The sequence below is a fragment of the Denticeps clupeoides genome, chromosome 17 (assembly GCF_900700375.1).
Source record: "Denticeps clupeoides chromosome 17, fDenClu1.1, whole genome shotgun sequence".
Classification (NCBI taxonomy): Eukaryota; Metazoa; Chordata; class Actinopteri; order Clupeiformes; family Denticipitidae; genus Denticeps; species Denticeps clupeoides.
The window spans coordinates 3219591-3783078 of record NC_041723.1 but is presented as its reverse complement, the minus strand read 5'-3'; the positions used below and the strand labels follow the sequence as shown (position 1 = coordinate 3783078).

Sequence of the window (563488 nt, the reverse complement as noted above, 5' to 3'; positions counted from 1 at the left end):
TGGTATATATAGTAATAACCTTGCCTCTTATCTAGTCCTGTTTGTTGTACCAGGACGTGTGGAATGCTTTACCAAACTTTCTAACGATCTAAAATAAACCAAACCCTACAATTATGATTATGGTACAATTATGAATTTTCCTGGAACTTTGTGTATTGTGACTGTTAATGAAAGATCCATTTAAGCACCATCCACTGGTTTTGTTCGCAGATTCGCAATGACCGGGGACAATAAAGACTGCAGCACCATGGACAGTAGCAGAACCAGACAAAAAGGCGGAGACCGGTCTACCTTCCCTGGCCTTCTTCTTGCGCACCAGCGTCCCGCCCAGTCTGCCCAGGAACGACTCGTCCTTCTTCGCCCTGCCCGGAGCCGCGGACATGCCGACCGCCAGCCGCAGCTTCTGCTCCCTTCTCCCGGGCGGGAGCCGCCGAGATGCGCCACAGCGCCCATCGACGGTGGGATGTCGGGGTGGGATTTAACCCAGAAGCTGCGGGCTTGTTCGAATGGAACGCGGTGGTTCTGTGGAAAGGGGCGTGGCCTGTTTGGAAGCCCCGCCCACCCAGGACCCGGATTCCCAGTTCTGTTCCTGGAGACGTTTATTACAGGCTAGTAATTGACGTGAAGGATTCAAATCCCTGTAGGTTGGTGCAACAGAAACCCTTTCATTTCAAAACTGTGTGTAGGATTAAGAAATAAATAAACAAACGATTTAATACATTGTATATTATTACAGTGGGTCTGTTTTATTAACATCTTTTTTCACCCTAATCATTGCTCATATCATAAACTGTATAAAAAAAGCTTCAGAAGTAATTAAGTCATTTATGCAGGCAGCCAGTCATATTCTGCATTCTCTCAGTAGTCACTGCATGTAAAATGACAGTATGTACAGTGATAAACACAGGAAGCATTCCACAACACGCACCATAATAGAAAAGGTCTCCAAACTGCCATATTTTTGCTTTGAAATGCTCAGAAAAATCATTAGTTATCATCATTATGAACAGAGACATGGTCCTTTATTTTATTATTTATTCATTGTTACAAATCAGTGACATTATAAAAAAAAAAAAAAAAAAAAGACAGTATGAAAGGTATAAAATCCAGAATCATGTACACATTTTTCATCAGTTCTTGTCTTGAGCTGCAACTGTTGACAGAAACACACATAAGTATGGGTCATGGTTCAATTCATTTCCGTTGAGTGTATAGTGAGTGCGGCAGGTCGCTACCTGCTGTCTGCAGCAGTCCCCACCGTCCCTGCAGTCGTTTCCGCTCTCTCTCTAGCACACGAGCATCCTCAGGTATGAGGGTCCCCGTGGGTCCCAGAGCAGAGGTAGGTTCCCCCATCAGGGAGGCGGCTGTGGCCCTCAGGGTGTCCTCCTCGCAGCCCTGAGACGGAAAAAACGTGCGGTTGTCAAGAACTCTGCGCCGCTACAGGCGGCCAGCAGTTATTATGGGTGCGGCCATCGGCCCCACCTGCATCAGTGTTAGCATGCGTCCTTGTGCCACGCCCTGCAGCAGGCTGGTGAGCTGTGCCCACGCTGCCACATCCACACCGCTGCCCTCAGCCAGTGCCACCAAGACCAGTCCTGGACTGTACTGATATGCCAGTGGCAGGACCAGGCCCAGGACTGCATGAACAAACCCACAGCGTCCAGCAGGGCCCTGAGAAACCAGACAGAATTACACAAAAATACTAGAAGAAAGCCAGGTCGGTTTCTTTTGGCTCCAAAAAAAGTCTCAGAATATGAGCAAGGATTTCTCCAGAAAGCTGAAATATTTAAACATCTCATATTATATTTATATAAAAAAAGACTTCAGACCTACTTTCTTCAGACACACTGGGAGATAGTAGAGGGATTTCTGGCCCTCTGGCTCTTTACTGCAGAACTGAACCAAAAATACCCGCCTGGGGGAAGGAGAGAGGAAAAAAAAAAAAAAAAAAAAAACACAAAAAGTTTCATTTTTAAATAAATAAATGTCTCAGAGTCCTCATGTCCACACAGTGAGAGAGAAGACTGAAGGAACAGTTGAATACAGACCCATCCCCTGAGTCCGCCGGCGGCTCCGCGTCTCCCACAAGAACGAGCAGAACTCTGAAAACCAGATCCCATGCATTGACACGAATGCAGCCACAGACATAACGCTACGATGAAACTGACCGATGTACAAGTTGTGTACCGATGGGCAGTGGAGGATAAGGCGTGACGGAGAGCAAAGGTCGCGGCCAGGGACACATCTGAAACCACAGCCAGGCCGTTGCGTACCTAAAGAAAGGTCACCGCAGTTTTTTTTTTTCCAGCCTGTTTCAGCCTCCCCCAGCATTATTAACCACATGACTAATCCATACGAGCAGAACAGACACAAATCCAAGCAAAAACGCTGAGAAGACGCCTTACTTTTCTTCCCGTCTTTATTCAAGGACTTTTTTTCTCCCTCTTTTAAACCTTTGCCATTGAGTTCGCTTACCAGGGACAAAACTGAGCGTTATTATTGTAAATAGTAAATGGGATGTTTGTTACTGATGAACTCACCTCTTTTTTCTCAACTTTGTCTAACAGCGAGAGAACGTTTGTGAGACACTGCAGAATCTTCTCATCCTTTACATCTTTAGCAAGCTGGTCCCTGAAGATAATACAAAAAAAAAAAAAAACATAAACAATACCGCACATCACTTTTTCCACATTTTGTAATGTTACAGACTTATTCAGATTACGGATGATGTGGGCCATTGTGCTCATTGGGACCTTCAGATCAACAGAAGGCTTCCTCAGGTTTGTGCCTCAGAAGTCTACAGAAAATTCCTTTGACCTCATGCTTGGTTTGTGCTCCAACGTGAACGGTTAACTGTGGGACCTTATATAGACATGGGTGTGCCTTTCCAAAACAGTTTTTTCCACAGGTGGACACCATCTAAGCTGCAGAAACATCTCAAGGATGATCAGGGGTAACAAGAGGCATCTGAGCTCAGTTTTGAGCTTCATGGCAAAGGCTGTGAATAGTTGTACCTGTGCATTCGGAGTTTTTTATTTTTACTAAATTAAATGAATAGTAAAGAAAACGTTATGGGGTTTTGTGTGTAGAATTCTAAGGGGCAAAAAAATATTGAATCCATTTTGGAATAAGGCTGTAACATAAAAAAAGTGATGTGCCGTGAATATAAAATGGGGACAATGTATGGATAAAAGACAGATTTCTACCGGAGTTCCTCGGATATTGCAGCTGATGCCGGTGAAGTTTCCTCGAGACGTTGGCAGCCTTGCGGAACAGAGGACCGCACACCGGGAAGGAACGCTACTGCTGTCCTCACCGCAGGAGCCGGACGGGACAGGGGCTCAGGCCAGACCAGATCCTCGGGTTTATCTTCAGCCTCCCCTTCCTCCCGCTTCTCCCCTCCATCCTCTCCACCCTCCGACCTGCAGCGTTTGGTGCTGGGCTCTCTGACTGGAACCACAGCTATGAAAGCGCAGGTTCTCGCGTTACTCCCATCTACTGAGCATGGGTTTCTATAGTGGACACCTGTATGCCATTTCAGGAGCAGATATGGGTATTACGAAATTGCACCTGTGTGTCTGAAGCAGGACCAGTATTGATGGTGAGCCGCCCTCACATTCTGAATAGACTCCAGAGCACTGCAGACAGATTTTATGGATTTTAAAATATCCTGTTGCATGGACACAATCATGTAGTTATTTAACACAAAAAGGTATTATGTCCTTAAGCATTGGCAAATTTCACGAGAATTTCGATTTTTCTGAAAATAATGAGGGTTATTGGGTTCTACGATAGTGTGTGCTTCCCTCTAGTGGTCAGAAATGGGATTAGAAGCCTGGAACTGTTAACCTGAGAGCACCTCAGACATGGACGGTCCAACCCGCTCATTTCAGGGGTAGGATCTCCTAGAAGTGTCTGCACGGTCTGGCACACTGACTGAGGAAGTGACGTCAAGTTGTACCCACCCTAATAACATTGAAAACACACACAAACAGGTACATCGTCATTACAAAAGAAAAAAGTAGATTTAACATTTTTTAACATTACCAGAGCTCACCTCTAGGACAGCACACAGCTTTCCACCTGCCAGAGACATCAGGAGGTGTGTGAGATGAGCGAAGACATCTGGAGTGGCACACATGTGACCCTTGAAGCAAGAACCAGTAGATCATTTTTGGTATCGCACAGTGAAGGGACACCAAGTTACACAATTCAAATCCTAGAGGTGAAGATGGGGGTCAGACCTCTGGGTCGCCAATAGCCGAGTCAAAGCCTGCTGAGACGAAGACCAGGTCAGGGCTGAACTGAAACAGCAGAAATGAGATCAACGTCAGTGTGAGGACGAGGCTTTCAAATTCTCGGACTGTGGTGTGTTAACCAGACCTCGTAAGCCACAGGCAGCAGGACATGGAAGAAGGCAGAGAGGTAATCACTGTTGTTCATTCCCACCTATCAAAAAAAAAAAAATGAACAACTTCAGCCTATACCTTCCTAGAGTCTACAACGTCACAGTAACGGTAGAATCCTCTACCTTATTCCATGGCAGGTTGATGTTGAAGCCAAGTCCCTTCCCTTTCCCAACAGTGTCATAGTCAGATTCCTGGAGATTAGGCCAGAAGCTCTGGTGCTCATAGCGGTGCCAGGAGAAATACAGAACGCTGAAGGAAAAGGTATGAAGACTTAATTAAACCTCTTAAACGTGGACATGGAAGTTCTACAAGAAATGCACGCACCTCGGGTCCTCCTCAAAACAATACTGCACGCCCTGCCCATGATGGATGTCCCAGTCCACTATCAACACCCTACAGACAAGAACGACTGATCAGTGTCCCCAGAAATGGCTTCTTTAAAAGTATGGCAGGCATGGAAATGTAGTCTTCTCACCGTTTAACATCATAGTGCTTCTTGGCATAGAGAGCGGCGATGGCGACGTTGTTGAAAACACAGAAACCATTCGCAGCACTCCGCTGGCTATGGTGTCCTGGGGGGCTTTTTTTTTAAATATGAGCAATAAAATGTAACACACAGCTGCCTAAATCATATATCAACAACGATTATCTATTAACACTGAGAACATTTCTAAAAGACCTTAAACATGAAGTGTATATTTCCAGAACACTCACCGGACCAAAGCCATTCCATTCCTCACCTTCCCAGTCATCACACTATCCACCAACTGGAGCGTGGCTCCAATTGCTAGCGTGGCACAGTGGTAGATGTTCTGCAGTCAGGTGATAAGCAGAGAAAGGTTCAAGTTCAGCAAAGCGGCAGGTCGCAGATATTTCATCTTGAAATGTTTACACTGTTTCAGCATCAATGAGATTTCCCAGGACGCGCCGTTTCAGTGTCTGTGGCTTTAAATGCTAATGAGGAGGAGAGAGGCGGGATGAGGAGGAGAGCGGTCTATTGAAGTTGAGGGGGCATTTGCAGAAATGGCATCATCAACACCATTCACAAACCATTTACATTTACAGCATGTAGCAGACACCCTTATCCAGAGCGACTTACGATCAGTAGTTACAGGGAACAGTCCCCCCCCTGGAGCAACTTAGGGTTAAGTGTCTTGCTTAGGGACACAATGGTAGTAATCAAGATTTGAACCCGGGTCTTCTGGTTCATAGGCGAGTATGTTACCAACTAGACTACTACCACCTCAATGTTGACATTTTTCCAGAATTTTCTTTATTAACCCACTGGTTCCTTATTTAAAAAAAATACATTTTACATCCGATCACTGAGCCACTGCAATGCTTTGCATGTTTGGAGGTCATGATGATAGATGGAGATTATGTTTTGGGGGAGGGCTGTTCTCTGGGTGGAAAAAGCATGGTCAATGGCACAAATTCCAGGTCGGACCTTTAAACACACAACAGTTGTTGATATTATCAACACTGCAAGCCAACCACTAGGGGGCGTCCGAGAACTACAGTTTGAGAACACAGGCACTAAAGCTCTCACCGGATGGAAGTACACGTCGCCGTACTGCTGCGTGAACTTCATCAGACCTTCCAGGTCCATGTGGGGCGTCTGCTTCACCGCCTCCAGATACTCCTCACTGTTTAACACGGCAGCAGTGAGCGAGTGGAAGTGGCGGCCGAGGCGGATAATACGCGTGAGGAACTTGCCTGTGCACCAGCAGGACGTCCTCGTCGGTGGCCCCGCGGACAGGCAGCGCCACACAGCGGGCGGCCAGGCCCCGGGCCTTCAGGGCGGCATAGCTGACCGTGAGGCGCTCAGGCACCTCGACTTTACAGGCCGGACTGAGACACAGAGAGACCGACGGACGGGCGTGAGCTGGGGCGGAAACGGGTGGCGGCGTGTGCTTCACCACGGGTTCGTGGGAACTTACTCCACCCAGAGGAGCTTGTATCGGGTCATCTCCTCGTCATAAACCAGCGCCGTCCTTGCTGCCATGGTTATTATTAATCAGTAAAAACTCTATAAAAAAAACATGCGTTGACAAATTAAACGTATCGTGAACCAATCACGATTCAACGATACAGAACCAGGAAGTCGATACATTTTCTGAACCAGTCGAGCATGATCGAGGTCATGGTGTTGAATTAAAAAAATACCTCTTACAATCAGTCAGTCAGTCAGTCAACTTCTTCAAGACATTAATAACAAAGAGACGAGATTTGGCTGTTCAGCTTGGCGTCTGTTCCGTGGCTCCGTTACCGTGCAGGGGGCGGACATTTTGTTTGGTCATGTGACTTCAGGTGACTTGTGATTGGCGGATTTGATTACACTGATATGAGATTTTGATCTGTTAAACATTTAACTAATGCTTATATTTTGATTTGGACAGGTGCAGAATCCATTATTCCATTACACATATTTTATGTTTACAAACATAATATTTGGTTATGTTTGCAATATTTGCATTTTGGTTCCACTTGAATACTTGCAGTATTTGCCATACAGTTGTCTATAGCATTTCACTGCATATCATACTGTGTATGACTGTACGTGACAAATAAAATTCTATTTTATTTTTACATGGGATTACACAGATTATTACATTGTTGGAAGGATCTAAACTGGATCTCCAAAGTTAAATAATGCTGTATAACATTACACAGCATGTCAAGGTTTAAGACTGTTTGAATGTAAAGTGCATGGTAACAGAGAATAAACATGCAGTCAGTTTCAATTGTATTTTTAATATTCATAATCTGAAACCATTTAATTTGCAACAAATATTTTACAGTATTTAAGATGTATCTGTCCCACAAAGGTCTTCACATAAAGACCCTGTATTTAAGCGAACCACAGGGACACTGCTTGGTCATTTATACAGCACATACAATGCATTGTCAAAGTAATTTTCCTCCAGATGTTCCAAGATCAAAAAATTTTCTTAAAAAAAAAAAAACATTAAAAACAACATGCTTAATACTAAAAAAAAGTAGGAAATTTCCTGAACAATACAGATTCTGCAGTTGTCTTGTTGACTTTTTGTCCTTATAGACGTACAACAGGTGTGTATATAGTTAGTTGAGCCATGTTGTGTTAAGCTGTGTCTGGTTCTTGATGCTGGTGTCCATCTTTAGCACCTCTCGGATGGCCATGGTTGCGTAGGTGGAGGGGGGAAGAGAGAACTCCATCTTCAAAGCTCTGTACTTTCCCTCTGAGAAGAGAGACCGGTCATTATTGATGACGTCCTTCAACACCTCGCTTTAAATTGGTAACATTACTGACCTTTGAGAAAGACGGGAGCAGGTTTGCCCTCCAGTTTCTCGACGTCTGTGTGGACCAGCGGGACTCGGGGGTCATTGTAGTGAATCAGCTGCCTTTACACACCACAGGAGTGAAAAATGAAGTGTGGTGAGACCTTCACAAACTCAAACCACCTGCCATCCAGGGCAGAGTCTGTGGAAATGACCTACCAGCTGACGTCTTGTGGACGAATGAGGACGCGGCGATAAGCTCCGGCGAGGGAGTAGTCACGAACTTTGTGTCTCATATTATCAATGTCCAGGTTATCTGCACTCAGCAGCTCTCTGTAGACCTTTCCCACTGTGCCGGCAGAAATGAAGATGTTTTATCTTGTGGACTAGCGCTGATGTGACTGAGAAACCGGTCCTTCTAAAGTGACTCACCATGGTGTGTGGGGTAAATCACGTCAAAGCCAGGAAGGGGCATCACCACGTCATGGATGGAGTGATTCTCTGCCTCCTCAGCATTGAGAACATGGGCAGTGCCTGGTTGAAAGAGTGGCTGTGTCAATAATGGCACTATGATGAAATCATTCTTGATGTTGCTATCAAGATGCAGGGTAGACCTGAAACTCTTGGAATGTCTTGGAATCATTGGCCGAAAGCTTTTACATTTTTTGGTGGTAAATTGAAATAAAATAGTTCTGAACTGGTGGCAGTAGCCTAGTGGGTAAGACACTTGCCTATGAACCAGGAGACTACAAAAATCACTGGTTCAAACCTCACTTACTACCATCGAGTCTCTGAACAACACACTTATCCCTGCAGTTACGTGTCTCAAGGGGGACATATTTGACTAATTGGTATCAGTTTGTGGACATCAATGGTGATTCGTCTTAGTAAAGTGGGAGTTTGGTGTTCCGCAAAGTTCCGTCTTAGGTCTGTTGCTATTTTCCTTACATATGTCATGTCACTCGTAAACACAGTATTAACTTTCACTGCTATGTTGATGACACAAAGTTGTATGCATCAGCAATGCCAGAGGCAGCAGCTAAACAGTATCGAATTGTCTGAAGGACATTAGACAGTGGATGCTAAAATAAATGGATGCAAAGAATGCTAAAATAATCTCAATGCACAATGCAGAAAAGTTGGTCCACACCTCTATTACATTAAAGTTAGACAACTGCAACACATTACTGTCTGGATGTTCTAGTAGGTGCATGAGTAAACTCCAGCTAGTTCAGAATGCCATAAGACCATAGACCTAGTTCAGAATGCCATAAGACCATATCACCCCAGTCTTGCGTTCACTACGCTGGCCTCCCATCAAATTAAGGAACGACTACAAAATTCTTCTCTTGACCTATATAGCATTTAATGGTCTCACCCGCAGTACCTGAGTGAACTTCCAGGTATTTACAATGCACCACGCCCCCTGCATTCCCAGCAAAATGTACCCAACTGAATACCCATCTCTTCACTCTGGCATTGTTAAGCATGCTGTGAATTATTAAATACACCTTAATACACAGTCATCTAGTCAAGCATGGACAGTGTTCAATTCAGCTTAGTTAGGCTGTCCTAGTTAGGGACACTGTTGCACAAATGGACTTCTATAACCACACATTTCTGTACCAGTTGTACAATGCCGCCACCTGCCGCTGTTTCTGTTTGTAATTGAAGGCACTGAATCAAACGCCCAGACCATCTCCAGAGTCCAATGATGAGAACAGCAGAGGGATCCTGGGAATGAGCTTCTGACAAGACAACCCAGCATCTACCAGAGGGTTACCATAGTCACCACCACATTATAGTGTAGACCATGATACTGGACTAAAACCTACTCTGCACTGTCCAGTACCTCCAAACATGGACAGATGCTGCATACTGCATTTTCCTACCACTGACACCCATTACAGGCACACTCTACCCTGGAAGGGTGTCCCTCTCAGTTTCACTCCCTCCCGAGGCTTCTTTATTTGTTAGTGGAGTTTTCTCTTGTGTAAAAATAGGGTCAAGTGTGGGGGGTGTCAACTGTATGGCCTGTCAAAGCCCATTGAGACATACTGAATGTGATTTTGGGCTATATAAGAAATAAATGTTGTTGTTGTTGACTGTCCCTGTAACTACCGAAGTCACTCTGGATAAGAGCGTCTACTAAATGCCCTAAACGTAAAATGAACTTCACATTCATGTCTGTATATGGTTAAGTTCACTTTGACGGACAAACACTCACCCCCTTTGAGCACCAGGTCACCCTCTACAGCCTTGAGGCCAAAAGCCTCCACACGTTTGCTAACCATGGTGTTCCATACGTAACTCTGATAGCTGTGGATGTACATCAAGCGGTTGTTGCGTGGGATCTGTGCAAAATAATTCAACTATTATCCTTTCTAGAAAGAGTCTGTGTGATAATTCTTTTAAATAATTAATGACATGAATTACAATTCATAATACATGTAAATTATAACAATCAGTGATCACCATTCCGAAGGCTGTAATTATGTTTTTCTTGCCATACTTGGCAAGGCCACGCAGCAGCTGTCCCTCCACACAGCGTTTGACCGGCAGCTTCTTCAGAGCGGCTTCAGGGTCCTGACTCTGGGCCCACTCCTCACGGCATCGCACCAGGTAGCCCTTCTCCGCTAACATGTATAAAACAGCCCGGGCTCCATTTCACGGCACAGCAAATAAATCACAATCACCATCGTCAATAGAACGTTACCAGTTTACCTCCTGGCCGTGGTTTCAGAATAAGGTCCATAACTTCTTCCCAGTCATTCTGAAGGATGGCCCTTGCGGTCAAAACAGAAAAAAAATGTCACCAACGTAGCATTCGAAATGCCGTCCTAAGCCGCAGGTCTCTGTACACAGTGTTCTACATTCCCACCTGCCAACCTGGTACGTGGGCACAGCTGTGGTGCCAAAGCGCTGCATGCCATAGTAGTTGATGAATCCAGTGTCCCTGAGGGAGGTCATCGCCTGCTGGACCTGCTCATCGGAGCCGGTGATGTTCCTTCATGTTCATACACACAATGCTAAATATGTCACACATTGCTGAATTACACACAGTTTTGGCCAGATATGCATGACAAGAACCTATTGCAATTTAAAAATTAAGATTTTCATTAATATGTTAAACACAGCCAGCTGGAATGCAGACGGCCTTTGTCATTTCTGACCTGAGGACCACGGTGAAGTGGTTTCCCTGAAGCTCGCCCAGCTTCAACGGGTGCTTCTTGTAAGAGAAGTTCCCCAACTTGAAGTTCATGAGGCACTTGTTGAGGTGAGCCATCCTCTCTGCGCTGATCCTACAGACATTTTATGCAGCAGAAGCAGGAAATGAGCAAGGAAAATGTGGAAAGGACAAGTTCTCACCACAACTCACTTTAGCACGGCAATCTCCTGTACCGTGATGGCCCGCTTGTCTTTAGTACCCATGTAGGAGAACACGTTAGGTCTCACCCTGTCGAGTTTGGTAAAAGGAGAAGAGTGATTGTCACATGTGATACACAGCAGCACAGCACACGGTGCAAACAGTGAAATTTGTCCTCTGCATTTAACCCATCACCCTGAGTGAGCAGTGGGCAGCCATGACAGGCGCCCGGGGAGCAGTGTGTGGGGACGGTGCTTTTGCTCAGTGGCACCTCAGTGGCACCTTGGCGGATCGGGATTCGAACCGGCAACCTTCTGATTACGGGGCCGCTTCCTTAACCGCTAGGCCACCACTGCCACTTAGTAAGATCTACAGGCAGAGAGTAGATGGGTGCTTACGAACATCTCCACAGCCTACCTGAGAAATTTGGAGAGGACGTTAATGGCATCCATTGTGTCCTTGTTCTCTTTGTAGAGCACGCAGTGGCAGAAGCTGCCACGGTTCTTTGGCCACGAGTGTTTCCTGGGGGCTGAGAAGAAATTGGGATGATTTCAACAATGAAGCGTGAAAATAGACAAATAGAGCTCCCCAAAACCTAGATTATTTTTCCGCGTAGGGAAGAAATTTTGTACGAATCTCCTAAAACAACCCAATTAGCATTATACACTTTCAAATTATGTTTATTAGAAAATATATACTCTTCACCATCCTGGACTCCACTAAATTCTCAGATGTTTCCTAGAACCCCTAACTTACACCCGAGAAGTTTTCAAGCCACAGCTTTTTACAGAATCCCTCATTCCATCAACCCCCTCTTCTGGAGGGGAAATGGTCTTACCTGGCGGAGGCCGAACCTCTGTCCACCCAGAAAGGAGCAGAAGGACGACAAAAGAGCGTTACTAAGCACCGTGACGGACAAGACAAACCTGACGTAAGGGGCACAGGTTTGCATGCAGGGCAAGTGGAAGTGGTGGGGGGGTGGCGGTCCTGAAACTTTTCTGTGCAGTAGGCCTGTGACAGGACGACCTACTCTACCCTGTGGGTTCAAGGAGGACGAGAAGCTGCAGTGCAACCGAGCCTCATGAAAGCACGACACACACCAGGGGCTGGTAAACTCTCGGCCGAAGTTGACCGCTCCCTTTTTTTTGGCTCAAAGGGCGCAACTTAAAGACTGACCATAGAAGAAGACAAAGCAGACCCCTTGGAGAAGACAGGAAATCCCCAGAAGGTTTATAATGGTTTTCATGGAAAAAAGCCGAGGACTGAGGGACGTCTAGACACACAGAAAGGTTCAGATTGTGGTGCCCTTGTTTCTAACAGTCGTTTTAATGCATGCATAAATAAAATCAGTTGCAGATGCACCCATGCCAGAGGGCACAAGAACGGCACCAGGAGGATTTTCCCATGCAATGATTAGTGAAGAAGCCAAACAGAGACACGAATTGTGAGACGTCATGCAAAAGAAAGGTCTGCGGGTTACAAAATGGTTTAAATCATGCAAAAAAAAAAAAAAAGTGGTTGTGTGTGCATGTCTATTAAAAAAACAAAAACAAACAAAAAAAAAAACATATATGGACCCTACCAAAATTCAAAGGAGTGCCAGCAACAGAATGAGGCTCATTTGAATTTGGCAGTACCGAGCTACTGCTCTTCTCAGTACCTGCCAGGGCTTTCTTTCCCGCAGCATGGTACGCCACAATGAATTTGCGACCCTCTCGTTCCTCAGTTTTGGTCTCCAGCCCAGGAAACAGGGTCTTCACTTCTCTGTGGAGTAACGTGCGGTTCTCCTTGGTGTCCTCGGCGACCTCTATAGCTACGGTGTCCTCCTTGTTCTTGAAGAGCTGCAGCGCCTCCAGCTGCTCTTTTTGTTCCTGCGTCAGCACTTGAGACTTTGTGGGCTGCTCATCTGGGGGAACCTCCTGTCAGATAAAGCAAAATATCCACACGGTTCTTACTCATTTTTACAAACACTTTCTCTGAAATTTCTGTGCAAATGTGAAAAAAAAAAAAAACACACACACACACCACAGAATCAATGTTAAACTTAACGTGACGCGAGCAAGCCAGTAAGATACGAGACCTGCGCTAGTTTTAAACGTTGAAGTTGTGAAACTAGAAAGATGTTTCTGCCGCAGTCTTATGGGAACTACGCACTGTGACAGTCAGATTTCAATTACTTTTCCTGAACTTTATATGTTTATTTAATATTCCAAAACTTTTCAAGGCCTGGAAAAAAATTCTCTTTCCAAATTAAATGACTGTAGGAACCCTGAATCTACATCTTAACTTAAACGACAATGTTCCTGTCGTTTAAGTTAAAAATGGTCCTTTAAATAAAAATGGTGCGGCGAGGCAGCTCCCCCACCTCAGCTTCCACTGGAACTGATAAGTCATCGAGTTGAAGAATCTTTCCTTCTTTGTTGATTTCGTGCACCACAAAGTCCGAGTACCTGAACAGAAAAATGCCACAATGACTTCCTACATTTCACCACACTGGATCTTGCCATCCTCGCACCCACCCAAATTTATTACCAACCTTTCCTTTAGGATCCCCGAGAAGCCCTCGTGGTCGCTAACAAACTTCAAGATCCCGACGTCCTGCTCAGTGAGGCCGTGCTTCATCATTTCAGCAAAGGTCTCCCCATCGCATTCCGCCACTGTGTCTTCCTCCTCCTCCTGCTCTTCCTCCAGCAGCTTCTCTTCATCGTCTCCCTCGTTGGTACATTCATTCCCAACATCCCTGCCTTGCACTCGGGGTCTTTTATTGGCGTGCTTGGGCTCCTCGTCTGGACAAGCCCGCTTTTCTCCGCCGGAGACGGCCACCGACACAGGCCCTGGCTCTTCCATCAGACACCACCTTAACACCAGAGGAACAGCAAGTGATTCTCGTGTCGGGAAATTTGATCCGATCATAAAGAGGGAGAAACTTTTTCTCCACACATCTCCTTACCAAGACACACTGGAGCAAAACAATAACGGGCTGTGTGTCTTCTTGAAAGTACCCGAGTGGCCACAGAGTGACGGGGCCGCGAATGGAGCCCCCTGATGCACAAAAGAAATTACAACCCTACGAATAAACAAAAGATAAATTAGAGTCAGGACCACTACACACAAATATAACAAAGCAACAGGGGCAGCATTACATTTACAGCATTTACCAGACGCCCTTATCCAGAGCGACAGTCAGTAGTTACAGGGACAGTCCCCCCCTTGGAGCAATTTAGGGTTAAGTGTCTTGCTCAGGGACACACTGCTAGTAAGCGAGATTTGAACCTGGGTCTTCTGGTTCACATGCGAGTGTGTTACCCACTAGGCTACTACCACCATGAGCAGCGGAGATGCCGAGCGTTGTGCTACCGGTGCAGAATTTGCTGATTACGGCATCGGCTTCGCTTTCTCGCCGCAGATAAACAAAGAAGCACCTCAGCGACTGTTAGATATTTACCTGGCGCCCAGACGCCTCGTCAGGCACGACATGCGACAACACGCGACAACATGCGCGAAGGAGTCGAAACCTTATGCTTCCGGGTTAATCGAGCGCTCAACACCCCTCGGCAGAGATTTGTTGCGATAAGCTCTGACACTCAACTCGACGCGCACGTCAACGTTTAACACATGGATGCGGGTTGGAGTTGAGTTCGTCTCCAAACGAGCGTGAACGTTGCATTTTAGCTCAGAAGCGAACCACTGCAGGCTTTTACTCTGACGACTTCCGGGTGGCGGTGCCCCCGTGTGGGCGGGGCTTATCGGCCTGTCAAACTGAAGCCGGAAGGTTTTTCGTAGCCAAGATGCTAACTGGGTCGGACGCCCGGACGATGGCGCCGAGTCGGGCGACCGACTGAAATACTAGACCGCAAAAATGCGGCGCTACTTCCGCGTGCTGTCGCTGTGCGTGGCCCTGGCCTTCTTTTCGGCGCTCTACGCGTTCGGCCAACTTGCGTCGTCCCTGGAGGCCCGGACAGCCGGTCGGCCTGACAGCGGCCAGGAGATCAGCGCGAATCCCGGCGAAGGGCGGCGGTTGCGGCGGCGGCGGCAGCAGCGGCGGCCCGGCGGGTAGGTTCGGGTTTCTTGCGTGAAGTTTAAGATTCGCCATGTCGCCCCGGTCCCTGCTGCTTTCTGCTGTCCGTGTACCCGAGGAGGTTTTTTTAAGAGCCCACGTTGCACGTTTCTATTTAGACACGAGAAATACAACCTTAATAACTTTATTTGAGTTCAAGCGTCTTAAGTGTCTTGCTCATGGACACGGTGGTAGTAAGTGGGGTTTGAACCTGGGGCTTGTGGTTCATAGGTGAGTGAGTGAGTGAGTGAGTACCTACTAGGTACGTCAAACACTGACAGGCTCTTTACCACTTCTTTCCTGTATTTTCTTTATGAAACAGTGACGTGATGCGTGTAGAGAAAGAGACTCAGAGCTGCAATATGGTACATTGTTCTCCATCTGTGGACATTTTGCTTGTAGGAGATCACTCATTATTGCACAGAGTTGGGAGACGCCCATTTCTTCTGGCAGGTCTCTGCATGACAGCGAATTTTTTGCACACAGTTCCACACAAAAACCTTCAGTTACTTTCACTACTGCTTAAAACTTTTGCACAGATACAAGTCCTCCATTCAGGGCCACCCTGTGGCCCGTGGGCGAGATGGAGTAGAGCCACTTGTCACGTTCCAGTGAGTGCAAGAGAAAAGAGAGGAAAAGAAGGATTTAAGGCCACCCTTTGCACCTTGGCCATACATTTATCACAGACTGCTAGATTAGGCCTGTGGTGGGTTGCACAGATAAAGCTTGCACGATTAACACTTCATTCTATGTTGGTGTGCACGTGGCATGGGTTTGTATAAAGGTCAAATTACAACAATAGTAAAAAAAAAAAAAAAAAAACAATTCCTCATTTTTTGTGTTATGGCCTTGCTTGTCGCGCGTGCGGAAATTCATGTCCGTTTTATTTGGAGCATGTTTTCTTTGTCCTGTCAGGTGTGAGAACTCAGTGTCTGTTGCATTCTGGGATCCCTATTGGAGACTCTCCCCTGATGTTTGTGGAGTGAACTGCTTTATGGGATCTGCGCGTAGGTAGGCTTGGCTTGTGTGGTTTAGGGACACCTGTGAAGTTCTTTAGTATTATAAGGGTGTCTTATTACTTCTGATTTAGATTTTATTTTTATTTTTTTAAAACCCTTTCCCCCCTCAAAGGTACAGTGTAAACCTGTGGATGAAGTGGCTTCTCGTCCCTGTCTGTCAGTGTCATTTTTTTTTTTTTTTTAACCATACACTCTGATATTTTATCAACTGGATTTGTGTGCAGGGATGATGAAGCCCAGAAGGTCCATCAGCTTGAGCCAGTGCACCTCGCTGTGGTGGCCTGTGGCGCCAGATTGGAGGAGACCCTGACCATGCTGAAGTCCGCCGTCCTCTTCAGCAGCAAAGCACTGAACTTCCACATCTTCACAGAAGACCACCTGCACGGAGACTTTCAAAAGGCTGTGAGCACCATGCTGGGCTTTCGAATCACACCATACATTTATTTGTTTGGTCTGGCAGAGTGCGTCCATGCAGTTTACTGACTCACGTGCAGTTCAGGAGGGAAATGGCTTTCCCTTTCTATGTCCCCCTCTGCATCAGTAGGTGGCGATATGCCCCCTTTCCGTTTGTTAGAATTGCCAGTGAACCCGGTGGCTTTACAAATTAGATACACACTTGTCCCTTTAAAGCTCAATCTCATTTCATGATTACCCTTCTGTTGACGTGAATTATACCTATTTTTTCCAACCAATATGTAAATATGTTATGGTCACTGCCCTGTCTAATAATAACACTGCGTACGCCAAGAGGTGATACTGAGTTCCTGCAGCATTAAATATGACCTCATTCACACCTTATAGGAGAGATAACGCTGTCCTGTATTCTATTTTTAAACCCCTTTTTTAGCTGAACTCCTGGCCAGCCGTCCACAGGCACAAGTTCAACTACACCACGTACCCCATTACTTTTCCCAACGAGAATTCCAACGAGTGGAAAAAGCTCTTCAAGCCCTGTGCATCCCAGCGGCTCTTCCTGCCCGTGAGTCCAGGTCCCTTATCCTGCATTAATATAACCAACAGCAAAAGAAATTATGAATATTCCAACTGATGGGCTTTTTCCGTCTTCTCAGCTCATCCTAAACCAGGTGGACTCTCTTCTGTACGTGGACACCGACATCCTGTTCCTGCAGCCAGTAGAGGAGATCTGGAACTTTCTCTCGCGGTTCAACTCCAGCCATTTGGCAGCCATGGCGCCGGAGCACGAGGAGCCCCGCATCGCGTGGTACAATCGCTTTGCCCGCCACCCGTACTACGGAAAGACTGGCGTCAACTCCGGGGTCATGCTCATGAACATGACGCGCATCAGGGCCACGTACTTTAAGGTACCGTGTCAAATCGAGGTTCATTACATCTGAAATGATTCCAAATATATTATTACAAAAAAATTACAGAATTGCATTGGGGTTAAGCTGTAGAACTGTTTACAAGCAGTGGTTAAATACGAAGTCAGATTTGTGCCAAAACGTTTCTAATATCAAACAAAAATAAGATGTTCAAATGTAAAATAAGAGGTTGGAATTTTTCATTTTCACTTGTGAGATTTTCAATTTCACTGCCAATGAGGTGAAGCCCCGCCCACACGAGAGATCTGTGCCAGAACTGCAAGGAATCCTCAGGCAGCGTAAACGTAAAGGCTGCTGGGAAAAAAAATAAAATGTATTCTTTGTCTTACCAGCTCTTACCTGAGGAGGTCAGTGTTGTAATGATCTTGAGTCAGCAGGTCCTTATTTCCTCACTGGGGGAAATGTTTCATCATGTATTCAACTCAAACAGGGGGGCGAAACAATATTTATTTTAGACATGTCGTCCCAGTGACGTCAGCCACGCGTCCAGCAGCATGCAAATGAGCCTCGGCCACATTCATTCCATCTGCTGCCCTCCAAGCTGAGCAGAGGAGTGCAGGAACAACTCCTAACAAACACTGTTTTTTTTTTTTTCTGTTTCGTTGGTCTGAACAGAACGATATGACCTCAATTCCTCTATCATGGGAAGACCTTCTGATGCCTCTGCTCCAAAAGTATAAACTGAACATTACCTGGGCCGATCAGGATCTTCTAAACATCATATTCCACCACAACCCAGGTAATGGTCCACCCAACTGTCATTCCAAATGTGCACGTGAAGCTGTAAATCATCTGAGACATTCTGGCCGGGGGCATTTATATGATGAAGGCCGTATGTTCTCCTCAGAGCGCCTGTACGTGTTCCCCTGCCAGTGGAACTACCGTCCCGACCACTGCATCTACGGCAGCAACTGCGCCGCCGCCGAGGAGCACGGGGTCTTCATCCTCCATGGCAACCGGGGTGTTTACCACGACGACAAGCAGCCAGTCTTCCGAGCCATCTACGAAGCCATACAGAAGGTGAGGGCCCCACACGCCTCCGGTCAGAGCTGCACGGGCTTTTCGGCCGGCACGGACTTGAGCCATCTGGAGTCGCTGTAGGGCCAGCTTGACAAAGGTGAACGTGGGACTGATGATTCTGGTCCCCGCTCCGGCATCAATCCAGATAAACTCTCGCTCTGAGGCTTACTGTGGCCATTAAATCACAAGGGAGGAGAATCGATCGGATCCACGTATGCCGTAAGAGTAAAAAATACCCAAGCAGCCTCAATGAATCAAGAAGGTTGAAGGAAACCTACGATGTTTTCCCAGAGGTAACGTGGATGGAGTAACTCCCTTCCTACTGTGTGTTCTCTGTTTTATGAAGTCATTATTAAGCATTCAGAATTAGAAGTATAAAAAAAACATGAAAAAACATAATCTCTGCAATGCACCTTTTATACAAGGTATACAACATTTCTCAACATTTCAAATAGACATTGACTTCATATTTCAGTGCAATCAGTGTAACTACGGCATGATAAGATAGGAGTTCCATTTGGTGTCGATAAAGTATCTATCTATTGTTTGATCAGCAGTACTCAATCAATCTCATAATCTGCACATCGCGATGCAGACGTAGAAGTTTCTGCATCGATGCAGTGCAGAACATAGTCGATTATATCATGAATTTTCTATTGGTGGTACTGACATATTTGAAAACATAATGTGAAGTAATGTAGAAAAAATGATGGGTAGCATTGAGAGATCAATTGAATCGAATTGCTGACATGATAATAAAAATCGAATCAAATCGTTTTGATTTGATTTGTACCTCTACTCAGTATATTGCTGGATATTTGTCTATGACCCCCCCCCCAATCATAGGAAAATATAATGTACCAAGTATTAAGCATTTATTAAGTTTAAACTTAATGTTGACTAATGCACATTGCATGGAATAGTTTAGTTTCTCCCGTCTGCACCAAATCAGTGGTGTTGCACTATGACTGACGTCTTTCATTACCGCGTCTACGACCGGCCCATTTCTTTAATGACGTTTCAGGCTCTATAAATCATTATCTGCTCCTCTCCTGTCCTTGGTAACATCATCAGACCTCTCCACCCCATTGCTTTTCCGTCTGAGGTAAAGTTTGTATCCGTCCCGTTTAAATGGGCGAATCAATAGGCCTGTTAACTTTCATGTCAGCTCCTCATCACTCATCATCACCCTGCCCACAACACCTGTCACTCTCGCCCGCCAGCGGTCCAGTTCTGCTCCGTCGTGTGCCACTGTTTACCGTCACTTAACGGCGAGCGGAGATGTTTGTGTGGCCGCTGTGTCCGTGGCCGGCCTCATTCGGGAGAAGGCCATGCTGCTCTTTAGTCGCCCGGAGGACCAGCCAGAAAATTCCGAATTTCTCGGCTGCCTCTCCGTCCCTTTGAGCGAAGGCGAGGTCCCAGGCCAATTTGCAGGATCCCCGGCCGTCCCAGTGTCCAGACCGCGGTGGTGGCTGGTAATAAAAGTCCTCGCCATTACGCAGCCCAGCCCCGCGGAGGGGCTGTAAAGTTTTTAGTGCCGAGACTGCGGGAGGCAGCGCGACCGACGCACCATCTTCCACATTAAAATCGATAGGAGACAGTAAATGGTGTTTTATTGCTGCTCCGGTGTGTGTGTAATAAAGAGAGTGCACTTTTAGTGACCTCATGCCCGTCCAAAACGAGGAGTCAAATGAGGCTCCATAAAGAAAGTCATTTCTCCTTATTTACAATGCGGGCGGTAAAAGCAGACGCATTCTTCTGAATGCCGAAGCCGGTCGGTGGTCGGGCGGAGATGTACCGGTGGGTCGGAAGCTGGGCTACGTTACAGACATCGTGAGGGCATCCTTACGTACGTAACGTGACCTAGATTCCTACCCAGATTCTCGACGCCGGTCCATGAAACCAGCTGGGTTCCCGCCGGTCAGGGAATTGCTGGAATATCTGGGAATCATGGGGGCATATAGTGCAGCAGCCAAAGCGTGATGCGTATTCACGCGTCTTTTGTTCTCAGCGAGTGGTTTGGTTTCACTCAAAATGTGCAACTTCCTAGAGCGCCAAAAAACCTTTGTGAAGTCTGTGTCGACGTGTGTCCTTACACTCGCTAACTTACCACGCATTCCCGGCAAGGGAAAATTTCAAGATGTTTAAGGTCTTAAACATGCAGGTAGAGGATGCCAGGGATGGAGATGAGTTCAACATGCCATGCTGCCGAAACAGTGACTTAAATGCAGCTTTGAATTCTGTAACCCCTATTAAATGCCCTTTTCTGCTCAGCACCCAAATGCTATATTGGCCATTTTTTTATGTGGGAGGTCATGGAAATTCTGCTTTTTGGTCAGGGAAAGTCATGGGAACCCTGCACTTATTAGCACATAATAAACAACTTTAGGCTATAAAACCTCTTTCTTCTGGAGCTTCCTTGGCCACGTTTCTGCTTCTCTCCATCGGCCTCAGACTGAGGATTCATCCTCTGCTAACCATCCAGTTAATTAATAAAAAAAAAATTCTTTCACTTAATTCATGTTAGATCTGTAAAAATGGCTTTACAAATATTGACTGATTGATTAAGAGACTAATGTTCATGAGCAGCCTCAAAAAAGAATCAACAGATTAGAAAAACCCCACCAAACCACGGTAATAATCAGAAGTGATTGGTGGAGGTCCTCAGTCATTCTTTTCTCCATCTCCTTCTCAATGGATGATACATCCCCAAAACCACACCAAGGCCAAAACTCTGAAATTGATTGCACTTTAATCAAAGTTTTTACTAACAATTTGCCATGATCTGGGTCAAGGTGACGAAACAAGGTGTTTGGGTCTGATATTGCATGGTTTTTGAGTAATTGATTGTCTCACTGCAGTACTCGTTCGGAGGAGACCCTCTGAGGGACCTTCTTCACCCCCTGGAGGCGAATCTGCAGAGGCCGTCCAACACCTACTGCGGGAGGGTCGCTCACCTCTTCACCAAGCGCCTCCGCTGGAGCATCGGCAACCTGCCTCACAGACAGACTCCAGCCGGAGGGTGAAATCATCCTCTCCGTTCTCCTGTGGAGGACGGGCGCTCGGATGGGAACGTGGTGTCTCCTCCGGAACCCATGCGCGCTTTTACATAAATTTGAGGGGTGAAGTGCAAGAAATCCCTCTGCAGTGTTGTAGGCGATTTAGAACTGGGGTTCAGACTGGACCAAAAAAAAAACGTGACAATCAGTCTCTGTTGGGTGCTTCCGTGTTGCCTTCGATGCGGGTTCTTAAGGCGGCACATGGTCTGAATTGAACTGGTCTAGTTCCAGTGCTCTGTTTACATTAAACGTTGTGGAACTGGTGCTTCGCTTGTCACGTGAAGGCACGTAGCTCGAATGTACCGACAAGGTGGTGCTACTTACGTACATGCTGGATAAGGAGAAGAAAGAGCGTAAGCATTCTTAGCGTGAGGATGTTTAGTTTCCTGTTGAATTCCGTAAGCAGTGAGTGGTTTTCTGCTTTTAAAGGGCTTTGCAGGGTTTTTATTGGGATGTCGATGTAAAATAATGTCCCATTGTACTAAGGTTTTAGGGGAATAAAAAGAGAACGATACAGCTGAATATTAATTACCTAAAGAAAAAGGGAAGAAAGCCTGGGTTCTGTTTTAAATGGTTAATCAATTATAAAATAATTGAATTATAAGCTACTGGTCGTCTTCCTGTGCCCAGGTAGCTTCGGCTGAATAGAACCTTTATCATTATTGACCCTCTGGGGATTTTTAATAATTCTTAATTTGGTCAATAGATCAATAAGGGTAGTACAATGTTTGGTTGTTTTCGTTCTTACACAATATCTAAAATTAAAGAAATGTTTATATTTAAACAAATATAATGACAATGTGAATGCATTTTGATATGAATTAATGAAAAGCGCCGTGTTAATCATTCTGTGGTACCCAGTGAATGGTATGTTGTATTTATGTTCTAATCTCATAATTGATTGTATAATTATTTTATGTTATAAATGTGAAAACATAGTCAAGTCTGAAATTGTATTTTTTTTTTCTTTCCCCTTCGTTCCTCGATCTCCATGCATTGACCAGCCACACTCTCGGCCTCTATATGAAATATGCAGTATGTATTTTTTTTATAATAAATCTGAGAACCGCTGAGTATTGATCCGAGGGCTCCATTGACGGGCCGTAATAATTGGGCCGGCGCTGCTAGTGGAAGCTCCTCGGGGCCCCGAGCTGCAGCCTCATTTCGCCTGTCCAACTTGCCCTTAAACTGGGACCCGGCAGCGAACGGTAAATCATGATGCATTGTTTTCCTGATGAGACACAAATAGCCATTAACGTGGTCTGGTGTGCAGAATGGAGAATCTATGGCCAGGGACGAGCCGTGTGATCCTCCAGGTGGTTGTTAGCACCGGGGCGCCAGGCTGTGAATTATTAATGCCGTCTACCTGTTGTCTGGTCGGCAAGAAGCTTGGGGCGTGAGTGAGAGAAAGTGAAAGTGACTTGATTGTTACTGTGATGCACTGCAGCACTGCACACGGTGACACAACGAAGTGTGTCCTCTGTATTTAACCATAACCCGTGGTGAGCAGCCATGACAGGCGCCCGGGGAGCAGTGTGTGGGGACGGTGCTTTGCTCAGTGGCACCTTGGTGAGAGGGAGCGTCCGATTTAATATGGTCAAAGAGTGGCTGTGTGGAGGCAGATCCAGGACGGACCCTGATTTTAACAGGATGTGGAGACAGGAAGTGTCCAACTTCTGCTTCTGTTGCAGAGGAACATGAAAGAACATAAAATCTAATGCAAAAAAAAAGGCAACTGCATTTGCTACTGCATTCATTAGTTTGTTTGTTTGCTGTTTGGTCATTCAAGGCTGCAATCGTAATAATCAGAACAATTCCCTGTAATGGTTTCCTACTCCAGCAGCATTTTGCAGCATCTGTTTGTGAGTCTCGATCAGCATCTTGATGATTTCTGTCCTACCGTTTGCATCCAGACAGAAATACTGACAAATACTCTGTGAAAAATTTTAGAGACACAATACGACCGTGAAAGCATCACCTTAAGCCTTAAGGTCTGTGCATTGAAAATCATATATCAAACACTTTTAACAAAATACATTTAAGGAGAAAGCTGTAAACGTGCAAATACACAGCTGTGGAGTTATATCTGTGAACATGTTTTCTGTTCACAGACGGTACCTTGATGGTTCAGGATTTGAACCCGCAACTCTTTGATTGCGCTAGTAATCCGCTAGGCCACCACTACTCCATCTGTCACAGACTGAGTGGAAAAAGGTTGGTTGGCAGATCGGTCATTGTCCTCTGGTCTTGAATCGAATTCTGCCTTTTATTGTTCAAACACTTGGGGACACAAGGGGACATGGGGACATGGGCATGGCTTTAGTTCTTCAGTGGACACGCCCCCAGAGTTACAGTTTTTTTTTAAACACTTTAAATTTAAATACTTATTTATTTGTAGATTTGTTAAAATTAGTCTGAATGAGGATTCCTTTCAGCTTTACATTTTCCCTTTTACACATGTCCAGATCGAACGTAAATGTTCACGTCATATCACACGTTCTTTGTCTGAGCCCATTGTTTTCCATCTGTTTGTTTAATATGAAGAAAAGATGCAAGATTTTTCACCAGCAATTGTTTTGTCACGTCTATAGGCAATATTACCAGACAGAAGGGCTGCACAAGGGCGCGTGCCAGATCTGAGCCGACGGGGAGAAAGAAGATATAAAACGTCCAAGTTCGACTCATTTCAGAGATTAATAATAAAAAATCACGCACACACACACACACATTTATTTGTGTGTGTGTGTGTGTATATATATATATGTGTGTGTGTGTGTGTGTATTATTTCTATTATTCGTCTGTGGTGGTTCTTCCGGTCCTGCCTTCCCTCAGTAACCATGTGGAGACCACAAGGCCACACGTGCACGACTGAGCACGCGCGGAAACACGCGAACGAGAGTGAAACGCAGGCGGCCACCAGGAACCAGGATCACTTAAAGCTCTCGGGGCTGCTAACCTTGCCAGATGGATGCGTTCCAGGGTCCAGGCCTGTTTTGCCTGCCGAAGCGCGACCACTGAGGCCTCATTCTGTTTCATTACGCCAGACACTGGCCCATGAGTTATTCATGCAAAGGCCGCACTTCCTGCCTCGCGCGCCGCGCCGCTTTTAAACCGGGGCATAAATTAATGCCCCGACGGGGGGTAAATGGCCTAACCTGCTGATAGGGAGCGGCCCAGTAAGTAACGGATAGGTGCGCTCCGAGGAAAGGTGATGCCGGAGAGGGCTTTTAAGCGGCTTTTGCATAGATAGACAACACCGCGCACCCTCCCTGCTCGTTGCCGTGATGGAGGGTCCTTATTAAACAGCACCATACAACAGCAGCAACTTGCAGCGTCAGGCCGGGGAAAGCTTCGTTTAGGGGGTTTACGGCTGGCGGCATGGATGAAGGTGCCAAGCCCCGTCACTCCAAGCTGCTGGAACGCAGACAGATATCAGAACGTCCCCCCGCAGAGAGAGAACCTCCCTTTACTCCAGCAAACAGGGGCGTCTGACAGAGACAGAGGTGCTTGGTGGCGAGCCGTTGGTCCTCCTGTCACTTTTTTTCTTCTTCTTCCTTGAGCATGAGCGTGGGATGGCACATGGGAGGGGAAATGTGTTTTTTCTCCGTCTCACTCGCGTTCGCTCGCAGGAGTAAAGCGCTCGTTTTCGACGGGAATCGCGTTTGATCAATAATACATTTACGCCAAGCGCCGCCAGGACAGGTGCAGTTGTGCTGATGCGTCAAGACTTAACACAATTAGTAGCGTTTTACTGGCGCGCAGTCCCCGGCGCGGCCCGTACCCTCCCGCGGATCTGCCACGGCGAGCAGGCCAGTAATTGGAACGAACACGCGGAGATGTGAGCACAAGCGCATCTCGCGCCGTGCCAGGATTCGTGCGACGCGAACAAAGCACGAGCGATACCCCGTTTCAGGTTCCCAGTTTTTCACCGAGGGTTTGGGTCTGACTGACTTGTTTACGTGTTCGCCCAATCGCTCAGTCCTGTAGTCTGGGACTCGTGCACCTGTAGTGCGGGGTGGGTGTTAAAATAGGGCCGGGGTTTGATGCAGAGGCAAGGAATCAACCCACAAACTGGCCATAAACCGTCGATCACTGATCACTGATTTATAAGATTAGCCTACATTTCTTCTGTTTAATATAATCTTAATAATAGGAATAACAGCGATATGTAAACTCTGCTGAGCTTGTTTTCTTGCCAAGATCACCTGACTAGTCCTTAGTTCAGTTGCACCAGTGCTGAAAAATATTCTTTTTTTTATATGTAGGTCATTGGAGGCAATATGAATATGAAAGTCTAATGCCAATGACCTGGGCTGGATGGGTGCGGGGCAAACCTCTTGCTTTTTTACTTTTGTAACCTAGGTCTACACCACCACACCGTGAAAACATCACCGGCGGTAGCGTTAGTTCATGAAGCAACTGAACGGGTTGGAAGCTGCCTTTGTTCCAACAGTGAGGTATGATTTAGATTAATGACGCTTTGTCCAATGGCCTTCCGTGTGGATCAGTGTCATGACAAATAATTCATGCGGTGGCGGCCACTGGGATCGTGGGGGTCCCCTTCCCAGGGTTATTTGGTCATAAAAACCCCATCCCATCGCATATCAACTCCGGCCCATGGGCTCATTGCCTCAGTATGCCATTTGGTCTATGATAGCCGAGCATATTTCACTGGCATATGAATTTCAGCAAAACAACAAGACAAGGCACCCTCTGACTTTTATTGCTCGCTTGTAGCAAATGTCAGGCTGATTCATCATACAAAATGCCCGAGTAATACTGTCTGTATTACCCCTCATAAAGCAGGGCATCAGTCACTTTCCACTGACCTTTTTTAACTTATGAAGTGGCCGCTCAGCGCACCAACACGTTGCCTGGAGCCTCGCGCCGTTGGGCGCGATCGATGGCGTCCTCAAACTGTTGCCAGAGGGCACGGCGGCTCTTCGTTGCGCTTCCTTTTTGAAAACGTTTGCATCGGCGCTAGATAAAAGTCCCCGGCGCCATCGTCTGAGATTTAAGGTGATTTGGCTTCTGGTGGTCGAGGACGAACAGGTGGCTGGTAGACAAACAGCCCTCAGCTAGAGTCAGAACTACTGAAAACGTAGTAAAAAAAAAATAAAAATACAATCCAGTCAGTACGTATGCAAATTTCCGAGTGCACTCTGAAGTGATAAAGGCGGTTTTTGGTTTTTAATGTGTTGTGTGAGTGTTTGTGTTTAGTTTTTTTTTTTATTCTTGCAAAAGTGAAAGTGCTTTCTGAATGTTTGTGTGCTTCTGGCCTGCTTGGCTCTGTATGCCGGCGTGCTGATGCCAAACAGGGACAGCTTGAAGATTTGGCTAATGGGAACAGTGTGTGTGTGTGTGTGTGTGTGTGACAGTGTGTGCAAGAGAGACATCAAAAGACGGATAGAATAGAGGGTGGAAAATGCAATTTTTAGGTCCGGAAAGAGGGAGAGCAGCTCTGAACGCAACGGTCCTAACCGTTTTACGGCAAGACAGCGTTTTCCCCCCATCAGCCTCCCTGGATCCCTCTCCGGGTCCTTCACCTCTCCCCTGCAGGCGGTTCCTAATTAAACAATCGTTCCTTCTCCGGGGCGGCGCTCTACGGTTGCCTCATTGACTATCCATTTGGCCGAACCCGCGTTTGAAGCACTTTAATTGTTTTTTTTCCGGTCGGATCTGACAGCTGCCTTGCCCATGATGGATTGAGCCGAGGAGCCATCGTGGTCAAATGAGAACCTCTGGAATGCACGAGCAAGCAAGTATGTCAGCAGCAAGGAAGCATCTTGTCCGACTCATGAGGCATCTCACCTGGATGAGCTGTGGACAGAGTGTCCTTCAGAAAATGGGACACTGTTCAGCCTACCCTGATACGGTACAATGTATAACCCACAGCGAATGAGGGATCCTGCAAAATAATTACTGTGTAAATATGGATGCTAATACTAATAAATACGATTTCAACAGCAATAGTTATTTAGAGACTTCTGTTAAAAAAGAAAAATGTTATATTGTGTCAGTAGCTGTCCTATGAATATGATTACTTTTTATTGCATATTATGTGATTACCGATGTTTTACCAAAGACTGGATGTAAAATGAATTGCTTTTGTGTGATTACTGTTTCTCAGAAGTCCTGAAAAATTCAAGGGCACACCAGGCCCAATTTCCGGCCCTAATAAAATCCTCTCACAGCGCCGTCATCATTTATGCATGCTTGGAGGACTAAGTGCATGTCATTACCGAGCGTTCCAATAAACAGAATGACTTTTTCACTCTGTGCCGTCTCTGGCCCGCGGTTTATTTTTTCCCTGTCTCCTTTCAGGAAAGGTGCAAAATGAGACTAACAGTGAAGAAATAAAAAAAAGAAAAAAACGGATCCACAATTGATTGTGTTGTACCGCTGGATAATAGTGGGTTGACCTTTCCAACCAGCTGCACAATGAGCTTCCTGGAGAAAGCGAGCTTGCTCTGGGTTGCACAGGTACTCTGGCGGCTCAGCCCAGCTCTGCTTGGGCTCCTCGGGGTCCCATGAGGACTCCACGCAGCCCATCTGCAGCAGACCCCCCAGGACCCGTCTCCGTGGTGAAGTGAACGCAGAGCATCCAGCTCCAGTCTGCTGCCAGGTTTGGGCGCCAGGTTTGGGGTCTGGAGGGTCTGCACATGCCAATCCAAACTGGGGATTTTCAGTTATGAATGGCAAGCAGATAGAATGATGGATAAATAGATAGATGGGCTCACTTTCTTAATCAAATGAATTTGCGGAAATTTCTGCATTTCTGACATGTCGTCATTTCTTATTCATGGCAAGGGCATTACCTCACGCCCCGGCGTCATGCATGGCTCCACAAAACAATTCTTGGGTTCATGAAGTGACATTCTTTAATCACATCAGTCAGAATCCCATACTCCTGCTGGAGACGGATGAGGAGGGCAACCGAGCATCGACTTCGCTCCGAGCCAGAACGGAGGGGAAAAAATTTGCAATTGACAAAAACTTTGACAAACGAGCCGCACTTCCATCGATTCACTTTAAGAGAAAGGCTGTTAAATGTGAAGGGCAATTAAAATCAGAAAAGGTTTTGGCATCACGAACAAACAGATGCTGAGCTTTACTTCCCCGTCATCGTCACCCAGTTTCTGTACAGCAACAGCAGGATATTAGCAATTGATTAATTAAGTGCATCAAAATAACATGCTGTGCAACAAAAAAAATATGTTAAGCACACCATGCATGGGTACTAATTAACTAATTGAATTGATTGACTTGATTTAACCTGCCTGCTTTACAGACAAGTGAAATCCCCAGGAGGAACTAATTATTTGTGAAGTACAGTGACCTCAGTGTCACACTGCTATGAGATCGGCATGGTGACCAATGTGACAGATTTGGCCAACTTGGCACATTTTTCAGCCTTCTACACTCACAACTAGTGTCATTGTGAAGCTCAGCACACGGTGACACAACGGAATGTGTCCTCTGCTTTTAACCATCACTCTTGGTGAGCAGTGGGCAGCCATGACAGGCGCCCGGGGAGCAGTGTGTGGGGACGGTGCTTTGCTCAGTGGCACCTTGGTGGATCAGGAATCGAACCTTGCAATTACGGGTCTGTTACCCTGCTACCCTGATAGTGAGGGACATTGGTAGTGATCAGAAGACTGGTTGTGATTTTCTTAGAAAGTCTTAAATATGACCTATTATTATTATTTTATCATTCGTTCTACAGTCATGGTCAATCCTATGTGATGGCTTGATAAAAAGTTACCGTGACAAGGCCATCAAAAAATATTCTGCTTATATTGATGATTCTTGAAAAAACAATCCATTCTCATCGATTATCTGTAGATGCTTAAAGTTGTTTAACTGCAGGGTGTGATCCGTTCAGGAGATTGTCACAGGAGTATGTCACAGTCCCCGAAAGCCCTTCCCAGAGACTGAATTCCATCTTGGAGCTTTTTTTTTTCTTCTTTGGTGCACTGTTGGTGGGGAATTGAGCGAATTGAATGTAAAAGTGCCTGCGAGGGACACATGGAAGAAAATCTATGCATAGCAGGCAGACTTAATCAGATCAGGAGTCAAGTTAGACCTCGGGGTCCTGAAGCATTGACTGTTCCCATGGCGATAAAGATCTTCCGAGTTAATTGAAATCTGGTCGATGGTGATGGACAGTCTTTAAGCTTCCTTCAGAGCTGATGTAAGATCAATGCAACGGGAACACATTGCGCTGAATAGCTTTCAGTGTCACCTGCAGTTTAGGAACGCTTTTATCATTAAAGCAAGTTATCAAATTGTGTAGCGCAGCAACTTTGGGTTTGTTGACTTGTATGTAGAAGATGAGAGAGCAAGCTGTATAAAAATATTCTCAAATTCCCACTTACTACCACTGTGCCCCTTTCTTATCAAGGTCTACTGTCCTGGAAGTTAAAATTCAGATGCATGGCTTCCAGAAGTATCTCTGAATGATGATGGTCCTTTTCATGCAAACCCGACACTTAATTTTTAAGCCAATTGTGTGATAAGTCACATTGTTAATGGTTCTGCACAGTTGCTTGTGTTCATGAGAAATCTGAAACAGTTTCTATTACTTTTATGCTATCATAGAAGCAGTGGTTATGATTTCAATGATGGCCTAGTGGCAACTGCCATGTTCACCCACCCAAGAATGCTAACAGCAGGTCTTCTCAGACTTCTGAAATCTTTTCTACTCAGAAACTCAAAAATCTACACGAAAAAATTGAAAATGTGCACATGGCCTCAATGCACCAGCTGCACACAGAATGGTAAGAACAAAATAATGCTAGACAAGTCCCAGGTTCAAACCCCACTTACTACCATTCTGTCCCTGAGCAAGACATTTAACCCCGAGTGCCTCCAGGGGGACTGTCCCTGTCACTACTAATTGTAAGTCGCTCTGGATAAGGTCATCTGGTAAACGCTGTAAATGTAATGCTAGCAACAGTTCTTCTTGCTATAAATGTAAATGTAATGCTAGTGTCTTCTATTTGAATTTTCTGTATGTGTTTCTAATGCTATATGTTTGTTTAATATTGTTTTGGATGTATTATTTCTTTACATAAGGTATATAATTTCAACATTTGTTTGCCATGTATATGTAGGAGCAGCGGCTGGAAGGAAATAAACCCAACTGGAGAGTTTGCCCCGTGAACCAGACTGCGGGTCATTATTCCCCCACAGACACCAGAACCCAGGACAAAACACAATACCAATGCAGAGTAAAGTTTTGACCCAGTTACATTAGCAACAGTTCATAGCTGCTTATATAAGGCTCAGACATGAGATTGAACTCAATGAAGTTATGTGTATGAACACTAGTACTGCCTTGGTCACAATGCAATTAGACATATTAGCTAATTATTGTAATTACCTACATGAACTTTTTGTAGTATTGGTTTTTTTAAAGTGACCTTTGTACTAAAGAAATATTCTTGCCATGAACAGTTTTACAGAGTAATCATTAACATATTTCCATTTTATGATCATCATCTTTTAGGGTTTCAATACAATTATGATTATATAATTGTATTGATCTCTGTGTTATGGATTTTATCAGTCAATTATCAGTAATAGTCACTTCAAATTCAGCTGAACGTGTGCCCAAAGATGACATGATTGATGCTCAAATTTAAGTTTCCAGAGGCTTTGGGATCGTTAATGGGACAATTTTCCACTAATCAATGGTGTTTCATTTCATCCACAAAGAAATTTTTTTATTTCATTGGACTTCACATCTTGAGGCATCGTTACTAATTTTTAATTGTCCTGTGATATCACAGACATCAGAGCTGACATTATCGCTATCTGATTTTGGTCAGTTTATGTGCCAACATACCTCATTAATTTTATTCAGTTCTTTAATTGAAGATGTAACCCTATGCACTGTGCACTTCTCAAAATGAATGATGTCCACTTGCTGTTCCTCCAGAAGTGATGAGATGATCTCCCTTCCACAGCAACTGCTATATCATCATAGCTGATACATAAACTGCACAGCTCTCAGCTCCCATTGTATGATGGGAAGTTCACGTCTTGAAGATAAATTATGTTAAAAAAGACGGTTACTGCCTAGTTTAGCTGTGGGGAACTTTTCTTTCAGCTCATCAGCGACCCCTTTATCTTATCAGGGTCTTTGGACCTGATGGATAGCTCTTGATTTCCTATGCATGGTCTAATCTTGGGCTCTAATTGCATTTTTGCAGAAAAAAAACGCAATTACAAGTGCATGCGAGACCAGGAAGAGTATTAAACAGTTTGCACAATTATTTGTGTGAATTGCAGTTCATTAAGTGAACAAGGCAATGTATTTTACTGTGTGACTTTTGTGACATTCTTAAAAGGGGTTTATTAATGAAGTGCTAATGCCCCTTCAGCCACCCCATTACAAAGTTCTTATGGGAAAAAAAGTTTAGCTCTCCACATCTCCATTCAGAGCATGGCCCATATTTCTGACACACTGATAGCAAGCATACAATATTCAGTACCCTCAAGCTGTTATTGTGAACTTCAAACTGTGTCTCACGCTCGATCTAAAGCATTCATTAACATAGTCCCAAAATTAAAATACTGCAGGCACTTATGAATATAAATGAAAAATGCATGGTGTGACCACCATTTTTCTGGTGTGCAGTCACAGGGCATCCTAAAACCCCTTACTTTGGTCAAGTGAAGCACACTGGTCACCATCTTTTCCTTGTGGCAGGAGGAGAGGTCGCACTGCTGGAAAAAAAAACACAAACCCTAACCCTGGTAGACATTTTGGGGTGAGAATCGTGGCCATGGTTTGGTTTCAGATAACTTGTCTTTGTCTATCTACACCTCACTAAAGTAAAATAACTTCAATTCATTTTTACAATTCATGTAGTATGTTACTTTGCTAGTGTTCATATAATTAATTTGCAATATATTTTGACAATTTTGCATGGGCTGTGGTGGCCTAGCAAGTAATCAAAGGGACTCGTAATTGGAGGTTGCGGGTTCGAATCCTGAACTACCAAGGTGTCAAGAGTACCAAGAGTTCCCCTTCAGCAAGGTCCCGGCGCCAAGGTACACTGCCCACTGGGCACCTTTCACATTTCTTTATTTGCACTGCGTGCTGTGCTGCAGTGTTTCACAATCACTTCATATACATTTTCATATACAGTACAGTAAGACACCAAAAAAGAATGATTTTGTTGTTAGTTTTGTTTTTATTGGCATTACGATGCCCTTGATCGCTATATAGGTTTCATCTTAGGTAAGTTTCATCTCAGCACAGAAGGGGCTTTATGCTGTCATCCATCTGCAGCGATGTCTCCTCTAATCCCCCTTAAATAGCAGTTGTTGCACCCCATAAGTGTACTGTATGAAATATTTACCACGGTGATACTGGCAGGATGTGTGTGTGCTGTAAAAAAAAAAAAAGACTTTAATAGTGCAAAATGCAAGACCCTTGCAACTGTTCAAACAGATGTGCCATAAAAAAACAGGAAAAAAAATCACGTCAGCTTTGTTCAAACATGAAATGCACAATTTGACCTGTGCTCTCCAGAAACAAATATTTGTACAAAAGAGAACTGAACTCATGCTTGCAAAAAAAAAAAAAAAAAACACATCCACTATTGAAATAGATGCTTGCATGAATCAAACCGGATTCGCCTTGACCAGCATTTAATGATTTACAACATTTATCTTTCTGTCAGTCCCTGACCGCTTTATCTCGATTTGGTATTTTAAAACACGATAAAAAAAGGCTTCGTTCATGACTGAGAGCAGCAGAAACGGTTGCAAACGTCAGAAGGAGAATACAGTTAATTTAGCAGATAATAGCTGTTAATTAATAGTAATAATGTCATATTCCATTTGACAAGTAGACAAACCCAGACATATTCCTCAGACTCTCACCTAAAGCTGCAGCTTCTTAATGGTGCCGCCTCCTGAGAAATCTCCTGGTAACACTTGCCGTTTCCCTTCGTGACATTTCATTAGGTGTACCAGAAAGAAATAGTCGCGGCGATATTAGCTTTTGTTCCACTCCATTGTTGCCATATAACGCAGCCCTTGTGTTTCCCTAACAGCCGCCCTTGAGAAATCTACTTTGTCCGCACTCTTCCTGCAATTTACGATGCATTTTCCCTTTTGACATCCCAATGAGCTCGGCGAAGAGTATCCAGCTTTGTTCCAGCGCTGAAATCTCCGCTGGGGGGGCTTGCTGAATACTGGCCATGTGTGAAATGGAGAGGCGACTCACTGGGGAGCACGGCGGCGGCCCTCACTGGCGTTAGTGGACTCCACACGCTGCATTAATTACAAATATGATTCAGTAATTAAGCAAATGGAAGATGAGAGAGAGATAGAGAGAGACACTGGACGCACAACACCGCTCTGTACCCAAATCAGCCATAACTTTATAACCACTGAAGGGAATAACACTGATTCTCTTGTTACAGTTGGTGGGAAGTGAAGATTTTGTCTTGGTCACCACACGGCCTACCACAAATGGTTCAGTGGAGGAAGACTGGTGAACCGATGACAGGTTCATGGGTGGCCAAGAGATCTTGTGGCAAGTGAAGGTTGCCTCGTGTTGGCTGATCCAATAGATGCCGGTTCAGATAAGAAGGTGTCAGAACACACAATGTGTTCAGCGTTATTGCTGTTTTTGCCGGAGATGCGTGTGTTTTGGTTCCGTGGTGAGAGTTCGGTTTGCTGTGTCATTTTGACATGCTCAGTAAACGAGTGTCTTCATCCCTGCCCACCAACACACTACACTACAACACAACACAGTGCATCACAGGGCCTGTGTAGCAGCAGATCGGTCAGGGTGCCCAAGCTGATCCGTGTCCACCACCCAGACCTTCTACGAGGGGCACATCAGCAACTGGACCTGTCACTTTCCTGGGCAACACATGGCACCAGGAGGCACTATGTTGAAGGCATCAAGGTAGAACCGATATCAGCGGTAATGTGAGAAATCAGCTACTTGGCCAAACACAGTGCAAGTCTGTGCATGATTGTGAAATAATATCATCCACGGACACACAAATAAATCTACTGGTTTTGTGTCTTTTGGCAAAATCTAGAATGAATCCACCAAGACTATGGAGGGCGATTGCACCACATCCCAGAAGGCCTTAACTGAGATTCAGACTACACTGAGTCAACGTCTACGGTTTTGGCTGCAAACCCAACTGCCTGGTCTCACGGTCAATAGTTTTGCCCTGAAGGACAGTGCAGTCTTGGTCATTTTTAAAACCTCTTCCTCACCTTTTGTTTCCTCCCAGAGAAGTGTGGAAGAGTAATTTTCATAACCCCGAGGTCTGCAACAAAAAAAAAACAAAAAAACATCCTGAACCTGGAAGGAAATCATTTTCATCAAGATTTTTAGCAAAACATACCAATTAAGAGAACATTCGCTCATGAATATGCATATTATCATGCACACAGAGTTATGATGGATGTAATCAAAGCAGCCTTCTCTACTTTTATTGTGTTCATTTTATTAGTGTTTTTGCTGCCCTGTACAATGAGTGGAAAATAACGACAAATCCTTAATTTAGTCCATTAGAATCTGTTAAGAACACCATTAACGAAATTAAGGGTGCAAATGGACACAGATTTTATGGCCACAGACACAGTGTGCTTTGCATAAGGGTTTAAACATTTATTTATCTTATGATTATTTTTGCCACTTTGGGCTACACTGAAGCCATTTTAAGTGCATTTCTGTCATGCTGTTAGATGACAGCAGTGTTATTAATACTCCACCAACACACACACACACACACACACACACACACACACTGGCGACTTTGTTTATTTGTATAATTGGACTTGCAAATATTGGTTAATGATCCGTGTTCTTCAAGATCCATCTTTTTAATGATTGCAATAAAGTTTGTGAAAGATTTCCTCGCCTTTCTGCTGCCTTGTGACCGCCATCCAATTAACTGCTGTGTACACAAACCGAGGCACAAATCAAGGCGGCTTCATATCATCCGCTTCATATCATCGTCTGACCTCAATCAGCATTAGCTGCCCGGTGGCATCGACTGAGTCGGCAACCGAGCTCGAGAAGCCCACGCCGGATTATTACACCGACGGCTCTATTTTAACACAGTAGGTCGAATATTCTTCTGACATAAATCGGACTTTTTTAACAGAGAACTTTATGAAGCGTTGGACGGTTCCATATTCGGCAGTGGTGGCCTGGCGTTTAAAGAAGTGGCCCCGTAATTAGAAGGTTGCCGGTTCGAATCCCGATCTGACAAGATGCCAATGAGCAAAGCACCGTCCCCACACACTGCTCCCCGGGCGTCTGTCATGGCTGCCCACTGCTCACCCAGGGTGATGGGTTAAATGCAGAGGACACATTTCGCTGTGTATCACAATCACTTCACTTTCACTTTATTTTACCAATGCAAACAACTGTTTAAATGCTCAAACTTTAATTAATGCAACTTATGATCCAGTTGTGAATTCTGTCACACCTGATACATTGGCTGAACATTGTTATTTAAAGAAGCTTAATAAATGTTATCCTTATGCTTATATTTGCCCCAATTATCCCAACATTGTCATTGTTTGATATTCACACAGTTATACATAGATGTAGATCTAATCAATTTTATTCAATTTCTATGTCAAATCTTCAATTCCAGACCAGTTTCACCTTTCTGTGTGTGTGTGTGTGTGTGTGTGTGTGAGTGTGTCATGTCCTCAGCCTTCTGCCTCTTTCACCCGTGCCCTTGCAACACCCTGCACCACTACACTATAAAAGGATCACTCTAGGGCTGGTTACTATTGTACCTTATTATTCATTTTATATAGTATATAATATATAAAAATATATTATATATATTATATTATATTGTATTTATATGTTATTCACTTTATTATATCTATGTACAGTTGTGGGAACACAAGCCTAAGAATTTCATTATGGGTAATGATGCTACGTTGTTATCTGTATATGACAATAAAACTCAAAACTGTTGTACGGTGACCCTGTATTGTGTAGTACTGTTAGGGAACATGGTTTCATATCTTTTTTTTTATTATGAGTTAATAAGACGGTTTTTGAGTCCGCATGTGTGTGTGTTCACCCTGCAATGTCTGCTGCCGCAGAGGGATTCCTCCTGCCTTGTTCTTGAAGATTGCTGGGATAGTCTCCAGCTTTCTCCTGATCCTGACATGGCTAAGCAGGTTTAGCTGAGAAGGACTGTTCTTATGTGGCTCATGATGCTGGAAACGGCAGAAATCCAGAACATGTTTACAATATTCACAGTTTTATTCCCAGACACTGAATGTTCTGAATGAGCTTGAGGTGTGTGGCTCATTTACAGCGGTGCATCAGTGCTAGAAAATAATTAAGACTCATTAAGGAAATAATTGGCCCGGTCATCATACGGTTTCCCGATCCCCTGTGTTTAGATTGAGCAAACACCACCTCCCCGAAGTCCAGGTAGGTCAAATAGTCCCATTGATTTGAAATGTAATTAACTGCTACATGTCTTGGGAACAATAACCTTAATGAGTGACATTTAGAAACCAGACAAAACCGATCGTTAAATGCACCAAAAAAGTGCTTATTAAAGAACACATTTTCTTCCTGCAATGCAGCGGCAGGTTGGGGTCAAAGTGACAAGGCCCGACTGACGGAAGTAAGTCGAACTGCAGGTCATGGAACCTAAACCTCACTCGTTAACATCAGCATCGCTTCTGGAATGATGTGAGCTCTGTGGTTTGCAAAAGACTCCAGCTTTCTGGGGATCCCGCAGAATTTTCCTTGTCCCAGTGGAGTCCCACTAACAATACCTCTGCAACTGGCTAAACTGGATAAGCAACTGTACTGACCCTGTTTTCCCAGCAGGCACTGTTCAAAAATGAAATTGGCTTTACATCCTTCCTCAGTAGAAAACTAGATTCAACCATCTTGGAGCACAAGCTCCTTATATAGTACCACATTTTCGTACTAAATGACCCTACAGAATACATATGAACATTGTTGTTCTGCGTGACCATGATCTGTACTTACTTTAAATTCGAAAAAAATAAACGTGCAAAAGGGCCCTTGATGTATTTATCATCCAATGCTGATTGTACTGGACTTTAATTAATCGATTTAATCGATTTAATCGATTTAATCGATTTAATCGTCAACCTCTAAACTAATCTGGCTGATCTTTGCAAAAGTGTACGTTTGAGTCACAGTGATTTCCCATTTTTAATTTGCCTGTAGAGTACATGTTTAATCCAATGCTGTTTGTATTGGAATTGCACTAATCAGCCTGATTAATTTATTAACCACTAAACTGCACAGCAATCTAGATAGTATTGTTTTTCCTTATATATATATATATATACACACACACACACACACACACACATATATATATACATTTTATATATATAATTTTTATATTCAATATGGCAAGCCAAACAGGAAATAAATAATATATATATTGACAGGGAACTGAATATATCGAATGAAAGTCTGAATATATGAAATGAAATCTGACGTCATGCAGTAACACTGCTAATAATTCTACCAACATTCAGCATAGGACTACTGATGAAGAGATTTTCAATATTTCCACATCAGGCGAGCTTCCCACCGCCATTCCTACATAAAACCTCCGTCTTTTAATACAGAAACGGAGGTAAGTAAACAGGGAGAAATTTCAGGGCAAACTAACTTTAACATTTTAAATCCGATCCTAGCGCTGCCCGATCCCAGCGCGCCATGCAACGTTTAGATTCAGGATCATCATAAACTCAACTCACTATAGAGCACAATCAGCCACAGGGAAGATTTTATACAAATTACAGCGCGGTTTAGCGTGTTTAATTTAAAACACAAAGGTTCTGCTAACTTTAGTGCAGATTACATTCATGTATAAAATGGAACAGAATAAACTTGTGTGTGCAGCCTGAATGTAAACATTGCATGACGCGCTGGTATATCGGATTTAAAATGCTGAAGTTAGTTTGGCCTGTAATTCCTCCCTGTTTACGGAGGTTGTAGGTAGGAATGGTGGCGGGAAGCTCGCCTGTTTCGGTCAGTGTGGATGCATGATGAATAAGTAGCTACTGTCACTGCATTAGGTCTTCCACGGTGAAACATAAAATAAATCTCTATATGCTGAATGTAGCAGTGTTACTGCAAGCATTAGCCAGAGTGTTTATTATGTCGTCGTTGCTTAAAACTGCTGCCACTGGGTTTGGTGCAGAATCACTCGTGTGAGGAACAATTCACCTGTTTAGCAAACTAACATTCTCAAAATGGCGCCAACAGCTTGGTGACGTCAGACTTTCATTCCATATATTCAGACTTCATTCCATATATTCAGACTTTCATTCCATATATTCAGACTTCATTCCATATATTCAGACTTTCATTCCATATATTCAGACTTTCATTCCATATATTCAGACTTCATTCCATATATTCAGACTTCATTCCATATATTCAGACTTTCATTCCATATATTCAAGTTTCATTCCATATATTCAGAATTCCATTCCATATATTCAGATTTTCATTCCATATATTCAAGTTTCATTCCATATATTCAGACTTTCATTCCATATATTCAAGTTTCATTCCATATATTCAGACTTTCATTCCATATATTCAAGTTTCATTCCATATATTCAGACTTTCATTCCATATATTCAGAATTTCATTCCATATATTCGGGTTTCATTCCATATATTCAGACTTCATTCCATATATTCAGACTTTCATTCCATATATTCAAGTTTCATTCCATATATTCAGAATTCCATTCCATATATTCAGACTTTCATTCCATATATTCAAGTTTCATTCCATATATTCAGAATTCCATTCCATATATTCAGACTTTCATTCCATATATTCAGACTTCATTCCATATATTCAGACTTTCATTCCATATATTCAAGTTTCATTCCATATATTCAGAATTCCATTCCATATATTCAGACTTTCATTCCATATATTCAGAATTTCATTCCATATATTCGGGTTTCATTCCATATATTCAGACTTCATTCCATATATTCAAGTTTCATTCCATATATTCAGACTTTCATTCCATATATTCAGACTTCATTCCATATATTCAAGTTTCATTCCATATATTCAGACATTCATTCCATATATTCAGGTTTCATTCCATATATTCAGACTTTCATTCCATATATTCAGGTTTCATTCAATATTCAGACTTTCATTCCATATATTTAGTTCCCTGTCAATATATATATTATTTATTTCCTGTTTGGCTTGCCATAATTCAAACAACATGTACAGTTTTATTCACTGTATTTTGGTTTTCTAGTGTTCTAGTTTTTTTCAGGGAGGAACTCCTAGTGTCTTGTGGGCCTATTCAGATTTACTTCATGGTTCTCTCTATAAGTCCCCTGTGAAATGTAAATTCCAAGAAAATTTGCTCAAGTCCCATGGTTACGCAAATTTTTTAAAAGTTTATTTTTAAGGATGATGAACCTTTGATCAGAGTGAAAGATTTCACACTGACGTGATTCCTGTCTTTCCTGTGGTGAAACCACCTGAGCTTCTTCTGTCAGAAAGAACTTCTGCCGATAATCATGTGTCCCAGGATCACAGTGTCCCCTTTAAGTGGATTTAAATGCCTGGAGCTTCCATTTTTTATCTATCAGATCCTCGATTAAAAAGAAACCAAAAACGGATAATTTACCTCCCAAGAAGCCACAAAATTCATCCTAAAGAACCTCAGCCGGATCACAAGCTCCAAAAGAACAAGTTGGTGAAGCGAGAAGAAAACGTGACGGTGGGGGGAAGCCCATCTCCTTCGCTGCTAACAGCCCTGCAGCGGGAGGGGGAGGAAATCGTCTGATCAGAGGTGTAGGAATCTCAGACGGGAAGCCGCAGCCACACAGGGGCACTAAGCCGGCACGGACACGGGACCAGGGCCGAGGCTCTCTGCTCCAGACGAAGCCAGATGCCGTCCACAGACCCTGTGGCCATGTCTGGCATCCGAGCCCTGCTCCTCTCCAGGTCTGACTAAGACGCAGGTCTAGAGCCTGGAGAGGTTTTACATCGGCATCTATTGTTCCAAAGACTCCCAAGATGAAGGAAGCAGGGAGCTGCAACCAGTTTAAAATAATATGCTTTGGATTTATGTGTAATGTGCTCGAAATACACAAATTTTTCCAATGTATTTGTTTTATTTTAGCATGTAATGCTTACTATGCCAGCTGGATGCTTCGAACAGAGCCACGTAGGATCACAAGTGGTGCATTATAACAAAGAAATTGAGAGAAGTATGAGAGAATTACAATAGTCTTTCACATGAACTTTTATTGACTGCTTCCCTTTGACCCTGTATGCTTCCATTGTGTGTAAAGGGGCTTTTGTGTTTTTTTTATATAAAAAAAAAGATCTCTAAAAAAAAGATCTCACATTTTACTGTCTTACGGTCATTTTAAAGTGATTGAACAAATTTGTGGAAATACTTTTTCTACTTATTAGTTCAGCCCTAGTGATCAGTAACACAAAAAAGCTTTCTTACAGACTGTGGACCATTGTTTTTATTTTTTTTTTTAGGGTGATGTGTCATTTTTTTGGATCCTAACAAAAAAAAAATGGAACAACTTGGAGGAATTGGAAACGGAAAGTAATTTCCGGAGCAGAATTCTCTGGAGGAGCAATTTATTCTGCTGCCAATTTATTCTCTTTGCTCTTTAGTCTGTCTTATAAATAATGTGACTGTCTTAAGACAGCTCGCTATAGTCTGCCTTCAATCTAGACTTAACTATTAATTGTCTTTGAATTTCTCTAACAAATAATGAAACAAATTGCAAAGGGAAGCAGTTAATTCCCTCCTACTGGCTGTATAAACCCGAAGACCCCAAAACATGAATGCCTTGTTGTCAAATTCGACGCTGGACGTAAGTGTAGAGAGAGACAAGAAGAGAGACAAGGGGGCAGTGGTGGCCTACCGGGTAAGGAAGCGGACCCATAATCAGGAGGTTGCCGGTTCGAATATCCAAAAGCACCGTCCCCAAAGCACACTGCTCCCCGGGCGCCTGTCATGGCTGCCCACTGCTCACCAAGGCTGATGGTTCAAAGCAGAGGACACATCTCGTTGTGTCACCGTGTGCTGTGCAGGGCTGCGTGTCACAATGACAATCACTTCACTGTGAGGACATTATCAAGTATAATAACTGGCACCCTTCCAAGGTTCAGCATGGGTTCGAGTCTTCTCGTGTTTGGTGCGGGTTTCCTTCCACACCAAGACACGCATATGAATAATAAAAAAAATATGAAAAAAAACATCCCTGCCCTGCACCCAGTGCCCCACTATGAGCTCCGGTGGCCAACGTGTATTGAGCAGCTATAGTGAGTGAGAGAGGGAAGAATGATCAGGGGTGCCAGTGTAGAAAGGTATAAAGAGCACTGTTATAATCTTTTTTATTCCCTTGTAGCAGCAGCTAGAAACAACTTTAAAACTTCTCGATATCGGGGAGTATGGGCTCCTTTCAGGTGGCGGGCAATATCGTGGCCATCAACTCCCCCAAATGAGGTGCTCGGCCGCGTCGCAAAAAAAAAAAACGGTGTTTTTCGTGCTCCTTTTAGCCCGGAGGTGCCCTCCGTAGCAAAACTGTAGCTGTTGTGCTAATGCAATTTGAAACATTTCATCATGTCTCATCATTATCCCATTTCCGGAGCCTAATAACAACATGGCAAAGTGCCGGAGCCCAAGAACAGTGATGAGATGCGGGCGGCGGATAATGCACCATTAGCATTTAGATGGTATGTTTACACCGGGTCCTGGGCGCAGTGCATGCATCTCTGTGTTGGTGCAAATTAAAAAGAGAGACTTTTTTTTTTTTTAATAATAGAGACCCGAAACATCTTGCTTTTTTATATTTTTAATGAACATTTGAAAACGGGCACCAACGTGTGACAGGAAACGGGCTGCCGGGGTGACGCGCGAACGCTGTCATATCATTTTACCCTCCAATCGAAGCCCGACGCTGTGCACTTAATGGCTGCCTGGGAGATTTGACTTTATTATGCCGGGATAAAATGCGTAGAACACACACTAATTTAATAAGTAGGCAGGACGTTAGTGTGCAGCAGTTAAGAGGAACTCTGTGGCGCTGCAGCGCGTACCACTGAATGAGAAAGTCACATCCAGTCATGAAAGTTACATTAGTCATTTCGGCTTTTATTAAGAGTTCTGCAGGTCCGGCCCACATGCCTGTTTTTATGAGAGGAAAGGCGAAATTGACTTGGACACATGCGGGCTCTGTTGGGCAGTAAAGCCACTCGGCTCTAATGAATTCCTTCCTTAGGTTCATTTCTTATACGTGTGCTATTGATGAAAAGCCATAGATCAGTGAAGACGGCCCGGGCCTGGGCATCCACTCTCATTTGTTGTGCGCCCTTTCACAGCTTCAGGGGGATTTGTGGGGGGGGCTGCACCATCTGTGCACCGCTGCAATTTTATCACAGTCATCTTTCCAAGGCTAATGCTGAGCTAATGAAACGAAATCTCCATCAAGAAATTCCAATCCGTGCTGCTTTTGCTGGGCAGGGCCTGCAAAAAGGCTTGATGGCATGATACTGGATAATGAATGCTTTGATATTTTGATGAAATCGTAATGCAAAAATCACATATCAATCACATATTTATAAATTTGATGAAATCAAAGTGGGAAAATGGCGTCTCATCTTGGAATTTGCCCCTGCCGTCAGGGAAGAAGAAATTCACTCATGGATCCAGGAATTCTCTGCATCAGTTAAATAACTTGCCAGCTGAAATATAATCATCCATGGGAGGTTCTTGCCTGTTTGCTTTGTTAAATCCAGGTGGTTTTTGGACATTGGACAATTTGGACATTGGTGGTGAAACATCCATAATTCTTGAAATAATACATAATATTAGGAAACAAAAAACGTGCACTGGCCATTCATGCTAATTAACTGAGGCTTTCAGGATTTCAGATCGACATATTCAAAAAATTGAGTCAAATTTCACCAGGAGTAGGTTATGATGGCAGTTGTCTGTCTTTACAGAACAAAATTGGACATCACGTCAGGAGAAGATATCCAAGAACAAAGCTTCATGTTCTTTTATTGGGTTCTGGCAGAAGAGACAATAGTCTCCTTTCATTAGCAGAATTTCAATGGAAACATCACTGGTCCATCACGCATTGTCCTCCAGTTGTTTGACAGTCTGTTAAAGTTCCTTTTCATTTGTGAAAGTCTGGCCAGGATTAGTCTTCGATAATGCAGTGATGGTATGAGGATGGAGGTTCCACTAATGGAGTGTCCGTGGAACATTAATGCTTCACTCCTCAAGATTAATGTTAAAATTCTGCAACTAATTATTACATAATACATCAAATACAGAATCAGACATTGATAGCATTTACTATGAATTGAAAGAATTTTATGGTATTAAAGTTGTAGCGTAGTGGAAATGACCCAGAACACCCAGGTTCAAATTCTACTTACTACCACTGTGTCCCTGAGCGAGACAGTGCGTGTCTCCAGGGGGACTGTCCCTGTACTGATTACTCTGGATAAGGGTGTCTCATAAATGCCGTAAATTTAATGAAAAGTAAAACCACCTCATAGACATACATTTAAAGGGTGCAGTTACAGGTTGATGCTGCACAGATAATCAGAAACAGGCAAAAATATCCACCCATTGCTGATTTGCAGTATTTAGACATGGGTTCTTCAACTCTGGACCACAAATCCATATCCAGGCCTTGTGCTCAATTGTCCTCGTGGTCCACAAAAGCTTCACACCTCACTCATAGGGGCCATTGTAAGGTTGAAAAATGAGCATTAACCCAACCATGGCCATTTGGTGAAGAAACCATGTTTAGATTGGTCTCGAAAAGCCACACACCATCTGTGCACTTTTTAGTTGATTTCTGTGGAAGATCCTCAAACACCATCATACTCTATGGAGCCTGCAGATCGATCCTGTTTACCTTTCACTAGGAGGAAGGGAGGAGATGTTCGCAACACTGGAGTGGAGAGTCAGTCAGATCTACAGATTCCTCTTTTATAAATTGTAAGTAAAGTTGATGCTCTGGGTGTAAAAAGTTATTGCACGCCAACAAACCTGGTTGGGTGGGTTGGTAGCTTGTTCCCCCTCTCCAAGATCCTTTATTGATTCCTGTCTATTTGTTCCTGTAAATCCATTAGCGACACTAGTAACCATGACTCCTGTTTTGCATCCTGCGTCTCTCTCTAAGTAAATTGAAGTGATTGTCACATATGATACACAGCAGCACAGCACACGGTGCACACGCTCTCTGCAGATGCAAAAGCCGCTTTTGATCTGTTACTTAAACCACTGGCTGAGGCAGGACGGGCCGCGGGGACTTGGGTTGTTTATGAAAATTCACCGGCGCTTGACGGGCCGGGGAGAGGAGGAATCTTCAGGGGGAACGCGGGAGAGGGATGGAGGAGCCGAGACGGGAAAGACAGCCGGCGTGACATTTCCGCGCCGGTGGCTCAGTAATGAAGGAGATTACGGGCGGCTCGGAGGACGGCGCACAAATGAGACAAAACACAGGAGGATCATTTAGTGGGACGACGATGGCGCTCGTCAAATAACGCCGCGGCTTCAGACAGCTGTGGCGGAATTAATATTTCATGACCACTTCCATCAAACAGCGCCGTCTCGCTCAACTTTACACCGACAAAACTGGGCATATGCTGGGACCGTAGGCGGCTTTTAATAAGCAATGTTGTGACAGCCCCCCTTGGAGGAAATGCGAGAGATGAGTACTGGAGATGCATAAAGCACCGGTGACCTGCCACGGCCGGGCGTCTGATGTTGCTTTAACTTTACCAGACGGGACGCGGCTCTCCGGAATTCCTCACGCCCCCCCCGACACCTGACGACTACTACGGGCCAGTGGTGGAAGCGGCCCCGTAATCAGAATCCCCATCCTCCAAGGTGCCACTGAGGTGTCACTGAGCAAAGCCCCGTCCCCACACACTGCTCCCCGGGCGCCTGTCATGGCCGCCCACTGCTCACCGAGGGTGATGGGTTAAATTCAGAGGATACATTTCACTTTGTGCACCGTGTGCTGTGCTGCTGTGTTTCACATGTGACAATCACTTCACTTCTTACCCCGAGCAGTCCGGCGTCCGAATACAGTGTCGGAGATGCAGGGTGTACAGACGGTACGGAGTGCCAACTGCTGTCCATTCAGTAACACAACTCGCAACGTGGACGTGCAGAAGAACATTTAATGGCTCCTGACTGAGAGCCCCCTTCTCCGCTTCGTTGCACCCGGGGGGCTCGAACCTGCGGAAATGCCGTGACAGGGTAATTCCCCCTGACAGGTCCTGTAAACGGATCCTGGATCAGAACAGCACCAGGTTGGCCACAGCGCTGGATGTCTGAAGCCCACGCCACCACCGCCATAGCTGAGAACATGAACCTGTGAACCTGTGTTCACGTGTGGGACTTTTATATTCTGCATACATTTCATTAGCGTGGCTTGCTGTGCGTCTGTCTGACAACAGCGCCGGCGTGCCGCCTGCCGCACTGCATGAATTATTAATGAGAGCTCTTCATTAGATGAAAGATTTGACCAATGCCAGCTCCAGCTGCAATTTTTGAAATGACATTTCACGTCTGAATCATGTAAGTACACTGTGTTAGGCCTGTGTCAGGGCTTCACAAGGTGCTCAGCTCATAAACCGACACTTTCCGGCACACCGACACACACAAACAAGATGAATCTGTCAATGCAAATGCATGTGAATATTATCTGCGGCATTGTTTGCACTAACCTCACATATTCCATGAATTGAAATGACAATAAATTTGCATTATATCTTCATTGATATTTCATTTTAAGATTTTTTCTTTCAATTTTGAGTGTTTTGTAAAGGTCCCCTATTCTGAATATTTCACTATGTGATTATTTAACATTCATACGAGTTCCCCGAGCCTGTTTACGGTCCTGCAGTGGCTAGAAATAGCGTGTTTTGGTCAGTCTGCTTCACCGTTCAGAGAGCTGCAGCTCAGACAGTCGGATCTGGAATTTCCCCCCTTATGACATCATAAGGGGAAAGGTTATCTTCCCTTTCTCATGCTTTGTCCGCCCACAGAATTTCCCACCCCACTCCAAAAGAAGTTACTCCACCAACAGTCACGTCTCCCAAACATGCGAAGTATTGCAGTTGCTCGGTGTGAAAGTTAGCACAAATGTGTTGTTGTTGTTGGTGAATGCTGTTGATGACATCATTTCCACTAAAGCCCTATAGGCCACTCTCCTCCTCATCCTGTCTCTCCTCCTGATCATTATCATTAAAAGGGTCACACACCAAAATGCTGCGTCCTGGAGAAATATCATTGAAGGACATAAAGACAATGTCCTTTTAAATGGTTTCATCCACCTAGACTTGTAATCAGCTAAAAGTGTTGCTTCACAATGCTGGGCAAATGTCAGTAAAATATTGATACTGGGTATTGATCATGCACAGCTGATATCTGGAATGTTTTAAACCTTACATTTACATTTACGGCATACAACGTGCTTTCAAGTTACCATTGATGAAAAGATCAATTCTGGTTCACTGAATCTTCACTCTGTTGTAGATTCTAAACAGAAGTCAGACAATAAGAAGGTTACAAGTTCATCTAAATATTCTTTAATGAGGAAGGTCTTGAGCTGTTGTTTGAAGGTGCTCAGTGACTGAGCTGTTCTGACCTCGAGGGGAAGTTCATTCCACCACAGAGAGGCTGAGATGGAGAAGAGTCTAGATGAGCGTCTTCCTTTTACGTTCAGAGATGGAGGGACCAGGCGAGCAGTACTGGAGGCTCGGAGTATACGAGGTGCAGTGCGAGGTGTAATAAGGGCTGTGAGGTAGGATGGTGCTACTCCATGTTTGGCTTTGTAGGCCAGCGTCAGTATTTTGAACCTGATGCGTGCAGCTACTGGGAGCCAGTGGAGGGAACATAGCAGAGGGGTGGTGTGGGATAATTTGGGAAGGTTGAAGATCAGTCGTGCTGCTGCATTTTGTATTAGTTGTAGAGGCCGGATGGTGCATAGTGGTAGACCAGCTAGAAGGGAGTTGCAGTAATCCAGTCTTGAGATTACTAAGGACTGAACCAGTATCTGGGTGGCCTGTGTTGACAGATAAGGGCAAATTTGTCTGATATTGTAGAGAAAGAATCTACATGAGCGGGAAAGATTGCTGATGTGAGTCGAGAAGGAGAGTTGGTTGTCTATTGTTACTCCAAGGTTGCGGGCTGTTGTAGAAGGAGACAGCCGTGAGTTGTCCAGGTAAATAGCAAGATCCTGATGTGGTGAAGAATCTGCTGGAATGAATATTAGTTCAAACCTTGGTTCATGGTAAGTAAAATCACACAAAGAAATTGAATAATGTGATATTATGATATTCTTATTCCACATGTAGCACAAGCCACATATGAAAGACATGATGGTGGAGAAGTTTAATGCTGGTGTACCAGTGGCATTGTCTTTGGAACCCCTGGCTATGGGGGGGCATTGTGTTGGCGCTGCATATTGCCTGTCTGCGATGGGCAACAGCCTTTTTTGTCAGCTTCAGCATCAAATGAATGCCCATAAGGTCTTGTCCTTTATCTGATTTAAAAAGAAGCATTCATCCCGCCTGTCTATCTGCTTCTGCTGTTGAAAGGGATCTAATACTTTCCAAATCCCTTTGTGTGTGGGATCACTTGTGTGAACAGGGGGAGGTAAAAAAAAACACACACACATTCTTGGCTGTGCGTTTTTAATATTGGAAGGCAATTTAAGGAAATGAGGGAGCCAGGCTAAGATAATCCATCCCAGAGTGCCTCCAGTGATTCCTCTGTCCGCGGCGTCAGAGAATACGGCCTGTTAGCAAACAGAGGCATTATTGGAAGTCCTATTGCCCCAGAACCTACAAAGCGGGCTAGGACATGAATCCAAATGAATTTTATTTTTAAATGTTTGAATAAGGATTTATGAATTCAGATAAACAGATCTTTGTTTTGCCATATTCCACCTCTTTTCAGTAAAAATACACAGGCTCTACTCAGCCAATCAGAATGCATAGCTTGTACTGTGGTTTAATCTTCTTTTAAGGTATAATGCATGAATAAGGTATAATGCTTTTAGTTATTGCTCCAGTATCATATAGCATCATACTGTGATTCAACATTTGTGAAATATTAGCAAATCCAGTTCATGTTATTGGTATGGATTTTTGTATTTAGTCACAGAACAGGACATTTTTCCTGGGGCAATTTGGGCTTGATACTACCACCATATTCCAAGCATTAGTGAAGTGAAGTGATTGTCACTTGTGATACACAGCAGCACAGCACACGGTGAACACAGTGAAATTTGTCCTCTGCATTTAACCCATCACCCTGAGTGAGCAGTGGGCAGCCATGACAAGCACCCGGGGAGCAGTGTGTGGGGGCGGTGCTTTGCTCAGTAGCACCTTGGCAGATTGGGATTCGAACCGGCAACCTTCTGATTACTGGGCTGCTTCCTTAAACGCTAGGCCACCACTGCCCCCTTTTTTTATTTTTAGTGAAGAATTAGGACCAAAAAGCGGAACCAGACATGTAGTGTTTGAAGATGTCTTGCGTGTCAGATTTGTTGTGTTAAAAGTCTAGGTGGAATGACAGTTGACAGATGAATGACAGTTTCTTGACCCCCACCTCCTCCTCCCTTCCAGAAGACATGCAAATTTGACTGGCTGGGGTCAGACGGCCTTATCTGACATGGCGACCAAGCAGAACGACAAAAATATCATGTTTAGTCACCTCTTCCCCAACACTTCACACGTTTCAAAAGGGAACCTCGATGAAAAATATTGGTCTGTAAGGATTTCCTGTCTGTTGGGGAGAAAATGCGACAGCTGATGGGGGATGTTATCATGCCTGACGGTGAAGGATGTCATAATCTGGGCTGCAATAAACATTTCCTGCACCTTATCTCCACCAATACAGAGACGGCCACCACGCCACAGGGAAAAGCCGACCTTCTGTTTGTCAAAAAGCCAATAAGTAGGTGACAAATATCATTCATGTCATCAGATAAAATGTACTTATGCTGGGTAACAACATGGTTTGGTGCAAGTTGTCCGGTTTCGAACCGCCTGGGTGGGGCGTGACAGTCCAATTATCGCTGTCTGATTCGAACACTGTTAGATTACTTTAAATGCCATTGAAGGCCACTTACAAGCCCGGTCTGATGTCACCACCGCTGATGCTTGACATCTTGACATTGTTTAAGGAGCTAATGAGGTTAGGGTGAGCGTTACATACACAACGCAACATGTAATTAAGTTACATGGCCCTTAATGTAGAGCTGCTTAGGTTTGGTCTCAGAGGGCTTTTATATTTCATTGAAGCACCGGGACTCAAATTATTCTTTTTGCCTCTCTGTAATTTAAATTCAAACCTGAGGTGGGTTACTTAGTTACTTGAGAGGATCCTTTGGTAGCTGCTTCTGCACTGGATGTCCAGGAATCATTCCGGTGGAGAGTAAGAGTTGTACCGTTGAAAGCTCGCCACTTTATTCAAACATGCACATGACCACGGCTCAAGAATATGTCGTTTATACATTTAATAACATCATGGTAAAAGTTGTCCCACACCCCAGACGTTGCTTATGTTGCTGGTGCAACAAACACACAATCGCTAGAGACTAGAGTCCGTTTCCACGCCGCACTCCTCTCACCATTTTTGCATCTCTCTTGCTAGTCGAAACGCATCACCTGACCGCTCATCTACCGCGCAAGTCGGTGTAAAAACCCATTGGGTTCTCCATCTGCGGCACCTGGTTCCACCTAGTGGAACATTATAGGACAAGTTTAAATAAGAGCAGTCATAATTATGACATTATTTAATCAATTCTATACCAATCTTCAGATGGCCGGATTAAAAAGATCCACGGGCTACTTTTTGCCCACCCCTTTTGTGAGTCCATATGATCAAACCATTATATCAAGGTGTCGTGGTGGACAGATGGACACATTCACATGGCTTCTCAAAAACAGGACTTTATTAAATATAACAACTTCACGCAGCAATATAGGATGAACAATCTGAGGACCCGACAAGGACAAAGCACAAAAGGCAAACATGTATACATGCCAGAACAATGCATACGATCAGGATAATTGTGAACACAAACACAACGAAACTCCAGACCGAACCGTGTCCCCTCCGGAGTCAGCTCCTGACACATTAATAAATGCGTAAGTCCCATTTAGCCTTCATGACCCTTTTAATTAAAACAAAAGTATAGCTAGGTCCCCAATACAAACATCTGACACAGCGTCCTCCACCCTATAATCCCGGAGCGCGGTTAATCTACACGCCTGCACATGGGCACACTTACTTAACCTAGATTCAAGTATGCTAAGTAGCCTGACGTTTCCATATAAGTTCTCTTATTGGATTGGAATTGTAATAATGCCTGGCAGAATGAAATTGCACTTGCACTTAGTTAAATGACTCTAATCCCATTTTGCCGTTTGGCCGCAGGACCTTCCCGTGGCACGCCCCACGAAGCGCCGCTTCGCCAGCAGTTCTGCCGCATTTACGTACTTTAACAACGGACCGTTTCGCTGGAGTAAGGCTTTGTAGTTTCTTTGGACGTGCCTCTCGGGTTGACGCGGAAAAGCAATGCACGCCAGGGGCTCACGGCCCCCGGTGAATTCATGCTAATTATTACAGTACTACAGAATCTCTCTCAGCTATGGAGCAACTGGGACTCCAGGCAGCTATGAAATATGCTCGTCTAAGAGAATTCCTTACCCCAGTGAGCCGTGGGTAGAAAAAAAATACGGTTAAAAATAGCCGGCCGGAAAAATACTAGAAGTCGTGTTTCAACACCTCCAAGGAATAGGTACACCTCTCAGGGTGTCCACGTGCAACATGACATTTCTTTTTTCCTTACCATATTTGAAGGGTTTGAAGAATGGTGTAATTTTAGCATGTTCACAGTCAGCAGCTTCTGTTCGGTCTCCTTTAACCCAGTTTAGAAACGAAACTTGCTCTCTGGGATCCATTCCTTACCCAGGGGAGAGTTCTGTACCAGTCTGAGCCTTAAATAAGTAAAGACAGAGAGAGAGAGAGAGAGAGAGAGAACCACTCAATACTTCTGCATTTCTCAATTCCAGATTGTATACATTTGACCCATCACATATATTTTTAATCTGCGATCTTCAACCATGATTGCCCAGTCAATGCTTTTATAGCCGACTGCTGTAGGCACTTTCAGCTACGGCCGTCCCACCTCAGGCTCCGTTATCTCTAATGGTGGCCAGTCGTGTGTAAAATTAAGCACCATGAATCTTCGTGTGCTCTCTGCAGTGAATAATGATCATAAAAGCTCAAGGGCGGTACAGAGGCAGAGCAGAACACGGTGCTGCAAAGTATCCCAGATAGCTCCTGTATTACTTTTTACCTGACCTGGTCCGGCCGTTGTTCGACTCCCTTGTTAAAAAAATCCCTTCTCGCAATTATTGTTGAAACTTTACAGTCTGGACGGATGGATATTAATCTATTTAGAAGACGTGACAGTATAATATGTACAATAATAACCCCATCACAGAACAGAAATCAACACTGTTGTAGCTGAACTTTTTGACGTTCTCCGGTTCCATGTTTGATGTGCATCTTCATGATGTCCTCGTTGTGTCTATTCCGGTCATTGTTTTCTACCATTTTCTGGTTGTAGATGTCAATGTGCCCCTAATATACTTGTGCAAGTGCACCTGCAGGAAGAGATCACACAACACAAAGGTCAATGTTGCTGTAGCTTGTAGAGTCTGGCAGGTCTTATTTAGTTAGTTATGCCTTTAGACAGCTACCTGGACGCGGAAGTGAGAACGAGCAGCGTCCCTCCTGGTCAACTCACTTTTATACTGGGCACGGCCCGCTCTCACTTCCGCTTCTGGGTCGCTGTCTCCCGGCTGATCTTGCTCCCTCTTGTGGGCTGGAGGTGGTACGTTGGCCGTGACATAAAGGCATAACTAACTACCAAATAACGCCCCTTTTGCAGCGACGATACTATATGTTACCCCACCTCCCTGCCAGCCAAGATGCCCTCCCATCCAACCCACGCTCCCGGACCGTCCTCAGGCCAGCTGTCTTCCTGTTCTCCTCTGGCCCGGTCCACCCCAGCCTCATCCCCTCGCCTCCTTCCCTGCTGCTCTCCACGGAGCCAGAGCTCCATCCTGCCGGGCTGTGGCGCGTCCACTGCTCCACTCCCGTTCCCACTCACCTTCTGCCTCCCTCTCACTGGCGAAGCGCCTCCGGTGATCCTCCCCAACTCTTCCAGTGTCCTCTCCCTGTACAACTTGTCCCCCCGCATGTCTGCAAGTGCATCCCAGAACTCGCACGTTGACACTTTATTGTCATTGAACTAAAGCAGGATGCTTCTTAAACAATGAAATTGTACCTCAACTCAGACCTGTCACGATCCGGTCCGAAAATGGGTTACTCCGGTCCGGGATCCGTGTCAATTATGTCAATCAGGTCAATTGTATAAAGCTGCCCTGTTCGTTTCTGTTCGCCATCAGGTCTTTAACGTTATGTTCCATGTTCACCACTGTCTACGTCTCGGATGTCTCCCCTGTCTTGTGCTTCACCAATTAAACCTCGGTTTCGTGATGTCAGGTGATTGCGTCCTTCATTCCTCGTCTTCTCGTCACTCTTCGTCCTGCCCGCATGGTCATGACAAGACCAAGGTCCCCCTCTCTCCACACAGAGGTTTTATTATAACTTTAATTTTGTGGCATCACTATGTTGCAAACATATCTCTCGTTGGTGCACCTTATCGAGACAAAACAAACACTGAAACAGACTCAGGTAAGATACTTCTTTGTATGAATATAAACATTGATAACTTTTCTGAACTTTGATGACATTTTGTGAATTCTGCAGTCGGAAAGACTTATTTAAACCCCCAAGTGCTATAAGCAAGCCTGGTATTTACCCCCCAAGCAGTAATACTCCTCGGTGTTACCAGCACAACGTGTTGGTGGGTCATGTACATGTACTGCGCCCGAGCAGCAGTGTGTTAATCCCCAAAAACCCATTTTCACTGCATTTCAGCCACGAAAGGATCTGCTGAGATCAATTAAATGATCACCTCATTAACAAGGTGAGAGTGTTTAGGAGCCATTTGGAGGATAACCTGGTGTTAAGAGGGTCTCCAAGAAAAACATCAACAGACTAATATTCTGCAAAAAGTACAGGGATTGGACTGTTGAGGACTGGGGTAAAGTCGTTTTCTCTGATGAAGCCCTTTTCCGATTGTTTGGAGAAGACGAGGTGAGCGCTACCACCAGTCCTGTCGTACCAACAGTAAAGCATCCTGAGACCATTCATGTTTGGGGCTGCTGCTCATCCAAGGGAGTGGACTCAGACATTCATAAGCCATGAATAAAGAATGATACCTAAACATCCTCCGACGGCAACTTCTCCCAACCGTCCAAGAACAGTTTGGTGAAGAGCGATGCCTTTTCCAGCATGATGGAGCATCATGCCACAAGGCCAAAGTGATAACAAAGTGCCTCTGGGAACAGAACATTTAAATTTTGGGTCCATGGCCAGGAAACGCCACGATCTTAATCCAATTGAGAACTTGTGGTCAATCCTCAAGAGGCGGGTGGACAGATTCTGACAAACTCCAAGCACTGATTATGAAGGAATGGGTCGCTACCAGTCAGCACTGCAAATATTGACTCTTTGCATAAACTTGATGTAATTGTCAATAAAAGCCTTTTATTGTAATTATACTTCAATACACCATATTAATAACTGACAAAAAGAACTAAAACCCTTCAGTGTTTTCACATTACGTTTGGCCGCGATTGTAGTATGATAAGTATGAGTATGTTTAAGTATGAAGCCTGTACAGAAATGTTTTAGTACTGTATTTTTTGAGGTAGACACCCTGGCAGCTCAGGACAAAGGACATACTACAGCAAATGCAAACAGAGTAAAGATCCCATACATATTTTTAGTTCTGTGGAGTAGTAAATACTGAATGATGTTTTGAGGTACAAGTCATGAATTTGATTCTGGTGTCTAAGATCTAAGATCTAAGGTCTAAGCAGAGGGGGCTATTTTGAATCCCATCAATAATAAAAACAGGAATGCGACACTGAATTATCGGCATGTAAAGCAGTTGAAAAGTGAAAGTCTGGTCATTGTCACATTAGAATGGGAGCTAAATAATTTATGTAAGGATTCTCACATTTCATAAATAATGAATTGTAATTAGGGCTTTAATTACGCTCTGAAATATTCACAGGTTTCAGCTTAATTGGGTTCTTGCACACTCAGCTCATATGTAATGGAAGCAACAAATGACTCGTGAAACATTTGGAGCAGATAGGGGAAAAAATACAACTGGAATGATTAAAATAACAATAAAAGCTCTTTCCAAGTCATTACCAGAATCACCACAAACACGGCAATAATCAGCTGGTGGAAATTCCGAAATTGCAGAGGAAACCATAAACAGAAGCGCAGCGATGAAGCCGAGGACCTAATCAGAGCCCTTTTGTGCGACACATTAATTACACCACATTACAATTAGAGCACAGAAAGTTCATTTTCCTTGCTGTGCGGAATGCTTTTCGCGCATTTTTTTTTTCTGTTTCATTTGCATGCAACATGCAAATCAGTGTATGTGCTGGAGTGTTTCTGCTCATCCCAGACTTGAGAAAAGAAGATACAGGTTTCCACAGGAGGAGTGAGGGCGCATGTAAAGATGCAAGTGAAGGTGGTTGGAGATGCACCGGATGAGGTAGGAACTGGATGCCATGATACTGGATACCAGCATCTTAATAAAATATCACTAGAGCATGCCATGATGTATTGGCATGTCCACCACATGCCAAGCGGTTAAGGAAGCGGCCCCGTAATCAGAAGGTTGCCAGTTCGAATCCCGATCCGCCAAGATGCCTGAGCACCGTCCCCACACACTGCTCCCGGGCGGCTGTCATGGCTGCCCACTTCTCACTAAGGGTGCTGCAGTGTTTCACAATGACAATCACTTCACTTTTACTTCCACCAAATAATTAAAATATTTATTACAATTTATATTATTTATATATACATATGTAATTACATGTACACTGAGCAAAGCACCGTCCCCACACACTGCTCCCTGGGCACATGTCATGGCTGCCCACTGCTCACTCAGGGTGATGGGTTAAATGCAGAGGACAAATTTCACTGTGTGCACCGTGTGCTGTTTATCACATGTGACAATCACTTCACATTACTTTATACATATGTAAATTTATTTATATATAAATAATATAAATTGTAATATTTTTTTAATAAAAAATAATGTTATATTATTATTAATTAAATAAAATGAAAAGATCCACGATGAGATCAGAGATCACAACATTAATTGTCACCTTGAGATGAAATGTCAGATACTGGCACCAGGGTGCTGTGTTCACAGGTACGAGGTTGAAGGCAGACTACAGTAGAATAGATCTTTCACTCTGTCTTGTATTACTGCTTAAATATCAAACAAATATCCCAGTTCCTTACCTGCTGTGGCTAGACAGGAAGCCCAGGTACAGTATATGGCATTTCGGTGTTTGTACGTGACAGATTTCAGACATTACAAAATATATATGTGCAGTGACTTCATATCATGCAATTCAACTCACTGGTCAGTTCAGCGGTGGATCTTCACCATAATGAAGGTAAACACTGTCTCCTCTTCATGTGGAAGGGGTCCATGTTGCTGTAATGCAAGCACCCAGTTTTGTGGGATAATGAGGGGAATTTGTCAGGGTTTTTTTTTTATTCTCGCTGCTCAGGGAATCCTAAAGGTTATCAGCAAACATTCATAATGCAGACCGCGGCTGCCTGCGAGAGCGCCAACGTACAGGAGTGTGAAGGGGGGGTGGGGCTGTGCACATGCTCCTATCTGTTTGACATTTCTGTCAGGATGGGAATTTTGAAGCAGCCAGATGACTCTGACAAATGCCACCGCTGTCACCGGATCACTTTTAATTACACCTGACTGTCGGTGCACAGGAGCCCCTGGAATAAACTTAATTAGCTGGTGCAGAGAGAACCCGGTGCACGTGGCATTCGGCCCGTTGGAGGGACCCAGGCCACTGTGGCTGCAGCTGAGGTGGCATTTTAATGGCCTCCGCACAGAGAGTGTGAATTAACTAACAGTAGGGGTGAAGAGGCCACGGCCACTGCATGCTCGGCACCTTTTGGCTTAAGATGCTGAGTTAATGGAAATGGTTGAATTCATGCCATTTGTCACTTTCCAGCCAGACAAAAAGTTCTCTTCTTCTCCACTTGGTGCAACTATAAACAAGAGAGGATTTGCATTTCTTGGTTTGTATTTTTACTGAAGCACGAAATTAGTGTGTGTGTGTGTGTGTATGAGCATATAAGTATTTTTGGTTAAAGCAATTTTACATTCAGCAATTTCATTTGACAAAGCTAGAGGTCAAAGAAAATCAATAATCAATCCATAATGATTTGACGTAGCTAGTTTTATCAGATTATTTAACATTTTTCTTATTTTGGTTTTTATAATTATGTTCAGAACTATCGTCCTTCTCTCGCTGTGTTGCACTGTTGTGTGAAATGTGAATATGAAAAGTCCTGTGTCTAAAAGTCTGTTATACTATTTTCTGGTAGAAAAGTAAGACAAGTTTTAGAGTCATGACTCTAAAATATATAAAATGAATATGCTGGATCCTTAAACATAATAATATGATATTTTGCTTGAAATAATTGCATTGTGTCGTATTGTCTTCTCAGCTATGTGACCGTCTCAACCACTGGTTTAATCTTCTCTCACTGAAAGTGATGATGGAGCACATAAAAGCCAGGCGGTTCACTTATAGGACAAGCTCATTGAAATGATGAAGTGCTCGATACACTTAAATGAAGTCAAATCATTCAAGCGCTGCGGGATTTTAATTAAAATTTTCTTGTGTTAATGTTTGATTAAGACTCACTGAACGAGCCAGTGTGATAAAACAGAAAATGAAAATAAGGAACGCAAAATTATACAAAATGATCTTCGCTGGTTCAGTTTCTTGAAACCATTTGGGAGCTACTATCTCACTTTGAAATGTATTGAAGCGTGGTATTTCTTTCGTTTGCATTTATTCATGAATTTGAACTGTCATAAAAATCTGTTTCAAACACATTTGAGTGTGAATTTGAAACCAATTACAACTGCACCGTTCATTTACTTTGAGTTCAGCATTTTGCAGCTAAGATTAAAAGAAATGAGAACAAATAAATAAATAATTAATAATTAAAGAAAGGAGAAATCATTTATTTTCCTTTTTTATATCCAAATGACACAAATACTACACATTCACTTGGCCACACAAAAGCCAACTACATGTTACTGGAAATAAGACCATTATAACATTGACTTAAAACAAATACATGATAAGATTTACAATCGATTTACAGTATGAAGTGAAACAAAAGGATTTGCAAAGAGCACTCTGTATGGTTGTAAGACGAAAGTTGTACAGGGCGTAGTTGATTGCTGGATTGATATGTTTGCATTGTAACCTGACGTCTACAGAGGCACTATGTAACTGTGTTCAGTTGAATGTTTTACAGTACGCCACACACCGCCCTGTGTAACCAGTTCTTTAGACTGATGCACAACGGTAAGAACTCAAGTACAAAATAAAAACTCTGATAATAAAATAAAGTAATTGCACTGTATTTAGGAAAAATGCGAATTATGTATCATGAATCATTATGAATCGCTGAGGCTTTGCGCTCATGAATCTAATTGAGAAAAACAAAAGTGGTTCAGATGAGTCCATACAATGTTGGTATTCTGCTCCTGCATGGATTATCTCAAATTGTCTACATTTAAATATTATCTCCCAGTTATTAGCCCATTCTTTAATTAGGTTTTGATGTTAATTAACAAAGTCAGTGTCTTCGCTGTAGAATAGGATTAATGAAGGTCTAATAACTGAACCCTGGGGAACCCCACTATAGACATGGGCTCATCATGACTTTTTTGTAATTTTTGTTTGTTGGCAAGACAAAGGGGAAAAATCCCTGAATACCAATCTTTTGGGCCCCTTCTCTCTTTTTGAACAGTCCCCTCTTTCTACCTGTGAAATGTATGAAATCACATACTGAGCTGGTTTCATTTATCATCTATTAACACCTTTGATGAGAAGATTTGAATGCAGTGCAAAGGAGCACTGTAAACCACTGAGGGACAGAATACTTTTACATTCATTTCAAATATTCAAGAGAGCAATGATTAAGTACTTGGACCTAGATGTTCTGGAATGGATCTCGACAACTGAGTTATAAAAATAAATGTACAAATGTGCAGAATGTCGCACACAACTAAAATACAGTACACACACCGTACTATAATATAAAAGTTTTTGAGACGATGGTGAACAGTGCAGGAAGAAACCAAAAGAAAAAGTCAAAATATGATATGACACTGTTGATTCCCTTGTTTACAAAATGCTATTCTGGTTACAAAGTGTGAAAAATATGTTTTTTTTTTCTCTCTCTCTCTCTCTCTCCTCATAAAAATGCCACATTGAACGAGGCAAAGTAGATTATACCACGCGGGTACAGGGTTTGTTAGATCCACAGTCTTCATACAGTGGTGACGGACAGGAAGGCGTTGTGGACTTTGGCTCCCTCCGGAGCCTTGGCTCCGTGAGTCATCAGCTCCTGAATTGTCATCCAGTTGTCCAGGATCTTCTTATTGCGCTTCTTCATCATCTTGCGCTGGCTGAGCTCGATGATGCTGACCTCCTTCCGGGCGCCCTCGCCCCCGCTCTGGGGGTTCTCCCTCAGGCTCTCCAGCCGGCTGCGCTGCATGAACTCCCTGCGCCGGCGCTGCTCCTTGGCGCGCAGCAGCTGCCGCTTGCGCTCCTCCTTGCTCCAGTAGCGGCCCATCTTCATCTCGCTCATGGCGTCGTCGTCCGTGGTCATGCCGCCGCTGCGCTCCTCCTTGATCTTGAGGGCCCGCTCCCGCAGCAGGCGGTCCCTTACTGGCCGCTTGGTGATGTAGCGCGTGCCGTCGCTGCGCACCTTCACCTTCCACTCCAGCTTGGGCTCGGCCGGGGGCGGAGTCGGCTGCGGCTCTCGGCACATGCTGAGCAGACTGAGCTGGCTCTGGGCGTATTCCACCGCCGAGCGCTGCTGGATCAGGTGCATGTAGCTCTGGTAGTGACGGGCGTGGGCGGGTATGTTGGCGCGGCCGGACGAGAGGTAGGGGATGCGCGAGGGCCGGACGGTCAGGCCACCTTCGTCCTCGGGGGGCGGAGTCTGCTCGGACTCGGACGGGTTGCTGTGGTCCGGGCTGCCGCTGGGGGCCCGGCGCACCGGGCACGAGGAGGCGGAGGGCGATGGCGAGGCGCGGCCCAGGCCAAAGCGCAGGTTCCTCTGGTTGGTCGCGCCCACCATTCTCTGCATGGAGTGGTCGGGGGAGCGGTCCATGGCCAGCGGCGTACTGCGCGAGCTCTCCGCCGTGTTGTAGGCGCTGGAACTGTCCTTGTCGGACTTCTCCGGCTGCTCGCTGATGTCGACCAGCTTGCCCGTGGGCCCACCGCCGTTGACGAGGCTGTGGCCATGCGGCCGCCGGGGGCCGCCGAGCTCGTGCTCCCTGCCCGCAGACTTGCGCTTGCGCAGGTGATGCGCCTGCATGATGTTCTGGCACTCCAGCTCGATGCTGCGCAGCTCCTCGTTCAGCATGCGCAGCTCGCGCTCCACCCCGCCCTGCTCCGTCAGGCTGCACTCGATGGTGCTGCTGCGGCTGTAGAACAGGTCGTATTCCCCGCTGTTGCGGATCTGGCACTTCAGCTCCAGAAGCTGCTGGAAGCGGTCCCCCTCGGGGCCAACTTCCCCTTCCTGCCCCTCCGCCGGGTGCCTGGCCACGCCCGGGCCTTCGCCAGACTCTCGTCGATCGAGCAAGCACTGCGACAGTCTCTTCTGTATGAGCGCCAGCATCTCCTGCTGCCCGCTGGTGCCGGGCCGTTCGGGGGTGCTGAAAGAGCAGGACGGCATGTCCGTGGCGACGTCGCCGATGATGTCGCCCTCCGGTCTCTTCCTCGTCTGCGGGGACAGAGGGGATTAGAGTTGTGAGGGGCAACAAATCCCACATCCACCGGGGTTTCTGTCAAAGCGGCTCCCCTACTTCCAATACTCTACATCTCAGGAACTGCAGCATGCTAATGCCTTCACACAAATTAGAATTTAAGATTGGGAGTGGATGGGATTTAAAGTGATTATGACTCTCTACAATGCATATTTAGTCCTCCAACTGTGTTACATTATACAAAAGGGGGAATATGCTGATTTCTGCACCTGACTTGTATTTTCATTTTGTGCGTGCAAATTTGAAACTTAGACACGGTGACAAGTAAATTTTCTATGTGCATGAGTGACACTTCTCCACTCCTGTTTTGACACGGGGTGAAACCAGGAGTCATTGGCCAACAGGAAACGACACCATCATGCACCCAACCTGCCAAAAGCTTCTCTGTGCTCATGTGGCGAGCAATCAAACAAACGAAATCAACTTTTCATGCGAAAGGGGAAAAAAAGGAACCAAAGTGCAACACTCTGTTAGAAAGTTCACAAGACGTGATGCCATATTTCTGTTCACCTCCTGCTCCAGGGCAGCTGCTCTCTCAAGTTCTTCCTCCTCCTTTCGCTGCTCCTCCAGCATCTCCAACTTCAGCTCCTCCAGGAAAGCACTGTGCTCATCATCCAGCCAGGCCTCTTCCAGCTGGGGAAAGCAAGCATTTTACTAAAGCAACATTTTTTTAAATTTATTTAAAAACCAATAAACGCCAGTAAAGTGTTTTACTGCCGGCCATCACATGGCGTGACCCTACAGGGTGAAGTTTGTAGCGGGTACGGACCAGCGCGGTTGCGGTTCTGACCTTGTTCTTTAATCTCTCACATCGGCTCCTTGTCAGGACGCCTCAAACAAAGCATAATCCATATTTATAGATTCAGATTTACTACTGGATGTGTGCTTAATTACGTGGAGAGTCCATTACAGCCCGGGTCCCGCCTGCACTCCGTGGCTTCTGCATAAGACCACGCAGCGGGGCCCGGGGCGTGAACTCACTCTGGATTATCATGCTATTAGTTTTTATGGGTGAACGTCAGAAGTCAATTACACCGGCGCTGCATAAAAATAAAACATGATGAGGCGCTAATGTGCTCGCCGTCAACCTGCCAAGCGGGTGGAGCACGTCTTTCAGGCCGGAAGTGTTTGTGCCGAGAGCTCTAAATCCCCACACTCATGTTTTATGAAAAGTCATTTTAGATTGAGTGCGGAGATGGATAACAGCCATTGGCGGCAACGGCAGGTGTGAAAAACTGTATTTATGCCTTTTCTTTGTGCGTCTGTGTGTTGCACACGTGTGGTCATGCTCCGGGTGGAGTGTGCATATCTATGAATGCGCGCATGATGCTGTTTAAAAATCACCTGCATCTCAGGCCTGGCAACCAACAGCACAAAGTTCCTGCAGTTATCACTGGAGAGGGCAGCCACCGCCTCTTCTCTGTCCTGGATGTCCTGCCCGTTGATCTGAAGGCAAAGACAGACAGAGGTGGTCCTATAATCTTATATTTTTTCATGTTGAGAGAGTAGCAACAACCCACCACCTTGTGCATACCGATTTAAACAAAACATTTACTGAAGTTAAAAGGTCTGTACATTTACATTTGCAGCATTTACCAGACGCCCTTATCCAGAGCGACTTACAATCAGTAGTTACCGGGACAGTCCCCCCCTGGAGACACTCAGGGTTAAATGTCTTGCTCAGGGACACAATGGTAGTAAGTGGGATTTTAACCTGGGTCTTCTGGTTCATAGGCGAGTGTGTTACCCACTAGGCTATACTCTGAGCCTCCAATACTGCTCGCCTGGTCCCCTCATCGCTAAAGGTAAAAGGAAGACATTCATCTAGACTCTTCTCCGTCTTGGCCCCTGAACAGCTCAGTCACTGATCACCTTCAAACGGCAGCTCAAGACCTTCCTTTTTATAGAATATTTAGATTAACTTGTAACCTTCTTATTGTCTAACGTATGTACAGAATCTACAACAAGAGTGAATAAAAAGATTGTATTCATAGTTGGGGTCCTAGTGAACCAGAACTGATCACTTCATCCATGGTAACTTGGAAGCTGTAAATGCTGTAAACGTCTGATTAATGCTGTAAATGAAGGCACGTTGTTAGTCGCTCTGGATAAGGGCGTCTGCCAAATGCCTTAAATGTAAATGTACACTGAATACATTTGGGGTATATTTTCCTGTTAAACTCCTATTAAGCACCTCACTCTCTACAATTGCTTAATCCAGTTGTGGCTACTGGAGCCCAGGACATTTGGCGGATAGGCCAACCCCGCCTATCATATAACCTATACAGTGTCCGTTTATCCGTTATCCGTTACGTCTCTCACACCCTTACTAGAGATCGTAAGAGACAGGGCGGAGCTTGCGACATATTCACGAGGTTTCTTCCTTTTTAACAGATTTTTTTTAATAAAAACATCATCAATGTTCATCTGTAATGCGCTGCGTGGGTAGACACGCCCTCCTACCCGGGATACAGATAACTGACAGCAGTCCTTTCATGCTGTGACATCAGTCAACACGTCCCATTTACATTTACATTTACAGCATTTATCAGACGCCCTTATCCAGAGCGACTTACAATCAGTAGTGACAGGGACAGTCCCCCCCTGGAGACACTCAGGGTTAAGCGTCTTGCTCAGGGACACAATGGTAGTAAGTGGGGTTTGAACCTGGGTCTTCTGGTTCATAGGCAAGTGTGTTACCCGCTAGGCTACTACCACCCTATTATGGTACAACACCCTACTACTACAGACAATGGTTGGTCCCATGCAGAGCGCTGTAAATGTCTCTTTACATCGCGAGATACGGGCCGCACGCAGGAACTCCTTCACACGAGCGTTCACTCGCCTGCTTCCTGAGGTAAGTGCCTGCACTCAATTATGCACTTTACAGCGGAGGAAAGCGGCATTGATTATATGGGGGTGGTGGGGTGGGGTGGGGTGGGGCAGGGCGTCCAGCGAGCCCGCGCTCGTGAAAGCTTCCTGGCAACACACGTGCATCCAGCGACACAATTAACTGGCCGCTGACAGGCGGCGTTCATCTTTCTCGGGGCAGAGTAATGGGGCTGTCAGCAGGGGATAATAGTGGTGGGGACGGGACGGCCGGCGGACCCGCGCCGTTCCAATCAGCCACAAACCACGCGTGCCTGCAGACAATTAGGCCGCCGCTGCAAATGATCTCCCGGAGCCAAGCGGCGCTCACTGACCAGGCTCACCCGCCATCAGCGCGCGGGACCCTCGCTTTCGTCTCCAGGTCCCTTTGAACGTTTTCACACGCAACCGAATATAATCACCTTCCACCTCGGGGTGCCACTTAATGTCTTCAAACGCATTAAGGAGGCCTTAGGAAGACTTTGGCGCCTTTTAGTATTGCAGCACTTGCATTCTACACAGCCCTTGGGTGCAATACAGTGTAGTTTTTCCCCTTTCACCACGTGCACGATCATTAAAACCGACACTAAAACGCAAATTATGAGAATTTTTCATGAGAGTCCCTTTGACAGTCCCACAGACAGTCTAAAGATGATCAGGCTGCGGGACGAAGTAATGCTGACCAATGAATACTGTGTGGTGTACAGGGTGGGCCATTTATATGGATACACCTTAATCAAATGGGAATGGTTGGTGACATTGAACACATTTTATAAGTGGTCAGAAACTTGTAAATAACTCATGGCCACTATGGTCACCATCCATCTTGAAAAGTTTGCCCCCTCACATATACTAATGTGCCACAAACAGGACATTAATATCACCAATCATTCCCATTTTATTAAGGTGGATCCATATAAATGGCCCACCCTGTATATCTATATATATATGTTGTGGAGGTTATGATGCTCAACACTTTGAAATAAACCAACCTTAAAATTGGTGGGTTTTAAAATTCTTCCCGTCGAAATGTAATCACGTGCAAATCAGCGGCTGGTCTCTCGACATCTTCGTTGTTATGAAGAACACGCCCAGATCGCGGCATCTTATAAGGCCCTTCCAAAATACCCGACCGCCATCCTATTTGCCATAATAATACTTGGCAGCGTTGCACATCATGTGGTGTTTTAAAAGCATGTTGCACATAAATCCCTTTCCCAGATCTGGATGATTGTATTAAGCACGTTGTTGTCACCTGATCTTTACGGGTCCTGACATAACTTTACATGCTAATACATGTGAGGTAATGTCAGAATTCAAGTTGTCTGGACCTCGGGGAGGCGTCCGCTGCATGTAGTGCCTCTAAAATGAAGTTGTAAAAACATGCTCCACCCCCACCCTCGTGCTCCACTGATGCTGACGTTGTAAGTAAAACAGCCGGAGGGGCACTTTTGCCACATAAGAATCAGAAAGGGGACGACTTTTTTAATGTGCAACCATTAAAATGAACAGGCCAGTTTACGATGGCAGCATCACATCCCAGCCACATTAACGGGATGGCCGTAGAGCCTTCAAGTTCCTGGGGACCCACATCTGGACCATTAACACCACCAGCGCCTCTTCTTCTTAAGGACACTAAAGAAGAGCCAGCTATCCTCAACCATCCTGGTGAACTTCTACCGCTCTACAATAGAGAGCATCTAACCAGCTGTCTCACAGTGTGGTATGGGAGGTGGACTGTTGCTGAGCGTGAGGCGCTGCAGCGGGTGAAAACTGCCCAGCGCACCACAGGCACTCCACTTCCATCCATTGAGGACATCCAGAAGAATTCTTTTAGGACTCCTCCCACTCTGCCAACGGACTGTTTTCTCTCCTGCCTTCGGGCAGACGCTTTAGGTTACCCCGGGAACCAGCAGACTTAGGAACAGCTTTTTTTCCCAGAGCTCCTCTGCCCCCCCCATACACTCCTGATAACCACCGTACTATTTAATCTTGCACATTTTTGCACATAATCATTGCACTACATATCCAACTGTAAATATTATTCCTCTGCCTGTACATATCACCTTATGCATTATTTTACCTTTATCCTGCACTTGCTGCTTATTGCACTTCTGGTTAGACCTAAACTGCATTTCGTTGCCCTGTACTCGTACATGTTTAATGACAATAAAGTTGAATCTAATCTAATCAAAATCAATTTTTGATTTTTTTGGTGGATGTTTACCGCTGTCTAATGAAAGGGTTACCTGTAAAATGCGGTCCCCTTCCCGGATTCGACCGTCTCTGGCAGCAATGCTGTTCGGGCCAACCTAAGAGGGATGGAAATGTAGATGTGGGTAACACGGTATTGATCATGAACCCACAGGTACCATTTAACTGATGAAACCATGCGCAAGCCAATTAACTAAATGCAAAAAAAGATGCTCTTATTCTTCCTGGGTTCCCTAGCGTGGCTCATGACAAGGGAGCAGCTGATTGGTGCAGCCCTTACACCAGAACTTCCAGACCTCATCAGCCCCTTTGTAAACTAATGATGTTGAGTGAAGGGGCAGCGGCATCTTTCAGCAGCCAATCAATTGCTGTCCGGGGCAATTTGTTTCACTCTGGCCCATCGAGCAGATTCTCTGGAGATCTTAAGGCCTCGGCGTGTTCCATCTTCATAACCTGTAACCCTTCGCAAACTTCCACTCTCTTAAAGAGATGTGCTGCCAGGCCGCAGGAGATGGAATCGGCAGAGTTATTGAGCGACGTGACTGGAGCTATTTGTTCACTGAGGACGCCATGCACACAGGTTTCCAAAGGCCGGCCGGTTAGGCTGATTGCTGTTCACATTCAAATGATGAGAATTCAATATGGCGCCAACAGGACCTTCCCGATGTATAGCAAACTCATTAATCTCATTACCGCTGAGCTTCTTTAAAGCTCTAAATCTCCATTCATTATGGCTAATAGGCTCAAGTATTGTACTGCTATTTCTGGTTCAAATAGTGCATCTCAAGTCAAAACCATTTGATTTCTTTAAACCGTTGTACACTGTAATCAAATACAGAAACGCATATTCCAACACACTCAACTACGAAATAGCACATGTGAGATTATGCAGTACACAAATATATCTCCTGTATTGGATTCCTCAAAATAGCCTCTGCCATTGAGTTCTGGTAGTGTATGTTCATTAACATAGTCAATTCGTGGCTGAAGGCTTGAAAATTTGTTGAACAATGAAAACAAATGGATATTTTTTATGATTTAATTAATTTTTAAAAATATCTTAAGTCACCATGACATACCTTATGGGTTGATAGTATGTTGAGGGCCGAGCCATACAGTACAGTGAACACGAAATGCTACTTGTTGCCTGCGGGTCATTTAAACCATGCTGTCATGGTTTTGTCATCAGAACAGTGTGATCATTAATATGCACTTTAATACATTTCTACAACACATCGAAAGATTTAATGTTAAAATTAGGACAGGATTGAGTTTTAATATTAAACCAGGTATCCTGCAAGAGGAAGCATAAAATCTCAATCACTTGTCACAATGGAATAATTTGCGTTTGTATTGTGTGCATACATCATAATTTAAATACTGTCAAAACGCCACATTGGCACTAAAAATCTCAGCATGCGACTTGTACGCCGAGATTTAGTAATTGCACTTTAATCATAAGCTGATACAGTCCTGTCATCAGTCTGTTCTGAATGGCGTATTATTACTGGAAGGAGGAAAATAAAAATGAATTCCGGGCTGACACAAATATGACGTTTGGTTATACATTTTTAATGAAGGCCACTACCATTCCCTTTCAGTTGGGCTCTAAAATTAGCATCAGTGTCTGTTCATGGCTTTTCTGTGATTTTTTCTTTTTCATTTGTGCAAATATACCCAAACAAAAGTTTAAACACCTGATTTGTATATAATAAAAATATATATAATCATACAAGAAGCATGGCTCTAGCCTTAATTAATTTATTCCTGTTTACTCCATGGGCACTATAGATATTATATAATTTATTTTATTTCATGGGTCCTATTTAAATGTTAGTTGGTGTGTAAAAAACGTTTTAACATTTGTTATCTGTGCAGGACAGAACAACAGCACTCACCTCACTGACATAGATGGCGATGTCCTCCTCCTCATCCGTCCGGTAGCACAGCGTCAGGCCCAGCTTCTCCTGGCTGTTCAGCCGACACAGTTCCACCTCCTGCAGAAGACAGAACCACGTTCTGTGAGCAGGAACCTGAGAGCCCTATATGAGCCTTCGTGGAATGCATGTGTGTGGTGCTAGTAGAATATTACTTACTACATTTGCTTAACGTTCTGTTAGAATAAAGGCCCTTTGATCAAACTACTCTAGTATGTTTAATATTCAGTATTATATAAACAGTTATACTTATTTGGAAACATGCATATAATTATGCAAATAAATCACAGATTTATTCGGCCAGCAACCAAAAAATGAACCAATAAAATATTTATCTGCAGTCCCAATGTGGGGCTAATGTCAGGCTCAAGTTTTAGCTCATGGCAAAATGCATCGTTAAAAGTTTCTTTTTGCAGCATTACCGGATCAGAACATATAAATAAAGATCACAAAATATGTATGGCTACCCGCACAACCCAGTTAAACACTTTTCATTGATAAACCCTACAATCATACCACCACTGTTGAAAATAGGAGAGCAAGAAAGTACAAATGTCTTTAAGACTGGGTGGTGGGGCCCAGTGGCATCTGCAGGCTGGCTGGTTACACGTGTCGACGTGTCAGGGCTTAGGGCGGAAAGGAAGGAGGAAGGCAAATAAAGCTGGAACAGGGAGCCACCTGGTGCCTCTGCAGTCAAGGATGGACCCGTGTCCCCCATTCCAGCCACATCAAAGAATGATGGACCAGCTCTGGTGCACCGGTTCAGGGCCCTCTGCCGGTAATTGTGCCCTCAAGCAAGTAAGAGGAGGTAAAAAAAAAGAAGGAGAAGAGCAGACGAAAGGAGGAGAAACTACATTGTCAGATTTGTAATCTCATTTTTTATGACACACTCCAGCTGACTGGCCATCAGATGTTTAATTGAGTTCTTGCGGAAGTACAGGAACGAGGGCTCCGCTTTGTCACACCGGATCTCCGGAATGAGGTGAGAGAGAAGCCATCATCTCACAGCAGCACAGGTGAGGCTGCTGTCGCCACCGAATTACCGTAAAGCCATCAAACTGCTATGGATTCTTTAATGACTGTAGTAAATAAATATGTTAAAAATGGGATTTATCTTCAACACAGTGAGGCTGTAGAAACTTCTATTTACATTGCTGTGCAACGTACATTTTTATAAAACTTTGATTTGTTGTGGAATTCATTTGACATCACATAGTGTGTGTATGTATGTCTATACACACACACACACACACACACACACACACACACACACACACACACATACCTTTACTGGTGAAGGTTTTATCTGAGGTTTTGGAAGGTTTTATCTGAGCTAAGGCCTAGTCCAATCCAGTTAGGGGCAGTGAATTGGTATGGAATTGGACCCATAGTCGCAAAGTTGACGGTTTGAATCCTGGGCTGCCAAGGAGCCACTGAGCAAAGCACCGTCCCCACACACTGCTCACCAAGGGTGATGGGTTAAAAGCAGAGGACACAGCGTCACCGTGTGCTGTGATGACAATCCTTTCACTTTCACAGTTGGGCTTAGTTTACTGTACAGGAGTAGTACACGAGTAGCTTGCTCAAAATTGCTTTACTTGTCCTAGTCGTAACCTTGGCATGGTTAGTCTGCATGCAGAATTAATCTGAATGTTGTTCTTCCATTAACATTCATCAAGTGTGACTTGTCCAGCGTGTTACTGACAAATAAGACAATCCTTGCAAACTTTGCAAAAACACCCATATGACAGAAAACAGATGAATTTCTCATGAGAAGAATAAAATATAGTTCTCTGATCGCAGACCCATTCCTGGCGGCACAGTGAGGCAGATCCTTGATAAGCAAAGCTGGTTTCTAATCTGACTTGCAATCTCCTTCCTCTGGAGGGCTGCAACCTCCACTCCCATCTTTCATTTCCCGGGCGAGTACCCTGCCACTCGGGTGGGAGATTGTGGCAGGAGTGTGTGGATGGGGGCCGAACGGCAAATGAATGACCATCACGGCAAGATGGACGCCCTGCATTATCCAATTGGATGCTGTGATTATAATGGTGTCTATATTGCCTTTAATAAAAAAATTTAATGTAATGTAAATGTAATAAAATGAAAAACATTTGTGGTAACAGAAGTGTACTATGGGACAGTGCATGGAGGGGGACACAAGGCATAGGCCTTATGTGCTTTATGCTTATTAGCAATGATCAGCTAATTATACAAGCATGTGACCCAGTCAAATATTAATGCACAAGCATGCAGCAGTATTGTTTGCCTTCATGAGTTATAAAAGCTATGTTTTCCCATCCAGTGTGAGTTTATGGTGCAACCCCCACCACTCATGCACATTCTCTTGACGTATGTTAAGCGAAAGTGTGTTAGCGAGGAACACACTCCTCCATGCATGAAATAAAGCGAGCGCACGCATCCCTAATAGAATTAGTTAACAGAAATGAGGCATGGAGCGGCGAGCTAATATATTATATTTGCTGTGACTTAATGGCGGGCCGCTGTGACACAAGCGGCAGTACAAATCTCCAGCGAAGGATCAGGACAAGCGGCACCCGCCGGGCGGAGGCTTCAAAAACGCGTTCGGACGAAACGGCAGCGGCGAGGAAGCCCTAATTACCATGCATCAGTCAGAGGCCTGCACAGTATGCATGCTCCTCCACGGCTTGGAAATAAAGAACATTACGGCCTGCGCGCTTCTGGACGCGCTAAAATGCCGGTTTATCATGGGGTGGCGGACTCATCTGCATCTACGCAGGCTGATTTGATCTGTCAGAGTAAAAACCACAGGCCAATATAATTAGCGGACTAGCCCAGATAAACAAGTGAGTCTTTTCTCCAGACTGTGCGGCTCTATGGAAGAGCTGCATACCTCCCAACACGAACTGTGAAAATCACGTCCTTTCCATGCTACGTGTCCTTATATAAAGCTAGGGTGAGCACATTTGAGCTTGTGAAGATGAGGACACCTCAGCACACGCTTGGAGTTAGTCGTACTTGGTGTTAGTCGCAGACGGAAAAACGATCCACTAACTCATGTGGACGTGTAGTAGCTATAAAATCTATTCTACAATTCTAAAAACACAGCCAGACAGTATTGACGTTGTATCAACGTTTGGGGAGAGAGGCTTTGTCGGCTACATCTTAATTCTAAGGCTGCCCGCATGAAGATAATTCAAAAGAAGAGAAATAAACCATAAACCTCTGAAGATGCATCACAAGCAGAACAACAAGGCGGCCCCGATTCCTCTGCTCTTTCTAATGGGATCCACAAACGAGTCCTTCTTTCCTGGGATGAGAAAGATTCAGCAGATGGATGGTTCATTTTTTCCAGAATATTTGCTCGTTGGTAATGTGCAATGGTATAACTCTGGAAGGGTAAAAAGTGTAGAGCATGTGTTGGTGCACAAAAGAAAATCGGACAATTTTGGAGGTTAACAACAAAGGAGCAGCTGCCACTGAGCGTCTCCTATAAACCAGAATTCCGATTGGATTAAAAAATAAAAGCAATTCAAATATATACCAAATCTTCTCATGACAAATGACAAAGTTTACAGCCACTATTAAATAATATATGAATAATGTTATATATTAATAACACAGTTTGGTGAGATCCGGTTATTCTGATCACGTTGAAGAAGGTACGGCTGCCGTAGGAACAGAAAGGCACTTTCTGCAGAGCTGTATCTAGAACACTGACATATTGGGTTCTGACTACAACCTGTCATCTGTCACCGACGGCCCATGGGGACAGGCCCGCCGAGTCAATTATAGCGGGGTTCTCCACACTGAGGTGGGTGTCAAATGTTATTAATGGGGCACACAGGAGCCGAAACGGAGCCTTACCTCATACTCAAAGTCTTCCGTCCTCTCTGCGTTCGCCGCCATTTTGGACAGGTACTCTGTGTCTTCGTAGTATTCCTGCTCCATGGTGTGGAGCGAGTGACAACTGTCGGAATGAGAGGCAGATAAGAGAAACGTCCTTCACTTTGTCTCTTGCACATGCACATGATGCGCATAATGGACACTTGCGCACAACTGCGGTCACAGGATGTGTCTTTGTTGCTTGACTGGGAGAAGAAAGAGGCGGGGAAATAAAGGATGTGGACGATGTCATCAAACTCATTCAGCTCGTCATCACCTTCGCTCCCGTTGGGAAATCGTACAGATGTGGCCCGCGGCAGATTTAAACGATGACTTCTGTCTCGGTCGGGGACATGTTTACTGCATGTGCATGTGACAGTTGTACGGGATGCATCTCATCGGCATCGCGGGATGTTTGTCAGTGCCACCGTGCTCACTTCTGAAAATAGCCCACGAGTTCACATTTCCCGGGAAACACATAAAATCGTCCACATTGTCATTTCTCGGCGCGTGTAAATAGAACAGAAATTACCAACAGAATTTTATGGTCTGTGCAACAAAAACGGGACGCTGTTCACCATAAAAACCTCCACCTGATCGCAGGCGAAGACGTGTGCGTTTTATGAGGCCCGTTGATTACACTTGGACGTAGCTTCAGGCTAGGCGTGTACGGCGAATGAATAGCGAAGCTCGTTGCCTGATTTTATTGGGCCATTTTGGTTTTAATCATCTTGTAAACCTTCAGTTAAGGCAAATGGCCGTGCCAGGCGGCAGTGATCGTTACGGAGATGTTTCACAGGGGTGTTTCGAGGACAGTCTACTCTTAAACGCATCATAAAAAATAAAAGAAAAAAGGGTTATTTACTTTCAAAATCGAATCCCACAAGGTAAACATACCGACTGTACAAAAAAGTGGGAATATCATTGTATTGGTCTGATCTGTTTCTGAATGATTGCAGGTTATATTCTAATGACCAGGATGTTGGATTGCGGATTTTCATGACCTACATTTATACTTATGTGAAATTAATATAGCGTACTCTGAGTTTATGCATTGATAAATTAATTTTAAAGTGGATATTTGTGATGCACAGAATTTGTGATTCTGCCATTTAACCATGTACGTGGGGATGGTGCCCCACATGCTATACCCGGCACAGTTTCCAGTATTGGCAGGGGAGTCTCCTACAGCTAGTCATGTAAACAAATGTAACTAAATATTTACCAAAAATAATGTATTAGTATATTAAATTTACAGCATTTATCAGATGCCCTTATCCAGAGCGAGGGACAGGGACAGAGTTACAGGGACAGTCCCACCCCTGGAGACACTCAGGGTTAAGTGTCCTGCTCAGGGACACGATGGTAGTAAGTGGGATTTGAACCCGGGTCTTATGGTTCATAGGGGAGTGTGTTACCCACTAGGCTACTACCACCCTGTTAATGTTTATGTATAAACGTATGTAGCACCAGGTTGTCTAGATCATTTTACAAAAGGACTGAATAAATGAAAAAATTAATTATGATACTAGAGAGAATGTATTTCAGAAAACATGTGACCTGGATGAGCGAAAGTTGGAACGTTTAATTATCCGACTCACTGCGTGGTATTAATTACACACTTACTGTACTCCCACTGCCTGAGATATTATTAATGAACTTTATTGCTTCGTTATTATTGGAAAAGAAAAAGAATCCCTGCATGTCTAAATACGCCAGTGTTGGCCTCCCCCGGGCTGAAACCTACTTATTTCCTCTGCCAAATTTTTATCTTGTTTGCAGTTCGTCTCTCCGCTGAGATTCTCCGTTTGAGAACGAGCGTGAGTATATCTTAAAATAAATTAGCGACGGGGGGAGGCCGTTTCCTTTGTTGTTCTCGAGGAATCCCCAGGATGGTGCTTGAAACCCCGTTCAACTGCAAGCATCTCTTTCATGAGACTCCAACACGCTGACTCTGGCTGCTTTGTTCCGAACAGTCACCCGTAAAAAAACGTATTTTAAACGGACCTAATGAGCTGAGAACGTTGACGGGTACCTGTCTGAGAGGAGGAACGGGCAGATGTCAGGCACTGGCGGTGATGACGGCCGCAGCTTGGCCAAAGCCATGATGTGTTCGAAGGTGATCTCCGTCTGCGTGCACACGTCCACCAGCTGGACGTCCTGAGGGCCTCGCGCAACAGGGTTCCTCCGCAGAACCTGCACCACAATGGGGTCCTTGGCACTGCGGAAGGCCTCCACCGCCTCCTCATGGCTGGCTCTGGAGAGGTCCTTTCCATTCACCTTTGAGGAGAAATATAATAAATATATATATATTTAGTCTTCTACTGTTTGTTCAGCTATCCCCAAATCTGTATGCACACTCCTGTTATCAGCTAATTGACAATTAAGCATTTAAATCTGCCCCAGCGATAAGGAGGAATTATGCAGGGAATGACACCTGGCAGCCCCGAACAAGCACCAGCGCCCCATTAAAAGCTTTAAAAGCTCCCGTTGAAGGGAGATATCCCAGATAAGGCCTGTCGGTAATGTAATTTCCAGACAAAACCAAATTCCTCTATAAATAGACGGAGCTCAGAGGCCTCTCGGTCACGCAAGAGGGGCGCCGCTTTCGTCGCCGCTGAATATCTCTATATACTGAGCGCGAGCTGTTTTCAATCCCCCCCTCCGCCCTTCCTTCTGGGGACCGGTTCATTAAGAAGGGTGGAATTCAAAGGACGTCGCCGGGGAATACCCTGACACGTGACGGCCGCCGCCGACACCTCCTGACTCACCCCGCGTGTCTGATCTCGCTGTTGGATACGAGTCGGGGCCAGAAAACCGCTTTTCTTAGCGTTTATTGGGCCGCACATCTGCAACAGCAGTTCCTGCAAATGTTCCATGCACCACTAACAGCCTAAATCATTCAGGGCGGGATCCAACATGATGAAATGTTCATGTAAATTACCGCCATATTCCAAATGAAGGCGTGCAAATGGGCTGTGAGGGTACGAGTAAAAAAAAAAAAAAAAACCCGCGTCGTCATCACATTTGACGGTCAGCCGGTTTGAACGTGGTAACTGCTGACGGAGCCCGGGCCCACACGCACAGGAAGGCGCCGCATCATTTAGCCCAGAAGCCGGGCAGGTGAGAGTGGTGGAATATATTTCAGCGCGGCGCTGAAATAGAAAGATCCTCATCTCTGTTCGGAAACGGGCGAAGTCGGCACTATTTCGTGCCGAACAGAACACAGAGGGCCCTATTTACAGCGTTTCAACGGCCCTAATACATCACAAACACGATCGCCCACCACCAAGACAAACATGCAGATTATCAGATGACCATTTTAACAGGCGAATGGTAGAATATATGCATGGCATGAGAGTATTATTACAGCGCGAGCCTTTTCGATAACTTTGGTGACCTTCAGTTTCCTCTTCGCAGCCACGATCTGAAGACGTGCCTCGGGAATACAGTGGGACATAGTTTCAGACACAACACTGGCAATAAATAACCCTCGTCAGAACGGCATCGTGGGATGCGCCCCTGCTTTGCCGGAGTGACCTTTGTGCGAGTCGATGTAGCATTAATCACCCGGGAGACGAAGCAGGTGGACAGGCCGGTGGCGGGGCCGACATCGACACCGCGCCCGGCGTTGCCATGTACCTGTCATCGGCCCGAAATATCCCTCGCTTGGCAGAGGAGCCGAGGCCTGTGCATAATTGTAATTAGCTTGCCGCGCCGGCGGTGCGGAGTCGCTCGGCGCCCCTCGACCCGCGACGTTGCATCCTGGAACCGCGGGATTGGAGAGGAAGGGCGCTGCGGCCAGAGAAATGAGGAAGGCCATTGCCGCTGACAGGCTGCAAGAAAAAGATCAAGAGGAAGAATTTCGGCCGCTTCTCCGTGGCCATTCGGAATGAAAAAAGAATGGACCGCCGCCGAACAGCGGGAGGGGCTCGACTCCATTGTTTTGATGAGTGCCAGATGGACCAATTAATCCCCGTTCAGGATATGAATATTAATTGGCCACAGTGTTGTGCCGCTGCCGTGGCACCCTGTTAGCGTCCTGGTGGGCCTGCCACCATGCACCCTGTGGATGAACCGGCAGATTAGCGTCCGACCCAAATGACCGATGGGGCCGTCGACGCCGCTCCTTGCACATATTCAGCCAAAAACAAAAAAACGGAGCGGTTAATCTCCAATGCACAGAACATCCACCATCATAAAACAGTCGGTTCTGGTTCTAAAATGTAATTGGCTGAGTGTGGCAACAACTGCGAGTGCATATCAGTGCATCTGGGCTGCCCTTCTGTTGCTTTTGCTGACAGCGCACCGCCCACAGCCTACTGTAGACATTTGGAAGGAGTTGCTTGTATTGATTATTAATACGTTAAATGGCAATCGTGCCTCTGCCATAACCCAATTTTAGAAGCAATAAGGCTGTAAATGATTCAGTTGTGGGCCCTCTGCTGCTTTACTACACGGCACTGTTTACGTTTCATGATCCCACGGTACTGAATTCCTACCGAAGCTGAAGGACAGTGCAGGTCGTTACCAAGGACAACCTCTCTCCGCGATTATATGCAAATTTATGACAAACAAATCCATACAACTCTGCGGGGCAACAACATTTATGTACGAAGTTTGATGAGCTGCATACTAATTACTGCGCGTGGATATGAACCATACTTCAAACGTACTTCCTATTTCACCGCCATCTACAGGACAATGGCAGTAATGTTTAGCTATAAGGAGAATCCGCCCAAAACATGAATCAGCTCTACAATTTTGTGGCTTCTCCACGAGCACATCTGTCTGCCAAGTTCCATGGCAATCGGGCTGAATCCCGATTCACGAAACACACCGCAGCGAGCTCATTAAAACGTGCAGGAGCCGCTTCTCCTCCTCGGGAGCCCGGGCGGCCCGCGGAGATGCGACTACGCTGGGCCGCATCTGTTTGTGTTCGCGGGCCGCCACGCAACAGCTGTGGTCAAGAGCGTGTGCCACTTTCCAACAAGCCCCTCGAGACCGCCGGCAACACAGGCTCCGCCTACGCGCCGAACACTTGGCTGATGAAAGGAGACAAAAGATGGCGTCCCGTCTCCCCGGACGTAGCGGTGGGAACAGGATACGGCAGATTCCATCTGCCGGACACTTTTCCTTCAGTCTGAACGCAGCGCTGCGTCACCCGGCGGGAGGACACCGCACACCTGCGAGAAAGACGAGTCTAAGCGGGGTCATGACCTTGGACACGGAAGCAAGATCCAGGGGACCCCCATCTGCTGCCAGCTCCTTCGACGGCTCCCGCCACTCCGGCCGAGTTTTGTTCCTCACTCGAGACCGGAGGGGCGGCCATTTTCATTTGAATCCCTCTCCTCGGCACGTTCGCTTGCACCGCGCGGCTCGGGATAAAGCCTCCGAGCCTCCGCGCGTGATTGATGCGCCGGAGTAGAAGGAGACGGCGGCAGCGAGCGGCTCGTATAGGGCACTACCCTCATTACGGCATCAGATTAACCCAACTCACTGCCCGCAGTCACTCCATACATTTTAATGAAAAACGTGTCATTTGAGAATCTACGTGTGCAACCTTTAATTTGCAAAAGTGTTTGCATATTTTCAACAGAGATGTATTAATAGAACGGATGCATTCTAGCGTTTTTTTTTCTGTCCTTTTTTTACAAGCGCTTTTCAGAACGGAACCAATATAACACGCATGGCAACAGTGGCAGGCAAATGACTGAAAGGCACCTTGAGAGAAACCCATCATCTTCTGGTCAGCACTGATTAATAACTTTTTCGTTTTTTCCAGCCTGTGGTGTCAGCATTCACATTCACCGAGAAAGTCAACATGTAGAGGAGGGAGGGGCGCTCCAGATTTTCCATCTGAAAAAACACGACACGTCGACATCATAAACTCACACCAAGACCCAGAAACCCACCGACTCTGACTGTTAAAACCGATGGCTCGGACAGAAGGAAGTCACAGGGCAGACCGGGTCCACCGACCAGACACCATAGACTCGGACCCAGTGACAAGACCAGTGACAACAAGACCAGATCTCGAAAACCAGATCTGTGTTGCATTGCAAAACAATGCAGCACAGCACACGGTGACACAACGAAATGTGTCCTCCATATTTAACCATCACCCTTGGTGAGCAGTGGGCAGCCATGACAGGTGCCCAGGGAGCAGCGTGTGGGGATTCAGGGATTGGCAGGTCGGGATTCAAACCGGCAACCATCTGATTACGAGGCCGCTTTGCTTGGTCACCACTGCCCAGTAAAGCATTGCACTCTTCTCTTCACAATGGGCTCGTCCAGGATTTTAACCCAGGACTGCTCACACCCCAAGTGAGAATCATACCCCTAGACCCACAAGCCAACCTGTGCAGGTACTTTTGAAGGTGTAGGGAATCGGGAAGGGGCGGGGCCTGCACTCCGTGCCCCTGGACCAGTAGTCACGCAAAGTCTCATTTTTCAATTGAAATATTGAATTTATGTATTGAATTTATGTAACTAGTGGATCTCAAAAAGTTTCATTCCTGTTTTGTCAAAAATTCTGGACAAAAAATTTCTAAGACCATCATGAGTGAATCTTGATCCAGGATTAGCTAAACTTGCACCTACACTTATACCCACACAGATCAATCAGTAACTTGTAATTTAATTTAAAATATCTTCATTTATTTAGTCAATACTTGGTTTGTGCTAAAGCTGTGAAGGTTTCCGCTTTTTTGTTTAATCACTCTTTTCATGATAATTTTTTTAAAATGCAATGAAAACCATGCATAACGTGCTACAGCACGATTCAGTTAATGATTTTTGGATGCTCTTTATTCATTATGTCTGTTGTTGGAAGAATTTGTAGCATATAAAGAAATACAAAGAGCAACCTGTTTTTGATGCCTTTTACATGCCTTTGAGAGCCACGCTGGTCCTCTGTACAACTACACATCTCAATTGACCCATTTTGGTCCTGTTTTACCGCTTTACTCATCACAACGGGGGACTATAAATGCTTGTTCAGCGCGTCCAGTGCTGACCGGCCGGGCACATTAACAGAAATGTAAAGTTAAAGTCTTCTCTATCTGGAGCCAACCGTGCCGCGCACCCTGCGGTGTGACTGACAGCTCGGTGGATGCTCGGATGGTGCAGACAGGGACCAGCATGTAGGTCAGGGCAGACCGCCGCAGCAGGGACTGGAGGGCAGGGGTGGGGTTGAGCAGATGTGCGGTGCCCCCTGATAGAGGTGTGAAGAAGCCGGGCATGACTGTTGGGCCAGACTGACACACACACACACACACACAGACAGCGAGAGGTACATTGCATCGGCCACATTGGCCGCTCTTGTGCATTTCCCCTCTGAATGTCACGAGAAGGGACTATGAGCCCCAGGTGCCAAGTAACCACACCTGAGCACCCGGGTGTGGGCTTCAGCTGTCATTTTCATGCATAAAAACGCACACGTCCAGCCATTGGAGAAAGCATTGGCATTCAACAAGAGCAGAAACAAAAAAATTCCCAAACGGGCACGTTCCGCAATGCACAAAAGCTGAGGTTCCTATTCAGCGGGCTAAATGTCTCATTTCAATAATAAGAGTCAGCCTAAAATACGGATGGCCGTCTGGTACAGTAGCGGCGTTATGACCACATAAATCACCGGCGGACAGACGGCGACGCTTGCCAAGGCGGCCGAAACGCTCTCTGCGCTGCTCCACCGACTGAGGAGGGCAATAAAACAAAAAGGGGCCGAGCCACGGGGGAAATCTGGCACAATCCCCTACATCTCACCCGAGTGCCGGTTGGCCTTTAACCACCCGACAGCATCGCACACACAGCTCCGGGCTGCTCCTCCTCGGCAGGAAACGCTTGGTCTGCTGCAACCTGGGATTCGTTTAGTTTACTTTTCTCATCCAGAGCAAGCCACTCATTACAGGTTACGTTTTAGATCTACCTTTACAGCATTTATCCAGAGCGACTTACAGGGACAGTCCCCCCACAGGGACACAATGGTAGTAAGTGGGGTTTGAATCTGGGTCTTCAGGTTCATAGGCGAAGTGTGTTACCCACTAGGCTACTATATGTTCAGTGGTGTTGGAGTGACGCACTTTTAGATCTCATCCAATGTTAAAAACATGGATTGTCTGTCTAAATGGTTCCTTTCATTTATATCGGCCCATTTGTATTTCCCCCCAGAAACGAGCTATCGGTGCATCTGACTTGTTTTATATAGCCATACTATATATTGTAAAAACGGTCCGAATGATCATCTCTGTCTGGCTCTAAACTTAACACGTTGGATGCAATGTAGTGACTGTCAAGGTTTTTTTTTTTTAGTTGTTGAAGGGCCAACCAGCGCATCTGGTAACTGGAAACCAGGGATATGCGATATATGTGAAACGGAATTGAAGGCTGAGAACGGTTCAGGATGTCGGAGATGACACTAGTGGTACGCAGAAGCAGAGAATCCCAGGCAATCCTGAGTGTCCGCCGATCAATACAAGGTCAATCATTAGTTTACAGGATATCTGAAGTGTTTACGGCGTGTGCTACATGGTGTACGTTACGTAAAGGGACTGTATTGATTGTCTGCTTGATTGGCCCTATTTGCATGTTTCTTGGTGTTAAATCACATCAATCTTACAGAGAGTTTAATTAAACAGAAAAGGTTGGTTGCTAGTTAACTTAATAATGATGAGAGAAAGAGAAACTGTACGTTAGTAACCAAGGTAAAAATTCCAGATGGATCAGAAAGCCCTCTGGACAGAATCGATGTTCTAAACGTGAGAATTTGTCCCTTGCACACTATTGCTCGCAATGTTGCATATCCTGCATAAATTCCGACGTAGGGATTAATACGAGTCTCAGAGCGCCGCTGCTCCCTGGGGCGGCGTCCCATTTCGTCCCTTCCGGTGCCTGTGTTTCCAGGCTGCGTGGGTTCATTACTGTTGGTCATGCAGGGAATACCAAAGAGGTCTCACGTCTGCTCAAACACAGCAGTGGAGGGTTTAAACGAAACTCGGATCGGCGGACTGCGCCATTTGACCTGATGCTGTATTCCACAGTAGGCGGCGGCCCAAATGAGTCAAACAGGAGCTACTAAGCATGACTCTTTAGAGCCCAGGGGCAATGAGGAAAACTTGATCAAAGTGAAGGTGGAGGTTTCCCCTCTGGGTATGCACCCAATCGTCCATATGCTTCCAGGCTGCGTCTCCCTATTAAACATTTTATTTAAACGAACCAGCGGAGTCTTGTGTTTATGTGGTAGTTTCCACATCATTAGACCTTGAGAACATTCGATCTTAAAGTGAAAGTGAAGTAGTAGTAGCCTAGTGGGTAACCCACTCGCCTATGAACCAGAAGACCCAGGTTCAAATCCCGCTTACTACCATTGTGTCCCTGAGTAAGACACTTAACCCTAAGTTGCTCCGGGGGACTGTCCCTGTAAGTCGCTCTGGAAAAGGGCGTCTGATAAATGCTGTAAATGTAAATGTAAGTGATGGTCATTGTGAAGCACAGGACAGCAAAATGTGCTTTTAACCCTCGGTGAGCAGTGGGCAGCCGTGAAAAGGCGCCTGGGGAACAGTGTGTGGGGACGGCACTTTGCCTAGTGGCACCTCGGCGGCTCAGGATTCCGGCAATCTTCCTATTGGGGTCCATTTCCTTACCGGCTAGGCAACCACTGCAAGTATGTTGCTCTCAAAAGTTTTGCATTCAACACCTTTAACACAGTAAACACTCATTCAAAAGCCTTAAATCGTGAAAAAAAAATGTAATTGTGAAACACAGCAGCACAGCACAACGCTCTGCATTTAATCCATCACCCTTAGTGAGCAGCCATGACAAGAGAGCAGTGTGTGGGGACGCCACCTTGATCAAAGGGACCTCGGTGGCACCTTGGCGCTTCGCGTGTCACTTTCACATTTACCTGAGCCCGAGTCCCCACCCCGAGCCCCGCGTCCCAGGATGGGCTCCGGCCGCACTTCCCTGGTTAGGAGGGTGGCGTTTCATATTCGCCACAACCCACAAACACTCACAGGAGAATTAAATCTGCCCAGTGGCGTCAGTATAATGTTTCCGAAGGATTCAATTATAATGGCTGATTTAATATGGGAAGGATGATGGAAAATAGGATATTTCCAAAGTTCAGTTGCGTGGGAGGGGGGTCACTGGGATAATTAAAGGATAATGATGTACTTACATGGGCTAAAGAGATCTGGAGAGGTAAATTTAATATAGGTTGATGAACATAGATTCAATTTAAAAAGAAAACCTCAGTAGCAATAATGAACCTTATGATATACTCTACAAATGGCGTATTAATCTGCTGACAAGGAAGAACATGTTCTAGGGTAGTGGAGTGGTGCAAAAGCTGCGTTATTAAGATTATTTGCTGTGAAGAGGTAGAGAAAGTAGCCAGAGACTTTCACAAAGCCAGTTGTTCCAGAAACAAAGAAGGCGATGTGTGCGCCCGAGGCGCTACATAACCAATAAATCAAGGCTTTACCATCACCGAGATTAGAAGCTTTACTCTGCTGGGCCTAAATAAACAATCAAAGCCTCCTGGCTGAGAACACAAACCAACAAAGCCCCTTGCCTCACACTGGCCAATTACCGCAGCTGCACAGACCAGGCACAGGCTCTGATTGTTTAGATCAAATTGTTCTTCAGCTCCATATAGGCAAAAATGTGTTTGATGGACCTTCTGGTGATGGTCTGGTCAGCTGAGTTCATGCAATAATTCACCCAATCTATACCCAAACTTCCCTGTGGTGTTACAAAAAAATAAAAGTCCACCGTCAAAATAGCGTCATTTTCTTGAACACTTTGATGGCTGAAAAAAATCACCAGCAGTGTAGCTTTTGTTGGGGTCTCTATTCATAAAGTCAAGTCCAAATGGAAATTTCCCCCTCAGCAGGGGTATCGTCATCCAGTACCGTCAAGTTCTGTTTATTTTAAACTTGGCTCAAGGATGATAGTGTGGTGAGTTCAATTAGTTCGATTAAGTTCAATTTGTGCAGGAGGGGTATATGGGATGAAAGCTCTGGAGAGCAGATGCACATGAACGTCTGCAACAAAGATCATACATGGGGGGTAGTAGCCTAGTAGCCTAAGACCAGAAGACCCAGGTTCAAATCCCACTTACTACCATTGTGTCCCTGAGCAAGAGACTTACCCTTGAGTGTCTCCAGGGGGGGGACTGTCCCTGTGACTACTGACTGTAAGTCGCTCTGGATAAGGACGCTGCTCCTGCTTCTGCCTCTGCCCCCCCAAGTTCTCCTGGCACTGACCGTTTCCATCTGTCTGGCTCCAGCGACGAAAATCAAGTGACTGGCGTCCCAAACGCTGCCGCTCAGGCAGCCCGACGAACCACGGGCTCACACCGGACGTTTCAGCCCCTGATAACGTGTAATATAGGCTCATAGGCAGCGTGTTATGGTAGGGTGCTTATGACAGGCTGTGATTACATCAATTGCTCTCATGATGATAAATTGACCTGAAAGCCATAATATGCGTATTATTTTAATTCCTACATTTTCTTTAACTGATTTATCCCCTGCCTTGCCCATTGAAATGAGACAGCCCGCCTCCGATGATTGGTTTGAATGGCATTCACACCAAAACTGAACCTGGCCCAGGGTTCCAGGGTTCGCTTGGAAGCAGTCTTATACCAACTCCTCAAAAAAGTCCCCAACAGCAAAACCGGACCGCCCTGAGGAGGGTAAATGATCCAAGGTTTTTTTTTTTAAGACACTTTATTGTCCTCAAAGGGACAGGAAGGGACAGCAGTCCCTCTGAACACTGCTATTTTACTGAATCCTAACATGAATTCCCGTTCGCCTCATTTAAATGCACCCAGCACTGAGCAGTAATATTTTGTGCGCGAAGGCGGAGAGAGAAATCCCTCGGCTAATGGTGCCAAGCTGAAGCACAGCGCACAATCCTTTTATGCTCGGCAGAGGCCGATGATTTAAAAGAGGGGATCAGGGCCCGCACATTAATTTCCACTTCCTGGCACCCGGAGTGCACTGCACTGAAAGCAATTAGCATGGGATAAGCACTATTTACATAATGGCAGACGCGCGCCAGCCCACAACAAAGACATCTCGGTGGCCTCAGTCGTCTGCGTGCCTGTCACCAGTAGGAGCCGGTGCTCCTCTCATTACAGCCGGAACGCCGTCCGAGGGTGGCACGAGCACGTGGAGATTAGATGTAGCACGCGCAGACGGGGTGAGGGGTCATCCGGGAACCCCGCTGCTGCCCATTGATCGGCCCGTTAGCTGGTAATTGGGAGTCTGTTGGGGTTGGGGGTGTCAAGAGGTTTACGCATGGCACAACATGGCTCACCAAGCCTACTGATAAATGAGCACGAGACATAGAGACAGAGAGGGACAATAGAAGAAGAAATATGTACAGACTTATGAACCCTCACGGAGCGCCTATATAGACACCAGGTAGCCCAACCACCCGATACAACCAAATAACAGCACCATGTGACATGTTTCCCTGCGTATGAAGTGCTAGTGTTCACTAATGTCACATTCAAGGTTCAGCAATCAGAATGCTTGATGTAAAGTGCTGATGACCTGCATGATTGTTATATATCTCTGATAGAAAGATCACCCATTTGTAGACACTGTGTACAAGGGGTATTAGGAGGAAGGGAGGAGATGGATGCTGTGCATCATAGGAAGGGGTTTAAAGTCAAAGTGATTGTTTTTGTCACTGTGACAAAACAGCGAATGGTGACACAATGAGACGTGTCCTCTGCATTTAATGCCAGAGGAGCAGTGTGTGGGGACGGTTCTTTACTAAAGTGAACCTCAGTGGCACCTTGGCAGTTTGGTTACAAGTCTGCTTCCTTAACCACTAGGCTACCACTGCCCCCTCAGAAATGATCTAGATTTGAAGACGTATGGTGTGTGAGAGCTTATGGTGTGATCATGCCTATAGGCTCCTCCCTTTTATTAAATTAAAAAAAGTAATTCCACATCCAAAGGGGCTGGATGGTTAGTTCTTTGCCCCAATATATAAATAAGATAGCAAGCTTGTTTCCATCTGTTCTGTAAATCTGGAAAACATAAATGCTTTGACATTACCAAATGGAAAATAGGGTCCTATCAGTTTACTTTACTTTACTTTACTTTTCTTTGCAGATGTTTTTATCCAATTCTCATTCGGTTTCTATAGATTCCTATAGATTCCTATAGAACTATCTTCTATGATTACAGAGCTAAGAGCCCTGATAGGGGCCGTGTTGGCCTTTAGAGGCAGTGGTGGCCTAGCGGTTAAGGAAGCGGCCCCGTAATCAGAAGGTTGTCGGTTCGAATCCTGATCCGCCAAGGTGCCACTGAGCAAAGCACCGTCCCCACACACTGATCCCCGGGTGCCTGTCATGGCTGCCCACTGCTCACTAAGGGTGATGGGATAAATGCAGAGGACAAATTTCACTGTGTGCACTGTGTGCTGTACTGCTGTGTATCACATGTGACAATCACTTCACTTTCACTGATAAGGCCTAACTTGTCAAGAATAGAACATGCTAGGGAATTGTTAAGCGCTAGACAAAAATGTTTATTGATTTATTTTTTAAAAATATATTTATTATTTTTTAGTGTGTGCATGTGTATGTGCATGTGTTAGTGTTAGACTCGTTTGAAATACTTTTCAAACAAATGGATTTTCATATGTTTCTTAAAGGTTAGTGTTATCATGCTAACACGTGCAAAAAGCACAACAAACCCATCATAACAGCCATTAGTGAAAGTGAAGTGATTGTCACTTGTGATACACAGCAGCACAGCACACAGTGCACACAGTGAAATTTGTCCTCTGCATTTAACCCATCACCCTGAGTGAGCAGTGGGCAGCCATGACAGGCGCCCGGGGAGCAGTGTGTGGGGACGGTGCTTTGCTCAGTGGCACCTCAGTGGCTCCTTGGCGGATCGGGATTCGAACCGGCAACCTTCTGATTACGGACCCGTTTCCTTAACCACTAGGCCACCACTGCCCCGGATGAATGCAGATGAATGCAGTCCTGGATGAATGTGCTAGCTGCACCCTGAAACTTTACACACTTACAGGAGATCTAGTTGTGAAACTAGAGGTTTCTTGAGTCGGAACAAATTTTGGACCCAACGTTCAGTTTTTATTCTGCTTTCGAGAGCAAATATGTATCAGCACAATGTAATTGTTTCTACTGGAGTAGTCGGTGAGAGGATTTGACGGCACACAAACATCAAGACAACATCTCTGAGAGACTACGCTACAAATAAAACGTCACCTCACAAAAAAACAGACTGAAAAGCATCCTGAAGGACCTGTCTAGGGCCGCTGCCATCAACCGCCCAAATTACAGCCTTTGGCCTCAGGCAAAGGCCCTGATAACTCATTTGGTGCCTCTCCACTTTCCTCCCGGCTCATTTTAAGACCGTAATTCGCTGCTTGCAAAGGACCGTGAGGCGCGAAGTGTGAAGGGTGTCTGACAGCGAAATGACTCTCTCTTGATAGAGTGTCATGTTATCAGCGCACCGAACGCTGGAGCTTTTCTCGTGTCAAAAGGCAAAATTAGGGGTTTGCAGATTGAGAGCATTCTCTGCACTCTGGAATGGTCGAAATGGCGGAATTTTCGGATTTTTTCCTCCGAAGTTCCACGGCTAAAGTAAAAACCTGCAGCTGTTATGGCTCATCAATCGCCATTATTGTGAGACGCAAGACCGTTCAAGCGTAATCAGTCTTCATTTCTGCGCCCCGCTGCTCTTTCCTGCCAGGACGGGGCGCATCAAGGTGGCGTCAGGAACTCGCGCGTCGCCCCTCTTAATGGGAAACTCCAATCGCGAGCCAGCGGACAGAGCTGAGCGACGGGAAATGAGATGCGCCTCACAGGCCCGGCGAGGCGACTCCCCGCCGTGCTTAACTGGTCCTGATTACACAGCATAAACCAATAAAGCCGTCCCACAATAACAGCCGCCCCGGGCAGGGGGGCTCCGCATTAGAAATGCAGGCGCGCCGCGGCCTGACACCGCTCCCCGCTCGCACAATAACGTGCTGCGTAGCCGCGGCTTTAATATAAGATGACTGCTGATAGTCAACCCTGTGAAACGTTTTAATAAGAATTTCAGATGAGATAAGGGAGGCAAAAAAAAACCCCACACGACACAAATCCGGTCACCGACGCCAGTGAGGCTGTTTTGCAAGACAAAGGAGCAAAATGAATGTCGAGGCAGGAGACGGTATTCTCTGACCATGATATGATCCACGGACTGGTATTTCCGTATTTACATGGTAACAATGTATCCTTCCAAGATGAGGTTCCAGGTCAGATTGAAATTCTGGACACCTGCGCCACGACCAGAGAATCAGACACAGCGTCAGAGTCGGTTCTTCACCAAATAGTGGATGTTACAGGGTTGGATAGAGACCGATACTAAACCGTCTATTACTCTTTCTTGTTTGTAGGACGCTGAATATAATTTGCGATGATCGGGGAGTCTAATTGTGCAGGAAAAATCCAGGAGGTTCCAGAAGAGATGGAATCAATGCTACTGCTACCATGGTCATTGCATCATTATGTTCACCATATGTACAGTTAAGACGAAAGTTACCATGTTTTTAAAGTGAAGTGATTGTCATACACATTGTGATACACAGCAGCACAGTGAAATGTTTATTTTACATGCACACAGTGAAATGTGCCCTCTGCGTTTAAAATATATTATATTGTAACAACCACTTTCATCACTTCATTTTGCTCACCTCTCCTGGGCTGATTTTAAAAGGTTCATGGAGCAGAAAGAAATGGATGGAGGAAAAGGTTGTGATAACGTTAACTGGGATTAAAGAAAGGCGGCTGAGTGTTGTCAGAAGCCATTCAGGTGGAAGGTTGCTCCAGAGGTTCCAGACATTGAAAGTGTGACTGTGACCACTACTCCGTACCACCACTGGATCTTTCATCACTCTGCTAAATGGTCTAAATATTGTTGCAGAGTTTAAAGCCTATGATGTAGCCCATGAATAATCAATAATATTAATGGAAGCACGGTGATTAATCATGGTCCATTAATATCGGTGCTGTGCCGTGCTGTCTTTACTTTTAACGTGTTTTAAGCAACGCTGTCCAAAAAAGTTCACTTTGTTTCACCAAACTTTCATTATTTTCATTTTACTTCTTAGCTGACGCTGTGAAACTTTGGTAGTAAACAGATCCCAGGCGTGGTGCCTATTCATTTCAAAACTAGTGGTGTTTGCAAGGCCGTCACCTGTACTGAGCCACTCTCTCCCTTTTTCGGGGTTTATTTTACATGCTGTTTTTTGGGGGAAAGGTGATGAGGAGCTGTTGGCATTAACTGGGTACACAGTGCCAAGCACATAAAAGCGAAGCGGGGTGGAGCAAAGTGCAGGCTACGGCGCAGCAGCGCCATTTGGCAACAGAGCTATCTGCCTTCGTAGTTATTGTCTGCCTACAATTCAGAGATATTTTTTAAAAAGCCGCCCCAAAAGAGGACCCCAAACCGCTCAATTTCACCGCGGATGCCGAGAAGCTCTCCAGATGCGCGGTTTTCAAACGTAAAGACTTGTCAAACGAAGCAATTACCCGCGGCTTACATCTGTATTCGCGGCGTGCCAGCTGAGCGGAGGAGCTGTCATTCACACCCAGAAATGTATCTCGCTCGCCGGCTGAAGAGACTCCCAGTTAATAAGATCAACAGCACGGCGCGTAGAAAAACAACAAAAAAACGGAAAAACATGCGAAGAAGATGTCATTTAAACGAGTGGAGCAATTTGGACGTAATGAAATGCACATCAGGCGCGGTTACCATGGGTGCCGGTCGATGGCGGCGCTCATTAGGGAAAGAACTCCAGTGTCCCCGAGATTCTTAATCGTGAGTGGATGCACCCGAAGAGGATCTACGCAAACCGCTTTAACGGAGTATTGATTGCGACGCGAAGGCCCCCCCGAATCGGATTATTTCGGGTTACGGCCTGCGGTAGAGCGCCGTTGTCGGCGACGCCGGCCAGGCTCATGCATTAAACATCTGCCGTGTCAGCCGGGGGGGTCCCGGTCACCGCCTCCGCGGCGTTAATGGGCGTAATGAAGGATGGTCCCGCGCCGGGGCTCGCCCATTTATTCCTATTCTGCCGAGGGCCTGCCGAGCGCGCCGCCAATCAGCGGCCCCTCCCCCGCCCTTTTCTTTCTTTTTAATTCCCAGTCACATTTACCGCCGGACTGACTGATGGAGGTGGGTCCAGGCCCCTCCCCCCCTCTCGCCAGGCCTCGGTGTCGTGATTACAGCCTTAATCATCCAGTAAGCAATTAAAACGTCACCGCGGCCGCGGCAGGTCCTCTCGCGTGGGTAACGCTTCCAAAAACCGGAGAGGTGACGGGCGGCTGCCGTTTGCCGGGCGCCGATAAGCACTGGCGGCAATAGGCGGCCGTGCGGGGCGGCCTACTGACCGCACGGCCTCGCCGCCACGCCGGCAGGTGTTTAATTGGAGAATGGCCCTGCCAACCGTGAGGGGCAGCAGCCGTCGTCACTTCAGAAGAAGGACCCGCCTCAGACGCCCGTCTGTTGCGCCCAGCGGTCCCTCACGTGTGGGCGCAACTCGGCGGCGCCTGAAATCTTTTTGTTCTCGCCTCCTGGAAGGAGAAGAGTAATTAGATTCATTTAGACCACCGCAGCGCTTGGCGGGGGCGGCGGCGGCGGCTCCATGTGGAGCCCAACGTAACACCAGAATGGGACCAAATGGCTTCCCCCAATCGGAAAGCAGAGGGCATCCGCTCCGTATTCACCCGGTGTTTATAATTAGTGCCGGAGCAAAGCGTCGGTTGCCGCGTGATTCTCTTAAAACTGCGTTTCTTGAGCGTTGCTGGGCTGCTATGCCTGTGAGGCCATCGTATCTGCATGCTTAACCTACGGAGGGGCTCCTTGGCTTGTTTAATTAATATAGTTCGTTATTTTCCGGCAAGTCTTGCATTGGCACGTGGAAAGCCTCTCAGCCAGTCAGCATCAATATCTATTGAAACTAGTAGAAGTGAAAAGAAGGTCCAGAACTGGATTAAAGAATCATCACGGGACTTCTCAGGAGGAGTCAGGTCAAGTTGTCACTTCAAAATGACTATGCTAGTGCCAATGTTTTTTTTTTTTTTTTTTTTTTTTTAAGAACATAACAGCACTATTTCCTGTGAAACCAGGATGGAGCAAACATGGTCTGGACTGTCCATCCACGCATTTATAATTTTTTGTATAATTGGTTTGTTGTAACCGGATGGGGAAAAAAGGGAGAAATTACAGAACCAATGACGGTGACTTTTAAGTTCAATTCAAACCGTCTTCATTAAGAGTCCCATTAACAATCCTAAATGAGTGAGTAATATCGCAGCACCCATGGGGGTTTGAATTCCATGTTACTTCACTGTGGACGACACTGCAGCTAATGAGACATATTGTGTCGTGTTTGATTGGCAGCATTGACACTCCCTGTTCCCCTGTTCTGAAGACAGCAGCTCCTTTATGGAGGACAAAGTAATCGCCCCTTTATAGGGGTTTGCACAGTTCCCACAGTAGCAGAGATATCTATTTCAGTCCAAAACTAAAAATAAGAAAGAAATAAAGAGCATCTTCCCTGGAGCCGCGGAGCGTCTTAACACACAGAAATCTATTTGTTGGTAAAGTGTCGGTCGGTGGGTTGTAAGACAGGCTCATCTCCTGTTCATGGGGAACGCCAGCCCTGATGAACGTCAGCCCCTGGGCCCTGGAGGGGAAGGCGATGCCGGCCCAACCCGCGCCCCCCCGTCGCCACACTCGACCAGGAGAGATTCTGTTATTGATTATTCTGCAGAGCCTCCCTCAGCTGTCTTTGAGGGGGGAAAAAAAGTCATTTCCAGACCCAGACCTCCCCAGGTGTTAAAGCTCACAAGGATCCTTGCGGTAAAATTTGTGATAGCTGAAAAGAACAAAAATTGCCGGTTTTTAGGAAGACAGGAAGTTGTAATAAATCCATGAATATCTTAAGCTTCTCTCGTGGACCACTGTAGACTCTCACCGGTGCAGCAGAGTGTCAGACCGGCACAGGAAGTCATTTCCCAGGACTTTTTAACGGGCCGACGCCCAAGCGCTGCCAGCGTTTGACTGGCAGCCGCAGCCGGCAGAGGGGAACTGACATGAGCGATGACACCGGCGGCGTTACTGATGAGCTCCGAGACACAGAGGTGACACTAATGGACTTCCTTGCACTCCCTGCCCCACGCTCCCTCGCTCCACACACTGGCAGAGCAAATAACAACAACAGAGAAAGGGTGAGGTCAGAGTTCAGCTAGAGTCTGTCTTTCCTTTAATAATTTCTTTTAGTTATGCAAACATACATGCATATTTTTGTATTTAATGCTACTGACTGTTACCTCCATATTTGGGATCTTTCTGTCTTTGAGCAGGATTCCACACAAAAAAAATGTCAGATCCCATGCGATGGGATGCAGTCACAAATGTAGTTTCATTTTCACATCATCTCGCCTAAAGCTTACTACAGATTACAGGAATTTAAGCCTGATTTGGTGGTTGTTCTAATGGGTGGTTGTTCAGAGAGTTGAGAATTTTGGCTGTTGTCTTCAGTCGCTACTCTCTTTTATACATATATGAACCTTAAACATTTCCATAGACAATGACATTCGTGAGTATTAAATGAAAAATGTAGAAAAAAATAAAAAGCAAAGTGCATGTTTTGAATGTATCAAAGAGTGAAAGTGAAACACTGCAGCAGAGCACACGGTGCACACAACAAGATGTGTCCTCTGCTTTTGACCCATCACCCTTAGTGAGCAGTGGGCAGCCATGACAGGCGCCCGGTGTGTGCCAGTGGTGGCCCAGACCTAAGGGTGGTGGTTGAATGCACAGGACGTATTTCGCTGCGTGTATCACAATGAACAAAACGATCTCTTTCACTTTCAAGAATCGTTTGAGTTTGCTAATCTAATCTTGAGTAAATGCATCTAAAGAAATGAACATTCTGAACGACCGCAACATGAGGTCGGACAGGCAATTATACACGTTTTCACATAACAGCACAATGAACAGAATTTACTATGAAGGCGCGACTGTGCTCCAGGGCATAGCTCTGATTCGAAAGAATGAAGAATTATCTGCTGTACAGAATGTGGGACATAAGATGACAACGCATTATTCATGCTGCGAGTTTCATTAAAACTTTGTAATTAAATACGCTCAAATGCAAAGCGTCCAAAACTAACAAAGGCTGTGCGAATAGATTTTGCCATTTGAATTAATGAACTGTGCGGAGGTCGACCTCTTTTACACCCGAATGGGGAAGGAATTGGTTCCATTGGACAATAGCCGCGTGATACAGAAGGCTTTGAATGAAAGCCTTGTTATGCCGGGCTGCGGAGGCGTGTCACTGTGTCACTGCAACCAAAGCCTGGACTCCTACTTGTCAGCCCTCTCACAAGATCTGGCGGGGCGCTCTCGAGCGGCGCTCTCGTCACTGCTAATCATGGCTAATGGCGATCCTGCTGCAGTCTAGACCTTTTCAGATGCGAGCCCATGCAAATGACGGCAAGCCGGCCGCCTTTGTTGTGCCGCTTATCTGCTCCTCTCCGGCCCGCAGAGGCCAAGCTGGGAGCACGGAGGTGTGTCGCCTTCCCATCAGCCCCCTGTCAGCTGGCGTCTTATCGGAGGAGGCGCGGCGGGTGCCCGCTAACCTGGGGAGTGACACTCGGCCGCCGCTCGGCCCTTCCCTCTCCCCCCAAGAAAATAAGCTCGCCTTCATTGGCAGGAGCCCTGGAGCTTCACTGCCCGGCAGAGTGTGTGTGTGTGTGTGTGTGTGTGTGTGTGTCTGTCTTCACGGAGAGACCCCATTTTTCAGAATGTCAGCGCTGATATTGAGGGGAGATACCCTCCTGGTGGGAGCAAGGGCTTGAGATGGATGCCTGCTGTAAGAGCAGAGCTGAGCTGATAATGGTGCAATGGATCCAGTGCATTTCCCTGGATATTCTGCAGGTTGCACGACAACATGCACCACGAGCACACAAGTGGCGTCCTGTAAACACTCTTCAAAAAGGGAAGGTTAGTGCTCATTGGCATAAAGTAGCGGCAGGAGGACCTTTAGTTTCACTTTTTTGAAAACCATGACAAAAAATGAGATAAAAATATTGTACACAATGTATATTTGTTTTTGTTAACAAGAGAAGAAAGAACCGAAACTTTAACTTGTGGAGTGCCGGGCTTCATGCATGCATTTTCATATGCACTTTTATATAAATTTATGCATGATCATCTGAGCATAAATTGGCATTATTATCTAGTGAAATGGCAATTCCTTCGGCAGACATTTGAGTGAATTCTCAGTTGTAATATGAACTTTCAAAACCTTAAAATGATAAATCTGGTAGTAATACTACGAAGGGATTGGCCCACTTTTAATCATTTCAGTGTCCAATACATTAATACTAACCCTGAACCGACTAATAAATATTTTCGACTAAAGACTAGGCATAATCCACGAACAGAAAACTTAACCAAAAAGACAAAACCAACAGTAGCTGCCAACATTAACACTGCTCCACTTCATGTGGAGCAGTGGTGAAGAACAGAGAAAAAATTGGCCTCCTTGTTAAGCACCAAGACCACCACACTGATGGAAGAATTTTGGTAGAACTGTCAGTCTGGTGAGAACAAAAGCAGAGTCTGAAGGGAGGCTGTCAGAAGGAGAACCATCAGATACACGTACGGCAACTCTCAAGGCTCTCTGGTTTTCTTTTGCCAAGTGCACCAGATGACAAAGTTTTTACGGCAAAAAAAAGAAGATCATACGTAAAATATTGTCTAGAATTAGTGAGCAGAACACACCAAGCAAAACACAAAAGGATGGTAAAACAGATGCCCGAACGAGCACGTGGGTGAAACATCCTGCATGTTGCCCAGAACCGGCTGTGCAGGAACCTCCCCAGACCCACCGGTGTGGATTAAAACCAGCACTGGCGGCTTCCTGCCGCGCCGAGCTCGGAGTACGAAGGAACTGTGGCAAGACCTGACAAATGCTGCACAGCAGCCGCCTTCAGTCCAATTAATGAGGCTTCCAGAGTCGTCTCACAAAGAGCCGTACTGTCCACGGCTCTCAGATACACAGCGCGTCCACTCCAGAACAGCCATCCATCCATTCGTCCAGGTTACTGCAGCCATGTAACGTGCAGGTAAATTGTACTGTTCAGTTTTTTTCATGACTATATCCACAAATTTCTTACATGTCAATGAACATTATCTCTAGAGATTTAACTCTTCAGTTCAGCCCATAGTGCAATGCTCTCTTTATTTTTCACAAGAGGTGCTGCAAACAAATAATGAACGAGTATGTTATTTTTCTATAACTTTTACCAAAACGATGCCTAACAAGGAAATGTCAATACAATACAATGTCAATCAATATGTAGCTGGACAGACATGGGGCTTTGGTGACAGAATGCCACTTGATACGGGGCCAGTTTGGCTTCCCTCACCTCAAAATCATGGTTAAAGCCTAATTTTCTCCACATTTATGTTAACTTTTGCTCAATGGCTTTGGTTTTTGCAACGTTTGAATCTTTCTAAGACTGTAGCCACTCATCTGGCTATGCAGGGGAGCTGGGTGCTCCCCCTTTTTCCACACTTCAGAGATGCTGCTTGGACAGGTGTGGGCCAAGCGGCAAAAATATGGAAAGCAGCTCACATTTTAATTAGCGCGGCCCTTCTACAACTGTAATGAATTAATGAGGAGTCTGTCTGTCCCCCATTAAACAGAGTTAATCAGCTGAATGGCGCAGTCTGGAACGGACGTCTCTTCATGTCGCTCAGCCGCATTGTTGCATTCAACGCTCACCGTCCGGAGCCAAGCTGTTGGGGGTCCGCTGTCACCCACACGCCGAGCCATGCATTTCATTACGACACACACACAAACACACACACACACACAAAAAAAAAAAAAAACAATCCTCTAGCAGGATTTATGCACCCTAGCAAAGAAAGAGGGGGTGCAGCTGCTTTGAAATGCATAAAACGCCATTTATGTGGCGATGTGTCAACTGCTTCCCTTTTGACGGAATTTAATAATCTGTCCACCTCCATATAAAAAAGCTGGGACGTGTGTGTTAATGTGTCATTTCTCTGGCTGGACTCTATAAAAGTGGGCGGTCCCTGTATTACGCCAGGCTCCATTCATTGTGCACCTGTCCAATATTCCATTCAATAAATCCCATGAAGCTTTGGGGTGCGTGATCGCGTGATGATGTCATGAGCGCATTCCGACTGGCGAGGCCCGCCACTGCGTGAGCGGGGAGCAGACTGGAGCACGGGGGTCGCCGGTGTCGCCCCTGGCCGCTAACTCAATCCAACAAGCCACTCGCGGAGGGGAGTGAATTGAAGTAAACAGGCGTACTTGACCTTGAGTGACGCGGACGTGTCACGCCGCTGCGAGTCGGGGACGGCTGCTGTTAAGGGTCCTGACTGCGGAACACTCCAGCGTCAACACACTCCGCAACGCACTGGAGTGTTTCTGGAGCGTACGTGTGACCTATTTAAGAGTGTTTAAAGTCGGATCCCTTTAGACGCAGACTCCCTGCAGACGGGTGTGTGTGTGTGTGTCGGGGGCCGGGAGTGTGTGTGTGTGTGTGTGTGTGTGTGAGAGAGACACATGAAAGAGATGGGAAGGTGATGGTGATAAAACTCATTCTGAAGAGCCTGCAGGCCGCGGGTCGGGACAGGGGGATGCCGGGATTTGATACATGGTTGAAAAGGTCAGCACAGCTCTTATTGGGATAAGGAACAGGCACGGAAGAAAAAGGTCAATTCATCAACTGCCTCTTAAATTCTCCCGCTGGTTCCTCAGCGAGATTTAGTGGCCTGACAGCTAAAACCCATTCACTTCGTATCTGCACGTATATATTAATTGCTGTCTGTGCGATATATGATGTGAACGTGACATTGGTCATCTAAAAAAAATATTTTTTCCAAATGGATTTCCGTTCATGTAGATCAACATGGAGATCCAGAGACAGGTTCTTCCTTGATCCCAGTTACATCTGTTTCATGGAACTCACATGGAAAGAAAATGGGTGGGTTTTTCATACAGACAATTACTTAACTGAAACTGGTATTTTGTATTGATCTCTCCAATGGATTTGACTGCAATGGACCATCACAGTGACCTACACCGTGTGATTCTAAAACCAGGATCACTGACCACACAAGGCTTCTCTGCAACATACAACTGGCAATCCCTGGATGTAGTTCACGGTTCCACCTGAGCATCCCAGGGAAATCCAGTGTTGACTAGGGGAGGGGTTTTGGTTCTTCTCATATTGTCTTCTTCTTTGCTGTAGCATTTGACTAGAGGTCCTATTCTAAGGAGAGAATCTTTGTCCCACTGAACATTATTAAAAGCTGTAAAGTAATGATTAATTGATTGATTGATTGATTGATTGATTGTAAGGCCTGGTTTGACTATGTCCGTAGACAATTGGCTATTTCATGTCAACTCAAAATCTTCAATTGGAATAAAATTTCTTAAATTCACTTTGGCTCCCTCTTTATTAAAGATTTAGGTCCCCCAACACAATATCTGACACAACTGGACCACAGCTTTAGGCCTAGTTTTGAGTGGAAGCTGCCTCTGTGCAGCCCTGGATAGACATCAGTAAAGGAAGAGGGGGTGAAGGAGAGAATATACGAGGTGTGTATGAATCAGTGGGAGTATTATTATTAGACCCAGAAGGTGGAGGGGTCCGGTAAATATTCCTGGCGAGGTAGAAATAAGATGGAGTCAGCACTCTGGATCTCATTCCCCGCCGCCAGATGCACAGCAAGGAGCAGAAGTAGCTGTGAGAGACCAACCATCCATCCTGGCCCAACATGCCCTCTGACGGAGCCAGAGTCTGATTAAAAGAGAGAGCGGCCCAGGCAGGACGTTCATAATGGAGACCCGGAGATATGTGGGCACCGGCGCTGATGGCAAAACACAGCGTCCGCTCTCCACGTCGGTGGAGGATCAGGAGCGCGTATTATATTTCAGGGCAATCTCCACAGGCGGACACGAGATCAATCAAGCCTCGCGTCTTTCCCCTCCCCAACCTCCACTTTCTTTGTTCTCTCCTATCAATTCTAATGGTTGAGGACCATCGTTCAAAAAAATGTAATGGGACACAAAGATGGATGAAAGCATTTGTAGCCTGAAGTCAAGAGACGGGGCCCAGAGGCTGATGGCGGGGGGGTGGCAGTCACAATACATTCTTCAAAAAAAAGTACACACACACACACACACACATACACACACTCAATAACACCCCGCACTCTGTAACATATTCTAATGCAGCGTCTATTCCATCACCTCGCCCGACGCCTAAACAATGAGCCGCGGCCCACCCTCGATGTGAAATTCAATTTCATTTCAATTTTACTTTTACACGGCGCCCCGTACAAAAGACGGCGTCACAAAGAAGCCGAGCCTCGTCCCGTCGGCTCATCAGTCCTCATCAGCATCCTCCAGCATCTCAGAGCCGCTCTCCGTTCTGTGGAGCGACTGGAAGTGACTGCTGGGTGTTCAGGACGGCCGCGATTTCCCGCGGCGTGAAACCATGTTCCGTCCTACGGTCACCTGCTTTTCAAAAGGTCCAGCGAGCACAATCATCCCGTCGTGGGAACAATGTCCTACACCAGACCACCCCTCATTTCACATCAGCACCACAGTTGCATGTCACTTGATGTATAGTGACTCATCCACCCTGGCCAAGTACCGTTGCCCTGAGACCATTTCATGTGATCACGTCTCCCAATGGTGGCCAAGTAGCCAAGTGGGTGACACATAGAAGATCCAGGTTCAAATCCCACTTTCTACCATTGTGTCCCTGTGTATCTGTCCCTGTAACTACTGACTGTAAGTCGCTCTGGATGAGGGCGTCTGGTAAATGCTGTAAATGTAAAAATGTAAGTCAGTAGGTCTCGCTGAGGAGGAGAAGCCCAAATCCAATGTTAAAGCAACGTGACTACAAAGTCACACTATGAAATGTGCCCTCTGGATTTAACCCATCGCCTTAGTGAGCAGGAGGCAGCCATGACAGGGGCCCACTGTGTGGGGATGGTACTTTGCTCCATGGCACCATGGCGGGTTATGATTCGAACCAGCGAGCTCCTGATTACGGTTCCGTACCCGCTAGGCCACCACTGCCCACTGCTCTATTAGCTACAGAGAAAGGGACATTCAAACCGTGAGAATTGGGGGGCGGAGAGATACGGAGCCAGGAGGGGATTCTTATCCAGGACATGCCAACCACAACTTTTCACCGTATCTCACCTGGCATCGTGTCATCAACTACACCCATAGCAACTAACACACGGTGCTTTTTTTACACAGAAACTAAAATTTATTATATCTTGTTTATCTTGTAAAGTTCATTTGGACTAATGGCCATAGTTCTGTTTATTTGAACACATTCATGAACACACACACACAAATATACATTTGAACATCATTACACATTAATAGTCACGAAAAGGCATGAGAAAGGTCCTTTATGTGATTTACAGCATTTATCTACAGCATTAACGACAACAGAGTGAATAAAAAGATTGTATTCATAGTTGGGGGTCCTAGTGAACCAGAACTGATCACTTCATCGATGGGAACATGGAAGCATGTTGTAAGTGGATGAGGGCATCTGCCAAATGCCTCAAATGTAAATGTAAATGTTTATGATGTTTTCATCCAAAAAAACAGCAAGCTTTTCTATATTTCTGTAACTCCAGAGGACATCCAGAGGACAACTGGGAAAATACGACCCCTACACATGTGTGGACAGATTTTTATATAAAAGACCAGCCGGCCAATCGATCAACCAAGAACCCGCTGTGACCAGCCTCGGTAGTGGCGACGGGCGAGCTGGGCCGCCTGCTTTACCCAGGCTCGCCTCGTCCCGTTTCCGGCCTGGATCCCACGCCAACATCTGCAGCGGCGCTAATTAGCCTGCAGAAGTCACACCTCGCCGCGTCCAACTCCAACACAGACGCCGCGCCACGCCCGGCCAGGCAGGGCCCGGGGATTCTCAACGCATGACGAGCTGCGGCGTCCCCGCGCTCGGTGGCCGGTACAGTATCTGATTGGGGAGCGTCTCCGTGCGCCTCTTTTGTTCCGGAATAGACGGCTCCTGCAGAACCGGAGCGGCTCGGCTCGGGGAAACCGCTGCCCTCGCCAAACACCTGCAGCAGCACGAGCCCGAGGCTCATAAATCTCCCACCGCTCCCGGGGTCGGCCGGGATGGTGTAGGGGAGAACGCGCGCACACACACACACACACACACACACACACACAGTGGGGTTAAAACGGGCTGATTTCAGCAGCCGGAGAGGAGGGCTGCGGGGAGCGAGGGGGAAAGGATGATGGATGGAAGTGAGAAGAGGGGCGAGAGTCTGAAGGAGACGCGGCGAGGGCGCCGCAGGCGTCAGAGGTGTTTAAAAGGAGAGGAGGGGAATGGAGGGAGTGAGGAAGACACACACACACACACACACACACACACACACACCAGTGCACTGGCATTACCTGCCACTCCTTATATAAAATTCCTCCTCCTTTCGGCACCTCCGCTGCTCCGGGGCGGCATCACTTTCACTCCTCACTCCTTTCCTCTCCTCACATGACCTGTCTGTCTCTCGTAGGGACCTACTTATTCATTAGTGCCACTACGGAAATGTACTTATCGAGAGCTGGCTGGTCCCTCGCTGTCACCGCCTTTAAAGCGCACACAGCGCGGGGCAGAGCGCTTTACTCCGGCTGTACTGAGAAGGTCCTCCTCCTGCCACCCGCCACCAAGAGGCAATTAACCAAATGAACCTCCCATTCGCCTTCACTCCGTCACTGGGGACGGGGCTGAGACACCATGCCCGTGTATTAATGGAGAGAGGAGAGTTTTAAATGGCAGCTAATGAGTCCTGGTGTAGGGACGGGTGACGGACGGAGGGTGTCCGGACTCCCCGGGTGCTGGCACGATGTGACACGATGGTGGCACGATGTGACACGCACACGCTGCTGCGTCTGTCATTTACACTCTCTTGGTCAGGAAGCTGCAAAAACTCTCAGTCCTACACTGCCATAATAAGAGTTAACTCTTCCAAAGGACCGAGCACGAAAAGGGTTCCTGACAAAGCCTCTGACTCCTGGTAAAACGAGGCAGATAATGCACTCTCTCTCTCTCTCTCTCTCTCTCTCTCTCTCAGCAGCATCCAGGCTGTCGGAGGAGTTCCTACCTGTGCGATCTCGTACAGCAGTTTGTAGTGTTCCTCTCTCTTCTGCAAAGTGCACAAATTGCAGCCCATTCTAGTCGTCACGGAGACGCAGGACGGCGTCCGATTCTCCCCAGGCAGCGGAACGGACAGGGGGTCGCCCTCCAGGCTGGGGTGCCGCTTCTCATCAGTCACTCCTTGGCAGGTGTCTCTTTCCAAAATGCACAGACACAAACACACACATTCTCTCTCTCTCTCTATGTCCCTCTCTCTCGCTCTCACACACACGCACACACACACACACACACACACACACAGCAGCGCTCAGCTCCAGCTGGCTCTGACGCGCCGGTGCATCGCTGCCTCTCCTCTCCCCCTCTCTCTCCGGCTCTGTGTCGCGCACACAAGCTCGCACACACGCCTCACATGCTGCTGTTTGTTGACTCCCTCGCACACTGACACTCCCCCTTCCCAAACAGCCACACACACTGACCCCCCCCACTCCACGCATAATAATGAGCTGTGTGGGCGGGGATTGGGTGGGAGGGGCTTGTCAGGCAGTGGTAACTTATTAAGGGCTGACGGCATGTGTGTGTGTGTGTGTGTGTGTGTGGAGGACAGAGGACGGACGTAATGTATAATTTTCAAGAGCCAAGACTCAAATGAGACGAATGCAAATGCAATATTTATTCATAACCACCCGTACGGCCACTCCTCTATCCACAGAGACTAATAACCATCATTTTCTCGCAAGGACAAACCGACAAAAGCACAGAAATGAGGTGGTTGGATTAGATATGGGCTAGTGCAGTAGATGCATGCGTGATTCAACCATTTGCACAAAGACAACGGCACTTTTTCAGACTTGCAATTTATAGACGTGCATTTTCCTACTGGCTCAGTTGATGCAGTTGATCGTATGTCTGCTTATACGAAACCAAAAGCAGCAAGAAAAGGCAAAGATGTCTCAGCGGTGTGAAGAGGTCAGCTCAATGTTTGTGGTGTTCTTTTCCCACAGAGTACAGAGTACATTTATATGGATACACCTTAATAAAATGGGAATGGTTGGTGACATTGAACACATTTTATAAGTGGTCAGAAACTTGTAAATAACTAATGAAAGAATAAAGTTAAAACCAAGCACACCATTGTTTTTCTTGTGAAATTACCAATAAATCTGATGTGTCACATGACCCTCTTCCTATTTTAAAAACAAAAGTTGGATCCAAGATGACCGACTTCAAAATGGCCCCTAATCTTGAAAAGTTTGCCCCCTCACATATACTAATGTGCCACAAACAGGACGTTAATATCACCAACCATTCCCATTTTATTAAGGTGTATCCATATGAATGGCCCACCCTGTAGAATGCCTGTGATTGGCCATTCACTCTGTAGAGTGTGCGGAGAAGCTTAATGCTTTTGTTAATGTTATTTTTCATCTGTCTCTGGTGGTGGTGGAAATAAAGGAACGTTTGAAAAGTGAGCTCACTTTGCAGGTGCTTGGATAATGATGTCGTTACGATTTGGCAATCAAGATTGCGAGCAGCTTCTCTATGATAGCGGAAAAAAAAAACCCCACAATCCTCTCTCAAGCCGGGATAATTACGAGACAATGGAGCCATGGTGTGGCATTAGACACTGGAGCCCGTCGGTAAGGGGAAGCGGCGCTAACAAGCCGTAATTGTTAACAAATCGTCCCCCCGGCCGAGAGCACCCTCAGTGAGTTAAGAGTAGATGAGCGTTCATCAGCTGCCTATTGGCCATCTCCCCCAGGAGAAAATAATCCGATTTTCTGGGCTTTAATTTCACTCAAAAGCCTGGAGGCGAGCCAGAGAGACACTGGCCATCGCACAGCGTCATTTAGAGCCGACTCACACACACACACACACACAACAACAAAAAAAGCTCTACAATGTACAATATACTAAAATTATATCCACCTTCAGAAACTAGAAACCACGCGAAGCTCGAAAGCAGACGGACACTAAAGAAATCAGAGTAGAAGCTTTGCCGCAGTTGCCTGCCGATGCCGAAAACCCATGAAGTGCCATCCACTAAAGTGTCCATTTTACATCAAAGGGTCCTGTCCCAAGCCTTGAGATTTGATATTGCCTTCCAAGGACACGGCGCTGCACTCTACAAGCCAGAATTCAATTTGAGGACCTTGCCGGGGCTACGGCAGCGCTCACGGTTATCGGCATGAAAAATACTACTAGCCTCATGTATGTCCCAAGGTCGACATGCCAGGAGCCCGCTATTGTCACGCCACTTACTAAAGGTCACCGAGAAGACCCCAACCTTCTAACATAATGCAGTGACCTAAAGAGGTGGACCATATTGCCATTGGTATAATAAGCTGGCAAACGACATAACAAAAGGCTGATCCATATGAGCATCTCGATCCATTCCCCCACTCCCCTCTCCGGCAGCCATTCATCACACGGACGCCTCTTGCCTCGACAAATCAAAAAAGAAGAGCCTGTGCCGGGCCCCCACTCTCACTTAATGGGCCTGAAAGCGAGGGGTGTGGAAAAGCCATTCCTTCTCCAGTGACAGGTTTGTTTCCTTTGCCTCCTCGCCATCGCTGGTGCTCACCTGTACCTGGTCGGCGTCCAGCGAGGTGTGAAATCTCCTCAACAGTCCTCCACCGGCCCATGGGGGCTGAACGCTAACCAGCTCTGATCCAGTCTGGTCGGCCACATGAGAGTCTTGGCCGACACTTCAAAGCAAAAATGGACTTTAAATGTCACACCTAGCTCCCGTCGTGTTCCGATTTCTGCAATGGTGATTGGATTTCTTGGGAATGTTTGGTAAGGGCAAAACATAAGAGATTGACAACATCAAAAGTGTCCCACACACCAACCATCACACCTAGCAAGAAGGCACTTACACTCATATTTATTCCTTCACTTCCATCCAGAGTCAGTCCCCTTGGGACACATGGAAGGGTTCAGCCTGATAATACTGATTCAACAGAAGGATTCTTACTGGGCCGCTGGTGGACAGAAGCATCATGGACCAAGGAAGAACCCTTGGGAGGATGCAAAAATGTAATTCCAATTTTTGGATAAACACTGCACCACCTTGTCCATACAACCCTAAATATGGTTTAATAGTGAAAACAGCCAATGTTGGAAATACAATCATAATCCATATTCAATCCAATTCAATTTCCAAATATGAGGTATTCATAGAGGTGCATACAACCATATGAATGACCTTCCAGTTCTAGGTAGCCCTATAGGTTACAGATATGGAGAAAGCATTCAGAAATGTCTAGTCCTTCCTTATTTTTCATGTTTCAAACCTGCACTGTTATTGCCTTTTGAGTGTTTATTATAAAGACATCATCTGATGTTACGAACGATGCCGCCAAAATATGTCCCAGTCAGTATTAGATCTATGTGCGCAGGACACTGCTTTTTGGGGAACAAATTATGTCACACTGTGCTTTAATATTGTTGGTTTTGAACACAGGCATTCAGAAAAACAAATGAGCGTAGAGTAGCAACGATGGAATAAGGTCCAGTGCTACATCGTCCAGTAGTTGTTACATCGTCCTGAGCGTGACTTCCTCTTAATCTGAATTGCAGTTTGTCAAATATCCAGTTGTTAGGCCATTCATTTACAGGGAGGAAATCAGTTTATTATTGATCCGGACTGTCAGGGTAAATGGTAATTAAACATCCAGCGATGCAAAGGCCCATTCGTCACTGGCCTCAGATCTCGCAAAGTCGATCTCCTTCTCACTGGACCCTGTTGGTGCTGCTCCATATCTGTGAACTGAACACTACCAGGGCGGAGAAACCTGATCCATGGAGGGCCTATGTGGACAAAAGTTTTTGGAATTACCTCTCATTCGTCCAATCATAGAAGTGATCAGAACCATGGGATGAGACTTTATCAAAAGCTGACTGAAAAGAGGTCTTCAAAACCTGCACCCGCACCAGCCTTCCACACAGTGGCGGACCCCGGATTCAAACCAATGTGTGAGGCCATGAGGCTCTCGGCCACACCACTGTGTGGGCATCGAATTTCAATGGCATCTTGATATAGCAGATGCCTTAAATGTTACGAATTAAACAGACGAATGTAACAGGCACATCACAGTTGTTATAGACTAAACAACACTAACACTTACCAAGTAAAAATGAATAAAAAAAAGAACTCTGCTACATCAAAGACTGCTTTTAGATGAAACGTCTCAGGCTGGTTAATATCGGGTATTCTCTTTGCCTCTCTCCACGCGTCAAATGTGACAACAACATTAATGAGCTCCGTACAAACATGCAGCAGTCCACAGACCGTGTGTGTGTGTTTTGTGCACTAGTATTTCACAAGCTCGACAGGGTTCTGACACCACCCGCCCCTGTCCCCGGCAGGATGAAACAAAGCACACATGAGACGAGGACGGGGCGGCGTGTTCTCTGACAGCGCGTTCACCGTCGTGAAGCTGTCGTGTTGCGAGGAGCACAACTGCGAGCGGAGAAAACAGAACCAAACCAAACATGAGACAAACAGGGATCCCCCTTCCTGCATCGTTAAAAAAAAAAAAGCGGGGGTACAGTGGGGCGCAGATGAAAGCTCGGTGACGGGATGAGCGGGAAACATTTGATCAGGCAAAACTGCAAGGGTGTGCATAGACACAAAGGAAATTTCTCCAGGCCCATCCATCATCCACCTTCGTGACGTCTTATTTCAACAGCTGTGAAAATGCTTTATGACGGTTCTCCTCTGTGGTTGTATTCATGGTTCAGCCTCTCATGAACAGGAGTGCAGGTAAAATTCTCTTGCATCTTGGAAATGACTAATACACTCCTCTCTAGCCATCTTTCTTTTTTTTCCTACGCACATACGCAACAATATGCTGACTATCCAAAAAGTATAAGTGATGTGCGAGATATTTCTACATAGGAAAAAAATCTAATCGATGCTTTCTCCACACTTTCTCCACGACACCTGATCCTCACACTGAAAAATGCAAAACAGCTATAAAAAAAGCAGATGTGTGTTACCCTGTCAAATTGTTCCATCAGCCATCTCTCTGACGTGTATAGCACATTCAGCAATATCATTTTTAACTATTATTATTAAACTTGCCAAATCAACCAAACTTTTTATGTGGATAGAATAGGCCTTTTAGTCCATTCGGATGGGCCATTCAGAGGTTTGGCAGTAAAGTAGTAAAGTATCCTAACATAAACTCATATACTTCTATCCATACTCAGGCTTTGGATATAATGGCAATACGTATATAGAATACAAAAATCACAGAAGCACTTGACAAGGCGGTATTTGACAACAGAGACTACTGCAGCAGATGTATTCTAAATGTAAAAAATAACATTTGCTCAATGTGCTGGATGACCGTGTAATATTCAATTTGAAATATTATTCGTTTTGATGCTTACATGCCTGTTGCCAACAGTAGCGTGCGTCACATATTTATGTGAGAAATCCCATATGGGGCTTACCCCCGTTGCTTACTTTGACTCTGACTCTACTACTACATTTAACTAAAAAAAAAAGCATCCAAGTCATGTGACCAGTAACACAAGAACATGTGTTTTATATGTATTCTGGATACATTACTGCTATTTTTATTCAAAGCATCTTGCCCAGCCTTGTCCACAGGCCACCACACACTGCATGATGCTTCACGGACACTGATAATTCACCTTGCTGAGCAGGTAACATCTTTCCACGATTCAGCATCAGAAGACGCCGCCCGTGTCCTTTCAGCGGACAAAAGCCCCTGACTGCAGCGGATTCTGAGGAATCAAAGGAATCATATCTCACCTCTCGGTGCTTCAAAGCTACCCCACCAAACCTCCTGTGATCTCCTGGTGAAAGGCCCTCTATGAGGGGCGATGCATGTTTCCGCTGTGTGGGCCTGAGCATGGATGAAGCATGCACTTCTAGAAGATCCAGCTCCTAACATTTCATTTCACTGACTCCTGGCTGCCGCCCTGCTGCTTTCTAATACAGTTGCATTCATCTCAGTCACTTGAGCTATGATGCAAAAGAGCCCAGGGCTGGGCAGTATATTATAGACAATAAATATTAATTTCAACATCTATATCATTATGGGATATTTGTATACATTGCAAACATTCATATTTTATCAGTAGCATTTCATAAGACATAATAATGGGAACATGGTTGTGATTATCATGATGTAGCCTAAACCCTTATAATGCTGCATTAATTAGCAGCACCATAGCATTTATGAAATGTTTACCTCAACATTTTTCATCGTTATAGTGACTCGGCCCATAATTATTGTTATTTTTTAAGATCTCATTTGGTATTGGAAATAAGATCTGTACCAGATCTGTCATTTTCACACACACATTTGCCCAGTGGGACATGCAGGAACCCCAAGGAGCAAAGACTCTTTGTAAAGATTGTGTATATTTCTGTCTCGGTTGTGATTGACGTGTCTGTTTACTCATGCCATATTCATCCGATCATGCATTATTAATGACCCTACAACCCCCCCCCCCCCAAAAAGCCCTATAGAATTAAAATGAGGACAGTGCCTCTCAAAGGTTAATTTCTACTCAAAATAGAGCGAATTGTCAAGAACTGTCGGCAAACGTCCGTGCTTTCACCGTCGCTGACATGCTGCACGGCCTCGCCTCTCCAGGGTGACCGCCACGCCGACGCAGCCCCATGCCACCCCACGCCACCCGACTCGCCACCTCTTCGACACGAGCCCAGGAAAGCAGCACAGCCTCCAGCTGTCCTCTCTGCCACAGCGGCTTAAAAAGATTACACGGTCACAGTGGGAGGACATATGGCGCCTGACATGAGACCTGCAGGATCGCTCGCCATTGATGAGTTTAAGGTAAAAAATATCCTTTAAATAGCGGCCCCGGGGTGAAATGGATTTCCGCTTAGCCCACTTCTCTCCATTGTCTGCCGTAACGCCGACCTTTACGATGAAGGCTCCTGACGCCATGATGCATATTACAAAAGCAAAAGTTGGGCGTGGGGAACAGATTTGTTCCTCTCCGGGGGACCTGAGCATTTTAGGACGGGTCCCAATCAGCTACACGACAGAAAAGGAAGACATGATTTCCCTTCTGATGCCCCACTGTGCCTAACAGCGCTCCTGTCTCTGAAGAGACCCACCACAGCGAGGACTGTGATTTCACACCCATTTGGTGCCATTTCACGTTTTTTTTTTTTGGTTTTTGTAGCGTTAATAAATGGACACAGAGGCAAATGTCTCGTTTTTTGGGGTTTCCGGTGCTTCTGTTTGGTTTTCTTTGCTAAAGACTTTTAAGACAGTCCATGGCAACGCGGATGGTGAAATCGCTGCATGCGTCCTGTTCCCTCTTGGAAACAGGAGAGATTTCACGCCGCGGTTTCAGGATATCACTGGCCAAAAACGCGAGCGACGGTCACTTGCTTCTGGGGAAAAAGCCCTTATCCGGCAACATGAAGCCCCCCCGCTGACAATGAGAGACAGACAAAGCCGGCGTGAAGCTGCCGCTCGATTGATTTAACCCGCCGCAAGTGATCAATATGGTCAATAAAATCCAAATTGTGAAAGAGAGTTTTGTTTCTCCACGAGAGGAAAAACAGATCTATAGGACAATCTGCACAGAGGGCACCGGCAGCTTCATGAGACATTTAAGACTTATGCTGATATCAGCAGTGCCCTGATAGACTCGTGAACCCTCCATGTCCTGCGTCGGGTCTTTTAGGCAATTGCTTTCAGAGGCCGAGAACAAAAAAAATGTGTGCACCGCTTAAACCGCGCCCTTTCCCATTATTTGCCCACCGGCCCAATGTCATTATTGCTATCGACCAAGAAGTATGGCTGACTGGCTCGGCCGGTAAAACTCCCAAGGTCTCCTGCAGTTGAAAATCCTTACTAATATTACAGGGGTGGAAGGAGAAATATAGCACAAAAAAATTCAACCAATAAGATGATGGCTTTGGGATATGCAGAAAATCCATGAAAATACATTTTTTAAATACTTTAATTTGCACATATGTAACAATGACAACCATTACTGTCTTAATTTTACAAAATAATATGACTTTCGGCAGATTGTTGAATGAAAATGACTTCTAATCCCCCTTTCATTTTTTTTATTCTTGCATTTGTACTATTATTGGCAGGGCACATTCGTTGCTACAGTTCACCAAATTTCATTGGCATTCCAATGTTGCTTCTCTTTATACAGCCACGCCCACTCTTTTAGCTTTATGCAGTGTGTGAAGTTACTCCTTAAACATCTTGATTATTATTTTGCACTTGATTATCATTGCTTTTTGCAACAACAGCACACACCATAAAGATTTAATAATAAAAATAAAAAAAATACATTTGCATGTGGGCCTGACTCTGCTTAAGCCAGTTAAACATGATGCAGTTTTTTTTTTCTCCCAGTTTTCATTCATTTTTCCAAGGGAACAACACTACAAATGATCGCCAGTCCAATGGCCTCCCAGATTGATTTCAACAGGAGGTGCATTTCTTCCGACCTCCGGGGCAAAACCATTTTCAAACCTTGTTCAGCAGCTTGCAAAAGCAGAATTGCCTCATAAAAGTTCTCCGTTCGCGGCAGAGATTCTATAAAAGTTTGACATGTGCATTTGTTTCTTGATCTCCGGAAGAAAAAGTCGTTTTGATAATAGCATGTGGACGAACGGGCGTCATGGTAACCTTGTCCTGTTGCCCGACGCCCGTCAGCAACACACGAGGCAACAAAATCGCTGCCCATCCACGTTCATGTACCGCGTCGTTCGTGGCGAAATGGAACAGGCATGTTTTCCTTCGGCACCCTCTGCCATCGCACTGCCTCGGGATAAGCTTAAAATCTTTAACTTGTCACAACACTCCAACAAATAAGCACAGACAGATTCCCCCCTAATAACATCACCGATGGCTCGGACTTCATTTTGTTTTCCAGGAAGCAGAGATTACTCAGGTATTATCATGATAGCCGAGGGGCGGAAATCTTATTTTCAGCTGTTCTGATAAGGAAACAAAGCAAAACAATCCAAAAATTAATAAGATCCACAAAAATGTGGTACTGGTTGAGCAAATATAGTATACTGACCAAAATGAAATCACTTCTCTGCACAAAGGACAATTTAATTAAACAATTATAATATATGTATGATATAGTTCATATTATTTCATTCATATTATTTAAATGAATGATTTATAATATAATATATTTGGCCATGAAAACAGACATCAGTTTTTGACCTTGTTCCTCCGTGGTTGCTTCTCCATGTCTCCTTGTGGCATGATAAAATCTGCCTTTTCCACAAGTGGCACCTTCTGCACTAGCTTGTCTTCTACATACCGACATGAACTGATGCAAAATCGTAATACTTCCTCTTATCATTTCTGACTCTCTTTACATCAAAAGTGTCTCGTTTCTATTCATCACAGGCTGCTTCTCCTGAGCAAATTCAGAAGAGTCTGAACGAAGTCTCCTCCAGTGAAAAATATCTTCCTAAATCATCTTCCACCACTGTATGCATGTACATGTTAGATATCCTCCAAAGAGCCACGTAAGAGACCTGGTTCCTTATTAACCCTGTATATACTCCCCACAGGAATCCTCTTCTGATTCGCTCCTTAGGACAGAAAACACGGAAACAAATAAAGCGCCGTGACGGCACACTCACAAACATCCCCACCGAGACTCTCCAGGGAGGAGCATTGATTCTGCAGTTATTAGGTACACCAAATTATTGAATGTCAGATGATGAAGTGTAGGGGTGCGCCCGCATTTCCCTCCAAAGGGTTGTTCAGTCACGGTCGGCATGGCAACCACAATGTTTGACAGAGCTTATGACAATGGGGGCTCTCCGCTGAGCCTCATCTGGTGGAGAGGCGGGTGACGAGCCTCCAGAGAAGCGGTGTGATGCCACGGCCCAGGACTGCGGCTGGCTTGTATCGGCTTTGCTGCGGCGAGGAATTTATTCATGTAAATTCACAAAGAGTGACCAGCGATCCGATCGGATTACCGTAGATAAAACAAGAAGCAGGCGAATCATGGAATCAACGCAAGCACATTGCTCCCATGTTTGAGATTCTTGGCAGCCATGTGCAACTGTTTGAAAATAATTTATTGCATTGATTCATTTAAATGTGTTACATATTTATTAATAAATAACAGTGATTTACTTGTTAATTTTCACAACCACAGAAATTATATACAATGTGTGAAATCAGTTTTGGGTTTATTCCCAATGTGCTACATCTAATATAGCGCCAAGTCAGTGGTTTACAGTACAATAATGCAACAGGGGGCTGGGTTAACTACCACCTTAATAAATTCAACAATACTCAAAATAAAAAAAAATATGTCACATTAACGATAAAATCTGATATATAAAACATTCTAAAATAGCAATGTTATCAGACATACATAGAGCAGTGTCGCAAAAAAGTCAATGTAAATGTTTAGGATTAATGCCCATTTTTGACCATTTTTTCCATACAAATACAAGGTAGGTCAATGCCAAAGTTGATCATGTTAATTTTTCTTTTTTTCCTTCAAGACATGAAACCCCATTGTCTCCATGTAATGACACCATGCGTTTCACTAATGGGGCATCCGACTGAAAGATGGAGCTGCCAAGGTGAACATGGCTACCCTGGCCGTATCATCTTCTTTTCAGATGTTCAGCACGTGACCCTGAAGTCACTATTTCCTCAGGAATGGAGTTAAATGATCGCTGTTCATCAACGCCAGTGCAAAGTCCTGCAGAAGCAACATCGCAGAGGATTCATTACCATCCCACGGCCGCCAAGGGCAGCCAGGGCCTCCAATATCCGCCAATGGTGGGTAAACAACATAATGCGAGATGCAGCCGGCATTAATATCCATCCCCGTGCTGCTGCCTGTATACAAGGTCACCGCAGGTCACTATATATTTGCCCTCCGCCACAACGCACAGCTGTGGGCCGCTAAGCTCTGTGGCAACACGGTGTTAATCCAGAGGAGATAAATTAAGGCCGGTGGAAGTGGCCTTGTGGGAATGGTTTCCAGCTCATAGCACACGGCTAGATTAAACCAAAGGGGAGCAATATTCACAAATCAGACATTGGTTATGAGAGGGGGAATAATGCTATCCGTCAGCGCGGCAGTCTGGGGAGAGACTCAGGGCGCGTTCACATCTTAGTTCGTTTGCTCTGGTCCGAATCAGTCGGTGAGTGTTGAATCATTTTCCTCTTGGTTCGGTTCCCTTTCTCACAGGGAACTAAAAGGCTTCGCTTAAAATAATACGAGAACTCTGCCGATTGATCAGATGTATCACCGCAGATGGAGGGACATGGAAGTAAATTTTTTTGTGGGTCACGGCACATATTACTCTATTCACACCAGTAGACACTAACCACACCGAAGAGGAAAAAAAGTTTAGTTCATCTGAAGCGCCCTGAAGCCTGTAGAAATGTCCTTAGATGCCCAGACAAAAGTCTATTGTTGTGCCTGGCACCCTTCAACCTAGAAGTGTTCATCCTGAAGTGTCAGCGCTACAGTAAAGTAATCAATGAGCTGCTCAAAAAGCAGAATTTTACTGTCTTTACAGAAATAAGAAGATGAACCCTACATCCTCATTCTGGACTATTTCTCCCCTTGTACACAACGTTCATGTGCGCTGCATTAGTTTCATTATTCATTATTATTGCTACAGTATTATAGGATGTAATAATAAAAATATCTGAAAACTATTGTACTGCAACTGGTACATGATCACTGAGTTACAATCTATTTAATAATGCATTATTATCACAGTGTCATCAGTTTAAGTTTGTTGTTGTAATTTTTATATATCATTATATATCATTACATTATATTAAATTATGCATTATTTTATATTATATTACATTATATTGTAGTTTCTATGTATAGAAAGTACAACATAGTGAATAAAAAGATTGTATTCATAATTGAGGGGTCCTAGTGAACCAGAATTGATCGATAAATTGATTGATGGTAACATGGAAGCATGTTGTAAGTTGCTCTGGATAAAAAAAATATATATATAACATTGGTAAATTTGTACTTTTTTCAACATCGGCTTTATAGTTAAATTATTAGGATACAGTGATAGATTTTTACGGCATGTGAGAAACAAGAAAAAAAATAAAAAGGAGCAGGACACTGACAGTCTCATCAGTCTTCCACACTCTTCACAGCCAGGAGACAAACACTGCGGATTTCGGCAGCACCTGAGAGGCTCTCGCTTAATATCTGCTTGACGCCACTCAGATGGTGTGGAGATGTGCTTTCAGGGCTCGTTCCGCACGCGATTGTTATTTGCGAACACCCACCGGTTCCACTTTCCATTACTTTTAATGTGCAGGTGTACAGGCTCTGTGCGGCAGTCTCAAATTCAAGACAATTAAATGCAACAAACAACAAAACTGAAAGATATAATCAGGGCAAAGCAGTCTACGCGTCATAAGGTTGTGTATTTGTGATATGTTTTGCTAGAATTACTAGAATTTGAAATTTGACTGTCGCACATGCAATAATTCTGAGGCCACTGGAGAAAGGCTGGCAGGTAAAACGTAGCGTGAGCCTGTCAGTTCCATCCTGTAAACACGGCGAGTTCCATTAAGAGCCGTGGCATCGCAGACACGCTGCTCTCCCGGCTAATTTTAACACAGCAGGAAAGGGAGGAATATATATCATGCTGCCTCACTAACTCTGAAGGTGAAGAACGTCTGCATTTTCACGATGCATGTGGCCTGAGAGCACGATTTGAAACGCCTCTGACGGAACCAAGTTCCGGGCAAAACTATTTTTAGTGTTCCGATTCTAGCATGAACCAGTTTCGTAGCTCCAAGCCTGGATTGCACACAATCATAATTTTTTTGCTTTAACCTACACACCTCCCCCAAAACAAATCTCACCAACCTTAAATCTGCATATACTAAAAATTTGAAGAGGAATGCGTTACGCTTCTTCTGGCACAATGTTTCATGTTCCCAGCACATGTCCATCAGAAACCGTACAGTGATCTGAACATTTTACACACGGCCCTGACCTCAGCAGGCAGCAGAGCGTCTCTGTAATTCCTGTGTCCCACCACAATGGCCAACTGTCCGACTCTTTTGTCCTGTGAAGATATACGATTTGTCATTTCAGCAGCTAATTGAAGAGCGAGGGTAGAGGCAGGGGCCCAATATTTACGGCGAATATTTAATATTGATTCTGCAGGATCGGTCCATGGGTTGGATGGCTGGAATCCACTTCCAAACTGTTTAAATAGCCAAACAATATTTTAATTTTTTTTGTTACAGAATTTAACAACAAGAGAAACATCCATTAACTTCAGAGTCTGAAGTCGTAGACTCAAAAAAATCAATGATCATTCTGATCATTTCTGCCCTTAACTATGTTTCATCCAAAACATTCCCACTCTTTCCCCAGCTCTTATCGTGGATATGAACTGTGGGATGATACCTCTTGACATCAGACACTTCTCATGATTCATGTCGGCTGCTCTTTTAACAAAGAGCAGGACGGGTGGGTGGTGTTCTCAGACCTCTCCTACAGGCCCCTGCCGTAATTGCTCTTAATGGGCTTCTATTAAAGCCCAGTGAAAAGCAGCACTCTGAGCTCCGGTGCACATATCGGCAGCGGCTGACATGATCATCACTCAACGGCTCCATCGTCGCCAGCGAACCCGACGTCTGCCTAATTAGTCCCAATTTACCAATCAGGGTGCATTCTTGTGGGTTATTAACCAGGCTGGAAAAGGTGAGGCCTAAGGTCACACAGAGAATCATTAGGCTCATTAAACGACTTTAAATCATTAAAGTTGGTCCCCAGAATTGATGAGAAAAAAAGGGAAATTTATCTAACAATCTAGAATTTGTCCCAAACAAGAAAATGGCCAGATAATGTTTTACTAGTTACAGGTCTTTTTTGAATTTTTATTGCATTGTAGCTAATTGGTCTGCCACTACAATACCCACAATCACACTTGTTTTACATATTTTCACAAATCCTTCCTACAACCGTCACCGTATTTCATTATGGAAGAAATACAATTCTGACGCTAAGGTGACATTTGAAGAGTGAACATTCACACTGATGGAACATCAAGGAAGATAGTAGGTGACACCCTTGATGAACCAGTTGTGGGTTCAAATTCTGTTTATGGTGCATGTTTCTTTATACGCACTGTGTGATTCCACTGGTCACTACCGTTGCTGTTAGCAGGAACTGACCAACGTCAAGGACACGCAGTAGCAGTTCTGAATGGTGTGAGTAACCGAGTAACTAGGCACCAGTTACATAAATTATAGCCGTATATAAAGATGTAACCCATAAAGAAGGCAACGGTGAGAACTATTGCAAGCAAGCAGAGGAGAGGGGGAAAAAATCGATGGGGTGAACTCTCTACACAAGGGGGGAAAAAAGCGAAAGGAAGAAGAGACGAGAAGAAAGCAGCAGGTTCCTCCAGGCTCAGGAACCACGCTGAGCTGCAGGGTGACGAGCCGACACGCCGGCACACAATTACAGCTGAGAGTGCAGCAAACGCAGCAAAGTGGAAATAGATGAGGCAAATGATAATAGCTCAAAAAGGAGGACAGTCTCATTCCTGGCACCCTGCCTTCATTGTGTGTGTGTGTGTGTGTGTGTGTGTGTGTTTGTACAAAGAATTTCACAGGTGTCTTTTCCTGTCTTACAATTTGCATCCATCTTCCGAGCTTGTTTTTTTCTTGACAGCCGCGCTAATAAAATATTTGCCAGCGTGCAGCCTGCGAACATTAAATCGTTGCCCAAATGTGCACATCATGGTGGCTGCTTGGTGGACCAATTTTTGTCACAATGCCCCAAGTGTTATTAAGTTCATGTCAGGGTTACAGCATCAATGCTGCAGGTACAGAGATGTGAAAGGGAAGTAGGGCAAAAGTAGGGCAGACACTAGATTTTCTTTTCATGGATATCAAAATGTACGGATATTCATTCAAAACCAGAAAAAAAACGTCATTCGCTGGCCAGATCCGGTGTATGGTTCATTTTGGTCCATTACGTCCCAGCTGTGACAGGTCTCACTAGGGTTCGCACTTTCACATGGACAAATGATTTGTTTTATCCTGTTCACCTTTATATAGCATTACAATTCCTTTAGTCTTTCTTTGTCTTGTGTACAACCTGTGCAAGAAGGTTGTTTGCCTTATTTCTGGCATTCTGGGATTTTCTTCTCTTTCATTAACAGCTGCATTATTGTGTGCTTGGGCAGTGGGACAATGGTCACCATAGCATTTTAGATTTGGATTTTGAGTTAATACTTTGATTGACATTAACAATTGAAAAATGCACCTATCTAACACACTACACTGTGGCTTATTTAAATACTTTAGACGTAAGCAAACCCAATCCATCATCAGCCCAACATTATGAAATATGTTGCAAGATCCTACCAGGTTTGCAGAATCTGATGCACATATGTTGCTGCAGAACATTTGTGGTTCTTTCTGTCTCTGCTATGCATCGCTGAGTGAAGAACAGCAAGCAGAAATCAAACATTGGCTCTATGCTGGCCAAGGGTATCTGTAACCAATGCCAGCACGTTGTGTGTAATTGTGTTTGAGGGGTCACTGAGGGGTCGGCAGGGTCATTTCTCAGCCTCTGACTAACAAATGGACCAGAACTCTTTGCACTGACCAGCACGCCTCCCCAACCCAGGGTCCATTGCCCCCTGCCAATCAAAGCTACTGTAATGACAGCTCTGTATGGAATGCATCACACTCAAGATCTGCTATCGGCAGCATTTATTGTTCTTACCGACACAACAGCTGTGCCAAAGCCAAAACCCATATCTGTTTGGCTGTGCCCTCCACAACCGTGAATGCATGGACCCGCAACCTCTCACTGCATCTCTTTTCTGCATACAATCAATGCCTCGCAAAGCGTGGTAAAGCCCATAATAAATCTCCCATAAAGAGCCCATTCAGTACAGTCCCCCATGATTCGGGTTTAAATGATATTAAAGAGAACAACTGGGTCATAAAACACGACCCACAAGTCATAATTATCATCAGGGCCTCCAATAATGTAACTGCAGGTCCCTTATTTCCCCCTGTCCTCTTGTAAAGATCTCGGCAGTGGTTGAGTGGACAACAGAGAGGCCATTGCTCTTCATTGCTTGATGCATCTGTGCACTTAAACAGCAAACAGCAGACCCGCCCACCACCTACAAGACGCACTTTATTAAAGGGATCACTCGTTCATCTCATTCATTCATTACGCCCTGGTTCAGACATAAGCCAGTGCTACTAGGCTTCCGTTTCGGCTGTGCTGTATAAAACGGAACACATGGGACATGTCCACAAATGTCACATTGACTGGGTCACCCATCAGAATGGTTCAGCTAGAGATGTCTATAGCATGGATCACATTTGTCTTTACCACTGTGTACACCACTGTGTATTAGGAGGGAAACGGGGAGAGTGAATACTGGCAGGGTTTTAAATCGGACATGGAGCGTCAGTCACGCCTACAGGTTCCTCACTATTTAAACTTTGTTTAGAAAACCGGATGTCTTCTGGGATTCAGAATTAATTACGTACCAACGAATCAGCTCTCCAAGATAACGCTGACTGCTAAACTGCCCCTTCTTTTTTGCATCTGATTATTCCTGTAAAATCTACATTCTTGATGTGGTATTAACAAAACTCCCTAATGTGCTGTGCTGCAGCCACTATTTGCTCTATGAACTGACAATATAATTACAATTGATTATAAAATGAATGAAACGTTTCAGTTTCTTTACATAAACCTAATACATGACATGACAAAATCATTTTACAGCAATCTATACTAATCTAAACTATACTTTGTTGTTAAATTTACAGTTGTGTCTATTTACCATTGGACAAGCGTCCGTTGGGAAGAAAAAGACGGTCCGGCATGGTTGAGTGCGCGAGCGGGAGATGGAGGGAACCCATTCCCCCCAGCAGGCGTGTAAAAATAAGCAGTCCAATTACGGCGAGGGGAGCTTCTGCTGCGCTCATCACCCCGCCAGGCCGTATATTCAGCAGAAAGCAGGCCGCCACATGCTTCATCCCCCAGCACGCTTTATATTTAGATGCAGTCATATATTCACTCTGATAATGTGATTTGGGGGAATAGATTGGAATTCCTCACTGTCCCATACAAAGACAGATCGCTCACCGCCATGTGTGACTGTCCCTTCCCGAAATAGAAAATGGGGAAAGCTATTTAATAGTTTCCGGAAGAATCTATGGCCATGGCTGTTTCCATTACCAGTTTAACAGCCTCTAAAAGGAGGATTTATTTTGCTAAATTAGGCTCTGTAAAACATGATTGTACCACGGATCATAAAGTTAAAGTCAATAGAGGGTGCGGACCCCCACGTTGGAGGCAAATGTACCTGGGCTTCCTTCTCCCAGATCTGAAGCACAAGCCAGGCGTTGTGTGGGAGCAGCTGTTTCATGCAGAACTTTATTTTGGTCCTCCTCCATCACTACGTCCCAGCATGCCCATTTGCTCATTGGCCTATTACTTGGGAAAGGCCCAGCCATAATTGGCTATTTCACAAATATAAGGCTTGAACTAGCAGAGGGCAAAGGTCAGGCAACCAGGCTGTCACTGTCTCACAGCGTGGTCATTCATCAATTATTATCTGGCACTGGAAAAGCCTAATACGTCTCCAGACCGCAGAGCTCTGGTTCATCCATTAAAATGTGAGGTGGTCATTAGAGTCTGGCTTCAGCGAGGGAACATCCAGAGAACGAACCCACCAAAGCGAATGTTGTTCCTGCAAGCCTCAGACAAAAGAATAATGCTTAACAACATCTATACTTCTTCTTCCCCTGTCCATTATGCCATATTATTTGTATTCATAAAAAAAAAACATCTAAACATTTTATCATTTTATTATTTTGGATTTGTAACCTTTACTAAAAGCAACTTAAGTTAAACAAATATAAAAAATACTGCGTTTTATATGATAGTACACATAATGCGTATTTCAAAATTTTTATACATTGAATCCAATGCTTTTGCACAATTTCTGAGGGCATTATAAAAAAAATGCAATATAATTATTCATTCAAATGCTGTTACTGTTAAGCACAACTTACAAAATTAACACAACACAAAGATATGTGGACAGGAAATGTTTTTTTTTTTTTTTTACCTCAGTCGTGAAATTAAAAATAAATTAAAATAATCTACTGTGCAAAGAGAAAAATTGCTTTGGATTTCCTGTCGATTTCATAGTTTTGGATGCAGGATTTTAAGTGCACATTATTTATCCAGGCCTGACCAGCATTTGTTTTACTACGCATGCTGATCGAAAGTCATGCATTTGGCAGCAATTTATAATTTTTTTTATTTTTCATCTCACCAGAGCATGTTTACAGTGTGGCCACAAAGCCCCTCAACTGGCACTGGCCAACAGACTATTAAAACGTGCGGCGCATTACCAGGGCCGCTTTATCAATGTCCTGCCTGTGCTCTCGTGAGCGGTTTCATTTGTAAGAACAGCGGTGCATGGTGCCCACTGATGCAATGCTCCATTTTTATTTGTAAGGACTTATTACCACTTTAAAAGCAATGCCTGAGAATGTGGAGTTATCAGCCTGCACCCTGTACGGCTGCCCATTGTTTTATCTCGTTCTTGTTCTGCGATAAGGAACTCGGAGGGAGAATAACAGGCCTCTCCTGGCGAGATGGCTGAGCCCCTGGCGACGTGTTCAGAGCACAGCCATTTATCACTTGTGAAAGAGGCCTGCGGGCACACCACACCAATCACACCGGTGCCAGATGTTCAGCACCGCACACATGCACGTATGCACGTGCGGGTACACACACAGATAAGGGCAGCATTGTTCTGCCAAATGGCACCCTCGAACACATTCCACCGTGCCGCGGCTTCCCAGAAGCTCTGTGGGAAATGCGCATAAGACCTTCATGTGCACTGGAAGGCGAAAGCAACAACGGTTGCCACGTCAGACCACCGGGAGAAATCCCATCCGGCATGCAAAACCTGACGAGTGATAAACACTTTGTTCGGCAGCCACGACCCCACCGCCGGGGTCATGCCACACAAAGGGCTGAGAACGTAAATTGGGAAAATGCCCTCCCCTCTTATCTGCTATCAAACAGAACAGCATATCGCTCAGCCCGTCTTTAAATAATGTATTGGGGCCAATTGGTGTTCAGTGAATGTCGGGGATTGTAGGGATTTCAGGATCTGAATGTGATGCCTGATAAGGGAAATGAAACTCCAATTAATCATTAGAATGCAGGCAGTTGGGAAATGCTCCTCTTGATGAGCAGTGAACATGATTATGCAAATCACTAGATAATATTGAACATGCGCACACTTTTACATGGACAAAAATGACTGAATGGCAAAATGACTGAACGCAATCTGATCACCTGTTCATTAAAAAAGTACATGAATTTCAGAACGAGGGGAACAGCTGTGCCTTAACCGGAGAGGACTAGTCTTGGGATGGACAATCGGAGAACTAGATTTGGTAGATTCCTGCTAAATATTAAGAAATAAATAGCCATAAATAAACAGTGGTGTCATTTAATGAGGCACCACTAGATGGCGCCTAAAAATGAGCTTTCAAAGTAAAACAAGGTAAACCTTGGTTTGCAATGTCTAGAGGTTTTATTTGCATCGTATGTTTGTGGTTTTCCAAACTAGATTAAATGGATGCTACCACAAATGAATAGAAAATGCATGTTTTAAATGCATTAGTGCATTAATTATGCATAGTAAAACATTTGATTAAACCTTCACAAAAATGTCCTTCTCACTGCCTGTGGAGTCTGAATTAGAATTCATCTTAGTCTTTGAATAATTAATTAGATAATAACTTTATATGACTTTGATCTTGGTGTTTTACTTTTACGATTTGCTTCATACAATAAACAGCTTTTTATTAAGCTTTTTTATGTGTTAGTCAGAATATAACTTTCTAAAAAATTATACACATAATGTATATAGTGATACTAGCAAATATTCTTTCACCTCAGCCATTGTGCCTCACAGAATATACAATCATTATATATTTCCTGCAATTTCCGTTTATCCTTTGGTTAACGCGGTTTAAGCTATATCCTCAGGCCTAAAAACGAGGCGACAAAATAAATTTCAATTACGGCCAGGCGAAATTGGATTTCCCCGCACATTAGGAGGTGTAGGATTGTAGAGAGCCACGCTCGGGTCTCGGGACCAGCTTGTTACGCCACGTCGGCCTTAGCCCGCCGCTCGCCTTATGAAATCAATAACTCACGCTGGACAGATGTGTTTCCCCCGTTAGCAGCCACAGGGAGATGGGATTTATACAGATGATAGCATTTTGGGGGTAATTCTGCCTGTCGCATCGGCTTCCTTTTATGCTGATTGGCTCCTGAGAGCCCCACCGCTGGGGATTGGAGATGTACTGTAGCGCCAATCGATACAGCCACACAGTCAATTCATAGCATACACACACACACACACACATATATGTAATTTTTGTGTACCGTACTAATTATGTGTGGAGAGAGATTTGTGCTGTTTGCCTCCATTCCCACCTGTGGCACGTTCCTGTTGACATTAGACACACTCAAACAGTAAAAGCCTCCGGAAAAGTCGTGCGGCACGCAGCCGAAGGTGCTGTGTGCTTCTACCAGGTTCTCAGCTGCGTTACTGGACACACAGCAGAAGATAATGCCGCTGAGGTGAGGGCGTCGAGTACTGACCGCACAAATGAACCACGAGCATCTTCCTCCTCAACGGGATCACTGGACGGTTGTTAATGGGGCAGTGGTGGCCTAGCGGTTAAGGAACCGGCCCCGTAATCAGAAGGTTGCCGGTTTGAATCCCGATCCGCCAAGGTGCCACTGAGCAAAGCACCGTACCCACACACTGGGGCGTCTGTCATGGCTGCCCACTGCTCACTCAGGGTGATGGGTTAAATGCAGAGGACAAATTTCACTGTGTGCACCGTGTGCTGTGCTGCTGTGTATCACATGTGACACTTCACTTCACTTCACTTCACATAATGGTGGAACTTGTTTTACGCACCATGAACTCGGTGACCCTCACCGTCATGTGGCTCCATGAGTTGAAAAGGCCTGAAAATGGTACATGCAATATTAATACCGGGCCCGTTACTCCTCCGTTGTTACATGGCATTTTATTCCCAGCAGACTCCAGTCTGCACTTCGGATGAGCTGACTGAGAGCCATATATTAACGAATGTTCTTCGTTAAATATTGACTGCTTGCTGTAGCTGCTTTTAACGGAACTACATTTCTGTCATTACCTTGAGACAAGGCCTGGCAATAAAACAAATGAAAGTGGGGAAGCGGCCGCGCCTCCACCCCTCCGCGCCAAGCTCTGATAAAGGGCACAGGCGGCATAAATTTGCCCGTAAATGCAGGGCTGTCATGTCGAAGGTGAGGGATCGCGTCACATGTCATCCCCGAGCAGACGCTGGGAAAGGTCTAATGATGGTGACCACGTCCTCGCCCACCCGCCGCCCAGCTGCCCACGCCCACACGTCTCGCCTCCCCAGAACCCCGTCGCGCTAAACTCCCCGTCGCAGGACTCCGGGGCCGGTCCGGCGAGGAAGAGGCAGAGGGACAAAGAGGGAGGGCGGGGTGTTCATTCGAAAGAGTGGGACGTTAGAAAACCCATTTGTCACGGCCAGGCGTGCAGGCACGGCCGCGCCGGCCCACCTCTCCTGATGTATTGCCGCATCGGGCCACACCGAACACTATTCTGGGCTTCTGTCGAGCGGAACCACTGCCGCCCACACGCGCCATTCAAATGAAGGCTATTAGCAATATTAACCAGGCGGAGTCACATCCAGGCAACTGGCCATTATAAGCGAGAGGGGTGGCCGGGAGATTTGTTTGGCCTAATTTGTGTAATGCACAGTGACAAAAGGAAAGGGGCACAGCTCACAGCATTAATACGCCATCCATCATGGGCCAAACGGCCCTCTGGGTTCTAATGGGAATACCGCCGCTGTCGTCTGCACGCGGAACACAGCGCTATCGGCGTGTTTATCCAATCCGGGCCCGGTTTCACGCAGCAGAACAAGGTTAAGCTGCACAAACTTGTGCCCAGACTGGCCATTAGGTCACTTTCAGATGGAGATCACCATTCTCTAAATATCCTGTTCATTTTTACCATGGTTTTTCATAATAAGTTATGTTATTATTGGGTATATTTCATATTGTGACCTTTCGCACCCCGCGGACTCGGTGATGCTTTGAAGTGCATCCAGCGCCACAAGCTCACAGCAGACATTCAGGTGTCCAGTGAACTGGACCCAGCAAAGGAAAATCTTGCTGTAGGCCAACCGGGGACATTTACATATAGAGAATTTGCCGAATGTTTTTCTTCCATGGCGAATGTTTTTCTTCCATCTTTTGGAGTGAAGGGCCTGCTCTCGACGACCTTTTGTTACTCTTTTATGGTGTGGTCTGCCGGGAACAGATCCGGAGAACCAGCTCAGTTCTTGGATGCCCTTGGACACAGTGGAGGTGGTGAGTGACAGCAGAATGGTGGACAACATCTCCCAGCTCATGCAGGAGACCCTGACAGCACTGAGCAGTTCCTTCAGTGGCAGGCTGCGGCACCCACGGTGTGGCACGGAGAGACTCAGTTCTTTCCTGCCAACCGCTGTCAGGCTCTACAAACATACTGTACATAGACAAACAAACACACACATCCAATACACCATTTCCATTTTTCTTATGTGCAATATTTGTGTGTGTGTGTGTGTGTGTGTGTGTATATATTCCATTCTGTACAAAAGGACAGCTTCACAAATAAATGTTATATATATATATATATATACTGATATATTTTTTTTCTAGGACTATTTATTTGTTTATTTAGATGTACATTGAACTTTTATTTAGTTAGCATATTGTCTATGCTTTAATTTGTTTTCTGCTCTTATTTTATATGTAATGTAAATCTCCCATTTGTGGGACTAATAAATGATATTCTTATCTTATCTTATCTTATCTTTGGTGACTCAGAAGTTCATTTCACCACTTGTCCAGGAAAGAGAAGAGTCTAGACGAATGCTTTTCTAGTGCATTGAGAGATGGTGATACCAGTCGAGCAGTGCTGGAGGATCAGAGAGATCGAGGTGCAGAGACAGGAATGATGAGAGGTCTGAGGTGGGAGGGTGTGAAAATGTGTCATAAATGCCTATATAGTTTATTAGTGTAATGTCTGTTTAATAAATTCATATTTACTGTATGGCATCAGCTATCTACTTTAGGGAGTATTGTTGTGCCTAGGTGTATGACAGCTCTGTTCACATTCAGTTCAGATAAATATCACCATTTTGTGCACTTATGATTTAACTCAGTGTTATTTAGTAGTCACCATTCAACTCAAGGTCTATGGCCACACACACAATTTTCATTTCCAAACACAAAAACAGACATTGGACACACAGCACCAAGGGCTTTGTGCAAGTTGAAATATAAGTGTCGGTAGGGGAAAGGCCTGTTCATGCAACCAAGTCACACAAGCGGAATTTAAAGGGTAGGAAAATTCATTAACAGATTGCAATGTTGTTGGGGATTAGCAATCCCTTTATGCAGAAATGTAATTGAATAGGACACGCGCCTCTTTCTTCCCACATACACTCGAATGCGATTTGCATCCTGTTGCACGTGGTCTGAAAACTTAAACCATAATTTAATTTTCAGAAATGCCGAATGTCACATAATTATTTGTCCTTTGTTGAAGGTTGTTCCAGGCGAGTCACGTATTTAATGAACGCAAGGAAGCACAAAAAGTTCAAGAAAGCAGAAATAAATTTGGATTTTTCAATCTTTTTCAACCGATCAATATGCAGTAAAAAAAGAAATCTGTCAAGGGTTACATTCTTCTGTCCTGGATGGGAAAGTGGACAAGTCAAGGTTACATGGCAGGCATGTGATGCATCCTGTCCCGTCTGTGCGATGCCCCATATTTTACCCCTGCGACCAAGCTGCCATGCCACGTCACGTGGCTCGGCACAGATATGGACGGTGTCACAATTGTGATCGAGAACTGTCCTCGCAAATGAAGGCCAGCATTTAAGCACAGGTGGGAAGGGCCAATGGCGGCACACAAATCAATATGACAGGCATGCATGCCCATTAGCGCAGAGCAGGGTCACACAACTGGCCTCTCGCAGGTTCCAGCTAATGATGGCTTATTCCATTATGATGTGGGCTGCTGATATAAGAAATCAATACTCACACCAGCTGGGAATATCCTATTAGACCTTTACCACAAATACAACAGCCCTGAGGATCAGACTGGCAGCATTCAAATACCTTGGTTTGCAATTCAATACGATAAAACACAATGAGCTTTTAATTGTTTTTTTTTATTTAGTTCTGGAAAGTTCCAACCATCAAAAAATTACTTTATTTTTTGTTAAAACTGTTATAAAACAGTTATAGACTGCTGTTATACAGCAGTCCATAACTTGCACAAAAATGTTTTTTTGTCCCAGATTTTTTTTCATTTAGAAATCCCTCATTCATCTAAAACCTTTATCTACAGGGGTGCAGTGCTGAGGATCCCCTCAAATATCAGTTAAATGTCTATCACAATCCAAAAAAGTTCTCAAATACCGAACAATTCATAGTTCTAGTATCTGATTGCCTACGTCTGACTTGGGCAGTGGTGGCCTAGTAGGTCCGAATTCCAAGCCTCCAAGGTGCCACTGAGGTGTCACTGAGCTTGAAGTTGTGCTTCACAATGACAATCACTTCACTTGCATTTGAGTGATAAAATAAAGTGCCACGTGTCATTGTTCCCGATTTATCCAGACAGAAACAGTATTCCAATATTCCCTGTAAGAACTCATTTTCTTTCGCTCATTCTCATTGTTGACAAATTCAAAACAATTTTTTGTTTACATCATGTTACCATGACAACAAATCTCCTTACAGCTTCACGAGGCTTATCGCTTGAGCCAGTCCGGTTGGTCATGAATCCGCTGCTTCCACAGATGATCCTACCCCATTCCACACATGCCCAGGACACCAATCCACACCTTATCAAAGTGGCTCTCAGATGATGTTTCCGTCATCCAGAAATAATGACACGGGTGCCATAATAACTCAATTCCAGGGTAGTTATGATCGATACTTAATCCATTCTGCAGCGGGGAGTTTAGGAGGAGAGGCCAGGCCACCCAGTTATCTCTGCACCTCAAGGCCGGGGACATCCATTACAGAGGCGGTGTGAAAGGTGCCTGATTGGCAGCCTCTGATGGTTAATGTAGCGATAAGACCTGCCGCTATAGTCTCTGGACGCCATTGTTTCTCCAGTCACGCCTGGCACACGGTTGATTGGCTGATACGGAAAGTGACCTCACTGTGGGTTTTTAAACACATTTCCTTTTTAAGAAGAAGCGCCTGCAAAGCCTCTGGTGTCTGCATTTATTGCTTAATGAATCAATACGCCTTTTCTTCAACTTTAAATAAGGCCCTTCCTTGTCGAACCAGGCATGCGTCTGTGGCCTCCACCTGCGGCTCAGCAAGGTCGCCGCTGCTCTGTCCTGAAAAGAATAACTCATCTCCGCACAAAGAGGACAGCTACGGCCTATACAGGCCGAAGATTTACTACGGCTGTCACATGATTCCATCATGTGACCGGGAGTAACACGGAAACGAGGTAACGTGACTCCTATATATTAGGCTGGAGAGCAGCTGCCAATTGCTCAGTCATTGAATGACGCACGCCATTCGACTCGGCTCCGAAAACCCGCTCCCAGTAAGACCGTACCTGTCCTCTCTGTTCTCCCGATACCTGAACTCCTTCCTGTCAACCTGTCCTGCCCTGTCTTGTGTCTTAATACGCGAACGACAACATCAGTGTGGTGTTGCGGCTCGCGCCGTCCCCGTTCGCAGATTAACGCGGAGGAACTTACCTGCCTCCCTGCGTCCCGCCGCACTGAGGTCTCTCGTTTCCTCCTACACGTCTCTCTCGTTCTGGTCCCGGTTCGCGTGTCAGAATGACTGAGCCCGAATTACGCGCTTCACAACTCGCTGCTTTGTGCGATCGGATAGCGCGGCAGGAGAATCTTTTTGGAAGTCTGTCGCAGGAGGTTCGCTTCCTGCGGCAGCGCATTCAGGAAGTGACCGCCGCGCACCGAGACCATGAAGCGGCGAGCGTGGCGCAGAGCCCTCGCCCCCCCGCGGTTCCCGAACCCAGTTTGCCGCTCCCGGAGCGCTGGAACGGGACCGAGGGGAGCGGCGAGGTGCTCCTCACCGCTCTCTCGTTGATTTTTGAGCTACAGCCTAGCCGCTACCCCAGTGCCCGGTCCCGAATTGCCTTACTCCTAACCCGGCTCGGTGGTTCCGCCGCAGAGTGGGCGGCTGCGCGAATTAGTTCCCCCAGTTCTGCGTCCCTCTCGTATGCCGAATTCGTGGAGGAATTAAAACTCACCTTCTGTCATCCGGACGGTGTGGAAGACGTCGCGTCACAGCTTTACCATCTGCGCCAGGGTACCTCATCGGTCAGCCAGTTTACCGCCAGATTCCGGACCCTGGCTGCAAAGACTCCGCTGGGCGACCACGCCCTCCGGATGATGTACTATGAGGGACTGGCCCCACGAATTCGGGGTGAGATGGTCAGTCGGGAGATGCCAGCAACGTATGAGGCCCTCATACAACTCGCGATGCGAATTGATCGCCATCTGCTGGCTCTCCCGAAAACTGCGGACCCCACTCCGACCCTGCATCAGACCCCTCGACCGCCTCTATCACCACTTCAGCCCACAGTCACTCCTCCAGACCATAAGGGGGAACCCATGCAGCTGGGACGGACAACTCTCACGCCTGAAGAGAAGCAACGGCGTTTTCGGGAGGGTTTGTGTGCATACTGCGCTTCCCCCTCACACATCCGCCTGACCTGCCCTCTTCGTCCGGGGAGACGGGACACCCAGCAGATCAGCACGGCGCGGCCATCTAGGCCCCTTCCTCCACATCTGATGCCACCGACCTCCCGACTCACTCTCCCGGCCGTCCTGGAATGTCATCAGCGAAGCATCTCCACCACAGCCTTTGTGGACTCCGGGGCGGCTGGAAATTTCATAGACCACTCCTTCATCCGACAACATCACATTCCCCTGGAACTCCTCCCAAATCCTCTCACAATAACCTCCGTGGATGGTCATCCCATCTCCGCAGGGCCCATCATTCACCGCACGGTCCCTCTGCAACTCCGGCTGGACTCCCACGTGGAGAAAATTCAATTTCTGGTGACCAAGATAATCACCTCACCACTCCTCCTCGGGTTCCCCTGGTTGTCCCTACATGAACCCCATCTCTCCTGGTCGTCAGGCATGGTGTTGGAGTGGGGAGCGCACTGCCATCACCATTGCCTTCTGCCACAACCCTCCTCGTCTGTCTCCACGAACCCAGAACCAAGTCCTCCCGTGTTAGACAACATTCCCTCTTGTTACCATGACCTAGCCACCGTCTTCAGTTCAGCCAAAGCCGCCCAGCTGCCTCCCCATCGACCAGGCGACATGGCCATTGACCTGCTGCCAGGAACCACTCCTCCGAAAGGACATCTCTACTCCCTCTCCAAGGCAGAGCAATTGGCCATGGAGCGGTTTGTGGCAGAGGCGCTTCAAAACGGCACCATCCGACCATCGACCTCCCCGGCCGCGGCAGGGTTCTTCTTCGTGACCAAGAAGGATGGTGGCCTGCGACCATGCGTGGACTATCGGGGACTCAATAAAATCACCATCAAAAATCGAACACCGTTACCCCTCACCAACACCGCCCTGGACGCCCTCTCGGGAGCCAAATATTTCACGAAGCTGGATCTCCGGTCTGCCTACAACCTGATTCGTATCCGGGAGGGCGACGAGTGGAAAACCGCCTTCATCACCCCCACCGGTCATTTTGAATCCCTAGTAATTCCATTCGGTCTCTGCAACGCACCCGCCGTCTTCCAGCAGTTCATAAATGATACTCTCCAGGACATGCTGGGACGGTGGGTGTATGCCTACCTGGACGACGTCCTCATTTATTCACCCACTCTAGAATCCCATATTCAACACGTGAGGGCAGTACTAAAGAGATTGCTCGCCCACCGACTGTACTGTAAGCTGGAAAAATGCGCCTTCCACCAGCGCTCCACCACGTTCCTGGGTTTTACCATCTCGTCCCAGGGTGTGGCCATGGAGCCCAAGAAGCTAGAAGCAGTGGCGTCGTGGCCCCTACCCACAACGCTGAAGCAACTGCAACGGTTTCTTGGGTTTGCAAATTTCTATCGTCGCTTCATCCGTGGCTACAGTACGGTCGCAGCACCCCTCACTGCTCTCACCAAACCTTCACCAGGTCCGTTTCGCCTAACCCCGGAGGCCATTCAAGCGTTTAAATCTTTGTGTCATCATTTCACCACCGCCCCCATTCTTCAACACCCAGACCCTACCCTTCCGTTTGTTGTAGAAGTGGACGCGTCAGAGGTGGGTGCTGGCGCCGTCCTCTCTCAACGCGGTCCGGACCGGAAATTGCACCCGTGTTGCTTCTTCTCGCGGAAGTTCACGCCTGCACAGCGGCGATACGGGGTGGGGGACCGTGAGCTGCTGGCGGTCAGGTGGGCCCTCGAGGAGTGGCGGCACTGGCTGCAAGGCAGTGACACCCCCTTTCTGGTCTGGACCGATCACCAAAACCTAATCTCTATCAAAACCACCAAACAGCTCAATCCCCGCCAGGCGAGGTGGGCACTATTCTTTGAACAATTCGACTTCCAACTCTCCTACCGTCCCGGCTCCAAAAACCAGAAAGCCGATGCCCTGTCTCGTCAACACGCCCCAGACTCACCATCCTCTGACCCCGAACCCGTTCTTCCTCCTCATCGCATCCTAGGCCCTCTCCGGTGGTCCCTCGAGACGAAGGTCCGGGCAGCCCAGGCATCCGACCCTGGCCCAGACAACACCCCACCCGAGTGCATGTACGTCCCAAATACCTGCCGGCCCGATGTACTGCATTGGGGCCATTCCTCCGTCCTCTCAGGCCACCCAGGACGCCAACGGACCCTCTCCTTCATTCGCCGAGCATTCTGGTGGCCTTCAGTACGACGGGACGTACAGGCCTACGTGGATGCATGTGATGTCTGTGCCCGGGCCAAGACTCCCAACACTCCGACTGCTGGGCCCCTGCGTCCCCTTCCCATTCCTCATCGCCCCTGGACCCACCTCGCCTTGGACTTCATCACCGGCCTCCCTGAAGCTAGTGGTATGACCACCATCCTGACCATAGTGGATCGTTTCTCCAAAGCGGTCCACTTGGTCGCCCTGCCCGGCCTACCGTCCTCTGCCACAACCGCTGACCTCGTGCTTCAACACGTGGTCCGCCTCCATGGGTTCCCCCAAGACATCGTCTCTGATCGGGGACCCCAATTCGTCTCAGCTGTGTGGAAGGCGTTTTGTCGCCTTATCGGATCCACCTGCAGCCTCTCCTCTGGCTACCATCCCCAGACCAACGGTCAGGTGGAGAGGGCCAACCAACAGCTGGGACGATACCTGCGATGCTTCGCGTCCGAACACCAACGCACTTGGCCCGGGTTTCTCCTGTGGGCGGAGCTGGCCCACAACCTGCAAATCTCCTCCGCCACCGGCCATAGTCCCTTTGAGATCTGCCATGGATATCAGCCCACCATCTTCACGCACCAGGTGCCTGCAGGTGGGGTCCCCTCGGCCCGTCAGATGATCCGCGGTTGTCGAAAGGCCTGGAAATCGGCGCGGTCGGCCCTCCTCATCGCCTCCCGAAGGATGTCCACCCAGCACGATCGTCGGCACCCTCGTCGACTGCACTTCCGAGTGGGACAGAGGGTGTGGCTGTCCACCAAAGACCTACGTCTCAGGACTGAGTCACACAAACTGTCCCCTCGATACATCGGACCATTCCGGATCCTCAGTCGGATCAACCCCCTCACATACCGTCTCCAACTCCCTCCTGCCATCCGTGTCCATCCAGTCTTCCATGTCAGCAAACTCAAACCCTTTGTCCGATCCTCGCTTCATCCTCCTGCTCCGGATCCGCCACCGCCACGCATCGTCGACGGGGGACCCGCCTACACTGTGGAGCGCATCATTGCCTCTCGCCGCAGAGGTCGGGGGGTCCAGTACCTGGTGCATTGGACCGGCTATGGACCAGAAGAACGGTCTTGGATCCCGAGTCGTTTCATCCTGGACCCGTCTCTGGTGGCTGAGTACCGGCAGCGTACCGCCGCCACTCCGGGGCCGTCGGGGGTCGGCCCTGGAGGGGGGGGTACTGTCACATGATTCCATCATGTGACCGGGAGTAACACGGAAACGAGGTAACGTGACTCCTATATATTAGGCTGGAGAGCAGCTGCCAATTGCTCAGTCATTGAATGACGCACGCCATTCGACTCGGCTCCGAAAACCCGCTCCCAGTAAGACCGTACCTGTCCTCTCTGTTCTCCCGATACCTGAACTCCTTCCTGTCAACCTGTCCTGCCCTGTCTTGTGTCTTAATACGCGAACGACAACATCAGTGTGGTGTTGCGGCTCGCGCCGTCCCCGTTCGCAGATTAACGCGGAGGAACTTACCTGCCTCCCTGCGTCCCGCCGCACTGAGGTCTCTCGTTTCCTCCTACACGTCTCTCTCGTTCTGGTCCCGGTTCGCGTGTCAACGGCTGCAACTCACTGCCGATAAAGTGCCAGCGCCCTCAAGTACACACTTCATACAGCAGCGGCAAAATAAAAACCGGCTGGAGAGGACCAGCGAACAACAACCCGGGTTCCGTACAATATTCCAGAAACGCGGCATGAACCACCACAGCACGGTTATCGTCAACCATGTGCTATACGGCACAAAACTGAAGCGAGTACTCCCACAATCGCAAAATTGTCAGCAGTGACCATCTTTAGTTTGAAGTACGGCAATTTTGACTGGAGTTGAAACTGCCTTGCGATGGTGGTACTAGTAGCTACATATTTATTTTACACACAAAACTGGACTTCTCAAAAGCCGTATACGGTGAAAAAAAGCTTTATTAAAAAAAGACAAAAAATGAATCATTAGAGCTTTACAGTGGTACAGACTTGCCTGGATTTAGAACCCAGCTGAAGGTCAGGACGTGCTATCGAACCCACCACATTTGAAACCTTTGAGATTACGTGTGACTTTTTATTTTGAATTGTTAGCTTTTTACCCCCAAGTCAGCAAGATACTGCATATTGAGTACTGCAGACTTTTTTCGCTTTAATGGATTGAGGTCCACACTGTCCCAATTACAAAAATCCATTCTTTTTCTGCATCGTTTCAGAGTCTTACAGTTCTGCGTAATAATGCTTTTTGTGTGATTATTTTCCGCAACTCTATCTATGACCAGTATCATTACTAACAGTTACATCATCACAACTACAAGTTGAGCACAAGCCTATTCATGTCTGACATTTTACATCACAGAGAGAAATTTCTGCTGAAAACTGCAGTTTTTCCCCATGCAGAATTAACAGCCAACATCTATAATTGTGCGACTTATGATTAATGTTGGGCTAATTTCAATCAATTCTCCTCCTTAATCTGGCAGTTATTTATTTATGAAAATTGCTGCAGTGGTGTTATTGACAGGTCGTTAGAAGCTTATACGCTTACACCTTCTCTGCAGCCTTAGTGCAGCAACTGAGCCCAAACGCTGACTCCGATTAATTCCTCTGAAGGACCTTCTTTCATGCAAATATCATCTGACTAGCTTCTAATATATATTCCTATCCCTTCTCACGATAGGATATGGGGCCAGCCAAGACCAGCATTGAAATAAGCAGTGCTGGGGAAGGGGGGTAAAGTGCCCGATCAACTTGATTTATTATTCGGGAGCAGGATCTCTTCAATAAATAAATATGCATCTTTACTGGTGTGCTGTGATCTTATTGTGTTCATTATACTTTGTTAGCAGGAGAAAAACCAGATAAAAGAAGTCGGACAATGACAATGAGACCTTTCCGTGGGACAGGAAGGGGGAAACTGTGGCACCATATGTTGGCGGGGGCGACTGGGGTTCGTCCTCGGTCGAGTTATGGGAGGTGGGGGCTTCATGCCCACGCTGATGACACCTCCCCTGGGCTCTACGCTGGAGAGAGCTGGGGCAATCAGTGCAAAAGTCATCAAGTGGGAGGAGAGGCCAATCAAGCAGAGTATCACAGCAGGTCAACTGAGAGCGGCTCCAGCATCCAACGGACACGAGGCAGACCGCAGTGTGCCGAGGAGCGTGATGTAATTACAAACAATATTTACCAGGAGACGGCTAGACAAGATGAGCTGGGCAGGGGGTGTGGTGGGACAACATGCCAACGTGTGATGCTGGACGAATGCAAAATGAAGAACTGCAATCAGGCATGTCAACGTTAAACGAATTACAAAAAATAAATAAATAAATAAATAAATAAAGGAATAAATCAGCCATACGTTCCCAACCACAATGACAAATGGAAATGTAATTTATTTGGCTTGGAAAGCCAAAATTTAGTTCTTCTATTACTTTTTATTATTAATTCTTTGGCTTGAAAAGCCAAAAAGGATTATTGTTATTATTATTCTTTTCCTCCTACAGTTTTCATCACACCTTCTCCAAACTTCACATGTTTATCCAGCCCATAGCACAGAAGTGTGCTTGTTTTTCAGCTGTCCGCGACTCCGCCCGCATGCCACACCCCTTTTTCCAAGTGACTTTTCCAAAAGAAATAACATGGGACTTCTCTCACAACCACATTTTTTTTGCTCTAACAACCACAATTTTTTACCGTAGACACCCGAAACTCAACATACCGCATTTCCATTACCTCCTCTTTTATTCCCTTTTTCCCCAAGTGACCATGACTGCACTTTTCATCCTGTTTTTTCCTATTCACTTATAATGGGAAATTCAACCCGTCCCCAGTTGCGCACATTTCAACATTTTGATGTATTTCCCCTCATCCCCCTATCCTCCACTCCTCCTTTTCATCCCTCCATCATCACACTGAAAGCCATTCATTTTACAGAGCAACAGTGGTCACAATTTCAGCCTTCCAAGCCCCACATACTTGACCTATTCAATCAATTCAACCACATTTAACCTCTTTTCCTTTGTCACCCTATTCTCCTTTCCTAATTTTCATCCCTCCATCCTTCCATTCACCCCCATGCATTTTACAGAGGGACTATTGTCACGCTTTCAGCCTTCCAAACACCACATATTTCACATATTCACCTAATTTAACCAGTTCAACCATATTTAACCTCTTTCCCCTCATCCCCCTATCCTCCACACTTCCTTATCCTATATCCTCCCATTCAACCTGATGCATTTTACAGAACAACAGTGGTCACAGTTTGAGCATTCACAGTGTTAGCATGCTAACATGTTGATTTTGAATATGGTCCAAACGTCACAAAATTTCACATGACACATTTTAACCCTTCCAATCAATTTTTACCCTGTGCATTTTACAGAGCAAAATGCTCAAACTTTCAGTTTTATATTTAACCTATTACACAACTGTAACCAATTCACTCACAATAAACACCTTCCACTCATTCCCCATATCCTTCACTCCTCCTTTTCATTGCTCCATCCTCCCTTTGAAGCCCATTAATTTTACAGAGCAACAATTGTCACACTTTTAGTCATCCAACCAAGACAAATGACATGTCCCAGATTGTAATGCATCATGGCCACGGCCCATTAGCACTGTTGATGTTAGCATGCTAACTTGCACATTTTGAAACATGTTCCAAACATCAGCAAATTTCACATTATGTATGCTGGCATTCATGTGCATATAAAAGTAAAAATAATCTAAATTTCACTAAATTAACTAATTTAACAATGATTCCTTTCTTCCCATTTATCCTTTCTTAATCTCATCTCTTTACAATGTTTTTGCTTCAAGTTTATTCACAAATGTCCCTTTAATAGTTGCAGTTCATACATCAGTCTTAATTATGATGGGCTGAGATATCTAGCAGTCTCCAGTGGGTAAAGCGGGTAATTCTCAAGCAGCTCCTGGGAAAGTAATAATATTACAGCAGTGCATTCATCAGTATTGTCCAACACTGTCCATCATGCCCCAGTGTTCTGTCACAGGGAGTATTGTATTTGCACTTGGCTTCTCGAAACATGTCAATGAAGCTACACTGAAAATCTTCAACTATGTTCAATGCAATGGTAACTTTGGAGAAGACCTTGCACCCCCAGTCCCAGACTCAACAAAGCACACCTAGCTTCAGGATAAGAATGACAAAACCTACTCTAACAACAGACCCACCATGATGCCCCCATGCTGGATTATTTCGCCAGGATCATTATAACGAACAAACCAAAGAAAGTTAGCAGGATACTCGGCCCTTTCATTGAGATCATTGAGAGATACTAACCAGCCATTGGCTAGAATTCTAAAACTGCCTGAGAAAAAATAGGAAGCCAACATTAGTATCTACAAATCACAAATTCCACAGTAAAAATAAAAAAGAAGGACAAATGAATCATGAGCAGTCCACCAATGTCAACTTTTATTTCAAACATGCTCCAATAAAATACATCCCTGTCCGCCTGTGCCCAATTTCCCAAACGCAGTGCTCGTTCTTTCTTTTTAAACACCCAAATGCCCTCATTAATACTCCACCCTGACAAGCCAAAGTCATAAAACTCATCTGCCAAACCAGACACCCACACTGTCTCCGTCTCGGCCGAATTCATATTTAATAGCTCTGTCTAGAGCAGCGCCCCCTCACAAGATCGCTATGGTGACGGCCAGTCCACAGGTCAATGACAGGGCGTCCACCATGTCAATCCAGCACAGCAAATTTCAGAAATTATTAAAATACAAATATTACTCAATTTACCATCCATCCGACATATGAAAGTCTTCCTGCCATCGTTTTTGTACATTCTACTTAATATTCACATTATCTTACTTGTGCATTATTAACACTTACCCAGTGCTAGACTGCAATTGCAATTACAGTTAACACATTAACTTTCTGTACATATTATTACATAATTTCTACACCTTCTACTTAATATTCACATTATCTTACTGGTGCATTATTAACACTTACCCAGTGCTAGACTACAATTGCAATTACACTTAAAACATTAACTTTCTGTACATATTATTATGTAATATTCATGAAGCCTCTTTCGGCTTCAGCCTGAAATGATTAACTCTGGGTTTCATTTAATAGGATGTATAATACTGTACACTACGAAAAAAAATACAACTCACATTTACGTGAATCCTGCCAATGTGCCCTTGACATTTAAAGACTTAAATGCACTTAAATACACTGATGTGACATCTAAGGATGAGCAGGGTCACAACCCCAGGTCCATTAAAGCAGTGAGGGTACACATGATGAACTGCAAATGTCTTCTCCTTTTAGAAAGATGAGCCTTCTACTATTTTTATAAGCTGACATTTCAAATAACGTCAAAGTATTAATATTAACATGGATGCAAAATTCTGAATTGCAGCACAGCGCTTGTCTTAGTGACACTGCCCACGTCAGGCAGCCACGTCAGGGGCCACATCAATAAACATAAAGACGACCCAGTGACATTTTCATTCTGAGAAAAGTGTCATTTCCCCAAGGACACAAACATGAAAACAGCGGGTGGCAGAATTTCATGTAGCCGGTGTCAATTACGTTAACTGGCTGAAGGGAACGTGGCCGAGGGCGGCGTAACGACGGCGGAATGCCGGCCGACAGAGGCTTCGGGTCCAACCCACGGCACCTAATGAGAGAACTCATTTAGTGAGGGATTAGGGAAAGGTCACGCCACTGGGAGAAACCCTGCTCACACAGACATGGACCTAGCTGCCGTTTTCTTTTTGCCGTGGTCAGCGGACGGTGGGCGAGCTGCAGAGCTTTCCCATCGATCCCTGGGAGACAGGCGGGAGAAATGGGCCCCATCAGTGGCGCTGAAAGCGAACAAAGGCATTTGGGCCCCGGCGTGCGGGCAGAGATAAATGTCCGTCCGAGGGCTATTCGCCGGACTGATCGGCGTCCCTGACAGTCTCGTATCTCTCTCGATCCAAGAACAAGTGACACCTCTGAAGCTGGAGTTCGTTTGTCTGCACGCCGAGCGGCAGTAGGACTGCCGGTTCCTCCCCCAGGTGGCCATCCTGGAGCACAGACAGGCCTGCGGTGATGTACCTGTAGATAACCGCTGGCCAAATGTGTGAAAGTGGCCTGTGAAGTCCATCTGCTTGTTTTCATCCATTTTCCCTGCACCACACCGTTAATGACGTGTTTGATGTCTTCCGCTTTTTTTATATTTTGTCAGCCGCGTATTAGAAAACAAGAACACCTGCCAAATTCTTTGATGCGCTTGTTCCGATGGTCTTGAGCACCTCAATTTTCCCCCTCGGCTTTCTTATCGTGCACTCCGTGGGCTATTACGAGCGAGGACTGCATTACCCTCCATTACTGGGCGTGCAGTGCATTAGCACCACATGACAAATTGTCATTACGATTACAAGGGCTCAAACAAAAACACAAAATATGAGCTTTAAATATAACCTTTGCCTATAGCCACCTTATTAGTATTTTTTCCCCCTCCTCGTTGCTCAGCATGCATACATTACCACCTACCATTTAGCGGCAAGGCAATCCGACACGTCATTAAAAATTAATCCTCCACAATTAGGCCACGCATTAACCAAATCCCATGGGATCTATTTCAAAAGCACCCTTCACATCTAGACCTTTGATATTAAAAAGAAAGACTAATGGTCTGCTAAAATGGCAACTCAAATTGGGCAAGGTCGACACCAATGGAATCATTTGTAGAAGGGAGCAGAAACAAGACATCTGCCGGAGTTAAAACCAAAAAACATTTGGCCAGACTTTTGCTGGACTTCTAGATGACTGTTTTTAGCCTTTCGCAGTTGAGCAACAATAAAGGAACGTCAAGGATATCTTCACTGGCCATATATACTACATCAGGACTCACCAACCCTGGGTCCGTGGGACAGTTATCCTGCTAATTTTATCATTCCAGATTAAACCTCTCTACACCCAGGTCATGCGCAGAGTGAGGTGTGGTGGAAACATGGAGGAGATGAAGAGGTGGTAACCCCTGCACCAAAATCTTTAAAGCTTTTTGCACTTACATCCATGCCTATAGGAAACTAAATTAGTTAACCTAAATAAAAAAAACAAGATCTTTCTCTCTCTCTTATGGATAATTTTTGGAAATTATACAATATTTTAGGCCGAAATTATGTTTAAATAGACTTCTAGATAGTTCCAGGTGCACCGTGTGTTGTGCTGCAGTGTCACTTTCAAAATGCTTCTTTGTCCAGTCTCATATACTCCATTTTTACATAGTTTTCTCTGTGCTGCTATAATATATTGCTATGTACTGTATATTGTACTGTGTTGCTTAAGAGACACCAATGGCGTGAACCTATTTCTTTTGTGTGTTAACAATAAACTAGATTCTGAGGGGTCACTCATTGTGAAACATTTAAGCACACAGTAGGGACAAAATAATGGCCAAAGTCAGCAAAAATGTGCCCCATTTTTGAGGACGGATGTGTTCACAGTACAGTCAGACACAGAATATCTGTTATTATGAACCACCATGAAATGCAGTGATCGTAATTAAACAGTGAGGCGATCTGAACGTCTCTGGAGGCCATCAGCCAATGGAAAAGCTTCACCACACCTTGCTCTGCTGGAGAGATGGACATTAGTGGGACAAATGAACCAACAAAATACTGTCTACACTCAGGTTCCTGCTTTAACCCACATCTGCAGGCGTGGTCGCGTTCTGGCCATTTGGTAATGGTGCAGGTACGGCTGGTCGTGTTGAGTTATTCTGGCACAAGCAGGTCCAAACAACTGGTAACGCAGCCCACTGGTCCGTAGCCAAGTGCTCCATCAGAAACAAAAACCTACACCGTCAGCACCAACAATATCGCATCACAAATGAGATTTCTGTCAGGACGGGGAAAAAAAAAACCTAAGATGGCTCGCTTAAAAAAATCACGTAAGCAGAGCCACTGGCCACTTCCAGGTGCCTAAATCCAGCCGACCCTGCGGGCGTCTACTGTACGACGGCTCGGTGACAGCGCCTCAACGTCTTCATTTCACTGATACGTCCATCCGTCACCCGGGGGTGTCATCAGAAACGGCAGGAGGGGACGGCTTGTGATTGACGGCGTGAGTTCTATGGCCCATGCCTGTTTTTAGCCTGGATGGCATTGTACTCGCGGTAATCAGCTCCAGACTCATCGATTCACCGCAGACATTTCGGTCCATATACATCAGATAAGAAATGGCTACGGCGGCGCTCGGGTCCATATGAAGCATATGAAAAATTACGGGCCAGCAAATTGGTCCCTTTGCCTCGTGTCAGATAGCTTTTGATTTATTTGATTGCTTATTTAACCTTGATAAGGCAAGTGCACTGCTTCTTAGAACTGGGAGGACATACAGTATAATAGACTTTGCTTTGCTGCTCTTTGTAGTAGCAAGGCACCAATTTCCCTCGAATCAGCAGAACAAGCTTTTAAATGAGGTGGATCAAAACTCTGCCTGTTCCTAAGCCTTTAGGACCATGACAAAATTTACTATAACCATGCAGATGTTCAGATGCAGATGTTATGTAAGGTTTTGCTCCTCAAAAGGGGACTCTTTCATTCCAAGTTCTTTTTAAATATGACCAAAATAAACTGTATTTTTTCATGAATTGATAGGTTTTCAGTAAATATCATGATTCATGGACCTAATAAGGGACACAAAAACAGGAATTTATAGAATGAAATGAGAAAAAAAGTCAATAATTTTATGTAATGTTCCAATTAAGTTTTCAAATATTGTTGATGAAAACCCAGTAGAAGGTTATCATTTTAATCATTCCTAAATATAGTTCTAAATGATTATTAATCACTAGGAAGCACCACTAGATGAAGCTGTTTGAAGGTAGACCCACTTGAGATCTCAAACACCCATTACTGAATAGGAATTGGTCATTTCATTGGCCATTGTCAATAATTTACTCAATACATTTGACACAGAGCAGGACGTTCATCTGGATCTACATGCAGTATCTACTGTTTTCAGCTAAGACTGTCACCACTTACAGTACAATGTTAATGAGATGTTCACAAGCTACTAAACAAACACTTTTCTTTTCACGCACATGGTACATTAGCTGCACTCTGGACTCAGACGAGTCAACCCTGGCTGTGTAGCTTGGCATTTCCAGGGACACAAATCTCTGTCCGGGACTAGAGGCAGCATCTGTTTGTGCGCCAGTCCCTCACCTGACAAGTCTCAGTCCCTCAGCTATCACAGATCCACCGCACACACACACACACACACACACACAGGAACCACGGCCTTTGAAGGGAAGCCTGACACTTGCAGCTGAGATCATCAGGTATCATCCGGGGAGCCTGCTTCGTTTGTCTCTGCTGAGACACAGTAATAGCGGAGTTTTCTTTGTATAAAGCGCGCCGTCTCTTGCCATCAGCAGGACAATGCATCAAATGCAGGAAGAAGAAGCACGCAAAGAGCAGCCGCTGTATTAAGTGCACGCTGGGCATGGCAGGTCTGTTTGTGTGATATACACTCTAATTACATGCTGCACTGGCCGCCATCACGTCCATCAGTTAGCGTTATAAAACGAAAAGAAATCGCCGGGGCCGCGTTCGATCCCGTGTCCACACAGTCCAATATAATAAGGAAGCTATGACACTACAAGGTAATTTAATAAACTATGGCACCAGCACATCATTACATTTACTACAGCCCGGTCGATATTGGAATGATTGGGAAAATGTGTAGATAAATCACACGGGCAGAGGGTGTTTGTAACCGCCCACCAGTTAAATATTCTCCCTGGCAAAGCCAAACCGGACCAGTGAAACGTCTTTAGCACGAATCGCCTCGCTAACTTTACCGCGACACTGCCGGCCCATGTAAAACGCTCAATATAAAGTTTTCCTGCCCATGAAATCATGTCCTAATCACACGTGCAATCAAGCTCATAAAAGCGGGGCGGGGGACTTTGTCTCTTTCCTTCTTAATTAAGCAAGGCCTAAATTAAATAATTAGGAGAGGGTCCTGTTGTATTGCGGTGCAAATGGGGAAATTAACATTTTTGGCAATGGAACAACAAATGACATTTCAGTATTGGCAAGTGAATTAACATTGATTTAAGTTATTGCATATTGATTATTACACTGGTTACTTAGAAAACGAATTTTATATTGACCGTCTATTGAGTAAAACTCAGCAAAATGAATGTTCACATAAACTGCTGCATAAATGCATGAATTGCTGATGATTTTTGGAGATAGAAGTAGGTATGTTTTAACAAGTTACGGTCCCTCCACCCACCGTTTTCCAACCCTGGCAGAAGCATATGCTAATTTATGCCTGCCACGCCGACACCCGGCTCTTTAAACTGTTAACCCAGTGTCTGCAATCTCGCCGTGCAGGCGCAGGAAATAAAATTCAGATCAGCGCAAGCACGAAAGTAAATCACGAGAGCCTATCAATAAATGATTAGGCTTAAATGACTGGTAATGACCAAACTTTGCTGACTGTGCGCATGTTTATGGCCCCTAATGAAACCATGGACAGAAGGCTTTTTACAACACAGCAGTCATAAAATGGGCGCTTCAGATGGATCAGAACCCAGGCGCAATAGATGATGAAGCCTCTCCCAGTGCGGGAGCAGAAAAGCAAATGGACCCCTACTGTAATTTGGCTGCATGTCCATTTATGAGTCGTGGTAATTTTGGGGTACAGGGCAGGAAAGGGCCAGTTATTACACCAGAGATGGACTTTGCATTGTGGCTCAATTTCAGGCATTTTTGTGTTCCGGGGTTGCAGTACTAGCCAAATGTGAAGTCACATGCCACTCTGTCTGTCTCTTACACATGCCGGCCTGCAAAATTAACCTGTTTCTGTGGGTTTTCTGGTTAAAAGGCACGCATGTTAGAGGAATTAAATTAGCATTACTATTTCACCGGTGAAGTGGTTCTATTATGTGTGCTGAGTTTCAATCTCTGATGGAGATCTGTCCTGTGAAATGGGCTTGAATTCTCGTCAAACATTGACTTAATTTTGCATTAGATTTAAATAGCCCTTTTTTCCCTAAAGATTGTATTTTTATTTTTTACCTGTCACCTCTTTACATGTGATGGGCTCTGGCACTCTGGCAGGGGTTATTGAAAGTGAATGAGTATGTTGAGGCTTATTTGTAGCATCTACTACAACTCAGTAAAAATGGTCCTGAAACTGAATCCTGGGGTACACCACAATGGGGAAAGGTAAACTCTGCCTCTGTGTATTGATCAACATGCTGTTAAATACCTACATGCATGTTTAAAAAGAATAATGTGGCATTTCCACTCCAGGATTTAACACCTAGATTTACACTGGAAATGTCATTTAGCCTTGGGATAAAGGCATCGTTGCAGGTACTGTGGTTTCTGACTGAGTTGTTGGTGTTTAATTATTCATTGTCTACTTGCCCTCTGAGTCAAACTGCCGTCACTGAAACCACTGGTGGGCATCTGATGACTCTGCAGCACTCAGATTCAGCACTAGCACTATTCAACATGGGACGGAAAGCATGACAAAATCAGATGAAGCACCAGAGTATGTGATTATGTAGAGGTATATATATATATAAAAGTTGTACATTCTCCAGAGTGCATTGCGTTGAAGTTGGGGACCCACCCCGATGCCACACAGCCACCAGACAGATGCTTGCAGAGAGCAGCGCTGTCACTCCATCACCTGCCGCAGCTCTCAGGGATGGGTCCATGGTCACTACCTTCCATCACCCATTGTGTGAAAGTCAGCTCTTATTCCCAGGGCAGTGGCCTGTGAGTGGATCTCCTGTGGACTATGAATTATTCACCTGGCTGACGGTTCCCACAACAGAACAACAACAGGAGTCTGAAAAGAAAGGGAGAGGAGCTCTCCAGCAAGCTCAACATTATCGAGGTTCAGATTTTGAAGAATCTATAGACTGTCTACTTTGATATAAGATCAAAATCATTTAGAGCGTGAAGAGTGAAAGCGATTAGGGTCTCGGCCAATTATCGCCGAGAGAGAGCTAACACACACTCACAGAGGACGTTTAAAGAAATTAGAGATAATAACCCCTTTCATATCACACTGAGAGTAAAGTGGGTCAAAGGAAATGTTTTAGAACCACACACACTATCCAACGCAGATTCAAGGACCCTATTAAATCCATTTCATTTTCCCTGCCTAAGGTCCCATTTTTATTTCTAATCTACTGCTGCAGCAGAAACATTTACACAAGATCTGTATTGCGTTCAGTGCAGCAGAATATGTGTCAAAGCTGAACAACTAATGCAGCTGCAATGACAATGTCCATTTTCATTTCACTTTGAGGTCATTCAAGACCAGTAGACATACTCCATATCCACAGTATTTAATATGAACAGTTCATAAAGCCGGGCTGTACAGTAGTGTGGCATTTAACTAGGTTGTGAGTTTGAATCCTTGCTCTGACCTTTGTATGTGTGGAACTTGCTTTTCTCCCCATGTTGATGTGGATTTGCCCCATGAGCATGTGACCCTTCAGCATGAGTAGGTGTCCACATCCAAAGAGATTCATGCACTAATCATCTGTGAATAGTAGTTGCCTCAATCACATTGCTTTAAATTCAGGTTAGTTTAACCTGGTACCCGCCCACACATCAAAACATATTACAACGAATCAAATTTCACTGATTTCTCACAGTATGCACATTTCTTTTTCATAAACCCATAAAGATAAATACACATATTGGAAATGTGACTTTTTTTTTCATTTACACTTTATGCTAGTGATCAATGGAGTTTTTTTTTATATCTGTGATGTTCATGTCTAGTCACAGGGCCCTATGTGGAGTTGAAAAGTCGAGCTCATGTTGAAGTGGAGAAGAGTGGAAATTCTCAGCCAATGTCAACAGCCTGATAAAACCTGTACTGTTTTGTTTAGATCTGTGATATTCCTGCCATAAACAAAATTATAATAAACAAACCATATGCACACAGATGAGCTATATGGATCACTGGACCATCTCTTCTTTGCCAGGTCAACAGCGGGAAAATCAAAGGGCACATTCTCAGAAGGTTAATGAAGGGTGGCAGGGATAAACTCGTGTTCTACAGACACACAAAGAACAGATGGTCCACCCCTAATTTCCTTTATCAAGTTGAGATTGGGTTCAGGCATCAGCTGGCCCCTCGGCACATGCATCTCCAGAAACACTCACTCCCACACACACTCCAGACAGTCATGCCCAGGAGGACATTTTAGCCATCCATTCCTCAAGCAAACAGGGTCATAAAAACCCCCTCCTCACTGCCAATTATGCCAGCACCCGACATGTCCGCACCATAAAACCACAGGAGGTCCTTGTGTGCACATTGCTAGTGATGAACTGCCACTTGTTATGTGGCCCAATTTGGGGCCCTTAAAAGCAGCCTTGGTGGATGGCAACGTGTGGCACATGCTGGAAGATCTGGCGCCCTTATGGTGCCAAAAGACCCATGCGCTCTCCAGGGATCACCTGTACCAGACCTTGGCATTTTCAGGATTCATTGACAGCCGCCGGATCTAATGCACCAGCCCATGTCTTGGGGTGAACATGCATTTAAGATCAACATTTGCCTCAGATGCTGAGCTGCTTGTATTATTCATAAGATCACCTAATGTCATGGTTCTCACACCACCACCACACCCCCAGGGGGCACCAGGCTGATCCCAGAAACTGTGACACAGAAGTAGAAGAGGACGGGATCAACAAGGATTATAAAAGCTGACCGTAATCTTGAATCATTGCTCGTGGTTTACTTCCCACTGCTGCTGCTTGCCTGTCTGTGTCTTCAAACCTGTTTGCTGAACATTTGCCTGATTTCCTCTTGCTGATACCTGTTTCCTGACCAACCCTCCTGAACATCCCCCTTTGCCTAACCTGGACTCTGATCACTCCTGTCAACCGCCCCATCAGTTTCTCCAAGCCTCCTCCTCCATCTAAAACTCTACTTATGTCTGCTTCTGTACCAAATGCCCAGAACCCTGACAGTATGAGAGGGCCACCAGAGGGCGCAGCAGACAATAGTTCGGTCATGGGCACCGCAGCGTGGCTGGCTTTGCGATAGAATTTCGCACACACTCGCCAACAATAGCGAATGGAATGAGGCGGCGCTCCCCCTCACCTTCTACCAAGGCCTAAAAGAAAGCGATATGGATGGGATGGTCAACGGGGACTGGGGCCTTTACCTGGAACGCATCATCGATCGCTGTCTGTCCGAGAGGAGTCAGGAGCTCATGCACCAAGCTCATGAACACTCCATCCCCAGAGCACAGAGACACCATGCCCTCCTCCTACCCAGCACACAGAGGAATAAGCACGTGCCCCTCTCACACAATGGGAGCCCCAAAGACGGGAAGAGAAAGGGTTTTGCTTCTACTGCGACCACTTTAGCACAAACTGCCCTGAACCTGCCGGATCAGGACCTAGCCACCTGTCTCTGCATACTCGATGCGGGCAGTCATGGGTCTGGACGGTTGTCCCCAGTGATCCGGTTGTCCCCAGTGATCCGGTTGTCCCCAGTGATCCACATCGCCATGGAGGAGTGAGTACAATCGTTGCTGGCCATCGAACCACTACTCGCTGCTCTACTGAACACGTCATTTGAGTGGGGTCCTACCACCTGGTCCGGATTCGGGAAGGGGATGAGTGGAAGATGGGGTTTATCATGCCAACTCTCCAATAGTGTGGCAGCCATTCAAGCAATTGTCAACGACGTGCTGCGCTACATGCTTGACCTCTATGCTTTCGTTTATCTCATCTTCTCCCCGGATCTGGAAACCGTAGTCAGAGTTGTTCTGCAACACCTGCTATATGTGAAGCTGGAGAAGAGCGTGTTTCACCCAAAAAAAGTTGGGACAACGGTACGTGGAGCGTGGCCCGCAGGGTCACCTGGTGGCCTATCCCCCTTCCCTGTACCATGTGGGTCATCCCCGTTTTCCACATCTCACTCCTTTGCAAGGTCCTGTCTTCTCCATTGATCCTTCTTCCCTCTAGCCCCCACCCTTTTTAAATTGTTAACGTCACGCCCACTGGTTCACTGGAATCTCGATGCCCGCTGGCTTGTGCCGGGTCTAGCTAAGCCTGAATTCTGATTGTAGATCATTTTAGTAAGTCCACCAAAGACCGCTATACCTCCAAGTATGTGTTGAAGGACTCTGAGGTTGATTATGTCTGTCTAGAACCAGGACCAGGAGAAGAAGAGAAAGTTTGGACAAGGTGATGTTAATAAAGAAGATGTTCTTGTTTGCACCCCTTATGTCTTCTTCTGTGCCCAACACCCAGAACGCTGACACCTATTTACCATCGGTAGGCTGCGCATGAGTGTGTGCATTTGATGGGGACCTGAATGGTACAAACAGATGTACCAGATGTACCAGACCAAACAGAACATTAAAATATCACTGCCTGTCTTTATAATGAAATAAAAGACCAAACAAACAGCTTTTAATACTGTGAATCTAACACAACGCAGACAGAAAAAAGTACATGTTATTGACAGTAATGCACAAAATATGAGGACCACCTACCTACCTGCCCTTCAATATTTGATTATTCGCTTGTTTATTTGATTATTCACTTGATCAGCAATATTGTTTTATTAGAATAACTCAGTATATTCAAGACAATCTTGGGAAATGAAGTTGACTGGCTGCTTATGGAATTAACGTCTGGTGCCAAATATTGTTATGAATATTATTTTTTTCCAATATCTATATGAAGAAGAAGGTGGCAGTTTATATTGATTTATTCATAATAAGCTTTACTCTGAACATGTTTGTTAAATCTCTGTTTAAATACATCTCCATCTGTATATAAATGCCTACAGACTACATTAAAAGCCATAGCAGGGGGGTATCACCAATACGCTCATAAATAACATGGAGAAAAAGAATCCACAAGAAGCTGTGTCTAGTGTGATTAGCCTCAATCAGAGCAAATCCAGACACAAATACCAGCCACCAAATCAATGCCTCATCAGTAATCTGTGGATGTTTCAATGCAACTGTTGAACTTCCATCAATTTCACTGCAGAAAACTGTGAGGACGTCAGATTCTCCATAACTGTTCAAGAAATAAACCACTATTCCTGCGGTGTAACTTGCCCAATGTGAAAAGTGGTACTTTAGGGTAAGTAAATGAACATTATGGCCATTGTGTTTCAATACAATTGATATTTACAAAAAGTTAATCAGTACTGTTAGAGATTTCATTCCATTAAATGGAATATTGGTTGATACTTTAAGTACTTTTACAACATTTATATTTGGCATGCAATCACTAAATATAAAAGCAGGGCTTTCACACGCTGAATAATTTTGAATCCACTGCTACCTCTGAATATATCATAAAATGTGATCAAGCATTTATATATTTCTATAATTTACAACTTCCCAAAATAATTTTCAAAATTTCTGTTAAGGTCTTCTGCCTTTTTAACTGGCATTAGGGGGCAGTGGTGGCCTAGCGGTTAAGGAAGCGGCCCTGTAAACAGAAGGTTGCCAGTTCGAATCCCGGTCCGCCAAGGTGCCACTGAGGTGCCACTGAGCAAAGCACCGTCCCCACACACTGCCCTCCAGGTGCCTCACTCAGGGTGATGGGATAAATGCAGAGGACGAATTTCACTGTGCTGCTGTGTATCACATCACTTTACTTTACTATTGCAACAATAAAGGAGACCTGTGATTGAATCCCACCTTGGGTGCTCTTTGCATGGTGTTTGCATGTTTTCCCATGATCCTCTGTTTCCCCCATTTAGTCCAGGTTGCTCTTACAGTATAGATTCACACACATGAACAGAGGATCTGGTGTGTGTGCCCATTAAATAGTTCATCAATTTTAGGACAGATGGCCAGCGGGCGATTTTGACGTATCGTACCTCCCGCTGTACGGACACCGTGTGATAGAGGAGTTCAGTAGCCTGACACAAGGAACCTGTGGCCCGAGTGTGACGTGTTCAGAAAGCCGAGTGGTGGGTGAGGGCTGCGCTGCATCACGCCTCCCCTCCTAACAGGCAGAAGCTGCAGATCAGCCACACAGCGGAGACGCGATGCAAGCGGCGGGCTTTGAAGCCGACAGCCGATACTCCCCTTCCAGCATGCCAAGTACACAGCCTCGCTCAGGAAAAAACACGGCAACGCTTGATTTCACTTTCCTCTCAAACCGCATGAAAAACCAGACAGGAATTCTGCATCGCCGTCAGACTAATGACCCTAATAATACAAAGTTATACTATTAGAAACTGACAGTTCCACGTGCAGATTTATCACAATATCTGCTGCAGTTGTGGCCTAGTGGTTGAGGCAGATTAGAATCCAACAACTGTCAAGGTGCCACTCCCCGGGCGTGGTTCATGGCTGCCCACTGCATTGACGGCAGGACACATTTCATTATGCATGCTGAGCACACGACAAATAATCACTTGCACGTCACTTCAATTTTACGGCAGAATATGATAATCAGGGCTATTGGTCAAGGGATTTTTCAACTTGGAAAACATGACAGGTGGTGGAGTGTCTGTGAGCATCAAAAGATGACATGTTCAATGCAAAATGATGTTAAAACTACTCATATGTCAAAAAGGGCAAACTGTGAATCATTTAAGTTTTTACTGTTTTGACATTGAAGATTTTATACTATGAAATACGTGTGAGTAAATCAGATCGTTTCCTATTTTGGGTTCTTCTTTTGCTGTGATGATAGAATTTCACACTCTCGGCTTCACTCTTCAGTGGAGATGATTTTCCAACAGAACTTGAGAACTTCATCTCTGATCTTATGACGCTGCTTACGATGACGACAAAATACATTAACCCCTGGACTGCGGTATGATTTTTCCCCTATATGTGTGATTTTCCACGAATAAACAAATCTGGATGTGAAACAAAGAGAAAGGGTGCATTGGCTGGATATGAAACACTGAACCAACGCCACGCTGCCAGCGGGTGCGCTGAGCAGCAGAGAAGGCAGCTGGTGCGTGGAAGCGCTTGAGCCCGGCCTAATCACTGAGAGTGTGATCCAGTCCCACGATAATTACCAGCCCTGACCAACATGGCGGCTGGGATTTGCCAGAGTAATGAGCCATATTGGATGAGGGACTAAATTAGCCAGGAAAGAATACACTCATTAGGTTCATTCACCTTGACTTGGCCTTTGCCTGGGGATGGAGCGCTGACACCAGCACAGCAGTGGGCACTAACCCGGTGTAAAGCTGCAAATTCAGCAGGAGGAACCCGACAATACTCAATAGTCAGATATAATCAATACAATCGATTAAAGGACAATAACACTGGCCTTTTCATTGGGTCATGCAATGCTATAAAACAAAAAAATGTATCCATCATTACATCTACAGGGCGTCAATACAGACATGAGAGTGCGGTGATATTTTACACAATGCGCCATGAGAAGAAGCAATGAAAAAATAGACATAAAACTGTTGTAAAAGGAGCTGCAGGGTTTTTGCATGCAGCACTGGTACTGTCGTCTGTGTAATAAATCTTTAGCACCGTCCTTCTTCACATGCATAGTTGGTTTGCTAGAATATCGCTAGAATATCATTGTTCGTTATTGCCTTTTAATTCCATTTAAACTTGTAAATCTTCCAGCCCTTCAGTCACATGCAGTTTATTTTTTTATTGATCATGGGTAAAATACTATGTAATAATTTGTATTGGATAGGATATTTGAGGGTTTGCCATTCTGAATTACGAACACATGTCTTTTTTCCCCCAATATTACAGTTTTTGAGATGTATTAGTATATTTCTTACACCCCATAACTTTGCGTTGCCTGACAGTTGCACCATTAGCAGGGACTTCCACCACAAGTCAGAAGGTACAACAGGCCCATGTGTGCGTCGACTGGCATGCAGAGAGTGAGTGCACAGCCCCATCTGCTGGTGATAAAGCAGCAGCACCATCACCTCGCACCCTACATTCCCACATCACATGCTGCATTTTCCATTGTTGACTACACTGGAGGAGAAACCTCATTGTGCAATGAATTAATAACAATTATTCACCGTACACAGACTACATTTACATTTACAGCATTTATCAGACGCCCTTATCCAGAGCGCCTGGAGATAACCCTGGACACTATAGCAGTAAGTCTTCTTTAAGTGAAGTGATTGTCATTATAATGCAAACGGTGACACAGTGAAACGTGTCCCTTGCATTTAACCTAATTCAACCCATTAGTGAGAAGTGGGCAGCCATGGCACCCAGGGAGCAGTGTGTGGGGACGGTACCTTGCTCAGTGGCACCTCTCAGGGTTCAGGGTCCTCTCCCTTACCCGCTAGGCCACCACTGCCCCAAGTGAGGTTTGAACCTGAGACTTTGTGGCCTCCTGGTTCAACCAAGTGTCTAACCCCCCCAGAGTAAGCGGGCAAGTAAACTGGCAGTGTCAGCTGGCCCAGTACAGTCAGTAAATGGGATGTGACTCAAGGGTTCCGCTGGCCGCCTCACGCTACTGACTCAGCACGCTGCAGTGTGGCCCACACTCAGCGTGGGCACCGACACTCACCCGGCCTCCCTCCGCATACCGGATAACAATTAGAGGTCGGCGGTGTGGAGGGACACCCAGCAAGAAAAGTAGTAGCCTAGTGGATAACACACACACACAAGACCCAGGTTCAAACCCCACTTACTACCATCGTGTCCCTGAGCAAGACAATTAACCCTGAGTGTCTCCAGGGGGGGACTGTCCCTGTAACTACTGATTGTAAGACACTCTGGATAAGGGCGTCTGGTAAATGCTGTAAATGTAAAATGTAAAAAAGAAAAGGCCACACTGTAACACTCTCCTGTAGTCCTGCACTGAGCTCTGTAACTCACTCGCTGCACGAAGGCCAAAGGCAGGAAATTCGCTGGGGGGTTGCGCTTGTCTTTTCAGCCGTGTCAGGGAAGGGGGGAAACATGAAATGAAGTACGGGAAAAATTCAATCAGGGAGCTTTGTTTCGCTCCGGCGATGAACAGGCCAGCCTGTTGCTTTCTATTTCCTCCGGGGGCGAGCAGAGCGGAGTGGGGAGTGGCTGCACGTGCTGTTGCTGAAGATCTGAGGCCTGAAATGTTGCAGCCATTGTCCTCAACCTGGGGGATTTGTCTCTTCCTTGAACATGAAAACAATAGAATTCATGCATATTCATCTCCGTCTAATTATAAAGGCACAAATCAGCGTGGCGTGGCGTGGCGTGGCGTGGCGTGGCGTGGCGTGGCGCGCCGTTTCCCTTCCAAAAGTATGAAAAGCAGCTGTGGAGCATGAACAAAAGTGAAGGAAATGTCTCGAGCAGAAATTATACATTTACATTTCCTACCACATTCAGTTCAGGAAGCTGAGAGTTGGAACAGGAACCGCTACTGATCTACGGATTTCTGAAGGACTAAAGAATTGACTGTTTGGATTGTGAACTGCTGAAAGAATTTAAATTTTTTTTGGCCCGTGGAAAAGACAAAAAACATTTTTTTCAGAATTTATATTCATGACCTTTGAAACCTTTGGTTCATTTGAAATATGACAAGGCAATTACTAAAAATATAATTTTATAATTTTCAACATTAGAACTTCACCCCACAGGCACATGAAGAACAGAAAACAGACCTAAAGGAGCTTCATCAAGTGATCAGTACATGCGTGTGTGCATGAAAATGAAAGCTGAAACGGTGCAGGATGCTCCCCTGCTGCATCTAAATGGACGGCGACGAAGACCATCAAGGCACATTTTACAGGACTTATCAGACACCTTTTTCCAGAGCGATTTACAGTCAGTAGTTACAGGGACAGTCCCCCCCCTGGAGACACTCAGGGTTAAGTGTCTTGCTCAGGGACACAATGGTAGTAAGTGGGGTTTGAACCTGGGTCTTCTGGTTCATAGGCGAGTGTGTTACCCACTAGGCTACTACCACCAGCTTGGGTGTTTGTGCTCCTGAGCCTGGCACGACTACAGTCAACTTCTCTAATACCCCAGTGCAGGTGCCTTCTGCCCCACCGGCCTTCAAAGGCATTCACAGCTCTCACATCATTCAAGATCTCAATCCTGCGGTGAGTTCAGAGCTTAAAGAGCTTCTTCAAGCGTCTGCATCAAAGAGACAGTGCAGCAGAGGAGATGCTGAGTCACGGCACACCTGCCTGGGGCCGGACCAGGTTTATGGTGTTGGGGAGTCAGACCCTGGCTTTGTGGTGGACCTCATGCCATGGGGTGCCATGGGCTCGCTTTTGAGGCTGGTGTGACCCATAGCAGATGGTTAAGGACCTGGGATCAGATGTTCTTCTTTGAACTTCATGAAAATGGGCTCTGCGCATGACATCGTTTTCCTGCGTGTCATGTGACGCACGGCCCGATTAGCGTAACAGGTACCCAACATCGAGAGATTTTAGGCCATTTATTTTTTAAACGAAGTAACAATGTGCAAGTAGTAAAGTAAAGTAACAAAGTTCAAAACACAAGCCCCACCACCTTTTATGTCTAGCTAGGTCATGTAAAAGAAATTAATTAAAGAAAATGTTTTTCTGCATATTTAATGTTATACAGTTTCTCAATAAAAAAGTGGATCCTTATCATGATAATAGAGCCCATGCGCACCACATTTTTAATATGTTACAGGTTATTATGGGAAATTCCAACTCTCTGATGGTGACATGGCATAACCTGAAACATAATTGTCAGAACCTCCTCATGTTCTACACCCTCCAGATGCATTCTCTTTTTCTTATTACTGATCAGTGTAAAATATGTCATGTCCTTTAACAGTATTAATGTTTTTTGTAGCTGAAAAAAAGCCATACAATCCAATAGTGTTAGAATAATGTTAAATAACCTACTCTTAAATTATATAATACTAACACCTTCATTTGGGAATGGCTCAACAGTCAAAATGGGATTAAATAGGTTTATGTCTGCAGCAGCGATTCTCAAGCCGTTCCTCGCTTGCCGAGATTCAGTTGATCTGATCACCTAATCGGCGATGTTGGTTAACTAATAATGGACGTGAAATGGCATGAGGTGGTTTCCAGAGTTTTATATGCCTCTCTAGATACTTTATTCGCTTTATTCTTCTGGACTGTGAGATATGGATTCGGATCGCTGGCAGGGCCCAAACTGTGACATTTTCCCTGTAAACTCCCTGTGTGGCCCAAAACATCTCCCCCTATCAGAGAGAACAGAAGGGCACCTCTCATCATCCAGACCTCCCAAAGAAAACGGAGAAATGTCAGTGAGGGTCCATGGTTTTGGTGAATTGATCACACAAACACAGTCTGAGCTCGCTGAAGAACCTCACAAAGTGCCGAACAGCTCCAGGCATTTACATTTACATTTACAGCATTTACCAGATGCCCTTATCCAGAGAGACTTACAATCAGTAGTTACAGGGACAATCAGCAGACAGTGTCTTGCTCAGGGACACAATGGTAGTAAGTGGGGTTTGAACCTGGGTCTTCTGGTTCATAGTGTGTTACCCACTAGGCTATTACTACCCAGGCAGAGCACCTTCAGCAAGGCCTCAACATCATGCCACTCAAAATAAAAGGACACTTTTCCACGGACTCTCATAAATGGCTGATTTACGAGAGGCCGCGGGCAGCCGCTACTGTGGGCGGAGAGTTAGCCAAGGTCACAAATCACGGAGCAGTTGAAGCTCTTACGACCGTGGTGGCCCACCGAAATGGCTTCCTGTCCTAAAGAAACAGAAACCCTGCAGCGGCACAGCGGCTGCCAAACGCAACACGCCGACTCCTCCCTCCGTCCTCTTTTCACCGGTAATGAGTCTCCACGCGGCCCAGAGCTCCATTTTCACGTCCAGACTGATGCTGAAATAACGGCGGAGGAATGCTGTGGACGTAAGGCCACACACATCATGCGTTAGAATAACAGGGAGAAAGAAGTCTAATTTACATCTTGGAATTTCCTCGACATCGGGATTTTAAAAAAGGGAACGCAGGTATTTTTCAACACTAATTTAAAAAAAAACCTTTACAAAGTATCTTATGGTCATAATAAGTGTCTGTAGTGTACGTGTATGTAGGACAACGCCAGTTCTTCAACAGATTTTAAGGAAAAAAATTTCATATTTGAGCCAAAGTGGACAAAAAAAGATTATTTATTGTTATTTCTGAAACCCAGAATGAACAGTTTTTAAAAGGGTGGAACCCGAAGGCATGATTGACAGCTCCCACACACCCTTCTTCCTCATTCTGGACAATTTAAAGTTTAAAGTGAAGTGATTGTCACTCGCGATACACAGCAGCACAGCACACGGTGCACACAGTGAAATGTGTCCTCAGCATTTAACCCATCACCCTGAGTGAGCAGTGGGCAGCCATGACAGGTGCCCGGGTCGGGATTCGAAACACAGGGTATGATGCATGTCAGACCCACACCAACATGCAGATGAGCGGCACTTTAATTCAAGCGTCCTGATGGGTGAACTTGTGAACACGCGGGAAAGTCTGGCCTTTATTATAAAGTGATGGCGATGGCACCAGTACACACTTTTCACGTGACAGACCACGGCCTCTAGGTTTATGGGAAAGCGCAGTGAATATCATCCGTCCTCCAAGCGCTCGAACGAGAAAAGCTATCATTTGAAGAAAGCCTGTCTTCTGATTCAACTGCATCCATCTTTTGTATGGATGCTCGCGCTCTGAACAAAAAAGAAAAGGCGCTGCTCATAAATCTCATTTTCTCTTGTCACGGTGCCATCTATTCCTGTCATCTTTTTGTTTGGTGAGTGTAAACACTGCAGCCTCCACTTGTTCCCGGGTGTACAGATCGTATCTGCGTGCATGGCAGCTTCGTCTCTGTTCTCCCTCTCGGACCTCAGGAAGACGAACTCATGGAAAAATACAATCAGCTCCCTCTGATAATAAAGCACAGAGTTCCATGAACCGGCGAATAGGTTCACATGCACCTCATCCACAGAAACGGGAGGCGATCAGATAAGTTCACTGCGACACTAACACCATGCACAGCCACCCACCGTCGAAGACCCTCAACGAAACACACTCCCAAGACTTCACGCCTTGAAGGGATCATTACAATCGTGACATATCGTGCAATGTCAGGGCCAAAAAAGATGATTTAAAGTCACGTGCACACATGCCTGTGGTCTTACAGCTCTGTCTTACAGCCGGGCGCCTTCAAGCAAACAAGCTTCAATCATTTGCACTGCTGCCATTTAGACAGATAATATTTACTTCTAAAAATATTATTTAATTGTTTTATTTTTTTTTAAATGCTACATGCACAGCTGAGTAAACTAATGGAAGAATAAACAGAGCAAAAATAAAAAGCAATTAAAGGCTTGAAGATAAGGTTTAGTTTTTTTTGCTGCTGCCAATCCTTAGCTGATTCCATTAATTAAAGATGAGTCCTAATTAGTCTGTGCAAGACTCCAGACTGCGGTCCAAAGAGCACCAATCAGTGCATCATCCCCATCTCAGGTCCATCATGTCTGAGAAACATCGCAGAAAATCTCACAATTCCGCTTTTCACTACAAACCAGAACGGTCATGTCAGAGCTGTGATATCAATGCAAAGTTGTATCTGTATAGTTTGTATTTGTGACCAGCCTTGTCCATTCCTCATTTACATTTACACCATTTAACAGACGCCCTTGTCCAGAGCGACTTACAATCAGTAGTTACTGGGACAGTCCCCCTGGAGACTCCTCAAAATGCACTAACCCTTGCATCAAAACATAAAAAATTGAGTTTGAGAAAAATTGAGAAAAAACCTACAAAACTAGTCTATAAATACCATGAGAAAAAAAACAAAACGTTAACCAAACGTTAACAAAATGTTACTTACAGGACGTTGTTTTTACTCCCGGTATTTACTGTGACTGGCTGCAGGGGCTGATTCAAATGCTCCTAATAATTACCAAGGCAAAACTAATAGCTGTTTATTGGATGTTAAATGGTCCCAGAATTCCTAGCGATGGACCTGGATAACATTGGGGTGAGGATACAACAGCCCCTTAATCCCTGAGGGGACGTGGAACCCTGCACTCTGCAGTGTAATTGCAAGAGAAAGACCAGGCTGAGGACAAGAACCCCGGTAAGTGGCCAACGCACCACCTTGGAAGTTAGCCGGCGGTGAGAACACCGTCACACAAATGTTTCCTTTTGTGTTCCTTTAAAATGACCAGAGTACGTCTATTCAGAGTATGTCTATTCTGAAACGAGAGCCTGGTGACTGACACCCCGCGGCTATTCTGAACACCTCCAGACCAACAGCGGAGCATTGGGCAGGAAACACGAGACAGGCTGCACCGCGGTAAATCACACTTCACGTGGTTTCCTTAAATTACTAGTGTTACACACCGGTAATGGGATGCCTGCAATCACCAAACCCAGAAAAAAAAGACATTTTCATGAGCTTGAAGATCTTATTCGGAGTAATGCATTGCTGTCTGCTTGTGTATCTTATCGATAACCATGCCCTCTTTATGACATGGGACGTGGGCCATGGTCACAAGTGTCACATGATCATCCTGAGAATACATGAATTGCATTCTGCTGAATATCTGCAGAATATCTGAATATGTATTGGTAGTGGGCGTGGTCACCTTTGTGGAGGACCTGGACGTTGTGCTACACCTGGGCGTGTCACGTACTGACAGGAGGGGGGTTTAAATCATCCAGAATGAGGAAGTAGGGTGCGTAAGGCCTGTCAATCATGCCTACAGGCTCGGGTTTCCATGAAAGTTCAACGTACAGCTCCTCTAACCTGACCATTTACATTTTACATTTACAGCATTTATCAGACGCCCTTATCCAGAGCGACTTACAATCAGTATTACAGGGACAGTCCCCCCCTGGAGCAATTTAGGGTTAAGTGTCTTGCTCAGGGACACAATGGTAGTAAGTGGGATTCGAACCCGGGTCTTCTGGTTCATAGGCGAGTGTGTTACCCACTAGGCTACTACCACCCACAGTGAACATGCCCCACGCACCACCTCCAGTGTAGTCTAAAATCACTACGTCAGACCTCACGCTGCTTGCATGCGATACACGTGTGAACTGCAGGTGGTGGTGCTGCAGGTTCCTCAGTTAAGACTTCTGTAGCATCAGCCAAAACTTTTCACCTGTAACAAATGCATCTCGCCGAACAATAGGGAGAGCAAGAAGGAAACCCGATCCATGTGTCTCCTGGGGAGTTTCCCACCATCTAACTCATCCCTAACAAAGAGGCTGAAAAGGGAGGAATGATCCATGCAACAGTAAAAAAAAAAAAGGAAAGGGAAAGGCTGGAGGGTCAAACATGGTGACCTCTAACTCACCCCCACTATCCTGTCCTTCACCCGCAGGCCGTCTTCCCCGTCCGCCGGACCGCCGCCGCTCACATGAGACACCAAGATTCCGGACTGGCCCTGGACGAGCAGGAAAGAGAAGATCTGGGAGGACCGGCCTGCAGCCTACAGGGTGTGGAAGCATCACCTACCTGGTCCTCCTCTCCTCCAATAATCCGGAATCCCAAAATTCCACCTTTTCTGTGCAGAGGGACGGCCAGACGCTGCTGGAAACTCTGGCTGCTGGTGGGACATGTCTGCGAGTGGTGAGACCTGCCGCAGTCCTGCGGCGCTGTTCTGGACCTCCGGCGGGGCGTCAGGCGGTCCTGCGGGAAACGTGCGACGGAGGGCGGCTCCATGTCGGGTGGGTTCGGGGTTACGCGCTCGGAGGGAGAGACGACATCACATCATCAAACTTTACACAAAACTTTCCTGCGCCACGCCCACGCGCACCAGGTGTCAGAGAGAGAGGGTGGGAGAGAGAGAGAGAGAGGGAGAGAGGGAGAGAGAGAGAGTGGGAAAGGCAGAGAGAGAGAGAGGGAGAGAGAGGGTGAGAGGAAGAGAGGGAGAGAGAGAGAGTGGGAAAGGCAGAGAGAGAGAGAGAGGGAGAGAGAGGGTGAGAGGAAGAGAGGGAGAGAGGGAGACAGAGAGAGTGGGAAAGGCAGAGAGAGAAAGTGGGAGAGGCATAGAAAGAGAGAGGGAGAGAGGGAGAGAGAGAGAATCTCTGCATGACATTTAATCTTGGATGGCAGCCCGTCATCTAAAACGAAATCTCACCAAAACCAAATTAATATTCATTCCAGCAGATTCTTCACCTCATCAGGATCTTTCTATCTACCTGAACAACTCTCAGATTTCTCCTTCAACAACTACACGCAACCTTGGAGTAACTCTAGACGACCAACTCGGCTTCTCAGCAACCTTTCCTGCTCATGTAGATTCCTTCTCTACAAGATCAGACGGATCCGCCCTGATACTGGTTCAGTCCCTAGTAATCTCACGACTGGGTTACTGCAACTCCCTTCTAGGTCCACCTCTGACTGCCATACGGCGTCTACGACTAATACAGAACGCAGCCGCACCGCCCCACATTCTCCACACCGCCCCACCACTCCACTCCCTCCACTGGTTCCCAGTAGCTGCAAAATACTGATGCTGGCCTACAAAGCCAAACATGGCGTTCCACCATCCGACCTCACAGCCCTTATTATACCTCACACGGCACCTCCAGTACTGCTCGCCAGGTCCCTCCACCACTGAAGGTACGAGGAAGACACTCGTCTAGATTATTCTCTGTCTTGGTGGAATGAATTTGCCCTCGAGGTCAGAACAGCTTCAAACGGCAGCTTAACACCTTCCTCTTCAGAGAAAACTTGTAACTTTCTTATGTAAGAAACATTAAGTAGTTTCACTACTGACTAAAATGTTTGCACATTAATGTATAATAAATTTTATGTGATAATAATATTGAAAAAAAATACAGAATTTCGAAATGCAGACATTGTAGCACGAACCAGAGTGCCACCAGAGCGCAGTGATTTGTGAAAATCCACAAATTGATGAAATTTTTTAGATTAGATTAGAGTCAACTTTATTGTCATTACACATGTACAAGTACAGGGCAATGAAATGCAGTAATAAATAATCAACGTAATAATGGAGTAATATATACACGTCTTATGCAATGCCTTTACTGCCTGTATATTCACCTGACGTGGCGTCATGGCAGCATCATGGCCTCAGTCTCCAGCGGATGCATCCATCGAGCTGATTTCATTCCATTTAGGAATTTATTTACAATAACACTAATAATATAAGCGCATGTAGAATTTAGTTCTGAATAAATGCACATGTAACCCATATATCTGCATGTGGTCGGGGCTGGACACTGATCGGCCTGTGTAATAATGATGTTTCTCTAAGCTGCTCGAGGCTCATTTTCTACTGAGGCCGAGGTCACATATACAACAAGCAGCAAATTTCAAAAGACCATGATGAAGGGCTCAAGGGGCTCAATCCTGCAGAAAGTATAATCTGCTTTATCAGAGGAGGAATTGAGGAACTGTCTGTGCCGGGGGTAGTGCGGGATTTAGCCAATCAAGCGGCCCGCGTGTTCCGACCGATAAGGCGGTCGGTGAGAAATCCTCGTCTGATGAGGCTCGGGGAAGAAATGGGCCGCCAGTCGTTGGTGGCGCGTGTGAATGCACAGCTCTAGATCAGGATCTTCACGGGGCACGGATTATATCGAGTGTGGACCCCTGTTAAATCGGTTCTTTCTGAACAGAGGGCCACAGGGCCGGATCGATGTGTTTAAAGTCCTCCACCCCCACAACGAATTGCGGATTCTTTCATTTTTTAAAGGCGGTGACATTAATCTGCTCGGACACTTATCGTCGGAAGCCGGAGCCAACATCCTTGGAATATGCTTGCTGCATAAAAATCACTATTTTCAGCCTTGAAAAAATAACGTGATCCCCTTCTGGAAAGAGAACTTAATATATTGCAAGAAAAATACAGGCACATGTACAGGAAACCTAAAAGGAAAAAAAAAGACCCTCCGCAGCAATAAATCATATTGCATTATGTAGAGTATAAGTCCACACCCGTCCTGCGAAAGGCTCCAGTGTTCCTCATGCAGGAAGGGGAACTTTTTCCTGTTCTTTTCCTTTTTTGGATGTTGCTGACACTGACATATAATTATGAAAAATATGCTCATAATGTTAATTTTGTCGTGTATTATTATATGGAATGAAGTTTGATTGGTGTGTGTTTAGGGAGCTGAAGGAAAGAAAGAAACAGAGCGTAAACCAGGTGCACAAGTAAAGTCCAACCTGGCTCCAGCTGCTCCAGAACCCTCCAGGAGTTCTTCAAGAACACGGCAGCTCTCACGCATTCAATGTCTGTGCAACTCACATAAAATGGCGTATTAGTGCAGTGTTTCAGAAAGCTTTCAGGACTCTCGACGTATAGGTCTGGCTGGAAAATCAGCTGGACAGAAAAAACCCAGCGGGCCTGGTGCAGAAACTAGACACAATGCTGGGGAAAAAACTGTGGGGTGCACGACTGCTGGCATCACATCAAACATGTGCTGTGACCTAAACCTGATGATCACTGGTGGCACTTGACCTTAAATTGCTCCAAGGAGAAAAAATTTATAAAAAATCACAGCAGACATCTTGATAGGAGCATCACATGTAATGTAAAGTAGTGAAGTATTTAATGGTCAGTAATCTGAAACCTATTACTGACTTTCTGTAGCTGGGAGAGCTACTGCCATTCAAACTGTCATTTCCGTTGAGGTGGAAGAGTAGGGTCAAAGGTCGGATCAGAAATGACACGGAGACATTTTTTCAAGGTCATAGTTAACTACTGATTTATTGTAATTCACGATTCATTTAAAATCCAGCCAATGAAAGAGTCAGGTTCCCGCCACCTTCCCAGGGGTCAACAAGTCCACTGCTGACAGCCGTTACAAAGTGAACGTGATTCCCTGACCTGTCGCCCACAGAATCGGGTTCGCGTCGTAAGTCGCCAGCAAACACACACTCACTCTCTCAGACAGACATAGACACACACATAGACAAACCTTCAGACAGCTGTCTGGCAATGGTGATGACATCTGACCTTTACTGCACCTTTACTGCATAACATGACGTTAGGAGAAACACTCACTGACTGCGGGTACACGAAAGAGTGACAGTCCCTGTAAACCTCAGCGCTGATAAATCTCAGGTTAGGATGATCTACATCACAGACGTGTATGTGTGTATCTGTATCCGTGTGTGTGTGTGTGTGTGTGTGATGTGTTGACCTCTCCCACACCAGAACACACCATTCGCGTTCAGGTCATGCATCAGAAAACGTAACCTTTTCTTGTCGGTATATCATAGAAGTAAAAGGCGTTCATGCAATTTGGCAAATTCTTTCGCTGACGATTCATGGCATGGAGGAGATGGGAAAAGCACTTTGTGGTGGTTCTCGCTGAAAATGTATGAGCAATGGCTGGGGGCCAGTCACAATTAAAGGGTCCCTCTTCAAAAAAAAATGTTTTAAAAATCTTATTCTATATTTATATATATTATCAGTCCAGACATACAATATAGTTGTGGTTTTTGGCTGACTGAATGACATACAAAAACTTTTATAAATTTCATGTTGGGATCTCGAGTTGAACGTGCCTGAGGAGCTCTTAAATTGCAGCGATTTCCAACAAACCAAAAAAAAAATCAGTCACACCTCAACAAGAAGTAAACCATGATACATCTGTTATATAGATCTGATTCTTCATTTAATATATCTCAGGTGATTAAAAATCCAGAGAGTAGAAAGAGGGTGCAGGGTGCGCTCTCGCACGGTTAAGGGTGGAATGCTTTTTACTTTTCTTTTCTTTTTTACACCAGCTGGTAAAAGATGACAAAGTGTTAAACATTTCATTGAGAGCAAGAAGCCAATGAAGCATCAAATACTGCACTATAAATCTACCTAACTGTGCCAAGATAAAAAAAAATTATAATAATTAATGAACAGGGGATGAAATAAAACAGTGAATATTGACTGAATGTTTACGAAGGTCTGGCATTTGAAGCCTGTTGAGGTCCGTACCCTCTAATTTGGATTGAGTGCTACCTCAGCCTCTCCGAAAGGTGACATTACAGCAAAGGGGCGCACGTCCTGCGCTCACCATTATCCTAGTGACCAATTTCCCTCCCACCACCGGGTACATTCATCCGAACTCTGCAGACGCGCGTGCTTCAAACAGAACTGTCTGCACTGAACCTTGCTGTCCGTGACCTCGGCATTAACAGTAAAATAACACATCCACATGCACACAGGTCAATTGCTGGTACAAGATGGTGTCTATGTTACGGCACTGAAATATGCATCTTCTGAACCGAAATTATTGGATATGATTCGGTGGTATGTTAATGTGATAATAAAATAAATATTCTATAACAGAGAAATCAATAGCTTATAAATTATTGCATATATATAATATTAGCATGATATGCACTGCTATAATGTTGGTTATTTGTTTTTGTACACATGTATGGGTCTCTTTTAAATTACTGTTATTAGAGGGTGTGCTTTAATATTAAAATGATATAAAATAGGGAAAAGCCACTGATTTGCAAACTACATATAAGACAAGTTTGGACACCGCTGCACCTACCCTTCTCTGTGAATTACTTACGGCTCTTCGCCATCAGCAAGTAACTCATCAGAAAAAGACAAATGTAGAGGTTTATGTAAGGCATACTGAAAGAACTCCGTTGATGCTCCTCCAACGATATTTCATAGAGACTAAATATGGGATATCCTGGATGTTTTCGTCCTTTCTGGAATTTGATTTCTGTGTCTTTTCTCACAAGCATTTCCCAGGCTGGGGATTATGGCATTTGGCGGTCCGGCTGGAACCCACAGAGCTGTGGAAAAGTCCTCACAGGCGGCATCCTTATAGGCGAGTCCTCTCCACTTCACTGAGTGAAGAAGGGAAAGGATGGCGCTACATTCAGAGCCCCAGGCAGAAGAGTGCCGCCAGGAGCAGTGTGGTCAGGCTGAGGGATTGCGCAGCTTCGACAGTGCCACCTGCAGGTCAAAATGGGATGCTTCATCAGATAAGTGGAAGAAATTCGGTCGAGAGACAGGCTACACAATGATTGTCCATGTCTTTTTGGGGTATAGTAGTGAAACTAAATGCTAAACAAAAACTAGTGGACTTAAAACTGAACCCTGAGGCACCCCATTAGAAACAACTAATCATCTGCCTGATGCTTTTTAACTGTTAACTAGTTTAACAGCCAAGCCAAGCTCCTAATACCCCTCCTGCTTTGGGAGTAAGCATAGCTCATTTGAAAAGGACTTTTGAATTTAAATAAAAAATCACAGTCTCTGGCATTCCACAATATGACAAAAAATAAAAAAAGAAGTAAGAAAAGAATAACTGAATGCTGGAAGTCTGAAAGAACGTTTGTGTGAGACTGTTTACCCGAGATCTGTACTTGTGCCACAGCACCGTCTCCTCCTTCGGTTTGTGCGCGGACCTCTACGGTGTGGAGGCCCTTGCGCATTGGCAGATCTATGTGTTGCTTTTGGGTTATGTACAGCTCTCCCTTGGGTTGGCCTTCTGGCCTGTAGAGGACCTACGCCACAAGCAAGAACAACAAGAAACATACTTTTAGGTCATGCAGCACTATAGCTTACACGCTATTAGACATTTTTGTTGTTCATATTGTAAAAGCACTGTCTTTGATGTGGACTATTAGAGGTGTGAACCTTTAAGGGCCTCACAACTCGATTTGATTACAATTAATAATCCATCCCATAATTTTTTCTTCATTACTTAACATTATGTTTTTAAGTATGTCAGTGATGAAGGTTCACGGATGCCTGAACCAAGCGTTTTTCTTTTCTGAGTGCTCATTGGAACAAATCAAAGCATCCACATGGGCGTTCAGCACCAGCGTTTGGTTGACTGCCAATCGAACACAGCTATTCAAGATTCAAGATTCAAGACTGGTTTATTGTCAGTACAACAGTATACACAGTATACCGTGAATTGAAATAATGTTTCGCACAGACCCCCCATAGTGCAATCATAAAAGAAAAATATATATGTATATACACACTAAAGTATGTATATTAACTAAACTAAACTAACTAAAACTAAAACTTAAATACTGTACAGTTTCTCTATAAGAGAAAAGCAAAACTTTTCTGTACAATGAACAGGTTGAACAGGACATAACTGGACAACATCATGTAGGAGTCAAGACAAGACAAATATGTGCAGGAATGTGCAAAAAGAGCTATAAAGTGGAGCAAAATGCATATGCCAATAATTTCAAATGTCCATGTGGACATCCATGCACAGTACTAAGATCAGGCACCCACAGTCACTACCAGCACTACTTTTGAACTAGAGTGCCGCCGGAAAATCATCAAGCAACGTCATTATGATATAATTGATGTTCTGCACTGCATCAATGCAGAAACGTCCATGTCTGCATCGATTAGGAGATTAATTTCAACACTAGTATGTCAGTTACTAGTTTCATTTTGTTCACAACATTTTTATTTTTAAAAGTTTGGTCAAGCAAATTGCTTGGTGCTAAATTTGAGGCAAGACTCACCTTATAGTTTTCTACTTTGGACTCATTTGCCAAAGGTTGCACTTGTTCCCAGGCAATATTGACAGTCGAGCCGCTGGGGTTCAGCCTGGTGCTGATTATTTTAGGGGGTCGACTTGGAGCTGAAAAGAATTCACAAAAATGCCTTACATAGAGAACCTAGAGATCCTAATGTTAAACCGCTCTGTAACAGAATGTGATGCTCTTACGTGGTTTCTTGGTGGAGATCTCTATGCGTTTGGGTGGTCCAAGTCCGGCATTGTTGAAAGCTCGCACCTCCATCATGTAATGCGAGTTTGGCTTTAGGTTCTCTATGCGCGTCTGGTTGTCCCGGTTCGACAGCATGATGGGCATATGTTGGGACTCAGTCTCCACCTGCTTCTTCCAGTACCTCACCTGTGATGGAACAGTCAGATCCCATATGGATTATGCTAAATTACACCACAAGTAAAAAAAAAACAGGTTCATAAAGCCACAGGCATAGAAAATATTCTGAAACTGACACTGACCTGATAACCATCGACTGTGGGCTCCAGAACCGGAGCCCACGACAGAACGACCTCTGTAGCTGACAGTGGTCTGCTCTCCAAATTGATCGGGGCTTCTGATGGGACTGAGGAATAAAGAAGGGGCAAGAGACAGTGAGCGTTGTGGTTAGGACCGGCAACACAGGAATTCACCGTTCCTGTTTTTCAGACGTCTGTCTTGGGGGGCATAAAGCCAACTGCGTTGGCACAATCTGGCAGGGGTCAACCTGAATTTATGTTTTAAACTGGATTAAATGAACAAGCTATTGTCTTTACTTTACTTTACTTTACTTTACTTTACTTTACTTAGCAGATGCTTTTATCCAAAGTGACTTACAATACGAAGACACCAGCAATTCTCATTCAGTTTCTATAGATTTTGAGTTACAAAACTAAGAGCCCTGATAAGGCCTAACTTGTCAGGAATAGAACATGCTAGGGAATTGTTAAGTGTCTCATTGACCTCTCACTCTGGCATTTCCTAAAGGTTACGACCAATGGACAACCCCACAACTGTTTCAAAAACTTTCCTGAGCTCCTAAATCTTCCAACTGGGCACCACACCAAGTTTACATGCCAGGGAAATTGTGCAGACATTGCCCAGGCAACACCAGATCAATGTAAGGCATCTCATGGTCGGGACCTGCCTCGATTGTCTTCAGCCAAGTGATCGGCTTATCATTTTGTGCTCCGAAGATGAGAGGAAGCGTTTAGAACTCAAGAAATGGGCTGGAGTGGACACTCAGTGCAGTGGATTGTACATTACCACCCAGGGATTACAAGAGATCGTAATGGTAATTTAATGGTATTAGGAATGAATTTTCTTGGCAAAAATCATGGTTCATTGGTTTAATGGTTCATGGTTTAATATGAGTATTCTATGGATATTTCTTATGGGTATTTCAGTAACCAATCTGATTTGCATACCAGCTATATAAACGTCATTAATGCATCATCTCCTTCAATCCCCAAAAATACCATAGCAAGGAAACCAACTAACTAGCCAAAAACATGCTAAAAGTGACACACCTCATTACATTTTAAATCATTTTAAAGCATTGCTAATTTCAGTGGGGGAGGTGGTGTTCCATTTGTAATAAATATATACGTGTGTGTTTGTGTATGTGTGTGTTCTTACCATCCTGTGCTGAGTAAATGACAGCAGTCAGGCTGTATGGCCCTTCTCCTTTCTTGTTAAAGGCTTTGACTTTGACGTCGAACTCTGTGGATGGCGAGATTGACGAATCTTTGTGCACGTAGCGCCGGGCCTGGGGCTCTGCCACCGTCACCTTCCGCCACTCGTTTTCATTATGGGGCTTGAAAGCAACAATGTAGCCAAAATTGGGGCCGTAGTAGTACTCTGGCTGTACAGGCTGCGGATAAACGACAGAAACACAGGTGTACACCCCACACTCAGCAACATCGACTGAGCCCTCTTTAACCTGCTTCAGAAGCCGGAGGAGGGCGTGGCTCAGTAGGAAGTGCACGTCTGAGATTAAACACGGGTGTTTTCCCCCGGCAGCACACTCAGTATTTGGCCTAGATGAGGAAAATACCTCAGATTACATTTGCTAAATTCTGCAGAATGTCTAATAAAGGACGTGTTCCTTCCAATCTAATTATATGAACAGCTGCAATTTTTCCTTGTCTTTTATAATTGTACATATTTTTTGCTCCTAAACAGTCACTGGACTGCAACTCCTCTGAGATATGAAGGAAACTTGGAGAGAAAGAAAGAGCAAAAACAAACCGTCCACGTGATGGTCAGTTCCCTGCTGCTTCCCCCTCCGCCTCCAATGTCCGACGGTGCCACCACAGGAGCTAAACAAGAGCAAAAAAATGAGTAAAATTACTCTGTTGCTCTATTAATAAATGCTTCCCCAATGTTTTTAAGCATATTTGTTCATTGGTCTTATTTTTCTAAACTTTTACCTTGCAATATAATGGCCCCATTTCTAAATAGAGTGTATATAAAGTGGCTCTATAATTAAACCTGCCCTACCTGTATTCTGTATAAAAGAACTAAAAAAAGGGTTAAACCGCCGGAAGTCGTGTACTTGCCTGCCTCCAGCGTGGTGATCTTAGGGGAGGGGTCGCTGGGATCTCCAGTACCCAGGGTGTTGGTGGCAGTGACCCGGAATTCATATTCCGTCCATGGAATCAGCCCCACCACCGTGGCCGTCTCTGCGTTGCCCTCCACATTCACAGGAGCTTAAGGTCAAAGAGGATCGCAATGGAAAACGCTGTTTTAACTTTTTTTAATGTACCTATTTTATATGATGTACATTTCACAAATAGTAACTAGAGGGAATCATAGCATCAGTAAATGTGGCATCTGTGTTGAAAATAATTCCTTTCTTGTGGAAGGATCTCTGAATTTATTAAGAGGCGGTGCTTCTCACTAATCTGTACCAGGGGTGTCAGTAGTGTTTGGTTCAGTGTTCGTTCACGATGGCAAGTGTGATCTCACATGTGACAGCCTCCCTCCAGTCGTCAGTGGAGGCGGAGTCTCTGTACTGGATGCTGTATTTGGAGATGGGGCTGTGGTTGTCGGTGCCCTGACTCCAGATCAGACGTAGGGATTTGTCTCTGATCTCCTCCACACGTACGCCACCGGGGGGGGCCGGGGGGGCCTGCGGGGTCACAACAGGGGGCTGTGATCAGAGTGCCACTGTCCCCTGCATCTCACAGCGGTTCCACCAGAAAAAGACAAAGGGCCAAATGGCGTGACCTTGGTCATTGCCAAAGCCTCCTTATCTCTGTACACCCTGGAAAGCTCTGGTGTAGCGCATGCCACACGTGGGCTCCTTCCCCTCAGATTTAGGGTTGCGGCTCAGCATAATTGCATAATTAACCAAATCTAAGAGGGAAGCTCCTGAATCGTTAATCCTCTTGTATTTTCTTTGGGCTGAGCTCCGTTTTTCTTTCCAAAGCTGAGAGGGAGAAATACGGCTATTAGGAAACCGAGAATTCTCGGTAGGAGCTCAGGAAGCCGTCGGGTTACAACCAGACACAGGCTTTGTTGTGACGGTATCGGAACCCCGCGGCTTAAAAAGTTGAAAGAGGGCGAACTTTGCTTCAACTCTTAGCATGTACAGTACAGTTATGAAGATAAAACAAATAGAAAATACAACATACAACAGCCACTGTCTATAAAGTCATAATGATTATTTAAAAAGTCATTATTATTTTTGCCTTGACATCGTAGTACTATATGACTGTATAACTTTTACAAATGTATTAAAAGTTTACACGTTTGCATATTTAACCACTGGGGATGCAGGCGATTTCTTCGTGTCAGTACCTAGCCTGGGTTGCCGACCCCTAACAGGAGCAGCCGAAGACATATTCACTTATATTAACATTTATATTTTCAATACACACATATGTTATTATATATTTTAGGTATTGTTTATAGTGTACTTTTGATATATATCAAAATATATGTATTTGCTGCTCTTATCTTCTACTCTCCACTTTCTGTCAGGACTATGCCAACTTCCCACTTGTGGGACTAATAAAGGATTATTATCTTATTTTATTAATCATTTTTAATTGCAGTTTGTGTAATACCTGAGATCCCAGCAATCATTCTGGGATCATCCATTCGAACTGAGTTTCGGATGAATTGCAGTTGAACGGAGGCCCCTCAGTAAGTCGTCTCTCTAGGACTGGCCATGAAGCATCAGGGATGAAGCCTGGACCTTCTGCTGGGGATGCAGCGCACGCCTGATTTGTTTTCCCCCTCGTGAAGAGTGATGCACGACGTCTATGCCAAGAACCTGCCAGGCCTGAATTTAATGGTGTCGGATTTTTTTTATGGTTCAGGAGCCCAGTCTCCTGTGTAGCTGCTGGCATTGCAGTCTACCACGTCCCATTTGTAATCGTAAGCATCACAAGGCAAAGGCAGAAAGTCCCGTCTGTCTCATTTCGGTGCTTCACAACAAGACCTCTTCCGCTTAATCCTAGACAAGACGCATCTGAGCGCATTTCTTTCTGCCAGCTGGCTGCTGATTTCTATTTACTTCGCTATCCACAGATCCTGACCTCTGCCAAGGTTGCCGCTGTTGGACCGCGGCCACAACAGGAGGCATTTCCTGCCCACATGGTGCTGCGGCGCGGGTCGGGACGCAGACGGCTGGCTGACAGATTTAGTCCGGCCCTGACAGCCCGGCTCTGTTGACGCTGGCTGGGCGTCCACCTCGCCCCGTGCAGCCAACTGGATTTTGCTGGCCTCTCTGACCCGTCACACTTAATCAGTCCCACAGCATCACAGCGGCGTCCAAAACCAACAAGTCCCAAACCCGCAGCCTCTAACACCCGAAATATCAATCGTATTTTCAACGAGATCCTCACCCCTGACAACCAGGTCTGCAGATGCGGTGACGTTGTCCACGGGGGTCTGGGCCGTGCAGGTGTAGCGTCCGGCGTGGTTCAGCTGGGTCTTCTTAATCACGATCTCACCGCTCGATTCCCCATCCTGAACAGAATCGTGGCACAAAGGAGTGAAAAAGCTTCATTGTCACCACATGGAACGTGGTGGCTGTACGCATACATAATAGGAACATTGGGGGACAGATGGATGAAAAGACCCCCCCAATAGTGCATTTAAAAAATGTAAAAAGATTACAGACTAAATGCAAACTAAACTTATTTACCTCTAGATCTCTATACAAGAGACAGGGACAACATCAGATAAGATGCTTCAAAGTCATCATTTTAGGGAGGCTTTGGGTGTCCTTTTTCCCACCTTTAGTTACGATTTCTGGTTCCGATTCTGACTCTGCTGTGAAGGTTAATCAGAATCACGCAAGGAAGCACCACTAGGTGAGATTTTGCTGGTTTTGCCCCCTTGTGGCCTTATAAATAACACACATAAGTCATTTTTATACAATAATACTCAACACAGGAATATTTTTTATAGCTGTTCCTGCTTCTCTGTTCACACCCATGGCTACAGCTGGCTACAGATGCTCGGAGTGGAGCCTTGTTAGCTCAGCAGAAGGACCCTTTAATTGCAAGGTAATTTTGTTCCTTCTTTCAAAAGCCTCAGATGACCTCTGGAGCAACGCTAGTGTAGACAGACTCGTTCCCTATTTTTTTACCACTTCTACTGCATGAGGCCATGGAATTATGTATTATTTAGAAATTAGCTATTTTCCGCACACACGTTATTAAATGGAACATAAAGTCCTAGCTGTGAAAGTGAAACCGCCCCCCCAACACACGTTTTACAGAAGCATCGATCATTCTGTCATTTAAGTGAACTGGCACAAGTCTCAGGGATGATGGATGAGTACATTTGTCCACGTGGAACCATCGCAACATGAATTTCGTGCATAAAACTAACGAAACAAAAATCGCTTTTATGGTAGCTGTGGCAAAAGTGAGCAAAAAGTGCCCCTTGGTGGTGAAAATGAAATGGTACAACTGCATCTGATCCTGATCTCCTTTTGTTGGAACCCAATCTCCCAGCTTTTCACATTTCATCAACCAGCGTCAGCATCAGGTTTTTTTTTTTTTTTTTTTTTAAACTTGAATACTGACCATTGGGGACGGTGTAAAGAACACTGAAATCAGATTCAGGAAAAGTACAGTGCAGACGTGCAAAGTTGTGCCTAGCAGTTAAGGGAGCCGAAAGGTAATCAGAAGGTTGCCGGTTCGAATCTTGAGCCGGCAAGATGCCACTGAGCAAAGCACCGTCCCCGCACACTGCTCCCTGGGCGCCTGTCATGGCCGCCTACTGCTCACCAAGGGTGATGGTTAAAAGCAGAGGACACGTTTCGTTGTGTCACCGTGTGTTGTGCTGCAGTGTTTCACAATCACTTCACTTTCACTATTGCCTAGAAGTCCCCCCCACAGTCGTGTAACTCAAAAACCCAAAGCCAAAAGCAAGTATAATTTCTTTATAAACCTAGAATTTTTAATTGAAAGGACAAGTAACCCTAAAATAGGTGAAGGTCATTCAAAGTGGGTGAATGTATTTAGAGACCCTGATAGAGAAAAAGATTGTTCTTTCTTTCTAAAAGAAAGTTCAATATCTCTCATCATAAATGATTTTTATTTTACAAAGTATTTCCATACCACTCGCTCGTAGTGCTCGCCCTCTATGTCAATGTCGATGGTGTGGCCATCCAGTGACCAGACGAAGGTGATGTCCAGCGTGGAGTCGTGGGACGCGGCGCACTGCATACGGGCATCCTCTCCGACGGTGACGTCAGCATTGGACGGCGCCAGTGTGATCTTTGTTGCCTCTAGAGCGGAGGGAAGCAGCGGGATGTTATCCTGTACAGAGCTTGTTACGCCACTAGAGGGCAGGCAGGGGCAGGACATGGAGTAGAGCGTCGTCCAGGCCCACGGAGAGGACTTTGACACAGATTTAGATGGGGAGGGGAACAGAGACAGATATGGCAGACTTGGACTATGGATCTCCGTCTCTCGTCTCTCTCGTTTCCTCATGCAGAATTAATTAGACTGGAGCATTAATTCTCACATTACCATCCGTGCAGCCGAAGTCATTAACTTCAAGCTAGACTTGGACCCCCCTCTCCGCCGCCTTGAGCAGGATTTGGATCCAGACGCTTAGTGGTGGTCTAGCGGTTAAGGAAGCGGCCCCGTAATCAGAATGTTGCCGGTTTGAATCCCGATCCGCCAAGGTGTCACTGAGGTGCCACTGAGCAAAGCACCGTCCCCACACACTGCTCCCCGGGCGCCTGTCATGGCTGCCCACCGCTCACTCAGGGTGATGGGTTAAATGCAAATTTCACTGTGTGCACCGTGTGCTGTGCTGCTGTGTATCACATGTGACAATCACTTCACTATTTAATTATTTATTTATTTAAACGACCGGCCGCCTGTTCAACATGCGTGCAAGACGTGCAGACGCGAAACAGGAGACCCAGTGACGGTCCCCACTTAATACTAACACGGCCGGTGACATTCAGCACTCGCCAGTTGAGAAAAGACAGGTGAGAAAAAAGCTCGGGACCAGTAACCGGGAGCCGGACTCACCCGTGATGGACAGGGACCCCGTACTGTTGGCCTTTCCCAGGTCGTTCTCTGCAAAGCAGGTGTACATCCCCTCGTCCGTTTTGGTGGCGTTCACAATTTCCAGGTTCCCGCTCTCCCATATGAAGATCCTACAACCCAGAAGGCCGGTAACCTTAATTAACCATTCCGGGATATTTCGGGCAGCCAAAGCTTCAGCATGAGCCGTAAAGCCGACATTGTGTCGAGAAATCCAATAAATTATTATACTAGTTTTATGAATTAAAACTGTGCACCAACACAAAACCAACAATAAAACACAAAAATAAATAAAAGTCTATTAGTCTGGTCTATTTTACTGGTTTTGCTTTTTCAATTCGTATCTTGTGGTATTTTTAATATGTAGTGAATTTCGGCCGAATGCCTCCTCTCCTGGGCACTGCATGGTGAAATAAACCGAATGACAATCCTGAGCTGAACAGTCATGTGAAAAACATCTACAGAGTGAGCAGAGCTGAAGGTGTGTGTGTGTGTGTGTGTGTGTGTGTTGGGCGGGTACATATGTCCCTCTGCAATAAGCCGCGGCCTTTGTAAGAGGAGATTAGTGTAGCGCTGCTGCCGAGGAGGGGCTCGCACGCAGCGAGAGACTGTTCTGCCCGCGGACCTTGAGACGAGGCTTAATGTCAGGAACTGAGGTGCGGCCACCCAGCCCTGCCCCGCCCTGCCCTGCCCCTGCCACCGCGTCCTCTATTCCACAATCACAGTCCTGCTAATCGGCCTCCGGCAGCCGTATTCTAACAGGCTGTTCTCTCTGTGAAGGCAATTAATCTTTAATTGATTTGACGTTTTTGGTCTTTTTCAATAGGGTTCACTACATTGTCCTTTCTTGTCTTTTATTTTGCCTATGAGGTGTCATACAATGAGCACAGGCCATAATCAAGCAACCAGGGATCCCCTGAAAACCTGGAAAACCTGGAATCTTAGATGATGTTCTGATGCTGTATGCAATGAGTTTATTGTTCTATCGGGGATAATGTCCTACTGATCCACTGGGGAGAGGCGGTCCTGTGCCCATACCTATCCTTAAACTTTGAATGCATTCTATTGCTGTTCGATTGCACACAACAGCTGTTCTGTGTGTGTTGACCTCTGACCTGGAGGAGTTGGCGAGCAGCTCAGTGCCCTTGCTCCAGGTGAACACCGGCTTGGGAGCAGCCCTGGGTCTGCACTCGATCACCACACGCCCGTTCTTGGCCACCAAGATCTTCTTCTTCACAGGACTGAGCAGGAAGGTTGGAGCGGAAGCTGAACACAAACGGGTGGACGTTAGCGCCGGCGTGGCGGCAGATATAAAGCCTACGCACCAAAACGGCACTGAGTTCAATCGCTAATGGAGCTTAAGCCTAATAAAGCTGATTAACCCCCCCCCCCTTATTACATTATTGCAGGATACCATTTGGTCTGTAGTTGAGGTTGAGTACTGTGCAATGAGGCTATTTTATGAAATGATTCATTAATTTGTTCTTATCCTTCTTCCTTCAGAAGATTATTTGGCTTGCGTATATTCAGGATGGGATATTCCATGTGCGGACCTGTTCAGCCAATCACGGACTGCCTGTACACCAACTCACCGAAAACGCGCAGCTCGGAGTTGGCGTGGATGATCCCATGGCGGTTTTCTGCAATACACTGGTACATCCCAGAGTCATTGAAAGTCAACCTGGCGAACTTCAGCTCATGTTTGTTTTGCTGTGAGAAATAGACATCAAATATAAGTTAAGGACATAATCTAACTTTTTAACACTGGTTTAAAAACTGGTTTTGTTTTTTTTTTTATTTATTAAAAAATCTTTATTTTGACCAAGTCTTGTTTAATTGTGAAGCAAGATTTGATTTGGAAAGGATGCTAAGAAAGTTGCCCAATTTTTCTAATTAATGAATTAATTAAATACATTAATTTGTCACATCTAAATTAAGCAACATATACATAAATGGATTTTGCATTTCATTTGTGTAAATAAAAACCTAAAAAATAAACTGCATTATGCCTACCAGTTTTGTAAAAAAATTGTATTATGTACAGTAACTATAATAAAAATGTATGTAGTTGTGGAATGGAGTAGTTAAATACTTACTTTGGACCGAAAAAAATGGAAAAACTGGTGATCGGCTCACTTAAAGTATCATACTTGGTACCATCAATTAAATGATACCATCAGTTAAATTATCAGTGCAGCAATGTTTGGTGCTTGGGTGATGGTGGTGGAGGCATAAATCTGGTGATTTACATTCTGATTTGTAGTGAACCATATTTTTCCGCTGATTAATTCAAATGTTTCGCCTCCTATCCCCACAAATCTGGAGGTGTGGTTTAAGGCACAAGAGCGATGGTCATTCATATGCAGCTGGATCTCTCCCCCTTGCGCATGCCAGCAGCGGACCCCTCTGCGCCTTTTTTAACGTGTGCCAGTGGCTCTGCCTCTTACGCAACACAATTTGGTTCCGGCTCTACGAAAACCCAGAGGAATAAAAGGGCGTAGCGTTGTCTGAAACTGTGTTCTGTTTCCATGCGCTGCTTTGAATGGGTGGGGTTACCAAGGCAGACAGTGTGTGTGTGTTTGTGTGTGTGTGTGAGTGTGTGCAGAACGCTTACAGACTGGCCATTTTTCAGCCAGTGGACGTGGGGTTTGGGCTTCCCACTGGCAAGGCATGACATGGTGTAGGCGCTGCCAATGTTCTTCTCCGTGCTACTGATGTCCTCCAACCACTGAGGGGATGCTGGGAAATAGAGGACAAGGCCAAGAAGGTGAACTGTTATCATACGTCATTTACATACTTTTTCAGAGATATCATGTCAACATATCGACTGGCACATCAGAGAAGCCTCAGAGTGCACATCTACGTACAGAAATCATTTTAACAGAACAGAATCAATAGGAATCGCCAACACCCTGTGGATCTACTGACCCAATAAAAATATGAACGATGAGACAATGTGAGCAAGCGGCATAGTAAACAAACAACTTAATCTGCCCAGTGGACTCAGATAGTTACGGAATCAGAAAATCGGAATTCATTTTTGAGCCCCACCCTCCACATGGATGTTCGCTCGATGCCAGTCCTTCCCTTTGGAGTTGAGCGCCTCGCATTCATACGTCCCCTCGTCCTCATACTGGACATTTCGCAGGTGCAGCTGACCCCCCGCCAAGCTGATCTCGTGGTGCAGCGGCAAGTCTCCGTCCACCTTCCTCCACTTGATCTGAGGAATGGGGCTGTGGAGGTATTTTATTTCAGTTTTGACAATTGTGAGCCCACAAGTATCATATTTACTTTCCAAAATTGCATGCGCATAATTGTACATTTACTGTGAAGCTGGAATATCATGTTTGTTTTATTCCAGTGTGTGATATTATGAGATCTCCCAACTCACTTTCCCAACGCGAAGCACTCCAAGGTGATATTCTGCCCGACCAAGGCGTACGTTTCAGAAAACTTGACCCTGATGTCAGCCGGATACTTCTTTATTGGGCCTGATGGCAAACAATTTGGCAAGATGTGAGTCACCATTCTGACACATGCTGCCTTTGGTGGCTAATTACCCATGCACCACTGCAGCTCACGGACATGTCCCCATGAAACCGTGCAATCGACAGACTTGCTCGATCCACACTTTGCAAATTCTGGCCAAGTCTTTGATATTATCATCCCCTTGTTACAATTAAGTGGAGTGTAACGAAATACAATTCCACATAGTTACCAGTTACCATACCAACCACAACCCTAATCCTATCCGTATTTTGTTCCGGTGTATATTGGCCATGTATAGATAGAAGTGTGAATGAAAAAAGCATCTATTTTGATGTTTTGAAGAAGGAGGCACAAAATAAATAGATTGCTTGGAGGTTAATGACAGCTTCGACTGTAAAGGCAATTCTAATCGTGTTAACATGTTACGCGTTTTGCCTGCTATTTAACAAAAATGAAATTGCAAATAGAAAATATGTCGAATGGAAATGTAAATTTTAAAAATCCGATTTGATGAACATTTGATTACATGCAGCCCTTGGCCTATGCAGTTTCAGCACCATTCACCTAAACAGGGGTCTTAATATCTGCCCAGTGGCGAGACTCGCTTGTAAGGATCTTGGTGCATCTTGCACGCACATGCACAGTGATAAATGCACTATGTCGACGTTCGAAAATGAATAAGTAAAAAAGTCTAAATATAGGCCACGGCGACGCCGGCAGCTTATGCAGTCATAATGAAGCATGTGGATCAGAGAGCAGCGCAGCAGCTGTTATTCTCGCAATGCAGGGGAACAACAAAGGCCCTGAGTGTGGAAAGGCCCACCGCAGGGCGCAGAGAATGCATCTTGCACACCAAACCTTGCACACTGTCACTCACTACTTTACTTCAAATGGTTCTCGCAGATGTACAGCTGCAGTCACATGGGTGCAGTGTGATAGTTAAGTCGGTGAAAACCACAATTGTCATTGTGTTGCACAACTAGCACAGCACACGGTGCACACAACAAATGTGTCCTCTGCATTTAACCCATCACAAGTTGTGAGCAGTGGGCAGCCATGAAAGGCGCCCAGGGAGCAGTGTGTGGGGACATTACCTTGCTCAAGTGGACCTCAGTGGCACCTTGGCAGTTTGAGATTTGAACCCACAAGCCTTTGGTTATGAGTCCACTTCCTTACGCACTAGGATATCACTGCCACAATATAAATGCATTCATCTGTTTTTTCACTCGCACAGGTGTGTTTCCAGCACCACACCACGTAGAGTGAGCTGTGTGTTCTGGTGTTTCTACAAACTCAGTGACAAGGGACTGGAACGTAAACAAGGAATAATAGGCAGGATTTCTGAAGGCCCCTGGGGAACCGGGAACAGGCGCCTTCTTTCCAATTTTTTTTCCAAAAAAATAAACTTTCCAGCCTCATGCAAACTAGCAAACATCCCTGTGTTCAGACTACTGCTCTCCAAGTTCTACCCCCCAAGCAGATCCGGATCATGGCATAAGAGATAGTAGATTGTGATATGGAGATAAAGTAGAACATGTGATGGAGATAGTTAAACATGGGATGGAGAGATAGAAGAACATGGGATGGAGATAGTTAAACATGGGATGGAGAGATAGTAGAATATGGAATGGAGATATTAGAACATGGGATGGAGAGATAGTAGAGAGGTGGATGGAGAGACCGTAGATTGTGGGATGAAAGATAGTAGATTGTGGGATGAGAGATAGTAGAACATCGGATGGAGAGACCATAGTTTGTGGGATGGAGAGATAGCAGATTGTGGGATGAGAGATTGTAGAACATCGGATGAAGAGACCGTAGATTGTGGGATGGAAAAATAGTATATTTTGGGATAACAGATAGTAGAACATGGGATGGAGAAATAGTAGAACATGGGAGAGGAGATATTAGAAGATGGGATGGAGAGATAGTAGAACATGGGATGGGTTACTAACGTTCTACCAGAGGCACCAGAGGGATGAACTTGCTGAAGACGCTCTTGGCGATGGACGGGCTGGACACGAAGCAGGAATAGTTGCCACTGTCTATGGCCTCAACCTTGGAGATGTAAAGGTTTCCGGTCATCTGGGAGACGAACATGCGCTCGGTCGGAGAGATGAAGACAGGAAACTCATTGAGCATCCAGCGGAAGGACAGATCATCTTTAAAGACAAAAAAAATCACATCATATCTATCATATCTATGTACTTGCCAAATGGTAGTTGACTCCAGAAAGGCATATTTAGCGGAACAGCAATGAAACCGTAGGTCACGTGACCTCTAAAATTTTGGAACGAAAGTCCAGATATAAGCTTATGTTTATATTCCGGGGCATTACTGGAGGTGGCTTTTCATTGTTTGGAGAACAGTATATTTCTGACATTTAGGTTGAACATCAGCAGTGCTGTATGTCTCACCTGGATAGTGTGGGGGCGGGTCACACAACAGCACCGCCCCCTGCCCCTCCCTCACACGAACGGCCTCTCGCTCCTCTGTGGAGAACATGTCCAGGTCTAGCAAAAAGGAAAAAAAGTCACACAAGAGGGCAGATTAGTTCCGCTTAGTTCCCTTTTCGTGCGTAACATAGCATTTATTGAAGTGACTGTCAGTTCATATGTCTTTTCATAAATCCCCTTTTCTGCTAAAGTCCTTAAAAGTACTGAGGTAGTCAGTTACAGCTCTTCTCACTTTGTCTCAAGGACCCTCAAGAACCAACAAAAAGAACATTTCAATTCTTCAGAGGGAATCACCAGTTCAGGGAATTTCACATAATGGCTGAGTCAGTACTGCAGAAAACAGGAGAAGGGCGGCGCGACTCGTGACAGCGACGCGGTGCTGTCGCCGTGACTCACATCCAAACTGGACCAAGGCCGACCTGCTGACCACAGCGCCGAAGATGTTGGCGGCGACGCAGGAGTACGTGCCCACGTGCTTCCCCTTGTCCGGGTTGCTGATGACCAGGTTGCCTCCCACCAGGCTGAAGTGGTCGCTCTCGGTCTTGAAGTCGATGTCCCTGCCCTTCAGTCTCCACCTGGGGGGTGGAGAGGACATTCAGTCCCCAGCGGCCGAGGCGTGAAATTAAAAACGAAATCTCGTTAGTTATTTACGACTGCTAAGGAGGCGGTCCCGTTAACTCTTTTCAATGGTAATAGTTAAAATAAATATACAAATGTGTATCTGGGGGTCACAGTCAGCAGGCCGGGCTGAAAGGACTGACATTCTCTGACCTTGTGGGCTTTTACACACTGAGATGAAAGGGAATGACCCCTCCCCCTATCTTCTACACACACACACACACACACACACACACACACACACAGCATCCATAGCGGGATTGCCTTTGTCCCTTTCAGAGGGCCTTGAGATGACCTTGAGGGGAATCCAGAAAATTACTCTGAGGCCCGTGATGGAGTTAAGGTGTAAAGGAGGGCAGTGGAAGTATGGAGAGAGGTGAGATGCATTAAATGAGATGAAGAGAAGAGGCTGTGAAAAAGGGGAGGAGGTCACAGTGCCCTGGATGGATGTGTACAAGGTGAGAGGTCAGGGGAAGTAGGTCCCCAGGGAAGACGTGTGGTGTTATAACTCAGAATAAGTACCGACGTGGGTGCAGTAAAATCAGCGAGCACTAAGGTCAGAGCTACACCGTGTGGGTTGTAGGTTATAGTACAGACAGCCTATTGTAATAATCTCAATAAACCGATTCTTTCCCTTTTCAATTGACACAATACAACGATGTCATACTTCCATAAATGTGTGATCCTAATTAAACAGGCATCCTGCATTTGCAAGTGCTACAGTGCTGTGATTAATATACATATAATATTAATATAATAGTTGAACAAGTTCTTATACTGTGCATTGGTACAATAAAGTACACAGAGGATATCATTTATAAGCATACAGAATATACAGATGCATGGAGTGAATGGAGGCTTCTCGTGCTTGGATTGGAGGGAATTCAAACAGATGGTCGGATGGTCATTTTTAGCTACATTCGGTCATGTGACGCTGGGTATCTGGGCGGGGCGGGAGGGTTACCTGTATTTGGCAGGCGGGCTGGCCCGCGCCCGGCAGCTCATGACGATCTTGGCCTCCGGCGACTCCTCCGGGTAGATGGTGTCGGCGGGCTCCTCCTCAAACACCGGGCCGAAACCCGACGACTCGTCTGACGAGAGGGGACAAACAGGGACAGGGCTGTCCACAAAGCGACTTGGTGATGTACCGCCTCGCTGCGGAAGCCAAAAAAAGCGCGATTCATGCCTTTCTTTCCTCTTCGCCGGCTGAAGCAGTGAGCCTGCTCTCTATGCCTCGCGGCGGGACGTTAAAGGCGATCCAGCTCTTTTCAGAGTGAGGCTTCAATTCAGCTTGTGAAAAGCACCGACCGCTTTCGCACATTTACCTTTTTTTCTCCACAATCTGTTCGTTAAAATAACTTTTTTTTTCTGAGAACAGTAACACAGGCAGCAAACTGTCATGTTCTCCTGGTTAGCGGTGGTTATTCAGCATCGGCAAAACAGTCAATAGCTTTTATTATTGTTGTCATCATTATGGTAATATTCTCTTTTTGGGGACTGAACTCATTACTCGTGGTATTTAGTTTCATTGAACAAACACTGAAAAAAAAGGGGTAGAGACACGTGACATTTTGCCAACAAAAAAAAAAACACAATTTGCTTTAACTTTAACAAGACCAGGGCCCAAGTGCGAGCAAATGAAGAGTTATTTAGCCAACAAGAAACAAGAAGTCAGGATTCCCCTTTCAGTGCAGCGGTTCTAGAGGAACAGCATCTCTGACGTGAACCGCGTAAGGCCGGACCCTGATGGGTAAGTGCGTGAGAGCTGTGTGGACACAGGTTCGGTGTATTAGTAGGCAGTGATCTGGTGGACGTGACTGGCAAAAAAAAGTCACGCTATACTTTCCCATATTTTTAAGATATTTTATAGAATCTAAAAATCACCACTATCAATGGCCTCCTTTTTCAGCCATTTCACTCTCTGCTATCTTTACACAGTGAACCACATTACGTTTTGTACAAAATATCCTTGTTGCTGCTATTTTAGTCGTGATCGTGAAAAATGGCCAAATCTGATCACCGAGATTGAGCTGTATTTTATTACGATTATAAATCGAGTTGGTATAATCGCCAAGCCCTAGTGAAAGTGAAAGAGAAGTGATTGTTAAACACTGCAGCACAGCACACGGTGACACAACAAAATGTGTCCTCTGCTTTTAACCATCACCCTTGGTGAGCAGTGGGCAGCCATGACAGGCGACCGGGGAGCAGTGTGTGGGGACGGTGCTTTGCTCAGTGGCACCTCAGTGGCACCTCAGTGGCTCGGATCGGGATTCGAACCGGCAACCTTCTGATTACGGCGGCGCTTCAACAACCGCTAGGCCACCTCTGCCCCTAGACTGAACGGCTTCATATGTTGTCCCATTTAATGCATGTACGATCCACGTGGGGACCCACTGCACAGTTTGAGGACAGCCACACTACACATTTGATACCATGGTCCCCGCTGGCCCCCCCTGCAGTGACCCAGCATCAGACGCACTGCTGTCTGCGCTGTAAATTCATGGGATTTCAACTTCTTGCTAATTTGCCCTGATTAGCTCATCTGGGCCTTTGATTAGCGTATTTGCATTTTGGTTTTGTCAACCTGAACTTGCTCCAATCCATGATCTAAAAGACTCGCTAATGGCCCTTTCCCCATCGTGCCATAACTGAGTCATCACACCACGGCTTAGCAGCTGTCATTCGATGCTGCACCTGATCTGAATCTCACATCCCCCGCACGCCAGCACCCAAATTGACGCGTACCGACGCTGAAGTGCAGCGCCTATGCGGCTGTCTACGTCCCGACCATCACTACAGTCTGTAACGATAGCAACACGCTAGGCTAATTAACTTCGCTCATTAAAGAACACACAACGAGCAGACATCAAACGCCAGCCCTCCACGAATAGGAAATCAGCCTGAGCTGATGAATAACCAATGAGACTCGGTGTGTGTGTGTGTGTGTGTACCCCTTGTACCCCTGTGTACAAGGGGTATTAGGAGTTTAGAGAACGAAGGGAAACTGTGGGAAACGGAGGAGATGGACGCTGTGCTACATCTGGGCATGTCACGTATTGATAGTACGTGGTTTACATCGTCCAGAACTGGGGTGTGAGAAGCTCCTCCCCCTTTTTTATAACACTTCATTTATAAAATCCTGATTAAAGCTTGTTTTCTGGTTGCCAGAAATAATTACACACCATCAATAAGTGCTGGGCAGGTAGTTAGTTCCTCCCCTCCAACATACTAGAAACTAGCAGCCCTTTCCTGTTTAATGATGGCATCTCCCTCAGTGTTGCCATCATAATTCGTTACAGAAATATGAGGGTGGTGTAAGTGACAGATGGCAGAGGGTACCATTCCACCGGGCACAGAAGGCTAGTCGCCTGGAGGCCAGCCTCTCTCCCTCAGATTCCCTCCTCATTTCAGAGTCTTCGCTCTGACTGTCCCATCCATCTCTCCCCAAGTCTCAAAAGCAAATATCTGATGCTGAATGACCCCTCTGTCCACGAAGGAGGCGTGATATAAGAAGACACGGTGCGTCGTGACCCCAGTGTTGGACGATGCAGCTTCTGTTCTCCCCCCGTCACACTGTCCAATTCTCTAGATTTTACTCTTTGTTGACCCAGTGCCCTCAATTCTGGAGAAAATGCTCCATTTAGGCCTGAAACTGGTTACTTTGTGCAGTGGACATGATGGACATGATTAAAGATCCAACTTCTTGTTACCTTAGCAACAGAGATACTACAGCAACAGATACTACAGTTTAGCATATTAGACAATTTCTGGTCTAATATGCTAAATGTGTAAATGTGTGGCGGGATATGGAACTGCAGTGAGACAGAAACATCTGGGTCCAGTTTTTTACCAATCCATCCAAACAATGGTAATCGATTCCCTCCAAAAAGTATTGTGGTGGTACGCATTGGTAGCCAACACTCGCTTATGAACCAGACAACCACAAAGTCACAAGTTCAATCCCCACTTGAGTCCCCTAGCAAGACACTTAACCCTGAGTGTCTCCAGAGGGACTGTGCCTGTAACTACTTATTGTAAGTTGCTCTGAAGTGAAGTGAAGTGATTGTCACACGTGATACACAGCAGCACAGCACACGGTGCACACAGTGAAATTTGTCCTCTGCATTTAACCCATCACCCTGAGTGAGCAGTGGGCAGCCATGACAGGCGCCCGGGGAGCAGTGTGTGGGGACGGTGCATTGCTCAGTGGCACCTCAGTGGCACCTTGGCGGATCGGGATTCGAACTGGCAACCTTCTGATTCCGCTTCCTTAACCGCTAGGCCACCACTGCCACATAAATGTAAATGTGAATGTTGAGAGGAGTCGGCTGGTCAATGAACATAAAGTTGAGGACATTCCCTGTAGACCCCTGTAACAGTACTTGACCTCAGACAGACAGGAACTGTAATTTAAAGACAAAAAATAGCTGCGCTAATTTACATTTTAATACAGAAACGTCCCATTACATTGGAATCAGGAAGTAGCTATTCATCTAGCGTCTAAAAAAGACACTTTAATGAAACATAAATTATTTATAAGCTGGGTACTTCAGGTGAGCATGGCTCACAATGGTTCATTACAATGTTTACATTAAAACTTCATAGGGAGATTCAAGGCCTCCCCAACAATGTGAAAAGTGGTCCACTGGCCACTCACATTGGCACAACTGGCATACATCCCCTTGTCACTCTCGTTAAGGTACCACAAGTGCTTCTCGGTAATTGATAGTCTTTCTGATTTATATGTGATAAATTGATTGAACATGAGCATTTTTTGTTGTATTTCTAATACAATTCTTTATCTCAAATTATCTGAATTTTAAAAATGATTCACAATACATTTCTTCATTTATACAGTCAATACTCAATTAGGGTTTAAGGTTTATCCTTTAGAATTAAATAACAAAAGCATATGACAAATTGTTAACTAGTGCACCAGTATTTAGGATGATGTTCTAGCAGCTGAAGTAGAGCAGGGCACATCAGCTGCCTGTCAAAAATGCTATTTTGTGGTATTTGTGCTATATGTTGCCAAGTAAAGTAAAGTAAAGTAATAAAAATGAAGTAAGATATTTTTAACATAATTTGTCTGTAGCCCACTTTGTGAGAAAAACGATATCGTGAATTGCGTCGAATCGCAATTTGAGCTCATCATTACATCCCTATGTTGGTTTATCATTGTTTATGCAAGTTCCATATTCAGCTAGCTGCAGATCTGCTGATACCACGACCTGTGACTCTACCTAGAGGTCAGCTACTAGCCTTCTGAGAACTGCCTCGGTTTAGTTGTAACCAATCAGCTGTGAGCTGGGGTTCAGGACTCCGCCCACACACGATGGGGCCTGAAAAGAGTATTTGGTTCCTTCCGGAATACTGCTGCTGTACCTGCTAAAGTCTAATCATACCATCATTCACACGCGTATGCACACACACACGAGACTGGAAATGAGGGGGGAGAACGTGATTAATTCTTTACAGTGGAAGAGAAAAATTACACACCTTCCCCCAATTTCCCTACGCCAGCTGCATCACCTGCCACTGAGCTTTCTGGGTACAAGTAAATGAAACATAAGGTCATTAGAAAAATGAGGGTTTTCTTCTGGCTTCTTCATCAGCAGAGCAAAGTGCTTCCACTTTAATTCTGCGTTCCAAAGGTAGATGAGTTCTGTTTTGACTATGTCTATTGCCCATTTTGTTTTAAGGTGACATTTACTTGATATACAGCAAAATCTCTTTGTAAAACGATTGTCAAATGAATACATGCAAATGAGAACACTAAATGTAATGACCTGCAAAGAGTGTCCAGATATAAGAAATACAAATTTTAGTATTTTTGTTTTTATATTTTTCAGTGGAGTTTGTGTAGTGTGCTTGCTTGTCTGTTAGTAAGAAAACACAGAAACTACCCAGTTACCCAAAAAAAGAAGACAACAGTTTTATGTCTATAAAATCTACAGTTCACAGTTATACCCAGTCTTGGATAATAATGGAGGATTATTATGGAGGACTGGAGGACAGAGCATGCATTAAAATTCATATCTGCATTGCAGTTGTATGTAGACTTTTTTTTAACAATATAATTTTTTTTAACACCTGTTCTATCCAGTGCAGCTGTTAAATACGTGCAGGTTTGACAGGAACAGACGCTTTGATATTTTTTTGTCACCCCTGTCAGAGATTAAAGGCAGTTCCCTAAAAAAAGAAAGCCTCCCCTGATCCTCTTGAAGGATTTTGATGGTTTTTCTTATTTAGTGAAGATATTGACAGTAAGTCAGATGCTGCAGAATCCCCTCTGGTTTGGTAACTGTGTTTTTTGGAGCTTTCTGGAGCAAGTCTGTCATCGTGACAAGTTCCTTGTTCCTTTTAATTCTGAACTGCACGCTCTGCTGTATTTTGGGCGTGGTTGGTGATATTCTGGGCTCGACCGCGAATCTGAACAGACTTTGGCATCTCCTGACATTACCAGGAACAGTAAAGCATGGCCTGGAGGTTGCTGTCTATTTGTCCAGGTTCTGGCTCCGTCCCACTACTTACACCAACGTGCCGACACGCAGGAGAGACTTGGAACACGTCAAGGCTAGTTAACGACGTCTTCTCCGACAGAGACGCTAAGCGTGCCACGAAGGCCAGCGAAAGCGCCAACGTGCCACAGGCCGGCAGCCGAGGCTAATTAATGACGGGGACGATGTCACCGTCCGAGCAGATGCCAGCCAAGCAGCATGTCTTCAGACAATCTGGCAACCTCCCGCCACGCATGCAAAGATTCTTCAGCAGTGATTCAAATTCAGAAGACAATTCCCGCCGAGAAGCACAATTTTATTGGCCTTGTCCTCGCATTGCCGACGCCATTTGTATGCATGGCAATTACCTTCAAATCGCCGCGCAGTACACTGTAACAAATTTGGCTTATTGTTCCAGCACACCGTCGCACTAGTCAGCAGTGCTCTTGGCGGTGACGGGGAATCAGATGCATGGCGCTGCCCCATGCATCCCGAGAAAGACATGAGCTTGGACGCATGCCGTTGGCACCTGTGGAAAAGCAGGTCCGGCATGCGGGCAGCGTGGCATTCAGAAAGCCCTTTAGCTGGTTTTGCGCAGCACTACCTACCCCAGTGCTTGGCTCTGACATCCGCGCTCATGATCTGGTGCATCACTGTTGTTTTATGGAACCGTGAGAGGACGAATATGGAAACATGAGCAGAAGAATCATTTCTTATGAAAGGTTCTAATGCAAAACGTAAGAGACACTTGGACATGGCTGGAGCAATAAACTAATAGTTACTATTAGGAGATAATTTAGCAATGTGCACAAAAGCCTAATCCTATGAACCAAATTATTTAATAATGGATGAATTTACAATTTATGTTGCTGTAGGTACATAGAAAGTGGCCCTGACACACACATCTGTCAAATGAGCATGAATATTTTACACAGCTTACGTTATCATTGCCCAAAATCACTGTAAAATCTAAAATTCATGAAACGTTGCATTACTCTCGACCGAACGCGGTCTTCTGCAGCTTACGTAGGATGTTCAGTTATCCGTGAGCCAACCAGCAAAACACAATTGCATACAGAGAGAGTGGCAGAATTTGAATTCCTTTCGCTTTCACGTACCTCCGAAGATCCCTGGCATTTCAGCAAATACAGATGCAACTGCGAAGAGAAGAAAAAGGTTCAGGAATAAGTACTACTCACTGTGTGCAAATGCACAGAGAAGATTAATAAACTGTTTAAACAAATCTTGCTTTATCAAGAGCACATTTGTCACTAAATCGACTGGTTGATGATTCAGTTGTCAGAAGATGAACTTTGTGCTGGTTAAATGCCATCCACCCTCGCAGTGCCTTCTGCGTTCATGTCACCAAAATGATCTCCTTGTTGCAATAAGAACCGCTGGTTTATACCACGCAAGTGGCATTCTTATCGAAAAACAAGAATAGTTGATGCTGCAGCGTTATGTTGCATTAGTGAATGCAATATCTCATAAGAAATGAGCAGCACCGCACACGGTGACACAACGAAATGTGTCCTCTGCATTTAACCATCGCCCTTGTTGAGCAGTGGGCAGCCATGACAGGCGCCCGGGGAGCACCGCCAGGCCACCACTGCCCCACTCACAATCACTCACTGACTATCAACACCACTTAATCCTAATTAACGTGGTGGCTGCCAGTCGTAAACCGCAGTGATAAAAATTAAATCTGCGGGCAAAGTAGTTGCTAAGCAACATATAAGCATCTCTTTCAACTGAGAGATTTGCAAGTGACACATTGTTCACAGGTTATAGTTTATTATATCATTTACTACCGCCAATGAATTGATGACACCATAAAAAAGGCCAGTTTTCTATACACAAAAGACGTATTTTGTCTCTTCTATCGTATTTAAGCTGTGCCGATTGATCACTGACGCCGGATTCAGCTCAAAATCCTTTTTCATCAGTGTTTGAAGGTTGAGGAGATGGCAAAAGCCCAAATCTAAAATCTGAAAGCAGGGACGGCTATTGAATCTCGCTGGAGTCAGATAGTGCTAATACACTTTCTTTCTCTATTGCGGGGCCCGATTGGATTTAGAGATACCCCATGACTGACTCCGTCCCCGCCGCCCTCCGGTTCGTGTCCGGACTGGCTTCTTTCACGCATAATCTGAGGAGGCAGCGCTATTGACACCCTGATGCAATTAAGTGGAGCTAACAAGCTCGGCCCACGGCTGAGATAAGACACGGCGGTGCATCACACTCACGGGCTGAGGCCAGCACCAGGGAGAGGGGGAGGAGAGGCGATGCCTGGGGCCGCATGGTGCTCCGCAGCAGGTCTTACGACAGGAGTGGGTGGGACATTAGCAGGTGTGGCCGCTTTCCCTGCGAGGAAGAGACACGGACAAACAGTAAGCAACCACATTCAAATTCAAATTCAAATTTTATTTGTCACATACATAGTCATACATGGTATGATATGCAGTGAAACGCTTTAGCGACTGCTACAGACCACAGTATTGCAAATACAAATTACCAATATGCAAATATTGCAAACATAACCAAATATTACACTTTTATGTCTTTAACATTAAACATAAAATATGTGTAACAGCAAGGTATAAAGTGAAAAGGTGAAAAAATGTGTGCAATTATTATTATTGTGCAATTATTGTGCAATTATCATTATTTTATTTCTTTGTTATAAAATGCTGTTTAGGTTAGGGAAAATGTTGCATTCTGTTAAAACGATGGTTAGAAAACCATTCCTAGTTATGATCCACCTGGTTCGGAAGCGAGTTGAATCACTGAACCACTGCTCTCGGCCTGGACCTTACCACCATAAACATGAAAATGTCCATCTTATTGTTAGGAACCTGATAGGACTTTTTTCTCCGGAGTCATCTCCTCCAAATGACGAATGATTAATTCCATATGAAGGGCCAGCAAGGTCTGCTCACGTTCTCCGAAAGCACCGTGTAGCGACCAGATCACCACATTTCCACCGATTGGTTGGTTTAAGCGAGAGAGCGTCATTCCATAACCTCGCCACAACCCCACCAAGCCGCCGTGCACCGCCCAGCGCAGCGAGACACACACAGTGGGGATTTCATCTTTACACCGATGGTATCCTAGCAACAACTCCTCAATAGAGGCTGTTGCGTTCAGCCAAAGCCCTTTTTGTAAGCGCGATTAGAACTAATTCTGATTTTGGAAGGGAACCGGCGCAGTGCACCATGAACAACGGGCGGGGGGGGGCGTCGTTCGTCAGTTCATGCGGTGATATCTTCTTCACTGCGTGCAGAACCGGCACCAGCTTGGCTGACTCTAAACTATCTTAAATGGAATATTTTGGGATTGAGCCGTGTCATTAAAACGAGATTGGCGAGCGTTGCTTGCGCTCAGCATCTTAGAGGGGATTAGGGATTCTAAGCGCGTGGAGCTGGGGATAAAACACCGTTTGATGACTGAAGAGGGAGAACGCAGATGGACTCGACGGCCATGTAATAATGAGTGTTTACACGTGCTACTCCGACCGCAAATGAACGCTTTCTAAACCTCAAAAGCCATTTTTAATAAAAGACAAATTGCTTCGTTGCTGTCGGAATCGTCTTAAATGACCTCATCAAAAATATTTTGGGGACGTTCTCGGTCATTTTAGATCAATGGATGATGGGATCTTTAAATCCCGGGTTACATGAAAGGCTGCACGGTTTGTTGCACGTCGCCCCTCATCAGCAGCCAATGACAAGTCTGGGTTGTAACCGCCGACAGAGCGCGCGGGGGGTGGATCTGACACACAGGACCACCCCAGCCCCCTCCTCAGGCTTGGGAGAGTGAAAATAATTCTGCGGATCAGCCAAGAAACGGGGTCACGTCTTCACATCTGACTGGTCCCATTCACTGGGGGAAGAGTCTGTCTGTCGGAATAGGGACATGTTACTATCGGGGAAAAATACCAAACAGAAATGTGAGTCTGAAGAACTTTGTGAGGAGAAATGACAGCCAAAATACTGCAGGGAATACTTGGGTAGCAGACGTGTAATACAAATATATATAGACAGAACATAACTAGCTGATCCATTGTTGTGAGGTGGAACATCACTGGATCAGACTTGTTTTTCCAGTGCATCCAGCAAATGAAACAAACTAGAGATCTGGGCAATTGTGGGTGGTTGCTTGTCTTACAATCTGCTCCCAACACTCCAAATTTTGCTTCTTCAACGTTCAAAACTGTACAGTTCTGACATTATTGCAATGCAAACAGAGTCTTGTCATGCAGTCCTCCTAATTGGGCCATCATACACTGGGTAAGGTGGGGAACATCTCCCAATGGTGCATCTAAATGATGCCATTAGACAGAAAGGCCACACCTCCCCTATCAGACCCCGTAAAAGCTGATGGTAAAACAGCGGAGGCACAATTCCGACCTGCAGATAAAGCTGAAAAATGCATCGGCCATTTTATTAAAAAGCAATAAATTCATAAATGCCGTGCCGGTTAAGATATAAAGCTGTGCAGTCATTAGCGCTGCAGCAGCAGGACACTGGGTTCAGCTGACTCACGTGTCACTGCTGTCCCACACAGGCTACACACGATGGCGTAAGATTCGTATTCAGGGGTCTGACGAGCGCGAGACAACGAGGATCCGACGTGACGCCGCCGGCTCGGGCCAGACGTCCACGTCCCCAACAGTACGGAGGGAGAATAAGACGGAGCAAGACGCCGCATTCATGAGGTGACGCCCCATTCAGAGCAGGGCAGCCGGCTCGTCACGTTGTCACGCTGTGGCGCTGAGGTCACCCAGGCGGGACCTGGGCGTCTGCAGCCGGCTTCAGGACGCTGCACAGGGACTGCATTGTTTTGAGTGATGGATGAGCTGCTGCAGCGTGGCCCTTGACAATTTTACTACAAGCAGTAAATTCCCCGATTGTGGTGAAGACTGAATAACTGGGTGCCGGAGATGGGGCAGATAATTGGTGTTGTGGAAAGATAAAGCATCCGCCAAGAGTTCTTGTGGGATTGAATTTTATTGGGTTATTATGGGATGGATGCAGTACTGTCAGGAAATGGGACATGGGGCATGTTCACTAATGTCCCAATACAATGCGTCAATTAAAACGTTGGCATGTTGGCTTGGTCGCAGCCATGGTCCTGAGACATCTGCAGTGGACAAAGGACGCGAGACAAGGGGAATTTGCGAATGAAGAGGAGAGTAGGAGATGAAAAATTATTAAAGCACATCTTGTGGGCTTTAGAAATAATTCTATTTCAGGCTCAGTGGGAACTGAGAGCCTCTTCAATGAATACAGTTATTTCATTATTTATAACAGTTATATCTGTTTTTTTCCAATCCAGAAGATATACTTCATGTGACATTTGTGAACATGACCCATGTACTAGTGTCCTTACTTATGAAATATGGCCTTCATTCTATCGTACTTACTTACAGGACATCTGAACTGAGCAGCCAGGAAACACTGGGTCTGGCGGCTTTTTGTAGAGCAGTGGTAAGCCTCAGCATGCACATTCAGATTTTTGCAAATTATGAAGAAAATGTCAATGCGTTGCAAAAACCCGCAAAAACCACTGCGGCATGAAACTCTGAATAAATGATCCCAACTTCCATCTGACGACAAGGGGCTCTGGGACCAGGAAATTCACATGTGTCAACCCCATGGCCCGCGAGATCACTTTATATAGGTCTATTATCACGGCCCAATAATACGATGATGCGCTGATAACACACAAACTACAGGTCCCATAATGCAATGCGCACTTTGTGGACAAACTGTCATTCTCACGCCGACTTTGGTGACTTTAAAGCACAAAAGAAAATTTGAGCTGCTTCACAACTGCGTTCGGCAAGGCAACTGAAGCAATGCATTATGGGATCTGTAGTTTGTCTGTCATCAGCGCTTCATAACGCCGGGCCATAATAATAGATCTATATAAAAGTAATCCTGTGGGATGTGGGCACCCCTGCTGTAGATTAATAAGAGCGCAGCTCCCTTGTTCCTGACTCGGAGAGAATGGCCACCCTCAAGAGCACAACACACGTCCCATGCCTGACCAGTTCTCCTTCCAGGAACTTACACACCGCATTCGGGCAGCTTTATTATGTTGATTATTATATATCATCATTTGTCATATGACAATAAGTGTCCATATATACAGAATACAGTGCAACAGGATTAAACCCTCTGCACCGTTGCTGCTGTCTAGATCTTTTATCTCATTATTGGATTAGAGCATGAATCCAACATTAGGACAGAGATTAGCTTAAACCAAACAGAGCGCTTTAATGTGATCATAAAATAAAGGGATCATCGAAAATTGCTTATGGTGACATGGAGAGCTGGGTTGACTTCTTGAGACGCGACACTGGACCCAGATGTCCCCAGTTCATCCCTGGTGCCATTAATGACCCGACGCGGCAGAAGATTTTACTGCTCATTCACCTGTTTTTTGGGGGGGGGTTATGGCCTTGTGGCATGACACTCGTTCGTCCCACATCCCCTTAAACGTGCAATCGCTGCCAACTGCACTAAATCCTTCAGTTCGCGAGTGAATACATTAACTCCCCGGACAATGCTACCGCCTCTGAAGAAGCGACCCTGCCGAGAGCACCGCGGTGAGGGGGTCGACTCCACCAAAGAGGGGTGGGGAAGGCCTAATCTTTTAAGCCCTCCACAAACATCTTTCTCCTGGCTGCAGGCCAGTCAGTGAGAGCCACGCACCTGAGGAGCAGTGGGCCCGGATTCCCCAGTTCCTCCCTGGTGCCATTAATGCCCCGGCACGGCAGTAGGTTTTACTGTTTTAAGAAGCGCCGGCAAAATGCACCTAGTAAAAAAATTCAGGACTACCCATCTGAGAGCTGCATAAAAAGCCCTGAAAATATCTCATACAGCACAGCCTCTGGCCATAAAGCTACATGAGTGTAGAATATATATATTTTTTTATGAAGTGAAGTGATTGTCATTGTGATACACTGCGGCACAGCACATGCTGACACAAAGAAATGTGTCCTCTGCATTTAACCATCACCCTTGGTGGGCGGGTGGAGATTGAAAAAAAAAATGGATGGAAATGTTATAGAGATAAATTCGGCTTCTAGAAAATAATCGAATGTATTATTCTCAACCTGGTACCCATTTTGTCAAGTGGAAAGTCTACATAAATAAATAAATCCCCATTGGATTTTATTGTCCCACTCAGAGCAGAGGGCAGTTGAATATTAATACTAATCAGTTAGCAGGGATTCCTCCTTGGATCACTGCCACCAAGCGTGGCACTTCCCCCTGATCACCCGTCACCACATCGTGCATTACTCAAGATTTATTTCTGCTTGGTGTTCTCCCCTGTCCACATTTCACGCCGACTTTCCAACTGCGCATGCATAATGCACTAATCTCTTATAGAAATGCAAATGTTGCTTTAAAACAGCCTTTTCACTATGACAAGTGAGTGAACACATGGGTTGGTGTTAGTAATATATGTATCTGGGCATTTAAATCAGTAGCAAAATATTCATTCGGTTGACATTTCATGTGGATTTATACCTACAAAAATGATTTTTCTTCTTTTCTGTCATCTACTGGTGAATCCTTATTTGACCAATAAGTTTCTATATGGAAATAATATACCAGCATAGATTCATACTATCTATTTCCATTGAGAAGAGAAAGTAGAAGGCTCTGAGACTTTCTCTTCCATTTCATCACCTATAGTTTTATTTAACAAAATATTTGAAGACACCTTCCAAATGCTGCTTTTCCTCAGCTTTCCTCATGATTCATATAAATTGATATAGATCTGTCTGGATTGTAAAAGTGTAGCACAATCTCTTTGAAATTGCCTGGAACATTACATTCTTCTAATGGCTACTTTCACACTTCATGTGTGCAGCGTGCGTCTCTAAATCATTTAGTTTTTCTTGTGTTTCTTATTGAAATGCGATTTGCAGCATGTGTTGACCAAATTCAGGCTGATGTAATCTGTGGTTGGATGGAATCGGCAGTGGGGTGTCTTTCAACACATATCAACTCATTCAAAATGAAGATTTCAGGCCCAAGAGAAAAAATTGACAGCAAGGTTCAGCAAAAGAAATGGCAGTAACACACAAATACTTGAGAACTCTGACATTATAAAGAATCTGTTATATTATGAGTCTATACTACTCATTAACTTATTAAAACACGTCCACAGAGTGTATAAAATCATTAATTAAAAAAATCTGAACATATTTCTGCTAATATGGATATTTAGTGGCTATATAATGTACATTCATACAAATTAGGCAATTCACACTGAAAAATGGCTACAAAACTGAATACCTCATAAAATATGGATAAAGACATTTTGATACTTTTTAATTTGCGCTAAATGAATTTATAACTTTGTAAGATTTGGCAGACACTCTGTTGATGGATGAAGATATATGAGACCACAGCTTGGTGGGTAGAAATTGTCAAGATCCGGACCGGAAGGGGCAACTCCGGGTCCAGGATTCGGACCGGAGTTTCATGTTCGCCCTGTGTTGCCAAGTTTCCTGACTGTTTTCACCTGTCCACCGTCTGATAAACCCGTTTTGTGACGTTGTGTGTATGCGTCCTCGTTCATGTCGAGCCATCGTGACAGAAATATAACCAGTCTGATTTAATGACGTCCCCAACAAGAAGAAAAAGGCAAGGCTGTGGGTAACACAGAACTAAATCCCTTATCCAGAGCAACTTACAATCAGTAGTTACAGTCCCCCTGGAGACACTCAGGGACACTTAAGTGTCTTGCTCAGGGACAGAGTGGTAGTAAGTGGGATTTGAACCTGGGTCTTCTGGTTCATAGGCGAATGTGTTACCCACTAGGCTACTACCACCCATCTCTCCCCAGCACAGGGGTTGAGAGCCTGAAGAAAACCGTGTGGATTCTTGTTTCTAATAAAAGCTTCAACGGATAAGGAAGCGAGTCCTACAGTGGTATGCATGCAGTCTCATTAAGCTCCAGATTGGGCTAATTCCAAGCAGACTGTCCTGACATGACACACTTGGTGGTGATTCTGGGGGCCTTTTGAATGAAATGTGTGTGTGTGTGTGTGTGTGTGTGTGTGTGTAAACAGATGACCAGTGACTAAAAAGCCCACTGAGGTTCTAAATAGCTAAATCTAAATATAAAGTCAACTTCTTATCAGGTCAAAGAGAGAATCAAAGCCAAGTTAATGCGCTGTAGAGCCGTAAATGAAAATGTGAATGAAATTCCATTTTAGATTAAAAAAAAAAATAATCAGTCAAACTCGTTTAATTACTTATTCATTCAGCCAATTAAAATATTTTTTTAGAATACTGGTACAGTACTATTATTAACACATTAATGGAATATCATGGCAAAACCAAATTGCATCAAACTGAGACTTAAATGCTTCAAAGGCTGAAAAGGTGTTTTTGTTCCCCCCTCCCAGGTCCATCGGCAGAGTGGCTGAGAAAAGCATATTTCCTGCAACAGCTCATACATGGGTAATGAAATAAAACCACTCTACTCATGCATGCAAGCCCATTAGCAGAAGGTCAATACACAGCAGCTTGTGCCGGTGCCACTCCAGCAATTTCACTACAGAGGTGGACGCCTGTGTTTTACCTTTCACCAGTTAAAATGCATTTCTGCATAGATTCTTTTTATGGTATTTGTGACTAACAGTCCTTTTATAATATTTGGTGTCAAAACAGGCTATGGCAGTTAAGCATAATATCATATTTAAAACTACTTAAATGCGTGTGACTATTGATTTGAATGCCCTACATACACTTTGATTTATAGAAATGCATTCATGGCCCGAATATGACAAAAAACAAATCATGCAGATAACAGCATATGTAAATAAGCAGATTCTCTTCTAGAAAGACCTCCAGTTGTACCTTTCATGCCTGTGCCTGTACACCACACCACTGCAGTTCAGCAACTCCTCGCACTCAATAACAAGCAATTGGCTCTGCAGAGCCCAGGGCTCCACTGCAGTACCGGCTGCCTACGGAAGCAGCCTACTGACCAAGCAGCGAGGAGTACGCCCTACCTCTCCCGAGAGGACCAGCGGGCAGCTCCTGATGCTCCAGCGCGTCGCACCAAACTGCCTGACGTGCATCCCCTCACCTACCGAGCTTATCGAATCAGAGCAGCTTTTGGACGTGACCTCAGAGGCTGCAAGAAAAGCCCATGCATCCAGAAGGGACGGAGAAACAGCTGCTCCGACTGGTCACTGGCTGGCCACAGAAGGGCTTCTTTATAGCGGAAAAACAACAGCGACGGGCTGTGTGAGCTCTTGGCAGCCACCTTCGGGACCCACACCATGCTTTCAGGCGCTGTGACCCGCCCCACGTGCATAATTAATAGACTGAAGACGTCCGCTTCCCGTCCACCCTGGTGAATCCAGTGCCTGGCTATTGATTACTACATTACAGGAGTAATCAGGGGGCGCATGATTTGCTTAGCACAACACGGCACGTTCAGCTCATATTTCCACCATAAAAACATTTAAAAACATTATTCTGCATGTATGGGTATATGAGAAACATTAGGTTATTTTTTGCTAAGGTTGGCACATGGTGTACATGCCATTATATGCTCAGCAGCAGCAATCTCAGCAATCTGCAGCAGTGTGACTATGATGCAGAATAAGGGGTCGACCTACACCTACAACGAATCAGGTATCCGTTCTCTTTAAATAAATGAAAAGGGGGAAATAAATCACATGAACACAGACCTCTGATGGTAATGCATCCGCGTAAACCTTGGACAGGCGAGACACTCAAGAAACTGGTTCATCTGTCCTCTTTTGTGCCATGTCCTATATTCATGTGCCATGTTCTTAATTTCAGATCCCATTGAAATGTAAAACAATTGGTAATCCGTTAAATTTCTGTAGCCATTTCAGCCTTTCTGTGACGCTTATACAGGACAAGTGAGTCTCAGATAAAATGAACAGGTCTAAATAAATATACAATTCAAATGTAATGATGCTGATTGATAGCGCAGTGGGGGGAGGGTTCATATGCACAGGGGATGGAAAGCATAACAAAGACGTTCTAAAGTAGAGACATACAAATCCGGGGGCAGCGGTTGGCCTAGCGGGTAAGGAAGCGGCCCCGTAATCAGAAGCCACAATGACAATCACTTCACTTTTAGGTAAATTGCAATGCTTCACAGCATTTGCATCAAACGTCTGAAACAAGCGGCAGATGCTATCAAGCATGTAAGAAACGTCGCTAAGAAATTACATTCAAACCATAATAATTCCCCCTTGATTAATAAGGTCATTAATCAAGGCAAGTCTGATAATAGTATTATTGCGCGTCTTGTTTGCCACGTTCCTGCACTAGCAGTCTTAGTTGGTCCCCCAATAGTGTATCTGAAGCCTCTTTGTGAAATTCAGCCTTGGTGCAGAATTCCAGCCACTTTGTGTCAGTCCCACAATGAGATTTCCCAGGACGCGATGTCTTTAGGAGAGAGGCGGGACGAGGAGGAGAGTGGGCATTGACAAAAGTGATGTCATCAATACCATTCACCAACCACAATGTTTGCTGCACACAGGAAGTCATGTCGGCATTTTTCCAGGAAAAAAATGTATTAACCCACTGAGTTAATTTAATTAGTCTCACAAGACAGAACAAAAAAAATCAATTCGTTCTCATTTTCTCAAGCAACTGTAATGATTCAAACATTTGGAAACCATGTGACGAGGGCTCGTAAGTTCTCTAGGTGGACAATGCATGATAAACGGGAGGTAACCTTTCCCTTTATGACAAATAATAGGGAACCCCTCACAATTTTCTGCATGAATATGACCTAAACATCATCAAAAAAAGTAAAACCGATTAACTAAGTTAATACAAAAAAATATTTTTTTACAATTATTTACATATTTACACTACAAACCACAACCACAAGAGAAAGGCACACAACCCATAAACAATTAACCAGTGTCCACCAAATCACTGGTCACGCCGCATGTGATATATTTAGACTTTCTAATGTGATATATTAGAATGTCTGTGATATATTTGATATATATGTGATATATTTTGACTTTCTAGAGGAGGGTGGGTCCTGAAGTGCTGGTAAGAATAAAGGTTCTTCAGTCATTCACCAGACAGGTGGGGCAATTTCTACACAAGATGCTCTTTCGTAAGTAAAATAGTTATAGTTTGTCTCATCTTGCAGTCTTCTCATAAGCAGGACAAACCCGGTGGCTCTCGTCTAACTTGCCTTTGTCCCCCGTGCGTTTCTCGGCTAGCGAGACATTGGCCCTGAGTGTGCCATAAGTGCCAGTCAGCTGCAGCCTCCTTGTTCTGCTCTCTATGAAGTGGGTTTTTCACCGAGCACTCCAAAGACCTCGACGAGCAGGACAAAAAAAAAAAAAAAAAAAAAAGCCAAGTCAAACTCTCAGACGAATAATGGCCGCCTGATAATGGAGCACTGTACCACACTGTGGCTGGCACTGTCCTCTCAAAAGACAGCACAAAGCTGACCTATTGAAAAAGCCTTAAAACGTCTCTCTGTTGTCTGCTCAGACGCCACAGAGCTTTACTCTTCGAGGATTTCTTCCAAAATGGCAACAAGAAACGGCAATTTGCTTTTTCTTTGTGGCCCTGAAGGATATGCATCTACCCACTTCTGTTCATCCCACAAACAATGATATCGTGGCGTGACACGCGGAACCTCGAACAAGCCGAACCGTAATCACAGAGGTGTGCAAACAGGAAATGATTCGGGTAATTGGTGTCGCTACCTGGTGGATAGCAGCTTTAAACCCTGCCTGCTCCTGATTTGAAAAACCAGTCATAATGTGGTGTGATTATGGCTGAACAATAAGACAAGTTCGGTGTTCAGTTCCAAATTATCTGTAAGCGTTATAGCTCCCGGCCGCAGCAGACAAACAGCATGCATGCTCACGGCAGCTCACAATATGGAGGTCGGGGAACAACGGGGCCGTTCGCCTTCTCATATCAGGTCTTCATCCAAGGGCATCATTATCCGATAAGACCACGCGCTCGAAAAAACGAAGATCAAGGGTTCCGTCCGAGACAGACGAGAGCCTGAGAGTCATTTCTCCTGTGTGATACAAATCCTTCAGGGTAAAAACGAGGCCTGCGTTGTTTACTTAATACATGCAGGAGTTGTACTGAATTTTTCATGACTAATTAAATACATTTTTATTTGATTTCCTTTTATTCCCAATAGGCCCGTCAAGAAAAACAACTATGAAAAATTAATTAAGTAATGATGAAACAGTTCACTAATGAACTTATGAAAATTTCACTGGACAGCACTGTCAGCAGGGTTGGAAATAACGGAGAATCCTGCAATACAATAAAAAAATATTCTACTTGCAATACTCAGTACATTGTAGATCAGTTCTCTGAAGAAAAACTTCAGATTTTCCTCCTAATGAAGGTAGAGGTCAAAAACATTTTATCGACAGCTACTGCAATATTTTCTAAAAACCACTACTGGGGCAGTGGTGGCTTAACGGTTAAAGAATCAGACTCGTGGTCAAAGTTGCGGGTTCAATTCCCGAAATGTCAAGGTGCCACTGAGGTACCGTCCCCACACACCGTGTGCACCGTGTGCTATGCTTGCTCAATTCACTCCCTCTCTATCTATTTAATCCACCTCTAATATCATTTTTATTATGCAAGTTAGGTAAAAATGTCTATATTCTTGTGTAAAATAACTACCACAGTTTAAATAGCAAAAAAGGATGGAATTGACTTAGTTTAGACGAATTTAAAAATAAGTCAATTGAAGTAGATCATATTTTGATATCAGACTTCATGAGAATCACTTAAGTCAAAAGCGTTACTTGTAAAAATAGCTGCTGCACGGCTTTTATGAGATTGTGCGGTGTGGGAAATGTCTTAAGTTTCGTCCCACACGGCCCCTCAGCATACAGAACAGCGCGGCAGCGGCTTCAGGGCCCGACGCAGCCGCCACTGGAGCTGATCCGAAGCGTTCGGAGGAGAGGGTGCAGGTGGCTGAAAGAGGACATGGATAAGAGGAGGAGGCTTTATAAGTCATGAGGAACTCGCTGTGGTGGGGTGGAGGACGAGGTGCAGTGCCTCTCACTGCAACCAAGCTTGTCCTAAATTGCACAAGCCTCTGCACTTTATTTTTGTCTTAGGCAATCAAATGTTGATGGAGAAAATTGCCGTGTCAAACCTTCTGTGTACTTGTACATGTCAAGGAGGACAACATTCATGCTTACACCTTGAAAAAACAGTGAAATAGTGACATGTCAGAGAGACTCTGCAAAGTTGTTCTCACTGCAGGGCTATTGATTGCAATTTGAAGCGTAGCTGAGGTTTTTGGCTTCATCTTGGTTATTGCAGTACAATGTTTGATTGACCGTTCCCAACAATGCAGGGGGAACTAAATCTGCAATTTTTCCATTTGAACCCTATTGCATGAACCACAGGGAAAAGCTGCACATTGCCGTGTGGTTAGGTTTCTCATAAAGGACAAAATACGGTATCAGTGAGAAATGTTAACGTGTATGGGACATTTACCCCTTTCAGCCGGTCTAAGGAAATTTTAGTCTGACTGTGCGTGTTTTTTTAATGCAAGTGGAGTGATGACCTTAATGTTTCTGCAGTCAGAAGCATTATAGTAAAAAAGTACAAAAAATTAAAAATACACCCCTAAGCATACATTAGACAGCAAATTAATTTTGTAAAACACATTAATCAAACAACAGCCATGCTTTACATTTTTCAGTGTGCCAAATAAGTGAAAGTGAAGTGATTGTCATTTCGAAACACTGCAGCACAGCACACGGTGACACAACGAAATGTGTCCTCTGCTTTTGGTGAGCAGTGGGCAGCCATGACAGGCGCCCGGGGAGCAGTGTGTGGGGACGGTGCCTTGCTCAGTGGCACCACAGTGGCATCTTGGCACCCAGGCCACCACCACTACCACCACTAATGGGTCGTGGTTCTGTTATTAGAAGAATCTATTATGACAGGTTCGAATCTGCAAACCAGCCCTGTTCCACGGAGATGCCCTTGAGCAAGATGCCCTCACCACACACCGCTCCCCGGACACCGATCACGGCTTCATAGCCCCCTGCTCCAACATGGGACGGGTTAAATACGGAGATCACATGTCATTGTGTGTATTCTTCCTTCTGACAAAGTGCCTAGCGGTTTTGGTTCCTCTCCAACGACAGTCAGTTGGCATAACCTAGATGGCAGGGAAATTGGTTTATTTTATATCAAATTCCGTTATGACGGGTGGCAATTAGCTTGTTAGCACCGCACCTTTTCCACTTTGTGTATTACATCACAGACAAAACAACAGATAAGCAACTTAGCTTGCAGCTACATACGTGTCGAGCAACGAATTGCTTTACGCTTCTCTTATTTTGCAAACCGCCATGTGCTTGGTCTATCTGAGGTCCAGTTGAACATACACATGCAGGAGTAGCTTGACTAAAAATTTGGGTGTGTTCCTTCTCCACTTCATTGTCTTTTTCAACCCCAAATGAGAGACACTTGAAGTACTGCATTATGGGATCTGTAGTTTTTGTGTTAGAAGTGCTTCATATCATAATAATATATGTAATAATATTTGGAATGATATATAAAGTGATCTAGCAGGATGTGGTGCCATGCTTACTGCTGTGATTGGAATACAAGACTGGAGCTGCCCCGGACAAATCAAAATCCCCCATATTTTGGGATGCCCCGGACAATTCGGGACAGCTGGCAGCCGTATTGTTCACCCTGACATGTTTGTCTCGTGCCATCTGACCCGTACAACATCCCCCCAGTGTTACTTCACCGAGGCTGTGTGCCGAAGATAAGGGGCTCTATGTTGGGGTGGCACTGCGATTTTCACCTCCCGCTAACCTTCCCCGCTCGCGGCCATTACCCAGCCCCTCATAAATAAAGCAGCTCGTGAAACAGTCCTCTCTTCCCAATGTTACGGGCATAAAGCCTGAGTGGAGGCCACGACTCCGACTGCCAGGCTAGACATTGCATCAGTGGGTATGGCTTTTATTTTTTCACAAGATGAGTGGAGAGACGTTGACTCTCCATCCTTAACTGACTGGATGTGCAGCATTGGGTGTGGTGGGCAGCAGAATTATCTTCACGGGCGTAATCGCTCATCCTCCCATCCACCCATGCACCGTGTGCAGAGCATCCAGTCTCGCATGAGTAAATGTTTCCCATATATGATATCCACCTCCAGATGTCCAATGTACAGTCTCTAAATAATGGAATTAAAGAATAAAAAATAGCACAAACTGGCTCTTCAAGACTGCTCATTGCCCATCCGACAGAAAAATTCACCCAATTAGATTAAGGTTAGTTTGGCACTCGTGGATTACGCCTAGTACTGGCGTTTTTGAATGTTTCAGTCAAGAACGAGAATAAGTCAACTGAAGGAAATCTGACCCAAAGAGTCTGAGCTCTGGTCATGGTACCAATTATAAACCCCAAATGAATATCGTGAGACGTGACACCAGGCCATGGATCTCACCTTGGCATGAAGGTTCAGACAACCCTTAACAGACCCAGGTCAAAAATTCCTATTCATTGTTAGTCGAATACGACTATTCGACTATAGTCTCAACGCAACATGAAAGGTCAGGTGATTACGTTTTCTGAATGAAATTATATGGTAGACTGAGCTGGTGGCACACTTTCTCTTATAACAACACTGACGTGACAAACCCCATATGCTAATGTGACCTTTACAGCCGCTTTGTTAAGCGTCGTCATTCCGCTCACATCAAAACCCGGTTCCACGCAGCTTTTTCCGTAAAAGGAACGCCAGTGAGCTGAAGCCGTGAGTGCAGCAGTGAGGCAGAAAGCGAGCACGCCGCTGACGTCCCCATCCAGAGCCACACCGCTACAAGTTGCCAATGGAGAGGCGTCCTCTCGGTAATTATCTTCAGGCAATTCAGTTGTTGCCGGGCAAAAAAAAAATTCACGCATGACGTGAGCATGAGGAAGCAAAGCGAGTTCTAGACAGTTTCCCTACAGAAGACCAGGAACGAACGTGCCGGCCAGTGTTTTCAAAAACCCGGATGACCAAATGGAGCATCGATATGTTCCGACACATGACCGTACTCGCCGCTACAGATCCATGTCTGTTTCGGAGAGCCAGGGACGTGGAGCCAGGCAGCAAAAGCATGCACCACAATCTGCCCCAACCTGCCATTCTGATTGGCCGAGAGCAACCCTGGGAATTGCGATCTCGTTGATGCTGGACTAGATATCCCTTACCCCAGCGACGGTCTCCAGTCACCTCTGGGGGATCCAAGACAACTGGGACATTTTATCTCTCCAGCAGGGTCTCCGCCTGCTGGGACGTGCCCAGAGGGAATCATTCTGGCCAAACCCCAGGTGAGCTCAACTCCGAGGCTTTCCTGGCTTACTGAGCTCCTCGGCCTGTCAAGGAGAACAAGCCTGCGAAGAAAACTAATTCTGGCCACTTGTTCCTCTGTGACTGGGAAAGCCAGGAAGACTGAAAGAAGACTGTCCATGGCAACTGGAAGTTAGTAGAAGAGCTTGGAGAGAGTAGAGATGAGCCTTTTAGGCAATATTTGGAGATTCCGTGGAGGAACCCAGTGCTCTGGACGGAGCGTCAGGCTTGACAAATCTTCTCTACAGCCTAAAGGAGCAGTCTTCAGGCCACAAAAAAGAAGCAAAGTGAAATGCATGGTTCACAATTTGTGCACTTTTAATAAACGAGTGCAGATCCACTATTATGTTCTATTTTACTTTGGCTTTACATTTACATTTACAGCATTTACCAGACGCCCTTATCCAGAGCGACTTACAATCAGTAGTTACAGGGACAGTCCCCCCCCCTGCAGCAATTTAGGGTTAAGTGTCTTGCTCAGGGACACAATGGTAGTAAGTGGGATTTGAACCTGGGTCTTCTGGTTCATAGACGAGTGTGTTACCCACTAGGCTACTATCACCCTGGCTGATTAAGATCAGTGTAATCATGGCAAACCCAATATGCAAATCACTAATAGAGGAAATGTGCTTGAAGACGTGCTGACAGCACCATGGCACTGGTATTAATAAAGTACAGTAAATACGTAAATACGTCAGAATCATCGGCGTATTGAGTTTACATGGACATTGATCCCAGAGAGCCGTGTTGGGCCAACACATCCCATCCCTTTCGCCGGTAATGAGATTTCTCGGACGTAAATGCGCTTCGCTTGTCTGTGCAGGCCGGGGAAGTGAGCGTATCGATCCGAAGAACACTTTAGCTGCACGGGACGAGGCGCGCCCAGCACAGCGCCTTAAATGTATAATGAGGCTTTTCCCGTGAGCGGCCTCCTTCGCCGCTACCCCCCTTCCCCCGACCCGCCCGCAGATAGCTTCGGGTCGAGCGGACTGCGAGGACGTCGGCGCCGAGAGAAACCCCCACCCTGCCACGCAGCAAATTGCGATAAGCCACAGTTGCCCGGGCCTCCTTCATTAATCTCAATTTAGCACAGGCTCATCTGATGAGGTGGAAACGCACAGCCATGACACATTAGCAGGCCGCTGCTCACTGCGGGCTGGGAGGGAATGGGGGTGCTGAAGTGCCCGGCTGCATGTTGGGGGACTTAGTCATGCTCATGTCTTCCCGATGCCTCGCTGGCGCCATGGAAACCGGGCCTCCACAGAGGCCTGAGAAGTGGCAACGAACCAAGGAGACACTGAGCTTTAATCTGCATCAGAAGCCCTGGATGATCCTGACGAGATTTAAAAGATTTAATTAGTTGTCTGTGTAATAATTCGACATTTGTTTTAGTTGAACGATTCGTTGAAAACTTTATTCTGATTGGCTGACAGGCGTGTCAAAACCAGGCCAAACAAACCTGACCGAAACAAAAGATGGTCGACCACGTGGGAGAAACGAGTGGAAAGCAGCTGCTGATCCATCATAACCACCTTAACGTGGACAATTCGATAGCCGTAAGTTAGCGAAACAGCGTATTTAATTTAATCAGCTTTAACAAACACGTGACAAAGATCAAGCAAGCAGGATAATCCACATGTTGCAAGCCTGGTCTATTTAATACCTTTAATAAGTACCAGGAAAACAGAGAACGCCCGGTTTCACGTATACACACCAATGTCTGGTGAAAACGGGAGCACATTTATTCCCATTTATTCCACAGCCTGCACGTTGTTTACTTTCCCTCCCTCATCTTCATCACAAACGATGAAGTATTTCTGGACTCAGTTTCATTTCATTAGCGGAACAAATCAGATTGTGATCAGACTTGACTCGATAAGCCCGGTTCATAACCAGCCGTGAGTCTTTTAAATGATTATTATTACAGTGTCTCCTAAATGAAATTAGCGAGGGGAGCGCAGTCCTTCGCAATCTCTGTCTAAATGAGGTGCTGATTTCCCAAAAGAATTCCATTGTATTGCAAAAAGCTAAAAATACAGTATCTCCTCCGGCGTGACAGCACGTCACAATCCAGGCGGGTTCTGCATAGAACTGGGGGTTCTGATCTCAGTTCTACTGTACGTACTGGTGCGACGTGTCTAAAAGCAGGGCCTGTCACAAGATTAGATAGTAAGGTTTATCGCACAAGCGAAAAACGAAAAAATCCTGTTTTTGTCTGTTTGAATGGAATATGCGTGTAAAATGTTGCAATTAAAACACAACATTGCCGTGTTTTAATTGAGATGATGTTTTTTCTGTATCGTTCCTGTACGCCATGATGCCGTATTATTAAATTCCAAGCGGTTTGCATGTCGTGACGTATGGAGCCCCTGCGCTATTGCCGATACGCGGAAACGGCAGACGTGCCCGCTGTGAGATGCCCGCATGACGCTGCTCTGCTGTCTGCCTCCAAAGGGAAGGGATGTTACATAAGACACTCAACAGGCAAATCAATAATAATGACTAATAATCTCATTATCTTCCTTCTACTAGTGTTGTTGTTGTGTTGTGTGTGTAAGTGTGTGTGTGGGGGGGGCTCTTCATTTATTTCAGATGAAATTCCCCATAAGATGTTTAAAACTTTAATGCCTTTGCATTAGACTTGACGACCTGTCGAAAATTCCATTACGAGGACATTTAGGGTCCATTAGAATAACATTAGTTGCGAGATTTAGTGTATTTCTCAGTCCCTCTGAACAAGAGGCTCGCAGGTGAGGAGGGTCCCAGACCGGAGGAACATCTCAGCTCCTGTCCGACTCTCGCTGGGATGAGGGCTTCACCCAACCACGCCCTGCGGCAGAAACGTTTTCCAAGGTGCAGAAATGACTCGATCTGAAGATAATCCGACTGCAAAACCCCACAATGGAGCCCCACGATAAATTATTAAAACTGTGCCGTTTTAAATCACAGTGCGGCTCAAATCCAATCGTGATGTGTCTCGTAATCGGCCGCAAAATCCAAACAATATCCTAAAAATCCTTTCAGCCTCCTGTGCATTATCTTAATGGGTCGCTCGGTAATCTGATCTGAAAAGTAACAGCGCTTGGCAGACAGAGAGCTCGCGGGGACAACCTGCATTCTGGCACACTGGCGATCATCGGGGAGATAAGAGCCGGAGAGAGTCTTGGTGTCTCCTTTTTTTAACTCACGATGGGCCCCCCGAAATGTTCAATCGAAAGTTACGTTTTAATTACATTTAAACGTGCTTATTGACAACGGGTGTCTTAAAGTATGTCATTTAATGTAGACTGGGATCATAGATATTCCTTAATACTAATAAATACCAAAACACACAGAAATGTACACGCGTAAGCGTCACGACAATTTTTACCGACCAGAATTATTATGAGATGTCAGCATTAAGCTCATGCATTCACGCGCTAAATCATAGGCGTCGAACTCCACACCACGTCCGGCACCCAAGATCATTTAATATGCAGTACAGGCCAAAAGATTGGACACCTTCTCATTCAACGTGTTGTCTTTATTCTCATGACCATTTACGTTGGTAGATTCTCACTGAAGGCATCAAAACTATGAATGAACATATGTGGAGTTATGTACTGACCTGACCTCCACAGTCACCGGACCTGAACCCAGTCCAGATGGTTTGGGGTGAGCTGGACCAACAAGTGGGAACTCCTTCAAGACTGTTGGAGAAGCATTTCAGGTGACGACCTCTTGAAGCTCATCGAGAGAATGCCAAGAGTGTGCAAAACAGTAATCAGAGCAAAGAAACTAGAATATAAAACACGTTTTCACTTATTTCACCTTTTTTTGTTAAGTACATAACTCCACATGTGTTCATTCATAGTTTTGATGCCTTCAGTGAGAATCTACCAACGTAAATGGTCATGAAGATAAAGAAAACACATTAAATGAGAAGGTGTGTCCAAACTTTTCGCCTGCACTGTAGATCAATTATTGAGACCCAGTGATATAAAGTGCCGGAAACACAAATTACAGATCCCATAATGCAGTGCTTCACTTGCCGTGCTGAACGCTTTTGAGTTTGAGTTTGCAATTGAGTTTGACATCCCTGCACTAAATTCCACACAAATTTGACAACAGTTGATTTCTTGACCAACAATATATTGGACGATGGCCTCATAGTGAGCGCCTGAGGAGTTTTTTTCACACCCACAAGTTCACCCGCACCCACTTCATCTCCATTCTCTCCAGGATCGACAAACGCGATGTCCACCTTGCCCTCCCAACCGACCCCAAAAATTCCGAAGCATTCAGGTCTGCAAAGTCGCTCCGTACCCACAGTGCCTCGCACCCCAAAAACCCACATTTGAACAGCTAAAACAGAGACCCGAGGGCGGAGCCGAGTGAGAGAGATGTTTCAATCCGGCTCTGGCCAACGACAGGCCACCAGCCTGCGTGTGGCTGGGAGGTGAGGAGAGCGGATTGAGGCCATTAGACTCATGGAGTGTGTGAGGCCAGCTGGAATGAGATTGAACGGCAGTAAAAAAAGACGTTTGGGTTGAGTGTACAGGGGCGATAAGAAGAGCCCCCCGGAGCGGAAAACACAAAGGGACACACACCTTAATCTCTCTCTCTCTCTCTCTCTCTCTCTCTCTCTCCATAACACACACACACACACAGGGTGATGCAAGACTCATTTCCACGCTCAGAAGAAGGAACAGAGGATTCGTTTCTTTTACAGCTGCGGTATTATTGAGCGTATCGATTGCAGACGAGCGGGGGGGAAATCCGCAGGGGCCATCGTGGCACCGAGAAAAGTCCAGATTGGCCCCCAATCAACCTAAAAAAATGTCCAGGCCGTCACTCAGAGGTGCACACGAGGACGGTTGTTGTTCGTGGCACGGGGGGCTTCGCTTTGGCGCCGCAATGTGAATTTTTCATATAAAACACGTTCTAAGCTACATGTGGACATCTTCCAGGTGAAACACTGCCCCCTGTGATGTTCTTCAGATGGCAACATCTGCCACGTTGCACCTTTAACAGAAAGGTCCGCATTTCAAAGCATCTGATATGTGACACAAGGCAAAAAAAAAAGGAACTATTCTTCCATAGGCATGCGGCGCCCCGGCGCATTAAACCCAACCTCAACCAGTGCAGCTCAGGCTGGACAGGAATCGATGGTGACATTTCAGGGACAAATTCCCATTAGGAGGACCACGCCCTCCTTTCAGTGGGCTGCCGGGTCACAGCGAGGCTCGAATTTGGCAGGTACTATTCATGTCGGCGGGAGACCTTGGTTTTATATGCGGCCGGGCCTTCACCTTCTGACTATCTGTGGTTTGTAGGAACGCTTCAGTGGCCAGGATGGTGGGCTGGGAAATAGGTACGATGGGTATCTGAATATTTAAATTATTTTGAATAAATATATTGAAGTGAACACGAAGGTTATGGGTCCATCATGCAGCTTGACCTTAATGAAGACACCGGCCGGCGTATAAAAAGCAGAGGCGTGAGCTCGATCCCAGCAGGAGCCTAAGGAAGGGGGACTCCTCTCAGCGGGGTCTTTAATGATCGGACGGCCCCGAGGGCCGCGGAGGGACGGGCAAGATGGCAGACACGCAAAAGGTCTTAAGCTCTCTCCCGAGGACATCCAACAAAAGGGAAGATTCGCTCAATATTCTGCAGACGTCCGTGGGATTCGCAGCCTTGAATAAATCACTTTGAAGCCGTGAAGAATAAATCACTTTCTGCCAGCGGTCCAGGGCGCTGGTCCTTCAGACCTTCAAATTGCATTTATGAGGTGTGCGATTTGGCTTTAGAGAGTGCCATCAGGGTTTCTGAGGATCTGGGGGGGGCCTGCTGATGTCTGACCTGGATGGAGTCATCTAAGACACTCGCCCATGACCCAGAAGACCCAGGTTCAAACCCAGGAGTGTCTCCTGTCCCCGTAACTACTGACTGCAAGGCGCTCTGGATCAGGGCGCCTGGTAATAAAGGAGCCGATTCCATCGATCACAGGTTCCAGGACCGCGGGACGCGCCCATGCCAGCATCCGACCTGCTGTCGCCGAGGGGAGGGAAGAGAAGGGAGATCCATTAAAGGGAGAAGGCAACTTTCTTCGGAGGAGTTCGCGTCGTTTTACGAACATGAAATCCCCGTTAGACGCACACAGGTGGGAAACCGACGGGGCGAAATTCCCGTTTCTCGCGCCACCACGAGCCTCAGAATAAACACAACCGGGCACCGAAATCCGACGACGCGTCTAAAAAACGGCGCGTTAGGGGGTAATAAAGCCGCAATAAAAGGTCCTCGGTGTGCAGATGACACACAGTTGCAGCCCGAGTCCCGGCGCCGGCTGTCAGGCGGGATGCACCGGACTGCATTGCGGTAGCCCGTACGTGGCGACATCTCCGTCTGTCCGGCCCGCGGAGTCCCGGGCGTTTCCGACGAGAAAAGGGAGCAGCCGGGAACGCCGCCGCGCTTACCTGCCACGCCAGGCCGGTTCCATGTGTCGGTGCGCGTAACCTTCACCGGGATCAGCGGCGCCGCATAGCCGGACTGACGAGCGGGAGGAAGGAGCGACGGCGCGGGGTTGCCAGATCACATCCCCTCTTCACGCACAGTCGTCGCCGCGGAAATAAATTCTTTTACGCTGCGTTAGCTGCACAGTTATCACAGTTGTAAGTATTTTCCACATTATTTGCACATTTTGCTATAATTAATCAATTTCGCTATTGATATCGTTCGCGTCGGATATAGACGCTTGTCACAGTATCATATTACACATGTTTTATGTTTAAAAACATACAATTTTAATATTAGGTTATTTTTGCAAAATTTGCATATTGGTTCAATTGAATGCTTTCAATGTTTGCAATATTGCGGTCTATAGCAGTCGCAAAAGCATTTCACTGCACATCATACCGTGCATGACTGGGTATGTGACAAATAAAATTTGAATTTGAAACTTGAATTTGATCTTTATCGACATCACGCCACCAAAACGTGGTTCTGGATGCGCCAGCGTATTTGTGCGAGTTTTTTTTTTCCGCCTGTGGTCTGGGGTGGAAATTTGTCCAAGACCTGGCAACCCGGGGAAGGCGCACGACGTGCGTCTTGTCGTGGGGCGGCGCACGACGCGCTCCTATTGGACGGAGGAGCCGCCAGGCGACCTTACATGTCTGTTAAATGCCCAGGCCGCCGTGGCCGCCGTGGTTTTCATTTGCGGCGAGTTCGGCGAGGGAAGTCCCGGTGTGAGGTGCACAAGGCGGAGCTGGGTTATTCCGCGCTCCTTGGTGACAAGGATGTCGCGATGCAGACTGTCACATCTTCCCTAATAGCAAACAAACCCCCCGTAGTGTGGGTGACCTTAAAAAAATTATTAAAAATTATTATAATTAAAACAATTATTTAACGTGTTAATAAAACACATCCATGTGATGTATGAACGCGATGTAGCTTGTATTAAAGCAGTGCATGCTATTTTATTTTATTACAATTTATGTACTGTAGCGTATTTATGTACCCCATGTAAATTCCTCCAAAACCCCAGTGATGTCAGTTGATGTCTGGTACCCGTTCCCAAAAATCCCAGTCCTCATTAATAATTACAGCAATGGAACCAAAGACCCCAAAATCCTATTCATTTAAACCCCTTTTCTCTTTCAAAATTTGAACAAAATCAATAACTAAAGAAACATTTCCATACAAAATCCTAAGATTCTGCAATATATTTTATACAATATGCTGTAAAGATATTTTATCATGAATGAGTGTTATTACATTGAAACAGGTTTAAGTATTAATAGGGGATGGTCATGATGAGGAGAGGGATGATCTCTGATCCTCTGCACCCACACGGGGCAATAATCCCTACGCTGCCTTCTGAGGGGACGAGGGTGGGGGTGACGGGGGCATTACGGTAAGATCAACAGAACAAAGCGCTCTCACTTTATATACATCACCCACCCACCGGTGCGCATCTTCTGCCAAGGCCTGGAGAGACGGGGGCCACACGAGCCGACCTCCCGTGGCAAAATTTTTACTTGGTGTCAGAAATGTCTGGCTATTTTTCTGCAGGAAAGTAGAACTACAACTTGTGTTGATCATTAACCCATGTCACACTTTGATATTGCGCCAGAGAGGGTTTCAACACACACAGAGGACTTGCTTTAACAGATGTGACAGTGGGCGTGTGTGCATGTGTGTGCACCATTTGCCTGCCATATGGAAATGGCACAAAGCAATCATAAACAATTACGGCAGCCATCTCTCAGATCCACGCGTACGGACAGATTTGCATACAAATTTCAAAGGGCAGACGCCTTCATCTCAGGAACAGATTGTCCAAACCCTGAGATCACTTGTAATCATGTACTTTAATATTACACATGCATTCCTGCTTTACTAGACATCATAAGGTAGCATATTTGTCCCCGGTAGAAGACACTTGGGGTCAAGACTGGGCATCATCAACTTTATCAAAAGGCTTTTCTGTACACGTCGCATGGATGATTTATTTTCTTAGTGAAAAAATTATTTTCAGGACACCTGCTTATAATGACATTAATAATATAAATGCAAATATTCCTTTTGAATAACCTCAGAATACATGTGTTGAATGTCCTGCTGTGATTGGTCTTTATGTCTCGGCGGAGCCACCCGGACGGTGAATTACAAGGAGACAGTGGACAGACGCTTGAATGGCAAATGAGCGTCACAGCAGACACTCGGCCCAAGCAGGGAGGCTCCCCCGGGACGGGAGAAGCCAGGGCAAAAGGGGGGTGGGGGGTGGCGCTGTAATGGATCCGCCAGGGTGGGGCTGGCCAGGGGGACACCAGCCACATTGGTTCCAAATATAAATCTCAGATAGAAAATAAATCAATAAATATCCTGTGCACATGGGACTCTGCTAGCACTGCAGGGCATTGTTTTAGTGGTAAGTGAGCTGGGATTCAGCATTGTGAAATAAGACCCTGCATGCCATGTAAAAATCATGATATATTCTGCACAGGTTGTTTTCCCAAAGTCCTAAATTACTATAATGAATGTGACAGAGGTAAAATACCCTTACCCGGTCTGTTTAAGCATTTCTGTACATACCCCAGCCACTAGGGGGCAGTATAGATTAAGACCAGACAAGGCCCAATTTCAAAATGGTTTGAATACGACAGTATATTAAATGTGGCACATACTGAAATGAAAAACTAAAAACCAAATAAATTCCACGTTTTAACTGTAAATCACTGGAATGGGTGTGACCTGGTGCAGAAAATAAAACTGAGCACAGAAGGCGCTTTCTGGGCCTGGCAGACGAGTGTGTCCGAGAGACGCCCACCAGGCGACTTCGCTTCCTGGCACAGATGGCGGGAGAAAATAAGATCGTGATGGAAATGAGTGTTATCCGGAGGTCCATTCAATCGGTGATTTGATCACAGGATAGAGTCGGTAATGAACTCTCGTCTCGGCTTATAACAGATACATGTATATGTGCTAGTTCGGTGTCACCAGGTGTTGGCCGAGGTGTGTGTGTGTATGTGTGTGTGTGTGTTTCGTGGGGCTTGTGTAGTTTTCAGTCATTTCCTCCCAGAGTTCCTCACCTCTAAAAATAACAGAACACTACTCGCAGCCCACTCGTGCAATGCCAGCAACTCACACACATGGCAACACCATGAGCAACAGTTCTCCATTCTGGCCAAAACACTGGCGCCATGCGAGATGTACTTATTAACAACATTGCATCATGTTCTGCAGCCGCGTTTCATGGCACCATCGCCTGCCTGCTAGAAGCGGGGTAAGGTGTACTTAATAAAGTGTTTTTTAAAAAAAATCACAACACGGCCAGATAGTTACATTTATTTATTCATTATTATACAATGATTAGTGATGCAATGATTGAACTTTCAAATGAAGGAGCTTAAATAAAATAAAAAAAAATGAAATGTAAAACACATTGTTAGTAAAATCCAGACATTTGTCATTATGTAAGCGTAGAAAAATCCTTTTCAACACGAGTTTAGTGCTTTAGTCCACAACGCTGCAGAGCAACGATGGGCCGCCCTACACATGCACACTGCTGCACAGCACTACGCTTTTATCTCAGGGCCAATTTAGTTGTGCTGTATGGAAGGAAAGTGGTCGAAGCCCAAGCCATTCTGAAATCGTTATAAGAATACTGGAAGAAAAAAAGATAGAAAACTCCCACAAAGTGAGCTTCAATGCACAATGTCCATAGAAAAAAATGAAAAGAAATATATATATATATATATATATAAAATATTGAACACAACACCCTCAACATGTCAAACCTGCCAGACAATTTGTAGGCCCAACAAGTCGGAATATTTACAGAAATAAACAGAATATCTACATTTAATAGGCTTAAAATTTAAATTAAAACTTGATGCAAGTTATGAAAAGAAAAAATTCATGGCAGGTGGAATCTGTTCACTGATTTGTCCTGAAGATTTTTTTTTTTATATATATCTGGAATGAAGTCAGTGTGTGTGTGTGGTTTTCTTTTACCCAGAGAAGGATAGCTGCACGAGGCTTTATTAAGAGTAGCGTCTGATTATCCTCCATACTGGTGTCAGTGCTGCGTTTTACCGCTCTTTAACTGGTTAGGGGTGGGGCTTAAGGTAAACGAGTTCACGTCTCTGCGAAGGCACTATGCTGAAGGCCACCCTGCGCGCCTCGCGCCCGACTGACTCCGCCCCCCAAGCCGTGGAAACGCCGCCGGAGGTCACATGCAGGTCAAGGTCGTGGAGATGGGCTCGGATGGTGGGGGGTCATGCAGGGGTTAGAGCTCTCCCGATTGTACGCGCAGCTGCCCAACGTAGCGGTGACGTTCCGTCTCGAGGTGACTGCTGTATGTACAATTCATCTCCTGCGGTTATATACAAACACTTCACAAGGGCAGCCATTGCTCCCTTTTTCATCGTAAAACAGTCATGAGCATTTTTACCTGGGCATAGCATAATTCATAAACGCTCAAAAGAGCTAGTCAAGTAGCTTCTACCTACTTTCATCATCCTTATTAGAACTCAGGAATTTTTTTTACAAGCTGATTAAAGATAATTTATAGATTACACATCTCCAAAATCTGTCCACGCCGGCACTCTGCTCGTCCATAACATTCCGTCCTCCCTCACACAACTGCATTCCTTTCACTGTCTTCGAATCAGGGCCTCATCCGTGGGTCTCGCCAGCGTCAGTTCAATGTCGCGAGGGCCCCGCTCGCCCGGTGGCATCGCGAGTGTCTACACAAAGGAATTCATGGCGTTTATGGGAGACGGCGCCTCGGAGCTCTCAATGCACTCGGCCGTGTCCCGCTCCTTCTTTCCGCTATACTGCCCGATAAATGAGCCGTCCTCGTTGAACTGTGGGTCGCCGACGTCGCCGTAGTCAACTAAACTGTCGTCACTGTCGTCTCTCTTTACCGTCCCATTGGACGAAGTGCGGCTCCCTTTTAACGGTTTATGGTCCTCGGAGTCACTAGGAGAAAATAACATGCAGGCGTTACAGGTGGAATGGTGACAGATGGAGGTCAGCTCTGGATCTGCCGTTTCCTGAGGATGGAGCAGCAATGCAGAGGGCATGCAGGAAGCGCTCCTGAAGAGAATGGCGATGCCGACATGCCACAGTCAATGTAAAAAAACACCAACAAAAAACACACACAATTGCAGTTGAGAGTGATGGACTCTATTCTCTATTCCTGTCGGAACAGACACCTGCTATCGCCGGAGATTTAGATTTTATTCTTGCATTGACAAATCCAGATCCAAGAGTCATTCTATCTATATTTCAGCAGCTGTCAATAAAAGCATGTTAATAGAAAGTAATCAGGGATCATTTAAAAAAATGAACACAATGAGTCACTGATATGAGGCCTGAAATGGACAAACACTCGACTCCATCATAAAACCGCAATCGCACAGCTACATTGTCTGTAAACAGATCAGCTTGGAGAGCCTGATATCACGTGTCATGCACTGACACATTAACACGTGCCTCAAGTAATTTGATGCTTCTGACTGGTTTTATGATGGGTTTTTTTTTTTTGTGGAAATGCAGGCATGAGAAATGTCAAAACGTAAGCGTATTTTCTCCCAGTGGCAGGCTTCCTTCTTCCGAGACATCTACGGCACTCCACACAGAAGGAGCAGATCCATAAAGCTCACATTGTGGCCTGTTCGGACCATTTGCTCAGTGCTGTGAATAGTGACAGTCAAGCAGCCCATTTCTATTCAAACTGGCCCAAGACCAGTACCTATTACACCCAGAGCATTAATACCTTTAGCGGATTGAACTTCATATGTCCGAATTGTGCGACACGCAACCCACTTGACCTGTTGAGGGGATGCGTCAATATTTCCCGGTGGGTGAGACCGACACGACGTGCCCATTAAAGGCCCTAGCTGAAGTGCAGCTCTACACATACTCTGTTTACCTGCTGACTAGCAACTTCATACACAGCAATGCAAAGTTTTTTAGATGTAATATCTATTGAAATACATTTATTAGCCATGCATAGTACACATCATTATTTTTTTTCTAAATGCCAGAGAATGTAATGGCATGGTGGTCAACAAATCCAACCTTCAATAATAATGAAAATGATACAAAAAAGTCATTTACAAAAGAAAAATAATAATTTAGGCATTGTAAACTTAAAAAAAATTATTTTTTTTTAAGTACAAAAAAATTATTCAAACAATGTTATACAAAAGTAAAGTGCTATTTTTTCCCACTTATTTGCATGTGACTGGAGAAGCAGCCTACGTTTTATAAGAAAGCACCGTGAGAACATTGCTTTTAAATTTGATTTTGTTTGGAGAACCCCCCTCATATTACACAATATGCATAAGAAGTCTGTAAGTTATATGATTTGTGCATTTTCTATTCTATTTGTCATTTAAATGATGTATGCAGTAAGACTACAAATCTCAAAGAACCAGCTTTAGAAACCGTGTCTTATTTCCTAAACAGGAAGAAGCGCAGAATTAAAAATATAATCCTGAATTTAGTCTGAAAATAACATTCAGGTTAATTAATTGGGGGAAATGAAATTGTGCTTGCACTCGTGCTTTTTGGAGGTCCTCTTGTCCAGGTGCTCGTGGCGCTGCTTTAACAGGAGCCGTAATGTCCAGTCCTGCTGGGAGGTGAAGGTGGTTGTAGGGGAGGGAAACAGAGGTGGGTCGGGGGCGTTCGCCAGCTCCGTGGCAACAGTCAAATCTCTCACCTGTATTCCCCAAACGTACAATCATCCTCCTTCATGGGCTGGACCTCGGGGTCTGCATGTGCATCCTCCTTCTCTTTGACTGGAGCCAAGAGCCATTACAAATGTACATAGTTAGCTACTATAAATCTGTATCGTTGTACTAAATAGTACATAGCATATATCCTGGACTACGTCCAAAAAGCTTATCTAGACAAAAACACAGATGGTGCCAAACACAAGATTTTGGAAGGAATGTAGAGGGCCGTCTTATATTTAGGCCTGTCAATACATGGAAATCAATACATGGTAATTACATGATTAGTTATTATTTCTTATCAGCCTTTATTAGAGACTACATGCCTGACTTTGTTGGTCAGTTTCAAGAGAACTTTAGTTCGTTCTTCTCTTAGTTACAGGAAACTGATATAATCTTTATTATGAACCTTATAGCTAGATTCTGACCACCAGATGGTTGCTAGTGGGATATTTTTGGGTGGCAGTAAAAAATATGCTGGCAACAGAAAGAGACAGGCCAATACCTGTATTAATTTAATGTCTACAATGACTATATGGCAAATAAAAAGGCCCTTGTGCAACAACAGGAATGGCTAAACTGACCCGGGTATTTGCCTCCTTTGTTTCTCTTGATGAAGCAGACGATGAGGAGGACGAGGATGAGAAGAGCGATGGCACACATGAGGCCAATAAACCAGCCCTGAGTAGCAATATCCACCTGTCTGCTGGCCATGGCTAAGAAAGGAAAGAAAAGTAGAAGGTGCACTGTGGGTGAACGACGTCAGGCCTGAACACCAACTGAACACGAACATGCAGCATATCTAAATATCGAACTTCATCGGCATACACAGCAACATTAAATAAAACAAAACATTTCACACCATGCGACAAAACGGATCAAATACCAGCATACCGGATCACAGATGAACTGACACATACAGACTTGGAAATCAAGAAGAATAATTCAATGAGGAAGACAACACCAGGGCTCTCAAGTATTGAAGTGTGTTTGGAGTGAGATTGCTGAGGGGGTGAGAGATCTGTGCATGCACTCAAATTGGGGGTGTGGGGGCAGGATCGATCCTGAAAAATTTGTTGCCCTAGGCAAGATTTTAGGTGCCGCCCCATTGCATAGCAATAAATTCCACTGCTTGTGTAGATTTACCCACAATAAATGAAATAGCGTTGTATTCTTTTATTTAAATATACCAATACCAATAAACCAAGAAATACAAAAAATACAAACTTGATCTTGTTGAAAGCTAATTAGACAGGTAAGAGAGTTATTCCAGTATAAAAAAAAAACCTAAACCACCACCACCCTGCCCCGCTCCATGATCACGTGGTCAAAGGGAGCGAGGGGTAAGATGGGCTGCAGGAATGGGGGTGTTTCATTAATAAAGTTTGTTATTGGCTTGGTTGTTATTGTTTAGACTTGTGGAATAAAAAGATGTGATACAGGGCTCAGACAATTCAATAAAATCATTTAGCCCATTTGGTGAGAGACATGATTATAATGTGAGAATATGTCAGTCATCCTTTAATAACAAAATATGAAATAGGCTACTTGTTTGGATCAGGTGGTCACTTAACAGGTTGTAAAACTTCGTTACAAGTAGCAGAGTAACGTGGAAATTTCCAGGATGCCTTTTCATTGGTGGTTGTTCTGCATTTTACCCGAACACAATACTGCTACTTCCTGATTGGCTGTTGTCTAGGTCCTTTCTTCTTCTTGATTGGCTAGTTAGGACAGGCACAAGGAGCCAGCAGTCGGATCCATCCGCTACTCATTCGAGAAAAACTGCATGCTTGAAGTTTAAAGCTGTGATTTGTTTGTTAACCTCGGTGCAGGAATTTCTGTGTGGTAAACGTTAATAAAAGTGTGAGAAATGCCATGTGTGACACGTGAATGTGTGAATGCTTGAGACTTGAGAGCCCTGGACAACGATCTTTGTTACTGGATAAACAGCATGAGGACCCGTGACACTGTTCAATTCAGTCACCATGCAAAATACAATACATATAACACACAGGTCACCACATGAACATCCTGGCAACACACGGAAGGCCCATGCTAGTCAACGTCACAAAAACACCACAGACACACAGAGCGGGGATCTGGCTCAGTGCTAGCATTCACGCTAACGACAAGGCCACAGGGTGATGGCTGAGGCCTTGCCTCACCTGGGACTGTGACCAAAAGCTCCTCCGAACTGTGAACCGTTTCGTCTGAGTGGCCCTTAGCAACCACTCGCACTTTGTACGCCAGACCCTCCTTTAAGCCTTTAAGCACATAGGTCTGGGAGCCATTTACCAGCTCCTTCATCCAGTCTTCGTTACCTGAGGGGTAAACGCAGGATCAGTGGTTCAGGATCCACATTCGGCAGACTTATGATCCTCTATATGGAGCATGGGCCGTGCATATAAAGCCTAAACTAAATCTAAGCTACTTCCTGTTAGTTATGGTAATGCTCTCATTAATAAAGATGGTACTATGGTGATTACGTTTAATTTGCATGTTACATGGGCTCTAAATTCAAATAAGTACACATTAGTGTAAAACGATAAATAACAAGGTAACAATGTTACAATGCAACTAGGTCTTCAATATAATTGAATAAAAGATTAATTAGTTTAAATATGGTATGTCACTACATTTGCAGTATAGGTGTAAGAGACCACAGAACAGATAATGAAAACTCACAAGGAGCTTTCTAAAAGAACCTATTGTTACACGTGTCACGAACGCGTGTCTCTTGTCACCTATACCCGTCTACCCGTGCAGAAAACAAAAAGCAGCGTCTCTTACTGTTTTCTACTATATATTCAACATAAACGTTCTTTTCCGATCCCCAGTATTCCCAACTGATAAGCACTCCGTCCTCTCCCAGGGACGAGCTAAGATTCCCGAGAACCGGGCCGGGAACGAGTGGCCGTGCTGAGCACACAGGAGAGAGAGAAAGAGAGAGAGAGAGAGAGATACAGTACAAGAACCCAGTATTAGCACAAGCTAAACTGCACACCTATGCATGTGTAGCTGGTCATCATTATTGCAAACGCAAATGAATGCAAAGGATATTAAAGCTATGAAGTAGAATAAATCATATCAATATGTGCAACTAGTCACTTGCATGATGAATAAGCAAGTTTCATTACTATCTTGTGAGCCAGACAACGCTGTTGAATCTGCCAGGACAGGTTAGTTCTAGTACGTCTAAAGCGCAAGTACCCTTGTGTCGATAGGAGTGTTCAGACGTTGGTGAGAGAGGATGGGGGGGTTCTGGGAATCCTGGAAAACAGATCACGGAGAAGAAACACAGAGAGAGAGAGAGAGAAACAGAGAGAGAGAGAGGACACAGCACAAACAGACTGTAAGCAGCAGTCAATCAGACAACAGGAAATAAGAAGCAAGAGGTCTGGCAGGATGCAGTGGGTTGTGGGAGGAAAGCAGCCAACAAAGCTAATGGGCTTGGAAAGGAAGGCTTTCTGCCATCTACCTGGTCAGCTAGCTAGCTGCAGAAAAGCTACACCCCAAGTCACAATATAACTAGGCTTTCAATAGAATTAGATCAAAGAATACGTTGCTACATTTACAGTATGGATGTAAGAGAACACAGAATGGATATTACACACTGGACAATGATAAAAACTCAGTTTAAAAAGCTTTGCAAACTGCAAAGCTTGCAGGTTTGTCGCAGGCTGCATTTTGATGTGCAATTATACTGCTCATGCGTGTATCTTGTTTCAGGCCCCATGCAGGTCTCCGTACCCCTCCCCACGTTTAATCTCGAGTGGTGTTTGAAGACTTTTTAAGCGCAGACACAGGGAGAGGGACAGGAGGACACGACACAGGGCAGTGTCGCCAACTACCACGTGTTTTCTGAAAACAAATGGCCTGGTGCCATTTCCTGCTTTGACAGCAATCCAATGAAACAACACATCATTTCTGCAAAACATATTCATTTCCACTGATGCATATTATCATACGTAGGTCATTAAATTAAAGAGAAAAAACAATTCTTCAGGCTTCTCTATTTGACTCTGATTCTTTGGTGCAAATTCTCATTTTACTCAATTTCATGTCACTTCAATTGAAAATTGAATCAGCAGATGGTAGAAGACAAACAATGTGGGCACCAAAACCTCTTTTTCTAAGAATGCCTTTACTAACATCTGAATAAAAATCTATTTAAACACAATCTAATAGTTCCTATTAAATAGTTTGGCCCTATGTTGCTAGCTGTACAGCAGTACTATGACTACTGGAGCTTCTTGCATTTTCCCACCTCAGCATAACTAGAGAGATGAATGCAGATTACAGAATTCAAATGTGGAAACTTTAAAGAATGCAATGAAATGAAGATCAATTAAATGAAAACAAGAATTTGGCTCTCAAACACTAACAAGACTGACATGAAAACTGCACAAATTAAATAAAACCTATACAAAAATGAAACTACTTTGACACTTTCATGGAAGCATATTTATATATTTATATATCCATTTTATTCCATGAATGTTTTCCAACTAATTCTTAGAATTAATGATTCATGATCTCTGGAGTTTTAAAGCATAATTTTAATGCAAAAGTTCAATCTTAATTAGCGCCCTGACAAACTCACCTTCATCAATAACGGTGACGGCCTCCTCTGAAATGGAAGGCCCTTGCCCCTTGACCGTTTCGGCACTGAAATAAAACTTGTAGCGCGTGCTGTACTTGAGGTTGTGCAACGTCATGCTTGTTTCGTTGGGCGGCAATTTGAGCTTCTCCACTGGGCCCAGATCATTGGTGCTATTAACTGGATTGGTGGGAAGAGAGATGGGGTGGGGGAAGTGGTTGAAATCAGTCTTCAGTGAACCATGGGGGGGGGGGTCATTATTAGCGGAAACTCATTCAAAGACTGGATCACAATACTGGATTTGTGGCTAATGATCACACATAACACATAAAAGGCAATAAAATCATTTTCAACAGACAGACCAGGACAAACAAATCAATTTTCTAAGCTATGAAAAAGATTTTTTTACATGTATAATCCTCATGCGAAGGGTTAATTAATCTTAACCTAATCCCACTGTAGAGCAACTAAACAGAGGGTTGAATTCCCTGGACTCTCACCTGACTGGTATTTGAGGGTGTAGCCGGTCAGAAGTCCATTTGGGTGGGCGGGGGGACCCCACTCCAGGTTGAGGGAGTCCAGGCTGGGCTTGGTGATCCGGAGGAAGGATGGTTGGCCCGGTACTGTGTGCGGACAGAAGACAGACCCGTCTTAGGCTCTTGCGACCACACTGACGCAAGGCGTAGCTCTGCTGTTGTGAGGCGTGGCACCTACCTCCCTCTGGAGTCTTGAACTGCTTGGTGGAGCTGGCGGGCCCGTCCCCACGGCCGTTGAACACACGGACGTTGAGGTTGTAGATGCTGTAGGGGTGCAGGCCGGGCAGTTTCCCATGGGTCTTGTTGCCATTGAAGGTAAGTATCTGCTGCTCAGAATGGTGAGGGTTGCGCTTGTGCAAACTTCTCTCTCTCCAGTAGTAAATCTGGTAAGCCAAAAACACCCAGGACAGTTACACAGGTGGTATACACAGGCACGCTCACACGCACACCTTTAAAAGTGAAGTGATTGTCACTTGTGATACACAGCAGCACAGCACACGGTGGACACAGTAAAATTTGTCCTCTGCATTTAACTGAGTGAGCAGGGGGCAGCCATGACAGGCGCCCGGGGAGCAGAGTGTGCTCAGTGGCACCTCAATGGCACCTTGGCAGATCGGGAATCGAACCGACAACTTTCTGATTACGGGGCCGCTTCCTTAACTGCTAGGCCACCACTGCCCCACCTACATAACCTTCACATTCCAATAATTACAGATAATTAAAAAAATCAACACTTGAAAGTGTGCGGCTGCTCCCTGCTCCAAACTAAACAACTTCACATTTTTCTATCCATACGGTGGTACCTTGTATCCATTCAGATGCCCACGGAGCGATTCGGCCGAGACGGGGTCCCAGTGCACATCGGCCAGGGTGGAGTTCACCACCCGTACCTGGACATTGTCCGGGGCGGCCACAGGCACTGTGAAAGGGCATTTCCGTTTCATTATTGTACACTTATAAAGTAAAGTATACACTTATAAGTAAAATATATTTTATTAAAAGAAAACGGATGTGAACATTTCTATATTAGTTTTATCATAATACCCCTCCACGTGTCTTTCACATCATACTCACTGCATCCTTTCCATACATCTTTTCCTGAATAACTTGAGATCAAAACCCCTCCAGCACCTTTGCAGGCAAAACCCACAATTTGGTTGTTTTCGCTACTAACAAATGTTACTACAGACAATAAAAAAATTATTTACATTTGTAAGTATTTCTAATGTTTTCTTTAAAAGCTGAGATATTTGTAAAAACTTTTCCTTTCAAAATGGTTTTAATTTCAGTTGCATTGTTTTTGAGAAAAAAGGTAAGTTTAATAAACATTTTGTTATAAGAACAAACCAATATGTAGACACCAAGAGAAAAATGTTGTGTGGAGTCCCTTATTCAACTCACAGTCCTCTCCAGAGTAACCGACGACGGTACCAGGCTCCGGTCCGGCGCCGTGCTTATTCACCGCCTGAACCTGCACCTCGTACGGGACGAAGGTCGGCGTGCCCGAGACTGTGAATTTGGATACGTTGGCGACTGTGGATGACAGCCACTCGTCCACGTTCTTTTGCCTCCAGCTGACTTTGTACTGCAACCCGGGACCGTTGGACTGCAGGGCTGTCATTGGCTGTAAAAAAAAAAAATATATATAATATATATATATATATATATACATACACACATACTGTTCATAATGGTAATGCATGAAACAGTGTTTATATGAAAATGTATTTTTACCTTCCATGAGATAACTAGATTGTTATGCTCTGTCCCCGTAGCTTTGACTCCTGCGGGGTTCTCATCAGGAGCTGCAGAGGAGAGAGATGATGCCCTCATTATAGTCAGGAACAGGACACCATGATCCAAAATAACCCAGATTCTCTGGGCTGATTTAGAGCAGGAAATCTGTTCGCTGTAATTCCACTGAAGAGTTGTCACTGAAAGCTTATGCATCTGTCCTCGGTCCATTAACAAGAAATATACACACACACACATGTGTGCACACACACCTGCTGGGTTGGTCTTGTACTGCTGGGATGGCTGGCTGGGCTCACTGTAGCCCACGCTGTTGAGCGCCAGCACTCTGAAGCTGTAGTGGACATAGGGGGACAGTTTGAGGTGGGCCGTGGTCTTGGTGCCGGGAACCTCTGTCAGGTTGTGCCACTTCCCGTGATCATGAAGCGCGTCTTCGTACTGGATGAGAAACTCTAAATGGGAAAATAAAACACATTAACCCTGCAAATGTCAGGATATATTCAATGAACTCCTCTGTAAAACTCCAAATTAAACTCTGGCTATTCACGTGAAATATAATTCTCTGGCAAAGAAACCTTGAAAGGACCCGAGGGAGTCGGTCCTCCTCAGGTGTAAGAAGTGGAAGGTAAACATTTGCAGAGAGACATGCCCAACACAGGGGAACAGGAGCCATGGCAACTGAGCCCGTGACATATTTGAGGTAAAATTCCTTCTCCGATTACGGCTCAACATCCTGATTGGTGACGTGATCAGATCTGATAAAACAAGAGCTTCAGGGAAGCAGGTAAATGCAGGCGTGAGCGGTACAGCGCACCCGCTGTTCATGGGTTTATAGTCACTTTGCAGCTTGAACGGTAAAAGCTGGCAGTCCAATCAGTGAACAGTCCAATCAGTCCATTTGCAGAGAAAATGTGTGCATACATTTCACCGTACACACTCATATGTAATCCCTTACCCCCACATTGTTGTTTTATTTCTAATTTTTATTTTATTTTCCTAATTTATGTTTATACCATGCAGATACAGCTGCGGAAATTGACGGTGGTTGCTGAAATCGGAATAAAAATATCCGTAAACACTGCAAATGTAAAAATAAATATTAACTTGCTGTTAGATATGTTGCATGGCAACAATATGCAATTTAGTCTACACAATACACTTACTCTTGATGGGGCTGTTGTGGTCATCGCCAGGGGTCCAGGTGAGCTGTACACTCCTGCTTCGGTGGTCCGTCAGCTCCAGGTCACTGGGGGGGTCCGGGTATTCTGGGGAAATGCCATCATGTGTTAGTACAGCTACAAACACACAAACACCCAATCAAAATGCATCTTTCAGACATCATTTCATGCAACATGCAATTTCAAAATGCAATTTAACTAATAAATGTGAGCCTATGGAATATATATATATATACGGTATAAAGTCGGCAGATGGCATTATTCTTCCTTTGAAGGTCATTAAGAAAAAGGCAACAGGCAAACCTTTGCTTTTCCAGCAGCATGCACACCTCACATGCATGAGAAAATCACCCACAACGCACCATTGCAGCACAACATCAAAAGCAAGACCTTCGTCTTCGTTTTTTACTGATGCACACGCTCACACACATAAATAAAATACAAACACGCCCGAGCCACAGCATGCTCGACAAGTGCAACAGAAGCACGTCCCCAATCCTGCTCCTGGTGGACCCCTGCCAGGACATTTTCACTCCAACCAAGGCTGTTTACGACCGGAAACATTCGCTACTGGCTATTATGCTGGTACAGTTGGAGTGAAAAGTCTGGAGAGACGCCCTGCAGGACCAGGACTGGGTGAGGGGATGCAATCTGAATCTGCTTTACCACTGGCGACATCTGGAGGAGCAGAGAGTGCAGGGAGAACAGAAGCGATTAAGGGGTTTCGGGGGGGGTTAGTCACACGACAGCAGAAAAAATGAAACGCTTGAGATGCGTTAGCCATTATTCTTCACGACAGAGCAATTACTGTGAGGCTGGCCTCGCTTTCCACTGTCGCTGTCTCTATTTACTGTTAGATTCATCATTGAAGAGCATCGGACACGCCAAGCCCACACCTCGAGCGTTCAAGGCCTTGCGGTGAGCTTCTTATAGAACCGCAGCGAAACTGTTATCACTCAAAACCAAAGCCTAAGGACAATTCCTGTGAGAAATGATGCTAATGACCACAACTGTCAAAAAAGCCCACTCCTGTGGCAGTGCAATTATTTCAAACAACAATAACTGAGATTTTTTTTTTTTTTAAGATCGAACAAAATTTAATAGTGTTATTAAATATATAATACAAAAAATGGTGCAAGGTAAAATTTGATCGCAACATTTATGAAAAAAAATTCATTCTACTCTATTATCTCTTTTGCTGATTTATGTTATAGAAGTGCCAATAATACATATACTATGCATTAATACAGTATAAGATTTGTCCCTTATTTACGAGTTATAATGACTGCAGCAGCCACATTTTGTATGATTTGTTGGGGTCTATGGTACTAGAGATTGGCAGCCAATCAGCAGCAGAGAATGTCAATGCCAATACAAGAGCGCCGGTATGAGTGAGGGATTCTGATTGTAAAATTTGTCGGCAAACGTTTCTTGCAGCGAATGGTAACCTGCCAGCTTTAATATAAAGCAACTGACAGCGCTAGTTTAATTACCAATTGAAAGTTTTATTCAGGTTATTTGTAGGTCTATTGATCATTTCACTGGTGCATCATTTGTCTTGTGGCGAGATTCCACTAAGACATCTTTTATTTTTCTGCATGACATACAGTTACCCAAACTATACAACGCATGACAGAAAAGACCCTCCGGACCGAATCCTAAATCAATCTCAGTTATTCCATAATTAGCTTGACCTACTTTCCCGGGATTTCAGCTAGGTTTCAGGCTGAAAAGCCTTTTTTTAATGAACTTGAATCATATCATTTGACTCATGTGTGATTCGTTGTGTATGTGTGATTCGGAGGCAGCTGAAGGCCCTCACCCACGACGGTGAGCTTTGCACTGGCCGAGTCCTGGTCCAGGGTGGTGTTCATGATGCAGGTGTAGGTTCCTGCGTCGCTCTCTGTCACGTCCTTTATGGTCAGGCTGTCCACGTCCACCACAAACCTAGCAGAAAGCACAGCAGCAATCCTGAATAGACATGCAGATCGTGGTATACCCGGCTGATTGCATCTTATTAACGGCACCTAGACGAAGGGTTCAGAGGAGGGAAATGAATATCGTTCTCACCTCTCATCGTCGGGCAGCTCATCGTCATCTTTAAGCCAGGTCACGGTGGGCATGAGGGAGGAGTCGTGTGTCACCTTGCACTCGAACACCACGTCGCGGTTCCTCAGCACCACCTTGTACTCCGGCTGCTTCAGGATGCGTGTGGGCTCTGTGGGCGGTGAAGGCATCTTTTAAAGCCTGGGTCCGTATTATATTCTTTATATTTTTTGAGAACATACAATATCTACACCATTGCCATGCAGCTTTAGCATTTAGCCGGTGATTTGTTCCTGCAAAGGAGCCCAGAAACTCATTTCTAACCTTTGACCTCCAGGTAGACGTGGTTCTCTGAGATTCCAAGGGAGTTCCTGGCCACGCAGGTGTACTTGCCGCTGTTGGAGGAATGAGCTGTGCGAACCTCCAGCGTCCCGTTGTCATGCGCCGTATAAGGGTCCCCATCCAGGACGCTGGAGCGGCTCTCTTTAAACCTGACAGGGTGACAGGGGAGCCACCTCAGATGTTTTTAAATACTTGTTAATAAAATGAATTATCATCAAGGCTATGACAGGGGACATCCATCACTCTACAAACAGCAGACACAGACTATTCCAGATAAAACTCAGCATCCCTTTTGCGTTCTGTAATGGGTTGTAAATAATTGTAAGTCTTAACTGCGGCTTTTGCTCTAATTCCCTTGCTCATTAAAAGCAGCTCAACACGCTGCTGTTTTAGAAATACTCAAGTTCATTAAATAAATCTTAAAGTGTTAAGCCAATCAGGCAGTGTTTAGCAGTCTATTAAAGGGTTGTGAAACACGCGCAAGCACACACACAAGCTCACCCAGCCTGCTGAACGGAACCTTAAAAGCTCACCATGTAATTTTGGGCAGAGGAGAGCCAAACGAGGAGCAGTCCAAAATGGCTGGTTTGTTCCTTATGACCTGGTACACTTTGTTAGGTGGTGTCAGCACCCTGGGTGGTTCAGCTAAAGCAGAACAGTTTTCATTAAACAATAAAAAAAAAACAACAATATGGGAAAAACTGAAAAAAACAATGCTCATAACTCACCCAGCACATTGACGAATGCATTGGCCAGTAGATAGCCATGGTCGTTAGATGCATTGCACTGGTAGACTGCACTGGACCCTGACTGCACATCTGTGAACATTATGGTGTCATCCTCAACCCTTCTACTGGGGTCATGAGGTACATCTGTTGAGAAAAGTTAGAGAGTTATTTAATGGAAATAATCCTTTTACTACATTTTTACAGCCAGAAAATGCTAAATATGCTTTTATATATCGTATCTACGTATTGTATGTACATATGTTTGTATCATGGTGATGGTCATGGCTCCATAATCTCCAATTATTGCAATATTAATCAAAAACACACTGGCGTAAGTAACATTTTAACACTTGACAAGAGAGCAAAAACCTTTTCAGATCCTTTTCAGAATAAACAAGCCTTCATTTGATATGAATATTTCACTTATGCCCATATGCTCTATATAAGCATGATTGTGTTATTGTATCAGGAGGATCCCTACACATATTATGTATAACATGGCTCTGAGTAAGCAGTCTTCCCAGCGTGCCATTTTAAGTGGCTAATGGCCAGCACTTGCATTTGGACCCATCATTTCTCGTAATGAGCTTTTTCCCATCCACACACCATCTCCTACCAGAGAGCTGCCACAGCGCTCCACTGCACCACTCCTACTGGCACTTAAGATAAATGAGCGAATGAAATCCATTTCACACTTGGACTCACTGTGGATGGGGACGCCATTCATGGCCCAGCTGATGGCAGGTTTGGGGTTCCCGCTGGCACGACAGATCAGCTGGCCGTTCTCTAGGGGGGCCAGGACCAGGTTGTTTGGTGCCATGATCCAATATGGAGCAGCTGTTTAATGACACAGAGAGGCATTATGGTGCTATTACAAAACAATCAATAAATGCAGACGGGCGCAGCAAGAGGCTGACTTCAGGTTTATGGACCTTTAACGTTGACGGTGATGGTGTGGTGGATGGTTCCCAGGCGGTTCTTGGCAGTGCAGCGGTATTGGCCAGCGTCAGCCTCGGTGACGCCGGTTATCCGCAGCGTCTTGTGGAAGTTGAGGAGGGACAGGCGGTTATGGGGCAACTCGCCGCTCACCTTAACCCAGGACACTTCGGGGGTGGGTCTGCACAACGAACAGAGAGAGAGAGGCATAAATAGAGAATCAGAGCAGTGGAGGCTGATAAATGGGGCATATTTCACTCACAGGCCCTCTGCAATGCACTCCATCTCCAGAACATGGCCTCTCAGAACCATCTTGGAACTGGTGGTACCTTGGGGGACCAGGAAGGTCGGCCGACGATCCTCAGCTGGGCCGTCTGAGGTAAAAATACACAATAGTATTAACATCCAAGCAGGGTTTGGAAAAACAGTGCAAATTGAACTCTGGATTGTTTGGTCCAGAAGAACGACACCAGGAGGGAAACATCTTGAGATATTCCAAAAACAGCTGGGAAGACCCTGGGAGATGTTAGTAAAGGTATAGAAACATGACAAGAAAGATGAAAAAAACTTTAAGAGGAACAGGGTTGCACAAACAATAAGAAAGGAGCAGATTTTACGTGATGTTTTAACAACGGAGAGATGATCAGCACAATGGCAGCGTGTAGGTGGGTTAATGAAGGAGGGCTTGCTGCACTACCTCTATATTTAGAGCACATTCGTTCTCTACGTTCACCTGAGTAAAGACTAAAGACGCCCTCTGCTATGTCAAAAATGGCCTTCAAATGATATTCAGATATGTACATTGATTTATAAATGTCTGCAGCAAGAACAGAAACAGGTAGAGCCTTAACATTTATGTAAAAGAGCCTTAACATTTATCAAAAGACCATTACTTCTGTTCCAATTCCTGTGTCATTCTTTATATTTGTGGTAGTAGCCTAGTGGGTAACACACTCGCCTATGAACCAGAAGACCCGGTTTCGAATCCCACTTACTATCATTGTGTCCCTGAGCAAGACACTTAACCCCAAGTTGCTCCATGGAGACTGTCCCTGTAACTACTGATTGTAAGTCGCTCTGGATAAGGGCGTCTGGTAAATGCTGTAAATGTAAATGTAAATGTTATATTTGACCCTTTATATACCATATTCATTCACACAAATATCCCTGGGTCTGCATTCGAAGAAAAAGGTCTGCCACCATGCAACGGTAGGTTTAGTACTTAAAGAGCATTTAAAAGTAATAAATTATGAGGAGAGGAACATCAGGAGTGGAAAAAATAGATTTTTTTGTGATATAACAGGAGAGGCTTGGGGTTAGTGGTTTCTAGGTTGGACTTCTAGAGTTGATCATGTCCATGAAGGATCATCACTAGGGGGCGCCATCACTCACCACCAAAAAAATCAGTGTCATTCAAAAAAGCTGCCATTGTCTCATTGATTGCGTCCACTGTAACACAACAGAAAATCATGAATGTGACACACTCAACAGAACTGAAATAAATCAAGATGAACCAAAAAGAAAGACTGAAAGTAAATATGATCAGAAATCTGGTTTGGAGGCCTTGTGAGAACAGAATGTTGACATTTTCACCAGCAATGACTAGAATTGCTGAGACTGACCCTTTGTCTGTGTTGAAGTGCAAAATGCATGAAAGCGGCGATGAATGGATTTTTTCCTTTCCTTGCTGCGTCACATGAAAACCCCACTGAATGTGTGACAATGGCGTCCTTTCACCATGGCCGCGGTCAAGCTCATAAACGGAGAGGACACTCCCCACTCAGCACGCAGTAAAGTGCCCAGGCGTTAGAGAGAGAGGGACGTACTGTTCATCACTCGCACGGTGATGGGCTGTTTCTGCTGGATGGTCTGTGTGTGGGGGAAGCGGGCGTAGCAGATGTAGTCGCTGCGCGAGTCGGACGGAACCACGTTGGAGAAGTACAGGTCTCCATTCAGGCCCTGAGACACGCGTGGGCTCTGGGAAAGCTTCTGGAAGTCTGAGGCAGGGAACAGAGGGCAGACAGACAGAGAGAATGACGTGACGGCAGCACTCTGGCATTTCGGTAAAATCAGCAGAACAGTCAAGTTGTGGGTAGGGACAAGGACTGGCACCAGAGACTTTTAAGACAAATCTGTCTAGACAAGGCATTAAAAAAATGACTCAATGATACATAACCGATGGGCATCAGGGTTCCTATTTTCCCAGATCTTCTTGTTGGCGTTGGTAGTGGGCGTGGTCAGGTTTGTGGTGTCCACTGACACACCCTGTATACAAGTGGTATTGCATGGAGGGAAACAGAGCAGAAAGGGAGGAGACGGGTGCCTTGCTACACCTGGGTGTGTGACATACTGACAGGAAGGGGTTTACATCATCCAAAATGAGGAAGTAGGGAGTGGGAGGGCTGTCAATCATGCCTGGACTAGGCTCCTCCCCCTTTTAAACTTTCTGGGATCCAGAAATAATGACACACCAAAAAAAGTTCTGGGAGAGGAGTGTGTTCCTCCTTTCTGACATGTAATGGCTCTCTTGGTTCACAAACTAAATCCTTCTCTTGAAGGCACAGGTTAGCAAAAACGAGAGCTGACCTGATTGTGGATCTGAAACTGAAAAGCACGTATATAATTTATGTTTTTGCAAAAGCTTCCGTTTAACAAGACAAGCTGATTAAGATTAAGCTACCCTAGCAAAACACCACACCAAGTTGCATCACTTTCAGTTGCTCTGTACCTCAGCCTTGGATAAAATGTATGTGTGTTTGGCAAAAATTGTGTATATAATTGGACAATCAATTTATCTGTGATAAATGTAAATAAATCTTTGATTTTCATGAAGAAAAATATGAATACAGGCACGTGGCTTACTGTTGTCCATCCAAAACACAATGGGAGGGGGAAGCCCGGCCGGCGGTCTGCACTCAAGGACAAGGGCCACGCCTTCCTGCACCACGATTGGCTGGTTCCTCTCCTTTGACCACAGAGGGGACCCTGAGGGACATGGAAGGAAGTCAGAAATCGATGGACTAAGGCTGGTAAGGAAACAGGCCAGGTACAGGGGACGGAGAATGGAGAGGATGGAGAAATCGGCACTGGACCAGTTTTCTAGGCATATGGAAATGCCAAAAAAAAAAAAAAAACAGAGACGTAACAGAGAGACATGAAGGCACAGAGTGAGGTGATGGCCGCAGAGGTCGGTGTGGCATGCTTTCATCTGCGGTCGTTACGATTACCTTTCAGGAGGTGGTCTTTGAAGACTGAAAAGTAGTCTTATTCATTAAAAGAAAAAAAAAAAGAACAGAAAAGACGAATGGTTACATGAAAGACAGAGATGCAGATGGTGCGAAGGAGACGAAGAAGAGCGTGATGGCACGAGGGGCAAAGCGGCTGCTTACGGGACTGGCGAATGGCGATGTTGTTGGAGACGGCGGTGCCGTGTTCGTTGCGGGCGGTGCACTGGTACACGCCCTCGTACATTTCTGCCTTCTCCCCGCCGCTGATGTCGATCACCAGCGTGCCTGAGTGGGGCTTCATGGCAACTTTGGGGTCCTCGTCGACGTCAAAATGCATCCCGTTTCTGGTCCACGAGAAACTGATAAAGAGACAGAGCTAGCCTTACCACATGTAGCAGCATCATTAAACTCATTCGTTCATGTAAAAGAATGTTAAACAAATACTAACTGAACTAAAACTAATAACTAACAGGACCTGGAACCAGAGGAAAACAGTATTTCAGGTTTTAGCTCAGAATTAGCAATGCTAATCTGCTGTTAGCAGGTAGCCTAACCGGGACAACTACAGATAAGTATTAGCTACCATTCAAGATGCTGGTCAAAAAAACATTCTCAATAACAACTCTGGATAAGGGCATCTGATAAATTCTGTAACCTATACTCAAGTGGTATTTTGAAGTGAGTATACTTCAAAATTATTAAGTTATTTTAACTTAACTTTACCTTTAACTAAAGCACACAATCACTGTGTGTGTGTGCATGTGTGTGTATATGATATATGACAATATCTAATATATTGTATATGATATATGACAATATCTAATATATTGTCAAATATATTAGATATTTGACAAGATCAACCCATCAGCAGCCTGCCATCTCGGCTCACCCACCTGGGATGAGGCTTCCCTTTGGCCTCACAGCGGACAATGATGTTCTCTCGTGGGTCCACGATGTAGTCTTTTGGGGACTGGTGTGTTATGGTCGGTGGCTGGGGGACTGGACGAAGGAGCGGAGAGGCGGAATGAGTATACATGCAGCCAGCCAATCGAGCACGGCACGACACTGCATGCGGCCGGAGATATTTTTTACAAGAAGAAAAAAGGAACACAAGCATGCAAGGAAATCACACATCTCTTATTCTGCTTCATTTGCATCCAAATGCATCTGTTCATCTGTTACTTGACATGGTGAACTAATAGCATTTGGCACAAAACAAAGAAAGGAGCAAAAACGAATGTAAAGCAAAGCAAAAAAGCATGCGAATAAATCTGACGCAACTCAAATCCACATTTCAAATGCACAACAAACAAAGAAACCCCAGATAAGTCGCCAAAATAAAGCCACACTAGGATCATACTGGGCTTAGCGAGACTTACGTCCTTCCAGAACTTTACATCCCGAAGAACGGGATTCGGTTTTTAAATGTGCAGGCAGTGAAGAGAAACAGGCGTTAGTGACACCAGAAAAGCAGAATTATCTAAAGAAAATGATTAATGTCCGGGGCCAATTCATGACCTTCTCTCCTATGTATTATAGAGTCATAAATCAACACAAATCACAAAGTCGGGCCAGGGGTGAGGTGTCAGGTCCGCAGTTTTATCGCAGATGAGTAGAACTGAGAATTTATATTTTTTACAAAAAAGAACACATATTAGTTCAGGCATGCAACTGGCAGCCTGAAGTGTCCCAGAAAGGTACGTTTATGCATAAAGGGAATTTATAATGTTTGTTCTGCACTCTAAAAGAACAAAGTTTGTACAATATTGACAAAGAAAGAGAACCGTGGAGTCTTTGAAGAGAATTCCATGTTGCAGTGGTCCTGCATCTTCAGTACTGTAGCTGCAGGCATTCGAGAGAAGGGGAATCAAAGAAGCTGCCTATGGGCACCTCCCACCACGGCGAGGGTGCTTATCACAACGATGCCGGCCCCGGCACCGAGGCCGACGCCCACGCTGCATGTTAGCTATCCCCGGGAAACGCGGGCCGCTCTGGGTCACCCCCACATTTCATCTGTCCAGCGGGCTGAAGATGATGGTGATATGCCGGCCTTTCATCTGCGCGTCTGACTCCTCCTCCTCATGCAAAATTCAACCCCGCTGTGGATTTGTATCTATATTTCATATGCTCCCTCACACTCGGCATGACCTCTGCGCTGTCTACATAAACACGCATATAAAAAAACGTTATCCCATGACCAAACACTTCTATCATGACTGTATTGGCCTCTTTGAGAATATATCACGTATAATGCAACGATATAATAAAGGGCGGCATCATGAAAAGTCTCTCTGTGGCCTAAAAGCCGATCAGCGGCAGCAGATCTCCGACTGCCGCGTTTCCACAGCCTGCAGGAATCAATAGCAGTTATCCGGCAACGGCCGCAAAGACACAGCGGCGCGCAACAGGGACTCGTCTCATTCTTACGGTCAAGCGGCACTTCCAGCGGCGAGGCCACATGAGCCAAGAGTCCCAGCAGGAGCGCGGTGGCGGTGGCCGTCGGTCCGTCCATCACTGCCGTCGGCCGGAGAAGCTCTGTGGTGGCAAAAAGGGAATTCGGTTCAGTGGCTGTGAAGTTCTGTCTACGTTTGACCCAATCTGATGTGTCAGAGTGTGGCTCCCTGAGAACACCTCGGTTGAGGGAGGGGTGGTTCGTGGTTTAAGTTTGTCTCACTTATGTAACATGCAAAGAAATGCCTGAGCAGTGACATTTGGTAGTTGTGAGCAATGTCCGAGCAGAACTACCATTCTCTCTGTATGTCCTGTACCACAACTATTTTCCACCACGTCTTAGTCAGAAGGCCATACAAGGCTGTGAAGAGGAATCAGAAAGATAAAACTCAGGTCCTAAAATCCTCTGGTCAACAGTCGACACGAGTCAGACACATTTTGTGAGGCAGTGACATGAATTAAGTACGTGACTGCAATGACGAAGGCCTCAGCTCCCTCCCTCCGGTCTAATGCAGCTCAGCGCGTTGATTTAATCACGCCAACGACGGCCATGATGGCGGTACAGCTCGGCCGGGCTTTTTATCGATCACATCAGTTCAGCAGGATTTGACTCGACACGTGGCGAGCCGTGAAATAGGACACGAGGCAATGGTGTTTAATGCAAAGGGTTTGCATAAGGCTGCACTGAAATCTGTTTTTACGTAAAATAATGTCAGCAAACTGCATGCAATAGCCTTCCAGCAGGGGTGAACACTATGTCAAGGGTGCATCCCACAGACTAAAAAATTTTATTAAAATACAGTACAGGCCAAAGGTTTGGACACACCTTCTCATTCAATGTGTTTTTTTTATTTTCATGACCATTTACGTTGGTAGATTCCCACTGAAGGCATCAAAACTATGAATGAACACATGTGGAGTTCTGTACTTAACAAAAAAAGGTGAAATAACTGAAAACATGTTTTATATTCTAGTTTCTTTGCTCTGATTACTGCTTTGCACACTCTTGGCATTCTCTCGATGAGCTTCAAGAGGTCGTCACCTGAAATGCTTCTCCAACAGTCTTGAAGGAGTTCCCAGAGGTGTTTAGCACTTGTTGGTCCAGCTCACCCCAAACCATCTGGATTGCTCATGAAAATTAAATGCTCATGAAAATAAAGAATACACATTAAATGAGAAGGTGTGTCCAAACTTTTAGCCTTTACCGTATATACGTTCAATTCAATACAGCATATGGCTGCGTTCTCCTGCGTGAAATGAACAAAATAGCTCCAGCTCCACCGCCGTGGCTCCAACAAAGGTCTCATATGAAACTCGCCATAATGCTACCCTCACCATAAGCAAACTTCACATGGTTTGTTAAGGTTGCCATGGATGTTGCCGAGGGGGGGGGTACGTTTTGTCTCTGCAAGGACCTTCTTGAAGATGCTGTTCAAAGTCAGGCCCCGACGCAGAATGCGGCTGCCAATCAAACGTCCCGAGGTGAAGCGGCCCATTGTTCCTGGCCGGCTTGACTCTGCCATTATGCCATTACCCACCCGGCATCGGACGTTTTCTGAGAGAGGCTAAATGACCCAACACAGCCGGACGCGGCCGGCTGGAGAACTCCATTTGTACAGATGTCAAAACATGAAAGAGTGAGAGGGGAAAACGTTCCATAATGGAGGAGAAGTTTGCGGGACTCGCAGGCCATTAGTGCTTTAAACCATTAGCGGATGCACCCGTGGCTTTTTACGGTGAGGGTAGCATTACGGCGAGTTTCATATGGGACCGGTGTTTGCACAACAACCGTCCCATATTAAACGGCGCACAACAACCGAACGACGGGGGGGTGGGACGATGCCAGATCAGGCCATCTGAGCGATCGAAAGCTTTCACAGCATTCATCAGTTCACAAATTCATGCTGCTGCTCAACTGGGGCACAGAATGCAATCTTCACGTCTCCCAGAAAATCATCAGGCCTCCTGCCTCACCCCACTGCTTGGGAAGTCATCTCTGGAACGTCCATTGCTCCACGAGAGTTTGAGGACCGACCAGGTTTCCTTGCTGCATTAATGGCCACCCCAGGCTTCCCTTTTTTACATTGTGGCTATCAAAATGTCAAACAGCGTGAGGGGACTGGTCATTTACCCTGCTATAATATTGGAATTTGGCTCTCCATGATTTTGAAGCTCGTCTATTGAGTCATGTGTAGCGTGTGATATTTGGCGTTAATATGCAGCCCGGCTCGTAAAGGCAACGTAAGACCCCCCCACCGGGCAATGAAGTCATGGTTCCTCTCATTCTTCTGACTCCGCGGGGACCTTATGTATTTGTCAGCGCTCGACTAATTTTGTGCGAAAGCCCCAATCAAGTCCCATGGCTCGGGAATCCCCGGGGGAATGTCTGCATCGCTTGCCCGAGGCGATGACTGTTCACAGGAAGCCACGATGCCGCTTTCTTGTGTCGTCCATTATGAGGAGAATTTGCAAACACACATTTTCTTATATTCTGTCAATAAACAAATAATACATTCTGTTCACTTACATTCCCTCAGTGCCTCTTATTCACCAAAAATATCTATATTGCCAATGTTTATGTGTCCCAAATCTCTGAATTGATGATTAAGTATGTGCCAGGGCAATATACTGTAAAACAAAAAATCTACGAACAATTTAATGTTTCCAGTCTGAATACTGTGAATATTACACAGAAAAAAAAAAAACTATGGATTTACTTAATTGAATAATGAACATCGGTTCCACGTGACCACGTGATTTGATTTAGGCTCCTAATACCTTTTCAATATTTAAAACCAAGCATATTTAGTTAGTTCAGTTTGGGTTTTTTTAAGTAACAAATTATTTTATTAAGTTGATCAAACGAAATTTGATTATGAATCAAAATTAAGCATGTTATTCTTATATGATCAAATAATTTGCTTTTTACTGTGATGCGTTTTGGTGGAAACGATTATTAATAGGGAACCTTCCCTTTTTTACAATACATATAATGTAACTAATACAAATGTAATGTTTTTGCATACGATTCATAAAAATCTATGAGTCTATGAGTATTATTACACCAATTCTGTAATAAAAATTATTATTTCTGACTGCATCCAGATAAAACACTGAGTAAACAAATCCTCGACAAGCGAGCTGATAAACAACCCTTGTGTGATATGACTCCTTCAAGAAGAATATATTTACAGATTTATGCTGCATAAATGGAAATGAAAAATGGAACTCTTGTCTTTTTGACGTGCAGCTGACTGAACTTGCATGAACCCTTCAAGCAGCCCAGTCAATTCAGCCATTGTTGTTTATGGCCCACATCCACAAACCGATTGGTTTTGTGCACACGTTGTGAGCACATTGCACACAGCACTCACAGACCGAGATATTGTAACGTGTCAAAAAATTATTCTAAAGGGACGAAAGAAAACAAAACAGCTTCTTTAAGTACAGACTAATTCTGTAATGCAGCACCAGGACTGCCTGAGGTTGTGGGATCCACCAAAAACCCCCTGAGCGTCGTAGAAGTACACCACGCACGACGGCCACAAGCGAAAGTGCCTCATCCAAGTGAAGCTCCGAGTGGGAACCACTGTTATCCCTGCCCGGATGCTGCACACCCCCCCACGCCCGAGAGCCGGCAGCATCTATCTACTGACCCAGATCGCATTTCCAGTGGAGAAAAAATAAAAAGATCCTGAGTTTAAAACATCATAGGAAAGCCACTGGTTTTATATTATAACTCGCAGTCTTTCGGTCCTCATTATGCATGTTTTCGGATGGATTAGTTCCCTTCTGGAGATACAGAATTATCACATTATGCCGAATTCTGCCGCAGTTCGGCGCGAAGTGTTTGAAGATTACGTTCGAGTGATATCCTCTCCAGGGCCTCTTATCTTTGACGGCACCCACACAATGGCGTTCCGTCGCCCGGCCCGGGCATACGTTTCCCATAATCCTCTCATTAGATTTTATAATTGGGTGGGAGGTATGCAAATAATTGGCCTGGTTAGCATATGAATTCAGGCCCCAGGCCCGAAACACGTTGTCCCTGTTCATACACATGGTTCGACCCCACCGCTTATACTGTACATCCAATAATCATGCTCCGCCTGGAACGGTGCAGGTTCCGTACAAGTGCATAATTTAATATTGTGATCAAAAAACAAGCTGCGCATTCTTCTTGATCTGCTTATTCTGGAACCAAACCGAGCACGAAACAGCATGCGTCTTTGTGAATATTCTTTCCCATCAGGAGCAGAGATGCCCATTAAGAGTGAGGTTAATCTCTCCCGTTGAAGATAACTTTCCTTTTAGTGAGGCCATTACCATGTCAAACACGCATTCTCATATTAAAATAATGCAGCAAAGTAATAATCCAATCTACGTAATCTCTTTAAAATGTAGGGATGCTAAAACAACGTTTTAATGTATTTAAATAAATGAATTAAGGACATGGCAGGTTGGTTTTGACTGAAACAAGAGACAAGGTTTAAGAAGTGACCTTGACGGGTTTAAGGAAGCCTGATCAATTTGTCGGGGCAAAAAAAAGAAATTAAAGCCAGATCAAGGACCGGCTGAGAGTTCAGCAAGCGGCAGAGCGGCTGAGCTTGACCCTCCACTAACGGTGGTGCTGAGAATATCATTACGGAGGGCTCCTCGCCGGATCGTTTCGCGGCTTGTTGTTGTTGTCTCAAGCAGCTCCGGGTCGGTTGGCATGAGCATGCCGATCCTAAGGCATTCATATGGTGATAAGAAGCGCCGCGTTAGCATAAACCAACAAGGCCCGAGCCGGCCTTTCATTTACTTCACCATTTCCATACACGCCGCACAGTCTGGGGCTGCTGCATAAAACATCAAAGCGTGACTCGCTTCCTCAATACGGATCCGCGCAAAACACTCAGCCACCTCGCAACCGCTGGCACCGGGGGGGCAGGCCAGATCTGCGTCGGTAGTTCATATTACACTTCACGCGATAAAGGCAGGCAAATCGAATCCACTCCACACCGACGCTGTTCGTTTTCTTCGTTTTTAACTATGAGTTTCGACATCGTGCGACGATATCAAGGTTGGTTTTGAAAACCGGAGCCAATTTTACAACGCGGCGGAAAAAAAAGGGTACAAAGTAATGACAATCCATGCGGCGACACTATTATGGCCACTCTGTATCCATGGCGATGGGCTTGTTCAGAAATCCATTTCCCCTGCAACGATGACCTTTTTGTCAAAAGCGAGCCCAGGATGGAGGGACAAAGAGACGCTTCCATCGCGGAATGTTCAGAGAACAGTTCATGCAAAATCTTTACATTCAGCAAATCTTTGCTGTGAACATTTACCTCCGATAAACTTAAAAAGAGGAGCTTTTAAAATTGAAATACGTGCAAAAGAGAGTTGAATCAATGAATCGATTACAATAGCTCATGCATTCAACGTTGGAAGGACGAGCAGAAGGAAGTGGCAGCTACATTTCACAATAATCATGATATTCAGAACCAGGACAATACGACTATTGTTTCCAAAATATGAAGCATATGAAGTTCCTGTCTGGTTGAGTCACAGTTTCAATATTGCATTGTATTTTATATCATGCCTATTGAAGCCATTATGTTGGATACCAGTATTCATTTGGAGATGGTTGCTAGGGAAGAAGAACTGCTGCTAACTTCAGTAAAAACAGCCACTCAAAGCCTTTTCAGACAAGGCAGGGGTCATTCTAGCACCATCCTAAATAAATGGCCATTGTTCCCTGGGCTGATGCGCTGATATGTGCTGATGGTAAGCAGACGGCCCTCTGTGGCACAGCACTTTATTTTCTCACGTGCACGAGCTGTTCAGGACCACAAAAGCAGCATTCAAAGGCACTGACAGAGTTGCTGAGAACGTTCCAAAAATTCCACATGCACACAGAAAAGCATCTTCAGTGAAAAATATTGACATTGATTAATGATTTGGCAACCTTATTAGAACATGTTCAGGCATTAGAAAAGGATCAAATATTTAAATAAGGCCGCTCACTTCTATTTAATGCACCAACTCAATTTCATGTTCAGAGTAATGCGGCACCATCTAGTGGTGCTTCCCAATATGACACTAAATACCAATTCTCTTTCAGAACATTAGAGTTGAGGTTTGGCTCACATTTATCAAAAATATGTTATGATTATCACTGGATGTAAACAAACCCATGATCCCAAGCCTAATAATGCAAAATGCATAAAATTCTAGCCTTCACCTGATATATGGCTGAGAAGACATATACAGAATTGAAGACTATAACCCAAGAAATGAAATTAATAATATATGGACGAATATATTGGCAGGCTGAAATGAAATTTGCTAACATTTTTAGGACACAGTGTCCATGCCAGAAGAGTCAGGCTGGTAGAAGGTGAGACACAGCGCAGGTGTCGGCGCTGCTCGAGGTGAGCAGAAGTGACTCCACAGGGCAGGCTGCACCCGACCCACTCGCAGCATCTTTCAAATTAAAACGGATAACCCCTCCACTAATAGCCAGGAATCTGCGGCGCTTTTACACGCTCTTCCACCCATTCGTGCTCAATAGCTGACAAAAGCAATTTGCTATAACATTCATACATTGTGCCTTGCGAGGTGGGTGTGCTTCTGTGAGAAGAAGTCGTGTGAAGGCGCTCTCTGCAAGGTATGCTAGGTTAAGATGTCCATTCATTTAACTGCACAAAGGGGCTCCTCCTCCTCCTCCTCTCCAGCGCTCTGCTCCTTACAATTCCACCTGCGTGTCTGAAAAGATCCGAATTAGAGGAGGTCCGATCCCTCTGCCCCGGGACCCAGCTCTGCTTTCCACAATCAAGTGAACAGTGCATCCCGGGCCCAGGAAACGCAATCAAAGCGGCTTCCAGGGGCCCGGAACCTTCTCAAAACCGCCTATTGTGTCCCAAAGGCCCTGCTCTGGGGCTACATGTAATACTGTCAAAGAGGATAGCTCATTAGTCCCAATCCGTCTGATTTGTCGAGCCCAAGGACAACTGAATTCACAAAGTGAGGAAAAAAGCTACCCCTTGCAGCAAACAGGCGTCTTCGCCGAAAAAAGTTCGGTTTCCAAGTTAAACAGGTAAAATAAAACTAAAATGGTGAAATGGAGGGGGTTTGTTTGGCTTCCTGAACGTGGCTTAATAACTAAGTAGTGCTATATTTTTAACCGGAGAGGTCTGTTGTAATTGGGCAACCCTTGAGGCCCGCCCCCTACTCGGATGAAGCAGGTGAATACAAATCACTCACCCTCCACCGCACCCCAAAAGCGCCGACCATCCAATCCCGGACATACAATACCTCTTTCAAAGTGTGAGAAAATCAAATTGCGACGCTTTTTTTTTTTTTTTTTTTGTGGTGGGGGTGGGTGTGTGTGCGCAGAGGGGGCGGTACCAACCCGGGGTTGACCTCCCTGCTCCCAGTGGCAGCTTTACACCCGACTGCAAGCAATAAAACAAATTTTACAGGTTATACAGTCAGCGCTGTGCATGATTCATCGACTGTCTTGCGCCGCTGTCTCCATAAAGTTCATAATCTCCCGCTTTCACGTCCGTGGCCGATGCAGGCGGCCGTATCGCCACGCACGAGGAAGTGGCTATCGCTTTACGCTTGAAACAATGGCTAATGAATGACGTGCGATTGGGTTTGCCCCTCTGCCGTGTGAATGGCTGTCCGTCTATTCACGTGCAAATCCACGCAAACAGCCCTTAAACAGGAAAGTAGCGAGCTTTTCAGCGCTGATGCGACTAACTAATATTTGACTTGTAAAGTAATCAAAACAAACGGCAACATACACACTTCACAATGCACTATAATGCTCATTAAAGGCTATTTTGAACAATTAATTACATAAACACAAGCGTGCATTAAAATGGTTTGATGTTTCTATGAAACGTTCACATTGCGTCCTTATTATAAAATATGAGAACATGCCCTACTGAGCAGCGAGCAGACTACTACAACATATGCAGCCCATCAGCGACTCAACAACTCATCTCGGGCGCATTAAGAAGTGGGTGGCGGCGGCCAAAGACGGACCTGGCCACGCGTGACCGTGGGAATGAATATTTAAAAGGGTGCTAAGGGTCAAGAAAGCCGTCGGCTTCAAATGACAGAGCTGCTGTTATCCTATGGCAACACTGGCGAGAGCAGTTCACCGTGCTACTGGTCCGCCACGCCCATGTTTTACGGACGGACGTTGAGCACATGGCCTTAATTCTTGGATGCTAACCGCCATTAGACGCTGACATGACTGCAACTGGCTGGCGCGACAAAGAGGACAGTAAATGCGATCAAAAGCACATCGCAGCGTTGACTAATGACAGGCAGAATGAAGGCGTAATGGACTCTCTAAATCTTAATCTGCCAGCTGCAGAGCATTATGGGTCAGCGCCACAGCTGGACTTTTTTTTTTTTTTTCTTTTGACTTTTATTTTAAAGGGGAAAACCAGATGGGGCCATCCAGCATCCTCACGATGGCCAGATTCATCCTCGACTTCCCCACTCGTCAAATTCAGACACAATCTGGGCTGCAAGTTCACCGAATCGAATGCCTCACAACTGGGGAGGGTAGTCTGAACACAACTCTATCTAATGACAGTGGCACTCCACCGTGAAAGTGTGACACGCCACAGCACAGCGCCCAGTGCACACAGTGAAACGTGTCCCATCCCCTGAGGGAGCGGTGGGCAGCCATGAAAGGCGCTCGTACTTTGCACACGTTCGGGATTCGAACCGGCAACCTTCTGATTACCGGTCTGCTCGACCCGCTAGGCTAACCGCTGGCCCTGCCCCTGTGGTGCCCATTACCATGTCTTGGGGCCATATTTTCCTGCCGCTAACTAAAAAAAAGCACATGGGGCATGTTTGATAATGTCACATCAAATGCGTCTGCTTAATTTACAAAAAAAAAAAAAAAAAAATGTGACTCCACAAATGTGACCGCACCCGCTCCCTGGACCAACACGAAGATGAACAGCACTGCAATTCAGCCCTCGGACTGGTAAACAGGTAAACACGGCCCTTGTGCTTATGCAGCGGCGGGAAAATAGGGCCCAAACGGCTTCGGGTCCGCTGTCACGTTTTCAATAGAAAGATACGGCACTTATTCATTCTCTGCATTATTTGCTAAATCGAATGGTAACACGGTGGTGAAAGGGTATATAAAGACCATGCACACGTCGATGTGTAGCTAATCTGTAAAAGAAGGCAGCGGATCCCCCTTTTGTCGCATTTGATATATACTTCTTGGACGTTTATACGTTGGTCATCTGCGAACCAAAGCCCATCAGTCATCCGGGAGTCGGCAGAATGGAGCGGCGCCTAATTCTTCCATTTCTATGCAGAGACTGTTAGCCGGGAGATGATGGGTTGAGAAAACCGACCTGGCCTTTGGACCACGACCCGGTTTTTAATGGCAACATAAATCAACAGATTCCTCCACAGACAACTTTTCAATCGACGGACCGGCCAGGCGCACACGTTCCGGGGGGCTCGTCGATACGCTGCTCGGTTTCCCAGTTTTCTAGAGGCTTGTTCTGCAAAGCCACGCGCCAAACCAAGACGAACGCGGACGGATTGTGGATAAGTGACAAGCGGATAAGCGAACGCGTGCAACTGCGAGGAAGAGCGCGGGAGAGCAGGACGCCAAACCCCATCTGTTGCCTGGCTCGTCCGGCCAAGTAAGGCGGAGCAGTGGCCACCAGTGGCTTCTGGGGTGGGTGGGCTACCCCTCCACCCCCCCGGTCCTCTGGGTGAACCACTGATCCCACCCACACACTGGGAGCAACCCGCCGGGGTGTCGGGTGTACAGATTATCAGGGAAATTTAGCCTCCGAACCAACAAACAGCGCATCAAAGGTTTGAAAAGAAAGACATGGATTCATGGATATCACTGAAAATGTAAAAACCAGGCTGATATAAAAGATGCTGTCATCCCCGTAAATGCCAAGCTATCCAGCTGTACAGCGCCATCTACAGGAGTGGAGGTTGCATTGGCACGCTGATTCATATCTCTGCTGACCTCACTAAAGAAAACCCTTGACAGCACCACCTGGTGAACTAAATTTGTGTAAAAAAAAAAAATAATAATATTGAGTACAAAAATATTGATATTTGACGTCCCTGCAATATTTGCATATTGGTTCATTGTATACTTGCAACATTTGCAATACTGTGGTCTAGCAGTTGCAAAAAGCATTTCACTGCATTTCATACCGTGTATGACTATGTATGTCACAAATAAAATTTGAATTTGAATACAATAGTACCACATCAAATATTGTGATATATTGCTGTATCACTATTTTCTAACACCCCTATTGAATATTAAACAGAATACGAATGAGACCTGTTTATAGATTGAAGATTATTGTAGATTATCAGAACATTTGACTGATGCCTTTCTTCCAAAAGCTGGATAAAAAGCTTCAGCGGTTCTACTAAAGAATGAAAAGAAACCAGCTGTAGGATGAAAAACTATTAATAGAAATATATGCTATTCATAGAGACTAAGAAACAAACTCACTAATAATCACATTCAGGCAGCAGTGTAAAATATCACGACTGGACTATGAACAGTAACAAGGCGCCTTTGTTCCGGTCGGCCCTGAATGCGCCGACCAGCAAAGCCTTTCTGCCCGAGTGCTCCCCAAACTGCCGAATCAGGCCACAGACGCATCCATTGATGGTCCAGCTCCCGGCACATCGCTGAAAAGTGTGGACTCATCTCGTCTGTCCGTACGGAGTCTGTGGTCTGTACTGTAGTGTTGGCCGCAATGCACACAATGCACTTTGGGAGCCAAAATTAACACTTCGTTCGCTTCATTATCAAGAAAATGTCAGTGATGACATCACAGACTCATCGCAGCACATTATAAGATCCTGACCGAGCTGTAGAGGCTATGAGCAGGAGGGAAACCGAGGCACCATCATCCATCATTTCCTCATAATCTCCAAACCTACGAAAGTCACACAACCGATGCACCACGTGGCGTAAAAACAAGGGGACTCACCGCGAGGGGGGGGGAAAGCCCGTCTCCGCCCCGTTCTTACGCTCTCCACTTGACCTCCGGTTTGGATGTTATCTGAACACAAAAAAAAAAGACAAGACAGGAATTTCACTCATCACACTAATAAACTAGTATTACTTTTGTATATTGACTCTATATGAGCAGGCATGCACAATGGGTCCATCAATGAGCGCAAAACAATGTAAAAGCCTTTTTTTTTTGTTTTGGTAAAACGGCTTGCTATTGATCCATTATACAGCCATCTTAATCTGGGTGACGGTGCCGGTTTCCGCAGTTCGTCTTTCCTGCAGAGCAGACAACTATGGGCAGCTGTAAAGTGTTCGCTTTGAGAAATAATTGAAGCATAGAATTGACAAGCACCCATAATGCACTGTTCCGTCGCATTTGCAAAGAAGCTTCTCGGAAAAAAATGAATAAAACACCAAGGCACCGTCGTGATCTGCGAAAATCCCGGAATTACCATATTTCCCTCGAGATCTACGAGGGACCACGGTGCAGGCCGCTTCAATCACACAGAGACATGAAGGAGACAGAGGCCACTTTCCTCTGACAAGCACACCTTCGATTCATCCCGACATCCCGGCCACGCCCACGTCTTATCCCCGGCGCAAAAAACGGCCGAGGGGTGACTGAGGGGGTCAGTCCTGTCCGCAGAGTGCATCGACCCGAACCTGAAGAGGCCAAGATGTGACTAAATAGCATGGCAGTGGTGGCCTAGCGGCCCCGTAGTCAGAAGGTTGCCGGTTCGAATCCCGATCCGCCAAGGTGCCACTGAGGTGCCACTGAGCAAGGCACCGTCCCCCGGGCAGCTGTCATGGCTGCCCACTGCTCACTCGGGGTGATGGGTTAAATACAGAGAAGCAATTTCCTTCGGGATTAAAAGTATAAATAAAGGAATACTCGCGTGCGTCATTCCTATTGTTTCCGATTAAACAGAAGAAGTCTCCAACTTTTTCAAGCAATTCCAAATAAAAAAATGTTTAATGTTCAATTCTGAAATATTATCCAGGTATCACGCCCAACGTTCCAACTGCTGTTAAACGTTCCAGCCTCTTTACATTGAGGAACTTTTGGATATAAAAATCACCATAATACTGATTTTTTTCTTCTTCCTGATACGTATTAAATTATGAAGTAGCGTGGTTATGTAGTCACGTGTATATCTTTGTACACGTTAAGTCTCCCTGTGACATCGAAGTGAATAAAACGTCACGGGCCACACACGAGTCGTAATGTCAGCGCTTTCTAAGCAGCTCTTGCACACACACACACACACACACACACACACACCCTGCGTGTGGTTGTCCGCGGCAGCTTGTTCCTCTCGGAGCGACGCGGTTGCAGCTTTAACTCGGGGAAACTCGCGCCTGTTACGACGTTCCCGCTCCGGCAGCAGGTCGGTAGTTTCCGCGGAATAAATCGTATCTGCACGGGCGGGTGGGGCAGAAACGGAGCCTTACTAACGGGGACGGCCGGCGACGCGTGATTCGATTCGGCCGAATGAAAAAATGAAATCAAACCGGCCAAAACTAGGCGCGCGTAACGGAGATGCGTAATAACGCGCGGGCTACTCACCGGTACCAAACTGGCGCTCCGGACTCTCCCACTCTCGCCCACGTCCACGCACACGGGCCCTCCCTCCGCCTCCCTCACGGTGGCATTAAACCGGGACCTTTGTTTCGGGACAATGCGGGTTAAACATTTCCCAGTGTTCCCTGTTCATCAGATCCACAGCCAACAGGCTTAATTAAGGCCCACTGTCTATAATCTCAAATCTGATTAAGATATTAAACTGTTGCGCCGGGGCCAGCCGGTGGAACTGAACCCATGTGATCGGGCGCATGGGAAGTTTGTTTATAACCGGCCTCGCTGCCGCCGTTAAACCGAAGGGACGTGGGGGGGGGCTTTTGACGTCTGTTGGATATGGTTGCAGCCGGCGACAATGGCGGGCGCCACCCCTTTGAAAGTTGTCGCCATTCTCTCGGCTCGGAGCGGCATAATGCCCCCCCTTTGACAAAAGCGGAGGGAACGCAACGCAATCTCCCTCAGAGCGCACCTTCCGTCCGCCTCTCGGCCTCGGCCGCCGCCGCAGGCCCGATCTGAACCCCGAAACGCTTCTCCAATGCATCTGAGCGTCTTTTTACGGCTCATTTGCCGCGACCGGGGGTCATCGTCGGAGAATCTTTCACCCACAAAAGTGGGTTTGGCGCAGCGGGCCGATGACGGATGGTTATTAGGTGCGGGGTCCGTGCGGGGAATGAATGGAGCGGGCCGTATTTCACCGCGGCCGCGCCGGGATTGACCGGGCCTAATGGCCATTATTTCTGCACAGTGGCTCCGTTGAGCGGGAAACACTGGCCGCTCCCCGGCGGCCCATTCCGCTCTCAGCCACACACTGCGCCGGAGCGGCCGGATTCTGTGGGCTTTCCCGTGGGCGGTCGTGGAACGCCAATATTTCAATGGTAACTTTTTCTTTTTCCCTGCTGCATTAAAAGTTCATCCCAACCCCTCCCCCAACACACAACACCGCGTGAGTGTGTGTGTGTGTGTGTGTGTGTGTGTGTGTGTGTGATGAAGGTAGCGCTCCTATTCAGATTGTTGAATGGGGGGTGTGACGAGATTGGCCGAGGGACACAGAATGAGGGACAGAATCCTCTCGAGAGAGAGAGTTGGAGTGGGCCGCGGTGGGGGCCTCGGCTCGCCGAATGCTTCACTGTTGCCCGTGTAACATTAGAAAGGCGGGCGCGGCGGGCGCGTCCTGTTTTTTTCCGTCCATCACAAGGCTAATTTCCATTTGGGGAGTGATGCCGCGCAGTTGTCTGCGTGGGAGTGGAAAAGACTTTCAAACAAGAGCGCTGTGCACAGGGCAACTTCTCATCCCAAACCAATATTATTAAAATAATTCGCCCTCGTAACCTCGCCGTTTTTTCCCTTTTTGAATAACGAAGCCCGATATGGGCTAATTTGACTGGGGCTCAGGGACTAATTATCAATACAGCCAATCAAATGTATGTCATGAAATGAACACAGGGGCTTTTAAAATAGGTCTTGGTTTTCTTGTTTTTCGGGTTGTGGTGAAAGGATAAAACAGAGAAAGTAAAGTAAAAAAATAAAATAAAAAAGTACAATTGCCCTTGTGCTTTGGGGAAATTTACATGGTTTTATGGCACCAGGCCTAAAGTGAGGGGCACAAGGGTCAGCCCAGCCCCTCTTCAGCTTTTACAGGCTAACACTCTCCCCATACACACACAACTCTTGTCTCCATGGTGTTGTGGGGGGAGGGGGTCATAAACCCAGTCTAAGAGTTAACATGAGAAAGGGTGCGAGAGAGAGAGTAAAGCATGTATTCTTTTGAGCTCCAGATTTACCACCCACAGCCTGGTCTTCACCGGGTTAAGAGCCCGAGTCGTCCCGTATCGTATTTCACTTTCACTCTGACGGCCCAGGTTAGCAAGACACGAAACAACGTTTTCCCATGTCACTCCCCGTACGCATGGCAGTGGCGTGCAAGAATTCGTGTAAAGTATCTGTTGCTGTGAATGTTGTTGCTGTGAATTCCATTCAGCATCTTATGCAAGATTCCCAACGTGTACCTTTTAACCAGGTCCCAGACGAACCTACACAGCTTTACAGAGACACCTAAAGACCACCGTATATCTAGTCAGCTAAATATATGGTGATATCAATCGCTGATGAGCTAGATCCTACAAGAGAGCAGAGTAACATACTCGCCTATGAACCAGAAGACCCAGGTTCAAATCCCACTAAATCCAATTGTGCACTCTGAGCAAGACACTTAACCCTGAGTGTCTCCGGGGGGGACTGTCCCTGTCACTACTGATTGTAAGTCGCTCTGGATAAGGGCGTCCGATAAATGCCGTAAATGTGAACTTGACCGGTGGCCAGGTGAGAAAGTCTGGGTGACGCTGTATAGATTCTCGGACCCCCTCAAACTCGTCCTTAAAGTCACGGGGTTCCACAAACAAACCTTTAACCACCTTAACTTTTGCCTCAAGCCCTTTTTATTGTTTAATATTCAAATAATGTGTATTCAAAAGTAGTCTCGCTTTTAAAAATGTAAGGCTTGTGTCCTTGGAAACAACGTATGCTCACTTAATTATATCAACGAGAGAGCAATAAAGAAGTCAATGAAAGCTGCTACGCCTCTGTACAAACAGGTGGAGACGGGACGTGTCCAGTCCTTTCATGCGCCGGCAAACGCACAGAAGCCACTTGGCAGAGACCTGGCGATTGGCAAGACACGTCACATGCGCATTGAGGTGGTAGTGCCACAAGAGACATCAATGGCACCCACCACGCCTTCACTGGAGCTCCCCGGGCCTTTGATGTGGCGTTTCCATTCAGCGGGTGATATTATTCGGGATTATACCAATAACGACTTCATTAGCTAACGTTTTCTCAACGCCGCAGGGCCTGAGCGACTATTTAATGCAGCGATGCTGCTAAAGGAAATGTTCTTTGTCTGGTCCTGGAGTTCGCTGAATGGGCAGACCGGTGAATCGGCATGTTTCCAGGGCCGATGACGCTGAGCAGCGAGGCGAGGCGCTTCATACATGTGGCCACAGGACTGTGGCCGAGACTCGAAGCACATCATTGGAGTGTCCTGTCGATGGGAACTGTGCAAGTACTTGAGCAAGGCGGTCCCAGATATGAGTGCCCGGCGCAGCGTTAATCTGATCAGCACCACCGCTAAGACTGTCACACGTCCCTTCCTGCTGTTTCACGCCAGACATCAGTCTTGAGTTGTCCACAGCGCCATTCTCAACACAGGCCCCGTATCAAAAAACAATCACTTTCACGTTCAAATTAATAATACAGTACAGGCCAAAAGTTTGGACACACCTTCTCATTCAACGTGTTTTCTTTATTTTCATGACCATTTACGTTGGTAGATTCTCACTGAAGGCATCAAAACTATGAATGAACACATGTGGAGTTATGTACTTGGACCTGGCCTCCACAGTCACCGGACCTGAACCCTTATATATTCCCATATTTGACAATAAGCTCAACATTTTCTTAATGTATAAAGCAAAATAACATACATATGATCAGGAGTCTTCCCTGTTCCAATGAAACAGAGGAATGACCACGCCGCACACAAAACACCCCCACACCCCCACACTCACTCTCATACCTGGATCACTGGTGCAGGTACACCTTAAATGGAGGGGGGCGGGACCTGCACTCAGCGCCCCGGGACTGGACGCCGGGCAGGACCCTTACAGTCATGTTGATCGTACTTTGACTTTGTTGGTGGATTAATACCAGTGAATTTAGGAAATTTAATCGAATTTAATCTAAAAAAAAAAAAAAAAAACAGCTTCACCACGCTCCCTAAAGCAGACAGAGTGGAGAAAACGCTGGCCGAGGGGCTCCACGTCCAACTCTCGAGTCCAGAACGTCCTCACCGCTGCTCTGCTCCACAGTATAGAAGCACAAAAGGACATTCACTCGGGCGTGCGGCTCAGAAAGCCACGCGGTGCAACAACCCTCGTACGTACTACTACGTCACTGCAACCTTTACACAAACTTGACCGATTAACGTTGCTGCTCCCAAAAAAAGTGTGTTGCACTGCTCTGCATGTGTACACAGAGCAGGAAGGAAGTGAATAGTACTGCCATTGCAAAGGTGGGGAGAGAAGATTAGCCTGACTAATGCACGCTTTCATTTATAATAGGCAAGAAATTGCTTTTTGAACGCATATTCAGTATCCACGCTAAAGTATATTAGTTTGTCTGTGCGTGTTGTTTTTTTAATAAACACACACACTCACAAACACACAGATAACTCTTAACAATTGGAATACACACTCACACCCACACACGTACGTTTACACACACCGAGATTAGTTCAAATATACATGCTTACACACGCTGCTAACAAACACAGTACTGGCAACGGTACTGTGGTGACACCACATGCGTGTCCTCTTAACCCAGATGATGTGAGGTGCGGCTGCTGCCATTTTTATCCCTCCCATATTCATCTTCACGCCAGCAAAAAGGTGGCAGCGGCTCAATTCTGCAGCGCCGGGCTGTGTCACAATGTGGCAGCACGAGCCGGCCCAACACACACACACACACACACACATGCACGCATGGTCATGCATATGCATAATCAGTACCTACTAAAGCGGGTTTCCAGCACAGAGCACTTCCACAGCACTTGTAATGAACGGGAGGATTACGGCGATACCCAGAAGGTGTGTGTGTGTGTGTCTGACCTTCCAGTAAAACTTCATAAATATACGTACAGCGTGTGTGAGAGAAAGTAGGAGGGAGGGAGCAACGGACGGAATGTGTGTATGAAAGCGTGTGAAAGGCAGGGACTACAGCCGCTCTCCGGAGATGAAAAGGCGGACCCTCGGACCGAGCCTGAAGAGGCCTTCCTGCTAGTTATGCGTACCGTACGCACCCAGACCTATTAGTTTGGTGTGGCAGGCGGAAGCTAATGCTAACACACTCGTCCAGGCCCTGGGCCTGAGAAGGTATAACGACATCCCCGTCACCCCACAGACAGACACATCTAGTGAAATGAGCCGCATCCTCAGGCCTGTTGATCTGCCACTGTGTGCGTGTGTGTGTGTGTGTGTGTGTGTGTGTGTGTGTGTGTGTGTGGACCGCTGTGCCATGAAGCAGAACCTACTGTTATTGCAGGAGCGGCCACTGTAACGTTCCATTCAAGACTGAGGGAGCCTGATTCAGGAAAGACACACCTGTTAGTGGGGTAGTCTTATACACACACACACACACACACACACACAGCCTAGACTAGCGGCTCTCAAACTTTTCCACACTTCTCAGGAAGATGCCTCACTCCGACTGGGGTGACATCGTGCGGCGCCAAATTTAATTGTGGGTCCATCGCTTTGTGTTGCTCGCGGCAGGGAGTTAAAATAATTTGATCTGTTTGTATGTGCCGCGAGAGCCAGCCAATCAAATCCACTTCTGTGCAAATCAACGGAAGCCAATCAGGTGCAGAGTTAAGCCGTTCTAGAAAAAGCCAGCCAGTAAGTCGAGCGAGAAACACGATTGGTTGCCACGCCTGTGCTCCAATGTTCCACCATAATAACTTCTCAAAAAGTGTGCAGTTCAAATTAGCATAAAGCCTTCCTTTATTAAATAAGAATTATAATAATAATTTCCTTCACTGGAACTCCCTCACCTACTGAAGCGAGGACACTGCTGAGGCCGGAAAAGAAGACAACCCAAATACCGGCATCGCAAAAATGGAACTTTCTAACCCGAGTCGGTAACCTGGCCTCCAGTCACATGTATGGGCTTTTAGAAGAATCGTTCCAGGCTAAGAGCGATGCTATTGACTGAAAGGCCATCAAAATGCTCCATCTAAATGGACTCCAGCGGTGCTGTTATATGGTGTGAGAGTGTTTCAGAGGGGGAGACTGTCCCACTATGACCCAGCTTAAAAACACAGTCAAGCAGGGACACAATGAGGCCTGCGTTTCCGCGAATGTTCGTCTGTAGGCCCTTTCACAAAGACCAGGTGCTTCGCAACCGACCCATCCTGAAGTGATTCTATTCACATACGTGCCCGATTCGACTAACACAATACCCCTTCCCTCGGCTGAGAGGTGACGAACTGAGGCGAAATGGCATGATCCAGATTCTGCACTTTTAATATGAGATAAATGAGTTTTGCACCCATTTATTCAAATTAATTTTGCGTTGTTTCCCAAAGAGAATTCTTCCTTGCCATAATCTTCCTTATAATCTGCGCTGACAGGACGCTGTGCCTTACAACATCTACTATCTACCATCAGTGTTTTGTAGCAAGATTTCCCAAAATGAGACCATTTCAGCTTGCACTAGTGATAGCGGACTCTTCCCCGGACACCCATTACATTTTTTTTTTGTATTTATTGCATTTATTCCATGTGGTGAAATGAATAATAAAGTGGAGCTGTTAATGACGTTTGGGGTTAAGTGAGGTCAAACATTTAAACCCAGCGAAGGAGGTAACACCGAGACACACGGCAACAAAAAATAAGTCTCCGCTCAAAAGCGAGATTAATACCCAGGCAGAAATGCGGAGGAGGGCCAGTTAAGGACTCTTGACTAAAAATCTCACAGTGAAAAGTCAAAGATGGAGTGGAGTCTGTCTGTCTGCCTCAGTCAGGCCATTAGAAGACACTAGAGACGACGTCTGCAACGAAACAAGCGGCCAGAGAGCATCTTGAGCCAGTAAAATCACGGCCAATCGTAAGAGCCAATGAGGCACTTCAAAATGCTTTTACTTCTAATCCCCTTTAAAGGGCCCTTCGTTGGTTTTTGGCGTGGGAAGTAATTTGTCACATACGGCCTTAATCTTGAGTTGCATACCTCCTGAATCTTAATCAAATGAAGCAGCGAATAACAGTTGCATTCACTCAAAATGGTGTGAAATCTTGTATCAATTTATCCCAATTTGTTAAATGTGCGTTAGACATCATATCGTGAATCATCATCTCGATGCCTTCTTCACCAAGCTAACATGATTTCCTGTCGGCCACAGTGACGGTTTCTGATTTTGCAGATTCCACAATATCAAAATTGCTCCGAGGGCAATTAAAAAATATCATAAAACCACCAAAGAACAGTTGAAACACTGATACAGGCCACTGGTGTCAATGATCTACCACCATAGAAAGGATTTGTTTATTGGGTCGTCAATCGATTATCCCTTATTGTGTGACTAATTAGTTCAATAAAAAAGTGAAGTTATTTTTAGGGCAATAATTTAGTGCTGCACGAACATCCAGACTGACAGATGGCTCCTCTTTATCGTGAAAGCCCGTCCGTCCGGACCATTGTGCTCGCGTTGTCAGAACGTTTCTCACACGCTGGCCTGTATACACAGCACTGATTGGTCCAGCTCTCAGCTCCAAGCCACTATAATCTCCAGGGCGGCTCGGGAGCACTTCCTGCTCTTTGGCAGAAAGGGAGGAATCAGCACACCGGTTCCCATTTCCTCTCCGGGACACAAAGGACCTCCGAGACGGCCAATTGTCAGGAGGAAACACAATACCTGTCGAGAGGGACCAATGGCTAAAGGGAGGATACAATACCTATCAGGGGACGTGCCACACCCCAGCTGCAGAGTTAGCATCGTGGAGGAGCCCCACACAGTGAGGGGCGCGCAGGCCTCCTGACTTCCTTTCACATGGTAAACAGTTTCGAATGAGCACCGCTCCGTGGTGCCGTGGAGAAGCATCTGCTTTATGGCACGGAAAAAATGCTTTGTCCGCAGGAGCTGTGAATAGGCCGGGTCGGGGCAGGCGCGGCTTTGACCGTGACACGGGCGGGCGGTCGTCCCCGCATCGCCTGGAGCGGCCCCGCCCCAAGCTGGGCCTGTGTTTGCTGCCACCAGACAATGGGAATTGCCGCTGTCTGATCCCAGCAGGCTCTTCCATTCAAAGTCAGTAAAAAGGGGTAACGCAGTTCCCATACGGCCACGGCGCAGGCAGGGTCCCCGACCACAAACGTGCATCCAACGCGATGAGACAAGTCGTTCCTCCACCTTCCATTAGGACATGCTATCATGACTTAAGCCACTTAACTGTCCCCGAGGCCACTGGCTAATGAGCTAATAAGCTAGAGGTGGAACGGTGGCAACGAAAGCGTTGTGGGCCGCACACAGGACCATCGATCGGCTGGCATCTAGGAAGGAGGAGCTCATAACAGCCAGCCAATGAACACGTCAGGACGGATCTGCATTCTCACCCTGTCTAATGCTGCACCGAGTAGAGATTTAGTTGTTATTATGCTTTCACAGTCTATTAACTGCAGTAACATGAATATGAACGAGAGCTGGGCGGTCGTGCAATTCCCATAAGTGATCACAGTCGTATGGTACTGATGTCAGAACGGTTGGTTTTCACCCCTAATGTGAGCAGCCAAATGGGAGAAGAAGAAAATATTTCTATCTTTTTAAAACTATTTCTACATTCTATAGTTACTTGTTATTACTTGTTAACGTTTGATATTTAGCTTTATATTTAGCAAAATGTTGAGCTTAGCTCTAGTTTCTTCATGTTTCAGTCCAAATTTTCTCAAACTGACAATATCATTTAATAAAATGAGGGAAAATACATCATCTCTTTTTTAAATTGTCTATATTTCTGCGGAACAAACCCTTTCACACCAACCGCATAGCAATTTTGGTTCTTATGCAAAAGCAAGAAAATAGATGAAATTCCAACCATCTGGGACAATCTGAGCAAAAAGTAGGGGTCGAGGTATGCAACAGTCTTATGTTATGGTAAATTGTCCCTTTTTGCTTCCAATGGGAAGAGGCGCAGCCTTGTCAATCAAGCCCATTTCCCATGTGTCAAAAAGAACTTCCTCATTCGGCAAAGGCACTCAATTACGGTGACGCCCAGGACTAAATGAACCGAGGTGGAATGACAGGCCATGGCATAGATTTCCATCTGAGAGGTGTGTTCAGTCAATCACTGCTTTTCATATGGCTATGATCCAAACATTCCGAGTGAGTTTTCATTGGGAATGCGCCCCATTCTGCTGCTAGGAACATCCTGGAGCAGTCAAAACTGCACTAAATAAAATTCGAATGACACTGACATAAATGAAGATCTCTGTCATCAACGTGACGCTTTTCTTCTACGAACCATGGTTTACGAGATGAATGATGAATTTATCCTTGCGCAGTATCAGCTGCCTGCACACGTCCCCTCCAGAGCGGTTCAGTCATGCCACAAAAGAAGCAGAGCATTAGGAACAGCAATGCGTCTGCAGTTTCCATGACAGCTTCCTTATTTCCTCCCCCTAATTCTGGAAAATATCGAATACCAAATTTCTAGGAGCTAAAAAAAAAGTGATTTTTCCCCCACCTTCTGAAGGCCTCCTGCCCGGGGAGACAGGCGGATAATAGGGTCAGGGAAATGAGGTTTGGTTGGAGCAGGAGGGGAAATGGCCAGGTATGGCTTTTAGAGGACATGATCCTCAGATTTGCCTTTTTGTGCTTTCTGCACGTGTTGTGGGAAAAAAGGTAAAACTTTAAACAATCGGAGATCAAAGCCGGAACATTTTACCCCGTAAATTGGAAAATGCATTACAGTCATTTTCATATATATGGTAATTTACACTGGCACTGCATTATTTTCATGCTTTGATGTTTGAATTGAGACCACAATATAATGGCCACTTTTATGCAGCCATGTTTGTGAAAATAGCAAATATAATTTTGTGCACAAATGATATGTACTGCCTGAAACTTCAACTTGTGCAATGAACTTTCTATGACTGCAAGTTTATAAAAAATAGAATATAGTTAAAAACATCATTTTCTTAATTCAGTAAAAATACAGTAAACCTTCATATGTGCAAGGGCCATTATACGTATTATACATATCTTTTGTTTTATGCTAATGATTGATAGGGTACAGAATCAGAAACAAAAATGCAAATATAAAAAAGTGTCTCCATTTATACAGTCCACATTTGGTTGGTGCCCCGGTAGTTAAAAATGACCAATCTTCACCAATCTGCAACACATCTTGAAATGAAGGAAAGATAAAGCCATTTCTATTTCTAGGGTGCTGAAAAGTAAGACACTCAGAGAAGACGGATGGCTCATAACCTCCCACCGTGGCATTGTCCACACCATCAAAGGCAATGACCATATTTCATAAGTGTGACAGCACCGCAGGGGAGGAGAAAGTGCAGAGCCCCCCATCCCCAGAGGAAACGGCACGACTATTGCGTTGCGGTAAAGGCCACCGCCCGGCAGGAGCCCGCATTTCACGGGGAGAAAGAACATGGGTAAACGTTTACTTTCGTTTACGGCCCCGCAGAACAACGGGGAGAGGAAAGTCCATAAAGTCGGAGGCATCGGTTACTCCGTAAAGTTGTTAGACCGCAAACCGTGGCGGCACCCTGCCGTGCACGGTGGGCGGCAGAGGTAGGACCAATGGAAATCTGCGACCGGGAGTTATTGCGTCCACAAATCTAGAGGTGGTTGTGCAGGGAGGTTGGAGGATTCGATTTACCCACTGCTGAGACCGACCCGGTTCATCTGAAGAGTCCACGGCACAAACCTACCAGACAGACTGAGCTGATTAAAGTGGAGGCGGATTAAAGAGACGCAGCACAACTTCCCAAGACGGATAATAATCATACGCGCCTTGCTGTAGATTCTGCTGTAGACAACAGATAATTAGGCTTGTCAATCGATTTAACAAATAGACACTCAGAGAAGGTGGGGAGATAAAAATTACTGCAAATTACTTTTGTTTCCTCAATTGCTTAATCGGGCAACTTTCCCTTTTTTTTATTTCCAGTTGGGGGCTGATTTATTCAACATTTCAAATGAATCAAAGTGATTAATGTGGCCAATACTGTCAACAAGCAAATCAAACAGATGCTCACTATTCTGTTCTGGTACAATGGGAACAATTGTACCTTGTTTGCACAACCTGTACAAATTCTATAATGCATATAATACCTGTACATGGGACTCCATCATTTCATAAATGTGGCATATGAAGCCTTGCATATGTTTTTTTACATATGTTTCTTGCATATGTGTATTGTTAATAATTACTCACAAATTGTTGAGTAGGCCATACTTCAGCTTAATACTGATGGCTGTGCACATGTTTTTTGAGACATTAAAAAACAACTTTCAACACAAAAGCCCAAGACACAGATCCTAATTGTGTTTGCAATCACTACTTTTCTGTCCTTTTCTAAGTACAAAGAGGCATGTTCACACAATTGTCTGAGCTTCCCGGCAGCATGACAACAGCCATGATAGAGATCAAATTCACAAATATTCCTATTCATAGGGAGTAACTGCCGCATTCAGCAGTTCACAAACAAGCGCCACAATACCCTTACATTCACCATGGAGCCCGTCACATGACTTCCTTCTTCTTTAAACACTTCAAAGCGCCCATATGAACGTGGTGTCAGATGTGGTCACTTTGAAACATCTGTAGGTAGCATGGTGGGCCAGGGCCAAGGGCGCAGGGCCACGATCAGTTCTGATGGAGGAAGTGGTGTGGGCCGGGGGTTAATATCGAGTGCCGCGCCCGTGGGAGGGGATGTCTGCTCTCATGCAAAGGGCACCATGCTCTGGCACACAGCAGTCATATGGGAGCGAAGCCCTTCTCTTGCAGAAGAAAGAGAGCCGCGTGGCACCACAGTCCCACAGCAACATGGCTCTGCTACCAAAAAGACTTTCAGTAATGTTCCTTGTAATAAAGAATGATTGTGGTACTGTGGTACTCCATATCAAATCATATGCATAGCACACAAACATCAGCCGTAATCAAACTGCAAGTAATATCTTTTCAAAATGAAGCATCCCTCTGGCTGCTCTGAATGCAATGTCACACACAAGCCCCACCCCCTTCTATGGATTGAAAACAGCAGAGTTACTGATTGCAAAAATTAATTAACCCACTTGAGACATAAGCTTGATTTGCTTTTAGACCAATTGAAAGTGAAATGAAGTGATTGTCACGTGTGATACACAGCAGCACAGCACACGGTGCACACAGTGAAATTTGTCCTCTGCATTTAACCCATCACCCTGAGTGAGCAGTGGGCAGCCATGACAGGTGCCCGGGGAGCAGTGTGTGGGGACGGTGCTTTGCTCAGTGGCACCTCAGTGGTACCTTGGCGGATCGGGATTCGAACCAGCAACCTTCTGATTACGGGGCTGCTTCCTTAACCGATAGGCCACCACTGCCCCTGTCGAGAGAGCTGCAATGCAATGGTGTGTCAACAGTTCAACAGATTCACTGAACATTAACCAGTAACACACTGATAATGCACAAGGTACTACCGTTCATCTTTTTAAAGAAAGTGTTGAGGGTCACGTGCATGTTGCCAGGTACAAGGACACAGAATACAGGAAGCGCAATGCCTTGAGATCAATTATAGATTCTACTCACACCTATTAGCCTGCAGACACACAGCCCGGTACGCAGGCCGAGAATGACCTTAGTGACCTCATTTGCATATTTACATTCTCTCCGTTACACTGATCAGCTTTCAGTGTTGATAAACACAAACCTCAAGGCTCCGGGCCCCCATGCACTGTGACTAACTGCACATTAGGGGCATGGCAGGGGAACTGTGCCGAGCTGGGACCGTTTTGAAGGGCCGATTGATAAGTGGGAGCAGAGGTGCTTAAAGGCAGTCAGGTTCTAGTGTCTATCTGACGGCGGGAAAGTTGGGGGAGATTAGGGAGAGACGGATTTATCGCCATCTCCCAGGATCGGGATTGGGTAGGGGGGGGGAAACGGTAATCCTGACAAGTCCGACTCCTGGCGCCAAACAGTTAATTGGATTTTTTTCACCATGAAGAATCCAATCAAGGCAGTCCCCAGTTCTGTTCACTAAACAAATACGGCGCCTCAGGCACAGGCGGAAATGCATATGCCCGCATTTCCACCAACCTCTGGAACTGGTGCATGCGGGAAAAAGTCATATGCACTCAAACGCACGGAAAAGTATGCACACGAAGCATCTGTTGCTTGGACGTGCGCAGGGGTCACGTTTCACGCGAACAAGAGCGCTTGTCTCCAGTTACCGTGGTACAGGTGGGTGCAACTCGCCGCCTTGTGCTTCCTTCCCGAAAAAAAAAACCCAGATAAAACGCACTGAAAGCAGAAACGTATCACGATCCTTTGATCTTCCATGGAAAATTGTATTGCGGCTAAAGGATTTGCTTTGATGAAAATATGTGCTTGCCAAGCATTAGGCTGCTGTGAGTGTGTGCCTGTGTCAGAGGCTTGTGACAATGCTTGCAGGGCCACAAAACTCTGTTTAAATGGAGTGTTGAAACAAATCAGGGGCCGGCTATGATGCCAACATCTATACTTAATGGAACCTTAAAAAACAGAGAGTACTGTTATGCTAATGCTTAGCAATAAATGCTCTTATAGGCCAGACAGACATAGGGCAGTATTTTTTAGGTGCCATATAAGATAATGCGTAGGACTAACGTTCACATTTGACAGAACAACTTACATAAGTGCTTTATAACGGCCATCCTTTCCTATAAATTTAAGATCTTTAGTGACTAAGCTGTTCGAACATCTAGTGAAAGTTCATTCCACCACCAAAGGAGTCTAGTTTAAAACCTTGAGCAACAGGAAGCCAGTGGAGGGAACGCAGCAGTGGAGTGTGAGAATTAAAAGCAAGAAAAAGGTTGAAAACAAGTCCTGCTGCCGAGTTTTGGATAAGCTGGAGAGGTCGAGTAGGGCTTAGAGGCAGACCAGCTAGGAGTGAGTTTGGAGATTTTACTCCAAACCTTTGGTTTTACTGGGGTTGAGTTTCAGATGATGAACTGCCATCCTAGATGAGATGTTAGACAGGCAAGCAGAGATCTTGGTGGACACGTGTACATCTGATGGAAAAGTACCTCTGCATAGCAGTGGTAGGTTAATTAATATAACCTCACCAAGAGTTGTGTAAAGGGAGAACAGAAGAGGGCAGACTACTGAGCCCTGAGGAACACCAGTAGTGATCTTCAGAGGATCAGATGTGGTCGCCTTCCATGTCACTTGATAAGATCGGGCCTCCAGATATGAAGCTATCCACTGCCATGAAGAGCTACTAATTCCAAAGCTCCTAAGGATAGTCAAGTGGGTCTTGTGGTTGACTGTGTCAAATGCTACTGAAAGGTCCAGAAAGATTAGGACTGGTGACAATTAGCCGGATCTAGCAGCACGTAGAGTTTCTGTCTCAGTAGAATGAGTAGTGGCGTAGTAGTGGGTGTGGTCCTGAAATCACACATGTTAACTGATATACAAGGAGTACAAAGGGTATTAGTGTAGAGAACAGAGGGAAACAGAGGGAGGAGACACAACTGTGCTACAACTGGGCGTGTCACGTCCAAAATGAGGAAGTAAATCATGCTTACAGGCTCCTCATCTTTTTAAATTTTGTCCATAAAAACTTCATTTACATTTACATTTACAGCATTTACCAGACACCCTTATCCAGAGCGACTTACAACCAGTAGTTACAGGGACAGTCCCCCCCTGGAGCAACTTAGGGTTAAGTGTCTTGCTCAGGGACACAATGGTAGTAAGTGGGATTTGAACCTGGGTCTTCTGGTTCACAGGCTAGTTTGTTACCCGCTAGGCTGCTACCACCCACAGAACCGTCATTAACGTTCTTCTTCTGGGTGTCAGAAATAATTACACACCAACAACAAGGATACAGATAACTAGCAAGCAGCCACTTCTTGCTTATTATTTGTCTATTCCTGTGAATCGTGAAGAAATGCCATTCAGAACTGGGAAAATTTGTCCAAACTTTTATATATTGTGACTTTAAGCTGTCAGGATTACTGTGGGCTGACAAGCAGCCGTAACGTATGGTACAACTGAATGAATATATTGTTTGGTTACAGTTTGCAACTCCTCCCCGCATTTGCCTGTTTTTCCGTATGACAGTCCCGCGGACTGCTGTCAGGTAGGCGCAGCGTTAGCGCAGCCCATTCCGCACCGTGCCAGAGGTGTCACGCCGGCTTGTTCCCGGGCCTTTCGGCAATGACAGATCCTCGCAGGCCTGTCTCCTTTCTGTCCGTGATGCGCCACCGTGGCCAAGCTCCGCTCACGCAGCGTCCTCAAAAAGAGACACATCCGCCTCGGCGGCGGGGGGCTGAAAGCGGGCCCTGAAGCGGTCTCGGCTCACCTCTGCCATGGCAACCACGCTGAGGGATGTCTCCTCCCGGCAGCGGCTATTCAACCACGCCAGACATAGGTTGAAATGTTCAATACATGTTTAATACCATCAGAGAACGATATTCGGCCCGCACGAGAGACGCCGACTAACATAAAACAAAGACAGCGGCCCATTGATTGGCTGAACGAGAATCTAAATGAAAGCGCCGACTGCCGCTGTGGTGATAAGCTCCCACACCGCAGGCATTTTCGTTTGCCCTCCCGACAGCTTATTCCTGAAGCTGAACGCTACCTTTATAAATCAGCCCCCGCGTTTCATCCGCGGCGGCGACGAGTCTATTTACGTCAGACAAGCAGCACCGGAAATAAATCAGAGGAGCACTTTTAAACCAAGAAACGGCGGCGCTCCACTGGTCGTCTTGGTTTTTTTTTTTTTTTTAAACGAAAATATGTGAAAATCCATCGGCCATCCTGCAAATGGTGCTGAGAGTTGAGTGGACACTCACACAGCGAAAAACCAAAGCGTCCCATTTTCGAAAAAAGAAAAAGAAGCCCCTGGCCGTGTCCCACAACTCAGACTGGTTCATCCGCAGACCTTTTCAAACGGAGAGGCCATGGGCGCTTCTGCTTGACGGGCCGAGTGGCCCGAACACGAGGGCCCAGCTGTGGGCTTTATCTGTCTCACAATGCAGCCGGCCGGGAAAGGCGAGTGGAGGGGGGCCGCCGTCCTCGGGTCGGGTCTCTCATCCACTGGAGATGCCACATGGCTCCCAACAAAGCTGAAATCTTCCCGCAAGACGTTCATACTCGGTTGGGGCTGAGTGGTTGACGGTGATTGTTTTTACCGATGCTTTGAGGTGCACTAGTAGGAAAAACAAAGACGGTTCTGTCCTGCTATCTCGCCTGCGTAGACTCCGTAAATCCGTCCATAAGCATAATGCTTAAAGCGCCTGACATAAACAATCTGGAGATAATGGCAGAAAAACAACTCCAGCATGGTCCATGTGGCCCTTTCTCCCTCGGCACCTCCAAACAGAGAACTCGTCATAGCTGACAGGGTGAATTAGGCTCCCGGCATGACCAAAAAAAAGTCGCCTAATGCTTATTGTCCCGATTGGGCAGCCGATTGGTCGCTTCGAATGTGTGTCGTCACGTGACCTGTCTGGCTCTCACTAGATTGGCGTTTGAGAGGCGGGGGGTGGGGTTGGTTTTACTGTACTAATTTTTTTTGATTCCTAATGGGTTTCTGACCTCAATCTCCTCTAATCATTTTGGAGCCTAGACGAAGATTATGCGGGTATAGATTATGCTTTTAAACAACACGCATCATAAGATCAGCAGGATAACGCCACCATTGTCCTCCAGGAACTATGGGGAGATGGATATTTGTTGCTGGCTTCTTGCGTAGGGTCCGCTCATCCTCACCCACTCTTCCGAATCCGTCTCTGGAGCTGCGGGTTCAGGACTGGAGGCCGGAGGGGAAAAAAAACCAACCAAGAAATAAAAGGCCACTGGTCCCAGCTCTAGAGAAAGAGGATGCTGTGCCAAGCTGTCACCCCCGTTGGATTAAGAACCCACCCTGCTGAGCTGCGAGCATGCTCCTTGGTCCAATGCGCTCGCAAGAACTCTCACGAGCACGAAAAAAACAAAAAAGAACACGCCGCCGAGAGGATGTCACACACTGTGCAATATCTTCCTGCCTGTCAAGCCGCAACGCGGCCGCGCTACGCTCCCCGTGACGTCTCCCGCCATATGGACCATGTCTTTGTCTACCGTAAAAAGGCACACATGCTTGGCGCTGATTCGATAACCTTAATTCCAGCTAATGTGCAGAAAAGTGCAGGACCCGCAGGTTTGAACGAAAGGCAACGCGTAGAACCGTCCGGAACTTGGGAGCCCTTCAGACATTAAAACGGGAGGATAAGGGCCGCGGCGGCATATCTGCTGAGCAATTAGACAGTACAGGCAGGGCCAACAGGCTGGACAGATGAGTGTGTGTGTGTGTGTGTGTGTGTGTGTGTGTGTGTGTGTGTGAGGGGGGAGGGGGGGGTGTTTCTGTAAGATTAGGCAAATGCCGGGATGCTGGGCCGTTTCATAGCTGCTCTTCTATAGCACTTTCTCACAACTCCGAGGGACAACTTACACACATCTGTCACCCAGGGGTGTCCTAGAGTGCCCCTCAGCAGCCTGAGAAGACCCTCGGGTGGGTACCAGAGCCACCTACCCCCCCATCCCACATCACACACTTCACAACATTTACATTTACATTTACGGCATTTGGCAGACGCCCTTATCCAGAGCGACTTACAACGTGCTTTCAAGTTACCATCGATGAAGAGATCAATTCCGGTTCACTAGGACCCCAACTATGAATACATCTATTTAATTCACTCTGTTGTAGATTCTGTACACAAAGTTTGACAAGAAAATTACAATTTAATCTAAATATTCTTTAAAGAGGAAGGTCTTGAGCTGCCGTTTGAAGGTGCTCAGTGACTGAGCTGTTCTGACCTCGAGGGGAAGTTCATTCCACCACCGAGGGGCCAAGACGGAGAAGAGTCTGGATGAATGTTTTCCTTTTACCTTCAGAGATGGAGGGACCAGGCGAGCAGTACTGGAGGCTCGGAGTATACGAGGTGCAGTGCGAGGTGTAATAAGGGCTGTGAGGTAGGATGGTGCTGCTCCATGTTTGGCTTTGTAGGCCAGCATCAGTATTTTGAACCTGATGCGTGCAGCTACTGGGAGCCAGTGAAGGGAACGTAGCAGAGGGGTGGTATGGGAGAATTTGGGAAGGTTGAAGATCAGTCGTGCTGCTGCATTTTGTATGAGTTGTAGAGGTCGGATGGTACATAGAGGTAGACCAGCTAGAAGGGAGTTGCAGTAGTCCAGTCGTGAGATTACTAAGGACTGAACCAGTAGTTGGGTGGCCTGGGTTGACAGGTAAGGGCGGATTCGTCTGATATTGTAGAGAAGGAATCTACATGAGCGGGAAAGATTGCTGATGTGAGTTGAGAAGGAGAGTTGGTTGTCTATTGTTACGCCAAGGTTGCGCCAAGAAAGAGGCAAGAACAATGGCCCAGCTGGGGGAGATGGAGGAAAAACAGACTCCCTTTGTCCTCCTGTCCCCACCCTCCTCCTTTTCACCATTCCGCCGAGATCCGCAATCACAAATCTGACACCCGCTCCCCTCTTCCCGTGCGTCCTGCTCTCGCTCCGCCCACTTTTATCTGCAATGGGTGGCACGCCGGCGACGTGACTTGTGATGAGACAGGCCGACACACGTCGTCCCGGGGCCATCCGTCCATCTGTATCCGGGGAGACAGCTCTGTTTGCGGAATCGTGTTCGGGGGGCGGGATCTTCAAGCCTCCGTGGACGGGCGCGCGTCAGAAGAGGCTGGCCTGTCAAGCCGCCGCGAACCGGGGAGGGAGAAGGGACACAAACGCAAGGGGACCCGCAGGTCCCAGGGCCTCGATGACCTGACACGGCCGCCAGTTCCTTCTTCTCACCTCCGGCCATCTGCTGTGGCCTGGCGATCATGTCCCGTAACAACAACAGAACCCTCGACGCGGGATTCCGGAGTTCTGTTTCGCTGAATGTCCTCGTGTCTCGTCTCGTCGGCCTGTAAACGTCAACATACGCCGCTGCTTCGGAAGCGGAGCTCGCGGGACGGATGTCAATCCTCATTAGCCACCGAAGCTAACCGAGTGTGAACATCTAATTGCGTTCACCAGTCAGAAACCACACGGGCGCAACCAAGACAGCGTTGTGTGTGTGTGTGTGTGTGTGTGTGTGTGTGTGCAACCGGTGTAATGCATGAGATACATTAATCATATTATAAGCAGCTATTAGCAGGGGTTTCGCGGCCATCTGCGCCCACGAGAAGATAAGAGGCCTCCAGCGTAGACGCTGTCCAAGGTGCTTCCTGCGGCGAGGTCGGGCGTCTGGGGCCTGAGCCGCCTGGAGAGAACATCTCCACACGCCGCACACGACACACACGCTCCCGCCCCCGTAGCCTGCCGCTCGTCCCCGGATCAGGATGCATTAATGCACTAAAAGCAAGGCATGGGTTTGAACTTCATTAGGTGAGAGCTACACTTCGCTCGGCGCGGTGTCACCGCGATTCCAGCCTGGCCGCAGAATTCATTCCCTGCGGTTTGACTGCGTCGCCACGTGAGCTGGACATTGCTCTGTTCTTCTGGACATTTATCTTGTTAACGCATGTTGGTATGAGAGCTTTTCAGAGCGTATCTCAGCTTTCTTCAGGTTCCAGATGCTATCGGACTAGCAGCATCACAAAAAATACCGGCCCGTATGGGATCTTTTCTTTTTTCCGCTTAGACCTTATATGAACGTTAAAAATGTCTGTACGGCCAGTAGGGAACCCACCCGTCACGGCTGCCCACTGCTCCCCAAGGGTGAGGGTTAAATGCAGAGGACACGTTTAGTTGTGTCACCGCGCGCTGTGCTGCCATTGCTTTCACTTTCAATTCACTTCTCGACTGTACTGTACAGTTCTGTACATCCAGACAGACTCAGACATTAGCAGACCTCCCCCATACTCCACGCCCACCATCACCGTGGTAGTAGCCTAGTGGGTAACACACTCGCCTATGAACCAGAAGACCCAGGTTCAAACCCCACTTACTACCATCGTGTCCCTGAGCAAGACACTTAACCCTGAGTGTCTCCAGGGGGGGACTGTCCCTGTAACTACTGATTGCAAGTCGCTCTGGATAAGGGCGTCCGGTAAGTGCCGTAAATGTAAATCACCGTATGAACCGGGCACGTGGAATCTGCGAAGCCGGAGAGACAAAAGACAGCCGTCGATGATTAAAAAAAAAAAAAAAGATGACACAGGCCTGAGTGCTGCGGCGCAGGAAATCGGCGTGACATCGGCGTGTTTGTGAGACGGGCCATTGTGCCGGGGGTCGGGGCTGGCAGACAGCACGCGGGAGCGGATCGTTCGTGACAGCATTGTCGCCGTGCCTTGCCGGCCCACGGGGCCGAATACGCCGCATTCATCTCACGCTGGCGCAGCGCACACGCCCTCCCACGACGCGGTCTTTTCCCAGGACCCGCCCCGCCCAGAAATACGGCCACAGGGGCCTGTCCCCTCCGCTGCTCAAACACACGCAGGCCGACCGGGGCCTGCCACCCCGCCTGACACGCCCGCCTGGCAGTGCAGGCCTCGGACCACAGCAAGTCCCTGAAATTCTAATGGGGGGGTGACAGTTGTCCGTCGGTCCCAGATCCCGGGGGGCTATTGTCCCGAAGCGTGGCGCTCCTCTGGGAGGCTGCAGAGGGTGACTCGGCCGCCGTTAATTGGACGGTCTGACCCAGTACTGGAATGCAGAGGAGTGTGCAGTGTGTGTGTGTGTGTGTGTGCGGAGGGTGAGGAGGATGTAACGGGGGGGTTGGGTGTCTTCCCAGAAATGGGGCTACGGCCTGACAGGACAGTTGGAGTTGGGGGGGGGCCGGCTGGATGTTAAAATACAAAGGTTCCATTCAGACTGCAGCGAGGCCACAAACACCGTAACGTAACGCTACTGCATTAAGGAGGCGAATATCGTCATCGGCAACATAACTCCATAACATAACTCCATAACATAACTCCATAACATAACTCCATAAGAACGTGAAGGCTCACAAGCAAGATGTACGTGCGGAGGAATACGTGTTTATACCCAAATAAAAACTGGTGCTGAGAGCTCCCAACAGGTCCCAGATCCCACAACACGCAGCCATCATATTTCCCGGCATCTGAACCTCCGTTATATTGTATTTCTGTCCCGAATCGTGTTTATTGTAGTAACTCAGCCCTGTAAAATTGGAACCGGTATTCTATTCTAATAATCATAATAACCACATTAATAATAATAATATGAATACTGTTTGTTCATATAGAATTTTCTGGGATTAGATCCTGTCTCCAGACGCCCGGACTCAGGTGTTCTGCCGCTAGAACCTCTAGAACGTCCAGGAGGACGGAAAGTGTCCCTCCCTCTGATGCTGCGCCGCAGTCCTGCACACGCAGCGGTGCCGCGTTAGTAGCGGTCCGCCGAATCCATCCCGCGGTAATAAGAGGACCAGGAATCGCCGAAGCCCGGCTGGGAGTTGCGTGGGTGCGACGTTCACGCCACGTTTACTAGCCGACATGCAGCAGGAGTTGGCGCCCGTCGGTTCTGCCCATGTTGCGTATTTCGGTCGCGCTGACAGCTGTAACCGCGACAGAAAATGACACAAACTTACCTGAACGCGCAGGGGACGGGACGATAGAACGCTGAATAGTATTATTAATAATACAAATGATAATAATAATGATCAGGTCTCTGCGCTTCAGCCCGAGCGTCCGTGGCGCGGCTCCGCCGGTTCTCCGGTCTTCCAGCGCCTTAACCGATCAACTCTCTCCCTCCCTCCTCTCTCTCTCTCTCTCTCTCTCGCTCGCTCGCTCTCCCTCTCTCTCTTCTCTCTCTCTCTTCTCACTCTCCCTTTCTCTCTCTCTCTCTCTTCTCACTCTCCCTCTCTCTCGCTCGCTCTCCCTCTCTCTCTCTTCTCCCTCTCTCTCCCTCTCTCTCTTCTCACTCTCCCTCTCTCTCTTCTCTCTCTCTCTTCTCACTCTCCCTTTCTCTCTCTCTCTCTCTCTTCTCACTCTCCCTCTCTCTCTTTTCACTCTCCCTCTCTCTCTCGCTCGCTCTCCCCCTCTCTCTCTTCTCACTCTCTCTCCCTCTCTCTGTTCTCCTCTCTCTCTCCCTCTCTCTTCTCACTCTCTGTCTTCCCCTGTCTGTCTCCCTCTCTCTCTCTCTCTCTCTCTCTCTCTCCCCCCCCTCTCTTTTATTTACTGCTACCAGCAGCATGCTTGTTAATACTTATATTTAGTAATATTTACTAAATGATTGTGAGTAAGTGAGTGAGTGAGTGAGTAAGTGACGCCTTATTGTCCTCCCATCCGTATTCATGGTAGATAAAACGTGGTCCTATCAGAATTCCGTTTACGGTCGGAGTGTGGATTAAAGTATGGAGGCCCGTTTGGGGCCGAGCTTCTGTAGGAACATGGCTGGCCTCGGGTGACCTTCACAGAAAGGGCAGTAGTGAAACTCAGAGAATGATGGGAGAACAGAGTCTCTGCAGCAACGGTTCATTTTCATATAGATCACAAGCAGCACGTCTCAATGGGCTTTAACAACCGCTCCAGACGACCAGCCTCATACCTGGACCCTCTCTGGACACAAAGAACAACTCCCAAATAAGCTCACATGGGGAAGAACATGCAAGGAACCTTGGGATGGAGGGCGAGACCATTAAGAGTTTTATATATGTAAATTTGATGGGTAGCCAGCGCAGTGGTTGTAGGACCGGGGTTGACGTGGTCGTATCTCCTGGTTCTTCTCCCGTTGCAGCGTTCCGAACTAGCTGGAGTTTACTCGTACTAGAAGATCCAGACAGTGTTGCGTTGGACCATCTTTTCTCCATGGAGATCACATTCTTTACCTTTGCAGTATTTCTAAGGTGAAAGAATGCCGTCCTAGTGATATCATATCAGAGCTAGTAGCCTAGTGGGGTAACACACTCGCCTATGAACCAGAAGACCCAGGTTCAAACCCCACTTACTACCATCGTGTCCCTGAGCAAGACACTTAACCCTGAGTGTCTCCAGGGGGGCACTGTCCCTGTCACTACTGATTGTAACTACTAATAAATACTGTAAATGTAAAATGTAAATGTAAATGAATGAGAGACCTGCGTCGGTGAGGACGCCTAGATCCTTCACTTCTGTACTTGGTGAGATAGAGACGCCATCCAGAGTCATAACATAGACAGACAGCCTACGTCTGGCTTCAAGCGTCATGTCATTGTTTCATGAACATAAGTAAATTCTGCAGTTTAGATAAGGACGCGAACGACTCTGGGGACAGGAGGCAGCGGCCGTTTTTAAGATGTGGGGGCCGCATCACTATCTGAGCATCACACCGATTTATGATGGCTCTGCAGTTCACGCGCGCTGCCTTCAGGCTCCTCTTCTCATTATCAGCAGCAGAGGCTCATGGGATGCATCGAGCCACATCCGCCCTATTGCTGTGAGCGGAAGTGCAGTAAATTGTCTCGGTGTTTAATCTCCAACCGCCTCCAGTCATGTCTGTGTTTTGCTTGAGTCTAATTAAAAACGCTAATTTGGTGGGTGACGTGCAAATTAGGCCAAAAATTCGCTCGTTTAAATGAGTGGGAGCGTCTGAAGTGCACCCACAAAGGGACACGGTCACAAATAAAGTTGCTCAATTCAAAATGGCTACAGTTCACTTTGTGGGTTGACGATGTTAACGACGGGGACTCGAAGCGGAACAATTTGCGTGGAAATGCGTTATGAACACATTACGAACAGTGTGTTGAGCATGAAAAATTCCACTTTAAATAGGACATTGAATCAAGGTGTGGTCATGGTATCAGTGTCATCATCAATTTCAAATTCAAATGTTATTTGTCAAGTACACGGTCATACACGGCATGATATGCAGTGAAATGCTTTAGCAACTGCTACAGACCCCTATACAGTGAACCAATATGCAAATATTGCAAACATAACCAAATATTACACTTTTATGTTTTTAACATAAAATATGTGTAACAGGTAGGGTGAAGGTGTGCAAATGAGTGAAGCAATAAATCATGGTTGTGCAGGGTGGTAGTGGCCTAGTAGGTGAGCTAAATTAGAAAACCACAAAGTCCCACTTACTACCATTGTGTCCCTGACACTTAAGACACTTAAGACACTTAAGACACTTAACCCCAAATGTCACTACTGATTGCAAGTTGCTCTGGAAAAGCCAAATGCCGTAAATGTAAATGAAAAGGGCATTCGATAAATGGCACATTGTAAGCGGCCGAAGTCATAATGCTGGCAGAAGGTGGAGAGAAGTTATGTAAGCAGATTTGTTGCATCTCACGGCCTGCAATTCTGGGCACGGACAGAGAAACCAAGACACACACCAATTAAGCCTTAATGAGCAAGAGTGTTCCCTTCAGATGGACCGGCGGCGCGGTGGAGCACTACAGAGCCCGTCCGAGCGTAAACAGGGTTACATAAGAGGGTTACATAAGATCATTTCTTCACCTGTTACTGATCGGAAGTGGTTCTGGGTAAGGACGTCCGATAAATGGCATACATTTTAAAGGTAGGACTGAACTTACGTAAAGAAGAACCTCTGCCTATTTATCATGATATGATATCAATACGGAGACAAACGTCGCATTCATGGCCCAGTAGCAGGATAACAAAATATAAAATATATATAATGTTTGAAACACATGAATGTTAATATCTAGGTCTCTCGTGTAGCATGTTCACGGCATCATTGCGTGACGCTCTGTGAATTTTTTGTATGCAGTACACCTTTGCAGTTTACAGGGAGTGCAGAATTCTTAGGCAAATGAGTATTTTGTCCACATCATCCTCTTCATGCATGTTGTCTTACTCCAAGCTGTATAGACTCGAAAGCCTACTACCAATTAAGCATATTAGGTGATATGCATCTCTGTAATGAGAAGGGGTGTGGTCTAATGACATCAACACCCTATATCAAATGTGCATTATTATTAGGCAACTTCCTTTCCTTTGGCAAAATGGGTCAAAAGAAGGACTTGACAGGCTCAGAAAAGTCAAAAATTGTGAGATATCTTGCAGAGGAATGCAGCACTCTTAAAATTGCTTCTGAAGCTTCTGAAGCGTGATCATCGAACAATCAAGCGTTTCATTCAAAAGAGTCAACAGGGTGGCAAGAACTTTACTTTAATTTACTTTATTTTATTTAGCAGATGCTTTTATCCAAAGCGACTTACAAGAGGAAGACACCAGCAATTCTCGTTCGATTTCTATAGAATATTGAGTTTACAAACTAAGAGCCCTGATAAGGCTCAACTTGTCAGTGAAGAGCATGCTCAGAGATTGTTAGGAGCTAGACGAAGAAAAATTATAATGTATTTATACATTTTTGTATTGTTTGTGCAATGTGTACGCATGTGCGTGTGTAAGTGTTAGATTTGTTTGTAATATTGTTTGAAGATGAGACAGGCTGCCATATTTTGGATCATCTGATCATATTTTGGACCATATTTTGGATCATCCACACGCAAGAAGCGTGTGGAAAAACCAAGGCGCAAAATAACTGCCCATGAACTGAGAAAAGTCAAGCGTGCAGCTGCCAAGATGCCACTTGCCACCAGTTTGGCCATATTTCAGAGCTTCAACATCACTGGAGTGCCCAAAAGCACACGGTGTGCAATACTCAGAGACAAAGAAAGGCTGAAAGACGACCAATCTGAACAAGACTGGTAAAGGGCAGAGAGCTCCAGTCCGACTCAGACGCCAGCAAGGTGGAGGTGGAGTACTGGTTTGGGCTGGTATCATCAAAGATGAGCTTGTGGGGCCTTTTCAGGTTGAGGATGGAGTCAAGCTCAACTCCCAGTCCTACTGCCAGTTTCTGGAAGACACCTTCTTCAAGCAGCTGTACAGGAAGAAGACTGCATCCTTCAAGAAAAACATGATTTTCATGCAGGACAATGCTCCATCACACGCGTCCAAGTACTCCACAGCGTGGCTGGCAAGAAAGGGTATAAAAGAAGAAAAACTAATGACATGGCCTTGTTTACCTGATCTGAACCCCATTGAGAACCTGTGGTCCATCATCAAATGTGAGATTTACAAGGAGGGAAAACAGTACACCTCTCTGAACAGTGTCTGGGAGGCTGTGGTTGCTGCTGCACGCAATGTTGATGGTGAACAGATCAAAACACTGACAGAATCCATGGATGGCAGGTTTTTGAGTGTCCTTTCAAAGAAAGGTGGCTATATTGGTCACTGACTTGTTTTTGTTTTGTTTTTGAATGTCAGAAATGTATATTTGTGAATGTGGAGATGTTATATTGGTTTCACTGATAAAAATAAATAATTGAAATGGGTATATATTTGGGTATGTTAAGTTGCCTAATAATTATGCACAGTAATAGTCACCTGCACACACAGATATCCCCCTAAAATAGCTAAAAATAAAAACAAACTAAAAACTACTCCCAAAAACATTCAGCTTTGATATTAATGAGTTTTTTGGGTTAATTGAGAACATGGTTGTTGTTCAATAATAAAATTATTCCTCAAAAATACAACTTGCCTAATAATTCTGCACTCCCTGTATGTGCTTGATGGACTAAACTTGCAGGGAAAAAAGCATGTTTGCCTGTGCATACATCCTTCGATATTTACGATAGAAAATTTACGTAAAAATCTTCAGTTCAGCCTTCCCTTTTTGTGAAGATTCATAATGAAAAAAATGCTTTCAACGTTAAAGCTTTCATTTTTGCATGCATACTGACATTACGTTGTATTCAGTAATGATCTACACCAGGTTTGGCATGTTGGGCTCCTGATATTTAAAAAAATACCACATCCTTACAAAAAAAAAGAGCAAGAAACACAAGAGGCCGCAGGAAAACCCTCCGTTGGGGGCAAAATAATAAGCCTTGTCGTGGCCTCCAGGTTCCTCCACCAGGGGCTCGGAGAGATGCCAGGGCGCAGCCCCCTCATTATTCTGCCCCTCCGTATGGACCACGGTGCTCGGTCAATATGGCGCAGAGGGCCGGGCCCCTGGCCAGCGCTTTCATGGATCTCATGTCCGTGAACGATGACAGGCTTGGGCATTTCTGCAACATTTTATTACACCTACAAAATATTCAACAGAACAATTAGATTTGAACAGAAGATTCAACTTTTATGCTGTAGTGTGACTTAATGTATTATTCAGGGCAGCCAACTGATAAGAAAATTACTTGCAATTAATTAATCGTGATTAATCATGACTGTAAACGGCATGCCAAATTCTACTGTGCGCACCTACAGTACAGGCCAAAAGTTTGGACACCTTCTCATTCAATGTGTTTTCTAAATATCAGTGATTTAAAATCGAATGGTCATGACCATTTACCTTGGTAGATTCTCAAAACTATCAAAGAACCGTTTACATACACTGTACAAAAAGACATAGAACTTTTTTTTCTTACAGTCTGATATTAAATCATACAAAATCCTTCCAGTTTCAGGCCAGTTCAGATGGCTAGATGTCAAAATAATGTGTGAGAGAACTTTTTTAGAGATTTTTTTATTACTTTCTTCAAAGTCAAAAGTTTACATACAATTGCTTAGTATTTGGTAGAATTGCCTTTAAACTAAATGACTTTGCACAAGCTTCTTACAACACAACAGTTTTTATTGGAATTTTGGCCCATTCCTCCTGACAGAACTGGTGCAATTGAGTCCGGTTTGTAGGCCGCCTTGCTCCCACACGTCTTGTCAGCTCTGACCACAACTTTTCTAAGGGATTGAGATCAGGGCTTCGTGATGGCCACTCCAAAACATTGAGTTTATCGTGATGGCTTCTGCCACAGGTCAGACCCACACAGGAAGCGAACGCATGGCGGCCGCTTTATTTATCGTTCAACAATTTGAACGCGTCGCACGGTTATGAACGAATTTGTTCCAAGCTGCACTGGTCGCGGTGGCCTGCGTGTTAGCTCCCCGGCAGGCCACCGCCGATATCCCGTCTTTACGTGAGCCCGCCAGCAGACAGGAAGTGTGACACGCTCAAGTTCTGCTTGTCATGTCCCTGTTGCAAGACAGCGCCACAAAGCGTGTTGAAGAGCACGTGACCTGTGAGGTTATCAGTCCTGCCAGAGAAATATTAAGTGCAGCCTTGACCAGAACCGCTACAATAATAGTCTGAATTGTCAGCCCCCCCCCCCCCGCTGCATTATCCTCTCGGCAGAAAAGAAGAATAGACGGGAAATTAACAGGCATTACATTTTTTTTCGAGGCTGTGGGTTGATTCCAGGCAATTTTGCAAATCAGGTTAAATGATGTATTTGTTAAAACATCGCCACTGCAATGCTGACATAGTGGTTTCAGGTAATAAAATCAGTCAGACAAAGAAAGGAACTTTTATTACTTGTAATTCTCACAGAATTATGGATCGAAAAAGCACGGCAGTCAGACAGTCGTTAAATTTTATTTCCTTGCTTTGCCCTTCGGTCCTGCAGGTGTGATGGTTTCATTATCGTCGCGCAATTATTTGCTCCTCATTTCGGAGTCACTCATGCCTTTTAATAAGTGTTATTATGGGAAAGGTCTAATGGAATAAATTTTTTTAAAAATCAGCATCGTGCAAGGCTGAGAATCAGGGCAGAAAAGGTATCGTGGGGCAATAGGGTCACAGTCGATATATAATATCAAAGCACACTTCCGAAGAGCATTACATTCCTTCAACTTTCGCAAACGCAAAATAAAAAAATCTGAAGCTAAAGCACACAGCAAGACTTTACACTGGAATCATACATAGTGATTTAAAATCGAATGGTCAGTCAATCAAGTAATGAAAAGATTCTGGACAATTCTTTCAGCTTTCGCTTATATACACAACATGCTCAGTGGCTGAGCCCTTCTGTCTGGCATACACAGCATCGCAAAAATTAGATTATTGTTGGGGGAAGGGGTCCTTTGTTATTCATAATTGAATTAAAAAACTTCATTGTTTAACTTCAAAAGTATCTTCATTTATACAGTCCATGCTTGGTTGAAGCATTTTTGTGGTAACTATATATATATAAAATAATTTTTAAGATGGCCTATACATGAATATTAACCAGCAGAGTCGGGCCAATACATCAGTCTAAATATCGTGACGTGAACATTCATGCTGTATCTCCAGCTGAAACTAGTTTAGTGAAGTGAAGTGAATATATATAGTGATACAGTCATTTTCCTTCCCTCCTAAACAGTCCCACACAGAGGCCTGCAGAGTCTATGTGGGGAAACTGGCAGCTCCTAGTGTTTCACTGTGTGTTTAATCTGAAATGTCGTTTTGCCACCCAATCTGTCACTAAACAGATTAGATCCCCGGTTCGTGACAAGTCGTGCGACTTCATTCTGCTCCGGTTTCATAATGTTGCAGCGCATGGGACGAGCTCTGCAACTCGACTCCGCCCCCCCCCCGAGCTATTCAAGTAGCGCCAATACAACGAAGACGGCGAGTTGAGGTAATTTACGGAACGTCAAATACTGCGTGACACGTCAGTGTACTGCAACAGGAAAAAAAAAATCATCTCAGTATAAATAAAACGGTTGCGAAGAGCTTATTCGGTTTGTACGGTAATCAATAAAAAGGTCTTTCTTGGCAAACACACGTCCAGTGTAAGAACCTCCGAGCGGCAGGTGTTCCGGCGCCTGATTCGCCGGCCGTGATGAATGGGCCGGATGGATTACACACAATGAGGGGAGTGGAAGGTTGGACGTATTTGTGGTTAAGGGGCGGGCCGGGAGAAGGGATCCCCGCTGTACATGTCGGCCTTGAGCTTGGCCCAGTCGGCCAGCCTCTGCGCCGGGGCCTTCTTCTGGGTGAGGATGTTGGCGGCCTTGCGCAGCTTCTCCTCGTTCCTGTCCAGGTAGCGCTGGCACTCGGCCTGCAGGAGGTCCATCTTCTCCCGCCGGCTCTCGTCCAGGCTGACGTCCTCCCGCATGTAGGGGTTAAAGCGGAAGTAGGCGTTGGCCGGGAGGAGGCCGTCCAGCATGGTGTGCACCTCTGAGGGAGAGAAACAGGGCCGAGTTCATTTTTAAAAAGTTTTAATCACTTTAATTTTTTTACAGTGTGTGTGTGGGAATGATATGCATACAGTGGCAAATAAATAAAAGCTTTTCTGTTTTTTAATTAGTTAAAGTTCAACAGCAGCACACTTTCTTCTGAAAAGATTTAGGATCAGACCAAATCTCACCAAACGAACCATTGCTGAGCTAAAGTGTATTATTATAGAGTAGTATAGTCCATCGATTAAAGATAATTAAATCATACATTTGGCAAAGAATTAATCAGGATTATATTTTTGTGAGCCTTTGCACACATTCATCAGGCTTGCTGTACGCCGACCGCGGCCAGAGTAAACAATACACTGTTCTAGTGACATTGTATTGTTATATTATTTAATAGCAGGTCAATTAACATGTATGGTTCATTTTACTTAACATTTTTAGCCAATTTCAACTAATTCAGACACAAGCCAATCAATCGAGAAAAATGAATTGCTCCAGAGACACACACACACACACACACACACACACACACACACACACACACACACACACACACCCACACAGGGAGACATGTAATAAACAAAAACAGTCCGATACATAATCAATAGAACACAGAGACAAACACACATACACGTGCACACAGTTCCCAGGCGCGCTTTATTTCAGGCATTTTATTACGACGTCATGGGATCTTCGCCATAAACTGCTCTGCCCACACAAGCGTTACAAGTAAAACTTGTACACCGGTGTAATACCCGCCACATTCGCGTTTGAGACGTACTGACGGGCAGGTTTATATCGTCCAGAAGGAGCAGGGAGGGCGCGTGTGAGATCCTCTCCATTTGAAATTTGGTTTGTAAATACACCATTAAAGTTGATCTTCTGGACGTCAGAAATTATTACATCTATAAAACATACATGATGCAACTGTGTGTGAAACGTGTGTGTGTGTGTGGGTGTGGACATGAACGAGCCGCTCTGGCACAATTAAACGCACACACACATAAACACAAGAAGCCGGCAGGCCAGGCCGGGCGGCGGCACCCACCCTCGGTGTCCGTGGCGCTGCTGATGATGTGGGTGAGCTTGGTCTTCAGGCTGGTGTGCGTGGCGCTCTGCTCGCCGGCGCTCTCGAAGCGGCCCGTCCCCAGCGACACCACGCACTGCAGCGGCGTGCCGGGCCACAGGCACTGGCACTCGTGGACCGCCACGGCCGTGGGGTTGTTCACCAGCAGGCCGCCGTCCTGCACGGAGCACAGAGAAATCGCGCGGAGGTGTCACCGGACGCAGTAGACAGGTCACGAGCGTAGCTGAAGCAGCTCAGAGCGGGCCGGAGAACCGAGGAACGCTGACAGGAGCGAGGGAGTGTCACGTCCATGCGGGCATGACGCGGCGGGTGAACGTAGAGGAGGACGAGGAGTGACGAGGAACGAAGAATGAAGGACGCTTTCACCTGACATCACGAAACCGGGGTTTAATTATTGAATCACAGGACAGGGGAGACATCCGAGACGTAGACACTGGTGAACACGGAACATAACGTCAAAGACCTGACAGCGGACAGAAACGAACAGGGCAGCTTTATACATTTGACACAGGTGAAAACGATTAGGGAACATTACACAGGACAACAATGAAACTCCTGTCCGGATCCTGATCCTGACCCGGACCGGAGTAACCCCCATTTCGGACCGGATCCTGACAGGGAGGAGGAGAGCCAGGAGCAAACATCCACTACAAACAAAGAACGTCGCCGCGTTCCATTAACCGAACCTACAGGCTAACGGCATGCTAATGAGGCAACGAAAGGGCACCGCCGCATTAAAGGGAATGCTTTATGGGAACGTCTCTCTTTTGACGTGGCGCGTTGGAGCCGCTGGTCTTCAGGGAGCAGAGACGCTGGTGGGCGCTTTGAATAGGCATGAGACCAGCATCTGGTAAAACCGGGGAGGGCTGCGGGCCGGTTCGGGGCCTGACAGACGTCTGGCCTCCAGAGAGAGAGAGAGAGAGAGAGATGGTGAGGGAAAGTGTGTGTGTGTGTGTGTGTGTGTGTTTGAAGAAGAGAGATGGAAAACAGAAGCCTCCGGGTGTTTGGACCCCTTCTCCCCCCCCCTCCATTTTCACTAAATCCCTCGCCACGGGCTGAGAGCTTTGGAGAAGATCATCATGGACTGAACCTCGGGGTTTCCAGACCGGACTGGGACGGGATGAAGATGAGGAATTGGAAAGAAGGGTCTTGGTGTTGAACCCAGGACAAGCGATAATAGTTACGTTTTGTTGAGCCCCACTGGCATCTGATGAATTATGGCCTTTAAGACTGGGCACACCTCTCAAAAACACAGGAGATCAGACACAATCCAGGATGTTATTCTACACACATAATACCATAAATACTCATGCTCTACACAATCCTCCATGTTGAGGGTAGTCCACAGCCAAAATCAGCAAAAACAGATACTATGAAGGTGGTATGAACTGATACACCTGAAAATTCAAAAAGCCAAATCTCCAACAGTCACGCCTGCGCCGGCTCCGCCCCTCACGACACGTCCCCACCCCCTCCCCTGAATATTAGGGTCAGTGTGGCTCCCCGGTAGCAGCTTGCGGCTTCCCACTACACAAACCCCGTGGGATCCGGAGCGTGCAGAGCTGTTACCCGCTACGTTACCCCGAGGTGTCCCCCCCGATCCGTTTTCCCTCAAGTCTGGTCTGTGCCGTTACTGTGTTGTGCGTGCGTGTCCACATGCAGGATGGAGTGTCCCCCGGGCAGGACGATATCGATATTGACCGAGCCCAGGCGCAGGACTGGGAAGCTGGTGACACAGGCAGAGGTGACAGAACAGTGATTTTTTCAGTGTGCAGCGCAGTGGCTCGTTTGATTATATGTTGCACTGTTCAATAAAAACCTGTTTATTTTTTCGTAGCCTCGGCATCCATCGTCCCTTCCCCGCCTTTGGCGTGACACCAACAAAGTAATGACACTTCACTATGTCTTTTATTTTATTATTAATTTGATATTTTAAAAATCACTGCTATCAGCCATGAACATAAAATATGAATGTAGAATATATGAAGGTTTACCTTACTTATTTTCCAGATGGACTAGAATGCAATTGTTCTGCCATCATTGTTTTTTTTTTTTTTGGACTCAAGGGAGTCTCAGTGGACACTACAGGAAGTGCTGAAGCAGTGCCTGGTGGCCAGCCTGATGTCACAGGTCTGGGACACTGCAGGCCACCTTCTTTACCCATCAATGAGGGATGATGACACCAGCGAGTCTTCTTTTCTTATTTTCCTTACCGCGTCACTCCGCTGCAGATGTGTATTTATCAGTTTAATGGGCGCCGGGGCTGGGGGTCCAGCCAGATCCTCGGCGTCCATCCCCTCATTGGCGTGAGGCGAGCTCTCCGGGGAAAACGGCAAGCCGCTTAGCTCGAGTGAGGGGCCACGGAGAATTTAGAAAAGGAGGGAAGCTGCGCTGTAAGAGCCCCAGCGGGATCTGGCCCCTGCTCAGCCCTTTAGTTCGAGGCAAGTCAGGAATCGTGAGTTGGCCACTGGTGCCATGTTGCGCAGCGGTTTAGATCGATTATTCAGTTTTCAGCCGAACATTTATCATCAACAGCGAGAGACAAAAGGAAAAAATTATTCATCAGTTCACATGAAACTGTCTGATTTAATAGTTTAGGTTATGGCACCATGGCACACCATAATCTTGACACCCCTTGCCAAATTATCTTTTATTTATTATTTCAGAGTGTTTCATTACCAATCACGTTCTGGGATCAGAAGGGGCTTGACTGGGTAGAAATGGACAGGTTCTAGATCATTTTGTACCCCTGGCTATTTTTAGGACAATGCCAGAAGACCTCAGACTGGCCTGGCCGTTCTGGGGCATATTTTATCTGGCCTCAGAAATCCATAGTTGAACATCCGCCACACTCCACAACGAGGACTTTTCCCACAGAAGCACATTCGGACTGGTTATGTTAAGAAACAATGGCCTACTTGAGCACAAGCTGAAAGAGAGCGATTGGCACAGACAGAAATTTGGGCTGTCAAGCGCACAGCGTGATTAGGGTCATAGGTGACTTCCCCTCAAGAGGATATGTCACGCGACTGCCACTTCCAATGAAACGGCTAAACAAGGCAGCCAAAGCAACATTCGTGGGCCAAGGTGTCCAAACAAACAGCAGGAGGACAAAACTGTCCGCTGCTCAACACAGCGTGTACTGAACCTTTGCTCGAGTAGACAAGATGCACATAAGGTGCGGGTGAAAGTGAAGTGATTGTCACTTGAGATACACAGCACAGCACACGGTGACACAACGAAATGTGTCCTCTGCTTTTAACCCACCACCCTTGGTGAGCAGTGGGCGGCCGTGACAGGCGCCCGGGGAGCAGTGTGTGGGGACGGTGCTCACCTCGGCAGATCGGGATTCGAACCGGCGACCTTCTGATTACGGGGCCGCTAGGCCACCACTGCCCCAAGATGGTTCGACTAACAGAATTTCAAAAAAACACAAATTTCTCTTAATTAGCTCTATTCCACCAGGACATCGTCGGAAGCGGGCTCCCGTCAATAAGATATATTGCAGCGCCGTCTACGCGCGATAGCCTGCGGCTGGGACAGCTAGCCTGGACACTATGAACTTGGTTATTAGGGCAATGCGAAGCCATTTCACTTTGTACATAGAACAGCGAGTCTACGATAAAAGTGCCGGGTAAGAAAAAAAAAAAAAAAAAAAAAAAAAGTGGTACGACTGAGCAGGAATCCTGCAGTGCCAGACGGAAACCCTGGAATCTGTGTTTAAAGTATAAATTGACACTGAGAGCAATTTCGCTAGGATTTGTATAACACTAAGAAGAAAGTCATTAATCTTTCAAGAGGGGCACGGCGGGCGGATACAACGTGGTGCCCAGGCGCCCCCCCCCTATACTTCAAGGCAAGTCGAGGGGGGAAAAGCGGTTTCTGTTCTGCTTAAGAAGAGATGGATGGATATCGTCTGTATGGCAGGTTCACGGCAGTGCAGTGAACAGAACCATCCTCGGGCCAAATCTCTGCCTCATCTCAGTCCATCTAGTTCATTTCAGGCAATTTTCCACGGACCATTTTCGCGGGTGTATAATGAAAATAAAACCAGTGCTCTGAGGCCGGAGTTCTGAGTTTTTACTTATTTCAGCTCATCCAGGCTGCAACAGACACTAAATGTGTGAAAGAGCCTCAGACGGGAAGGTGAGACGATCTTTACAAAATATAACTCCATGCAGACTTGCATAGGCAAAAAACTGGTTCTTATTCTTTGTGAGTGGCCTGATTCCAAAGGTCCCATGACCCTCTACCAGTCCTTGGCCTGGTGGCTGGGGTCTGCAGAGCTAGTGGACAATGTCCCCTCTGACATCCAGGCAGGCTCTAAATCTTGTGCCTTGGCAATTAACAGCCAGTCCCACCATTTTACCCTACATACCCTGGACTTGGTCCAGATTTCGCAGCCAGTATGGATTTGGGCTCTGAATGACCGCTGAATAAATCAGCTTTATATGATATGGCAGTAATCAGATATTCCTCGGTGGTCTGAACAAAGCCATTGTTTTGGGGTGCTGCACCTGATTAGACATGAATATGGTCAACATTGGATTGAAGGGATCACGGTGGGGAAAAAAAAAAATAAAAAATCCACCATGAACCTCTGAAGAAACCCTTCTCACATCAACCTCTAATTTAAATAACATTTCGAATTTACTCACAAGGTTATTAAAATCAGGCGAGCTCTTCGCACAAAAGTCCCATTTTAGTGGACACCCCACTCTCACGCTTCACACGGACCTCATCAGGCCATGGGGTCTCCATGCACCATTATATAATTACTCGGACTTGTCCTTTGGAGAGACCCTTGACCCCCCCCGGAGCCAAAAGCGGTTAATAGAGGTTCAAGTTGGTCACTGCAGCCACTGAATGGAGGGTATCCCAGATGAGGGAGATCACAGACTCTGGCCCCAGGCAAGAAGAACAATCAGGCCTTGGCTGACACGCCTTCGCCTTGCTGCAGTATACGCTCACGACCAGGAGTGACCACACTGACGTGGAAGCGGGAGCCTGTCTTTCTGCCTTCGGCTAAAAAGAACATTCCCAAATTCCAAAAAATACAGCATCAACCGCTGCAGGGAGCAACGAAAGCAATGCTTTAAAATTTCCTCTCTTAGTGAAGAGCGATTGAGGAGAATTCACACAATTATTGATCAGTGTTGGGAAATGTGATCACAGGCGGGACTTTGTGTTTACGAAACTGGACGGGCACGATATGAAACATTTGGGTCAAGACGGCGTGCATTATTAAAGTTGCGGTTGGATTGAGGGGAGGGACCCGGGCTTTCACACCAAAAAACAGGACATTTATCCCCAAAGAGCCGTGAAAGGACAATCAAATCGGCTGCTTCTGTGTGAGTGTGTGTGTGAGTGTGTGAGTGTGTGAGAGAGAGAGAGAGAGAGAGAGAGAGAGCCCTGGCTTATGAGATAAATAAGGAGGATTGAAGGAGCACTGATAGCATTGATTTTTTTTCCTCTTCCTCCTCAGTCTGGGCATCCGAGAGTCCGTGCCTATCAGCTAGTCCAGGCTGTCGCAGAGTGTAAAAGCCACAAAAACAAAAGCACCTGCAGAAATTGCAATTGGAACTGTGCTGTGTTGCAGTGGTTAGAACTTGCAACACCTACCTTTGGAGGGCCTGTTCTCCTCCCGCACTCCCACCATATCTAGGTGAGGTGCAGTAGCGATGAAAAAGTGAAAGCGAAGTGATTGTCACTGCAGCACAGCACACAGTGACACAGTGAAATGTGTCCTCTGCTTTTAACGCATCACCCTTAGTGAGCAGTGGACAGCCATGAAAGCCGCCCGGGGAGCAGTGTGTGGGGACGGAACCATGATCAAGGGGACCTCGGTAGGTTCGGGATTTGAAACCCAGAACCTTGTGATTACGTGTCCACTTCCTTAGGATGAATTTTGTAACTTGTGAGTCACGTTATACGTAGTAAAACATTTTGTCGTCTCAATTTTACACCACACAAACCTGACATTTTAACATTTTTTAGAGTATACAGTTTGCTTTCTGTAGCTATGAATTGTTGCATTTTCAGAATGAGCTCGTCATATATACCTACGGCATGTCTTAATTCAGGGCCAGATACTTTGAAGGTCTTGCTCTTCTTAGGCTTGGTGTCCATGGCTGAGTGTTGGTGCATGGAACGCTTGACTAAGTTGGTCAGCAAAGTTCTGGGAGATATTTGAAGGCACCTTGGCACTTGAACTGGCTTGTCATGCTGCTGTAATGCCTGTCCCTTCCTCAGTGGGCACCTGATGACCATAGGTTCTAATACATGCTGTGTCTTAACGGTGTCCCTGGCTAATTCAAGTCGGCAAACCTACAGGAGCTATCAAAACGCAACATGACATGGATCCGTCAGTCAACAGGAATTAAGGCTGACGTGCTGCAGTGCGAAGCCCCTCCACTCGAGAGGGTAGGCACGCACCGTCCTGATTCCTCAAGGGTGCCCTGCCAAGCTCCATAGCAACCGCTGAAAAAGCAGGCGTCTGTATGCAGGCCCTGGCACACATTTGCTGTAGCACTTCCAACAGGCTGCGTTTGTGTATGGAAAAGATTTCACTGTTTCTAATGTGGGACGTGAATGTCTATGAGACGGTGTTGAATAAGAGTTGGGGCGCAATACCCTCCCCCACATAAGGACTAATCTATATCTATGGCTAAATAGGCTGTGAACGGAGTGACACGGAAAAGGCTAAGGGGGGGGGTTCACGTATTACGAAACTGATGTAGAAAAGAAGCTTTGACACATTTGACACAAAACGGCAATTGTGGTTTCCCAGATGGAATCGGTGGTCTTGGTGGGCGTCGGTGAAGGAGGCCATGATGACTCGTTCCTCAGGGAATCCTTACATCACAGGATCAACCGTGTGCTGTGGTTCCGCTGGACTAAGAGGGAGAAGAGGAACGACTTTGATCGCTCGTCACACAGAGGCTCTGCTCTCATGAAAGGCACCGGTGGTCTTTCAGGGATGCCTACACAGATGAGCACAGCTCTGGGCCCGGGGAGAAGGGTGGCGTGGGAAGGGCCGGGCATGGTGCGGCAGATGACATGCCAGCCTGAGCAGGATGAATGCCAGAGGATCAGCTTGGCAGGGAAGACGGGGCTGAGGAGGCGGCGGGGTGGGTGGAGGGGGCGAGGAGATGAGGGGCTTCCAGAAGCATCTGTGTGTTGCTCTCCTTGTCTCAGCGGTGAATGAAAAGCGCTGAAGCGATTTCAACAAAACAGTGAAGCTAAATAGCTTAGAACACGAAACTGCCACAGAAACAAAATAATGATTAAAAATGCAAATGGAGGATTTTTTGGCTAATTTCTGGGACGATCTACTGGTTCGGATAACAGCACAATTAAAAAAAAAAAAAGAATACTGAGGCATGTCATGTTAACACCAATTAAACAACGCAGCATTAACGAAAATTAGTAAAATGCAAAATGTTTTGTTTTTCTACGGCAAGGAAATAATGGACAAGGCCATTAATGTTGAAAAGACTGCATACTATAAAATAAAAGGTTAGGATTTGCACCGGTATGAATTCATTTTGCGGCGCGCTGATTCCTCGCATACGGAGCGGCATGCAACAGTGTGTTGATTAAAAAAGATCCCGGCTTGGGGGGGTGACGCATGTGACCGGAGCTCCTCCCTGCACAGCCAGGGGCCGCCGTCATCAGGCATTCCCTTTCATTTCTCGGCACCTCGACACCTCCCAGGGACACCTGCACCACAACCAATTAAAACTCCAACGTGTGTCACGGCGCCCGGGTTGAGATTTTCAGAGCGAGAACCGCGGCGTGATGAGCCGTGACATCGGGAATGATGTCACCGTCCAGCTACCGGCTGATGCAACGCTTGCGTTCCTAAACTGGCCTTAACACCGACCAAGCGAGTGTTAATGCGCGACTTACACATTCAAAAAGAAGCCCTGGGAAACTGGGATGTCTGGATTCTGACCTACTCTGTATTCCTCGTACGTTATTCGGACAGAGGACAAAACATGACGTTATAAAGGTATGTGCAAATAGGTTTCAGATGAACGCAGAACACACCATTTTTGGATTGTAAAGGCAAAAACATACAACTTTAGAACCATCAGCCTGTATTAGTTGTGTCATGCCAAGGTCGAGCAGTTAAGGACTCGGACCTGGGTACTGACGCTCTAACAGAACCAGAGTTCCCGTTCCGAACCCAAACGGTGCACATATTTTCCAGTTTAAAGAGAGATTTACAGTAGCATCGGAGCGGGGAAATGAAAGAAATGAAGCCGTTCCAGCCGCGCTGTAATGAGCACGCAGCGGCGTAGTCTGCCAGTGGCTAAAAAAGAAATAAATAATTAAAAAAACTTCTCATCACCCTCTGACAGTTTTCAAACAGAAGATGTTCCTGTAAATGGCTTGTAAGCACGTATTGATCATGGAGATGCCAGAGAGCTCCGTGCTGCTGGTTAATTTATGGTGGGAAGCAGATTAAATTGAGCGTCTCCCTGCCTCCATCACTTTGACAAAGAGAAATGACTTCCCGAGGATGCTGAGAAGGTGGAATCCGACTCCATTACTCCTCTTTAAAAATGACTGCAATTTGCATTAGGCCTGCAGCGCATTTTGAAAATTGCACGCATTTTCCATTTTCGGGGCCATCCATATCCATTTATGCCCGCCCTGGATTATACGCTCATTCCCGGGCGTCCGGAAGCCAGCGCCACGGCAGCCGAGGTTCTGCCCTACCTGGTGCAGGTCGCCGCCCAAGCTGAACTCCTGGAAGTAGCCTGGGGCTGCCGACGACGCCCGGACCGCCTGCCACAGCTGGTGCTGACAGCCGCCCCGGTAGTGCGAGCGGACCCCCGGCGGGAGGTTGTAGTTGCGGAAGACGTAGGCCTTCAACGGCGTCCCGCGGTTCACCACTGTGCTCACTGCTGACAACTGGTGTGGGACAGGGGAACAGATTTCACTAGCTTACACTTAACACAGTAAAAGAACAACTCAAAATAAAGAAGTATACCATATTTCCTCATTTTTATTTTTGGGTTATGGTTGGTTGGGTTCTCTATCCCATATTACACTGAAAAGCAGTGGTGGCCTAGCGTTTGGGTAGTGGTGGCCTAGTGGTTAAGGAAGCTGCTCCCCGGGCGCCTGTCATGGCTGCCCACTGCTCACTCAGGGTGATGGGTTAAATGCAGAGGACAAATTTTACTGTGTGCACCATGTGCTGCGCTGTTGTGTATCACAAGTGACAATCACTTCATCACAAAGGCTTTGAACAACGGCAGCATCGTCATTGGAAAATCTCTTTGTAGCCTTCAAAGCAAAGGTTGCACCCTCCAAATCAAACCCCGACTAACTGCATGTTATTCACCCATGGCCCATCCTCCGGGTTCTCTATACACTTTTCTTTACATTCTTCCACCACTCCGCCTGTTTCTTTTTTCTCTCCAGGAGAGAGAAAGCGGAGTTTTTCCCTGCGTGCAGAACTGTGACTTGTGTGACTCTAAACTACCCGAAGTACCTTGTGCCCCCAGTCCCAGGCTCCAGCAGCCATGAGCCTGCTTTGGATAAGCGGTTATGATGAGTGAGAGAGAGAGAGCATGCGAAGGACAGAGAAAGAGCGAGAACTCCAAATTCAATACCCACCTTAGGGCAATCAGGATTTCTGGACGTCTCCACTAACAGATCAGAGCCCATCTTCTCCCTTTGATCGGGACACAAGACAGACATATTTTAGAAGTAGGAGCGGAACGGATCTTCACTCAGCACGGCCTACACGCTGCACCGTTCCGTGCCCGAGACTCACTTGAGGATGTCTTCCCAGATCTTGCTGTCATAGAACGCATGGCTCCAGCCCATCTTCACGGTGCCAACTATGACATTTTGCTTGAAGATGTCGGAACCCAGTTTCCTGTACAGCTCCTCACATTCTCTCAGTGGCATCTGAAACACCCCCAGCATGAAGCCAAGGATGGCGCCTAAGGAAGCAATGAAGCCACAACTTAAATGTTCATTCACAACGGCGGAGTGGCACACAGCAACATCCTTCCACCCACTATTCTACCCGACATCTGACGCACTTTAAAATGCATTCGAGCAGCTCATATTCTGGACACGCAACAAGGCGAACCATCAATTAAATCCACCGGAGCCACGCCCTGGCCGCTCAGAGCCTGAGAATGGAGTCTGTGAAGTGGCGCGCCTCGGCTCGGATGCTCTGGAGGCGCACATCGGAATTTGGAGTGCGTGGCGTGACGTCCCAGAGGTTCGGCATGCGGACAAGTTGACTGTGGTGGTGTGATAAAAGTGGCAGGCAGTTGTGCCCCAAATGTGCCCGCTTTTTGCATGTGTATCACCCAGACATGTGAGAGAAGGCACTTCAGAAAAAGAATGTTGACGGCTCTCATGTGACTGAGATAAGTGCGGTTTTTTTTTTATATACATGCATACGGGGGCAGTGGTGGCCTAGCGGTTAAGTTACTGGCCCTGTAATCAGGAGGTTGCCGGTTCGAATCCCAATCCGCCAAAGGTGCCACTGAGGTGCCACTGAGCAAAAGCACCGTCCCCACACACTGCTCCCCGGGCGCCTGTTATGGCTGCCCACTGCTCACTCAGGGTGATGGGTTAAAAGCAGAGGACAAATTTCACTGTGTGCACCGTGCTGCTGTGTATCACAAGTAACAATCAGTTCCCTTTCACTTTAAAAAGACTATTTCTAATATTTTAATATTGAATCAGATTTAACTATAACTGTTATTTTTGCCTATTTGTTTTGTCTTAAGCACCAATATAGGGTCATTTATTTATGTAATATTAATCAATTAATCCAATTATTGTAGGCAGCATACTGGAATATCACGGGAATTAAATAATGACTACTTCGCATACGCTCCCAAGCTGAAATTTCATTAGAGGAAATGGAAAGTATCTTGACACCCCTTCCGGCACACGGCACACACCTACTCATATATACAGGCCGCAAGCAGCAGCGTTTCTGCCACATGCAGTGTTTTCTGTGGTGAATAGAGAATCAGACCTTGCTGACAAGCAAAGCCTTAAGGAAAATACACAGCACCCCCTGGTGGCCAATATTCTAATCACATAAAAATACATTTATCTCAGACAAAAGACAATTTAAAAAAGCCACTACATCCCAACAATAATATCAGATTATAAAAATAACGGGGTAGATCTGGTGGTTCGTTTGGGCCAGATTAACAGCATTCGACAGACAATTCTTCAGCAGAATCATCTGTGCTGCAGGTCAAATACTCCTGTGAGATTCAAAGCTTTCAGTATCCCTCACACCTACTGCACTCAGGAAAGTGGGTCAGGGCATCTTACCTGTGCTAACACCACAGATGTAATCAAACAGCTGGTAGATGGGTTTTCCTGAGAGCGCCTCCAGCTTGTGCAAAGTCTGAAGGGCAACCAGTCCCCTGAGAAACACACAGGGTTTTTTTTTTTTAAAGGCAATTCTGGAAAAATGAACAGAGGAAAAAAAAAAAAAAAAAAAACGGGCGAAGATGGTCTAGGTGGACACATAATCCCGAACCGCCAAGGTGCTTTTCATGGCAGCCCACAGCTCACCAAGGGTGATGGGTTAAATGCAGACGATGCCTTTTGTTGTGTCGCCATGTGCTGTGCTCGCTGTGTACCTCAATGACAAAAGCAATCGCTGTCACTTAATGCCGTATAAGTGCGATGGAAGGTGCATGCCACAGTGTACCTTGTGCCCCCTCCATCGATGGACAGGACCCGAATGCCGCGGCCTTTGACTGGGTCGATGTAGCCCACCAGGGTGAGGGCTTCGCGGACCGCCGCCTGCAGAAATGGGTCACCGGCCTGTCTGAGGCGCAGCAGACACGGAATCGCCTTTTCCTGTGGGACGGCAAGCTTTTAAGATTTCACATGTAAAAGCTCTCTCTCTCTCTCTCTCTCTCTCACACACGCTCACACAGGATTTATAAGCTGCTTCTCTAGCGATCACGTGGCCACAAAAAAAAAAATCTAAATCTATATAGGGTTTCTGTCGTTAGGCCTGAATACCTTGGTATCGTCTGGATCATCGCTGTCACATGAAAGTGCGTCATTGTCCTACTTTAACACAGAACACTATCGCTTTAAACTAACAAAATGGATGTAAGCCCCTGAAAAATGATCATAATCGTTGGTTGCGGCAGTGGTGGCTTAGCAGTTAAAGAACGGGCTCTGTAATCAGAAGGTTGCCGGTTCGAATCCCGGTCCGCCAATGGTGCCATTTAGCAAAGCACCGTCCCCACACGCTGCTCACCGGCCGCCTGTCATGGCTGCCCACTGCTCACTAAGGGAGATGGTTAAAAGCAGAGGACACATTTTGTTGTGTCGCCGTGTGCTGTGCCTCACAATGTTTGACAATCATTTCACTTTCTTTCATCTCACTCATTTCTATTCACGTCAGGCTATAAATTACCGTGGTCTCACCTTAACTGCCACAACTCTGGTCTCGGGGAACTCCAGCAGATGGTAGCTGAGCTCCTCCACTCGGCTGATGTAGACCCTCACATCAGTGGCCCTGTGCAGGGCCCGGACAAGCCCCCGAGTTCTGTTGTCCACGCTCACCCTGGCAATGATCTAGACGTGGCGAGGTGCAACGTGTGAGATTGGGCAAAATTACACTACATCAGACAGTATTTTACGCACGAAAATGGGGTTTGAGGGCAGACTACAGTAACGACATCACGTCTTTGGGTACACAACAGTATTATGAGACATTTACAGCGACTTACAATCAGTAGTTACAGGGACAGTCCCCCCCTGAAGACACTCAGGGGCACAATGGTAAGTGTAAGCGGGGTTTGAACCTGTGACTCTGTGGTAGTCTGGTGTAGAGGCAAGTGTGTTACCCACTAGGCTGCTACCACCGTAGATGGTCGGGGGACAGGGTGGTCCCCTACAAACCAGTCAGAATACTAATGCCAGAAGGTCAGCAAGCTAAATTTCATACAGAGAGGCATCTTTAACCATCTTTAAAGCTCTTTCATCATATTGTCCTTATTCTTCATATTCTTTTAGCTGTTTTTTTTTTTTTAAGGTTTAAGCTGAACGGGTTGTACGGGTTGTATCATTAAACCATAATGGAATGACAAATCAACACAGCCTTAACAGAAACTGCCTTTTTTATCTTAAACATCTGCATCGTTTTTCAGTGTATACACAGACTTCTTCAATTCTCTGCACAAAACACGGTTATTTATAGGTATCGTGATGTGAACAGCGACAAGACCCTCGTGACAGCCGGGGGCACACAGGTTTATTTTTAATAGGCAATTCCTGGTGGCCATCTACTAGGGAACACTACATACAGCACAAGGGGTCAGGTTACAAAGTTCCTAGAATGAAGCCATATGAACAGCCCAATATCAACACATTACCTTCCCGATAAAATATGAAGCATGTTCACGTCAAACCTGACTCCTGGTACAAAGGTTTACTTCCGGTCCGGATAAATGCATTCTCGGATTATCTCGGTCTCACACCTACGAATCTGGTTTATGGTTCTGTGATTTTTCTGTACCTTCTCTCGTTGGAGCAGCAGCCTTTTGGCCTTTTCGTCCGTGGTTTTTTGATCTTTGCTCTCAGCGGCTTCCTTCTCTTCCAGGGGACCCTCTGGAGCCGCGGCCACCTTGTCTTTCTCAGCGGTTGAAGTTTTGGGGTCGCTGCGAAACCGGGGTACAAGGGGAGCAATGTAACTCCCCACAAAGGCCTGGACGGTGGGTGCAGAATAGGTGAGGTAATGGCCCAGGCCTCTTTTAGGGGATGACCGGGGACTTTCGGCAGTAGGGGCTGGCGCCGGGGTCACCTGGTTTGGGGGTGGAGGGCCTGCGGTGGTTACAGGGGTCACCTTGTCGGACACAGGCACGAGGCCAGGCCTGTTTTCGGTGTTTTGGTCCCCCTCAGCACTGGACGTGCGTGCATCGCTGCCTGGATCCTGCTTCCTCTCGTCAGGCTTTGTGGCGCCACCGAAGTAGGCGTTTATGTGACCGGCCAGGTAGTTGTACGTCTCGTCCAGGCTGGCAGAGAGGGAGCCAGGATGGAACAGCGGCGTGGTCTGTTTGGCAACAGCGCTCTTGGTAGAGCCGACGGCGGGCTTTCCCTGAGTGGTGTTTACAGGCTCGCCGGCTGGCGGGTGTGGCTTAGGCTCTTCTTTACCCTCACCGCCGCTCGAAGCAGATGCCCCGTCGTCGCTGGCCGCTGGAGCGGCCTGCCCACACCGAGACTCTTTACCCGCCTTGGCGGGTTTGAGCCGGGCAATCCGTGTCAGAATGTCCGCCTGCGTCCCGCTCACGGCCTTCGAGACAGTCTGTAGGGTGTTCCTCAGGCGCGACATGCGGTGACTCAAGTCGGCCGAGCGGCGCAGCGCCGCGGTGCTGAAGCCAGCTCCGCCAGCGCGTAGCCCCAGCCTCTGCCTGAGCAGGCAAGCTCTGCCGCCGATCCGTCTCAGGACGTGTGTGCACTTCCAGCCGAGGACGCCACCGTCGTGGCTGAGGTACTGCCTGGCGTGGAGCCTGCACGATGCCTTTTGGGCTGGAGAAAGCAGGAGACATCGTGGCCTCTGACCTTGCGTGTGCCACAGGTTAATGGCCCTGTTCAGTGACAGCACGTAGGAGTCGGAAAGCCATCTAGACGACATCCCTCGCAGCCACCGGCACCGCGATGGCCATTAACACGTCCAGCGTCACGGATACCTGCGGAGAAACACGTGGAATAATGTCTGCTTACGCGCAGCGAATCTAGCGCAGTTTCTGTACAGTTTTTATAGAGTTTGCTAGTTCTGTCAATTTGAGGCTAGTTAAATTAGCCCCGAATGTTAGCTTCACGTTAACGTCTACCAATCTAGCGCTGAAAAAAACGAGACGCGGGTTCAGCACCAATGTACGTACCGGCGTCAATATTCGTATTTCACTCCATCAGTCCGAAAAGCAAAAGCAATTTCTTTCATTGTCAGGCCGTTTGCTTCGCGGAGGTACGTCCGGCTACCGTGTGCGGCACTGGCCGGATCATTCAGATTGACGGGGTTAAAAAAAACAACAAAGGACACGTGACGCCCCGCCGACGCACGATTGGCTGATCGCAACAGGACCCACGACAGTGCTCGCTGTTGATTGGTTGAAAATGGCAGGCCTGTACAAAACAGACGCTATTTATTATGTGTAAAAAACATTAACTAAAAAAGAGGAATGCACAAAACACATCTGACATGCACAAATTAAAAGCTTTATTTTAAAACAAAAAAACTGTAACGTTCATCTTTATTTAGATTAGCGTGCCTCTTTTTTAGTTCATCTGAAGAAAGTTCATCTGAAGACAATTAATTAATTTTTCTCATTAACTTATTATTGTCTTGCCATCTCAGTATATTTTGAAGCAAGTCAGCTGAAAGTCACCTTTGACTCTCACATAGCTGATTGAATCAGTTCCCTCACGATTTGGGAACTGAATCTCCTCTCCATTAGGCAACTCCACTTCAAAGAAGTCACCAGCCACCTTGACCCTAACCTGAAAAAAAGAGGGTTGAGAACTGTTTTTATTTTTCTGTCCAGAACATCCTTCTTGTTCCACCAATTGAACCTTCAAGTACAGTGTACAAATCATTATATGGGATATAAGTAGTGTATATCATACTTTGACAACAGAACCAGGATGGAAAGGATTTTTGGACTCCCTCTGCTCTTCACCCCAGTTGCCATCACGTTTTGAGTTGCAGACAATTACATTTTCTTCAGTTTCGAAGCGTGGATTGAAATGCAGTGCCATGTTATTTGAATCACTGCCAAGTTCAATCTGGAACCTGCAAGGATAGAACAGATGATTGTATGTACAGGTTCAGCTTCAAGAAATTGCATAGCATGTTTAAACAACCAGAAACAACTCTAAAAACGAACTTCACTGAACCTTTTTGCACCAGGAAGGATCTTCCCCATTATTTTCAGATGGTCTCCTGCTCGCAGCACTACATTCTTCAACTCTAACTCCTTAACAGGAAAAAACAAACATCCATCATTCAATAATGTAATAGAATAATATAATATCACAAAGCTTATGCAACCAGGTAACACCAAGTTGCAGAGACCACTCAAAGGGATTATAAAAACCTACCATCCTGTCATGCAAAGTAAAAGTGAATGGACTCTGTCTGAGCTGCACTTTTATTTCTTCCAGAGTATGCATAGACATTGCTTGATAACACAATTAAATCTAAAACACAGCTTTAAAGTCACTATAATGGCAAGATAAGATGCCTGATGCAATTAACGGCGACTCTTTAAACCCACTCTGCAGGCCATTGTTTACTTTAAATAGACTTTATATTTAAATAAGCCGTCGAACAAACGTGACGTGCAATGATTAAAAGGAATCTCGTCACCTGATTAGTTTTTCCACACAATCGTGATTTTTCTGAAGAGGTTTTTCGTTTGGTGACGTCACTGGTGTTTCTGCGGCGCTCCCAGCGAAGTATTTTTCTTGAACACGCCCACCTTCAAACACGTGGCTGGTGGCGACACACGTGACCGAATGGAGCCAATCGCGTTACGCGTCGTGTTGTTTCGCTCCTAGCATGGTGGCCGCTCCCAGCCCGCCGCCGGACGCGATTCCGCCCGCAGAGCCGCTCTAGACCCGCGAGTGCGCTTTACTTTAACACATCACAATCGCGTTCTGGTGAGTTTAACAATTTTCCTTCGACCTTCTGTTCACGTCCGCGACTTAATTGACAACGTCCCATTTTCGTGCTAGTGACGCCTTTTTTTCTGCGCTGGTGTTAGCCTTCCGGCTAACTGGCGTTAGCAGACGAGGGTGGAGTATAGCTTCAGCGAGCAATTAACAGTTGTAAGTAGTCGGGCTTTCTCTGCAGTCGTTTTGAGCGCCGTTTGTACTTCATTTCCGCACGTTTAATGCATTCTGCACTCCTCTGTGGGCTTTTACTCGTAATACTCGTGGATGTAATAGGACGTGGGCTGGGCGACAATTTACGGATATTTGCCGATTCGCGTCCGACTCCCGAGTGTGAGGAGAAGAAACAAAATCCCGCTTAATGGTCGCCAAGTTGAAGCACAGCGTGTCTGGTTATTAGGCTGTTAATCGTGTGTTTCGGACTCGTTGTAGACCAGTCTCCTTTTTCTCTCGTCCCCAACCCAGGAGCCACCACCATGGCCACGGCTCAGTCCACTTTAATGTTCGCCGTGTGCGTGTTGATGATAACAGAACTCATCTTGGCCAAAAAGGACTACTACGATATTCTAGGCGTGCCCAAGGACGCCAGTGAACGGCAGATAAAGAAAGCTTTCCACAAACTGGCGATGAAATTGCACCCGGACAAGAACAAGAGCCCTGATTCCGAAACCAAGTTCAGGGAAATTGCGGAAGGTGAGTTTTTTTTTTTTTTTTTTTTTTTTCCCCCAAGTAAATGAAGTGATTGTTATTGTAAAACACAGCACACCTCGCTCAGTGGCACCTTGGCGGTTCGGGAGTCGAACCGGCAACCTCCTGATTACGGGTCCGCTTCCGTTCCCACTAGGCCACCACTGGCCCTCTTTGTTTTCATTTTGTATATGGAATTCATTAAGCCTATACTTCATTGTGCTTGTATAGATGTCTCTTGGTAGAATATTCTAGGATAATAATTATTTCATTTGTCTTTTGTATATTGTGTTTATACACTTATTAAAAATAATAATAACTAATTGCTCTCAATGTTCTGTTTATCACCAGCCTATGAGACACTGTCTGATGAGAAGAGGAGGCGGGAGTACGATCAGATGGGACACAGGCCTTTCTTTAATGAGAATCAAGGAGGAGGTGGACAGCACTTCCGGGCATTCGACTTTAACTTCGGAAACATGTTCAGAGACTTTGAACTATACGAGCAGAGCCGACAAGCTCGTAGCAAAAGGCACAAGAGGCACTTCCAGGGGACGTTCGGCACGGGGCTTTTTGATGACATGTTTGACGACATGGAGAAGATGTTCACCTTTGACAGGCACTCCAGTCGGACTGATGGTCGGTTCCATGGAGCGGCCAAACAGCAATGCAGGACAGTGACACAGCGCAGAGGGAACATGGTGACCACTTACACAGACTGTACTGCCTCCTGAAGAGACATCGTGAAGGGGGACACCCCCCCCCCCCTCAACTTTTTCACATTCATCTTTTACATAGTAATTTGTGGATTTTGATGCTGTGATAGTACTATTTAAGTTTGCTGTAAGTTTAGCCTATAGAACTGGGTTTTCTCCTGACAACCATACAGACCCATGAATATGGCCTGGCGACTCAAAGCGCTGACAACACACAAACTACATTTACCACAATGCAGTTTTTGCTGAATGCAATCTTTAAACCGCAGCTGAGTCTGTACCCACATCGACGGCACATGGGAAAATTCAAAGCAAAGTGCGCACTGCATTATGGGATCCACGCGCCACCTGCGGGTCACATCGCTGGACCCGAAACAACAGATCTAAAAAAAAAAATTGGTCTTGCCAGACGTGGCCAAGTTTGACACATGTGCTCTAGAACATCAGCTGCATTACATAAGAACACAAGTGAAAGACATACCCCCCTCACCCAAAACATTTATAATCCATATAGTTCCATATTGTGCCATATTTCATAAGAAAGCTGTAACTGTTCAACTTGAAGCATTTGTTAAGTTTGCACTGACATAATAATTTTATTTAGCTGTTTTTGCATTTGAATACTTCAGATTATTGTCTGGATTTACTCCCTTATTTGAAACAAAGAACACTTAGCGGACTATCATTTTTCTGGTGCGTAATCTTCCTTTTTAGCAGTGAGAGTTTAGTTTTGATTGTGAATTGAGTAACCCATTATGTTGCACTGAATTACTGAAGTCGAAGCAGCGCTATGACACTATGATTTCTTACAGTTTAATTGAGTGTATTTGCGACTTGACCCATAAGTGACCTGGGTTTCTGGTGGTGCTTTTTACGCAGCGCATAGCAAACTGAATGAAGGTTGATTACAGAGTTGTGAAGGAAGGCTCTTTTTCTTTGATTGAATTTAAATTAAGCAATTGACCTAGTTCTTGAAATATGCTGGTAATGGTGTAATTATGTCTTTAACAAGCTGCCATCAAGATCCATCTGCAGTCTTTAACTAAAGCCATCAACAAATGAATGTATATCCATACGTGTGGAAAATGAACGTGCACTGATTTTTAAATGAAGGAAAACGAACAGAAACTGTTTTGTAATGCTGGCCTAAGGATGTCTTCCAGTGGACCACTTGAAGCTATCCACCGTGTGACCTGTACCACTAGTGTCCCTTGTTACCTCATAGTTTGTGTGAACTGTGTTCATTTTGTGTACGTGCAATATTTGCAAGCCTACTGTCATTTTCTTATCAAACTAGTACTTGCGGTGGGGTTGTGTTGAGTTTCAGCTAACTAGTCTAGCACTTTTGTATTAATCCTATGGATGACATTATGTTTGTAAAGCTGATATTTAAACCAATATCTTGTTTGAGAAAATAAATAATATTTTAAAAAGTCAAAGTAAGTCTTCATTTTTTTCATTCCAAACTGCTCGAATAAAAGCTTTAAATGTTTTGAAATGCCTGGGAACCGTTGTTTGGGTCAGTTTCATGACCACGCCCACGGACCGAAGTGTTATCTGGGTGGTGTAGTTTTGTGGGGCCGCTTTGCTCTTGTATGAGGGAACTGTAGAACTCCGAGTCCCAGCGTGCACCTCGGCCGCACTGCGCGCAGTCGAGATCGGGGCCGGGCGGTCTAAATGGTGGCTCCGTAAGGGGACATTGGATGACTTTGTGCGGCGTTTAGCAGGGCACGCGCTTAGCTAGTCTTTCGGTTTCGACAGGTACGTGTTCCCGGCGACATGGAGGCGCTCATTCCTGTCGTGAACAAACTCCAGGATGTGTTCAACACGGTCGGCGCGGACATCATCCAGCTGCCGCAGATCGCGGTGGTGGGGACCCAGGTATGAAGTCACCGGCTGCGGGCTGTCGCCGGATCAGCCCGTGCCTCAGTGGACGAAAAGGAGCGCAGTCAGTGTAGCCTACGTGCACGGCGTGCTTGTGATTTTGTGCTGCCTCTGGCCGGCTAGCTGTTAGCCGGGTTAGCTGTGGTTCGGGGTACAAGACCGCAGTCGCGAGGCCAGAGACCCGATGGTCCACACGGGATGTCGGATTTGGATATAAATCGGCATGTCGTGATAATATGCTCGAATGGGTTTGATTTGTTATGAGCTGTTCAGACTGAAATGTGTAAATTCACCCTGACTTCAGTACCCAGGTGCAGCCTGGACTTGACCTATGGGGTCATTTTCCTCAACTTAACATTCATTCATTCTGTTGTACCAAGATCAATAGTTTTTTGACTCCACTGGTATTGGTGGATGCTTCCTCACCACCCGGGGAGCTTTCCTGGTCTTTAACACCCAAAGCCTGTGTACCAAAGTGTAATAGGATTAAAGAAGCAGCTTATTCTGGCGCGGTGCACTTTCCCTGCCGTTCTTCTGGTGTGGGGTGTCGGTGAAATAATAATTCGATGCGATTCACAGAGCAGCGGGAAGAGTTCCGTCCTGGAGAGCTTGGTCGGCCGAGACATCTTGCCCCGTGGGACCGGGATCGTCACCCGCCGGCCTCTCATCTTGCAGCTGGTCCACGTCGACCCGGAGGACAGGAGGAAGACCGGAGAGGAAAATGGTACGTTCCGTAACCGACTGCGTCCACGGGCTCTTGCCGTAGTCACTTTGTTCATATCGGTTGTAATGTGTTATGATGCAGGTACGTCATGGTCTGTTGGTGTCACCAGTCACATGACCAAGTCATTAATTAGGATCCGAGAATCTCAAAAATTACCTGTCATATTTCAGGGTGCATGAACTATTTTGAAAAGCCAGGCCTTGTCATGTGATAGTGATACCTTGCGTCCCACGCGAGGAACGGATCGATTCGATGCTATTGAGCATGCATGAGCATGACGTGCCCATCACGCCGGTACGGGACGAATTTTTTAACGACCGACCTCCTGTCACGGGACAGAATGCGTGGGTCCGTCCCTCGGCGTTCACCGGGCGTCGCCGTAACACAGTGGAGCTGCGCCTAACACCTTTTCTCCCCACTGTCATCTCTCCCCAGACCTCAATGCCTGGAGCAATGGACGCCTTTACAAAGGTCTCCTCTCTCTTCTTCTTCTACACGAATATTGCTTTTGCGCTGAGCTTTTTTTTTTTTTTTTTTACTTTAACCCCCAAACTTACCCTCATCCTGCTTGTCTTGTTAGCATTTAGTGATTTAAAGTTCCTTAGTTCCTTAGCTTGGCTTCAGTCTTGTGTCGGTGCTTATTGCACTCATATGTCAAGATATGAAAAGATGTCCTTTATTATCTGCTAATTGTTAGTCAGTCTGTCGGTAATCGTGACCAGCCTGTTGTTCTTTTAGCCTCATTATGTGTTATGTAGCTTGTTGGTGTGAAAGTGAAACCATCAGGTCGCCCGGTGATCTGGTTTGGTATCATTCCCATAATGCTCTCTGCTTTGTCTTTTTCCATTTCGCCTCGCATCACTTTTTAATGCAACGCGTCCGCGTCTCTGCCTTTAGCCCGGTGACCTGTCCCTCGGCGCTGTTGTGCTGGGTTTGAGTGGGTTGGAGGGGGTAGGGTAGGACGGAAAAATGTCCCCTGAGGACCCGGTCGGAAACTGAATAAACAGACGCGCTGTCCCTGGACGCGGTGCTGATGTTAACTTGGCCCTGGCCCTCAACGCGGTACCAGACCCGAGACCAGCCTTGACCGTCCCGTGGCTGTTTTTCTTTCAGGTGTGGACGGGGAAGAGTGGGGCAAGTTTCTACACACCAAGAACAAGGTAGGACGGCGTCACCGCACACCTCAGGGTGTTTAATATGTTTTTTTTTCGGGCCCCAGTGGGGATGGAGCTGTTTCATGCTGACTTGCTGTAACTGGACTTTATATTGCTAAGAATTATTTTTGTCTCCATAATTTCATGCAAAAAGTTGAACATAACATGAGAAGTTGGATATTTGTGAATATTTTGAATCAATTTTTGTTAGGTGATTTTAATCGTTCATGAACTACATGCAGCAATCAACAAAAATATTTCATAAAGAGTATAGCAAATGTAATTAAATAGCAAAAATAAATAAGGGTAAAGCTGTTTGATTTGAACTTTTTGCACAATTGAAATGAACGCATAATAAATAAACCAATAATCCTGTTTTTTTTTTCCTTTAGATCTACGCAGACTTTGACGAAATTAGGCAAGAGATTGAAAATGAAACCGAAAGAGTTTCAGGCACCAACAAGGTATGGGCTTGTACCATCATGTGACCTTCTGGTGTGTTAAAAGGCCATTTCAGTTCCTCTGTGGACTACGGTGCTGCTTTTTAAAATAATGACCGTATATTTTTTCCTTTCTGCCTCTTTCAGGGCATCAGTGATGAACCCATTCACCTCAAGATCTTCTCTCCTCACGTTGTCAACCTGACACTTGTGGACCTCCCTGGCATCACAAAGGTACAATTCTAAAGTGAAACACTGGATGGTTTTTTTTGTTTTTTTGGTGTGTGATTACATTTGGTAGCCACGTTAACCAAAAGCACAGGCCCTTGTCCAATATTCAAAAGGTACATTTCAGCAGGCCTGATGTTCTAGATCTGACTGTGGATGATTGGTGCTGTTTAGGTGCCAGTGGGTGACCAGCCCAAAGACATCGAAATCCAGATCCGAGAGCTGATTCTGAAGTACATCAGCAACCCAAACTGCATCATCTTGGCCGTGACCGCCGCCAACACAGACATGGCCACCTCCGAAGCTCTGAAGGTGGCCAGGGAGGTGGATCCAGATGGTCTGTCATCTCACCGCCTACTGTACCTTCTCGTGGTCCATCACAGCTGAAAGCAGAACCTGTTCACTTTGCTCCTTGGTTTTCATCCTGTGGCTTTTTGCAGGTCGGAGGACGTTAGCCGTGGTGACCAAACTGGACTTGATGGACGCCGGGACAGACGCCATGGACGTGCTCATGGGCAGAGTCATTCCAGTGAAACTTGGGCTCATTGGAGTGGTCAACAGGTACAACATGGTTCCCAAAGCCATCCTGTGGAGATTATACATGTACACAAACCTCGACCCTCTGACTGACTGAACTTGCTTTCTGTACATTAGGAGTCAGCTGGACATCAACAACCGGAAGTTGGTGGCTGACGCCATTCGTGATGAGCACGCCTTCCTGCAGAAGAAGTACCCGTCCCTCGCTAACAGAAACGGAACAAAATACTTGGCTAAGACTTTGAATAGGTGCGGCTTTCCTTCAACCGGGGATCTGCGGATTTTTTGAAGGCCTTAATGATCATTAAAAATGACTTAATCCTTAAATTCACAGTTAAAGGCCCAATACAATTTTAAATAATTGTGAGAAATTATTGTCAAATTTATATAAATCCTATAATTTGTGTGAGATCGAAATTAGCTGAAATATTGTATTGTCACCCCCTAGTGGCTTGCTGCAGTACAGGTAAAAAAAAAAAAAAACTAATTTGGAAGGACAATTAATATATCAAATAATAATACATTAGTTTAGATCTAATACAATTAATACTGTATTTTTGAAGAGCATCTGCTCCTTGCAGAGAGACAAATGTCGTTGACGACCCCGATGCAGGGTCTTAAATTTGATTAATTTGAAGTGGCCTTAAAAAGAGTCTTAAAAAGTCTTAAATTTGGCTTTCTTTAAACCTGGAGAAACTCTGCTTTCAAAATGCAATTCAGAACATATTTTTACTTGAAGGAAGAACGTTTTGTTTGTCCTTTTTTGTCCACGTGGCCAGGCTGCTCATGCATCACATCCGTGACTGCCTTCCCGAGCTGAAGACCCGCATCAACGTGCTAGCCGCCCAGTACCAGTCCCTGCTCAGCAGCTACGGTGAGCCTGTGGAGGACAAGAGCGCCACCCTCCTGCAGCTCATCACCAAGTTCGCTGCAGAGTACTGCAACACCATTGAGGGCACAGCCAAGTACATAGAAACGGCTGAGCTGTGAGTGCACGTCATATCTTTTATCTTTTCTTGTTTTTACTTGTTGTCCTCACCCATTGTATTTATTTAGTGCATTATTACTTTGTCTGTACAGCACTTTGGTGGACTGTTCTTTATTCTGTGCTTTATAAATACATGTATTGTTATTACTTATCTGTTTGTATGTATATTTGAAGTGAAAGTGAATTTTTTTAAATTTTTTTTTATTATTATTTACCAGATGTGGTGGTGCCAGAATCTGTTACATTTTCCATGAGACGTTTGGCAGAACCCTGGAGTCCGTGGATCCCTTGGGGGGTCTCACCACCATAGACGTGTTGACGGCCATTCGGAATGCTACGGTGGGCTATCATTAACCAAACTGAGGTGTTTGATTGATCTTAAGCCGGTTTCTTCTGCAAGGGCTGCTGGATAATGTGATGCGCGTTTGGGCACAGGGTCCTCGGCCTGCCCTCTTTGTGCCGGAGGTGTCTTTCGAGCTGCTGGTGAAGAGGCAGGTGAAGCGGCTGGAGGAGCCCAGCCTGCGATGCGTGGAGTTGGTGCACGAGGAGATGCAGAGGATCATCCAGCACTGCAGTAACTACAGCACACAGGTACAACACGCATGTACGCTTACTCTCTGTTCTAAGTTCTCTCCGTTCTTGTCTGCAGAAGGTTGCTTGTGTAATACAGTAGTTTAAACAAATCACCAAGAGCTCTTCGCTGTTCTTCTTCTCTTCTTTGTTGATTTAGGAGTTGTTGAGGTTCCCGAAGCTCCATGATGCCATTGTAGAGGTTGTCACCTCCCTCCTCAGGAAAAGGCTGCCTATCACCAATGAAATGGTGAGCTTCCTGTTAGCGTGTGTTAGTAGCCTAGCCGGTAAGACACTCGCCACACTTGGGGCAGTGGTGGCCTAGCGGTTAAGGAAGCGGCCCCGTAATCAGAAGGTTGCCGGTTCGATTCCCGATCCGCCAAAGTGCCACTGAGGTGCCACTGAGCAAAGCACCGTCCCCACACACTGCTCACCTGGCGCTTGTCATGGCTGCTCACTGCTCATTCAGGGTGGTTGGTTAAATGCAGAGGACAAATTTCACTGTGTGCATCGTGTGCTGTGACAATCACTTCACTTTACTTATAAACAAGAAGACCACAAAGTCCCAGGTTCAAATCCAGGGTGTCCCTGAGGTGGTAGTAGCCTAGTGGGTAACACACTCGCCTATGAACCAGAAGACCCAGGTTCAAATCCCACTTACTACCATCGTGTCCCTGAGCAAGACCCTTAACCCAGAGTGTCTCCAGGGGGACCGTCCCTGGATAAGGGCATCTGGATAAGGGCATCTGAAAAATAAAATGTAAATGAGTTCACCTCAATCGTTCTGTCTCTGCTTCAGGTCCACAACCTGGTCGCGATTGAGTTGGCCTACATCAACACCAAACACCCGGACTTTGCTGATGCCTGTGGGCTTATGAACAACAACATTGAGGTAACGGGTCTCAGGTTAGAAGAGTGCAATCGTGTGCATGTATATCATCTGTTCAAGCTGTTTTTTGTTTTTTTTCTCCCCTGTCTGCAGGAGCAGAGACGTAACAGGATGCGAGAGTTGCCCTCTGCGGTGCCACGGGACAAGGTACGGCGTCTCTGTGCGCTCGCTCTCATTTTCCTCCCTTTTTTTTTTTTTTTTTTTTTTTACTCGCACATTATTACATAGATGACATTTTGTGTCAAAATATATGTAGTCTTTCCGCTATGACTAGCTATTTATTATAATTATAAATAACAGTACATTAATTCAAATTCATTGGGTATATCCAGAGCAACTTACTATCAGTAGTTACAGGGACAGTCCCCACATTGGAGACAAGTGTCGGGGTTAAGTGTCTTGCTCAGGGACACAATGGTAGTAAGTGGGGTTTGCTAGGCTACTACCACCCTATTGATTAAGAGATTTTTAAAGAACAGAATTCTTAAATTACGTTGGACTCCATTCGACTACATTCTTCTTCTCCTCCCTGTTACCACCCTTTATCTTGTCCTCTTCTGCTCAATGCTCTCTCTTTTTTCATAGTCCTTTAAGGGTCCAGGTGGGCAGCCTGTCTCCCCCACTGAGCAGGCTGCCGAGGGCGAGGGTCCCAAGGTGTGTGTGTGTGTGTGGTGCCCTTTGCTTAATGTTAGCATGCACGCTACTACCTTCCTCAAAAACTGTTTGACTATGAGCAGTTTTTGACGTTTCTGGCCCATGGCGGTGTCCTCGGTCCTCGTCGGTTAGGACTTCCCCACTAACCACAGTGCCTGCACAGACCCCCGATCACCTGCATGGTTCCAGCTGCTTCTGAGGAAAGAGCTTATTTGTGCATTTTGAGTTCCTGGTAGGGGGTCAGAGAGTGAAGTGGGTGCGGAGTGGTAACAGAGAAATTTTTGCACTCTCTCCCTCCCTCTCTCGCGTCAGCATTTTTAATTATCAGAATGAGCCGTGACATTACTTGTTCTCTGTAACAATACACATGTTTTTGAGGTGCGGTACAAGGTGTACCATGTTGGGAGTGTTCATTAACGTCAGAGACAAATGTTCACCAAACGGCTAGCATCTGCATGTTGGCGTTGGTAGTGGGCGTGGGCCTGGACATGCACTGCCAAACTGAGTATTTATATGCAGAATGTTACGGTGTCAGGTTTCTGGCCCGGCTTTATGACCGCAATGTTTGTGTGTGTGTGTGTGTGTGTGTGTGTGTGTGTGTGTGTGTCTGCAGGCGGCTGGAGGCCCGACTCAGGTGGAGCAGGACGGGGGGAGCAGCTCCTGGAGGGGCAAACTGAAGAGCAGCGAGGACGGGACGCCCGACGACAAGGCCAAGCTGCTTCAGCCACAGCCCCCCTTACCCGCCAGTCCACAGAAGGGCCACGCGGTCAACCTGCTGGACGTGGTGCGTGGAGGATCCATGCAATATGAAGGATCTAACATCTAACGTGGCCTTGATCTTTTTTTTTTTTTTTTTTGGTTTGTATCGCAGCCTGTGCCAGTTGCCAGGAAGCTTTCGGCACGAGAGCAGAGAGACTGTGAGGTGATTGAGAGGCTCATCAAATCCTACTTCCTCATCGTCCGCAAAAACATACAGGACAGGTTCGTTACCTAGAGAGCTTTATACCATTTATTATCTTCGGTTCATTATAATTAAGGAGTGTAATTTACTATTTTGTCTGGTTTTAAGCGTGCCTAAGGCTGTTATGCACTTCCTGGTCAACTATGTGAAGGACTCCCTACAGAGTGAGCTGGTGGGTCAGCTTTATAAATCCGGTCTGCTGGACGACCTGTTGACCGAGTCTGAAGACATGGCTCAGCGCAGGAATGAGGCGGCTGACATGCTGAAGGTTTGATGATGATACTAGGATCCCTTTTTTCTGTGTTAGGGAAGGGTTAGATGAGCAGATCCCATAGATTGGATAGATCCCATTGGTTGGATTTTTTAGATCCCCCCCACATAGACATTATTGAACTACGTTCTTTGTATTTATGGGCAATTAAATCGGGCACAGTAACGCCTGTCTCTTCCACACCTTATCTTATCAAGAAAATTTGACTTTGTGAGATTATTTAACATTTATACGAGTTCTGCTAGTCTGTCTATGGTCCTGCAGTGGCTAGAAATGGCGATAGGTGTAAAGAGGGCTTCGGCCGTTCAGAGAGGCAGCTCAGCTCTCCTCCTCGTCCCGCCTCTCTCCTCCTCATTATTATTTAAAACTACAGACACCGAAACGGCGCGTCCTAAGGAAATGTCATTTTGGAACTGGATCAAAGTGACTGTAATTCTGCACCACAACTGAATTTCAGATCGAGACTTCAGATTAAGACAGATATAAAAGCAAAAAGAAAATTTCATGTCAGGGGACCTTTGATTTAAAAACTGCTATTGGATTGGCTCTCAGTATGGAGCCAATGGCAAAAGTTCAGGTATTTGTTTTTGGTATTATTTAAGAAAAATTCTGCTTGCTGTACCCTTGACCCTTGACCTTCTGTCTGCACAGGCCTTACAGAAAGCCAGCCAGGTGATTGCGGAAATCAGGGAGACGCACCTGTGGTGATCTACCTTCTGGCCCCGCCCTGCCCCACCCCACCATCCTTCACGTAATCTGCGCTCCAGCTGGACAACATTCTGAGCTCCAGCTTGGCCAACTTGAAAAATGCACTGGTGTCAATTTGTGTTTAATGAACATAGTTTTATGATGTACTATAAAGGACTCTTGAACTCCATTCTGGGCATCGCATATCATTTGTCACCTGCACACTCGTCCAGTGGTATTTCTCGAAACGTAAGTAACAATATAAAGGCTCAACGTTGCATATGGCCCAGACTTCCAAGAAAAGTTGGACCCTGATGTAGCTTAAATTAAAAGTTAAAATGAAAACCCGTCTCTGTGTCGTTTGCTAAATATTGCTGCACGGCATTGTTCACCTCTGGACCTTAAATCCACATCTGGACCGCGTTTTCATTTCTCCAAAAGCAGATCGATTTCAATCAGTACGTGATTTTTGAACACCGAGTCATCTGTCTCCAGGCCCAAGCACAGCAATGTGAGTGTGAAATAATTGCACTCATTTATTTATGTCTAAGTATTGACTTGTGCAGTGAAGTGCATCTAACCTGCGCACATGTTTAAGGAGCCGCCCGTTGCATGGACGGAGCTCGCGGTTGAGATTCGGTGTAAGAAGACGGTGACAGTGAAACAGTATTGTGCTTTAAAAATATTTAATAGACATTTTTTATTAGATTCAATACCCTCTGATCATTAATTTTAAAACAAAAAAATATATATAACATGAACATGTCCATCTTCTGAGGCTCCATCCCCGGTGGCTCCTCTACCTCAGCCGACCGCCCATTTTGCCCTTTCCACGACCTTTGGCACTAGAAGGAGCAGAGAGGAGTTAAAATTTTAAAGGTGAAAAGATATTTGTAACAGCACGAGCAATGAATGATTAATGTGCTTTTTAAAAAATGTAATAAGGGGGGGGGGGGGTGAACCACTAGGTGTCTCAGCAGCTGGAGGTATGACAGGAGGTTACTGTAAGACCGAGTCGTCATGAAATGGTCCTTCATTTGGTATCAGTGTGTCCAGGTGAAAAGGACAATCCAACGTGAAAACACAACCCCCCGTGTCCCACCCAACAAACCCAGAGCACAAGCCACTGAGCCCAAGTGCCGCCATTGCATATCCGAAGTTATGTTGACCAACCCTGTCCTACTGAATGGAATTTGTTGCTTTTCGTACCTCTAGACCCTTTCAAGCTGGCTATACTGATTATATTAAGATGGATTACTGGTGATTATACTACGTCTGAGGTGATTTATAAGATCGCGTTTCAATGAAAGGGATTTGGCCTTCATTGAAGCATTGGACCATCTTGGAAAGAGTTGAACGACGTCCAGGACATGGCATGATGTGATGACTTGATAACTGTAAGTTTACAGAGGCTGAGCTGGACCTTTTCGCGCTATGGATCCGCCTGTCTGACCTCTGCGAGGTGCTTACCTCTGGTGGTCCTGCACGCGAGTAAGGAGCTGATTGATCTGTGAAGGCCAGACACACAGAAGCCAGGATGAGCACAACAGCTGCCACCCGCGCCCCTCCAACATGCAACCACATGCAGTCCCCACATAACAGCATGCTGCCATCCTGACGCTGTGCCGTGGCGTCTGACCACAGCCTATAAACAGCCGCGCCATGGTTGGCCTACTAGCTTTTGCCGTCAAATGAGTCAACATCCCAGAAAATGATGTTTGTACATGCAGCGGCCACTTTATTAGAGACGTAAGACCCGGTATGTCAATTTCAAGTGAGAGCTATTGTGCAATGTCATGCATAGTTCGGGTTTGGCATCTTCTGACTCTTCTTCTGAATGATGATGATGATGCAGCCATGATGTAGATCACATTTGGTCAGCAATTTGGTTAGACAAGGGGATGCCGTGCTCAAAGCCCCTTTCCATCAAGCTTAATAAGAAAGGACTCGGACGTTATACCATGGTTTTCAAATAAAAGGCATCACGCACTTTATAAGTAATTGTTTTTCATATTACACAACTATTTCAAAGTGTGTGTTTTGTGTTACTCACGTCATACTTCTGCCTCTTCAGCTTCTCGCTGAGGTCATACTTCTCCGCCTCCAGCTCCATCATCCACTGCCAGAGCTCAGCGGCCTTCTCCCTGCGGGCGGAGAACAATGCTGACCTCTGCTGCCCCCGTGCGGTATTTATAGTAATGTTCTTTACTATACTATAAGAGAGCAGCGTGTCGGACGGCCCTGGCATTGTGTGCATTCCGGGTGTATTTTCTGTTGTTGTTCTCACACCTCGATGTGCTAAGGTTGCTGCTAAAATACGTTTACTAGACCGCAGGGTGGTAGCAGCCTAGTGGGTTAGACGTTCAAGCCATTGTCTCCCTGAACAAGACACTTAACCCTGAGTGTCTCCAGGGGGGGACCGTCCCTGTAACTACTGATTGTGAATCGCTCTGGGTAAATGCGGTAAGTGTAAATACTATGATACTGAGTGTACAATCAAATATAGATTAACTGGGAAAAAAAGATTAATCCTGATAAATGAAAGAGCATTTTTACCTAACCTAGGTATACGTTTTCACATAAAACAGATTCATGGGTTTTGTCAGAAATCTGTGCAAATCTCCAGAAAGTATAGTAAAGAACATTATTATAGCATTATTATAGCATTATTATAGCATCTATTATCTCGTGGTCCAGAAGGTTGAATTCATACTTGAGCTTGTCTTCACTCAGGTGATCGATGTTCAGGGGTTTCCGTCGGTCGGCGAGGATCTTCTTCTTCTTCTCCCTCTCTGTTTGCTTCTTAGCACCGCGGCGGCCCTCGCCCTGCTGTATAAAACAGTGAACGGCCTCACGCATGCTCCACAATTTTAAAATGATCCCATTTCTGCTCATAATTGAGATCCGAACCTTCTGCTGCAGGCCTCCGTACTGATGGGTCATGTTGCTGAGGGCTTTCTTCTTCTTGGCATCTTCATCGTGCTTCTTCCTCTGCTCCTCCTGCTCCTTCCTCTCCTTCTCCTCCTGAAGTCGGGCGAGGGTGAGGGGGAAATGACGTGCCGCATGGTACAGTCCGCTTCACTACGAGGGGACATAGAGAGGGAACTCACGGCGAGTCGGGCCTGCCGCTCCTTCTCCCTCTCTGCGCGCACCCTCTGCTGCTCCGCCCTCTCGGCACGCCGCTTCTCCTGCACAAGGACACACACGCAGCTTGCATTATGGTTGTGGAAGGATGGCAGCGATGTGTGCGTGTGTGTGTGTGGACTCACGATCCTGTTGACCAGAGCGATCAGATCCTCCTCATCCTTCTTCCTCTGGATGAAATGGGCCTCGATCAGGGACTGGAGCTCAGAAAGGTCCTTTTCCTGACGCTTCCTGTGAATGTCCTGACCAAATATATCCCACACAGGCGTTACACAGGCAGTGTGTGTGTGTGTGTGCGTGTGTGTGTCTGGTCAGATGGGTGGTGCCAACACAAAATATCCAACTTACATCAAAGTCCACCTTATCACCCTCTGGGATTTTTGGTGCTTGGATGTTTGGTATGAACCTGCAGCGTGTAAAAGGCCATACATTTATGATTTGCATGATTACTTAGTGAAAATATTCATTCTAAAATATTAGTGAGATACTCACTTGGGTTTAGGCTTTGATTCATCTATCAAATTGAAAAAAAGAAATAATATCAATGCATAACATCTCACATCTCACATGTACATAAACTTAAAAAACCCAATTCACTCTATTATATGAAATAACATATTTTAAGAAAAGCCATACCTTCCTCCCTGTATTAAACAGAATTAGGGAAGAGATTGAGAGGAATGAAATAGGTCAGAAACAATATCATATTTAGCAGAAACGCTCGTTACTCACGGGACTTCCTCTTCCACCACTTCTTCTGTGTCAGACATGTCTGCAGTTGCCTGATCCTGCGACAAAGCACATCTAGTACATCTCAACAAAGTAATCGTATGCTGGTGAGAAACACGTAGAGGAACTTACCTAAACCCCAGGAGCAGTGTTGCAGGAGGATGCCTTGAAGTTTGGTTTAGAGGCAGGTGCACCCAGGACTAACATACTGCTCCTCTTCCAACCCACGTGACCACAGCGGCCTCTGATTGGTGGGCACCAAAGGTTCTGTCTATTGTTAGGGGGACGCGGAAACCATAAAAATATACTACAATGAATTTCTGGGAGCCTTGCTCGATGCTGGCCCTGACATTGTCACCATTCTTTCACCTGCTGTGGTGGTGGATTGATGGACTGATGCAGCGGCAGCCGTGCGATATTACACACACACAAACACACAAAAAGACCCAAGAAAATCAAAAAAAGGTTGTTCAAATATTTAATGCCATTACTGAGCAACATGATGATTTGATTTACAGCCCATGGTCATGATACATGATCTTTAACGCAGGTGGTGTTCTACGTGCTTCTGCAATTGTTTTTTACGTTTTCAGTGCACATGACTCTGTAACATTGATTATCATGCTCGTGTATGCTGTGTGAATTAAACGTTATGGTGATTCAGCGCCAATTCAGCATCAATAGGAATTTAAAAAAGATGATCACATCTGCCCATAAAAAGGGGTTCAGGGACAGTGGATCAAAACAAAAATTAAATTGATTGCTTAAGCATCAACGGGCATAACGTGTACCTGTGGAATACGATAGAGGTCCATGTGACGAGTGTGTGAAACCCTTTTTCATGATTGTCATATAGTAAAAAAGCAGTGCATTAATGCTGGACATTGGCAAGTTATTAGCTAAATAAAGTTTATTACATTAGTACAAAATCTAGCCATAGATTCAAAAAGCAAAAAAAAAAAAAAAGCCCAGAGGTGAGAATATATAAAAATAAAGAGGAGAAAATAGCCCATTTTTAATAATAAAAGCCTTGTGAAGGCAGATGGGATGATGTTGTCAGTCATGTGTCGGTGGTCTGCACCTTGTTCGGGGTCTTCGGTGGCTCTGAACTTTGGCTTTTGCAGGTAATTAGTGTCCTGTTCCAGCTGCAAGAGAGTGAAAGAACCTTGGTTTTGATTGATCGATTCATTGATAGATTGATTTGTTCACCCTCGAGGGAAATTCACAGATAGTAAGGGAGGGTGAGTATGAGTGAGTGTTCTGGGGTATAAACGTGAATCGCGCCCCCGGGTCCTGCACAGTGACACTAGTGTAAAGGACAGCTTGTCAGACGTCAGTTGCTGCTCATTCTCGGGGGGACTATTTCTGCCGGGGAATGGGCAAGGTTGCGGCGTGGCGCTATTTGGAGCGGCAGACACCCTCGCCCCATTTTCCCGCCCCCGTTGCCTCACTTCGTGACATGAATTACTGAAGGTTAGCATGACTGTTAGCATTACGGCTTACATACTTCTTAAGCGAGAAGGGGGGGAGGGGGAATATTCCGCCGCGGTACCAGGCTCGGGAGGCCCAGCTGATGGCCACTAATCTTGAGGTGACGGTGGGACAGCTGCAGCCTGGCGTGCCCCGTCTGGCATCACCAGCTGCAGGACAGCGCTCACCGGGCGGCACAGGGGTCGCCCCGAAACAAGGTCATGGTTCATAAATAGAGTCGGGAGGTCTCAGAGTGTGTGTGTGTGTGTGTGTGTGTGTGTGTGTGTATACAGTAATCCATCTGATACAGAGCGGTTCAGAAGGCCAGGTCACTGTCAGGAGCATGAGTCAGGGGTGCCACCCATAACTCCGCAGCACGCACGGCGTCACCTTAACTCATGTCCTTCAGACAGCAGGACATTCCTCCGCTACAGTCCATTCATTTATTCAAACAGAGGGACTTCCTTCATCCTCACTTACCTTCAGTGACCGATTTATCTCTTTCCTGGAAATGCCACCTTAAAAAAAGTAAATGTCTCATTAAACAAAATACACATCATTGAAATTGTGGAAATAAGAATTAATCTATAAAGTATAACTGATTTAATGGACTCGCTGTGGCTCATATTCTCTCAGAGGATCATGAAATCTGTGTTGGCTGTTTGTATGTATTGCGTTATAATATTTATGTGAATACCTTGCCAGGAGAGGGACTCTTTTCCCACAAGCCCCTTTTTCCAGGTTCACCGGGTTTCGGCTCCTGCAGAGAGCAGAGAGACCCAGCCTTCAAAGTTCAGACAAATGTCTTTTATTCACACAGTGAGACAAGACGACAGCAGATGAGCTGTCCAGTGGGGACAGGAGGTAAAATGGGAGACGTTGGGCTGAGGTCAAGTCAAGGTCAAGTAAACAAGCAGTCGTTGGTCGTCAATTTAACCATATAAAGTACCTCCAGGACCATGGTGACTGGACAGGGATTGGACAGGGCAGGTTGCAGCCAATAAAATATGCAGCCAATAAAATGTAAAAATAGTGCAAGAGAGAACACAGCATGGTGTCAGAGAGCATAATCAATGATCAAATTCATTTTTTCTAAAACAATAAATAATTCTATAAAAACTGCAGCAATGGGATGAAAATTAAAAAATATGAATGCATGAATAAATATATGACCAATGAGCCAGGATGTACCATGGGTGGGATAAAGTGTGTAAGCAAACCCAATTTTATCACATAGATAAATAACTCATTCTCAAGTACATTTGTGGAGCAGCCCAGTGAAATATCTGATGAATCATGGAAATTATTAATAATAAAAATCCATGAAAAAAAACAAACAACATTATTCTGCCAAGTAATGTATCTCGTTAGCATATTGATATATGTCAGGATAATGGTCATAAAATGAGGGCTTCAGCTGAACATTGCTCAGCTAAATCAGAATTTTATTAGTGGGGCTGATCACTTTATAAAGAAATTCTGATGTGCAGAGGTTCTATTGTTCTTCATATGAAAATGAGACCCTTTATGTCTCAATTGATTTTGTGCTTTTTTCTTCAACTCTGACCCCAAGTGTCCATAAGAGGGCCCTCTGGTACAGACATACAGACACACTTCATGGTGACTTGGGGTCAGCAGCTGAATCAACCAAAGCAATGGTGCACCATTCTGTAACATCCGCAACATCTTCACACAAAGAAAAGGACACTTTCCCACAACGGACATCTGCTTTAGAGAGGGTTTGAACCAGTACTGAGGAGGTCAGTGACTTGTGGTGAAGGGGCCCTCAGACAACATTAGTTTTACATTTCAACCTATTATTCATCTCAAGCGCCTTGCGTGTGTCTCCAGTGGGACCTCCGTTTAAAACAGAGTTGTTTTAACTCCTCCCTGGACGGTCAAATATGGAATACCGTTGTGTCAGCCAGACAAACGTTTGCTTCAGATTGCCTGAATATGGATGTGTCCCGTTCATATTTCCATAGGCCTCTGGCATATATCCGACGCCGTTCTTGTAGTTTGTGAGCGAAGCTCGAAAATAAACACAGCAGCGAGTTGAAGTATATCCACGGAGCTGCTGGAGTGACGCCACATGGCTCTCGGTGTGTAAGAGTTCTGACTACGTGTGACCTTTACGTGACCCAATCGTGCGGGCTGAGTGGGGCCACGTTCGTTCCCACGGCCGAGGAGAGAGCCACAAACTTTATCTGATATTTCTGAGGCCCCCAGAAAGGTGAAATTTCCCAAAGCATTTACAAAGGCTGGCCACTAGGCGGCGATGCAGAGTCCTCACAAGTTGAGCAATGTTACTTTTCTGATACGCATGCGACGTGTGGCGTGGCACTCAACTTGCAGTGCCATACGACGCATGGTACGTTGTTTTTTTTTTTCTTTAAACAGAATGAGCTGCAGACAAATTATGATTGAAAACGTGTTTTCCCTTTCATATTTTATCACAGAAAAAAATTACTACAGCCAGAAGTACAACAGAATTTCTACCAGGAGTGTAGCTTGGTAGCAAGTGGGTTTTGAACCTTTTTTTTTTAGGTCTTCTGGTTCATTGGTCTAAAGTGTCTAAACCATTTGGCTACTACCACCTGATGTTATTACAAAGTTTTAGCTCAACTGGTTTTAATCCTCACACATCCACACAGTGGATTCACTCTGCATCGTTACAAGGTTGCATTAAAACTTATCTAATGGAATCAATGTAATGTAACTGGTGTTATCATGGGTATAGAAGTGACCAGTACTGTCCTTTGTCACCTTCACAATGGACGACTGGGCTTTGGAGACGTGGCCTGTTGTTCCTGATTGTTCTATTGTTTCATTCTGGGCCGTTGCCTTGCCGGAACAGTATGTGGCTCTGTACTTACTGCAGGCTTCACCGCGGCTGCCTTTTCTGGTTCTGGGGCCTTTGTTTTCAGGCTGTTGACACGGCCAGACACACCAGGGCTCACACCAGCTGCCTCCTGCGGAGAACAGGGCCAGCAACGTCACAGCCCCCCTCAGATTGTCCTCTGCCCTCTCTCTCTCGTCCCACCGACCTTGTTGGTGGCCCCGGGGCTCAGCGGAGGGGGCGCCACGTTGCCCTTCTCCCACATGCTCTTGATGTTGCGGACGCCTTCAGCTGCGGCAACGTCTGCCGGCGACTTGGGCGACCTGGGCTCTTTGTTGGACTGTAGAGAAGACAGAGACCCTTCACGCGTTTTGAACGGGCCGAGGGAGGCACACCGGCCCGGGCACCGGAGCTCACCTGAGCTGCAGAGGTAAACTGTTCCAGTCTGTTGCCTATCTTGGTCACAATTGGCGTCACGTTGTGCGTGGCCTTTACCAAGCTGCTGTAAAGTAAAGACCAAACATCCATCGTTTCACTCCAATATACTCAAACAACTGCTGGGGAAGAGATATGAACACATCGATCTTTTTTTTTTTACCTTTTCTGGGCAGATTTGTTTAAAAAATCAGCCTTCTCGCCGATCTAGGAGCACAAAACCGATGGTATCTGTAAATGGCGGTAAACAGTGCTCAAGTTCCTGACCTTGGTGTGTTTCAGAGTCCCACCTTTGATGAGCCCTTTGCACTGACACATTTAAAAGGACTTTTGGGGTCGCCTTCTGTAGACTCGTCCTTGTGCCGTTTCTCAGCCGCCTCTGCCCTCCTCTTCTCAATTTCTTCCTTCATCTTCCTCTTTTCCTCCTGAGGGTCACATAAACCATTTCAATCACTCAGCCATGACTGATCATAGTCTTATTACCATGATCGTGTAGATCATCCTTTTTTGAGGGTGGTAGTACCCTAGTGGGTAACACACTCGCCTATGAACCAGAAGATCCGGGTTCAAATCCCACTTACTACCATTGTGTCCCTGAGCAAGACACTTAACCCTGAGTGTCTCCAGGGGGGGACTGTCCCTGTAACTACTGATTGTAAGTCACTCTGGATAAGGGCGTCTGGTAAATACTGTAAATGTAAATGTTTTGTTGTTGTTTTGGGTCTCATCCATCCTCAGTGAGGGACATTTTCAGCACTGTCAGATTAAGACTGAGATAATAGTAAGATTATGGTGTGGGATTCAGATAAAACAGATATGAACTTTTACATTCACCTGACTGCAGAAGTGTGAATTGTCGAAGTGGATTGGGATTATTTTACATTTACATTTACAGCATTTATCAGACACCCTTATCCATATCAGTAGTTACAGGGACAGTCCACCTCCTGGAGCAATTTAGGGTTTGCTCAGAGTAGTAAGTGGGATTTGAACCTGGGTCTTCTGGTTCATAAGTGAGTGTGTTACCCACTAGCTTCAGATGTAGTTGATTTATTTAACTGTTTTGGCAAATAGATGAAGACTGCTACTCATTCCATGTATTTACTCCATGTATCAGCTTCATTAATAAACGGTAAGTGCTTTGTACAGGTGCTGATCCCGGCACGTTAGTATCTCAGCAGGTTCTGGAGAGCCATCAGACTCCTCACCTCCTCTTTGGCCTTCTTCTCAGCCAGCTGCTGCTTCTTCTGCTTATCCTCTTCCTCCAGGATCTTCCTTCTCTCCTCCCTCTTCTTCTTCAGCACCTCCAGCTCAGCCTCGGCCTCGTGCTGCTTCATCTTCATCTTCGCTATCTCCTCGCTCTCCACCTCGTTCTGCCTCCGTTGCAGCTCCGCCCGCTTGCGCTCCACCTCCTGCTCCTCCTTATTCGCTGCAGCACGGCTGTGGGAGCACACAAAACACCACATCCGTGTAAAGAATGTGGCGTAAAGCAGCAGTGTTTGCTCACTGTCTGGTGGCTGCACCCCCAACCTCTGGAGTTTCTCTGGTTTCTTGAGTTTGGTGCCATCAGGTGCAGCTCCGTTTTGCTGCTTGTTAGCCTGTAGGTGGGAAATTCAACCAAATTTTGCAAATATCAAAAAAAAAAAAAAAAAAAAAACCCAGTAAGCACAGCACTAATATAAACTGACAGTTTACCTGCTCCCAGAGAACGCCTGGTTTCTTCTTCTCCTCAGCCACCTGAAGCACACAATAATTCAGAGATTTATCCTTCACACTTACAGCGTACAGTGTCATTTGTGCTCATTTGTTAAATGAGTTTGAACCAGTGGATCAATGACCTCAGAGATCTTGCAATAAACCACATAGAAAATCTCAAATCTGAACTATACTGCGTCTTGCAAACTATGCTTGACTGAAATGCGAACTGCAGGGTGTAAAACACCCCAAACATTCATCTTAAACTGGTGGTAGTGGCCTAGCAGGTATCTCACTCGCACTATGAACCAGAAGACCCAGGTTCAAATCCCACTTACTACCATTGTGTCCCTGAGCAAGTTACTTAAGTGTCTCCAGGGGGAGGACTGTCTCTGTAACTACTGACTGTAAGTTGCTGTGGAAAATGGCGTCTGATAAATGCTGTAAATGTAAACTCAAGTCTCGGTGAGAGGACTCTGCCACGAGGAGACATGATGAACACATGACATGAAAGCATCATGATGGCCAGTACCTCAGGTTTCTTCGTTTGTGCTTTTTCCTCCACTTCCTTTTTCCATTTAGGTTTGTCGTCAGCTTCTTTCTTTACTGGCGGTTTCTCTACAGCTTTCTTCACTTTTTCATCTGCCTTTTTCAGGGAAGGCGCTTTTTCTTCAACCTCCTTCTTTGGTTTCTGTCTCTCTTCTGCCTCTCTCTTCCATTTTGGCACTTTGTCATCAGTCTTTTCAAGTTTTTTCTCTTGTTCTTTCTTCCATGTTGGAACTTTCTCTTCGGCCTTCTCTGGAATCTTCTTTTCCCCCTCTTTCTTCCATTTGGAGAGTTTTTCTTCTACCTTTTCAGGCTTCTTTTCCTCCTCTTTCTTCCATTTGGAGAGTTTTTCTTCTACCTTTTCAGGCTTCTTTTCCTCCTCTTTCTTCCATTTTGGTACCTTTTCTTCCACCTTTGCAGGTTTCTTTTCTTCTTCTTTCTTCCACTTTGGAAGCCTCTCTTCGACCTTCTCTGGCTTCTTTTCCGGTTCTGTTTTTACTTTTGCTGTTGCTGGTGGCTTTTCTGGCTCTTTGGGCTTTTCTGTGGGTATTACAATTTGCACTTCTACCTCCTTCTTCGTTGCACTTCTTCCTCCTTCTTCAGCATCTGTCCCAGACTTTGCCGTTTTCTCCTCCAGGTCCTGAAATGTTACAGTTATTTCCTCTGCCTCATTTACAGCAGATCTCACTTCATCCTCCACGTGTGCTACAGCAGGTTCTTCTTTCACCTCAGCCTGCACTGTTACTTCTACCACAGCTTCTGCCGGTGGGCTCGGAGCATCCTCTTCCTTTCGGGCTGCTAGACTGTCATCTTCAGTGGCTTCTGTGTCTCTCTAGGAAAGAACGAATGCATTTGCATGTCAGTTTCAAATCATCAGCACCTCCACCTTATTATTTCTCAATAACAGCCTGATCATTTCCAACCTCCACTTCTTGGGCCTCCTTCCCTTCCGGAAGAGCTGTTGTTGTCGTCTCCTCTTTCTCCACCTCCCTCTCTTTGCAGGAACTGGAGTCAGGGGCAGATATATCATTTTGAGTAGGAGGTTCGGACTCTTCCTTCTCCTCTCGTGGTGCCGAGTCCTCGGTGCTGTTGAGGCTGATGTCGCTGATGGTGGGGTCCATCTCCTTCTGCCTCTCCAGAGCCTCTCTCATCCGCCTCTGCCGCCGTTCCTCTCGTTTGGCGATGCGATCCAGGAGGGCCTGGTCATCCTCACTTCCTCCCTCGGGAATGGTCATGATGGAGGACAAGGTGCTCGAGTCTTTGGAGTCTTTTACACTGAGGAGGTGTAATTAAAAAAGAATGAAAACACAACGTTTGCATAATCTGCACAGTTTGGATCACATGCCTGTCAATCTCGGCGCTCCCAGAATCCTCATTATCAGTGTTGCGCAGTCGCTCCTGACGCGCGCGTCTCCGCCGCTCTCGAGCGGCCTCTTCATCCTCATCGTTCTGCAAGCCCATCCTGCAGCAGAACACACAAACATGCAATCAACTCATAGATCATTAGAAGTTAATAATTATAAAAGTTTTGTCATATAAAAAAATAAGAGGGTGGTCTGTAAAAGGAGGAGTTCAACAGGAGACGGTTATTGGTCCTCTACACATGACCCCATGAGCTAGACAGATGTCCTCCAGCTACTGTCTTCTAGGAGAAGACTTTTTTTTTAGGATTCCATGCAGACTACAGCCATGGCTCAAGTCTGTTACATTCCGATGCTGTGAACACAACGTCTCACAAAAATCTTGAGGTGATTTAGTCAAATTTAGTCAAAATGTTCATTTGGACTGATGGATTAAATGCATACATTTTTGAGGTTAAAGTCTGACACAGTGCATGGAAAGGTTGCCTGAAATTGTATTCGTTTGTGGAGGTATAATTCAACATTATCAGTATATTAAGGGTGATAGTAAGGGCTGCCTTGTTGAGAATGAAGGCTGGATCAGTAAAGGTCAGTAAAGTCAGTAAAATTTGCTCCACAAAAAATGCTGACAAGTATTCCTCTCTTTTCACTCTCCCACACAGGAATCAGTTCCCTGGTTGAAAATGTCAGTGCGAAAAGCATGGAGACATTAAAAATAAAGTACCAGAAACGTATTACACCTTTTTGCCTTGGTACACTGCCTTTGACATCCTCACATGATTTACAGTTCCAGAGAGAAGTGTCTACAGCTTTCAGGCAGCTCAATAACATGCACCTCAGTTTTACACAGTTGATAATATGCTGCACGGGTCAACAAATTCTGCCCCGGCAGCATTCCTGTGGTCCGCTGTACACTGGCAAGGGAACGGCACAAGGCTCACCAAGCAAGTCAATGGCTACAGTTTATGCTGAGCTTCTTGGCTGCAGAGCAACCATACACACAGTACGTGCGAAAGTTTAGATCCACGAGCTCCCTGACAAACACAAAATGACATTCGCACATGGTGAAAATTCCACCACGGCTCCCATCTTCAGCGTGCAAGCCCTTAAATGGCCAGGTGGATTGTGGGAGTTGTAGGAGGTTGGGGAAGCCCCATGCGAACATTCCCAAAGCAAAACTATCCAAAGCCTCGGAGGGAGGAGCCACACCAATCAAATATATGCATCTGACCATCTGTACACAGTTAAGCATCTTGCGCCGGGACACATTTGAAGTAAGTGGGGTGTGAACCCCAGTGGTGGCCTAGCGGTTAAGGAAGCGGATTTGTAATCAAAAGGTTGCCGGTTCGAATCCCGAGCCGCCAAGGTGCCACTGAGGTGCCACCGAGCAAAGCACCGTCCCCACACACTCCTCCCCAAGCCCCTGTTATGGCTGCCCACTGCTCACCAAGGGTGATGGGTTAAAAGCAGAGGACACATCTGCAGAACATGTAAGTCTTGCAAGTCTACTACTATTATACCGAATTACTGTAATTATGGTTGCCGCTCTGGAGAGCATTAGATAAATGCAAATGAACTCTCTCATCCTTTGGACTAGATGAATTACCATTTGAGTTTTGTATCAGAATGTCTGTGAAATAGCCCGGTTGTGGACGATCCAGACCTTTACAAGCAGCCCTTTAAAAAATGTCTTGGCCAAGGTGGGGGAACTGTTAGGACTTGTTGACGAATTCTGAGCTTTATTAGGGAATGGCCAGTGGACCCCATAGAGACTGACTGATGTGTTTTCGGGGACTGCCAGCACTGTTTTACTTGAAACGCTCCAACTTGGCCTAGACTTCAGAGCCCTCCCAGTGCTTTCAATAACACAGAACTCTGTGTTTAAAGATACTCATGCATGATCCAATGTTCGTGCATCGTCCAGCTCCACTATTAATATCCAGAGTTTACTTGTCAGACTTGGTTGCATCAAGTTACTTTTCTTTGCAGTGATGGCAACTCATTGTAGGTCTGAAGCAATTGACTGTCCTTCCGTAACCGGGTTTAATTGTAGCACTAAGTTGATCTCTAACAAAAACAAGGGGTGCCAACCATATGGTTGTGTCATTTTGGTAGGAATTGAGCTATACATGTTAAAAAAGCACTTTCTGTTACGTCCCTGGACGTACGCTCCCACATGTTCTGTGTAGCTGGCTGTGTTTTTGTGTCCTGTCTCTTTTAGGTTGACTTCGTGGGAGGAGTTGAATCCTACAAGCTCCACCTACCATCTGCCTATTGGTCACCACCACCTATATAAAGAGATGGTGTTCGGGAGGTCCCCAGGGTCCACGGAGATCTGCAAGGAGCTCCGCAAGGAGCTCCGGTGGAGATCTCATTCGTGTTTCTTACTGCTAAAATGTGTGATAGACCCTTTGTTGTTTGCCTGTGTTAGCCTGTTAGCTTTATGTGCCCTTTTTGTTAACTTATGTGCATGTTTGAGTTGTCCCCGCTGGACCGTCCCTTCCTTTAGGCTGTTTTGATGTTGGTTAGCTGTGCTGAGGCCGCTGTTTTATTGTACCTGTTAGCTCACTGTAAATAAAAGCACTGTTTGCATGCTTTTTTGGTTGTGTGTTTAACAGTGGACTTCCTCCTTTCCACACCCTTGTTGCGTTTCTAAGACCCCTAGACCCGGGAATGTGACAACGATGCATAACAAATCTAAAATATTTTTCACTTGGGATAAAAAAAATTAAAAACCCAAAATCAATACAGAACATTAAATCTAAAGATGGTCTTTCTTTAGTTTTCACCTGTAAAGTTGGCAAAAATGTCACAAATGCTGATATGATTCTAGAAAATGCATATATGTGTTTTTTATGAGTATGTCACTAACTTCTCAGCCTCTAGCCGCATCTCCTCACGCCGCTGCCTCCTGAGCTCTCTGCGGTGCTCCAGGTCTTCATCCATGATGTTTCACACACAATTCACACTGAAAAGAAACACATTAAAACACCATTTAAGTGCTATACTGCAACACACTTTCTTCAGGTAAACGTGTGGACCAATGCAGATTATATACTGAATATTCTGTCGTTTTTAGTTTTCTTCGGCTTATTCTATTCCTTTGATTCCCACTCTCTCTTTATATCATTTAGGGGTTTTTTTGCATCCTTTTTCTATCTTACGTTTATCTCAAGTTACCAGTGTGTTTCTCTGTCGTCCGTCGACATGTTTGTTTCTCTGCTCACCCATTGGTCATTAAAAAGCTAAACTAAAGAACAAAATGAAGATGGAATGGCATGAAACCTGTTGAGAAGGGACGCTGTTGGCGTCTGGGTCATTAAGAGAAACTTGGACATGGATTCCATCCTCCTCTGTGTGAAGGGACCAACCTGACCACAGCTGCTGAAATCAGATCTCCTCAATAACTCCATAAATATTCACGCGCTGCATGGAATGGTTATACTGTGTGTGTGTGTGTGTGTGTGTGTGCATCTGTATCATTTTAGACCAACGTGACAAAATAAGTCAAATCTCGAACAGGTTCCAGCATGTAACAGTTGGGGTTTTCCTTGTATTCCTGAGCAGGTTCAGATTCCAGACCGCCAAGGTGCCTATCATGGTTGCCCACTGCTCACCAAGGGTGGTGGTTAAAAGCAGAGGGCACGTTGTATCATGAATGCAAGCACCACAGAAATGTAAAATTTTTGTAATATTTGGAGAATTTGCTTGGAATATTGTCCTGTAGTTGGATGGACAGAAGGCCCCGCGGGGCCTGGCAAAGTAAACACTGGACTAAATCAAAGAAGCAACCTCATCTGAAAAATGTGATCATTAAAGTGAAGAGAGAATGCCGCTTTTCCACACCTTCAAAACCTCTGTGCATGTGTCACCCTGCAGCTGCATGCCCCGCACACGCACCCGGTCAGAACTTGAATCATTTTATTACCACACAGAGCATCTGTACATTACCCAGTCACCCACACCAAGTTTATGAGAAGCAACACAGCAAGACTCGTCCATTGTTAGGTGATATTCCACGTGTCAGGACCGTAGAGAGTGTACAATAAATCTTTTCAATAAACTGCCTGCTTCTGCATCTGTTTCACTTCGCTCATTTCCCTGGCATTACAGAGCATCTCTAGAAGTGGACTTATGTTGTAAAAATGTGCACATTGGGAGCAGTTAGAAATGTGCACTGATGCTTGTGAATGAGATTGAACACATCGTTTAAATGCCAAATTCATAATAGGTTTTTAAGTGCCACTATAAAGTCTGCCATTAACCCAGGGTTGTTAACAAGCAAAGAACGGCAACCAATCATTAGTAGACAGGAGTGGGGTGGTAGTAGCCTAGTGGGTAACACACTCGCCTATGAACCAGAAGACCCGGGTTCCAATCCCACTTACTACCATTGTGTCCCTGAGCAAGACACTTAACCCTAAGTTGCTCCAGGGGGGGACTGTCCCTGTAACTACTGATTGTAAGTCGCTCTGGATAAGGGCGTCTGATAAATGCTGTAAATGTAAATGTAAATGTAGGAGCTTCCTGCCTACTCTCAGAGGTGTTCGATTTAAAGGCAATGAGCGAATGGCCAGAGCTGTGAAATGTTGACCAAGGCTGCAGGTGAATGGCATGTCAAGTCAATCCAGCATCATCTAGACCATTCAGTCTATTTAGAAATAAACGAATAAAGCACTCAGCCATGCGTATACAAGTACATGCACAAAAATATTCTGTCTTTTTTTACAAACCTGAGGGAAAACAGTAACACATATTATATGATGAATGAATACGTTTAATTTTCACTATACACAAAGCACACTGACATTAAATCTCCTCTAGTATGTAGGACATAGCACATGATAAAGTAAATAGTGCAAGGAGGTCTGCAGCGTGATATACATACGGAAATACTTATTTATACATTATTTAAATATTGCACATTAATGATGGTTATATGCAGTGAATAGTAGATATTGGACAACGAGAATAATGATATTTCACAGTTTACACCAATATTGCACAGTATTTTCAGCACCTTTAATATTGAATATTGCACAAGTGATGAATTGAAGGACTTGCGGGTCTTGTGGAGTTACTGACTATATAGTCAGTGCATATAAGACCTCAGAATGGGAACGGCTTTTGGGGGGAAAACTATTCTTGAATCTTTGTCTGTTGTGTGATGCACCTGTAGCGCCTTCCTGGGGGCAACAGGCCTGGGTGGGAGCTGTCCTCCATGACATTTTTTGCTGTATTGAGGCAGCGAAAGTAAAAGTGATTACTCCTCAGCACAGCACCCAGTGCATACAGTGAAATGTGGTCTCCCGAAGAGCAGTGTGTGGAAACGGTGCTTTGCTCAGTGGCACCTCAGTGGCACCTTGGCGGGAGCAGGAGGTGTATAAATATCCATCAGGAAGGAGAGAGGGCAGCCAGGGATATTATGTGCTGACTTTACTACTCTCTGAAGCCTCTCTGGCCACCGATGAACCTAGATTATAAATGGTGACCTTCCTAACTATGTTACATGACATGATGGACTTGGAGTCTTCTCCAAATAAATCGAATCAAGGTCACCTTCAATAAATCGAATTCAAGGTCACCAACTGGACTGTCCAGTTACATGATTCTGTGAGTCTTCAATGAGCAAGTATGGCACATTTGTCAAAAAATCCCACACACATCTGCCCTGAAATGAGTTTGAATCCTTCAGTGCTGTACCAGTCTACCTGTCTAAAGTTCATCGGTCTTTATGCATTTTTAACCAACAAGCCTGCATTCTCCTCATATGGCCTAAAATATTTAAAGCAGCCAAATCTCTGTAGCCTTCTAAACTTATTTCCAAAAACTTCATGTATTAGGAATATGAATCAGCACACTTGAAGGAAAATGTGAAAACGTGCATTCATGAGCTTTTATTATAGACCAAATACACCTGCCTTTTTTAATTGATCGTTTTGCTTTAATTTGATTATCCAGCGTCACGAAACCAAACAAAGGCAGTCAGCGTGTTAATCAAAGACTTTATAGAGCCATTACTTCCCTTTAAAATGTGTATTATTGGTGGCAATTATGGTCTGAGCCACGTTATCAAATCCTGCCCCTACCCCTTCTTCCCTTTACGCACATCCTGCCAGAAATACTGGTAATTACAAGACACCACTCTGTCACATGGAGCGGTGGGTGGAGTCCATCGAATAAATAAATGTTTGGGCCTGGGGCTCTGGTGGCTCATGTTAAATCAGAAAAGGCCTGTGGCTCGCTGGCGTGGCTCCACCTTACCAAATACGGTCAGAGAGGCGCCCGTCGATGAGGCCAATCTCCCTAAAACTGTATAAAATGAGGTTCTACAGCAACCCAAGCACATGGGAAGAATACAGTGTGCATTCTAAATTATGATATTTTAGGTCCACCCTTTGGCCAACCAGTAGCTCGATAGGTGTTGTTTAGATTAGGGATGGTGCGAATATGTCTACATTTTTGCGTCTATATAAAGAATTTCAGTATATAAAATGGCAGTAGGATTCACCACTTTCCAAGTCAAGCCTGGAGAATGCCTGAACTTGATGAAGAGACCAAGGAGAGAAGCACCGAGATCACAGGACGCCATCGACGTCAACACACAGCAGACGACTGCTGAAGACGAAGCTGCCGCAGGCCTGTTCTCCATCCTTCCCACAGAGATGAGTCCCATCCCGGCCTTATAAGGAAGCGTGTGATGCCAGCTCTAGAGAAACAGTCTCGGCGAGCGCTCCGCTCAGTTTACTCTGAGAGACACTTGCCGTAATCCAGGAATAATTTATCTCCACCTGGAGCAAATCCATAGTTTCCTTGTGACCTTCCTGTCCGGTGTGTAAATTGATTTTAATTATGATAAAATTTTGATTAACATTACTGGACACAAAGTCAATTTTTTTCTTATTCCAATCCTGACAGTGCTACTCTATGGGATCTTCTGAAAGGTCTGGACTTCATGTTCTGTATCAGACATCTCTATCAGCTTATTATCAATAATTAAAATAATTAAAGCCCCAGCAGTGTCAACAGAGCTGTGGACGTCGGAGATTGTATTTAGCAAAGTAAAAAAATCCTCATGACTGCAAGGTCATTTCCGCAGTTAGAGATCATCAGTGTCATCAAGCTCATTTAAGTCGCAACAGATTTCATCTAATCCACCACAAACCAAGACTTTATCAGCATATGTTGCAATGATAAAAATGTGCGATCCGTCCCGGCCAGCTGCAGCCAATAAAGCCCCGTCGCTGCCTTCTCAAGCGAGCTCTTGAAAAGTCGAGATGCCAGCGCTGATGAACATGAATCACCGCGTGAGAACTCGCTGCTTCAGGAAGACTTTGATCTCTCCCAACTGTGCCCTTTCCCAGACCGCAGTCTGTAAAGCAGGAGAAGATGATTTGCATACCTGCACGCCAGGCAGTGGAATCCCAATGAGTCCCAGTTACAGTTAAAATGGAGATGAAAAAAAGATGTTAATCTGAAGGACGATAATGTCAGTAGAGATGCTTATTAACTCCACTGGTCAGTGAATTCTAGGGGTGGTAGTAGCCTAGTGGGTAACAAACTCGCCTATGAACCAGAAGGCCCAGGTTCAAATCCCGCTTACTACCATTGTGTCCCTGAGCAAGACACTTAACCCTAAGTGTCTCCAGGGGGGGACTGTCCCTGTAACTACTGATTGTAAGTCTCTCTGGATAAAGGCGTCTGATAGTTGATAATGTCTGTTTATTCAAATTTAATGTGCCTTTCCATGTGCTGTTAGGTGTCAGAATGACGACGAAACACTGAAGGATCCGTAGAAAGAACACATTCAGTAAACTGGTCCACTTTTAGGTAGCAACCATGTGGACTACTCAACACAAGATAAATAGATGGATCTGTTTACATTTATGTTAAAGTTGCGGAAACTCACGGAAGTGCACAATTAGCTCACCTCACTGTGATTGACCACACGTCGGAGATCAGACGTCTAGGTGCCTCATCCACCATGAACCATGAAGAGCGACGTACTATCAGTAGTTACAGAGACACTCAGGGTTAAGTGTCTTGCTCAGGGACACAATGGTATCAAGTGGGGTTTGAACCTGGGTCTTCTGGTTCATAGGGGAATGTGTTACCCACTAGGCTACTACCACTTTATAAGGTAAAGCTGCATATTCCTCAATTTGGGACGAGCACACAAAACATCGGGAAACAGGAGGAGGATCCTGCAGGAAACCTTTATTGTAGCCAAACACATTCTATGTGTCCTAGGAGACCAAATGTTGCTAAGAGCTTCCTCCTGGACTAGAAAAGAAGCTCAGGCATCTTGGCTAGGACCATCTAAGGAATGGGAACCAACTTGGCAAGTGCAAGTGGCAAGTCGCAAGGTTTTCCACCGCAACCTGCTGGATGCATGATGACCATGAACAAAAATCCTACGAACCCCCTTTGTCTGGAACTCAGTGTGGCCTTCTCAAAGTTCATACAGAACATGCTCAGCCGGTAATAATACAGCAGTATGTGGCACTCCCATATTTCAACTATGTTGTTTAGAGTTGGGGATGAGTTGGCGCAGGCCGTGGTGGTATCCATCAACCTCCAGAAGCAGCTCTCTGGACGTGCCACCAGGATCCTCTCATCAACGTGCAAAAGAAATGGTAGCTTGTTCCCACATAACCGGTTATAAACTGTTAGCATTCCACAAGTTGCACGTCTTTTACCAAGCCCAGCCAAGGCACAGAGTCATGTGTTGTAAAAATTCAACCCCCGTTTCCACGGACAACACCGTTAACCCAGTAGATGAATGAATCGTAATGACTGGATGCTGATTAACAAGCATTAAACGTGCACCAGACACAGAGAAGAACTGGACTGCTTTGGAGATGAGCATCAGCCTGAAGAAGGGGATGGACGGAGAAATGCATGCTAAGATATGTCACAGGTCTTCACAGTGGAACATAGGAACTACGTCTCGAGGTGCTCGAATCTAGAACCCTGAGTGCGGGTGAACATGAGGGCGCGAGACCGGAAGGCGATGGAGGTCCAGATCTTACCTGCAGAGCTGGACTGAAGTCTTCTGCTGCTGCTGCTGCGTAACTGCCAGGGACAGAACACACGCGGTTCCACCATCCCGCCGTCTTTATAGAACCAAGGAAGCTCCTCCCCCGTGCAAAAATCTATTGCATCACTCACAAATTAATCAAGTACAACAAAATGTATAAATTAAAGTTATATTTGACATTTTTAGAATAATGTGGCATGTGTTGTTTATTTGGTTTAATTGAATGGGGTAAGTTATGGGGTAATTTAAGTCATATCTAAACAGAATTAACCAGTAAATATTCCATTCTTCTGGATTAATTACAGAACCACGTCAGAATGAGCTGATGCGTCTCTCATCTATACGTTTCCTTGCAATATTTATGAATCTAATATATACACTTTCTGGAGTCCCTGGCCCAACACAACACAGCAGTTCTTCTCTTACACTGGAGTCATATTTTAATTATTCATATTCATATTCATATCACTTTTGTGACCAATCTGGCTCACGCTGCACACACACACACCTCACATCAGGCCAGGGTTGTGTTTTAAGGAAAGTCATCTTTGTGTAAACGCAGCATCAGTGGAAATGTTACACAAGCTGCGGTCACGGGGCTTTCGAAATAAACATGGGTGCCTTTAAGTGAAGTGAAAGTCATTGTGATACACTGCAGCACAGCACATGGTGACACATAGAAATGTGTCCTCTGCCTTTAACCATCACCCTGAGTGAGCAGTGGGCAGCCATGACAGGCGCCCGGGGAGCAGTGTGTGGGGACGGTGCTTTTGCAGTGGCACCTCAGTGGCACCTTGGCAGATCGGGATTCGAACCGGCAACCTTCTGATTACGGGGCCGCTTCCTTAACCGCTAGGCCACCACTGCCCCTATAAGTGTTGACACAAAAGCAACAATTTTGCCAATTGCAAGAGCAAGTACTTTTTTGGTTTAGATTTCTTTGCAAGAGTGGAAATAATGTTACAGCCACTCAAAACCAAAAACTTTCGACAATTTTAGTGAAAAGTTCTCCCAGTTTATTGAATGCAAAACATTTTTTCTCCAGTTATTGCAAGTAATGAACCTGCCACATGCAGTCATGTGTTAATTGCAGCGCTGAAAAATTAACAGTGGATATTTCTGTTGTTCCATCAGATAAACAGCTTCTTATAAAACAGCGATAATACAGACAAGGGTTTAAAATACAAACATCTGTACATGCACTTAAAAAAACAAATCTTTAAATATTCATGCATATTTAAAAAAAAAAAATTCACATGGCCGTTCATAATAAATCTCCAGTGTCTATGTGAATGTTGTTAACTCACGGTTACATCAGCCATGCATTGCTTTTGCAGTATTGCAGACCTCTGAGGAACAGTTGGGAGTCTCCAGGCCGTCTGGGCTCTAAACCAAACAAGTTCCGTCTTCAGCTCATCCGGCCACATTACTTCGGAGAGTTTTCCCCATTGGTCGCCAAACTGGACTTCATCCATGGTTTTCATCCATGACAAATACATTCCTGTTTGAGTCCATTTATCTTTTAAAACATGCCAAATGTCATTCTGATCAGTCTCAACTCATTCCGTTAACCATCCATCCACTTTTATAAAATAGCTATTGCATTTATTGTATAGAAGAAAACAGCAGTGTCTACCATAGCGTACATTATTACGTTAGTGGGACAGGAGTTTCAGAATCCTGATGTTAGTGGTTTTTTTAATCATTAAAAAAAAAAAAACAATCCGAAAACTTACTTTTTTTTAATTTTTTTTTTTATTTCCATTCTTTGTGTCTCCTGCAGGTGCGCACACACGCCAGGAGCATATTGCAGCACTCGGACATTTCGGTTTAACACAGAAAGCAGCACGTCTTGGTTCATTTACAGTGGTACACACAGAAAACTCAGTGCAACAGTGTACTCTTCCATTTACACCCAATAAATTAACGCTTTCTTAAATAATGTTTAATAAAATAACTTCAGAAGCACAAGTGTAACAAAAGCACATTATATAACCCGTTATACACCCGTACAAAAGGAAAATCATACTGTACATGTAACAGTTACAAAATTTAAAAATTAGTACACATATAGACAACACGGCACTAAAATCACAGCAGGGCGGCACTTACAGGTGGCACAAAATCCAAAAGAGAAACTAGAACAGCAGAAACCTACACACAGAGCTGTAGAAGCAAATGGGTATTATTTCTGGCAAATGATTTCCATATACAGTACAGTACATGAACAGGCCACAATGTGTGTTATTCACGGCCGTGAATAAAAGCCCTGCGTGGGAAGCCCTCTCTCTCACGCGGCCATTAAAGCGCAGGGCTGTGCACGACGCCCTGGTAACACCAGCACTGTTCTCGGTTTGTTCTGAAATAGAAAATATGAAACAATAAAAACGGAAATCCAAATGTGCCTCTGCTACGAAGATTGCGTGATGGGATGCACAAGAGCTTAAAACAAGATATTTTAAAATTAGACTTTTCCATATAGTCTATAAATATACAGAGTGGGCCATTTATATGGATACACCTTAATAAAATGGGAATGGTTGGTTACATTGAACACATTTTATAAGTGGTCAGAAACTTGTAAATAACTCATGAAAGAATAAAGGTTAAAACCAAGCACACCATTGTTTTTCTTGTGAAATGACCAATAAATTTGATGTGTCACATGACCCTCTTCCTATTGAAAAAACAAAAGTTGGATCCAAGATGACTTAAAAATGGCCACTATGGTCACCACCCATCTTGAAAAGTTTGCCCCCTCACATATACTAATGTGCCACAAACAGGGCATTAATATCACCAACCATTCCCATTTTATTAAGGTGTATCCATATAAATGGCCCACCCTGTATATCTAATGTTTCAGGATTCACTTTTCCAGAGCAGTCTCTATTAAGAAATATGGTGTCAACCAAACTAAGGTTATATATACATTTTTAACTGTAACTGAAAGGATAACAATTCATTGTATACATTGTACATATTCTAGTTAGTAAGTAGAAGTACTAGTCCATAATACAACATAATACAACGCCCTGCTCCACATCGGAATGAATAATCACCCCTGCGCAGCCAGGTACTTTTTGTAAAGAATGAAAAAGAAACCACATGGCATCAGATGGAAGCTAGTTAGACAAGAAATATTCCCTCGTTGCGTTAGAGTAAACCACCAGTGTAATTAACCACTGAAAAATACTTTCAGACTAACTTTCATTTTTAATTAAATAAGGTATGTGGGACTCTCACGCCCTCATATCTGAAGAACTGGGCTGGGTCATCAGCCTGAAAAAATAACATCACCTCTTCCTGAGTGTCTCTTTTGGACTCTTCACTTGTTGCCAGAATTGACCTTGCCCTGATCCTCCACTTTTTTGATAGCTGCCTGAATTTTGGCCTGATCTCCCAGAAGCTGGCGGGGCTTGACGGGGCGGAGGTCCTCATCCAGCTCCAGCAGAACCGGGACCCCAGTGGGCAAAGTCACACTCACAATGTCCGTCTCAGAAATGTCTATAGGGAAAAAACAGAAATTCAAAATAAATATATAAAGAAGTAATGAAAAGTCATTCACAAAGTTTGAAATTATGATGTTTAGTCATTTGTTGATGCCCTAGATACTATACAGTATACTAATAATAAAGTGACAGACATGGGTTAACAAACAAAGCATCATTCCACTCAAAAAATTTGAGCCTAATTGTTGCTGATACAGTTCCTCTCTACATGCATGCTGATGTTCCATTATTTTTCCAGCTATCAGAGTCCTTTACAGCCCAAAATTAAAGGTCCCGTGACATGAAAATTGCACTTTTTCAGATTATTTAACATTAACACAAGTTCCCGAGCCTGTCTATGGTCCTGCATTCTCCGGTCCATTCCGGAGAATTTCCCACCCTCTCCCCTAAAGCATTATCTCCAACGACCGTCATGGCTTCCAACAGTGTGAACGAACCACTACAGTTGCTCGGTGATTGGATGTAAAAAAAAAATGAGCACAAATGTATTTTTGTATAGTGAGACGCTGAAGAACCAGAGGGTTCGTTTTATTTTTTCTGAAAAAAAAAAAAAAAAACGTCGAAACGACTTCCTGTCTGCGCCAAACGTTGTGGTTGGTGGATGGTGTTGGTGGATGGTCTCTCTCCTCCTCAATAGCATTTAAAGCCACAGGCACCGAAACGGCCCGTCCTGGTGAAATCTCATTGTGAGACAAAAAAAAAATGTTCATGTCGTGGGACCTTTAATGTTTCCCCTCCCAAAAGACAACATTTAAAAAACAGTCTGTTGCTTTACTGGTGAGCAAAACATCGCCATTTATGGTATAAAACGTCTGCAGCCTACAGTAGTGCCGCACATGGGTTTAAAAGGTCAAAGGGTTTCCGAGGGACGAGAAACATTATGCCTGTGGCCTTTACGGTGAGGTCATGGGTGTCACTTCCAGATTCTACTTAAAGCGGAAAAGTCGCTCCTTGCTGTACTGGATTTTTTTAGTCGAGCGTTAGTATGTCGTACTTTCTATGTGTTTCAGGAGGGCCCTGCAACTGTTTCCGTGAGCAGAGATGAGCACAGTATGGCCACCCTTGACCTCTGGAACGATGACGTTGTTCCAGTATGGCAGCAGTCTGCCCAGAACCTCCTTAAGGCTCTCAGTACGGGGCAGCGCCTCTTTGGCCACGTCGCACGTGGTGTAGCGCCGGTCGTCGTAGATCTCGGCGAAATAGGGGTGTGACTCGTCGATGGGCGGCGGCGTGATGTCGTAGCTCCTCCGCCACAGCCTGACCCGCTCCTCGCCGTGGCTCTGCGCCATCTCGGCTCGGTTGAGGCCGATCAGGGCGCCGTAGTGGCGCTCGTTCAGCCGCCAGGACTTGGTGACGGGGACCCACTCCTGGCCCATGGCCCCCAGCACCAGCCAGGCCGTCTGGACGGAGCGGCTGAGGATGGAGGTGAAGACGCGGTCGAACATAACTCCGTGCTCCTTCAGGAGCTTCCCGCACTCCTGGGCCTCCAGCACCCCGTCTTCGCTCAGCTTCTGGTCCACCCAGCTGCAGAAGCGGTTCTCCTTGTTCCAGGCCCCTTCCCCATGCCTGAGGAGGAAGAGTCTGTACTTCGACATGCGGCAGGGAGGACGATCTGCGGAAACAGAGATCAAGTTCCAGAGCCTTTTCCAACAAGGGTCAGGTGACCATCGATTGTCCAGCAGCGGGGTCGCCGGGAACTGGGGACACCTGCACTAAAACACACTCGGCTCAAAGTCGCACTTCCATCGCGATGTACAACACCGTGCGTGCGATGCGTGTGGAGGTAAACACAGCTAGCCGATCAGCTAGGCTGCCTGAACTCTGACATTTGCCTCGGACGCCGGTGCACGGTCGAGCAGCCGTGCGTCGCGTTTAACAACGGGCTAACGACGGAGTGGGAACGTGGGGTGGGGGGAAAAGGGACCCTGGTGACGTTTACACTCACCTTAGGAGCGAGGCCGGATCCCGCAGAGTGATGTTTCTGCTCGCAGGAACCGCTGCGTTCAAAGCGGAGCCGGTGGACGCGCCCACACGCGTGACTGACAGGGATGCGGTCCAATGGGAAGACGGAGTGTCCAAGAGAGGCGGGGCTTTCAGCTGCCGCTGACCATTTAAGGCATTCGAGTTTGTTTTGACGAGGGCTGTATTTTAGTCTCAAATTCTCCAGATTACTTGGTACCTTGACTCAAATTGAGTCTGTTTTTATTCAATGTATTTATTCAATAGTGTTAACACTAGGTTTCAGTGTAGATATCATATGAGATGAAAGAGTATCCTCAACAAAGCGCATACATATCTTTAATATTTCAATGAAACTATGTACATACAATTTTCTCCATTCATACTTTCTTATATTTCCAAAATGAAAGTGCCATGAGTCAATGTGTAATTAACAGACTGATGCAGAATTTTCATGAAGCCCCAGTAAACATCTTCTTCCGGCCCTCCATGCCAGACATGGCGTCCACGTTTTTGCGCCAATCGGTCAGCTCTTCTTTCTGTGAGAAGAAGATAAAAAACAGATGCATCATTACAAAGAGCCGGATGTAAGCTAGTCTCGATATTTTATTGGGTAATGGGACGATGGGACAGGCGAAAAGCACCTTCTCCTCCTCCTTCTTGACCGTCTTGAGGTTAGCCTTGAAATCGATGGACTCCTTGTGTTTGGCGCCCAGCAGGGCACCCAGCATGGCCTCCGCAGACACTCTCACCCTCTTCAGCGCGGGCCTCTTCATTTTACCCTTCAGCTCGTAGATCTTGTGGTTCAAATCAGCAATCTAACGCAGGAAAACGCAGACGATGTAGCCCTTCACACCAACACATGGACCTTTCTCCTAAAGCAAATGGCTGCAGTACCTCCTTCTCATTTTTAACCACTTTAGCTTCAATGTCATAGCGCTCCTCATCCACCACATCAATTTTCTGGTGTAGATCTTTACAAAGGTTCTGTTGAACAAGTTGAAAAGTTTGGTTTTCTTCACGGTGTACAACAATTCTTTTTTTTGGAGAAGTTTGTGAAAATTAAATTTTGAAACACCTGAAGGTCTTGTATGGATAAACCAGGGAACTTCAGCGGTGGAACCCTTTCGCTCAGGGTTCTCTCTCTGTCTATGATCTTCTGTTCTTTATCAGATGCCAGCATAGAAAGGGCTTTGTTCAGGAGCTTGGTCTAGTGGCAAAAACACCATGTTCAAACCATATCAGGAATATGAAAAAGTAATATATAAAAAAAAAAAAAAAACTTCCTTTGTGATAGTTACTCTAATTTGATTGCTTACACGCCATAGTTCTTGTCTGTATATATGAACATTAACTAAGAATGCAGGCCAACCTTTATGTATAGCCGCCTGGAGGCAGTAATCTTTGACTTTTTCTGAAAGGAAAAAAAAAGTTAATCAATAATTTTCATTGTTACCAATATGTTAACAATGTAATATTTTTGTGTTTTGAAGTGTTGGTCTAATGCAGGATCCGTTTTGATTGAAATGTTAATTTTACTGTCACCGAAGGTGTATGGCATAAATGATGAAATTTATTTTGTGACTGACTCACCGGTCTGGTGCAATAATAATGGAGAGGAGGGAAAAAGAACAATGCAAGCACACATCGCGTCAGAGATAAATATGGGAGAACTTCCCGGTACATCGATACCTCAGCTGAGCGTAAAGATGCTTCTTACCCTGTTTCAGACATGCTTGTGCTTGTGTGGCAATGCTAAAATGACAAATCACATTAAAAAAATCATTCATACAAAGAAAATGTTATCTTAAATCCTTATATAATGAAAACCTTTTACATTTAAAGCAATTTTTTTAATATTGTCTAAAATAAGATAGTTGGTCTCTCAGGCTCCACTCGAGAAATTGTAATAAAGGTCATTTTTGGTCCCACGCTCAGGAAACGTACCTTCCAGGTGACAGTAGCTGCTCTCCGTGTGTGGGGGACAGGTGAAACTCAACACATATATAGATTTGCTTCATCCCACGAGTGGCTCACCAAAATAGCCCACTGTCTCCATCTGAAATGTTGTACATTCTAAACTCTGCTCTCCCCATGTCCTGCATGTGACAGTTTTCTGGCCACCGGAGGAGAGGTGATTTATAGAGTCGCCGCTGTCACTGAGACACCCGTCTGTGTTTTCTTCTGTTGCTGCACTTTGGTTATTCGAGTTTGCAGAAGTATTAAATAGGTGTGTTGGCTTTTTCAACTTTTTCCTGACATTTAACTGCATGATATAAGAGCCTATTTACTTTTATATTACATCAATTAACATTAATTATTTTTCTCAAAATGACATATTTAAAAGACCTTGATGCAGTAAACAATATATTACACATATAAATATAATTTAATCACAACATAATTACAGTTTACAGATTTATTTGCTCATTACAGCTTTATAATTATAAGGTACCTTGTATTAGGTAACGGGCCTCGTTCTGTCTCAACACGTTGCTTTAGATCACCATCATCAGGCAGAGAGATGAACTGCAAACGAAACTTTTTCAAGCTCTCAATTTTATTAATGTCACCACAGGTCTGTTCTACTGTACAAGTACAGGACAGAAACAACTATTCAATTTGCATTAAATGACTGTTGCACTCATTTACAAGTAATATTCCTGTCTTAAAACGTACATTTGGCTGTTTTTAAACATAACAGTAATATCAGTAATAATAGCAGGATTACAGGATTTTACTGTCCAGCATCAAAAAGCTTCTTCCTGCCTTCCATACCAGACATGGCCTCCACGTTCTTACGCCAGTCCGTCACCTCCTCTTTCTGTGGGAATAAGACCCACATTGGCAGAAACCGGGGCAGATCCAATAGACCATTCAGTAGTTTTTATACATAAAAACATTATGTATAATAAAGTATTATTTTGCAGCTGGCTGCAGCAGTGATCATTTTTTCATGATGTCTTCAAAGTCACGTTTTTCTCTTTATCGCCTGTGGATGTCTGACTTGTTTCCTGAGATAAGCTTGTGAAGAAAAGCCACAGAGGCCATACCTTCTCCTCCTCCTTCTTGACCGTTTTGAGGTTGGCCTTGAAGTCGATGGAGCCGGTGTGTTTGGAGCCCAGCAGCACTCGCAGCATATCCTCAGCCGACAGCTTCACCCTCTTCAGCGCCGGTCTCTTCAGCTTGCTCTTCATCTCGTAGACCTTCTGACTCATCTCCTTGATCTGTTTCCGAGAGAGCCCAACACATCAGACACGCTCTCCAGTGGCGTTTGGAGCTTTACCATTATCTGCATTGGTGGTACCTCCTTGTCGTTTTTGACCACCTTGGACTCAATATCGTACCGCTCTTCATCAACAACATCAATTCGATGATGCAGATCTCTGCAAAGGTTCTGTGAAAAGCACAGTAATGCAAAATAATGTCCCAAATCCACTTATCAAGGGAACTGCGCGGACGTACCTGGAGGTCCTGCAGCGACAGGCCAGTCAGGGTGAGCGGTGGAACCCGCTCGCTCAGAGCAGCCGCCCTCTCCTTCACCTTCTCCTCCTTCTCCACGGCCAGCATCTGAAAGGCTGTGTTCAGCAGCCTTATCTGACAGGGCGAGAGACACACACGTCCCGAAAGTCTGGGGAAAGACCAAAGAGGTGACCACGGTGTGTACCTACTTTCAAGCCGAGTCTACGGGACGAGGAAATCTTGGACTTTTTCTGAAACATTCACAGAACACAGATGAGCCACAGAACCGACATCTTGGGCTGACTTGAATTGAAGTGCCATCTCTGGTCGTTTGGGTTCGCTTCATTCGTCACCATCTTACCGGCCTGGTAAGGTGAGAAAAGGACAAGACAGGACCTGTGTCAGTGCGCGCGGCCAAGCGGCCTCTGGCAACCAGACGCCCGGCATGAAGAAGTGTACTCACGCGTCTGCCATCTTGGCGTGTGAGCCTCAGATCTAAGGTGGAAGGAAGATCGAGTTCTTCTTAAGAACGTTTCAGAACAGGGTGAACATGCTCTGGCGTTCTCTCTAAACTGACAGGCGTCTGCATGAATGAAATCTGCACGCATGTCCAGGCAGAATGAGTTCGTGCTACGATCTCGTTTCGTTCGGGCCCGCGCCTCTGAAAACAACTGTGTGGTTTCGTGAGGGAGCAGTTGCGATTACTCCGAAATGAACACGATGTGAACGTACCTCCTCTGGCAGCTTCGCGGCAGAGCTTGTGGACGGGTCGCCAGCGGAGGATGAGGGGAAAACGGTTCAGATTTATAGTTTCAGGCGCCCATGTGGACGAGCCACTAAAATAGACCGCTGCCTCTGCCACTCTCTGGTTGGCCTTTAGCGTGGCCCGCCACATCCCAACTGAAAAGTGTCACAATAAAACAACTTTTATTGTCGTTCTGTTGAGGGGCGGCGAAGGAGGATGGCGGCCTGGTGGTCAGAGCTGGTAAAACACAGAGTAACCAGTGTGCAAAGGAAGGCGGCTGTCCTCAGTCATTATAATACAGATCAAATAAAACTATTATAGTTCACTATGTTATCTCCGTATACATATCAATGGTGGACATGCTAAAAAAAAAATTCAGCACAATCATGTATCAAAAGGTGCAGGACCAGTTATGGATAATAAACCCATAAACACCGTGACACTGACCCTGTCAAGAGCGTTTATTTCTGTACGAAATCAGAAATGCCCCCTGTGTTGGGCTGCCACTCTGGCTGGCACCCAGATTGGTAGATTCCTGAACTGGATTTAGTTTAGGGAATGTTTAGGGAATGTACTTTATGCAACGTGCACAAGAACCGGTTAAAGACTAGGAATAAAAATGAACCACATTTACTCCCTAACATAAAAAAATTCGGCAAACACAACGTATTAATCTAGCTCACCTTAAATCCATTTTACAGCTTTGGTCTTCTTGAGTTTTAAAGCAGCTAAACTAATGGAGTAATATGAGTTGTTAATGTGACCATTTTAAACAGCACTGAACTGCAACATAACAAGGACTGGACAGGAAGAGAAGGAGCTTTAAGAACCGTGGACAGGTACGTCTGTTGAGATATTGTTCCAAAATGACTCTGTTGTGTTAGAGCCTTGCCAGATCCAAAGATCGCCAGTCCCTCGGGTGTTCTCGCGGGTGCATCGCAGCTAATTATCAGACACTACGTGAATGTGATAATCGCCCATTCACGTTGGCCCACCACTGGGGGCGGGAAGCGGGGCGCAGGGCTGTACACCTACCCACCCATAAACTTCGCCTAAATGAACAGGAGCAGGTGGAGGCATCTCTCGATGTAACGCGAGCCCGCGTGTCAAGGGCTCGTTCCCAGGGACGTGCATACATGTAAGAAGAGTCAAGAATGAACACATGGCCTTTGTCACGGATTATTTTTAGAGCTGATTGTTGAGATGAGCTGGAAATGTTTCCCCTGCCTCCTTGTTATTTGTAAAGTCGGCCTAATCGCCTACATTTGGTAGCAGATAGGATCAAATGAATCTAATCTACTGGCTGACAGGGCAGAGGCCACTTAAGGTAAAAAGGTTTTTTTTGAGTAGATACAAGTCAAAATAAAATAACTTTTAAAGTTTACATTTCATAATGAGAATGTATATGTGAATCTGACAAGCCATCTTAGCTCAGAACCTTTTTGACTATTTTGACCTTTTCATCTGTAAATGTTGTAATTTACGGAGTGCAGACGAGGGAATAATCTTGGTTCAGCTCGGAAATGTGGGTCAGACCTTGACCCACCACATCCCTTTTGGAAGAGCAGTATATCTGATGCCAATGCTTCTCCATGCTGCCGCATGTGTCAGGATCCGGTCCGAAATGGGGGTTACTCCGGTCCGGGTCAGGATCAGGATCCGGACCGGAGTTTCATTGTTGTCCTGTGTAATGTTCCCTAATCGTTTTCACCTGTGTTAATTGTATAAAGCTGCCCTGTTCGTTTCTGTCCGCTGTCAGGTCTTTGAAGTTATGTTCCGTCTTCACCACTGTCTACGTCTCGGATGTCTCCCCTGTCCTGTGATTCACTAATTAAACCCCTGTTCCGTGATGTCAGGTGAAAGCGTCCTCCATTCCTCGTCACTCCACGTTCTCCTCTCTGTTCACCCGCCGCGTCATGCCCGCATGGACGTGACAGCATGTGGCTGTTCTGTGCAAGCTGCACAAACGAAGAAACGGTGCCACAGGGTCCACTAGAACAATTTATTCCTATGTGCAACAAATTCACAGTTTCACAGATGCTTGATAAATAACAACACAATACTATGATTACAGAATTATATATAATGATTATAGAATTATATATAAGAATTCTCTATAGTTCACACAGCTTTGATTGCAAAAAACAACCAAATTTGCAGCAGTCTGCATTTACTTGTGCAATTAACAATATTTCACCAAAGTTAAACTTCACATTGTATGAAATATCACAATCACCTGTAACAAAACAGCACAATCTTATTACAATAAGAAGGTGGCCAAAGAACGGAAATGGCATGGCATTTTCTTCAGTGTCATCAGCTTTCAGGGGGTTCATCTGAAATATAAAGATTTTCATCAGAACCTTGCACATCTTTGAAACGCTTCAAAAAATGTTCAAGCCATTTAAACCAACCTTTTACTGTCCAGCGTCGAAAAGCTTCTTCCTGCCCTCCATACCCGACATGGCCTCCACGTTCTTACGCCAGTCGGTCACCTCCTCTTTCTGTAGACAGCAGCATTGAACAGGGTCAGATGAGAGTCGTGGGTCACGTGCAAACAAGTGCAAGATGCACCTCACCTTCTCTTCCTCTTTCTTCACCGTCTTGAGGTTCGCTTTGAAGTCAACAGATTCCTTAACCTTGGCCCCGAGGAGGGCGCCCAGCATGGCATCGGCTGAGATCTTCACCCTCTTGAGGTTAGGTCTCTTCATTTTGCCCTTCAGCTCAGTGATCTTCATCGTCAGGTTCTCAATCTGAAACCGGTGAAGTTCATATTTTTCAGTCATTACAATTATGGAAGTAAGAAGTATGATTGTACATTTTACACATCACTGGTGATAATATTGATCATCTACTGACACTCTACTTTATAAAAACGTACCTCTTTTTCATTTTTAACTACTTTGGATTCAATGTCATATCTGTCTTCATCAACGACGTCAATCTTCTGATGCAGGTCTTTGCAAAGTGTCTGTGAAGATTCAAGTTGAGATTCATTCTGCTGCTGTTTCTGCCCAGTTTTAACACTCACATGCATTTAAAATGAAAAGCAACCATACTGTAAATATTCACCTTGGCTAAGTCCCAGCCTTAATCATAACAGGCATTGTGGTTCAGACACCCATCTTATGTGTTTATTCCAGGAAGTTTGAGCATTAATTCAGTGTAATTACTGAATAATATTGACACACAGAGAAACTGTGTTCTGTTATAGTTCTGTTTCATGTGTGATGTTAAAATTACACAACAATTGGTTATTGGTTTGCTCATTTTCCCAACAGAAGAGATTGTATGAACCATTCCAATATGAAACTCTTCATATTTCTTCAAATTGACCCCTGAAAAAGGCCTGAAATTGGCTGCATATGACAAAATATCAAACTGCAAGCTTTTTTCATGTACATTTGCAGAAAGAACTTTTATTTTTAAAATACTTTTGTTAACTTTCTACTTGTCGATACTAAAATCACACTAGTCCTCCTGACACCATTGAGGTGCGACGTGCATTCCGGTTAATCCATTTTAGGACTCACCTGCAGGTCCTGCACAGAAAGACCGGACAGTTTGAGTGGAGGAACTCTCTCGCTCAGCGTGCTCTCTCTCTCCTGCTTCTTTTCCTCCTTTTCAGCCGCCAGCATGGACCCGGCCTTCTTCAGCAGCTTGGTCTGGGGGGCGTGCAAAAGACTGTATTTCACCCACAATTTCACCATTTATTCTGAGAAAAAAAAGAATTGAGGCAACGAAGGCCTTCTCACTGTCACATAAAGAATGTACCTTCAGCAGCAGCCTGCGGGAGGCGCTGATCTTGGGCTTTGATGCCTGTTAAGGAACAGGGACATGACACAAAGACACGAAGGGGCGCTGTACATGGTTCTGTACCCCATAAATCTGTCTGGTTTTACAATGCATAGAAGAGGAAGTCAACTTACCGATCTGGAGTGGAAAGGAAGAAAAAAAGAAAAGTTTTAAATGAATAAATAATCAGTAACAATCACATGCATAACACACATGTTCATAATAGGAGAAAAACTCACGCTTCAGACATTATGTTGTGTCTTCTGAAAGCAAAAGTTCCGCAGTTTTAGAACAGTTTAACATTTTTAGCAGCATCAGTGAAAGCCAAGCGGTTAATCTGCTTTCTGTAAAAGCCCTGCATGCTGAGGATGAACACATTACATGATGGTTAATTAAAATGCTTTTTTCAGTGTCTAGTGAGTCTGCGAGCGTAAAGTGTTTTTTGAATAAATCCTACCGGTTCCCCCTGGTTAAGGACCGCGGCTGAGGGCTGAGAGCTGAGGACGGGGACCAAGGAAAACCTCAGTCTCATTTTATGGCTCCTGTGGCCTCCTGTGAGTGGCTCACTAAAATAGACCTCGAGGTCCCCATGCTCAGTATGCCGAGGAACATCGAAACACGGTTGCATGCATACTCCACGGCGGTCCCCCATTGTTTGTCCCTATAAGGCAGGGGGAGGGCGATGGGGCGAAGACCCCCGGAGGGTCTGGCTGTCAGGGGGTTCTGTGCAACACTGAGCAGCTCAGGTCATGTGGAGATCGAACATGAACAGTTTGAGTGCAAAGTGTCTTGAGCTAAAGGGCAAAAGCGGCTGTTGCTTGCAACACTGGAAAGCGTGAATGACGAATTACGAAGTGTGATGATGCACCTTCCTGACCTTTGTGTCAAGGTCATAGAAGGAACCCCAGAAGTAAACAAGGTTGAACCCACATCCACCCCCTGTCCAGAAACAGAAGCAAAAACGTCTCTTTTACAGATTGCAGCATGTTTAATCGTGAAATGTCATTGTACAGAGTCATTTGGCAGCAATTCACAATTTTGGTTCAAAATATTGAAATATTTTGCAAAAGAAAATTTGTGATTTTTCGATGTTATGTTTTTACATCCAACATGAACTAGTTTACAAAGACAAGAATTCTAATGTCATTAGTATAATGTCAAAGAGACATATAAAATTTCTATATCTACTTTTTCAACAAAAAAAAATACAGACAGGTCTGTACAACATTTTAATAAACGGCAGCCACTCTTGGACACGTTTAAATTTATCTGTATTTTTTTTAACAGTCTTGTAATCTTGACTTCTACTGTCCGGCATTGAACAGCTTCTTCCTGCCCTCCATGCCAGACATGGCCTCCACGTTCTTACGCCAGTCGGTTACCTCCTCTTTCTGTGAGAATCAGAAATCAAATGAAAGGAGTCAGATTCTACAGCAGGGTCATGTAGTCCTTGCTGTTATCTAGAGCTTCTTCCACTCACTAATAAAAGAGTGGGTGGAGCAGCACAGGGTTAAACAATTTGGAAGGTTTATTGATTGGCGATCAGAACATTTCTCAAATCTTATAGAGGAGAGGGCGGGTTTAAAAGGGGGGGTCACCTTCTCCTCTTCCTTCTTGACCGTCTTCAGGTTGGCCTTGAAGTCGGCCTTCATCAGCTTGGACTCCATGGAGCCCAGCATGGCGTCGGCAGATTTCTTCACCCTCTTCAGTTTGGTGCGGCTCATGGTGCCCTTCATCTCTGCAATTTTCTGGACCAGGGTCTGAATCTGAATGGCAAAATTGGGAGACGCGTCACACCCATCATTTCTTATCCTGCCTCAGATGTACATGCTGCTTCCCAAGTCTCTGCATGTCTAACAGACATTTAATCCTGGATGGCAGCCCATCAGCTAAAACTAAATCCCACCAAAACCAAGCTAATTTGCATTCCAGCAGATTCTCTACAACTACAATCTACCTGAACAACTCTCAGATTTCTCCTTCAACAACTGCACCCAACCTTGGAGTAACTCTAGATGACCAACTCTGCTTCTCAACTCACATCACCAATCTTTCCTGCTCAAATCAGATGGATCCACCCAGATCCTGGTTCAGCCCCTAGTAATCTCACAACTGGACTACTGTAGCTCCCTTCTAGCAGGTCCACCTCTGACTCTACCACTAATACAGAATACAGCCGCACCTTCCCAAATTCTCCACACCGCCCCACCACTACACTCCCTCCACTGGCTCCCAGTAGCTGCAAAATCCTGATGCTGGCCTACAAAGCCAAACATGGAGTTCCACCATCCGACCTCACAGCCCATATTATACCTCCACCGCTGAAGGTACGAGGAAGACACTCGTCTAGACTATTCTCTGTCTTGGCTCCTCGGTGGTCAGAACAGCACAGTCGCTGAGTTTTTTCAATACTTACACTTTCTTATAGTCTGAATTATGAATAAAAACTGCAACTCGTTACTTCATTGAAAGCAATCAAAAATGTGCAGAAAATATACCTCCTTGTCATTTTTCACCACTTTTAATTCCATGTCGTACCGGACCTCATCAACGGCATCAATCTTACGATGCAGGTCTTTGCAGAGTTCCTGCACAGAACACAGTCTGGGTTCAAATATGCGGAGAGTATATCAGAACGTGCTCAACATGATAAATGCAGACCTGCAGCTCCTGTGCGGAGAGGCCGGACAGTTTGAGCGGTGGGACCCTCTCGCTTAGGGCTTGTTCTCGCTCTCGGACCATCCCCTCCTTCTCCGTCACCAGCATCGAAGCTGCCTTCTTCAGCAGCTTGGACTGGAGGCCAAGAAAACATGAACATTAATCAAGAGCAGATTTTGGAAGGGGAAGGATGAAGATGAGAGGAACTCACCTTCAGGAGAAGCCTGCGCGTGGCTGAATACTTTGCCTTTCTCTGCCAAGATGAAAAATTTACATTACAGCTCAGAGTAAATCAGACATTACGTTTATTTTGTCTCATTATATTTCAGGAAAGGACAAACAAACTTTCTACAAAAAAAAACATACTAGTTAAAACTTGCAATAAAAACTCATCATTCATCACATTCTACATACAGTACTGTGCAAAAGTATTAGTCAGCAAGGACGCTAATTAAAAGTTTCCATCTCCCCATCAGCTACTCTAAAAATTGTTCAGGAAGGGACAATATAAGAGTGTAAAAGACAGAAATAATGACGATTAAAAAGTGAAAGTGGTCTCTCCCAATGCTGTATAATAATGGATGGTCTCCTAATGGATGATCTCCTACAAGTCTACAGATGGAGAACAATGGAGAACAATACTGTCTTGCATCACAACACATAGAAATTCTGCAATAAACGCTTTACGTAAAATCAATGTTTGATCAGTGATTGGCGTATTGGTTTTGTTACAAGCCTACGTGTACAGTGGTTTTGTTTTCTCAGTACCGTATGTTCATACATTCTACAGTACATTATCACGTCGTCACGATGGTTGGACATGACGAGGAAGAAGGACGCATAAGCACGACGTCACGAAACAGGGGTTTAATACATGGTAGACAGGACAAGGGAAACATCACCAAACAACGACCCGATGGCGAACAGACACAAACAGGGCAGCTTTATACAATCATACACAGGTGAACACGATCAGGAAACATAATAATACAGGACTAACATGAAACTCCGGTCCGAACTCCAGACCGGATCATGACACATGTATTTCACTCTTTTATTAGTAACTGTTTCAAAATTCTAATATTTTATCAATTATATACAATCCAAAAACTACTCACCGGTCTGCAATATTTTGGTGGATGGGGGAAGTTGCACGTAATAAAAAATTAGATATGCAGTGAAATTGTATTGATCAATCAATTGATAATTTTTTTTTTTTTTAATGCAACGGTACTTACCCTTCAGACATGATGACTAAAGAAGATACCCTGAAGAAGGTAAAAAAAAATTTATAAAATGTATTTGTGCATTTTATATAGTTATCTCCACTCATGACTGCATGGCACTAACCAGCGTGCCGAGGCTCTCTGCTCCCTGCCAGACCAGCTAAATTGGATAACGACACAGTTCGTTATCGGGAGTTAGTGCGTATTCTGGTCTGGCTATATTGGAGCGCATTGCTGCCATGCCTCGTGCCTGTGGCCTTGGCCGGCTGGTTCACTGGGACACCGTGAAGCTTTGAGACAGCAGGACAGTGGCAGCGGGGACAATGTGCCACTGATCCCTCTCGCGCCGTTGGACATGACGCACGATGTCATCATGGCAAATTGTTCAGACGGGAGGTCAGATGGATAACTGGCACGTAATTGGTTAAGGACTTTCAGCTCCTGTGAGAAAATCTCGTCTCTGTGACTACTGGCTGGAAGTCACCAGCTAAATGTCATTTCATCTAATGAAACGTATGGCCATAATGTAAGGTTCCAGATTGCAGCGTTCACGCTGACCTGGGGTCCGCACGAAGACAGTGAGTGACAGCGAGTCACATTAAAAAGCCACAAGGACTCTGTTCATGCAGCCGTGCCCGGGTTTATTACAAGGCATCTTCACCGACCGCCACCTGGCCGGGTCAGGCGCACAAATCACCCTCGGCCTCGCCGTCCCGCTCAGGACCGCGCCTTGGGGTGAGAGTCGCCACCGTAAAAACAGGCACGCCATAACCAGTGTGTGACATGGCAAACACACATTGCGCATGCAGCTAAAGATGTAATCTCGTCGTAAAACAGAGGGGTTAGCAGGCCACAGTGCGCATGTTGCGTCTACAATACTCATAATTAATATTACAATGTAACCAGCACAATAGGCACCATTGTCCTGCTGACGGCTGTACAGTTCATTCGATCAAACGTACCTTTAACCCTGATGACAGAGGAAGAGAGTGGACAGTGTGGCGGCGCCGCAGCGAAAAGGCATTTTATTCGTTTTGATGACAGATTTATGATTTTGATCCTTCATGTGAATGGCTCACTAAAATAGAGTTCCTGATACGCCTCTGACTATCGCACGTGCCTGGCAACATTAAAGCACCTTGGGCTGCTTGTCCATCACCTCCAACTTTACGTCTCTCTCTCTCACACGCACGCACACATTCTAATTGCATAGATTTTAAATGCCATTGCACGTCATTTATTCATTTGTACTCTGAACACCTCACTGTAGGTGAAAGGCTGGGCTGGAACAGTATGTTACGGGACTTTGGCGGAGCTGCCGTGTTAAAACAGGATTTGTGCCAGCGTTTCTCACCTGCTTCTGCTGACTGGTGGCATGTGGGCAGATATATGGATGCCCTGCACTCTCAGATAATAGAATCGTTTTCACTTTTCAATTGAGCATGGGCACTCAGCTACATGGTGTGGGTTTTTTTTTATGTTTGTCTACATTTACATTTTCATTTACAGCATTTGGCAGACGCCCTTTTCCAGAGCGACTTACAACATGCATTCAAGTTACCATCGATGAAGAGATCAATTCCGGTTCACTAGGACCCCAACTATGAATACAATTTTTTTATTCACTCTGTTGTAGATTCTGTACACAAGTTTGACAACAAAAAGTACAATTTAATCTAAATGTTCTCTAAAGAGGAAGGTCTTGAGCTGTCGTGTGAAGGTGCTCAGTGAGCTGTTCTGACCTCGAGGGGAAGTTCATTCCACCACCGAGGAGCCAAGACAGAGAAGAGTCTAGATGAACGTCTTCCTTTTACCTTCAGAGATGGAGGGACCAGGCGAGCAGTACTGGAGGCTCGGAGTATACGAGGTGCAGTGCGAGGTGTAATAAGGGCTGTGAGGTAGGATGGTGCTACTCCATGTTTGGCTTTGTAGTCAGCATCAGTATTTTGAACCTGATGCGTGCAGCTACTGGGAGCCGGTGGAGGGAACGTAGCAGAGGGGTGGTGTGGGAGAATTTATGAAGGTTAAAGATCAGTCGAGCTGCTGCATTTTGTGTGAGTTGTAGAGGTCGGATGGTTCTCTAACTACCAGGTTATTTGAACTGATAACATTTTACAGATGCATCTGCTTTTACTGTTATAATTATAGAAACAAGCATAATTGGATTTGTAACATTTTGCAGCAGTGATTAAAGCAAATTGTTACATTTAATTTCTGATCAGACCATAGAAACCAACAGACCACATTGACAGCAATTGCAGGAATGTGTACGGCGCTGCCCTCTGGCGGTGGTAACGCGTCATTGCAGAATCAGGGAAGGTGACGCTAATCCAGCTCAGCCAAAAAAATTTATAAAATAATAAATTATACATAAATATAAGAGAACATTATGAAGAGTTTCATAAAAGACATACGGCAACATAAACATAACCATGTGGTGAACAAGAAAAAGAGCAAAGTCTACGAAGGGGCGAGTCACACTACAATACTACAAAAAAAAGTTGGGACACTATACAAATTGTGGATAAAAACTGAATGCAATGATGTGGAGGTGCCAACTTCTAATATTTTATTCAGAATAGAACATAAATCACAGAACAAAAGTTTAAACTGAGAAAATGTATCATTTTAAGGGAAAAATATGTTGATTCAGAATTTCATGGTGTCAACAAATCCCAAAAAAGTTGGGATAAGGCCATTTTCACCACTGTGTGGCATCTCCCCTTCTTCTTCCAACACTCAATAGACGTCTGGGGACCGAGGAGACCAGATTCTCACGTTTAGAAATGGGAATGCTCTCCCATTCTTGTCTAATACAGGCCTCTAACTGTTCAATCGTCTTGGGCCTTCTTTGTCGCACCTTCCTCTTTATGATGCGGCAAAGGTTCTCTACAGGTGAAAGATCTGGACTTCAGACTGGCCATTTCAGTACCCGGATCCTTCTCCTACGCAGCCATGATGTTGTGACTGATGCAGAATGTGGTCTGGCATTATCTTCCCTGAAAGAGATGACGTCTGGATGGGAGCATATGTTGTTCTAGAACCTGAATATATTTTTCTGCATTGATGGTGCGTTTCCAGACATGCAAGCTGCCCATAACACTCCCATACCATCAGAGATGCAGGCCTCTAAACTGAGCGTTGATAACAACTTGAGTTGTCCTTGTCCTCTTTGGTCCGGATGATATGGCATCCCAGATTTCCCTTCGAATCGTGACTCGTCTGACCACAGAACAGTCTTCCATTTTGCCGCACTCCATTTTAAATGATCCCTGGCCCAGTGAAAACGCCTGAGCTTGTGGATCTTGCTTAGAAATGGCTTCTTACTTGCACTGTAGAGTTTCAGCTGGCAACGGCAGATGGCCCATTCTGTGATTTCCTTTACAGTAGCATTCCTGGTTGTGGTGCAGCGTCGTTTAAGGGCCCGGAGATCACGGGCATCCAGTATGGTTTTACGCCCTTGACCCTTGCACACAGAGATTGTTCCAGATTCTCTGAATCTTCGGATGATGTTATGCACAGTTGATGATGATAGATGCAAAGTCTTTGCAATTTTTCGCTGGGAAACACCTTTCTGTTATTGCTCCACTATCTTTCTGCGCAACATTGTGGGAATTGTTGATCCTCTACCAATCTTGGCCTCTGAGAGACACTGCCACTCTGAGAAACTCTTTTTATACCCAATCATGTTGCCAATTGACCTAAATAGTGTTAATTGGTCTTCCAGCTTTTCGTTATGCTCAAATTTTCTTTTTCCAGCCTCTTATTGCTACTTGTCCCAACATTTTGAGGGATTTGTTGACACCGTGACACTTTGAATCAACATATTTTTCCTTTAAAATTATACATTTACTCGGATTAAACATTTGATCTGTCATCTACGTTCTATTACAAATAAAATATTGATATTTGCCATCTCCACATCATTGCATTCAGTTTTAATTCACAGTTCAGTTTTAATTTAAGTCCCAACTTTTTTGGAATCCGGTTTGTACTACTACTACAATGCAAGGATGTAATAATAACATAAACATGAAATTATCTTATTTCAATTTAACAAACCAGGATAAACCATGTGAAAACTACGTGAAAACCATCAAGACCGATGGAAGCTTGGGACCTGGGAGACAATTAACCCTTCTTTTAATTTGCGAATCAATGGTTTTTTCATACGGTCCATCATCATCCACATCCTGTTATTAAAAGTAGTTGCTCTGCGCAGGCACTTCCTCAGATCGTGTGATAATTTCGCTGTTATCGGCATGAGGAAGGCCTGCAGTGTGAAAGGCGCAGTTGCGTTTTCACAGTGAACTTCACTTCGGTTTGCGTGAGGGTTGAAGCCCTTTTCTGAAATGCACCCGCCGCTTTTTACTCTCCTGCTGCTGTCACCGGCCGTTACCATGGTGAATCCTCTACTGCTGCTGCAGGAGCCGCCGCTGGACTGTTCACAGCAGGTCTGGGAGCTTTTTACAGTCAATCCGTCTGAAGTGCAATAACTGCTGTGCAATATTACACCTCTATATGCTGGACTGTCTTCATCTCACCTGCACTTCAACTCACTGCTTACTATAAATAGTGTAAATATTCCAGACCTGTATCTTTATTCAATTTTTATTCATCTTTGTCAGACTTTAGTTTAAATGTGCATCTGCTGGTTTGCTCCAAACGTTATCTAGCTACACATCTATAGTGACAATAAAGGATGAAAATATCCTCTGTAGATCATGTTTATAGTTTTCTGGTCCTGAAAAGGTCCTCTGTAGATCCTATTTATGGTTTGCTGGTGCTAAGAAATCCTTTGTACATCATATTTATGGTTTTCTGGTCCTGAAAATGTCCTCTGTTTATCCTTTTTATGGTTTGCTGGTTTTGAAAAGATCCTCTGCAGATCCTGTTTTTGTTTTTCTGGTCCTGAAAAGATCCTCTGTAGGTCCTATTTATGGTTTTCTGGTGCTGAAAAATCCTTTGAACATCATATTTGTGGTTTGCTGGTCCTGAAAAGATCCTCTGTAGATCCTGTTTATGGTTTTCTGGAACTGAAATATATCTTTAACGTTTAAGGATGTCATCAAATGATATACTTTTGATATACTGCGGTATGCACACGATCTTCTCTGCTTTGTGTTTCTTTATGTATGTATATGGGTATTATTATAATTTTATACGTTCATATCCTGATTAAACTGGCCAGTGTGCTGGTCTTAGTTTCACTTTTGTTTTTAGTTTAATTTACAATCTTTTTATTTTATTCATGTGACAATATAACCTGCAGTGCATGTAGTAATAACATATTTTTTCATTTTTGAACAGGGTCTAAATTGCAGTGTTAAGATAAGTAAGTGTCTGAATGGAATGAATTGACATTTTATTGGTAAATGAGGTTTAGTTGCTGCTATGAAGTAATTTCCTATTTGCTGTGTTAGACAGCTGCACAGATGCCGGCTGGGTGAAGTCACGAATGGAGACCCCAAGCCACCCGTTCTTCCAGCCCTGCGACCAGGACGAAGACTGGGGCACGGAGAAGAACCAGAGGGGGGACCTGGTGCCGGTGCTGCTCCTCTGCTGGAGGCCACAGTCTGACGGTGGGAACAAAATATGGAAACCTTTCTTCTCTGTGTACAAGTAGTTTAATGAAACGTGTGTGTATTTCTCAGCCGGTTTACTCATCTTACTGGGAACTGAGGTTCAGATTTGGGAAGAGTTCACCAATCAGAGCCTATGCATTCGCTACCTTTTTCACAACCGCTTGTCGACTTTCTCTCCAGATATGAAACCAGTAAGAAATCATGTTTTAGAAAATATACAAATGTGCTGTCTCCTCCATCATGATATTAAAGAGACACTGTGTCTTTTTTTTCGCCTGTCCCAGTGGTCTTTTTCAATAAAGGCTGTGTCAGTGAACCCAGCGCACAACTATGTAGTTTTACTCAACAATTTACCCAAACCTAACAGTCAAGAAGGAGTCAAGAAAACAATCTCAGTTCCAGGTGAGTTCTTCAACAAAACTCATATTACAAAGCGGCTTTCTTAATTCTAAAACGATGACTGTGACGCAGACTGCAGGAGTCCCAGGATGCAGAACTGTAAAGTGTGTGTCGAACGAGGTCAGTCACCAGCTCTGGTTGACGATATGTTGAACGGTACATTCATGTGTTCATTCGCTCATTCATTCATTCATTCTCTTCTGGCCTCAGGAAGCCTCTGGAAACCTCACCTGACGTGGTCAGTAGAAAACACAGGCAGGAACCAGCTCCTGATCAGCTTTCGACCCTGGTCGTTCTCGGAGGAGTACAAGCTCGCCATTAACAGCACAAATTCCCACCATTCCCACACACTCTGGAAGGTTAAACACGGATATTCTCTTGGCAGAATAAATGATCAATTATTGATCTCAGTAAATATCTGGGTCAATTTTTTCCCACTTGCTACAGGAGAACCGGACGGTGCTGAACGACACGTTCCATATCGACCTATACTCCTCGAGTCATTGCAGAGTTTCCATTATGGTGAGTTCAATGACTATGGTGAGTTAAATGTTTTCAGAAAATGGTCTCACTGGTGTTTTCTTGTTTCTAAAAGATTCAGCCACTTTCCCAACTCTGTGCGACAGACTGCTTGGATCACTGGGAAAAAGTAAATGTATGTGACCGTAAGTACAGTAAAAGAAAATATAATCCGGCCTTTATAATATACTTAATAATGTATGATCGGATTTGTGTAGTCATGGCAAAAGAGTTTTGAGAATGACACAAATTCTGGTTTTCACAAAGTTTGCTGCTTCCATTTTTATTACGGAAATGTGCATACACTCCAAAATGTTATGAAGTGATCAGATGAGTTGCAGAGTCCCTCTTTGCCATGAAAACATTTCCACTGCATTTCAGCCCTGCCACAATAGGACCTGCTGAGATCATTTCACTGATCTTCTCGTTAACACAAGTGAGAGTGTTGAGGAGCACAAGGATGGAGATCATTCTGTCATGCTGAGTTAAAATAGCCGACTAAAATCAACCGTTTATCATCAAAAAATTCTAGAAGAGGTTCAAGTGTTGTGAAGGGATCCCAAGAGAGTCCAGCAAGTGCCAGGACCGTCTGCTTAAGATGATTCAGCTGCAGGATCGGGGTGCCACCAGTGCAGAGCTTGCTCAGGAACGGCAGCAGGCAGGTGTGAGGGTGGTAGTAGCATAGTGGGTGACACACTCGCCTATGAACCAGAAGACCCAGGTTCAAACCCCACTTACTACCATTGTGTTCCTGAGCAAGACACTTAACCCTGAGTCTATACAGGGGGGACTGTCCCTGTAACTACTGATTGTAAGTTGCTCTGAATAAGGGCGTCTGATAAATGCTGTAAATGTAAATGTAAATCTGCACGTATCGTGAGGCAAAGACTTTTGTAGGGTGGCCTGGTGTCAAGAAGGGCAGCAAAGAAGCCACTTCTCTCCAAGAAAAACATCAAGGACAGACTGATATTCTGCAAAACGTACAAGGATTGGACTGCTGAGGACTGGGGTTAAGTCATTTTCTCTGATGAAGCCCTGTTTTGATAGTTCAATAGCCAGAAAACCAATTAAGAACTTGTTGTCAATCCTCAAGAGGCGAGCACTGATTAAGAAGGAATGGGTCTTCATCAGGGCAGTGGTGGCCTAGCGGTTAAGGAAGCGGCCCCGTAATCAGAAGGTTGCCGGTTTGAATCCCGATCTGCCAAGGTGCCACTGAGGTGCCACTGAGCAAAGCACCGTCCCCACACACTGCTCCCCGGGCACCTGTCATGGCTGCCCACTGCTCACTCAGGGTGATGGGTTAAATGCAGAGGACACATTTTGTTTTGTCACCGTATGCTGTGCTGCAGTGTTTCACAGTGACAATCACTTCACTTTTCATCAGTCAGGACACTGCAAATATTGACTCTTTGCATAAACATGATGTGATTGTCAGTAAAAGCCACTGAAACTTATAAAATGCTTGTAATTATATTTCAATACGCCCGAATCGACAGAATCTAAAACCGCTGAAGCAGCAAACTGTGTGAAAACCCACCGTGTCGTGTCACACACGCAGCTCACCCGACTCTGACCAGAACCAGCACCCACACACAGTACACGCCCACACTTCACTCTCACTCCACGCACACACACAGCGACAGACAGACCAACGAGGACCACTGGTGCAGGTAGTCCAGGTGCGGGGCGGGGCGGGGCGGGGCCCACACTCTGTTACTCGGTTGCTGTGCTACAGAAAAAGTCACTTTCTTCTTGCTGTGCCTCTCAGCCCTCTATTCAGTTTTCATTAAGGTTAAAGACCATAAAGCTGTCTGATGTCATTTTTTGGGGTTCGTAGGCGTACCTCCCCCTGTCGGATTTGCCTGGATGTTGCCGCTCACGCTGGGATTCTTCATTCTAAGTGCCGGGCTTGTTGTCTGTTTCGTGGTCTCTCAGCAAAGACATCCGCAAAAAGGTTGGTAGAATTAGAACATATGTGCTGAGATATACCAGAGGAGAACTGTAAAACTGATTATACTTCATTGTTTTTGGTGCCACAATGCGCCTCCAGCCACGTCCCCCGGGGCCTCTGCGAATCCCAGCCCCGGTCAGTCAGGTCCCGTGAAGATGAGCGGTCCCAGTAGAGTGCTCATCCTCTACTCGCTGGACCATGCCTTGTACAAGGAGATTGTACTCAAGCTGAGCGCCTTCCTGAGGGCCAAGTGTGCCACCGAGGTGACGCTGGACCTGCTGGACTCGGCGGAGCTCGGCGCGGTGGGACGCGTGCAGTGGCTGGAGATGCAGCGGGAGAGGGTACGCGGCTCCTTCGACAAGATCCTCATCTTGTGCTCGCGTGGCGTGGGGGTGAAGTGGAAGGCCATGTGCGGCGGGCCGCGGGTTACGTTAAGGGAGGATGTGCACTCGCCCCTCGGCGACATGCTCTCCCCTGCCCTGTCCCTCATCGTCCCCGAGTTTGTGCGCCTGTCGTCCTTTCAGAAGTACTTGGTGGCGTATTTTGAAGACGTGAGCTGTGAGGCGGACATCCCCTCGCCGTTCCACATCACCGTGAAGTACAAGCTGATGAAGCACGTTGAGGAGCTCTTCTTCAGGCTCCTGGACCAGGAACAGTACCAGCCTGGCAGGGTGAAGCGCGTCCTTGGCATCGCGGAGGACGACTACTTCCAGTGTCCCTCGGGGAAAGCTCTGAGGGACGCCGTGGAGGCGTTTCAGGCTTACCAACTCAGCCACCCAAACTGGTTTGAAATGGAGATCATGGAAAGTGAAGATGACGAAGAGGCAGCCAAGTTGAACCCTTTCGCCCCCTCTGTGTGTCGCCATCACCTCAAGTGCCACAGCGGCAATAATGTCAGCATGAACGCTGCTGTTCCGGAAGAGCGCCGTGGGTCCTACAGTGTCCCTCACGTGGAGAAGAAATTCGAGGGCCTGTCGACTCTAAAACACGACCAAACAACATGCCACCACGGGACTACTGAGGTCCGTCCATTACAAAAAAAATTTACGATTACTAGTGACAAATCAGTGAACATGACCTGGGAAAACCACTAATTCCCAGATTCTGGAGAGCCAGAAGACCATGGTCTCCCACAGGCGGCTTTCACAGTCTGCACCTTCATGCGTCTGACGTCTGATCAGGACTGGACACGTACAACTGCAGCATCCTAATGCAGTTCAGGAGGCATTCGTATTAATGACATGTAGATATGTGAATATGTAATTAAGCTAAATTATATTCTTATATATTTAAAATTCACTTAGACACAGTCTCATTTTCTTTGTGTTTTTTTTATTGTGCAGTTAATAGGGTTAGTGTAGAAGTTATACTTTTGGAACGTTTTGGATAATAATAAAAAAACATTTTTTTAAGAAGTGGGTTATGACTTGTTGATGCATCAATTTAGCTATACATCTATAGTGACAATAAAGGATGAAAAGATCCTCTGTAGATCATATTTATGGTTTTCTATTGCTGAGAAATCCTTTGTACGTCATATTTATGGTTTTCTGGTCCTGAGAAGATCCTCTGTAGATCATATTTATGGTTTTCTGGTGCTGAGAAATCCTTTGTACATCATATTTATGGTTTTCTGGTCCTGAAAAGGTCCTCTGTAGGTCCTATTTATGATTTTTCTGGTGCTGAGAAATCGTTTCTACATCATATTTATGGTTTTCTGGTCCTGAAAAGGTCCTCTGTAGATCCTGTTTTTGTTTTTCTGGTCCTGGAAAGGTTCTCTATAGACCCTCATTTTTAATTTTATTATTTTTTTTTTTTTTTTTAAATTGTGCAGTTGGTAGGGCTAGTGTAGAAGCTATACTTTAGGAAGGTTTTGGATAAAAATATTTTTTTTAAAAATTAAGAAGTGGGTTCTGACTTGTTGATGCATCAATTTTTGTATGTGCGTTGCGCATGCGCACAACCACTTGGGAAGATCTCAGCATCCTCTTGGATCAGGGAACATCAGTCGTGCCCTTCAAGGTTCCACACATCTTCCGTCACTGTCGTTTTGTGGTCCAAAGCATTAAAACGTCGTCGAGCATTTTGCTGCCGTTGATTTAAACTGGCCAGGTCGAGGGTCGGGGGTTGGATTCCCAACTAGTGACAAATCAGTGAACATGACCTGGGAAAACCACTAATTCCCAGATTCTGGAGAGCCAGAAGACCATGGTCTCCCACAGGCGGCTTTCACAGTCTGCACCTTCATGCGTCTGACGTCTGATCAGGACTGGACATGTAAAACTGCAGCATCCTAATGCAGTTCAGGAGGCATTCGTGTTAATGACATGTAGATATGTAAATATGTAATTAAGCTAAATTATATTCTTATATATTTAAAATTCACTTAGACACAGTCTCATTTTCTTTGTGTTTTTTTTATTGTGCAGTTAATAGGGTTAGTGTAGAAGTTATACTTTAGGAACGTTTTGGATAATAATAAAAAAAACATTTTTTTAAGAAGTGGGTTATGACTTGTTGATGCATCAATTTAGCTATACATCTATAGTGACAATAAAGGATGAAAAGATCCTCTGTAGATCATATTTATGGTTTTCTATTGCTGAGAACTCCTTTGTACGTCATAATTATGGTTTTCTGGTCCTGAGAAGATCCTCTGTAGATCATATTTATGGTTTTCTGGTGCTGAGAAATCCTTTGTACATCATATTTATGGTTTTCTGGTCCTGAAAAGGTCCTCTGTAGATCCTGTTTTTGTTTTTCTGGTCCACAATTTTTCATTGTGTTTTAATTTTTTTTTTTTTCAAAATTGTGCAGTTGGTAGGGCTAGTGTAGAAGCTATACTTTAGGGTTTTTGATAAAAAATAATTTTTAAAAGAATTAAGAAGTGGGTTCTGACTTGTTGATGCATCAATTTTGTATGTGCGTTGCGCATGCGCACAACCACTTGGGAAGATCTCAGCGTCCTCTTGGATCAGGGAATATCAGTCGTGCCCTTCAAGGTTCCACACATCTTCCGTCACTGTCGTTTTGTGGTCAAAAGCATTAAAACGTCGTCGAGCGTTTTGCTGCCGTTGATTTAAACTGGCCAGGTCGAGGGTCGGGGGTCGGATTCCCCACAGTCGGGCACATTTGGAGTCCTGGGCTGGAAAATCGTGCATTTGGGTGTCGGGAAGGGAGCCGGACCAGAGACTCGCTCTGCAAGCCCGGCGGTCAAAGTTCACTTCCTCCCCGCACGACAAAGGTACGAACAACACTGCACGCCGAGCTTCTTTTTATGCTAAATCTTTTGGTTAAAACTTGGTTTGTTGTGACTACTTGATCGACGTTTAGTTACGTTTCCTTAACGGGACAACATTCAGCAGGATATTTACGTATGATATACAGTACAGTCCAAAAGTTTTCTTTATTTTCATGAACATTTACATTAGTACATTCTCACTGAAGGCATCAAAACTGTGAATGAACACATGTGGAGTTATGTACTTAACAAAAAAAGGTGAAATAAGTGAAAACATGTTGAATGAGAAGGTGTGTCTGTCACGTCCATGCGGGCATGACGCGGCGGGTGAACGGAGAGGAGGACGAAGAGTGACGAGGAATGACGAGGAATGAAGGACGCTTTCACCTGACATCACGGAACAGGGGTTTAATGGTGAATCACAGGACAGGGGGAGACATCCGAGACGAAGACACTGGTGAACACGGAACATAACTTCAAAGACCTGACAGCGGACAGAAACGAACAGGGCAGCTTTATACAATTAAACACAGGCGAAAACGATTAGGGAACATTACGCAGGACAACAATTAAACTCCGGTCCGGATCCTGATCCTGACCCGGACCGGAGTAACCCCCCTTTCGGACCGGATCGTGACAGAATCCCCCCTCCTATGGCACGACGCCTGGCGGGCCAGACGAAGCAGTCCATGAAGGAGGAAGGATAGTCCAAACACAGTCTTAAATGGTCCGAGTGGACAGGAGGAATCGAATGGAATCGATTCGAAAACCGGAAAAGATGAGATGAACAGAGCAGAATGATAAATGACTGAATGAACGAATGGTCCGGTATTCCAGATGGACGAGCGGCGGATGTCCAGCGCAGACGGCTTCGGGCCAGTGTGGTACCGGCACCTCGTCCGCCGTCCGCATGCGTCCGCCGCTCCCTGTCAGTCTCCGGCTCGCCCCGCTGAATGGCCGCTCCTCACCTTCAACGCCGCCAGACACGGGACTGAGAGGCAGGGGTCGGGACCCTGCTGAATGAAGCCATGGAAGGCCAGGGACAAGGAAGCTGGCGGCGTCCTCCCGGCGAGTCGCGGCTCCTCCGATCTCAGCAGGGCTGCGTCAGGTGGCGTCCAAATGTGGGTCAGGTCTTTCTGTCACGTCCATGCGGGCATGACGCGGCGGGTGAACGGAGAGGAGGACGAAGAGTGACGAGGAATGACGAGGAATGAAGGACGCTTTCACCTGACATCACGGAACAGGGGTTTAATGGTGAATCACAGGACAGGGGGAGACATCCGAGACGAAGACACTGGTGAACACGGAACATAACGTCAAAGACCTGACAGCGGACAGAAACGAACAGGGCAGCTTTATACAATTAACACAGGTGAAAACGATTAGGGAACATTACACAGGACAACAATGAAACTCCGGTCCGGATCCTGATCCTGACCCGGACCGGAGTAACCCCCCTTTCGGACCGGATCGTGACAGTGTCCAAACTTTTGGCCTGTACTGTTACTATAATATTTAATATGTGTATTATAATATTTAATTTTTAGGTGTAAAACTTTTTGGAACGACTTGAACTGGTTTTGCTCTTGATGCTTGTGTGCTCCGGTTTAATCACACACTGCAGTGGTTTTTTGGGTTTTTTTTTTTCAGGAGCTTCAAGCTTCAGCGGCTTGAATTTGAGAAGGTGAAACGCTCTGTGTTCCTTCTTCTCTGAAGATGCTGAGGAGACCGGCCGCGCATCTGAGACGCTGCATCCCCGCATCTCCCCGCCGAGCTGGCTTGCATGGTACTGTTTAATAGCGCAGGGGCCCGGAAGTTGATGGGATGGGTCTTCTGAAGCCCCTTTATTCTCTGCTCTCTCCAAAGATGGCCTGATGTCAGTACACCCGGCTGTCTCGCAGGCCCTGGCCGACCGCAGGCCCGTGGTGGCCCTGGAGAGCACCATCGTCACCCACGGCATGCCCTATCCTCACAACCTGAAGTGAGTCCAAGTAAAAACTCCCTTTGTCTCCTGTTCCTGAGCGGCGTACATGCAGTGAGCGTGTAAAATAATTGCGCCTCAGCACAGCTAAAGAGGTGGAGAGCATCGTTCGGGCGCACGGCGCCGTTCCCGCCACCGTCGGCGTCCTCCAGGGGCGGCTTCACGTTGGCCTGACTGGAGAGGAGCTGGACTTCCTGGCCCGCTGCAGGACGGCTCTCAAAGTGTCCCGGAGGGACCTGCCTTATGTCGTGAGCAAGGTGCCACCGCCGCCGTCGTCCGGTTGTGTGTGAACTGCGCGAAGCGAACGCGACCGTAGAGCTCACGTGCCGCATCTCCAGGGTCTTTCTGGAGGCACCACGGTGTCTGGGACCATGATTGCCGCCCACGGGGCAGGAATTCCTGTGTTTGTGACTGGGGGGATTGGAGGAGTACATCGAGACGGTGAGAACAGTAAGTCGTATTGTTTGCACGTTTTGGATCATTTTGTATATTGATAACGCGGAAGCGTGGAGTAACTGATGTGGAATCTCCCTCCACGCAGCATTAGATATCAGCGCTGATCTCACCGAACTGGGCCGTACGCCTATAGCTGTTGTCTCCGCTGGGGTGAAGTCGATCTTGGACATTGGACGCACTTTGGAGTTCTTGGTATGCCGGTGGAACGATGGCTTATCGACGTTTTCAGAAGCCCTTCCTGTGTTTCTGTGTGTTGGACGTTTAGGAGAATAAAATGTGACTTCCCAGTATTTTTACATACAGCCAGCGGTCATTAATAATATCTGTTGAAATATGGCAATGCGTCTTAAAAAAACTATTAGCAAAATTTTATTCAAAAAGGTGAACCATCATATGATGGGAAGTATTTCTTGTTAAATGTTGATGTTCATGAGTTTTAAGCCATATTCATCTGAAATCTCTTATTATTACTGGGGCTGTCAATTAAAACACTGCTCCCTGGATGCCTGTCATGACTCACCAAGGGTGATGGTTAAATGCAGAGGACACATTTCGTTTGTAATTCTGCACCATGTGCTGTGCTGCAGTGTATCATAATGACACTTCACTTGGATCACTTCATTTTACTTTGCAAAGCGATTAATTCTTAAAGGTCCCCTAATACTGTATCTGAAGTCTCTTTCCAAAATTCAGCCTTGGTGCACAATTACAGCCACTTTGATCCAGTCCCACGATGAGATTTCCCAGGACGCACCGCTTCGGTGTCTGTAGCTTTAAATGCTAATGAGGAGGAGAGAGGCGGGACGCGGAGGAGAGCGGCCTATAGAAGTTGAGGGGGCATTTGCGTCATCAACACCATTCACCAACCACAAGTCGTGTTTGCGTTTTTCCAGAAAAAATCAAATGAATCCGCTGGTTCTTCGGAGTCTCGCGTGTCTGAACTACAAAAATTAATTTTTACAACCAGTCACCAAGCAACTGCAATGCGTCGCACGTTTGGAAGCCACGACAGCGGGAGCGGTGGGAAATTCTCTGGGTGGGCAAAGCATGATAAACGGGAGGTAACCTTTCCCCTTATGACATCATAAGGGGACAAATTCCAGATCTGACCGCCCTCTGAACGGCAAAGAAGAATGGCCAAAACACTCTTTACACCTATCGCCATTTCTAGCCACTTTGGGACCATAGATAGACTAGGGGAACTCGTATTAATGTTCAATAATCTCACAAAGAGAAGTTTTCATTATAGGGGACCTTTAAGACTGAAGCTTGCTGTAAGAGTCACTGAAGGTGCAAACAGCGGTGCTTTCCATTCACCGAACTGACTTGTGGGTCCATCGCATCACATTGCTCACAGTGAAGAGAAGGTTGAGAAACGTTGAAAATGTCAAGCGCCAATCAGATTCATTTATGCAATTTTGCCAATCAGTCAGGTTTATGCAGATTAAGCGGCTACGTTGACACGGCAGACACGCCCACCATCAAGCATTGACACAACATGTACAGTCAACAAAACATTCATTTTAACAGACTTAATTATTACTTATGATCAATCAAACAAATGTCCAACTTCCGTTATCTTCTGTATCTTCATGTATAGTCAATTATTCATTCATTATTTGAGCGTCTTACTTAACTGTGTGAAGATGAGATTCTTGTCATATTTTGGCAGGAAACGCAAGGAGTGTGTGTTGCTACCTATGGAAGGTCTAAAAAGTTCCCAGCGTTCTTTTCACCTGAAAGCGGATATGCCTCTCCTTACAATGTCTGCAGTCCAGAAGAGGCCGCAGAGCTTGTTGGCAAGTTTCCTTACATTTATGGCATTTATCAGATGCCCTTATCCAGAGCGACCTCTAATCAGTAGTTACAGGGACAGTCCCCCACTGGGGACACTCAGGGTTAAGTGTCTTGCTCAGGGACACAATGGTAGTAAGTGGGGTTTGAACCTGGGTCTTTTTGGTCTTCTGATTCACAAAGAGAAATTTTCATTATAGGGGACCTCTTAAGACTGAAGCTTGCTGTAAGTGTCGCTGAAGGTGCCAACAACGGTGCTTTCATTCACCGAACTTGAAGTTGAGCTTTATTGTCATTTCAGCGATATACATGTTAGATGGCACATAACGTTTCTCCGGCCATAAAGTGCACATATGCAACACAGACAAACTGGGCCACACAAGGTGCAAACAGGGGACACAGGCAGTGCAAGATGAACATTTAACAAAAGACATGTAGACAACAAATACTGCTGTGCAAAATGGAACAGTGTATTAACAGATGATACTACAGATGGATAATATTACTCAGTGGTTTTGTGTGTGTGTGTGTGTGTGTGTGTGTGTGTGTGTGTCAGTCCAGACTAAAAAGTCCCTGCATGTTCAGGTGTCTGATGGCCTGTGGAAAGAAGCTGTTGCATAGTCAGTGCCTTTTTTCCGGGTGGTTGGAGGGTGAAGAGTGCATGCGAGGGGTGTGCAGAATCCTTCGCAATACTGGTGGCTTTCCGTATGCAGCGTGTCTGGTAAATGTCCGTTATGGAGGGAAGAGAGACTCCGATCATAGGCGAGGGTTTTACCCGCTAGACCATGACCACCCCACCTCTCACTTTTCTCTCTTGTGCCACAGTTCCGAGGAGTTGTGTTGAGATGTGTTTCATGTTAAAATACCTTGCGGTTAAGGACAGTTAAAGACACATGTCTATTTGAATTCACTCGATCAGCCACAGTGTCTCAACAAAGATTGTCTTGCTATTATGTCACCTGGCAGTGGGTAAATTTAATTTCCCCATTCTCCGAGACTGGCTAGGTCACTCCAGAACCTTTTTACCGAGCCACTCCTTAGTTGTCCTGGCTGTTTCGGGTCATTGTCACTCTGGAAGACCCAGCCATGAGCCTCCATGGCTGTTGGCCAAAATCTTACGATACTTGGCACCATCCATCTTCACCTTAATAGGCAGTCGTCCTGTCCCCTTGGCAGAGAAGCAGCCCCACAGCATGATGCTTCCAGACCCTTGCTACATGGTTGGGACGGTGTTTTTGAGAGTGTAGCCTTCTGCTTCCTCCAACTCATTGACAAGCCACGAGGTTGAGGCAGATTGACAGTCATCATCGTCATAGTTGCACCAACAGTTGTTGCTTCTCACCAAGCTGTTTGTCCTAGTGTCCTTAGACTGCTCTTTAGTCTTGCCCATAGTAGAGCGGACAGTAAGGAGTCTTAAGGAAACATGAATAGGTCTCTGGGAGCCAGAATGAATAAAAAAAACTGTGCAAAATAATTATCTAAAATCATAAAATGGGATTTTCTGGATTATTAGATGTCTCTTTGTTTTAATATATTATTATATATATTTTATTAGATGAAAATGACCTGATGTGGCGCTTTGGATGATGTTCTGCTGGGAAACCTTGCATCCTGCATTCATGGGGCTGTCACCTTTACATGTATTTAAACACTCTGCCCGCTTTTAGCAGGATAATGGCACTTTAAGAAGATAATAGATCAAGAGTAGCTTAAGAGTGTTGATTTGGACTAGTAATCTTTCTTCAGCCCAGTTTATCTTTACTTAAAAATGCATTATCACACGTGTATCAGCAGGTTGCGAAATCTTGCTTTACGTTACCGTTTGATAAAAGCAGTGCTCCGGTCTATATCTGCCCAGGAAAGCTGATGATATTGATTATGGTCTGTTGTTGCATGTAGCGGTTTCCTGCTGCATTCCTCAGAACTTCTTCCTTCTTTCTTTCTTTCTTTCCCGACCAGCGTCCACTCTCTCCCTGGGCTTACGGAGCGGGGTGCTTTTGGCCGTGCCCATCCCGGACGGGCATTCTGCTGGCGGGCTGCAGATCGAGGAGGCGATACAGAGAGCAGTGAGAGAGGCCAGGTGACCCTCCATCTCAGCTGGTTTTAACCCATGACCTCATGTGAATGCAGGGACATTCCTGCTGTGGCTGGTGTGAGTCTCGAGAAACGCTTAAGCCTCGCTTATCTGATTTCTTGTGCATCGCTTCCCAGCTCGAACGGCATCATCGGACGAGACGTGACGCCCTTCATTTTGCAAAGAGTCAGTGAAATAACGGAAGGAAAATCCCTCCAAGCCAGTATCCATTGCAGCGGAGTGTTAATTTTGTAACAGAGATGGGTCAACGCCATCGGGCGTTGGACCTTAGACCCATCATGACGCCATGCAGAATCTCCACTGATGCTTCCTCACTACATATAACCGTAAAGACATCGCTCTGATCCGCAACAACGCTAAGGTAGGTAGCCAGGTGGCGTGCGCTCTGTCTGCGCTTTCGCAGAAGAAGCACGCCCGCCCCCGCCGCACAAACCCTGAAGGCGAGAGTCCAACAAAGCACCAGTCAAACGCTGTAAGTCAGCAGGATGTTTTCATTTAAAAAAAAAAAAGTACCACGGTACCATAAATGCACTGTGTGACAAGGTGCCTACCTTCCATATCATTAGGTAGTTGTTGGCGGGGTAAATGTGGACTTCATCGCGAAGGCAAAAACCGAAAAGCTTCTGGTACGGCGACGCACGCTTCAAAACAAAACACGATCTCATCTCAAAATGTTGTCTTTTCTGCCCTGTTTCACGTGTGGTTACGATAAAACACTTTACGAAGCACATGTGCATATGCCCCCCACCCTGATATTTTTACCGTATTTTTACTGAAATTGCACTACATTCTGCCATGCGGTGGTGTGTGCACTGTACTACACTAAAGTTACTTTGTCCATTTGTCCATTTTGTTTATTAGATAAAAACTCACAATTATTTATTTCTGTATTTATTGCTTTATTTATTCATTTGCAGCTTGGTCAGACTAACTGTGGAAGTGTCGGTCAGTCGTTTGGAGGCGTCGGCAGAAACATAGCTGGTCTGTATAAATTACGAGTTTGGACATCGGCCTGGAGGCGATGGGTTTTCAGTCACTGTGTTCTGTCATGCTGACAGACTGCCTCAGTCGACTTGACCAGACCCCACTCTTCATCTCAGCTATAGGATTAGACGCCCACGGTGAAAATGTGCTGACCTCCTGTAAACATATGGTACGTGTGCTTTTTTATATCATTTTTGTATCTACAATAATTTAATATATGGGGGGGGTTTTAGTATATAATAAAAATTAGAGCAAGATATCCAATTTGACCTTGTTTTATTTCATTTGCCGGCTGCAGAACACCAGTGCAATAGCGAGGCTGAAGGAGCAGCGGACTGCTACCTACTGCGCTGTCATCACTGAGAAAGGGGAGCTCAGCTTGGGACTGGGGGACATGGACATCCACCAGCAGATCAAGGCGGAGTGTGTGAGTAGGTGCCGCAGAGCACGGAGAGTCCTCGGAACTTATTGAAGAAGGCAATGTGCGAGTGACTGCAGGCAAGAGCCAAGGACAAGGTGCACAAACTACGCAATATTATTAGTGCATTAGTATTGTCATCTAGGGATGTAACAATGTAAAAAAAATATATAAATGCATGAGGATTAAAACCAGCAAAACTGTAATCTACCATCACTGCAGGAGAGGTAGTAGCCTAGTGGATAACACACTCGCCTATGAACCAGAAGACCCAGGGTTAAACCCCACTTACTACCATTGTGTCCCTGAGCAAGACACTTAACCCTGAGTGTCTCCAGGGGGGACTGTCCCTGTAACTACTGATTGTAAGTCGCTCTGGATAAAGGAGTCTGGTAAATGCTGTAAATGTAAATGCAGCCGCGGTGCAGCAGGAAGTGCAGGTATTCTTTATAACATATTAGGTATAACATTACAACCCTGATTATGAAATACTGTTTGTAGCTTGTGATTAATAGGTGTTAATTGTAGGTGTCCCAGTATGAGGATCAGCTGGCAGCAGCATCTCTTGTGTGCGTGGACGGCAACGTGCCCGTCTCCACCATAGACTACATTTGCTTTGTGGCTGAGAAGTTCGCAGTCCCAGGTAAACTCCAGCTGGTTTTTATTTTTCATGATCCGTCGTGGGAATTGAGCGTTTTCAGCGTGTGTGTGTGTGTGTGTGTGTGTGTGTGTGTGTGTGCGTGTCTGCGTGCGTGTGTGCGCGTGTGCGTGCGTGTGAACATGTGCACTACAGTGTGGTTTGAGCCCACCGATGCTGATAAGGCCTGCAAGCCTTTCCTGTCTCAGAGCTGGAAGGCCCTGACCTACACCTCCCCCAACCTCACCGAGCTGTGCACCATGAACCGCGCTCTGGGCCTGCCTACGCCTGCAGGTTTGAGGCTTGTGCTGCTCGCAGCTGTACGGCTGAAACAGAGATGAAGTCTGAGATACTGCAGTTTTTTTGGGGGGGGAAAGTTACATGTAGATCCTACAACTATGGATAGCTGCAGACGAAATCCTAGATGTGACAGTAGGTCTAGAAGTGAAGGATATATTTACTATGAAGCATTTTTTAAGTCAGCAGATTATACAATCAAAAAATGTTACTTGAATGCAAACGTTAACAGTAGATCTTTTTCCTTTTTCTCCCCCCCCCCTCTCACTCAGTGCTTCCGATCTCCCCGGACGAGCAGATAAACTGCGCTGCAGCTCTCTCACGCCCCCTGCTGGAGCACATCCAGTGTGTAATTGTCACACTGGGCTCCATGGGCGTGCTCGTTTGCGGGGAACACAAGGCCCCCTCTGTTAATCTACAGCCCAAGAGACCAAAAAATGTGAGGAGGCTCGGCTCGACAGCACACACACACACACACACACCACACACACCTTAGCATCACAAATTTCACACGGCCAGTTTGCCAGTGGCAATTTGCCGTATCTGCACCTGGCCTGTCTAGAAAAGAACATGCAAAGTCCACGCAAAAATAGGCCAGGACTTGTGTCTTCAGGTGTATTTATCAAGAAAAAAAAAAGGAAATGCATGCAAGTTTCATGCCTGTTGTTGCTCTAGAAAGGGCGTTTGTGCGCCGTCCACTACCCGGCTGTAGCGGTGACCGGAGATGAAACTGTGAACGTGTCCGGAGCTGGTGACAGGTACATTACGGCCAGTCGCGCGCCGCAGCGTGTTAGATCTTCCATCCAGTAACCCCCACCCCTCTGCCGTAGCCTGGCTGGAGGGATGATGGTGGGGATCCTGCGCGGTTGCGACACACACACGTGCGTGCGGATGGGGCTGCTGGCGGCGCGCCTGTCCCTATCCTCCCCGCACCCCATCGCTCCCACGCTGGACCTGGACTCCGTCCACCCGCTGCGGGCCCACCGCCAGCCCTGGCCTGAGCCCACCTGCCTGTGGATGGAGTCCTGAGACCTGAACTTCTCCCAGTGCAGAACCTTCAGGAATTTGAACTTTGTTGTGGTGCTGTGAAGCCAGGGCTCTGTTTACATTTAAAAGATCGAGTTTCTAATTTTAAATACTAATTTATTAACATCGGATGTCTTCTAGTTACTCTTTCATAATGGAATATCTAAAAACTATAATGTTACTGTACTGTACTTTTAATTTGATTGTGACGAACCAGAAATGTGTATACAAGTCGTGTAAATGATTCATATCGAATAAATAATGCCACCATTTAGACTCTTGCCCATAACTTGTGTTACTAAAGTGAGAAATAATGGCAACAGTATACAATACCAGTCATAAGTTAGGATGCACCTGCTCTATGGTGGTTATGGAGATTAAGATTAAGCCATTTTGAAGAATCCAATGCAAGAAACATATTTAGCATTTTTTGTTGAAGGAGAAAATTAAGTATTTTCGCTGAATCTGTTTCTGAATCTTTTTACCTTCATGACTGCTTTGTGCTGCAGTGGCATCATCAAAAGCCACTTGATGAGATGCTCATTAACATGAGTGAATTCTAAGAAAGTGTTAAACCTTAATGACTGTTGAAAACCATCCCTGATGTCCACCTTAAGGTGGTGGCAAGAAGACAAGAGTGAAATGCTGCCATCACAGCAGGAGAGACAAATCTTCAACTTTTCTTCATAATTATAACCTCACACGTGTTTTTTCATTGTCCTGTGCCTTCAGTTTTGTCCTATAATTTCCTATAAAGACCAATTAATGAGCAAGGCCGTCCAAACATTTGATTGGTAGCGTATTTCCATACGTGATTATAATGATCTTTATGGTATTTACAACATCAAATTTGCCTTAATTGCTGGTGCCGAAGGCCCCTCCACCTGGCTTCATGTTCCATTGCAAAATAGTGGTGTTTGCCATCCCGTTGGCTGTCAGTTTGGCTCTGATCTAAAACAGACAAAAGCCGTTGAAATTACGAACAACAAACGCAAAAATCCTTAATTGAGCAAACAGGCTAGAGCTTCTCATTGGTTAATTACTGCAGCCATTTGTATGTTGCAGTCGGCTATTTAGTCCTAACGGAACGAGTAAAGCTCTTTTCATTCCGGAAAATGATCAAGCAAATAAAACCAACTGTAACAGCTAAAATTGGGTGAGGAGCTGCTCCGATGGAATCTGGAAAACCTGGTCAACAGTTGAACTCACAGCTGGGTACAACAAGTCGTGGAATTAGGAATGGCATGTGTTGCTGACACAGATCTTCAGTTTGCCAGGAAGCCTTCAAGAATGGCCACGTGATCTGAGTCCAGATTTGCTCTGTTGCAAAATGAAGCGCCTGTAGTGATGCGACCATCGTGCATAGTCCCTACTAGGCTGTACTGGGATGATCTGGGGTTGTATCAGTCGGTCAGGTCTGAGTTCAGCAACATTATGTGGTAATAAAATCTGGAATAAATTGATAATCTGTGGAATCTTCCAACAACAGTGAACAATGACCATGCATTTGGGTATATTTACTGTAACAATGCTACAGTAAATGCCCTTGGGGTAATTTAACCAAAGGTAAACCTTCCAGGAACTGACCTGGTTCAGGATGGCTGTTTGTATGACGTTGGGGTCCATCTTTCCGATGAAGGACACCCTTACATGCATGACAGAAGACTTTTCCTCCTTTCCTGAGGAGGAAGACACAGTTAGACACAGCAGTGAAATCGTCCACCATGTCTGGTGCGACTGGAGAGGCGTATACTCACCCATCTGACAAATGAAGGGGAGATAGGATGAGCAGCTCAGGCTGTGCCACAGTCCGTTCATGTCCACCGCAGCGCAGGCCTCAACCGAAACGTTGCTGGGTGGCACGGTGGCCCACTGTCTGAAGGTGGACTGGTCCCCGTTGGCCCACTCCCAGGCGTCCCTAAACAGGCCGATCCAGTACGCCATGGCAGGTGTGAGACTGAACATTTCTTGCTGTGCCGTCGAGCTGGGGATGGTGGCCAGGTCGGTGTAGTTGCTCCTGCAGTATTGCCGAGCCTGTGACCACGGCATCGGGGTGAACACGGGCACGTACACGTTCTGGCTTAAATTCCGCACTGCAACACAACACAGGGGTGACCGTTAACAGAACGTCTGCCCCACTGAATTATGGTTGAATTATGGTGCAAACATTACTCACCGTTGTGGCACACAAAGTTCGTAGCTTGGGCGCAGTCTTCATTAATCCACGGCCCCTGGGAGCTCATGGCCACACAGTCCCCAAAGCTACCAGGCCAGCCAGTTTTCCAGTTCGTGTAGGAGGGAGGCCCTGAGCTGTTCCAGAAGGACCACTGCCACTGCAGTTTCGTCCCCTGCTTCAGTCCGAGCCAATAGTTGCTGTTGTCCTGGGCGCCCATCACGTTTCTGAGTTGGTTCATTTCGTCCACGTTCCGGACGATGACCATATCTGCGCCCATGTCGCTGCAGTACTGCTGTGCGTAGGCCCAGGTTGTCCATTGGTACACGAAGATGTACTGCGGAGCAAGTGTCCAGGAGCTGCCACCAAGACCTGCCGTCAAAGAACAAGAGCTTGACCAGGAACTGAACATCAGAAGGAACTAGTGCATCTGAATTTAGAGTTGATCATAGGTCATATTGTAATAATGTGAGATCCTGGACTTACGAGCTATCAACCTTAGATGCACGAAACACACACCTGAGAGAATAAGAAGATGAAGGACACCCATGTCTGCTGTACGTTCCGTGATGTTAATGGGAGCTTCGTCCTGTCTGAGCTGATATGTGTTTCTCGGCTGCCATTTGGGTACAAACAAATGCTTTCATAATTCTCTCGCTCTTTTCTGAACTGTTTTCCATAACCTTCAGCCGTCACTGCGTCTTTACAAAGATGGAAACTAAAAACTGTTGCTTTGCAATTCAAACATTGCATGTATTCGCGTTTTCGTCAGTCGTGGGGACAACAGCACATACGTTGCGTCTAAATCCAGCCCAAGGACTTGTAGCGTAACTTTTGAAGGGTGGCAGTAGGGACTCAAACCCTGTTTACAACCATTGCGTCCCCAGGGGGACTGTCCCTGTCACTACTTTGAAATACGCTGTGGGAGTCTGATAAATGCCATAAATCATAAATGTAAATGTGATTCCAAAGCTTTCAATATATTTGTTTGACATTGTATAGTAAATATTGTCCAAGTGTAAATTTTTTGTGTTCTAGTAAGTATTGGTAGGACACACATAAAAACATTAAGTAAATTATAAACACTAAGCCAATTCATCCAGACATAAGCACAGTAAATTTCAGTTGGCGTGGATTTCAGCCAGGTTTTCTGGTTTACTTCCACTATGCAGGTGAATTTTAGTTTGCCCCGTAGTGCGCAGTCCCTGCTGCTGATGACACAGAATAGGCTCTATTGCTCAGAAGCAATGCTCCAAACACACATGGGTGTTTGGGTCCTACAAATGAATCCATGGAATTGTTAAAGCATACATGACATTGGTTGACAAATTGTGGCAGGAAAAGGTTTATTGGGCCCACCTTCAACATCACTGCACTTGAGTTCCACAAGGCTAAGTGCTGGGAACACTTCTCTTTGATGTATACACCACCTTCTCGGCTCTGACTATCCAATCACATGGTCTATTATGCCACTATTATGCTGACAATACCCAGCTCTGTCTACCTCATAGATATGCCTCTCTGAAACATACCTCCATACCCTCTATCCATCACAGATTAAATCTTTTAATTGACACTTCAGAAATGAAAGATGAAGGCTTGTACGTCATCCTTCATATAATGTCACCTGGCTTTGCAAACCACACACTCAAGGCAGTCCAAATCTGGGCTGTTCATCACCATGGAGCCAAGGTGTCATGGACAGATTAAAATGCACATTCAAATAGTTTATTGAGCCATTATTAACACAGCATGATCTTAAAACAACAGAAATTAATAAGCATAAATAAACAGGTTAGAATGACCACAGATCAATTTTTTTGACTTGCAGTTCTGCAAAGGTTCCCTGGAAGAGTTGATAATCTGCACTGCGGCTCTCTGGCGCCCTCTGCTGTCACATCGGCAGTGTTGGTGCATGGGGAACTTCATGCTGGTTATATTAACATACAACCCAGGAGACCCAGAACATTACGGAGGCTCAATGCACCCCAACAAACTGTGGTTAATTGGACTTAATCCATATAACCAGATCAGGCTTTTGAAAGTAAGAGTCTTCAGCAGAGTCTGCAGCAGGTAGGAACCACCCATACAGGGTGGGCATCAGGGCATCAACAGGAAAACACATACAAACTGTGACGTGGCCGATCCGACATTACCAGTTGACCATATCTACAATGGTTGTAGATCACCCTACCCCCAAATGTGAATGTATGCCCCATCCACCAGCTGTAGGCTTTCCCCCAGCCCTGGTCTGACCCCAGCTGTATGTGGACTGTGTGTGGTTCTCCAGATCCCAGTTTTTACCCATCCTACCAGGTACTTTATGAGCGTTAGTGAACTTGCAAATGGGGCTGGTGTTTAGTGGATATATTTATCCATGTTGTGGTGCCGAGCAATGAGAAAATACATACGTTATCAATTACATTATCTACAACTGATTCAATTATTGATTACCAAATTTTAATAGCTGTCATATGCCATATATGCCTGTCAAGCAAATAAATGAAGGAAACCATACCCGCATACTATATGTTCCGTCAAGCCCACTAAACAAACACAACCCTACAGATAGAAATAGACTAAGTGCATCCCAAGCAACAATGTATGTCTATGTGTGCATATATAACGATCTGTACAATTAAAATACAAACCAGAAACATGGTTGTTTTAGCATTGAAATTAGCCTCAGTAGCTGGTGCGGAAGGTTTAACCACCAGGCTTCATTTCCAACTGCATCTGCACGCTGCCAGACAGCCCACTTGCTGTCAGCTTGGCCCTGACCTACAACCAAAGCAATTCATCCATTCATAGAAAAACATGCACACATGCGTCACAAGTACACTGTTCATATGATGGTGCAGATGGGATCTGACCTGGTTGAGGATGGCTGTTTTTATCTCTGGGTCATTTGGGTCCACGCTTGCGTTGAAGGAAAAAGTCACTTGCAGAACAGAGAGGCTTTTTTCTAAAGAGGAACACTGAGTTACTAAGCCTGCTGACAGGGGGCATATTAAGAATTATGGATATTGGGTGACAATGCTGCTGATGCGTTCCCCACCTATCTGACAAACGAAGGGTAGATTTAACGCACAGCTCAAAGCACGCCACAGGCCGCTCCCGTCCACGCCAGCGCAGCCCTCGTTCGAAACGTTGCCGGGCTGCCCGTCAGCCCACTGCCTGAAAGACGACTGGTCTCCGTTCTCCCACTCCCAGGGGTCCCTAAACAGGCCGATCCAGAACGGATCTGCCGGCGTGAGGCTGTATATCAGATCATACGCCGCTGAGTCGGGAATGGTGGCCAGGTCGGTGTAGTTGCTCCGGCAGTACTCCTGAGCCTGCCTCCACGGCACTGCGGTCAATACAGGGACGTAAACCCTTTCACTGAAGATCCGCACTGTAACAGAATTCAAGGATGAATGTTCACAGGTGGAACTAAATTCATGCTAAACCATCAAATAATCGCTATAATCTTGATTATCCTATTGGGTGTGTTGTTGGGCCTAGCGGTTGAGGAAGTGGCCCCGTAGTCAGAAGGTTGCCGGTTCGAATCCCGATCCACCAAGGTGCCACTGAGGTGCCACTGAGCAAAGCACCGTCCCCACACACTGCTCCCCGGGCGCCTGTCATGGCTGCCCACTGCTCACCAAGGGTGATGGTTAAATACAGAGGACACATTTCACTGTGTGCACCGTGTGCTGTGCTGCTGTGTATCACAATGACAATCACTTCACTTTAAAATGTGAAAAAAATGTTTCCAAATCTAATTTTGGTAACATCAGTGCAGATTAAATTGTGCGGACCCCCTGGTCGGGAACCATTGGGCTGCGGGGTCACTCACTGTTGTGGCACACAAAGTACTGCGCTTGGGCACAGTCATCGTTAACCCACGGCCCTTCGACGCTCATGGTTACGCAGTCCCCCGTGGCAACAGGCGAGCCATAGTGCCAGACAAAGTACGTGACCGGCTCAGAGCTCTCCCAGTAAGACCACTGCCAGTGCAGACCCGTCCCCTTCTTCAGCCCGATCCAGACGTTGCTGGTGATCTGGGCGCCCAGGCTACCGGCGAGTCTGTCCATGTCCCCCGCGTCCCTGACGACGGCCATGTCTGCACCCATGTCTCTGCAGTGCTGCTGTGCGTCGGGCCAGCTCTTCACTTCGTTCACCAGAAGGTACTGCACAGCAAGTACCCAGCCGTTGCCACCAAGACCTGCCATCGAGAAGCAAGAGCATCACCATGGTGCAGCAGGATGTGACCGTTACAACAAGGTCAAAAAAAATCTTTAAAAAAACTGGACATTGAGAATATTTTTGTCATTAGCCATCAGCATTAAGCAAGATAATAAAAAAAAAATATTTCTACGAATACTCTTGATCAGCCATAACATTCAAATCGACAGGGTAATAATGGGAAGTTCCCTGTCTTTCCGCTGACCTGGACTTCACTAGAGTCCACTGAAGGTATAATGTGCTATGCGGCACCAATCAGTAGCAGATCCTTACAGGTGGTGCCTCCATGCATCGGACTCGTATTTCTGGCACATTCCACAGACGCTCGGTTGAAATCTGAGGAAGTCAGCACCTTGTTCCTTGAACTCTTGAACCATTTCTGCAGTGTGGCGGGATGCATAATCCTGCCGATGGCACTGCCATCAGGGAATGCTCTGCTCCGTGGTTCAATTCTGAACGTAATGTGCCCCTTGTTGGCGCTTTTTGGCACAGATGGGCCAGTCCTCTAGCCATCGGTTCTTGTCAAAGTCGCTCAAATCACTACACTGTACCATTTTCATTCAATCAAGGGTATTCACGTCACCATTTATTTTGTAATGACTGATCAATATATAGTATATAAGACATTTACCTTTAACTCTTTCCACAATATTAACATTTTTGTTCAAGTATTAGGATAGAGATGCAAACACACACCTGAGAGAATAAGTAGATGAAGGACAGCCATGTCTACTGAGCGTCCCGTGGTGTTAATGAGAGCTTTGTCCTGACAGAACCGATTTGTACATCTCAGCTGTCATTTGGCTAAACAAATGTTTTCATATTCCTCTCGCCACGTTTTGAACTGTTTTCCCTAATCTTTCGGCCGTCACTGCATCTTTACAGAAAGGGAAACTAGAAATTCTTGCTTTGCAATTCAAACATACCACTTACTGTAGAGCTTTGGTTAGTGATGGGGATAAGACCACTTAGCACTTATGGATGGTGAGCGAGTGAGTAAAATACATAGTGGTCAGGCTTCACTGTTTTTGGAGAGTAGTGAACATTGGTAGGACACACATTTAGAAAAGATGACAATTTTTTTTGCAATTGATCACATTCAGTACAGGTCAAAGGTTTGGACGCACCTTCCCATTCTTTATCTTTGTGACCATTTACTTTGGTAGATTCTCACTGAGGGCATCAAAACTATGAATGAACACATGTGGAGTTTAAAAAAAAGGCATTTCACTGCATATCATACAGTGTATGACTGTGAAAAATTAAATTTGAATTTGAAATTCAGTTTTTGTGACTACTTTTGGGCAAAACAAGGCTCACCAAGGATGTCTGTTTTCTGTCTGGGTTTTTATTTATTTATTTCAATTTTTACGTGGGTTAATATAATGTGTTACATTCACGAAGGCTTTTTCCCCACTGCCTTCTGCTGCGAAACTTGCTTTTACTCCGCCTGGTGGTTGAGACCGCACTTCACTTTACATTTTACATGCTGGCACCATTTATTTGACATCTTACCAGTCGGTCTTCTCCGCGACCGTCATCTGGACAATCGTCTGGAGACAACACCGTGGCACTGGTGTACAAACGATATATAATCGCACCCTGAAGCCAATTATATTCAGCAAAGTGTCTAAATGTTCTCTTGCATTTCACAGGGGTGGTAGTAGCCTAGTGGGCGACATCCTCGCCTATGAACCAGAAGACCCAGGTCCAAATCCCGCTTACAACCATTGTGTCCCTGAGCAAGACGCTTAACCCTGAGTGTCTCCAGGGGGGGACTGTCCCCGTAACTACTGTCTGTAAGTCGCTCTGGATAAGGGCGTCTGGTAAATGCAGTAAATGTAAATCAGCTACACATTTTCCTTCTCGGTGACATGGTGAGCGGGGGGGACGAGCTCAGGTTTCGACAAGCCGTTCATTGTTTCGTGTACATTCCATAAAACAATGACCATGGGGGGGTGAAAGGGGGTCGAAGTTTAGACTACATTTCCCATGCGCCATTGCGAGCGACTATTTGCGCAACCTCGGTGCATTCCGAATTCCTTCCCAGTTCCCCCCTCCTCATTTCAATATAAGATGGTGGCGAGGAACTGCTACCTAGAGCAATAGGAAGCCGCGTCGTGCGCAATCGCAAGTTTACAGCGGACGCCGGGAGGTTTTGGTGCGCCTGGCAACGCGCGTCTGGACCGCCGAGACCGAAATCCCCGCCTAAACCTCGCAGTGGAGCCGCTGCTGCAGGACCAGGGTGAGTTATCCCACGAACCGGAGCCCAGTAGACACACACACACACCCGCCGCCCCCCGACCCACTCGCGCCGGTGTCCGGGCCGGGGGTCCGACTCCGGCTCGGACGCGGTCGTCCGCCACCGCCGGACCCGCTAGCCTCGGGCCAGGCCGCGCCGCAGCCTCCCGAACCGGGCTCGGCACCGCCGCTCCTCCTCGGCCGCCATGGCTTCGCCCCTGGAGGGTTCTGTGTTGCATCCGCCGCCTGCGTTCCGAGATGAAACGCCGTTTAGTCCACGTGTTTTAAACCGCACGCTAGCCTCTGGATATCCGGTGGCGCGCCGAAATCTCACCCCCGTCTCATCGCGTACGGTCTTTACCGAGTCGTGTCGTGAGCTGCTCGGGACCTGGGGCCGGAAGACGGGGCGCGTTCGGTTTGCAAGCGGGGTTAAAAGGGCGGGGAGGGGGGTGGAAAAAATGCCCGGGTAAATGTGACACACGGCACGTTTTCCAGCAGCGCGCGGTGTCAACGCACGCTTCCACCAGGCGGGGGGCACTTTTCGGCGCGACACCTGGCGCCTGACCGGCCGGAGGGCCGAGCCGCTGACTAGCGCCGCGGCTAGCTGTCCCGCCGAGACGCGCCTGCGCTCCCCGGTGTTGTCGCGTCGCGGGTGTGCGGGGCCGTTCCGATTCGGACCGTAATAATAAAGTGAAGTGATTGTCGCTTGTGATGCACAGCACACGGTGCACACAGTGAAATGTGTCCCATGCATTTAACCCATCACCCTTGGTGAGCAGTGGGCAGCCATGACAGGTGCCAGGGGGACGGTGCTTTGCTCGGTGGCACCTCGGTGGCACCTTGGCGGATCGGGATTCGAACCGGCAACCTTCTGATTACGGGGCCGCTTCCTTAACCGCTAGGCCACCACTGCTGGCGTAGTCGTTCCTGCAGGATACAGATGGAGAAGCTCTGTGTATTCGCTTTATCTACTTACCTGAAGCAGCCTGCGTTGGTGCTCACGGCAATGCGTATTTAAAACGAAAAAGAACAGCCTGACAAGTCTTATTGCCCGTACTGTAGTGAAAGTGAAGCGATTGTCGTTGTTGTTTTAACCAGTCACCCCTTAGTGAGCAGTGGGGACGGTCCCCTGATCAAGGGGACCTCGGTACCTGAACCGCTGTGCGTGGTCCCCCCAGAACAAGCCGCAGGATGTCGCGCAGCCCCGACACGAAGGACGACCCCATGGAGTGCCCGCTGTGCATGGAGCCGCTGGAGATCGACGACGTCAACTTCTTCCCCTGCACCTGCGGCTACCAGATCTGCCGGTTCTGCTGGCACCGCATCCGCACCGACGAGAACGGCCTGTGTCCCGCCTGCAGAAAGGTGAGCCCTGGCCCTTGTCTGATTGGTACTTACTCGCTGCGCGTCTTATTAAATCGCATTGTTCCTATCGGGCCATGTCATGTTTAGGCAATGTCACGCTGCATTGGCTTTGAACCGTAACCGCTGTCGTCACGATTCTACCTCATGTATACGCCGTTTTACGTTTGCATTTTATCTGTTACGTTGAGAGTGCTTCGTTGTTGTAAATGTGGTCCTCGTTTCAGGCCTAGTGATGTCTCGGACCAGCAGGACGTAGCCGACTTGTTTTGTATTGCTGCCTGGGTGTAGGTTTGTGTGGGTTGTGGCATTTATTTATTTATTGGTTTTATTTGCCCGATGCGTCGTCGTTATGGGAATCGCTGCCGTTTCTCTCTGCCAGCTATTTTTGGAAGATGCGTTCTTAATCTCAGTGTGATGAGAAAGGGACCACTCGTGAACATATAAGCATGCCTAAACACACATATACACACACACACACATACATACAGGACAGGCCAAAAGTTTGGACACGCCTTCTCGTTCAGTGTGTTTTCTTTATTTTTATGACCATTTACGTTGGTAGATTCTCACTGAAGGCAACAAAACTATGAATGAACACGTGTGGAGTTATGTACTTAACAAAAAAAAGGTGAAATAAGTGAAAACATGTTTTCTATTCTAGTTTCTTTGCTCTGATTACTGTTTTGCACACTCTTGGCATTCTCTCAATGAGCTTCAAGAGGTCGTCACCTGAAATGCTTCTCCAACAGTCTTGAAGGAGTTCCCAGAGGTGTTTAGCACTTGTTGGTCCAGCTCACCCCAAACCATCTCGACTGGGTTCAGGTCCGGTGACTGTGGAGTCCAAGTCTCCACTTTTTGTTAAGTACATAACTCCACACGTGTTCATTCATAGTTTTGATGCCTTCAGTGAGAATCTACCAACGTAAATGGTCATGAAAATAAAGAAAACACGTCGAATGAGAAGGTGTGTCCAAACTTTTGGCCTGTACCAAAGTGATGCGTCAACGTGTATGCCGCAAAAAATAGATTTAATTCCATGACTCGTGCTCACCGGACCACAACAGCCAGTCGGGGATTGAATTATAATATTCTTTAACAAGTAATGCTGTGAAAAGCACGTTTCGGGTAGAGAGATGTGTTTCCCAGTTGAAACTGGGGGGGAAAATCACGTTCGAAGTTACGTTGGTTCCGTCGCAGCAGTTTTTGTGCAAAATGCACGAGGTCAATTCTAACGGGTGTCTGTGCCGGCGCAGCCTTATCCAGAGGACCCAGCGGTGTACAAGCCCCTCTCCCAGGAGGAGATTCAGAGGATCAAGAACGAGAAGAAGCAGAAGCAGAACGAGAAGCGGCATAAGGTGACGGAGAACCGCAAACACCTGGCCAGCGTGCGCGTGGTCCAGCGGAACCTGGTGTTCGTGGTGGGTCTGTCTCAGAGACTGGCCGACCCTGAGGTGAGCGTCTCGGTTTTGCGATTCTGGTCTGGACCCCTGAGGGCGTGTTTTTTGAAGTAGTTAGTCACAATAAAGCTTCCAATAAAATTGGATGAAGCTATAAAACCCGACAAATTCAGACTAGTTAAGTATCTGGTGCTCCAGCAAATGTGGGTCCAATCGTTATTTATTTACCAGTGGACGTTTCTTATCGATTTCTCTTCAGACACATTTTTCGTGAGAAAGAAGGACCTGGTCCTCAACTCATTCACGGTGTAGTCTGAAGTAAAGGCTTTTGGAGACCAGTAGGGGGCGATCTAAAATCAGTTGGCTGGAAAACCCATTTACCCAGCGGTCGGAAGGACCTTTCTTTTTAAGGCGCATTGGAGCATTGCACACAGTCACCAAATGTCGTTTCCATGCGCTCTCAGGTTCTAAAGAGGCCCGAGTACTTTGGGAAGTTTGGCAAAATCCATAAAGTTGTTATAAACAACAGCACGTCGTATGCAGGTTCACAGGTAAGAAAAGCTCAAATTCCCTGTCGGAATGTTCATCGTTTAACCCTCTGCTGGTTAACGGCGCGTTATTTGGGTCACAGGGTCCGAGTGCAAGTGCCTACGTCACTTACCTGCGGTCAGAGGACGCCCTCCGAGCAATACAGTGCGTTAACAATGTGGTCGTGGATGGCAGGACACTCAAGGTGAGAGCAAAGCCAGTTTTTTTTTTTTTTTTTTTTTTTTTTTTTTTTTGGGCCTAAGGGGGCAAATTAACTTTGCGTTGTACCCAAAATAAAGACAATTAGCGCTTATTGTGCCAATCAGCTAAATTGTGAACGTTTTTTTGTTTTTAATAAATCTCTCTATTAATTTTGCCACGTTATTAGTTTAAAAACAAAGTTTATTGTAGTGGGATTTCGTTCCTCGTGTGGCGTGCCGCGTTTGCTCCGTATTTTTTTATTTTTTTTAGTTTGTTTTTGTCTCAAAGGCTTCTTTAGGTACAACAAAATACTGCAGTTATTTCCTGAAAAGCATGCAGTGTCCCAAGCCGGACTGCATGTACTTACACGAGCTGGGAGACGAGGCCGCCAGCTTTACAAAAGAAGAGATGCAGGTACAAATATCTTTTTTTTTTTTTTTTTTTTTTTTTTTTTTTTATTAATTTGTGTGTGTGTGTGTGTGTGTGCTGTTTTTATTTATTTATATTAATATTCATTTTCAGGCTGGTAAACATCAGGAATATGAGCAGAAACTACTCCAGGAGCTTTACAAACTCAACCCCAACTTCCACCAAACCTCAAACTGTGGCAGCGAGAAGGCGAAGGGCAAATCCAGCAGCACCACCCAAAGGTTAATGTCGGCCCGTGCCGCGTTTGGCCCTGGCTGTGAGCAAATGTTTGTGAACCCTTTGAAAGCGGCGCAAAAAAGCAGGAAGTAAACGTCTGCTCGCGACGTTGGCGCCGGCAGGACCTAAATAAGTAAACCGCGATGAGGTCCACGGCCAGCGCGGCCAAACGCTCGTGGCTGTGATGATCACGATCCTAATAAATTTTTCTTCAATAAACCCCTCCCCTTTTACACGTGGCAGCGTGCATTTCCTGAAGCCGCGCTGGCTTGACCGGAATAGTGCACGTGACCGGTGTCACACGGGGACATCCTGCAGAGGTCACTTCAAGGTCATGCTGAAGAATCTGAGGATAAGCTTCATAAACCTCTTGCTATAATATGAGAATGTGGGAAATGTGGCGAGGTTGTGGGGGAAATTAATAAATCGACATCTGGACGTCTGTCTGAGGTAGAAACAAATGGTCGCGATGCACATGACAATGGGGGACAATAAAATGTCACTGCAGCGCAGTTCGTCACACACACAAAAAGGGATCGTTACTTCATGCCAAAATGCACAAACCGAAGGGTTCACAGACTCTCCTCATAAGCGGCAGAGCGAACGAATCCGGAGAAATCGTGACCAATCGTACTCTTCCTCTCCACCACCACAGGCCCAGCAGCACCAGTAAAGACAGCTGGCCGCTGCTACAGGGCTGCGGCAAAATGACCAACGGGCTGGCCGGCGAAGGCGGCAAGACGCCCCCGCTGCTGGACTGCGGCTCCGACTCCGACCACATGACCCCCGACGGGCCGGATTCGGAGGACCTGGGCACGGAGCAGGGCGCCGCCCTTTCGCCGTTCTCGTCCGCGCTGGACCCCTCCAGGTACCCGGCGGGGCGACTGTGCCACCCCGTAATTAGCTGATTATAGCCATATCCAGGGGGCATTTCTGACCGCGTGCAAACGTAGAAGTAATCAAGGGCGGCCTAAATATGCAAATTAACGGAAACTGAACCAATTACAGTACAAATCTGCAATGCAAGTGCATTCTGGGTTTTTTGAAAGTTATAGACATAAACTGTCAAAATGAATGTAATGCATCTCCTTTAAACAGTTCTCACTGAAAATGCTTAATTAATATCAACCTTATGAATTAAATTATATTCCTAATACACTTTGAGAGCCCCATTAAATAGACAATGCTTGTGCTTTTTATATATATATCTTTGGTTAATATTCCGTGTAAACAGTTTTTGACCCTGTTTTTTGTCCTCTTTGTAGTCCCAGTGATAAGCCTCCAGAATCAGTCATTATAGGGGAGAATGGAGAGAATTTACCACAAGTGAGCCAAATCCTTCCTTCTATTTGTCTGATTCAGCGCTAATTCTTTCACTTTAACCCTAAATTGACACATCTCCTTTTTTTATTTTCACCTTTCAGATCCCCAGCAGTGACTCGCCGTCACCTCCTCCGGGTCTAACCAAGCCCAGCCTGGTGGTGCCCATCAGTGTCTCAGACCTGACCGCCCGCTCTCCGTTCGAAGGGGCCGCTGCCGAGTCCCAGTCGCTCTTCTCAGACAACAGTAACTTCCGGCACCCTAACCCCCTCCCCAGCGGCCTGCCCTCCTTCCCCTGCTCCCCGCAGGGGGGGGCAGACTGGCCCATGACCCCTGAACCACAGAGCCTTTTCACCTCAGGTGTGACCTTCAGCTTAGTCTACTAAAGTTTGCCTCAATCATGTCTTTTGATCATTTTACTATATTTATCATAATAAAATGATCACATGTCTCTACCAGCTAATATTCTAGTGCAACCAGAGCATTATGATTGCACCTACTGCATTTCAGAGAACATTAACACTGCAAAAAGGATGAAGATGAATATAAGAAATTAGCACTATGTTTAAGATGGCAATGACTTAATGGTCCCTTATCATGAAGTTTATGTATCATTAATAACGAGTTCCCCGAGCCTGTCTATGGCGATATAGAGCCATTCTGCTTGGCTCTTCAGAGAGCGGCAGCTCAGACTGTCCTGAGAAAATCTCATTGTCTCAAGACTGAAAATCAGAAAGAGACCTTCAGATGCGGTATTAGGGAACCACTAAGACCAATATAATAGTGAATACTAGTGAAATTATCTGTCCTTGCACCAAGGTAATTTTGCTTGACAAGTTGTTTACTCCAGGTATAAGATATATGCGCTGGTACTAAACTAGATCAATTTGAAAATAAGATTATTCATATTAGATTTATAGATCTAAGATTTAAGAATCAGTGGTTGGCCTAGCAGGTAAGGAGGCGGACCCGTAATCGGAAGGTTGCCAGTCCGCTGCCCGACACACACTGCTCTCCGGGCGCCTGTCATGGCTGCTCACTGTGATGTGTGATGATTAAATGCAGAGGACACATTTCGTTGTGTCACCGTGTGCTGTGCTATGCTGTGTATAACAATGACAACCACGTCACTTTCACGTTTCAGAAGAAACAGAACAATTTGTAGTGAATGGGTGAAACTAGCAGGCCTGTTCTGACAATGGTGGAACTAGTGAGGAAATGCTTTTGATAGCTTGATTTAATTATTGATTCCTATGAGTAAATAATATTTGTGCTTTTTGTCCCTTCCCAGACACCATACCTGTATCCTCATCCACAGACTGGCAGGCGGCGTTCGGCTTCGGCTCCTCAGCCAAGCAGCAGCAGCAGCAGCAGGATGACGACCTGGGCTTCGACCCCTTCGACATCACGCGAAAGGCCCTGGCCGACCTCATTGAGAAGGAGCTGTCGGTGCAGGAGCCGCCCACCATAGCTGTCTCCTCCTCAGGCCCTCTGCCCCCCCACAACAACGTCCACCCCCATAGCGGCCTGAGCCAGCAGCGCTTTAACCATCTTCATCAGCGAGGGGCACTGCACAGCTCCCTCAGCTTCCCCCAGTCCGCTGCCCGACACCCGTGGATGGGCGTGCCCACACAGACTAGCCTGGCACACTTGAACCACTCGATGGTGCACAGCAATTTCTTGGACTTGAACTTGCCAGCACAGCACCACCACAGCAGGGGGCTGGGAGGGATCTCCATATCAGGTAGGTGGGGTTTGGGGGTCTCCCATTCAATTATGACCCTTTATCATGACCCACAGCCCCAAATTTGGATACAGGCAATATTAATAAAGTGTTTTCTCGTGACACTTATTATGCAAGTACATTATAAAATTGTTGGGGAGGGTAGGGGGTTGTTTTTCATTATTCACCTACAAAACATTACTGAATTTTTTGGAAAAAAAAAAAATAATTGACCATAGTTTTTTTACATTTTATTACAAAAGCAAGTGTAATTTTTTTTAATGATATACAAATTTATATATACATATATATCTCAATCGAGAGGTATTTTGATTATTTTCAGTTATTTACAGTACAGGCCAAAAGTTTGGACCCACCTTCTCACTCATGTGTTTTTCTTCATTTTTATGACCATTTACATTGGTAGATTCTCACTGAAGCTATCAAACTGAAAACATGTTTTATATTCTAGTTTCTTTGCTCTGGTTACTGCTTTACACACTCTTGGCATTCTCTCGATGAGCTTCGAGAGGTCGTCACCTAAAATGCCTTCACTCTGCGGTCCAGCTCACCCCAAACTATCTGGATTGGGTTCAGGTCCGGTGACTGTGGAGTCCAGGTCTCCACTTTTTGTTAAGTACATAACTCCACATGTGTTCGTTCGTAGTTTTGATGCCTTCAGTGAGAATCTACCAACGTAAATGGTCAAAAGAAAACACATTGAATGAGAAGGTGTGTCCAAACTTTTGGCCTGTACTCTGTTTGTGTGTGTGTGTAATATATATCTCGATAGATTTTTTTTATTTATATATATTTTTATTATTTTCAGGTTGTTTAATATTTAATAGTTGTATAACATATTAAAAATAATCACTTTCATGTCATTTGTTCTATAAATATTAAAATGATTACACGGTGAAAGAGGAGGTGTTGTGGCAGGAGATGTTGGCAGTAGTGAAGTACAGTCTCAGGCATGAGGCCAGACCAGCACACCACCGCCAACAGTGCAGGAGTTTTATTGCAATTACCCCCACAGTTTACTTATTAATATTTATTTATGGCTGTTCTAATGATTCAGACTTCAGATTTATCTTCCACGGTGAAACCGTTCCGACTCTTATTACATTACGAACACAAACGTATATAGATTTATAGCCACTACTACGATTTTCATAAGCAGGCATTATTTTGTGTTCGAACTCATACTTGTAAGTAGCCTAGAGGGTAAGACATGTCTATGAACCAGAAGACCACAAAGTTGCAGGTTCAAATCCCACTTACTACCATTGCATCCCTGAGCAAGACACTTACCCTGAGTGTCTCCAGGGGGGACCGTCCCTGTCACTACTGACTGTAAGTCGCTCTGGATAAGGGCATCTGGTAAACACCTTTAATCTAAATAGGTTTAATAGTAGTCTTCTCTGTCCTTTACAGATAGTAACGGTTCTATAGAAAGCCTCAACGTCAAAGAGTGGCAGGACGGGCTGAGGGCACTCCTACCGAATATCAACATCAACTTTGGAGGTCTCCCAAACTCTACCTCCTCGTCGTCCTCCTCCTCATCCTCCTCCAACATCAGCCACATCGGGGGGGCCGCTGGGCTCAGTAGGGGTCTCGCACAGTTTCAGCTGGGACGCCACGGCAAGCTGGATGGATCCAGCGATCATCACAGGTACAGCCGTCTGAAGGACTGGTTCACTGTAGACATGCAACCTTGACCTTTGACCTCATGCAATTACTATACATGGTGTGCACTGGATGTGTAACATGGCAGTTATTGTAATAATTAAATATGAGTTGTGAGCTGTGGGATTGGCTTGATGTTTGTTCCTACTGTATTGTGACATGATTTAAATTAAAAAGCATGATGTGAAGAATGTTGATTGGTTCTTGCGTGGTGGTTTTGTTTTATGCAGATGTTCACTTGCTCCCTTCAGGTGTCCCAGCGTCCACAGGTAACAGTCTGGACTGCCTCCAGGATGACAATCCTCCACACTGGCTGAAGTCTCTGCAGACGCTGACAGAGATGGAGGCGCCGCCGAACTCGGCCGCACCGGCAGCCCCGTCCACACACGGGAGTCTGCTGGGCGCGCAGCTCTCCTCACTGCACAGAGCCGCTTGGTCCCCGTACCTCCCCGGCCCCTCCGTCGGCCCCAGCCAGTACCACTCCCCTCCCCCCGGCTTCCAGGCGGCCTTCAGACCCCCCGCCCAGACAGCCACCGCAGACCTCCTACAAAGCACCGCCATGGACCGCCACTAAAGACTCGCAACGCCGCCCCCTCGATCCAACCGCAACAACTCGAAGCCAAACTTCTAATGAGAAACACAATAATAATTATTAATAATAATAATAATAGTACGTCGGACCCTCCCTCATTCTCACACTGTTCTGATTCAGAAGTTGTCGTTTGCTGGTGCTACCAACAAAGTGTACTTCTTAGGATCAGCTGACACCAGTTCAATTCGTCTCCCAATAACAAGGATGAAAATAAATGACTTGACGCGCACACACACACACACACACGCGGTCTGATTTGTAATAAAGAGTAACCAAATTATGGCGGAGCTTCAGGAGATGAATGTTCTCGCTCCACAGGGACGTGATGGGTCAGAGCGAAGTTGAGCGGGTCGACGGCCAGCTGCCCTCTGTATCAGAGGGGGGCGAGGGTGGCCCGACGTGGGTTTCCAGATTGGTGGCCCAGATGGGGTTCTGAGAATCGGTGTGCCACTATGTGGCACTTGCGGTTATGGAGCCACCTCTGTTGGAACAGCTGCTTCACAGGACGACGATGATGATGATGATGATGATGATGAAGATACATTCAAGCCTTAATTGTTTCCCCTTTTTTCTAATTGGAATCATACATGGGTCAAGGGTGGTTATTTAAGTTAGGATGGGTGTGTGTGTGTATGTATGCGTGTGTCCAAATGAAAATGGCCACGCCCGAAGCCCGCCGCCGTTTCTTCTCTAACCGTCTCTAATGCTGTGGGCCGGGCCGCACTAATCAGTGTTCGCTGCGGGGAAAGAAGGAAGTGCAGTTCAACCTCGAGTTTTAAACGTGCTGCTGAGAAACACATCTAACAGAAACTTTTTTTTTTTTTTTTCCTGAAGGTCTGGAATAAAAAAAAAAAAAACTAAATAAAAAAAGAAACCTGATGTGATTCGTGTGATTTGATGAGTCCATGGAAATATTGGAAGGTGTTCTGGAAGGACAGAGAATCTGGAAGCTCCCACACAAAAACCACGTCACAAATTTTATTTCCTAATAATGGGATACGTGATTTGGGAACAACTACATGACGGCTGAGTCCATAGGTTTGCACGTCTCCTCTATAGTCAATTTTACACAAGACGTTGTGTTCATGAGAATCGGCACCTCCTGCTGATCTTCACACACATAAGAAGGCAAGTAGAAGATACGACATGTTAAAAAGAAACGGAACAGTACGGTACTTCCACTCGGTACGTGCAAAGATCATTTCAGAAGTTCATACATTATTTGATGCTCTGTGGTTATAAGTGTGGCTTGGTTGGCATTGTGTACGAGTCTCGTGTTGAGCGTCTTCCCTTTCGTGACGGGATACGGTTCCTCATCGCCACGGTTACTGTAGTCCCTGCGAGCACGACGTCAAGCAATTAAAAAAAAAAAAATTCCACCTCGGTTGTGCATTTCAACAGAGCGTTCCATTCTCCGGGCGGGGTTTGGGGTAGTGGGAGCGGGGCGGGGTCGGAGGCTGGACAGACGGCGCCAGGGTGCAGAAGAAGCCGGCGATGAGGGTGAGCCCCAAGCCGCCCCAGGCACAGAACATGGACCAGCCATAGCCGTGACTGACGTCGTCCGGGAGGCTGAACAGGTAGCGCGGGTAGCGGGACAGTTCGAAGTTGATGCCGGCCACGCAGGTGCAGAGGGAGATGATGCAGAACGTGCCTGGCAAACGCGGCAAGGTTAGTCCAATGTGCATACACGCTAAACATAGAGAACTGTCACAATACTATCATGAACATATCACCACTTAGGGCAGTGGTGGCCCCAATAATCAGAAGGTTGCCGATCCGGCGCTGAGGTGCCACTGAGCAAAGCACCGTCCCCACACACTGCTCCCCGGGCGCCTGTCATGGCTGCCCACCGCTCACCAAGGGTGATGGTTAAAAGCAGAGAATATATAATATAATAATGATTTAAGATAAACTGCCACAAATGGTGCATTCAAATTATGGTTATTGCAAATACGTTTGAAACTGCTTAAATCGGTTTTGTACGTAGAGTTCAGTTACAGTAACTCATTAAGGTTGCTGTCTAAAAGTGGAAAAACACACTAAAGAGTGATTATAATGTTGATGTCGTTATGTGGAGATGGTGGTTTTGTACAATATTTCTCACCAAACCCTTCTGGCCATGTACGTTTACATTTACGCCATTTATCAGACGTCCTTGTCCAGAGCGACGGACTATTGGTGGTTACAGGGCCATGGTCTTCTGGCTCATGGGCCCACTAGGTCACTACCACCCCATATTATATTTATATTCTGGCAGCCTCATCACATGTTTGCATCAATTAAGACGGTTAAATTGCGATGGATTTTAGATTAGCTCAAAAATGGCCAACCAGGGGTGTTAATGCATTCATAATTATCTTTCAATGAATAAAGGACACCAAATACAGGAGGCGTGGCCTTACAGTGACCCTAAACTTGCCATGTCACAGGCTGAAACCCCACTTATTACCATCGTGTCCCTGAGTAAGACACTTAAACCTGAGTCTCATTACATGTACATTTTACATTTACAGCATTTATAAGATGCCCTTTTCCAGTAGTTACAATCAGTAGTTACAGGGACAGTCCCCCCTGGAGACACTCAGGGTTAAGTGTCTTGCTCAGGGACACAATGGTAGTAAGTGGGATTTGAACCTGGGTCTTCTGGTTCATAGGCGAGGGTGTTACCAACTAGGCTACTAACACAGTCTCCAGGGGGACAGTCCCTGTCACTGACTGTAAAAACGCTTGTCTGATAAACGCTGCAAATGTAAATGTGCTACTTATTGACAAGAGCGGGTCAAAACGATCCAGAATGAGATCTCTCAGTCTTGGGTGGGTTGTGAGTCCCTTCTTTCCAACGTACCTCCCATCAGGAAGAGGAGACCCGCCACGTAGTGCATCAGACCCTGGTCCCAGCAGCATCCCAGCACGCCGATGGTCCAGCCAAAAAGTATGATGGAGAGGGCCATGCCCATGAAGCCCGCGGTCATTCTACGCAGGTCTGGAGAGGCAAGGCAACAGGAGACAACGGCAGGTGAAAGGCGTGGCTAACGGGCCCAGAGAGAAGAAGAGCGGTGCGAAGGGGGCGCGCTGCAACCTACGCAGGGCGTGCCAGTCGTCCTGCTGGATTATCTTCGTGACGTTGTAGGAGAGATCCCTCCTGGAGGACGTTGAGGGGGAATAATAATACCTGATGAAGGAGCACCGCTCAAGGGATCCTAAACAAGAGAAAAGATTTCATTTAGTGTCTTCAGGGCATCTCGCCCTGGACCTGTCGGAAATACAGGAGCAGCTGGCCCACTGTCTGGGAATGCCCCTGCAAGGAGGGAGTTGGTGTCATGTGGCCCATGCAGAAACAGAAATAATAAAACTCAATTCCTCGACAGGACCGTGCATCTGTGTGGATGACGCACGCAAGCTGCCGGCGAAGCACCTTTCTGCACCAGCTCCTCGATGTCCGGGTCGAACCCGGGCCGGTAGCATTTGTTCCACAGGCCGACGCTGGTGGAGTTGAAGCGCCTGCTGCATTCGTCCGCCGCGCTCATGGCGAACACCTGGCGCCGGGTCCGGGCTGGGGCTTCGAGCCCGGTCCGGCCGGCCCGCAGCGGCAGGCTGTGGTTCGGGATGTATATGAAGCCCGGGTCCCTGCGGCCGGAGAACGTCCGGCAGCGCTCTTTGTAGCGCCGGGCGTCGGTCTCGTACCAGTGGTCGGAGCTGACGGCCACCGTGAGCATGAGCAAGGCGAGCAGGGAGACGCACAGCCCGGCGTAGAGCAGCCACCTCCTCGTCGCCATCGTCGCGTCTCAAGGCCACATCAGCACCCCGGCGCGGTGGACAGCTCCGCTCCCAGCCTCCACTCGGCCCTCAGTCGGCACGCATGCCGTGTTCACGGGGAGATTTTACACGACAGGCGGACAGGCAGTGGCGCCTCGACATCGCGCATCGTTTCCTTCGCTGTTCATTCGGTGTGCTGTCGTCGGGGTTGCCAGGTCTGGCCGGACAGTAACAGACCGCACGCAAAACGGACTGGAGCTGGTGACGGCGACAACAGTTTAAACACCCGCAGTGACCAAAAAGCCATTTAATTGTAGGGTAATAATGGATAACACTTTAACATTATCAGACCGCAACGTAATGATTTTAACCGGTCGAAACTGGCAACCCAATTTCTTCGCTCGGCCTGTAGATGGCGCTGATGAACGTGACGCGGAGCACGGCAGTCTTTGTTCCAAATGGTTTCATGCTAATAAGAATGTTGGAAGACGACCAAAGGCGAAAAACGGGCTACAAGGACCGATGAAAATAGAACCGAAAAGCACAATTTGGTGCTTCCTTACGGTTTACCTCAAACCTAAACTATTAAACCACGTACATGTAGTGTACTCGTTGAACGTTAGATGCATTCTCACAAGCCCACGTCTTTGGCATATCTTGTACAAAAGACATTAATTTTATAAACCTTAAGAAGTTAATATGTGCAGGACCTTCGACGATCTGAATGTGCACCTTGAAGGGATTTGTACAGACCACCAAACAAATATAACGGAAACACTTTATTAGGCTTCATAAGAAACAAATAAGCAGGTTCAATGACAGGAATGTCCCAGTGAAGAGTGAAAACACGAGGGGCATGAACGCGGATTACAGCCTTAAAACCCAATAATCTGCATCCCAATCGGGTGCAATTGCGTTGAAATAGTCCAATGAAAGAAAAACGCATGCATTATAGACAAAAAAAAAACACTGCAAAGAGTAGGTGGTGAATGCAGTACTAGTTAAGCCCACTTCAAGCAGTGCTGTAGGCGCCTGCGTGGGTTCTGCCAGTTCGGCGAGAGTTAAAGCGTGTCTGAGCGCGGACTCCGCCGAGGACCCACTGCCGACGGCCCTCAGCACCGGACCCGCGCTCACGTTTCTCTGCTCAACTGTCCGACGCCCCCCGGCGCGCCGGCATCGCGCCCCGCTGCAGGGCAGAGCCCTTCGCGGCGGCCGAGCCGTCCACGGCCCCCGGGGCGCGGCGAGAGCCGGGGAGGTTGAGCCCGACAGGGTATTCTCTTGCTTTTTTTTTCTTGCCCACAACGCAGCCGTCGACGGGAGGCTCCTTGAAGTTCGCTGAAAGCCAGAGTTCAAAAACAGCAAACGCAGAGGACAAGGAGCACCGAGCCACCTAGGGTTAGAAACGTTACCCTGCCGCGCCAAAAGCTGCGAGGCCCGGCTTTTATACACAGCCTTGACGCTGTTGTCACGTGACTTTCCCTGCTGTCTGATTGGTCGGTTATATAGGGAAACTAGAAAGACTGTTTCTTATTGGTTACGCGATCTCTCTCTGATCTGAGATCAGTTTAGTCGTTTCCCGTATAATTTGTAAGATGAGGGTTTTTTGTCTGTTGAACTGACCCTGCTTCAGTTTTCAGTAACAAGGGAAAAAAAACATTCAGGACAGTGGGCGGCGCTATAACTATGCGAATTACAGTAACTATGGCAATTGGTTTGATTTTTATTGTCGAAACATTGCTTACAACCGTATGCATTTCCATTCATGTTTCTGCAAGAGGTGCGTTTTGATTCCGACGGTGACGGTTCTGCTTGTCCTAGACCCACAAATTGTAGTCTCATTCTAACACACTGCCATTCTAAGACCCCACCTTCAATACATTGTCCAGGCTCTGTCCACAATTGTCCATTGTCCACAAATTCTAGTCTCATTCTTACACACCGCCCTTCTAAGACCCAACCTTGAATACTTTGTCCAGGCTTGGTCACCTCACCTGCTGTTTCAGAGGTCATGGCCTAATGAAAGTGAAGTGGTTGTCATTGTGAAGCACAGCACATGGTGACACAACGAAATGTGTCCTCTGCATTTAATCACCAGCCTTGGTGAGCAGTGGCACCTTGGCCGCTCGGGGTTCGAACCCCAAAACGTCTGCACTGTAAATAGGCTGAACGGCCTCACCTTAAAATTCATCTGTAACTTGGATTCCAGAGGACGTTTGCTGCGGGATTTGTTGACGGGAAAATCATCTGCGGTTCGTTTTTAATGCGCCGAATTCCCAGTTAGACGGGGAGGCCTGGTCTCTGCCTCCGTCCCGCTCCTCATATGGCCCCGAGCTGTGGATGCCGAGCCCCGCCCACAGCCTAGTGCTGAGGAGGCAATAATGCAGGAAGGTGAAGAAGTGAGTAATGCAGGCAAGCAGCACATTCTGGTCCAGTGGCAGTGAGTCAGCAGACGAAGGGAGAGAAGAGGAGAGGAGAGGAGGGGAGAAGAGGGTGTGAGTGCGAGAGCAGCGTATGCAACAGATTTCCTTGGTTGTGTTTTGGCGAAAAGACCATTGGAATAAATGACGGGCTGCAGTGCCAGGAGGCAACAAGCCAACCAGACACACCCCTATCCATTATTCCAAAAACAGCATCCTGCTGTCGAGGCTGCAGCTTTGGCACAAACCGCTGATTTTGACCCGAGGGGAGTTGCAGACCCCCATCTGGCCGCCCTTGACCCCCCCCTGAGTGGCGATGCAGCCTCCCGCCACGCTCTGAGGGGAGAGCTGCCTGCAAGCCCCGGCTTATTTCATTTGTCATCCTTTGAACAGAGCAGCAACAGAAATTGATTGAGCGCTGGTGCAGTGCTCGGGTGATGCCTCGCCAGGGTCCGGTCCAGGTTTTGTCCCTAGCATTATTTAAGTGTCCTTTCCAGTGTCTAATAATGTGACATTCATATCGAGTACAAAGTTCTATGTACTTAAAGCCGTGCGAAGCAGTAAAAAAATTTTGAATAAAAAAAAATATATATATATATATATACACATATACACACACACACACACACACACACACATATATATTTTCCTCACAGAGATTGTTTGCATGCTGGAGGGTAAATACTGTACCAAGGACTTTCTGGCAGTCAGTAAACAAAGGACATGCACAGAAGACGGGGAACTGATCCAAAATCAATAGATGAAGGGATAACGGCCAGGGCAGGAGACCTTAGACGAATGACTTTCACGCCCGGCAGCGGCGCAACGTGCTGAATAGCTGCGAGGATCATGTGACCTGTGCAGGGAGGGGTGCGGGTGTGAGCGACTCGAGGCACTGCCGCATGAATTGGGAGTTGGAGGACGGTGGATGAGATTCGTTCAAATTCCTTCAAGGGGAATACAGTCAGACGCATTATGCTGTGGCAAAATTCCAAAGAGAATTTTCCACGGATGCCAAGGAGAATTTTTGACCTTTTTGCATATATGGGTATATTACAGACTATAGAATCATAATAAATAGGTTTTCGCTGCCTAATTAAGAACAAAGTTTCCCAAAAGAAATGAACTATGAAATGAACTCACCTTGAGAAAAATTAAACTGATCAGCCATAACATTATGACTGCATATGGCAGGTGACGTGAATGCCATTGACATTGGTGGGGTGTATTAGGTACCAGCTGAACGTCCAGCCATGTGAGCGACGGAAGGAGGAGGCCGGGTCCGATGAATCACATTTTCTTTACCATCCCGGCCAGGTGTCACTTACCTGGGGAGGACACGGCTGACCAAATTCTCCAGACGTCACCTACATTTACGCCCTTATCCAGAGCGACTTGCAATCAGTAGTTACAGGGACAGTTCCCCTGGGGACACTCAGGATTAAGTGTCTTGCTCTGGGACACAGTGGTGGCAAGTGCTGAACCTGGATTTGAACTTCTGGTTCATAGGCGAGTGTGCCGCCCACTAGGCCACTACCACCCTCGAGCATCTGTTTGATGAGCTGGATAAATGACCTGGTACCACAGATACCATCTAGATACCACAGCAGACAGACCTTCTCATCCCTCCATGTGCTATGGTCACAATGTGCTATGGTCACAACTATATAACATTCTTTTTCATGGCGAAGGCATTGTGCTGCCTCTCGAACCCACCTACACCATCATATCAGCGCCCCTCACCTGCAGAGGCCGCGATCGATTTCCTTTCCCTCCGGTCCTCAACTGTGCCGTGTTTTGCAGTCTTTGAGTATCCTTGTGACAAACTTTAGATGTCCCATCTGTACTCCACCTACCATGCCAGTTTTATAGTGCGGTGCGAGCACAAGCATCTTTCATATTCATCGCAGGCACCACGCCAACATGTCCCAAAATGAGGGTCACCTCACTGTCCCTGGATTCATTTACATTTTACAGCATTTACCAGACGCCCTTATCCAGAGCGACTTACAATCAGTAGTTACAGGGACAGTCCCCCCCTGGAGACACTCAGGGTTAAGCGTCTTGCTCAGGAACACGCTGGTAGTAAGTGGGGTCTGAACCTGGGTCTTCTGGTTCATAGGCGAGTGTGTTACCCGCTAGGCTACTATCGGTCTATTCACCCGATTCAGCGCTTGTAGCCCAGGCTTTTGTCGGAGCCACACCTTGCTGGTTCGCACGCCCCAACGAGATGTATGCAACGATGGGCACGTGCTTAATTATTAAAGACGGCTGACGGCAGCGTTATGGATTTAATGCAAAGGGGAGAGGAAGCTCTGCCTGGCCCGGGAGTGGAGGGAAGAGGGGAAGCATTTAAATGTCATAAAAAAAAAATGTCAGGCATGTCCATTTATTTACAACACGCTGCACGGCGCACGGGGTTCGGAGGGAAGAAGGCGGGCCCGGCGCGCGTGGCGCGCCCTCTCTCGCGCCCGCCGGTCCCGCGCTGACCTTCAGAAACTTTTTGGACGACGTCGACAGGAATCGTACGACTTTCCCGCATCCGAACAGGGATTGGGTGAGCGTCGGTCTTTAAGGAAATCGATCCAGAGTGCTGAGTGTGCCAGAGCCCTGACTCAGGAGAAAAGCGCCGCCCCACCAGACAGCCTTCACTTTTCCTTCCATTTCTATGATGTGTGTGTGTGTGTGTGTGTGTGTGTGTGTTGGTAAGCACGTGCACATCCCAACATCTACAAGTAGAAATATCACAGCAGGGCAGGAGGTTTGAATATGATGATTTCACGTTTGCGGGCATCTTCCCCAGGGGCGGGGTTCCCCACGACACCCCAGCCCCGCAAATGGAGGTCAGCGCGGACGCGTTAAACAGACTTCGGAGAAGCGCTCGGCCCGCCGCCAGCCCGCTACCCCACCCCGGAGGGAGGGGAAGTGCTGCATCGGCTGAGGGCAATGCGGAGGAGGCGAGAGGAGAGATGTTCCCCCTAAACGGTTTTAATTAAGGCCCGTAAACAAACACGGGCCGTTCTTGACCAGGTCACCTCCTTTTTTCCGGCGCAGGTGCGTACACCCACTGCACCTGCATCCGAGCCACGCCCAGGTGCAGTGCTGCACGCCCAGGCAGAGCCTGTTTTTCCGGGTGGGTGTGCTGCACCATATTTTGGGTTTGAAGTGTAATAGCCGAGGCACTTTCAAATCCGGTAACTATGGTAACTCAGGTGACAGCGGCGGAGGAACAGATTGTAAAGGTGCTCTTGCACGCACGTTGCACGGGTGACTGATGTCCGCTGCTGCCATTGGAACAAAGACTACACGTCCCAGAAAAACCATGCAGTAGTTCCCTGAAAATTAGAAATGCTGCCAAATTGTGAGCCTAATCTTGGCACAATGCATATTTCATGCAGTCTGGGTGAACATTTGAACTTCGATCTACGTCATTATGTTAATAGAACGGCGGTGATTGTTTCTAATAAGAGGTGGATGCATATAAATATGCTGGTATCGTAACACATACTCAAAATACCGATGTGGAACAGAAACTGCCTTGGACAAGAGACAGATCCTTAAAAATTTATTGAGTTTGTGATTGGAACTCATAAGTGACATCAGACAAAGAACAAAAAAAATCACCCTTGCATAGATCACAGACCATGCCTTTAAAGTACATGAATACAGAGCATAATCCGACTTTAAACGAAACACAATTAAGAAATTGCAAAACAAACTGATTTATGACCAATCAGAAAAGGGTTCGAATGATGTGGGGGAGGGGCTACTTAAAAATGCTTCTCTCTCTCTCTCTCTCTCTCTCTCTCTCTCTCTCCCTCTGTAGAATTGCATTTGATGAAAAACCGCAGCATCGGTTGTGCATCGCTCAGCTCGCCAAAGTCAAAGTGACTGTCCTTGTTCGCAGCCAGGCACGTCTAGCGTCGTGGACACGCGCGAATCGGACGCAACCGAATGCCAAATCCCGACTAGGTTCACGTTAAATGAAAGAATCGTTCGAAAGGAAGAGATACGAAGCCGAGAAACGTGTAAACTGTGGAGGGAGAACGTCTTTGTGCTAACAGAAGCAAGGGCTTTTTAAAATGGTGCAACCGTAATATATCTGCTCCTCAGTTCGGAAAGACTCGGCTCATGCAGTCTTTCCTATGACCATGCAGTATTTGCAATCAATAGGTTGCTGATTAATAATTGACTTAATTTTTTTACACTACAATTTGGGGATGGAAACCTTTGTGCCGGTGTCTGAACGAGGTTCTGTGGCCATTAAGTAAAACCGGAGGGAACGTTGCTAATGACTTTTCTCTGTTCGGAAGGAAAAGCGAGGAGCTTTAATGGTAAATAAATGAGGCCACGCAGGTGAGGAAAACTTCCCCGCAAGGCCACACCGATCCCATAGCCATTAAATGATCAATAATAGCCTGGGTTCAACGTCTAGACCGAACATTCCGTTTTTTTTTGTTGTTTTTTAATCGTTTTGCCACCCAAATAAAAAAAAAAAAAAAGAAATCTTTGTGACTCACGTGTGACGAGTTTGACTTTGACCTCCACGCAGCGTGCCGCTGCTCCGCTGCGGACGGTGGCTGGCCGACACTATCAGATTTTGTCCCTTTGGTTCGTACGTCCTCCTGAATTCCACACTGGCCAAAGTTCAGCCTTCCAGATCTGCTCGGGATTCGTTTCGAAACTGAAACCTGGAAATTCACAAATGCGCCCCAAAATGGCAGCTAGTCAACTGAAGCTCTTGTTGCGAATGGCTGTTTGAAAAAAGGGTTCTTTTTAAAGAATAAAGGTATATCTTTGCTGCTATTGCTGTCTGAACGCATTGTTCGGAGGGTTTGTGTTGCGTAGCACCATAGCCGACCGCTCAGTGACCTTTTACCGCTATGTCTGGACAGTTACGCTAGAGACTCAATGAACACCAACATTAATAAATACGAATAGGAAATAAATAGAATCTATCGGTGTACGTCCAAATTTCACTGTACGTCCAAATGTCTTTAAGGATCCTCACTAAAATACGTTTTTCCCGATATATATATATACATTATGCGTAGTAAGATCTGACACACATCTATGATGGCTTTCATTTACATTTGTATTTTTAAGCTTTGTGACTAGCAGCCATGTTGTCTTACATTTTTGGGAATAACGGGTAAGAAACTGCACTACTTGAAAACAAAAATGAATATGTAACACGGGCAAAAGCATGTGTAAGAGTGGTTCGTTTATGCCGATAGGCTTAACAGTCTCTGGTTATTTTGCCGTTTCTTTTGGCTTCTGTGCGTAAATTACAATGCTAAACATGCCCAATATTCAATGACTGGGAACTGTGTTGAATTCGTGCGGGCACAGGAATCAGCGGTTCATTAAAAATATTTTTAAAAATACAAACAATATTAAAATGAAATGTTGTTCTATGATCCATAGCTACTCTAAGTGAACTTGCATATCTAAAGCACCGGGTGCTTTCTTGTGCTTTCTCCGAGATGCCAATTAATGCGAAAATAACAATAATTATCAATAGAATGTAAGAAAAGCTGAAATTTTGATTGTGCATTGCTGAACGGCATAAGCCTTTTGGGGGGGTTGGTTTCTAAATGTATAAGTGCTTCAAATGTTCACCTTTTGGGGTATTCTGACCTTGTCATTACTCTTATAGGCAACTTGCCATTTTGCATGAGGCGGCAAGAGCAGGCTATAGAAGAGCGGTACATTCTCCGAAGTACATTCTCCACGGGGGCAGAGCCACGGCTCAACTCTGCGAGGCCAAGGAAGCCGCGGATGAAATACACAAACCGGGTTTTACGTTCACGACAGTCAGCGTTGGCTCAGTCTTCACCAGCCGGATGTCACGTAGGCTTTTTACACCAGTGCAAAGCGATGCCTAGACACACACACACACACACACACACACACACACGCAGGGAAAAAAATAAAAAAAACGACCTGCAATTTACCTAATATCTAGCGGTGCTAAAACCTGCAGCATCTATTTCATCTCTCCGCGACTCTGACGGGGCCTAATGCCGCCACAGCGTTTTAGCGCTAACCCCACTCGCGTTTTAATGACGTCCGAGGCACTTTCACCTATGGAGATGTCGGGAGGGTCAAAGGCACTAGCAACTCATATATGCAACTTTTGCCGTATCTTCTTCTTTTTTTTTTTTGCAATATTAACCTGACATTCAAGCAAATTGATTAATTTCTTTCGTAATGGCCTAAATGGAAGCATGATTTCATAATTATGTTAAGATTTCTCATGCACTATTTTGTTTCATCGGGTGCGTAGTATGAGTATATGCATTTTGAATTTAAGAAAAAAATCGATTTTTTTTATCCCCTTAACTTATTTGACTACATTGTTTCTTGAACTTCTGCGTCCCTGCATTGGGAGTTTGTGGTTTTTTGTTGTTTTTTTTTTGTCACAATTCAGAAAATTCCAGGATTTGACATCCATCTTTTCCCTGACAGTAACGAAGACACCTATGAAAAGTGCCTAATTTGCAACAAGCTGTATAATACCGGTGTCATGCATTAAATATACCAGGATACATAGTACCTTAGCTGAGTAGGCCATAATGCATTTTTACATGCTATGATCTCGTATAGTAAAGGTTCCCTTAAGGTTTAACATTCAGTCCCTAAATATCCTTAAATGATGGCAATTTCAAATCAAACAGCTCAGTGCACTTTCCTCAGAAACAGATGGAAGGAGAAATGGAAATGGGCGGAGGGTAGGCCCACGAGAAAGAAAAAAAAAAAAAACAACCCACGACCCTGTTAAACGGGGACGGTGGCCCATGCATGCCGCCGCCGAACGAAAGACGCATGCTGACGACGTAGCTCCTCCGTCCAACGTGTGCTGTCTCGCGTCGAAAGGGCATTTCCGCAGGGAGCCCGCCGGCGTCTTCGGTGCTACAGCACCTGCTGGAAAAAAAAAACACGTGGCAGCGTCCTGGCGTCCCCGAGAGCCGGGCTCCGTCGTAGGCCGATAAGGTGCTTTGCTGGTCAGGAGGTCACACAGTATAAGTGGGGGACCACTAATAGCGAGGCATCGACCAGACAGTGCAGTTTTTTTGTTTTTTTTTTATGCATTTTGTCCTGGGTGTACTAAGCAAGTGTTTGAGATAGGCTGTTATCCATGCATAATGGCCGAGTTCTCCGTATGGCTCACGGGCGTCCAGCTAGTCTTGAAAAGTGCACGTGTGGGCATGATGCAACCCGTTCCGAACTGTCCTGTCCTTCTCGTCTTCTTCTCGTGTGCCTTATTTGAGGAGTATAAGTAACATGAAGAAGGGGCTTAAGGAGGTAAGATCAGCATTCACTTGTCGAAGGCCTGGCCAGAGCTCGGAAGACCCGTCGCCTAGACGTCGGTCAGCAGCTTGCTCTTGTTGACGCAGTTGGGCGTGCTCATAGTGCAGTTGCCAGTTCTGAGGTTGGCTTCTCTGAAGCTGTCGATGCTGTGGTTGATGTCCCCGTCGATCTCCATGTACTCGGACTTGCTGACGACCGAGGAGCTGCGGCGGCTGGAGTTGGTCTCGGACGGGATGTTGGGGTTGCTCACGTTCAGCAGCTGGGCCTGTTCCTCCCCCTCGGTTTCCCGGTGGTAGAAGTAGTTGAAGTTGGACACGATGACGGGCACGGGGAGGGCGATGGTCAGCACGCCGGCAATGGCGCAGAGGGAGCCCACGATCTTGCCGCCAATGGTCACGGGATACATGTCCCCGTACCCGACGGTGGTCATGGAAACCACGGCCCACCAGAAGGCGTCGGGGATGCTGTTGAAATGCGACTCCTTCTCCTCGGCCTCGGCAAAGTACACGGCGCTGGAGAACAAGATGACCCCGATGAAGAGGAAGAAGATGAGCAGCCCGAGCTCCCGCATGCTGGCCTTGAGGGTCTGTCCCAGAATCTGCAGTCCCTTCGAGTGCCGGGACAACTTGAAAATCCTGAACACCCTGACCAGACGAATCACCCTGAGGATGGCCAGAGATGTCGCCTGCTCGCCCTTCCCCTCCACCTTCCCGTCGGTCTCCTCCGCCAGCTCCGTGCCCAGCGTGATGAAGTACGGGATGATGGCCACGATGTCGATGGTGTTCATCATGTTCTTGAAGAAAGCCGCCTTGCTTGGGCACGCGAAGAACCGGACGATCAGTTCGAACGAGAACCAGATGATGCAGAGGGTCTCCACGATGAAGAAGGGGTCGGTCAGGATGTTGGGCTTGTAGTAGAAAGTGGTGTTACCGATAGTCTCTATACGACCTCTGGGGTCTTCCTTCAGTTCAGGCAAAGTCTCCAGACAGAATATGACAATGGAGATCAAAATGACCATGACGGACACTATGGCAATTCCCCTGGCAGGCCCGGAGCTCTCCGGGTGCTCGAACAGCAGCCAGATCTGCCGCTGGAACTCTCGCTCCGGCAAAGGGCGCTCCTCCTCCCGGATGAAGCCCTCGTCCTCCCGGAACTTCTCCATCGCATCCACGCCCAGCTCGTAAAACTTGATCTCCTCGGAGAACATGTCCAGCGGCACGTTGACCGGCCGGCGCAGCCGGCCCCCGGACTGGTAGTAGTAGAGGATGGCGTCGAAGCTGGGGCGGTTCCTGTCGAAGAAGTACTCGTTCCTCAGCGGGTCGAAGTAGCGCATCCGCTTCTTGGGGTTCCCCAGCAGCGTCTCGGGGAACTGCGCCAGGGTCTTCAGCTGGGTCTCGAAGCGCAGCCCGGCGATGTTGATGACCACCCGCTCGCAGCACTCGTGGTCGTCGTGGTCGGGCGGGTACGTGTCCTGGGGGTGGCCCGGGACGGCCGAGGCCTCGTCCATGTTCTCTCCGGCCACCACGGTCATCCTGCGGCTGTGTCACTCCTGGCTCAGGCGTCTGGGTCCCCAGGTAGGGGGGGGATCTGTGGCTTCTGCCTCAGTGCAGTGACTCGACCATCGCCGCCTGCTGCTGCCTCTGTCGCCCAAGTCAGGAGGGAGGAAGGCGGATGGGAGAAGCGGAGGATATTTCGCGGGCTCAGCACTTTCGCGCCTTTTTAATTATTTACGCGCCACGTCGCGTGCAGAAACGCGTGGTGAAATTCCGCGGTCTCCGTTACCTCCGGCCGGCGTGGAGCGGGCATCGCCGGTGCCGGTGCCGATGCCGGCGGGTCCCGCCTGTGGAAGCGCGGCGCGGCTGCGGGTTCGGCGGCGGGACGATGCGCGGACATCGGAGTGTAAAAAAAAAAGAAAAGAAAAGAAGATGCCGCCGCAGCGCAGGGTCCTTAAAAAAAAAAAAAAAAAAGGGAGGCGGAATAAATTCCTCAGTAACGTGCAACGTGGTGTACCGAGCTGCGCGGATGGAGGGAGGAGGAGGAGGAGGGATGGAGAGAAGACAGATTGACCGTGGGAGGGAGGGAGGGAGGGAGGGAGGAGAAGCTCCGACGCAATGCAGACCGACTCTACAACTCCGCTAACTCCACCCCTGCTCTGCACAACCCACCACGTCTCCAGGTTCGTGCCTCTCTCACGTCCACGGGCTCCAGGACCTGCAGGGATGCAGAGCATGTGAGAGAAATAAAGAGAAAAAAGAAGAAGTAGAAGATCCTTCTCTTTCTTCTCGGCCCCTGGATGTGAGCATCATGGGCCGGACGTTTGCATGGCTGCGGCTCGGCCTTTAGGAGGGGTCGAGGAAGGCCGTGGCGAGGAAGGCCGGGCGGCTGCTGAGTCACCAGCGGGATTGAAACGGTGTCGCGGGGAGAAAAGAAAAGCCCCCAGTCAGCATCTCCAGGCCCCGTCTCCGCTCTGCAGCACGGCAGCCATTAACCCTGCTGGCACTCCATCGCGAGGGATATAAACCTGTTCGCTGCACACGGTCCTTCAGCAGCAAAACAACAACAACAAAGAAAAGATTTATTCACGGACTTGGTTTGCATGGCAAAACATAAAAGGCACTTTTTTTAAAAGACATACAAGCTTTCATGAATGATTTTCAGGCTAGAAGACATCATCTTTCATTGCGTCATTGCAACTGTGCACCAGAAGGGGATCAGTTATCAGTTATCCCTGCAAAACTAATTATGCTCTGCATCTTCTCTGCTGGAGCAACTTCGTAAAACCTGAGAAAAGGGTTCATTTGCACACTGCAGATACTGATGCATCGGGCAGTGGAATGCACAGAGAACCCTAACCATCGTGTTTTAGACTTTCTAATGATTAATGATGTCCATTGCATGAATCTTGTTTAATAAGACAATATGCAAAATGTAAATCCAGTCAGGTCGATCTTACACATCAAACACTGTGCTTATAATATGCATGTAAGCATAAACATTCCATGTTACTCACACTGTACAAAAGATCATATAAATTAAAGCCATGTACAACTGGAAACCTAGAAAATATATATATTACAGTATATTACAAAAGCCATCAAAACTTCCCAATTGTTGGAGGTGGCTGTCACCTCAAAGATGCACAAGTAAGATGACAGCTAGTGATGTTATAACAGTCCTTCTGGTGCTCATAAAAGGAGCTTAAATGTCCGGTGGCAGGTAACACACTGGCCAAAAAAAGTCCCAGGTTCGAACCCCACTTACGACCATCGTGTCACCGAGCAGGACACTTAACCCTGAGTGTCTCCGGGGGGGACTGTCCCTGTCACTACTGATTGTAATTCGCCAACATTTTAGGCGGGTGGTAGTAGTCTAGTGTGTAACACATTCACCTATGAACCAGAAGACCCTGGTTCAAATCCCACTTACTACCATTATGTCCCTGACCAAGACACTTAACCCTGAGTGTCTCCAGGGGGGACTGTCCCTGTAACTACTGACTGTAAGTCGCTCTGGATAAGGGCGTCTGGTAAATGCTGTAAATGTACATTTCTGCACGCAGGTAGCGTTGTGGTGACGCGGCGATACCAGCCGCGGCCGCTGCGGGGCGCTCGTAAACCGCCATAATTCAGGGTTATTTTATCATTAACGCGACGCTAATAAAAGTGTGATATATTTGATGTGTTTCACGTTTGCTGTGCGGCCTTCGTTCATTCAAGCCTTTTGGAATACGTTTGGAATAAATAGCAGTTCAAATGCTGTTTTCGACAATTTCCCAAAGAGACGCGACTGTGCAGTCGCATGTGCACGGTTATATGCACCACGTTTATTAATAAATACAAAATAAATAAGAAAAATTAATAATCGAATCTACGATTGATTGATGGTGAGGATTTATGGGAATTTATGGGAACTCCGAATCCACGCGTCACACGTCCGCCAGGCTCCCCGTGTGCGTCTCCGTCGTCTCGAAGTCGTCCTCGTCCACGCTCTCGGCTCGGACGAGCGGCGCCTTGGCGTCTCCCACGCCGGGTCCCGCGTGGCCGCACGCCACGTGGACGTAGTCCTCCTGCTTGGCGTCGTGGTTCTCGCGGTGGTAGAAGTAGCTGAAGTTGGAGACGATGACCGGCACGGGCAGGGCGATGGTCAGCACCCCCGCCACGGCGCACATGGAGCCCACGATCCGGCCCCCGATGGTGACGGGGTACATGTCCCCGTAGCCCACGGTGGTCATGGACACCACGGCCCACCAGAACGCGTGGGGGATGCTGGTGAAGGCCGAGTCGGGGTCGTCCGCCTCGGCGAAGAACACGGCGCTGGAGAAGAGGACGATGCCGATGATGAGGAAGAAGATCAGCAGGGCCAGTTCCCTCATGCTGGCGCGCAGGGTCAGGCCCAGGATCTGAAGGCCCTTGGAGTGCCTGGAGAGCTTGAAGATCCTGAAGACCCTCACCAGGCGTATGACCCTCAGCACGGACAGGGACGTGGCCTGCTGGCTGCTGGCATCGTAGTCGGACAGGTCCAGGCCCAGGGTGACGAAGTAAGGCATGATGGCCACCATGTCGATGGTGTTCATGATGTCCTTGAAGAAGGCGCCCTTGCTGGGACTCGCCGCGAAGCGCACCAGGAGCTCGAAGCTGAACCACACAATGCAGATGGTCTCCAGGATGAAGAAGGGGTCGCTGAAGGGACTCCCGGCGCCCGGGACCGTCCCGTTCGCCTCCATGTGGTTGCTGAAGGAGGCCGGCTCCTCCCGGAACTCCGGCAGGGTCTCCAGGCAGAAGATGACGATGGACACCAGGATGACCATGACGGAGACGATGGCGACGATCCGGGCGGCGCCGGAGCTGTCCGGGTACTCGAACAGCAGCCACGCCTGCCGCTGGAGCTCGCCGGAAGGCATGGGCCGCTCCGGCTCCTCCTCCACCAGGCCCTCCTCGTCCTTGAAGCTCTCCATGGCCGCGCCGTCCAGCTCGTAGAACTTCAGCTCCTCCATGAACACGTCCACCGCCACGTTGCCCGGCCTGCGCAGGCGCCCGCCGGACTGGTAGTAGTACAGGATGGCGTCGAAGCTGGGCCGGTTCCGGTCGAGGAAGTACTCGTTGCGCGCCGGGTCGAAGAAGCGCGTCCTCTTGCGCGGGTCCCCCAGCAGCGTGTCCGGGTAGCGCGCCAGGGTGCGCCGCTGCGTCTCGAAGCGCAGGCCGGAGACGTTGATGAAGACCCGGTCGCCGAGCTCCCCGTCGGCCGCCTCCGCCGCCTCCGCCGCCGCCGCGTCCCCCGGGCCCATCCTCACGCCCCGCGGGTAGCGCCAGCTGCCGCGCCACGGGCCGTGCGCGAAGCCCTCGCCCCACCACGATCTGGCGAAGCCCGCCACCTTGCCGGATCTCGGGCGCAGGGGCCACCTGCAGGGGGGGCGACACGCCGGCCCTTTTAACGGCGGGACCCTCCCCGGCGCGAGTGACACGCCGAGTGACACTTTCATCCGAGGTCCCTTTACGCGGGTCTCCTTACAGCCCCGACAACAACTATCTGCGACATCCGAATGTCATTAAATGGACATCGTTGCATCGACGGATCGATATTGGATTGATTTTAACAGCGTTTATAATCTGCAATTCTTTAGACATTTGAGATTTAGGCCACACCCAGCTTTCACATCAACTGCTTCTTTAAGTAAAAAAACGTAGTTAATTACGTTTACTAGGTAGTACAGTGGGACATTATATTTAAGTATATTACGTTAAGTAATATATAACTATGTCGTGCGATTTTCTTTTTGGTACATTTGGAAATCCCGTGGAGGTGCCTGTAAATCTCAAGCAGTGGAAACTGCTGGCGTCACCGACACCCGAGCACCCGCCCCGGGGGGGACGTCTTACGCGGGTCGTGTTTTACAACTGGGGACACGTCCCCGCGAAGAAATGCGGCCGGGTGTGACAGAGACGCGGGGCCACCGCCGGTACGCGGTCCAGGGGAGACGCACAACACAACGCTCTGCACTTAACCGACGTCGGGCCTACGGCAAAGGATCCATGTTGAGCTTTCTGATGCATTTAAGCCAATTTGAGGTACTTTGAATCATCTGAAAAGCTGGAATCTCTCGTCCCGCGGTGCCTCCACCGATCCGGAGGGTTATTACATAAACACAATATTTTACCGGAACTTTAGGAAATCAGTTTTCTTACAATGAAATGGACGTTAACGCAGCCCTCTTGTAATAAATAAATAAATAATTGCTTTTATGCAGTCAGACCAGCAACAGAAGTCAGCCGAAGTGCTTCAGAGTAAAACGGAGAGGAAAAAGGACGAGTTTAGTGGAGAAAGTGCTCCATCGTCGGCAAACCCCGGGCCACGGCTCAGCCGACTGCACACTTGACTTGCTTCGTTCTGCTGAAATGAAACACCAGCTACTCCGGCCACCAAAGCCCCCCAGGACGGAGCCACCCTCCGCCTGACCTGGACACGGCGTCCGTTTTTGGACGCCACATGCCGGCGTCGGTAACTCATTAGCGCGCCGAGGTCATGAATAGGAGGAACAGTCGCCACGCTGGGCTCTGGGTATTAGGATGTGAGAGAAAAAGAAACGATATTATCCATTTGCCTCCTAAACATAATTTAATCATGATAATTAGTGATTAGTTCACGGTTTAAAAGTGACGTAGATTTATTCCACTTATTATAAGGTTACCTGACAGACGAGGTTTTTCTGCTCCGCTGCATGGCTTCGGAAGATGAAAGGTTCCATACAAGCCATTTCCTGGCACCAACATTTAATCCGGGATAGTACAGTAATCCCACGACAACCCGCGAGGCTGCGCCAAGGCCGTATTTCTTTCTCTTAGTTTACTACTGGTGCTAAATGTGATGTCACACTGCGTTTCGTTAAACCCCAAGATGGAGGCAAATTAAAATCTGATTTTGTACATAATCTTTTTGAAGGCTGGACAGGGCGAGGAAGGAGGACACATACGCATGATGTCACCAGACGGGTTTATTAGATGGTGACCAGGACAGGGGGGAAACATCAGGTTGACAATGACCCGACCGCAAAACAGACACGAACAGGGCGGGTTTATACAGCCAGACCCCGGTGAAACCAGTCAGGGAGCATAAAGGCACAGGACGAACACAAAACCCGGACCCGGAGTAGCCCCTTTCCGGACCGGATCCTGACAGCACAGGCCCAGAGTGGATCAGGGCTCCGGCACGCTTTAAACAGAATGCACCGAAAAGGCCAAGTTAACTGGCAAGTCTTGCCAATGAGAAAATTCGGTGTGTGTAAAGCTCCAAAACCTCTGTGTTGTGAGGCTAGTTTCAGAAATGAATTGTGTGTTTTCCACCATGCTCGATTTTATGCTGGTTTTTATTTACCCATAGTGCAATGGGGCAAGCAAGCTGTCCGGGGCAAGTTGAAAAGTTGCATATGTCAATATATTTATCATTGCTTTGTTACTGTTCTTTTAGCAGCGGCCGTGGGCATTTCAAATATCATTTTCACCTCCGTTCATCTGAAGAGCTGCATAAATATTTTGGCAGCTTGACACACTATCCTGCTAGTTTTTCTTGCTGAAATTGTGCCATTCGACCTCACCGTGGACATACTCTGTGCAATGAGAAATAACATCGATATTTTTGGCACGAAATCCAGTTAGCTGCGCTTTTGTTACAATACAACTGAAGGATGAGTTCACCAGGTGGCCAAACACGACACATTGAAAAGGTTGTATCTCACAAGCTCAGAACGTCCACAGACGCAACTCACCACCGTCACTCAGCGGACAGCTTTTCTGTGAAGCTCTCCGGCGGATGTGAAAATATGAGCGTGAGCTGACGTCTCAGAGCTGCCTACACGAGAGTTTCCGGTAACCTGCCTGTGTCCAGCCCATCCTGCAGGTTGTTGCCTGGACGTGTTTGGCAGGTTTCGACATCCTTCTGATAAAAGAAGTTAAAATTGGAAACAATGACTGGCACGGGAAGAGCGATGGCCAGCACCCCCGCCACGGCACAAATGGAGCCCACTATTTTGCCTCCGATGGTGACGGGGTACATGTCCCCGTAGCCCACGGTCGTCATGGTCACCATGGCCCACCAGAACGCGTGGGGGATGCTCGCGAACTGCGAATCTGGATCGTCCGCCTCAGCAAAGTAAATGGCGCTGGAGAACAAAATGATACCTATGAGGAGGAAGAAGACCAACAGGCCCAGTTCCCTCATGCTCGCCCGAACGGTCAGGCCCAGGATCTGTAGGCCCTTGGAGTGTCTGGAGAGCTTGAAGATCCTGAAGACCCTCACCAGGCGCACGACTCTCAGCACGGCCAGGGACGTGGCCTGTTGACTGCTGCCCTCGTAACCGGCCAGATCCAGGCCCAGGGTTACGAAATAGGGTGCGATGGCCACCATGTCGATGGTGTTCAAGATGTCTTTGTAGAAGGCACTCTTGCTGGGACAAGCTGCAAAGCGTACGAAGAGTTCAAAGCTAAACCACATTATGCAAATGGTCTCCAGGATGAAGAAGGGGTCAGTAAAAGGATGCTGCTTTTGCCCTTTGACTGTCCCATTGTCCCATCTGGAGTCGGGGGCTTCCTCTCGGAAGTCCGGCAGCGTCTCTAGACAGAAGATGACGACGGACACCAGAATGACCATGACAGAGATGATGGCGATGATCCTTGCCAATGCAGAGCTGTCGGGGTACTCAAACAGGAGCCATATTTTCTGTTGGAATGTGTTGGAAGGCACTGGGCGCTCATCTTCCTCCACCAAGCCTTCGCCCTTCTTCATGCTCTTCACGGCCCCCTCGTCTAGCTGGTAGAACCTCACTTCCTCCATGAACATCTGCAGCGGCACGTGCTCGGGCCTGTGCAGCCAACCCCCTGACTGGTAATAGTAGAGGATGGCATTGAAACTCGGTCGGTTCCGGTCAAAGAAGTACTCCTTCCTCAGGGGGTCGTAGAAGCAAATTCTTTTGTGGGGGTCTCCAAGGAGGGTTTTCGGGTACCTCGCAAGGGTCTTCAGCTGCGTCTCAAAGCGCAGACCGGACACGTTGATGAAGACCCGGTCATTGCATTCCAGGGCAGGGTCCCGATCCCCCTCCATCACCACTACCATCTCATGCGGGTTCCTCTGGGACCCCACGGTCATTTCATGGCAGTGGCTCATCCCGCTATATGCCCTTCTGCGCGCCACCAGCCACTTTGGCCGACCAAGACCTGCGAGACTGTCTCCGGTCCCCCAGCGTCGGGCTTCACTGCCGTAATACTTCCTGTGCAATGCTGTTGCCCGCTGACACTCGAGCCCCCATCAAAAATAACATAGCGAGGATGTCAAAATACCACCCCTATTCCTGGCCCTTACCGGGTTTTTTTTAAACCAGATACTTGTATGGCAATAATGAGCTCGATCTTAAATTTAGATTCAGACACAAAGAACTTCACAGAATGCACGTGAATGAAGGCAATTGCTGCTTTTCGCAGCTCTCCATAACGTGCATGATGCCCTCTTCATGTCAACATCGCATGTGCATGATACACTCCTTCAACAGTGTACCGCCCACTCGACCTCTAACCGCGTCCTGCTATGTCCTGGTCCTGGAGCCAAATGAATTTAAGACAACATTGTCCATCCTTTTTCATGTGCAGAGGTCTTTGAATTGTCACCTCCACGTCACTTTGCGCAGCTGTGAAGCTGCAATGTCATATTTGAGAATGAATTACTGTGTCGATCTTCGATCTCTTCATCGATGGTAACTTGAAAGCACGTTGTAAGTCACTCTGGATAAGGGCGTCTGCCAAATGCCTTAAATGTAAATGTGTCTGAGGTTTAAGCACCAGGGTCAGAATTTTGCATACCGCACAAAATTCACATTAACTTGGTGCTTTGTTAAGTGTACTGTGTACCGTGTACAAGATTGGTGTCAATATTATATATTTATTCATTTTTTTACAGGATTGAAGCAACATTCAAATCCAGGGTGGTAGTAGCCTAGTGGGTAACACACTCGCCTGTGAACCAGAAGACCCGGGTTCAAACCCCACTTACTACCATTGTGTCCATGAGCAAGACACTTAACCCTAAGTTGCTCCAGGGGGACTGTCCCTGTAACTACCCTGTAAGTCGCTCTGGATAAGGGCGTCTGATAAATGCTGTAAATGTAAATGTTTTCTGGTTTGAACTGGAAAGGCATCCCACAAGGGACACTGGCTTTTCAGTCAGTGTCGCAGTTGACAATTTAGTCCTTGAAATTGGCAGCAATTGGAAGATATCTAAAAGTATATTTAGAAAAGAAACATAGGACATTCACTGTCATTGACAAATGAAGGCAGTTTTTATTATAGACACACAGGAGGTTATTCTGAGACTTTCAAGGTTTGACCGTGTGGACGAGTGGACACCTACTCGTCCCAAGGCAATCAAATAAAGTCGATCATCTCTGTGAAAACCTGGACACCGGTCTCTGGCTCAGGTGTTGAATGTCAGCGTGAAATGCCAATGTCAGGGCACGGTGCCGCCTGCCGGCGACTTGTGACCACGCCGAGGCCGGAAAGAGGCCAAACACTGCGGTGCCTACCAGAGACGGCGTAACCGGCGACTAGCCTACGCGTTTTGTCCTGAGTTGATTTGCTCTGTGACGCGGCCTAACCGACGTGTGCCTCGGCGTGCCAGGAAAAGGATGCCGGGGATTCCCAGGAGGCCGTAACGCCGACGGCGAAAGAATGACCCGTCCCGGGGCCGGCAGCATTACACGCGTGCTCCAAGGAGACCCCTTCGGACTCCGTGGCCTTGTATCTTGGGGCGTTCGTGGTGGAATCATTGTGCTACTTGATGCTGGAGGTGGTCATCGGGGACACAGGACCTTCCTCCGGCCTTAAAGAGCATGAGCTCATTGCACAAGGAAGACTGGCGTGTCCCCTCCGCCGCCCCTCCCATCCGCCGCCGGGCAAGAGAGGCGGCCTGATGAATGTGGGAATCGGTTTACAAGACGGGCTCTGACATCCGTGTTTGCGCGCTCCTGTATTCCCAGGCATCTCAAACAGGTGTGAGTCCCGGCACTCATGTGTCCGAACCCATGGCCTCCGGACCATTCCGGACCCGTGCCAGGCACCACACTGTGGACGGGTGCGTGCGGCATGTGGTCGGCCAATGGCGGCTCAGGTTAGATGGATGAGCTGGTGGGTGGTAAGCTGTTGAGAACGACAGGCTCCTCTTCACGTTACCAAGGGTTACGACATTTCCACCTGCAGTCATGTATGGTCCCGTGCATGACAGGGTTTTCAAGTAAATATTAAAACAACACAATATTCTATACAAAAAATTAAGAAAATGACAGGCACATGATCAATGATGCATTATTATTTACTAATAATAATGCATCATGCAACAGACCAACATCTTGGTGGACATGAAAACATATATTTTTATATTGATGACAACATGAATCTGCACAATATTTGAATACATATGCTAGTGCATTGAAAAATATAACTGAAGATTAAATTATACATTTATACACAAAACACACAAACAGTGGGTATGGAAAGTATTCAGACCCCGTTCAGTTTTTCACTCTTTGTTATATTGCAGCTATTTGATAAAATTATTTACCCTAACCCCATATTGACAGAAAACACAGAATAATCGACATTTTTGCAGGTTTATTAAGTAAGAAAAACTGAAATATCACATGGTCCTAAGTATTTAGACCCTTTTATTTGGCACTCATATATTTATCTCAGGTGTTGTCAATTTCTTCTGATCTTGAGTGCAGCTGTGCACTCAATATTGAATATACTGATTTAAGACCTTACAGCTCACAATGCATGTCAGAGCAAATTATGAGGTCTAAGGAAGTGCCTGAAGAGCTCAGAGGCAGAATTGTGGCAAGGCACAGATATAGGGCCAAGGTGGAAAAAAAAAAAATTCTGCTTCATTTAAAGTTCCTAAGTGCACAGTGGCGTTCCTAATCCTTAAATGGAACCCTTCCTAGAGCTGGCCACCTGGCCAAACTGTCGGGGGAGAAGAGCCTTGGTGAGAGAGGTAAAGAAGAACCCAAAGATCACCGTGGCTGAGCTAAAAAGATGCAGCTAGGAGATGGGAGAAAGTTGTAGAAAGTCAGCAATCACTGTAGCCCTCCACCAGTTGGGAGGTGTGTGTGTGTGTGTATATATATATATATATATATATATATATATATATATATACACACACACACACACACACACACACACACACACATACACTCACACAAACACACACTGTATAATTAGCTAATATGAAGAATGAAGCATTCCCATATGTAGTGGGTGGTAGTAGCCTTGTGGGTAACACACTCACCAATGAACCAGAAGTCCCAGGTTCGAACCCCACTTACAAATATTGTGTCCCTGAGCAAGACACTTAACCCTAAGTTGCTCCAGGGGGCAGCTGTCCCTGTAACTACTGATTATAAGGATAAGGGTGTCTGATAAATGCTGTAAAATGTAAAATGAATTCAGTAAGTGTCCATGGTGTGAGGTATTTCGTTAATGGCCTGCAGAAGTCCACCACAAAGCCATTCCACATCAAAGCTTCCCTCCACCATCAGCCATTTCCATGGTACCATGGCACCGGTTCACGGCTGAGCTGTCAGCCCAGTTTGATGGTCGTGTTTTCACTGATAGTCTACAGGGGATGAAGCAAGATTCTGAAACCCGACACTAAAGATTTGCAGGGTTGGGCTCCTCAGAACATCAGGCGCATGGCCGCTCCCACTGCTGCTTGTTTTGCAGATTGGGATTTCAGCGCAGGCCTTTTTTAGACATCTCCGCCCTGACTTCAGAGGTATATCTGAGTCCGGACAGGCATCATTGGACACCTGCTCTGTAATGGTCCCCTCCGTGCTGATCTGTTGTTAGCAAATTTCTCGATCAGCCTTGACCCATCAAGACAGGGACTCCACTAGACCTCTGAAGATATCTGCTGTGGTATCTTAATCCAAGACATCAAGTAGCAGATCAACTAATTCTTGTGAAGTTTTGAGGTAGAACGTTCATGGTTCAGAATTTTCCAGCACATTTCCCACAGGTTTGCAGTTGCCACATTATCCGGCTGAAAGAGGGCCCAGCTATTGGCCTCCAAATTCTCCTGATCTCAGTCCAATGAAGCTTCCCCCTCACAACTTACAGGATCTGCTACTGATAGCTTGGGACCAAATAACAGAGCAGTTGGGACGGGGCTGCTTTGGCGGTAACATCTGGCAGGTGGGCCTAAGGTTACAACGCTGTATGGAGTGTAGAAGGTTCACCAGGAAAAGCCCACGGCCACTTATCTCTATCACATTAACAACTTAAAATGATTCATATGAAATTGTGTTTATCGGTCACACACAAACTTAGAGCCCCAGCGTAACCGAATCCAGCCGGGAGACAGCAGTCATTCTCCGGTGGAACACAGCCACGCCTATATATAACCGGCTGGTAGTGTAAGTTATATCAGACAGGAGAACCCTGCACGCGGCGACACTCATCATGAGCTGCATTCTGATTCAGGCACCGCTGAGCCAGACACATTTTCCAGTCTTAATTACTCCTAATGCACACTTCTCAGCCTGCGAGATAAATCTGCACCCGACGGACTAAAAAGAATTATACAGAAAAATTCATACTATTTAATTCTGTTAAATGAAGACTGACAGAAAAAAAAATAAAAGTCAAGTGATGAATCTCTTTGAACATAGAGTCCTGCCATAGCGCTGAGTTCTTCTGACAGCTGATGAAAAGCAGCAAGCCTCCGAATCAGCAATCCAGCAATGAAACTGTAGCTTGTGTACTATGTGAACCTAAATCCATATGAGAAACATTATAATACAGACTTATGTAATGTAATAACATAATAATGATACAGATATATTATGTTCTACTATATATTATGTAGCACCAAAATTCAGACTGTAATAATAAATCACATATGAATTGCACTGCCTCAATCCATTTGCTGCAATGTCACAGTCTGAAGATATAACCCCCTTCAAAATAAAATAATAAGCTTTCATTCTTACAAAACATGGCTTGAGTTTTTATGCATAACAATACATCTATCAATCTGTTACATATTAAAACAGTGAGTACAATTTTGTCTGCTTCTGTTCATTTCCGTTACTGTGTTATTTACTGGCCTTTGAGGTATTATTTTCGTACAAATTCATTCTATTAAATCCATTTATGTTAAACTCTACTGCCCCCTAGTGAACAATTATAAAATGGTTAACTTTTAGACACTTCTTAAACTGCAATTATGAATTAATCAACAAGAATCAGTGTAAACAAACATCAAAACACAGCAGATTTTACTTGAAATTATTTTACTGCAATTAAAAAATGTACATCACATAATTGTTTTTACAATAGACATAATAATTCTCTTTAAAAACTTTACATGTTTTTTCATCTACTGTACAGAACATGATTTGTAATGTACTTTCAGCAATGCGCCAAGGACGCCTTTAGCCCTCAGTACAAACAGGTACAAAGAAGGGTCAGGTGACCCTGAACCCAACAGTGACAATGATGGGGTTATAAGGAAAGGTTTGCATTGGACAGCGCACACACACACACACACACATACACACACACACACACACACACACACACACACACACACACACACACACACACAACAGAGATGTACAGATCACAGGCCACATCTGGAGAGACTTCTGGCCACTTGCTGGGCTATTAGATCAACCTCTGGTTTAGTTTCGTGTCCCACCAAAAAATAAAATAATAAAACAATGATTCGGAAAAATGATTCCAGTGAAATGAGAGCGCTAAGTGTTGCTTAATTTGAATGCTCAACATTAAATAAAAAAAAATAAAATCGAAATATTACTCTCCAGCAGGACGTTGGGTGAATGAAAGGTCACAGAGATTTCCTTGTCACGTGACCACCCAGGGCTGGTCACGTGACTTCTTTTAAGAGGCCGAGCCATCACGCCCCCAGCAGGCTTCTGGGAATCCAACACGCCTCTCAGACAGTAGAGCTTAAAGCAAGATCCAAGGCAAGCACTTTATCAAAAAACACATTTGGCAAACAATTATTATTATAATTATTATACACTGTACTCAGCGGTTCTGTGCTTTCTTTAGTACAACCCTTCACATCATTAGACATCATAAGGCAGAAGAGACAACAGTTAACACATTAATGGTAATCCGGTTATGTACTTGTAATATGTACCTAATAAGCAGGGTGATGCGCTTTACATCTTTGTGCTTCAAAACAAGGACGCTGTGCTGTTCTAACGTAAAGACGACGACTAAGCCGCGAAATGCGGTGAGGACATGCGTGTGGCCATGACATCGACGCACGCCACATGCTGTAGCCCACTGCACAGTGCACTCAAAACACAGGAACGCAGGAAGTAGAGCCCCGGCGGTGAGGCAAGTTGCACACTCGGTTCCCCGGACGCTTCCAGAACGTCCGGCAAAGGCGGAAGGCAAGGCTCATAAGGCTCGGGTTCGGGCTCAAGAGCTAAAACGTTATCTGCTAGGCCGGTTTCATCAACATCCTTTAACTAAGATGGCTGACTTGTGTACCGGCATGGGTCAGAGTGAGAATCTACAAATTTACATCCACCAATCAATCAAAACTAATATTTTCATGAGAATTAACCTCAGGGGGGCCACGGCTGTACATAATTCACACGTGGAAGGTCAGGCCGTTTCCGGCTACATACAACGCAAGCTTACCAGAGTCACGGTAAATGGGACAGACTATATATGCAATAGAACTAAAATGTCAATAATCAATCAATCAATACAAGTAAAAAGTGTGCCACTGGGGCAGAAGGCAAACAACGCTCTGTACGGGATTCCACAAACATTCGCAACGTTTCCTAAACAAGCACGTAACATAAATCACATATATTGATGTTTTTTCATTGTAATGGCATGAATGTGCTTCTCTTTTCAATTCACGTATAACCGAAAATTAGTAAGCATTATTGATTGCATGTACATCTCTCCATACTCCATTCTATACGTGGAATGTTGTTAAGAAGCTCTAAACCATGTACAGCAGAACTCCTCCGGCGCGCGTTTAAATCTAAGTTGTAGTCCAAGTTGTACTTTATGAATCTTTATGAAGCTTCTCGTTTCTGCTCATCTCAACACAGACGTAATAAAGAGGTCGTTTAACGGGGATGGTGAACATGTACCTTTACATTCAGTACTCTTGTGCATTCTACTTGGTGCACAACATCATTCGCACACTTACACAGTCGCAAACTAGGCGCAACAAAGTGCAGCATGTGACCATGTGCAAGGCTGAGGGGTGATTAAAACACAAACTACAATCAGGAATGGAAGAACACAAAGCACACAACACACGTACACAGCTGTGAAAAAAGGGGTAAAGGGAGCGAGGGACAGAGGAAAAGGAAGCGATTAAAAACACGTAAGGGGAACCTGCCCCTCCATTGCATTTTGGCAGAATCAACACACACGAACCCACACACAAAAAGTGAGAGTTCCCACAGGCTAATAAAACCGTCCACGTGCCAACACGTACACACTCTTTAAAATAAAATAAAAGAAGACGTGAAATTCCTGTAATCCAGATGCTTGTTAACCCGAGGTGGGGTTGAACTGCAATGCGTGTTTTTTTGGGTGTTGTCAGGTCTCGGGGCTGGCGTTACTCGGGGTGCTCATTATCTTTGCGTACTGAGTGTAGATCGCCTCAAAGGCCTCGTCTCTGTGGATCATCGCACCAAACACCAGAGGCTGGACCAAGGGAGGCAAAAACATAAACAAAAAAACGATTATTATTATTATTTATTATCTGTAGGACACCATTTGAGAGTCATCGCTATGCTGATAATCGTGCCATGAATTGGGGAGTGTGTAGCAACAGCAGCAGATGAAACTGTACTTCTTTACAGTGGGATTACAAAGTGGGTGGACATAACACAGGGGTCTTACCTTCTGCGTGGATGGAGTGGCTACAGAAATTCCCATGCCGGACCCTGGCAATACAGACAGGACTTTGTACTGTATCCAGAGGACCAAAAAAAAATAAAATAATTAATATTAGGTGCCATAATAATAATAATTATTATTAGCAGTAGGTAGAGCCAAAATCACCACTACAGCAAAACAAAAAAGAAATACAAGAACACCTTCTGAATATCTGTGATGTCGACAAGCTTGATAACTTTATTCTTCTTAGATGAGCTCGACCTTGAGCTGGAGCTCTCAAAGCAAAGGTAGCTGCGGGTAGGGGTGTAAGTTGTTAAAAAGTACAGAACTCGCTGCAAATTCTCTGCAAATTTTGCATTCAGCTGCAAAAAACTTAATCCCATATCAAATCTCCATAAAAAAAAATAAAAAAAAATCACAAAGGCAACATTCAAACTGCATCACGGTTATGAACATACAAAAGTGTGTTGACAAAAAGCACGCTCACGGAAAGTTTGGGTTTTAACGTACAGATGCCTCCCCTTTGAGGGGGACAGAACTTACTTTTCGGTGACATACAGCACGCCATTGCGGATGTAGTCAGTGGGCATCTTCCTGTCCCTGTTAATCAAACAGCAGCGCCAGCCGTTCTCACACACTGCGAACGCACACACGCGGACACACAGAAGAGGGACGCAACAGACACACATATGGACACGGGCAGAAGGTGACGTGAACTCGCGCCATTGGTATAAACTCGTTGACTAGCAGGAGGCCCGAGAGCGGTGCGATCCTGAACTCACCCTGCAGAGGGCGCTCGTTCTCCGGCAGGTTGAAGACCTCGTGGAAGGCCCCCTTTTTGGTGCTGTGGATGCGGCCGCTCTCTTCCTCGCGGCTGATGCCACACGGGGAACTGGTCGCTAGGCTACCACGGGCCACCATGGGCTGGATCTGGAAGGAGTGGCAGTTAGAGAGCGGCCCGTGATGTCAGAGCGAAAGCAGCATATTCTGATCCAGGGTCAGTAGTTCCTCGTTTTTACTGTATTTAAAATGGATGTAAAAGGGAAAAACTGATCCCAGGTCACAGAACTTTTACTAAGGATGTAGCGGGCCATAGCCAGTCCGGTGTCTGCCAGTGCTTAAAGCTTGACCGGCATCTCGCAGCCGAAACCTACGGGTGCTGTGCTTTTAAGAGGAGCAGTGGGTTGAGCAATGTGGTGAGATACGTTGGGGTGTTGTGTGTGGTCTCTCTCACGCATGCTCTCGCTCGCACACACCCATCCCGGGGCGCGGGTATCTGTAATCGTGCAAAAGCGCCAAGCCTCAGGCCATACGGTTCGAACAAGTACAGCTTGTGAGACAACGTCTGCCAATCAGGCTTGTTGCTCACATTTATGGTAATAATAATGGTCAAAGAACATCAGCAAAAGGTAAAGTCAGTCCACACCTTCATCACTCCTATAAGGTGAAAATAAAATCTTAAAATGGTCTTAAAATTGTAAATTTTACTGAACATCACAAAAGCCAAGCATAATATGACAGTTCCACCTGAACATGTAATAAAGGCATGAAGGGTTTCATTTTTGGAGTTTTGGAATTTGCACACACACGACACGTCAACATGCATTTTAGCATAATTACTTTTTTTTTATTTCTGTATACAAATGGTGCTCGGGGTGGGATACTGTGTCTTCTGTTAAAAAAGATCAAATCAAAACGATAATTTTAATGCAGCGGTGAAAGTGTTAACGTGTAATGTGCCCATTAATGGGCGGTACAAAGTGCATTAAGGCCACGCCCACACTGAGGGTACAACAATACACTGATTTTCATGGGTGCGGCAGTCATAGAAGATTCATGAATTCTCTCTCTCTCTCTCTCTCTCTCTCTCTCTCAGAGTTTGTATACAATTGATTTCAATTCCACAAATAATAATGATAATAATAATTTTTGATTGCTCTGTGTGAATGATTATATGTAGAGAGTAACAGGATGATAACGTGTAGCAGCAATGCTAATTGCTAACAGCTAATTCATGTTAGCTCAGAGAGGCCCGTTGTTGTTGGGTTGCACAGTTGGCTAGTATTTTTGTATTTTATATGAATTCAGAAAAGACAGCTCGCAACGAAGTATTAACAGAGTACCTGAGCGCTGCATAGGTGTTAAAAAAAAGAAGTTCAGATTAAGACAAGTCCTGTGTGTACCTGGCCTCATATTTCTCTACTTAGTTCTTTTTAGATCAGTGGTCCAGCACCAGGACCTTCATCAAACAACATATGAGTTTAATTTGAAGTTTATTGTACATTAAAGTGGTGATAAGATATCACAGTCATTTGAGAGGCAGCTCCGTTTATTACAGTCAAGTGAATTAGCACTCTGCTGTTCTGATGTTCAGTAATATATTAACCATTCTTGTGCATTTAACTGCCTCCCCTAAAACTAAAATACTACCTACATAATTATTACACACCACACACACACACACACACACACACACACCTGTCTCAAACACCACACACAATCTACATGAACAGATTAAAAACTCAACCAAGAATGAGAGGACATCCCATCTTCAATCAACAAGATGCTGTCATCACGCTGTAACTACTCAAACACAACAACCACCCACCCACACCCACACACACACACACAAAAGCCAGCCAGGTGACACACAAGCACTTTCAAACTGGATGAACACACCAAAAACCCTACCTTCTCAAAGCCAGAGAGCTGAGAGGGGGAAAAATAACAGAACACGTCTGTGACAGACTTCAGTAAAGAAAGATGAAAACAACAACAGCAAAGAAAAAAGAAAAAAAAAACATCACATGCTACACACACTCACATACATGCCAAGATAACAAGATATTCCACAATAATATACATACATTCTCACTAATGACAGATATGAAATGAAACCTGGAGAAAAACATGAAAGCTTCTGCAGACGAAACGTGTCCCCCATTAGTAATAAGCTCATCGGGATGTGAAGAGAAGGTGACGTGAAACTCCAGACTCACCCGTCTGGAGAGGGTGACGTTGTTACGCTCCTTCAGTTGGGGGTCAGTTGGTAGGCTGGTCCAGACGATGTAGGGCGTGTCGTACTTGTCCCTCAGTTTCGGGCAGCTCTTGAAGATGAAGTCAATAATGAAGAATTTGATTCCTGCATAAATGCCTGTTGGTGGACAGACACGGTCAATGACACGCGTTTCATATTAACACATACACATGCATACACATTTAACAAACAAATACAAAATGTAAAAATACATTATAATTTTTCTTAGTCTAGCACCCAACACTCTCCGAGCATGTTCTTCAATGACAAGTCTAAGCCTTATCAGGGCTCTTAGTTTGTATACTTGATATTCTATAGAAATCGAACGAGAATTGCTGGTGTCTTCCCATTGTAAGTCGCTTTGGATAAAAGCGTCTGCCAAATAAAGTAAAGTAAAGTAAAGTAAAGTAAAGTAAAGTCATATAAGATAGGTGTTAAAAATGTATTCTCACATTATTACAATATCCCTGGCAACACAGAAATGCTGAACTTTTCAATAGTATCTTCATTACGGGCAAATACTTCGGCTGAAGACTGACCAATATGAATCAAATTACCAAAACAAATGACCAAATGATATGTTATCATAAAATACAGTAGGCTAGTGCTCTGAGCAGTATGGAGGATGCAAGTTGGTCCCCTCACCGATGATGAAGCCCATTAGCTTATAGGGCAGAAGACATGAGGATATGAAGGCCACCCACAGACCAACGTACAGCTTCTGAGTGATCTCCGGCTGAACCCACATGAACAGGCTGAGGCGCGCACACACACACACACACACACACACACAAACGCACAAAAGTTAACATCGTGCTAGTGAGTACTTTTTCAGTCACATTTTTATAATAATGAAAACATAATTTGAATTCAATCTTAACTTAATCTACACTTTTAATCTGTGCGCCACAGATGTAAATGGGCATATTTGCGGAAATAGAAAACGTGCATTCTATAAATGTGCAAGTTTTATATGATTTTACAAATGGGGCTGCACACTGGACTGGTTCAACACATGACTCGTTTATCTCGCAATTTCTAACTATTCATGTTCAGTTCATGTACTGAATTGTAGAATCGAATGCAGCAAATCTACGTGGAAACAATCCCAGGTAGATTGCAATTTATAAAGCGTCTATTGCGTGCAGGCGTGTGTGCACGTTTTCATCAATCTGACATTTTCTTTGCGTACGTCACTTTTGTCCTTTGATCGCCCGTAGAGTTTTGTATGAGTTCGTAAATGAGACCCCAGATCGTTTCGACCAAAAACTCACTTTTTTATCTTCTCCAAAACGTCAGCCATCTTTCCAAAAAGGTTCTGTGAACAGTTTATAGGGGGGGGAGAAAAAAATCTTACTTGTGTAAAATTTTCCAATGTTGAGCTTGTATTGTTTTTTTTTTTTTTAAGAAATACCTGAGCTTTCTGTGCTACATCAAGCACTAACTGGAATTTCTCAGAAACAGTTAGATCTTCCTTTGGAGGCTCCTGAAAGTAGACATAAAGTCCATAAGATTCTAGACAGATTTAGCGTTCCATCCAGTGTAGGAGGTGTGGTGAAAAGGAAGAGACAACCCACCACAGGTTCTGAAACTTCAGGCACGATGCTCCACTGTATCCTCCAGCCTCTGCACAAAAACCACAACACATCAGACACATCAGCTAAAATGGTAAAAGAACGCCTTTACAAACAGGGTCAATCGGTAGGGTTACCTTGAAATGAGGTAGTTCAAGGACAACCTCAGGATGGCTAAAAATAGGAACATGGGAATGGCCCAGCCATGCCACGCAGCATACATATAGATCTATGGAAAAGGAGAGAGGAGAGAGGCGGAGGGGGATGGGTCAGCGCCGGCGCCGCTGAAATATGGCTGATGGCGGGTGATGTGCCGGACGTGCGGCCCACTCACTATGAAGGCGATCGCTGACGTGTACACGGAGTGCCAGCTTGATAAGGCAGTCAGGTTCCTCATGAAGTTGGTCACGGGCTTGGCACCGCGCTCTGTCGTTTCACAAGAGCATAGGCTGCTACTGTTACCATGCCAACAGTTGCACATGGCTTTGTGTGTGTTTTCATGGGAAGTAACATTTAAATGCTCACAGCTTGTTATTTATGGAAGATTGAATCTATCAAAATAAAAATCTAAAAAACAAATAAACATGTAATGCATGTCTAATGTCATGTTTTGCTCAAAATTTGTTCAATTATGTAAGACTTTTTTTTATTTTACACTCTATTGTATTTTATAGTCAATATCTTATGATAAATGAAAAATTAATATGTTTGAAAAACTAAAAAATATGATTATTGTTTTATTTAGAAACGTATACTGTCTAAAACCATATTTTTTTTGGTTTCCTTTATTTGGTGCCTGCGTCCCTTCATAGAATATAGGGACAACTGGGGGTAGGACACACGTCCTGGCTGCGTGAAAAAAAAAAAAACACATCTGTAAATCATACTTACTCAGCCGCCGCATGTTTTCTGTTAGCCTGAGTGACAAAAGAGAAAAGGCAATTAAGGGACAAAGGGCCACAACAAAAGACTCCCCCTAAAGAACACAGAGCAGCCTCGGCCGCACCACATACTTTTAAAAGACTCACACACTCCTCACACAATCGTACCTGTCGAGTCACACCCACAGAATTCGATCACAATTCACTTTTTTCTTTGTCACAGATGTAAAAATACCAAGCCAACTTTTATCGTCTATTTTTTAGCCCGAGTCTGTCTATTTTCTGATCGGGATTCAGAGTCAGAAAACAACCGGATTCAAGGAAGTGCAGCAAGTGTCTTTCATGGAGATCAAGCAGTCGTGGGTGCATTTCACTCTGCTTCGCCCAACATGGACCTCCAGTGTGGTATACTCTTCCCCCAATATTTCCAAACCAAGCGTATACAAGTGTGAAATTAGACCCAAAAGAAGAGTCGACAAAACATGTCTACTCTGTGAAACCTCACACATTCCACCATTCCAGGTGACGATGCAAATGCATAGATGGAGTAATAGCAGCAACACCTGGGTATTGATTCAAAGTGACCATTGACATAAAGGTAACAAGAATGTGGTCATTAATACAAAGTTAAAGATTTGGCAGCCACTGATTAAGCAAGTTGTCCCACTTAAAAAGATGAGAGAGGTCTCTTAAAAAAAATAAAATAAAGTGAAGTGATAGCAGCACAGCACATGGTGCACACAGTGAAATTTGTCCTCTGTATTTAACCCATCACCCCGAGTGAGCAGTGGGCAGCCATGACAGGCGCCCGGGGAGCAGTGTGTGGGGACGGTGCTTTGCTCAGTGGCACCTTACTGGCACCTTGGCGGATCGGGATTCGAACTGGCAACCTTCCGATTCCGGGGCCGCTTCCTTAGCCGCTAGGCCACCACTGGTCCCGGGTCTGTAATATTCATATTAGATACACTTCAAATGTGAGAGACAGAGGCATAAGGGCATCTGATAAATGCCGTAAATGTATATGTAAATGTAAATGTCTTCCTATCAACAATCATTGTATATTTTGAGGAGAAGTACAACAGTTGTAATTTCTACTTCTGCACTGTGGCCACTGTGAAATTGGATAGAACCTTAATGTTCACATCACAACAAAACTATTTTAGCAACATGGGAAATAAAACACCACTGGGGGGGGGGCAGACATGGATCTCCTCTGCAAACCACACAGCCTCTTAACCAATCACCATCTCCGAGGACGATACTGACCCATCACGCCATGTTCCACCATATTCTCATAAATATAAGGCGTGCCGGGGCACTGGCTCCAAGAAAGAGGTATCAGGTTTTTTTTTTTTTTTTTATGACATCTCATAAGCGCCGTTTAACCTCGCCAGCATGCCATCTGGCTGCCTGCCGCTCTGATATCAGACAAAGAGGACAGTGGGAGGGGGGTGGAATGGAATTACGGTGGAACAAAGGAGTCCCATCAGCCCTCCTGTGACGTAGGTATGTCTCAGTCCTTCCCAGTCCGTCTCGTGGTGATAACCACAGCACTGCCAGCTTGCACGCGGCTGCTCGAGCCACGCCGCGTTTACAGTGACCTTTTCAAATCAAACCCGCCTCCTGCCAGACGAGTAAAGATCACCAAGGTGGTGCGGGGAAGGGAAGGGGAATCCCACCAAGCAGCAGCCAGGCTCTGACCTTTTGGCGCTCAGTGGCTCCTCGGTCTCGACGGTGTTCTCCTCAGGCTGGAAGCGGAAGTCCTCGATGTAAACGCCGAAGCGCTCGTACAGCCACTTCTGCAGCCGGGAGCCCAGCGTCTCCTTCTGCTTGTCTGCTGCGTGGAAACGAGCAAAAGAGGGGAACAAGATCAGCCCACACCTCGCACGATGCTCCGACAGGTGTTGCCATGGACAGCTGTCTTTCTTTACATCAGACTCAGCTCTGTTATCCTACAATAGTATCCTGTAGGAGATCACATTTTAGGGACTGATATGAGTCCGCCTGCAATATAATTTCTTTTGCTACTACGTCAATAAAAGTTTTATATCACAATAATAAGCAAAATAGCTTATTTCTCTTTTTTTTTTTTATTCTGGCAAGCTAGATCTCCTCTGAAAAAACATTACTGATTTTGTACATACTAGACTGTGGTCAATAATACAATTATTTTACACTAATTTCCATTAGATGCAGTACAGTCATGTGGATTAATAGGGTTTGCACTGTTTTTCTATCCAAAATAATTTGTGTGAGATACTAAATACATTAGTATCTCAAAAGTGAATGCATGTTGTTTGCATGTTGTGTGTGTGTGTGTGTGTGTGTGTGTCCGTAAAAACACACAGACCTGTTCCATTGACAGCAGACGATTGTGCTTTAGGTGGCTGTGGTGGGGAGTCTTCCACTCTGCAGAGCAAAAAAACACAGGAAGTGAAAGTCTGACATAAAAACCCTCTGCTGCGGTATTCGGGGTGCAGCACTGACAGACCTCGATTTGAGCACCTCGTTCATTTTGTGCTCAAGGTCGAGCCTCTTTATCCTCTCCTTCTCCAGGTCCTGCTTCAGCATCTCAATGTTGGTCTCTTCTCGCAGCTTCCTCAGCTCTTCCTCTGCGGCGACAAGAATCAGAGACGGGGGAGCGTGAATCCGTAGGCACATTTCGTTGTGTCACTGTGCTGCTTTTTTGTTTGGGGCCCTTGGATAGAGACTATTTACCTGAAGCACCACAGTTTTTTTTTTTAAAAAGCATATGAACCAGCTCATACGACACTTAACTGAACAGCCATTTCAAAACCAGTTTTTTTTCTGTGCCAACATGAGCGATGAATGATCCATAACGCGGTCCGCGTGCACGTGTAGCAGAATGGCAGTAATGGCATGATTGGTTAAACTCTTCGGTCAAATTTGAAGTAGCCTAGTGGGAAGCACACTCGCCTATGGCCCAGAAGACACTCGCCTATGGCCCAGACCCATCCTTGAGCAAGACATTTAACCCTAAATCCCAGGGGGACTGTCCTTGCGACTACTGATTGTAAGTCGGTCTGGATGTCAAATGAAGAAAACTTGACAAAAAATCGCAGGGGTGAGTTAATGGAATGGTTGTTAAATTTGTGTGACCTGTTGCACAACATCTCAGATTCTATTCCCGGGTGCTAGTGGCCTCGCCTAAGAGCCATTAGACCACAAAGTCACAGGTTCAAACCTCACTTACTACCATTGTGTCCCTGAGCAAGACACTTCTCAAGGGCAACTGTCCCTGTCACTAAGTTGGTTTGGATAAGGGTGTCTGATAATTATAAGATAATTATAGGGTGGTAGTAGCCTAGTGGGTAACACACTCGCCTATGAACCAGGTTCAAATCCCACGTACTACAATCGTGTCCCTGAGCAAGACACTTAACCCTGAGTGTCTCCAGGGGGACTGTCCCTGTAACTACTGATTGCAAGTTGCTCTGGATAAGGGTGTCTGATAAATGCTGTAAATGTTAATATGCCCTGCCCATTGAGAATTGCAGCATCTATTGGCCTTGAACCCCCCCCTTCACCAAATCGTGTGACCACATTTGTTTTCATGACTGGTGTGGTAAAGGAGTAAAAACCGATACTCAATGCCCTGGAAATTACAGACCACGGATTCACAGCTCTCTGCACTTTACGAAGCACCAGAAAGGACAGGAGAACTGTCATACTAACGTATCACATACAGTGGGAAAAAAAATGAGAATGGCGGGGGGGTTAATGCACTTCCAGGTCTGGTGTAAAACACTCCAGTCCTCTGGAGTATTAACAGAGGCAGCAGGCTGGGTGGAAACGTCTCACACCATGAGGCACGGCCTCCTTACGCCCGTTCTTTAAATAACTGAAAAGAGCAAATGGCCATGCTGCACGGTAATGACTTTCAAAGCGAGGCCCGACCTGTTAGGGCCTATTAAATATTAACACAGAGTAGCTGAGCCACCCAGGTCCCGGGCTCAGTAGATCATTACCAAAGCAAGATGGTTTTCCAGGCCTCTGCTGCCGTGGAAACGGGTCTCCCACAACCGCTGGCTTCTGGAAATGTCAGAATGTTCCAGCTCTCCTTTTCTTCTTTAATTAAGCGTGGTCAATTCTGAGCGTTTCTGTCTGCATTTCAGCTTCACGTCGATAAATCCAACCCGACATTTTGATAAGGACAAGTAGATGCTGGATGTGCACTTTAAGAGCCAACGTCTAACTCAAGTGGCATCCTGTGCCAATTAGAAAAGTCAATTAGTCTAATGGTCTAAAAATTATGGCGCAGTGCTTGCAGAAAACATCAAGCATGCAGGTGCAATTAACTTTATTTCTCACACAGAGGAGCACAAGTGGTTTCACGATTAAATAAAACCTGTTCCCAGACCTCATCACGATCAATACTACAGCCCCACCGGACCTGTTACGACCCCCGGCGCCCCCTTCAGACCGTTGTTGCCATGCATTGTCTGGCTGCACCTGAAGGTCGTCAGTATCCACTGGCTTGCTGGGCCTGGTTCCTGGTTCTGCTCACTTCTTCTTCCCTCGTTCTTCCATGTTACACTAGAACTAGAACTTAACTCCTCAGTATCAAACTGTGCCGGTCCTCATTTTATCCAACCCAGACAGTCACACAGCTAGGTGTTCATCACACACACACTGACCTGCTCGTCCTGAGGACGGGGAACCACCGGGACACACGGGGCGATAAATAAATAAATAAATAAATAAATAAATAAACAAACAAACAAACAAACGGTCGCAATATGAAAATGACATTTAAAAACAGGCCAGCACCTCAGATGTCCAGACTGCCGGGCCCGCCCTGCTCCAGGTTTCGTCATCGCCTCCACACGCAGGTCCACCCCCTTGTCCTCACTGAAGCGCCAAATAAGCCCCTCCCCCCCCGAGCTGGGGTAATTGCTATTGAGCGCAGCATTGTAGAAAGTGAAACCCTGTCACAACGCATCATATTAGGAGGGCAGTGAAAAAGTCAACACTGGTTCTCCCTTCTCCCGTATACTCTTTCTGTGTGGGTCTCCGAATGAGAACGAGAAAGGAAGCACAGATTGTAAGTGGCTTGTAGGGCGCCCGATAAATGCCAGAAATGAAAAAGTTGGCGGACCTATAGGACCACAAGTCAGTTTGTGGTTGTGTAGAGTACAGTTGTCTGGAGACTATAAATCATGTTAACATTGGACAGGATCATTTATTAAAAGTGATAACTGGATATCCTGCATTTTGGTAAATGCACCAACAATTTCAAATGAAATCGGAACATACATTTCTCCCCACTGGAAACGCGCAGGGGTCTCATCAACCTTAACATTTTAACACGGTCAATCCATAAAACACACATTTTTTTCCGGGTTAACTAATGAGATCAAGAGCATTCGACTTTATTCACTTGGCGCTATAAGACATTTTCTTCACGCGCTCATTTGCATCGGCGCCAAGGGACGGGGACAGACACGCACTAGCAGTGCGGTGACAGCTTATAAATATTCATTAAGACCCCTTCGACCACGGCGCTCCTGACTGGAATTACTGGGAGCAGGGAACGTCTCCGCTCCAGCGTTCCAGGATTCATTATGCAATCTGTTTCGCAAGTATGACCTACGGGTGGGAGGTGACCAGCTGGATGGAGCAACCCTTATCGCCCTTTCACCAAACGTAACTTTCCCAGACAGCCGTCCAGTCAAAAGAAAAGTCCACAATGAGTCACGAAGGCCCGTAAGTAGCAGCCCTGATCTCGGGCGTTCCGGCAATTTCCCGTTTAGTCAATTCACTGGACGACAGACCCATCACTCAGCACGAAAGGAAGAGGCTCCCTCGAGCAGGCAACGAGCGTCTGGACGGTACGGGCTCGCAGGCGAAGCAGATGACCCACATAGCGGCGCAATTTAACACTCGACACAAAGAGGCTTTCAGCAGCGCGGCAGCGGCCGTGTCTCGGTGCGCAAGGCCAGCCATGCCTGTCTGCATGCCGGAGGCGCGTTACAAAGCTCACCGGCACTGACCACGAGAGCCCACATCCTGAGAAGAAGCCCTGTAGCCAATCACAGCGCGGATGTGCTATTCCATGGGCCCATGGTGCAGGAACAATGGCAGGAACTCCACTGGCCTGCTCCCGAAGACCCAGACACGTTTTATACGTTTGAAAATCACACAAGGAACCTCTTCGCAACGTTCACTACAGGACGACCGAGACAACAAGGATGTGAAGAGGAATGGAGGGCGGTCCCAGTTCCGGTTTTGTAAAATTGTTGGATTTCTCTTTGGACTTTTATTTATTTATTTATTTATTTATTTTGATGGAACTTTCCAGAACTTTCCTGCTCTAAGCTGGCTGACCCCTGGTCCTGATTAATCGCCTCCCATAAATACAATCAGGCTGCCATTTTTTACTCTAATTTTTTATGACCATTAAAAACATATTATTGTTTCTACATAGTTGGATTGCTAAACATTTTCAGATAAATTTAGAAAACGGGGTACAGGTTTTGATCATCTTCAAGCCCTTCAAACCTTTCTGGAAGATCCTCTGTCCACACAGGACACGAGAGGACACACCAGCCTCTTATCTGGCTGAGCCGGGGCCCTTATCTCCGAGCCGGGGCCCATTGTGTACTTCCACACCCCCGCCGTGGGGAATACTCCCACATTACAGACGAGGAAAAAAAGAATAGAATAAACAGCGCCGCTTTCGTCTCCACAGTCACGCATCCTCGACCAAAACTCCTACATAATTTACAACACTGTGGCACCACGTGGCTCGCGAAAGATGTCCGGTGAGAGAAGACAAAGCACAGAGTGGCCGTGAGGGCGGAGGTCAAAAAAAAAAATAGAACCGCAGGAATGAAACATCGCCATTCCTTCACAAACGGTTGCTCTTCTGGGCAGGAGATCGTTGTAAACAAAGTGGTTCCTCGGGTTCCTTCAGGGCGTGGCCTGATTTCAGAAGGACCTACTGGTAGTACGTCGTTCCAGCTAAAACCTCACAAACGGGCGCATGAAAAACAGGACGGCGTAGGAGGGGCGCTAAAACCCGTGCAAATACAGACTTGGCACTCGGCCTAATTTATTCCGAAGGAGCCGCCCATTTCGGTCAACATTTCGGTCAGAATCGAGTTTAGGCTATGGCTACGGTCTTGAGCGGTAGCAGCGAGTGCTGAACACTGAATATTTTCCCATTCCTGCAGCCAACTGAGCGGAGAACATCTTGGTGGTGAGCCAGCAGCCAAGTGTGGGGACTTGTCGCATGGAAGCCGGCATCTGGTTCGACCGGAAAGCCCGGGCACGCTCTCAGAAACGCTCGCTCCTCACAGGCAGTCTTCTTCCCAAACTCTCTCCCGTAACTGGCTACAAGATGGACGTCCTTTTGCCAGGACGCTGTCACGAGTAAAGGTCAAAGGGTCTAAAAGCCCTTTTCGAAGTATGACTAAAGAGATAAATACAACACGCCTGGCAGACCAGTGACCACACATTCCCAGCATGCCAGGATTGTGGACAGAGAGAATCAACAGCCAATCCCACAGTGCTCTCTGTCTGTGTAATTAAATGTCAATTAATAAAGACAGTCTGATACAGAGGATCGGTATGCTTCAAGATCGAAAAAAGTTCAACTGTTTAAGATGAATCTTCTTGTTCTGTGCCCAGACAGCACGTCTTGAAGCCAATGACCGCACAGTGGTTCTCAATATATTTATTTATCTGTGGTGGCCTAGACCCGGTCCGTCCCGAGGTGCCACTGAGGTGCCACTGAGCAAAGCACCGTCCCCACACACTGCTCCCCGGGCGCCTGTCATGGCTGCCCACTGCTCACAAAGGGTGATGGTTAAAAGCAGAGGACACATTTCGTTGTGTTACCGTGTGCTGTGATGTGTATCACAATGACAGTCACTTCACTTTCACTTTAGGGTGGTAGTAGCCTAGAGGGTAACACACTCGCCTGTGAACCAGAAGACCCAGGTTCAAATCCCACTTACTACCATTGTGTCCCTGAGCAAGACACTTAACCCTAAGTTGCTCCAGGGGGGGACTGTCCCTGTAACTACTGAATGTAAGTCGCTCTGGATAAGGGCGTAAATGTAAATGTATTTAAGAACCATTTCACCGTCATTGGCCTGAAATGTTCAAGACGTGCTTAATTCAATAAGCTTCAACAATCCACTGACTGTAAAAGTTCGGATATTTCTGTATTCTGCATAGGTAATGCTGTAATAACGCTGTAAATAGACGACCAAGGCAGGCAGTCGTGAAAACAGCAACATGGTCCAGTGGAGGTGGACGAATTTTATCTGCCGTCCCCCATTCCAGTTCAGAGGAGGCGTGAAATTCAATTTCACAGATATTACTAATATCAGCCCAGCACCCGAACCCAGACCTGAACGTAACGTAGCACGGCAGCTGACATTTCATCAGACCGGGAGCAGCCGGAACAGGAGCGGAGCGCAGGAGAGCGCGGCCAGTGGCGAGACGCATGGACTGGGCTGCTCCCCCCTCCGCTTCTGCTGGAGAAAAGGACCTTAAGCCGCTTCCACGGCAGGACTAATCGGAGGCAAACATTTCATTCCGAGCCTTCCAGGAGAAGAAAACCACAACAATGAGACATTATGTGAGGGAGAAACGAAAGAAAGGGAGAGTGTGTGTGTGTGTGAGAAATATTCACAAGCTCAACTTAAGTAAATAAAACTGCCGTTTCCCTCAACCCTGCCGTGGGGCAAAAATTCGGCAGAAAACACGATTGCCGCTTGTCAGACGAAAAAAAATACTAAAAGTTTCGAGCTGAGGGGCAAGGCTGCAGCGAGGCACTCACGGAGGAAATGCTTCTCGAGTAAGGCGATCTCCAGGTGACCCTTGACCTCGTTGAGGCGGTCCGAGTCCGTTCTCTGGAAGTCCTGCAGAGCGGCCATGCTGAGACCTCCCGAACCAGCCTGGGCGGAAGCACAAGTTAAAGATGAGCCAGAAACTTGGAGGGGAGGGGCTGAAGAAAGACAACAGGAAAGAACAATCATTTAAAACCGCACACCAAACAAAACCATTAATGAATGTTTTTTTATTTTTTATTCTTTTCTATTGCGCCGCCAGTGGAATCGTTGCAGGTCCCACTACATCTGAGCCACGAGGGCAGGGAGGGGAACCAGTCGTGACATCATCACCCAGAAAGACCTTGTTCATATCGAAGAAAACAGGAGCGATGTCCCCTCAGGAGCGTTGTCATGGAGACCGAAGCCAGAGCAACCAGCCCTCGGAGCAGCGTCTTTGAATTAGTACAGACATGTGTGACACACACACACACACACACACACACCACAATTCCTTAAAATACTAACTGGAGCCAGTGGCTGTTTGAGGGGTTGTCTTGTTGCGGCGGAGCAGGAATGCCGGGATAAAGACACTGTCACCAACCTCCACATCACACATGCATGTCTCAGACAGCAGGTCTGTCCTTATACTGTCACACTCGTCAGGTCACCAATCAGAACGCTCGAATTTGAGCGCTGATAATCTGCACGATGGTGCTGGTGGTGGGCGTGGTCACGTTGTGTACCAGGGGTATCGGGAGTGTGAGTAACGGAGGGAAACGGAGGAGTCATTAAAATGAATTCGAACAAGGGAGGGCAGGGACCCAGAGCCACATTATGAACAGTGACGGTCACAAACACCAGGCGGCCACCCCGAGGCCGTGAACCGGGAAGGGGCCGGTGGCTTCGGGCTCAGGCACCAGCTTGTCAAACTGCCGCAGTCTAGACGTTTATGTCCAGGGGCCAAAAAGCTCCGGCGGGTGAAACCCGTCCTGAAGGGGCGAGGCAATCCAATTTCACACCGGCCCACGCGGCCGGTCAGATGGACCTTAAAGCGTCAACAGACAGACAGACAGACAGACAGACAGCGGTGAGCCGAGAGCCGCGTGGGGCCGGGCAGGGTTCTCTTACCGAGCACCCGAGCCGCCGCCGCACACAGGCCTCTTCCTCAATTAACCGTCCCGCATGGACTTCCGGCCAGCTGCCCTCTCGCTCGCCCGCTGAGGAGGGGATCCGCTCACTCAGACCAACCAGCGGCCAGTAATTATTCAGCAGATAGCAATCAAATAAGTGTACTTAGAATTAAGAACCCCGTCTAGAAAATGTACGGAGAACGTTAAAGCATTTTTTTTTTTTTTTTTTTTTCCATACACCCATTAATATTACATTCATTGGATTTTATTATTTGACTTGTGTTGACTGCGCATTAAACATTCTCTGCCATGACCACAACTTGCTATAGTAGCTGACATAATAGTTGATTCATTGCTAATCGATTGATTGATTAATTAGGATCATGCTCGTCCCAGTTGGTCCTACCTGTGACAGGCACTAAGCCGCAAGCCACAGACAACATTATCTGAGGAACAAATAAACAGAGCGTTCATTTAAATACGCCAAACCCCACGCACGGCACAATTATCAAATTCGTCACTAAGCGGATCGAAATAATTCAGGACCTTCCCCTCCTCTTCGTTCCGATTCGGCTCACGTTACATCTCGTGGCACCACCACCGTAGCGTCACCGGCTTCTGAAAAACCTTTCCCTGCTGCTCTTTCTTGAGACTGAATCCAGGAAGGGAGCGTTCGCACAAAACCCGGAGAGCCGGAGTACGAAAGGGCCGCTTGGCAGGAAGCGCTCAGGAACCGGTAGGTACCGGACATGATTGGACTTAATGAAGCCATTAGTGGCACTTGACAACATTAGAAAAGTTCCAGTTGAGCTCCGGTCAAGCGCGGCGGTGCGTAATTGGAGGCCGGGCCGGCTTCTCTTACAGCCAAATCGAATCTGCACTCTTATCGCAGATTCGCCTCGGCCTTCGACGCAAAGAAGCCTCTGAGCCTCAGGGGCAGCGGTGGTCAAGCGGTTAAGGTTGCCGATCCGCCACGGTGCCACTGAGCAAAGCACCGTCCCCACACACTGCTCCCCGGGCGCCTGTCATGGCCGCCCACTGCTCACTCAGGGTGATGGGTTAAATGCAGAGGACATTTCACTGTGTGCACCGCGTGCTGTGCTGCTGTGCATCACAAGTGACAATCACTTCACTTTATTAAACGGGCGGGGGGCGGGAACTTACAGGGTCCTCCTGCGGCCTCGCCGCCACCGGAGCCTCGTCGTTGCACTCGCTGTCCGAAGCGTTGGGAGACTCGGCAAGGTCCAGGAATTCATCTCGCTTCTGACCGCGGAACCGGATTTTGTCCAAGCGCTTTAGCATCTTCAGCACCGAGATCCTCGTCTTTATCTTGACATGGTGAACGGCGACCCTGGGGGTGGGGGGGGACAACGACAAAAAATAAACTTTTCTTTTCAAAGCCTTACTGTCACGCAGATGAAAACGTGATTCGTAAAGAAATTCAGGACATAAATACGTGGATTCACGAGAAGGAAGCGCACGCAACCAGGCCGGGCGCCTTCCTCTCCGCTCGGTGAATGAAATACAAATTCCGGCGTCCACGGGCCACACCGGAAACCCGGTGACCCCCTCGGCATGGGGGGGGGGGGCAGAGAGAGAGGCCAGGCGGCTGTGCGGGCGAGCGAGAGGAGAGAGGAGATGGGCGGTCCGGGCACCTCACGCCGTATCTGGGTCAGGCGACACGGCAGGGGCAGCGAGGGTGGGAGTGGACGGAGAGCGGGCCAGGAACGGGGGACACCGGGAGGAGGGGGGGGGTCCTCCTGGCACCGATTCGCAACTAAAGCAAAAAGGCGGTCAAATCTGTCCCAGGTCACCTTGAGGAGGCTGTAGGGCGACCGGCGATCGATCCTATAGATCCTATAGAAAAGGACACGGCGTGCAGCCTTCGTAACTGCTCGTGGCGTGAGAGGCGGCCCTCGGTCGTCCTCCAGCCTCGTTCTCTCAACGTGTCCGGCAGCAGGGGTCACGTGTCCGGCAGCAGGGGTCACGACATGGCGGAACAACGCTGTGGACCAGCTCACGCCCTTTTTTCCCTGTTTTATTTATGAGCATTATATATTAATGGCTGCATGTCACGTATCGGCGACGAGAGGCCAAATTATTCCTGGCGCGTGCAAGACGCCGCCGAAGTGGCCGCAGACGTTCCTGCCAGGGTCCCTCCCCACCCCCCCTCTTTTTTTGTGCCATTTAAAAGAAACGCCTGAGAACAAAGCAGTCGTGAGTGCGACCGGGGGGTCCGACGACCGCCAGAGACTCCCTCATTATGAATCCAGAACACCGCGCTCGCTCACTCACACACACACAGAGCAGTGGGCTTTGGTGTCGGACCGTTCATTACAAAGTGTTCCACAGAGGAAATGGGAAGTGTAACATTCCGGCCCTGAAAGAAATCAAAAGCCAAGTCCCGTCCCCCCCCCAATTAATATATATATATATAAATATAAATAAATACATTTTAAAAATTTAATTGCCATCTCCTTACCTTATGAGCAGCTCGTCTGTGGCTAATTGCTGTTTGCAACCTTGCCTTGGCTGAAACATCAAAAGACAGGAAATTCCGTTTTTAATTCGATATCCAATGTCCCCGCCATTCAAAAAGTCATTCGGCTACTGATGAAAAAGTACGGTATGCAGAAACGTACAGAACAAACGGGTGAATCTGTACGAGGACACTTAGTTCGTGCAAAAGTTTCATGAGAATTATGAAACCGAAAAAAAAAAGGTCCCACTTCCTACTCACAGAACACTTGAAACCGCAACCAAAGGTCAAGTCGACCTGGCTTCATGACAAAAACAGCCCTCAGTACAGTGACATGGAGGTAATAAATACATTCAATATGTGTGTATTAAATATACACAATAAAATAATAGCCGCGATGCAGCCCCCACACACACACACACACGTCCGCCGGTGCTACAGGTGCACAGCTTTCCGAAATTTATCCCACTTGGCAGCAAAGCCACTGGGTTGGGTTGATCCGAGAGCAGAATGTGGGTGGGGCGCGTTTTCCCCATGCAAACGCGTCCAGGTGGGGGCCGCGAGTTCAAGCCCAGGCCAGGCCGGAGGAGAGGACAGCGGGGAGTTTCATCGCGCCCTGGCAACCCGGGCACTTTTCATGCAAATGTTGACAGAAACAAAAAAGATGTGACAGTAATAAATAATAATATATAAAAAAAAAAAAGTTTCTGCGTGGAAATGGACGCGTCGCTCGGCCGCGACGTGTCTCGTGTTTCATTGACGAAGGCCACCAGGGTGCTGCACCTGTGGGCGGTACAGTACAGGTGTCGCACTATCCCGAATGAAAATACAATCCGCAGTAAATTCGCCAAATTATCTCGGCCCGTCGCGACGCGGCTCGGTGGCGGGTGGCGGGTGGCGGGGTCCGTCTCGGGAACAAAGCGCGCCGCGGCAGGTGAAGGGCGGACGCGACGAGGCAGGAGCTGGTCCTGGCGCATCCTCGACCCGTCGTTTAAAACCGCCGTCGTCGCAAATGTCGACAGAAAAAAAAATATATATATATATATATACAATAAAATAAAAAAAAAAAAAGTCGCCTCACCCAGCGCGCGCGCGGCGACAAAGTTCCATCAGCAGTCGCGGTGGTCCCGCCTTCCCCGCCGTCCAGTAGAAACATGCAGCCCCGCCGGGTCGCCCCGGAGCCCGCAGCCCGTGTCGCCCGGTCCGCGTCCTCGCCGCCTTCCTCTCGGCTGTTGATGGAGCGCGGGCTCCGACGCCAGGAAATTTCGTCAATGTCAGCGAGCGGCGGCTTTTCTTAAAGGGGACGCCTGTCGTCGTCGCCGCTGTCGTCTTCGCCGCTTCGCGTTGTTGTTGTTGTTTTTTTTTTTTTTTTTTTTTTTATTTAAAGGCGGCGCGCTTTTGTCTTCGGTGTTTTATTTCGCCATGTTTTTTTTTTTTATTCCGGCGGATTTTTTTTATTGCCGTGTGACCGTCCATTAGATACTGTACAACATTTGTTTTTGTTATTTTCCCAGCGCGGTTTGTGTTTATTTGTTGTTGTTGTTGTTGTTGTTGTTTTTACTGTGACGTCACGCTCGAAACATATTCACATATTCACGCGTCTCCACCATTCAAAGCAAAGGTGACAAATGGGCGGTTGAAATGTTAGCAGGTGTCGCGTCGATGAACGTTTCGTCCCTTGTCCACAACACGCACGGCAGAGGCGTGACGTCAGAGGATCGATATTGGCAGCAGGGGGCGCGCGCGCTGCACGCTAATAACCACCGAGACGTTATTGCCAATTCATTCTGCGTACAGCGACTCTCACTGCGGTGCTCTTCTCTGGGGGGCAATCAACTGGTGAAACTGTGATTTTCTAACAAAGCCGCCAAGAATTAAATGTTGTTTTTCTCAAAAGTTTTTCTCAAAAACACACACAGTACAGGTCAAAAGTTTGGACACACCTTTTCATTCAATGTGTTTTCTTTATGTTCATGACGTTGGTAGATTCTCACTGAAGGCATCAAAACTATGAATGAACACATGTGGAGTTATGTACTTAACAAAAACATGTTTTATATTCTAGTTTCTTTGCTCTGGTTACTGCTTTGCACACTCTTGGTATTCTCTCGATGAGCTTCAAGAGGTCGTCACCTGAGATGGTTTTCCAACAGTCTTGAAGGAGTTCCCAGAGGTGTTTAGCACTTGTTGGTCCAACTCACCCCAAACCATCTGGATTGTGTTCAGGTCCGGTGACTGTGGAGGTCAGGTCTCCACTTTTTGTTAATTATATAACTCCACGTGTTCATTCATAGTTTTGATGCCTTCAGTGAGAATCTAATAATGTAAATGGTCATGAAAATAAAGAAAACACATTGAATGAGAAGGTGTGTCCAAAATTTTGGCCTGTAAAGCGAAAGTGAAGTGATTGTCATTGTGATAAACAGCAGCACAGCACACGGTGACACAACGAAATGTGTCCTCTGCTTTTAAGCATCACCCTTGGTGAGCAGTGGGCAGCCCAAGGAGCTGGCAACCTTCTGATTACAGGGTCGCTTCCTTAACCGCTAGGCCACAACCGCCCCCCCCATTCCGATCTGATGTGGTTTAAAGGATCCGCTGTTGATGGCTCAGTACCAGGTACACTTCCTTCCACATCAGGTCTGGTGGGTCAAGGCGGTGGAGCCTGCTAAATGTTATGGCCGATCGGTATAATATGTGTAGAGTGTCAGACACCATGCAGTGTGATAACAAAAAAAAAGTTCATTTATTTTACAGACAGTATGTTCCTTCCAGTGTCTAAAGACATCAAATAAATACAAACTCATGTTGCTGGCCTCCAGTGTCGACAATTTTACGACAAAGACACCAATTTGTCTAAAAAATGCAGTTTGTGCCACTGGGCCTTCATCATTCTATTTGTTCTATTTGTTAGCCGCTTTGTGACAATGTACATTGTAAAAAAGCGCCATATAAATAAAAGTGATTGGTTGATTTATCATGTTTTCAGCTATCAGTGCATTCATAGAACATAATGGCCCTTGGGAGTGGTGGCAGCAATTTGCCTCATTTCAGAGCTGATCTGTAGTCAGGCCTCCCAATCAGAGAACCGCACAAAAACATGTCACCAGATCGGTGTCACAGACTGACTCTGGGTCAGATATTGTGACAGGGCCGGTTCAAGTGCAGCAGGAAATAAGCCGTGAAACTGAGAACCAGGTGACAACAAAGCAAAGCACTGTGGCAATATTGGTAAGGCACGCTGCTTGATATTGTTTAACACTGTCTCCGTGGTAATCACTGTGATTCATAGACAATATCAAGGCCCCACACGGTCCACTGGAGATGTCAGACTGAGAGAAGTATGAAATAGAGAGGCAGTATGGTTGTAGCTGCACCGGAATTGCAGGAATTACTACAAACTCCGAGCTGCATGATATGACTTTACACCGAGACCCATCCTTGGCGTGGCAGTTTTGCAGACAAGCCGATCCTGTCCAGGATATTAGTACATTTCTGTGGATCTTAGATCTAACTATGGCACTGTAGTGCCTAGTTTACCGTCCACGTGTGTAACATTTGCAGTCCCTCCCTCCGCCATACATTCTGCTCAAGTACAATGGACTTAAGGCATTGACGGGCACTACAATTATCTGCAGTCCTAAACACACTTCATATGAGTGTGCATCCAGGGTCTGTAAAAAACGTTTCATTTAAATGCACTTAATACATTATAACATAGCAAAATAAAATATGGGTTATAAAACTACAGTTGTTGTTTTGTTTTGTTTTTTTACAATTTACAGGTTTCATCTACAAAAGTGTTCAAATATCTACAATAACACAGATTTGAGACTTTCACAGTCTAGCCTGGCAGGCCTTTCTGATGAAATAAAAGCTGGGACACTTAGTGACCACGTCTGCCAGTGACAGCCCTTCTTTCTTTCAGCTTCAGTTGTCACTGCTTTTCAGCTTTGTCCAGTTCCCCAATTGGCTCAGTGGTGCGACCAGCCCTGCCTGGACATTTGGACCTTGGGTGCCGGGTTTAACTGGGACACAGAGAGAGGCGCCTGTAGCATCCCCTTCTGATGCCCCCACTTTAGGCCCTGCAGATCCTATTGGCCACTGCATGGTCATATGGACGTCTCATCGCTTCCACTGCAGAGAGAGAGAGAAACATAAATCAGAGGTTGACACGGTGTTTGTAGTGTAGAACCCAGCATAAGACCGAGAGTATTATTTCTACACCGCCTCAGTTTAACCGTTCATTTCTATGAATGAAAGATCCGCTGCGATCCAGCTGTGGGTGTTGTTGCTAAGCAACTTCATTCATTGAGCAGTCAGAAGGGGAGGAGCAGACTGTCACTTTCTGCCGAGGCAGCAAAGCATGGTAAATTAAATCCTGATCACCACTTAATAAATAAATAAACTTATTTTACCAGGGTGGGGGCAATACAGTTTTGGAAAAATGAACTTCAACTTTGAATAAACTACATTTAAACTTTTGAGTTTTACCTAAAGTGTCGAACCTGAACCGACCATTTCATATTAAATCCATTTTGAACTGGGGAATTAATTTGTGGGTTTGGTTAGTCCGCCACTCACTCTGAGTCCGGCTCCACCTCAGAGTTGACGGTGCCCGCCTGTGTGCCCCGCTCAACGGGGAGCCCGTTCCGAGGGACCAGAGGGGGGCGAGGGGGGACGGGGGGTTTGAGGAGGACGCCACTGACTCCGTTGGCAGAGCGGACGGCCTCGGTGGATCCAACCGATGGAGTCCTGGAGGAGATGGTGGAGGGGTTGTAGTCGCTGAGTTTCTCCCTCAGCCTGTTCTTCATGTTCTTGTCCGTCACGGGGGGAGAGTAAGTGATCTTGTTCTTCAGAATGCCTGAGAGAGGACAACACGTCCATAATCGTTCCTGTTTTATGAGCCAGAATATTTACACAATTTTACGGCAATTAGTGGCATTCCAGAACCGAGAGGCTCTGTCCTCTCACCACGCCTCCGCTCTGGATGCTGATTGGCTCTGGGTTGGCTGGCCGGGCTTTGGTTCTCATGTGGGACCTCCCCGTTCAGCTTATTATCCTGGTGATGCTCCACATTCACCTTGGTCTCCACATGCAGTTTCTCCACCACGCCGGCATCCTCGGTCTCGCTGGCCGACGGCGGCCCCACCGGCCAGTAAGGCTTCACGTGATTGGCTACTGTATCCACTGAAACCAGCCAGAGATCCGTTTACGATGTCTTTTTAATAATGTTCATATTCCTAACATTTATACATTTTTTTAAAACTAGACTACCTTTTGGGGTGCTGTGCACTGGAGTTCTCTCATTGTTCCACTTGGGCTTGATGTTCCTTTCGTCATCCTCACTGTCTGATGAATGCGACGAAGCATAGGAGCTGCTGTGCTCATCCACCGAAAGCTCACTGTCTGAGTCGGAATCTATCTCACACACACACACACACACACACACACACACACACACACACTTTTAGCATAGCATAATGTGCCACCATATGGGGCAACCTGCTAAACGTCTCACATACAAGAGCATACTTTTTGCTACAGTGGCACTAGGGCAATGAGAGCATACATACCTGCACCCTTCTTGCTTTTGCGGAAGAAGAGTGAGGAGTCTTCCTCGTCGCGGCCACCTTTGCTCGTTCCCGAGGAGCCCCTGCGCTTCTGTGCAGAATCCTCCCTGTGGACACCCAACATGCATCAGCTCTGCAACAAGCTGCTTCAAATACGAAACCAGGCCTTACTCTGCATGACAGCAAATCAAGTTCTCCAGGGGTAAATCTGTGAGAAAGTGTGTGTGTGTGTGTGTGTGTGTGTGTGTGTGTGTGTGTGTGTGTGTGTGTGTGTGAAACAGAGCAGGATGCTATAAATTAACTTTATCTCTGGACTGTGGCGAGGACAGATCATACATCTTCTGATAAGCAGACGTACAGCCGAACATTCCAGATTCACCAGACTCCCGTGTCTGATACGAAGCTGACAGCCCGTAACGTTAACTCAACGTCTCCATAACTCAATGAGTCTGACTTTCATGCTCCGGACTGCAGGAATGCTGCTGAACCCGGGAACAGGAGCACAGTGTCGGGAAATCACTGAGGGCCGAATCAGCTTCAGTTACGTATCAAAGGAGAAAATTTTACATGAAATATTACACATCTTTAAAAAGTGTTTTTTTAATCTGAATCAGATCAATGAAAATGGGACCGCAGCGCTGGCAAGCATAAACACGGGCGGTTGCAGCGGTGGGAATGGCCGACACGCAAGGGGAAAAGCGGCAATTTAAATGAACGTTTTGTTCAAATGGAATACTTGGACTTGATTTCTGTAAAGGAGCTCGCTATTCACCCGTGTCAGTCCTAATGTTTGCTCATCAATCAGTAATGATCCATGTGCATTGAAAAATGTATTGAATATATTTTTATTTTTCGATTTGCTTTTCAAATTGCCTAAATTTTTTACAATATTTTTTTAATATTTAATATTGTTCTTCTGCTAGTTTTCCAGTACATCCATTTTTATGTTAACACTGCAACAGTTATCTGATCCCTAGAGTGTTGTGGCTTTTCTGCAATCCTTGAGATTTTTGTGCATTATTAAGACGCTTAAATCTCCCATGGAATTTTTAGACAGTATGTGTTTATCTGCAAATTTTTAAAGCAAACCGCATTTACAGCACTGGTGCATATTAAATATTGGTAAATATTCGACAGTTATGGTGGGTGCATTACCTGAGTGTGTACATGAGGTAGCTGCTGCCGTGGCTCTTGGCCGACCGGGCCGCGCTGTCAAGGGACACAGTGGACTCGCCTATAGGTGTGCGATACAGGGCTCCGTCTTCCGTATATGAGTTACCATTCAGAGTGCGCTACAGACAGACAGACAGAAAGAAGAGAGCCTCTTTATTATTTGTGCAATATATCGAACGGACATAAATATAGGATTGGTGCTTCACCGATAAAACAGGGCTATGTGGACATCTTACCGTGAGAAGGGTGGCCCGGGTGGTGCTGGACTCCTCCACTACAAGCTTCTTTCCAGTGAAAACATGTTTCAGGTTGCTCCGCACGTCTTCATTAAATATACAGTGGAAGAAAAATATACAAATGCCCTGAAATACAGAATATCACGGAGCGGTTAAACAGTGTAAAGCAGTTGTGACAGTTCATAATTATTATTTTTATACTATGGCTGTAAAAAAAATTCCTAATCGCTTTGATTAATTAAAAATACATTAACAACATTAAAATGAATTGATGTAATTAATAAGCTGTCATATCATGTTTGGTTTTCTCTTTTGGGTCAGTGGGAATGTGGGAATGTCTAGCGTGCAGGGAGCACTAGAGCGGCAACCAATCGTTGTTTCTAACACACAACATGGTTAGTTAACCCACAATAAACTCAACCAAATTGCATAATTGTATTAACTTTAACAAATGAATTGCTCTTTCTGCAAATAACTGATCATGACTAATTTGAATGTTTGATTAATAAGGTAAAAAATGTTTCATCAAAATATAAAACAAAATTAATGCAATCTTTAATGAACAATTATTCTGCTTCTGAATTAGATCCTCTTTTATAACAGTTCATCCAAATACGAACTCACAATCTTACTTCTTATTGCTACCTAAACCATTTTAATCACCTGAAGCCCCTAAAGACATTTCAGATGTTTTTAATTCAGTTTCCTCAGTTCAAACCTAATATATGCCTTTGCCCTCATACCTGCAGGCAGCTGAGGATGGCGAACAGGTAGTGGAACGTCAGCACGTCACTGTTGACGGCCATCAGGCCCAGCAGCCAGGTGGCGCTAATGAGCAGCAGCAGCAGGAAGGCCACGCGCAGTGAGGAGCTGCAGAAAACGGGCAGAGCCACAATTAAACCCAAAAGCTGTTCAAGCGTGGAGCCCAAGACGCTTCCAGCTTCAACACTCACATTGCTCCAGACTTCTCGAACGATCGGTGGCTTCGTCCACAAGAGGCTTTCGCCGCCAGCACAAATATGAGTGCGTTGATCTGTAGAGGCAAGAGCCATGGTTTTGTGTAATATAGGCATGACAAATAAAACACACAAAACTGCCAAATTATGTAAATTAGCCATAGTGGCAGAACTTTGTTCACTGAAAGGTACAAATTAACTAAGCAAGCTCGGTTAACTAAGCAAAAAAACGGTGGTCTAGTGAACTGCAGTGTGCAGGAGAGAGCAGAAGCACGGTGAAGAACACGGACCAGCACTACGGCCGCGATGGGCCCAGTGATGCTCCAGATGAGGGTGTCATGGACCGACAGCCAGCAGAAATCTGGATTCCCATAGCCCTGAGGGTCCAGGCCCACTGCCATGCCTGTGAGAACACACATGCACGCAAAGAGAATATTTTCAGTGACTTTGCATTATTTTTTTACTTGCCACCTTACCTTACATTACACTCATTTCAATAGTTTAGAGCTGTCTGTCTGTCTTCTTGTTGCCTAAATGTTTTCTTTGCTGTAAATGTTACCCTTGCATGTTCCTTGCTCGCACTTTATGTTGCCCGGTTACATGTAGCAGCTGGTTTCATTATGTACAGTCTAACCTGAAAATGACTATAAAAGAAAATGACCCGAAATGGCACAGCAGCCAGGTCTGTCTCAGGACTGCTTTTAACACTGCTAACCTAGCGGTTAAGGAAGCGGCCCCGTAATCAGAAGGTTGCCGGTTCAAATCCCGGTCCGCCAAGGTGCCACTGAGGTCCCCACACACTGCTCCCCGGGCACCTGTTGCAGCTGCCCACAGCTCACCAAGCGTGATGGTTAAATGCAGAGAAGCAGTTTCCTCGTAGAATGCAAAATCATAGAAAGCGCTTTGTCTCTCATCTTAAGACCACAAAAGGGCTTGTCAATCAAACAGGCTTCTATGTGGGGGAGCGACACACACTCACACACCTGTAATAATGGCGGGGATGCCCCAGCCAATGGCGTAGTAGAAGCGCATGTGGCCTTGGTTGATGTTGCGCATCTCCGTCAGCATGCGGTAGATGTGCAGGCCCTCCACGAACATCCAGGCGAACGTGCACATGTAGGAGTAGTGCAGCAGGATGGCCACCACTGTGCACACGAACTGAGGAGAGAGGGTGACAGGGAGCTGTGACAAATACTCTTGGGCACTGCATTCTGTGCTCCTACAGTTGCCCTTTAGATTTGACTTTCGTACAACATTCAATGAAGTACAAATATTGGCAATATCTATATGATGTCAGATCAAATATGTCCTCCAGATCAGAAACTGTGAGTGGAGCGGTGATTATACTGCTTTGAGCTCCGCTAATATTTCATCCCACTTCAGACAAAACATAGCCTGTAGGCATGTGGTGGTGGTAGCCTAGTGGGTAACACACTCGCCTATGAACCAGAAGACCCAGGTTTGTGTCCCTGAGCAAGACACTTAACCCTAAATTGCTCCAGGGAGACTGTCCCTGTAACTACTGATTGTAAGTCGCTCTGGATAAGGGCGTCTGATAAATGCTGTAAATGTAAATGTAAATGTTCAAACCCCGCTTACTACTCCCTGAGCAAGACACTTAACCCTGAGTGTCTCCAGGGGGGACTGTCCCTGTACCTACTGATTGTAAGTCGCTCTGGATAAGGGCGTCTGGTAAATGCCGTAAATGATTGACAGCTCTATAGCACCCTACTGCATCATTCTGGACGATTTAAACCCCGTCCTGTCAATATGTCCTCCGCTTCCCTCCAGTACACAGTCCCAGCGGACTGTGACACACATTTTCAGTGGTTTTAAGTGTTCCAATGAGTCTTATACAAGCCTTCCTTAGCGCCTGAGGAGTCAGAGAGGATCAGAGGGAGCCAGAGAGTGAGAGACATTCTTATACAATGACAGTTCATGTCAGTAAAGCATTTCTCTGAGTGGTAAGAGATAAAGAGAAAGCATGAGAGGGATATTTGCTTTGTGTTGGAAAAAAAAATGCAGATCTTAGGGGAAAATGCCCATTAAGGAGATCCTGACAAAACAAGAAGTACTTAAGAGTCTTTAGCAAAGCTTGTTCTGCAGGCGGATCCGGAGAGATGTCTCCTCGGGCGGAGCAGCTTCTCGCCGCAGAGGCTTTCAGGGGAAACGCTTTTGCAAAAAACGGAGACAGTAGCTGCCTGGTCTAAGGCTGCACAGAGCTGTTGCTTAATCCAAAAATTCAGGCACTGCCAGAAGGCTCTGATGGAAGCTAAGCTCCTGTCATGGCCTCTCTGTAGACTCTTATCAGGCATTTGGGTGCCATCATCCACCCCAAATCAGAGCAGTGGAAGGGCAAGGTTGCACTGCGGTGGGCCGTGCTGCAATTCATGTCAAAACAAGGTGAAGGAAGAAACGACCCCGGCATCAAGGAAGTCCTGGCAGGAACGTTTTAGGAACTTTTATCCAGTCTTAACAGGTCCCAGACTCCTGGGGCAGCAAAGGGTTAAGTTTGCTGACAAACCTTTGCACTCCTTTCACTCCTTCTCTCCTTTGCGTACGGATTGTCTCTGGATAGGATGAATTTCACATCCATGTCACAGGTCATACCCACACAGGAAGTTAACAAAAAGCAGCTGCATCAATTGCATTAATTAAGTTAAACACGTTACATATTTATAAATTGATCGCAGCCAGGGACGTTACAAGTATTGAAAGACAATGGGGACAATAGGAAGGAATTTGCATATATAGAGGGCTGATCTTTTTTCACCAAAACTAAACAGGCTTCTTTAATTTTACTTTACTTTACTTTACTTTCCTTGACAGACGCTTTTATAAGAGGAAGACACCATCAATTCTCGTTCGGTTTCTATAGATTTTGGGTTACAAAACTAAAAGCCCTGATAAGGCCGAACTTGTCAGGAATAGAACATGCTAGGGAATTGTTAAGTGCAATTGTGAGTGCATGTGCGTGTGTTAGTGTTAGACTCATTTGAAATACTTTTTAAACAAGTGGGTTTTCAAATGGTTCTTGTACAATCTCATGTACATTAATTATGCTGTTATCTGGCTCTGGAAGATCACCTGCCTTTGGTTCCCTTAGTCTTTAAATTAGCTTCAAACTACTCAACATCGTCACTTTCCTTTCACTTAAGCAAACATAAGTAAAGTTAAGTGATGAACAGTTTTCAACACCTACTCACAATCTCTGACAACGAAATTCTCTGGCCGCTTCTTTCTGTTGAATTGCAGAACAAGTAGTGGCATGTAGCTTCCGCCTGGGTCCTAATGCCCGCCTTCTACCTATAGCAGCTTAAATGTTATCTCGTTTTAATTAATTAATGCTGTTTTTGCAGTCTTGCTTCTATTCATTAAGTGTGTACCTGTGCTCACTGTACAAGCGCACTGGTATAAGACCACCCAAAACAGGCCTGACAACCTCCAAGAATTTGCAGCGATTAATATGTTAATTTACCAGCTCTGTTTATAACCAGTGGGATAAAGGACTGTGAAGGGAATATAAATACAAAGCTGGAGGCGTGAGAACACAATGCAGCATTTCGATTACGTGCAGAACACTTGCAGAGGCCGAAGGTGACATTTGCATTTGTGTTGGCGAAGGTTTCCTTCGGGTACTCCGGTTTCCTCCTGCCATCCAAATACATGTACCCTAGGTGGATTGACGACTCTGAACTGTGTGAATGAATAATGTGTGTGTTCTCCCTGTGGTGGGCTGGTGAGTGTCCCAGGATGGGCTCCGGCAGCCGAGTAACCGGACTAAGTGGTTAAGGATAATGAGCGAGTGAGTGAAACAGGAAAGTACATTACCGCGCTGTTGGTCTGGTTGATGCCTGTGAGGAAGATGAGCTCAGAGAGGAAGATGGCCGCCACCAGATTCTTGTGGATGCTGTGTAGATTGGAGCGCAGCTTGCGCAGGACAGCCAGCAGGAGGAAGGTGATGAGGAGGGCCACCAGCGACGCAGACACGGTGGTGTAGGTCACCACCTTCAGAGGCAGGACGTCTCCATGCTGAAAGAGAATGCCGCAGTCAGGGCTGCAGGTCTAAAATAAAGGGGTTAAAGGTCACTCGATTAAGGCCACTGCCCCAGTGTGGTACCTCTCGTTTGGAGATGTCCATCAACACAGCGAAGCTGGTCATGTGGTTGCACTGGCAGGTGATGTGTGTGCTGTTTCTGAAGATCAGGTCGCAGCCCTTAGAGGACCAGGCTCCGGTTCCCGCCACCCTGTAACCGCAAACGCAGCCACATGTACATATGTCGACACACATACACACACAGAAACAAACAATGACCTGCATACAACAACAACAACAACAACATTTATTTCTTATATAGCCCAAAATCACATACAGTATGTCTCAATGGGCTTTGACAGGCCCTACAGTTGACACCCCCCACACTTGACCCTTCTGCACACAAGGAAAAACTCCACACAAAAAAACTCTAGGAGAGAGAAAAAAATAAAGGAAGAAACGTTGGGAAGGCGTGATACAGAGAGGGACCCCCTTCCAGGGTAGAGTGAGCCTGCAAATGGTGTCAGTGCAGGGCTGGTGATGATTTGTACAATACTCACGCTATGGAGTGGTTCCAGTACACACACAGTGGCTTGGTCCTCTCCTCGGTCTCCAGAAGCCTGTAATGCAGGGTGACGGGTCGCTCCAGGGGGACGGAGGGGGACTCGCCCTCCCTGTGCAGCACTGTGGTCACGACAGGGGTGTTGATGACCGGCTGGTTGGGGAGCCTGCAGAAACGAAGCGCAGAGGTTCTCAGACACGGCTAAACACAGCATGAAAGTAGTATTTCACATCAGCGCACCTCCATGTTATGACAGGCCTGCAGCATACTGTGATTATGGCCTCTAGTTGTTACCGTGCGATGTTATGAATGTGTTCTATTACAACTATAACCTCTATTGAGGACTGATGCAGATAAGGGCTGTTTTACTGTTTCCATGTCAATTTAAAGTTTGAGTTTTTCTAAATTTTCGAGGTGAAGTTGGTGACGACCACTTTTGCACTTATAGCCCTCACCTGCTGCAACATAATTTTTAATATTTGTACTGGTTGAACTTTTGCAATAGTAATAGCCACTAGTAATTAGAATTAATTTTCACATTTCTGACTATAACTATATGACTACAATTTATTGGTTTACATCAGGCCACAACGAGCATCTACAATACAGGCCAAAGGTTTGGACACACCTTCTCATTCAGTGTGTTTACCTTATTTTCATGACCATTTACGTTGGTAGATTCTCACTGAAGGCATCAAAACTTTGAATGAACACATGTGGAGTTATGTACTTAACAAAAAGTGGAGACCTGACCTCCACAGTCACCGGACCTGAACCCAATCCAGATGGTTTGGGGTGAGCTGGACCAACAAGTGCTAAACACCTCTGTGAACTCCTTCAAGACTGTTGGAGAACCATTTCAGGTGACGACCTCTTGAAGCTCATTGAGAGAATGCCAAGAGTGTGCAAAGCAGTAATCAGAGCAAAGAAAGAATATAAAACATGTTTTCACTTATTTCACCTTTTTTTTGTTAAGTACATAACTCCACATGTGTTCATTCATAGTTTTGATGCCTTCAGTGAGAATCTACCAACGTAAATGGTCATGAAAATAAAGAAAACACATTGAATGAGAAGGTGTGTCCAGACTTTTGGCCTGTACTGTGTGTTACAAGTAATCAGTAATATGCAATAAATTATCCTGTACTTGAGGACCTGATTATACAACAACTGTACAAGCATGAAACTACCTCTCATACTGCACTCTGGTCACCTGTCGCTGTTTTTAAAAATGCTTTAGTGCTTTAGAAGTGAAGTGCACTTGAAGTGGCATGTAAACTAATATGGGTTATCCCTTATGTGTGATTACACCGTGAAATCCCTGCCCTCCCTCCAGCTCTGGGTTTGTTATTGGAACCACAGCAGCAGCAGCTGCTGAGCATCCATCACCTGCTGAGCGTCCATCACCAGCATCACCGTACCTCAAGCTCCGCCGATCCGGGTCGTAGTGCTCAGGCAGGAGTTGCCCGAGAGATCTGTAGACAATCACCACAGCAACAGGGAGCGACTGGGCCACATCGGTGTGGCGCCTCCTCTTGGCAGATGCATGATAGGTCAGGTCAGTGATGCCCAGATCGTCTGTGTAATTTTGGTCAGCGATGGGCTGCTGATATTGTCCCTCAGTGGCTGTTAAAGGAACAATGTGTAAGAATGTGAAGAAATGACAGGCTTAAACACAATAGGTGTTCACAAGAGGTACCCTGGTAATCTCTCAGACTTGGAACACTCTCGGATGGAACAGTTGGCAAATATTGTCATGCCGATAGCCTTCTACCCAAAAATACAGGTTCAAGGTACACATTTTATTTATCCCTGTGTGTATCTCTTTTTCAGACATAGTTTGCATGCTAACTGGCTAGTATTGGCCTACCCTGTCCCATAATTCCACTATGAGCCTCCCTATGCAATTAAAAGTTACTGCTGCCTCATGTCTAATAAAACATCTGTAGAGCAGCAGGACTGAAATGCTTATTAGCTCTCTGCAGACAAAAACGGATCCATAACTGTGTACGATAAAGGTGGCAGGAGTTCTGGTGAAATAATGCCCCCTATCTGATGGAGACCGGGCCTGTCACATTCTGAAAGTGAAAGCGAAGTGATTGTCATGGTGAAACACTGCAGCACAGCACATGGTGACACAACAAAACAGCACCTTGGCGGTTTGGGATGTGATCGTCTGGTGCTACCGATCAGTTTACATTAGAGAAAATCTCACCTCTGCTCTCTGCAGTCCGGGTGGACGGATCCGGGAAGTGGGCAGAGGACTCCAGCTGTTTGGAGTACGTCTCCCGGATCTCCTGGAAGCGAGGCATGCTTGCCAGCTCTGGACTGGACGAGTCCAGGTAATCTACAGACATGACTGAACACCAGAAGAACAGACTCAGCATTTACTACTACTAAAAAAAAACCACAACAAAGCCTATTCCTGATGGCCCCCTCATTCAGAATTATTTCCTTCCAAGATCCTGATCTGGCACATGAATAATTAGGCTGGTAACAAGCCCCTAATCCTAATTAGGCAAGCGCTGGGTTGTTCCCATTCTCGGCAGGACCGAGGACCACCGGCGTGAGCCGTGAATGAAAAAGGGAAACTCACTCATGTTGTCGGTAACAACGGTGAAGGGCTTGAGGTAGGTCCTCTTCAGGTTCTGGGCCACGGTGCTGGCGTAGTCCTCAAAGGTTCTCAGCAGGAGGGCGGAGCCTGCTTCCGAGCGCTGGATCAGGTCCCAGTGCTCCTTGCGAGACGGGTCCAGGAGGGCACTGCCAGCTCTGACAACGTTCTGGAAGACATCTAATTATTAGCTGATGCTCGTATGCAGCTGACTACAGTCGACGTTTTGCAAAATCCCACGTACTGGGAGAAAAGGTTCTACAAATCCTGAACACCCAATGGCCTGCAACTATTTCCTCATTGACTCTATCTGACAACTTAAAAGTAAATTAAGACCAGATCTGATCAGGGTGAGTGGTCAGGCTCTGTGACTGGGCCTTTGTTGCTTGTACCTATTATCCAGTCCAGCTCTGAGCAGGATCCTCTCGAAGAACAATCTGGGCTAATCGCTGTCTTGGATTCATAAGGCCTATGCTACTGGTCTTGAGTTTAGATGTGTTTAGTACCAAAGCTAAAGCTCTTTTGTCATTGTGAGCAAAGCAGAGCCAGAGATTACATTTTGTGCGCACACAGAGAGAAGATAAAAACACACTCACTGACTTCTCGTCAGTGCATTTTGACAAACCGGCTCTTCGTTTAATGCCCTTTTACATACCTCGTTGAAGCATGAATCATGGCTGGCAGCCAGGTCAAAGCCCTGCTGCTGGCTCTCGCGCTGCAGCACCAGTGTAAGGAGCTGGAATGCCGTCTTCAGGTCACTGCCGTAGAGATGACTGGCATGGCCGGTGGCAGACCGCAGCATGTCGGCGATGCTTCTGGACCGCTCAGCATCCAGCATGGACACATTTCCACGGAGATCCTCATTCTGAAATACAACAGTAACACAATGAATGGAGGCTGTGACTTTTAGTAAGAGAGGGACTGTCAAAATTAAGTAATTAATAGCAGCAATAAATTGTAAATATTTAAGTAAATTAACACCCAAAACATTATAGTCAACTTTAACCAACTAAACTGATTGGCCATACATTTATTTGATTGGCTGATTCAAATTTCTGACATCAAACATACGAACATAAAGTAACAGCCTGAGCCTCTGCCCAAAACTTTTCTTTGTAATAATATTGCAAGCTTTAGTCATGATTAATTCTTTGCAAAATGTGCAATTAATTACTTAACATATTTTATTTGCTTGAAAGATCCCTCTCTATTATACATCAACAAAAAAGAAATGTTGGATAGATGTCCGCAGTAGGGGCACCAGTGGGAGCTGTACCTCTTTTCTCAGTTGGAAGAAGGACTGGGAGGTGCAGTTGAAGAGCTGTGGAGGAAGCCAGCCCTCCTCATCGCTGCAGTGGCGAACTGCCGTCCCTGCATGAGCCAAACACGCGCTAACAGATACAGCAACGATAATCCCTCTGCTGCGCACGTCACATGAGGACAAAGAGCCTGTTAACCCACCTGTGGATCCTTTGGGGCAATTCATGGCAGCCGGGTGGCCGAAGTGAGTTTTAGGCCACCAGATTCCGGCGTCGAAGGCCCTGGGGCAGCTCTCGTAAACCACTGTCGGTAACAGAGAGCAGGAGCACTAATGAGCTGTTGCACATTATTCCTGGTAACAATTCAGCCACATTTAAAGTCGACAAAGAGCTGCTCAGCGGCATCAGCTGTAATCCTTTCCTGGCTCTTTCACAACAGCATACTTCTGACATGAAAGCCCTCAGCACTCAGTTAGCACGAGTCGCACCGGGGGGAGCGCTACGTGCATGTTGTGTCATGCTATGCGCTTCGCTAATCTAAAGCAGACATCTGAAATATTTGCTCTCTGGCAGAACGTCAGTAGTACATCTGTGACCTTAATTATTTTCATTATCTGTACAAATATTAATAGCCTACAGATGTAATTCTTACTTGCATTGGGGCCTTGGTAAATCTCTGTCTCTTAAGACGTAATAAGCTCTGTGTCAGATCACGTAAGGTACACGTACCCACACACCCGCTGGACGTCACCTCGGCAAACGGGTTGTCACAGTGGTTGCACTGGCGGCCGACCACTCCGGTCTTACAGGTGCACTGCCCTGTGAGCGGGTCACATGTTCGGGAGTGGGCTCCCAGGTGGAAACAGTCACATGGGAAGCAGGTGTCACTGCCCATGGGTCGGAAATAATTGTCCTGCGAGGGAAGAGCGTAGTCGGTAACAATCCTATTGGAGTGGAAGGGGTCAGGGGTCAGCATCCAGGTGACCCTCAACCAGCTGGTAATAGATATTTTCGTTATTATATTTCATTCATGTCGATGAAGATAATTTGTGGATCTTAGCATATTAGCATACTAATGTTAGCACATTAGCATGCTAATGTTAATGTCCTTGGGTCAGGGCCATGTTTTTTTTAAGTGAAATTTAACTTTTCTTTCAAGCTTACAAGGAAAAAGTGGAAAAAGTAATGAACAAATTTGCCACCCAGAAGGTTTACACATTCATTTAAATTTTTTTTTTATTCTGTTAAAAAAATAATTATTTACTGTAATGGAATGCATTTATGGAAACATGTCATTAGTACATTTGACCTAACCTTGAACTACTGTGCCCAAAACACTTCTAAAACCCCTCAGTTCACTCACACAAGCCCTGACTGCCATTTTGAAAGTAATAAATTACAAGTCCTCAGTGCTACGTTACCTTCATTGTCAAAATGGAGCAAAATCAGAGCATTTGATTTATCTTTGCTACTGTCAATGGAAACACAAAATATGGATATTCTAACCTTACAGCGACACTCCCCGGTGGTCTTATTGCAGTCCCTGTTGAAGCCCTTCGTGACGTCACAACTACAGGGGCCACATACAGGATACCCCCACCAGCCACGAGCACATGGCTGCTCCACCCTGTTGTACACACACACACACACACACACACACACATATTTTAATTGTTATCAAGAATTGAGGCTACAAGGAAACATATTTCAGAACAATATCAGAGAGAAATTTAAATGAAGTCCCTATAAATCCTTAAACGGGTTTTATTCTGATTTTTCCATCACACATGTTTACTTGACACAGCGCCTGACAACAGCATTAAAAGACCACAGGGGCTCATTTTTTCCATAATCTCTTTTCTTTGACTGAAGATAAAAACTCCTCCACAAATGAAAAGCAGGTTAGGCTGAATCACCGCATATAAGACCATATGGACTGATTCAGCAACCTTGTGGGTAGGCACCTGGAGAGAGTCAAATCACATTTTCCTTATTTAAACTGGGTTTGAGGTCACTGTTATCCCCCTGTTGTGCTGTAAGTGAGGTTAAGTGTGTTCTAAATCATGCACCTAAATTATATACACTGCTCCGAAAAATAAAGGGAACACTTAAACAACACAATGCAGCTCCAAGTAAATGACACTTCTGTGAAATCAAACTGTCCACTTAGGAAGCTTAAACACTGATTATCGTCAGAGGTAGCCTGACTGCTTTTAGGAACCAAAATGAAATGTTCAGACCCCTTGTGAGACCATATGCTTGTGTGGTTGTTCCTTGGTTCCTCCTAATGTGCTAGACCTCATGTGGCTGGAGTGTGTCAGCAGTTGCTGCAAGACTAAGGCACTGATGCTATGAATCCAATTGAGCACATCTGGAACATCCTGTCTCACCCCATCCACCAACGGCACAGTGCACCACAGACTGTCCAAGAGTTGGCGGATGCTTTAGTCTGGGAGGAGATCCCTCAGGAGACCATCCGCCACCTCATCAGGAGCATGCCCAGGCATTGTAGGTAGGTAATACAGGCAGGTGGAGGCCACACACTCTACTGAGTCTCATTTTAACTAGTTTTAAGGACATTACATCAAAGTTGGATCAGGCTGTACTGTGCTTTTCCACTGAGTGTGAGTGTGACTCTAAATCCTGATCTCTATGCGTTGATAAATTTGATTTCCATTGATAGTTTTGTGTAATGTTTAATTCACTATGTAAAGAACAATGAATTTAAAAAGAATATCTAGGATGTCTTATTTTTGTTTTCCCTTTATTTTTTTGAGCAGTGTATACATACACAGAGGGGTGCCGATAATTTCAGCCATGACTGATCTTTCATTATGTTACCATGGTAACATAGATATCCTGTGTATTTCATAGGTTAATTGCTCTCCGATCTAAACCAAGTATTGGAGCACTGCAGCAGTTACATGTCTTTACGTGTGATTTGACAGTCTATATGCAGTGTGGGTGGTGTCTGTATCACAGGAGGATTGTAGTAGCAGGAAACATACTGTTTCTCACAGTACTGGCCGTAGTAGCCGTGTTCACACGCACAGCTGTAGCCGCGGGGGGAGTGTGGTCGACGTACGCAGGTGGAGGAGTGTTCACAAGGGTTCAGCAGACATGCATCCACGCAGTCTCTTCCAAAATGGCCTGTGCAATATCAGCACACAGTTCAGTATTAAAGTGTTGAAAATAAATATCCGCCGCGCTGAGTGATGTCATGTAGCTTGTACCTGACTGGCAGATGCAGGAGTACGAGGCCCAGGTGTCCCTGCAGTGGCTGTGCTGAGGACAAACGGAGAGCAGGCAGCTGTCGGGGACGTCGCACCCCTCCTCCACCCGCAGTTTCAGGCCCTGCCGCATGTTTATGTTGGCCGTGTTGGTGGAGGTCTCTCCCATCCTGACACCCTGATAGAGGCCCACATGCATGACTGCTGCTCAGTGTGCGACATATTAACTAAAATCTTATTAACTTTACACCCACAGGGGAAAACAAACCCACTTGTTGTTGTGCATGATCAGATATATTACAGGTGTGACAAGAAAAGTGGGTGCTAGTAGCCTAGTAGCCTCGCCTATGAACCAGAAGACCCAGGTTCAAATCCTGCTTACTACCATTGTGTCCCTGAGCAAGACAGGGGGACTGTCCCTGTAACTACTGATTGCAAATCGCTCTGGATAAGGCCGTCTGATAAATGCCGTAAATATCATCAATACACATTAAAATGATGAGAAATTAGTTTCTCAATATCTGTTCTCAACAAGCTATTTTTCATGAAATATTAACATCTTGTAACATGAATATATAATGTGATGTTTATAGTTATACATATTTATTGCAATAAACTGAAGTCTTGACTTATTTTTTTTGTAATTATGATAATGGGTCATGAAAATCTGCTAAGACACGAGCAAAAAAACAAGTATGTTAATTATTCACACTTTAATCTGAATACAGATACAAATTATTTCAACATATACTGGCAAAAATGCAGACAGTAGGATCACTCCGCACATCCCTTGTAAAGAACTTACCTGCATGCAGCCATGGAAGCCGTTCTGCACAGAACTGTCTTTCTTCGGCAGTCCACCCACATACAGGCCGCTCAGCTTCAAACCGGGCAGCTCATTCCCAATCTCTACGGTTCTCTACAGAGGAACGCGACACCAAACCGCGCAGAACAAGGTCACACGGCAGACTCACACAGAATAACTTTACCCCGCATTTATCACAAGACACTAACAGTGAAACAGACTGAAGCCCATTTACCATAATCACATTCTGACTTTACAAGACCCTAAAATTAACCTATTTTCTATATTTTCACTAGCAAATTAGACATAATAATAAAACTTCTCTCAGAAGTTGTTTTCTGATGACATAATATAAAAAACATAATTTGTAGCATAACAAAATGATATGTACACAACGTCATTAGTGAAGGGTATACTACTTTTTAACAGTCCGCACCTGGAACATCCCATAATCCAGAGTCACCAGCGCTAGGTATTTGATGTCCTTCCCATCCTTGACGCTCTTCAGCTCCACTAGAAGGTGGTGCCATTCTCCATCGTTCACATGGGACTGGGTGAGGTCCAGAAGGGCCACCCTCCTCACCCCCGAAAAGACCTGAAACCTCACGTGTCTGTTGCTGATCTATAAACAGGGAGTCTTCATTTGAGATGGCATGAGGACGTGAAGAAACAGATGAAAGGTCCTCGATCACATGCACACTCACCGTGAGGCTGATTCTGGAGAAGTCTCCGGCGCTGGCCTGCAGCAGGGTTCCCGTGGTCTTACGAGTGCGGAACATCAAGCCCAGGTACCAGGGTACAGCGATGGTGACATCCAGCTCGGCAAAGGACACCAAGGCGTGGCCATCAAAGCGTTGAGGGGAGGGCATTGCTGAAGCAGAGGGATTTGGCACACATCAAAACCAGAAGGCCAGCACCTTACTAATAAATACCATAAAACTAGTACATTCTAAAGGAAATAGAGTTCTATAATATAGGATATAAAAATTCGCAGGTAATAAAAAAACTGGGTTGCTGGGTTGTCTGAAGTGATTGTCCTCTGAATGTGTTCTCTGCATTAAGTGAGCAGTGGGCAGCCGTGACAGGCGCCCGGGGAGCAGTGTGTGGGGACGGTGCTCAGCTCAGTGGCACCTATGCAGTTCAGTATTTAAACCGGCAGCCTTCTAATTTAGGGTCCGCTTCCTTACCCGCTAGGCCACAACTGCGGTATAATAAGATGATAGTTTGTCTGCTAGTAGATCTGCAGCTTGTCCTGAGACAACTGAAGAAGTCCAGTCATCCACAGGAGCTGCTGATCCAGTTCTACACTGCAGCTATTGAGTACGTCCTGTGCTCCTCCATCACAGTCTGGTATGGAGCAGCCACTCAACAGCATCGTCCCCCTGCCCTCCATCCAGGACCTGTTCCTCTCAAGAACTAGGAAATGGGCAGGGAAGACCATCACAGATCCCTCACACCCTGGACTTTTTGACCTGCTGCCCTCTGGCAGACGATCTAGAAGCCTGCAGACCAGGACCAGCCAACGCAGGAAGAGTTTATTTCCCCTCGCCGTCACCCTGCTAAAATCTGAACTGTCAAACTGGTACAATGCTAATCACCTACAACATTACAACACTGCAACTGCTCTTTACGTGCATCATTGTATAGTGTTGTATAGTGTTTTTAATACTGAGCTTGAGAGACACCGTTGACTGGAATTAAATTCCTTGTATTTGTTACACTCACATACTTGGCACATTAATGCGATTCTGATGCTGAGCTGCAACTGCATTTGTGTGTGTGAGGTAAGAATTACACGTCAATCTGGAATAACAGATCTCTTTTTTTCAATCTTTAAGCTCATTGTAAAAAGCGACTATGCGAAATATCGCATAACAAGTGACATATCAAGAGGCATTAGTTGCGGCAAACACAATCAGCATAACGCAGCTTCATTCAGAGAAATCAGGGGGAATTAGGTCAAACTAAGCCGAGAGAAAATGTAAAGCCACTTATGCCATTATTTCCCGATTCAAAGCTCAAAGGCCAACAAAGTGCTAATGCCTCTTTTAGTGTTCCCTGTGTTCGCAGAATCCCAAACTCCCAATAAAGACTGTAAGAAATGTGGGTTGGAATTAAAAACTCCAGGAGGCCATAGGCCAAGGCCAAAGGGTCAATAGTGCATTTTAAGATCTGGAGTAGTGTAAAGTTGCTACACTACTCACCATGTTCGCAGTTCTTCCCGCCGTATCCCAGGGGACAGCTGCAGACGTACGTGTTCCACCTCTCCACACAGACGCCTCCATTCTGACACACACTGTTGGAGCAGAAATCTCTCTTGGCCTCACAACCTATGCACGAAAAAATTCCACTGAATTCAAATCTGTTAAAATTAATGAATGGCGCTGATGCTGCTGTGTGTTATTGTTCAGTCACACACACATGTGGCATGAATGTGTGGGCGTGTCTGCCTTGCATGGAGCACAACATGTACCACAATATACCCAACTGAGCGTTAGCACTAGCTAATTTACATAGACACCACTGTTTGGGCAAAGCGTTCGCAGGGAAAAAAGGATAAATGCATTTGATTACGTGGCGCTAACGTTTTCCGACCCATAACTCATTTTGGCGGTGCATGAGGTATCTGTATCAATATCTGTATGGTTTTACCTGCGGTTGTGCCATTGTTGGCGATGTATCCCGCCATGTCCACCTTCTTGCTGTCGATTATGAGGTCCTTCATGCAGCCCACAAAGTCCCGGTTGTGCACAGGGAAGTCCTCGGGAAGGTTGGGCACGCCGCCCAGCAACAGGGGGCCTGTAAGGTCCAGCGACCTACGCGGCCAGAGACAGACCTTTCATCATCCTACATCCATGAGCTAAAATCAGCAGTAACATAAATGCTTTTATAACCCTTAAATCTAATACAGAGCGGCTCAGGATTGTCCAGCTTGCGCTTTGAATTACAAAGAGTTTACATGCAATAAAATCCCAGTGTTCTTCAGTCTTATGATTACAATTAAACAGGCCGCATCTGGACACAGGGCCAGAGTTCAAATGCTCCCACTGTCTGAAATTTACAACGCCGCATCCTATTCCTACCAAAATAGGCAATTTGGCAAAGCTTTGAATTTGTGACAAAAATAATGATCCAGTCCTGGATCTGCAACTGCTGCATATGTTTAAAGTCACAATCTGCAGGCTTGTTTTTTTTTTTTGTTTTTGTTAAAAGAGACCCAAACCTTTGCCATATTTTTTTTTAAGAAGACTGTGTGATAGAACAATAGAGTCCTGTAATAAACAACCTAAATCAGGACCAACTCAGATTTCTGCCCGACCAGATTGGGACTATATGAGAATGATGGGGTGACTAATGAATAGCTGTTATGTGCTTGGGGCACAAAAACAATCAGCGGCCTGCCAGTAACGCGTCCTGCATGCTTTAAGCACGAAGGCCGACGGACATGAAGCAGCACGGAGATCCGTGGAGATTAGTGCATGTGAGTAGAGGGTTGAGTGAGAGGAGAGGGAGTCAAAGAGGCGTAATCTCCTGTAATGATCGGTTATTCAACGCAGGCCTGCAGTTTGCGTGCCTCGCCGCTCCAGTTTCACTGCGCATAGTTGTGCTGGAGGTGAACAAGACGTCCCTCGGGTCCTTTTCTGTAAATATTGGACTTTTACATGCTTTCCTTAATGCTACAATTAATCTCTAAAAATCAACAGATTATTATTTGCCATGTAATTTTATCACAGGGATTTATGCAGGTGCATTGAATCCATATTTTTTCAACAATATTTGTTTAAAGTTGATATCCCACTCACTTCTTCTGGCCGGTTTGTGTGCCCTGCGCTGCACAGCTGTAGTTCCCCAGTTGGCCACCAAAGCGCACTGCCATGGTGACATCACAGTCGTCCACCGCAACCACAGCCACCTTCTCCCTCGAGGGCCCGTGGGGTACGCCGAGCCGTCCGATGTTGGCCTACAGGGGAGAAAAGCGGGATTAACTCACGGCCATTCAGGACAAATTACATCCACAAGCTGGAGCATTTCTGAATATGGCTGTTCAGACAGAGGGTGGGAGTGACCAGATCTGACAAGATTATTCAATTATTTCCATAGCACATTTCCAGGCTGCTGGACATTTAAAACCATGTTCAACTGCAAATGCTTAATTTTATTTTATGTTTTTCATTTTTAACATTAATTTCATTTTTAACAAGTTTCAAATATATTTTAATCTTCAGCAGTGATGTTTATGTGAAGTTCATGTGAGATGAAGGCACATTAACGTCTATATCTGTTTTAGGATCTAGTGGCATCTATGAACCGGGGTACAAAGGTTTCTGCCAGCCCAACAGAAGGGAGCAGGAGGGAGCCAGATGTTAAACTGCAAATCACATTTTCAAACTTTTGAATTATTTTCATATATTACTGCATATATTATGCATGCACATTTTAAACAATTCATAAAAAATGTATAGCATACGTGTGCTGCAAAATACGAATGCTGCAGAATACATACAACTGGAACCAGCGAAGACTGATAACACAAAAATACATTTACATTCACACCCCGAGCTCAGAGGGCTTCCTGTATTTACAACACAAGACACAAGGTGCATTTCCTTTGTGTGCAAATCAGTCAGGATGTCTTTGTGTGTAAAGACAGGCTTTGTGTGGCCGGTGATAACATCTAATCGCTGACACTCTGCGGCTGTTGAGTGGGGAGCGAGGCTCTTTAAATCATGCCTCTAATTGGATTAGGGCAGTGTGAGACTGGCATGGATGGAGTGAAAGAGCGACAGAAGAAATAAAGAATCCCCAGAGACACCCGGCGTAAAACATGGACAGTAACGGGCAGCAGATGGCCTAGCTCACTCAGGGTGATGGGATAAATGCAGAAGACAAATTTCACTGTGTGCTGCTGTGTATCACATGTGACAATCACTTCACTTTCACCAGGACTACATTTGATGAGAGACTATATTAAAAATGAGAGAATAAAAAGTCAAAGTCATTGTCATCCATACAGCACAGCGACACAACGAAATGTCCATCACCCTTAATAAGTGGAGCGCTGTGCGGTGACGGTGCAATGCTGAAGGGGACCTCAGTTGCACCTTGACGGTTCAAGATTTGAACCCGCAAGCATTTGGTTAAGTCCGATTCCTTACTCGCTAGGCCACCACTTCCCCACAAACTCAGAAGACTTTCCTGACTGGGAATTGAACCCAGGCCGAGGCGGTGAGCACGCCAAATCCTAACCACTAGGCCGCCGGGGAGCTTCAAAGATCAGAAAGGCAAAGTGGAGAATATACAGCTGAGCTCAAAAAAACGAATTTCTTTTTATAGTACGACTGGCATTGAGTACGACTGGCAGTGATAAAAAAAAAAAACAGATGTCTGAAGATTAATCCTTAGGTTATTGGAATCCAGGCTGCTGAAACTTCAGACGCAGGATTATGAACATCTACATAGATAGACAGATGCATTATTTGTTTTAATTATTTTATTTAATTTGAATTATTACAAAAATGTTCAACATATAATTTAATATCAGGTCCTACCCAAAAACAGATCCCTGGGGTAGTAACGTCGGTAACTGTACTCAGAACGTCTCAAGAGCCAAAAACAGTGGGCTGACACGAAATATCCCAAAACATTGGCAGCGTTTTGGAGAACTTCCTAAACAGTACAAAACATATTGCGTTTCCTCTCAATGTGCCCCCAGGAGAGCGAATTTTATTTCAAAGCTCAGAGGAAGCTCATATTCGAATCCATCACCGGACGGGCCCGGAAGGCCATTACGTCCGTCACAGCAGCGGAACGGCCACCATGCCCTCACGCAGCCACGATGACAACCACAGATACCTGTACAGTGAACGGATTCCAGGGCGGCTCAGATGACAAATAGCTCAGGGGGCACACACAAGATGTCATCGCCCGGCTCACCACGAGGAGTGTAAACCTCAGTCTTATATATTACAGCGCTCGGGTTTCCGCAGGTGAAAAGATATTTATCTTCTTTGGAACCGACGTTTAGAACCTTTGCAAACGGACACGAATCCATTTTCCTACTGCCAAATGTTCGAGGCTTTAAGGTCACCTAAAGGTGATTCTGCTTTATTTAACAACAGGATAAATACAGATAAAGAGCAATGGATGCTGATTCAAAAATCAAGAATAGTAGACTCTCCAGAGAAGATCTCTGGGCATCACTCCTTAAGGTTCTCCATCTTCTGGACATGAAAGCAGTAGGTCATCACCCCTTAGGGTCTTGTAAGACTCCTGCACTTGCTTTTGCAGAAGAAGGAATGCTGGTCCATTCAAACGCGCCATTGTTCCTATCAGAGCAAATATGTTGGTGTTGAAGCCGATACGTCTCTCTCTCTCTCTCTCACTGATGTCTGTCATTTCAGCTGTGGAAACTGACTGAAACCCGACGCTCAGGGGCTAACAACAAAAACTGTCCCAAGGGCGGCCTTTGACCCTCTCCTGGAACCGTCTTCAGGACCTTCCTGATGCACATGCACAGGCTGTCCAGAAATGGGTCCCTGAGGACTTATAGAGCAGGACGGCATCTGAATCCCATCCAGCTGGGTAGAAAACGCGTGCAAGAACCTTTAGACCCAAACTGTGTGTTCCAACCTTAAAGGAATTAAAAAGGAAATCCAGAGGGAATTCAGAACGTTCTGTGCAGATATCAGCACAACTATTTTTTTCTTTTAACAGGCCAGAGAGTTATTCAACAAACAATACATTTTAATATCTCATCCAAGCTCAGTCAGATGGAATAAACCATTTGACCTATGAAGCCTCTGGATTAGAGGGCCGAATGAATGAAAACACTAAATAAAAACTGCTGTAGATTATCAGAGAAAGGACAAAGTTGTTGATGGAGAAAGAGGGAGAGAAAGAACTTTTGACTAATGACAAAAACAAAAAAAAAAACTCTGCCTCTAGTTCAATCTTATAATATAGTCGCTATTATCAAGCCAGGACTAATCTTAAAAACACTGGGTTTAAACTGGGTTAAAATATATATATTTCAATATTAAACAGAACAAAATTAGAGGTGACGAGGACCGTTGCGCGAAGACAACAAGTACATGTGTACAGAATAAATGTGCCGTCTGGTGCTCTCGGAGGCTCATTGTGCCTTCAGATTAACTCAGCAGGAGGTCCGGCCATTGTCTCTGCGTCACTCCAAGATCTGAATATGAACTTGGGGCGAACGGGGGACACGGCAGGAGAGGGGGCTTTGCCACTTTACATTCAAAACAAAGCCACCAGATGACGGCCCTACATTCAGAAAATGTTAATCATTTTCTACTCAGGGGGGCACAGATTAAAATGGAACCACAGGCTACACAGGGGGGAAGGCTATTTAAAAAAGATATGAAACATTTCATTCATTCACTCGGAGGAAAAAAACGATGTTTGATTTATCAGTTTGTTCAGAATGGCCTCTCTTTATCATACTGAGTTCAACATAAGAATTTGAAAAACTACAGAAACCAAGAGACTAAAATATGAAGCATTTCACTTTCTTAATTTTTCACTTTTAACATTCAAAAAAAGGACTAATTAATAAGTTTGTGTGCCAACTGACGAACATGATTGAACGTTTAATAAAAAAGTTGCTGTATTATATTAATCATGGAAATATGTGTGGTGTGCTTCATTACATTTTTGTAACTCTTCACATAGCACGATACTTTTCACTGAAAATACCAAGTGTTCTGATGTTATGTCTATCAAGCAGCACCTACAATGTTAATGTGTGTCTAGAATGCTGACTTTTCACTACTGCTCAATTTTTGTGCTTCTTTTACCTGTAACCAACCCTCACTGTCTGGCAACCCAGAAAAAATATTACTCCGATTTAACTCTGCCAAGATGCTCTGGACCTGGTAGCACCACTTAAACCTCAACAGTCCAAGACAAAATCTGAACCATGGTTAAATGCCACCACTCGCGCTATCAGACGAGAGTGTAGGAATGCTGAGCAAAAATAGAAAAAAGTTTCCCTTGAAATGGTCTGACAGCACTGGCGATGTTATCAGAGGGCGGCGAAAGTGGCTAGAAATAAATTATATTCTAACCTAATATCTAGTAACTCCCATAACCCCCGCCTACTTTTAAACACACTAAATTCCATTCTTAACCTGAGCTGTTAAAGGCCTCTGCTGAATCCTGTGAAAATTTTAAGCATTTTTTTATGGAAAAAGTGGAACACAATAGGGCTCAGATCATGCCACCTCTTGGCCACCAATCGATTGCACCACCAAATATTGCAGTGTTTGACCAATTTGACATTCCCAATCCTCTACATCATTAACAGTAGCCTTGTCTCTGGTGTTGTGCCCAAAAGTTTTAAGCATGCTGTTTTTCAACCCATGTTTAAAAAAAACAGGCCTCGGCAAGTTTTAGGCCGATTTCAAAGTTACCTTTTATTTCTAAACTTTGTGAGAAGGTCATTCATGTCGAGCTACAGGCCTTTTCTAACAGAAAATCAGTCCGGGTTTCTAATCAGTCCGGGTTTAAATCACATCACAGTATAGAATTGGCTCAGCTGAGAGTTTTTAATGATGTTTTGTTAGCAAATGATTCTGGGGAGTCTGTATTACTTGTGCTTCTCAATTTAACAACAATTGATCATGTTATTCTTGCTTCAAGGCTGGAGCATTGGGAGGGTATTAGGGGTCCAGCCCTCAAATGGTTCAAATCATATTTGTGTAATGGAAGCCTCTGCGTCTCTATTAAGGACTCCTTCTCATCTTCAATGGCGCTTCCATAGGGGGTACCACAGGGCTCCATTCTGGGTCCTCTTTTATTATCACTGTACTGGTACGTTGGTGGTATAGTGGTGAGCATAGCTGCCTTCCAAGCAGTTGACCCGGGTTCGATTCCCGGCCAACGCAGTACATCTTTGGGGCAGTGGTGGCCTAGCGGTTAAGGAAGCGGCCTTGTAATCAGAAGGTTGCCGGTTCGAATCCCGATCTGCCAAGGTACCACTGAGGTGCCACTGAGCAAAGCACCGTCCCCACACACTGCTCCCCGGGCGCCTGTCATGGCTGCCCACTGCTCACTCAGGGTGATGGGTTAAATGCAGAGGACAAATTTCACTGTGTGCACTGTGTGCTTTGCTGCTGTGTATCACGTGTGACAATCACTTCACTTTCACTTTCACTTACTACCTCTCTGAGCTACAACAATGTTTCTTTTCATTTCTATGCAGATGACTGTCAAATCTACTTTCCCCTTAAGTGTAACAATGGCTATTCTATCCAACCTCTCCTCCAGACATCTCTAGCTCGCCTACAATTAGTACAAAATGCAACTGCACGTTTTCTCACTGGTACAAACAGGCAAGATCATATAACTCCGACCTTAGCCTCTCTACACTGGCTCCCTGTCTGTTTTAGAGTCCATTTTAAAATTCTTTTATTTGTTTCTAAGTCACTGAATGGCTCGGCTCCAGCCTGTTTGTCAGACCTTCTCCATTCTTATGCTCCACCCCGTTCTCTCAGGTCTTCAGACCAGAGACTATTTTCTGTTTCTCGGTCACATTACAAGCACAGAGGCGGCAGGGCCTTTGCAGTGGCTGACCTACCAATCAGTGTCAGACAAGTGCCGTCAATCACTGCATTTAAAAACTCGCTTTTACACCCTGGCATTTAACCCAGTGAGAGGTGGTCCTTATAAGGTGTTCTTACGCAGTGTTTTGTGTGGTTTCTTAGGTAGTCCTTTCGTAACTCTTTTAATATGTTGTCCTAAATGTTTTCTGTTTTATTCAACCCCTTGCTTAATTCAAATTGCTGCATGTTTCCCTTATTTTATTTTATTCTGTTTTCTTTTTATTCTTTACTTTTAACGAACTTTTTGTCCATGTCTGTCCTGTTCCTGGTAATTGAATTTTTATTTTAATGTACAGCACTTTTTTTCAGCTCCTTTGTTGTGTTAAAGTGCTTAATAATAAATATGGTATGGTAGTATAATTCATAAGATTCCTTTTATTACTCATACTGTATATAATATAATATTTTATTAGATTTAGTGTAGTGCCTCCTCACAGTTTTTTGGAATGAACAAGGTGAAGACATCCAAGGGTAACACCTCATCTAAAAAGAAGACCTCTCAGACACCAAACCTACAACAGGAAATGCCTCACATCACAGGCATTTTCCTCTTCCTGTTTCGCCAAGTTGGAGACACCAACTCCAAAAGCCCCATTCACAGCTTCAATCTCAGCAAGAGAGCTTAACCCAATCACCATATCAAGGACCACTGTGTCTGTTCCCATGGCAACACCATACCATCCTGATTTACAAAGGGGGTGGGTAGAGGAGGGCGCCCAGGCTGGCCTATTTCATTGACCCTTGACCCTCTTTCCTCGGCCTGCTTTGTAAAATCCTCACCGGTTCCACAAGAGCACAACATGGAGACAACAGCCACCATGACAAATGGGCTCAGAAGTGGTGGAGGTCTAGTTAGTAGAATCTGCTTTGTTTACTGCTTCATTCTTATTAATGTGGCTGGGGGATTTCTTAAAGGAACAGTAGGGTAATTTTCAGTACTGGCCTCATAACATGTTGTTTCGATCATTTGATGCCGTTCAGTGTACAATGATAGCTTAATTTATCTAACCGGTCAGTCAAGCTGCAACAGGAACCCATTTAAACATAGTTGCTAAATACATTTGCTATATTGTTGCATTTGCACTGGATGCGATGTGTTCAAATATGTAAATATGACAGGTACCAATTAAATTAATCACATTTTGCACATTTATCCAGCATCATTTAAAAGTCCTATGTAGAAAATGGCCCATGGATGATTTTAAACCATCCATGAATAAGTGTTATTTACTCCAGTGCTCTGTGTGGGTCCTGAGCATCGTGATTTTTCACAGCTCCATACCTATTTAATATTAGGTCAGCAACATGTATATTTAGACAACTTTTTTTCTTCAGTTTAGTTTCGGTGTAGTGTCATATTTTGTTTGCTTGCTTTTCTTTTCAATATATTTGACTTATCATTAACGTACTAAAGATTACTTCATGACTATTTGTCATTAAATTTAATATTATGTATTCGTGGACCTTATTAAAAAGTCACATCATGAATTATTAGAACTTCAAAGATGAAGTTTCACACCAGCTAGTCATCAAAGTGCAGGCCACGTTTTCAACACAGCGGACAAAAGCCAGGACAAAGTACACCCTCCTGCAACCTGTCCGTACCGACTGCACCTTCAGGGCAAACTGTAAGCTGAGACACTTTTTTCTGTCTGAGGCGGACAGAAGAAGTTGTCTGTAACATTTCAACTCACAATGCACAGGGTGGTGAAACGTGAGTACACGTTCCTTACCTACTACTGCACTCCGGAGGGTCATGTGGCTGAACAGGATCAGAGTCAACGGAAAAGAGCGCCTGTGTGTTTGTTTGCTGGTGGAATTTTGAATTTGTCTGCAGTCGCTGAAACGTGTGGGTTTCAGAATATTAAACATTGTCCAATGTGAGCATCAGACGGACGTGTTCCTGGTGATCTCCGCTTACCTTGTTGTAGTAGCGCAGCTGAACAACGTGCCATTGTCCGTCACTGACCCCGCCGGGGACAAAGGGCGACACTGTCGTTTTATTCTCACCTGCAAAGATTGCAGAGGGGAAGGTTTGATATTGAGGCTAATTATCCAAGATATATATTTTTTACCAAAATCAATTTCACGCATACCAAATCGGTCAGGGACAAAGAGGCATCGTGATTCGTGGCACTCTTCCAGTTCAGCGGACCCAAACCACTACAGCCCCATTCTGCCGTTAATGATTTTCTGTGCGGGACGGGAGGATGCGGGTGGGAATACTTTCTCCCCTATTGCTGGCTGTTTACTTCGTGCTCTTTAATTATCTCTGGGGTGGGCGGGTGACCTTTGACCTTGTCGGTTTGATCCGCTATTGCCCTGTTATTAAAATGCCTTTCGTGATGGACAATGGGATGACTCTCTGAGGAAATCGGGCTCGTGATCGCTGACGTCCACACAGGACATCTGCCATCAGATGCGAGATCTGCCTCCAAACTGGCTGGTGCAATAATTCAGCACCAATTTGGTCATTTAAAAATGTAAACCATCAACTCTCCCCATATTGACTGTGAGTGAAAATATCTTTTAGAAGTTGGGCATTTCTGTATTGTGAATCCCTCCTGATTGATATTCATTTAATATTCCTAAATCAATAATAACAAAACGATTTACACAATAATAATAAATATGAAAGTATTTCTATTTTTATAGCCTCCATTGTGGAAGAGCAGCCTTGCACACTCAGACACCCACGGGAGCGGATTCTGAAAGCCCAGCCGGGCTGGTCTACCGGCAGCTGCCACGGACTCCAGCCCAGGGTCAGGGAGAGAGGGGCGGTCAGGAAAACAAGCGAACAGGTAGATACAGGAAGCGTGTTCCAGCTGCTTCCTCCAGAGTGTGAGGTCCTGGTAACAAGCGCTGAGCTGTTCCCGAATCAGCTGCTGTGGATATTACGGCTGTAACGGGAACAGAAGTGTAGGCTTCTAACCGGCTGAGAAGGTCAGATGGATCTGCTCCTCCACGATCTCCAGTGCGACAAAGTCGTGTTTCTCGTTGAACCTCCCGTTGTACAGCAGCAGGGCGCTCCTCTCACGCGTGGCGAACCTGTGGACACACGGTGAAAGTTCAGTTTTACCCGGAGAGCGCAGGAATGTGTGATGGAAAGTCGCCAGGAAGACAGAAAGCGTCGGAAAGGGGACAGATCTGACGGGGATAAAAGGTGTGGATGGACAGAGAGGTGGAGGGGGAGAACCTCGGGACAGAAGCCAGGTGGGAAGCGGACATGCTGACGTCGGGCGAACCCCGTCTCCGTAATTAACCCTGCGGGCGGGCGCACGGGGGGGTCATGGAAGAGGTGTCAGTCTCCATATGGCCGCCAGGCTCATCTGCAGGAAACGGCGTCCGGCAAAGCCAAACACTGGCAGCTCTCTCTCACCACAAGCCACTTCCTGTTTTCATGTTTGGATGGATGGTGAAGGTTTTTCCTTTTTTTAAAAAACAATGATAACAAATCACCGACAACGGAGAATCAGGAATGCTTGGATTGTGGATTGAGGTGTACGAAGGTGCTCAGTAAAGCAGGACGGTCAAGCTGTGAAATGAATTCTGGTAAAAGTATGTTTCAACACGTCCACTCTGGGTGCGGCCCAACAAAAACACTGTCTGTCAGCCTTAGCATGGGCCAGTATAGGACTGATAGAATGAAAAGTAGATAAGGTTGAAAAAAAAACCCACAGTGGGAGTAAACGGGGTGGAAAACTAGACACGGGGAAAAAGTCCTCACGTTAATGAGAGGGTGAAGTGGAACCTCTGCTTCAGGCCTCGGAACGTGATGAAGGACTGGCTGGGGAAGTGTCGGGTGCTCATCTCGCAGTAGGGCCTCTCGTACTCCCCGTCGGGACACTGGCACACGAAGCCCCCCACCAGCAGGTCAACGCACCTGCCCCCGTTCTTACACGCCCCGGGAACACAGCGGCCGGAGCGGGCGTTCAGCTCACAGTGCTCGCCTGTGGGGAGAAGGAACACCGGTCAACGTTCCTCACCGACGATCCGCACTGTTCCACTTGCTCAAGATCTGAGAGGGTCGTGCATTAAATATCTGTTCTTTGTCAGACAATCCCATACAGTGTATATGAGTGAAATTTACATATAACTGTATATAAACAAATTAACAATAAACTTATATACAGTAATATACATACAGTTGGTTAAATGAAAAGAAAACAATGTAATTTAAACAAGTATTAAAACAGTGTATATAAGGAAGCACCACTAGATGGAGCTGTCCAATACTGGCTTTGTTGGAAGGTAATATTAAACAGAAAGTCAACTGAAGGAAATGGAAAGCACACCAACTAAAATAATGCAAATTAACAAAATAACATTTGAATTAATTATCAAAAAATATTGGTATTTTATGATATCCCTCTTTGTGACCACTGTAAGCAATGCAACAACATCAATAAAAAGTTCATAGCCGCATCACAAACATTCAGATGAATGAATGTGAAACGACTGAAATCCATTTTTAATCAAAACGAGCAGCCTACTCAGGCCTCTATGCAGCGCAACGCAGACTTCTGCTGCCTGCACCAGTGGGTGCATCTCAGCGCTCGCTGACCCCGGGCGACCCCGGTGATTTAGCTAACTGGGGCAGCCCGCACCACCCCAGAGGGGACACAATGGGCCGGCTGCAGGCCGCCCCGGTGGTCCACGCAGACCCCTGTTAGGCTCCACCAGCGCAACGGCAGGAGCTGGCCGAAGTGTCACGGCTGTGATGGCTCCAGAGCAAACAATGGCGGGATGATGTTTGCGGGGGTGGCGTCGCTTCAGCGTACCTCAAAGCCTTCAGTAACGCTCTGGGACGTTCCCAAGGAAAGGGTTTGTGCATGGAACTAATACATGAAAGGCAACAGAACCATTTCTGCGTTAAGTACGAACAGGTGTGAGATCGGGACGATAAGGAGCGATGTGCAACGATGGAGTCCAACCAAAAGCCCGTCTAGATCCGAGTTGGAGCATCTCGACGAGCCACAGCTTCTCTGCCTCATCTGACGGACGCCCTCACAACACCCGCTGGGCATTCCGAGAAAATAATGTAGTAAGCGCTGCATTATAATCGCAAGTTATGAAGATTATGGGAAAAGACCTTGTTTTCCAGTTCATTTAGAAAGCGCTAATAAATCTGAGAAATAACACAGTTAAGCACTTTTCTTTAGCCATGCCAGCTAATAACAATAGTATAACAATTTTAGTTATTCCCATAGTTCCTTTTTTGGCGTCATCACATTGCTCACAAATATTTAAAGCGACAATTGCTGCATTTCCATTGTTCCAAACAAGGGCAATATTTTCAAGATGTATACTGATAAAATTCAATTGCAAGATGACTGTGTTTCTATTCAGCAAGTTCAACCATATGTTACCACTACTTCAAGTGCAGTTTTATGAAATATGCATGTTTCAAACCAGAACTCCCATGTTTCCATAAGGCATATTTTTGTGCAACTTCAAGATTCCTGTCAATATTTCCTGTTCCAGCATTTTCTCCATGTAAAGCACATTATGTACCATTATTTTCTTGTAGTTTCCACAGCACAGTTAAAAGTTGGTAGTTATTATTATTATTATTATTATTAATAATAAATAGAATAATAATTCAATATGGAATTGATCTCATACATATTGTCTGAATTGTGAGTGGCACGTCTGCAAGCTTTGCAGAGCAGTTTCTTCTTTTTGGGGAAACCGGCATGCCGGGCTTTTGTCTCCCTGCCAGTATGACTAGTTACTGGTTTATTAGAAATTCATCGAATCCAGTCAGCAATCACAAGTCCACGTTGTGACTCGGTAACTCCCTCCTTCTCGGCCTTCGGGCGGCACAGGGTTCCTCTTTGCTCCGGCGTTCCCGTAACAGGAGAGCTTTGACGCTGCGGTGCCGTGTACAGCCCCGGCTGTTCGGCGTATCCCCAACACGCAGCTTGTGTGCGGTGCGACACAGTATCTTGGCGGCTCTAACAATGACACATGCCAGTTAGGTAATCCCCCGCAAGGGAACCGGAGCAGGCTAAATCCCCGGTAAACGTGAGAAACCCTGTAAATACAGCAGACCTCGGAACACGGCGAACAGAAGCGGCGCGGGGAGGAAAGGTGAGGTGAGGGTTCGTGAGAAAAAAAAAGCTGTGCGGCTGTGCGCACGCTCGGCTTGCATTTTGAAGGAAAGTCCGCGGTAACCTGAGAGCTCGGCGTTTCCCGCGGAGGGGAGCCGAGGCCGAGCTGCAGGAAAAAGTTGCCGATGGAAAAGGTTCTGATGGACCCGCGCCGACAATGGGCACATGAGAAGTGGGCCACTCCGTAATGGAAGAAGGCGGCCTGGCCTTTTACGTCACGCTGACGGCCAGAACGTATTGCGCCAGGACGCACTATGGGGAGAGGGAAAGTTGGGGGAGGCGGTGCGATGCTTCTGTGCCAATGTTCACCAGTTTGAGGTGTTGAATCGATCCAACTGAGCATCTGTGTGGTGGAATCTCAAGAGTCCAACCTCGGAACTTGAATTCGGCACACGCTGTACGATTTTTTGGCCCACCTTAGCTTGATTGCAGTGCATTGTGGGTCATATAGTGTACACAATATAAAGATTCACCCCACCCGACCAGGTGATCAATCAATATGTGCTTGCTTCGGCAGCACATATACTAAAAATTGGAACGATACAGAGAAGATTAGCATGGCCCCTGAGCAAGGATGACACGCAAATTCGTGAAGCGTTCCATATTTAGGGGGCAGTGGTGGCCTAGCGGTTAAGGAAGCGCCCCCGTAATCAGAAGGTTGCCGGTTCGAATCCTGATCCGCCAAGGTGCCACTGAGGTGCCACTGAGCAAAGCACCGTCCCCACACACTGCTCCCCGGGCGCCGGTCATGGCTGCCCACTGCTCACTCAGGGTGATGGGTTAAATGCAGAGGACAAATTTCACTGTGTGCACCGTGTGCTGTGCTGTATCACATGTGACAATCACTTCACTCTAACTCTCTAACTCAATCAGAAGAATTTTTTTATAAGTGTGTCGTCCATGCGTACGCCAATGTGATGGGCAAATGGCCAAAGCAGCGTATGTCACTTGTTGTGGGTTCTCCTTCTGCTGCTGCTTCTTATTCGTTTATGCTTCCTCGTGCGGTGGAAGCACTCAGGTCAAATCTGAGAACCGTACCGAATAGTGTGTGGACGTTACGCGCCTTAAAAGGACGTTCAGATACCTTCAGAGTGAAGATCGCGCCTCAACACAATTTTTGGAGCACATATTGTGTCACATGTCGACTGTGGTCATGGTGATTGGCAGCGGACTCTACCTTTATACCACGATGAATATTTCCACCCTGATCAGACGCCAGATGTCACACCAACTCGACACCAATGGGAGTAGAGGAGCAGGAACTGGGGAAATCTTACGGCCCGAGCCCATTAGGTCTATCGTTTTAGTCGGGTTTGTGTCCAGTCAAGCAAATACGAAATTCCAGTCTGTAATACCGCTTGTAGATTTGTTTTGGTGACCGGTAAAAGTGAATGTGGAGCACACGGTGACACAATGAAACGTGTCCTCTGTATTTTACCACCACCCTTGGTGAGCAGTGGGAAGCCATGACAGGCGCCCGGGGAGCAGTGTGTGGGGACGGTGACCCCTTGGCGGATCGGAAACCTTCTGATTACGGGGCCACTTCCTTAACCGTTAGGCCACATAATTGTCATATAATTGAATGTTAATTGTTTTAAATAAATATTCATTTGATTTGCAATACTCGGTTATGCGTTTTCATTATCACGAGAGAGAAGCGAAAATGGACGCCTTGGAGGTGAAACGGGGGTTACGCCTGACACCTGCTCAGCAGGGCTTTCGGGTCAGGTTGGATTCTGTCGGGTCGGGTCACATGTCTGTACAAACCCGTACGTTTACGTGCCTATGACGTGCCGAGAGAAAACTGTGAAGGAGCAGAAGTCTCACCAGTGAAGTCCTCCAGGCACTCGCAGGTGTAGCCCCCCTCCCGGCCGTGGCACCGGCCGTTGTTCCTGCACGGCCCCGAGTAGCACAGGTCCACCTCCGTCTCGCAGTAGTCCCCGGCGAAGCCGGGTGGGCAGCGGCAGCGCAGCCCGGTGACGGGGTGGATGGGCCGGAAGAGCACGGTGTGGGACGACACGAAGGGGGCGGAGCTGTCGAAGCGCTGCACGGCCACGCACCTCATGTAGTTCTGGCAGGGCTCGCGCAGGCACACGTTGTCGTCGAACGGCAGCACACGCTGGCCCGAGAGCCGGCGCAGCAGCGTGCGGTTGAGGTAGACGCGCTCCTGCAGCTCCTCGGACGGAAGAAAAGCCCCAGAGGTCCCGCCCGGGAGGAGAGCGGAGAAGGTGACGTTGGTGATGGGGCCGTGCGACACGTCGGTGTCGTTCTGGACGTTGAAGATGAAAACGGATTCGGGGCTGGTGGACAGGACGTCAGCCACTCCCTGGGCGAAGAGCGAGAGCAGCGGGGACAGGAAGCTCTCCTGAGACATGTTCTCCAGACGCACCGTGATGCTGTTGGTCAGCATGGCGTCCGTGATGACGGTGACACGGAGGGTGCAGAGGGCTGTGACACCGTGGGTCCCGTCTACAGCAGAGGAGACAGGGAAGGAGAAATTCAATCACCCGAGACCCTTATAAAAAAAAAAACTACATTTACGGCATTTATCAGACGCCCTTATCCAGAGCGACTTACAATCAGTAGTTACAGGGACAGTCAAGTGTCTTGCTCAGGTGGTAGTAGCCTAGTGGGTAACACACTCGCCTATGAACCAGAAGACCCGGGTTCGAATCCCACTTACTACCATTGTGTCCCTGAGCAAGACACTTAAACCCTAAGTTGCTCCAGGGGGGGACTGTCCCTGTAACTACTGATTGTAAGTCGCTCTGGATAAGGGCGTCTGGTAAATGCTGTAAATGTAAATGTAGTAAGTGGGGTTTGAACCTGGGTCCTCTGGTTCACAGGCGAGTGTGTTACCCGCTAGGCTACTACCATCCAGATTGTCACCAGATGTAATTGTGATACACAGCAAGAACAGCACACTTTCACACAACGAAATGTGTCCCATCACTCTTGGTGGGCAGTCGTGAAAAGGCGCCCAGGGACCTTCATCAAAGGGACATCAGTGGCACCTCAGGAATTGAACCCGCAACCCTTCGTTAGGCCACCACCGTCTGCATACGCCACGTCATTTAAAGCTCATCAAAACAATGGACAAGAGACAGAAAATGGAATGAGGTGGAAAATAAGCACAGTAAGCAGACAAGGTGATTTAAATGTGGCCTTCCGTCCCCACCCGAGACTCCCGAGATGCTTTATTATCCCCCTCAGCAGCGGATCAAGGACTGCGGCGCTACATCTGCTCGCCGGGTCACTGGGGGTCGGCCACATTGTCCCTGCGATGTCCCCCCCGCTGGGGACGGGGTGCTGGGGCCCCGGCCACAATGCACCGCCTCATAATTACAAGACAAAGGAGCCCCGTTTCCACTCTGTTACGCCGTCTTCTCACATAGCGTCAGCGCCGACGGACGCGCGGCGGCAGACACAACAAGCGCACGTAAGCACAGTACCGCTGGTGCTCGACTTGTCTTCCAGATTCCACAAGGCTGGGCACGTCACTTCGGAGACTTTTCTTGTCATAGTGACTTATTAAAAATTAGATAATTCTATTTCTGGCCTCCACAGACCTGGCCTCCACAGTCACCGGACCTGAACCCAATCCAGATGGTTTGGGGTGAGCTGGACCCCAACAAGTGCTAAACACCTCTGGGAACTCCTTCAAGACTGTTGGAGAATCATTTCAGGTGACGACCTCTTGAAGCTCATCGAGAGAATGCCAAGAGTGTGCAAAACAGTAATCAGAGCAAAGAAACTAGAATATAAAACATGTTTTCACTTATTTCACCTTTTTTTGTTAAGTGTGTTTGTTAATGGCCAAGTATGTGCAAGTACGTACAAGGAACGTTGACGGTGTGTCTCAAGTACAGAGTAGAAAAAACAACGACAACAAAAAACAACAATGTGTAAGGATGTGTGTAAGTGTTATTTGCACAAGTTGTAGAATATGTTCATACTGTTTATAAAAATATATACTGAATATAAATATATGTATGAAATATAAATATATGTATATTCATAGTTTTGATGCCTTCAGTGAGAATCTACCAACGTAAATGGTCATGAGAATAAAGAAAACACATGAAAAACACAAGGTGTTTCCAAAATTTTGGCCTGTACTGTATATACATTTATGATTTCTATATGAATACACACATACAGGTTTCATTTGTTCTTTCTTTCAGAATTAATATAAAAAACTATATTATAGACTTAGTTTGTTTAAATCATTTGTGTCATAATCATCACAGGAGCATTCTGAAACAGTCCATTTAACAACAAGCCTTCTTGACTGTAAAAACCAGGCCACCTTAAAAAGACCGGACACTTACAAGTGTTTTATCCAGCTGTGGCCGTGGAAATAAAAAGAGCAGAACAGGAACCCTCATGAACGGCCACACTGTCAACACTGGCATCTTTCATCATCTGTCCCCCCTCCCGCCATGTCAGACACCAGAGGACGCAACCAACAGGAAACAGAGAAAATATGGAAAATGAAAAAGTCATTTCCCCTCCCGAGAGTTCATTGTCCAGACGTTATCCACGTCACTCTGGGAAAACACTGTCATCCCCCGTTGGTCAGTGGTGTCAATACAGGGTTGAATCATTCTTCAATGTATTTTCATATTTTGGTAATTGATGTTGAATTGACTTGACAGTATTTTACCAGGGTCAGTGCAGTTTTTACCGTCCGAGGTGGTGAATATAGAGGGAATGCAACATGGCTGCATCCTGCTATTATCAGAGATTCATTTTATTTGTAATGCTACAGAACATGGCAAAAATCTCAGAAGATAAATTCAAACCTCAGTTATAAGGTGACCACAGATGAGATCCAGAGCCACGTATTCTGATAAAAGGAAGAGTTTTAACGTGCTTGTTTAAGACTCTCTGTAGATGGTGGCGATGTCCGAGTCCTGGAGCTATGGAGGCGTTCTTTTGTAAAGAGTTTTGTGGGAATTAAGAGCGTTTCCATATATGCACTGGTAAGTGAGGAGGGATAGTTTTCTTTTTCTAGTTGGAACACAACTTGCAATCGAAAGCAACAGAGTTAAAACTAACAGTTGTTGTAGTTGCGCTGTAGCTGTAGACGTTGCATGTAGGACTGTGTCTCTGTGATTATATGAATATCTATGACTGAATATATTAATTTGGCAGAATGTATAAAATGTACATCATCATCCTTCTTAAATATAACCCATAAAATGTGGCTGCACTTTTAAGGCTGCATTAAATCTCTAAATCCTATTTTGACAGATTTACGATTTAACAGCTTTAAATAGAGTATCTTATTCCGTCGGTACAAGCAACGTCCAGGCTTCTGCCAGGAACTCTGGAGACTGGACGCTTGCTTTGGCAATGGACAACTAATCGCTGATCTCAAAAAAGACCCCAACAGGGGGAAATTTGTATTTCAAGACTCAGATGAAGGCTGTTAAATGGCCTGAAATTCGGTCTCCTGGGACGGCGACGTCTTATCTTTGGCTTTCGCTGAATCCATCGCTCTGGCCTCCGACCATAGGCCTGGCTTAATAGTCCTTTTGGCACTGGCATCGGGCGGGCCTACCTGCCCATCTCTGCACTTTTTCGGCCTCTGAGGAGCGTCTCTGGTTTGATAACACACGGCGAGCCCTCTGAAGGCTCCCACGGGCTGACTTCAAAATGCACTTCAAAATTCACTCAAATTTAGTGAAGGTTCAAACGCTCACGGTGACACACAAAAAAAAAAAAGTCTCCTCTACATTTAACCATCATCATCGGTGAGCGGTGGGCAACCGTAAAAGCCCCCCGGGAGCGGTGGGTGGGGACTGTTTTTTGTCAGACAATAAAGACAATTGCAGCAACTGAACTATCTGTTCAACCAAAGTGAAGCGAAGTGATTGTCATTGTGAAACACTGCAGCACAGCACATGGTGACACAACGAAATGTGTCCTCTGCATTTAACCATCACCCTTGGTGAGCAGTGGGCAGCCATGACAGGCGCCCGGGGAGCAGTGTGTGGGGACGGTTGCTTCCTTAACCACTAGGCCACCACAAGCCCCTCTTTCACCGATGACAGGAATTATGGGGACACTCTCTGCGCCAGACACCGTCATCAATGGGACAGCATCCCAATACCATCCATGTTATAATACAGAACAACTCTTCATTTACGACCCCTGGCCCAGGTCAGAAGAGCCAAGCTGCTCGTTGTTGAATACCTGACGCCTCTGAGAACTTCATGTACTTTACTTTTTGCTTTACTACAGATGAATCTGAGTCAAGAAAATGCAAATCATGTCAGCCAATTCAGTTTGTAAAGATTTTTTGGGCCTGAGCCCTTCTGGTGCTTTACTTTAATTAGAACGTTACACTCGCACCAACAAACAATGTGTTTGCAAAAAAAAAAAAAAAAAAAATCCATTGCTAAACTGCCAGGCACTGGGAAGAGTAAAAAGCACTGGCGAATTCCGAACCTTCCAGTCCTCACCATTAGTGACATTAGCACGCAGACCCAAAGGCACGACTGCGCGCTGACCTAAATAATAAGTGGAGGTGGGCCAGATCTCCTCCACCTCACAATGAGCTCCGTCAGTGTACCCCACGATAAACAGAGACCAAGGAAGGAATAGCGACCAAAGTTTGAATAATGAGAGGGAAAAAAATATAATATGCCAATACGATACAATACAATTTGCCACACTTTCATTTCCAGTTTGAAAGACACAAATCACAAGAGTTCCACGGGTTTCCAGTGATAAAGCAAGGTTTCACATTTACTTCCCATCGCAGGCATTATCCACACATGGACCGCATTCCTGCACCAGGCACATCACAGCTCCAGGCCAGCTCTCCGGAATGTGCCAGGGTGCGCCCAGGGACGGTAAAACCGTCAGTGTGGAACTACAACGCCGACGGTGACAAACACCTCGCGTGTGTTCAGGAATGTGGGGCTTGTGTTGCCAGATTCAGATTCGCAACAGGTAGAAATGAATTCTTGTTTTGATCATTTCTCTCCTGCCACGGCTCTCATTTAGGTCTTATTCAGCTCTCCTGAGCCATTGCAGGTCCTGGCCACGGTTTTGAGATGACCCTTTTTTTTTAGGACATGCATGTTGCATGTCGTGTTATTTAGCAATTTAAAAAGCACCCTTGGGTCAGTTTCGACCTGAGCACAATCAAGGGGTGGCGGTGGTGATAACCGAGGGGGCGGATCCCTGCTCCTGCTGAGATGGGTTTTATGACGCTTCTTGAAGAACAAAAAAAACCTCCTCCCCGAGGGGATGAAAGGGAATGGGTAAGCTGAGGTAAGTGGCAGGCAAAACCTCTACTTAGACTCTTACGGCGGGAGCTGCAGGTGTGGAACATGAAAATGTGGGGCTTAACATGGACCAGACCAATGAATCATCGAGACGCGGAAGGTTCTGGATTCAAGCGCGACTGATCTCTCAAAGTCAGCCTTGTCCTTCAAAGCGTTGCGGCTAGAAATACATCAAAGCAACATTTTGCAAAAGACAAAAAAATGGCCAATATTTTTAGCACCAACTCTTTATGAGTGCAAAGTCATTTCTTTTAATCAATATAACTATCAAGCATTTATATCCCTTTGACAGCAGAAAGGGCAGAGATTTCACTCGATTTGAAAATGTTAATTTCGCCCCAAGATGTCACAGCTTTAATTTTATTGTTGTTGCTATGGAGACACGTATTTATTCTCTCTCTCTATTACAATCTCTCTGTTCACAGATCCTTCTTCTTCCTCTGACTGCTCCGGTTAGGGGTCGCCACAGCGGATCAACTGGTTTGCTTACCCTGTGTTATCTTAAATTTGTAAGAACTTCATTATATCAATACAGTATGGCTTTCAGAAATCATAAAATATGACCCTAGTTCTCAACCCTCAATATTATGTATTTTCAAATGAAAGATTTTGGGGGTTTGACTTGTAAAAGACAGGACAGCAGTTAAATGTGTTATGACCTTATTACAAATGCTGACCAAAACTGATTTAATAATACATTTATAGATTACATTTAGTGCGACTAAGTAATATAATACATATTGAGTATGTAAAAGCAGAGTTAAGCGATGTTCTGCATTTGAATGCCGACTCGTCTCAAAAGATCATCTCAGAAAATGTGCAAAACATGAAGAAAATTAATATTCAAATTGGCATTATCTGGAGATTCCCAGGAACGGCGAGAGCGCACCAGATGACCACCTCTATCTGGTGGTTACCGTGAGCCATCTCCCGCCTTTCAGGGCGTTATTTCGGTGACCTGGAAGGCCACCTCTGCTCCCTTCCGCTTGTTTACCGGAGGAGAATTAATTTCACTCTAAAGCAGGAATGTCCTTTCAGCCTTTTGCGTGCGAGTAGTCGTGCTGAGGAGCACTCTGTCTAACCTTAACGCTTTCACTGGTGGTATCCCGTGGCAACCTTGTGTTTTTCATGTGAAAATTAAAAGCAGCCATTCAGGCCGGGGGAGTGAAGCATAGTTCCCTGCTCATAAGTAACAGTGATGGAACAAAGGTTGAAACCCAACACTGCAATCAGCCACCGAAATCAGAGTGTCGGGTACTTCCACAAGTGTGAAATGTGTTTTTTTTTTTTTAATAATGGATGTGCGGGGTGGTGAATGGGCGCGTTCCCAATGCACGGAGTACCAGAACCACAAAACAGGAAGTGTGAATGCACGAACACACCTCTATAAAAAAGACTTATTTTTTTGTGAGTGTGTGTGCATGTGCGTGTGTTAGTGTCAGACCTGTTTGAAATACTTTTTACACAAGTGGGGTTTCTTAAAAAAACTACTTTACTAATGTATACACTTTAATAATGTATATAATAATATATATTAATAATATAATATAATTTAAATATAATTTAAAATAATACTAAAAAGTATGCACTTATCAAATGGACTGTCGTACATATCACAGAAATGCTTCCCACAATAATGATGATATCACAATACTGTGCATTCTGTAACATTCAACATTATGAGGTAGAATTGTCTACAATAATATAATCATGATATCTCTGCATCGAAAAAGGCAAAAAAACTCTCAAAAAATTGGTCTAATTGACAAAAGGTCAAAAAACTTTTTTAATATCACTGTGTTAAAATGTGCTTTTTAAATTGTCACTTAATAGAAAGCCACATACAAATGAAAGCATTCAGCGTCGATATATAGATACGGGATACCAGTGAATGAATAGAAAGATGCATACTTGATCCAAAAAGGGAAATTTTGTATTGATACGGTCCAACAATATTCTGCAGAATTAGAATGTTGCACCACGTAAATAGTGCAACACACAAAGGAACTTGTGTGCCCACGTCAGTGCAGGTTGTATACAAAAAAAACTTAAATTATCCTGACTATGTCCTATTTGTGCTGTTATCGTTACGAGTCTCCAAAAAGAACGGTGGACAAAGAAGCACAACTTGAACCACTGGTTGCAGATTCGGTTGCTTGCTTTGTGTTGCCTGAGCAGTGGGAACCCCTTCATTCTTCGCCCTGGCCAGTAGAGGAGGACGGAGCCAGGGTCCTGCCACCCCAGATGACAAGTGGAAAGCAGAAAAACTGCCACTTTTCATGTGAGCGTCTCCCAGCACACAAACAGCTCTGTCTTTCGGGACGGAAATCTGCATCGTGACAATGCCTCTGCTGCTCCCCGAAATAAAAGCCCCCCCTCCCCGTGCCCCGACAGAACCCCCACGGCACAAAGGAGACCCGTGCAGCTCCCCTCTCGCCAAGAAAGTCCGCAGCACTGAGAAAGTGTGTTGGTTGCTATGACAACGGCGGATGAGGGCCAGACCTCGCCCTCCCCTCCACATGCCTTTTCCCTTCGGTCACCCCCAGACGGATTGTGGGGGTCTTTTCCCTCGATTCCCACAAACCCGGGGAGGAAAGGAGGTCGGCCTGCTGGCCCTAAAGGGTTCTGGACGCTCATTTACAGCATTTATCAGACATTTACATTTACAGCATTCATCAGACGCCCTTATCCAGAGCGACTTACAATCAGTAGTTACAGGGACAGTCTCCCTGGAGCAACTTAGGGTTAAGTGTCTTGATCAGGGACACAATGGTAGTAAGTGGGATTTGAACCCGGGTCTTCTGGTTCATAGGCGAGTGTGTTACCCACTAGGCTACTACCACCTTTTCGCTCATGCTCAAGACTGGAAGGCTACTGGAAAACTACGAGAGAACTAATTTGAACTGATATAGACCAAAATTGCTGAAAATAAATAATAATAAAAAAACTTATTGGACACTGTGAGTGTAAGAATACCCAAGATTACATTTTCGCATATTTTTATTACATAAAATGAAAGACCAGCTGACAATGTGCAGGAGTCTGAAAGAGTCTCGGACGGCGCAGAGCAGCACGCATAATGCGGGGGAGCCAAGAAATAACCAGACATGACGTATGCATGAGATTATTGCCTTTTAGGTAAACGTGAGCTGAAACCAGTTTACATTTTGGAATCCACATCCCGGAACAGAACAATAGAATACAACTGAATCCGAAAAAGTTTTTAATCCTAAAGACCAAATGTTGACGGCGATCTCCCGAGAGCATATTACAAGGTGCAAAATAATTTTTATATCAGTGCCCAAATCCAAGTAAGCTATAAAAGTAAGCAAATTAATCAGCATTAAAACAATAAAAAGAATAGTGATGGCTGACTGATGTCCTCGGGACGTTTCCTCCTGTACTCGGAGGAAAGCGCTTCACTCTCAAGTGCCAGTTTGCGGCCGCTGTTGACCTTCGCCAATTGGACACAGTGACAAAAGCAATGACGGATTCATGCGGAGGTTTTATTTACCCCTCTAATCATGACTGTCATTCCACCAAATATGCTGCAAGTCTAAACATAGCATATCGCTCAGCCAAATGGAAAAAAGAATTTTAAAATCAGGGCGTAAGAAACCCCATTATGACGAATACAAGAACTCTTTCAGTCCAACGCACAACTCCACATCAATCCAATCTAATAAAGTCGCTCACGAGCACACACAAACCAACGTAAAGCAACGTAAATCAAATAAATCCAAGTCAGTCAAAGTCAATCAAAGGCTTTAATGCGCTCCATCGTGTGTGAGGAGGCAAAACAACGGCTCTCAGGTTCAAGTTCAGGTTCACTCGTATACACACACGTCCAGCTAAGTAAAACCTCGACTGTCCGCCCACGTGGCATGTGGATGGAGCCCGTCCACGAGCAACGTTATTTTCTACCTCCATCGGTATCCATCCAACAAGGGTCCGCTTGACGGAGCTTCTGGTGTGGCCGGGCAGGAGGTAACTTACTACTGATGCCAGAATGTGGCCTCCGGCTCTGTCTGAAGGAGAACTTGAGGGGTCATGGAAATTTACATTTACGCCATTTACCAGACGCCCTTATCCAGAGCGACTTACAATCAGTAGTTACAGGGACAGTCCCCCCCTGGAGACACTCAGGGTTAAGTGTCTTGCTCAGGGACACGATGGTAGTAAGTGGGGTTTGAACCTGGGCGAGTGTGTCTGTTCACCACCGTTAAAATCGTTTTCTTCGTTTAATAAACTCAATAAACAATATTTACATCCTCAGATCTCATCTGAGAGCAATGACCCCGCCCACGGACGCACTGTGACACGCAGCAGGCATCTGTCGGCGTGATAACGCGCGGCGCATGCTGCCGGTTATTTCCCCAAATCGCATTACGGGTGGCACTGGGGCAAAGGGGGGAGGGTTCAGAGGATCTAGCCAAAAAGTGCAGGAAGGAGGCCGCAGGGCCAAATTAGGACCTTTTCATGGGGACGGGGGGGTCTGGACGGGGTTCACAACCTCCGGGATTCACCCGACGCAGAAAGGCGCGAGATTTACACTCCGGCACAGGCACAAATATCCGAAGCTAGAAAGTGAAGGGGGGAACGTGCAGACATGCGACTACACGCTCCCCGAAAAGCGCCGAGACGAATGTTGATTGGGGGCGAAATTTCTTTTTGACACGTGATCAATCATTCTGGGCTTGATGCGGCGCCGGTGCTGCGGGGCACAGTGTGAGCACACACACACACACACACACACACACACACACACAATGAGAGGATCAGATACTTCGTTCCTGCTCCAGGGCCAGAACTGGCAACTGTGGTTGTGGAGACACAAAAACCGATTAATTAAACGGACTCGATTCCAGCTTGAAGATGGGGGAACTTCGTAAGAGCCGCTCAGAACCCGTAAGAGGTCACGTGTCTTGTTCCGTTGTTGCCAGCTCGGTGGAACGGTGGGCGTGGCCTGCTCTTTAGCAGGGGTAGGGGGAGGTCAGGTTGATTTGGGGGCACATTTACATTTACGCCCTTATCCAGAGCGACTTACAACCAGTAGTTACGGGGACAGTCCCCCCCTGGGGACACTCAGGGTTAAGTGTCTTGCTCAGGGACACAATGGTCGTAAGTGGGGTTTGAACCCGGGTCTTCTGGTTTACCCGCTGGGCCACCACCACCACCCAATACCACCACACCGCGCTGAACATAAGGCCAAGCGGAGAGGAGCTCTCACCTGAAACGGACACCTTCATGGTGGCCTCCAGGGCTCTGCTGTTGTCCAGGTCCCTGCTGAGTCGCAGCTCTCCGGTGTCTGGGTTCAGGAGCAGGAGACTCAGCTGGTTGCCGTCCACAAACGTGTAGAGAAGTTTGTCGGTCGCATCTGGGTCGTGCGCGGGGACCTTCCCGATGACGCCGGAGGGAAAGCTGTTGGACTTGTTGCTGATGTAGTTGTTGAAGATGATCTCGAAGTCCTTCAGCACCGGACTATTGTCGTTCACGTCCACGAGGCGAATGTGCACGACGGCCCGGCTGACCAGAGGCGCAGAGGTGGCCTGAACCACGACCACATACTCCATCTTGGACTCATAATCCAGATCAGTGAGAGCGATGAGGTCTCCGTTAAAAATGTCCAGTTGGAAAATCTCTGGGACGTTCCCCTCCACGATCTGGTACAAGATCTGGGCGTTGGCACCCTCGTCGGGATCTGTGGCGGTGATCCGGGCCAGTGTGGAGCCCACGGCACTGTTCTCCTCCACGTAGACGAACATCTCGTCCTCCTGGAAGGCGGGCGCGTTGTCATTGATGTCCAGCACCGACACCTGGATGTCCACCGCCGCTTTGAGGGGAGGGACCCCCTTGTCCACAGCGAAAGCCTTCAAGTTGTACACAGGCACGTTCTCCCTGTCCAGCTTCCTGGCGGTTCTGATGATGCCGGAGTAGGGCTCAATGAAGAAGTCCCCGTCTCCGTCTTCCCCTCCTTGGAAGGTGTAGCTCAGCCGTCCATTGGACCCGGAGTCCCTGTCTGAGGCGGACACCTGCAGCACGCTGGTATAAACAGGAGCGTCCTCCAGCACCGTCCCCTGATAAATGTCCCTCAGGAACTGGGGCGCATTGTCGTTGGCGTCCAGGACGATGATCTCCACGTACGTGGTGTCGGATTTTTGGGGAATGCCGTTGTCCCGGGCGAGGACGGCCAGCGTGTAGGAGGCCTGGTCCTCGTAGTCCACTTCCACCTGGGTTGTGATGGCTCCCGTGTCCGGATGGATCCTGAACTGCGGCACGTTGTCCTCCATGGCGTAGCTGATGCGCGCGTTCTCGCCCGTGTCCTCGTCCACGGCGCTGATCACCACCACTGTGGAGCCCACGGGCCAGTCCTCGCTGACCACGCCCTGGTAGTTGGTGCTCTGGAACACCGGCCGGTGCGTGTTGGCGTCGGTGACGTTGACGTGGACCCGGGCCGCGTCCTGCCGGGTGCCGTCGGACGCCGTCACCGTGAGGACGTACTGGCGCTCCTGCTTGTAGTCCAGGGGCAGCGCCAGGGAGACGAGGCCGCCGCCGCTCTGGCTGACGATGGCGAACCTGTTCCGGGTGTTGCCGCCGGAGATCTGGTACGTCACCACGCTGTTGACGTCGCGGTCCACGGCCGTCACCGTCAGCACGCTGGCGCCCACGGGGGCGTCTTCGTTGATTTTCAGGAAGTACGCGTTCTGCGTGAAGGTCGGGACGTTGTCGTTCACGTCCAGGACCGTGATGCTGACGCTGGCGGACGAGGACATCGCCGGGACGCCATGATCCCTCGCTTCAACGCCGAATGTGTAAAACTCCGTGGTCTCCCGGTCCAGTTCGGCGCGCACGCTAATCCAGCCGGTGCCGCGGTTGATGGTGAAGGGGAAGCCGGGCCCGGCGTCCGTCAGGCTGTACTCCAGGCGGGAGTTGTCCCCGGAGTCCGCGTCGATGGCCTGGACGTGGATCACCGAGTGGCCGGCGGCCACGTTCTCCAGCACGGACGCCTGGAACGGCGTGCTGACGAACATGGGGGCGTTGTCGTTGACGTCCACCACCTGGACCACCAGCAGCCCCGTCCCGTTTATCAGCGGCGGGCGTCCCCCGTCCTGCGCCTTCACGTGCAACTTATATTCCCTGATGGACTCGTAGTCCAGCGGGCCGACGACGTCGACGGCGCCCGTGGAGGAGTGGATGTAGAACTGGCCCTTGACGTTGCCGCTGGTGATGCTGTAGTGGACCCTGCCGTTGTTCCCCAGGTCCCGGTCGGTGGCCTTCACCACGGCCACCTGAGAGTCGGCGGCCACGTTCTCCGGCACCCGCACGGCGTACTTGCTCTCGCTGAACTGGGGGTAGTTGTCGTTCTCGTCCTCCACGGCGATGTGCACGGTGGCCGTGGCGCTGCGGGGCCCCGGGTCCCGGCCCTGGTCGTTGGCCTCGACTAATAACTTGTACCGGGACGCGACCTCTCGATCCGGACGCAGGCGGGTTCTGACCAGGCCGCTCCAGGGGTCGATTTCGAACCCGTCGCCGACCTCGTCTTTATTCACGATCTTGTAAACCATGTTGGCGTTCGACGGCGCGTCTCCGTCCGTGGCCCTGACCGACATGACCTCGAAGCTGACCTCGACGTTCTCCCTGACGCTGACCCGGTACTCGGACTGCTCGAACACCGGGCCGTGGTCGTTGGTGTCGCTCACGGTGACGGTGAGGTAGGCGGTGGCCGACCTGCCGGGCGACCCGCGGGCGGCGGCGGTGACTTTAAAAACGTGCGTGTCCTTCATCTCCCTGTCCAGGGGCTGCAGCGTGGTCACGCCGCCGGTGGCCGGGTCGATCTGGAAGTACTCGTCGGACCTGCTGTCGAAGATCGCCTCCATGTCGTACTCCACGTCGCCCGCGTCGCGGTCCTGCGCCTTCAGCGTGATGACGCGGGTCCCCGGCGGCTCGTTCTCCGGCACCGCGACCTGGTAGTTGGGGAGCTGGAACTGGGGGTTCGCGTTGCGCTTCTGCCGCTGCGCCCACGACTTCGACGTCGGACGCAGCGTGACGCGCACGGAGACGCCGTCGCGCCGACCGCACAGCAGCTCCACTTCCCCGCGAAACCAGCACGCCCTCCCGCCGGACCTGGCGGCTCCGGCCGCCTTCTTCTCCCGGCACCGGAGTCGGTGTCCGCCGGTGTGCAGGTGTCCCGCGGAGAGGCGGGGTGGCAGAAGCATCCACGCGTCGGGCTCGTCCCTCCGGCCGCCGCGCTGTCCGCGCACGGAGACGGGAAAGCGGGTCAGAACCACGCGGTCCGCGGCCGAGATGGATCCGGTGACGCGCAGCGGCGCGCAGCTCGCCCTCCGCGGCAGGAGCAGGACTCCGTAGCTCCGGCCCGGCCCCGGGGAGACGCCGGCGAGCGGCGGCCCGGCCCCGAGGCTCTCCGGGACGCAGCAGGACGCGCGCAGCACCAAGGCCAGCCACAGACGCAGCATCTCCGCCGCCGGTCCTTCAGCAGCGGCGCGGCGAGGAGCGGCGTCCCGTCTTCTGGCCCCGTCCTGCCGACTCCCGCTCCATGCTCTGTGTGGGAAGAGCGGCGCGTCTCCCGTTAACTTTCAGACCCGGGGAGGGCGGCTCCGTGACGTCACCACCAGCGGTATGAGTTCGCTCTTCCAGGCCAAAAGTTTGAACACGTGGAGTTCTGTACTTAACAAAAAAAGGTGAAATAAGTGAAAACATGTTTTATATTCTAGTTTCTTTGCTCTGGTTACTGCTTTGAACACTCTTGGCATTCTCTCGATGAGCTTCAAGAGGTCGTCACCTGAAATGCTTCTCCAACAGTCTTGAAGGAGTTCCCAGAGGTGTTTAGCACTTGTTGGCCCCTTTACCTTCATTCTGCAGTCCAGCTCACCCCAAACCATCTGGATTGGGTTCAGGTCCGGTGACTGTGGAGACCAGGTCTCCACTTTTTGTTAAGTACATAACTCCACATGTGTTCATTCATAGTTTTGATGCCTTCAGTGAGAGTCTACCAACGTAAATGGTCATGAGAATAAAGAAAACACATGAGAATGAGAAGGTGTGTCCAAACATTTGGCCTGTAATGTATGTATGTATGCACATTAATAAATAAATAAATAAAATGCACGTTGAATATTGATTATTCATGCGCCCTGCGTTATTACGAGTGCATTATATTAACTCTAACAACTTTTGTCCGTGTAGTTTTTGCGTTTCATTAAACCTTTAAGCACCACCTGGTGGCATTAATACCCATGATTTATTGCATGTAAACCGTCTCATATATAAGATCTTTTATTTTCACCACAGCCGCTGTGTTAAGACGTGGAATACTAGACCTAAAAAAAAAAAAAAAAAAAAGTCATCTTTGGCTCCAACCTTACTTAATACTCAACGCTCCGATATAATTTGGAACCATAGTGAGCCGAGGCGCCCGTCATTATTTACTGGGCCACGTCGCCCTCTTGTGGACATGTGAAAGTAAAGTGATTGTCACACGTGATACACAGCAGCACAGTGCACAGTGAAATTTGTCCTCTGCATTTAACCCATCACCCTTGGTGAGCAGTGGGCAGCCATGACAGGCGCCCGGGGAGCAGCGCGTGGGGACGGTGCTTTGCTCAGTGGCACCTCAGTGGCACCTTGGCAGATCGAGATTCGTACCAGAAACCTTCTGATTACGGGGCCGCTTCCTTAACCACTAGGCCACCACTTACCACCATGTTGTGACTATTTATGCGTTCTGCATTGTCGTGGCGATGACTTCAGTGACTGCACAAAAAAAATTATAATAATTCCCCCAAACACGTGACAAGCGTACATTTATTTATTTAATCATTTCATTGAATTAAGCAGCAACTAAAACGAACGAAAGATTTTCACATTAAAAATATTGCACTGACAATACAGTAATTAAAATTCCTGTTTTGAAAAGCAAATAGCGAACATCAGTGATCAGTCTCCCAAAATACAATGAATCAGTGAAGCATTTTGGACAAATTTAAGCAACTTAGAACAGTTAAAAGGAAAGGTTGATGAGGGGGGCATCGTTCTCAGTAGTTTCCTTCTTGTCTGGAGTCCACTTCATGAGAGGAGAGTTGAGATCAATTAACTGCAGAGAAAAGATATCAAATATCAGATCCAGCCAATATAACCCCATAATTACAAGGGGAAAAAAATGGTCCTACTGGTCTTTCACAGAGGTTGTCAGGGGTCGTCCGGATGAGGTCCGGAGTGTTGGACAGATCAATGAGAGGCTTCTCTTCAGCCTTCATCTCTGGCACGGAAGCCTCCAACAGCAGGAGTACCTGCAGAAAGCAGGAACATCAGAGATTAAACCACTTGGTCCAGAGGGTTTAAATTTAATGAAGGGCTGAAAGGGCAGGAAAAACTTCACCTCATTGATTTCCTGCCTCGTGGAGTCACCAGGCTGAGAGTGGTCATCAGTGGTTCCCATGTCAGGGACTATGGGGGTCTGTGGGTCATTAGGAGGGGCCGTCTGATCGTTTAAACTTTCAGGGGCCGCCACCATGGTTCGCTCTGCTTCATCCTCGAGGGAGAACATGAGGGAGCAGGGCTGGAAATGACTGGGGCTCTTCGGTGGGCAAGGCTCCTTGACCAGCGCAGGGTCTGGTCGCTGGATCCCATTCACCTGGCATGGACTGGGCAGACCAAGGTACATACGATATCAGAAATAAAATTTTTATATTAAGAGTAACCCAAATATTAGCAAAGTAGATTTTAGGAGTGTTGCTGGTGGCTCGAAATCAGGAATCTTAAGAAAATTCACCTCCCACCAACGGCCATCTTGGACGAGGAGCGCAGCAAGTCTGCAGATGGGGGGGTTCTTTGTCGTACAGTTTTAGGCGTCAGCATGGGGATGCCAGACATGCGGCGGTTGACAGACGTTGGCAGGGCAGAGGGGCGTCTCATTTTCGTCTGCACTGTCGGCAGCTTAGTCCCTCCAGCAGAGGGGGTCGGGGGGGGCCAGACTGCGTCAAAACATAGAATCAAATACTAAAACCTCACAAACGGCAAATATCATGAAGCATTTCAATAAGTGCATGCAACGTCAAAACCTTTATTTGTCAAGAAGATACTGTGATTTTGTGGGCATGGGAGTCTTGAATCAATGCTCCTTGAGTGATTCTTTAACAATTACATTTACAGCATTTACCCTTATCCAGAGCGACTTACAATCAGTATTTACAGGGACAGTCTCCGTGGAGCAACTTAGGGTTAAGTGTCTTGCTCAGGGACACAATGGTAGTAAGTGGGATTTGAACCTGGGTCTTCTGGTTCATAGGCGAGTGTGTTACCCACTAGGCTACTACCACCCAATTAGGTGAAATAAAGGTCACAATAAAGGTCTTCGTGGTCCCCTAATACTGAATCTCAAGTCTGAGAGGCCGGGGGAAGAGGAGAGTGGATTATAGAAGTGAGCAGGCATTCGCAGAAATGACGTCATCCACACCATTCACCAACCACAACATTTGGCGCAGACAGGAAGTTGTGTCAGCGTTTTTCCAGAAAAAAAATGAATTAAGTCTCACGTGATGGAACTAAAAAAAAAAATTACTTGGTATGTTTTCAAGCCATGGCGGTCGGTGGAGATAATGTTTCAGGGAAGGGGTGGGAAATTCTCTGGATGGAAAAAGCATGAGAAACGGGAGGTAACCTTTCCCCTTATGATGACATCAGAAGATAAATTCCAGATCCGACCGTCTGAGCTGCCACTCTCTGAATGTAGAAGCAGAACGGCCAAAGCACTCTTTACACAAATTGCCATTTCTAGCCACTGCAGGACCATAGACAGGCTCGGGGAACTGATATTAATAAATAATCCCACAAAGTGGAATTTTCATGATAAGGACCTTTAAGCTCACCTAGGCCACTAATGTTTTATATTTTTACATTTTAAAGGACATTTAATTCTGCATTATTAACCCTCCAACGGCCTGTTTGCTCTTAAAATTCCATGTAGTGGCAATGCAATGTAAATAACGATACACACACTACCTTTCTAAACTGCAGGAAATCGCCAACCTCTTTGGTTTCATGATCCGTGGAGCCTCTGGAGATGTTCCTGCATCTGTAAAGAGAAATGACGAGAAATAAAAAAAAAAAAAACATGCACCTAATATGCATCAAACTAAAGTTTCACCTTCTGCCGGCTGAGTTCCTTTAAAGTGCTTCAACGGGGTTGGGATAACAAGAGCTCGTAGTCTGGGGTTGCCCTTTGCAACACTGTCAGACCTATTTGCCGGCATATTCGGGACAGAGATGGTCCTCTCCATGGTTCTCCTGACTGGCGTTGCACATGCAGAGATAGGGTTCGGCTTGGGGGCTGGATTCTTGCTGGGGGTGGATTTGGTGGATGCGAGGAAGGCCTCCGAAACCCTTCTGCCCTGGGCTGAAATAGAACGGCGGCCCCCAACTGTAGCCCCGGGGACCCGGCTGGCGAGCGACTGTTTCTGTTTCTGTCCACTTGTGGCGCTGCTGGGCAGCTTGGTTACACTAGAGGGAGCTCTCATACTGGCACCGCTGGAGTTCAGAGATGCATTGAGCTTACCTGGAAAAAACATTTTTCTAAAAATTCTCTTATAAATAAAAAAAAATATATACAGTACAGTACAAAAGCTTGGACACACCTTCTCAATCGTTGGTAGATTCTCACTGAAGGCATCAAAACTATGAACACATGTGGAGTTATGTACAAAAAGTGGAGACCTGACCTCCACAGTCACCGGACCTGAACCCAATCCAGATGGTTTGGGGTGAGCTGGACCAACAAGTGCTAAACACCTCTGGGAACTCCTTCAAGACTGTTGGAGAAGCATTTCAGGTGACGACCTCTTAAAGCTCATCGAGGGAATGCCAAGAGTGTACAAAGCAGTAATCAGAGCAAAGAAACTAGAATATAAAACATGTTTTCACTTATTTCACTTTTTTTTGTTAAGTACATAACTCCACATGTGATCATTCATAGTTTTGATGCCTTCAGTGAGAATCTACAACGTAAATGGAAAATAAAGAAAACACATTGAACGAGAAGTTGTCGCCAAACTTTGGACTGTATATATACATAATTATGATCAACACTATAGTAAGAAAAGTCACGTCTACCTTTGCCTGTTGGAGAGACAGAAAGGCTGGAATTAATGCTGGACACTGAGGAAGAGGAGGACGAGGTGTTCCTCCCTCTGTCCACCACTCTTCTTCCTGACACAGCGGGAACTTTTGTAGATGAAGGTCCTCGTGGTCCCGTCTGAACCAGACATGAAGACAAAGTTGCCAAATCAAGATTATGACAAGCATCCATTATGCACAAAATTTTTACTTTAATTAAATTTTTTGTACAGACTTAAATAATAATCATATATTTTTAAATGAACTAATAATAATTCATTTTAATCATTTTAAGCCCAAACTAGAACCTATGATACCTGGAGGGCCCTCTTCACAGGCAGGCTAGTGTTGAGGTGGGAGTCACTGACGTCAGAAGCAACACTTGCTGAATCGGACAGGAGGTCTTCTGCAGAGGAAGCTCGGATGGGGTTTTTATGAACAGTTAGTTGGAAGCGGCTCCTGTCGGAAAGGCCTGTTTTTGCCTTAGCAGGCGCCGTCTTAGTCGGTGCTGGAAGAGTGGGCTTGCTGGGCAGCGTGCTTCTGGTCTTAGCCAGCATTGCTTTGCCTCTGAGCGGGACTTTGGGCTGAGCGTTCGTCTGCCGAAGAGGGCTAGACGTGCTAATGCGTGACTTGACTGAGCCGGCGGCCTTCATCAGCCGCTGCTGAATGGCCGGCGGAAGTTGCTTCATAGGGCTGTCCTGAACGCAGAACGTCTCCCTTTTGATGGGACTGAGGACCACGTCGGCAGGCTTGCTGAAAAGGTCCTGCTTGGCAGTGAGGTTTGTTTGAAAGGTCTCCATTACCTCTGTTTGGCTGTTTGTGTTGGCAGAGGACACCTCAAGCGCCTTAGGGTCCTGCAAACCGGTCGCCAGCTGTCTGGCCAGGAGCTCAGCCTCCCGGGAGATTTCTTCAAACGGCTCCTCAGTCTGGGAAAGGCCACTGCCAACCCCGTCCTTCAGGCATTTCTCCCTCTGGCTGGCCGGACGCAGGAAGACTTCATTCTCGTCTTCATCGTCCCCCTTTGAGCTGCAGAGGGAACACATGACGTTAGGCCCTCCCCAGGGCTTCATTCTCTGTACAAAAAAAATACTGTACAGCAAACCTGGCGGGTGAGAGTGAAATGTCAAAGTCAAACTTCTCCTCAGCCACGGAGCAAAATTCTGTAAAGGAGGAGAACAGAAATCTTGTACAAACGCTGGGGCGAAAAAAATATTAAAGGGGGGGGGGGGGTAACTGAACAGACGCATTACCTCGATCCACCAGGGCAGCCATGTTCCTCCGAGCAGAAAGAAACTGGTGCAGAGAGCCTGAGAATAACAACGCACGGAGTCATAATCAAAATGAACGTCGGAGTAAACGCCACCGGCGTTGACCCTGTGCATGGAACTGCTAATGCTAACATATCCGCTGGCTCTCAAGCCAAACACTCACCGCGTCCCGTATAAAATGCGTCAGCGTGATGTAAATATGTGTTTAATGTTTTAACTCTTACTAAATAACGTCAACCAGCTAGCTAAATAATGTGAACCATCGGTGTCACCCAGAGCCACCGAAACACATTTCAAATTTGGTGGGCTGGCGCGTTTGAAAGATCATGTGACACAAAGGGGCGGGAATACGGCAAGGGATCATATCTGATTGGTTAAAGAGGGCGCACGGACGTTGCAGTGTCTTGTGGGATGTGAAGGCGGAATTATAATTAAAGAGCAAGGGTTCTTATTTGCCCTCAGGATTAATTGCAAAAAAGCAAGAGATGTACGCAAAGAATCACAAAATGCTCAAGGTGAACATACATTGAGTACTTTATTATTGCCAAATATTAAGATAAAAAAGTATCCGTTGACAGGTGGATGAATGTACATTACCCTGGAACAGAACTACAGAGACACAGAACTAAACAGTTGAGTCCTTCCCATTATGAACAGCCTCCTCTATTTCTGTAACATAATTGACTTTGAGAGCCTTTTCTAAATAAAAGAACTCATTTCAGTAGTTTTCGCAGTGCACTTGCACAAAAGCACTATAATAATTCAGTTAAAATGGACAGATCTGCTGTGATTTGGGGAAAGTAGCTAAAAATTAAGACTGCTTTTATAAAAAAAAACACAGCATTTCTCAGAATGCTTGTGCACATCACATTGTTAGACATATTTTGATTTGTCCAAATATATTTTATTTACAGGAACAATACAAAGTAATAATATCTCACACTGTCAAATGTTAAAGAGAAATCAGGAATGCAATATATGAATGTGTCATGTATCATATTCACATTTCTCATTCTGAAATACTACCTGTCATTGACACCCAGCCATGTTAGTCTACCGACAGATATCAAAATGGAATTTATAGCTGGTCAGCAGCAAAATATATTACTTAAAATATGACAATGCAAACTTCGAGAACAGCAATAGGTAAATCATTTTTTTCCAGATAATTCTGCACATATAAAAAAATAATACATGACTTCACAAAACTGCCTTTCTATTTCTATGGCAGCCATTCCATTACACACACCTTCTTTATTATGATGAGCTGCTGATTTGACGATCAGTTGAACTTTAACTAAGTTAAAGCATTATTAGTATATTATTTAATGGCAGATTCTTTCTGTATCTATTTATGTTATTTTGGAATTGAATTTTGGTGATATTACCCGTGCATTATCAAATGTATGTTTCAACACAATATGACAATACAATCCAACCAAATTTACAGCTTCATAGCGCAGTACAGATGGATTCACTGGCATCTAAATACATACACTCACCACCAAAAACATATCTACTCACTTTGAAATTGATCAGTCTAAGTTATAGGTTTATGTTATAGGTTTAATCATTCTGTGTTGAAGGGGAAAACACCTTGGTCACAGGTAGCATTTCAGCAGATGATCAGCTCGAAATCACGTCTTTTCAAAGCAATTTTCATTTATATTCACTTTTCTTCTGGAGCAAAAAAAAGCTATACCTGTGATTAATGGCTTATAAAAAAATATGTATCTCATCAACACATCAACAAAAAGTCACACGGTGCAAAACCACAAGACTGAGTGCTTAACACATGAAAAAAAAATCCACTATGTTTAAAAACCACAGTAAGCTGTTGCAATCAAGTTTGCACTTAACATATGTACAAAATCACCAGGTACTACAGAAGGCCCCTAAAACCTTTGGAAAGTGATTTTTTCCACGCCAAACTTTGCTGTTTGCCAGATTGAGCGGTATAAGTGTTGCACAAACATCTAAGGTTTTAGGCTATACGTCCTGTTTAATACCCCTGTTCAGATATAGGAGCACAGGCATCCTATTTCTCATGAACAGCATTCAGGGACGGGGCTCTTCAGGTTCTGCTGGCTCACAGTGACGTCTCCAGGCTGTGTAGGGGGCTGCCAGGTACCTGAGGGATGATAGTCTTTGCCGCCTCCCTGGGGAAGTGAGACAGCCGCTCTGTGGCGTTATTGTTCTGGTTGGGTGAGGTGGGGAGCTGGGTCAGGGGAGGGGTGGAGTTGCGTTTGATGGGAATTATCTCATCTTCCTCATCGATGAGCGGAATCTGGGGCTCGGGATCCTCAATGTGGAACTCTGGATAGCTCATGAAGTTGTGAATGGAGCTGCGGGATTCTGGAGTCTCAAGTCCCTCATAAGGAGACACTGAATCACGGAATGCATTGATCACGCGGATCTGAAGAAAGCAGATGGAAAAACAATCAGATTTTTTTGTTACATGCACAACTATATTCCTTCTTAAAATTGGTTGGTGGAACACAAGCAAGTACAGTTAGTCAGATCCATATATGCGGATATGGTTGAAAATGTTTTTTACTCTCTAACCAAACCAAATTATCTCACAATATTGTATGTATTCTCTGAAGTGGTTTATGTGCAGAATGCAAAATTATCTATGTAAATATACATATTAAAATATAGTTAAAATGCCTTGCCAACAAATACACTACAATGTCAACAGTTAATGCTGTACCTGTGTCTGGATCCTGTTCAGGCCTCGACACCACAGCACCTGCCCATGACGCAGCTCCATCTCAGCATGGTCAATCTCATCCAACTCATCTAGCTCCTCCAGCTCCTCCTCAGGGATCTCCTCCTTCTGCGTTCCGTGGCCGGCGGTCATCAGGAACTTCAACCGGCTCGTAGGAATGGTGGTGACCAGCTGTGGGAGGAGCCGAACACATGAAGCAAGTTGTTATTCACATCATCAGACAACACAGAGGTGTTCGAGATCCCCTACGCTCCTTAGAAAAGACCGGAAAAAGTACTTCACTGGCTCACCTGTCCCCACAGAAGGCAGCCCATGCCCATGAAGACACACCAGAGCCACTGGTCAATAGTGAGGCCCACGCAGCTGAAGGGTTTCCCACCAAACTGCACAATCACAATCTAAAACAACAGAATGAATGCACTTTATGAGACAAAAGCCTACAGCGCAGCAATTCATTTACATTTACATCATTTATCAGACGCCCTTATCCAGAGCGATTTACAATCAGTAGTTACAGGGACAGTCTCCCTGGAGACACTCAGGGTTAAGTGTCTTGCTCAGGGACACAATGGTAGTAAGTGGGATTCGAACCCGGGTCTTCTGGTTCATAGGCGAGTGTGTTACCCACTAGGCTACTACCACCCTGTAATCTGTAATCTGTAATCTGTGAGTACCTGTATGATGAATGTGCCAAAGACGATGGAACAGAAGATCAGGTTGTTGAAAATGCCATCGAAGACGTTGCGTTCGCCGTGGATTTTGCGGGCGTTGATCTCGTTGAAAAGCTGCATCATCACAAATGTGTTGAAGACTATGGTGTAGTGCTCAGAGGGCGGCGCATGTAGAGGGGAATTTCTGCCATTGTCGATGTCAAAGATCTGTTCACCTGTAGAAGATTTGCACATTTTCTTTCGTTTATTACCCATGCACACTCCAACAGTTCCATGGCTCAATAACTGGTAATTCATAAACCTCTGTTAGTTATAATGTTCTACCTGACAGAACCATTTACATTTCACATTTCTCTCTCTTCTCACCAGCAAAAAGCAGGACGAAGATAATGGTGAGCTGGTAGACTGCGTGGCCGAGGATGTTCTTCATCATGGTGCGTGAAATGAGGGGCTTGTTGCGGCCATAGGGCTTCCTGAGCAGGAGGGACTCCGTCGGCGGCTCCGTGGCCAGAGCCAGCGAGGCGAATGTGTCCATAATCAGGTTCACCCACAGCATCTGCACCGCTTTCAGCGGAGAGTCCTGCAACGAAGAAGAACATTTACAGAGTTACAGCTCAAAATATCAGTCAATGAATCAGCATGAATCACAATAGAGTGGAAAAGCCTGATGCAAACGTTAGAACGTGTCTTACCCTTTGCACTGTTTTTGCAAAGGGTAAGACACATTCGTTACTAATTATTATTCTATTGTGCTGGGTATGAAAACTGTTCACATTTGATTAAATCCATGTACCACTAATATACATGCTGGACAAGTATGGTTATATATATAAACTAGAGGTTTAGGTCTGTTCATATTGACTTTTAAGCAGCTGACCCATAAAATAACAGGATCAAAGTCACATTTTACTGCCATTGTGCCCCTGAGCAAGACACTATAGATAAGAGAGTCGGATAAATGGAATGTAATGAAGTGTGAATTTAAGGTCTGTGTGACCCTGGGACAATTGTTCAGGTCACTAGTTTCAATGAAGACCCTCAGATTCACCTGAGTGATGCAAGCTCCAGTGAAGGCCACAATCACTGCCACCACGTTGACGGTCAGCTGGAACTGGAGGAATTTGGAGATGCTGTCGTAGACGTTCCTTCCCCACATCACCGCTTTGACAATGCTGGTGAAATTGTCATCTGTCAGGATGATGTCAGAGGCCTCCTTAGCTACGTCTGTGCCGGCGATGCCCTGAAGAAGAGAAGTCAAATCAAGATGCCTTACTGCCCTTGAGTCATGAATGAGATCGGGACAACTGGTGTCTTACCCTGAGTCCAAGACAAGAAATGTCAATCTCAATTAGTCACAGACCTTGTTATTGTTGCCTGACATTTTTGTTGCCTAATATTACATGGCTATTGATAGATGCCACCAAGTGTACTTTTACTTTGACGGATCCAGCACCAACAAATGCTACACGTCGTAAAGAGGCGGAAGGGGCTCTGGATGAATACGAACCATTGCGAATCCAACATCAGCTTTCTTCAACGCAGGCCCGTCGTTAGTTCCATCTCCAGTTACTGCCACCACTTGCCTTTGTTCGACCACCGTGCTGTCGATTATACCTGTGAGGAAATCCGATATATTATATCGGAGCCGAATACTCGGACGCAAGGACGGAATTGCTAAATTACCTTTAACCAGCGTGTGCTTGTCAGTTGGAGAGGACCTCGCTAGTACTCTGAGTTTGGGCCAGATTTTGTCGAGCCGATCTTGCTCAATCTGAAACGGCAGGCAGGCCATTACTCCGGCATCCGTACATCAAGAATGAAACGAACCTCGGTGTGCGCACACCAACCTCGCCAACTTCATTGCGTATGCGCCTGTTGAATTCTTTGCCCTCCAGGCACAGGAAGTCATCGCCGGTATGCAGGATGCCACACTTGGAGGCGATGGCCCTTGCCGTGTTAATGTTGTCGCCGGTAACCATGCGTACCGTGATGCCCGCCCGCTGACATCTTTTAATGGCATCAGGGACCTAGACCAGACGTCACACGAAATCAGATCCATGACAGCTGTTTATTCTCGAACATAGCATGACTGAAAATAAGTCCTGTATTTTATTAGCAGGTTCTCTATGCACTAAGGCTATTGCAAGGTCAAAGACATCTTAAATAAATACATTAATGATGTGGGAGAGGTTCCTTTACCTCTGGCCTCACAGGGTCTTCAATGCCCACCACACACACACAGGTAAGGCTGCTAAGTATATCAGCCTCAATGTCCCAGTCGGGTTCTCCCTCAGAGGCAGGGAAGTCCCGGTAGGCCACGCAGATGGTTCTAAGGCCCTCACAGGCCATGGGCTCAATCACGTCCTTCACCATGTCTGCACGGTCTTTGGGCCGGAAGATTCTGGGTTCACCGGTGGCTCCCAGAATTTTGCAACACCTGAAATAAGGATGCAAAACCACTTTATTCCTTTGAAGAAGATTCATGGCGGAATAACAGCTTCCAAATGGACCAATTCTTAATCAATGTGTTAAAGGGACAGGTTAGCAAAACCTGAATGTCAACATAACACTGAGCATGCAATGTGAAGATTTTGTGTGAGGATCTAAAGAAGATTTCAGATGGAAGTGTTACCGAAATGATTGTAGTAGCCTCTTACTTCTTCAGGAGGATTTCTGAAGCTCCTTTGCTGTACATGCGGAATCCTCCATCATAGTTCCTGATGACCGTGCTCATGGACTTCCGGACAGAGTTGAAGGTGTAGACTTTGTAAAGCTTTTCTTCAGGGTGGACGTTGCGTATTGACTGGTAGTCACGCCGCAAGTCCAGAACAAATCCCAGCAAGGCACATTCGGTCTTGTTCCCCACTTGACGTGGCAGAGCGCCTTCCCTCTCGGGAGGCTGACAACAAAGAAGCAAACGAACAAAAAAAAACCATATAGCTCAATGCAGACTTTTGATAATTATTGACAATTATATGTCCTGACAAACAAACACACCATGATTTTGGTTGTGTATGCGCTGTTTATGGCAATGCCTGTAATAAGCAAATCCATTATGTTGGCAGGGATGAAATCCGGCTCTGGGACGTGTCTGTAGTGTCGGTCACCAATATGGACCTGCACCACTGTCATCCGGTTCATGGTCAAGGTTCCGGTTTTATCCGAGCAGATGGCAGTGGCGTTGCCCATGGTTTCACAGGCGTCAAGATGTCTCACTAAGTTATTGTCCTTCATCATTTTCTGGAAAGAGATGCATGTAAAAGTACAGAAATTAACCTAAGACAAAAATATTCCAATATATCACGTTGTCTGATATGAGTATGGAATAGTTTGCCCAAGGGGTCAGTGTAAATACGCTCTATTTAATCATATATAAACAGTATACAATTTTGCCAACTTTAAATTATTACTTCAACCTCCATTCATGTGATCTTGATGGGCCAAATGGCCTCTTCTCACTGTCTTTTACTTACATTATATAAATATAATTGTAACATTGTGAATGTATATATTTATTTGTAAAAAAAACTATTTAAAAAAAATGGATTTCAGACCTATCAGCCATAATCATCAACATAAAACAACATAAAACAATAGTGCCTCTGGCTCACCAGGTGGCACCAACTCACTGTATAGTTTCCAAATGACCCCCAATTGGTTACAATTGTTCGTAAATAGGAAACATATTTAAATTGTGCCTGCCCTCAGCGTTGGGCCGGTCATTGGCCAGTGTGATTCTGTGTGTGTTAGAGTTTACTCCACATCTGCTCTATGTTTCATTTGCCTTTTCTGTTTTGGCCAACGAGCCATGATCTTTTGTTTAAATTTAAACCCTCACTTTGTCGCGATGTCCTGAGCTTGTGCCTCCTCCTTCCCTTGTGGCATATCAATGTGTAATGAATATGTGAGGATTTACCATTTTTAATTAAATCACGCAGTAGTATGTAACCAGATTATACTTTAAAATGCTCACGTAATACCTACCTTAACAGAGTAAGCCAAAGAGATTGTGACCGCAAGAGGAAGACCTTCAGGCACTGCCACCACAAGCACGGTCACGCCAATGATGAAGAACTTCACAAAGAACTGGATATAGACGGGGGTGCATTCTTTGATCCAAGGCAGGCCCTGGATCCAGAAGGTGTCCACCAGGAAGAGCACCACAAGGATTAGGACTGTTACGGCTGACATCAACAGGCCTAGAGACAGCACACATGCAAGTGTGAATCAGAAATCGAATCACTGGTCATCAAGAATCCAATCTTCCATTAGCCAACCTCAGGCAGACTGACCTGCTTTGCCTATTTGAACAGCCAGTTTGGTGAGCTTCCCCTGAAGTACAGACTTTTCTTTCTTTGGTAAATTAGGCTTCTTTTTCTCCTCCACCTCAACTCCGTTTTCGCTGTTAAGGGGTTGCATCTCCACACCAGACCCATCCTTGCCTGGGGATTAAAAAATATGTAGCCATAACCACCTAATGTCTCTTATCTGCATTCGTAATGACTTAAGAATGTTAATACATGATGATACTGCCCACTACAGGTTCTGACCAATCCTACACCTGGATTGCCTAACAGTGCCTAAACCTGGTACCTTTCAGGTCAATGGAATATTTCACTACTTGTGTGAGTGTGAGTGAGTTTACACAAAAACAATTTAAATATCTAAAAAAATAATTTAACATGGGAGCATGTTTCACTTGAAGACAGCTACCGTGATTAGGTGTAATCTCTAATCCTTATCAGTGGGTTATCTTTGAATGGTGAAAACGTAAAAGAGCAATAAACCACACCCTGGACCTCCCTGTTACCAAGACTCCTGGCAGGAAGAACAAGAAGTGTGTCTGTGTGCATTTGTGTTCACCTTTGTGTCTGCATTTGTGTTTCGTCTGCATTCCAAAAGCAAAGCAGCGAATGACATGGTTGGAAAGTGAAAGAACAAAAAAATGGAACAAGCAGTCATGCTCAGGAGCTTTAAGCTCCTTGTAGATAATCTCTGTGAACAGAATGAAGAGCACCTGCCAACTGTTCCAGAGGAACACACACCACCATATGGCCACTGAGAGACCGCACCAACTCAAGACTTGGCACCATATGGCAGAAAACATAGGACAGTTTCTGACTTTGTTGTCATGTCAGCGAATTGATGTACAGTCAGCGTTATATCATGTCTGCTACTGTATAATATTTGGTAGTTATACTTCATATTAGTTTCATAGAATAGATATTTAACCCTAACAGTGACAAAAACATGCTAATATTTCCCACTCACTCACTATACATAACCACTATCGAAAACTCAGGGTCACGTCTGCTGGAGGCCATCCCAGAACACATACACACACACATACCATTTACTCACACTCACACCTACAGACAATTCAGAGTCCCCAATCCACCTACTGTACATGCCTTTTGAGCATGCAAACTCTGCACACACAAAGCCAACCTTAGATGTATGAGACCATGATGCTAATAATCCCACCACTGTCCAGCCCCACTAATGTTTTTTCTATATAGATATAAAATTTTGTTTTGTACACTGCTCAAAAAAATAAAGGGAACACAAAAATAAGATCTGAATGAAAGACAATATTCTTATTAAATGCTTAGTTTTTACATAGTTGAATGTGTTGACAACAAAATCAAATTTATCAACCAATGGAGGTCTGAATTTGGGGGTCACACTCAAAATTAAAGTGGAAAAACACACTACAGGCTGATCCAACATTGATGTGATGTCCTTAAATCAAGTCAGAATGAGGCTCAGTGGTGTGTGTGGCCTCCACCTGCCTGTATGACCTCCCTACAATGCCTGGGCATGCTCCTGATGAGGTGGCGGATGGTCTCCTGAGGGATCTCTTCCCAGACCTGGACTAAAGCATCCACCAACTCCTGGACGGTCTGGAGCGATACATGATGTCCCAGATGTGCTCAATTGGATTCAGCTCTGGGGAACGGACGGGCCAGTTCATAACATCAATGCCTTCGTCTTGCAGCAACTGCTGACACTCCAGCCACATGAGGTCTAGCACATTAGGAGGAACCCAGGACCAACCATAACAGCATATGGTCTCACAAGGGGTCTGAGGTATCTCATCTTGGTATCTGTGCGGCCCCCCAATGAAATGCCACCACACACCATTACTGACCCATGGTCAAACCGCTCATGCTGGAGGATGTGGCAGGCGGTAGAACGTTCTCCACGGCGTCTCCAGCCTGTCACGTGTGCTCAGTGTGAACCTGCTTTCATCTGTCAAAAGCACAGGGCACCAGTGGTGATTTTGCCAATCTTGGTGTTCTCTGGCAAATGCCAAGCATGCACAAAGGCAGAGGTAGCATTGGTTGTTGCCCTCGTACGACATCCTACATGTACTGGCATGTCTCTCTGTAGCTCCTCCTTCTTGCCACAGCTCGCATTGATGTGCCATCCTGGATGAGCTGCACTACCTGAGCCACTTGTGTGGGGTTGTTAACTCCGTCTCATGCGAAAACACCGCCAGCATTCAAAAGTAACCAAAACATCAGCCAGAAAGCACAGGAACTGAGAAGTGGTCTGTAGTCACCACCTGCAGGACCACGCCTTTATTGGGGATGTCTTGCCAACTGCCAATAATTTCCACCTGTTGTCTATACCGTTTGCACAGCAACATGTGACATTGATTGTCAATCAGTGTTGCTTCCTAATTGGACAGTTTGATTTGTGTGACTGACTTGGAGTTACATTGTGTTGTTTAAGTGTATTTTTCATTTTAATCATAATATATAGGCATAACTGGAACTGTAAGAGCTCAGTTGTAAACAGTAACGGGCCTTTTGCCGACTTGATAATCCTAAGCAGTGTTGCACGAGTGCATCTTACTTACCTTTTTTGTTTTTCTCGCTTCCCTCACTCTTCTTGTCTGTGAAAATGAAAAGAATCCAGTCAGGTCTCCTCAGAGCTACAGTCAGTCTTTGTAATGTTAGGCTGAAGCTAAACAGATATACGCTCTAGAGTGAAAGTTAGGACACCTTCAGATTACTACTCTGTTGGTCTGGGTTGCATGTACAACGTAACAATAACTCACTTTTCTTTTCCTTCCTTTTCCTTTCTTTTTCTTTCTTTTTTTCTTCCTTTTCTCTCTTCTTCCTCTCTCTCTCCTCTTTAACATCGTCGTCCTCTTCCTCATCGTTGTCATCACCAGCTCCGAGCAGAGTGAAAATGATGCCAGTTTGCGAGTTCACCCCGACCGCCGTCACCAGCATTTTCCCTGAGCCCTCCATGACGTGCGTGCCTGAATAACAGTAACAGTAATACGTTTTCACACATATTAATGAATTATAAGTAGAACTGACTTGACATGACAACTGTTATTGATGCAGACTGTTGAACTGATTTTCTGGAACAATTTCATTTACTGAATGAAACTGAGGGGAACGACAGACAGAGAAATCGAGAGCTTTAGCCCAGTGCTCTTCACGCCCTGTCAGGACTGGACCCCTTGGGTCTGCCGCCCAGCAAGTCACACAGGCTTTATTAACACTTGCATATGACCCGATGACAAATGCCCACAATAATCTTTCAGTGAAAAAGAAGCAACCTGAAGCCCAAACCTGAGAGCAAGATCGGGTCTTTGTCCAGAGTCTTCTTAACATGGTCCGATTCTCCAGTCAGAGAACTCTCGTCGATTTTCAGATCATTTCCTTGGATTAACACGCCATCGGCTGGAAGGAGGTCACCTGGAGGAGCAGAAGCATTTTTAATGGCAGAAGTCGTTTGCAAGTAAACAAAAATGCACTTCAACAGCTCCATTATTACCATATTTGACTTGTGCAATGTCGCCAACCACCAGCTCGGCCACGTGGATCTGGACGACCTGACCCCCGCGCACCACGGTGAACTTTTGCTCCTGCTCGATGCGGCTTTGCAGGCCGCGGAACTGCTTCTCCTTGCTCCAGTCGTTGAAGGCCGTCACGAGCACCACGCAGATGACAGACAGGAGGATGGCGGCCCCCTCGATCCAGCCTGCCTCCGCCTCCCCTTCGTCCTCCACCCCGCCGGCCGCCCTTCCGCAGTCTGCAGCCCGGGACATTTATTTGTAATATATACAAGCTTTCACATTCTGCAATGTGCACAAATTCAAGTCGCTCTTTTAAGCCGTGCAATTAGCAATTAGCACAGCATTAATGTACACCGATCACAGATTAAAACAGTGATGCCATTCACAGCATTAAATATGAACATGCTTACGTTCTCTTTCTGCATCCGGGGGTCGGTAGAAAGAAAGGCCTAGTGATATTATGGCTGCTACTTCTAAGATAATTAGCGTCACATCTTGCAAGGCTTCCCATACTAACTGAAGAAAGGTTTTTGGCTTTTTTGGAGGTATAAAGTTCTTCCCAAACTCTTCTTTCCTATTATTGATGTCCTCCAGGTTTCCAGTTAACCCTGCCAGAGAAGAATGGAATCATTAGCCATTGCTTGCGAGTAAAACACTAGCATTTTTGCATGTAAAGGTTTTATACCATATGAAAAATGATCCTAAGAGGTTTATTATGCTCAAAGAGATCTATACAGATCAGTTGCCAGAATGTCATGCTGGGAATAAAAGTGCTTATTTTATCAGGGCTGCAGAATATGCTCCACAACAAACACATTATGACAAACCTGAACCGGAAAAGCAAATAACATTATTAGTCCTTACCTGGCAATAAAAATCATTATAAAAAAGTAATCATACAACTTATCAAAGAAGGAGTATAACTGTGATGTCCGACGTAAATGACCATCATCAGAAAAAAACTCCAGCAAAAAACAGGTTGTAATTCTCATCAAACAAATCTCAAAACCTGTCACATTCTAACGCTACTTAAATTACAAAAAGTGAGCACCAGTTGCAGAGGTGGCCATACATGATTTGAAGAGTCCTGCTCAAACAAACAATCATAATGTTGTGTCATACTGCATGCAGAGTGCATAATAGGGTGGTAGTAGCCTAGTGGGTAACACACTCACCTATAAACCAGAAGACCCAGGTTCAAACCCCACTCACTACCATCGTGTCCCTGAGCAAGGTACTTAACCCTGAGTGTCTCCAGGAGGAGACTGTCCCTGTAACTACTGACTGTAAGTCGCTCTGCATAAGGTAAATGCTGTAAATGTAATGTATGGTCCAGTATCATCATCTGCTGGGTGACTTTCACATTGTCCTGACTATTCATCAAAAGGTAAAGCTGAGTGCCTATGTCTGTACTCTGTCTGTACTCTGGGTGAGATGCAGTACTCTGCCCGTATCATATAATATGAAAGGAAACTGCAGAAACATCAAAACATGACATGCATTGTCAGATTGTTGAGCTAAAACTATTATATATATTATATATTGGGGCAGTGGTGGCCTAGTGGTTAAGGAAGTGGCCCCGTAATCAGAAGGTTGCTGGTTCAAATCCCGATCTGCCAAGGTACCACTGAGGTGCCACTGAGCAAAGCACCGTCATGGCTGCCCACTGCTCACTCAGGGTGATGGGTTAAATGCAGAGGACACATTTCACTGTGTGCACCGTGTGCTGTGCTGGTGTGTATCACAATCACTTCACTTTATTATAATATAATAATGGAGAGAGTAAGTATCTTTACGTTGTTAGTTCTGACCTGGCATTTTGATTGGCAGAGAGGACTCCTGGGGGTAAGATTATTTTACGGTATCATCACCCTCATTCATCTCCTTAAATATCATTCCACCCTGTTTTATGGTTACATGACCAGCTGCTGCCAAAGGCACCAAATAATGGTGCATAGGAACAGCTGGATCATCATGTAAAATAAACCAGTTTCTTGGTAATTGTCCCAAAAGACACATATACGTAGTGTAATCAGAATAATCAATGCACTATTTTGAATATTACCATGGTGTTTACTGCAATGTATTTTTGCTCAAGTGTTCTGACATGATCGTGTCGTGAAATTTCCCAGCCCTCTTCGTCTCTTCGTGCGTCTGACAGTGCGTTATGACTCCCAGTGAACAGGCTCCCATGACCTGTTCTGTTAGGCTAGCATGCTTATTCCCCTAAATCCCTCTAAGTAATGATGCTCCTTGCTTTGCACTAAGCCTCAATTCCACCCCCTAGATCAGATGGGCAATGACAGCAACACTGACCCTTTTGATGCACTTGCGCTCGGCCGGTTTGCTGGCGATGACGTTAAAGCCTCCCCAGACCCTCAAAGGCCCTCAAATTCAGTCGACTCGGTTCAACGGGAGCAAAAGCAGTGCCGTGGCAGCACACTACCGAGGGAGATTAGAGGCAAACAAAGTAATGAAGTGCTCTGCTCTGTGGTTTAAGGTGAGTGGGATTACGCCGGGTAAATCGATCGGCTCCCACCTGTCACCCCCGCGAGTTACTGCTGGCACAGAGGAAGTGGAAATCTCGGTTGGGGAGGCAGCTACAACTGTCAGAATGACGTGAAGACATGCAAAATTACAATAAACAAGTGATCAGGCGAGACAAGCGGTTTCCTTTTTGCCATTTGGGGCAGTGGTGGCCTAGCGGTTAAGGAAGCGGCCCCGTAATCAGAAGGTTGCCGGTTTGAATCCCGATCCGCCAAGGTGCCACTGAGCAAAGCACCGTCCCCACACACTGCTCCCCGGGCGCCTGTCATGGCCGCCCACTGCTCACTCAGGGTGATGGGATAAATGCAGAGGACAAATTTGACTGTGTGCACCATGTGCTGTGCTGCTGTGTATCACATGTGACAATCACTTCACTTTACTTTAATCACCTAATTTTCATTACACAGTTATTCATTAAAGTGCCATTTATCAGCAGTTTTGTACAAATTATTGAAAAATAAATTCTGCTGATGGAAGGCAGCGAATATTCAAGGCACGTAAAATAGACAGGCAGCAGGCCTTGTGGGGCACCAACCAAAACTGGTTCCATGAAGGACGAGCGGTGAAACAGCATGAGGTCAGGGGTGCCCAAGGCTGGCCAAAGTGAATGGGTGGTGAAGAACAGAGCTCCCGTAGCTCCCGTAATCTGAAGCTTCTCAGATGGCCTCCATGTTCCCGAGATGCCGAGCAGGTCGAGCATCAGGTGTGCCGTGAGCTGCGAAGTCCATGAAAGACCCTTCAACTTTAAGGATTCTGGTACCAGACACCACAGTACACCTTCACAGCTCTAGTGGAGACCACGCGTTGGCAGGTCAACAGTGCATGTGGGCATGTACACAATATAAGGCAGGTGGATTTAATGTAGTGGCACGTATAGCCTTTTGTTTGCCATCGTAATCTCCGAAACCAGGTCAGAGGGCTATGCTGCCAATCACAGGCTACCCCACATGAATCCATTATCCATGTAATGTATTGAATGGAGTTGTTTTTTCTCCTCACTGACATTTTATACAGTGTATCCAAAAATTACACATTTAAAGAATGAGAATAAAACAAACTATTCCTAAAGGACTGCTATTCCTACATTTCGAGAATGTTTAGACCAAATTGTCATTGGCCATATTGCTGTCTTTGTGTGGTACCAGTTTTGGGAGGCAGCACTGGACATTGCATGATGACCGGGGACAATATGACGCAATGCAATGTAATGGGATGAACAGAATTAACCCACAAGATGAGACACTGCAGCTTTCACATTCTGGGAACCAACCATAATGACAGAAAAAAAAAAAACAGGTACATACCATCTATGGGTGAGGTTTTTAATCTGGCGCAGAGTCCATGGAGTCCTCCGTAGCTCTCCTGGATCTTCTGTAATCCCTCTGGACCTCTGAGTTCCATGAGCGAGCGCAGATCTTTGAGCGTGCAGCCAAAGTCGGCATCGTGATTTGCCTCCGCCTTGCTGCGCTTCGATGCCCGGAATGAGTTTCTGGCCATGGCTTCCCTGCGGTGAACCGCACGATGGTGGAAAAGAGGCTTCCCCTAAGGCAAGCAAAATCCTCAGTGGCAAAATCCCAAATTTCCCATAAACCTCTGTAACTCCTCAGGGGCATGCACAGCTGGACTCCGGAGGGCCAAAACTGGACACACGGTCAGTCATTTCCCTGCGAGCCTTCTGAGCGAACATTCTGCCATGCTGGCTCAGGATGTTGACTGAAGACCTGTGGCCTCGGCCTGCACACAGCTACATCTACAAAGAAGGAGCGTATTAAAATACAATACAATAATATTACAATAATATGCATTAATAGTTTAAATCTTTTTTTCCGACTGACCAATGTGCACCACCATGTAGCTAAAATCCAGGCCAGCAGTATTCTAGGACTGCTACTAGCAATTGTTTTAATAATCGATTAATCTGTCGGTTATTTTTTGATTAATCGTGAATCAGGGGGTTAAAAAAAAACAAGAAAAGCATTAATTTCCAAGCCTTTATTCAAAAACAGAACTAAAATCTTTAAAAAGTGCACAGAACAATAATAAAATAAAAATGGACTAACACAAAAAACACACACACAACACACACATGTATGGACTTTTAAATAAAGTGGCACCTGAGCTGCCACAATATATATATATATATATATATATACACACACACACACACACACACTTACTCTCTCTCACTGCCTTTGTTCAGACACTTTAAACCTCAACCCCAAAATGAAAAATTTGAGCGTGTCCACATGCTCCTGGCTCTTTTCTTTGAGGCCATGTTGCCTGCTGCAGAAAACCGCGGCTCAGATGGTGTTGATGCGGCAGGGATGCAGAGGTAAGACGTGAAGTGACTGTCACTGTGAAACGCTGCAGCGCAGCACACGGCGACACAACGAAACGTGTCCTCTGCTTTTAACCCGCCACCCTTGGTGAAACAGTGTGTGTGGGGGGGGGGAAGCGGCGTGCGGGTTCGTGGGAAGAGAAGTGGGCGGGTCAGACCAGGCGTCTGCTAAAACAGACCACGCTGTGGACCAGGCGTGTCACGTGGTACGTTTTTGCAAGTGTAAAAAAAAAAAAAAAGCCCACGTATGGCGTGGTCATGTTGAGCACGTGCACTGCTGGCTGCCTGCTTCCACCTGCGGCGTTAGAAACAGCATTCAACGCATCGACAGCGTTTTTCATAAAAACGTGTGTGAAATGCAGGTGAATTATGGCCCATATGGCCTTGTATATTTTCTCTACCTCCACTTGCTCTTTCTTTATTTTTACAGGCATCAGTGCTGAGAGAGGCTGAGTGTGTTCGTCACGCTTTTTTTATAAAATATCAAAAGCATTTATTGTGCTTTTTAGCGATTTACTTGATTCATTTAAGGTAAAGGTTCCTTTAAAGTGAAATAAACGTAATAACCCACATTATATCCATAATCGATCAACAAAGTTGGAATTTTGTCTGTTTGTTAAAAAAACCGAGGATACCACTCACGCTCACCGGTGAGTACACGAAGTGACAAGCAGCTCTGACGCTGGGTCTACAACGGGGACTATCTGCCAAGTCCGTTTAAGACGTGAAAGGCTAAAATTAGTTCTGTTACGTAAAAGTGACATGTGGGACATCAGCTTAAGGCACACAATGTGTGCCTGTCTCACAGGTCTCAATCAAAGTGGAAAATTTAACCTTAAATAAATCCACCGCACCGGCACCCAGACGCACGAACCCTGAGCTGAACATGTTGAAATATGTAGACGGACAGAGAAGGTGGCGTGGAGCTGAGGACAAACGTTAAGGACATGACCATGTGCCCCGGCCAGGTGCATCGTCCAGGAACAATGAAATCTGTTCATCTTTCATATGATCTCAATGTTTCACTAATGTTTCTGAAAATGTCAAAAAAATTACTTTCTCTTTATACTACATATTAACATCCTTGCACCAGGAAATTGTTCGGCGTTCTTGCTGCAGGTACATTAAATCTCTCTGCAGCGTGCTAACATGAACAGACCCTGCCGGAGAAGCATAACCACCCGCCAACATATCATCAGCTACGCACATCTTCACCCGGGCCTCACTAATGACATCCGATCAACAATAAGACTTGTTTAAGACTCGGATCTCTCCGTCTCAACATAAAGGACCACAATTCGCACCGTACTCACGCCACGTCTGTCCTGCCGGAGACTGAAGAGAAGGGAGGATCACCGGTCGTAAAGCATCTCCACCCTGGTCCTCACCCGAATCCCGCCTTCCAAAGTTGGGGGAGAAGAAGCACAACACTTCTGTTTGGAAAGTGATTTGACCTTCAGCTCGGTCCCCGCACCGATGCGGGCTTCATTAGAGGAAAAGGCTCACTAAATGATTAGCCTATCTCAGGAAAGCTTCTCGCTTAATCTAATTAGACAATCTGTAGCAGTGAAGGGATCCAGAGCCACTGCTGACGCTGGGGGGAAGGAAACACACACACACACACACACATTCTCAACTCCATTCAGTTCTTCTCATAGGTTTTTTTTGTAACTTGACTTAAGTCCACATCTATGGACTTTATATCCTGAATAAATACTCATGTTTGTCAAGACATTCTGGAACTGCCAACGTATGATCAGATACGATGATGATGATGATGGAATTAGTGCAGAGTTCACAGAGCATCTTCCTCAAAATAGCAGCCAAAAGAAATTTGACATTTGGACAATTGTTTGTAACACAAAAGCAACACAAAGATGTCCCCCAACAAACATACTATGTATATTATCCTCTTATTCGTGTACATGCAGATAGTATTACAACCATAAAATGTTGAAAAATGCCATAGAACGCTGCATAAATTCAGATGAATTAATTAATTACTGATTAACTTCAAAGTGCCACAAATTGGCCTGAAATACAACAAATATTCAATATAGCAACGTGCTGTGTTAGTTTGTTCAGTGATAATATTATAGATATGCTGCTATCATTGGATCGAAGTTTATGTTGAACAATGGAAGGAAGTTCAATGATTTATGATTATGTCTTTTAAATGATTTTTCTGATACACTGAGACGATTCTGAGATAAACAAAGTCAGAATTATGTCATTTCATCCTACATGTTTTAATGTACATATTATAGTGCATCTAATTCTCACCCATGTTGCTTTTAACATTTGTAAACCTAATATACTTATACATTATATACTTATACTGAAGTATTGATTTTAAAGCTGCTTCTGAGGTCCTGTAAGATTTCATTAATTCTACTGAATCCACACCACAGAGAGACCTGCTTTAATAATAAATAACCGGGTCAAGTCTACAAAAGCAGCAAAAAAAGTTTCATTACTCACTGCCTCCATGAAAAGATCTAGGAGTAATAATATCTAAAGAGTACAACAGATAACATAAATGTAGATGATGTTACGTTTACTGTTGTTTATATTGCACTCAATAAATATAATGAACAAGAAATTAAAGTGCGTTGATTCCTATCCTACACATTTGTGCATGGAATACATTAGTAAAAAGGAAGCAAAAAGATGCACGTGTACTAATAACAAGAAGATGCATGTGCGTGTACTACTAATAAAAAGATACACATGCGTGTGTGTACTAATAATAAAAAGATGCATGTGTCTGTATTAAGAATATAAGATGCATGTGTGTGTACTAATAATAAAAAGATGCATGTGTCTGTATTAAGAATATAAGATGCATGTGCGTGTACTAAAAGGATAAATATAATAGATGTTCTTTAGCCAAGAGCCCCCATCCCCCAAAATACAAAAAAAAATGAATCAGATCAGGAGCTCCAGCCTAAATATTCCGCCCACCTCCAGTGGATTACAGCACTGACATCGTCCTGGTTTTCTCTCGGTGGACATTACAAGTTTTGATGAGATGATACATTTTATTCGAATTATTTCTTTTCAATTTAAGAAGCGAGCGCACTTTACCGATTCACACCTGTTTTAATGTCGCCATCGCAGTCGTCAAAGAAACTCAATTGACATACATAAAGTAAAAAATAAATGTAAAAAAAAAACTACATTCAGCCGCGCATCTCCCCCCCATGCTGACGTGCGCGCCGATTTAAATTCGCAATACATAAAAAGTCACGAGAAAAAAATCTATAATAATAATAACAGCAGCAACAAAAAAAACGTCACTGGGATGGATGATGATGATGATGATGACGATGGCTATAATAAAAAGAAATGCTCACCTCACCTCGCGGCCCGGGACCACTCGTCTCTGCCCTGCCTCCTCCACGCTCCTCCGACCGCAGCTCCGCCTCCGGCCCCGCCCACCGCGCCAGGCTGCGCTGCCATTGGACAGTTTTGGGTGGACAGGTGGGTCACCGCGAACAGGTGGTCGTATAGACCTTCAACTCGCGTCTTCGAGGTGTGACCCCACCTTTGACCTTTCCGAAGCCGAGGTCACCCGGATGCGGGGGTACAACAGGGAATGGCAGGACAGGAGAGATCTGGCTTTGCTGGTCAACATTGAGTAATGCCACGCGACCCCTCTCAGGCATTGGTGTCAGGAAGCATCCAGCTCAGCCTGAAGGAAATGTCAAAGTGCTTACCGCATGCTAGTAACACCTCGGGACACTTTTCACTTATATATTTATTTCAGTTGTTTGTTTTTTTTCTTTTTGTTGTCATCCTGAATTAAAATTCAGCAGAAACAGCCTTGCAATGAAGCACACAAAAGCCTATTAAGCATATAAAGCAGGTCCCCCGCAGCGGAATATTACCTCTAAAGAACGCACACCTTATGAAGTAGGGAAAATTTACCAGTTTACTTGGGAGGTGAATTTACAGGCCATGAAGATAGCAAACATCATATATATTGATGTTTGCTATCTATCTATCTATCTATCTCTCTCTCTCTCTCTATATATATATATATATATAAATTAAATTCAAATATAGTGTTTGATGCCTGGTTGAATCAGTATCTTCTGTATTCTATATGTATTCTTATGTATTGTTTAAGATGTATCTACGTGGTGTGTAGTTTCTTTTTTCTTATCACACAACCTCAAGATCCGTTTTTGTCAAATGCATGAAATAATTCTAAATGTATCTGACAAATGTTATGAATTTGGGGCAAACACAGAAGATGACCCTGATGACACACAGGTCGGTGCCTGAGTATGTGTGACCCTGTGTGTGTGAGAGAGCGTGTATTCGCTTGTTTGTCCCAGGGGGGGCGTGATGATGCAGATGCAGAGCGGGTGTTTATGACAGACTGCCCCGGTTATACCTGCGCTAGTACAATTTTTTTAAATATATTTATACAGTCATACTGACATCATACCAGCAAAATTACATAACCGACAACTTGTCCAACATCCAGGCAAAATATCAGGCATAAAATACTGTATAATTAACAATATATTACACACATGAAATACTGTTAATATTCAGTATTGTGGTAAGTTGCTGGTTGTACTCCTTCATGTCAGCAGTGTGTGTATCCGGGGTGTTGCCCCCCTCCTCTGTGGCATGGGACAGGGGTGCTTAACTCTGCTGCTCTGTCTCAGGGAGGACAGTAGAGAGCATGACCTCGCTGAAACAGGATTAACTATAAATAGCGCCACATATCCGCTCAGTCGCACTGTGGCCACAGCTCAGATGGCGGCAGACAGAGTCCAGTGTGCACACCGCGAGACGTGGCCTCTCCACGGTCCCCGGGAACATTGCACCGGGCCCAGATAGCAGATCATCAACGCAGACACTGTGAGCGGATCATCAAAACAGAATAAATAGTGTTTTCTTCATTAAAATTACAGGCCGAAATTGAGCTACAGCAAGCTCTTCCGTGCAGATCCACGTAGTTTATCTGTGCTGCAGTGCAAAAGCACTAACTGGACACGCAACATGCGTGCACCCCCCCTGGCCAAACACGCCCGCCCCACACAAATTCACGTGCACAAACGTTCTCTCAGTCAGAGGAGGATTATGGGCCACAAAAACACACACAGCCGGATTACCAGTGCACAGACACACAGACACAGGGAGATTACAGAGACACATAGTGACTCCCTGCACACATTCAACATGGAGACAGCGGGATTAGACACACACACTGACAGCGGCACGGAAAAGGATTACAGGGGGTGGGACCACAGCAGTGCTAACACGGTGCCACAGACAAAGAGAAACTCGTAAAAGTGCTCCTATAGCTAACAGCGTTATCCTGTAATGCAATATAGTTGCGATGCAACATGTTTGTGGACAGGCTTATAATCATATTTCACGATTGCAAAAACCAATCAGTAAACATGAAACTAATGCAACCATTACGAAATTAGGTCATTTTATGATGTATAATTAGACCTGGGCCACTTTACTTCATAATAATTTCATGCTTTAGTTTTGGACAGTATTATATTTTACTTATTATGGGGCCATGCTTTCATGCATATTTCTACATATGATTTGGTTCCATGATACTTTTTCAAATTAAGACATCAAGTAAATAAGACATTTGTTTGCAATATTTTCTGATTGTGTCTGATGCTCTTTGAAAGCAGTGTCTGTGTTGCAAGATAAGACGTGACATGACTTAATTTCCGTCTCTTAAGCGTCACCAAAAAACGCAGATTGCTCCATGAAGCAATTAACCCAGTTTCCCAGCAATGACTTAAAGTGGAACCGGATTGCCGAGCAGGACAACAAGTGATGCTTTGGTGTTCTCATTGAGGGTTGTACATGTCGGCGGGTGCAGCACCTAACATAATGAATTGTCAAATATCATCCGCATATCATCAGATACAGATGTGCAGTGCAGGATAAAGCACGCACACAGACACACGAAACAACCTCACTAATCTTCTCCTCAGTTGCTTAAAGCCTCAGCAGAAGCTTAATAATTTAAGAGGAAAACATCATCAGAGCTTTTAAGGGCGTATGCACACATATTAGCCCCACCAGTGTTAGGACCAGACAACACAAGTGGGTCCTTCTTGTCATCTTACCTTCATTTTAGGGTTGCGTAAACATGGACACAAAGATGAAGTCTGTACAGACAGAAGGTGTCGTTTTGAACCACGTTCAAAGTTGCACAGAATAAAGGAGAACGTGTCTTTATTACCTGTTGGTTATGTGGGATGGTTTTTTCCAGTCTTGCAAAATAATGTTTCTCCTCAGCAAGACAGTAAAAGATCTGCAGAAAGGACACATTTACTTTGTACTTGTGGAGAGAAACAAGAGGATTTTCAAAAAAAATATTCACTGCTCCCAACTAAATTTAATATTGCAAAAAATAACCTTTTTGGGGGTGTTGGGTAATGTTACTGTTTAATAGTATGTCAAATCATTTGTGGAACCTTAAATATTCTCTATCGAAGTAAAATAAGCATTTCACAACATTTCAACATGCTTGCTTTAACGGTGCTACGACGCTGTCAGGTTCCCCGAATTCTATTGGTCGGTGGACTGCGTCACGTGTCTCGGACGGACCAACCAGAGTCTCTCTTCTTGCACCGACCCCTCCATGTGCCCTCGGCGTCGCAGCGCACTTCCGCGGTGGGAGGGTAGGGCGCTACGGGAGCCACGCCGCCATTTTCACCCCGAGGTTGACGGGGCCGAAGTGCGCATGGTTTGAGTGTCCTTATTTAGAACTCCACACGGAAGGGATCATGGAGGGCCAGCCTAACAGCTCGGACGTCTCATATAAGTGTGAGTTATGACATTTAAAACAATCGACGGGAGAAAAAAAATTTATATATAATATATGCATAAACAAGTGTTTTGTTTCTGCTGAAACCAGTGACGGCGTCCGACACCACGAAATTAATTAAACTGCGCGCCTCATACGAAGCGCTCTTCACGGGGAAGAGAAATGCGGCCAAAGCGGGCTGGAGGTGGGTGGACGCCTCCAACATGCAAAATGATGTAAAATACAAGTAATACAAACGCACGTTTACGCTACTAGATTAATTACACATCTCAACTAATTTTGCACGTTCCTGCACATTTTGCAAACGTTTGACTTGTCTTGTGTGTCCTGTTTGAAATATCCACTTATCCACTTGTCCAGTTACGTCCTGTTCATTGCAGAGAAACCTGTACAGTATTTAAGCTTTAGTTTTAGTTAGTCTAGTCTAGTTTAGTGTGTATATACATATATATTTTTCTTTTATGATTGCACTATGGGGGTCTGTGTGAAACATTATTTCAATACACGGTATACTGTGTATAATAAACCAATCTTGAATCTTAACTCATTAATTGATTTCTATTCTCAGTGCAATCTTGAAGGAGTTGGGACTGGAAGGGAAGGTGTCGACAGAACGGCTGGCTAAAAAGTGGGACAACCTGAAGAAGAGATACAGGGTCTGTGTGAAAGGTACTTGCACCTTTTAATATGAATGTTTCTGAGTGTGCTGATTTGAACTTTGTCTTCAGGAGCTGAAGTATCCGCCGCTCGGCATGGACGTGGAAGGGGTGAAGGTGGCGGCCGCGTCTTGGCGCTGGTTCGGCCTCATGGATAAAGTTGATGCGGGCGAGGAAACGGAGATGCCCTCGCCCATTCCTCGCATGGCCTTGGAGGACGATAGCGCCTCGGCTCAATCTCCTGTGCCCACCAAGAGAGTTTGCCAGGTACAGGTTGGTAGTGGCATCTTGGAGCTTCTTTCAGAGACGGTGGTCACGCATTCTCAAGACGGGTCCGCTCCGGGGCCGGCAAAACGGCAAAGCCGCGCTGGGACGACAGAAAGCATCAACAGCAGCACCGGCCATGAGAAGGGCGGACGCAGCCTGAGGACAGAACAGAGGGCACTGGCGAGAGAGAAGGTGGCCCTGGAAAGGGAGCGTGCGGAGGTGGAGCGAGAAAGGGCGGTGCTGGAGAGAGAGCGCGGCCTGGTGGACAGGGAGAGGGCGGCGATGCTGCGGGACAGAGCTCAGCTGGAGAAGGACCGGGCTGCATTGGACAGGGACAGGGCATCCCTGGAGCGGGACCGGGCCATGCTGGAGAAGGAGTGGGCGTCGCTGGAGAAAGAAAAAGCGTCCCTGTCAAGGCAGAGAAACTCGCTGAACAAAGGACTCATGAAGAACGAGTGGGATCCACCAGCTCCTGAGGACAGACAGAAGCTCATTTTACTCTTCGAGAAGCTCATTGAGAAGTTTTAGGGACACTTTTGGTTGTAAATAATCTTTAAATGACATTGCCTTAATTACTGTTGTACAGCAAATGTATAAACATGACAATTGCCATGAATCCAAATGTGTGTTTTAAATGTGTTCTAAATGGCTAACAACTCTTGTAAAGGATTGTTCTAATTGGTCGAATTTCTATTTAAGTCTAATTCATTGATGGTATGGTTATTTTTGTCTGAGAAGGAAGTTGAGACTGCCCTCTGGTGCCTGCCGTCGGGGCCGCGAATATGGAGCTAATATTATGACAAAACTATTTGAATGTGAATTGTGTAAATTTGAATGATCAAAACTGAATTTGAAATTATTTTACTTGAATATTAGAGCTAATATTATGACAAAACTATTTGAATGAACGCTCAACCAGGAAAACCGAACGCATGAAACGAAATGAGTTATGATTGGAACTACGCAAATCATTGATTTATTTAGTTATTTTAGTTACGTGGTTTTAATTATTTATTTTCTTGCAAATTGACGATAAATATTTCTGACTATGCGAAAATACCAAGATGCCCATCAGCAATATTTAAAACAATATTTAAAGCGAATCGATATTCCATTAAATTGTATGCGTGTTGAAATTCCCAAGCGCTCCGCTCTGCGCGTTTTCTTGCGCAAGACTGACGGTCAAAGCACACGCCTCTGCGCACGGCCGGACTGATCTGGAGTCAGTCCCCCCTGCCGGCCGAACCCGCCCTTCTCGCTGCGAGAGGACGCGCACGGCCGACCTGCGACCTGCCGGCGCGGCCGCGCCCGAACGCGCTGCGAACCACCCCGCGCCCTGCCGTCCGTCCCGGCGTGCACCGCGCGAGATCATGGATCAAAACGGTAAGGCCGCCGTCGCCGTCCGATTCCATCGCGTCCGCGAACGACCGAGCGGGCTTTTCGGCGCGGAAGCCGTCGGCCGCTCGACGCGCGGCGGGGAATGGCGGCGGAACGCCTCGTGACTCGAGTTGTTGGCGGCTGGCGGAGCGTCGACGGGCGGCCGATCGTTAACGTGACGACGGGGGCAGAGGGGATGGCGAGGGCCGCTCCGTCGGCCCCTTCATTTCTCGTTAGATTTCTCAGACCGTGTCGTGTTAGTTTTAAATAAATTGTGTTTTTTTTTTATATATATAATGACGTATGAAGCGTCTGTTTTGGTAGCACGGAGCTGATCTATTACACCGACCCACTCGGCTGAATTCCAGGTTCACCGCCGTTCTGCTCCGTTTGTAGAACACAGCCGATATAATGAAGCGCAGAAGCTGCAGGCATCGCGTACACACATTACAGCCACAGTAATGGCGTTTATTAAGGAAAATGCTCAGGATCACCGGGAATCGGTGCTTCCCTGGATTAATAACAGTGTACCGTGTATTGAAATACTGTTTCGCACCAAATTCCCCATAGTGTCATCATAAAATTATATATATTATATAACATTTTATATATATATTTTACAGGCCAAACATTTGGACACACCTTCTTATTCAATGTGTTTTCTTTATTTTCATGACCATTTACGTTGGTAGATTCTCACTGAAGGCATCAAAACTATGAATGAACACATGTGGAGTTATGTACTTAACAAAAAAATGAAAACACGATTTACTTTTACAGCATTTATCAGACGCCCTTATCCAGAGCGACTTACAATCGGTAGTTACAGGGACAGTCTCCCTGGAGCAATTTAGGGTTAAGTGTCTTGCTCAGGGACACAATGGTCACAGGCGAGTGTGCTACTCACTAGGCTACTACCATTTATATTCTAGTTTCTTTGCTCTGATTCCTGCTTTGCACACTCTTGGCATTCTCTCGATGAGCTTCAAGAGGTCGTCACCTGAAATGCTTCTCCAACAGTCTTGAAGGAGTTCCCAGAGGTGTTTAGCACTTGTTGGTCCAGCTCACCCCAAACCATCTGGATTGGGTTCAGGTCCGGTGACTGTGGAGGTCAGGTCTCCACTTTTGTTAAGTACAGAACTCCACATGTGTTCATTCATAGTTTTGATGCCTTCAGTGAGAATCTACCAATGTAAATGGTCATGAAAATGAGAAGGTGTGTCCAGACATTTGGCCGGTAATGTAAATACAATTATTGTACATAATTTACATAAGAAAATTGCACAGAATTTTTATATATATACTTTTTATACTAAAACTTAAATACCTGTACTGACTAAAAGGCCACGTGTTCGAATCTCCAAGGTGCCACTGAGGTCCACACGTATTCGTATGCTGCTGTGCCGGGTGTCATAATGCCACTTTAGCATTTGTATACGTCCATGTAAATTATGAAATATTTTCTCGTGCATGTTTCTGCTTGGGATGGTGAGCATTGCTGTCTGTTTTCGTTGTTTTAGGTAATGATCTTCAGGGCACAGACGGCTCCATGGCTCTCGGAGGGTTGGACGTTCGCAGACAAATTCCTATCAAGTTGCTGTCCAAGCAGGTTGTGCGAAGTAAGTCCACAACTGCACGTAAACTGCCTGTCATGGCTGCCCACTGCTCACCAAGGGTGATGGGTTAAAAGCAGACGACACATTTCATTGTGTCCCCGTGTGCTGTGCTGCAGTGTTTCACAATGACAATCACTTTAAAAATAAAAGAAAATTAGAACCTTTAACTCGTGGCCAGGTTATTCTTCAGCGGTCCAATTTATGATTTTACGCCTTTCTTTGTTTACCTGTAGAGGATTTCGGCTTCAAGCTTGAAGAACGGTTTGAGTGCAAGTCTGGAGATGCCTACGGCAGCCACCGCCGTTTTCCCCAGCCGCTGTTCTGGGATTATCAGGTAGCGTGTTGCCGTCCACTGATCACGCAGACTTTTTATTATAATGTGTACCGATTAAAATAAAATGTAAAAAATCCAACCTACATTTCAGCTCAACCTGGTGGGCGAGAAAGACGAAACTCCTGTTCACTTCTGCGACAAGTGTGGACTGCCCATAAAGATATATGGACGCATGGTAAAAAATTGCGCTGGTTTAATATTACAAGATAAAAGTGGAGGCCTTTCGTTTTCATCGTCAGACACCTGCACATGACACTTTTCCGTGTCCCTTTTAGATACCCTGCAAACATGTGTTCTGCTACGACTGTGCGGTTCTCTATGAGAAGAAATGTGACAAGATGTGTCCCGGGTGAGTCTCCTCTCCTCCGCACCTTTCCTGCACGTCGACGTGGGGTTTGGAGAACCTGGTTGCTGCCCGAACGTTGCTTTTAGAGCAAATAATAACCAGGGAACAAACTAAAGGAGCCAACATTGTGATATACTTAACCGGCTCTGGTTGGTAATTACATAATTCACAATAGAAGGCTTTAAATGAAACGAATGTGTGAAAATGTGTCGTTTTGCCCTGGTGCCATTTCCCCTACTAAACCCTAAGTTCAGTCTGTCCCTCTACAGCTGCACGGACCCGGTCCAGCGGATCGAGCAGTGCCAGCGCGGCTCCCTCTACATGTGCAGCATCGTGCAGGGCTGCAAGCGCACCTACCTGTCCCAGCGGGACCTGCAGGCCCACATCAACCACCGCCACATGAGGGCCGGGAAGTCCGGAGGGTCCCGCCACGGGCCGCCGCACCACCCTCCGTCCGCGGAGCCGCCCGACCGCTTCCGCCACCCGCCGCCGCCACACTTGCCTAAGCCACACCCACTGATCCCGCCTCCGCTGCAGGCCCACGACGCTTACGGCCAGCCACCCCACAACGCTCCTTCTTCCTCGGAGCCGTGCCCCGGTTCGCGAGGACTGGCCCAGGAGACCTTCCGCATCGCCACGGTGACCACGCGTAAACACAGCAACCTTATTACCGTGCCCATACAGGATGACTCTGGGAGCTCCTCGCGGGACTCGATGTCTCAGGCAGGGCCTTGCCCACTTCCACCCCACCACCATCCAGGTGACTATCCGGGCCAGCCGGTCGTTTCCCACCCCCACCACATGATGGCGCCACCTCAACAGCAGCATTACGCACCTCCGCCACCCCCACTCAGTCATCCCATGCAGCACCCACCTCCACAGGTCACTGGGACGCCTCACCTGCTATATAGCCAGGCCCCGCCCATGTCCTCATGTCCCCCTATTACCCCGCCCCCGGGACACATGATTGCCCAGATGCCACCGTACATGAACCATCCACCTATTGGTCCTATGCCACAGCACGGTGGCCCCCCTGTCACAGCACCCCCTCCTCACCACTATAACTCCATGCAGCAGGACCAAGGCACTCTCAGCCCACCATTCAGCCAGCCCAGCGGGCTGAGTCAGGGCCTGTGGCCGGCCCCCCGAGGTCCTCCTCGCATGCCGGGTCCTCCTCCCCAAGGACCTCACCACCCTGATCAGTCACGATACAGATCATACTACCAGTAGACGCTCGTCCCTTAGGCCGCGTGACCCTGTTGTGTGATGGACAACGTAGTGTGAGTTTTGTTGTGAGTGAGGGACTGAGAGCCTAGTTTGTACAGAAAGTGTTCGCTTTGCACATACAGGGTATTTCGTAGAAACGTACTGTGTCAGTACCTGCCAGAACTGAATTTGAACGTGTTTCGGAAGTGCTGCAATAAATTTTACACACTCCTCTGTTGTTCTTCATTATTGCTTCTCTGTGTTGGTGTCTATAACTCAATCTGTGTTTTGTATATGTTATATAGTCATCTGTATGAATTAAAAGTATCACACCCAGAATATGACTAATTAAGCCAATACACGACTCTGTGTTTAAAATATACACTATTATTATTATTATTGTCTTGGTTAAACGTTCGCGTTGTACGCGTGAAAAATCTCTTTCGTCTAAACCGCTTTTTAGCACTTTTAACCGCCGGAACCTTCGTTCCTCGCACCAAGTTCCGGGGGGATTTTGAAATGTGCGGGACCGCGACGACGGACTGTGATTGGTCAACGGGACGGTGTCGCAGCCGAACGCGCTCGGCCTTTTCGCTGAAAATGTCGGCGCTCGTCCTGGACAACGGGGCGTACTCCGCCAAGATCGGCTACGCCCGCGACGGGGTCAGGTACGCGTCGTTTACTCCTCACGCTCCGGACTCGTCTTCGTCCCGCTTTAGCGCGACATTAGGCGGCTAGGGGGGAATTTCCAGAGTGATTTGTGAAGTGTGCGTACTTCACGTTGTCTCTAAAGCGCATAAAACATGAGAACAATAGGTAGAACTCCAAAGGACAAGTATATTAAAGTAAAAAAAAAAAATTAGTGGATAAAAGTCACGTAAACTAAAAAAAAAAAAAAATGTTTTGTACTTAATTTCGTCCCACGTTCAGTAAAAATGCCAATTTAGTTTGTTGTTATTGCATTATTAATACCGTTGCAGTTCTTTTTATTAAATATGTTGTTTCATGCTTTTTCCCCCAGCATTATCCCAAATTGCCAGTTTCGCTCTAAGACCTCTAGGCTGAAGACGTTTACCGCCAACCAGCTGGATGAAATCAAGGACCCGTCTGGACTTTTCTACATACTTCCTTTCCAGAAGGTCGTCGGGTTCGGGACTTGTGTCAGCAGGTACTGCGATGATGCTTCTGGACCCCTGCTGACGGTGACCTCTGTACTGTTTTAGGGCTACCTGGTAAACTGGGATGTTCAACGAAAAGTGTGGGACCACCTCTTTGGAAAGGAAATGTTTAAGGTAATGCAGTCATTCTTGTTCACCTAAAAACGGAACACGTCCTCCATTTCTTCCGTAACACTATCTTATTATTTTCGGGTATCCCTGTCTCGCGATACACACTGGAATTTGGGAACTGCGCTTCTGCACACTAAATTTGTTATGCACGTTACGCTCGATTTATTTTCAGGTTGACTTTGCCGATACAAGTATAGTGATTACAGAGCCCTACTTCAACTTCTCCTCGATCCAGGAGTCCATGAATGAGATCCTGTTTGAAGAGTACCAGTTCCAGGCAGCCCTTCGTATCAATGGTTTGTTGGACCTGGATATTCTGTATGTGAACACATTACTTTGGCCATAAATATGTATGACAAGCTGCCTTGTTGCATGGAAAGTCCCCCTTGAGTAAGGTTTATTTAAAATGTCTGGCTGGTACTGCTTAAAAACTAAAAAAAAAAACATTTTTTTTTTTTTTTTTTTTTAAAGCTGGATCCCTGAGCGCTCACCGGTACTTTCATGAGAACAGTTCGGAGCTGTGCTGCATTGTGGTGGACAGTGGCTTCTCCTTCACTCACATTGTGCCCTACTGCCGGGGCAGGAAGATGAAGGATGGGATATGCAGGTCTGTCCTTCCTTCCGTCATTCTTCTCTTGTTTTCCAAGAGGCGTCACTTGCTTTAACTGGTTGTGTTCGGTTTTGTCCCTTGTGTTACTCAACAGGATTAATGTTGGTGGCAAGCTGCTCACCAATCACTTAAAAGAGATTATTTCATATAGGTAAGTTCTTCAGAGCCAAATAATGGCTGTTTGCCTGTAGCTTTCTTGCCTGACATTGGAATCCCCATTACAGGCAACTGCATGTCATGGATGAAACCCATGTGATCAACCAGGTGAAGGAAGATGTGTGCTATGTGTCTCAAGATTTCTTCAAGGACGTGGAGACGGCACAGTAAGTGTCTCTCACTCCACCAAAGCAGAATTCCATTTGGTAGGAGAGATAAAAAAGGGCAGCAGGGCGTCTAAACGCTTTCGTCTCTGGGTTGCAGGTTGAAAGGAGAAGAGAACACGGTGATGAGAGATTACGTGCTACCGGATTTCAGCGCCATTAAAAAGGGTTTCTGTAAGGTACGGGTCCCCCCCCCCCCCCATATTTTGGATGAAAATCGCTACTGGAAGTGAGTTTCAATCGTGCGGTTTTGTGTACGCCACAGCCACGAGAGGAAATGAACTTCACTGGGAAGTATAAGACGAGCGAGCAGATCCTGCGTCTGAACAACGAGCGCTTTGCTGTCCCCGAAATGCTCTTCCACCCCTCTGACATTGGCATTCAGGAGATGGGCATTCCAGAGGCTCTGGTCAACTCCATCAAAAACATGCCGGAAGGTGGAATCCTTACACGACCTTCTCAGTACAAAATGTCATTGTTTTTGGGGCACATTGGGGCACAGCTAAACGTTTCCCATGTTGCTCTTTCTGCAGAGATGCAGCCCCATTTCTTCAAGAACATCGTGCTCACAGGGGGCAACGCCCTGTTCCCGGGGTTCAGGGAGCGTGTCTATCACGAGGTCCGTGCCCTCACGCCTACGGAGTTTCAAGTGTCTGTCATTCTGCCTCAAAAGTGAGTATCAAAAAGAAAAAGGCACACAGTCAAGCTTTACCGAAGTTACCGACCACATGTCCTTCACACCCTCAGTCCTATCTGCTACCCATGGGAAGGAGGGAAACTTCTGTCTGAAAATCCAGATTTCGAGGAGATGGTGGTCACCCGAGAGGACTATGAAGAGAATGGTCATTTTATATGTGAAGAGAAATTTGATATTTAATTTTCTTACAGATGCTTCCTGGCTGCGTGCATGTGCAGCTTTTTATATTGTAAATACGATGAGTTGATTAAAAAATTAAATTTTTTGTGTAGTATATATTTACGTTACTGTTTTTTTTTTTTTTTATCAAAACAGTGATGTTGCCTCATGTTTATTATGAATAATTGATGTTACGAACTGAACTTTCACAGACAATGTGTGAACTGGACTGTGAGATGAGGTAACATGTGATACAGGAAGGATGATAACTATATATGGTAAAATAATAAAATTGTCCTTCAATGAATTTAATAGCTAACTGAACTGTCCATTTTCTGGACAGTTTAATTCATTTCCAGCAAAATAAGAACAGAACAGTAGTAATATTGCAGAAATTGGCGCAGTGGTGACCTAGCAGCCCTGTAATCAGAAGGTTGCCAGTTTGAATCCTGATCCGCCAAGGTGCCACTGAGGTGCCACTGAGCAAAGCACCGTCCCCACACACTGCTCCCCGGGTGCCTGTCATGGCTGCCCACTGCTACTGACTTACAATCAGTAGTTACAGGGACATTCCCCCCTGGAGACACTCTGGGTTAAGTGTCTTGCTCAGGGACACAATGGTAGTAGGTGGGATTTGAACCTGGGTCTTCTGGTTCATAGGTGAGTGTGTTACCCACTAGGCTACTACCACCCTATGCCCATTATGAGTGTTGTGACTGGTGCACATACATGGCATGTTCGTTTCCAGCACTTATCCAGCAAGTGAGTACAGAGCCAGTAACTTAAAATTAACGTCAAAAGACGTCTTTGTGCAGTTTGTTATGAGCAGGTTTAGTGACATTCAGCTTTTTCTGCTTTTGTGAATGTGCAAGAATCCATTCATGCTGTCATATTAGCAATTACTGTTTCAATCTGACAATTAATATTGTTGCCAGAATATGGCAGAGAAGGAAAACAGCCATGAGACCTTTCTTCAAGAAGGAGATTCAGAAGAAAAGCATGATGGACACTATGTGTAAGCACTAGGATTAGCATTGCATTTATGTGCTTATTCTTAACAGGGTATACGTGGGGTCTTAAAAACTATTGCATTTATAAAAGCTATTGAATTTTTTTCATTTTTGAGGTGAAAATAAGAGGTCATCTTACATTAAAATATATTTTTTATTCATATGCCAGGAAAGGTGTGACATTGGTATTGGTATTAAATTTCATTTGAAAGATGAACATCATAAAGATGTTAATAAATAAAGATGTTTCTTTATTTATTATACAGTACAGGCCAAAAGTTTGGACACACCTTCTCATTCAATGTGTTTTCTTTATTCTCATGACCATTTACGTTGGTAGATTTTCACTGAAGGCATCAAAACTATGAATGAACACATGTGGAGTTATGTACTTAACAAAAAAAGGTGAAATAACTGAAAACATGTTTTATATTCTAGTTTCTTTGCTCTGGTTACTGCTTTGCACACTCTTGGCATTCTCTCGATGACCTTCAAGACTGGTTCTCCAACAGTCTTGAAGGAGTTCCCAGAGGTGTTTAGCACTTGTTGGTCCAGCTCACCCCAAACCATCTGGACTGGGTTCAGGTCTGGTGACTGTGGAGGCCAGGTCAGTACATAACTCCACATATGTTCATTCATAGTTTTGATGCCTTCAGTGAGAATCTACCAACGTAAATGGTCATGAAAATAAAGAAAACACATTGAATGAGAAGGAGTGTCCAAACTTTTGGCCTGTACTGTATGTTCCCTTTACATTTCCACAAATGTTCCAGTGGAGATATTTGAGCTATCAAATGCATAATTTTGTAAATTATGAAGGGACTCGAAACCTCACCCGAAACCAGACGCCTTGTCCATCAGTCCACGTGGTCACGTGTCATGACCCGTTCCGGCCGCTAAGAGCGGCCAATGGCGCTGTTGCGCCGCGCTGCTGCTGTCCTGTGGACCTAAGGGCGAAGAAGTAGAAGAAGATCACGTTGGCCGGAAGTGGAGCGGGTTTGAAACACGTCACGTTGTTGCTGTGGACGAACACAGCAGCCCGTATCTTAAACAAAAAACATTGTGTAATCGAGCTCTTTATTTTCCAATAAATATCCTCGGAGGGATCCGTTGGGAGCCGCGGATCGGGTAAATACGCACCACGTCATGGCAGCCTTGTGCGCGCCGAAATCTCTCTGCTTGCCGCAATCACACATCATCTTCACATGTTCTGTGAATATGAAGGCAGCTTTTGTGTCTCTGAAAATGCGTAGGCATATTGAGATGATGTGATTTAGCGCGTCGGCTGCTCGCTGACCGAAATAAATCTGCGTTTACACTCGTCATCTGCAAATAATTGTAATGTCAAAGGCTTTTCATCTTTCCAAAACAAATAAGAACGATTAATGAATGTAAGTGGCAATCATTCCATTCTGTTATCATCCCAGCATCCATAAAATAATGAATGATCTCCTACAAGCAGAAATCTACAGATGGATAACAACGTTGCATTGCTGCTCAGAACACAATAGGATAACAGTCATCGTTTCATGGAAATAAGGACATCGTTGCAATAATCTGTTTAGTTAAATCAATATAATGTAATAAATCGCAGGTTAGATAAATAATGGTAAAGACTGCAACATAATTACCACTCATCCACCAAACGTTTATATGTTGATGTATTTGAATATGAACATGTCTCTCTGTCCTGAAGGTCCACACTCCAGATTTGTAGTCGGAAATCTGGCCTGACGTCGGCGTGCTGAGCTACTGAACCAGGTTGCGACTGCGCCGCCGTGTGTGCAGGAAAGAATCGGGACCCCAGCTGATGGATCTGTCCGAGCCCAGCAGCCCGCTTTCTTTTCTGGAGGGCGGGGAAACGCCTGGACCCCTGAACCGCGCGTGTCTACTGGACGAGAGTTCCCTGCTCTTTGGAGAGACCAGTGTAGAAGACGGGTGTTACGTTTACCCCGAAGTCGTGCCAGAGACACCAAGGTAACAAGTCTTATCTACCAGTAACAGTCAGCTGTTTAACGCCCGTAACGCAGTCCTCATGAGTGTACGTCCTCTTCCAGTCCTCTGTGCAACCAAAGGTCACCGTGTCCACGTGGAACAAAGAGAGAAAAAATGGTGAGAATTCTGTTGTATCAGCTGAGCATCTTTTTCTTTTAAAATACGCGTTTTAGCATGTTTTCGTTTTTGTCTGGCCTCAGGCCCTATCCACTACCTCAAAGAGATGCCACACAGAAGATAAGCCGTTCGACGATCCGTGCAAAACTCCAACATCCCACCGGAGGTCCAAGCGGCAGAGGATTGCGCTGGACCGCCCCCCTAATGTCAAACCCGAGACCCGCTGTGGAAATAATGAATTTGTGCCTGCTTCGTCATTAATAGATACAGATTCCTTCTGGCTGGAGCCACCTCTTCCGTCGTCTTCGTCATCCTCATCATCATTATCATTGTCTTCCAAGTACTCACCTTGTGCCTCCCTGGGATTAGAAAATGGCCCAGCGCTTGGCAGCTCTTGCCGCTCTCGGCAGAAATCCCCAGCCCGACCCAAGACTCTTGGCATATGCCGGAAGAAGCAGAAGTCTTCTGCGGCTTCTTCAACCATAAGCAGTTCCTCCAAATGTGCGAAGGTGCTAGACGTGACCGACAGTGGCTGCGTGAGATCCGTTATGGCTGAACGATGGCCCGAAACCCGGCCTGACGTGCAACAAAACCTGTTCACAGGTAAACCTGCAAGAGTCGCTGCTTTCTGCAATCTGTGAATCCTCTGTTTCTTCTAGCTGAGTTGGTTACAGTGACATTCTCCTTCTGCAGCAGGTCACAAGCACGGTGACGTAGTCGTCATTGATGACGACGAGGATGATGTCATCGTCCAGGCCATGGTCCGCTCAGTTCAAATGGCAGAGGACGAGGCGTTTGCCCGAAGTCTACAGGTTTTATCTTAAAGCCATCATTGAATCACCAAAAGTCCACTTCTGTAAAGAGGACATTCTTTTTAATGGTTTTTTCCCCCCTGTAGGAGCAATTTGACCAGGAGGAACGAGATCAATTGAGATTCCAACCAAATAGATTCCAGTCTAACCATGTGGTTAGTATGAATCAAACTAGACTATGAGCTAATTTATGAGATTTAATTTAGAAAACACAGATTTCTACTCATTCCATAATACTCATCATTCAACCCCCTACCAGTACGGTCCCTTTGGAGGCTTTGGCTCTATGGAGCATCTGGCTGCCTATTCCATTGGATACCCCAGTCCTCCAGGACTCCATGCTCTGCTTTCGGAACCAGCAGGTTCGTCTCCTTTTATTACACACCTTCGCGTTGACCAACCATCTGCACGAGTGGCGAACGTCAGCTTTGATGTTGTTCTGCGTAGTTCGGCTGACGAGGCATTCGCGCTCTCGCACGAGTGCGCGCAGACGCGGCCGGCAGGCACCCGCCGGCGTGCTGGACGACAGCCAGGGAAATAGCTACGAGGTAAGAGTGGGCGGTCTGACCGGCTGAGCTGCTTTTCTGGGGGTCGGTGAGAGAATGAATGCAGTGCTCTGTGGTTCTACCAGGCCCTTCTGGCTTATGAAGAAAGCCAGGGCTCCGCTGTACCGAAGAGGACCTTAACTCAGCCGGAGATCGAAAGGTTCCCAACAAGCAAATTCGACCCTGCGCACAGCGCAGGAAAGACGGAGTGAGTTGGGAAGAGCATGCATACAGCACCTTGTATTGTCTGCCTCGTCAAAATCTGTGTTTTGGTACATAAACCTGTTCAGTCTATGAATAGAAGTAATTTTTTTTTTTGGGGGGGGGGGTTTGGTGTTTTGCAGATGCCAGATATGTTTTTGTGACTATTCACAAGGCGAGAAGTTACGGATCCTGCCATGTTTCCACGATTACCACGTGAAATGCATTGACCGCTGGCTACAGGTAACCAGCTCAAAAGCGGCGTGGAGTCTTGTTTAGTGCTCGGAAGATGTGACTTTTTAACAATTTAATGGGAGCATCTTACATAAATCGAACTATTTTTTGCACTTCTCAGGACAACACCACCTGCCCTATTTGCAGAGCGGACGTGACCGATTGCGGCGGCTCGAATTGACTCAGGATGCAGATGTACCTCACCCTCACATTTCATCCTGTAGCTGTGAACAGTTGCCTTTTGCTTCAATAAAAGTAAACAGAATGTACTCAGGTATATTTTCATAAGACTGTTCTGACTTGTTTTAAACAGTTTTTATTTGTCTTTATATCATATTTTACAGCTATTTAATAAATGATAAGAAACAGTAAGGGCTGTATTGTGTCTGAAAAATAGGTTAATATGAGAATTCTTCATTAATTATGGGTTGAACTATTCTGCTACATAGGTCACTTGATAATCAAGTTTGCAAGGATTGTAGTATATGAAATGTAGCTTTAAAACTGAAATAAATGTCTGACAACCACTTTAAACATCTTCAGGGCATTTGTCACGAGACCTTAATTTCCATACAGTAGTGATAATTTATTTGAGACAAAATATTGCTTAATGCTGCCCCCCCAAGCAATGATCCTACTAGCAGCCACACAGTTCATTATATGTAGGCAAAGGTTAACAAAAGTTACACGTACAAAAGCTCTCTTACTTCTGGATTTCACTTGGCTCTCCCATTGAAAATGCATTTTACAAATATCCAGCGGACTATCCTCCATAACAGTGGAATACCCACAGAGATAAGTTAACTATTCAACACAGATAAGGCACGGATATTGTAATTATTTCTAAGGCCAATATTATATATAAAAATACAAAAATGACCAAGTTCAACTCAGACAATTTTTTTTTCCTGAAGAGTTACTTAAGTGCAAGTGGGACATAGAATGCAGCTGAACCAGTAACAGACGCTGCTCGCGTTATTCATTTAGGTCAGCGGATGTGGAAGACGTCAATACGAAAGGAACCAGTGGGGCGTGCTGCACGAATCAAAGATCCGTCTGTCAGTAATTGGTTCGGAGACGTCGGTTTTCTTCCTTCAGCTTCTCTATCTCTTCAACCAGCGAGTCATTCACTGAGTACTTCTCGATCAGACCGTGGATCTCATTCTGAAATACAGGGACAAGGGGTAGGGGTGTCAAAAACACATTTTCACCATACTCATTTACCTTTATGGCATTTATTAGACTCCTTTGTCCAGGGTTTGAACCTGTGATATCACTAGGCTACTACCAACTCCTACACGCTCTAATTATTCACTAATTGTTATTTTGAAAAATCCTAGAACGTACCAGCTGTATGTAAAACTGCCGCACCATCTCCACCTGCAAGTTCACTATGTCCCTGTGACAAGCGTCTCTGTAACAGCAGAACAATGAAGGTCAAAAACACAGTGAGCCAAGCCAGGAATCAACTTAAACCCTTCGGCACGAACGAGACTTTTTATTCACAAAGGGACCGACCTGAAGTCCTCCAGCGTATCATGTATCATGTTACGGATGAAGCTGATCTGAAGCGAGGTGAGAGGAGCTCCAGTCCCCTCTGCCCCGATGGTCTCCACGATGCGTTCAGACAGTGAGGAGGCGACGGATGCGGACGCTGTCTGCCCTGCTCCTTAGATTCAAACATATTAGCTTTGTCCCGATTATCCGTAAAACTTTTACTTTTGAATATTCTGTAACACCCCCCTTCCCAACTTACGTTAATAGAGTAATAATTAATCACCTGGAACAGCTGTAGGTGGCGCTCCATTGACTGGTGAATCATAAATGAGGTGTGCTGGCACTTCATTGGCTCGCCGCTGCGTGGGCTCTGGGCTGCAGTACTGAGGTCCAGACTGAGTGCTGGTGCTCTGAGGAAGCGGAGGCGTGGTCCCGACTGTAGATTGCTGGCTTTTCTCAGCCTGTCAAAGGTCCAAGTCGATAACTAAGCAAGATACTAAGTACTCAAGATACTCTGTATTTCAGTTGATATGAGTTTACGAAACAAACATGAAAGTGCTTATTTGAGGACAGTGTAACACTTGTGGACAATCATGTGTAATCCGGACAAAGTCAGATCAATGCGTCTATCACCTTTTGTGCTGAAGGTAGGGTCACCTGCCGAATATACAGTCATGGCCAAGTCTTGAGAATAACACAAATACTGGGTTTCACAAAGTTTGCTGCTTCAGTGTTTTTAGATCAGTTGTTTGTGGTGTATTGAAGTGTAATTACAAGCATTTCATAAGTTTCAGTTGACAATTATGTCAATTTTATGCAAAGAGTCAACATTTGCATTTTCTTTTCAAGACCTCTGCAATTCGCCCTGGCATGCTGTCAATCAACTTCTGGGCCAAATCCTGACTGATGGCGACCCATTCCTTTATAATCAGGGCTTGTCAGAATTTGTGGGGTTTTGTTTTGTCCACATGAGGACTGACAAGTTCTCAAATAGATTAAGGTTCGGGGAGATTCTTGGTCATGGACCCACAATTTCAATGTTTTTGTTATCACTTTTGGCCTTATGGCACCATAATGCTGGAAAAAACTGTTCTTGGATGGTTGCTTAGGTACCATTCTTTATTCAAGGCTGTGTTCTTAGTTAAAATTGTGAGTGAGTCCACTCCCTTGGATGTGAAGCAGCCCCACACACAAGTGGTCTCAGGATGCTTTACTGTTGACACGAGACAGGACTGATGGTAGCATCACCTTTTCTTCTCCGGACAATAATTTTTCCAGATGTCCCAAACAATTGGAAAAGCGCTTCATCAGAGAAAATGTCAACCCCAGTCCTCAGCAGTCCAGATGTTCTTTTTAGAGATAAGTGGCTTTTTTGATGGCCTTCTTGACAGCAGGCCATCCTCCAAAATTCTTGGCCTCACTGTGGGTGCAGATGCCCTCACACCTGCCTGCTGCCATTCCTGAGTAAGGAACTGGTGCACTGGTGGCACCCCGATAGTTAAATATCTTTAGCAGATGATACTGGTGCTTGCTGGCACTTGCACCCTGAACCCTTCACAACACTTGAACCTCTCCTAGAAATTTTTGATGATCTGATAAATGCTTGTAATCTTAGTAGCAGCAATATCCTTGCCTGTGACAGCCCCCCCCTCCCCCTCATGAAACTTAGGGTTAAGTGTCTTGTTCAGGGACACAATGGTAGTAAGTTGGGACTCGAACCTGGGTCTTCTGGTTCATAGGCAAGTGTCTTACTTGCCTATGGGTGGTAGTAGCCTAGTGGGTAACACACTCGCCTATGAACCAGAAGACACAGGTTCAAACCCCACTTACTACCATCGTGTCCCTGAGAAAGACACTTAACCCTAAGGTGTCTCTGTAACTACTGATTGTAAGTCGCTCCGGATAAGGGCGTCTGATAAATGCTGTAAATGTAAATCTTACAAACTAGACTACTACCACCCCTACTTCCTTGCAGGTAACCATGGTTAACAGAGGAAGAAAAATTATTTCAAGCATCACCCTCCTTTAAATCATCAAGTCAGATATTCTAACTCAATCAGCATGACAGAATGATCTCCAGCTTTGTGCTCCTCAACACTCTCACTGTTAACGAGAGGATCACTGAAATGATCTCAGCAGGTCCTTTTGTGGCAGGGCTGAAATGCAGTGGAAATTATTTTTTTGGGATTTGGTTCATTTTCATGGCAAAATAGGGACCTTGTTATTAATCTGAATCACTTTTCATAGTATTCTGGAGTATTTGCAAATTTCCCTAATAAAAACGGAAGCAGAAAACCAGTATCATTCTCAAAACTTTTGGCTGCGACTGTTTCTTCTACGGAGCATAATCATAGATTATTTAATACAAAACCCAGGACTAACATCCATTGCTGTGGTTCTCTTTCTCTGAATGACCTCTCCCAAGGTTCCATCTTGGCCTGCTTTCATCCTGTTCTTTCAGAATATTGACTGAAACATGACACTAACCACTTTGGCGTCCCGTGTGTCTGTCTGACTTGGTGCTATAGGCGCAGGCTCCTCTTCTTTGATAGGTGGAGGAGTCTGAAACACAGACAGTGGGCTGTAGCAGCGGCTGCCCTGTGTGCCAAGCGGCGTCTTGCGCTGGGAAAGCCCACTGGAGAATGGAGGAATGAAATCCAGGTCTGGGAACACAGAAAAACTGGATATTTGAGCAGGTTAAGTAGCAACTGCTGCATTATTGAACAATCCAAAAATGAATTCTAACCATTTCCTTTCTTTCCACTTGAAGGATCCCCATGGGATTTATAATCTGAAAATAACAGGAGATTTCTGCTGTTGAGAGGCTTATTCCAGAAAAATGATCTTTGTTACAAAACATAAACCAGGAAAAAAGCAAAGCAACCTTCTCGGACAGGAGAGAAGATGTCCAGGCTGTTACGGCCCACCCGTCCCACAGAGCAGTGCTGACCTTCAGCCTCACGGGAGAACAAGTCTGTTCCGGTCCCTGCCAACATTACATGCTAAACGTGACACTTGCTGTTTAAAAATACATTTTATACAAATAAGAAATAAGCATACCATTTCTTCCAATAGTGGCATCTACATTTGACATTTTGTAATCTATAAAAAAAATAAAATGTCACAGTTAGAAGAAACCTGGAAGAAAAAAGCAAACTCAGAAGCAACCTCACCATCTCTGACAGGGGAGAAGATGTCAAGACTATTGCGTCCCACACTGCTGAATTTGTCTAGGCTGGGCAGGCGGTCAGTGGTATGACGTCCCTCGGTTTCACGTGAGAAGCCATCCAAACTCCTCACTACAGACAAACACGTCAGGTTTGGTGAGCAGAGGCCTGTAAAGTAACATACCATGAGCAGTCTGTGAACCATGCTGAAGAACCTGTGGTCTGGGCTTGGCCATCTCCCCTTTCTCCAGTGTGCAGGTCTTGGCTGGACTGGGAGACTGGAGTTGGGGTTAAAGCTCCCCCTTGCTGGCTGCTGGATTTCATTGACGCTCTCTTCAACTGAGACACAGAAGACTTGCTGGATCCCTGTTTACTTGACTGAAAAAAAGGGGGGTGGAAAAGTGTTGAAGAATAAGGGAAATGTAGAAAGTTGAAGTCTTTCAAAAGTTCTAACCAAAATGAGTGCTGTGCAGCTCTTTATGTGCCAAATCAGGTCATGATTTAGACTTTTTTTTTCTAGTGCTGTGCAATAAGATTACACATCAGATAGCAAAAAAAAATGGCGTTTATTTTGTGGGTTATGGTAATATAGGGCATTCTAAATATATATATTGTACCATATATATTATTTTCTGGATATGCAATGACTAATGTATGAACATGAGATTTTGCTCAAAAGTAATTTAGCCTGCACTAGGGTGAATGTGCTAGACTGCGGCCATGTAGGGCACCTTGAGTCTGCCATGAGAACTCTGGAAACGCAGGCAGGTGACCGAGGTCTTGTGAGCAGGAGTGCTCTTAATTGGAGCGTTGAGATTCCGAAGGTCATACAGGTAAATCCGGCCCTGGGTGGAGCCCACCACCAAACTGGCCCCATCTGGCATGAAGTCTATGGCCGTGAGCGGAGCCTCCACTCGGACACTACGTAAAATGCTGTTGGGAGACACAGACCCACACACAGATGCTCATAAAGACCTGAGATCAGGTCTAAACTGCCATAGAACCACTTTTATGTTCTTACATCTTGCTGGAGGTGTCATAACAGATGACCTTCTTGTCCAGACCCACGGTGACAAAGAGCAGGTCGTTAGCAGGGGAGAAGGCCAGACCTGAGGTTGGGGCTTTGTGTGCCGTCTCAAACGCATGTAGCTCCTTCTGGGTGTTGGCGTCCCACAGCACCACTGAACCGCTGTCAGAAACGCTGCCCAGCAGAGAGCGCTTCACTACAGAGTATTTCAGGTCATGGATGGGCTAAAGAGGAAAACAGAAAACACGCTCATGAGGGGGTCGCTATGCTTGCATGAACGACGTTCCCTGATGACGTGGACATATTCTTACCTCATCTGATCCATGGCCAAATGCTTTGCTGGACAAGTTGGTGGTGACACTGTGCAGAATAATGTCACCACTGGTGGAGCCAGAAGCAATGTAACCATCGCTGCCATTAAATGATACACACGTTACTTCCTCTTTGTGGTCCTGGTAAGAGATGCGGCCACAGAGATGTGTAACTGACACAACTTCACATTGATCAGATTTAAGACTTCTGAGCCATTTGCTACTTCAAAAGCATCCACGGTCTGGCTGACACACAAATATATTTTTATGTATATACAGACATTTTTAATACTCTTATCCACTGTTTTTTTCCCCCAGACAATTTATTTGTATAGTGAACTATTTTAATACTATACAGTTGTCATACTCTATATGCTATTTATTTATTTTACTTATATTGTATGGTCCACTTTCTGATGTGGCAATATAAATTTCCCACTTGAGGGACTAATAAAGAATCATCTTATCTTAAAAGGTTCCCTGATATAAATTTGGTCCTGTATCTGTATACTGTATCTGAAGCTTCTTTCTGAAATTCAGTCTTGGTGCAGAATTACAGCCGTTTTGATGCAGTCCCACAATGGGATTTCTCAGGATGCGCCGTGTCCGTAGCTTTAAATGCTAACGAGGAGGAGAGCGGTGGGACGAGGAGGAGAGCAGCCTATAGAAGTTGAGCGTTATCAATACCATTCACCAACCACAATGTTTGGCGCAGACAGGAAGTCGTGCCGGCGTTTTTCCAGAAAAAATAAAATGAACCCGCTGGGTCTTCAGAGCATTGTGTGACTAAACTAAAAAAAATACATTTACATCCAATCACTGAGCAACTGCAATGCCTCTCACGTTTGGAAGTCATGATGATTGGTGGAGATACTTTAAGGGAAGGGTGAGAAATTCTCTGGGCAGAAAAAGCATGAGAAACGGGATGTCATAAGGGGTTGCCTTATGATGTCATAAGGGGACAAATTCCATATATATACCGTCTGAGCTGCTGCACTGAACAGCAAAATAGAATGGCCAAAACACTCTTTACACCTATCGCCATTTCTAGCCACTGCAGGACCATAGACAGGCTCGGGGAACTCGTATTAATATTAAATAATCTCGCAAAGTGACATTTTCATGATGGGGGACTTTTAAATACAAATTGGATCATTGTTCACTGCTGTTTTGTACAATAAATCTTCTCTAAACAGCATATTCCACACAATTTACTTATAAGACACTTTATAATGCTATTTGGTATATAATTTATTACTTTGGCAAAGCATTTGTATTTACTTACTGTAATGTTGCATTGCCAAATAGAGACCCTATAGACAGGCTAACTAACAGAACAGAGGAAAAGGGCACCGTTTTATGACACCACTTACCTTGAGGGTGCGGTGAAGCCTCTTTGTCTTCAGGTCCCAGATGTTAACAGTACTGTCCAAGCCACCACTCACCAGAAACTGAGATGTGGAGTTCAGACTGACACGAGTTTGCTTTTTCTGTTGAAAAAAAAAAAACAATACAATGACAATAAAATAATGTGAAGTGATTGTCACTTGTGATACAAATCATCCCTTTCACTAACCTCTTATACACTTTCAGAAGAGAATTTCCATGACTTTTCAATTACTCCAAGGCTTAATTTCAACACCACACGTTCTCTGAAGTTTTAAATGTTTCTCACACGGTCTTATGGGAACTATGTACTTCGTTAAACATTCATTATTCCATGACTTATCCAGCTTTTTAATGACCATAGGCACCCTGCACTCAACTCACCCCTTCAGCAAGCTCCACAACTGGAATTGGGGAAGACTTGAGGCTGGACACCACCAGTTTGTCTCCCAAGCTGCTGGCACTGACAAGATACTGATCTGAGGCCAGTTAAAGGAAACAACCGGTGAACAGACGAACGCAAGCTTTTCACTTGTGAAAGGCGACGGACAAATGTGTTAACTGCGACAGCGACACAGGATACTGTTGCTGCTCCAGCACACCTGCGCCACGGGGTGCGAGGCGGCGTGAGGGTTGAACTGCTCCACCACCGCCATGGAGGCCGAGTCCCAGATCTTCACACAGTCGCCTGATGACACCAGGCGAGTGACTTCGTCCATGGTTCTGGAATCTGAGGAGCACACACACACACACACACACACACACGTAAAACAGTAATCATTGGTTATTACTGAGGGTTGATAACAACAGGGGTCACAAGTTCTCATTTGCCTAAGAGAGTTGATATGCAAACGAAACGAAGAGCAAAAGCTCACACTAACCGCTATTTTCACATCGTGCTTTAAAATGAAGAGATTTATAAGATACCAGCACAATTGCCATTTCTAGCATAAACGGGGAGTTACTAACGTTACCAACTCCAAGTCACTGACGAGACAGCCACAGCAACTCAGAAACCACTTCAACATGCTCATTAGTCCAGCCCCGAGATGTCCAGAACACGACATCTCAGAACATCTGCTATCGGAATACTTGTTTTGAACTTTGCAGCCAGTTAGCCGACCGGCTAGCTGACAAGCTAAACTTGGTTCCCGGAGTTCCGCAACCTGCTGCACGTACAACTCACCGTCGTTGAGACCGGGGGGCGGAAGCGAAATGTAGCACCCAGGTGTGTCGTTGTGCTTCTGTATTTACAGTAACTCCATAGACGCACGTAGCCACAACGCTAAGCGTTCCCTTCAAATTGCTTGTGGAGTTCGAGCGCTTGGACTTCAGTGACCGCTATGCGCACTACGGCGTCCTTCAACGAACAAATAGAACGGAGACCGAAATGCGCGTTTTAGAAAATGTCAGCTTTATTATTTATTTATTTTTTAACTTGGGCAAAATTGTAGACTCAAAGAACAAAGTGCAAACACTGACACGTGTATACAACTTTCTCTTTAATTTGCTGTACCCGTGTCAGAATTTCCACAAAAAATGTGGATTCGTATGAATGAGTTGTTTGTGGGATTAATAAAATCACAAAAACATTTGAAAAATAACTGTCAGTTTAACAAATATGTCGACACAAAAGCTATATGCAATGTACCTCATGACAAGTTAATGTGATAATCACATAAATACAAAAATAAACTACAAAATACAAAATTACGTTGGCAATCAAAAGCAGAACAGCGTTCAAGTGCATTGCAAACAACATAAAGTATCAATACTTCTTTGGCACCACCCATAAATCCCATACACGTGATTCTATTCATACTTTGCCAGTGAGCTTGGAAAAGAATACAACTTAATAATATAGATCTCCTAAGCAGTTGTGTATAGCAGGGAACAATTCTGATTATGTCATCAACTGTTGCATAATAAGACGAGAAAGTGCTACAACGTAATACAATCATATGGACAATCTACAATCATATTGGTAAATTCCTTTATAATAAAAGGTACATACAAAAAAAAAATACTTATTGAAATATGAAAGAGACACTTATTAATTTAATAGACATGACGGAATAAAAAGGGACAGTAATGTAGCCACAAAAAAGAAGAGCAACCCAGACAGATTTGGAACATTCTTGGTGGAATAAAAATAGTGGTGGACAGTAAACTTAGGCTCAGTGTGTCAATGTGAGAATACCCTGATCCCACTGTGGCAATGGCACGAGGACGTTAACGTAGCTGATGGGGAAGAAGCCAGACTCGCCACTGATCATGCCTTCATACCAGTTTTCGTCAATCTGGTTGGTGAGGATGATGAGGTCACCCTCTTTAAATGCCAGCTCCCCTGCGTTATCCGCCTTGAAATTATAGAGCGCACGGCAGCAGGGCTGGTCCAGTGGAGGATCACAATCGTCTGAAACTTATATTTAAAAATACAATCATTTTTGTCAGTGAAAATCTGTATATATAATGCAACCATCCAAGTTTAAACGATTTAACAGGTTTTTAGGCAGTAGTAAAACTAATTAAAGATTTTCCTCCTCCAAACCATGACTATGAAATTGTTCAGGAGACTTTGAGACTGTAAAAACATACAAAAATATGCAAAATTCTACAGATGGAGAACAATATTCATGAAAATAAGGAAATTCAATAAGTAAATCAATACTTGATGAAAGTTTAAAATAGATTTTTGTTAGTTTTTAACATTGACATAATTGCTTGCATCTTAGATACACAGTGGTTTTGTTTTCACAGCACTGTATGTCTGACATCATAAAACGTCTAGGCTTCGCATTTCGCTTCACTCACCCGTAATCTTGGGACTCGGTGGCCTTGGAGGCAGGATTGCCAGGCCCGCAGCTGATAGACAACACAGCAGAACAGACGCACATAAAACATGAAACGTTCACACTCCATTTGCCCCAATTGCTTTAAAGTATAAAGCGCGCTGCCAAAATTGCGCTTAAGGATCATTCAGTATCAGACGAGAGTGGTTCCTCAAAGAGGCTGGAACCACTCCAATATGTCCTGCACTCAAAATTCTTTAAAATGTGAAATATGAACTGTGATGCTTACTGTTATCATGCATAACCTCTTTGACCTCTCCACCTGTGGTGTTAAAAAATAAACAAATAAATAAATAATTCGGAAAGAATTCCAGCTAAACTCTATGTTAATAAGATCGATCTATATTATGTTCCAGTGGTGAGGTGCTAAACATTTATCCATTCACCATGTGCAGAGACTGAGGTGCTTTGGTGTGTGCCGGTCAACCTTAAGAGCATTTTATCGCTCTGTGGCTGCATCAGCACTCCTTTACTGGATATGGAAACTCTGCCCTGGACGTCCATCTCATGACGCTGGTTAGGCCAGTAGTGTGCAAAACAGTCATGAAGGTGGACACTGAGGAATACTTTGTTTTCATGCGTTTTTATTAAATACCTCGCTTAGGTAAAAATCTTTGACTGGCGGTGCACTGGACGTCCCATATCTAGTGTCTCTATTTCTATACTATGTAGTTTGGAAAAAGGATTTAAAAAAGGAGATTTATCGGACCTGGCTGCAGCGTAGAGCTGTCAGAGATCTGGAGGGTGGAGGATCTGGAGTATCCATTGCTACCCGTGACCGACTTTGATGTGCACGGTCTGTCCGGGCGGCCGCTCGCAGTGGTTAATCTGGGACGAGAGCGTGGCGGATTAAGACACGCACGGCACGGTAAACAACTAGTCACTCGAGACAGCGACGCGTCCATGAGTTCGTCGCTCGCACAGGGCCTGCACCTGCTCAGCAGAACGCCGTGCACGCTTCCCAGGATTTGGCACGACTGCCTGTGGTAATCCAGCAAGGCCTCGACCAGAGCCGACAGCTGACACACCTGCTCCGCCTGATCAAAAGAAGAGCAAAACGCGCGGATTTGCACCGACGAGCGTGACAAATTCGTCACCGGAGACCACTCCCCCCACCCCCCCACGTGCTCACGTTCTTCTCCAGCAGGCTGAACATGTGCCTCCCTGCAAGCTCTCGGGATTCTTCAAATTTGTCCAGAGCCTGTTTGATCGCATCGTCGCTGATCCGACCCTTGCGCCTCTTCTTGTAGTCAAAGTCTAACCGGCGGCCCTCCATTTTTCTCAGATGATACTAAAAACGAACAAACAAAGCCAACTTTGCCGTCACCACTTCACCGAGCAGGCGCGGGTTTATTTCCACCAGCGACGCATTTCACCCCAATTTCCTTCAGGTCGCGCTCCTGCAGGGCCTGCAGCGGCTCAGTGAAGCTCTGCTTCACCCGGACGTCCAGGGCGTCTCTGGTCTGGCCCATCTGCTTCAGGGCCTCGCCAACGTCTACCAGCGCACAGCCTGCGAGACGCAACGCAAAATGCACGATAATTCCTTTAATTGGAGCAAATGTCTGTGTAAATGTAATACTGCATTAATAGTAGTTAGAATGATTGGTTTGAAGTTGATATTTTGTTTTGTAATAGTTTGATTTGTTTATTTATTTTACATACAGACATAAATAAAGGTTTGGATTTCCGACTTTTGTTTTTGGAATGGAATCCATGTGAAGAATCTGTCTGCTGCACTCACATCAATTCTGTAGGACGTTAAATAAGCGTTCATGGAGCTAACAAGGAAGTACCAAGCACATGACCTCAAGGTCCAATTTACTCCATCGCGCCCCCCATGGAGCCCGGACCTGTAAGTCGGCGATTGGAACGGAAACGGAACCCACCAAAAGCAGACGCGGTGCCCAGATCTCGGCCATAGCGCAGCATGCATTCCCCCAGCATGCCCTCTGACTGCGGGTAACTGGCAGGCTTCGCCTGGCCGCGGATTCGGGAGACAGTGTTGAGCATTCCCAGCCTGGCCCTGTAGGCTGAAGCCAGAACTTCATGCATTAGCTGGCCTGCAGGAATGAACAGGGAGCACGAGATAAAGTCGTTTGGAAACGGCAGTACCTGGGTTTGGCTGGAGATATTCCGTGGTTCTGGGCACCAGGTCAAGAAGCAGTTTGCTGGTAACACCGATTTTCTGGAAGCAGACACGCGCCCGTGCAGCACAAACAATGAAAAATCCACGTGCACCGAACAGCATCAGTGATCATGACGTGAATAAACGACACGCAGAATTTAACAATTAACTGTCGGGGGTGCTGGGCGCATTGTACCCTTTCCATTGTGATGAATTCTTCGTCCAGCTTTGTTCCCTCAGCTCCATTTATCTTTTCATTCAGCAGCTTCACAACAAGGCACACGGAGACAAAAACAGCGGAATGCCATTGAGTCACGTCCATACGCATCTTCATAATCAGACATGTTTATTATTTTGCATACAGCGCTGTGTAAAAGGTTAAATCGGCGGTGAAACTAGTTTTTCCATCTTCCCAAAAGAAACTGTGAGAGTTCACGAAGGGACTTTCTAAAAGTGCAAAACCCACAAATAATGAGTTTTAAAAATGTTAATAACATCAACGTTGTTGTGTAGAGATGTGCTAGAAGAACCGGGCGTTGGTCTCTCCCACCTCTGTACGATAATGGATGATCTCCTATGAGCAGAAGTCTGCAGGTGGAGAACAATGTGGAGAACAAAATAGTTTTGCAGTGATTGTCATTGTGAAACACTGCAGCACAGCACACGGTGCACACAGTTGTCCTCTGCTTTTAACCATCACCCTTAGTGAGCAGTGGGCAGCCATGACAGGCGCCTGGGGAGCAGTGTGTGGGGACGGTACTTTGCTCAGTGGCACCTGGGGGCAGTGGTGTTGCAGCAGTTAAGGAAGTGGACCCATAATCAGAAGGTTGCTGGTTCGAATCCCGATCCGCCAAGGTGCCACTGAGGTGCCACTGAGCAAAGCACCGTCCCCACACACTGCTCCCCGGGCGCCTGTCATGGCTGCCCACTGCTCACTCAGGGTGATGGGTTAAATGCAGAGGACAAATTTCACTGTGTGCATCGCGTGCTGTGCTGCTGTGTATCACATGTGACAATCACTTCACTTTACCTTGGCGGATCGGGATTCGAACCAGCAACCTTCTGATTACGTTTCATGGAAATAAGGAAATTCAGCAATAAACGATGTTTCGCATACAGGTTGCCTACAAGCAAGAGACCATATAATCTGCTATTAATGCCGCAGCCCTGAATTTATTAGGGTCAGGGTTTTTTTTGTGTGGAAAGGGTAGAACTAAGAGGATTATTACCCAGTAGGGCCGCCTGAGGAGGGGTGAAGGAATGTTCCTTAATACTGAACCAATTTAACTTAAATCCAGTACGACGTCCCGTTCCCGGCCTCCGCCGTGGCACATGAATTCCCGCATCTCCTCCTGGCTCCGCTCGCAGTGACCTCTGCGGTAACGCCACACCGGCGCGAGCGGTCAAGGTGGGGTGACATGCACACGCGCTGCTGACACCGCTCCTGGCACGGGCACAAGGGGGGGACTTCCGGAGAAGGCCCAGTCAGCGGTTCTCCATTCTACTGTCTACCCGTGTACACACACACACACACACACACTTTTTCAAGTGTTAAAACCGAGAGATGAGGGGAATAATTTGGTACTTTGTCTGTATGGATCATTTAACAGCTACACGGGGTGTGTACACTACTTTTTTTTTTTATTTCTCTGGACATGGACAATGGGAAACTAGGAAGTGCACCTTCAAGGAGAGAGTGTGTGTAAACAGACCAAAGTTCAAACCCCTCCAACCTTCAAGGAACAAAAAGCTTCATTCATTAAAAAAAAACGCAGCCCGTCCCACCGAGACATATTTTATACTCTACAGACGTGCAGCATTTAAGTTTATTTATGAAATCAACGCCGTGCCGAGTCGACCCGAGCCGAGCCGAGAGAAGCCGAGCCCGAACGCGAACCGGATCTCGCCGATCTTACCTGACTCGCCTTGTGGAACTGCTTCTTCAGTCCCGCCACCGACATGCCGGAGGCGCGGAAGACGGAACCTGGCTGCACATGCGTTCAGATCCTCGTCTTCCTCCCTCTTCCTCCTCCTCCTCCTCCTCCTCCGCCCCGCCACGCCGCAGTGTATCAATGCGCCGCCCGGCGCGTCCAGGTCTGTGACGTCACGATCCGCGGAGGACGCCGAAGTTAGCGCCGAATTCGCGGCCTGCAGCCTTTTCTGTCCACGCCGGATTTATTTCGATCCAAACGCGCCTCCCCACCAGAAAGCTTCCCAGTAGACATTTTTTGCCATATATGAGATGACAGGTCACACAGTAAAAAAAAAAAAATCCAGACAACAATTTCGAATTTACCATTAAGCAGGGAAATTTAATTTTGACCACAAGCTGGACAACAAAATCCAAAACTGAAGTGTATTTTTTTTTGTGATCTGGGAGTGCCCATCACTGGGTGTGGTGCATCAAATAAAATGATAAAATAACAATATGGCAAGTGTACAAAAGAAGAGACGTGTGTAGAACTGACAGGGATGTTTTTGAGTGAACTTTCACATTGAACATCGCATATCCCGATGGCAGAAGAATGTGAGGGTGGTGCCGGATCCGGAGGAGGACAGTGTGGCAGCCGGATCGGAGTTCTTTCTGTTGATGGCCTGGGTAGGTGGAGGACGTGATCTGTCACGACAGCAGGCTGGGACGAGCTTTAGAGGCGCAGGTAAGATGGGGTTCTTGTGCATAAATGAGAAGGAAGGAGATGCGGCGAAGGCGTGTGGGATCTACTATCCATCTAATGGGGAGTCTGGAAGACAGGTGAAGAAGAGGATGGAGACAAAGTGACAAAGATGGACGGGATTACAAATGAATAGAGGGGCAGGAAGGAGACTGAGAGACATTGACATGGTTCGGGCATGTGCAGGGGAGGAACTTGTGCTGACCTAAGCCTGTTATATGAGTTTTTATATGAGATGGGCAATGTGCATATCCAATGACAAGTGACATGAATTTAATCCACCATCATTTGTCTTAAACGGGTAAATTTTTATGTTATTTGCCTGCTGGTGCTCTGCCTGGAAATTTCCAGCTCGCAAATGTTCTCTGGTGAGTTGAGCAGTCGTTCAGAAATAAAAATGTATTAAGTTCTAATGATGTGGGTCTAAAACCTGTCCAAATGACAATCTTGCCCCCTACAGGTTCAACAACGGCACTGCGATCCGGAGTGTCATTTTGACAATAATTCAGTATTAATTCAGTGTTAAGTCAGTAGCATTTTTGTCCGTGATGTGTAAAAAAAACAGTTTGTACAATTTTGTAAAACATGAATAGACAGAAGTATTTCAGATTGAATGACCCGGTGAAATCACAGCAATGTTCAGCAAGTTCGCACTTCAAGAACGAAAGGCTGCTTTACAAAACAGTTGTCACTGACTTTAATGCACAAAAGCGATGCGGGTACAGATGGCACTCTGTGGTTAAAAAAAAAAAAAAAAAAAAAACGTAACAACCGTTCTTAAACATGTCGTCGTGTGTACAGATATGGCAGGACTACCTAGCGATGAGACGATCTCCCCTTCACCGGTCCCTAAAAGCACTTCAGCACGATCGGGTGGCAGAGGGTCAACGGCGGGCACTCGCACATCTTGCCGAGCCGTGCGCCTTTACGCACGGCGCATGGCTCGCCGAACTTGCACTGGGGGGAGAGGGAACACGCACAGAGCACAGAGCGTTTCAGCACCGCACATCACCGCACATCACACGTGCGATCAGAGCCAGACCTCTGGAGCGCGGCCTACCGTGGGGACTTGTCCGAGTTTCTTCTCCCACGGAGGAACCCTTTTGGTCTGCAGCTTCTCCAGAACTTCCTGCAGGGCCCCGAGCTGCGTGGATCAACAAGAGTGGATGAAGGGCTTCTGCATGCATCGCTTGGGATCCTTGTCTGCTTTCTGTCGTCTCACGATTTCAGGACCAGTAATTCTAGTGATTCTGAGTTCTTAAATGGGGCGAGATCCACCTTTCTGTATTCCTGCTGCTACATCCTTCACAAACACCTGCTATATCTATACAGTAAAAGGAATTTATTACATGCAAATGAGCTATATTAACACAATTTCCATATACCACCTCTGCAGACATATGTTGCTTTTCTACCGTATTCATAACGTTTGTATTTTTTATATTACTTCAGTATTTACCTGTTTTCTATGCTCATTGTACATGGAATTCGAAGTTTCCCTCTACGCGATCTATCGTAAACCAGCTGCGTTCCGGGCTCCTGCGCGCGTAAACTTACCAGCTGCTTCTCGCTGGTCAAGTTCGGGTCTTTTGGGTAGAAGTCCCGTATCGCTCTTGTCTCCAGGTCCACCTCCATGTCCGAGTCGTTCGTGTCGGCGGCGCAGACTGCAGAGAACAGCACCGCGTAGAGGACGACGCGCGTCCACAAGTTGGAGCTCTCCATGGTCCCGGCCAGAGCGCAGGCGTCGGTCGTGCTTCTAGCCGCGGCGAGGTTCTCCTCGAGTGATCCTGGTCCGCGGACTGGGCGCCTTTTATTCGCTTCGCGGTGGCTTTGCTCCGCCTTGGGCGTTGAATTTGCTCATACGTAAGCAAAACCATTTATTGCGTAAGCGCGAGGGACACTTATTTTCATCAAATTTATTCATGGCGCCCCAAGCATTTCTTTTTTTTTTTTTTGCATGATTACTTTTATTAAGTCGAACAAGACTAAATTTGCATTAATAAGAATAACGATCGGATCCTTTAAGAATCAGAAGTAATATAGTACAGGATTTCCGCATCTTAGTCCATCATCTCTGGATTATTATGTGATAAGGCAAAACCCATTAACGGTTAACAATTACGATTTTCATTTCAAAATACTAAAGTAATATTTAATGTGGTCACATTCAACGGTCGAAATATGGCGAGTTCTTTTTTGCGCATGCGCCTCTCATGCCCCACAGACTATTTACATGTATTTTACATTTATGGTTTAGATGCGATATAGGTTCGTATTTTTTTTAATGACACACAATTGAAAGTCTTGTTTTAAACGCTGACGCTCAGCAGCCTTGTGTGTAAGTCTACACGACCTTCGAATCATTTCCATGGAGGAGAAACCATCACCACAAAGCGAAATATTGAGCTCACGATTGGTTTGTTACGTCCCTCAGGAAAATTTCAGACACGTTTTGGGCTGGGACAAAACACGTTTTCATCTGGGACAAGAGGTTGTGCTTTTTAATTTCGCCACAGGCCCTCCCGGGTAAAAGCTATTAAAGAGAATTTGATTTCTGCCTGTATGTCAGGACTGAAACCACCAGAACACCAGGAAAAATAACCGAGACCGCCGGGCCCTGGAAAAACTGTCTTCTTTTCAATAGAAACCATATAATGCTGCTGCACGATGACACCTGGCCATTTCACGTCCTGGTCTGCAGTCAATACCCATGTAGATGGAAACAAGGCCGGTGGTTGTGTTTCCCTGTTGCATTTTGAATTAAAAGTTGGATTTGGCCAGATATTTGATGGACCTCCTGTGAACTGGGTGAAAGCCGACAGGTTATACATTAGAGTAATAGGGGGATTACAGCATGGCCCCAGAGACCATCATTTTGGAATGAAAGAACTTTCAGGGTGACCCAGTTGAACAAGTGGTGGTGCAGTGAACAAAAAAAACACTCCCAAAAAGGCCTCAATCTTGAATTTGCTTGAATTATATAACAACAGTGTGACATGCCATCAGGGATTTGCGTTGTTGTTGTTTTATTTGTGCGTCATTGAACCTGGAAACTCGTATTTATTTAATGGCAATATGTTTTAGAGAGTTGGACAAAGGGCGGCGTGACCCTGGCCACAGGGCTTTACTCATCATTACCCTGATGATGGTGGGCGAGTTTAGAAATTATAACTGTCCCAAGTTTCTGTGGTGGAAGAAAAAAATGATTTACATGAATAATCATATTAGATGATGAAAATGATCACATGCTGATCATTTACATAAACTGTTGAATGCATTACTTTGCATGCATTTTCATATCATATCATGCAACACATTTATTGTGTCCTGAGGAGAGCAGAGCATTAGTTGGAAAGACCTGAGGTAAATCAGTCCTAACTAGCCTAAAGCTGCCTGATGGCGTCATGTGGTCAAAAACCAGTCGTGCCCAGGGATCACGCTCACAGGTGGGCGATACTAGCATCAGATGATGCTAGCTCACCCCAAACCATCTCGACTGGGTTCAGGTCCGGTGACTGTGGAGGCCAGGTACATAACTCCACACGTGTTCATTCATAGTTTTGATGCCTTCAGTGAGAATCTACCAACGTAAATGGTCATGAAAATAAAGAAAACACATTGAATGAGAAGGTGTGTCCAAACTTTTGGCCTATACTGTATAATCCGTGTTTCCCAGCTCCGACGCTTCTTCTCACAAGAGGAGCCAGGGCGTGGCACTGAAGCGCCTCTTTACAAAACTTGCACACAGTAGATATTACGATCGGAGCGAGGTCACACTTTCATTTGACTCCACAAAGTTTCTGATTACAGGCAAATCCAGAGCTGAGGACGTATCATCTCAGCCTGACATGGGCCCGGAGCTCAGGAATTAGGGTATTTGCACAGAGGGATCAGAGTTTGAGCCTCTTTCTATATATAGCCATGCCGACAGTAGCGGGCAAAGGGGCTTTAAAATCCCTTCCTTGTGCTCTTGCCACTTCTAGTTTTTGCTATGGGGCATGTCCCCCCCCCCCTCTCGTTTGTCTGCTTGGGATCGGCTTAACTCAACACTCCTTCCCCCTGTCTCATCTGTGCGGCCCGTCACCCTCCCCTCTCCCGCACACTTAATCTCACCGAATTCGTCCGGGGAGAGCTCCTGAAGCGACTTGCCGTGCTTAATCACCCACCGACAATCGATCGCTCCCTCGCCACCCTACATTCCGCACGCCTGTGGAACGTCCGAGGCCCAATAAAGAAAGTACCAGAAGGACAATCAAGCGCCCTGCCATGCAGGTAAAGCATTTCACATGCTGCTTGATCACATGCACGCGTGCAGTGGCTCTGGTTGGGGTGGCCAGGCAGCGTTGGCCAATCAGATAACCAGAGCTGTTCAATTAGAGTAGCGTTTCAAAACCCGGAAGCTTCTTGGGTTAAATAAACCGTTGTTTGCACTATTTAGCGCTTGACTAGTGTTCGCATATGTTGACTTTAAGTGAGTTAAGTGTGTAGAGTAAGCATAGCGCCGCTAAGTTAGGGTGACCAGAGCAGCGGTGTAACCAGAACATCATCCAGCCCCATTATTTATTCAATAATAAAAATTAACAACAATTGTGGCAGAAGTCATAATCTATTGTTTTTTTACTTTGTTTATTGGAATTAGAGCATGAGCAATAACAATATTTTCAAGAGGATACAAAAGAAAACAGCTCAAACAATCCCCAATCTAGACCCCAATAAAATACAAATCAATCAATCAATAAATAAATAAATAAAAATATATATCTTTCCATACATACATATACTACACCCAAAAATATAAATAAATAAATGATAAAGAAAATAGCTTACAATCGCCCCCACAATCAAACTATACAGAAATAGATAAATAAATAGAAAACCACCACTGCAGAGCTCCACCGAGACATGAGCTGTATCACCCAGGAACAGAAGGGAAATTCTTATTCTTATCCAGATCAAGAAAAGAACCCCAAATCTTTTTAAATGTCTGAAGGGAACCATTAAAGTCAAAGTCTTATCCTTTACGAAATAAAGAATATCTTGTATCCAGTGAATTTGACTGAGAGGTTTAGAGGATTTCCAGTTTGTCGTAATTAATCTTCTCGCCAGTAAGGTAGAAAAGGCCAGCGCGTCCCTTTGATGGGCAGACAATGAAGGAGGTGAGGAGAAAACCCCAAACAATGCCCCAAGTGGGTTGGGCTCTATTCTTTTCCCCACAAATTCTGACAACATGTCAAATATCTCAGTCCAGTACTGGTGTAAAGAAGGGCAAAGTCAGAACATATGAATAATATTGGCCAAATGACTGCTGACATCGGTCACACAATGGACTGACGCCCTCATAGATTTGTGACAATCATAATCTATTGTTTAGTAAAATTAAGAGAGGCTGTTGAACTTTTTTTATTTTGTGAATACTTTTGGCATGAAGACGTGTGGGATGATAGATACGTGATACGAGGTTTTTCTTCAAATTAGTGCATCCATGTTTGGTGAATATGTCCTCGCGGTCCGAATTGGAAACACCACGTTATTATACTATAATAACATAACATTGCATGACACTATACACTATTCGAGCCCTCCTGAAACACCCGAGTGTGAATTCATTCAAATGGACTGGGGCGGGGCTCTGTGTTTAAGCCAGGTGGACCAGGCTGCTGCGGCAGAGGTTTGGCGTATCCGACATGGGCACAGAGCTGAAGGATCGCGTAGGTTCATCCACATCTGTCGGAGTTTCACCTCTCGCTGTGGGCGCACTGGTCGCGGCTGTGCTGGCCTCAACCACGGACCCACACAGGTTGAAGATGTTGTCAATGCGCAGCTTTTGGCGTTACCAACCAGAAAATAAAAGAAGAATGGAACTTATACTCTCTTTTAATTAAAGAATGCGATCAACTGGGACGAATCCCGATCCGCCGAGGTGCCACTGAGCAAAGCACCGTCCCAGCACACTGCTCCCCGGGCACCTGTCATGGCCGCCCACTGCTCACACAGGGTGAGGTGTTAAATGCAGAGGACACATTTCGTTGTGTCACTGTGTGCTGAGCTGCAGTGTTTCACCACGACAATCACTTCACTTTCACTCTAAGGGGCAGTGGTGGCCTAGCGGTTAAGGAAGCGGCCCCGTAATCAGAAGGTTGCTGGTTCGAATCCCGATCCGCCAAGGTGCCACTGAGGTGCCACTGAGCAAAGCACCGTCCCCACACACTGCTCCCCGGGCGCCTGTCATGGCTGCCCACTGCTCACTCAGGGTGATGGGTTAAATGCAGAGGACAAATTTCACTGTGTGCACCGTGTGCTGTGCTGCTGTGTATCACGTGTGACAATCACTTCACTTTTAAGAAAACGTTGGCTGCTAACTACGTGGCATAGTGAACTGTACATTCTCTCATTCACTATTCTTATCCGCTTAGTCCTGTCGCTCAGGGCCGCATCATCCAGAGCAGATCCTGGACCACTAGTGCTCAGAACCCGGAGGAACCTGCACCAACACAGGGAGGGCATGCAGGCTCCGCCCTCGCAAGGTCCGAGCCGGGGTTCAAACTGTGGAGGGGTGATACCATGTCGCAAAATGCCCCTTTATGCATAATGGTACTTACGATTGCTAATTTTTTTTTATGATAGATAATCTGAACTATATTGCTGCCACTTAATCGGAAAGTTGCCGGCGTCTCGAACACAAAGGGTGAGAATACTGTCAATTGCATTTGGGTATAATCCACATCAAGGCCGGGATTCTGAAGTGGCAGCGCCGACCCGACTTCAATCTCTGTTAATGTTTCAGTGCGGCGGGCGTTCGATTCAGGACGCCACCAAAACACCGATTGATTCTATTGAACAAGTGAAATTGCGTCCATTGGGACCGAGCAGCCAGGTGGACTTGTCAGGCCGAGCACACGTTCCCTGCCTCTTACCTCTAATTACATTCTGGGAGCTCTTAATTGGATCGAACTTGCCTGGACCGACCTCTCGTTGCGTGAAAAATTCTAATTTCCGACTCGCACCAAGGAGAACGTGCTCCGTCCTGGTTCTCCAAGTGCACAGAATGCACTAAATAAAACGAACTGCGCATTAAAAGCATCAAATACGTGGGTGGTAGTAGCCTAGTGGGTAACACACTCGCCTATGAACCAGAAGACCCAGGTTCAAACCCCACTTACTACCATTGTGTCCCTGAGCAGGACACTTAACCCTGAGTGTCTCCAGGGGGGGACTGTCCCTGTAGCTACTGATTGCAAGTCGCTCTGGATAAGGGCGTCTGGTAAATGCTGTAAATGTAAATGTAACTGTAAATGAAGCGAGTGACTCAGGAAAGTGGCTCATTTGGCGCCTGTAGAGAGAGGCAGACAAACAGCCGGCATTGTGCGGCGTGTCGTAATTGCGGAGCTCGAATATCCTGCCCGGTGCGTCACGGCGCCTGAGAGCGCGGCAGCCCATTCATCACGCGTCCCGTCATGCTCAGCGGGGTCCGTGTCACGTTTTTTTTTTTTTTTTACAGCTCCGCACGGGCCCTCGTTCCGACAGGCGGGACGTTTTAATTCCCGGGCCGTCTCACGGTAACGCGGAGCGACTTCAAAGGCGGGATTTTAATGGCTTCTTGTTTGAAGTGGCCCACGTGGGTTGGGGGGCAGGGTGTGGCACTTTAAACAATTCGTACCCTCCGCTCGTCTCGTTAATCGGCCTTCTGACGTCACGTGTTTTATTTTATTTTTTTCCCGCGGGAGACGTTCTGGCGGGAACCGGTCCGATCGCTGACTTAATGAGACACGCCCACGAAGCCGGGCCGCTCTAATTACTCCGGAGTCGATTTCCGCCGCGTGATTAGGTGCTTCATTAGTGACCAGATCTCCAAACTGCTTTTACTCGTGTGCTCGGACGTCCCACGTCCCACTCAAGTACAACATCGCTCGGCAATGGTTCAAAATGACCTTTTTATTCCAGTATCGGCCATTATAACATTTCTTGCCCAGGTATAAATATAAGGCAGGGTGGAAAACTTGTCTGGGCCCACGCAGAGGAATCCACGCAAAAATTACACCAGGTCTCCCCTGAAATGTCGCCCGTGTGTGACAAGCGTCAGTCGTTTCAGGGACCCCTGTATCAGAATAGGCACCAGAGGAGCACAAGGTCCCGTGTTCGAGCCCCACTCAATACCATGGTGTCCCAGAGTGTCTCCAGGGGGGACTGTCCCTGTCACTATTGATTCTTTGAACCTTTTTTTTTTTTTTTTTCTCATTGATCTTGTAGGCTGTGGTTGGCAGTGTGGACTCTTCACTTGGACAGAATGAGAGATGCTCCTGCTGAGAGGCATAATTGGAGTCTGTGGCTGAATGTGACGGTCAGTTTAAAATGAAGACGGGCGGAGGGATGGAGGGGCATTTTTTCTGGGTACGTTGTCAAAAATGTACTCGCACCTTCAGTTAAAATACGCAACACACAAAATACTAATCACTGATAAACATTTGATTCATCTATTTTCGAGACATTAGGTGTTAAGTTCAGCTGACATTTAAACAATATGTGCATGTTCTGATTCATGTACAGCACTGTGCAGTAAAACATTCAAATAATACTGATTAAAAGCAATTAAAAGTGGCATTGATATGTAGAGATGTTCTAACCCTTATAACACTGGTTTTACAACATTTCTTGCGGTTTAGATAAACCAGGCCGAGCATTTTTAAAGTTAATAAACCCCTCCTGCCTGGATGAACTCATGCAGGTTTCATGTCTTCATGCCGAATCTACACAGTCTGTGGGAACGCGAAGGCCACGTCCCAGTTTCCATAGATAATCTCCACTAAAAGCAGACAGTAGCGACAACGCTTTTAATAAAAAAAAATACTGGTTCATAATATAGTGCAATACAAAAAAGAAAACCACTTGACACACAGGATTCCTTTTATGCAAAGAACGACGTCCCTATAAAATTGTTGGGCCACAAGGCTTTCAAAAATCAAAAAACATATTTTGCCAATACAATCCTGGATTTGTGAACAATTACAGACTACACTGAAAAAAAATTGAAATGTGGGGTCAGAAATGTAGTAAATGTAACATATTTACTATACATTTCTACAAGTAGTTTTTTTTTTATAGCGCCCCCACCTGGCTAACTATTTAGTGGCAGTGGTAGTAATATGCATGCTTGTCTGTATTCTGTTCTCACGCTTCATAAAATGATCAAAGTAATTTACAGTAATAAAAAAAATCTACATGACATGTAGCCTACAGTTGGGTGGCCCATTATTCATCTAGATCGAGACACATGTTTTAGCGACATTACACCTTTGAGTGATGTTAATAAACCTTAATAAATCAAGTTGATGTTACAGTTGAAAATCCCATACTCTGGAAACAACCTCACATGAATTAAATATCTTGTTTTTAAGAGTAAGGATTAAAAGAGAAATATCCATGTCAGTCGGCCGAGTCATGATCACGGGGACTGACGTACACGTTCAAATCAAGTAAACTGAAAAAATTATTTTGTCCCGTGAAGACTTCGGCACCGAGGTCTGTGCAGCTTGACCCAAAATGCAGAAACATCCCAACGAAAAGCGTTTATTCGCAGCACTGAGTGGCGTTCAGTGTCTGTCTCCCTGTAAATGCCATGGCTACAAGGCTTCTTCATTTGTTCTGCGATTATTATATGCCTCAAGAACAATGCGGCGGTGATTAATTGTAAACATCTCGCTGACGCTTCTAATTACGGCTCCTAATGAAACACATTACTCACCAACGGACCCGCGCCTGGAGCGCTGGCAATTAGAACCGGCCGGGGTTCTGCACAAACGTTAGCCTCTCAGAGAGGGGTTCCTCCAAAGAAAAAACGTCTGTCTCTTCATGAATAATAATAATAATAACAATAAAATAACCTCCAGTCTGCATTAACAACGAAGGACTGGTGGCGGACTATCGTCACGCAGGCAGAGAGGAACATTCCACAGTTCCAGTGGAATTCTGTGTTCCTTCATTCATTATTAAATACCGTTTTAAATTATTCTACTACATCTGAAAACAGTCGTACTGGTAAAATAAGGAATAAAACAGGACTAATTCATGATACTACAGTATCTAGTACATCAGCAGATTATTTACATCATTATTTCAAAGCTTGACAACGATGGTTTATTATTCTTTTTTGGAATTGTTTTTCTATTCAATTCCATTTCATGGAAAAACAGGAACTTTTTGCAAATGACCCTAAACGTTTGAACCGTAGTGCATATTTTCAATTCTCCCCTGCTATTTATACAAAGACGAATTCCACCTGCGGTGCAAATCCCAATCTGGCGTTCGAATGTGTCATTTAACCAGCATGCATGTGTCATTCTGTAATCATTGAACACTTCGTGGTCTTTCGAATCCCTACGTGGCCGCGTTCTTCAGCTTCTCTAGAACCTCCTCTGGACTCATGGACCCCGACATGCTGATGACCTTCTCTCTAGATCTGCTGCCCTATTAAAAATAAACACATGAATGAAAGGGATACACAGCAAGGTGACACAACAAATCGTGTCCTCTGCATTTAACCACGCGTGTTACCACTGCCCCATTAATCATCATCATAATAATTAAAAGCATATTCCAAGCAGGGCACTTAACGAATTCCATCCCGGTAATAAGTCTATACCTTGTCAAGACACAGGTCGCTCTTCTTAACATTCAGCACCTTGGACAGGAACCGCACCAGCTCGGCGTTCGCCTCTCCGTCTGTCGGCGGCGCAGCAATGGCGACACCTACCGCTTCCGGCGACACGTCTGTGTGGCATCGAAGGAGAACAAGAACGCGCCTGAGCACCGAGGTCCGGATCTATTCCCGATCGGAAGAGCGCGAGGTCAAACACAGACCCGTGATCGCATTTTGCTTGGATCCCGGTTTCGCGTGCACGGCGATGGAAACCGTGCCGCTTTTGCCGCGGGTGACGGGGCTTGGGACACTTTCCGGAGGTTTTGGCTTGCCGCTCACCTGCGTGTACAAAAACAAAAAGTTTCATTTGAAAAGAAAAAAAAAATGCTCAGAATTGTATTAATAGAAAACATAATAATATAAACCCACATGTCTACAGCACTGTGCAAAAGTTTTAGGCACCCAGTATCTGGGTGGCCTGTGTTGACAGATAAGGGCAGATTCGTCTGATATTGTAGAGAAGGAATCTACATGTGCGGGAAAGATTGCTGATGTGAGTCGAGAAGGAGAGTTGGTTGTCTATTGTTACTCCAAGGTTGCGTGCTTTGCAGGAGAGAGCTGTGAGTTGTCCAGGTAAATGGCAAGAACTGAATCAATCTTGCCACCTCCAACTCAATTTCTTTTTCAGATGCAATAAGGTTCCTACCGCACACTTTCATCTAAATAATATATTTTGCATCATATTAGTACATGTCTTCTTTTAAGCTAGCTTTTACACACAGTATTGAAGACACACCTCCACCTCAGGGACTGCACCCAGGTCCATTGTACTTGTTACAATGACAACGAAGATGTTGTGATTCGTGACCTGTGCATCTATTTGCATATGTGTATCTATTTGTCTTATTTTTTCTGCACTGTCTGAAGTGAAAGTGATTGTCATTGTAAAACACTGCAGCACTGCACACGGTGACGCAACGAAATGTGTCCTCTGCTTTTAACCATCTGATTACGGGGCCGCTTCCTCAACCGCTAGGCCCCCACCTAGCCCTTGCTTCGGTGCCTACGACTTTTGCACAGTACCGCCACGAAACAATTTCACGATCCACCACAGCTCTACGAAGAACGAAGGCGTGTTAGCACGTCGAAACCCGACCCTACCGTCTTGTCTCTCTTGGGCATGGCGCCTCTGTGCTGCGGCGGCCTGGAGAAGAGGGGGGCTGCGCCTTTCTGGATGGCTGTTGGACGCGACGTCTCGTTAAAACAGCACGTCAACGCTGGACGCAAAGTTGTTCGCAGCGTCAGCATCCAGATTTGAAACAAAAAAAAAAAAGAAAAAGCACGCTAAAAAAAAAAAGTCAGAACGAACGCCAACGCGCGACGTCGGACTCTCTCCGGGCTTCGTGCGCATGTCCGGAAGTGGCTCCGCGAACGTCTCTGCTGCGCCTGCGCGGCCCGCCATACGCAAATCCGCGCAGACTGGCGGAGTTTGGCGGTGGTAGTTTATAACCGTGCAAAACAAGGCTGCTTATTCCTTCCACCCCCTTTTACATGAGCCGAATTTATGGCTTTGTGGACGCCCCAACCTTAAAATACATAATATTATTATATATAATTATCCTGAATTATATCTCCGCACCACACAGCTTTCTATTATAAAGCCTTTAGGCCAAACTCTTTTCCGTGCAGAGTCCAGAAAATGCGACGCCCAAGTCCCTCCCCGGCTCCCTCGGCTCCCCTTTCGTCCCGTCCCAGTCGTTGAAAAAGCCCAGCTGCCTGTGCAGACCTGGCGCACAAGCCGAGGCGCCGAGGCGAAGGTCTGTCACGTCCCTCCATCATGGACAACGGCCACAATAAAGAGCCAGAGGACAGCGCATGTCTCTGGTAAGGCGGGGCTCTTTATTTGCTGTGGTTCGAGCACGTTGATTATTTACCTTGTCGGGTAAAAAAAAAAAAAAAAAAAGTCTTCTTTCTTGTACCGTTCCTGGGTTCTTCAGATATGGGGGGCTGGGGTCAGGGGTGACTGGGCTGTTCTGAGGCCTGCGAGGATTCACATTGCCACCCTCCACTGTCACGACTTTAAACTGTCCATCGAGTCGTGCGTTGTACTTGTTGGATCCTCTTTGTTGCCCTGGACTTTCCTTTTCCCCCTTTCTGCCTCTCAGTTTCCAGAGGACTCCCTCCCTTCGCCGCAAGTGGCGCAAGCGCTATGGAGGCCTAGATGGCAACAAGCTGCTGGAGCCCAACAACGAGGAGGACATGAGAGGTATTCTCAGCACACGCTGATGTGTGTAATTTCGGTGCGAGCAGCGCGGCTTTTCTCCCTTCTGTGATCGTGGGTGACGGCGGTGACGGTGGCCTGGGGCCTGTTGCTGCAGGCCCGCTGAAACTCGAGCGGTGGAAGCCTGCGAGGGAGCTGCTGCCCAGACACAGGGACTGTGGTCAGCACCCGGGCGCTGGGAACGCGGCGGGGAAGTAGGTGTGGCGGAGCATAATTACCCGGCGAGGAGCAGTCTGGATTCCCAGTTTGGCCTAAATTTAAAAGCAAAAAGAAGAAAAGACTTTTGCATGGATTCATACGTTGCTTTTATAGAACATGAGATAGAATAAAAACATTTTACTCTGCTATGATTAACGTGGTTATATACAGAATTGTGATTATATAAAAACAGGCCATATTCCTCTAGAGAAAGTCTCTGCATTCTTTCATTTGGAATGTGCCCACATGTGAGCGTGAAATAAATTTTCCCATAAAAAAATGCTTATTTTGAGGTCTGCCAAGGTTACTAACATTTTGTTTTGCTGTCTATGCTTGCATCTGTCTTTTTTCTTTTTTTTTTTTTTAAACAGTCCAAAATATCACATATCCCACCGACTTAAGAAGATACCAGGGCAAAAATATCCTTTGGTTTTTAGAACTTCAGGGCCTGGCCGGCTCGGAGTGGCGCATTTCATAGTTAGACGAGCCGGGGGCTGTCTTGGCGTCTCTTTCATCTCGTAAGCTCTGCCTTGAACACTGCAAAAACTCTTTAACAAAAGACAGCAGTCTGGGGTGCTAGAGACGGGAAAAAACATGTTCCTGCGGTGATTTTAATAAGCCGTTCCTCAGCCCTGAGAGTGTCTGGTTAGTTTTAAATCTTTCCATCGGAGGGGAGAAGGCACTGTTGGTTATGTTAGTTTACTCTTTACTTTGTTTAGTAGAAGAACAATAGTACAACATTGTGTTCCATTTTGCCCACAGAAAATGAAGCGGTGACAGACGTTCACCTGGTCAGGAACCCAGCTCCAGTGACACATGATGACAGCCAGGTACTACACGCAAGCCCTCTCATAGTACACACTCAGTACATGACCTCTAGCTGCTATTTGAATTATATTACAGGCATGAATAAAGAACTTCATGTTAAATAAAAAGACTAAACACTGGTCCTTTACTAAAAGTATATAGGCCTTTTGTAAAGTAAAATAAATGGTTTTTATAAATGGTCTTATATATTACTTATATATGGCCTTTATATTAAATAAAAGAATATTCATGCATACACACTGCTCCTTTCTGATGTAGGCTTTTTTGTTTTTTATATGATTTTTTTTTTTAAGTAATGCATTTGGTCTTTATATTGTTATATACTACTTATATATGGCTTTTATATTAAATAAAAGAATATCCTTGTGTACACACTGCTCTTTTCTCATGTAGGCGAAAGCTTTATTAAAACACAGCCTCCCCCCCGGCTCTTGCCGTCTTTTCCTTCTACGCACGTCTGCCCCTGTGTTACCTTGTACAGGAGATAATTAGGTTTTCTCTGTTATTACTCGAACATCAAATGAGGTTTCTGGCTCCTGCGACTGTGCTACTGATCCCCAGCAAATTTTCCACCCGTCGAGACGTGCACTGGGTGGTTTATTGTGAACACCGCACGCTGGCAACCTGTTGTTTCTGCCGCCAGGAGACATCCTCAGGACAGGCTCCACATCCACTGCCGAGGAACTCGTCTTCATCTCAGAGGCCCATAAACTTCGTTGCTCCAGGGTCCACAGGTTGGTAAAAATTGTATTTGCTGAATATGTGGAAATGTGTGAGCATAACGTTTTATTTTATTTAAAAATCAGTAGTTACAGGGACAGTCTCCCTGGATCAACTTAGGGTTAAGTGTCTTGCTCAGGGACACAATGGTAGTAAGTGGGATTTGAACCCGGGTCTTCTGGTTCGTAGACGAGTGTGTTATCCACTAGGCTACTACCACCCATTTCATTGTGTCTCCTAAATTGCGTGATCTCTCTGTTCAGGGTTACCCCCGTTTGTTACCAACGGCGGGGAGAAGCCCCCCTTGCCTCATGGGGAGAACGACAGGCGCGGCCCCCAGTCCTGGCCCCGGCCAGAGTCCGGTCAGGGCCACTCGAAGAGGAAACTGTGAGTGGAATTCTTCTCAGCAGCAAGGACACCTGTCTGAAAACCTTTCCCTTCTAACCTTCCGAAGAACCTTTAACCCTCGCTTTTTTTGGCTCAGGGCTGCAGATGTGCTCTTTGACAGCTTTGCTTCAAATGGACGAGTCAACACAGACCATTTTTTCGAGGTATATGAAGACAAATGTAGACAGTCAGAGATCATCTGAGCTTATTAATCCAACTGACTATAAATAATGGGACTGAATAGCTGCAGATTGTACCGTATGCTTCCTTTGTGCAGTCTATGTGGACGTCTGGAATTCAGAAGTCGGACCCCCGGATTAAAGACTGTTACGACCTGATGAGGAAGCTGAAGGACTCTGACGGATCCGTGGACAGGAGCACATTCCAGAGGTCGGACTTCATTCAGCATCTGCTGTTATTCTCTCATGTTACTTTGCAGCGGCCTTCACTGATATTTCGAGACTTTGTGGCATGATGTCAGCGTCATCGTCTTACAATCGTTTCGCCCCTGAAGGTGTGTGACCGGCTTTGTGTCGTTCATCCTGAAAGCGCTGCAAGGGCGATTTGTCATCCCAGACTTCTCCTTATTCACGGAGGAAACCCAGAAGCTCTTTTTGAAATGCAAACAGTTATCTCCTCTTAAGGTCTGTTGCAACCAACATTCACATCTTATAACTTCAAAATGTACAAATAGTATAAACATATAATGTCTGTTCGTACCAGGAAAGGTGTGACACGGCAAAGTGGGGGGTCTCAGTCTGCACGGTGGATGGCCAGAGGTATTAGAAATAATAAAAATAAATAAAAACTCGAAGAGGTAGAAATTCAGCCCTGAACAAATACTGATTACATAAATATTAAGTGCTTTTCAGAAGTTGGAAATGCCTTACAGGGCCCGCCCACCCCGCTAAATTGATCCTTGCATTTGAGTTATTGGACTATTGATCTAGCATCCTTAATTATCAACAACGCAATATTTCATGGCAATAGTGTAATTGATGGTTTAAATTAAATTAACTAAAATAAAAGCAGGCACTGTGGTAATGCTGCTGCCTGCTGTGCGACTTTAGGCTCTCTGTGGGAGACTTCGCTGAGCCGTGTGTTCTGGGTGAGATCTCATGGCCCGTCCTGTACGCGCTTGCAGTCGACCAGCTCGGCCCAGACTACGTGCACAGATACGTCGGCGTGGAAGAATTCTCAAAGTTCCAGTCTCCTTTCACCCTGACCAAGCAAGGTGAGCGTCGTGGAGAGATTCGTGCATCTGTAGCAACATCTCCACATCTCCATCTCTCTACGCAGGGTTGCCCCACAGCCCACTCGTCGAGACAGGTGCCATAATCTGTTCATCCTTGCTGCAGGTATGTGTGTGTGTGTGTGTGTGTGTGAGTGTGTGTGTTTTATGTTTCATTTGGGTTTTGTGTAGGGTGCAGTGGTAAATGTCCTCACCAACTGTCACTTTTCATGTCCAGTCAACGGCGAGGCGGGGCCCAGAAGAGGAGGAAAAGTATGAATCTGTATGTCTGTTTACTAATCCAAAAGTTTAATTGACTCATTTAATTTACAGTCTGTTCTTTTATCATTGTGTTTTTTGATTGCATTTTATCGCAATCTGCAATTTATAGTTGTCCATTTTAAAATGTGCAGGTTTTGAATGCCATCAGAAGACTCTGCAATAAAGAACATGCAAATTTAAGCAGCGTCAGGTCTGTCCTCTTTAGATTATAATGGCATATTGAACGTAATATTGTGACTTTTCAAACGTGGCACTTTACAGCTATCAGAGCCTGAGAAAGGACAGCATTCGACTTCACGCATTATCTTTCTACCTTCAAGAAAAGAAAGTAGGTCTCGAAGCTCTGTGGTGAATTTTGGAATTGTCATTTTTCCCCCTCCAAAAATGAAATGCTTCAAGCCCTCCATGATTTATTCAGTGCTTTCCAGACCCTGTGGACATCAGCGCCACACTGGATTTGCTGCTACAGGTAAGACGCACGGCCTCATCCTCGTGCTCCGTAACATCCGCAGCAGAAATCTGGTTTTATTAAAGCCGCATGCGCCCTTAGTGCTCATCGACAGAGGTGACATGTGAGTCGGGAGCAGCCGTGGCTGCGACTTTAGCCAACGGAGGACTCTGTCCACTTTCGGCCGATCAAGTGCTGCTGCCCTCAGCCGCGAGGAGCACGCTGTCCATGATGCAGGTTGCAGGGATGAACGATTATTCCAGGATATTTCATTTTAAGGTGGGCTTTAACATTTTTTTTAAAATGCCGTTTATTTTTTTGAATAAACAATGTTCTTATTGGTATAGGATTTTATTTCTTTATTTTTTGTCTGCAGACCTCTGTACCTGCCAAATCCAGCGCTTCGGGTGCTGTGATGATTGTGGTCCCCGGCGTGCTCGGCCTGATGGCCTGGTCACCTGAGCTGGACTCTTTTGGGAACTCGTGGAGGGCTGTGCACTTCTGTGAGGTCGTCCAGCCGCCTTCGAATTGCACCTTGAGTTGAAACGCTCCTCTGTAATGGTCCACGTTTATGGATGACCGCATACACGCTTTTTCTTTCTACTGTAGGAACTAGTGAGCACGTTCCAGCTGCATAGTTTCGACATCAGGACCCCGTTCAGGCAGGTGCTGTCATACAGGCAGTGGAAAGTGGAGTCTGAGGTTAGTCCTTCTTAAGAAGTCGCACCGTATTCGGCTGCTCACAGCCCTGCTCTATTGAATGCGAGGTCCTCCTGGGTTGCAGGGTTACCAGATAATGAACATCCTGCTCGCTGCCTTCCGAGGCGACCTGCAGTCCCTGCGCAGGTATAGTCAAGTTAATAACCTTCTCAGCGTGTGTACTGGTTTTTAAGGTGGTGCAACTCTGTCCCAGGTACTTCCTGTCTGGAGCTGATGTGAACGCAGTGGACTATGATGGAAGGTCAGCTCTGCATGTGGCTGCCTCAGAGGGTCATCTCGAGCTTGTCAGGTTCTTGATGGAGAACACAGGGGCAAGATGCTTGGTCAAGGACAGGTAGATGTTGGTGTATAGCAATGTCACAGCAATTTTGTTCCAGTGTCTTGCACATTGGCCTAGCGGTTAAGGAAGCGGCCCCGTGATCAGAAGGTTGCTGGTTCGAATCACGATCCGCCAAGGCGCCAATGAGCAAAGCGCCACACACTGCTCCCCTGGCGCCTGTCATGGCTCCAAGGGTGATTGTTAAAAGCAGAGGACACATTTCATTGTGCTGTGCTGTGCTGTGCTGCAGTGTATCACAATGACAATCACTTCACTTTCACCTCAATTGACTATGTTGATTATTGATTTTTGATGAAATCGTTGGCAGGTGGGGGAATACAGCCCTGCAGGAGGCCATGCGATTCAACCACAAGTCTGTTGTCCAACTTCTGAAGAAATACACAGACCGGGACGAGACAAGCCAATAACTAAATTGCCCCTCTGGGACAAATAAAGTTCTTTGAAATTTATAACTGACTATCACTTCTTCATCCATCTCTTATTTTATTTTGGTTGTCTAAGAATGGCCTTGAACTTGTCTCACATGGATCATGACTTGCTGTTCTATTTGGTGAGCAGCATGCATTTATCTGTATTGTTTATATAACAATACAACAACAAAATAAAACTAATTTCCAACTCCATTTTCCCATTTTTATTTCAACAACAATAATTGACCGGTTATTGCATAGTCATTACTACTACTGCAGCTACTAACAATAATAATAATCATTAGTATAAGTTATACTATATACAATGCACTAGACTGTAGTATGTAATACGAGACTGCAGCCATCGCCTCGAAGCTCCACCTTAAGAGCGCGTCAGCCGACTGCAGTGCCGCGAGTTGGCCTGTGGGGGGAGCCCTTCAACATGAAATCCGCCAGGCGACACAGTTTATGACAAATGATGAGGGCTAGAACTCACATTTCTGGTCTATTGACACTCACTCACGTTGATTTACATTTATGGCATTTACCAGACACCCTTATCCAGAGTGACTTACAATCCGTAGTTACAGGGACAGTCCCCCCCTGGAGACTCTCAGGGTTAAGTGTCCTGCTCAGGGACACAATGGTAGTAAGTGGCATTTTACCAGCTAAGTAACCAGAAGACCCACTAGCACCCAAAAAGTATTGATTACGTCGTTTAAAAATGTAAATGTACTGCTTTTTTATGCTTATATTATTATTATTACGTTTTATACTGAGCTTAAGGCATTAAAAATGTAAAAATTCATATAGTTACAAAAAGTACTATCTATCTTAGCCACTAGGCAGCGTTGTGCGGCGCACTGATAAGTCGAGGCCCAGTGAATGGGAAACTGGTGCTGGTGTCGGATGATGGTGTTACTACCATTGTGTCCCTGAGCAAGACACTTAACCCTAAGTTGCTCCAGGGGGGACTGTCCCTGTAACTACTGATTTTAAGTCGATCTGGATAAGGGCATAAATGTAAAAGTGTAAATGTCATATTCGGATTTAAGCACGGAAGGTTCAATTGGGCACGGCACTGGGGGCGACCTGCTGAACCGTAATAAAAGAAAACAGTGCGGATGGTAACAGAACAGCATGATAAATACAGGCGATTATTGTCTCTGTTGTGCATTTTTCTTTGTTCTGATGCCGATGTGTGGACTCAGAACCGGTATTAACTTGCTCAGCTACTGCAGTAGCTCTTCAACTGAATGCACAATGCGCGCAGCTACATCCACTTGCGCTGTGTTTCATCTTTTTTAGGGGCAGTGGAGGCCTAGCGGTTAAGAAAGCGGCCCCGTAATCAGAAGGTTGCCGGTTCGAATCCCGATCCGCCAAGGTACCACTGAGGTGCCACTGAGCAAAGCTCCGTCCCCACACACTGCTCCCCGGGCGCCGGTCATGGCTGCCCACTGCTCACTCAGGGTGATGGGTTAAATGCAGAGGACAAATTTCACTGTGTGCACTGTGTGCTGTGCATCACATGTGACAATCACTTCACTAAACTACCTGCATTACATTTACATTTACGGCATTTACCAGACGCCCTTATCCAGAGCGACTTACAGTAGTTACAGGGACAGTCCCTCCCTGGAGACACTCAGGGTTAAGTGTCTTGCTCAGGGACACAACGGTAGTAAGTGGGGTTTGAACCTGGGTCTCCTGGTTCTACCCCACTAGGCTACTAGCACCCCATCTACCTGCAGCCGTTCCCTTTGGTAGTAAAGTTTCGAGCGGAGGATGCAGACGGCACCCCTGCTGCAGGCACGTGCATGTTTCGTGACAGATGGTGTCTCTGCCATGTCGAGGTGGCACCTGGTCTCGCCGGCGACCGCGCTGCCGCGCGACAGCGTGTGGTGCAATATAACAATGCGGCCGCGAGAGTTCGGGGGGTTCAGAGGGGGGCAGGGCGGCCCTCGCACCGGCGCCAGGGCGACGGTGCTGACTCACGGCTCCTGCAGTGGGGGGCCGAGCGCGAGCCAGAGCTCCGGATCTCCGCGCCTTCACCCGGCACAGTCGCCGGGGCCTCCTCAGCGGCATCCAGGCCGGTGTTTGGAGAAAAGTGAGTCTGCTGGCGGTCTCGGCGTCCGAAGTGAACCAGGTACCCGGTCCGAAGCAATAACAACGACAATATTACTGAGAAATAACGGAAATAATCGTGGAAATGCAGGACGTGCAAAGCTGGGCTGAGCTGGGTACTGCATGTGAAGAGGACTCTCTTCTGGAAGCAGCGTGGTGGTGGTCAGCAGTCAGGCGGCTCTGGGGATATTAATGACGGAGAGGCGCACACACACACACACACACACACACACACACACACACACACACACACACACAGGCTCTCTCTCTAGCTCCCTGCTCCTTGCCCAGGCTCTGCATGCTGAGGTGTTTGTCCAGATTACTTCTCACCTCACACTGCACCTTTACTCCTGCCTTGGACGAGCCTTGTGACGTCACACAGATACGTGGGCCTTTGGACCAGTCGTGGGGAGGTAAATCGCTCCAGGAGAAAGCAACGTGCGACTCCGGCGAGCCCTGCCTGCCTTCGCGCCGCAGACCGCGCGGACGGCGCCGTGGGCCTCGTTGCCATGGAAATCGCACCCCGGGGTGCGCTGGCGGCGGTGCAGGAGGACGCGGGGCGTCCGCAGCACCCCGGACAGCGGCGCTTCGTGCAGGGACGCTGCTCCATGCTGATCGTGATCGGGGAGATCGCCACAGAGCACCAGCTGCAGGCTGCGAGGGGACACGTCGAGCGGGGTGAGCGCACACACATGCACACACACACACACACACACACATACACAAACACGCACACACATATACACACACGTATACAAACACACACACACACACACGCACTTTACACGCTGCATGAGCACCCGGGTATCGACAAACTAGACAAATTGGAAAATCCGGGTTAACGAACGTGTGTCGCAATGCTGAAAATGCCGCGTGCATTTTCCATCAGCAATAACGTGGCCGTGTCAGAAAAATGCTGAGTGCACAAAGCCAAAGCGCCCGCCCGTGGACGTACAGTAAAACTTGTCCGGACGTCACGCGGCGCGCGGCCGTGCGGCTGCGGGAGCGCGCGCTGCGTCACGCCGCGCGCGTCCGCCGGACCGCAGTCGCCGCTCCGGCTCGAGCAGCCGCCCGGTGCCTTTTATTTACGCCAAATTTATACCAAGATGTGCCGCAGCGTCACCACCACAAGCACAAGGCCGCGGGAGTAATAACAGTAAACCAGTCAGTTGGGTTCATTCATGTTCGTGTACAATAATGCGTGACAGATTATACTTTATCTTCATTTCAGTTCATGCTTGTTCCAACTCTGAAGAAGGTCGGTTTGCTGTTGTTGTGTCAAGACATGTATTTCTTTATCTTGAGGGGCTTTTCTGTTCAGAAGTTCCCTCTGAAAGTCGCTCACACGTGTCTCGCCTTCCTCACAAATTTTCCCCAAAATATTTGGGCCATTTATATGGATACACCTTAATAAAATGGGAATGGCTTGTGACAATGAACACATTTTATAAGTGGTCAGAAACTTGTAAATAACTCATTTACAATAACTCATCTTGTGAAATTACCAATAAATTTGATGTGTCACATGACCCTCATCCTATTGAAAAAACTAAAGTTGGATCCAATGGTCGACTTCAAAATGGCCACTATGGTCACCAACCATCTTGAAAAGTTTGCCCCCTCACATATACTAATGTGCCACAAACAGGACGTCAATATCACCAACCATTCCCATTTTATTAAGGTGTATCCATATAAATGGCCCACCCTGTACTTAAAAAATATAAAAATAAGAGTATTGAGGTCTTCAAAAAACGGAAACCATAATAATACCAACAATACAATAAAAGTTAGATGAAGTCGTGATTAAGACTGTTTGGAGATTATGATCATTTTGTGGTGTGAGGGATTTTCACACCGTCCCAACACAATCTGTGTGAGATCTTCCCAGAAGCTGCTCACAAGCTGCTGCGAACCATATCACTGGCAAGAAGCGAAGGCCGAAGGAAGGCTGCCCATGTCAGCACAGTTCTATTAAAATTAAAAATATACTCATAAGCATAAATTAGACAGCTTAGTTTAAGAGAGCAAATCCATATTTTTTATATACTGTAATGAGATAAAAACACATAAGACAAACAACAGGTACGGTTTACTTAAAAACAGTGAACACTGTCTGAATTGTGGAGTAAAAATTGGCGTAATCTGTAACATTTTAACATTGAAGTAATATAAATAAACCAAACAAACCAAAATGTTACAGATTGCTCCAGTTCAGGACAGTGTTCACTGTTTACAGTGTGTGTGCTTCAGCCATTTTTTCAGAATGAAGTGTGACATAGAATGTATTAATTTATACGATTTTGATAACAAAATTTAAATAATGAATATTATCATGTTAATGTAATGTAATATGTAAATGTAATATGTAATAGCTATCAGTTGCCATTTATTCCTCATAATAATGCAATAATAATGCAAATGAAATAGACTTTTTTTATTTTTATTATTAAAGTGTAAATAAAGTTTAATAGTAATAATAGTAATGCCATGATTGAACACAAGGGGATGCCATTCATTCGTAACTGTATCTCAATATACAACAACATTGCCATATTATTGTAGTACATGTTATAAAAGTCTAGATAACGTTATTTAAATGATCAATAATGAGACATTAATATAGTGAAATAATAATAATAGTAATGCCATGATGGAATTTGCGGAGATGCTGTTCATCCCTCACAGGACTCTGCCTTCATCTGTTATGAAGGCTATGGAGCTCCTGTAGCTGAGACCACGGGCCTGTTCTGGCCTCCATTCGATCCGTGGCACGGTAGCTGCTGGGCGGGGAGCCACGTTACACCATCACTGTCCTCTCAGGGTCCTGTCGGCGAGGGCACGCTTCTGCAATCTGACTGATTTTATGTGCCTCCAAGAGAAATCCGGAGGATTTCTTACTTCGGCTGATCAAAAGTCTCATTTTCAGGCCCCGTCCGAGC

The 563488-nt window shown here is 45.9% G+C and overlaps 38 protein-coding genes, 2 non-coding genes and 1 pseudogene across 90 annotated transcripts in view; 13 read left to right on the top strand and 28 right to left on the bottom strand.

The window, feature by feature from the left end:
- The window catches only part of parvb (parvin, beta), an 11243-nt gene extending 10704 nt beyond the window's left edge, over positions 1-539 (bottom strand). The window contains exon 1 of one of the 2 annotated variants that reach the window (XM_028958739.1): positions 292-539. In XM_028958739.1, coding sequence (XP_028814572.1) covers positions 292-382 — 91 coding nt within the window. In that variant the 5' untranslated portion in view covers positions 383-539. The other variant, XM_028958741.1, reaches the window with a different exon arrangement.
- Positions 540-716: 177 nt separating this feature from the next.
- On the bottom strand, positions 717-6702 carry hdac10 (histone deacetylase 10). 2 transcript variants are annotated; one of them, XM_028958354.1, is made up of 21 exons: positions 6576-6702; positions 6350-6438; positions 6126-6260; positions 5959-6055; positions 5124-5221; positions 4885-4989; positions 4734-4802; positions 4532-4658; positions 4384-4449; positions 4245-4304; positions 4058-4147; positions 3860-3966; positions 3571-3638; positions 3207-3462; positions 2541-2631; positions 2188-2273; positions 2049-2102; positions 1834-1915; positions 1483-1671; positions 1236-1395; positions 717-1153 (listed from the first exon to the last, which is right to left on the bottom strand). In XM_028958354.1, the coding sequence occupies exons 2-21, from the start codon at positions 6412-6414 to the stop codon at positions 1131-1133; spliced, it is 2028 nt and encodes a 675-aa protein (XP_028814187.1). In that variant the 5' UTR covers positions 6415-6438; positions 6576-6702; the 3' UTR covers positions 717-1130. The 2 variants fall into 2 exon arrangements, with proteins under 2 accessions (XP_028814187.1, XP_028814188.1); XM_028958355.1 differs by having other exon boundaries at positions 6583-6702.
- Positions 6703-7143: 441 nt separating this feature from the next.
- Positions 7144-14739, bottom strand: pus7 (pseudouridine synthase 7). 2 transcript variants are annotated; one of them, XM_028958277.1, is made up of 17 exons: positions 14483-14739; positions 13988-14104; positions 13574-13894; positions 13403-13487; positions 12698-12956; positions 11876-11893; positions 11455-11566; positions 11050-11127; positions 10844-10972; positions 10552-10677; positions 10395-10456; positions 10146-10306; positions 9898-10024; positions 8103-8204; positions 7890-8019; positions 7702-7793; positions 7144-7630 (listed from the first exon to the last, which is right to left on the bottom strand). In XM_028958277.1, exons 1-17 carry the CDS (start codon positions 14512-14514, stop codon positions 7494-7496), a joined length of 2088 nt encoding a protein of 695 aa, XP_028814110.1. In that variant the 5' UTR covers positions 14515-14739; the 3' UTR covers positions 7144-7493. The 2 variants fall into 2 exon arrangements, with proteins under 2 accessions (XP_028814110.1, XP_028814111.1); XM_028958278.1 differs by lacking the exon at positions 11876-11893.
- A 52-nt stretch (positions 14740-14791) lies between these two features.
- On the top strand, positions 14792-22486 carry gxylt1a (glucoside xylosyltransferase 1a). 2 transcript variants are annotated; one of them, XM_028958252.1, is made up of 8 exons: positions 14792-15090; positions 16010-16105; positions 16338-16515; positions 16961-17092; positions 17184-17435; positions 18072-18195; positions 18304-18476; positions 21338-22486. In XM_028958252.1, exons 1-8 carry the CDS (start codon positions 14897-14899, stop codon positions 21500-21502), a joined length of 1314 nt encoding a protein of 437 aa, XP_028814085.1. In that variant the 5' UTR covers positions 14792-14896; the 3' UTR covers positions 21503-22486. The 2 variants fall into 2 exon arrangements, with proteins under 2 accessions (XP_028814085.1, XP_028814088.1); XM_028958255.1 differs by lacking the exon at positions 16010-16105.
- A 35587-nt stretch (positions 22487-58073) lies between these two features.
- On the bottom strand, positions 58074-100220 carry LOC114766933 (PDZ domain-containing RING finger protein 4-like). The gene is made up of 8 exons (XM_028958311.1): positions 99826-100220; positions 73608-73852; positions 71555-71657; positions 67667-67765; positions 65804-65866; positions 62031-62132; positions 61197-61319; positions 58074-60643 (listed from the first exon to the last, which is right to left on the bottom strand). Exons 1-8 carry the CDS (start codon positions 99892-99894, stop codon positions 59180-59182), a joined length of 2268 nt encoding a protein of 755 aa, XP_028814144.1. The 5' UTR covers positions 99895-100220; the 3' UTR covers positions 58074-59179.
- Positions 100221-159556: 59336 nt separating this feature from the next.
- Positions 159557-207926, bottom strand: cntn1a (contactin 1a). 5 transcript variants are annotated; one of them, XM_028957969.1, is made up of 22 exons: positions 184566-184623; positions 178419-178545; positions 177233-177411; positions 176798-176893; positions 176336-176542; positions 174283-174382; positions 173943-174124; positions 173506-173630; positions 172484-172601; positions 172007-172157; positions 170877-171004; positions 169950-170119; positions 168211-168345; positions 166336-166498; positions 165927-166076; positions 165616-165686; positions 165004-165238; positions 163848-163951; positions 163548-163734; positions 163342-163460; positions 162198-162351; positions 159557-161797 (listed from the first exon to the last, which is right to left on the bottom strand). In XM_028957969.1, the coding sequence occupies exons 1-22, from the start codon at positions 184606-184608 to the stop codon at positions 161721-161723; spliced, it is 3021 nt and encodes a 1006-aa protein (XP_028813802.1). In that variant the 5' UTR covers positions 184609-184623; the 3' UTR covers positions 159557-161720. The 5 variants fall into 5 exon arrangements, with proteins under 5 accessions (XP_028813802.1, XP_028813799.1, XP_028813800.1 ...); XM_028957966.1 differs by lacking the exons at positions 159557-161797; positions 162198-162351; positions 163342-163460; ... (3 more) ...; positions 165616-165686; positions 184566-184623 and adding exons at positions 185076-185114; positions 186204-186321; positions 207807-207926 and having other exon boundaries at positions 165936-166076; positions 168222-168345; XM_028957967.1 differs by lacking the exons at positions 159557-161797; positions 162198-162351; positions 163342-163460; ... (3 more) ...; positions 165616-165686; positions 184566-184623 and adding exons at positions 185076-185114; positions 186204-186321; positions 194000-194142 and having other exon boundaries at positions 165936-166076; positions 168222-168345.
- A 3238-nt stretch (positions 207927-211164) lies between these two features.
- Positions 211165-266500, bottom strand: nrcamb (neuronal cell adhesion molecule b). 17 transcript variants are annotated; one of them, XM_028959156.1, is made up of 33 exons: positions 266339-266500; positions 243386-243457; positions 232347-232454; positions 231299-231310; positions 230813-230918; positions 230082-230278; positions 229920-229955; positions 229555-229677; positions 228519-228689; positions 228085-228141; positions 226955-227066; positions 226689-226873; positions 226462-226593; positions 225757-225900; positions 225562-225673; positions 225011-225177; positions 224711-224858; positions 224463-224587; positions 223307-223318; positions 222626-222727; positions 221717-221914; positions 221445-221515; positions 221112-221334; positions 220514-220629; positions 219889-220093; positions 219675-219797; positions 219178-219354; positions 217785-217844; positions 217365-217493; positions 216740-216895; positions 215159-215290; positions 214562-214640; positions 211165-212814 (listed from the first exon to the last, which is right to left on the bottom strand). In XM_028959156.1, exons 3-33 carry the CDS (start codon positions 232429-232431, stop codon positions 212580-212582), a joined length of 3930 nt encoding a protein of 1309 aa, XP_028814989.1. In that variant the 5' UTR covers positions 232432-232454; positions 243386-243457; positions 266339-266500; the 3' UTR covers positions 211165-212579. The 17 variants fall into 17 exon arrangements, with proteins under 17 accessions (XP_028814989.1, XP_028814990.1, XP_028815003.1 ...); XM_028959157.1 differs by lacking the exon at positions 266339-266500 and adding an exon at positions 244979-245186; XM_028959170.1 differs by lacking the exon at positions 266339-266500 and adding an exon at positions 244694-244853.
- A 6551-nt stretch (positions 266501-273051) lies between these two features.
- Positions 273052-290829, bottom strand: LOC114767459 (calcium-independent phospholipase A2-gamma-like). The gene is made up of 10 exons (XM_028959286.1): positions 290703-290829; positions 289337-290507; positions 288244-288393; positions 287510-287661; positions 287125-287219; positions 285587-285758; positions 285427-285484; positions 284524-284718; positions 275758-275953; positions 273052-274704 (listed from the first exon to the last, which is right to left on the bottom strand). Exons 2-10 carry the CDS (start codon positions 290450-290452, stop codon positions 274427-274429), a joined length of 2412 nt encoding a protein of 803 aa, XP_028815119.1. The 5' UTR covers positions 290453-290507; positions 290703-290829; the 3' UTR covers positions 273052-274426.
- Positions 290830-291171: 342 nt separating this feature from the next.
- On the bottom strand, positions 291172-292380 carry LOC114767187 (galectin-1-like). The gene is made up of 5 exons (XM_028958767.1): positions 292355-292380; positions 292187-292256; positions 291715-291794; positions 291445-291610; positions 291172-291318 (listed from the first exon to the last, which is right to left on the bottom strand). The coding sequence occupies exons 1-5, from the start codon at positions 292378-292380 to the stop codon at positions 291172-291174; spliced, it is 489 nt and encodes a 162-aa protein (XP_028814600.1).
- Positions 292349-295333, top strand: dnajb9a (DnaJ heat shock protein family (Hsp40) member B9a). The gene is made up of 3 exons (XM_028958653.1): positions 292349-292479; positions 292957-293184; positions 293530-295333. The coding sequence occupies exons 2-3, from the start codon at positions 292968-292970 to the stop codon at positions 293910-293912; spliced, it is 600 nt and encodes a 199-aa protein (XP_028814486.1). The 5' UTR covers positions 292349-292479; positions 292957-292967; the 3' UTR covers positions 293913-295333.
- Positions 295334-295522: 189 nt separating this feature from the next.
- On the top strand, positions 295523-304071 carry dnm1l (dynamin 1-like). 4 transcript variants are annotated; one of them, XM_028957755.1, is made up of 20 exons: positions 295674-295775; positions 296358-296502; positions 296938-296973; positions 297616-297662; positions 298049-298120; positions 298244-298330; positions 298499-298661; positions 298765-298885; positions 298979-299110; positions 299641-299847; positions 300068-300188; positions 300285-300440; positions 300580-300669; positions 301219-301311; positions 301402-301455; positions 301894-301962; positions 302576-302746; positions 302834-302943; positions 303032-303191; positions 303846-304071. In XM_028957755.1, exons 1-20 carry the CDS (start codon positions 295674-295676, stop codon positions 303900-303902), a joined length of 2193 nt encoding a protein of 730 aa, XP_028813588.1. In that variant the 3' UTR covers positions 303903-304071. The 4 variants fall into 4 exon arrangements, with proteins under 4 accessions (XP_028813589.1, XP_028813590.1, XP_028813588.1 ...); XM_028957756.1 differs by lacking the exon at positions 296938-296973 and having other exon boundaries at positions 295523-295775; XM_028957757.1 differs by lacking the exon at positions 301894-301962 and having other exon boundaries at positions 295523-295775.
- A 479-nt stretch (positions 304072-304550) lies between these two features.
- tnnt2d (troponin T2d, cardiac) lies at positions 304551-307961 on the bottom strand. The gene is made up of 12 exons (XM_028957963.1): positions 307887-307961; positions 307758-307813; positions 307662-307669; positions 307518-307539; positions 307374-307431; positions 307151-307267; positions 306992-307069; positions 306792-306905; positions 306595-306710; positions 305935-306025; positions 305352-305389; positions 304551-304726 (listed from the first exon to the last, which is right to left on the bottom strand). The coding sequence occupies exons 2-12, from the start codon at positions 307793-307795 to the stop codon at positions 304681-304683; spliced, it is 726 nt and encodes a 241-aa protein (XP_028813796.1). The 5' UTR covers positions 307796-307813; positions 307887-307961; the 3' UTR covers positions 304551-304680.
- A 261-nt stretch (positions 307962-308222) lies between these two features.
- On the bottom strand, positions 308223-325184 carry cald1b (caldesmon 1b). Its single transcript, XM_028957964.1, has 16 exons — positions 325133-325184; positions 318973-319068; positions 316085-316201; positions 315663-316014; positions 314726-315571; positions 314194-314235; positions 314029-314096; positions 313707-313938; positions 312789-312923; positions 312662-312705; positions 312481-312562; positions 312272-312403; positions 312101-312196; positions 309922-309984; positions 309705-309742; positions 308223-308899 (listed from the first exon to the last, which is right to left on the bottom strand). The coding sequence occupies exons 2-15, from the start codon at positions 319044-319046 to the stop codon at positions 309719-309721; spliced, it is 2307 nt and encodes a 768-aa protein (XP_028813797.1). The 5' UTR covers positions 319047-319068; positions 325133-325184; the 3' UTR covers positions 308223-308899; positions 309705-309718.
- A 1886-nt stretch (positions 325185-327070) lies between these two features.
- On the bottom strand, positions 327071-330704 carry bpgm (2,3-bisphosphoglycerate mutase). The gene is made up of 4 exons (XM_028959273.1): positions 330598-330704; positions 329647-330264; positions 328441-328647; positions 327071-327499 (listed from the first exon to the last, which is right to left on the bottom strand). The coding sequence occupies exons 2-3, from the start codon at positions 330245-330247 to the stop codon at positions 328469-328471; spliced, it is 780 nt and encodes a 259-aa protein (XP_028815106.1). The 5' UTR covers positions 330248-330264; positions 330598-330704; the 3' UTR covers positions 327071-327499; positions 328441-328468.
- Positions 330705-330925: 221 nt separating this feature from the next.
- On the bottom strand, positions 330926-332686 carry LOC114767451 (troponin I, slow skeletal muscle-like). 2 transcript variants are annotated; one of them, XM_028959275.1, is made up of 8 exons: positions 332559-332630; positions 332332-332366; positions 332205-332208; positions 331984-332025; positions 331690-331821; positions 331509-331598; positions 331256-331429; positions 330926-331150 (listed from the first exon to the last, which is right to left on the bottom strand). In XM_028959275.1, the coding sequence occupies exons 2-8, from the start codon at positions 332343-332345 to the stop codon at positions 331064-331066; spliced, it is 543 nt and encodes a 180-aa protein (XP_028815108.1). In that variant the 5' UTR covers positions 332346-332366; positions 332559-332630; the 3' UTR covers positions 330926-331063. The 2 variants fall into 2 exon arrangements, with proteins under 2 accessions (XP_028815108.1, XP_028815107.1); XM_028959274.1 differs by having other exon boundaries at positions 332205-332366; positions 332559-332686.
- Positions 332687-333091: 405 nt separating this feature from the next.
- On the bottom strand, positions 333092-334947 carry LOC114767454 (troponin I, slow skeletal muscle-like). The gene is made up of 8 exons (XM_028959278.1): positions 334806-334947; positions 334537-334568; positions 334435-334438; positions 334283-334324; positions 334077-334208; positions 333919-334008; positions 333665-333838; positions 333092-333435 (listed from the first exon to the last, which is right to left on the bottom strand). Exons 2-8 carry the CDS (start codon positions 334545-334547, stop codon positions 333349-333351), a joined length of 540 nt encoding a protein of 179 aa, XP_028815111.1. The 5' UTR covers positions 334548-334568; positions 334806-334947; the 3' UTR covers positions 333092-333348.
- A 1996-nt stretch (positions 334948-336943) lies between these two features.
- Positions 336944-339133, bottom strand: LOC114767453 (troponin I, slow skeletal muscle-like). Of its 2 annotated transcripts, none has more exons than XM_028959276.1 (9): positions 339071-339133; positions 338853-338876; positions 338748-338751; positions 338593-338637; positions 338352-338483; positions 337700-337789; positions 337398-337571; positions 337233-337322; positions 336944-337154 (listed from the first exon to the last, which is right to left on the bottom strand). In XM_028959276.1, the coding sequence occupies exons 2-8, from the start codon at positions 338861-338863 to the stop codon at positions 337236-337238; spliced, it is 543 nt and encodes a 180-aa protein (XP_028815109.1). In that variant the 5' UTR covers positions 338864-338876; positions 339071-339133; the 3' UTR covers positions 336944-337154; positions 337233-337235. The 2 variants fall into 2 exon arrangements, with proteins under 2 accessions (XP_028815109.1, XP_028815110.1); XM_028959277.1 differs by having other exon boundaries at positions 338853-338873; positions 339071-339121.
- Positions 339134-339581: 448 nt separating this feature from the next.
- tnni4b.1 (troponin I4b, tandem duplicate 1) lies at positions 339582-343541 on the bottom strand. Its single transcript, XM_028959280.1, has 8 exons — positions 343460-343541; positions 342510-342539; positions 342390-342393; positions 341483-341524; positions 341275-341406; positions 341112-341201; positions 340212-340379; positions 339582-340004 (listed from the first exon to the last, which is right to left on the bottom strand). Exons 2-8 carry the CDS (start codon positions 342518-342520, stop codon positions 339918-339920), a joined length of 534 nt encoding a protein of 177 aa, XP_028815113.1. The 5' UTR covers positions 342521-342539; positions 343460-343541; the 3' UTR covers positions 339582-339917.
- Positions 343542-346796: 3255 nt separating this feature from the next.
- LOC114767203 (interleukin-17 receptor A) lies at positions 346797-352171 on the top strand. The gene is made up of 11 exons (XM_028958785.1): positions 346797-346951; positions 347808-347832; positions 347921-348079; positions 348152-348273; positions 348367-348484; positions 348554-348601; positions 348692-348840; positions 348929-349003; positions 349077-349146; positions 350838-350954; positions 351051-352171. The coding sequence occupies exons 1-11, from the start codon at positions 346850-346852 to the stop codon at positions 352043-352045; spliced, it is 1980 nt and encodes a 659-aa protein (XP_028814618.1). The 5' UTR covers positions 346797-346849; the 3' UTR covers positions 352046-352171.
- A 1740-nt stretch (positions 352172-353911) lies between these two features.
- Positions 353912-364140, top strand: LOC114767075 (pseudouridine-metabolizing bifunctional protein C1861.05). 3 transcript variants are annotated; one of them, XM_028958593.1, is made up of 19 exons: positions 353912-354195; positions 355843-355978; positions 356059-356173; positions 356256-356430; positions 356512-356623; positions 356715-356821; positions 358302-358428; positions 360383-360503; positions 360635-360720; positions 360851-360990; positions 361085-361144; positions 361436-361499; positions 361577-361671; positions 361801-361929; positions 362449-362563; positions 362714-362851; positions 363127-363293; positions 363530-363612; positions 363685-364140. In XM_028958593.1, the coding sequence occupies exons 2-19, from the start codon at positions 355909-355911 to the stop codon at positions 363881-363883; spliced, it is 2103 nt and encodes a 700-aa protein (XP_028814426.1). In that variant the 5' UTR covers positions 353912-354195; positions 355843-355908; the 3' UTR covers positions 363884-364140. The 3 variants fall into 3 exon arrangements, with proteins under 3 accessions (XP_028814426.1, XP_028814427.1, XP_028814428.1); XM_028958594.1 differs by having other exon boundaries at positions 363534-363612; positions 363685-363814; XM_028958595.1 differs by lacking the exons at positions 353912-354195; positions 355843-355978 and having other exon boundaries at positions 356128-356173; positions 356261-356430.
- A 401-nt stretch (positions 364141-364541) lies between these two features.
- Positions 364542-371121, bottom strand: LOC114767186 (macrophage mannose receptor 1-like). The gene is made up of 9 exons (XM_028958765.1): positions 370977-371121; positions 369892-370260; positions 369145-369447; positions 368927-369045; positions 368768-368834; positions 366057-366425; positions 365638-365973; positions 365468-365559; positions 364542-364831 (listed from the first exon to the last, which is right to left on the bottom strand). The coding sequence occupies exons 1-9, from the start codon at positions 371005-371007 to the stop codon at positions 364736-364738; spliced, it is 1782 nt and encodes a 593-aa protein (XP_028814598.1). The 5' UTR covers positions 371008-371121; the 3' UTR covers positions 364542-364735.
- A 1204-nt stretch (positions 371122-372325) lies between these two features.
- On the top strand, positions 372326-382780 carry cnot4a (CCR4-NOT transcription complex, subunit 4a). The gene is given in 14 exon segments (XM_028958891.1): positions 372326-372525; positions 373700-373886; positions 375140-375337; positions 375748-375834; positions 375915-376016; positions 376301-376426; positions 376535-376662; positions 377313-377525; positions 377923-377983; positions 378082-378337; positions 379269-379721; positions 381135-381286; positions 381288-381372; positions 381638-382780. Coding segments are annotated over 13 exon segments (2358 nt in total). The 5' UTR covers positions 372326-372525; positions 373700-373712; the 3' UTR covers positions 381961-382780.
- Positions 382781-382949: 169 nt separating this feature from the next.
- tmem178ba (transmembrane protein 178Ba) lies at positions 382950-386112 on the bottom strand. Its single transcript, XM_028958514.1, has 4 exons — positions 385394-386112; positions 385062-385178; positions 384824-384961; positions 382950-383629 (listed from the first exon to the last, which is right to left on the bottom strand). The coding sequence occupies exons 1-4, from the start codon at positions 385752-385754 to the stop codon at positions 383373-383375; spliced, it is 873 nt and encodes a 290-aa protein (XP_028814347.1). The 5' UTR covers positions 385755-386112; the 3' UTR covers positions 382950-383372.
- Positions 386113-394303: 8191 nt separating this feature from the next.
- LOC114766891 (potassium voltage-gated channel subfamily A member 1-like) lies at positions 394304-397390 on the bottom strand. The gene has a single exon (XM_028958238.1). The coding sequence runs from the start codon at positions 396994-396996 to the stop codon at positions 395515-395517; it is 1482 nt and encodes a 493-aa protein (XP_028814071.1). The 5' UTR covers positions 396997-397390; the 3' UTR covers positions 394304-395514.
- A 1502-nt stretch (positions 397391-398892) lies between these two features.
- Positions 398893-400887, bottom strand: LOC114767154 (shaker-related potassium channel tsha2-like). Its single transcript, XM_028958720.1, has one exon. It carries the CDS (start codon positions 400747-400749, stop codon positions 399391-399393), a length of 1359 nt encoding a protein of 452 aa, XP_028814553.1. The 5' UTR covers positions 400750-400887; the 3' UTR covers positions 398893-399390.
- A 1565-nt stretch (positions 400888-402452) lies between these two features.
- Positions 402453-404706, bottom strand: LOC114767144 (potassium voltage-gated channel subfamily A member 2-like; annotated as a pseudogene).
- A 5071-nt stretch (positions 404707-409777) lies between these two features.
- Positions 409778-431654, bottom strand: gramd4b (GRAM domain containing 4b). Of its 4 annotated transcripts, none has more exons than XM_028958518.1 (21): positions 431395-431654; positions 430317-430366; positions 428999-429185; positions 426713-426830; positions 420392-420512; positions 420251-420309; positions 419602-419737; positions 417911-417936; positions 417354-417445; positions 417157-417248; positions 417023-417071; positions 416860-416931; positions 416720-416763; positions 416091-416200; positions 415408-415562; positions 415100-415117; positions 413191-413338; positions 412952-413045; positions 412609-412699; positions 412412-412480; positions 409778-412213 (listed from the first exon to the last, which is right to left on the bottom strand). In XM_028958518.1, the coding sequence occupies exons 1-21, from the start codon at positions 431467-431469 to the stop codon at positions 412106-412108; spliced, it is 1914 nt and encodes a 637-aa protein (XP_028814351.1). In that variant the 5' UTR covers positions 431470-431654; the 3' UTR covers positions 409778-412105. The 4 variants fall into 4 exon arrangements, with proteins under 4 accessions (XP_028814351.1, XP_028814352.1, XP_028814353.1 ...); XM_028958519.1 differs by having other exon boundaries at positions 419602-419734; XM_028958520.1 differs by lacking the exon at positions 415100-415117.
- Positions 431655-433040: 1386 nt separating this feature from the next.
- celsr1b (cadherin EGF LAG seven-pass G-type receptor 1b) lies at positions 433041-482378 on the bottom strand. Its single transcript, XM_028958499.1, has 35 exons — positions 479022-482378; positions 468318-468959; positions 464105-464327; positions 463310-463425; positions 462299-462387; positions 454558-454715; positions 453407-453570; positions 452959-453084; positions 451459-451625; positions 451191-451376; positions 450755-450868; positions 449953-450127; positions 449728-449869; positions 448226-448346; positions 447449-447632; positions 446922-447023; positions 446737-446831; positions 446116-446325; positions 445446-445629; positions 445065-445208; positions 444271-444475; positions 442848-443015; positions 442372-442498; positions 442083-442283; positions 439235-439409; positions 438542-438654; positions 438249-438328; positions 438039-438165; positions 437296-437421; positions 437042-437178; positions 435890-435993; positions 435591-435734; positions 435288-435503; positions 434898-435177; positions 433041-434450 (listed from the first exon to the last, which is right to left on the bottom strand). The coding sequence occupies exons 1-35, from the start codon at positions 482263-482265 to the stop codon at positions 434426-434428; spliced, it is 8814 nt and encodes a 2937-aa protein (XP_028814332.1). The 5' UTR covers positions 482266-482378; the 3' UTR covers positions 433041-434425.
- Positions 459589-459660, top strand: trnag-ucc (transfer RNA glycine (anticodon UCC)). Its single transcript has one exon. It is a non-coding gene; the product is annotated as a tRNA-Gly (tRNA).
- Positions 466992-467099, top strand: LOC114767581 (U6 spliceosomal RNA). Its single transcript, XR_003742975.1, has one exon. It is a non-coding gene; the product is annotated as a U6 spliceosomal RNA (small nuclear RNA).
- Positions 482379-483603: 1225 nt separating the features above from the next.
- Positions 483604-488475, bottom strand: gtse1 (G-2 and S-phase expressed 1). The gene is made up of 12 exons (XM_028958764.1): positions 488351-488475; positions 488170-488226; positions 488022-488079; positions 487237-487945; positions 486917-487058; positions 485955-486362; positions 485810-485882; positions 485677-485684; positions 484581-484782; positions 484188-484452; positions 483979-484098; positions 483604-483902 (listed from the first exon to the last, which is right to left on the bottom strand). Exons 2-12 carry the CDS (start codon positions 488189-488191, stop codon positions 483810-483812), a joined length of 2100 nt encoding a protein of 699 aa, XP_028814597.1. The 5' UTR covers positions 488192-488226; positions 488351-488475; the 3' UTR covers positions 483604-483809.
- A 228-nt stretch (positions 488476-488703) lies between these two features.
- atp2b1b (ATPase plasma membrane Ca2+ transporting 1b) lies at positions 488704-507675 on the bottom strand. Of its 7 annotated transcripts, none has more exons than XM_028957956.1 (22): positions 507650-507675; positions 505607-505692; positions 503260-503705; positions 499819-500016; positions 499387-499644; positions 499182-499307; positions 498656-498862; positions 498455-498490; positions 495882-496031; positions 495574-495788; positions 494587-494829; positions 494247-494488; positions 493789-494026; positions 493437-493616; positions 493273-493360; positions 493097-493203; positions 492638-492829; positions 491956-492169; positions 491593-491804; positions 491209-491316; positions 490901-491089; positions 490277-490603 (listed from the first exon to the last, which is right to left on the bottom strand). In XM_028957956.1, exons 3-22 carry the CDS (start codon positions 503450-503452, stop codon positions 490277-490279), a joined length of 3723 nt encoding a protein of 1240 aa, XP_028813789.1. In that variant the 5' UTR covers positions 503453-503705; positions 505607-505692; positions 507650-507675. The 7 variants fall into 7 exon arrangements, with proteins under 7 accessions (XP_028813795.1, XP_028813789.1, XP_028813790.1 ...); XM_028957957.1 differs by having other exon boundaries at positions 507655-507671; XM_028957959.1 differs by lacking the exon at positions 505607-505692 and having other exon boundaries at positions 507650-507672.
- A 3257-nt stretch (positions 507676-510932) lies between these two features.
- On the top strand, positions 510933-512655 carry LOC114767306 (uncharacterized). Its single transcript, XM_028958947.1, has 4 exons — positions 510933-511115; positions 511207-511300; positions 511685-511772; positions 511845-512655. The coding sequence occupies exons 1-4, from the start codon at positions 511076-511078 to the stop codon at positions 512565-512567; spliced, it is 945 nt and encodes a 314-aa protein (XP_028814780.1). The 5' UTR covers positions 510933-511075; the 3' UTR covers positions 512568-512655.
- A 647-nt stretch (positions 512656-513302) lies between these two features.
- Positions 513303-517149, top strand: LOC114767001 (E3 ubiquitin-protein ligase Hakai). 3 transcript variants are annotated; one of them, XM_028958425.1, is made up of 6 exons: positions 513303-513422; positions 514937-515035; positions 515266-515366; positions 515458-515541; positions 515642-515715; positions 515982-517149. In XM_028958425.1, the coding sequence occupies exons 1-6, from the start codon at positions 513410-513412 to the stop codon at positions 516940-516942; spliced, it is 1332 nt and encodes a 443-aa protein (XP_028814258.1). In that variant the 5' UTR covers positions 513303-513409; the 3' UTR covers positions 516943-517149. The 3 variants fall into 3 exon arrangements, with proteins under 3 accessions (XP_028814258.1, XP_028814257.1, XP_028814259.1); XM_028958424.1 differs by having other exon boundaries at positions 515967-517149; XM_028958426.1 differs by lacking the exon at positions 513303-513422 and adding an exon at positions 513433-513648 and having other exon boundaries at positions 515967-517149.
- A 332-nt stretch (positions 517150-517481) lies between these two features.
- Positions 517482-520098, top strand: actr6 (actin related protein 6). Its single transcript, XM_028958730.1, has 11 exons — positions 517482-517586; positions 517940-518057; positions 518142-518210; positions 518380-518503; positions 518679-518814; positions 518912-518968; positions 519042-519140; positions 519238-519316; positions 519403-519574; positions 519671-519809; positions 519885-520098. The coding sequence occupies exons 1-11, from the start codon at positions 517519-517521 to the stop codon at positions 520012-520014; spliced, it is 1191 nt and encodes a 396-aa protein (XP_028814563.1). The 5' UTR covers positions 517482-517518; the 3' UTR covers positions 520015-520098.
- Positions 520099-521973: 1875 nt separating this feature from the next.
- On the top strand, positions 521974-525427 carry LOC114767327 (E3 ubiquitin-protein ligase RLIM). Of its 3 annotated transcripts, XM_028958988.1 has the most exons (12): positions 521974-522131; positions 522700-522712; positions 522792-522980; positions 523061-523115; positions 523199-523718; positions 523809-523927; positions 524014-524082; positions 524187-524289; positions 524375-524475; positions 524559-524680; positions 524817-524916; positions 525029-525427. In XM_028958988.1, the coding sequence occupies exons 3-12, from the start codon at positions 522814-522816 to the stop codon at positions 525086-525088; spliced, it is 1416 nt and encodes a 471-aa protein (XP_028814821.1). In that variant the 5' UTR covers positions 521974-522131; positions 522700-522712; positions 522792-522813; the 3' UTR covers positions 525089-525427. The 3 variants fall into 3 exon arrangements, with proteins under 3 accessions (XP_028814821.1, XP_028814822.1, XP_028814820.1); XM_028958989.1 differs by having other exon boundaries at positions 522700-522980; positions 523812-523927; XM_028958987.1 differs by having other exon boundaries at positions 522700-522980.
- A 45-nt stretch (positions 525428-525472) lies between these two features.
- Positions 525473-533649, bottom strand: nedd1 (NEDD1 gamma-tubulin ring complex targeting factor). Of its 3 annotated transcripts, none has more exons than XM_028958984.1 (17): positions 533482-533649; positions 532879-533025; positions 532680-532774; positions 532283-532399; positions 530910-531050; positions 530593-530822; positions 530303-530504; positions 529787-529949; positions 529578-529703; positions 529465-529506; positions 529289-529390; positions 529151-529195; positions 528892-529067; positions 526688-526865; positions 526426-526576; positions 526255-526321; positions 525473-526071 (listed from the first exon to the last, which is right to left on the bottom strand). In XM_028958984.1, the coding sequence occupies exons 2-17, from the start codon at positions 533012-533014 to the stop codon at positions 525967-525969; spliced, it is 2076 nt and encodes a 691-aa protein (XP_028814817.1). In that variant the 5' UTR covers positions 533015-533025; positions 533482-533649; the 3' UTR covers positions 525473-525966. The 3 variants fall into 3 exon arrangements, with proteins under 3 accessions (XP_028814817.1, XP_028814818.1, XP_028814819.1); XM_028958985.1 differs by having other exon boundaries at positions 526426-526570; XM_028958986.1 differs by lacking the exon at positions 529465-529506.
- A 44-nt stretch (positions 533650-533693) lies between these two features.
- sh3gl3b (SH3-domain GRB2-like 3b) lies at positions 533694-539342 on the bottom strand. 3 transcript variants are annotated; one of them, XM_028957471.1, is made up of 11 exons: positions 539189-539342; positions 537469-537537; positions 537260-537332; positions 537034-537177; positions 536524-536657; positions 536280-536438; positions 536081-536184; positions 535857-535975; positions 535377-535409; positions 535110-535160; positions 533694-534717 (listed from the first exon to the last, which is right to left on the bottom strand). In XM_028957471.1, exons 1-11 carry the CDS (start codon positions 539231-539233, stop codon positions 534473-534475), a joined length of 1176 nt encoding a protein of 391 aa, XP_028813304.1. In that variant the 5' UTR covers positions 539234-539342; the 3' UTR covers positions 533694-534472. The 3 variants fall into 3 exon arrangements, with proteins under 3 accessions (XP_028813304.1, XP_028813303.1, XP_028813305.1); XM_028957470.1 differs by lacking the exon at positions 539189-539342 and having other exon boundaries at positions 537469-537980; XM_028957472.1 differs by lacking the exons at positions 535377-535409; positions 539189-539342 and having other exon boundaries at positions 537469-537984.
- A 214-nt stretch (positions 539343-539556) lies between these two features.
- Positions 539557-541741, bottom strand: cart2 (cocaine- and amphetamine-regulated transcript 2). The gene is made up of 4 exons (XM_028957476.1): positions 541502-541741; positions 541005-541088; positions 540761-540901; positions 539557-540013 (listed from the first exon to the last, which is right to left on the bottom strand). Exons 1-3 carry the CDS (start codon positions 541664-541666, stop codon positions 540794-540796), a joined length of 357 nt encoding a protein of 118 aa, XP_028813309.1. The 5' UTR covers positions 541667-541741; the 3' UTR covers positions 539557-540013; positions 540761-540793.
- Positions 541742-544115: 2374 nt separating this feature from the next.
- glsl (glutaminase like) lies at positions 544116-558461 on the top strand. Of its 2 annotated transcripts, XM_028957469.1 has the most exons (23): positions 544116-544216; positions 548192-548282; positions 552267-552461; positions 552743-552843; positions 553819-553886; positions 554528-554618; positions 554868-554991; positions 555089-555155; positions 555269-555381; positions 555506-555635; positions 555715-555770; positions 556062-556225; positions 556291-556349; positions 556461-556505; positions 556636-556694; positions 556766-556832; positions 556923-556973; positions 557055-557231; positions 557329-557460; positions 557562-557654; positions 557737-557798; positions 557866-558006; positions 558320-558461. In XM_028957469.1, the coding sequence occupies exons 3-23, from the start codon at positions 552415-552417 to the stop codon at positions 558417-558419; spliced, it is 1947 nt and encodes a 648-aa protein (XP_028813302.1). In that variant the 5' UTR covers positions 544116-544216; positions 548192-548282; positions 552267-552414; the 3' UTR covers positions 558420-558461. The 2 variants fall into 2 exon arrangements, with proteins under 2 accessions (XP_028813302.1, XP_028813301.1); XM_028957468.1 differs by lacking the exons at positions 544116-544216; positions 548192-548282 and having other exon boundaries at positions 552048-552461.
- On the bottom strand, positions 548758-551904 carry c17h15orf40 (chromosome 17 C15orf40 homolog). 2 transcript variants are annotated; one of them, XM_028957474.1, is made up of 4 exons: positions 551739-551904; positions 550799-550916; positions 550581-550708; positions 548758-550405 (listed from the first exon to the last, which is right to left on the bottom strand). In XM_028957474.1, exons 1-4 carry the CDS (start codon positions 551883-551885, stop codon positions 550316-550318), a joined length of 483 nt encoding a protein of 160 aa, XP_028813307.1. In that variant the 5' UTR covers positions 551886-551904; the 3' UTR covers positions 548758-550315. The 2 variants fall into 2 exon arrangements, with proteins under 2 accessions (XP_028813307.1, XP_028813308.1); XM_028957475.1 differs by having other exon boundaries at positions 548758-550400.
- Positions 558462-563488: the final 5027 nt, after the last annotated feature.

What these genes read in the sequence shown, in the direction of transcription:
- pus7 (XM_028958277.1), bottom strand. Translation starts at nt 14,514, where the DNA reads ATGTCGTGCCTGACGAGGCGTCTGGGCGCCAG. An exon ending in CAGTTCCAGTGGAAGCTGAG is followed by an intron (nt 12,957 to 13,402) that starts GTGGGGGAGCTG and finishes TTTATCTGACAG; the next exon opens with GAGGTTCCCCCAGATGAGCA. An exon ending in CAGGAGATTGCCGTGCTAAA is followed by an intron (nt 10,973 to 11,049) that starts GTGAGTTGTGGT and finishes AAATGTCTGTAG; the next exon opens with GATCAGCGCAGAGAGGATGG.
- gtse1 (XM_028958764.1), bottom strand. Translation starts at nt 488,191, where the DNA reads ATGGCTGCCCTGGTGGATCGAG. An exon ending in CGAGGCAGGAAATCAATGAG is followed by an intron (nt 484,099 to 484,187) that starts GTGAAGTTTTTC and finishes TGCTTTCTGCAG; the next exon opens with GTACTCCTGCTGTTGGAGGC. An exon ending in ACAACCTCTGTGAAAGACCA is followed by an intron (nt 483,903 to 483,978) that starts GTAGGACCATTT and finishes TTTTCTCTGCAG; the next exon opens with TTAATTGATCTCAACTCTCC.
- LOC114767001 (XM_028958424.1), top strand. An exon ending in CGCTGTTCTGGGATTATCAG is followed by an intron (nt 515,367 to 515,457) that starts GTAGCGTGTTGC and finishes CCTACATTTCAG; the next exon opens with CTCAACCTGGTGGGCGAGAA. An exon ending in TGTGACAAGATGTGTCCCGG is followed by an intron (nt 515,716 to 515,966) that starts GTGAGTCTCCTC and finishes CCCTAAGTTCAG; the next exon opens with TCTGTCCCTCTACAGCTGCA.
- LOC114766933 (XM_028958311.1), bottom strand. Translation starts at nt 99,894, where the DNA reads ATGGGCTGCAATTTGTGCACTTTGCAGAAGAGAGAGGAACACTACAAA. An exon ending in TCGCCATCTATGTCAGTGAG is followed by an intron (nt 65,867 to 67,666) that starts GTGAGTGCTGTT and finishes CATCCCTCTTAG; the next exon opens with GTTGGCCCGAACAGCATTGC. An exon ending in AAGGGGACCGCATTTTACAG is followed by an intron (nt 62,133 to 65,803) that starts GTAACCCTTTCA and finishes CTTTGCCTTCAG; the next exon opens with ATCAACGGGCAGGACATCCA.
- tmem178ba (XM_028958514.1), bottom strand. Translation starts at nt 385,754, where the DNA reads ATGGCGACGAGGAGGTGGCTGCTCTACGCCGGGCTGTGCGTCTCCCTG. An exon ending in CGAGGAGCTGGTGCAGAAAG is followed by an intron (nt 385,179 to 385,393) that starts GTGCTTCGCCGG and finishes TCTCTTGTTTAG; the next exon opens with GATCCCTTGAGCGGTGCTCC. An exon ending in GGACGACTGGCACGCCCTGC is followed by an intron (nt 384,962 to 385,061) that starts GTAGGTTGCAGC and finishes TTGCCTCTCCAG; the next exon opens with ACCTGCGTAGAATGACCGCG.
- hdac10 (XM_028958354.1), bottom strand. Translation starts at nt 6,414, where the DNA reads ATGGCAGCAAGGACGGCGCTGGTTTATGACGAGGAGATGACCCGATAC. An exon ending in AATGGAATGGCTTTGGTCCG is followed by an intron (nt 4,990 to 5,123) that starts GTGAGTGTTCTG and finishes TTAAAAAAAAAG; the next exon opens with CCCCCCAGGACACCATAGCC. An exon ending in GTCCTGCTTCAGACACACAG is followed by an intron (nt 3,463 to 3,570) that starts GTGCAATTTCGT and finishes GCGCTTTCATAG; the next exon opens with CTGTGGTTCCAGTCAGAGAG.
- gramd4b (XM_028958518.1), bottom strand. Translation starts at nt 431,469, where the DNA reads ATGTTTCTACTGGACGGCGGGGAAGGCGGGACCACCGCGACTGCTGAT. An exon ending in ACTCGAGAAGCATTTCCTCC is followed by an intron (nt 420,513 to 426,712) that starts GTGAGTGCCTCG and finishes TTGTCGCCGCAG; the next exon opens with AGGAAGAGCTGAGGAAGCTG. An exon ending in GAGCCACTGAGCGCCAAAAG is followed by an intron (nt 417,937 to 419,601) that starts GTCAGAGCCTGG and finishes TTTGTCACTCAG; the next exon opens with GCTAACAGAAAACATGCGGC.
- cald1b (XM_028957964.1), bottom strand. Translation starts at nt 319,046, where the DNA reads ATGGATGAAGACCTGGAGCACCGCAGAGAGCTCAGGAGGCAGCGGCGT. An exon ending in GGGAGCGCCGAGATTGACAG is followed by an intron (nt 316,015 to 316,084) that starts GCATGTGATCCA and finishes ACACCTCCTCAG; the next exon opens with TGTAAAAGACTCCAAAGACT. An exon ending in AACAAATCTGCCCAGAAAAG is followed by an intron (nt 312,563 to 312,661) that starts GTAAAAAAAAAA and finishes ACTTTACAGCAG; the next exon opens with CTTGGTAAAGGCCACGCACA.
- LOC114767187 (XM_028958767.1), bottom strand. Translation starts at nt 292,380, where the DNA reads ATGCTAGGAGCGAAACAACACGACGC. An exon ending in GGAGCGAAACAACACGACGC is followed by an intron (nt 292,257 to 292,354) that starts GTAACGCGATTG and finishes GGAGCGCCGCAG; the next exon opens with AAACACCAGTGACGTCACCA. An exon ending in ATCCTTCCTGGTGCAAAAAG is followed by an intron (nt 291,611 to 291,714) that starts GTTCAGTGAAGT and finishes CTATCCTTGCAG; the next exon opens with GTTCCAGATTGAACTTGGCA.
- celsr1b (XM_028958499.1), bottom strand. Translation starts at nt 482,265, where the DNA reads ATGCTGCGTCTGTGGCTGGCCTTGGTGCTGCGCGCGTCCTGCTGCGTC. An exon ending in CCATCTGACCTTCTCAGCCG is followed by an intron (nt 462,388 to 463,309) that starts GTTAGAAGCCTA and finishes CAATCTTTGCAG; the next exon opens with GTGAGAATAAAACGACAGTG. An exon ending in TTGCCCCAAAGGATCCACAG is followed by an intron (nt 446,832 to 446,921) that starts GTGGGTTAACAG and finishes TGGCTCATGCAG; the next exon opens with GGACGGCAGTTCGCCACTGC.
- gxylt1a (XM_028958252.1), top strand. Translation starts at nt 14,897, where the DNA reads ATGCGGCGCTACTTCCGCGTGCTGTCGCTGTGCGTGGCCCTGGCCTTC. An exon ending in CCCAGCGGCTCTTCCTGCCC is followed by an intron (nt 17,093 to 17,183) that starts GTGAGTCCAGGT and finishes CCGTCTTCTCAG; the next exon opens with CTCATCCTAAACCAGGTGGA. An exon ending in TCTACGAAGCCATACAGAAG is followed by an intron (nt 18,477 to 21,337) that starts GTGAGGGCCCCA and finishes GTCTCACTGCAG; the next exon opens with TACTCGTTCGGAGGAGACCC.
- LOC114767454 (XM_028959278.1), bottom strand. An exon ending in TGTCGCTGCAGGACCTCCAG is followed by an intron (nt 334,009 to 334,076) that starts GTACGTCCGCGC and finishes TGCTTTTCACAG; the next exon opens with AACCTTTGCAGAGATCTGCA. An exon ending in TGGTCAAAAACGACAAGGAG is followed by an intron (nt 333,839 to 333,918) that starts GTACCACCAATG and finishes TCTCGGAAACAG; the next exon opens with ATCAAGGAGATGAGTCAGAA.
- LOC114767075 (XM_028958593.1), top strand. Translation starts at nt 355,909, where the DNA reads ATGCTGAGGAGACCGGCCGCGCATCTGAGACGCTGCATCCCCGCATCT. An exon ending in CGTCGGCAGAAACATAGCTG is followed by an intron (nt 361,500 to 361,576) that starts GTCTGTATAAAT and finishes TCATGCTGACAG; the next exon opens with ACTGCCTCAGTCGACTTGAC. An exon ending in GTGTCCGGAGCTGGTGACAG is followed by an intron (nt 363,613 to 363,684) that starts GTACATTACGGC and finishes CCTCTGCCGTAG; the next exon opens with CCTGGCTGGAGGGATGATGG.
- sh3gl3b (XM_028957470.1), bottom strand. Translation starts at nt 537,606, where the DNA reads ATGAAGATGCGTATGGACGTGACTCAATGGCATTCCGCTGTTTTTGTC. An exon ending in GGGCACCGCGTCTGCTTTTG is followed by an intron (nt 536,658 to 537,033) that starts GTGGGTTCCGTT and finishes TGCGTCTCGCAG; the next exon opens with GCTGTGCGCTGGTAGACGTT. An exon ending in CACGGCGTTCTGCTGAGCAG is followed by an intron (nt 535,976 to 536,080) that starts GTGCAGGCCCTG and finishes CTCTCGTCCCAG; the next exon opens with ATTAACCACTGCGAGCGGCC.
- actr6 (XM_028958730.1), top strand. Translation starts at nt 517,519, where the DNA reads ATGTCGGCGCTCGTCCTGGACAACGGGGCGTACTCCGCCAAGATCGGC. An exon ending in AAAGAGATTATTTCATATAG is followed by an intron (nt 518,969 to 519,041) that starts GTAAGTTCTTCA and finishes TCCCCATTACAG; the next exon opens with GCAACTGCATGTCATGGATG. An exon ending in TCTGTCATTCTGCCTCAAAA is followed by an intron (nt 519,810 to 519,884) that starts GTGAGTATCAAA and finishes TCACACCCTCAG; the next exon opens with TCCTATCTGCTACCCATGGG.
- LOC114767154 (XM_028958720.1), bottom strand. Translation starts at nt 400,749, where the DNA reads ATGGGCCCGGGGGACGCGGCGGCGGCGGAGGCGGCGGAGGCGGCCGAC.
- LOC114767453 (XM_028959276.1), bottom strand. An exon ending in TTTCTGTGCAGGACCTGCAG is followed by an intron (nt 337,790 to 338,351) that starts GTGAGTCCTAAA and finishes GAATCTTCACAG; the next exon opens with ACACTTTGCAAAGACCTGCA. An exon ending in TAGTTAAAAATGAAAAAGAG is followed by an intron (nt 337,572 to 337,699) that starts GTACGTTTTTAT and finishes CACCGGTTTCAG; the next exon opens with ATTGAGAACCTGACGATGAA.
- LOC114767203 (XM_028958785.1), top strand. Translation starts at nt 346,850, where the DNA reads ATGCACCCGCCGCTTTTTACTCTCCTGCTGCTGTCACCGGCCGTTACC. An exon ending in CGCTGGACTGTTCACAGCAG is followed by an intron (nt 346,952 to 347,807) that starts GTCTGGGAGCTT and finishes ATTTTTGAACAG; the next exon opens with GGTCTAAATTGCAGTGTTAA. An exon ending in GCAAAGACATCCGCAAAAAG is followed by an intron (nt 350,955 to 351,050) that starts GTTGGTAGAATT and finishes ATGCGCCTCCAG; the next exon opens with CCACGTCCCCCGGGGCCTCT.
- nedd1 (XM_028958984.1), bottom strand. Translation starts at nt 533,014, where the DNA reads ATGGACGAAGTCACTCGCCTGGTGTCATCAGGCGACTGTGTGAAGATC. An exon ending in TATGACACCTCCAGCAAGAT is followed by an intron (nt 530,505 to 530,592) that starts GTAAGAACATAA and finishes GTCTCCCAACAG; the next exon opens with CATTTTACGTAGTGTCCGAG. An exon ending in TGCCACTATTGGAAGAAATG is followed by an intron (nt 529,391 to 529,464) that starts GTATGCTTATTT and finishes TAATGTTGGCAG; the next exon opens with GGACCGGAACAGACTTGTTC.
- dnajb9a (XM_028958653.1), top strand. Translation starts at nt 292,968, where the DNA reads ATGGCCACGGCTCAGTCCACTTTAATGTTCGCCGTGTGCGTGTTGATG. An exon ending in GTTCAGGGAAATTGCGGAAG is followed by an intron (nt 293,185 to 293,529) that starts GTGAGTTTTTTT and finishes GTTTATCACCAG; the next exon opens with CCTATGAGACACTGTCTGAT.
- cart2 (XM_028957476.1), bottom strand. Translation starts at nt 541,666, where the DNA reads ATGGAGAGCTCCAACTTGTGGACGCGCGTCGTCCTCTACGCGGTGCTG. An exon ending in TGACCAGCGAGAAGCAGCTG is followed by an intron (nt 541,089 to 541,501) that starts GTAAGTTTACGC and finishes TGATCCACGCAG; the next exon opens with CTCGGGGCCCTGCAGGAAGT. An exon ending in AACTCGGACAAGTCCCCACG is followed by an intron (nt 540,902 to 541,004) that starts GTAGGCCGCGCT and finishes CTCTCCCCCCAG; the next exon opens with TGCAAGTTCGGCGAGCCATG.
- glsl (XM_028957469.1), top strand. Translation starts at nt 552,415, where the DNA reads ATGGACAACGGCCACAATAAAGAGCCAGAGGACAGCGCATGTCTCTG. An exon ending in ACACAGACCATTTTTTCGAG is followed by an intron (nt 555,156 to 555,268) that starts GTATATGAAGAC and finishes TCCTTTGTGCAG; the next exon opens with TCTATGTGGACGTCTGGAAT. An exon ending in CACTGGATTTGCTGCTACAG is followed by an intron (nt 556,974 to 557,054) that starts GTAAGACGCACG and finishes ATGCGCCCTTAG; the next exon opens with TGCTCATCGACAGAGGTGAC.
- LOC114767186 (XM_028958765.1), bottom strand. Translation starts at nt 371,007, where the DNA reads ATGGCTGTCCTTCATCTACTTATTCTCTCAG. An exon ending in TCATCTACTTATTCTCTCAG is followed by an intron (nt 370,261 to 370,976) that starts GTGTGTGTTTGC and finishes TCTCGATGGCAG; the next exon opens with GTCTTGGTGGCAACGGCTGG. An exon ending in CCCCTTCATTTGTCAGATGG is followed by an intron (nt 365,560 to 365,637) that starts GTGAGTATACGC and finishes CTTCCTCCTCAG; the next exon opens with GAAAGGAGGAAAAGTCTTCT.
- c17h15orf40 (XM_028957474.1), bottom strand. Translation starts at nt 551,885, where the DNA reads ATGCTGACGCTGCGAACAACTTTGCGTCCAGCGTTGACGTGCTGTTTT. An exon ending in CAAGCAAAATGCGATCACGG is followed by an intron (nt 550,709 to 550,798) that starts GTCTGTGTTTGA and finishes GATGCCACACAG; the next exon opens with ACGTGTCGCCGGAAGCGGTA. An exon ending in GCGACCTGTGTCTTGACAAG is followed by an intron (nt 550,406 to 550,580) that starts GTATAGACTTAT and finishes TATTTTTAATAG; the next exon opens with GGCAGCAGATCTAGAGAGAA.
- bpgm (XM_028959273.1), bottom strand. Translation starts at nt 330,247, where the DNA reads ATGTCGAAGTACAGACTCTTCCTCCTCAGGCATGGGGAAGGGGCCTGG. An exon ending in CCTCCTGAAACACATAGAAA is followed by an intron (nt 328,648 to 329,646) that starts GTACGACATACT and finishes TTTTCCCTATAG; the next exon opens with ACATTTCTGAGACGGACATT.
- LOC114767451 (XM_028959274.1), bottom strand. Translation starts at nt 332,297, where the DNA reads ATGTACCGGGAAGTTCTCCCATATTTATCTCTGACGCGATGTGTGCTT. An exon ending in CCAGGCGGCTATACATAAAG is followed by an intron (nt 331,822 to 331,983) that starts GTTGGCCTGCAT and finishes TTTTGCCACTAG; the next exon opens with ACCAAGCTCCTGAACAAAGC. An exon ending in TATCCATACAAGACCTTCAG is followed by an intron (nt 331,599 to 331,689) that starts GTGTTTCAAAAT and finishes CTTGTTCAACAG; the next exon opens with AACCTTTGTAAAGATCTACA.
- LOC114767306 (XM_028958947.1), top strand. Translation starts at nt 511,076, where the DNA reads ATGGAGGGCCAGCCTAACAGCTCGGACGTCTCATATAAGT. An exon ending in CTCGGACGTCTCATATAAGT is followed by an intron (nt 511,116 to 511,206) that starts GTGAGTTATGAC and finishes TGCTGAAACCAG; the next exon opens with TGACGGCGTCCGACACCACG. An exon ending in ACCTGAAGAAGAGATACAGG is followed by an intron (nt 511,773 to 511,844) that starts GTCTGTGTGAAA and finishes CTTTGTCTTCAG; the next exon opens with GAGCTGAAGTATCCGCCGCT.
- dnm1l (XM_028957755.1), top strand. Translation starts at nt 295,674, where the DNA reads ATGGAGGCGCTCATTCCTGTCGTGAACAAACTCCAGGATGTGTTCAAC. An exon ending in GCAGTAACTACAGCACACAG is followed by an intron (nt 300,441 to 300,579) that starts GTACAACACGCA and finishes TTGTTGATTTAG; the next exon opens with GAGTTGTTGAGGTTCCCGAA. An exon ending in TGCCTATCACCAATGAAATG is followed by an intron (nt 300,670 to 301,218) that starts GTGAGCTTCCTG and finishes TCTCTGCTTCAG; the next exon opens with GTCCACAACCTGGTCGCGAT.
- LOC114766891 (XM_028958238.1), bottom strand. Translation starts at nt 396,996, where the DNA reads ATGACCGTGGTGGCCGGAGAGAACATGGACGAGGCCTCGGCCGTCCCG.
- tnni4b.1 (XM_028959280.1), bottom strand. An exon ending in TGGTGAAAAATGACAAGGAG is followed by an intron (nt 340,380 to 341,111) that starts GTATATTTTCTG and finishes TTTGCCATTCAG; the next exon opens with ATTCAGACCCTGGTCCAGAA. An exon ending in TCAAGAAGGAAGAGGAGAAG is followed by an intron (nt 340,005 to 340,211) that starts GTGACCCCCCCT and finishes TGATTCTCACAG; the next exon opens with AAAGAGGAGGTAACCGACTG.
- cntn1a (XM_028957969.1), bottom strand. Translation starts at nt 184,608, where the DNA reads ATGCACCAGATCATGAGCGCGGATGTCAGAGCCAAGCACTGGG. An exon ending in CTGCTCGCCAACTCCTCCAG is followed by an intron (nt 171,005 to 172,006) that starts GTCAGAGGTCAA and finishes TCTGGGTTGTAG; the next exon opens with GATCTTCATATGGGAGAGCG. An exon ending in CATTTACTCAGCACAGGATG is followed by an intron (nt 163,952 to 165,003) that starts GTAAGAACACAC and finishes TTTATTCCTCAG; the next exon opens with TCCCATCAGAAGCCCCGATC.
- LOC114767459 (XM_028959286.1), bottom strand. Translation starts at nt 290,452, where the DNA reads ATGTCGTCTAGATGGCTTTCCGACTCCTACGTGCTGTCACTGAACAGG. An exon ending in CCAGAGTTGTGGCAGTTAAG is followed by an intron (nt 287,662 to 288,243) that starts GTGAGACCACGG and finishes GCCGTCCCACAG; the next exon opens with GAAAAGGCGATTCCGTGTCT. An exon ending in CATCTGTGGTGTTAGCACAG is followed by an intron (nt 285,759 to 287,124) that starts GTAAGATGCCCT and finishes TTGCTTCCTTAG; the next exon opens with GCGCCATCCTTGGCTTCATG.
- nrcamb (XM_028959156.1), bottom strand. Translation starts at nt 232,431, where the DNA reads ATGGACGGACCGACGGCCACCGCCACCGCGCTCCTGCTGGGACTCTTG. An exon ending in TGACACTGATTTTTTTGGTG is followed by an intron (nt 227,067 to 228,084) that starts GTGAGTGATGGC and finishes TTTTTACCTCAG; the next exon opens with ACGGCCCAGCTGAGGATCGT. An exon ending in TGTACGTTTGGGGAATACAG is followed by an intron (nt 212,815 to 214,561) that starts GTGAGAGATTTG and finishes ATTTTCTCCTAG; the next exon opens with TGACTCCGAGGACCATAAAC.
- tnnt2d (XM_028957963.1), bottom strand. Translation starts at nt 307,795, where the DNA reads ATGTCTGACACAGAAGAAGTGGTGGAAGAGGAAGTCCC. An exon ending in AGCGGCAGGCCCGACTCGCC is followed by an intron (nt 306,906 to 306,991) that starts GTGAGTTCCCTC and finishes GCCCGACTTCAG; the next exon opens with GAGGAGAAGGAGAGGAAGGA. An exon ending in ACGGAGGCCTGCAGCAGAAG is followed by an intron (nt 306,711 to 306,791) that starts GTTCGGATCTCA and finishes TGTTTTATACAG; the next exon opens with CAGGGCGAGGGCCGCCGCGG.
- atp2b1b (XM_028957956.1), bottom strand. Translation starts at nt 503,452, where the DNA reads ATGGCCAGAAACTCATTCCGGGCATCGAAGCGCAGCAAGGCGGAGGCA. An exon ending in TGTTCAAATAGGCAAAGCAG is followed by an intron (nt 495,789 to 495,881) that starts GTCAGTCTGCCT and finishes TGCTGTCTCTAG; the next exon opens with GCCTGTTGATGTCAGCCGTA. An exon ending in CTGGAGCTTGCATCACTCAG is followed by an intron (nt 492,170 to 492,637) that starts GTGAATCTGAGG and finishes TCTTCGTTGCAG; the next exon opens with GACTCTCCGCTGAAAGCGGT.
- LOC114767327 (XM_028958988.1), top strand. Translation starts at nt 522,814, where the DNA reads ATGGATCTGTCCGAGCCCAGCAGCCCGCTTTCTTTTCTGGAGGGCGGG. An exon ending in GATTCCAGTCTAACCATGTG is followed by an intron (nt 524,083 to 524,186) that starts GTTAGTATGAAT and finishes ACCCCCTACCAG; the next exon opens with TACGGTCCCTTTGGAGGCTT. An exon ending in TCTGCTTTCGGAACCAGCAG is followed by an intron (nt 524,290 to 524,374) that starts GTTCGTCTCCTT and finishes TGTTCTGCGTAG; the next exon opens with TTCGGCTGACGAGGCATTCG.